This window comes from Talpa europaea (genome assembly GCF_964194135.1).
Source record: "Talpa europaea genome assembly, chromosome: 10".
In the NCBI taxonomy this organism is placed as follows: Eukaryota; Metazoa; Chordata; class Mammalia; order Eulipotyphla; family Talpidae; genus Talpa; species Talpa europaea.
In genome coordinates, this window is record NC_140077.1 from 2,372,603 (window position 1) to 2,944,668 (window position 572,066).

Below are 572,066 nucleotides of genomic sequence, written 5' to 3' on the forward strand. Positions count from 1 at the left end.
CAGAGTGTATAAAATTAGCCCTGGACCCTTTGCCCACGGCTGGGTGGTTTCCAAGATCCCCAGCTGTCATGGTGCCCCAGGCTCGCCTTCCGCTGACCTCTGAAAATAAGGTGGGCATTTTTTTTTTTTCCTATTTTGAATCTGGCAAAACCAAACAGAGTTTCAGAAATACGGGGAACCAATCAAAACTCGCATGTGAACACTCACTATGTGGTCTGCCTGTCTTCACAGAGGAAATCTAAGCATGCAATAATACCATCTATTTTAAATCCTCAGCAAACAGGGGCCTGTGAGTCATTTCAAAAAGGGAAACATTCCAGTTCTTTCCAGAAATACACTACCACCTTATATTAAAAAAAAAAAAAAAAAAGCATCAGTTCTAGCTGTGAGAGCTATCCCAAGCATCCCTAAAAGGACAGTAATGTCCTTTGCTGGTCACTGAAAGGAGCCCTGGCAGGCAGGCTGGTGAGCAGGATACCAAGGCATGCTGGCCTGGCTGGTGGCCTTGATGGCGCACAACTCCTATCATAAGAGTCTCTGTGGCATCCATCTAGACATTCACCAGCCCTACATGGCCAGGCATGACAACAAGATAGGGTGTTAATGAGAATGAAACTGTCACACACAAAAATAGAAATATGGAAAGTTCAGGGAAGAAAGAAACATTTCATTTATGGACAAAGAACTCTCATAAGTGCATTAAAAGAAAGAACATTCTTAATTTTAAAAAAAGCTCCACACAATTGCCTCTTCCAACAGAAATGTCAGAAACAAACCTTTGGGGAAAGAATAGAAAGTAATTAGGAAGACACTTGAGAAAAAAATACCAATTTATGGATTGTGACTCATCAGCTTGATCAATATGGTGTCTTATAGAATCAATGACTAAATTAGTGTTGAAGGCTCATAGGAATAAAACAGGAAAAGGAAGCTGGGTTAAGTAAACAAGAGATAGAAAAATGACAGATGCAAAGATTAGCCAGGCAATCAATAATAAAAATAGCTAGACCATTATGTTTGGACACATATTTATTATTGAGCATTGAGATGTCATTATCCTAAAAATAGTCTCATACATTACATTGATTTCAGTAATTATGGTATGCTGGGTTATGTTTTAGTGAAGGAAAGTTAAAAGTGTAATAAGCTATAAGCAAGAAGAGATTTACATTTTAAACAAAATATTGCCAAAAAACAACTGAAATAGCTCATAGAGATAGTACCAGAAATTCCAAGGAAAGGCATTCACTTTGATTCTTAAGCTGTTCAATAACTGTAGCTAACAGCTCAATCAATATTCTTCAATAAACACGAGTTAATAATTTCCCTGATAATTCATTGAGACCTCATATACTTATTTTCTCTATCAGAAAAAGTCACCATTTTGCAAAATTAGGAAATCCACTGCTTTTGAAAAGTGATGCAATGTATTTTTAAGATAGTATCAGTAGCTAATAGTTTGCTTTCAGTTTGAACAGATGCACAGGGAATAAATTCATTGCCACTGGAAAAACACTTCACGTTTTACATGGTAATGAATATTTTCCTAAGCAGGGAGCAAGTCGTAAATGATTCAAAACAAATTTTAATATAGTCCGGTATTATCTATTATCACAAAACTTTGTTTTAAACTAATTCCATGACTCTACATATACTTTTAAATCGAAAGCTGTAATAATAAGGAAAATTACTCTTTTGTCACATAGTTCCTGAGATTATTTTGAACTTACATACTATAATTCTAGCCCTCTAGTCAAGCATCAAAAACCGAGGCAAAACTCTTACCTTAGAAGATGAAGCAGGGTAATTGCAAAACACATGCATCGTAGAAACTGTCAGAACTAGAAGAATATTGAACTTTAATGAGCTGCAGAATAGGAAAAAAAGATCAGATTAGCATCATTTACGAAAGTATAAATAAAAAGGCATATAGAAATTCAAGCATTTTCTTTGCGGAAAAATGCAATCTTTTACCTAATCATTCTGGACTTTCAGAAATCTCTGCGGCCTGGCAGCTCTATTGCCAAATTCCTCACGTTCCTTGCGCTTACTGTCAGATCCCCCTGGGGTGGCCCTTTTATACCAGAAAAGTTCAGGAGTAAAAATGTCATCACGTCCCATCACAAGTGACTAATTGGTCTGACCGTGGCCTTTCGTTCTTGTTAAGCTAGAAAAGGACAGTAACGTATAGGCACTGTCACTGCGCTTCCAGTGATGGGCTTCATTTAAAGTTTGCCATTAAACATGTCCCTCCAGGGCGCTGCGTGCTAAACTGCCTCACTGCGACTTCGAGGGCCAGGGGTCTCGGAAACAGCTGGAAGTTTGCTTAGCTCAAACCCACTGGAAGGGTGGCATTATTCCCTGGGGTGTCCCGGGCACCTTATTTCACAGAATAACAGGAAGGAATCCTATTGTTTAAAAATGAACAATGATGTAAAATGTATATAAATGAAAAATTAAATATTAAAAAAATAAGATTGCAACCGTGAAAAAATTAGTAAGGAATGTCTTCCCGAGCTATGCAGTTTGTTTATACTTTGTACAATAATATCCTTCCTCTAGGACTTCTGAGGTAGGTATAAGCAGGAAAGCAAAAGCTCAGGCCTGTCCCTCCAGTTCTTCTAGTAAAGGAGGGGCGCACCCCCCCCCCCCCGCCGTGTGCAGCCCAGGAGTCCTGGCTGGGTCTGGAGGAAGCCGCCCGCCACGGCTCCTTCCTCTCTCCCACGTGGCCTCGTCCCGGGAAGGGCCTGCTGCCCGGGCCTGACGACGGGCACCCACATTGGTGCGCTGACTCGGGAGCGCCAATGTGGGCAGACGTCGCTGAGCCCGCCACGGCAGCAGCACCGAGGGAAGTGCTCTCTGCCGGGTCATGAGTATTGCTGAGATGGCGCGACGGTCCTTGAACACAGAGCAACTAGGGAAAGTCCCCGCCTGCTGGAGATCAGCGCCTTTCCGAGGACAAAGCTCCCTGTGTGTACGATACTCGCTGCTCGTTTGTGGGTGCTTCCTCCCTTCCTCTGGGGAGCGGCCAGCATGAGGCTCCGCAGGAGTCAGTCACGGAGCCCCAGGCGGCCGCCACCAGGAGAGCACATGAGTTCGCGGGCGAGCTCCAACCACAGGAATCGGCGCCCCTGGCGAGGGAGGGCAGGTGATCCAGAGATTTGATCACAGGTCTTTGGGGGGCACCATCCGGGGCTGGGAGGGAAAGAGATTTGAGAGAGCCAAGGAACGGAACACACGTATTTGCCTCTGGTCTCCCTGAAGCCCAGCTCAATAAACCCAGGGATAGAGGGAACAGGAGTGAGGACGCGGGGGCCGTGTTTTGCTGAGTGATGCTCAACTGGCTGAGAAGATCAGAGAAATGGCCACGCAGCAGGACGCGACCTGCAGCCCCACGGTGAGTCGGCTGCCAGCCCCTGTCCAGGCCAGAACAGCCCCACACGCTTCTAGACTCAGCCTCTCTGTGCTCCGCCGAGATCTGGCCAGACAAGCACCTGAGATTCTTGCTGGTCACCTGAAAGCATGGTCTGAAATATTTTTCCTTCTTTCAGCTGCTTGCCTGGCTCCTGGGAGCTTGTTTGGCTGTGGAGCTTCCCGTCTCCAAGGGTATCATAGTGCCTCATTTCTTGGCGGAAATAAATCCATATCACTTAGAAAACAGTTCAATATGGAAATCCAGGACGGAGTGGAAAGCCTTTCACTGAGTCTGGAAACCCTCAAGATCTAATTGCCAGTGAGAATGGGCTTCAGGGCCTACCTCTCCTTCTCTGGCCTTCCAGAAGCATCTTGAGACCAGGGGGTCTTGGCTGGACGTCCATGAAACCCCAAGGAGATGCCCAGGTGGGCTCAGGCGCTGGAGCCCCAGGTGGCATGTTGTTCACTGTCCTTCTCATAGGAGGACCTTTGTGGGGCAGAGGCGTCAAAGCTTTCATAAAATTCTCAAAGATTCTGTAAGATCCTTGTCCTCTCTCCCTCCCGCCCACAGATAAGCACTACTGGTTTAGACATAAGCCCACAGCCGCGCGGATTGTCTCACCCCCCACAGTGGACAGGGCGGGTTCCTCCTGGCCACCTGCCTCGTGCTGCTAAGGCCGGGCTGGCAGAGCTCAGGCTCGGTAGTGAGTGAGGCCGATGGGAATTCCAGGTGCATATTTGACCTGGTCCATTAGATTCTTATCCAGACTTATAAGCCCCTCGCCTCTCCCCTGGCCAGGACAGCACTTCCTGACACCTGATCTGAGCGGTTGGCCACGAAGCTGGTTTTAAACAATGGACCTCAGCAGACTCAATGCAACAGACATGGGCACTCTTGTGTGGCTGGCTCCTCCCCACACCCGTCATCACCTAGCATGTGCTTGTCCTCGCTGGCCCCGCTCCTCGGAGGCGCACCAGAGGCTCATGTACGGAGCTGCCCCAGACCCGCACAGCCTGTGACCAGAAGCCGCCCCAGACACGGGAGCAAGTCCAGCAGAGGCCAGAAGGAACATCCAGCCCGGGGAGCCGATGGCCACTCTGTGTTGCACAATATTCAACAACTGTTGTTTCCATTCAGCGTTGGGGCATTTTGTCAGGCTCAAAGGCAGCACAGCAGCTATTCAGTAAACAGTCTCTGAAGGGACTAAGTCCGAGAGTCTGAGCACGGCCTGCAGGAGCTCTCGGTCCTCAAGCCGCCTGCCATTGCCGGCCCTTCCTTCCCCGGCTCGAGCCCCTCCGCACGCCCCCCGGCCCCGAGGCTGGGCTCAGCCTCCCTCCGGCCACACTGACACTCGGCCCAGTGCGATCACCTCTCCTGCAGGTCAGCAGACTGATGGTGCGGAAAGCCTGTCACCTCAATCTTTCAACCCCTGCGTGGGTCCACGGGAAAGACGTCTGCTTTGAAAGTAACTTCCGCTGCCTGAATGGATCACAGCAAGCCCTGGTCGGCGCCAGAGGGGCTGAGCCCACTGTTCGTTCACTGGGTACGTATTTTTGGTCACCTGATACGTGCTGGGTCCTGTGCTGGGCTCAGGGGACACAGCGTGAACAAGACGCCCCCCATCCCCCACTTTGTCTTCAGAGTTCTCAGCTCACGTTCAGTGGCAAGAGCTGCGCTTGCATTTCTGCCTATTAAACATGAGCCCACAGCGGTGGAGCAGCCCTGGGTGGGGTAGCAGGGAGCTGGGGCTCAGGTCATGGAAACAGCCCTGGCTTTGAGGCAGGGTGGGAGCCCAGCACCCAGCTTCCTTCTGGACTGCCGACAGCCTGAGCTCCTCACACAGCGGCAGAAGCTTCCCAGTCACCAGCGTCCAAGCCCAAAGGCAACAGCCCAGCTTCCGAGCCCGACCTAAAGCGGCCTGAGCTGGAAATGCCCGAAGCAAGATTCCTCTTCCCAACAAACCTGGTTGGCCCGCGGGGAGAAGACAGATGTGGAATACTGGATGCCCGGAAGGAGGGGTGTCACAGAGGGGAACGGGGGCTGGACTCTGGCGCCCCAGCTCGCCGGGGCCTGGGCTGACCGTGGCTCTGCTGGCCGCCCCTGCGGTGCGGTGTCCGTGGCAGGCGTCATCGGCAGCGGCAGCCACAGAGACCCGTCGTCCAAACCTAAAGGGCAGGAGACTCCGCCTTGGATGGAAGGGACTCTCCTCGAAGGGTTGCCCTCCAGCGTGTCACGAAGGAGCTGTCTTCCCGTGGCCCAGGCCTCTCACACGTACCCCCGCGACATCAGTGTGAGCGCCAGGGAGAGGCCAGATCCGTTTTGACTTTGCGTCTCGCCGGTGAATGCTGAAGTGGAGAGAGGCTTCTGAATCATGCTTCAGAAGTTCAAGTGCGTCAAGCCAGACATTTTTGCACTGAAAAGATCAAAGAAGGCCTTTTCCTTTCTCCTTCCCGCACGTCCTGTGACGGCGCCAGCACCTTCCCCCAGCGCCGACCCGGTGCGTTCGCCCTCTGTCCTCGCTGCGCTAGCACTGGGGACTGTGCTGAAATGATTTTAAAAACAAGCAAGAAGAGGTTATCAGGTTAGTATAATTTAGGGTTTTGATGTATTAAAAAAATTCTACAATTGATTCCATTGCCTCTAATTATAACACACATTAAGCCCTGCATCTTTCTGCATACATGGAAAAATCAATTTAATTTTACTGCTTCTTAAGTCATACAACCGTTATATCCTCTGAAAGTGTAATTAAAATGCAGGACGTGGCCAAGCACATTTTCTGGTTTTGTACGAGACCAGGAGAAATAAAGGCTTGCGCAGAGCTGAGGCTAATTTATTGCAATAAATCACGGCTCCAATTCATGGTGGTCCCTAAAGTGCTCCGTTATAGTTTCCACACGAGTGCTCAGAATGGCCGGTGCTGCAGGTCGGCGTTCAGGGAAGGAAAAGGCAAAGAAGACCCAGAAGCCGAGGCAGGATGTGGCCCGGGAGCCCCCTCCGAGCTCCCCTGGACGAGCTTTCTCAACGCGCTTGGACATTCGCCCTGACCATGGTTTTTGGCTGCGGGGAGCTGCCTTGTGCCTGACGGCAGGTGACGCGTCCCTGGCCTCACTCTCAGACAGCAACGGCCCGTCACCCCCGGACAGCTGGAAATGTCTCCCAACACTGCCACGAGTCCCCTGGGGGAGGCAGCCCAGTCACCCCCGGCTGAGGACCACGCATCTGGAAAAGGCCAGGCCGTGCTCCAGCCCCTCCTGCCGCCGCTGCCCCACCCCTGCCCCTCTGCCCCGAGAGCTGGGGCAGCTTCCTCTCCCTCACGGTACCCCGGTTTCTTGGCAGCCCACCTGTCCAGTGGACACCCGGTGGGCCTGGGGCCTCCTGGGGAGAGACTTGGATTCCACAAGCACAGAATTCATTTCAGAGCCCACTGGACCCGGGAGGAGTTGAGATCAACAACTGACAGATGATCCAAATAATTAGTAAGATACGAGGCTGGTTTTTTTCTCCACCTGTTTTCACTTACAAACTCCTCTGCAAGGGCCTGTTTTTCCCACCCTTGAGATTCACCTGAACGAGATCCCGAATCTGCTGTTAGAAAGGGCGACTCCCTCAACTTCTCCAGGCCGCGGGCCGGGCTCCCTTGCGGTGGGTTCGGCCCCAAGGCCGCGTCTGCAGAGGGGCTGCTCTGAGCTCCCCGGGGCCTCCAGGGGACCCCCACATTGCCACGGCCAGCTGACCCCTCGCGTCTCTTCTTGAGCAGCTGTCGGTGCTGTCCTCCCACCAGGCGCGGGCAGGGCCGGCTGGGTGCCGCGCTGGGCATCAGACCCCGCGTGGGGGACGCTGCCGGCCGGGGGGCTGCTCCAGCCAGGCCCGTGCCCCCTGGTGCCCACAGCAGGCGTCTGGCTGTCTGGAGGCGATGTGGGCGCCCACGGGGGCTCCGGGCTGGGCCCTGTTGCGCAGACCGCTGGGCGTGCGTGGGCTGCAGGGGGAGCGGGAGGCACAGGCGACAAGGTCCAGCGGAGACGGGGGCCTGGCCTGGGGCGTGGCCACATGGGCGGAGGCCAGGGAGAGGGGCGGAGAAGGGTCAGCGGGCGAAGGGCCTGTCTCCCTTCTGTACCTCTCTCCCCCAGCCCCTCCCAGAGGAGACCAGACCCGTGAGCTGGAGTGGATGGACCTTCCGGCTTTGGGTTGGGCCTGCTCCTGCCACCCCAGGCCCTGCCAGCAGGCGGCCAGGCAGTGAGGCCCCCAGTCCAGGCCAGGGCAGGGCGGGATGTACAGTTGGACAGCACGATGCCCAGGCCCCCATAGGCGCCGCAGAGTAAAGACCCAGAAGGGACAGACCCTCAGCCGTGCCCTGCTGCTGCGGGGGTGCAGGCAGCGGCTCGTGCAGGCTCTTCCCCAGCCCCCGAGGACCCGGGTGGGCACCCCGAATTCTGTCTCTTGGGACAGGCCCCTGGTTAGGTCCCGATTTTCACCTCATTTTCCTCCAGGTTTAGCTCTTTCCTCTGTAGATTCCACCATCTCTCCTTTGTGAGCCCAAAGTCATTTTCCATCTTTTACTTTTAAACTTGACGGTCTTTGCGGAGTTGTCTTCACGGACAAATAAACACAAGACATTTGAATTTCAGCTCCCGGAGGTTTCTGTGTGGGCCTGAAAAATGATCCTGCTCTCCCAGCTCAACTAATTTCATGTCATTACGTGTGAGGGAGGCTGAGTGTCCGGGACTTCAGATGCCAACATGGGTGGAAGATTAATTTCTATTTCACTGAAACTCTTGTTACCTTGTGGGTATTTGGGGCCATTTTTAAATGATTTTATTTAGCATTCTGAAGCTATCAGTGAGTGTTAAGTCTGTGTCATTTTCCTACAAAAAGCAACATTAAGGCCTCCCTGGGGGCTTAGGGGCTGAGTCTAGCACTGTCACTGCTACGTACAGCCTGAGTTCGATCCACAGGGCGCAGCAGACCTCTCCTGTCTCTCCGCTGCCCCCTCAGCAGTGGATTTCAGTGGATCCACCTGATCTGCTCCCCACTCTGTCTGATGAGTCCTCTCACCCCCACCCCAGTTCTTCTATGCAGAAATAAACAAACAAATAAATAAACAGTATTTTTTTTAAAAGGCAACATTAAATCTGATAATAAACACGAAGCCCCCACCCCAAGTGGCGGCCGTCACCCCTATGCCTGCCCCCGGCATATTCTGGCCGTTTATTTAAATCCAGCTGCCTGTGGGAATTTTGAAAGCATTCAACCAATATTTTAATTATCTGATTAGGAACAAACGCTGCCGTCTTCTCCCTAACATCTCATTTGCTCTGAGGTGTGTCCTTCCTGCTCACGTGTAACCTGCCCAGCTGAGGAGCGTTAGCAACACAGTCCAGGTTCATTTTCCAGTAGGGAAAATGAACCCCCTGAGGAGTGGGGCCCAGTGGGGCCAGCAAGACAGAGCAGGAGGGCTGGGCACGGAGTTGCTCTGTGGGAAACTTTGAAACCGCCCCCTCCCCCGGTGGCACAGCGGGCAGGACCCCCAGGACCCAGGCCCCCAGGCACAGGGCAGGCAATGGGCTTGTGTCTTCATCCCTGACCCCCTCTAGCTGAGGACCCGCCACGGCGTCTGCAGAGACCCCCCCCCCCGCAGCCCTCTTCCCCAGGGAACGCGCCACCTGCCTCTTTTCTGTTAATTTTTAAGATTATTACCTTGAATGAAAGTTTATTTAGCATTCATTTGCAAGACTGCATAATTTCAGAAGTGCAGCTCCACCTCCAACCTCCCCGCCACCAGCACCCTGGTCCCGGGGCCGTCAGTCACCCCATCGGCCCCTCTCCCCCTCCCCTGGGGCACCCCCATACGAGTCAGCCTCAGTAGTTTCATTCTGCTTTGCCAGTGGCTTTCTTCGGTGTTTCTATTTCCCGAACGAGTGAAACGTCTGGGAGTTGCTGACTTCGAGGCTGATCTCTTGGCCGCATCACCTCCAGTTTGCCTCAGGCATTGAGTGGGACCGCGGCTCCTTCACTCCGCCCCATTGATGCGCCCTCGGGCGGTCCGGCTTGGCTGCTGTGGACGGCTCCGCTGTGGACTCAGGGTGCACACGCCCCGGGGCTGGAGCCCGCATACTCGCGGGGTGAGCAGCTGGGAGCAGAGCTGCTGCGTGTGTGGTGAGTCCTCCTGCATGTTTTTAAGGACTCGCCACCCCTTTTCCCATAGAAGCTGCTTCTTGTTTGGGCTGCGAGGATGGGCCAGCTCCTAGAGAAGCAACCTGGGCACAGGGAGCTGGTCCTGCCTGCCCCTGCGCCTACAGGACTCCTTGAACCCCAGGAAGGCTGTGGGCCCTTGGGCCTGCTTCGGCCTTGGCTGAGAACGTGCATGTCCGGAGAGGCCCACCAGCCGAGGGGTCCTGTTCTTGGTTTAAGGGCTGCCCGGGTCAGTCCCCAAGGTCAGGGTCAGGGCGGAGAGAGGGTGGATTCTATTTTGAGGATTTCTAACTACCAGATTGAGGTGACTTCTCCAGAAGGGGTGCACAGAGGCGCAGTCCCGAGCCCGTGGGGGAGGCCGAGTCTGCCAGGGCCCCTCTCCCAACCAGCCACCCCCCACCACAGCAGGGCCCACAGGCAGAGCAGGACCTTCCCGCAGCCGCCCTCAATCCCACATCTGAATAGCTCAAATAGTCTCACTTTGAAAGATTTGTGAGGACTTTTGGGTTTTAGTCCTTTCAGAATTATTTTACTTATTTTCCATGAAAGCCCATTTAAGTCTGGCCCCGTTGAGCCTGAAGCATCAGGCCTCGGTGTGGCAGGTCCTCCTCCCGTCCCGTCTCTGCGTGGTGCTCTGTGGAGAGGGCCGAGGCTCGCAGGTGGGACGCGGGCCCTGCTGCGGGGCTCTGAGGGCGGCCTCGGAGCCCAGGTTGACCTCGCGCCTCCTGGCCGCAGAGACCCCGAGGGCCCGTCTGCCCACACGGATTCCACTCCACAGGCTGCTCGGAGAGGACCTCCAGGCAGGTGCCACTTGAGAAAGATGTCAGCACATTCCTAGGGGCCTTCCCACAGTCCTGGGGGGTCTTCCCATGGTCCTGGGGACCTTCACACAGCCCTGGGGTGTCTTCATACAGTCCTGGGGGCCCTCACATGATGCTCAGCAGGGGTGGAGGAGCAGCTGGCCAGTGACCACCTGGGGATCCCATGGAAGAGGTGGATCCAGAGTCGGGGCTCAGGTTCAATTCGCTCAGCCCTGGTCACGGTGACCCCTGCCTGCACCCCAGAATGTCTTGTTTGAAGTGAGGGGTCCATTTTTAAAGTCCCGGAAGTGACCTACCTTCCTAGAGCACCAACAGTCTTTAAAGATGTGGGAGACGCAATGAAATATTAATTAGCAAATAACGTTGGTGTTTTCTTAAGAAAATAATAATCAGTCCGGGAGCTGAGGACCTTGTGCTAAGTGACATCAATCAGCCAGACAAAGACAAATACTGGACGGCACCTGTACGTGGACTATAGAGGAGCAAAGCGAGCAAATGAACCAAACACAACAAAAATAGCTTCTGCCGAGAAAAATATGGCGGTGACCAGAGGGGAAGCAGGAGGAGGTGGGAAGGATGGGGCGAGGGGGGGTCATCGGACAGCGGGAGGGACATGGTGGGTGTGGAGAGGCTGATGCACACGCTGAGTGTGTATTTACGGAGTATTGTAAACCACTAACGAGCTAATCAAACAAGCAGAAACAAAGAAAAATAAGCAAGGTTCTGCGCGTGATTCACGTACAGACCGTTTAAAAGAACGGGAGCGCGTCCAGCTCTCTGTCCGCCGTCTGGCCAGCAGCTGTCGGGAGTGGCCTTGCCAGTGCACATGGGCGTGCTGATTAGCAGGCCATTAAAAAGTGGCTGCCACACACTGTCCTTTTGCATTAAATATTTCAACCTGCATCTCCAGAAAATAGGAACACTGGAAAAATATGGCCCGTTATGACAATGAAGACCGGTAAATTCCATGAGCGTTCTAATCCTGTCTAGGGACCAGTCATGCTCCTGCTTCATCTAAGGTGCCCAAACGTCTTTTATGGCCAAACCATTTTCTCTCCAGGACCCATCAAGCTTCACGGGCAGCATCTAGCTGTTATGTCTCAGTGAAAATGGTCTGCCCCTGGCTTTTAACGACGCTGACCCTTCAAAAAGACAAGCCCAGTGCCTTGAAGAGTGTCTCGTGTTCTAGATCTGTTGCATCATTTCCTTGAAGTATGGCTCCATTTGCCCTTTATCCGTGCATAAAGGATGTCCCTTCACCCGCTTGCACACCCAGCGGAGGCTATCATTTTTAATGTACGTACTGTAAATGTGCATATTGCAGTATTGTTCACCACTTATACAGTCAGGGAGAAGGAGAGGCGTTTGCCTTGAGCCAGGTAACTGTGCTAAGTGCCTGTGTCACGGAATGCTTCCAGAACCCTCCAGGAGGACAGCCTGGCACTTTCATTGTGCCCCTTTTGCAAATGAGGTCCTTGTCTTTGAAGTCCTCAGTCACGTTCTCTAGACTGCAGAGTTAGTGGTTACACCAGGAGTTTACTTATTTTGGTGAAAGTTTTATTGAAATCTAACACACATACAGAAAAAGACACCGACCATCAATATTCAGGTTGTTGAATTATCACAAACTCATCTTGTGTGTGTCACCAGCACCCTGGGCCAAGAAGCAGAACATCCCCAGCACCCCAAAGAGCCTCCCTGCTCCTCCCATCACAGTCTCTGCCAAGGATGGTCACTGTGTCGAGCTCTGATTCTAAAGATTAGTTTAAAGATTTCATAGAAATGAAATCAGAGGACATATCCTTTCTGCTTTTTGTTTCAATTTAAAAGCTTTTTCCCCCACGTTTATTGAGAGAAAGTAGGTTTACATCATTATATCTGCTTTGGGAGATTATAGTTTTAAAATTCTACAAATGTATATTTTCAATGAAATCTTTTCTTGTCTCCAATGCCCAAGCAAGTGCCAAGCCTCCTGCCTGTGACCACCCCCAACACACAGGGCCCTGGGGCCGAGGTCATGCCACCCAGAGCAGACTCAGACTGTGAACACTGAGAGGCTAGAACTCTGCCATGTCTGTCATGACCAAGGGCATGGGGGACACGCATTTGTTGCATGAACGAATGTCCACCGTATCGGTCATTAACTCAGCCTTAGATATTTAAGATTCATTAAAATCTAGATTTGGGAGAAAGTAATGAACAGGACGGGTTTTATCACGTGATCACTCCAGGCTGTTCTGCAAGGAGGCTGGTGTGTCTTGAGAATGACACCACTGACCTTGCTGTGACCTTGAAATCTGTTCACAACTTTGCAAGGTATTCAGACAACATTCACCGGGAAAGAATGGAATTGATGCTTAAAACCTGGGTGCATGTTCCATTTACCAAAACACCTCCTCTAAAGTAAGATTTTCCTCCCACTGCACTCTTGGCCCCTCAGAAGCTGACTTGGAAGGAGGACGACCAGTCAGTCCTTCATCGTGCTGGACGCTGACAAAAAATCCCTTCCGTGACCCTCAGGGGGCCAGGGGTTGACGACACCCAGGCAGCAGCCATGAACTCTGCTGTCCCAATGGAACGGTAGGAGGTGGGTGCTTTAGGCTTTGGCCGAGTGGGTGTCCTGAGGGCCTTGTGGCTGAGAGCAGAGACCCCACGGCTCAGAAGGAGAGCTCGCGTGTCCATCTGACCGTGTGCATCCTCAGAACCCCCAAAAGCATTTTATGTGCTTGTTTTCTTTGGAGAATACCCAAAAGGGAAGAAGTGCAAGGAAACGCTCAATGTTCTCTGAACACTGTCTCTCCAGCGGGGGGCCATTTCCAAGAAGGCATGCCTGACTCATCAGCTGCTCTGCAAGTCCCAGCGAGGAGTCCGGCCGGCGGAGGGCCGGAGAACACCATCTCCAACACAAGAAGTTTCTTGGGGAAATGGTATAAATGAATGATTAGCATGGGCCCAAAGAGCCCCCTGCCCCCTCAGTTTAACCCACCTTGTTTGGTTTCTCAAAGGAGAAATCTAGGCCCAGACTTTGTCCTGATACACCATTCCTCCCTGAATAATGAAACCAGCCTGTTGACATTCAGATGCGCATGTCGCAAAGCAGCCATGGGAAGACTCTGTGCTTGGTTTTCTGCCCAAGAGTCTGGTTCTGCCAACCTGGGATTTTGCTCAGAAAACTCCATTTTTAAGTATCTTTGGGGGGCCTCCCTGGTGGCACTAGGGGGAATCTATTGAAATATACTGAAATACACTGCTGAGGGGAGCAGCGGGTGAGACAAGAGAGGTCTGCTGCGCCATGTGGTCAGCTACCTGGCCAGGGATAGAATTGTCTCTGGTGAGTCCTCTCACCCCCACACCTCTGGCCTATACCCCAGCTCTTGTATGCATAAATAAATAAACATCTTTAAAAACAATAAAAGTATCTTTGGGAAGGATTCTGAGCAGGCCCACTTCGGGAGACCACACATTTATGGACATTCAGAGCCAGCAGCTCGGCCAGCAGAGTCTGGAATTGATTCATGGTGAGACCAAAGACAGGTTACCTCAGGTCTGAGACCAGCAGGCAGAGCCTCGCGGCACTGGTTGCATGTTCATGTCACCAACAGGGCCTCTCCAACAGCACACTCTACTCTTTCCAGACCACTTGCTCAGAATCCTTGGGGTAAGGCCTAGCATTGTCATTTTTTAGAGCTTCCGGGGAAGATTCTAGAACAGTCAGGGTGGGGGATGACCGAGTTAAATAAAATCCACTCAAATGCAAGTCAATTCAGTTGCCTACTCCTGACTTCCAAGCTCAAACAAACAAACAAAACAGAGAAAAAAAGACCTGCTTGCTCATCAGTCATGGCCTCTACCTTACAAAGCCATAGTAAACACTGTGACCTGGGCAGAGCCGGGCTGGTGGGTGGACCTCCGCTTTACAGGTGGAGGCAGCTCAGGAAGGTGAACCTGTGGCTCCAGTGCATGAGTTGCTGCTCCAGTGCATGAGGCACAGTCCCAGGGCCCCAAACTGCCCCTTGCCCCAAGGCCTCACACCGCCGAGGCCTCCCTGCTGAGCCCGGTGTGGGCCTCCAAGCCTGACTTTGAGTGGCAGGTGGACATGCAGGGCAGGGCTGAGACTTCACACCATCACGTCCTCCTGCGGAGGAGAGACAGGATGGACTGATTTTCTGTGATGCTCATAATTTACATCTTATTAAAATATGATATGCAAAGAAAAAAATCTTCAAAGACAAGCAGTTAAGTGAATCAAAAGTTTGCAAGGAAAGGAATAAATGACTCGGGGAAAGAGACGAAAACAAGAAAACACAGCCTATATATTTAGGAGCAGGGCTTCTGATTTACTGCAATCTGTGATGCTCTGAATCTGGCTGCATTGGGTATAATTATTTCTGTCTAAATAATTTTGCAGACTCACAGTGGAATCACTCAGGATCACAGATAAGAATCAACTCCACTGTGCTCACCACACAGCAATCATGATGTCCTTGAGTCGGTATAGCTCCTTACAGCTCAGCGCAAAGTAATTATGTTTTTCACTTGGTGCAAAGCATATTAACCTGTGGAAACTACACACCGTGAAGTGTAGGAAAAGTCTGTGTCTCTAATAGGAAAATACCAAATTCGGCCTACCAAAAATTCTACTCTAAGTGAATTAGCTGCCACGGTGAGGTCTCCCTAATGGAAGCTTCTTATCACCAGCAAGTGCATCCGCTTCCCACATGGGTGGAGAGCAATTGTAGTGGAGGAGATGTGGAAAATGCTGCTCCCGCCCGTGAGGGCACGAGTGTGCATTTCACTGTGGAAAGAGCCCTAAAGGGCCAGTGAGCTACCCAGGTGGATGCCGGGGCTGCAGCCTCTCATTTGCATGGCTGCTCGTCCTTTTCCAGAAGCACACCGCAGTCTGTTTATCAGTTTGCAGTGGCCCCCGGGGAGCTGGGAGGAGGTAGGTGCGGAATAGAGTGAAACGTGACTGAGAAAAAGTGCCTGGTGGTTTCTACTGTATTTGTGTTGCTTTTCTTCCTAAGCTGGACAGCAATTGTGCCAGGTTTACTTTCTTCTTCTCCATATTTTCAAAATAATGTATAATTTCTGTAATGGTTAATTTATATGTCAATTTAACAGAGATAAGAGATGCCCAGATAGCTGCTGAAGCATTATTTCTTGGTGTTTCTGGGAGGGATTAGCAATGGAATTGGTGAGCTGAGGAAAGCAGATGCGTCCCCCAATGTGGGGGTGCCATCCACCCTGGTCAGGGTCCAGATAGAACAAAGAAGCCTATGGGGGTGAATTCCTTCTCTCTGCTTGGGGTGAACGTCCATTTTTCCTACCCTTGGTATTCTTGGTTCTTGGCAATTTGGGCGCAGATGGCAACTTACCCACCAGCCCCTTAATTCTCAGGCCTTCAGAGCAGGATGAAATTAAACCACCAGCTTTCCTGGTTCTCCAGCTTACATATGTCAGGTGGTAGGATTTCTCAGCTTCTGTGACTGTGAGCCAATTCCTATAATAAATTTCCTTTTTCTATGTATCTATGTATATCCTAATGGTTCTGTCTGCTGAAGTACCTAATACTATTTCTTAAAAAAAAAAAAAAAAGAAAATATAATTCAGGAAAGATGGAAATAGGTATATTTTGGGGATTTTCCAGAAACTATGTGAATCAAGAAACAGTAACTACTCTGCGAGTTAAAACTCATGGACACAATTTACAGCAAGATATTCCCGCAAACTCTCAAATTTAAACAAGTAGTAGAAAATCTCCAAAAGCCACCAGACTTTTGGGGTCAGAGTGGAAGAAAACAGAAGAAAGACCTGAGAACAGGGAAACACCAAAAAAAGTTAAAGATATTTACTGGTAAGCGTAGCATGCCAGTCTGAGAAGAGCAACTGAACTGTGAAGAGGTTTCTCCTGCTCCACTAATGACTGAGGGCCAGGGACCTAAGTTAGAAAGGTCTGAAGAGTCTGAATATATTCAGTCCTTGTGAACTTTAAAAGCGTCCCTCAGGACTCCTTCTAAGACAGCTCCAATTGAGAAGATACTGTTAGACGTGCCTTCCAAGTCTTACAGAAAACAGGATCCACAAATAGTAGAAATAGAAAATCAGATTAAAGTGTAGGGATAGAGGAAACAGAGCCAGGAGTTACCAAAGCAAGCATCCCTATTTTCAACATCACATTTAAACAACAGCAGAAGGAGCTCTGTGACGGTAGAAAAGCTATATTTGAACCAAAGCGCCTTCTAAAAGATCAGGAAAATTAATTTCATGTAAAAAATCCAATAGTATACAATCAAGATAAAATTCCAAAGCTAACAATAAGGAAAAAGATTATGAAGCAGAATAACATCCCTATAGATAATGAGTGTATTCCACAAATCCACACTAAGAAAAAAAAAAATCTAGTCCAAATGATGTTAAAAACATTGAAGACTCAACATAATGCACAAAAGAACAATATAAATCAGAACTAGAAAACTCAGAATGAGGTAAAGGAACTCAAGAAACAACTAGAAATAAGAAAATTTAAATATAATTGAAAATGGGGATTTAGCTAAGAGGATTGTAAGTATAAATAAATAAATAACATCTTATTAAAAATTGTAGGTGAAAAATAAGAAATGAGTGAAGAGATGTTTAAAAAGATCCCTGACAAGCTGACAAGTATTGAAGATATGCAAAGATGATCCAACATACAGATAATAGCAGTAATTAAAGAAAAAAAATGAAAAGAATACAATATGAATAACAAACTCTAATGCAAGGAAACTTTCCTGATATAAAAAAGATATGAAACTATGTCTTGAAACAGCACAGTATCTACCTGAACTGTGTGCAACCATAAATAAGAAGATACATATAGCTAAACCGTTAAGACTTATTAAAAGGAAAAAAAAAAAGCTGGTAAAAGTCCTGTGGCTATCTAGGCAAAAAAAAAAAAAAATGATGTTTAAGTAACTTAATATTAGATTATTATCAGATTATTTTTTCACCATTATTTTTATGCCACCCAAAATTAAGTATATCATATTTAAGATACTTAAGAGAAGAAATGTGAAACAGCATTTTATATCCAGCAAAGCTGATCTTCAAATATAAAGTGCATAAACCAAGATTAACTAATGCAGGGAATATTGCTCCGGCTAGCTCTGCCTGAGGAATCGCCTAAATTGCAGACAGGTTAATCAGAGGGTGTGAGGTCAGAGTCAGCTAGTAGAACTAAGGTGAAACAGAGCCAAACGGGAGATCTTGTAGGGCACAACGTCTGTGTGCCCTGAAAAGATGGTGAGAATTTTAGCCCAATGAAAAAACTGAAATGTTTTCAATCATCTGGTGGTGGGGTTCTGGATTATAAATAGGTGGGGTGACACAAATCCCAGGACTCTTTGCTGTAAAGGAGATACAGATGTACTATCATCAAGGTCAAGGTAAAAACCTGGCAGCTTTGGGCATCATTTGGGAATATCAGTGCAGACTCACTGGCTGTTCTGTTTTATTTCAGGGAGAGGTAGGTATGCCTCCAAATTCTGTCCACTGTAGCTGTGAACACCCAGTAGAAATGATCATTCCAAGAATTCAAATGTGATCATGAGAAATCGTTATTGGGTAAAAGAAAGCAGGACTTAGGGAAATGCTTGATTATAGTTCTGGAGCAGGAGAGGCAAAAGAATGCCGGTTTTACTGTGCCCTTTCTCTAATAATGCCACTGAGTGGCCACACAGGTAAAGTTAAAAGAAATGTCTCCCTGTAAAATGATGATGGCGAATGCGTGCAAACGACAGGCTAGAACCACAGCAGCGCTGTTTCATCCCGGTGAGCCGATGGTCAGGGTGTCGGGCACCACAGCTGCTACCATTTACAAATATAAAGAGACAAACCAGTCTCTTTGCTCCTGGTGGAAGAAGACAGCCTGTATTCCTGCCAAGGGATCCAGCTGCCACTTCCAGGACACAGAGGCCCAGGAGCATGTGGAAGCTGCCGTGATCACATACTCAGAAAAGCCTGATCTACAGAAAAATGTAGGTCAGAATGGCCACACGAATTGTAAGGAAAAGGATACAGTTTCAAAGTTTTAAAGAAAACTTTAAAAACATATTAGATTTGAAAATAGGAACAAGATTAAATTATTAAATTATAATGTTTAAAGGTGGCTTGGGGGATACACACACAGGCGATAAGGACACAGCGGCGGTACCGTGAGACAGGGCGACTTTTGGAGAGAGGAAGTTCTGTGACAGGACGGCAGGGCATAGAGGCACTGACAAGCTGGCCGGCTGGCCTCGGTCTATTTCTTGACCAAGGTGACAGTGGCAAGATGATTTGTCTGAAAGTAAGTCACTAAGTCAGTCAATGAACGAATTGTAAAAGGAAAGAAAGATGCCCTTTTGGAATGAGAACCAGCTCTGAAGTCAACCACCCTTCCTCCAGCTATTTGCCGGGCAAGTCACTCCGCTTTGCTGAGACTTGGTTTTTCTCATCATCAGAATGGAGTCAGCCTTGCAGGGTACCATTTAAAAATGCTTCCTATCTCCATATATTTGTCAAGATGGAATAAAATGTGATAACGTAAGTAGATTTCACTGAGCCTCGCTGAGTAGCTCTGAATAAGCCCTTGGGGAATGTTCTGGGAATATGAATATGGATCCTGAACATCTAGACACAGCTTTGCTTTGGAAATAGAAGGTCTGGGCAGTGACTGGGGAAGATCGCTTATAAGATGGGAATAAAAATAAAATCTGCCTTCTTGGGGGGTCCTGACACCTATTGGCAAGATGCCTGGTGAACTGTCCCTCGTCCTAGGGACAGCGACCTATCTGCACAACATCCAGCGGCCTACCCGCACAACCTCCAGCACCCTGGCAGGTTTTCTGCCTTGGGACAGCTGGAAGGTCAGTCAGAAGGTCAGCTGTGAGCCAACAGACACCACAGTCCATGTGACACTTTACAATTCACACTAAAAAGTCAAAACAGGGAATCTTTGAGGGGCTGCGTGACTCGATGTCCCGGAGTGGAGCACAGACCTGGCGTTGCTGCCCCGCTTGGGCTGTGCCGCTGGGGACCCTGAGGTTACACCCTGACGCTCACACAGCAAGGAGACCACCCGAGATGCATTTCTCACAACATGACACGTGACCGGAAAAGAATGAAATGATTATTCACATTTCTCCTTCAGCTCCACAGCTACAGTTTTAACAATGTCAATCTTCCTCTCGCTGATCCAATTTGCCATTAATTTCTGCAACGTTCTGACTTTTCATTTTTTCCTGCATCCTTGCAGTTCCCTCTTGGCTACCTTCTGTCGTCGCGTCCTCTGCTGCTGAGTGTTGGCAGATCACCGTGTGTGTCTGCTCCAAGGCGACGAGCCGCCTTCTATTTATCTGTGATCTGAGACGTGCTGGGCACCCGCGTCTGCTGTCTCAGGGCGCAGTCATTCTGGAATTCCATTGTTGGTGTCAGGAGCACCTGGAATTAGCATGTTGGACCGTTGCACTACATGCCTGTGCTTCTGAGACCGTGTAGATGCCGTCTTGAAAGCTGCTCATTTGTGAGCGGGTCCTTCGAGGCAGCCATTTGCTCAAAGAACACGGAAGGACGAGTCAGTGAGAAGGAACGGAGAAGGCCGTCCTACAAACCAGATCCCTGCCCTTGAGACGTCTCTGCCTCGGGCAAACAGGAGCATCAGACATTTCCTGGTTCACGAGAAACCAGCACATTCCAGCTCCCGCTGGCGGGGACTTCATGCTGACGTCTTTCTGCTGACTGAGCCGACCGCTACGGAGCTGATCCCGCCGCCGTCTTTCTTCCATCCTAACACTCAGATCGTCTTCTTTGAAAAGACGCTCTCTGCGTGAGTGCTGCTCCGGCACCCCCTCAGCTGGAGCTCCGCAGTGTCCCGTGTGCTCAGGTGTGCTCAGGTGTGCCACCAGGCCTGTGGCCAGGGGTTTGGCCGCTCGGTCCTGCTGAACTGGGTTCACAGCCCAACACCTGCTGAGCCCGAACCCTTCCTGGGCATCCACCTGCATCTGCATCTCCGCGGCTGCACCATCAAGCACACGGAGGCGCCTCCCCCACGCGCCAGACCACTGTCCTGGCAGCACCAGACCCTCTCGCTCAAGTGTGCTCGCCTTCCATACCAGGGCAACGTTTCCCAAAAATGTTGCTTTGAAGCTCAGAATTTACAGGTGAGGCTCTAAGTACTGAGCCATAAAATGGCATCTGGATGTTTGCTGATGTTTGTCACTGATGACACCGTGAGTGGGACTATTAGCCTTTTATGTTCTTCCTGAGAGTCCCCGCGTCTTTTATTTCCTGTGAGCCAGGGAATCTGGGCCAGATGAGCTAATAAAAATGCTGCTGTCTGCATGTCTTCCCATGTAGTTACACTGAAACAAGAGACCTGATAGGACAGCTCAGCTGTGATGACAATATGTCTGATTTCAACCTTCACAATGTTAATTGGGGAACTTTCCTGACACACGGAGTAATGAAGGTGGAGTGATGGATGCAGGAAATGATCGCATGTCAGAGGCATTATCAGGAATGCTTAATGCCGCGATCCGTTTCCGACTAATGACCAAGATGGAATCAGGAAATCTGCGAGAGCCAGACACTGGGGTCAGACAATGGGGTGGTGATGAAATTGATGTTCTGTGGAAATAAAAACAACGATTGGCAAAAATTTAGAAGTGTGATTCCGGCAGGCAGGAAGGACGCTGGCGGCGCACAGTGTCAGGAGAGCTCAGGTCCCGTGAGTCCTTTCACAGATGGAAATAGGACAAACAGACGGGATGGCGTCTCGGAGAGGCTGTGACTTGTTTACCCAAACAGCAAGACCAGCGCAGTCGTGTGAAAACAAGGGTTGATTAGAGAGAAGATTTTGCAAGAAATCTAATAAATATGCAGCAACGTGAAGAAATGGCATCTCACTCTTAAAAGAAGTTGGGCTCTGGAGTAAGAGGAAAACCACTTCCGTGTGGGTGGAGGTAGACATGGGGGTGGGGGGGGCTGCCCCCGCTTCTTCACACGCTGTCTAGCCATTGTGGCGAGGCTTTGCGGTTCCTCCCGCTCCCGGGTGAACATCCCTCCGTCACCATATGCCTTGCTCTGGCCGATGGACTGTGAGCGGCCGTGATGGACAGAGCCCGACCCCACCGCTCCGGCCGTGCGGCCTGCAGCCCAGCCCTGGGGAGAAGGTGGAGTCTGGCTTCAGCCCGTGCTTGAACAACGGAGAACACGCGCACACGCGCATGCACGCCACGTCTCCATCTTAAAAATCCTGCCCCTCATCTTTTAAAAAGCATTTTTTAAAAAGAGGGCATCTCAGGCTGTCTTTCGTCTCTGCCAGGCTCTGCGCTCGCCGCCCTGCAGGGTGCTTAACTCCCCATCTCCTGTGCCCCCCTCCTGACACTTCTGCCTGGTTTTGGGCACCAATTTCACACCCCGGGGCGGGGGTCGCCGCCCTCCTGCCCTCCTCAGCTGTGCCGCAGGTGGTTCCTTGTCGCCTGTGGTCTGAGCAGCTCGGGGCTCTGTGAAGTTGGGGCCCCTGACTGCACCCCAACTGGCCCACGGCTGCTGGGCGCCTGGGGGTTCTGGCAGCAGGATCAGGCAGAGGCTGCTGTCCATTGCCATGGGGACCAGCCCAGGAGCTGATGGTCTCCCTTGGAAACCCCCACGGTGTGTCGGGCTCAGGAGCCTGGGGATGCGACGGGCTGGCCCCAGCTGCCGGGGTGCTCCCAGCCGAGGCCTGCGGGAGATGTGGGCAGGAGCGGGGTCTGAGCCCTTGAGATGACTGTGGTCTGCACAGGGAGCCAAGCCACACCCAGGGGGCCCTCCCACCCCGGCAGGGACCCTCCTCCATTCCCCCTCCATTCTCTGCGTGCCGGCCAACCAGCCTCTTCAATCAGACAAGATTAATTTAAGAGACAGAGGCCACTGGGGGAAAGAAAGAAAAATTCTAATGACTATGGGTCTCTAAAGAGTCCATTGATCACAGGCACTTACAGGTGGTGGGGACACCCCCAGGCCTCCTATCTGGACCTGTGCGCCCGGAGTCACAAGCAGAATGAACTTGAACTCTGACAGCTGGGAATCAGCTGGCTGCGAGCGCGGCACATCCAGGCAAGGCCCTGCAGAGCACTTGAAGGGGAAACCCAGGTCCAGCGCTTCCCACATCATGAAAAAGCAGCTAAGCCCAGCCCAGCTGGCAGGGTCTCTCACGCCCGCAGGGCCAGCGGCTCGGGCTGGACAGTCCTGGGCTCCCGCAGTGATGGTGCACCCCATACACGGCTCCTCTCCCAGCCCCACCCAGGAAATGAGCCGGGCGTAGGCAGGGACAGGCCAGCCCAGGAGTCCAGTCACTACAGAGAACAGAGGTCACTGACCATGCCAGCGGCCGGAGGCTTGACCGGCGGAAGCACCGGCAGGGGCCAAAGGAGGATCCAACAGCAAACAACACGCTGCAAAGACGAGCCTTCTTGGCCAGGGCCCGAAGGACGGGGGGCAGCACCGAAGGGCAGGTGGGGGCCCGGGGGCAAGTGACCAGGGGGAGGGGAAAGGAAAGCCCTGGGAGGTGGGCAGCCGTCGCTGGCTAAGGCAGGGGTCAGGACAGCGGCCGGGGCCGAGGCAGAGCCCTCACAGTCTCGAGGGAGAAGAGGCTGAGGACAGAGGCAGACGAGGACAGGATGAACGGGCACTTGCTGGGGGACCCCAAAGGTGGCCCCCGCGATGCTACCTACACGAGCGGTGACGGAGCTACGGGCATACCCTCGCCAAAACCCATGCAATGCCCAGCACCAGGGGCCTGTAACACCCATAACAAGCTGAGTTCATCAGTGGCGGCTCATCAGCTGTGACGAGCGGGCATGTCCGGCACCAGGTAGTCGTGACCAGGGCACTGGGGGGAGGGGCAGAGGGCATGGGGACTCCCCCACGCTCCGTCCATGTTTCTGTTAACCCAAAACTGCTCTAAGAGATAGTCTATTAATTAAACACAAAAGCACGCTGTTCACAGGCAGCCTCCAGGAACCCAGGGGCCCAGCTCCTAAACCTGCCGAGGCCATGTGGACATTCATGGGACGTCATCCTCACCCGTGGCAGAGTCATCCCAGAATTCCAGGAAAACCCTGGTTTCACCCCAGTTTTATTAGGAAATCTGCCCCATATTTGAATGCACTTGTCTCTTTTTTCAAGATTTCATTCTCCCTTGAGATCGAGCACACCCGTGTGCCTGCCTGATGCAGGACCTCGTCCCCCAGGGGCCGTGCTGTCCTCGAAGAGGTGATACTCACACGAGGGCGGCCGTCCAGCGCCAGCAGGCACAGGGCAGGGTCTGTGTGGATCCGCGCAGACGCGTGAAGGAGTGTCCTGGCGCCCTTGGGGGCCTTTTCAGGCCTTTAATGATCTTTCTACACCAGTCGTCGTGCCGCGATGGTCTCCCGGAGGTTCTCCCTGTGCTCCACCTCGGCCGCTCTCGCCTCGCGACGCCGCCCTTATAAGCTCAGTCTCGCGGCTCGGGAGCGTCCACTCACACGCACCCACACCACACTCCAGGGGTCCTCGTCAGGCCCGCACGCCCCAGCCCACCCCCCCCAAGCGCCTCCTGCGTTCCAGGCCGCGGGTGATGGCCCCAGAGGCCAGCGGCGCAAAAGCCTGAGCAGCTTCGTTTACCCTACAGCTCTCAGAAACAGGGCAGCCCTTTTTCATCCACTGGAGACAGAACTCTGTCCCAAAACGCACACGGAATTTCCCACCAAACATCTTGTTAAAACTGTGCCTGTCATCAAACTTTTCACGTGGAATCATAAATGAGGCCAAATTGAAACCGACAACGTTGTACAACTTCCGCGGTGTCTGGTCTGTGGCCACACAGGCGCGGGGAAGGTGGGAGCCCTGACTTGCTGAGAACAGTGGACTCTCCGCAGACGCCCTCCTCCCTCTGCTCCTCGTGATGCTGTCCTCCAGCGAGTATCTCGAGGGCAGCCCGTTTGCCATAAGCAGCGTTACGTCCGCTTCCCCAGCTTGGCTTTTCTGCTCCGAGTTTAGATTTCACCCAACCGTTCTCCTTCGTCCTTTGTGTCTGGCCCGCGGGGGGCTGTGTAGCCTGAAGACAAGTCTGAAGCAGAGGAACCAGATGGGAAGAGATGAAACACGTCGGGGGTGTGCTGATGGGAATCTAGAGCTGGTCGGGAGCCCAGAGCCTTCTGAAGCAATCACCCCCAGCTGTGACATGGGGGGGGGGCACACGCTCCCCACTGGGGGTCTTTGATCTAATGCAGGAAACCACAGCCTGAGCTGCTGCACGCACTCGCCAGTGCTCACGCTCTGTCGGCAAAGTCTCCGGGCTGGGGTGCTCCTCCCTGGACGCACTCACACTCAGGTTTGCGGGGTGTTCTGACAACTTTAGCATCATGGTGTCAGATCAGCAGCAGTCAGAAAGTAAGCAAAGCTAAGCTTTCAAATGAGGGGGGTACGGTCAGGACGGCCATATGGTCGAGACGATTCTCATGGGAAATGCGGAGCGCAGGGGTGTTGGCAGCACCAGGAGCAGTGGGGACCCGGGAGCCGGGGGCGTCTGCACAGCCCGCCCGGGGGTGAAGAGAGGGGCGCCCTTTAGGTGGATGTCCCGTTGACTCATACCTGTGAGGAAGCTGGTTCCCACATGTGAGAACTGGGAGGGCCTCCTGGAGGCGCCGTAGAAAAAGAGGGCGCTGGAATCAGGGTCACGGGGAGCGAGACAAAGTTGGCTGCAGAGAAACGGAAGCTGTACTGCCAGCACCTGCCACAGGCACTGCGGGGACACGTGCCTCTGAGCGGCTCTGTGCCGGTGGACAGACCCGAGAGCAGGCCCGGTGGCCAGAGTCCTTACGATCCCCCCATTTTAGAGATGACGCCATTGAGTCATAAGAAGGTAATTGCTCAAGGTGAGAGGTGTCAGCATCAGTATCTGAACATGGGGGTGTGGGTTGCCTGCTGCCCCCCCAAGAGTTAGAGCAAGGTGAGCATCCTGGGGGCCGGATCCTCAAGGCTGGGTCAGACAAACTGGGGGGGTGGAGCAGAATGACAGACCTCTGCTGGGAGTCCGCACCCCGGCTCTTAGCACCGAGGCCACCTCGGCACTTCCCCTCTCGCTGCCTGAGTCTCCCGCAGGCCCCGAGCCCACAGCAGCTCCTCCTCCCAGCGCCGCTTCACTCTCGCTCTCCTGGCTCCGCCGAGCTCACCCTGTCAGGCAGAGCGCAGCGCTGGGGCCAGGACACTCTCTGGGCCCCGCTCCACCCGCGACTGCCGTCAGCACGCACACCGCCCCCCACCCCGGGGCTTAGCGCTGCTCCGGGTCAAGGACTCGCTGGTGCGCAGCCGAGAAGCAGGACGCCTGAGAGCTGCATCTTTCCAGAAAGCTTTGACTCATGCACGGCAGTGACTCATGGGGTCGGGGTAGCAGGAGCCATTCTAGTCAAGTTACACCGTGATTCAATAGCCAGGGAGAGAGGAACAGGGGCAGAGGCAGACAGAGGTAGAGAGTTTGAAATGGTATTATTTTGCCCCCAGTTGTTTTCCTATGAAATGTTGAAAGCGCGGAAATCATCAGGAAACAAAACAAACCTTAAACCAAGCCCTCACCCGCAGCCATGCAGGGACTCGCGCTGGTGAGCCTCTGGGAGCGGCTGCTCACTCGGAGCTGGCAGAGGAGAGGTGAACGCGCCTGCCGTGAGGACGAACATCCAGTGTAAGTGTAACATGCTTTTGCTTTTTGAATAAACACTCCCCGGTTTTGGACAGTGAGAAAGGAGAGGCCCCGTCCTGTAGCGGGGTAGCGGGGGAGGGAGGAACCGGCAGTCACGGGACGGCTAACCAGAAAAGCCACCGACCCCTTCAGCGCACGGTCTGATTAACTGAGAGATCACGGTCTTGAATTTAAACGATAATCGATGAACTCATGTCAGCTGACACCAACCGTGAGTTTCCTGGGTACCCGCACAGAGAGCGATGTCTGCACCGTCGGGGAGCTCACGCCTTCGTGGGGAGGTAACAGACTGTGGCAGCGAGAAGCAGGGCATCCCTGCAGCCTTCCCCGTGGGTCTGCTAGACTTCAACAGCCTGCTCGGCCGCCGTTCAGTTAAGCGCAGCCTGCCCTCCAATACGAGGTCAGAACAAACCTGTCGATCAGTTCTGTGACCAAAAAGAGTGAAGATACCAGACCCTGCAAGGTTCCTTTCAAATCAAGCAAGAACAGGACGCTTGATCGCCCTGGGACAATGGGTGTACATCAAGAGGCAGGATGGGGGGCGGGGGGCCTCCCTGGTGGCACAAGGGGTTAAGCACTGCCCTGTGAAGCCATCACAGCCTCTGCAGCACGGGTTCGATCCCCGGCTGGCCAGGGAGCTACCCACATGGCGCAGCAGACCTCTCCCGCCTCGCCCGCTGTTTCCCCTCAGCAGTGTATCTCAGTGGATCTGCTTGTTCTGCTCCCCTCTCTGTCTCTGGTGAATCCTCTCACCCCCGCACCTCAGCTTGTACCCCAGTTCTTGTATGCATAAATAAATAAATCTTTTTAAAAAGGGAGTGCATTGACCGATGTGTGGCCAGGTGCCCCAGAGACTGGGAATGCCCTGTTGATAAGACTGGAACCATGTCCAGGGTCTGAGGTACAGTTTCCATTCCACCTGGTGGTCCCCCAGATAATAAATATCTGGTCAGCAGACTCATGTCCCCCTGAAGGCCTAGATGACATAAGCACATTTGCAGTTTCACTACCCTTTTTTCTCTTTTTCCTCCAACCCTACGTAATTGATGCTGTATGGTTATTCTACCAATAAACAGGCCAGGACCTTGCTTGTTCGGCAACATTCTGCACTGTACAGCTTGTTCCACGAGTCCCGTTTGTCAGTGCAGTGTTGTCAACGCAACAATCCTTGCAATTTCTTATATTGAGAGGTTAAATGGGGGAGCCAGATGGTGGTGGATGTGGATGCCAGACAGACACTTTCTGAGACTGCACATCTGCTTTGGATAAAAATTCTAAGGGACCTGCAAGTAGAGACAACTTCAGAAGAGAGACTTAGAAACAGCCCACGAGCGCCGTGCTAATAAGAAGACATTAGACAGTCCCACTAAGGTCGGGTACAGTTTCCATTACACCAGGTGATCAAGCAGATAAAAAATATCTGGTCAGCAGGCTCATGTCCAGTTGCCAAGAACAGCAACACATTGCCCATCCTGTGGGCTTCTCCTCTGCAGCGTGGTGGGGTCTGGTCCTTGGCCCTGGAATGTGACATGTGGTGGGAGTGACATAGCATGAGTGTCCAGGGCCCTAGAGGGAGCCAAGGAGTCCCTGTTGGTGCCTTTGGGAGCTGCCCCCTTGGGAGTACTATCCTGGGGAGAGGAAGCCCCACTGCCAAACTGGAACATCACCCAGAAAAGAGTGAAGCTGAATTACTCGCTAACTCCACACCCAAAAGTGAACTCCATATGGGTGGAAGATTCAGATATAAGCTCTGTGACATTAACCACATGGAAGAAAACACCAGCAATACGGCCCATGACATCACCAATAGAGATGTTTTTGGTGACTCAGCTCCTATGTCAAGGGAAAGAAAAACAAAATTAAACAGTTTGGAGTACCTCAAGTTAAAAAGAAAATACAAGAAGATTAAAAAGACATCCTACTGAATGGGAGAAAATAGTCACATAATATAAAACTAGCAAGAAGTTAATAGCCAAGATAAATTAAAAAACCTCACAGAACTCAACAATAAAAAATATAACCCAATTAACAAATGGGTAACAGATATAACAGACCATTCACCAAAGATGAAGACATCTACAAGGCCAACGGGCACATGAAAAAATGTTTATCAGCCCTTCTGATAAAAGAGATGCAGGTTAGAGACAAAATAAGGTACCATCTCACACCCTGAGGTGGGCATGCGTTAAAAGAGCCCCCACAGCAAGTGTAGTGAGGATGTGGAGAAAGAGGAACCTGTTACTCTGTTGGTGGGAATGTGAACTTGTGCACCAACTGGAAAATCATCTGGATTTATTTTAAAAAAGTGAAAATGGAAATACTCTATAGCCCAATAACAACACTCTGGGGTCATCTAGCCACAAAATATGAAACCATCAACTCAAAATACACACACACACATACACACATACACACGTGTTCCTCAGTGTTTGTGGCAGCAGTAGCTGTAGTGGCTCAGACACAGAAGCCGTGGACCTAGTCATGATGGGCCAAGCAGATGAGGTGTGGACATGCCATGGAGAAATAGTCATAAGGAAGCTGCAAGGCAGCCATTTCCAGCAAAATGGAGGGAGCTTGAGAGAATTATACGCCGTAAAGTCCATCAAAATGATAAAAACAAGTACTAGACACTTACAGAGTGGGTGACTTGGTAAAGGAAGAAACTTGCACAGGCCAGTGGACAGCAGCACCTACAGGGAGGGCCAGGGGCTAGAGGGAAAGAGATGCCCAGCGAGGCTTTGTGCACACCTCTTCAGACTTGCCTGGGGAGGGAACTGAGCTTGGCAGTGACTGCTGCTTCCACCGGCGAGGTGCTGGGATAGGTGGTGTTGGCTGACGGGTAGAGGAGAATCAGACACTGAGCAGACGGGAGCTGGTGAAGAGAGCAATGTGTTAGCGATGTGGTCTCTTGGTGGCTCTGCTCCACGCGTACAAAACTCAACACATCATAGTTTCTTAAAGTCATGAATTGTGGGGCCGGGGCCCGTGAGTAAACTTCCTCTGCCCCACGACATTAAGCCTCATGGGTCTACCTGCTCTGTCCGCGGGTCGTGGGCACACACGTGACTTTCTATCATCAACCTGGGTCATTTGGAAAAATGTTGTTTCACCGAGTTACACAGATCTTTGCAAATGTCAACACATTTTATTATACGGCATTAAAAAGTCATTTTGTAAAAATCATCCCCAATCTCATCAGCAAAGCCCTTAAGTACCAGGAAGCTGTCAAGCTCATGGTGGTGATACAAGTGTTCCAAAATTCCAATTTTCACTTGAAAGTCCAAATTTTATCACTGGTAAAAAATACTGTCAGCTGCTTCCCTTGAAGTGGCAAGTTCGCTCGGTGCAACTTTGAGAAGACGTCTAGCAGATCCCGAGTCAGAAGAGCCGCGGCGTGTCTGTCAGTCACTCTTTGAAGTCAAATGGTGCCCTGGGAAGAAGCAGCTCTCTCTGCTGGGACAGAAGGGCCATGCAGGGCTCGTCCAGGGTGGGCGCCCAGCGGGGCAGGCGAGGTCAGCGCAGGTGGGTGTCAGGCAATCGGACAAGAGGCAGTTTGCGACCTGAGGTGTCAGAATATCTGGAAAGATGCTGGCGGGGCGGGGTGGAGGGAGGGTTGCAGCAGGAGAGGTTTTGGCTCATCCCGCCATGAACCTCTCAGGCAAGGGCCACTGCACCCGGCTGGCCGGGACCTACCTGGGCCGCAGCCCCTGGGTCTGGCAGCTCCTTCCACCCCCCATCGGTGCCCCGCAGGCACGGGGGACGGTGCCGGCCATGGTCCCAGGGGAGGTTCTAGCGCATCCACTGCAAGCTGTCCCCAGAGATGAGGCAATCTTACCGTTTTCAACACAAAAGACGTTTTACATGAAGAGTTTCCAGCATAAGGCCATTTTCTGTACTTAAAAAATAAAATCCCCAGAGGTTTGTACAGCAAAACTTTGAAAGACAAGCTGTTCCCAGTAATTGTCTCCGGCGAAGGCCTTGCAGCAGACTTCTTGCAAAACTTCAAATTCTTCTAACCATTTAAACAATGAGGATAAAGTCCTTTGTCAGCCATAAAAATATTCCCAGTTTTAAAGAACCACGCTCTGAAGAAGGAGGCGCTCGGGCCATCAGCCGCTGCCGACGGGCACAGACGGGACCCTTCCCTGGCTCCCCGCCCGTCGGCTCTCCACTCAGCACCCCGACTTATTTGATCTATCAGCCATCTGTCCATCTGTCTGTCTATATCTATCTTTGTAAGCACTGGCTTACAATGCTGCGTGTGACTAGACAGATGAGCAGCATGGGAAGATGCAGCGCACACACACGCACACACGCACACACGTGCACACGCAGGGATGGAATACTACTCAGCTTTATGAAAGGGTGAGCTCTTGCCATTTGTAACAACGTGGCTAGACATGGAGAGGATGGTGCAAAGTGAAGTAAGTCACAAGGAGAAGGACAAACCAGTCTCTTCTTACCTAAGAAACCCTCACCCGGTGTGGAAAAGGGACTCATCCGTGCGGTACAGAAAGCATCTGGGTCCCTGGGTCTCGAGTCCCATGCTCCTGAGCCCTGCACATCCCCCCAAATGACAAACACAAAGAGCGGAGGCTGCCGTGGAGGGAGAAGGGGCCTTGACCGCAGGGTCAGGGCAGTGGGAAGAGCTTTCCAAACAGGGGAAGCGCCCAAGCAGAGGCCAGAGGCAGTTGGCAGAGGCGAGGCTCAGGAGACCAGGCCTCGACCCACCAGACCGTGCAGAGAAGCGGTGCACTCGTGAGCCAGGCTGGCCCGCAGCTCTGGGAGAACCTGGGCAGCCTGAGGACCCGCCGGGGACCTGTCACATGGAGTGGGAGTCTCACGCAGGAAATTAATCTGGCAGCTCAATTGTCCAAGGACATTTAAGACAGGTGGGAAATCAGCCTTGGAACAAGTGGAGAAGCTGGTTAACGAGTCTGGAGGAAGGAACAGTGCGCAGGAGGGAGGCTCCTGGAGCTGGCAGCTGCGCGTGGCCATGCTGTCCAGTCCTGGCACATGGAGAAGTCACCTTCTCCCCATTATGTCTGCGTGGTTCCTGCCAGGATGCTCAGGACGAGTCTTCTGATTCATGCTGAGCAGCACGCTGGGGCTGACGGAGCTGTGTGGGGGCCAGGGCTGGTGACGTAAGCCGCTGAGCGCTGCGGTCAGCCAGGGGGCACAGAGAGGCCGTGCCTAGGCCCGCGCCAGCAGTGCTGGGAGGGGGAGGCATGGGGCAGCCCCAGGCAGCCTTCCGCAGGGGTGACAGCCCCCACCCCATCCTTTGACACATCCTGTCACTCACCGGAGAGCCCCTTAGGTCCATACCGATGCACGGGACCCCCACCAGGGGTGCGGCTGGAGGGAGAACAACCCCCTTTCTGGAGATCAGGGGATGGACGGGAAAGCTCCCCGCTTACCAGGCCCAGCCGCGGTGGGGTGCGGGCGGGCGCATGGCCAGGGCCTAGGGGGACACACAGTGGGGCCGGCGGCCGTGGGGACCAGACACTGGGCTCCTGCTGAGGGCCGCTAAGGGAAGACTCTGAAATGGGAAGTGATTTTCCCTACTTTTGAGCATCAAATTGTTTCTACACCACTCCCTCAGAAAGCGTGACCCCGCATTTAGATCGCCCCTCTGCCTCCCTTTCTCCCCTAAACAAGCCGCCCTGAATTCCAGGCTGGCTGAGCCAATTTTCCTGAAACAGTGTTTTCAGCATGTCACCCCCAGATGAGAGTCCTGCGTGACTCTGCATCTAGAATTTTATTTTTAATCAATGGAACTGAGAAATAGTCTCAGTCCAGTGCGGGGGAGCCTGGAGCTGGGAGCTGCAGAGACTGAGTCTTGGAGCCAGGGCCCCCCAGAGCCCAGACAGGGGGCTGAGTGGGTCCATCTGACGTCTGGGCTGAAGACAGCACGGCTGCCCCGTCAGCCTGGGTCTGGGCAAGCAGAGCACACCCCCGGGCACCCAGGCAGCGAGGAGGCCGGGGAAGAGCACGTTCCCTCGGGGGAGGCCCTGTGTGTGCATCGCCGCTGATTAAGGTGGTGCAGGCCGCAGTGGGGGGCACCTCGGCCGGCCGCCTTGGACTGTTGGGGCGGGGGACCTCATGGAGCTCCCTCGGGGGCACAGGGGGGCAGCGGATGCGCCTGGGCGGCTTGGCTGGAAGGGAGGAAAGGGTGAGAGGCCGGCTCCCTGCGGCTGAGTGGCCCGGGCGCGGCCGGCATTGGGTCGTGGCTCCTGTGTCTGCTGTGGAGCTGAGCAGAGCAGAAGCCCCCACGGACGCTGCCGCTCCTGGCGCGGGGATGCCACGGCTCCCGTGGGGGCAGAGGCCAGGAGACCGCTGGGAGCTGAGGTCAAGGACAGTGGAGCATCACCTCCACCTCGTTCCGTTCAGCAGGAGGGGACCCGGGGTGAGCCACGGGCCGGCCGGGAGGGGCGTGGTGGACACAGCCTGCAGAGCCGGCAAGACTCGCAGGTTGTCCGCTGAGAGCCACCGAGGATTCCGTGACCTTGAGGAGCCCTTGGCCTCGTGAGACCCACCCCGACCTCACCAATTAGCTGCAGGTCCCGAGACTCCGCGGAGTCATGGGCACGACGGGACAGACTGTCAGAAGCGGGCGGGGCCGGCGCATCTCGGTGCACTGGGCACGGTCACGGTGTCTCTCACCTGGCGTGCGTGTCTGCAAATGTTCGTCTTGCCTCGCCCACGCGCGGAGACGAAACCCACACACTCTGGAAGGGGATCACTTGAGCACCCCGAGGGGGAAGGTGGAGACAGCCGCAGGCTGCTCGGCCTGGAGCACCCCCAGGAGTCCGTGGGTGGCTTACCCTGCAGGCCTCTGACCGGGGGAAGCTGTAATTCCTTGGAGCAGCAGAAGAGTGTTTCACCAGCCAGCGCTTCACCTGGTATTTAAAACAAAAACAGGATGACTTTTGTTGTCAGGTTATTCAATCCTTATTTAATGGTGGTTTTAATTAGCTCAGGTTCTAGCTAACTCATCAGAGGAAAAAATGGAAGCCAGCCCACTCCAACAGGCTCAGCTGCCGGCAAACAACGCAAGCGGCAAGGAGAGGACATTCCAGTACTTTCAGCAGCTCTTAACTATTCTCGTTCAGCAGGAATTATTTTATTGTCAGCAGATTTGTTACAAATTTATGAACCATTTTAACCTCTTTCCAATGCGTGGGGAAGGAATTTGAAGGATCCCTTTTCTGGTGAAGGAATTTGAGGAAATTGTTCCAAGCAGACTCCCATGGTTCTGGCGGGTCCGTGCTCCCTGGAGTGCTCCTGAGAGGGCGAAGCATCTGCAGAACCTCCCAAGAACAGCAGCTCGTGCCTGTTGGTGGGAGCAGGAAATGGGGGACATTTAGAAGTCATCTTGGCAATGCAATAAACAGACGTGCGCCAGCAGATCAGTCATGCCCGCTGACCTATGAAAGTGAGAGGCGATGGAATCACGTTTAAAAAGCAAAAAAGGAGAGGAAATAAAATTCCTGGGGTGGAAACTTGAAAAACACTTTATATTCCATTACTGGTTAAAAATCCCAAATTATTTATTGGTCAATGGACTTTTCTTAACCAAAATTCACCTCTACCCTTCAGCAGAGGGCAGAGCTGCTCCCGTTATAGGCTGCTGGGAGCAAACGCCTGAGCCCCGGCCTGCAGGAGTCGCCTTTGTCTAAGACAGAGAAGAGCAGCCAGCACCCCACCAGCACCGCCACCCCAGAAGGGGATTGAGGCGTTTCCTTTCGTGAGTGTCATCATCTCCCTCATGAACAGGGAGGGTGGGACTAGAACGTGGCCATTCAGCAAAAGGGTGGCCCTTTTTTTCTGCAGGATGAAAAGTCTCCAATCAGGTGTTGAAGCAAGGATTAGACACTTTCTGTATACAGTGCCCCCAATTACGCCTTTCAGCCCCCTCACAGCGTGGACACATTCCAAGGGCTGGCAGGAGGGCCTTGGTGTTTGACTTCTGGGCCTTTTGCAAATTGAAAAAAGCAACAACAGGACATCGTGCACTGAAAAAATCCTTGAAAGTGACTGAGTAGCATAAAGCAGAATAAGTGACAGCCTCGCTCCGGAATGCTAATGCCTAAAAGGATTCTTCTCATTTAACATTCAGGGAAATGGCATCTCACACGCGCCAGGGGCGTCTGGCGATGTCGGGACACAAGTGAAGTTCACGGAGGTGGGAACTGGTGAACGCTGGGCCCCCACCGTGCAGGGCTGAGAGGCTGCTGTGCTCACTGGTGCTGCACTCAGTGCTGATTCTCCTCACGAGCACCTGTAGGAAGAAGGTAATTCCAGAAAGGCAGTTGATGTCTTGTTAACTGCCACCTGACAGGCCGGATGGAGCATAATGAAGCTTGACAAGCCTGGCGGGGAGGAGGCTCTGCCTCGGGCCTGGGCGTGAACACAGAGGCAACGCTGTGCTTTGATTGAAAAGTCAGCTCACTCCCGTGTTTTCTAGAAATCACGATGCTTCCTGGAGAGACTGTACCCACTGCCACTAGGGTGACTGGCTTGGACATACATTATTTAATGCGAATTTATGGTGTGTATGTTTGAAGAATGTATTATTCAAAAATCATTTACAGCGCTGACTCCTGGGGGTGCTGAGGAGAGCTGCCCAACGCCCTGGGGGGCGGAATGGACTCGGCGGGGCAGCCATGCTGTCCACAGTGACGTCGTGCGGGGAGCCGAGGGGTGACCTGCGAGAGGTCCCTGTGCCCAAGTCAGGAAAACTGCCTGGAGGCAACGTGCTTGGTTTCTGTCTTTGAAGAAAGACTGGTAGAGTGGGGGGAATAGCTGAGGCAGAGGAAAAAGGTGGCTTGATATTTTTAGAAAATATTATTATTTTCTATGTCTATGTACACATATGTATAGCTAAGCATATAAAACATTACATGAATGTATAATAACTGTATATACTGTCTAAATAGTAAATGATTTTTAAAAAGATTTATTTAGGCGTGCAAGAGCTGGGGTGCAGGCCAGAAGTGCGGGGGTGAGAGGATTCACCAGAGACAGAGTGGGGAGCAGAACAGGCAGATCCACTGAGAAACACTGCTGAGGGGAGCAGCGGGGAGACAGGAGAGGTCTGCCGTGCCATGTGGGTCAGCTTCCTGGCCGGCCGGGGATCGAACTCATGCTGCAGAGGCTGCAGATAGCTTCACAGTGCTGGGCTTAAGCCCTTGCACCACCAGGGAGGCCCTAAACAATACACGTTATTTCAAAATATCCACGGGTCGTGTACACACATTTAAAATCTTCCAAAAAGCAAAGACCATTTAGGTCACTTCTCAGGCCGTGACGGATAACCACAGTAACGTGACAGAAGATGATTTAACAAAAGCCATCATATGGACATAAAAGATCTCAGTGCTCGAGATGATGCTCGAGATAAAAAGAAGCAGGAATTATAATCACAGAATGTTTCCAAAATCGCGACTGAGCACTCTCGAGGCAAGAATCTTGGTCGTACTCTCAAATGCCTTTTATTAGTAAATAAATAAAAAAAATTTTAAGTGTGCTGAAGAAGTGAAAGAAAAAACAAACCCGAGGAAAACATGACGAAGAAACTAACCAAGATAAAAAGAGAGAATAGTGACACGGGAATATATTTTTAAAATTCATCATTGCACCCAAGCAATGTTTCTACTAAAAAAAAAAAAAAAAACAAGAGACAGACAGGCTAGTTATAGAAAATGACCACAGAAGTCCATCGCTGTGATGAGAAACTGCTAGAGCCCACACAGAATTATTTCAAAGGTATAGGATAAACAGCTTTAGGATGAGACATTTGAAAGTGAATGAAGTGCATGAAATTTTAGGAAAACATGGGCAAAACAGAATCGCTTTTAAATGACACTAAACGCAGAGAAACCAAAAGCAAATTTTAAGTCTATCAAGAAGCCAAAAATGGAAAGAAGCCTAAGAAAACTAAAAATCTATCAACAAACCAACAAAACTTCCTGTACCTAATGGATTTATGAGTCTGAGAAAACCCCATAAATAGATCACCCCTGTGCTTTCTAACACCTCGGGGGACACAGGGGAACGTCCCAGCTTATTTTTCCAACGTAAAAGGTTACACTCCATCTCCACGACCGCCCGGCAAGTTACTCCCAAATCTGGTGACTTACAGCCCAGCACCAATTTGCTCACAGCGGGGTCAGGAAATCACGATCAGCCTTGGAGTCTGCAGCTGAGGGCGGGCTGGGCCGGAGGACCCCCAAGGCAGCTCCTGTCTGAGCTCTTGGCTTTATCCTCCAGACCCGGAGTTCTGATTTTTGTGTCATCCTTTCTTTTTGATATAAAATTAATGGTGTTTGCAGCTGCCAAATATTCTCAGCTTGCTTCATGCCAGGACAACTTAGGAGGTTCAAAGGCCTGTTTTCACTTTCTTCTGTCCACCCTTTCAGCCCAAGCGGACAGAATTCATGCCAGTAGACTTTGTTGCTGGGTCTCCTTCACATCTTATTAGAGATTTAATCCTTTAGAAAAAAGTCATCATCAAGCCCCGGGGGCCCAAGGGTTGAGTCTCAGTGCTATCAACATAATGGCCTGAACTCGATCCTGGCCACGGAGCTACCCACACGGCGCAGCAGACCTCTCCTGTCTCCCCGCTGCTCCCCTCAGCAGTGGATTTCAGTGGATCGGCCTGTTCTGCTCCCCGCTCTGTCTCTGAGGAATCCTCTCACCCCCCTCTGGCCTACACCCCAGCTCTCATATGCAAAAATAAATAAAATTTAAAAGGAAAAAAGCAACAAATATCTTTGAGATAAATTCTTCTTTATCTCACGAGTCTGCTGAGGGCAGCCCTTGCGTCATCGTCACCACACTTTCTGACAAGTGCGCTCTGCTTGATTGTTAAGGCCATTTCTTTTTTTTTTTTTTTAAAGATTTATTTATTTATGCATACAAGAGCTGGGGTACAGGCCTGAGGTGCGGGGGGCGAGAGGATTCACCAGAGACAGAGCGGGGAACAGAACAGGCAGATCCACCGAAACACACTGCTGAGGGGAGCAGCGGGGAGACAGGAGATACACCAGCAGGGGCCAAAAGATACACCAGCCTGGCAGCCTAGAAGGGAGGACCCACCCACCCCCTGCTGTCCCCTGTGGGTAGCTCCCTGGCCGGGGATCAAACTCCTGCTGCAGAGGCTGCAGAAGCTTCATAGGTTGCATCTTAACCCCTTGAGCCACCAGGGAGGCCATGTTAAGGCCATTTCTTGTTGTCAGCATCGATTGTCACTTGCAGCAGCTGAGAGATTGGGGCACCGGCCCAGCTCCTTTATTGTTTAACGGTGCTGCCTTTTGTTTCTCTCCTCCTCGCACATGTCACAGGAGCAAGCGCAGGAAACCGGACGGCGGCTTTACCGCTTTGCCTGAAAATCTTTCAGCTCGGATCCACTGTTGGCATCACCACAGCTGGCGCCTCCCACTTGCCTTCGTGTCCTATCACGAGATTTGCTTGGGTTTGTCCAGATTCGCTTTGGCTGTGGATTTCCAGGCACAGTTTGCAGCCCAAAGCTGATAATTTAAATTTTTAAAGATGTAATTTAAAAATATTTACCGCCCATTGTCCAGCAAGGGCTGGCTCCCCCCAGCCCCCCCTGCCAGTGCTGTGCGACCCCTCGCCCGGGTGTGCCCGGCAGGCCAGACCAGAGCGGACTCGCCGTGTGGCTGGGCCCGGACCCTGAGGGAGGCCTCCAGGAGGACCCTGGTCGCTCGCCAGTGGGCATGGAGGCGGAAGCTGCTGGGCATCCCCAACTGGGCTGAGCCCTGGAACAGGGGGGCATTTATTCAGGCCTGCCCTGATGCTTTGCCCTTTAGTCCCGACTTCTGTGTCCAGGGAAGCGCGACTGCTCCCTCGCCAAGTCCCATGGGTGGACGCCGCCCGAGGCCACTTCCGCCATCCACCCGGCCCTTGTTCTGACAGGCGCTCACGCGGGCAGTTCGGGGCCGAGGGGCTGAAAGATACACCAGCCTGGCAGCCTGGAAGGGAGGACCCACCCACCCCCCAGAGGCTCAAATCCCCACCTGGCCTCTGATGCGTCATCTCCGTCTACGGGGCAGAGGAGCGGACACAGGTGGACATTCACATCCACTCTCCTTGCTCTGTGCAGGGGCACCAGCCCCAACCGGCCACTCCTCGGGACAGAGGCTGCTGGGCCGCTCGGGCTGCTCTGGGGCTGGCGCTGGAGATCAGAGACAAGCTCATGCCGCGTGACCTCTGAGGCATCCCGGCCGCCTCGCACCCTGAGCCGGCATCGCCCAGTGTCATTGGGACCCGGCCACGGCCCAGGTGAGCACCATCAAGCGAGGGGGTTCCCGAAGCCCCCACCAGTGTGCGAACGCAGCCACGCAGGGCCGGGCTTAGCAAGACACCCGGGAAGCTCGTCCACACGAGCCTCGGCGCGCTCAGCCCCAGGGACCCAGAGAACACCTTTGGCTTCCCGTGGGGGGCCGGCAGGGGCTGGCAGAGACCGTCCCAGCCTCGTCCCATCTCAGACAACGGGAGACCCACGGCTCCAGGGGCCAGCAGAGGCAGGGGGAGTCTCCCAGCGGCGCCTGGGACAGAATGTGCCAGCGCCACGGGGTGGGCCCAGCCGGGGTGGGCCCAGCCCCTTCCAGTTAGGCGGCCCCACCACCTCCTGCGCTGCCAGGCGGAACCGGAGCAGCGGCGGCAAGGCGGCGCTAAGAGGAAGATTGTTTCTTTAGTGCAGCTGTGGCGGGGAGCCAGCGGGCACTCCCAGGGACGCCAGGTAATGACAGGTTAGCGGGAGCCGACTGCAGCTCAGCCGCGGGCACTGCCCGGGAGGGCGCTGCCCTGTCCCGCCTCCCGCGGCCTGTCTGGCGGACGCTGTCGTCTGGCTCGGGGACACGCCTCCCCGGCACAGCCAGCGGGTGTAGGGACGGCCCGTGTCTGAACGCCAGCCCCCCGCGGGCTCTGGGGCATTAGCTCCTCAGGCAGCACTGCTCTGCTGTCAATGGAGCTACCAGGGAGGCCTGTCCCAGGCCGTGGATCTCAGAGCTGCCTCGTCCTCGGGGCTGTTCAGCTCAGCGCAGGCTGAGTCCCCACGCACAGCCAGGGAGCAAAACCCCACACCCCAAAGTAAGTCTTTTTTGGTGAAAAAGTTGACTGCATGGCAGGGGCGCTGAGGGCCGCGGAGGCTGCTTCTGAAGAGATAATTCCATGTAAACATCCCTCTGTCCAGGCCTCTCCCAAGAAAACTTTTCTCCTTATCTTTCAGCAGAGAAGGCAGAACTTAAATGTGCACGCCTCTGCGCGCTGTGTTCCTCGGTACCCCCTAACCGGCCCCCCTCCACCCCTGGCCGCCCTGTCCTAGCTGAGCTACGTCAGATGCACCCGGAGCCCGGGAGCTGGTGACTCAGCCTGCTGGGCCTCCCATGGCTGCAGGGGCGCACGTGTATTAAACTTCTTTCTGGTTTTTTCTTGTATCAACCTGCCTGGCTCTTGTCTGATGACCTGCCTGCCCAGGAGAACCCAGAGGGGAGCAGGCTGTTTCCGTTCCCCGATAGTGCTAGGTCACTGAGTGTTCTCAGGCGCCTTCACGAGGCAGGGGACCAGGCGGGTGCTCCCTGAGAGGAGCAAAGGAACCAAAACAGCAGGAGGCAGGAAGCCACGGGACCAGTCACAGCCCAGCCGCGCGGGCAGGACCCGGGTCTCTGTGTGTTCACCGACCATGCCCGCTCCTCCTGGCGCACGGTGGGGTTGCACCGCCGGCCATGTGCCTCGCTGCGGTCAGTGACGTGGAGGCAGACGGGTGGGCGCCTCGGGGCTGAGCACCGGGCATGGTCTCTGCGTGGCTTTACTCTCTGCTGTGACGACTGTGGGAGGGGCGTGGAAATGGAGCCTCCATCTGTGCGGACCCCCAAGTGGCGGTGAGCAGGTCCCCTCTCCAGACGGCGCTTGAGAGAGTTGTTTTGAGTCATGTGTGTTGCTAGCATGTATGGCTGACACTCCAGTCCTGGTGCCAGCGTCAGGCTGTGGCTGCTGCTCTGGCCAAGGAGACTTGTAATGGCACTGACACTAGACACGTGGGGAAATACCTCTTCCCGACACCCAGGGAAGCAGGAGGGCCTCCTCCCCAGACATGGACAAGTCTCTCTCTTCGGTCTGAGTGGCCAGAGTAGGTTTTGTGGCCACCTCTGGACCGGTGAAAGTGGCCAGGGGTGCCCATGCTGATTGCTGGGGCTATGCCCAGTCTCCAGCCGCAGACTCGTACAAGGTTTCTGCTGGTGTTTTGGCAACCAGTGCTGGATGAGGAGGAGGCTCAGGGCTCTGAGCTCACACAGGGTTAATAATTTGCTCACCAGGTAAGTGGTGGGGGTAGAATTCAAACCAGGCTGCAGAGCCAGAGCCCGTGTCCTCGTGGCCACAGAAGCCCTGGCAGGACGCGCCTGTTGCTGGCTTCTCCGGCACCTACGCAGTAGACGTGAGCAGAATGAATGAAAGAGCCTCATGGCGTGGCAGGTTTTGCAAAGTGGAGGCTGCCTGGCCGTCTGGCAGCTCTGGAGGCCCGTTTCCCTGGTGGCTCATCCCTGACCTGGAGCTGCCTGGAGCAGGACCACAATGACCCCCGATCACGGAGCAACACGCAACTCCGGGCAAGTCTCTTGTCTCAGCAAAGAGAGCCCAGGTTCCTGGGGATGACGGTTCTCCCGTCCATCTTTGCCCTTCATTCTTGGATTTGTCCCTTGGGATGGCCTCACCCCAGGGACATTCAGGGAAGAAAAGCTGCAGCCACGGGTCCTTCTGCTGCCCACTTCACCTCCAGGCTGCCGACCGAGCCTTCCCTGGGGGTCCTCGGATGTGGAAGACGCTTGGCTCCAAGGTCAAAGCCACACTTCTCCTGTCTCCCCAAGGGCCTTTTCACTCACAGTCCAATTTTTTTGTCTCACGTTTCTGAGTAGCTGAGCTACGATTCCGATGTTGCTTTTCCATATTAACTTCTTTGCCTTCCAAAGTTTGCTTTTCCCAAGAAAAGACTTTGGCAAGTCAGAGGAGGCCTACAACGTCATCTGTGTTCCCTGCAGAGACACCAAAAATCTGCAGGAGCTTAAAAATAACCGAGCCTTTTGCAGGTAGCTCCTTCTTTGAGATTAAGTGCCCTCCTCGCTCAGGCAAGTGTTCCTAATGCTAAATTATCTGTTAACAAGTATTTTTAAAGAGTATAATTTATGCTAATTCAGAAATATTCCTGCTTCCAAACTGATTATTTTTACCTCCCAAATTGCCGCGCGTTGCTAGGGCTGCGCTTTGGGTGTGGTGCCCAAGCGTGTAGCCGAGAGGCGCGGAGATTCCATGGCCTCCGCGGCTGTTTCTGCGGGTGCGTCTGCCCAGCTGAGGGCTGTGTGCGGGCCCCGTCTGTCCCGGTGGGGTTAGGGGGGATGCCAGCAGCGCCAGCTCTCAAGGTCAAGGCAGAGGTACAGAAGCTATCAGGTCCTGCCCAAGGGGTGCCGGGCAGATGCAGGGGTGCAGCCTTGCTGCTCCCTCTGGGGGCCGTCCCCTCCCACTCACTCCCAATCAGAACATCGCAGCTCATGGAGAGGACGCACCCCAAGACCACTGCTGCTGCTGGGGACTGTGGCTCCCGTGGAGCTCGGCAGCTCGTCCCCTAACGGAGCGCATGCAGGAAGCCCCGCGGCTGCCCCAGGGAGAGCCGGGCCTCCGGGGAGAGCGCGCCGCCTGCTCTTGCCAGGGGAAATGGCTCATCTCTCCCGCCAGCGGCATTTGGTAGGAGCCTGGCTCTGCTCCGTGGACCGCAGGCCCGTGGCCTGGCCCGAGCTCACGGCCCCCGTGGTGTCTTCCCCTTCTGCCCTTGTTCTCCTGGCCCTTCGCCAGAATGTTTCCCTGCATCCCCAGGGCTTGGGCAAGCTTGTGTCTCCAGCCTCTCAGCCCAGGCTTTGTCCAACCAGAGTCTCAGCTCAAACATCACAGTCCTGAGGGGCCCCCTGGCTCAGAGGTGGCCCTCAGCAGCTGAACCTCCACACGGCTGCCAACCCCACACTTTCCCACTGGCCCCTGACATGAGTCGCCTGCCCTGTGACATGGGAATTGTCAGCCTCCACCCGCGGGACATGGCCTTGCTCTGGGGGACCCCGCCAGCCATCCCCGAGCCCAAACCTGTGCTGGCCTCAGCAGGGGCTCCGTCGGCATTTTGGGGTCCCAGGTGGAGGGGCTGCTGTCTGGAAGCACCTGGGGGCGCTGCTGAAGGAGTTTCCACCTGCTCATCAGGTGCTCTGGGCCCTCAGACTGTTCTAAAGAACAGTTATTGGTGTGGTCAGAAGAATTCCCAGATGCTGTGGAGAATCCCGTCATCAGCCCCAGAGGAAGATGGTGTTTCTAGTCTGGAAAATCAACAGGATTCTGGACAATTGCAGTACAAAGAGATACCTTATTCCCTGAGTCATTTAGAAGAAACCTGACTGCCTGCCCCCTATCACCCCTGATGTTTTAGGGTGTTTTTCTTCAAACGAGGCTGCCCGCTGCATAGCCACAGAGCCGCCAGCAAGGGTAGCCATTAACGCTGGAGCTCCCCACCCTCGGGCCTCGAGCTCTCCCTGCGCCGCCCCTGACGGCAGGGCCCCGGTGGTCACGCTGCTCTCCTTCCTAGTCTGGACCTAGGTCAGCCAGTCTGGCCACTTTCCAAGGTGCTGTGTCAGTTATTTCCTGATACAACAGCACTGGGTCCAGCTCACTGACTGCAGATCCAGCCCTTTAAAGTGGGTTTGGCTCGTCGGAGTCATCACCCATCACCACTACTGGGTTTTAGGATAACATCTCAGGAGGAAGAAACCTTTGCCTCTCGCGGCCACTGTCCCAGCCCCTGGGCACCTGTCTGCTCTCCTCAGCTAGGGATGGCCTGTTCCAGACACTTCCAACAAGTGGAGGCCTGTGTGGGTCCTAGGCCAGGTGTGTGGGCTGACACTTCCCATTAAGCATCGTATTAGGGGCAGCACAGGCGCGACGTCCCCGCTGCACATGGCCTCAAGCACGCACAGTCTGATATGTCCCATTCCTGATGGTGTCCCAGTGGGGGAGGTGGCGTGACGGCTGGTGGGGAGACCAAGAGCCACCGTGCATGAAGCTGCTTCCAGGTCCCGAGGCCAATGTGAGAGCGGCCGGTGGAGTTGGAAACCAGGGCAGTGAGAGGCTGTAGCCTGCAGGGGGCTGCAGCTGACGGGGTGGGCCAGACGCAGGTTGTGCCTCAGTATAGGTCACGGTGAAGGCCCCAAGATGGGTGCCTAAGAAGGTAAGTTCTGCTCGACCGTGGGACATAGCACACCCTCAGGCAGCCCTGGGAGGCGAGACAGACAGCAGGGCGGGTGGCAAAAGGGACAGACATAGAGACGTGGGCACAAAAGAAAGAGACAGAAAGACAGGGGGAAGAGGATACCCGGGCAGGCCTGCACAGGACGCCATTTGCGTGCGCAAGACCCAAGAGACAGCAGTGTGGCTGCATATTCTGTCACTTGATGACAGAAGTTTCGACGGGAGAGGTTAGTGACCTAGCTGGTCTCCAGACTCCAGGCTCCTAGTCCGGGTATCTCTGCTCTTTCTGTCCAACACCACTTAAAAGCAGCCTGGAGGAGGCTCACTGTGGTTTCGCCCCTGTCCCTTGGGTGACCTTGGCTTTGCCTTGAACATCTTCTAGTTCTTCTCCTTCAGCGTGGCTCCCCGGGAACAGAACAAGGGGGAGCCCTTGCTCCAAAGCCCTGTGGTGTTCAGCTATCGCCTACAGAAGCGCATCACCTGTCTGTCTGCCGCCGGCTTACCTACGGAGAGCTAAGGAGCTGATTCACGAGATTCTGGGAGGCGCTAAGTCCAAAACCTCAGGGAAACCTCCGTTCTGGCCCTGTGGGCCTGCATCTGACTGGGCGAGGCCCACCCACCCACCTTCCTGGGGGCCACGCACCTTCTTTCAACTCCGCTGACATTGGGGCCGCCCAGCTCTACAGAGGCCCCTGCAGCAGTCAGACGCCCTTGGACTAGCTGGGCTCTGGCTTAGCCAAGCTCGCACTCAACAAACTCACCGTCCCGGCTCTCCCCCGGCCAAGAGGCACCCACGGGCATTATCACCACGAGCACTGTCCAGCACGCTTCCACGCCCCCTTTCAAGCTGGGCCACATCGCGAGTCGGCTCAGGGCCTGGATGGAGCAGCAGCCTCCCTGTGCTGGGGAGACAAACGGGGAGCACCGATCATTTGGTGCAAAGGTCATTGGTCCCACAGGGTCCCTGTTAACTTCAATTGAGTCATCACCAACTGAACAGCACAGGCTCAGATAGTTCAGAAAGGCAGCTTGAAAAAAAAAAAGGTACGAGTCACCAAACAGACACTGAAAAGTAAGTTAAACACTAAAAAGTAATTAGAGCTGGAACTAAAAAGCAAAAGCTAAATCCTTCACACTAACAGACTTCAGTGAGCATGAAACAAAGTCCAAATCATGAAAGGAACCAGAGCTTAAGATAACGAAGTCTGTAAGGAATGGAAAAAGATCAAATCTTTACATCAAATGACAAAAAAATCATTTCTTTTTCATCACTGAGGTTTGATGTATTAAAAAAAAAATCATATCTTTAAATATTAGGAAGCAATCTTCACCACCCAGGGTGGTTTTTAAATAAGACTTCTCTGCTGGTAAAACACACAAATACATTATCTTCCTAATTATGATTTAAGGAAGGCACACCACACATTAAACTGGTTAGTTAACATAAAGAGGAATTCACCAGAAAGAAAGCATTTTGGAAACAGAAGAATGAAATGAAAATTTAATTGAATGTGTGAGAACTAAACTTGATCTTGAGCTTCCTGGCAACCAAAGCAAAAACGGAATATAAGGATCGGGCCATTCTTCTTTAGTGCATGCATTCTCAAGGGGGTGAACATTGCATATCCGGGGGTAAAGGCACCTCATTTTGCTAGTGCAAAGTGCATAGCTATATACAAGTATATAAATAGACGTAAATCTATATTGCTAAAACTTCACAATGGGAAATGATTAGCACAAGAAGACCTCAATGGCACTTTGGAAGTGAATACTGACTAGAAATTGAGAAACACTGCCTGAGTAAAAGCTGGGGTGCTGCTGCGTCTGGAGACACAAGCGATCCCCCTGGAGCCTATTCCAGAAGGATGTTCAGAAGACTCTCAGCCACAGAGGTCAATTTCTCCTTGAGAACATTCCTGCAATACAAGCCTTGATTTAAAGGGTGAAGGCATTTTGTATCTGCATAGATTGAGAAGTTCATGTTGTATAAATACAGTTGACTACTTAGATTTCACATTAGGAAGTTTCTGTAGCTCGTTTTGCAGAAATGCCAACCTCCCCGCATCACTGTGGGCTTCACTGCATACTTCTTGGCTCTAAAATCCAGCATGCAAGTCACAGCACTTGGTGGGGAGACCTGTGTGTGGGGTCCCCCGAAAGTAGAGAATGGAGATAATCTAGGGAGACTTTCTGAAGGAGGCTGTAAAGCAGAGAGAGATGAGCCCAGATGCCATCCTAGAATAAAAACAGCCATTTTCTGCAGGGCCAGGAACCATTTTTAGAAGTTGTGGTGACAGCTGATGTAACGTGAAATGCCAACTAACTACCCAAAAATCACCCAGTGTCAGAGGCCCGCCGCTGCCATGCTCACCCAGCAGGGAGTGCCAAGGCAATATTTTAGGATCCTGCATGGTGGCCCGCTTCCAATGTACTGGATGGTGGATGAACATCTCCATCCAAGAGCAGGGGTTCACAAAGAAAAAAAATATGTATTAACATGTCCAAAATTCCTAGGGGTGGACTGAATATTTGCAAGTCTAATAAATTGCACAACAGCCCCTGAGCCAGAGAAAGATCCTCCCAGTCTCTGGGGTTGCGGCAGCCTCCTCTGGCTAGAGGGCCAGAGGCATATCCTGTGGTTTAAAAGGGGAGCCATTTGGGGAGCGTGCCGGAGAGCGTGCTTCACGGGAGAGAGGCCCCTATTGCTTTATTTCTTGCCACCTAAGATCCAGGAAGGGTTCCAAGCTGACTCTCAAGTGAAGTAACACAACCAACTGGAAAAAAGCCCTCTCTCAAAGTAGGAGCTGAAAAGGCTAAAAGGAAGCAGGAATAAGGTGCATCGGAGAACCTGGGCCGGGGTGAGGGGGAGGCTGTCACAAGCGCTGAGCTCCGCTGTCAGGGAGGACACGCAGCGCCACAGAAGCACTTTCTAGCTAGGCTCCGAGGCCATCTATGAACAAGCATGTCTGAGGACATGTGCACGCTGATGGCGCGTGACAAAGCCTCTCAAAACAACAGTGGCGCTGGTATTTACATCGGGGGGTTGGTAACTGGCTAAAACTCTCAGCCATAGACAGAACGTCCATCAGGTCATCAAGGTGAAGACTCAGACCTGGGAAGCAGCTGGACAGATTTTCCTCCACTGCCAAACGTTCCGGCAGGCCCCGTTATGAGTTTAGTTTACATAGGAAGGAACAGTGAGTTATTGACATTGAATGTAATTCTTCTTGACCCGGAGACTCTGGTCCTAAGCTGATTCACCCTCAAGACACGATGTTGCTACTGAGGCGCAGAGGTGGGGCTGCTGGGCTGTCTCCTCCAGGGGACAGAGGCTGCGGAGGGTCCTTCAATCTTCACTCAGCTCCCTGGTCAGGGGTGGGGGATGGAGCCGGAGACCAGCAGGTGGTGGAAAGAGGTGCGTCACTTCAAGTCTATGCAGGTGGCTCTGCTCGCCTCTGCCAGAGCCGGGAGGGGCTTTCCTAGGACGTGTCACGCCCTGTTCGCCGGACAAAAACACAAGACGGCGGGCACGCGTCTTTTTAAATAACATTTTATTTCTCATCGTCAATGATTAACTTTTGACGCTACTAGAAGAGTATCAGGATTACAATGAATAAAAAAATATAGATGAGAGAATAAAAATATTAAGGGATACAAAGTTAGTTTTTAAAAATCATTGTCCACCACTGTTTTCAGGAGCCCTGACACAGACAGCCTTGCTGAGTTATTTTACATTTCCAGCGGTTAAAAATTAAGAACATGTAGGAGAATCATTTGCGAATGTTTATTACAATAACTGGAAAGACGACAAAAATTAAAACAAGTTCTAAGAACCACCATATATACAACCATCTATGTACAGAATGAGGACGATACAGATTGTAAAACCGTCATCCAAACCGTCTCTCGGGGTATACGTGTTCTTTTTTCAAAAAGAAAAAGCATCTTCCTATACTCGCAATCACTTTTCCACTTGATCCAGTATTTTTAATGGTGTTTCCACTCCATAAATTAGTAACTGTTCAGTAGCTGAGAAATATCCTATCTTAAATACACGGAGGAATCACTTCCCTGAAAGGGTCGCCCTTAGCTGCTGATGCGGGTTGAGGCTATGACCCGCCTGCGGTCACACCAGCAGCCGCGGGAGGCGGGTCAGAGGGGGCAGCTGGGAGAGGAAGCCGGGCTGGGCTTAGAGAAGCTGTGGTGCCAAGGTCACGACCGCGCCCTTCGCGACAGCCCCGGCCCAGCCTGCCCACGAGACTCCACCAGGCCAGCCAAGCTCTCCGCTAGCGTGGCATTTGGCACAAAAAGCAGGCACTGTTGGGCAAGACCGAGGCTCTCTCAAGATAGACTCAGAAGCCCCCAGTTTTGAAAAACACGCCGTGGGCCCCAGTCCCTCCCCCACCGCGCTCCGCAAGGTCAGGCGCACCGCGGCTGGAAAGAAGTCCTATTAGGGAAAAGCAAAATTGCACTAAACGTCAGACATCGCAGGCCCATGAGGTAAACTCCAGACACGGAAAACGACACGGAGGAGGGGACAGCTTGCTCTCCGAGCCGTCGGCCGCGGTCACTGCACGATCCCAGAGTCCACCGACGTCTGCTTGCGCGTGGTCTTGGGGGGCGGAGGAGGTGGGGTTTTGCTGGGCAGTGGGGGCGGCAGGTGCTAGGAGACACGAACACAGGGAGACAGCCCGTAAGTGATGGGCAGACAGGAAGGAGACTCGCCAGGTGGGGTACCCGGCATGTGGCGGGGCAGGGGTGGAGCTGAACCCGCACACCTGGGGGCGCTGCCCTCTCCGGGACTTGGAGGTGGCAGGTGGGGGCACACTGCGGCCACAGAACCCCTGTTCGGAAGCAAACAGTACAGCCCCTGTCCCGGAGGCGGCCTTCAAGCCGGGGCCCCCGGGAGCAGCCTGCTTTCCGAGCTGGCCTGTCCCCTGGCTGAGAGCAAGCAGCACGGGCAGAGCAGGACCCCGGGCCGCCAGGGAACCTGGCCCCCCCTCACAGCGAAGGCTTCTCAGGGAGGGCACCCCACGTGTCCCCTAGAGATGTCCCTGAATTTTCAGGGACGGAAAAGTCCTTGGAGACACTCTCTGGGACGGATGACAGGCCAAGGGACCATTTACAGGGCAGCTTCTCATCCACGGTCTCTTCCGAAAGGACCCGTGGAGGGAGATGACCAGGTCCTGGGGGTAAAGTCCCCGGGAGGACAGTGCTGTCAGGAGACGGTGCGCCCGTGTCCCGGGAGAACTTACAAGAACAGGCACAGGTTCGCGGGGCCGTGGCGGCACCGACCTTGGGTTCCCCAGAATCACAGCTGTGGGGTGCTAACAGGCTGGTTGGGTGACAACCTCAGCGGCTTGGCCCCACGCCCGTCCCGGCCCACACGGGGGCTGTGTGAGCGCGAGCCGACCCCACGGCGGGCGAGGGAGGGAGAGTGGGCACGGGCGAGCGGAGCACGTGGATGGCTGAGCGGGTGGACAACGCGGTCCCCCCGCCCCCAAAAGGGGGCACACGCCATGGCAGTGACATGGGGAACGCCGCCCGCTCCTGAGAGAACAGCGGGTCTTTCACCGCCGCGGGAGCGGGCTGGGCTACGCCGGCAGGAGAAGAGCAGCTTCACGGATGGGGTGGCCGGAGGGCCTTGCTCCCCGCCCAGCTGGGCCGCTGCTTCGCAGACACGTGAGCACTAACTGACCAGTTAGTGCGGACGTGACCACCGGGCGGGACAGAGCTCGGTGACCTGAGGCCTGGCCAAGAGGACGGGAAATCGCAGGCTCGGGAGCGCCTGCAGGGTGTAACCACAGTTCAGGGCCATGATTTCGGGGCCTGACACAATGGCTGTTCGTTTTAGGGTGACTGCCCCAGTGCCGGCCCCCCCATGCTAACACGACACTGAGGTGCCCCACACAGCAGGGTTGTCACTCTGGCAAAGAGGCAGCTCTGATCACGGTTGGCCAGGGCCACTTGGAATGAAATGACAGCTTCAAGCAGCCGCAACAGGGACAGAGCTGATGACAGGAGGATACCACAGACACTCACCCTCTGGTGAGGCGGCGGCAGTGGGGGGGTTGGCGACCCCGCCAGCTCCGGGGTTTCCATCAGATTCCCATAGTCCGCCAGGCTGCCCTTGAGAGGCAGAGGGGGCGGGACCTCCGTCATGTCCAGCCCGCTTATGCCGTTCAGCTCCAAACCTGGAAAACAGGACGGACTGATGTCTGAACCCCACCCCACCGAGTGGGGTGCGCGGGGCGGCCTCCTGCTCTCCAGGAGAAGTGGGGGGCACTGTGAAGGGGCAGAGAAGGGGGTGGAGGAAATGCAAAGGGTGGAATCCCCTCCTAAGGGCATGTTCTAGAAAGCAAATAGCAAGCCCCTGACACGCCTAAATGGGGGCTCCGAGAGAACCTCCACCCTCTGTAACAGCAGCTGTGTCGTCCCCGGGGCCCTTAGGGTCCCTCCTGCGACCCCTTGGCTGCGGTGGCATCTAGATAGCAGGGCATCCCGAGGCCGGCCAGGCCTGGCACTGGGGGAGCCCGGCAGGACCTGCACCTGGAGAGCTTGACCGCGTGAAGCCCAGGGGTGCAGCGGCAGCAGCCCCCGCTGCGGGTCTGCCCTGACAGGAGAGCCCACGCTTGTCTGGCGTGACCCGTGGAGCTGCCGTCTGTTGCTCTGAGTAAGTGGCGGGGACGTGCAATTGATTTTTAATGTCAACTGAAAATCAGCCTCTTTCAGAGACAGCATCACGAAAACAGGTTATTTTCTCAACCTGGGTTGAGGCTCTTGGAAATAATTTCTTCTACATTAAAGAGAGGAATGTTGTCATCTTTTCTGATGGCCTCTTGGAGAGATGTCCTGGCTAACCCATCGGATGAAAAATCCTCATCGGACAGTGTTTCCCGGGAAGAGCCGTCTAGGGAGGCCGGCGCCGGGGTGCGAAGTCTGCGATGGAGTGACTGGAGTGACTGACAACAACCCCGCGTGGGGGCTGGTGGTTTCACTGCGGCAGAATGTATATAACCTGAAACCTGCCGTTCTAACCACGTTAGGTGGACAGGCCAGTAGCACTTCCACCCACACCCTGTGCAGGCATCGCCGCTATTTCTAGAACTTCTTATCACCCCATTGAGCACAGTCCTCTTCTCTTCCCTGTCCCCAGGGCTGGGAACCGCCCATCACCTTTCTGTCTCTACGCCTCTGCCTATCTTAGACAGCTCAGGCGAGAGGCCCAGCAGAGGAGCAAGTGGAATGCCGCCATTTACAGCAAACTGGAGGGAGGGAGCTGGCGGGACGACGTGTACAAAGCCAGCGCGAATGACAAGGACAGGTGCTGGGCATTTACACAGCCGACGACCTGCCAGAGTAAAATTCTTACAAAACTAGCAACACTAATACACTGAGCAGGGATGTGAGGCTAGGAGGGCGCAGAGGGAGAATTGCTGGGAGCAGAATTGCAGTACTCCCAGATTAAACTTTGAGGGGCCCCCCAAGTTTTCCACAGCAGGTGCAATGGTGCATGTTTTTAACTTAAAAAATAAGAATAACATATTTATAGAAAAAGTACGCGCATAACAGCGTCAGGACGTGGAGCTGCAGCAATCCCTTCTCAGCTCAGAAAACTCCATGCTCGCGGAGTTTAAGTTCACCATGGCAGGAGCCCTCCCCCCACCTGCTCCCCAGAATTGCTACTGCTCGATGGTCAGCAGGCAGAAGGCAGGTGCCAGGGCCACTGTCCTGCCTGCACAGCCCTCCGGACCACTTCCTGCCCCTTCCTAACACCACAGGGAGGACAGCCACTCTGCTCCGGCTCCTGCCCCTACCCTCTGCCCCACTCCCTGCATGTGGAAACAGTCCTCGTGGGTATAATTGACCAGGGATCTGGAGAGGAAACCGCCCTCGATACAGGGGGTCTGAGAGCCGTGGCTAGTGTCTGCCAAGAGCAGAAGCCCTGAGAGGAGGCCCAGTGCAGATGGGAGGGGGCCAAGGCGGGGCTGCCGGGAGGCTGGGACAGCGGGAGCCTGCAGGGGCTGGGCGGCCTGGAGCACATCCCTGCCGAGCCTCTACAAGGAGCAGCCCTGCGGACATCTTAATCCAGACTTGAGGCTCCACACTTAGGAGAGAATCAGTTTCTGTGGATTTAAGCCACCGCGTGTGCGCCTTATCAGCAGCCCTAGACGCCGGGCAAACTAGAAAAACCTCAGGCCCTTAGCCCTTGAGGACAACTGGAAGGGGCGTTCACTGACTCCGCTCCAGGGACAGAAGCCTGGGGCCGGATGCACGTTACCTGGTGATAGTAAGGGGCTGTTGCACACGGCTCAAGACCCCCGAGGAAGAGGCTGAGCGAGCCTGGCAGGGACCCACCCTTCTCCCAGGGACTCAGGGCGCCCAGGGCTCGGTGTTGGCCCACTCTCCTAAAGCCTCAGGACTAAGGCCGGGGCTCGTGGGGGTCTCCCAGCTGCTGCGGGGGAGGGGAGGGGTCCACCTGAAGGGACACCGATCGGGGGTCACAGAACCAGGCGGTGAATGGGGGGAACGCGCGGAGCCCCACTTACTGGACTGCAAGCTGAAGCTCAGCTTGGCCCTGGGCGTGACGGGAGGGGGCGCCTGCTGGGAGGTCGGCGATGATGACGGGGACACGGAGAAGCGCCTCTCACCCCCGATGACATTGATCACCTGGCTCTTCGGTCTCTGGGGCCGCAGGGGACTTATCTGCATTTCGGGGACAGAAAGAGCACAGTTAGGGCCTGTCACGGGCAGTGCTGCATGACCCCCGCATTCCTGTCCAGTCCTAACCCAGCGCCGAGAGCGGGACCCCATCCAGAAGTCGGGTCCTTGCAGAGGCCACTGGCGGACCTCATCCGGTGAGCGGGTCCTGGAAGGGGCGTCTGGCCGTGACAGGCACAGCGGACGTGGCGACAAAGGCCCTTCCCTGCCGCTCCAGGCTCTTCCCCAGCTAAGCCCCCTCCCTCAGCGTCACAGGGAGTTCATGTATTTTTCCAGCTTGGTCTCGGGTCACCAGGCCTTAGGGGACACAAGCCATATGGCACCCCGGAAGGAGTCATCAGAAGCAGCTGCTAACCAGGGTGAAGGAGGAACTGGGACCGGCCCCGGGAACGGCAGGGGTGGCGGGTCCCAGCCTGGTGCTGCGGCTGGATTCCCGGGCCTGGCCAGTGGGGCCTGGCCAGCGACAGTACTGACTGGGGCTGGCAGACGACCAGGGGTGCAGCATGTGCCTCCAAGAGGTCTGCAGGGTCAAGGCCCAACTAGAGTTCAGTGGGGCTGCTGAGCAGCCTCAGGCCTCTGAAACTCTCCCGGCCCACCCTGCGCCTCTTTGGGGTGAGCATCTGCCCTGCTTTTCTAAGAAGCTCTACTCTGCTGCCCCAGGCCCCACAGCAGGGGAGCTGGATGCGCCCCCCCTCCCCCCCACCGGCGACTGGTTACAGCAACTTGAGTAAAATCCAACAGCCCGTCCCACTGGCTGGACGGGGCGCCAAGGGCTGACCCAGGCCCGGGAAGTACCGTTTCCGAGAGGATCACGGCCTCCGACTGCTGCAGGGGGATGTCCGTGGGCTTAAAGTCTTTGTCGAATATCTCCTGGTGCTTGCTGTTCCTTTTCTCCTTCTTCTTGTCCTTCCTCTCCTTGTCCGGGTCATCCTTGTCCAGCTTGTCCTGGGACCTGGAGTGCATCTTCTTGGGCAGGAGTGGCTCCAGCGCATACCTGAGGGGACGGTGCTTTAAGCCCACAGTCTCCACAGGAGAGGGCGGCTTCTTGTGGCTGGTGGATGGAGTCGCTCGCAAGAAGGCTAAGTGTGGACCGGGAACCCGTGGGTCGCACAGGAAAGAAACGACTTCACAGGGAGGCTGAGGAGGCCGAGAACATGGGGACCAGACCCAGGGCTGGGCTGTGTTCCCACCCTAATGGGGACAACTGCACAATGACAGGACGCTTACGGGATGGAGGGGCATGGAGGTCTGGATATGCCATGAGGACATTCGGGGATTATTGCTGATTATGACAAGGCTGGCTTCAAGGGTATATTTCAAAAGGGGGACCCTTTCCCCCCCACCCCAGCCCTCTGTTGCTGGGCACTTAGGTTGCTTCCAAACTTCATCTATTGTAAACAGTGCTGCAGGGAACATAGGAGAGTAGACATCCCTTTGAATTTGTGATTTGCGTTCTTTGGACAGATTCCGAGGAGCAGAATTGCTGGATCATGTGGCAGACATACACAGCGGAATACTACTCAGCTATGAAAAAGGTGAAATGTTGCTATTTGCTACACATTGATGGAATGGAAACAATATGACTTTGCCTATGTGTGGATTATAAAGAAATAAAACAAGGGAACTAAATCAAAACAAGCCCTAGGAATCCAAATGTAGAATTGAGGCTACTACATATGGGAGGGAGGTGGAGAGCACAGGGGCAGGGGCCCAGTGGGCTTGGGGGATTATGGATGCTTTGATGGTAGGTCTGGGAGTAATGAACATGTGATGAGGTGTGAACATGTGCCCCTAAATCACATACAGCATTGTATATGAGGTCACCAACGTGATCTCAATAGCAAAAGTGAAACAGTTTTAAAAAGGGAGGCCTGCAGATAAGAAGCAGCCGACGGAACACTGAGCTTGAACACACGGTGGTAGAAATTCCATGCACAGACCAGCCAAAAGGAAAAATTAAAATACTGCAGAGCAATGTCAAGAGACAATAACCCCATCATAGGGTCCAAGAAGGAGAGCGAGAGAAACGGGTGGACACTTTATTTAAAGAAACAGTAGCCAAGAATCTCCCTTACTTGAGAAGGGAAGCAGACATCTTGGTCCAAGAGGCCCAAAGAGTTTCCTCCCCCAAACCCCAAAATAAAAAGAACTCCAAACAGACTGCAAGACAAATTATAATTAAACTGCTGAAAAATAATGATAAAGAAAGAATACTAAAAGCACCTGGGAAAAAGAGATTATATTAAGGGAACCTTTATAAGATTATCCACAGATTTCTTAGTGGAAACCTTCAATCCAGAAGGAAATGGCATAACATATTTAAAGTCCTGAGGGAAAAAAGATTTCCAACTGAGAATACTTTATTCTGCTAAGCTATCTTTCAAAATTAAAGGCGGGAAAAAGAGCAGAAAAAAAAACCCACTAAAATAATTCATCACCACTAGACTGCTTTGCAAGGAATACGAGGGGGTGTCTTCTGAAATGAAAAAGAAAAAAATTCTACCTAGAAGCAGTAAGACACCAAAAGCAGTAAGACACCAAAAATAGAATGCATAGAATGCATAGAATGCAGATGCGGAGAATAAAAATGTGAACTGGGCCTCCCCTGGTGGCGCAGCGGTTGAGCGCTGGGCTGCGAGGCTGCCTGCAGCCTCTGCAGCGCCGGTTTGTTCCCTGGCCATGGTGAGGGTCCCACAAAAAAAAAAAGAAAAAAAGAAAAAACTTGAAAAAAAAAAAAAATGAACCATCAGAAAGAGTCTGGCATCAGTTTGCCCGTAAGTCCCAGTACAGAGCTGCACACACAACCTCACGGTAACTGTAAACAAAAGCCAGAGGAGAAACATAAGAAACCTGAAAGGGAGCCCAGACATAAGACAAAAGATCACAGAGCACGAGAGAAGAGAACAAGAGCAAAACAAGAGAACAAAGCCAACGGTAACCACCCCCCAAATCCAAACACACGCAGTACTGTGATTTCAGTAACTGCTCTAAATGCAAATGGCTTGAACTCACCCATGAGAAGGGACAGAGTGACTACAGATCAGAAACCAACATCTAAGTTTTTGCTGCCTATAGGAAACTAATCTCAGCTCTAAGGATAAACAAAGGCTTAAAATAAGAGGTGGGGAAGGGTAATCAAAAAAGGGCGGGCAACCTATACGCACGAGATGAAACAGGTTTCCATGGGGAAGGTAGTAAGTGACAGCAGTGGACACGGCGCAACGACCGAGAGCATAAAACTAGACGATGTACCACTTGCTGATACTATGGAATCACTCTATATTATGTTTAATAAAGTTAGTATACTTGTATTTTTTAATACAACTATACTAGCTTGTATAAATTAAGTTCTTCTAGAAACTCACATGAAATATTTATGGACAAAATGACATGGCGCTTAGGACTGGCTTCCAGATAACAAGGGGGAGAAGCTGGTAGCAGGTAGGTTGAAACAAGATTGGCTGGTGGGCACAGGGCCTCCTTATAACATTCATTCCTTTTTGTATATAAGTCTGACATGTTCACATTGAAAACTTCAAGATGATTGATGGAATAAACTAGCATTGACTTTGACTACTGAGGTATTTCGGGCTGTGGATTCCTCCCAACTAGATACACATGAACCTGCAGACCCGGCTCCACTAGGTGTTAGGCATTACATCTATTATGATAGTCAAAGCTCTTCATGGTTTTATTAAGTCTTGCAGAACTTGAGACAGTTAATGTGTGTGTGTGTGGGTCCTTCCAACTCAGGGGAAGCCCCGAGTGTGAAGTCCAGGGGGGCCTACAAACAGGCAGGAGAAAGAAGGCTGTGTTCGCACCGTTCACTTTACGAGCAGCAGCTGTGGGCAGGGGAGTGTCCTGTGCATGACCTGTGCCAACTGAGACCATTTTCTGCTAAGGGTGGTAACCCAGGAATGAATGAAAATCTGGGCTCTAATAAAGATGCCTCCCAGTTCATGGCTGAACAGATGCCTGCTGGGCAGGAGCGAGGGCCACACGCCCGCATGGCATGCGCTCTTCATCCAGCTCAAATCTCTGCATCAATCTCCTTCTCAACCCCTACAATCCTGGAAATATAAAACCCTCTGCATAACTAGCTTGGGGATTTTCTTGGGAAGAAGTTGAATTAAATTTCTTTAGCAATCTTGCTCTAAGTGACAAGCACACATGATTTAAATACCTCTAAATTGAGAATTTCCATATGGAGTTGGCCTTATAAGTAGCAGGCACTGATAAAGATTACTGTTAAGAAAAAAAAAAAGTGTGGGTATAGTTTCCATTCTCGGCTGGGAGCAGGGGTTGTTGGCAACAAAGGGCACTCAGACGCTGGTGTCTGATGCCGCAGGGGCCAGGAGCTCCCGCGTGGGGAGGGGGATGGGTTGCCAACCCAATGGGATTGTACAAACACAACAGTGCAAAGTCGACAGTAAAACAACGAGCAGCTCTCCTGGGAGGTCTGAATGGCTCGCGGCCGCTCTCATCCTGTAGCACAAGCCCGCGTGTCCGCTACTCACAACACACCACAAGGATCCACAGCAGGTTCTCTTGGCGACATTCTGAGTTAATACGAGACATGCAGGGAGCGTCCAGGGAATGTTCACAGGAGGCTCTGGGGGGGCTTGTTCTGACCCACTCACTGGGTGCTACGGGTCCCCAGCAGCAGATGTGGCCCCAGGAGGCCTTGCAGAAAGGTGGGCTGGCCAGACCTCAGTGAGGCTGATGGTGGGCAACACCAGGGGCTGACTCCCTGGGAGTGAGCCGAGATGCCCAGCCAGGAAGGCAGAGACACTCTTCCAGGGAATGCTGGACGGCACCCTCGCTGGACATTTTAGAGTTTGATGCAAACTTACCCAACGGGAGAACCTTTTTCTTAAACACTCACAAGACCCTGCAAGTCTCACTGGGAGCTGAGGCTGTGAAGTCTTGGAGAGTCTCCATTTCCAAGAGTTTTGGCTTTAAAAAGCTCTCTTGGTGCTGACGAGACACACCAGGGTCCTGCGGCTCCTGGCAGGCCCCTCCCCAGCCTCTCCCTACTACTCCCCCACCCCCCGCCCCCGTGCCCAGCGAGACTCACCCATCAGAACCGGGCCTGGAGGGGGTGCTGTCGGATGACAGGGACGAGACAGAGGCCACCGAGAGAGGCCGGGACGAAGAAGGCATGGTGAAGGACCGGACCATGGAGCGGGGCCGGCTGCCTCGCCTGTCGTCCAGGCCCGAGGGCTGGGAACGGAGAGAGAGGGAGGGAGAGAATTGTAAGGATTAAAAAAACTGCAAGTTCTTTCATTTTGACCAATATCTCACAAATTCCACCAACTCCCAGTCCCTAGTAACCATCTTCATAGTCTCTGTATACATGAGTTTGAGATTTTAGCTTCCACATACAAACGAGACAGAGCGTGATGGAGGCACAGGAGAGAGGCGGGCTGCCTGGCGCGGGCAGACCCCGGGCCGCGAGATCTGAGCAGCCTTGGCTCTGGACCGCAATGTCCACACTTTCACGAACAGCACTTGTCCTTGCTCACCACTGAACACAAGCTACTGATTATCTCTGGCCTTTGAATCCTGCCTCGATACTGTGAAAAATACCAGAAAGAACGTTCTTGGTTTTAAAAATTTCTCAAGCGGTTTTCTTTACAAAGACCACAAGACATGGACCTATTCCAAGGTCGTAACAGACTATCAGAAGATTTGATTTACAGAGCAGCACGTAGAAGGTGACTAAAGAACTCGGCAAGCTCTCAGATGACCTTCGCCCCTCTGCACTGACGTAGGTGCACAGCCCCAGGGACTGCCCTTCTCCAGGCCAGGACAAGATGCTCTCACTGCTTAACCCACCCTCCCTGCCAGGGCTGGCCACGAATCCACCCACGCCAAGGCCTGAGCGGCTCCTGCTCCTCCTCTGGACACAGAGTAGAAGAGGGTATGTCTGAAGAGACTGGTTTGGGGTAGCGCTCTCTGCTCTCTTGTCGACACGGGGTTGCACCTTCCCAAAACCAGCGTCACTGACATAGAGCACGTGTTAACATCTAATTAGCTAAAGATACGAGTGTTCCCGCATCCCCAGCTAGACGTTGGCACAGCTGGGGCCTCAGCGGCTGCAGAAGGTACTTCCTTGAACCTGGGGTTGTGGAGACCCAATTTCTGGGGGACATTTCCTCTCTGTGGGGCTCCGACCTCCCTGCCTCCAAAGCTGGCTCTCCTTCAGCCAATCACGGGCCGCAGATGTGCTCAGGACTGGACTGATCAGGGTCGCAGGACCCACCCCCACCCGTGCCACGAAGCAGCCTGTTTCTTAACCATGGACCTCGCATACGAAATCCTATTTACACTTGTACTTCTATCTCCAGAACAGGAAAAGGCACACAAGGCAAACGAACAGCTGAAAGCAGGAGATGGCAAACTTCCTGCAAAGGGCCAGAGGATCAGCACTTAAACGCACAGTCCACCTGCTCTGCTCTGCTGCTGAGGCAGGAAAAGGACCCCGGGCCACACAGGCCTGCATGAGCGCACGGCTGCGGGCCAATAAAACTTTATTGACAAAAACAGGTTTTGGCCATAGGCAGCCAAGCACAGGTTCAAAGCCACTGGCAGCAGAGACCTGCCAGCATGGGGGTTCTGGTCAGCCTTGGGTGGGGCGCCAGGGACAGTGCCTGTCACACGCCATGTCACCTCCCCATCTTCTGGCTGAGCAGACACCCTAGAAGCGGAGGCATCTGGGCTCGGGTTGTTTTTATCTGAAGAACTGGATGCTCTCTGTCTTGACGGGACACTGAGCGGCCGGTGTCCCATCCCAGCTGCAGGGCAGGCAGGGGTAGGGGGTTGGGACAGGTTAGACTTTTGACTCAGACCCCTGTTTTGTGACCTCACATAACATGTGGGACCCTCTGAGCCCCCACTTTCATGTCAACAGGGGAGGGAATGCACCCCTCGTGAAGCCGAGGGGGACGAGATGCCACCCCACAGATGAAGTCCCATCACACTATCCAGGAGCCTCTGAGGAACCCCTGGGTTCCACATTTCCCAGCATGAAAACCACTAGAATGGGCCCCCCTGGCAACTGAGGCTGGGGGAGGAGCTAGAGAGGGGGTGTCCTGGAACAGGCTGTCTGCTGGATGGCAGGGTGATGGGGGAGCCCCTGCTCCCCAGCAGGAGCACAGGGGGCCGCGGTGTGAGGGTAAGGCGGCCGCCTAGGGCACGGGCAGCAGGGGCAGGGGAGGAGGAGGAGAGGCTGCTGCACCTCAGGTGGGGGGCGGACCCCCCGGAGTTTGCGGGAGCTCAGCACCTGCTCCAGCGGGGGGCAAGGTGATGGGGATGAGAGAAGGCAGATTTCCAGTTGCTGTGGTGACTGGGAGGAAGCGGAGAGGAAGGGCTGGGAGAAAGACACGGATGCTGGAGACAAAGGCCTCACAGCGAGTCAGCGAGGGGCTGGGGGGCGGGCAGCGCCCAGGGCAGCAGGTGGCCGCTTCCCTGGGGCCGAGTCTGCATTCTAGCTCCCCAGAGCCCGGCCCGCCAGAAAGAGGGGGCACGGGGAGTGGAAGGCGGGCTCTGGCCGAGGCCTTCGGACTCAGGAGTCACAGGGTGTACACACCTACTCTTGCCACGACTTAGGCTGGCTCAGAAAAATTGACAACATGGTTTATGTCCTTTCTATGGGGTTTTTATCGTTAAATCCATCTTTTCTTAAACAGGATCATACCGTATTGCTTTTCAAAGTATTCCGAGATGCTTGCAAGCTTTCCAAGTAGATAAGACGGGGAAGGCTCATCCCAGACTGCTTTTTATTGCCACGTTTCCAGAGGGTGGCAGGGACAGATGCCGGGGCCTTCACCTGCTGGAGGGGGCTGGCTACACAGTCCCCCAGGTGGAGGACTCCAGAAGGTAGCTCCAAGGGACAAAGCACTTGGGGTGGAGAATGCACCCTCAGTTCTGGGCCTGGGTCACCCTCCCAATGGGTCTGGCCAGCCTCTAACTGAAGGGGCAAGTTTGGGGGAGACAATGCTATTTTGGTGTTCAGTGGATATCCCTAATCACCCCTGGCTCCGCAGAAGGGGCAGGGGAACCTGGCCTTGTGTAGGGGGGACCCCTGCAGCCACATGACACCCCTGCCGTCCTGCCCTCCCTCCCGAGCCAGCAGCACACGGCACAGCAAGAGCTAATCTCAGTGGGGAGGGGTAGGGAGATGGATGGGAAGACTTTGGGGAGCCAGACAGGTCTCAGTCGTTTTGAAACAGACGTTAAATGATAAAAGTGGAAGCTTTTCACTTAGTAAGTAAACTTTGAGATGTCACAAGTGTTTATTTCCTAGAAAGATTTAAAAGTGGCATCAGGCTTTGGAAGCGAGGGTGATGATGCTCTTGGAGACTCTTCTGGCCACTCGACTCTGATTGTAATGAGCTTCGAGCTCCGGAGCCGTGAGCACGCCTCCAGGGAGCCGCCGCATGGAGGGCACTCCAGGACGGCTGGGGGAGTGCGCCCTGATTTCCAGGCCTGCCCACCTGCCACCCGGCCCCTGGCTGGCCGCCCCAGACCCCTCCTGCGGGCTCTGCCGAGCAGAGACCCGAGGGGACCCACCCCGGCTTGTCAGGCTCCTGCCCTGGGAGTCAGGGCCATAGACACCCCCTTCTCATGCGCTCCAGGGTCTAGGCCTGGAGGCACCGAGACGCGGCTGGCAGGGGTGAGCAGCGGGGAGCGCAAGGAGATGAGCAAAGCCCACTGACTTCTGGGGGAGACCGAAGGAAGCGCTGCTGTGTGAACTACAGGGACTGAAAGCCTGGCCGGCGAGGTTCAAACTCGGGGTCCTCCACATGCCAGTGTGTTACCTTCCCACACCCCCATTTCCTCGTCTGTGAAGTGGGGAGGCCCCAGTGTTCCTTCAGAGTGTTTGCAGGATTGAAGCAAGCTGGTATCTGCAAGCCCTGAGAAAGGCTGCGGGCATGTGGTCAGCACAAAATGAGCGTTTGCTCAATGACACGAATGCCCGGGAGAAAAGCAGCGAGTCCAGCAGAGCGAGAAGGCGGGAGAGAACACGGGCGGAGGCCCGGGCCGCCCGGAAGCCAAAATGGCGCTCCACGCGCACACCTGGCCTTCAGCAAGCGGGACAGCGCCGCGTGTTCTCAGGAGACCGACTGCCCCACGGCCTGGCGTTGCAGGGTAAGGAGGGGGGCACACACCCCGTCCAGCGGGGATGACAGACCACGGGGGCAGCAGAACCAGTGATGCCACATTACGCCTCCGCTCCCAACAGCGGGGGAGCCGCTGGCACTGCCTCTGTGCCCGATGTCTCCAGAGCCCCCGGGCAGGGGCCGCAGCTCTGAGGCCGTGAGCTAAGGATGGAGGCCGAGCTTGCACACAGCCTCCCCTGACGCCCGGCTGGGCCCACGGGTGCGGGCACAGCTCACGAAGCATCTCAAGCCCATAAGCGACCAGGTATTTTGCATCATCACAAATCTCAAGCCACTCTTCTCTTTCCTCATGCCCCCCGGCCACCCCTGTGCAGAGACCCCCATGGAACTCCTGAGCATGCCCCTTGGCCTTCCTTGTGGAGGGCAGAGCTTCCTGCTCCAGACGGTCCAGACTCTGGGGCCTGTCCCCTCCACCAGTCCCCACCCCACAGCACGGCTGGGTCTGCACCACTCTGGCCACCCCTGCCTCCCCATCTTTGGGGGTGGTCTCCCCCAGGGCCATCTCCAACTCACCCTTGGGCCCGCACAGGGGACTCTCCCCGCACTGGGCACATCTTGGGTGCCCCACGTCTCCCCATGAGCTGGCAAAGGGGGCTGAGCTGGCATCACGCACATGTCTTAGTCACCCCCGTGGGGCGCGGCGCCGCGAGGACCCTGCCCAGGCCCGCCTTACCAGGGTGCGGACGCCGTACTGCTTCTCCACCTTCTCCCGCAGCTGCTTGAAGCAGGCCTCCATGCGCTCGTGGAATGGCCGCAGCGCCTCTGTGACCTTGTCGCCGTGGATCCTGATTCCTTCGGCCAAAAACGGAATCTGAAAAACCAGAGGCGGCGTTGTTCTGAGTTTGTCGGGGAACGGCCTGGCAGAGGCAGCACCAGGCAGGGGGCCCAGCGGTGCCTCTGCTTTGGTTTCCAAATCACAGCTGATTAAACTGATGAGAGGCACGTCACCCCCAAGGCCACACTGTTCAGATCAGCATCGCTCGTGCTGCAGCTTGGACGCTCCCCGCGCAGGGGACAGGACCACCCCGGCCTGCCTCCTCGCATCTGTCCGCCAATGTCAGGACGGGCGTCCTCGGCTTCCCACTTGCGCCCGGGTGGACCTGCCTTGTGGATGTGTTAGCTTGGACTTGAGCTATTAGCAGAGGGTCAAGTCTCAGTGCAAAGATTTTTTTAGCTTAGAATATTGCCGTTATAGGCCACCGAGAACCCTATTTCAAAACGCAGAAATCTAATTATACGTGATCAATAGTCCTGAAGGATATTCTTATTTGGAAAGGAAAACCAGATTTATTCTTCCTTGAAACTAAAAATAATCCTTGTCCGCCAAGGCCACCGTCATAAAGCATCAGGCCAGCACACCGCTCTGGGCGTGGAGAGGGAGCTGAACTTTACAGGCCTCACAGAGACATTTTCATTCCCCCGCCCCGAGGACCCCCAGAGTCACCGTTGGGAGGACGTCCGAAGGAGGGGCTTGCAGGGAGGGAGTCCTCTCTGCCCCTGCTCCGCTCCCCAAGCCCCAGCTTGGGTTGGGAGGCGGCCACTCTTCAGTGCAATCAAGCTAAGAGGCGTGCTCTTAATAATTTATAATTAAATCAAAATACTGATTAAAAACAGTTTTTCCTAATATGACAACACCAATCTAAGTGAGCAGATTTATTAGTAAGAAGGATAATAAGTTCACAATTGAATTTCATGTGAACAAATTCAAGAATCTTAACAAGATGAATCAAGGCAGAAAACGCCTGGAGTTGCCTTTAGAGCACACGCTGCCGCCTCCCTGGTCCTCCGGGAAGGACGGGGCGTGCGGGGCCCCGGGGTCTGCGGCCCCAGCGGCTCTCAGTGGTACGTGGGCTCTGCTGGCAGCTGGGTCTCTGCCCAAGATGCACCCCAGGTATCCCTCTCCGGCCAGTTCTCACCCAAAGGACACTGCGCAGGTGAGATTCAAACTAGGTGGAATATTTTAAAATTCCACATGCGTTACCAGTGCAGGCGGCAGCGTGCCCCGGGCGAGAGCAGGAAATGCTCACGGTCATCTCCCGCTCCCCGAGTCCTGCCTCGGGGGATGGCTTTTGGCGGGCAGGCAAATGTGGCTTTCAGGGTGCTAGGACGCTGGGGGCGCCTACTCAGGGCTAAAGCACAGCCGGCCCCAGGCCTAAAGCCTCTGTCTGGATGGGGAACGGCCCCTCCCCTGTGCGCCACGTGCACCCCAATTGTGGGCTCTGGAAACGCTTACTTGGCTAGACTCCCCGTCAAAGAAGCTACCTGCGGAGCTGCAGGGAGAATGCCAGGCCCAGGTCACTGTTATGGCCAACGCTGCCATGCGTGGGTGGCACTTACGGGGTGAGAGAATTTATCCCCTCAACAGGCCCCCGCATCGGCCAGACACCACCTCCTCTGGGGTGGGGCCTGGCATCTGTGTCTACTTGGGGCTGAACTGGGGGCCAGAGAACGATGCTGTTGGACGACACCCTGACAGAGGAGCCTCCACAGGCTGAGCTTCACGATCTCTCAGGCCGACACCTGAACCCCAGTTTGCATTTGCTTTGCTTCCCCCCAAAGCCCAGAAAAGGGGAAGGACTTCCTCAAAGTCACTCCCGGAGGGGCTCCGGGCCAGCACAGCCTGCTCTCAAAAGAGGCCGTTTCGGCAGCCACGCCATGTGTCCGAAAGGGATTTGGCAGAACATTTGGGAGCCCCGCTGAGGCTCGGGAGCGGCACTGCGGGGGACTCAGGTCACCCCTGTTATCAGCTGGGCAGGAGGAACGTGTCTGGACTTTCACCTTGGTGCATTCCAAAATTGGGAGCGTGTGTGAGCAGCTGCGAGGCTTCATCTGGAGGCTCGGCCGGCTGCGGCATCTGGGGCGCCTGGGAGCCGTGCCGCAGAGGAGCGGAGCGGGCGGGCGCTCGCTGGCGTCCCCGCCAGCTGCAGACCTGGAGGCACCGCACCGCCCGCGCCCGCCCCTGCCCAGCCAGGGCCCAGCACAGACAGGAGCTGCCTGGAGGGGACCCGCGGCTGCAGGGGCCCTGAGGCCCAGACGAGCTGACCGTGTATCAGTCCCGGGGATTCCCGTGAGGAAAACCTCACTTGCCCTAATGAAATTTCAGGAAAAACCAAACCCAACAAGCTAACGAATAGAAGAAAGCACTCGGGCAGCCCCAAACTTCCTATTTTTAATGACCGGATGACTCAATTACAGATACTAAAATATGGGTTTTCAAAACATTTGCAAATGAAAGCAAAATCACAGGAAATGTTTTGAATATGTATTTTTTATCACTCTTTGATTTAATGAAGTTGCTACAAAACAGATTCTTTCAACTTTGCTGTGAGCTGCTTTAAAATTCATCTTTTAATATAGTTATTAGGGGTGATGACATCGTGCTGACATAAAGTTCTCTCTGGGGAACAAATTATTTTCCTCGGTAGGACTGGAAACTCTTAAAATCCAATTTGCTGTAAAAGCTTACAGGAAATAAAAATCAATAGAACTTTTGCAGACCAAACTAGTTGGTGTGGTGATGGTTTATAGCCATCAGAGGCTTCGAGATTTCGTACCCTTTGGTCTCTCACATACGAAACGGAACCTTTTGGACCTTTGAAGTCCACCCTCGTCTTAGCAATTGGCAACGGAGCCTGCCCACAGGAGGCTTCAGGATCTCTTATGATGGAACAGATCCAGGGCAGACCGAGGTCAAGCGTGCTACGCTTATGGCAAAGCCGAGCTCATCAAGGCAACAAACGCAAATCCTGCCTTGGGACGCTGGAAGGACTCGGACTTCGCTGCGTCTGCTGTGCTGCTGCTGTTGAGAATGTGACCCAGCGGGCACGGGGGCACACCATGGTGGTCCCTGCACCGATCAAAATCAAAATCTACCATGTGACCCAGCAAGCCCAGCGTGTGCCCCAAAGAAGTGAGGCAGGTAGGCTGAAGCGCCGCGGCCAGACACGCACCTGCCATGCAATTAGGTCCTTGAGCTTCTCGATTTTCTCGTGGGCCTCAGGGTGCTCCTGCAGGTACCGCTCTGTGAAGAAGGCCTGTGGGGACAGGGAGGTGCTCAGGTCATTGGCCGGTCCGCCTCTCTGCACGCCTGTGTATACCAGGCCCCGGGATAGGGTTGAGCCTGGCCTGGCAGACTTGCCCACGCAGCCAGAGCTCACTCCCACCTGGGCCGGGGCACCCCCAGCACCCAGGGGAAACACTGCTATGGGGGGAGGGTCAGCCCAGAGGGGCACACAAAGTGGCCCCCATCCTTGGAGCCCAGCAGAGCCACAGCTGACCTGGATGGCTCATCAGCTGGGTGGTAGCTCCCAGGCTGCCTGGCCAGGACCCACTAGCCCTGCCTGGGTCTGCCCAACACTGGAAGGTGCCAGAATGCACCCTCTGTGTCCAGGGCAATTGACATTTGCTGCCTAGCCTGCTCCTGGCTGTGTCCTTTCTGTTCTGTCTAGACCAGAGGTCAGCAGATGTCTTCTGGAAAGGGCCAGATGGTGAGGATTTTAGGTTCAATGGACCATGTAGGTCACAATACCAAGCTCTGCTGGCATCCAGGGAAAACAACCAGAGATACTACACCAATAAAGGGGTGTGGCCAGATCCCAAAGCTGATTGACAGAAACAGGGCATCCCCAGTCCTTCCACTTCTGGCCATTCCCGTCCACATCTTGGCCGCCATACCAGCTGGCCTACCACCCAGTCTAAGCTGAATCCTCTTGTCTCTCACTGAGACTTTATCCTTGGACCTTTAGTGATCCCAGGTCTCCTGAAAGCCACCCAGGGTCCTCTCTGGAGCGCCATCCGTCCAGTTGGGGAGGACACTGCTTGGGCTTCGCTGACGACACCCAGAGGGCTGTGCCAGGGGCGGGCCTTGCCCTTGGCAGCAGAGGCTGTCTCTGGGCTCCTGGCCTGGCCCTGGATAAACAGAGTGGGTGTCAGCCTGCCCCAGGACAGGGCCGCGGCAGAAGCTGGGTGTGCGTGCCTTTTCGTAATTGGCAAAGCCACCCATGACGGCGGGATCCACGATGCCGTTCAGGAGCATGGACAGGGGGTTGATGGGCAGGCTGGGGTCGCTCAGGTGCTGCTGGACCATGCCGCTCATCTTGTCGTTGGTCAGCTGCATGGTCTCAATGGCGTTCTCCAGGGGGCTGACCTCCACCTGCGAGGGGCGAGGGAGAGGCGAGGGGTCATGTCAGCACCCGGTGCCCAGATAGCTGCCAGTGGTCAACCCTGTGCCCACAGTGCTGTTCAGAGGCTGTGCTGCGCAGACAGGGTTTGCTGTGGGCAGGCTGCCGAGGGCCCAGTCACATGGGCACACACCCACAACACACGCCCAAGGGCTGCCGGGCCCACGGGCAGCTGTCAGACCCTGCGGTCTGCAGGGTGGCAGCCGGTTAGTGACCCCCGGGCACCAGAGGGGCATGTCATGGGAAATTCCTTCTGGGGGTGTCCTTACCATGAAAACAGACTTGACCTCAAACCACCTTAAAATTCCGGGTAGTTTGTATGCAGTGGTGTAGACGGTTCTCTCGATCCACATGTTCTGCAAAGGGAGCACAGGGGCCTGTTAGGAGACGCCGCGGGCTGGTGGGCTGCTTGGGGCAGCTGGTGGTCTGCCTCGGGACCACAGCTCTCCAGTTTTTTGGGGGGGGGGTTGGGGGTGTATTGTTTTTTTTTTACCGCAAATTCGTTGTCTGGATTCTTCTCTCCCTTGCGGATGGGCCGAGAATATTCAAATCGCTGGACCTCATTCACTCTGTAGAAACTGTGCAGAAAGAGAAATCGTGAGACATTTAACCCTCAAAGCAGCCAATTCACTTCCAGACACTGGGTCTGGGCTCATAATCGTCACTTTTTATTTTATAAAATATCCCCAACCTTGACCGGAAGCCAGAGCTCGGCTTTCTCTCCCGCCAGTCACAGAAGAGAGACCTGGCAGCTGGGCATGGCCTGAGTCTTTGCCTCTCCCTGTCCCAACAAACCCCTCATGGGGGAAGAGGTGCTGAGCACGAACAAAATGGGCCAAAACAGAAAAGGTGACTCGAAGCAGAGAGGAAAAGGCTTGGGCGCTCCAGCTGTGTGTCTAGTAATCGGATGACTAATTTATTAGTTTAATAATTCGACAATTTATTAAGGTAATTTAATGTAATAATTTCACTTTTGTGAATTAAACAATATTATGCCTTTATCATTTTTAGGACGGTCTTGCAGATACATTAGTCCCAAGGCCACAAGAGGCAGCCTGTGGGCCCCAGGAGCAGCTGGACGACAGGACAAGATCCCGCCTCACCCCTGGGATGGGGGCCTCATGCACAAGACAGAGGCAGGCTGGGGGCCTGACTCACCCCTGCACGGAGGGGCAGGTGGGCCCCCACAGCCACTGGAAATATCTGCACATACACAACCCCTCGCTGCTGGCTCCTGCCTCTCTCTAAGCCGTGTGCTCTACAACCTCATTGTGTGCCTGCGACGCGCTGGTGCATCAGCTCACCTCCATTACAGCTGATGAAAGGGCAAAGAACCATAGTGAATTTTGCTGAAGAACAAACTTCAGGATACAGAATAAGCAGATCCTGACATTATGAGGCCATCAAAGAGGCTCATTTTTTCCCCCAGAACATGGATCAAATAGAAAAGAAAATGCTTGACATCAAAGACACTTCTAAAGCTGGGCGTTTCTAGACCATCACTAAGTCAAGTGCAATTTAACAGAGAGGCACAAGATCTCATTCAAACTCAGACAGCCGACCCTGAGTTTTAACATCCGCCTCAGAGTGCCAGAGGATGTGATGCTCGTGTCGATGGGGTGAGGGCTCCTTTGCACCCCCATCTTGTTCTCTTGTGCAAATGTCCTAGCCCCAACCGCCGCCTGACCCAACGCAAACACTCAGGTCACTGGCCAGGTGTGCTGACTGGACCCGCCTGGGGACCGGCTTTGAGCAGGAGGAGAAGCCCCACGGGGACTCTCCCAGAGGGGGCTGTCCGGAGACCAGCGTGACCCCCTCCTTCGAGGGCCTGCGTCTCCTGCCCTGGGGAAGGGATGGGCTCAGCACCCTTCTGGCCACACACATTAATATCTCCCTTTGCTGTTTTATGCCCAAAGCACCTGCTCCCTCGCCTTCTGCAGGACAGAGAGCGCCTGGAGCCTAACCCAGGCTGGCTGCGTTCTTTCAAAGGTGGAATCAGCAACGATCCGTGCCACCTCGGGTAATGTCAGGTGAGAAAATGGGGTGGTTACCTTACAATCTGCTCTGACACAGGCCTGTGGAACTTTGGGGGCAAGTCCAGTTTGGGCTTGACCGTGAAGCACTGGATGTCTGCAGGACGGGGGTGAAGGACCCTAACGAGCAGCGAGCAACACCAGCCCCGTGCGTGCCACCCAGCCCTGCCCACGTCCCCCGCCCGTGTCCCCAGCCCTGCCCACGTCCCCAGCCCAGCTTGGTGCGAGGATACACTGGCCCGGGGAGTTCTTGATCTCCTCGCTGGGGGGGGATGTCGTCTTCATTTTCTCGGCGTTTGGAAACTGAGTTAACAGGCGAGCTTCAAAGTCCTCGCGGCGCTCATACTCCTTGCCCCGGTAGATGAAGACCTTCCCCTGGAGACAGCGAAGTCTGGTAAACAACCGCACGGGGAGGGGCCGGGACGGCGGCACGGGGTCCTGAGCACATGCTGGACACTCAGGGAGCTGCCCCCGGCGGGGGACACTTGACTGGCCAAGGGCACAGGGGCCTAAGACACGGGATCAGGCTGTGGACGTTTAAGGCGGCGAATGTGATGTGGTGCGAGCCCAGGGGAGCCGTCCAGCCTCGCAGCGGCCATCCCTTTAACAAAGTAAGACCTTCCACCAGCCGCCGCCAAAGACAGGGCAAGACTTGGGATGCTCTCCCACGGGCTGGACTTTGTCCACCTCCAGATATGCCTTCGGCACCACCATAGAGTGGGGTGGAGAGGCCCACGGGGCTGTTCCAGACCGGGGCTGGGTGCCCCTGGGGGACGGGGTCCTTCTGACAGGCTGTCTTGTTGAGGTCACTTCTACGGCAGCCACAGGGTCCCTCTAAATACACCTGCATGGAAAGTTCTGATTTCGAGATGAAACAGGTCTTTGTACCTCCCACGTTAGACAAGAGGCCCTGGATCCCTGTCCCCCGCCCCGCAGAGGAGCATCTGATCTGAAGGGAAACTGCAGCGTGGAAGAGACGTGAGCAGAGGTTGACCCGGTGCCCAGAAGTGGGGCCGGGGGTGGATCTGCTCCTCACGGGACTGGGTTTCAATCAGGGGGCCCCAAGAAGAGGATCCAGATGGCTGGGGATGAGTCAGGGGCGGCCTGGAATCTGCCATGACCCTGGACAGACGCCAGGGAGGAGAGAGACAGACAGGCAGAGAGCATATTTTCACAATGATCTTCTAGAACCTCAGCTCAAAGTCAAACCAACATTTGTCTAATTAATGAATTTTCAAAATACAAGGAGAGACCCCAGGGTGCTCAACTGATACCCTTCCCAGGCCCAGCTTAATCTGACTTCTCGGGGATCACTAAGGAAGGAACAGCTTAAGAACTGGATACTTTTTTCACTCTTAGGTATGTCTTAAAGTACCCATTATGGAAGAGAAATGTTCTCCTTCTCCAAAAAAATAATGCCAAGCAGAAACCAAGGCATCTAATTAGAAGGGTAAACACACAGTGTGGGCATCTTTTAAGGCTATAGAAGCTGAACATTTAGAAAGTCAGGAAGATTTAATGGGAGACAGGCTCCGTGAAACCAGCATGCATTTGTTATGCCTTACACCAGAAGAAAGACATAATAATAAAAATGTATATAAAAGCTTTAATAGAAAAACACTAGTGAGTTATAGATGAAAACACTAGCAACATATTCTAGAAATGTCAATTACTTTGCATTCTGAAGGGGGTCCCTTCAAACATGCAAACAAGGGGAAGATATACATAGAGTCTAAGATATTTATTCCTTCTAAGAAACATTAATATTAATAGAAATGCAAAAAAAAATAAACCCATCCAAAACCAAAACAAAAAACCCCAACAGCCCAAGGACATCAGTTCCCACAGCCAAAGGGGCAGCCGGTCCCAGCGGGGCCCCCAGCGCTGCATGGAATGGAGGGGACAGACCTCAGGCCCCTTCTCTGCGGCTGCCAACATCCCTGTCGGATGGAGCCCAGGAGGGGGCGTGTGAAGTGGAAGGAATACGTGGCTGCGACCCAGAGTTATTTAGGTGTGGCAGGAAAGTCAGCTCAAGGTGAATCAAGACTGTTAAACTCTTCCTCCTTTGCCTTTATTTTGTCCTTTTGATGCCCAGGGCCATCCCCAGAGCTGCCTCTGCCCACGGGTGCTTCAGAAGGCCAGGCAAGCTCCCAGCTGTCCGCAGAGGGCTGCGGACACACACACGGTGACTCCCAGTCCGGCCTGGCCGGCGGGGTGGAGGGGCGAGCCCCTGGCTCTCTGTGACACACAGACAGAGCCAATGAGGCCTTCAGCCACAGCCAGCATCAGCCCCAGGCTCATCCTGCCTCTTTGTTTTTTATTTGAGGTAGCTAATTTTGGGCCTTCCTGGAGGCCCAGGGGTTAGGTCTCAGCACACTCACTGCTGCAGCACGAGTTCAATCCCGGCCAGGGAGCTACCCACAGGCGCAGTGGACCTCTCCTGTCCCCCCGCTGCTCCCCTCAGCAGTGTGTTTCAGTCAGTCTGCCTGTTCTGTTCCCTACTCTGTCTCTGGTGAGTCCTCTCACCCCCCACACCTCTGGCCTGTACCCCAGCTCTTCTATGCATAAATAAATCTTCAAAAAATAATAGAGTCGCTAATTTCAAAATCCCCCCATTGGCCTTATCACCCAATATCTTTTCTTCATTCTCTGGAGGAAGAGGCTTCCCCAGGGTCTGGCTACGGTCAGCTACTGTCTGAGCCATGTCCAGCTCACCATGGAGGACCGGCAGGGACAGATGCCCCGGTCACCTGGGAGGACCACAAGTGTCACCACCTTGGTGACTGGACAGACCAGCCCCTGTGGGCCCCCGTGTGAAGGACAGGTCTCGCTGGGCCCCGCCCACTGCACCTGCACGGAGGGCGTCCTTCCCACCAGGGCTGCCGGGGGCCAGAAACCCCGGGCCGGAGGACCACACTCCTGGGAGGGCCTCCCACCTGCATGCCACGGCCAGAAGCTGCGCCCAGTGATGCCTCTGCTTCCCTAAACCGGGGGACCACATTCAAAACACAAAGCCAGAGGCCACGAGAAGGGGCGCAAGAAATGACAGGAAATCGGGACCCGCTGGCCCACAGCATCCAGGGGTGAGTTTTGAGACAATCTTGCTTGCAGCGGGGCAGCCTCCTTTACAGTTCCTCTCCTGCCTCCTGACCTAGAAGTGGGGTTTGGCCGACTGGCCTTTCTTCCATCGTGCCAGACACACACGCCTGCCTCAGGGAGCAGCGACCCTCTCCACGCATGGCCATGAAATACACTTCCCATGTCTCGCACCATGAAAACATGTGCTGTCAGACGCTCACACCACGCCGGGCAGCCCAGATGCCGTCTCGGCGCACAGCGAGTGGAGCATGTGGGCCGTGCCTGCAGGGGCCGCGCCTGAGCCTTCCCGGGAGCCGCGCTCTGGCACCTGCACGTGGCTGCACCACGAGGCCACAAAGAGACAAATCCCGAAAGACCCACTCACAGGAGACCTAGAACAGACGCCCACGGTGACGAGGGTGGGCATGTCACTAGGGGCCTGCTGCTGGATGGGGACAGAGCTTCGGTGTGGGGGGAAGAAAGTTCTGGAAGGTGGGGAGGGCCGCACAGCTAAGCGAAGGTGCCTGCTGCCACAGCTGGGTGTGGCTGAGCGAGGAAGTCATGGCAGCTACGCGCCGGGACAACCCTAATAGTGCACGGAAGGCTCAGAAGCAGAGTTCTGTTTAGGAAAAGTCAGGTAAAAACTTTTACGTGCTCGAGGCAGATCAGCAGCCCCTGTTGGGCCAGGACACCCCGGGCAGGACGCAGATCCCCGCGGAGCCTTGTCCCTCCCTGGACCCAGGGCCCGCTGGGGGCAGCCGGCTCAGGCCAGCAGCGCACTTTACCCGCAGGAACGAGGGGAACGCTTGTCCGTAGTAGCCGACGGCGAAGTAGTCGGGCTTGGGTCTGATCACCTTGACGATGTTTTCATAAAACTGAGCCTGTTTTTTCTGCAAGGAAGAAAGAAAATGCACGTCAGGTGAGTCGAGTATCTCGTGTCCTTCCGGATTCTCCCGGGGCCCCCTGCGGTCTCGGGGGCGACGGGGGGGGGGGGGCTCGTGGAGCGCACGGGCACCAGCTTCATCTCTGCACAGCGCAGACGGCGCCGCCCCGTCCTCCATCACCCAGCAGGTGTCTGGCCACAGAGTCAAATCCAGCCCCCGGCTGCGATGTATAGGGTTCCCAATAACCGAGGAGGTGTTTCTGATTAAGTGGCTTTCCTGAGTATTTTTAAAACATTGGAAGGGCCCAGACACTGGGATTCTGTCAAGAAGAGGAGAAAGGCAGGATCTGCTCTAAGTTGGCGATGGGCTTCCTACGGCCCATCAACCCGCTACCCACAGAAAGGACAAAAAAAGAGGCTGAGGCGCAGCGGCCAGAGCCTGGAGGCTGGAGGAAAGTGTGGGTCACTCCACCCGCCCCCCAGGGCTGGGGCCCCAGTCTCCCTTGGCAGAGACTAGACTGGGGTGAGGCTGCCGTGTACATCACCCACCTTCAGACGTTGGTTATGAAATTCCCTTTGATCCAGTCACCCCACTTTGAGTGTTTGCCTGAAACACTGAAATACGCCAGCGGGAAGAGAGAGCCGCCCCCCTGATTCTACCGCGACGCCCCCTGCAGTGGCCCAGCGTGGAAAGTAGCCCACGCGCCCACAGACGGGCGAGCAGGTGCAGGTGTGGAGAGTGTGCCCAGGGCACCCCACAGGCATGGAGCTGAGAGAGGGTGAAGGCTCTACACAGCAACAGGGCGGCCCCCAAGGGGATGGCACCGAGTGACATAACTGGATGGCAAAAGACAAGCACCCTGACCTCATGGCATGTGGAGTGTGCTGAAAACCCGACTCAGACTCTAAGACCAATGAGTCGTGATGAGAAGGGGGGGCAAAGAGCTGGGTAGGGGACAGTGGTGCCCCCTTGGGCCTCCGTGTAGCCCGGATGCTGGTGGGTTCTCAGCCTGAGCGCCCGCCCGACAGTGTCACGGGCCGTGCGGCTTCACAAGTGTCCGGAGCAGAAAAGAGACAGTTGACAGAAGGATTACAGATGAACAGGACACCCCGGGGCCACTGACGGAAAGAATGAAAATCGTGAAACCTTTCACAAGAACTACGGCACCGGGCAGGCGGCGGCCAGGCCCGGGGGTGCCCGTCCGGGCAGTGGGACACGTACCAGCAGTTCGCTGAGCTGCTCGTAGTCGAACATCTCGTTCTCGTACTGCTCGGCCAGCTCCTTGCCCAGCGCGATGGCCTCCTCCCACATCTGCGAGGGGGGGAGAAGCCAGAGGTCAGCTCGAGATCCAGGCGTGGACAGGCGCTCGCCGCGTCGGAAACACCCCGGGATGCGTCAGCACACACACGAGGGACTCCCGGGGGTGCGTGTCCGCCGGTCCAGGCCGACGACAGCCGAGCAGACTGGCCAGCTGTGGGCCCACGGCTCAGGCGGGCGGGCCGGGTGCGGCCCATCTGGGGGGGTGGCTCAGGGACGTGGCAGGAGCCACGGCTGACGGGGGCACTGTGGGGACCTGTGCGGTGGGTGCTCTGCCTCTTCCTCACGCAGCCGTGCGTTGCAGATGCATGCACCGATGCCCCGGGTGCCGCCCTCCCCCACCTGCCAGCCTTTGCCTTGGCTTAGTAGCCAGACCCAGGAGCCCTCACTCACTACCAAACCCCTCTCCAGAGCTGCGACTTAAAGAAACCATCTATTTCTGCTGAGGAAAGAGCTATTCTGGCCTGAGGGTTGCATTTTAATACTTGAAAGGCAAAATACACATAAGCCTGGAGTAGAGAGATTCTGGAGACAGGACAGGGCCTGGGGAGAAGCTGGTGGCGACGGCCCTGGATGTCCAGCAATCTCCCCGCCCAGCCCCGCTCCGTCATCCTGTGGAGCCTTCAAAGCTGCCTCGCCTCCTCGAGTGTCTTCATCTGAGCCCCAGCCCGTCCCCCTCTGTGCCAGGACCCAAGCTGGCACTTCCAGGAAGGGGCTTGTTGCTCCTTTCATGTTCTTTCAGCTCCAGCCACCGACCCCTCCTCCCTCAGCGTATTTCCATTTCAAAGACAACATCACCTGGGCCGGGGGTTCCCTCTCACCGGATTGTTCTTTCCTTCCTGGCTTGCAAGCGGATCGCACTACCTTAGCCGCCTAGGAAGGTAAGGCTTCCAACTCGTCGCTGAGTAGAAGCTTAATCTGTTCTTAGCCTTAGTGACAGATAAGATGCTCTAGATACACCTCGCAAGTGACTGTTTTTAAAAGAAATGTAAGTCTGGAATAGATTCCCTACCCTTCTCACCACAAGGTCACCGGGCTGTTTTCCATCAGATTTTATATAAATACATATTCCTCTTCCCCAGCAAGTTTAGAAGGATCTGCATTAAGGGGATTTAATTGGACGGGGCCCCCGGAGCGTGGGCAATTCACGTTTCCAGTGGGAACACCTGAGAACGTGGCTCAGAGCCAGAGAGAGAACAAGAGACGTCGTGGGCGTGGGGATGACTTTAGCCTGTGGGGTGAGCCCCGGGGGTCTGCTCCGGGCTGGGGATCTGCTTCGGCACTAAAGGAGACGTACCCCCTCTCCCCCGCCAAGGCGCCACTTTATTTTCGGGTCTGAAAACCTTAACCCGCAGTCTAGACTCTCAAAGTCATCGATCTAGCCGCAGCCAGAGCACACCCGCCACCCCCTCTTCATGGGCACTGGGAGAGAAACCTGCCCTCCCAATGTCTCTGGCAAAAGGTGAATTCCACGGGAGGGGTGTGAGGGCTGGGTGGAGGCTGCTTGTGAAAAAGATATTTATAAACACATCTCTCTGTCAGGGCGTGTGCCGGGAGCACCTGCTTCTCTCTTCCTTGGAGAAGGGGCGCTCCGTCTGCACACCTGTCTGCTGTGCCCCAGCAGCCTCCCTACCTGGCCTTCCCGCAGGCCTGAGGCCTGCAGTCTCGGCTCAGAATTTAAGGTGGTATCTCAGCCAGGGCCAGCGCCCAGCACGCCCGGTCTCCTGGCTGCAGGGAGCACACACGCGATTATTCTACTTCTTTTGGCCTTTTCCCGTGCTAGTCTTTTCGACGTTTGTTCCTCTGCCGCCTGGAGGAACCCCCAGGGAGAGGGAACTCCCTTTGCCCCGACAGTCAGATGACCTCGGCTCCATTCTGCTACAGTGATCCTCACGCCGAACCTTCTGGTTTCAGGAAGTTCCATGTCTTCAAGTTTCTTGAATTTTTTTTTTCCTGGTAGAATTCCTCGCGTGGTCCCCAGATGAAAGTGGGTGCAGACAGCCTATCAGTGATCGATTTCCTGCAGAACACTCTCAGGTCAGCACTGGTTTGTCTGATGGGAGGGCGGCACAGACCTCACAGGAGGTGGTGCAGGCAGGTGGGAGAAGTGGCGCCGGGAGAAACATTCCTGCCCAACAACTCGGGCTGGCCAGGCCCCTGGAAAGAGCCGTGCGGAACTCCGTGCAACTAGCATGCTGCCTGTAAGCAGCTCACCTCTGAGGACGTTTTATGGGATGGTTGAATCTTAGTCCTTCTACCATTCATCTGTTTTTCCAGAAAAGAGTCACAGCCAATTACCCTCTGAATTTCCAGTGTCTCACGGCCTCCGAGGCTTAAGGAGATGGAAATCCAGCAGAACGGAAGATTCTGGAGCTCTGGAGGAGGCAGTCAGTGTCTCCCACTTCTCTTCCAGCTTTGCCCAGTGAGGACGTGGACACTCACCCAGCTCTGGTGGGCATCTGAGCCACACTGGTGCCCCAGTTCCTCCCAGCACTCGCTGTTCTGCCCGGACCCATTTAAGAGTCTGTGATCAGCTAGCTCTGTGTCTCCCGGGATGTCACCTTCTATCTGGTCTCCAGACCCTGCCCCTGGGCATGCCACCTCGTAGCCAGGATGAGCTTCTGGGAAGAAAATGAACTCATCATGAGCAATTTCCAAAAAACCTCACTGGCTCTTTTTATATGATGGAGTGATAGTCAAACCATCAGGGACCCACAGGCCATGGACGAAATGGTCTCTAAGGCGTCTCCATCTGAAGCTTCCAGGACCCCTGCCCTTGCTCCCACAGAAAGATTTCTCAGCTTCCCCAGAAAAGTGAGGTGTCTGTGAGAGCCCTTTCTCTACCTGTGCTAGACAGAAGTCTCTGGAATTTCTGCCCTTCCCAGACATCACCTGGCAAACTTGACTTTAGTTTATATGTCACATCCTCCATGAAGGCTTCTCTACCTCTCTCCCTCTCTCCCCAGAAGTAGCCACCAGGTAGGTACACCCATTTCTCAGCTGTGTGCCCGTGGGAGGGTTTTGCTGTGCACCTGCTAGTAGGCAGCCTCAGATCCTTTACCCCTTAATTCATGGGTGCCGGGTGCTTGTTAGTAGAAAACCTTGTTTTCCACAGAGTGGGGGAATGTCATCACTGGCTCTAAAAATGGGTTCTCTCAGGCTTTGATGACAAATGTCTCTTTGAAGGTAGGAGCAAGGTGCAATTAACCTCTGATCTCTGCAGGCTCAGGCCAACCCTGTCTAATGAGCAGACGCTGACGAAAATAGCAGGATCTTCAAAAATGATGGAAATGCTGAGAATAAGCCAAGAATGGGGCTCGTGATGCTTGTACCTGCAGTTCCTCTTGATAGCAACTGTATTTTTAAAGGGAAACTCATAGGATGAGAAAATTTCACCCCAAATACTGAGCAAAGAAATCCAACCATTTCACCAAAAACAGAAACTTGCTCCCAAACCCCTATTTTTAGTTCTCCAGATGATGCAAAAGGCTTCATTTTCTGACTTGGGCGCAAGGCAAAGTGTGAACTTTGTCAGGAAGGGCTATTTTAAGGGACAAGCAGCCAGAGCTTGGGGTGCAGGCCGTCCCAAGCCTCCTCCTCCATGGGGGGCTCCACCCAGCTCTGCACCCTGGGCCTCCAGGCCGGGCTGCTCCTGGACCCGGAGACGGTCATCCTCGGTCAGTGCCGACTCCCCCGCACCAGCCAAGTTCGCTGGGAGCTGGGCGTCTACTTTCTCGTCCTCCAGAGAGAAGCCTGGTGATTTTCAGCGAAGCACTTGCATTACAGGCTTTATTGAAAATTACTAAGGACTCAACCAAATACAATAAGCCGGCAATTCAAGCTCCTTCAGGAAAGAAGGCCTGTCTGCCATGATAAAGCCCCACAGAAGCGCTTTCGGGGAGGGGGGCACTCATAATGAGCGGGAGAAGCAGAATGGAAGAGGAGCAAGCAGTAATTATTAGCCCAGGAAGGGAGACCTTAAGAGAATGTAAAAGGAAGCAGATGGAAGCCATGTTTTATGGGGAGAAAGAAAAAGATAAAAGGCCAAGCGCTGGGCTGAAAGACATTCAAAACTTTTTAAAATGGAAAGCAAAAATAGAAGGATGATTTTGTGCAGGAGAAATACAGAGAGATAACAGGGCATAATTCAAAAGCCGCAGCGTCCAATATAAAGGAGCAGAGAATCCATTCAGCCGCGCCGCTTCCAGAGCACAAAGGTAGAGCAACCTGAATATTATCCCGCCCGCTCCGCGGCCAGCACCCGAGCTCCCTCCGCAGCTCAGGGAGACGACGAGGGGCCGAGAGGCGTCCCTGTCTGGGCAAGGGGCCCCCTGAGAGCTGCACAGGTTGCTGCTCAGAGATGCAGGACTAACCTCCAGACCCAGGGAACCAGACTCTGCGCCACGAGACCCACGGGAGCCTGGGGTCGGGGTCGGGAGAGGCAGAGAGGCTGAGACGGAGTGGCGACCCAGGATGCGTACAGACATCCCAAGGCCAGGACCCAGAGAGCCTGGGGAGAGCGCCGGTGGGCACCGGCTACTGAAGGGGTCACCTGTCCAGATTTCCCCTCAGAAGAGGTGCCCCGAGGCTTGGGCACCCTGACAGTGATTCACACTGATAGCACAGCCACCAGGTTGGAACCCAGAGCAATGCTGGGGAGCAAGAGAGCAGGGATGGAGTGGGGCTCCTGGGGGTGGGGGGTGGTGATGCCTCTCAGACTGGGGGCTTGGAGACTGGCAGCTCAGGAGGCCTGAAGTGCTGCTCTTAGCTGCAGGCCTCCTGCCCAGAGACCCCAAGGGCTCAGCAGCACCTCAAGGAGAAGGGCCGGCCCCTCGCCACCGCGGGGCTGCTGCCTGCAGCTCTCACTCTCGAGGCACTTGGAGCAACAAATCACATTGAGAAAACAGGACTCAGCCCAGAGCTGGGCAACGAGTAATGAGCTTAGGATGGCGTTTGACAAAGCACAAAGGAAAATACGACCAAGGGGCATAACTCTGGATTTCAGTAGTAACCCAGGCCGACAGGAGAGACGCCATCTTGTTCCCACAAAGAGGTGCCGCTTCCTAATTTCTTCGGGTTTCTCTTCAGAGCTGTTGGCCGACTTCTACCCTCCCTTCCTGACCACGTGCCTTGTCTGGGCTCCCTTCTCGGAATCCTGGGGTCACAGAGCAGCCCCTCCCTGGCTCGCCCCTCCAGACGCCGTGGGATTTCAGAAGGTTGAAGCTCAAGCTTGTTCCGTCCCTCTTGACTATACAGAAGATGGATAATTACTTCCGGCTGGTATTTTCCCAGGAAATTTAATGCCAGTTGATAAAAGATCTTTTTGCCTCAGCGAATCACCCAAGTACTTCAGATTTCATCTGATCAGATCTTCTCCCTCACCTGCACCCTGTCTCGCTTTAGCTTTAGATGGGAGCGGGCGGCGTTTCTTTTCACCATTCTGCTCTCCGTTATCCAAGTCTAACAGCCACTGTGAGGACTGTCCCCCTAAATTTCGAAGAACAGGCAAGACTCCTTTAGACCCCCAGGGCAGCCAACCCATCACTTTCCAGGGTCAGCTCTGTCTCCCCCAGAAGACAGAGCCTGAGGGCACTGCCCCAGTCCACTTTTCCTCCCCGCTGCAGGCTGCCGAGTGGTGTCCCTGGCCTCACCCAGACGACGCCCACACCCTCGAGGCACGTCATGACAAGCGCGAAGGGCTCCTGTGGGCCCTGGCTGAGAACCCCAAGCTCAGCACATTCTTTTTCCTCTCAAAGGAGGACAACTTTGCTTAAAAAAAACCGACTTTGCCCTTCAACTTATTATTTACTGAAGGTCAATTGTCTTGCTCTCCACGAGCGTGTCTCATCTTGCAGGAATCACTCTCAAGGGCTGAGCCTCCATTCACCCGTCTGTCCTCCACCCAGCCATCTTCCATCCTCAGCCATCCATCTCCCCATGCATACATCCTCCATCCACCCATCCAGCCTCCATCCAGCCAGTTGTTCCTTCGTTCAACACGTGCCCGCTGTGGGGTGGACCAGGCACAGCTCTGAGACTAGGTCTCCTGTGGGCTAGACACGTGGCCTGTCTCCCGGATCCCGCATGCAGCCTGCTGGGGGCTCGCGCAGGAAACAGACACGCAAACCTGTGGCTGCATGCAGGCAGCGCCATAAAGGAAGGGGACAGGCAGAGGGGGCAGGCAGGAGCCGACCCAGGCAGGCGCAGCAGAGCCCACCAGGCAGAAGCGGGAAGGCTGGTGCGATTTTGGACCCAAGAGGGGAGGGGTGGCCTGAACACAGAGCCCAAGGCAGGAAACGGGGTGTCATGTGGAGGGGGAACCTGAGGGTTGGCCTCCTGTTGTCACCGGAGAGCAGCAAAGGCCCCTGGTGCCCAGTCTTCAGGGCCCTCCTGCACTGCCCTGCTCGCTGGCACCTGACGCCCCGCGCCAGCATGTGGCTGGGCCAGGAGGGCAGCAGGGAAGAAATGGCCGAATCAGCTCATTTCTTTAGTAGTTTCTGACAAACAGGATTCCCCTGGCTCAGTTACTAACATTTTAGTGATTGGCCTTAATTGTGAAAGCTGCTCGTTTCTATGAAGAAATACATTCAGGTCTACTAAGGGGCTGGGTGAGACCCACGGAACATTCTTGACCCTCATTTTCCGTGTGGCCTCCGCCTAGCCAGGTGCTGTTCCAAACGCTGCCATCTCCAGCAGCTCTTTTTTCCGACAGGGCAGCTGTCATCCTTCCCAGGATGGGTGCTGTTTGGGGTGCAGCTGTACCCTCTACGAGGGATGTTGAAGTCCTGAGCCCTGGCTCCAGTAAATAGCCCTGGACCCTATTTGGAAATTGGGTTTGGGGTGCAACAGTGTGTTACTGGCCTGAGCGGCCTGACATCCAGAGGGAAATCTGGACGCAGAGACACACTGGCCAGGAGTTGATGGGGGCAGGGCCGGGGTGACGCAGCTGGGGAGCCCGGGTGGATTCACCCTGCGCTGAGGCCAGGGGGCAGGAGGGGGGGGTCTTTGTCAGAACAGTTGCCCCCCTGGGAGCACCACGTCACTTCCCCAAGTGACAAGCAAGCCGCCCACAGAGCTGAACTCGCTGAGTGTCGTTCTCAAAACTTGCAGAAGCTGCAGCTGCTCACTCGAGACAGTAACAGTCAGTGCTCGGCCCAGCATGTGGACCAGGTGTGACCTGTGGTCCTGCCGGCGAGAGCAAGGGCAGCTTCCACCAGTCGGAGTCCCAGGGAGAAATTCTGTCTGAAGCCACCACCTAGAAGCTGCAGAGAGGGGGTGCTGCTTGCCCTGCCCTAGGTCTTGTGACAGCAGGGAAACGGCAACCCTCAAAGGAACGGGTGGCCAGAAGCCCCTCCAGCCAGCGTCCAGCCTGGCCCTCTCCGGCAGGGACCTGACCGTCTCCCGGGTCAGCCTTTCCTTTCCGGCTGGCATCTCTAAGGGTGACCAATTCCTCTTTTAAGATGTCTGCCTAGATGCGGCCTCTGAGGACTAAGCCTCAGACCTCCACTGTGTGCCTGACTGCGCCCAGGCCCCGCTGACAGCACGTGTCCACAGACGGTGCCCACACCGAGCGAGGCGCCCAGGGAAACAGTAGACAGCGCGTTGTCTCACCTTGCCTTTGTCGAAGTAGTGGATGATTTCTTGGTAGAGCTGTTCCTTCAGCTGCCCCTGCGTGGGGGCCTGGTACCCGTCCCGCTGCGTGAGGTTGGCCACGCACACGTCCTCCGACCACTGAGGAGAGAGCACAGCGGGTGAGGGCTTGCCCGGGCTGGCCTCTCCTCTCCAGGGAGATGCCGGTTCTGGGGCCTGGGGCTGCTGTTCCCAGGTCGCCGGGGTCCAGGAACGAGGGCAGAAACCTGTGCCCGGGCCCAAAGGGAGGCAAAGTTGGGTCTAAGGAGTGGACCCAGAGGTTCTGGAAGGCTGATGAGGCCCCATGCAGGAGGAGCTAGGGTTCAGTGACCTTTGGCGCCTGCGGGAGACCCCTGTCCCGTGCTGCTCTACACGTTAACCAACAGCAAGGAAGGCACGTGGATGTCACCTGCCAGCGACAAGAGAGGGACCCGCTAGGCCATCAGGCTCCTCACACGCGTGTTGGTGTCTTGGGGCCTTCAGGCTGGGCACAGCTCGCGGCAGACGCCGGGCTGGGTAGCATCTGTGTGCGTGTGGGATGAAGAAGGATGCACAGGGGTCTCGGCAAGTCAGGGGACCCCCAAGTGGAGGTGAGCTCCCTCGACAGCCCCCCTGAATCAAGCTGGTAGTTAGCATCCCTGACACAGGGCTCAGCGCCACCAGCATCTGGTGAGAACTGGCTGTGGAATCCTGGCACAGGCCACAGGTGTGGCGGAGGAAGCCTGACGCAGGACGGCGCCTCTGCACAGCGCCGCAGAGAAGCGCCGCAGAGACACTCCCAGGCCATTCGGGGGGCAAGGCCACATACGGGGTGGGGGTCTGAGGCTCCGTGGAGGAAATGGGCTTGCTTGGCCCAGGAGCTGAAGCAGGGCCCTGTTTTAAGGTAGGACACTGGGGGCGCTGCAAAGACAGTAACAGACTCCAGGCTGCCCGGACCTCAGTGGGGGGCAGTGCCCCCTGCGCTGAGATGCAGAGAGAGGGGTAGCATGTACCCCATTCCCAGGAAAGCCAGGGTCCCAGGGGACGTTAATGTCAGTGCAGGGAGTGGACAGGCCCTTGTGCGCTGAGCACCGTCTGCACTCAGTGCAGCGGCCACGCAGACGCTCTGTACGCAGCATGTGTGTCTGCAAGTCTCTATCTGTGTCTATTTTACATTCACACGCATGAGCTAACGCCGCGCACGACGGGAGACGGATGGTTCAAGGGAGCAGTTTGTCAGCCCCATTTTAATTTCCCGTGAGTTAAAGAAATATCTTCATATTTGCAAAAGCTCCTTGTTACTGGAATTTGGGTTTCGAACAAATGAAGGCCACGAGGATTTATGGGGGGATGGCTGGCGTCAGATGCACCAACTGAAACCTCCGTTCTCATAAATCACGGTCCTGAGCGCTTTATCCACGTGTGCGGGCCAGCGGGAGGGGTGACGACCGATACGGCACCCAGGCTGAGCGGCGCCTCGTATTTTGCTTCTAACGGACCATTTGATAGTTAGAAAAGGTAAATCTCGACTCCTGAATGTCTCCGGCGTAGTCTGGATATATTTGTGTGACAGATGTCACTGCAGATGTCAGGATGGAGCCACTGTCTGGGAGGTTCTGGCCAGAGCTGCAACCCTAGCCCAGTGTCCCCCCACTGCAGTCACCGGCCAGCGGGCTCGCTCAGTGTCCATTGTTAGCCCAATCGCATCGGGTTTCCCTCACTCCATCTCTGGTGTTTTGGGGACGGGTCTGAGCCGGGAAACAGGACTCCATGAATGAGCAGACTTTCTGCCCAGTAGGTCAATTAGATTTGAACTTGCATATTCTTGTTGATCCAGCTCAAACTTTCCCCATTTTTTTTTTTTATTTTTATTTTTGTGGGACCCTCGCCGGTGGCCGGGGAATGAACCGGCGCTGCAGAGGCTGCGGGCAGCCTCACAGCCCAGCGCTCAACTGCTGCGCCACCAGGGGAGGCCCAAACTTTCCCCATTTTTAATAAGATATCATGGGAAAGATAATCTAATGACTTGCTTAAGTTCTAAAACATAAAAGTGGACATTTTGTGGCCTCCATCTAACTACCCACCCACTGACCCATCCCTGACATTTGCATCTATCCATCCTCCTACCCCCAATTCCCTAACCACACACACACACCCACCTACACCCTCATTCACCCACCCAATTACTAACCCACCTACCCAACTACCCACCCACCCACCATCCACCCACTGAGTCTACTCTGCATGACTAACTGCAGGAGCTGGACAAGGGAGAGCAAGAATCTGACACCACAAAACAAACAAACAAACAAAAATGCCCAAAGCCAACTACACAACAAAAGAGCCTGAGGTTGTTGTCCCGACTGACCTGTGCCCAGGGGTACCGGGTAGGGGAGCTGTGCCCAGGAGGACCGGGCGGGGGGTTGACATGACCTGGTAGATTAACAGGGCTACTCAGGGGACGTTACAGAGGAAAAAGTCCTGTCTGGCTGCCATCCTCTGGGAAGATAATGTCTCATCCTATCTCACAGCTGCTCTACCACAGAGATCCTTCCATTGCCAGTACTTCCCACCGTCACTGAGTCCTGTTGGCTCCAATAAGGAACAGCCATCAGCCCGCTGGTGGCTGACAACTCAATGGTAGGTGTTTACGATGCTGAGCGATAATTTGCTGTGGCATCTTTGCATTTAGTAGGATTGAATCTAAGTATCTTTGTTTATATCATGACATTTAGTTAATATCCATAAAATCTTAAGTTATGGGTTTACTAACATTTATCATGGAAAAATAAGACTTTAAATATTCTTAGAATTTGTAATGACAGAATCATAAAAGTGCGTGGTAATTGTTATTACCTTCAGAAGCTTTGCATGGAGAAGTAGGGTGTAGGCTGCTTCCGTGTAGTTATCACACTCCTTGTGGAGGTCACACAGCTTGTACAAATACCTGAGACGGAGAAACAGCAGCCTTCATGAAATGTCACCAAATAATTTGAGTTGAGACCTGCAAAAGCTAAAGTCTACCTTCCACAATAAATCATCTCTGTACTTTGTTCTTACAATGCTCACAATTCATGCCTTGAAAACTTTCGGTGCAGAAAGCACTGAGAAAAACCAGCCAGGATGATATACACTTGTATTTTAAAAAAAAAAAAAAACATTAAGTTTGCTTTTTTCAGGCAGAGAATGAGGATGGCACAAGAAGGTAGAATCGTATTTCAGGTTTTCTCTTCTCTTCTCCAGCTTTGCTCATACATGTGAAATGAGATGACAGTGTCTGATGGAGATCGCCTCATCCCCATGGAAGCCAAATGCACTCCAAAAAAACCCCTCACACACAAATCCGTAGAATAAAAAGCCCCAAGGATCACAGGGATTGTCATCGAAAGGACATCTCTGCCATAAGGAAAGGTTATTTTTTAAAATAAAGCAGCCTATATTTTAGACAAAAGAAGCTATTGTTTCCCCCAGTTACTTAAATTCATAGGGTATATTTTTTAAAGGAGAAAATGAAGCTATTTTGGAAGTCACGAGTTAGGAAATCCTGCTGGTAGTAACTGCCCAGCAGTAACTTGCTAAATATTTGACACTGGGCCAAGACGTGACGAGGAGAGGGGCCAGCCACTGCCCATCTCTCTGGAGAAAGAGCAAGTGGGAGAGAAAACCCCAGCGGGCAGCACGGCACGGGGATGGCATCAGCAGGGATGAACAGACAGCGCCGACGTCGCCAGCTCCCCATACGGCCAAAGCTAAATTCTCACTTGATCGCGTGGCTGCTGTGACCCATGAAACTCCCCAGCGCTGCCTCTTTTCTAAAGGGCCTCACGCATCGGCCAGGAGGCGTGCAGCCTGTGCGGCAGTCACTGCGGTAATCACTTTGCCCGAGCCGGCTAAGTGGGCGCGACTGGCAGGGACTGAACCAGGGTGAAGGCCCCCGGGGAGCGCCGGGAGCTCAGCTATGGCTCCTGCAGCATCAGCCCGGGGGACAGAGCACGCCCCGCAAGGGTGGAGGCTGGGGCGGTAACGGGGACGCGGAGGGGCCCCTACGTACCTTAGGTACATCTCTTCTCTCTCAATTTCTTTGTAGAAATTCTGAAAAACCAAGCGACAACACTGATTGAAGAAAGCGGTTCTGAAAAGGTGTCGCGTGCACATTAAAAGCTCACAGTTCTTAAAGAGCAGGAAGGAAATCAAATCAAATCAAAACAAACCCTTGGACCTGACATCAGAATGGTGGGGGTGAGGGGTGGTGAGGCACAGCCTGCAGGGCATGGGGACATGGGGGTGGGGGACACAAGGGTAGGGGACATGGGGGGCTTGGGGATATGGGGGCACAGGAACTTGGGCGCCGGGGGAACTTGGGCATGGTGTGACACATACAACTGCTGGGGGAGAAATGCACCCCTGAACCTGCAGAGGGGTGATCCCCTGCACCTCACCGCTAGGAACAGTGGCTCAATGTAGCTGAACTTGCATCAAACTCAGCCAAGCGGGCCCAATTCCTTGGGTCAGAACCACAAATTCACACAGAGTGCAAAATCCCCTGTGGCGTCTCCCACACAGTGTCGCCCTGTCCTGTCCCCAGGGCCCATCTGCAGACATGTGGCTGCCCAGAGTTGTGGGGGGACCATCGCACCTTGCTGGAGGGGGAAGGGCCACCCTGGGGCATGGGCGGCGCCGTCCCCTGCTGGGCTCAGCCGTGGCAGGAGGCCCGGGAGGCGCCAGACCAGCAGACCAGAGGTGACGCCGCAGCACACAGATGGGACGTAGGCAGAGCCAGAGGCCCCCGCTGCGGCCAGTGCATGTATCAGACGTGGGGGTGGGGCTGAACGCAGCATTCCTTGGGTGTGGCCACCCCAAGGTCACCTTCAAGGTGACACCTGGCACCTGACCAGGACACCCAGAGCCAGCGCCACCGGGCGCCCGAGGCATCATAACGGCGACGATTGATTATCCAGTGAGGTGAAGCAGGATGTTCCATTTCATTAGCAAAAGGAGGCATTGCTTCCAGAATTGATCTCTCTGAAGTGAATTGACATATGGGCAGAGAAAATAAGACGCAGCAAGATTTTCAGGTTCCGCGGCATCTGGGGATCCGACGTCCTCGACACGCCACGGCCACGTCACGGGGTATTTTCAGCCCCGCCGCGGCGTCACCAGGAGCGGCTGCGTCCCAGGCAGGGGGTGAGCCGCCTTCCAAGCCCAGCCGCCAGCACTTGCCAGCTACGCTTCACACCACCCTCTCGCATTCGTATTTTTAATCCTTCCCTAAGCTTTTGATCATGTCTTCACAATCGCACCACGGGGACGCCAGCGACCTTCCTCCCACGCCGCGAGATGTGGAGCTGCTTCTATTTCCTGCCCGCGCCGAGTTCCGCTGCCTTCCTAGGACTTCAAAACCTCTCCAGGACAGAAAGAGGCTCATCTCAAACCCCAACTTCTATATAAAACCTTTGCGTGTCTTACGTAAAGTCCAGATGCTCAGGGGCCTGCCCTGCCACTGGCTCAGCAGTGCAGGCCCAGCCGCGGCCTGTTCAAGCCCCCCTCGAGCACGGACGTCCGCTGCGCTCTGGGCTCGGCCACCAGCAGCCCGCGGGGCCGCCCCCACCACACACAGCTGTCAGGACTGACAGCTCAGAGATGCATTTGGATTCGGTTCGGATTTTGTACTCTTTCCTGCCTCAAACAGACACGGGGATGTTTAGAATTCTAGCCTGAACCGTAGGCTCGTAGCCGCGTCTTCATTCACCTTCGGAACATCTGTAAGCTGCGTCACGCTCCTCATCTGGGCACGGGCTGTGTGGGTGGCAGCTGGAAGGAAGAGGGGCTCCCCAGCGATGGAAGGCTGCATCCCACGGTGCCTCGTAGCTTGGAACTGTGACCCCAGGGGCCCGTGGAGGGGCCTTTGGGACCTCCAGGGGCCTGGGGCCACTGGGCTGCACTCACGTCTCTTACTTTTTGATTTTAATTCCTGTGTTTTGAAATGTTAGGACGAGCAGGGCCTTGGGCCCACGCAGCGGAGGACGTTCCACTCACCCCGTGTTTCGAAACCACAGCTGTTCTAGGGAGCGAGGCAACGGGCCTGAAGGACCTCCTCCAGCCCGCGTGCTTGATTTTTAACTCTAGGATTTCAAGGCGATTTCTGCTTAGCGATAAACTGAGTACATTTAATTTATCTCTATTATGTTTTTATGCATCACATTCACCTGAAAATGTAAAGACATATTCATCTGGAGCCAACGGCTCATCAGACAAATTCCAGAAGGAAAGGAAAAGCGGACTAGAGGCTGTAGTCTGTCTTTCCGCTTCTGTGACTGAATGGGAGTTGGGCTGAGGATGCTTAGAGATGAAACGCCCCGCCGTAAAGCTCCCGTTTTCTTGTTTTTCTTTAATCCACAGATGCTATTCTTTTTAATAACAGAACTGTGACAGGCTGGGGTCCTCTGATCCTCGCGCAGCTGCAGGAGAGGAGCGCAGGGCTCCTGCAGGCAGACGCCGGGCCCCAGGTGGGGGGACTGATGGCGGCACAGCTAGGAAGGCGGAGGGACACACGTGGGTGGAGGGACACACCTCAGCGCCAGGCACTGTGACTGCAGGGAGAGCCGTTCAGGTGACAAAAGACAAAAGCTTGTTCAGGTGACAAAAGACCCGGCTCAGGGCACATCACCACTCCCCGCCAGGCTGTGTGTCCAGGTGAGCAGGTGTGATTGTGCATAAAACACACTCATCTCGGCCATGGACGCTGGGGCCCATCCCCTGGTCAGCAGCCTGCTGACCCCCTGAAAACCAGGCAACGCTAGGGACTGACTGGGAAGAGCGATCCTTTTCTCTCCGTGTTAAAGTACTGGTTGCTATTTAACCTCGGTGGCCCTGCCAAGGCACGTTGCTTAGACAGAGGCAGGACCGGAGGACAGCGAGGGCCAGGCTGGCCTGGCGTTGAAGGTGGGCAGCTTCCCTGGGAGCTCGTGCACACCTGTCCCAGGTGGAGTCGAGGCTAGCAGTGTGGAGGCCGGGCGCAGGGATGGTGTGGACAGCTGCCTGAGCACACACGGGGCTCGCAAACACGTCCAGAGGTTCCGAGTTCATGGGGCTCCCTCGGGTGTCGGGTCCACGGTGAGACCTGAAGTCTCTGCATTCTGCTAGTGCTCTGGATTTTGAGCATTTCGTTTTGATTCTTTCTGAGAGTTTCCATCGCTGCTTACGTTGCCCACGTGCTTTGCATCAAGCCTCCTTCCACTTCAGAGCCCCGAGCATGTTGGTCACAGCCAGTCTCCACAACCAGCCTGGTAATCCCCCCAAGTCTGCCATCCTAGTCACCTCCTTTTCTCCCACGAGAACTCGTGGCAGTGGGATTAGTGCTGCCCCTAGCCCAGGATGCTCTGGCGCCCTTGGTTACACCCGCAAAGACCCTTGTATCCGAGTGATCCACATTTGCAGGTTCTCAGAATCGGGGTGTGGCTATTTCTCTCGGGGATGGATCCCCATTCTCCCTGCTGAGGGCATGGTACCCTCTTATAGTCGCCTGTGAGGACCAAAGATGCAGTTAACGTACCAGCGACCTGTGCCACGAGGGAGCTGCTGGTGACAGGGCAGGGAGATGCAGCGCCCGAAGCCACAGGAAGGAAGAACAGAGCAAAGACACTTGGGGGGCCAGGACTCGACAGACCCTTCTAGGGGGGCTCTGCAGACAGTGCCCCTTACCCCTTTCTGCCCAGACTGGGGGCAAGCAGGGGACCCCACCCCCGGCCAGCTGCCACCAGACTTTGGGACTCGAGGGTCCCAGGGCTGGCGCCCGCGAAGACAGGGTTCCCTCAGCGGCGTCCTCACCAGCACGTTGACGGTGCAGCTCATGCGGTTCTCCTTGTTCTCGTCGTGCATGATGGTCCTGTAGTCCAGGAGCCGCTCCATCAGGCGCACCACCAGCTTGACGAACGTCTCCCCGGTCTTGGCGAGGTACTTGTGCTTCCGGCAGTGCTCCAGGAGGCTGCGGCACAAGGCACGACACGCACCTGGTTAATCACGCGCAGAGAAAGAAACTCGACGCTGGTGTGCGCTGGAATATTCCCATTATTAACACATTTTAATTATATCTGGGCTACAAAGTTCACTGGAGTCTAATTACAGTCTCCCCCCCCCCCCACGCTGACATAAATCCCACTGCGCAGCAACACTTACATTTTATCAAATAGCACTTTGTACTGCTCGTCTCCTCTGCCTCCCTCCACTTCATGATCCAGCTTGGTGATGATCTCATTTTCAAACTATAATTAAGCAGAGGAAGCGTAAGTCATCGCAGGGCGGATGCGCCGTTGCAGGACTTGGGCGTCAAGAGCACGCGAGCCGGAGGACACCGCGTCAGGCGGTCGCCCCGTCCCGGGAGCCGACTTCTCTTGGGGGGCGCCCCGACGTCCCGCCGCGGGGCGCGTCCCGTCCCCCCGGGTGATGGCGCCTGAGCAGCACGTCCGAGAGCAGGAGCAGGGCCCAGGGAAAGACAAGGAAACCGCAGGGGACACAACGGAGACGCAGCAAGAAAACACATCTCGAGCTCGTCGCTATGAACCAAACACCCGACTTAGCTCGTGGCTCCTGGAAAGAACAGACGGCGTTTCACCGGCCAGCAGCGTTCTCTGCTGTCTGGAAACATCCAAGGCCACGTGGCTGCCACTCATCGACAGCGAGACCTCTCAGTTTGGGTGAAAAAACAAAAAAAAGAGAGGGCAAGTTCTTGAAGCCCTCAGAGGGGCCATCTCCAGACGCCCTTGAACGCCCTGAAGTTTGAGATTGCATTTCCAGAGCACCCTGGTGGGAAGCATCCTTGGAACTGGCTAGTTGTCTCTCCAACCCCCCACCCCACCCGCCACTCCCCGCTTCAAGAAAAATCCACTGTTGAGCAATTCTCCAAGATACATTCATGGAGGCCATGAACCCCTTGCTCACAGACTGGAAAGAACCACTTTGATCCTGATGGCCATGGGCCCGCATCCTGGCTGCCCAGTCCCCGGGCCTGGCAGGACTCAGCGCTGGGATTCTGGCTCGGGTTGCAGAGAGCCCTGTGGCTCCCCAGGGGCCCAGGCCAGGTAGAAGGCAGGGCCGCGAGAGTGTTAGTTGCCGTAGAGAGGGGCCGGCCTCCCAGCGCTGAAAGAAATTGACAAAGGACTGAAGGGAGCAACAACTGAATTCGGGGTTCAGACAGCAAGTGCATGTGGCTCGTAGGCACGGGTCTCGGGGTCCCTTTAAAAAAGATGCTCAGATGTTACTTCCCCAGGTCCCCACATCCCCCACTGTTATGAGGATCCCATAGGAATTTAAGCTGTGAGGGAGAATTTTTTCCCTCTGGGTCACTGCTGGATCCCAGCATCCGGACCAGCACCCGAGTCAGGGCTCCGGGGAACGGACGAGCCCCGGGGTGGCTGTATGGCTAGAGCCCCAAGAAAACCAGATCTGGGCGGGGTAACGTGTCAGCCACGTTTGTCACGGGAGGTGGGGGCGGATGGTGGGGAAGCAGAAGGTGCCGGTTGGCAAGACCAGGGAAGAGCCGCCGAGACCAGGCCCGCCTGGTCTTGATGGGGCCGCGCTGCCCAGGCCACACTTCCCCCGGGCCACGGTGAAACAGGACAGGACGGGGGAGAAGAACCCATCAGTGTTGACAGCAACCGCTGGGCGACATCCCAGAAGCAGGGACCGTGGCGGGTCACGGCCGCTGTCTCCCTGATTCCCGTCTCCCCACGCCCCTCCAAGTCAATACCTGCTTTCTGATCCGGTTTGGCCAAGAAGTTCAGGGGTTTTAGGAACACAGAGGAGGCTCTAGTGAAAAAGGGCAGCTTGTGATAAGGACTTTTACTATAAAATCACTTTTGAGACTCACCCACTCTGCTTTTTATAGAAAAGGATTTTGCAAAAGGTGGTGCCTTTTGGGATCCAGAAAAAGGGCGATTACTTCCTACAAGCCCCAGACTGGCATTTTAAGGCAGCCCCATCTCCCGGAACACCGAAAGTCAAGGGTTGGGCGAGTCCTGACTTTTTAAAACAAATCATGGAGACGCAAAATGGGGCTCAGTTAAGTGAGAACATGGGTGACTGCCCAGGGGGAGGAAGCCTGCAGAGGACAAGCAGGCCCCGCCCTGCCAGGCGCACACCCGGGGTTTCAAGCAGCTCATCACTGGTTCATCAGGGGGCTCTGAGCTTGGAGCCCACTTTGTGAAGACGGATGTTTTCTCTGCTTCCGCGCAAACCCCGCTGTCACAAACAGGGCGCTAGGAAGCTGCCACCCGCAAGTATGCTGCTTATCAAATTTTGACTGATGAATTTAATGTTTTCTAAAAAGAGTGGCTGAATGATAAGTAAATCAGAAGAACACAGCTGATTCTAATTTTACTAACCTCTAGTCTAAACGGAGTAATTTGCACAAACACCTGCCAACCCTCTTCGGCTTTTCAGCAAGCAGAGACCTGCGAGCAGCCTCCGATTCCGGGGCCCCATCATTTTTACACAGCGTCCTAGAATCAATTTGCTGGTGTGCTGCGGACTGTTATCACAATCAGAATTAAGCTGTCATGTCCAAATAAACTGCAGAAGGCGCATTTGCTGATAGAACAGAGCTGGTTTCATTAAAAAAAAAAAAAAAAAAAAAAAAAAGCTTTCTGGTAATCTGCAGCGGGGTTCTGTGGTGGTTGGGATAAAATTAGCAAGGGTTTACTGCATGCTCCAAAGGTGGCAGAAGCTCACTCACGTGACAAGCAGAATCACTGCATTTTTCTCTGTTTTCTGAATCACTAATATTGCTGCAAAAATATCCAGTGTCAAACTCAGGATATCGAAGGGAGCATCTCTAAACATCTGATGCCAACAGCCCTTTGCAAATAAGAAGCACAAGAAGCCACATATGCTGTGTTCTGGGTGTGCTGTGCTCTGTGTGTGGTGTGTATGTCTGTGCGGTGCATGTGAGGTGTGTGTGTGCGGTGGGGTGTGGGGTGCACCTGGGAGGTATTGACACGGATGTTAATTCAGTTAAATGAGGAAGGAACCAGACATAGGCCTCTCATCGCCCCAGTCAACCATGGATCACTGGCTCCAACGTTAAGAGTCCTGGAGTGAAGGGTGTGGCTAACTCCTTTGCCAGTGCCCTGCTGCCAGCCAGGCCAGCTGTGTTGGTTCATTGCCGATTCTCACAGGTGGAAAGAGGTTTCGGAGCCTTCAGTATCTCTCGCAGGCCTTTAATACTGAAGCAGGGGACCAGACACAGCAACCGAGCCCCTAGCCTCAGTGATGCCCCCGTGATCGCCAGAGCTGAGGGCCCCTGTTACCAGCGCTTCTGGGCCCAGGGCCTGCATTTACATATGTGCCCGCCCCATGCGCTGTGGGCCCAGGTGCCCAGGTGTGCTGCCCTGGCCCACACCTCCCGGCCCTGGTCACCTGCAACCCAGGAGCAGTGCGAGGCCACAGGAAGTAGCCGGAAAGGCTGCGGGTAGGAGGCAAACAAGAGCCAGAGCCTCTCCATGTTCCCTCCACCCGCGATGCACCGTTTCTCTGAGGATCAGATTTGCATCCGGGTCACCACGCATATCCATGCACGGCCAGGCCTGCCCTGTCCAGGCATCTGGGAAGCGCCTGGCCTCTGTGGCACCAGGTCAGAGGCTTTGGGACGGTCTACACAAGTCACTTGGCTCATGATGGGGTGCCAGTGAGCACCCAGAGCTGGGCAGCCCTGCACTGGGCATGGGCTGCTAAGTGTCTTAACACAGGGTTTCTCCAACTCACCGAAAACCCTAGTGAGCTGGCTCCTTGCCCTGCTTTCTCCCGCTTTTAGGGAAACACTCGTGGGACATGAGGCAGGAGTGTGGACTCAGCCGAGGGCACCAGGCCCCACTCTCCCAGAGGCTGCACCTAGGACAGCCAGGCGGATGGGACATCCAACCACATCCCTTCTCCTCCGCAGGGACAGGAGAGGTGGGCTGTGCGGGGGAGGAGGTAGAGAAAGCAGGGCCAGGCAGGAGCTGGCGGGCTGGGCAGAGAGCAGCCTGGCCCATATGCCCTTGGCCCTGCTTGCCTGGCAGCATGGATGAGCGCCTGACCCCCCAATCCATCTCAGCCTCTGAGCCCCTGCTCAACACCCGCATTTCACGTGTATTGCATTTCTCTTACTTAACCGCTCTGTAAACTTAATTACCCACGGGACTAGTCTTTGGCACTCCGCAGCCCACAGCCTGAGATCCCACATCCGTGCATGTCCACCAAGCAGGCGGCTCGCTGACGTGGAAGCTTTGGGGAAACAGTCATGAGGTGAGAGGCCCCAGAGGCATGGCCTGGTCAGCCAGCGACAGCTCCAGCCTGCACAGGGGGCACCGCCTTGGCCAGGCCCAGCTGCTGCCCATGGCCAATGACCCAGTCTGAGGGGGCCTTGGGGCCCGACGTAGGGACAACAACTCAGAGACCACGTCCTCGAATGAGCCCCATTCCGTGTGGTGAAGGTGATGACGGGAGTCTGGGCATCTGTTCCTGGAGGCCTTCTAAGGGTAAAGCTCACGGTGATCAGAGCCTCTGGGTCACTGGGCTCCAGCTACACCCTAGCCTCAGCCCCTCTGGGTCTGGATTCAGGGAAATGGAAGCCTAATAATTCCCATGGCCCATTCCTCTCTCCCAGATAGCAACGTCAGGGCTGCTCCGAAAATGAAAGCAAAAAGTAAACAAACCCACAAACAAAACGGCAATGAATTGAAGGCACAGTCACCTCCCGAGTGTTCCCACTCACAGTATAGTATAAAATACTCTGCTTTCCCCGGTGGCAGATGCTGCCAACATCCACCTGGGTTATTTAATTATTTGCTTAGGGTTCCCGTCCTGGGCAGTCGAGAGGGATTATTCAAACAGGAACTCAGAGACATCGCAGACACGAAGATTACTCATGTTCTAATGTTGTTTCTAAATGAGAATTTCTGGAAGTTGTGGAGCATTTTACTGACCTCACAAAGATGACAGAAAATAGCTCCAAGATGGAAAATATGATTCTGTTCTGGACCCTTTTCATCCCACTTTTATTAATGCTGTTGCACCCGTGTGGTCATTTGCTGCAATTCTCAGCTGTTCTATATTTTCCAAAGACGTAACAAATGGAATTCTCTCAAAAGGTGCCAGGAAAGAATTTAAAGGGAAGGTTTTTCATTTGTTTACTTGCTTTATGAAGCAAAGTCCTGTGGGAGCGTAACTCATTTGGGGGCAGCGTGTCAGCGAGTCCTCCCAGGCTGGGGAGGACTCACCGCAGATCTCGGGGCTCGGGGGGCCTGCAGGGATGACGTGGGCCCCATATGCTGTGCCTCCAGCCCTCAGGGCCGGCTTAGCACAGCCTGGGATCTCTGCACACAGCACGGCTCCTCTGAAATAAATCAGGATTTCCCGAAGTTCTCCACACACATCACCCTGGGTGTGGGGTGGGAGAGGGTGGGTGCCTCGGGGAGAGCTGCCAACGGGGCCTCCTGAGCCAGAACAGCAAAGTCCCAGGACTGCGGCCTCGGAGGGCCTGGGCTGCGGGTGGAGAGAAACCGATGGACGCTGGACCTGGGACAGCGGAGGACCCGGCTGTCTTCACCACCCTCTGGCATCCGAGGCATGAAAGCGCGCAAAACCAAGGACACAGTGATGCACTACAGACCCCACGACGAGAGTGTGGCAGGTGGGGATCAGGACCCGGGGGAGGCCAGGCCATGTGGGTGCTGAGATGCCCCCACAGAAGAGGGGGGTTCTTGACCCCCCTCGCAAGAACGACTAACAGAGCAGCAAGGTTGTATCGTAGGTTCTAGTTTTTCTGCCTTGATTTTATAAGGCAATGGCTGGCTTGTCGGCACAGGGGGGGCAGGCGGGAGGCCAGAAGGCCCGTGGCCACAGTGACTGAAGGTGTCCTGGCTGGCACCGCGCCCAGGCCCGAGCGGGCTCTTGTGGGCCTGGCTAACGTCTGTGCTTTCGCTTACATTCACCAAGGGGCATCTCGTGCTAGTGGGACAGTGGGAAGACCCCCGTGGCCTCAGACGGGCTAGTGAGTCTGCACAGGTGTCTCCTGAGGGTGGACAGACTGGGGAGCACCCCAGGGGAGCGAGTGGGGGGCAGGTGCCCGCTGTGCACGCACTGACACCCCAGACTCAGTGTCCGCCTGCCGAGAGGGAAACCTCTCACCTGTGTCTCCACTCCCGAAGCCCTTGACCCCATTCAGACCCAAAGACTCTTCAAGGGATGATGGATGGTGTCACGTGAGGAATTTCGATCTTAGCGTCCTGGGTTAGTAACATTGATCCACATAAAAACACTTTTCTGCTTTACCTGGCTCTTTAATTTAATCATATTTTCCCCAGAAGGTCCTTCCTTGGATTTGATTCAGAAAAAAATCCAAAGAGCCAGATGTGTGTGCAGCTTGGGGACGGCCATCAGTTGTGATTCCTGGTTCTGGTGGGTCGGGGGGAGGGGGTGTGAGCGCCTCAGGGAGGCTTTCTTTGGGGAGCCTGAGGCCCCCATTTCAGGGGGTAAAGGCAAGGACTTTGGGTTTTAAAATAACATCACCCAGCCACAAACAGCCATTTGGAGAACACTGCAGCCGGGACTAAGCGTCTCCCAAGCGCATACCACGGGGGAGAGAAAGGCCCAGGGCCCGGCGTAAGTAAACGCAGAGGACAAGTGAGGAAAAGTCAGGAGTGAGCACAGCCCCCTCAGTGCGCGCAAACCGCCCCGGCTCCCCAGCGAGGAGAGCGCCAGGACTCCCCAGGTGGTGGGAGCATCGTCTCCCGTGGCCAACGGCTTCCCTGACACGTCTCTTTTGGGGTTTCCGGCTTGCCCCCCTTCTCCCCGAGCCACGTGCGCCACGTGCCTACCATCTGGAAGCTGCGGGTGGAGTGGAACTCGCACTGCATCATGTCGAAGAAGATGGGGATGGTGGCCTTCCGCAGCTCCGTCTCCGGAACCAGCGTCATCTCTAGAATCGGGCCCACCATCTCCGGGATGAACTTTATCTTGTGCTGGCCTTGAATAAAGAGAGGCATCACTTAGAAATATGCACACACACACACACACCCACACACACACACGCGCGCGCGTATATAAGACTCAAAAATGGGCTGCAAGGGACACAACCAAGTAGCACAGGTCCGCGGGAGTCGAGGAGCCCACGGCCTGGGTCCACTTGTGGGCCGCAGGCGGCAGGCGTGGCCCCCAGCCTCTAGAAGAAGAAGAACTGTATTCCAGTGCTGTGAGTGGCGCTGGAACACGCATCCATCTGCGGTAAGCACTGTCCACCGCCGACAGTGGAGGCCTGTCCATCTCGCAGACGACCACATAACAAGGATGGAGACCAGGGGTCACTAGGGGGTGGCGAGTCCTCAACAGCAGGGCTGGGAGACAGGAGCTGGGCCTCTCCCTGGGGAGCAAGGGCAAATGCAGCCAGGGAGTCCGAGCAGGCAGTCCCGGGGCCGCTGAAAGTCTTAGGGCGCAGGCGGACACCAGGCACCTCTGGTCATGCAGCCAGTTGGCGACCTCCTGCAGGGCTGGGGTGGCGGCCGAGCGGCCAGGACCACGCTGTGACAACCAAGGGACCTGCTTTCCTTGGCTGTTGTTGACGGGAAACTCTTCTCTCAGTGACTACGTTGCTCAGCTGGACTCACTTCCCTGCAGCTGCGGCTCCCAGGGCCGCAGACAGCGGCTTCCCAAAGGTTGCTCTGACAAACAGCACAGCCGCTGTGGGCGCCACGGACACTGTCCCGGCCCCGTGCGACACCCACGCCCGAGTCGGGTCCACCCTCTCAACTTCTCAACAGGTTTTACTTACATTTTTTACCTAGACTTTATTTTTCATAATGACCCTGAACTGACGGTACATGCACGGCCACGCTGGCGTCAGCATCCTCCACAGGCGGCCAACAGAGAGGAATTGGGGAGCGGGGCAGGAGCCCAGGCCAATTCCAAAGCATCAACCTGCCCTCATTTGAGTGATTCCGTCACTACCTGTCTGTCACAGGAACTTTCCAGAACACCAGGACTCCCCTCCGTGTAAGGAGTGGCACCAACTTTCCACCTCTATTGGCTGGGACGTGACCAGCCACATCACCTGGCACTGCTGGGGCACCTCAATCTATGAGGGCCCCCAAAATGTGGAGGCTGAACTTCTTGCAGGCACCAAACCTTTGTTTTTGCCATTTCTATTTTAACTGCATTTGTTGGGAAGCTCAGTCCCATGCATGGGAGGGCCCGTCCTGGACTGGACAGGCGTGCTCAGAGCCTCCGCCGCTGCGCCGGGCCGGCCCCCGCTCGGGTGCTGTCTACACCCCTGAGGGCTGGGTGACGGGGAGCTGACAGGGACCTGGAAGTGAGCCCAGGAAGGTCTGAGCGATGGCAGAAGGGAGGCAGCTGGGAAGTTGGTCCCAGCAGGAAAGTGGCCTTTTAAAGTTGGTGCCTCTTGTCTTTCACTTGAGACGTCTTATTTGTATTTCACCCCATTTAATTTATATCATTTCATTTCCAATATTTAACAGAAGAATGCACAACGAATGAAACGCTTGAGTGAATACTTGAGACATTTTGTTATTAACACCAGCAATTTACCCAGAGTTCAATGCTACTAATAATTTTACAAAATCAGGAACAAGAATGGATACTCTGGAGGATCTGGTTTGCTTTCTAACTCCACGAATACAGACTTCTGTAAAGAAAACCATGAAACAAATTTGGCGATGATAAATAATTACAATTAACAAAACACGTAAGCCTCGTTGTTCGTCTAAGTGAATATTCTTCTGAAATCGTATGGGGTGGACACGTACAACAGAACCTTCAGCAAAGCATCGGGCAGCACCGGAGTCTTAGGTTCTACTCTGAGTAAATGATGACATTTTGATTACGTCTCTCATCAAGCGTACTCATCACTTTCCCAAATGCTCCAGGTTTCTGAGAGGCATGCAACTGTGCAAAGCATTCTCTTAAACATGCTATCAGAGTCTGTCTCTCAGGCAGCACTTTTCTTGTATTAAGCCTAAAAAAAGTCAGAGTCGCTGCTTCGGAAAACTGAAGAGAGTGACAGGGAGCTGTTCATCAAGCGCAGTTTGAGTGTCACCGCGCGCCCTGCCTGTCACGCACAGCTCTAGGCTCCAGGCCGGGCGGGGGGCGGGGACAGAGCAGGCAGTAGCAAGTGGCTGTCATGCGGAATCGGGGAAGGAGTCCCAGAAATGAGGGTCTCCTAACTGCATTACCAGCCCTCCAGGAACTGCGGGGCTGGGCCCACACTAACCTCTTCCATGGAGGTCGCCCCAGGCCAGTGGTCCTCAGGGGGGCTGGGGACTTATCTATTTCCTTTTTTTGGCATTTGCATTATGGGTTTGCTCTGGAGAGGGTCTTGGCAAATATACTGATGAGCTCAGTTTGGAATTAATGAAGGGCAAGTTGACTCCTGCCCTGTCGTCTCTGAGAACGCAGGATGGACATGGCCCCTCTTTTGAGATGGAGGGAGGACATGCTCATGATAAAATCGCAACGGGGACACTCAGCTCTGCTTACCTTTCCAGTCTCCCAGTTCCACGTCCCAGCTTTTAAAACCCACCGGCAAAAAGTACTTTTTGTAGTTACAAAGCAGGAGCTGCACCCCCAGGGCTGAGTCCAGGCTTTCTCAGGGAAGCCAGGCCCCAGCACCAGCACCCCTGGGCGTGTGGATGAGTCTTTACAACCACAGAGGCTTGAAATCTTGACATTAGACCTAGTCTCATGCCAGGAAAATCTTGTATACCCTGGGCCAGGCAGAGCAAAACATTCTGCTCCAGCCCCAGTGAAACTCACGAGACCTCACTGCACATGCGTTTTAAGGAAAAAAGATACCACTTGTGCAGCCCCCTCCCAAAAGCCAGGAAGGGAATCCCCATAGGAAAAGTATCTGGACCCAACCCAGCCGATAAAGCCCCTGCTTGAGGCGCCTTTATCCCAGTCAGGCTGGATACGGTGTCAGCTCCGTCATAAAGTATAAATCAAGGTGGCAGATGAAAGTAGCCAGGTGCGCCAGCCCCCGGCTCTCGGGAGCGGGCTTTGGTAAGCACAGAAGAGCTGGGTAAATAAGCCCATTTGCCCCTTTCTTTTGAAGGGAAGCCTGCTTTCGATTTCCCCTTTCACACTCAAAATATGACAGGTTTGGAGGGAGAAGCCTGCCGCTCTGTCCCCAGGGGCCGCGCCAAGTGTGCAGGCACATCAGATCCAGCAAAACAGACCCTTTTCTGGCACTGAAGCGCAGCAGGGAGGTGCGATCTCCACGCCCCTTCCAGGCACCCACGTCCTAACTGAGACGCTCAAGGAAGAAGGGGTGTCGGGGGGCCTGGGGAGCAGGCCCTGCTGAAGTGATAGGTGCCCCACTGTAAGATGAAAAATATATCTGACTTCTATTTTTGTTTTCTTGGCAGACCTGGCTAGATCAGCCTGCCAATATCTCCCCAAATCTGAGCCCATTAAAAAAAGAGAGCCGGTAAAAAATAGATTGTGTGCATTTTGGGAAATCGAGACAAGCTGTCGTGCGTGTGGAGCGTGTGGCCTCTGCTGTGACATAGGCAGCCGGTCCCCCAGCACCCGAGAGTCTTGGTGGGAGGGCCAGGCTGCTGGGGTGACCCCAAGGGGACAACCCCTACCAGTATTACCTTTAATTTTCAAAAATCTCATTTGTTTTTTAATTTATTTCAAAAACGCAATTATTTTATGGACAAGGAGCCCAGTCACATTGGCCAATGATTATTTGTCGCTGCTACCAAATGCCCTCCTGGTGACCATGGTGGGTCGTGGCTCACAGCTGACCTGTTGGCAGCAGTCTCTCGCCAGAGCCCGGGCCCCCGGCTGAAATGCTGCCAAAACGCAGGTCTCCTGTGTTCATCACCCCATGCAAAGCAGCAGCTGACAGGATGAAACGGGACATTTGCTCTCTTAAGTGCATCCTTTAGGTTGCAAGTCAAAAGTCCCCCAGGCTTGATGCGGTCTGCTTGGAGCATAGAGACAGACACCACGAGGAGGGACAAGGGCGACCTTACAGCAGAGGGAGGGCCTAGGAGGGGGTGAGCCTCCAGGAGGGTGTGGAGGGGGCCTCGCAGAGACGCCCCTCTTCCCTGCTCCTGTAACGGTGTGATCTCCATAAAACAGGGAAGCTCCATGTTCCTGGCCGCACCCAAGGAAAGGAAGGCAGAGCAGAGCGGCCAGGAGACACGTGGGAGACTGGGAAGCAGAAGCGGAGGAGACAGGTGGAGCGAGACACGTGAAGAAAAAGCTGTGCCTCCTGCTCGGCCTTGGGCTTGCCCCCGAGACTTGGGGGACATGGAAGAGACACATGGGAAAGATGTGGGTGAGAGACCCATGGGGAAGCTGACAATGGTCGCCTTTACCTTGACTTTGCTTTGGCTGTTCTCCTGGTGTCCCGGACTTGCAGGTCCCTTCCGCCCCTGTCCTGTGGCTGCCTGCCTACAACTTTTCTGAATTTGCTTCTTAGTTATACAAGTTTTCTGCTGGGGTCTTCAGGATTTTCTACTTATAACATCATGCAGTCCCTAAACAGGCCATTTTACTACTTTTTTGATCTGAATCCATTTATCAGCTAATTGCTCTGGTACAGACTTCCGGTGCTATGTTGAACAGGAGTGGTGAGAGCAAGCATTCTCGTCCTGTTCCTGATCTCACAGCAAAAGTTTTCAGTTTTTTTTTTTAAATATTTATTTATGTATTTATACAAGCACTGGGTACAGTCAGAAGCGCGGCAGGGTGAGAGGATTCAGCAGAGCCAGAGCGGGGAGCAGAGCAGGCAGAAGGACCGAAGGACACTGCTGAGGGGAGCAGCGGGCGGCAGGAGAGGTCTGCGCGCCGTGTGGGACCCTCCTCCGGTGGCCGGGGAGCAGCCGGGGACCGAACCCGCGCTGCAGAGGCCGCGGGCAGCTTCGCAACCCAGCGCTCAACCGCTGCGCCACCGGGGAGGCCCAAAAGTTTTCAGTTTTTTACCACTGAATATGATACTGGTGGTGGGCCCATCACATATGTCCTTCATTTTACTAAGGTACATATAGTCTTTGTGTATCTGGTTTTTTGAGCATTTTTATCATGAAAGAGTGCTGTTTTGTCATATACCTCTTCTGTATCTATTGAGATAATCTTATGAGCTTTATCTCTCATTTTGTTAATGTACATGAATTGATTTTCATATGTTCAACCATCCTTGCTGCCCAGGGGTAAATCCCACTTGACCTTAATGTATGTTCCTTTTAATGGGCTGTTGAATTCAGTTTGCATGTTTTTTCTTGAGGATTTTAAAGTTTATGTTTTATAAGGGGCTGTATCCTATGGTTTTTGGGTTTTTTTGGTAGTATTTTTGTCTGTCGTTGAAATCAGGGTAATGCTTACTTCATAAAATAAGTGTTCCTGCCTCTTTAATATTTCAGAAGAGTTTGGGTAGAACTCACTAGTAAAGCCATTTGGTCCTTAGCTTTTATTTGTTGAAAAATTTTTTGATTGCTCATCCAAGCATCGTTCAGATTTTATATTTCTTCATTATTCAGTCTTGGTAAGTTTCTGGGAATCCATACATTTCGATTCCCTGAGTTATCCAATTTATTGCAATGTTTTTATCCATAGTTGTCTCTTTTTATCCCTTTTATTTCTGTGGCTTCAGTGATAATATTTCTTCTTTCATTTCAGACTCATTTTTTGTCTTCTCTCACTTTTTCTTAATATAGTTAGAGTTTTCAATTAAGTCTATCTTTTAAAAAAATCAACTCTCAGTTTTACTGAATTTTCTATTAGCTATTTCATTTAAATAATGAATGTTCTTGTCTTTATTATTTCCTCCCTTATGACACATTTAGGCTAGGTTTGTTCTAATTTTATTGTTCATTGAGGTGCAAAGTTATTTATTCACAATCTTTCTTTACCAGTAAAGGCACCCTAAAACACCTAAAAGACATCTGCAGAAGAACATTTTACTTAATAATCTATGTAAAAGCAGAAGAGAAATTTTTCTCAAGTGCTCATAGAACATTCTTCAGGATAGATCATGTGTTAGGTCACGAAACAAGTCTTATCAAATTTAAGAAGACCAAAATCTTATCAAGCAGCTATTCCTATCACAATAGAATGAAACTAGACAATGGCAACAGAAATTTAAAAAAAAAATCCACAAATATGTGGAAATTTAAAAACAACTCCTGAACAATCAATGAGTTGAAAAAGAATCAAATGGGAAATCAGAAAATATTTTCAGACAAATGATATTGGAGACACAACATACCAAAACCTGAGAGATACAGCAAAAGCAGTATGAAGAGGGAAGTTCATAGTGATAAATGCCTACATTGATTTCTTTTTTTTAAATGATTCAGTAGAAGACAGTCTTTTCTTTCTTTCTTTTTTTAAAAAAAGATTTATTTATTTATTTGTACAAGCACTGGGTACAGTCAGAAGCATGGGAGGGTGAGAGAATTCACCAGAGCCAGAGCAGGGAGCAGAGCAGGCAGAAGGACCGAAGTACACTGCTGAGGGGAGCAGCGGGCGGCAGGAGAGGTCTGCGCGCCATGCGGGACCCTCCTCCGGTGGCCGGGGAGCAGCTGGGGATCGAACCGGTGCTGCAGAGGCTGCGGGCAGCTTTGCAATCCAGCGCTCAACCGCTGCGCCACCGGGGAGGCCCTACATTGATTTCTTATGTTAAACACACATTATTCTTAACGTATACACTTAACCACACCTAAACAACACACATGATTTGCTTGTACAAGCATGTGAAGCTACCACAAGCTGGTGGCAGTGTACTAAATAGAGGATCCAGTTTTGAGTAGACAAATAAGCCTCAGAAGGTAGACTGTGTGAAACTGAATGCATGAAGTGATGACATATGCACTAGTAGGATGAGCTACATGATTTGAGCATGTGAAATGGAGGGAAGGTTAGCGACACCTGGGAGGGACAGAGTGGTATGGCAGAGCTGTGTTCACCTGGCATAGAAGGCACTCCGTTGATGTTTCTCTTTGTCTAACTAATCAGATTTTCTTCCCTTGAATTCGGGCTCCTAGCTTTTATTGATGGAAAAAAATTACCACAAAGGTAGTAACTGCTTTCTTGGGAAGAGAAACAACTCAGATTTTTACGATGCCCCACCACTGGCAAACAGAGCCACTGTCCTCACCACCCATTCAAGACATGTACTATAGTGCCCTGAAACCCTGATTACTCACCGAGGTTGTACCACATGTCTCTGATTTCAAAGCCAATCTGTCTTCTCATATCTCCATACCTGAAAACCAGGGAAGGGAAAACCACTATCACTGGACAGAAAATCTGAAAATCAGACTTAGGTTATTTTTAAGTGTAATTAAAGTCTCCTATCACAGAGACAAATAAGAGACTCAAAACTTCAACTAATCTTTTGCTACCACAGGGAACTGAAACGGACTCCAGCTGGGGGAATCTCAGCTTCCCATCACCACCAATTATGTAGCATCCTTCCCGGGGGGGACAAGAGGAGCCCATGGTGAGTAATGAATGGATTTCCTTTCTTCCATCTCTAGTGGCAAGAGAGAGAACCTGGCCGCTTGACCTAAGGGGGAGTTTGTTTCCCATGCATGCTGTTAGCGGTCAGGATTGTGGACACCTAGTGGCACCCCACAATCCTGCTCACCACCAGCAGCTTCACAAGTTAAAATTAAGCCCTGGAGTTACAATCAGAACAGGCAGGCCTCTTCCAAACACCTCCCACTTGATTTTTGCATTTTCAATGGAAGGAAGAGCTTACATCAAAAGATATCAATGGATATGCCCCGGGTTTTGTTTATCAGGGAAAATAGATGCTAATTTTCCTCCCAGTGGGTCAGCAGAGGAGGTGCGTGTTTCATGAGTAAACAGAATCTGATGCTTCAGAAGATAAACATTTATTAGTTTGTGAGCAATTTAACTTTTACCTTTATTGCCTAAGGAAAAGCTGATTATATTAAAAATAATAATTTGCAGAATTACCCTACAGCATTACAGTCAGCAGCTGCATCACGAGCTGTGCATGGATCCCCCTGACAGCTGATACGGGCATGGAGGCGCTGCTTACGCTTCTGGTTGGGGCTTGAAAGGGAAAGATCCTGGCTAGTAAATCGACAAGCCCCAGCCACTGCCTTCTGGTTACACATGTCTCCTGAGCCCCAGACACCGTCAGCCACTGATGCAGACAGAACTCGAGACGGGGTGATCATCTCAATCAGGGGAGTGGACCCCTCATGGAGAACCCCGACCTCGGGTCCGTGGCTCCAGTTGTGCCAGCTCCAAGGCCCAGCGTGCAGATGGAGAACCTGGACTAGAGCGAAGGCCCCTTCCTGCACATCTTCTTCCAGCGCCCAGCGACCAGGTGAGCACTAGCATGGGTAAGTGAGAGCAGGGCCCTTTGCCGGGGACTGCACCCCTCAGCCATGTCACAGCAAGGAGATGCCCGCCCATGGACAGTCGAAACTCAGCAGCAGCAGAGCTAATAACCCTGAGTTTGTGGGTGTGAGACGAGCACTTGTGAATACTGAATGGCATATGAAGAGGGAAGTTGTCCAAGGGGATCTGGGTGCCACTAAGTGAGGCTTGTCCCCGCAGTTTCTCCCAGTGACGAAAGGCACCAGCAGCACCGCGGCGGGACCCAGAGCGGATGACCTGAGGACAGGCAGCCCCGGCAGCAGCGAACCTCGCTGGAACCCAGGGCAGATTAACTCCCATGTCCCAAGGTCAGGGAGGTTCGCCTTGCAGGTGGATAAGTTACCCCTAAGGGGAGCAGGCATGCTCCTCAGTTACCCCTAAGGGGAACACAGCATGAAGGGAAGAATCCCAAGACACACCACGCCCCAGCACGTGCTCAGATCCCGACACAGGAGGCAGCCAGAGGCAGTCAGGAGCCCGGCCTTCTCCCCAGGGGTCATGAGCTCCCCTGCACCCCTGTCAGGGCAGGAGCGGGCAGAGCGCCATGGCCTAAGGAGACTCCCTGCAGCTCAGACCTCGAGGAAGGGCCGGGGTCGGCAGAGCCGGCACCCTTAGCTGGGAGCACAAGGGAGCCTGCAGAGGGCTGGCCTCAGCAGGGCTTAGGAAAGCGGCATCCAGAGCCCCAGGGGACAGAGACCCCAAGGCAGAAAGGGGAGGGTCAGGACCCTCAGCAGCCCCAAGGTCAGAAAGCTGCTCAAGCAAGAGGGTTTCCCTATTCCGAGCAGCTCTCCCATGAGACGTGAAGGGGCCAGGCGGGGAGCTCGGGCTGTGCAGGCATTCGAGAGGCTGGCGAGGAGGCCCAGGGCCCTTCAGAGCTGTGGGTGACCGCGGAGGGGACAGAGGAGGGAAGCAGGTACCAGGGCTCGAACCACCATGAGCCGATCAGCCATCCAGGAGCGAGGCAGAGAGGGAGGCTGGCGGATAGTGAGCCACACAGCACTGACAGCAGAACACGCAGCCGGAACAATTACCTCCCGAGACGCGCATCCTGCGTGGGGCTAATTGTCGGGAATTACACTGACTTCAAATCTACCACAACCCATCCTGCAATTTTTGATCTTGATTCACAGGTTGGGAAAGGCAATACCGGATTCCTGATTGGAAGCCGCCCTCTCATCATGCTGTAATTAGATCTCAATTTGTACTGAGCGGGCTCCGGGAGAACACACAGTGACGCGGACCGGTTGGGGGAGGCACCTGTGGGGCTGGGGCAGGACGCACACTTACTTGTTGAGGATTTTGGCTCTCTTAGCGCTTGAAAAATTCTCCAGTTGCAAGGACTCCTGCGTGAGGAAAGCCACAGCCAGGTGGAAGTAGTTGTTCCACAACTGAAAACCAAAAGGCGGAAAAAGTGAGGCTGCTGAATGGTCCACTGTGTCTCAGGACACGCTGAGGTTTCCCTCATCTGCCCGGAACACGCACCTGAGACACTTAAGACGCACACTCACCATGTACAAATGGCTAACCAGCCACTGGGGTGCAGGGTGGGGTTCCCAGCTAAGTGGGGGCGCCAAAGCAAGTCCAGGTGCCCAGATCCCAGCTCTGCTATTTACCTAGGCTGGAGGCTAATGGGCCAAAGCAGCAGTGACCCTATGCCTGGAAGGAGCCCACACTCACAGAGCCACACAAGCACACAGCAGTCTACCCAGCAGCAGAGGCAAGAAGACCCAATGAAAGGCACATGCAGTGCGCCCTGGTGGCTCAAGTAGTTGAGCACAGCGCTGTGGAGCTGTCTTCAGTCTCTGCAGTGCCAGTTTCATCTATGCAGGCTGCAGAGCAACCCACATGGCGCAGCAGACCTCTCCTGTCTTGCCCGCTGCTCCCCTCAGCAGTGTATTTCAGTCAGTCTGCCTGTTCTGCTCCCCACTCTGTCTCTGGTGAATCCTCTCACCCTCCTGCACATGTGGCCTGTACCCCAGTTCTTGTATAAATAATCTTTAAAAAAAAAAAGGCACATGCAAAAAAATCTACATATCAATGTATATAATGGGAAAAAATACACACTGCCAGGGAGTTGCCCCAAATACTGTAACATTCCCCCTACATTTTATTCATCCATTCAATAGAGTCCCAATTAAGGGCCTCCCCGATGGCGCAGTGGGTTGAGCACAGTGCTGTGTAGCTATCCACAGCCTCTGCAGCGCGGGTTCAATTCTCGCTGTCCTGTGAACATATCCACAAGGCGCGGCAGACCTCTCCTGTCTCACCCGCTGCTCTCCTCAGCAGTGTTTTCGGTCCGTCTGCTTATTCTGCTCCTGCTCTGTCTCTGGTGAATCTTCTCACCCTCCCGCACCTCTGGCCTGTACCCCAGTTCTTGTATAAATAAATAAAAATAAATCTTTTAAAAAAAGAATCCTAATTAAAATACAAGCTGCATTAAAATAAAACTTTTCATCATTAAATATCGACATGTGCATATACTACATCAAGTTCATCACTGAAAGACGTTAAAGAGGAGCCACACAAGAGTAATCAAGCTAATGCTGCCACAGCTCAGGAAGGGGAGTCCCGGATTTACAGCTGGGTATAAAACCCTGCTGACAACAGCAGCACAGAGTTGCTATACACTTGCATTTGCAACTCTGTTTTTAAGGTGGCATTTCATACCATGTCCCCATTCATGAAATGATGGGAGGAAAAGTAAAGTTAGTTTCTTATACCCTCACTTTCACTAGAGAAATGGTAATTACAAAAGTTAAAAAAATGAAACTAAAGGTATTAGCAGATACTAGTTACAAAAAAAAAAAAAAAAGACCCAAGAGCGTCTTACCAAACAAAACATAAAACCAAAGAGCCATAAATGAAATGACATATTTAACTACAGAAAAATTGAGTGTTTCTACATAAATCTAAACCCATGACTTAGCTATCTGACTCTCAACTTACAAAAACATCAAATAGTCCAAGGGAAAATGAGCGCTGGCAATAATTCAATAGTTCATAATACAAACCCACTGCCAGTAAGTATCTCATACTTACTGGGAACTTCCATTGGAGAAATTCCCATAAAAATAAGACTCAACAATACTAAAGAAATTGGGAGAGGAGAACACAGTAGGAAACAGCTGCTGTCAAAGAAAGCTGTGGGGACTGCAAATAACCAAAGCATTTTAGGGGGTACTTTCTCAGTGTCCATTAAACTTAATAGTTCTTAGCACCCAGCCTGGTAATGATGCTTCAGGAGATGACTCCACGGCCACGCAGCTCTGAGGTGCCTGGTGCCTCAGTGCTTGAGGTATTTGTGCTGAGACCAGGAGAAGCCTGGAGAGCCTGCTGTTCACAGGGCGGAGGGGCTGGCTCCACTGCACTGTGCAATAGGAACCACCAGGTGTCTAAGTCAAGTCATGTTAAAAGTAAAAGAAAGCACGCATAGGTCCAGATAAATGCTCAGTGTTGGAAGACACACATTTTAGTTCCAAATTACTCTGCAAGGAACACGGAGGCTCAGGGTCTCTGAGAGCGTACGTGTGCTGAGACAGCGCCTGCTTTACAGGGAGAATATATTTGTTTTGGCACGTAGGCAATAGGCACCAGGCAGAGATAATAAAAGATTAAAAACTGTGAAAAATAAGTCACATTCCTAGCCCACATAGTGCTTGATTAATTACATGCTTGCATTCTATAATGCTGCTAAAATAAAAATGTAAAATTAAGAAGTTAGAAAAGAAATAAGGACAGAGGCACCTAAGAACTTAATCTAGTAACTGGGATCTTGATCCTAGATTACTAGAACTTAATCCTAATTTAGGATTCCACTAGTGCTGAATTTTTCAACGGCAAGGAAATGGGGGATGTAGGTGGGGTGTCTAATTTTTGTTACCTGGTAACACATTGAGGGCTGGACCACCCACCCACGGGGTGTACACAAATCCTCCAGGTGCCTTCTCAGAGACCAAACCAGCCTAAGAAACCGGCTCCTTGCATCTTTGCTATTTACATTTGCAGACTTTATTAAAGTAAACGATGCAATAATAGTGAAAAAAATCATTATTAGCAGGACCGCATTCGGAACTGAGAATCACTGAAACTAGACCAGGCAAATCGACCCTCACCACACACAGGCAGTGCAAGCCCCGAGGGTTAGGGCTGACAGGGACCGGCTGGGTGACCACAAGACTAGGGGTCATTCGCTAGGTAAAGGCCGCTCTGGTAGCACCAAGCCGGAGCCGGAGGAAACCTGCCAGGGGTCACCCTGCTGTGCAGGCTAAGCTCTGTGCCCCATCTGCTGGCCCTGCCTCCTGGCAGTCACACTAACTGAGCCTCCCTGCTCGGAGCCCCACTTGTCTCTCCGATTCAATACTTCCTCTCTGAAGCAGCTCCATCTCCTTTCTTGCTAAATTGAGCAAATACCCAGAAGGCATAATTTTCCGTCCGGTGTTCCAATAGTACATATTGTAAATTCCATTTCCACACCTTCCATGGGAGACTAATTAAGTTGGAGGATTAGAAGTAGAAGATATTGGCTCAGACCAGCAATTTGTTTTAACATGATTTCCCAACAAAGAAAACATCTCTCCCTTCTCTTACCTGTAGCTCAAAGTTGGCTTGATCCAGAAATTTTTTGTTGAGCATATCTGCATACTGATTAATCGCTCGCAGGAAGACTCTGAAAGATCAAAAGAAAATTACATAATTACACACTTAGGCTCTGGAACTTTTGTAGGGCTGGCATTTCAATGAGATACAATCTGAGACTGTCTGGGAAGTGAACTCTTATTAAAGTCCTGTGAAAAGGTGTGAGGTTTTACCAACGAAAAGCCCAGAGGATTATATGCAGATGTTGGCCAAATTAATCAAGGAAATTAACACATGCAGAATAAAAGAAATAGACCAAAATAACAGCATCTGAAAGTAACACTAAAGTATCCCTAAAATATCTAATTTAAAAAAAAAAAACAGAAAAGGTGCAAATTAAATCCCTTTCACAAGTCACGATGTCTTCCCGTTTTATTATTAATTTGGTCTTTGCTCAGGAGAACTTTTGAAAGCTAAGCGTTTGAAAATGCAGTAGCTACTGGACTTGGATGAGTCTAGGACTTGAACGAGTCTAGGGCGCTGCCACTGTGCTGGAAGGAGGGCTGGCTTCTGTGTCCTTTGTTCTGAGCTCCAAATGCTCACCTGGGTCACCATTTACTTGTGTAAAGAAAATAACACGGCTTTAACAGACATGATAGTGACTTGACAACACTTTTAGCAGGACTTTTTAACCCATAGATTCATAGACAATGTCCAATTCTGAGCACCCAAAACCAAATATCCTATGTTTTGATTACTTTCTACAGTAAAATGTATAATTTGGCTCATCTTATACATGACTCCAGAGAACCAAGCCTCTCACAAGCTTGTTCACTTGGTAGATTTGTTATATTACCCTTGAAAGTATTTACAATACTAAAACTAAGTCCAGATACTGCTTTTCCAATGCCCCTTTGCCCGGTACCCAACGGCAGGGTGCGGGAGGAATTCGGATCAGGCCACGGATAATAAACTTAATTATCCTTCTCTGTTTAGACAGCAGGAAGCAGTCAAAGAGCCTAAGAGAAATGCAGGTTACTAACTAGGAACTGGCAATCTCCGCCAACATTATCGCGTTGGCTCTGCATGCCTGGACGCGCTCCCACCCTGGGCCTTCTCCAAGAGCCACTAACACCCAGTGAGCTTGGGAGGAGGGAGACAGGAGCACTCCCCCTGGGGTCTGAGGAGGCCTCTGTCACCTCCTCCGGCTGCCACCTGCCGCCCACACCCACCGTTGGTGGCATCGGCCTCACACTCACCCTGCAGACGGCGCTAAGAAAGGGGGTGAGCAGACAAGGTTTCAGTAGGAAACCGGTCAGTTGGACCTAGGACCAAAGCAGGCATGACTGACGGCCTGCGCTGCCTTGCTCCTGTGGCTAAGGAAAATTATAGCCAAATATATTTGCGTTCTCCCCGGGGGCTGCTAAATAGAACCAGCAAAGAGGCATTAATGTTTTCAGTGACTTTTTAATGAGGGGTGTGGGCATCCTGGCCTGGTCCACTAACCAGGAGCCCAGAGGCAGCAGCACCCATCAGCCATAAAGTCGCTCATTTTGGTGACAATAGGATGCCCAGGGAAATTTGTAAAATAGCTCTTATTACTCAATTTTGAAATTTATTGAAAAAACTTGAAGACAGGGGCTCTAGGGCTTCCTGGCAAAAACCAGGGCAAAATTACTCGCTCTGGAAAGTGCCAGGCCTACATAGCACACCTGGGAGGCTCGCCGGCCCTCCGGGTAGGCGGATGTCACGTGGCCCCATCCCGTTCAGCCTGCAGATGTACAGGAGGGTGGTCAAGGTGGAGAGGGCCTCTCTTGCCCGTCTGACCCTGGGCACTGTGCTCAGAAGGCAGGGGAGAGAGGGTCTGAACTAGCCACCCAAAGCAGAGCAGGCCCCGGTGGCGATGAGCCGGGAAGGCTTCCTGTGACTGTGATGGCGGGTCCCGACCGACACAAGAGCTCTGGGCTGTGGCCACCAACTAACTTTTCTTGTTCCTAAATACCACCTCCCGCTTTGGAACTCAGCTGCTCACTAGAGCACCCCAGGGTGACGAGCATTAAGGAAGACCCTCCATCCAGCCCTCTAAGACCCGAACATCAAGTGCACTCGACTAGGCATCCTTATTACAGGATAATTATTTGGCCTCAAGATAGCACCCAAACAGTTGCAATATGCTGCTTCTAATTACGCCCCGTAACAATTTCAGCTGGTTAAATAAAGAGATTTCTCAAAATGACTTTTTATAAAAATATGCCACGCTGAAATAATATAAAGGCTGAACACAAAATTTTTAATGAACTGTCAACTGAGAAAGCGCAGTGGGACACGGTTCTATCATTTAGATTCACTACAGGTTTTTTAAAGAGCCAGGGCCCGAAACACGTGGCACGGATGCAACGGCCAGGGGGAAAATGTAAGGGAAGTGCAAATGCGAACCCAAGCGGTGCAGGCAGCAGAGGTGCGGTGCCGCTCAGGTGCAAGGCATCGAGGACGCGGCCCGCCCCGGAATCACCCAGGACGCACATCAGTCACGTCCATCATTCACGCTTGTCAGGATTAAAACCACAGCAGTGCTCCGCGGGCACCTCAAGATGAATCCATTATCTAACCGGGCAAAACGAATCCCGAGCAGAGGCCAACTTTCAGGACAGGACGTCCGTCACTGCGGTGATTCAGGAGTTGGGGCTAATAAATCTCAAAGTAGGGAGCTAAGCGGGGAAACCACATGAGAAGCATGCGTGCGGCAATCTGTGCGCAGTCGCAGAGGACTATGGGAGGGATGGCAGACTACACCCAGCACCTGGCTGCAGCGCCCGCCTGCACTGCTGCCCCGCGGTGGAAGGCCCAGCGCAGCTGCACAGGGAGTCCATTTGTAGGGGAGCGGCCACAGGGCGGACGGGGCCACGTGGGCTCTTGTCTGAGGTCCTGATGACTCTGCGCTGGGCACTGCTGGAGTTGGGCTCAGACAGAGAAACTCTCCAGACTATTCCCAAGTGGTCTTGAGGGCTGGTTCACCAGGTGCCCCCAAAATACCAAGTCGCCATCTGGTGCATCACCCATGCTCTGGGTGTCAGTGGCAGGATGGTGAAGGAGGGAGGGAGGGAGGGAGGGAGGTGTGGATAATGGATGAACGGATGGACAAAAGGTGGATGGTTGGATGCATGGATGGTTGGATGGATGGATGGATGGATGGATGGATGGATGGATGGATGGATGGACGGATGGTTGGATGGTTGGATGGATGGATGGATGATTGATGGATGGATGGCTGGATGGATGGATGGATGGACGGATGGTTGGATGGATGGATGGATGGACGGATGGTTGGATGGACGGATGGTTGGATGGACGGATGGTTGGATGGACGGATGGACGGATGGATGGATGGATGTATGGATGGATGGATGGACGGACGGATGGTTGGATGGATGGATGGATGGACGGATGGTTGGATGGATGGATGGTTGGATGGATGGATGGATGGATGGATGGATGGATGGATGGATGGATGGATGGATGATGGATGCAGGATGAAGGAGCTAGCCCAGAAGATCAGGTCCTGACCAAACTGGAGGGCTCGGGAGGCGAGAGTATTTAGAACCTGGCATCTCCCTGGAACCCCTGTATTCCTAGCAGAGCCTTCAATGTGGGCTACAGTTCTCCTGAAGTTTTTGTCACACAAATTCTCCTTAGGTATGAGACATTTATGGCTGGGCTCTGCGCCCTCACGCCCCTCTGCGTCTGGAGCTCTTCCCTCCTCCTCCTCTCTACCTCCAGGGTTAATTGCTTGATTGCAAGAATCTTGTCTTTGGCACATCAGTATCCCCCCCAAATATCTAAAATAACCCCTCGCCACTGTGCATGTTCTTAAATGTTCAGGTCTAAGAAACCATCAGCTATAACTGCACTAACGGGCCGCTGAAAGGCAGCGGTTTCTGGGACAGGCCACCAGCCAGACACGTCAGGACAGAGGAAGGAGGAGGCAGGAGGGGGTGACTTCTGCTTTAAGTGAGGGTCTGTGGCTGGGGGGAGAGGAGGTCAACCATCCTGAGAATCAAGAAAGTTCTGCCTAGTCCCAGTCTAGAGAAGTAGGCAGTTAAAAAAAAAAAAAAAAACCAAAAAAAACAAAGCTAAAGGCCGGAGAACCAAATGCATCCATGGCTGGTATCCCAAATGCTGAAGGTGATTAAAAAAAGGGCACCTCCTCTTTTATAGAATCCTTTTCAATCATCTTTAATCTACGGAGGGGTTTGTTTAAAATCTAAAAATGTAGAAGATAAAAACAAACAGAAAAATCAATAATGTAGGGAGAACCACAGGCAAATTATGTCATCCTAAAAAGATTTAAAAAGACTCAAGTTCTAGAAGCCCTGGCTCTAAAACATTCAAACTATTCAAAGCGAATGACTACATATTTTATTTTTAAAGACCCCGGGAAAGAACTCGCTCTCTTCTGGTCTCCAGGAAGTCAGTCATCATCTTCTCTATCGCATCACAATGTCATCATCTTAAATAAGTTGGGACTCTTGGGAGCTAGAGTTCATTCATTCCTGTCTCCAACCGCAGCGTCTCTCTCTCTCTCTCCCCGGCATCCAATCACAGGTTGACTGCAATTCTAACTTACTCCCATGTAAACTACGGCCACGTGACCTTCAGAAAATCAAGTTTTTCAGGCCTTGTATTGTCACTCAACAAATGCAGGTATAAACTATGTCATCCTGGACTTGGAAGGAACGTTGGCTTGTTTGTTGTCAACTAATTTCGAGATTGTCAGTAAGAAAGTGACGCCATCACCCAGCACAGAGGCCTTTGCACACTATCATCTCTGCCGCCGCCGTACGGAATAGTAAGCAGCCTTTGGTAAAATGGGAAGCTGTGTCCCGGGCATTCTACACATCCCAGCCTCTAGGAGACAGGCTGGGTGTGTCTGGGGGTGCTGACTGCAGGAGGCAGCTGCTGAGGTGTCCAGGCCTGCAGACAACAGCTGGAGGGGCTGACAACAGGACAGGGGTGCAGGGCGCTCCCCAACAGGGTCTTCCAGCCCCGACAAGCAGCTACCTGTACGCAGGTGAACAGGATGGTGAAAGTAGCACAGTCCTAACTAACAGTGCGGTAATTGCCCAGCAGGATCTCAGCCAGAGGTTGTGATTATGAGCCGAGTAAACTATTAGAAGCTTCTGGACAATTAGTCGCTAAAGTGACTTTATTATGATGGAGCCTCTGGCGCTTCCAGAGCCTGCCACCCAGTGTTGCCGCCAGCAAAACTGGCAGGCCAGGGTCCTCATCACCGAGAGGGAGCAGCTGTGGCTAGAACGTACTGGGCTTCCTCTTCACGACCTGCTGATGGTCACTGCTCGTCCAGCACACAGTGTGACTTGCTCCAGATGCATTTGCTCCTTGGGCGGGGGTGGGGGCGGGGCAGGACACGGCTTTGTGTCCACTTGGGCCTGCATGCTGGACAGTGCTGGGGGACCACCCCCCCAAGCACGTGGTGATGCTCCCAGACCTCCCCGTCTGCATTGGTGTCCACCACGCTGGCTCACGTGCTGCGGCTGCCCTCTCACGGGCCTGTGGCGGACCCCAGGGACAGGTGCCAGGAGGACACACAGAGGCCAGGAGTGGAGAAAGAGCCTTTGGGTCTATCTGTGGGAGATAAGCCACTGCAGGTGCTGCAGCTGGGTGAGTGGACGGGCGCCTCTGAACTCCAGTCCCGACTGAGGCTGTGGAGGAGTCGGAGTTTGCGGCGGGCCTGGGTCATGCTCATTGAGAGCTGGAGAAAGACACGAGAGGTGGAGACTACTTCTCCTCTGTGCTGTACGCCTGAAGAGAGCCCTCCAGAGCTTCTCCCAGCCTGTGGTGGGCGAAGGCTGACGGAGGAGCAATTAACGCTCATGAATACGTGGCCAGAGTGCCCGGCAGAGAGAGGATCCGTCCCTGATTCTGTTCAGGCCCAGGATGGTCTCTCAACTGAGGAGTGAGCAGAAGTTTCTTGAACTGTCTTTGTCCCCAGAAAGCAGCTTAGCCAGTGCCAGGAGACTGTCCTCAGGTCACCTCCCCAAGGTGGCACCAGGCTGCCTGGGAAGGTTTGTGTGGCTTCTGAAGTCATGGCCGCAGGTGGTCCCGAAGGGACAGGGCACCACCCCGCTCGGGGCTGCAGCTGGCTCCTGGCTTGACTCACACCTCATCACAGGAAGTGGGTCCCCTACCTGCCAGACAGGTGCCCCCTGCCACGAAGGGCCGCCATCTCAGCAGGCATGTGGCCGGCGCCTAACAGTCACACGTAGAGTGGCTCAGACACAGCTAGCTCACCCCCCAAGGTCAGAGCTCCCTCCTGGCTCGGGTGGGCCTTCTGCTTAGGCCTTGGAAGGCCGAGGGCCAGGCACTGGCCAGGGTGGGCTCTGATCTGGAGGCTCTTACCTCCCAAGCTCTCCCAGGTCATCTGCAGAAGCCATGTCTCTGCACTGGTGGGTCTGAAGTCCCAGTGCTGAGCCAGCTGGCGGCTCCTCTGCCCCAGGGCACCTGCCTGCCTCTCACGTGCCCCCAACTGCACAAGAGCACGCAGCGCCTGCCCGGGCTTCGGCTGTCTCGCCTCCTGCTGCCAGGAGCCAGAGAAGGCTCATTGCTTTTATTTACCTTTTTAATTTGAGGTATCATTTTATTCATGTGACAGTCAAACATAAAAAGTGGTTGCACATGAAATAATTTACCAAGTCAGTCATTAAGGGTAAACCCACGAGAGGGACGGCATTAAAGTCTTCTGTAATCAGCACCAGGAGGGCTCTGGGGGACACGCACCTCACTTGAACCACAGACCTCAGTGTCAAGCTGTTTTTATTTAATTGGCGGTGGGGGCTGGGGGGTCATAATTCCATTCTCCTGCCGCCCAAGGACAGCCAGAGCGAGGCTGTCCCCACGAAAGCCTTCCCTGCACTGGCCCTGGTGCGGGTCTGAGTGTTGTGGCAGATGAAAGACTCAGTTTAGTGAAGGGGAGGTTGGAGGATGCAGCTGGAAATATCACCCTGAGCCAGGTCTTGTGGGAATTAAGTGGCTCTTTCAAGAGGCTGCTTGTCTGCAATCTCTGAGTGACACTTCCCATTAACAGGCATAACCTATGCTAAGCTCGAGATGTCGCTGGATTCCGAGCTCATTCGCTCGCTGGATTCTGTGTAGCAATCCGAACTGCAAGAGCTCAAGAACTGAATAATGATCTTCTCCCCCTACAGCTCATAAAATGCACCTAAAGAGTCATCCATATTCGCTTAATTCCTCCGATCCACACTCGGAGCCGAGGCGTCCCCTTCCGGGGAGCAGCACGGGCTGCACGTTCGGTAACAGAGCTGGAATTCCCGGCCATGAGCTGCAGCTCGTCAGAGAAGCTCCTGCAGGCCGCGCCACGCTTGAGGTGGGACTGTACCCCTCCCGGGGTCAGCAGGCGACAACCCACTGCCCGGTCCCAATAAGGCTTTATTGGCACACGGCCAGCGTCGACACGTCACGTTGAAGGTTCTGCCCTCAGAGCTGAGAATGTGGGCTGTGATTTTAGGCAAGAACATTCAAGGAGAAAAGACCCAGCCATCTCCTCCCGTCTGCACCAACAGCTGCTGCTATTTTCTCCCTGGAAACTAGTTAATCCCTCCCGATTGGCTGTGAAAACCGGCCACCTTTTACCACAAGACCAGTTGACTTGCTCATTCTTTCCTGGCTCACACAGCAATTTATGGTCAACCATCCCCATCCCGGGCCCCGCCAAGAGCCTTGGGAGACTAGGACCCAGGGCCTGCAGGGAGCGGTGGTGTCAGCCTGGAGCTGACTTCCCGGGGCCCTCATCTCTCACGGGGCCACGCACACACACCTGCCAGGTGGGAAGGCCTACGTGAGCCCACCTGGCCGCGGTGCCCACTGGAGACCCTGGCACATGATGAGCGTGACAGAAGTGACAGGTGTGCAGCCGCCTCCCGGGTGCCCCTGCGAGGCTCACGGAAGGAGATGCTCGCTGAGCTTGCGTGAGAGAAGTGCCTTCCGGGAGAAGGGACACCTGGATCTGAGCAGACGCAGGAGAACAGGCTCTGCTGGACACGGTTTCGTGACACGTCCACCTTCTTAGTGATTAGACGATGAAGAGAAACCAGCTCTCGTGGAAGCCACGCAAGGCAGGGGCGGAGCTGAGCCTGCTAGGGACGCTCTCCTGAGGACGGGGTGCGGCGTGTGACCGGGAGAGCCGGCGTCTGCGTGTGGCCGACTTTCTCTCGAGAATCTCTTTCATTATAACCCGGGACAAAGAGGTGGGGAGCAGAGCGTGCCCCCATTTTAAAGGCTGAAGAACGGGCAATGTCAGCAAAAGGGAGCTCAGGCCTGGCGTCATTCCGTCCCCGCGGCGCTACCTCCCCTGCTGAGGCGCGGCCAGGCCTTCAGCTCCCACGACCGCACAACGGGCTCAGGGTGAAGGAGACGCACAGGCCTCAGGGAAGACGGAGGGGCGGAAGCCAGGGCTGACTTCCCAGCTGCCCCCTCGGAAATCAACTTTCCAAAGTCTCTCTGAACTCCAGTGTCGACATGCTACGTTCACGCCCAATTAGTGACAGGAGCGGGGTGACAGGCGGATGACGGTGACGGCCGCTTCCTGCCTCCCGGGAGAGGTGGCCGGGGAGAGGCTGTCAGTCGGATTTGAGAGGGTTATGTCTGTGCTGCCATCTCCTTGCCCTCTGCGTCCAGGGGCCGAAGGCGTCAGCAGCAAGGGTGTCCCCGGAGCAGACGTGTCCCTCCCGCTGCGTCCCCGTGGCCCTGAGGATACCTCTGCTCCCAGGTGTTTGCAGACCCCGTGACAATGCCCAGCTATGTGGGGGGCAGCTGAGGCCCCTCCTAGCACTGCAAGAGCCAAGCTCCAGCCTTACCAGGCAGCTGCCCAGGGGCCAGTGCTTTCCACTGCAGCTGGACAGCTGGCTCCAGCTCCGCGGACAGCAACAGAAGGCGGTCCCTTGAACTAGACCCCCTTCCACACACAGAGAAATGTTCCCAGAACAAAGGAATGGAAGGCTGGGCTGGGAAGTCCGTGTGCCCCCCATGCCCCTGCTGCTGGCCCCTGGCCTTGGGCCCATTTCTCAGGCCGCCTTTTGGTTCCAGCCTCACCCACACTTCCTGAGGCTGACTGGTTTGGGGTCTCCATTGGCCAGGGCCCAGCTCGGTGCTCTCAGCCCTGACGTGCTCCTGCCCGCCTGGTCTCGCAGAGGGCCCTGGGTATCTCCTTCCACTCATGCAGCTGCCCCTGCTGCCCGGCCCCTGCTGCCAGCCCCTGCGCGCCGGCTGACCCAGCCCCCCAGCCAGTCTTCTGGAAAGACTGGAAAAAGCTTAAAAAAAAAACCCCTAACTCTACAGCTGCCTCTTTTCCCTGCCAGATCCTTGCTCTCCGAGGTGGCTGTTTGCTTAAGTGACCCCGATCCTTCACTTTGGGAGGTGCCTCAAGCCTGAGCTCGCCAAGCTGGGCTGAGCCTTCTGCGCAGTAGAGGGTTCCCAGGAGGAGGAAGGGGGCGGCTCGCAGAGGGGCTGCAGCACTGGGGAGCCCAGGGCGGCTGGGGCCCCTGCTTGCCCCACACAGGAAGCCTCCCTACCCCCCACACCGTGGGTGGCAAGGAAACGTGGCGCAGCCACGACAGAGCAGCAAGGAAATGCCTCAAAAACTTAAAAATAGCAATTCCATATATTCGGTTTTCTCACTTCTGGGTATATACCCAAAGAATATAGAAACACGAGCCCAAAGATGTCTGTGCACCCCTCATTCAGGCAGCGCTGTTTACAAAAGCCAGAAACAGCCCCCGCCCGATCGGCTGAATGGGGACGATGCTGTGTCCACGCGCAACCTGCTCGGCCGCTGCAGGAACAAAGTCCTGCCACAGGCAGCACGAGGCTGGCCCTGCAGGACAAGACGCCGAGGGAACCGAGTCAGGACGAGGAGGCAGGCCCCGAGTTCACGCCTCGGGGGGACACAGAGAAACAGTGCAAGCAAATGTGCTACATAAAACAAAAACAAATTTCTGGATGCCAAGACCAGGAGTGATCCCCAGAAGGGAGGGGGCAACTCGGGGGAAGGCGCCAGCCGTATGGTGAAGGAGGGGACAGAGCGCCCAGGGGTGCACGTGAGGCTGTTCACAGCAGTGCACACTGACCTTCAGGGCAACGCCATGTCATGAAAGGCATTCAAAGAAAAGAAGCCCCCGAGCAGACTGCGCTGCCGGAAGACACCCTCGAAGAAGGCCCCAGCCGCGGGCGATGCATAACTGACTGGGACCCATAGCAAGAGGGTGAGGACCCGTGGGCCCTGAGGCGTGAGCAACTGCAGGAACCTCAGGAAGCAGTTCCTGCAGCAAAGACCAAAGTTTGCTGCTGCAAGGCGCATGCTCCGGGGCAAAATCCACGAAACCAAGCTGCTGGAGACCAGGCTGTGCCTGTGCCGCGCGAGGCTCCTGGAGTCTGCCAGGGGGACCCAAAAGCCACCTGTTCACCTGACCTGGGGTTTAGAGAATGGGGCTCCCCGGGGCGGGCGCAGCCGGGTGTGGATACCTCGCTCCATCCGGGAGACGGCACCCACAGGCCAGCAACTCCAGGCCACGCTGCGCCGTCACCGCGGGCTGCGTCTTCACTGCGGCCGCGCCGACCGGCGGCGGCATTGACTTTTCACTAATGCACAGCAATTGGGTGATCACCAGCTAATGATCTTCTACCTTCTTAATGCTAAGTGACTTATTACCCATAAACACACTCGCAAATGCTCCAGGAAGCTCCCGCCAGCCGAACACATGCAAGTTAAGCTTCTTAATTGAAAATATAATCTGTATTGCAGAGATTAAAATATATTAGATTCATTTTGGTTCTATTCTTCCCCATTGTCCCACATACATTTTCTTTATGCTACACAATCAAATTAGTTCCCCTGCTACGGAAATTATTTCAACACCATAAATCAATTTTATGGTGACGCTGTGACGGAACGTGCTATTTAAAGGAAACGCGCATCAGGGATGGAGCCATCTCCTTCCTGACGTGAGCCGTGTTCCCCGCCACGCTGCCGGCCACCTCTGCGATGGGATTCCCTCGCTTTCTTTCCTTCCTCCTCGTCCTCCTTGGGGAAGACTTTGGTTTTGGCGGGGGAGGGGAGGGGGGCAAGGCTGGGAGCGAAACCTTGGCCAGGCCGCCCTCCAGCCCATGGCCAGGGGCCTCGCGCCTGCCCTGGAAGCAGCCTCGCCCAGCGCTCCCGGCAGCGCAGCCCGGCCCCCCGCGCTAGCTCCTGTCATGCCACAGTGGCTGTGTTTGTTTTCTTACTGACACTTACTAGTCGACGACATTCTGTAATCTCGTTACACGTTTGTTGGGTGACGGTCTGAGCATCTCCCAGCTCTGCCCGGATGAGAAGGTAGACCCGGGAAGGCAGGGCTTGACCCCTCCTGCTCAGCCTGGAGCCCCCGGCACATTGACTGGACCTGGCACGAACACATGAAACAAGGTCATGCCATCCTTTGGGGCTGGGAGGGTTGCCAGGAAGGGACCTGGCTACCCTAGGTGGCCTTGGCGGCCCCCAGCTCACAGTGCTAGGCCCCTGGCCTTCCAAGCAGCATGAGCAGGACCCTTGCACAGGCTGAGGCTGCTCCTGGGGGGCTTGGCTCCCACCTGCCCCCACCTGCTCCCACCTGCTCCTACCTGCTCCCTCTTGCTCCCACCTGCTCCCTCCTGCTCCCACTTGCTCCCACCTGCTCCCTCCTGCTCCCACCTGCTTCTTCCTGCTCCCTCCTGCTCCTACCTGCTCCCACCTGCTCCCACCTGCTCCTGCCTGCTCCCACTCCTTCCCATTGTCCAGCTCTGACTCTCAGACCCATTCGGCCCTCAAGACACTATCCTGTGAATGTGGACCTCTCGTCGGGATGCTGGGGCCTGAATGTCACCATGGCCCCCTGGGTGGGGACTACACTGAGCGCCCTAGACAGTCAGCGCGAGAGTCCCGTGTCCTCAGCGACACCCAGAGCCGGAAGCACGACCAGCGCCTGGGAGCAGCAGTCCCAAGACCAGTGCTGGCTTCAGGGGCTGCCCCTTGCATGGGCTCGACCCAGAGACCCCACGAGATGCTCCAAGACGCGCCGGTGGGCAAAGTGCCACCTGGGCAGGCCACACGGGGATGCCTCAGTGGACCCCGTCTTGACAGCAGCAGGGAGCGAGTCTGAGCTAGCAGGCAGGAGCAGGCGGGAGCAGGTGGGAGCAGGTAGGAGCAGGAGGGACCAGGAAGAAGCAGGTGGGAGCAGGAGGGAGCAGGTGGGAGCAAGAGGGAGCAGGAGGGAGCAGGTGGGAGCAAGAGGGAGCAGCCCTGGCCTAGGGGGTCAGCTCTGGCACCACAAACGATTCCGGGCGGCCAGAGGCTGCAGGCTGGGGCGCCCTAGCTGAGGATGACCCGTGCGGACTTGGGAGCAAACAAGGGAGCAAAACGGGTGTGATTTCAACAGGCCAACGGATTCCAGGTCGCGCGAGTCTCAGAACCTGACCGCGGTCACGCTGTCTCGTGGAAGGACAGGGGCCGGCCTGCTCCGCGGCGAGCAGCAGAGCACGCTGGGGGACAGGGCTGCTTCCCACCTGCGCTTCTTGGCAAGAAACGCAGTCTGCCTGCTGCCGCAGCCCCGTACCCACAGGCGTGGACCAAAATACACACTTAATGAGGTCACGACGTAAAGATGGAAATGGCTGAAATCCATAGTGTGAGCCCAGAAAAACTGTCAGCAAAATCTCAGAATAGCGTTACTAAGGTCTGTCAAATGTGGGGAGACAATCCAGGAAAATGACAGGCGTGTCCATGGCGGGGCAGCTCAATTTAGCTCTCGGCAGCCCCTGAGCAAGGTCGGGGTGAAGCGCTGATTACTTAGGGGGTTTCTGTCTCCACTGGCATTTCTCAGGACCTGGTGCTTTGGGGGCAGGGGCTGGGGGTGTGGGGGGCAGTGGGAGGGAGAGAGGCCGCGGGGGGCATTGAGGGGTCTCAGCCCCCCTTTTCAGACTCCCAGTCTTTGCGTCTCCAGTTTGGTGCAGGACGAGGCTAATCGACCTGCCGCACTCAGCGTCCTACAACACTGTCCTTTCAAGGAAAAGCCCCCACCCAGGCCCAAACCACCCGCAGGCCAAATCACAGACCCGAGAGCCCAGACGCGGCTCTGGTCCACTCGGAAGAGACCCACTCCAGCACAGCGCCATCTCCAAGCTCCCGCGCAGGAGCCCAAACTCAAGGCCAAGCAGGACGCGGGGAAGTTTAATTTTCTCCCGGTGTGATTCAGGGATTTCTTGTGGGAGGAAAAACGCGTTCGCGCCCGCCTCCTGAGCAACGTCGCGAGGCTTTCCCTTGGGCTGAACGAGAGGAAGACCCCGGACTCGTCCCCCGTTGACCTGGCGAGACGGTCACCAGGACTCCTGACGCTTTCACCCCGGCCCTGATGACGGGCACAGAGAACAGCCGGGCAGGGAGCGCCTCGCCCTACAGCTTCTCTGGGCCCGTGTGCCCACCCCAGCCTGAGGGTCGTGGAGCAGGGCCTGCTCCTCCACCTCTGAAGCCCCAACGTACTTTCCGGAAACAGCCACACCGACGCCGTGTCACAAACGCTGGTGCCCGCAGGAGTGAAATTCCAGCAAGGTCCCCTGGGGTATTTTTAGAGGGAGCCGGGGAGAGACAAGAGCGGACAAGACGGAGGATGGGACGGAGGTGGAAAAGGGACCTTCCCACAGACCCCGTGGAACCCAAACCTCGATGTTTCTTAAACCTCTGGAAGGGCAGGGCGAGGCGTCCAGGAAACCCACAGCAAGGTCAGAAAATGAGGATGTGCTCAGTGACGCCAAGGAAGGACTCCACTTGCTAAAAAGTCTGTGATGACATAGGTGACGCCGTTGGTCATTTTCTTGACTCCAAAAACCTCAAATGTGAGTGCTCAATAGACATCTGCCTGCCTAGTCTCCAGAAGTTTCCTGCAGTTCACATCCCACCAGCCATCTGGAGCGCTAGGCCTGCGCTTCGGTGAGAAGAGGCAGGAAGAGGTCGGCCTCCGTCCCTCACTTCCCGTGACGCCAACTTGGACAAGCGGCAGCCTCTGGTTGGATGTAAAAATGGTGTAGCTGCCACGTCAACAAGATGGCAGCTCCTTCGAACATTAAAAATTAACATATGACCCAGCAACCCCACTTCTGGGTCTGCACCCCAAAGAACTGAAAGCAGAATTTCTGACATTTCCACCTTCATGTTTATAGCAGTATAATCACAGCAGCAAAAAGGTGGAAGCCACTCAAATGACCATCACCAACAGGTGAATGGCTCAAAAATCGGGGTGCATGCCTGCAACGACATCTGGGGTACATGTGTGCGACGACACCCAGCCTCAGAAGCGCAGGGGATTCTGACTCGGGCTGTGTGGATGAACCCTGAGGACGCCACGCTCGGGGAAATAAGCCAGACACAGAGAGAAATACCGCATCACTCCACTTGCACAGGTCTCCAGAGCCAGCAACACGACAAACAGAGAGTACGATGGTAGGAGAAGGGTAAGTGGAATTGAAGAATTGGGGACAGAGAAGCAGTTTGCAAGATGAAAAAGTCCTGGCACAATAGTGTGATGAACGGTGTGAACGGTGCACTTCAGATAACTAAGATGGTTTACGTTTAGGATGATTTTGTCAAAATTACAATTTTTTCAATGAAAGTAAAAAGCCAAGTCAACATGCCTATGACACAGCAGGGCCTGGCACATATTTTACTGTCGGCCGTGGACGTTGGGGCTGTACCAAATGGTCATCACCGCTGATCACACGCTGCGCTTCCAGGTGATGAACAACGGGTCAATTGACCTCACTTTATGATGAAAAATTGGGAGCACCTGATCTGCTGGGGAGCCAGGCGCACTGAGCCAACCAAAATTAATAGGATGTGGTCATCACAGGCTGCAGAGCTGGAGGCCATCCCGGACAATCAGAGGGAAGGTCAGGGCCATGCCCAAGACCACCGTGCAAAGCCCAGGGACCGCCAGGAGAAAAGCAAGGATGACTCAGGCCCGAGCGAAGTGGGCAAAGAAAGAGGAATTTGAGTGAGTCCTATGCTCTGCACAGAACGAGGGAGGCCTTGTTTCTCCTGACTGAGGACGGGGCGAGGGGCCTCCAAGGCCAGGCAATTCCTCACATGACGCTCAGTCGGGAGGGTGAGTAAGCTGACCCTCCGTGGACAGAGAGGGCTCCTGACCAGGGACGCCTGCAGCTGGATGCCCTAGGCCAGGGCAGATGAGACCCTGGCTCCCGGCATGGCGGCCCCTCAAGAGCGACCCTGGAAGCAGCGGGAACCAGGCAGAAACGCACACGTCCAGGCTCCTTCCCAGACTCCTGGGGCGGAATCTGTTTCAACAAGCCCTCCAGGAGGTCCAGTGTAGGAGAGAGTTGGGGTGCGCTGGGGTGATGGGCCATTTCCTACTTGGGTGCCATCAACACATCCAGGTATCTGTGCGCCAATGACCGTGAGATCCACAACGGGGCACTCGGCCCAGGCCAAGACTTCACAGATCTGCCGGGGCCAGACTTCTTTTGGGGTTAATTTTCCACCATTGGCTTCGGCTGTCCTCTTACCTTTTCTTCTTCCTACTGCCGTCCTACACGCCGCGGCAGCAGACAAATCGGCCTCCTCGCTGGAGGCAGTAAGAGACGGCGGTGATGCGTTCTGGCAGCCTCTGGAGCTGACTTCCTTCTAGTTCATGACAACCGAGGCATTAAATAGTCCTAAATCACCGGGCTGTCCCTGCCTGCTCCGGGACCACTCCTGTGGCTTTGAAAATCCAATATGAGGAATCATTCTTTATGGCAACCTCTGTAGCTGCAAGCAAAGCAATTTAGAGCCCTCTCACATGGGAACAGCTTCACACGCTCCGCGGCTGTACAGTGACTCCCTGACTTTGATAGCGCTCATCGAGCAAACAGCTTAAGTAATACAAATGAGTCATCAGATCTCCGTGATGTAAACAGTCAGAAACATTGTTCCCTCTGAACAAACTCATAATAAGGCAGCCAAGACGTGCAGCTATTTACTTGCCACCCAGTCATCCCAGCTAATTTGGTTCTCAGCTCTCGAAGCAGCGCTTTATGCCCACTTCCTTCGCCCCCGGGCAGGAGTGCTGGGGTGGACAGCTGCTCAGCTCCTCCTTCCAGAAGGGGTGGGTGGGGGCGCGGGGACAAAGGGCGGCAGGCCCCGTCCACAGCAAACCCCGAGGCTTACATCTCACCTGTGGAGCCAGGACCTTCCTAACAAATGCTCAGCCTGGCACCCCTGGTCCCGCTGAGACATGAAGGGGAATGCTCAACCCGCATGTCCCTCGCTGATTAGAAACGTGGCACTGGATGTGGAGAAAGTCCCCTGTCCGCTGCAGGCCTGGGAAGTGCTCAGACACAGCTGAGGGGTTAGGAAGTAGACAGGCCCCGGCTGCCATCAGACAGCGAGGGCCCCGCGCCCTGGACCTTGTGCCTGGGAATGAAAAGCCGGGGAGGGGGGTGTGCCTGGCAGGAGAGGGGCTGGCAGCTGCAGAGCACATGGACCACGTTCTGACCAGGGGCTGACGTGCCCAGAAGGCTCAGCCCGAGACCTGAGCCCCCAACGCTGCCAGGCAGGGAGAGTCAGGTGGTTTCTGAACTCCCACCAACCGCGAAGCCAGCAGGACTGGATGAAAACACAGTGGACAGCCACCACGTCCAGCAGGAAGTGGACAGGACAGCTCCAATGCCTCGTGCAAGTTTTCTTGGGAAACCAGCCCAGCGGGGCAGTCCCATCAGCATGTGGGCACCAGCCCTCCACACCCACCCACCCACCCACCCCACACACCCATCACCACTACCACAATCACACACACACACACACACACACACAGAAGCATACAAACTGGTGATAACTGGACACAGTCTGCAGCACATGCCACAAGAGGAGGCTTTACACTTCCCTTTCATAAAACAACAAAGTATCAACAAAGAAAAGAAGACTTAAATGTTCAAAGTTATGAAAGGCCAGAAACGTAAAAGATACCATAAATCTGATGAGCGCAGTTCCTGAGGGCTTTCTCAACCTTTTTTATCCACTTCCAAGGTAATCTATTTAAGTTATCAAATTAGCAATGCAAAAACAAAAACATTTTCTTTTAAATGGATCTCTCGTTTTAATCCTAAAACAGTCCCTAAATTATTGTCAGAGCATTGCATTCTTTCAATTATGGCTAATTTAACTGTTACACTTTGCACATAACACATGTAAATATTTTTCTTAATTCTTATCCAGAGAGAGATTATGGTAGAATTCCTTTTAAGAAATCAAGATAGTCATATTCTCAAACTTCAATTTTAATGCCCCCCATTGCTTTATTTTTGGTTTAGTGTCATAATAGCTGAAAGTCTATCACACAGAGATAAATTTAAAGGCCCCCCAAACAGTTCTCCAGGCTTCTCTATAACGTAATCAGTGTAAACAAACCTTTTTTCCCTGATAAATTCCTAAGATGATGAAATGGCCAAGTGAGAGGAAGCAGGCCTAATGGTGAACTTAGGACAAACTTCTACACGAAAGGAAAGACCCCATTCACATGAACACAAAAATGTTTACAGAGGGTCGATGTCAAAAGAGCCTCCGGAACCTACATGGTGTCAAAGTTGTGCTTCCACATGTACTCATGGGCCCAGTTTCAGTGGAGCCCGACCAGGGCCTCCTGCAGGCCTGCAGCATCCGGCACAGCACGAGTCCATTTAGACGGAGTAAGTGAGCATGAGGCGTGTCCCTGGAAGCACCTGTTTCCAACGACCTCCTGGTGCAGTCTGCAAGTTCAAATCCCTATCAAATCCAAGCCAAATCCCCACAAAAATGCACTTAAGGGGCCTCCCTTGTGGCGCAAGGGGTTAAACAACACACTATGAAACAATCCGCAGCCTCTGCAGCACGAGTTCGATCCCCAGCCGGCCAGGGAGCAACCCACATGGCGCAGCAGACCTCTCCTGGCTCACCCACTGCTCCCCTCAGCAGTGTACTTCGCTCAATCTGCCTGTTCTGTTCCCCGCTCTGTCTCTGGTGAATCCTCTCACCCCCCACATCTCTGGCCTGTACCCCAGCTCTTGTATGCATAATAAATAAATCTTAAAAAAAAAGTTCTTAAGCTCCCCCCAGAAAATATTCTACTTCCAACACAGACATCACGATTCTGGGCTCAATTCATCGGGTAACCCCGTAAAGGTCTGGTCTACGACGTGACTAGAGGAAACAATCCCTGCTCTGAATCAAACAGCCCCTGAAATCTGCCCAAAGAAACAAGCCAACAAGTTTCCACCTTGGCGCAGAGATGCCACGGCAAACGCACATCCGACTTCCACAGCTGAGACGCAGTCCTGCTGAGTCTTTGCCAATGGCAAACAGATGGCCAATCCGAAAGGAGATTTTGTTCTTGAGCCACGGGCACCTCCACCACTGCCCTGCTTGCGTCTGGCAGCCCTCTCCTGGGGCCCTGACCTTCTCCGTTTCAGGAGCTGTGTTACCAAAATCTCATACTGTGACCCAAAGTGTACCCCAGCGCGGTGCCCGGTCACAAGTAACAGAGGTGCTCCCCACTAGACTCAGCGCAGGGCTGGGAGGTGATGGGTGCACAGGTACTGACGCTTTGCTGTACCGCGGAAACCCCGTCTGTCTGCACACCGGGGTGCTCTGACCACTCTCGTCAGGGGACACCATCACGCTCAGCTGGATGACCAGCCGGGGTGCAGAACTAGGGCTTGTGAGTGCCACCAAGGGAGAAGTATTTCTCGAAAACCAAGTCAAAGCTCGGCCACTGCAGAAATTCTACACATCAGGTTGGGGTGACATGGCCAGAAAAACCAGAAATGAGAGAATCCCCCCAATTCCACTTGAAAGAAATCTTAGACAGAGACAACTGAGTGAGCCTTTTTGAACGGCCATCAGGAGAACCACATCCAAAAGCAGGTGTTGTCCCTAGAGAAGAAGGGCAAACCTTTTTTTTTTTTTTTTTAAAGATTTATTTATTTACACTGGGTACAGTCAGAAGCGCGGGAGGGTGAGAGAATTCACCAGAGCCAGAGCGGGGAGCAGAGCAGGCAGAAGGACCGAAGGACACTGCTGAGGGGAGCAGCGGGCGGCAGGAGAGGTCTGCGCACCATGCGGGACCCTCCTCCAGTAGCCGGGGAGCAGCCGGGGATCGAACCGGCGCCGCAGAGGCTGCGGGCAGCTTCGCAACCCAGCGCTCAACCGCTGCGCCACTGGGGAGGCCCATGGGGCAAAACCTTTTTAAAAAGAGGGGTGCATGTATGTATTTTATGTCAAAATAAGATGATTAAGTGGTGTGATAATCATTGAACCAGCTTCCATTTTCCAATTAACCACCAACTCACTGGCTTAACCACACTTTGAAAAATCCCATCACAAGCAAGTATAAGATTTTCCTCTTTGGTAAAATGCAAAACTACACTAGAATTTTCCTCATCTTAAAAGAGTGAAATGAACCTCTAAGTTCCCCTGGGGTCATGGAGAGCTGGAGAACAAGTTGTTAGGGTGACACTACCTTCCAGAAGAGCGTTTGTTCCAACTGGAGACTTTTCTGTGTCAGCCCGGAACCCCAGGGCCCTGTGAGTCTCTGCATCCCAAGGGGCCGGCACGTCCTGCGGTCCTCACTGCCCTGTCCACGCTGTCTCTCCACCCGGTGTCCCTTCCACTCTCCAGCACTCCCGGCCTAACCCACTGCTAAAAGTCTCTTAAAGAACAATCCTCAAAGAGCTTCTCCCTGAACTCCCGGGTCGGGCTGGCCCAAAGCGACTCCTTCTGGATGATGGGGCCACGGCGTGTTTTACAGAATTCCATCTGGCGCTCCAAGTTCCGTGATTAGACACCTCTCGTCCTCCACTAAGCTTTATGTGAGAGTCCCAGGGCCTAATCCAGAAGTTGCCAGTGACTGTTGCTGAGTGTGTCCTTGACCAAGTGTCAGCCAGGCGCCCCTGGGTTTCTCTCTCCCCCACGAGCCTTGGCCTGAGCAGGCCCTGCTGGGTCTTCACAGCCAGTTTTGGCAAGAATGCTAAATTTGTGAATGAAACAGTCACCGAGCCTTCTGGGCCTCACTGAGGAGCTCTCCTCCTTGTCCGTGAGCAGGGCCTTCCTGAGCCGCCTAAAATCAGAATTCAGGGAAGTTCTGACAGTTGCGCCCAGTTGGTTTTCAAGAGACCTCTGCTCGCTGCAGGCCTGGGCCTCATGAAATACACCCAGAGAAGCTGGACCCTGTCTCCCCTGCACCATTCCAATGCAGTTTTTATGCGTCTTCATAAAGTTTAACAAGGCCCAGCTCCGGGCAGATCACCCGCCTCCATGCTCCCGGAGCAGACAGCAATCTCAGCTGCGAGACGATTTATGACCCAGTTGGGGATGAGAGAAATACAGAGGGAAGATGCTTTCTGGTAGACAACGGTCGCAGGGAAGGCTTGCTTGGCTGCAGGAGAACTGAAGATACTCCAATAAATTTACAAAGAAAGGAAAGCTCTGTAAACTTATCCATGAGAGGTGATTTAAGGAAAAGATGTCATTTTGTTAATGAATGATTTATGGAAAATGCAAACAGATTCACCGCTACAATTATCACCAGAGTCTCGAAACAGGGGATTTGCTCTCTAATTAGTCACAGAGTCAAAGGAACCCCTAACAAAGGGATTCAACTGTGAAACACTGGGTCATCTGACCTGTGATTTTTGACACTAATTACCATATAGATGTTATTTGTATGGGTATTAAGGTTTTAAGGTCACGGAACACTGTATCGCAAAGTATGCATGAGCAAAAACTGAAATTATGGTGTTCATAACCAGGAACCAGTCTGATCTTAATAATAGTATTTAAATTCACATTGATTCACTCTTAATGGATTATTTTCCATACAGATGGGTTATTACACATGGGGGGAATAATTGCTTTTCCAATAATATGTTTGGTGGCATTAATTAAGGAGTGTTTGTTTCCCCTCAAGAAAAGATAAACAAAACCTTGCAATGAATAATATTCAGATCAGGCAGCAGAGCGGGCGTCCCCGCAGGAGCCGGTGGGCGGATGGGACGCCTGAGCGCCCAGGTGCCCACGCTGTCCGCCCTGCCTTCTAGAAACGCGCCCCTCACTTCCTCTCCCTGGCTGCTTCGCTGCCAGGGCTCCGTAAGCTGGTACCAGGAGGCTGGGGGATGTTTGTAACGTTACCCAGATGCTAAGCTCCAGAGAATTTCCAGAACTTAGCAGAGGAAAGCTGGGCGTGGGGGCATGAGGACAGGCGCGGTGTTGCTGACGTCTGACGACAGAAGCCGGGTGAGAACACCACCACCTGCCTCCCCGCTGGAGCAGCCTGGGCAGCCCCGGGAGGTTCTTCTCTTCCCCCACCGCTCACTGCCCATCCTACCTCTCCGCTCGGACCGTCCATGAAGATGGTCGTGACAGTGACCGCCTTCTCGTCGCTCCTCATCCGGCTCCTCTCCCCACCACGGCCAATCTGCCCCCTCTAGACGCCATGTCTCCATGCCCCGTGCTCAGCTCACCCAGCGCCCAGCAGGCGTCTCACGAGCCGCTCCAGAGGGCCCATGGGTGCTCTCCTTTCCTTGCCAACCCGACTTGTCTCTGTAACAGGGTCCAGTCTCTCTTCCCTCGGCGCCGCCCCGAGCTCACCAGCTGGCAGAACAGCAGCTCTCACTCCTACCCCTTGCTTCCACCCCTCTCTGCCTGCTCTGGGGGGCTGCTGTTTTAGGAACCGCTGCCTGGGTCAGAGGACTGGTCCCCATGTTCAAGGGATGAACAGGACCCCTCTCCTGAGCCCCCTGGCCCTCTCACGCACAGCTGTCCACAGTGACCAGAGGACATCATGCCTACGTCGGGGGGAGAATGTGCTGTGGTCAAGGACGCACCTTCACCTCTTCAGCAAAGCCAGTGCCGTGTCCACTGACAGTGGACGGTGCACCCAGTCCGGGCTGGCAGCTCCAGGCAGGACACAAGGACACATGCCCCTGGGGCCCAGTGTTGGGCTCAGGTGAGACCCACCAGGGCTCTCTGCTCAGAGGCAGGTGCTGGTTGCTTCCCCTACCTGTGCTCCAGTCTCCTCTGAGATACCACATTAGAGGTCAGCTGGCAGTGACCGTGCCCATGGAAAGGCCACTTCTGCCAACTGAAGATACAAAGCAGCAGAGTGGGGCTGAGGGCCCCCCAGGGCTCTGAAGCCTCATGACCCAGCCCCAGCAGCCCTCCACCCGGTGCATGGAGACCAGACCCCCAGGTCACAAGGGGCGTCTCCCACACTCTTGCAGCCACAGACGCCTCCACACCTTCATCCGCAGAGACCTCATCCGGCAGGTCCGGCCGGGCACCGCTGGGCTCCTTGGTCTTTTATTGGTTGTTTTTTGTTTTTTTCTCAGAGTCTTTCACATTACAAATTGAACCTGTCAAGCTGGAACTCCCCGTCTCTGTTTTTAATATCCCTTAACAACTCCGAGGCAGCCAACGGTGGGCAGGAGACAGGGCATGAAATCTGCCTGCCAATATCCACTCCCAGCGGGTCGGATGTCGCCTCACATCACCGGCAGGTCCTCCTGGCTGAGATCAAAACCACGGCCGGGTGCCGGGGGGTGGGGGAGCTGCCTGGACCGCCGAGCCTCTTCCTAAATAGATGTGGCCAATACGTGTGTGCCAAGTGGGCAGCAGCCCCTTTACCAGAGCAGCAGGGTGCAGGCACCCACAAGGCCAGACGTCCCGCAAGCCTGAAAATAAGCGACCCCAGGAGAGCGGCCACGCGCCCCTTCCTCTCTTCACGGGGCTCCCCCAGCGGGAACCAAGAGCCTGACAACACCGAAGCCCAGGGCAGGGGACCTGCCACTTCTCTCCCTCTGGACCGTGGCATAGAGGCGCTGATGGGGGCCACGGTTGAAGCAGGAGGGGACACAAGGTTCCGCTAAAAGCCTCCCAGGGGCTCCCGGAGCCAAGCACGCGGCCGCCGGGTGACTCAGCACACGGCGATCTCGGCCTCTGCCCGGGAGAAATGGAATCTCACGCGCGGACACCAGCACACGAGCGGCCACAGCAGCTTAGCCAGCAACCGCCCCGGGCTCAGAGCGGCGCTGCAGTCACACCTGGAGCTCAGATGGAGCTCGCGGGCGCTGACCACATGGCGGCGGCACCCTCAAGTGCTCACCTATGGAGTCACCCCAGTCCCCCGAAATGGGAAAATCACTGGGAAGGAGGAGAGGTCTGTGGGGGCCAGAACTTGGGGGAGTGAGAGGAGAGGCCAGGCTAGAAGAAGGGGACACAGGGGTCGGATGGGAGAAGTCTTGGTGGTGGCGCCGGACACATTCATGGACACACGTGGTATGAAGGCAAAGACCTGAGTGTGCACATGCGTGCCACCCACAGAGGCGCCGCACCGAGCCCCGCCGCCCCGGGAGCCTGGCTGTGGCAGCGGGTGTTGCTCTAGTCACCACCGGAAGGGAGGCTGCCATGGCGTGAACACCACGTAAGACTCTGGGTTGTTCCCTCCAACTGCGTGGAAATCTACAATTTGGAAAGTAAAAAGTTGAAGAAATGCAATAAAAAATCTGTTTTCCACTCAAAACTATTTTTCACCTTCTTTTTGAATGTCACAGAAAAGGATTTTGCATTTACTAGACAAATATAGACACTATAAAAACACAGAATGAGAAGAGAATGCAAATCCTGTCCGGGGTAAGATAACATTACTCACGTCCTCGTTAGCTCTCTCTGGCGCTGATCTCAGAAAAACCCAGGATTATAAAAATCAAGATATAATTACAGACCAACTTCCCTACTCCCCCAAAAGACAACAGAAACAGACCCTTCAAGAGTATTTAAGTTTCTGATCAGCAAAAATAACCAAATGGAAATCCCATAATAGAAGTTAAGAACACAGAGCACTGGAGCACAGGACAGACAGTGGAATAGAGAAGCTGAAGGTAAACTTTCGGAAAAGGTTGTCTACAGTAACATACAGACACAAAATGGATGAAAAAATACAAACAAAAAAGAGCATAAGAGATACAGGTGAGATAAGGAGAGCAAACGAGGGAGAAGCCTTAATAACAGAGACACTGGCCAGAGACTTATTTTTTTAAGATTTATTTATGTATGCATACAAGAACTGGGGTACAGGCCAGAGATGCTGAGGGTGCAAGGAGTCACCAGAGACAGAGCGGGGAGCAGAGCAAGAGGATCCCCTGAAATCCACTGCTGAGGGGAGCAGCGGGGAGACAGGAGAGGTCTGCTGCGCCCTGTGGGTATCTCCCTGGCTGGGGATTGAACCCATACTGCAGTGGCTGCAGATTGCTTCATAGCGCTGAGACTTAACCCCTTGCACCACCAGGGAGGCCCAAGTCAAAGACTTTCAAAACATGATGAACTGAAGCACTCTAGAGACAAACCAACAACACACACACACCCTAGACAGACAGACAGACACACACACACACACACACACACACACACACACCCCCCTCTAAACATGCGCTCACCCCTATACACACACACACAAATTTCCTGTAAAGAAAGGGAGGGGCAGAAAGGAAAACACCCTGAAGACCCTGTGCAGACACAGCAATGACGTCACGGCATAATAACCTGAAAGAGGAGCCACTGACGTCACAACAGACACAAGTGACCCTCGCAGACCCCTGCCGTGGGCCTTGCAGGAGGGGTCAGCAACAGTGTGAGCGACACAATAATTTGACTGTAGCTTCTGTTTGGGATGCCTCTTAGAGAAAAAATTAACTTCTGTTCACAATTACATCACTATTAATAATGCTAGCATTGCTGTTTTCTGAGAAACTTTCACATCCTTATGTGCATATGAGAAATAGATGTCGTGTCCATGTATCCCACGTTCCCCCAGCGGATTGGACATATCACATCTACATGCACGCGCCAAGCAGCGATGACGTTATCATCATTCAGAGCCACAACTTTCAGTATAAGAAAATAAAAATTTAATTAAAAAAATCTAAGTGAAAACACCATAGTCCTAATTGGAAATAGAGACGCCTGCATGAATCCACGCTGTTGCTTTTGCTGTGGGGAATGTATTTCCCGGCCGTGTGTGCTAAGAGGCTTGCACACGATGACTGAGTCAGCTGAGCACCCTTATCGCTCAGACTGTGATCTCTGCACAGACTCCACCAACAGCACCTGTGCATCACGGGCTGATTCCAGGTTGGGACAGGACAGGCATCGGATGGGCCTGGGCACTGAGCCTCCAGAAAGCCAGGTCAGCAGTGTCCGGGGGACCAGGGCCTGCCAAGTCCACAACGGGGTAATGATGTGATAGGCTGAGACGCGTGATAATTCAAGATAATAGGAAAGAAAAAGCCGCCCTGGTCATCCTTGGAGAATCCAGGGGAAGCAATACACTATTCAGAAAATAGGTCAATAAAAGAGGCTGACAATTATCTTTCCTCTCTTATAAAAATTGCTCTTCAGTGTAATCAAATATTTTGTGACAGAACTTTACAACTCGTGAAAGAATTCCAACAAATCAATGCAGACAGACCAACAGGATCAGGAAATGAAAAACTGCAAGCCCAAAGGAAATAATGTGCCTGGGTACTGATCATGGGCTGCTAGGATCATAAGTGGAAAAGGATCACATTTGGAATAAATTTGGACAAATGGGTAAGTGCTGACAGCACCTGCAGACAAACCACTCTCAGCAGATACACGGGCTCCGTGATGCCATGGAAAGATCAGACCAATAACTGGCACACAAACACCCCACTTCATTAATGTGTCAACTCACAGTGGCTACAATGGACAGAGGAACCTGTCAAGTAACACCACAGGCATGAATGTGCAAAATCCAAAATGTGGAAATTCTCATAGGACACGTGTTGCAATATTGTACACAAATAAACAGATTAAAGGATTTTTAAAAGTAAGATGTTGAACCTAAGATGAAAAAGGAACTTACTAAATATAAAAGCCAAGTGCAAAGTCTACACCTACATCCCGAGTCTCACGAACAGCAGAAAACACGTATGTGGCGGTTTCCGAGGTGTGGTCTATGGCGGCCGTGTCCGTCAGATCTCGTTGTTGAGAGGCAGGACTGCAGTGTTTGCACATGACCTGATTCATGGCTGGGGTAGCTTCAACATGCCAGGGAGAGTGTGATAACAGGGCACGTGGCGCTGGCTTCACAGCACGGGTGGACGGTGCCCTAACAGAGTCGTTACCGCTTCTGCTTCTGCACGAGCAAGAAGCCTCCACAATGAAAACTTAAAAGCCAGGAACACATGGCATTGGATTAACAGCCCGTCGGAGGAAAGCGCGCTCCCTTCAGCGACAAGGAAGACTCACAAGGAAGCAGGAATTCGAGAGTGGACTCGCGCCGGCACGGTGAAGACAGTCACTGCCAGCCCTTGGCTCTTGACCTGAAATGGTCTCAAAAATGCAACCAAACCAAAGACATTCTTAGACCCACAGCCAGGGGAGGATTCAAAACTAGCCAACCAGGAGGCCTCAGCAGACGAGAACTCACCCCAGACGGGCAGGCAGAGGCATGGGAAGGGTCGTCGGCTACTTACCAGGGAAAGGGGAAGATGAGGCAGACCGGGCGGCTGCCCGCAGGAGGCAGGGCAGCAGAAGTGCAGAGAGGCAGGCCGGAGGGGGCGACTGGGGATGCCACCCAGCAGCAACACACCATGACACCCCCAAGCAGGACACCTGCTTGGCACTGGAGTTCATTCTGTCTATCAGTTCATGAGCCGTCCGCCCAGGCACGTCTTCCAGGGGGTTCCTTGCTATGAAGCCACACTGCACGTGGTCATTGTGGAGGCCATGGGGAGCTGCTGAGGATACCCTAAATCCTCCAAGTCACACCCCCCCCCAACCCTAAGCTCTGTAAAGACCAGCAGCACCCAGGTCTTTGTGGGCTGAGGGCTCTCACCACATGGACCCCACACTCAGGCTCCCAGGCCTGGCCTCTGCAGCCGGGACGGCGGGCACAGGGCTCTCGCATGCACCCCTCTCTCACCTCCACACGGAGCTGGGACCTGGCCAGGAAGCCATCCCACCCCCAGAGCCAGCCAAGGGGGAGCAGGCACAAAGACCAGAAGGCTCCCTACTAAAGGGTGAGCTAGGCCACTGTGGGCGATGAGCCACTCCCCATGCACCCTCCCACGTCTCAAATAAATACGGATTTCCTCTGCAAAATAAAGAATTAAAATACAATGAATTTCCGTGCCAGAGAGGAGCCTGTTTTACTATTGGGCTCAAAAGGAAATACAATCAGTTTGAAAATAATTATGTTTGATAAATGCCTTTAAATTTTATTTGGTAGAACACTGGGGTAGATTACCAGGGAAGAATTAACAAGGGGGTCGGGTCAGCCAGAGAGTAAAGCACATCTCAAAGCAGCAGCAAATAAAACAACGTGGTCCCGACACCAGGACAAAAGATACCATCGACACGGCAACAGATGGTCTGAAACAACCAACAACATCTTCAAAAAAATTAAATTGAAACAATCATTTTTAAACTCGAGAAAGGATTATTTAATAAATGGTGTTATAATAACGAGTTGCAATTTAAAAATCAATTTAGATACACTCAGTACAAGGCATCAGTTTAACTAGGAAGTTTAAATATAAAATAATAAAAATGGAAGCTAGAATTGAATTTCCATTTTGCGGATGGAGGATGCCATTATGCAGAAGTCATAAAAAGATGGAGAGATTCGACAAATTAAAAGTTTGTATGGAAAATACACAAAAACATAACCAAATGAGATGGCAAGCAACGACAGAGGCAAAATATCTGTAGAAATACTAAATGCGTTATTTGGAACACGATAAAAATGCCAATAAAATACAATTTTAAAAAAATTTTGCATGGAAGAAGTGGGGTGTAGGCCAGAGGTGGGGGGGTAAGAGGATTCCCCAGAGACAGAGTGGGGAGCAGAACAGGTGGATCTACTGAGATACAGTGCTGAGGGGAGCAGCGGGGAGGCAAGAGAGGTCTGTGCGCCATGTGGGCTGCTCCCTGGCCGGGCATCGAACTCAGGTCGTAAGGGTGACAGCACTGAGACTCAACCCTTAGGCCACCAGGGAGGTCCCCAATAAAATTCTTAAGAAAAACATTAAGGTTCAATAAATAGGCAAAGGGCATGAACATTTTAAAGACCAGAAACTACAATAAGAAAGAAAATGGATGGGAAAGACCAGCGTTCGCCGGTCAAGTCAACAAAACGTCCTGTAGAGCCAGTCCCGGGCTCTGGCAAGGCTGCACCAAAATTGGTAAGAGCTTTTGGAAAGAACTTGACAATATGTATCAAGCCCCAGTAATCCCATTTCTGGGAAAGTATCCTAGGAAATAATCCAAAATGCAGAAACCATATGCATGGATCAGCTCACCAGGAGTAGCCTGTGCCAGGAAGGGCGGGGAGGGGGGCCCTATCGCACAAGGAGGGGGACATGTGGAACCCCCTAGAGACGCTCAGCAGCCGATAAGGAGTCGGCGATGACAATTCTGCAGGGACAAGGCGACAGGCTGGGAAGGGAGTGCAGCACACAGATGATATTTACACTGTAATTACGAGGCAGTAAAATATACATGTAAAGAGCTTTGCAGGAGGGAGCGATGGCGCGGGCGACACTTCTCAGGCTGGCGGATGGGGCGCTGGCTGCGCCTTCCATAATTAATGACGGTAATGCCCTCAAAGGGAACACTACCCGGTTCCCCCCGGCCTGGGAGCTGGGGAGCAGCCTGGAGCCTTCTGGAGGCTCCTTCAACCTCCACGTTCAGACATCAGGTCGAGACCACCCACGGGGTGGTTTGCTCAGGGCTGGGCTCCGCGCCCCGACGGCTGGCTCTGCAGATGAGCCCTCCTGCCCCGGCCTGACCCGCAGCCAGGAGTCCCCTGCCCGGCAGGCAAGGAGCTGGGGGCTCCACCTGGGAGTGGGGGGCGCGGCACAGCTGGGAGGAGAGGGTGGTGATTCATTACCCTCCGTCGCCAGCAGCCCCAGCCCAAACTCCGGGAGCAGAGCTCCGTCTGGAGCTGGCGGGGGTGGCCCCACAACCCAGCAGGCAGTGCGCCTGTCTCTGCCAAACAGGCCCAGGCGGCCTGCCCTGCCATGGGGCTAACCACAGGGCCAAGGCCTCATGCGCATGGAACTCGCACTTTTATCTGTCCTGGGGCAGGAGGACAGAGGCTGGGAGAGGCGTGGACACACCCCCAGCTCTGGGGCGCCTCTCCCAGGTTCCCAGCAGCAACTTTCTGAGACTGTGCTTCTTCCTTTTCCTTTTTTTTTTTTTTTTTTAAATGTTTAGCTGAGGGCCTCCCCGGTGGCGCAGCGGTTGAGCGCTGGGTTGCGAAGCTGCCCGCGGCCTCTGCGGCGCCAGTTCGATCCCTGGCTGCTCCCCGGCCACCGGAGGAGGATCCCACATGGTGCGCAGACCTCTCCTGCCACCCGCTGCTCCCCTCGGCAGTGTGCTTCGGTCCTTCTGCCTGCTCTGCTCCCCACTCTGGCTCTGGTGAATTCTCTCACCCTCTCGCGCTTCTGACTGTACCCAGTGCATGTATAAACAAAACAAACAAACAAATATAATAAATAAATAAATAAACATGCCTCTAAAAAAAAAAAAAAAAGAAAGTTAAATGTTTAGCTGAAAAATGACATCTTGCTGTCACCGAAGCAGGCCCAATGTCCTCACAAAGGTCTTTAAAAGTGAATGAGAGAGATGGGGGTCCGGGCAGAGACGCAGTGCGTGGACAAGTCCACCAGTCAGCGCGGTGCTGAAGGTGTCAGGGGGCAGCGGGCCGGGAAATGCGGGGTGTGGGCAGCCCTGGACACTGGATTCCAGAAGGCAGCCCAGCTGCCACCTGACTTAGAGCTCTGTGGCCCTCCGGCCTCCCAGTATCAGACACAGAATGCACATGGTCACGTGGCCCACTCCACGTGGGCATCTGTTCCACAGCCACCGGGCCCGGTTTCCTGCCAGCCCCAGTGGGAAGCCCCTAAGGGCACCGACAGGAACATCCCGCCTTTGCCACTGGAGACTCCTGTGACCCCGTCCCCACCCAGGGCCTGGCTGCTAAATCCTGTGTCGTCTTGGCCCAACCGTCCTGGGCTCCAGCTGCTCCCTAGCACGTGCGGGCAGAGCTCGGGGCAGCACACTCAGGTCACCGTGACCTTCCCACTGCTTCTGCAGACCCAACTCTCGTCTCACCTTAAAGCCCATTCTCAGATCCACTCGGCTGGATGCTTTTCCTGCATCCTCATCTGGGGCGCCTGCACTGGCACCCACAGAGCATGGCCAGCACCTCCATTCAGCACCATCTCTTCCCCACCCCGAAGACTGAGGCTGGTTGTTTAAGCGCCCACCCCAGGAGGAGATGTCCCAGACAGTGTCCAGAGGGGAAGGCAGGACCGGCTGGAGGCTGAGGTGTCTTCCGCAATCTATCCCTGGAAGCGGCACGCTTCTCTGACCTGCAGTGTCCCCTCAAAAGGGTCAGCACCCCAGCGTGCTAAATCAGCTTCTGCATCAGCGACCGCCTTGCTCTTCTCATTTCTCAAAGGATACCATTGAAATGGGTGCCCGAGACCTGAGATGACAGGGGATGGCAGGGGATCAGCCAGGACCTCCTGCTGGACTTCCAGACACCTGCTTTCCTGGGTAATTGCAGAGACGCACCGAGTCAGGAGCCAAGGAGGCCCGAGCCCCAGTCTACACCTGCACCCCATCTGCACCAGCAGCGCCGGGCCCTGGCAAGTCTCGAGAGCTTGCCTGCTCGTCCTGGCTGGGCTGCTGTGTCCGTTCACTCTCCGCCAGGAGGGCCGGGAACTGCCTATTCCAAACCCCCCAGCAAAGGCGGTCTTTGTCAGCCCTGTTTACACCCGCTGAACTGGGAGTCGTCTCCAGAAGTCACGAGACCGCTTGAGTCCATTACAACTTGCTTCGCCATGGCTCAACGAGCTAATCCCTCTTTCTTGCTAACGTTCTACCAATTATGATGGGCAATGCGTTTCAGGAAAGCCGCGGCTTTATGAATTGGCTTCTTGAAGGACATTAAACAAATCCACTTTCAATTTAAAAATAAAACTGTATCAGAGAGGCAAAGCCCCGGAGCCCCCACGTCCAGCCATGCCGGGAACACAGAGCTGAAGTCTCCAGCACAAACCAAACAAGGAAGCCAGGGAAGTTATTTAAAACAAATACTCACTAAATGGAAGTATATTAAATAAGGCTTCACTGTAAATTCCAACGGAGTCACTTGCTCAACTCAATAGTGTGGGTGAGTCACTCACTCAAGGAATGAAATGCGAACCGCGGCTGGACCGGCCTTCATTTGCTTGGGACTCTGTTGCAAAGGGAGAAGCTGAAAATATTCTTGATGTCCCCTGGAAGGGAGGAAGGAAATGAGCGGGAGCCGGCTGCCCCCCAAACAACCGTAAAACAAAGGCGGCTTCACCTCTACACCAACACAGCTCATGCTGCGGGTCACGCCTCACGGTGGCCGTGGGAAGGCCGGGGCCCCTGTGTTTCCAGTCCAAGCCCCAGGCGCACCTGCACGCCACGTGCCGCTGCGGCCACGGCTCTGGGCCCTGCTTTCCCTGATGCCAGATGCCCGGCGCGAGCTGAGAGCTCCTGAAAACAGGGGCAGGTCACAGAGCTCGTGCCTCACGGGTGTCGAAGCTGAGTGAATCCCTTTATCTTGGGTTTCAATTTTCCAAGTGCCTGAAAGCTGTCTGAATGCAAGGTGTGGAGGATGCTGGGAAAATGTGTATTTCTATGTTAAAAAAAAAAAATCCTTTCCCTCCCCCTCCAAAAATAGATGCTGATCACCAGGGCATTTAACTGAAAAATGAAGCTTTCTACCTTAAAAACATAATAAAACTTACGATATGAAAGACATTTTGAAAGACACACAATATTTTTTAAAAATGAGTGGGCTCTCCAACTGTGACATTCGACTCCACTTTAAGGTGACTTTTCCATGACTCTATGATGTGGGGATATTACAGAAAAGCCTCTGCAGGATGAGTGAGAGACTCGAGGAAGAGAGATTGCCCGGGTGGGGACAATCCATCAGGAGCTGCCAGCCCCTGCGAGCGCCTCCCCAGCTCACAGGCGTGTGTTGCAGAGCTCACAGCCCGGCTGCACACACAGCTGGCGGGCAGGCAGGCAGCAAGGCACGACCAGCGCAGTGAACACCAGCGCGTGTGTGCCTTGGGTCCCGCCACGCTCCGGCTCCTCTGGACTCTCCTCTCACCCAGGCCCCAGTGCATGGGCTTCCCGGCTCGTCTCTGCATTGTCCAGTTTCAGCAAGAATCCTGCTAAGTCAGTTTAGCAGAGCCCTGCACCCTCGGGAGCTGATCATCCTCCGCAGCTGATCAGGGTGCCACCCCCACCCCCGGGGGAAGTCTGGCCAACTGGCCTGCCTTCAAAAAGAATCCTGGCAGGCAGGGCTGGCGGAATCGCCCCTTCTCTGGCACTTCTCCTCAATCCCTGAGCGCCCACTGGTGAGGATGCCCCTGACTGTAAATCCTCACTTTTCCTCACTGTGTTTGGCCTTGAGCCCAGCCTCTCTCCTCCAGCGTAACCCCCACTGCAGCTCCCGACACCCGATCAGGAGGACCCTGAATAGTCTGTCTCCCAGTTCTTTAACGAGTGTCTTGACTTATTTTTTTCTTTAACACCCAAAACATACACCTTGGGGAAACCTATTTACCCAGCAATTGGCGCTATTGGGCAATCTCGTTTCCCAAGCACTCCTTCCCCGGCCACAGGAAGGGTAAAGAAGGCGCCGCGGAGGTGAAAAGTAACTGGAGGTGTTTAAGACTGACTATGAGCTTAGGAGTCGACAGACCTGGCTTTGAACTTGGGCCTCTCCGACTGACTCACCAGCCACAGGGCCTTGCGAGAACTGCTCACCAGTATTAACTTCAGTCCCGCACCTGCAGAATAGGAATCCTGAGGCCAGACTTCTGTGGCTCCTGGGAGGACTGAATGGCATGACGTGAGTAAAGCAAGCAGTCCACGCAAAAGGCTTGATAAATATTAAAGCCTTTTATGACGATGACTTTCGTTCTCCTCGAGAGTCATTCCCCTCCCGCGAGTCGGGTCCTGAAGCCGTGTGCACGCGTCAGGAACGCTATTTCATGGTGACACAGCATGATGGCTAAAGCCCTACAGAAGAGACACTCCACTGAAAAATGACTAAATAGATATAAAGTAGGAACAAGAGGCTCATCAATTCATCAATTCATCAACCAGTTCCTGGAAACCTGGAATGTTGCGGGCACTGAGGTATATCCTGGGGCATAGACGCCCCATCAGGGGGTGGCCTCATGCTGGGGTGTCTGTTGGCTCTACCTCAAGAGTCCCTTAAGGGACTTGCCCCCCATCCTACATTTTAAGGACAGGTTTATTGGGAAAAGGAGAAAGAAAAAGAGCGGGGCCTGCCGTCAGGAACTCACTTTTGCCCCATTATCTTGCAAGCAGCGATCTCAACACTGCTGTCCCGCTCTCCTGCTGCCACACAAAAGGGAACGTTCTGTTTGATAAACAATGCTAGAAGCCTTCATTAGTTTGCTGACTTCAGTGATTACATTTTGACAGGAAGGAACACATCTTTCTTAAGGAAAACAAGTTCCTCGCCTCTCCTCTCTGCACCTCCCCCTGCCCGGCCCCTTCCCTGCCGACTCAGTCTGTGTTGTTTACCACGAGACCACGTGACCATACCAGGTACCACGTGATCAGGCCCCATGGGATGGGATCCCATGGAATCAAGTCACTGGCAATGGTGACCGGGAGCTCTGCCACGTCAGCAGGTCCAGCGCCGGGGGCTCGGCGACGGCTTTCAAGTTAAATCAACCTGCTTTGCGCTTTTTGCACTTAGTTTCCTGGAACTCCCTCGCCCTCCTGCAATTGTCCCCCAGCTTGGAGGAGAGATATTTAGGGGGGAGTGAAAACAAGGTCCCTCTGTCCATCGACTTCTAATCCGGATTACTTTACTGTTGATCTTTAGATCTTAATAAACGCAGCCCCACTGTCTGCGCATCGGGAGTGCGAAGCTACTTAGCGACAGCAATCAGCTGTGGTTTTACTTAACGCTAATGAAACAGGTTGCTGGTCTTTGCTCGGGAAAGTCTAACACAACCTGGCTTAATTCTCTTTCTTAGAATGTACATTGACCCACGGGCGTCTCCACGCAAAACCCTCACACCCACTGATGATCAGGGATGACCTGGGAGTTGCTTTAGCCCAAGTTGTTCTCCCGATCACACAGTGCCAGCACGGGTTCCAGGAGGCCACCCCAGGGGGTGGCCATGTGACCCCCGCAGCACAGGCTAAGGCACACCCACGTGGGCTGGACATGCACAAAGTCTGTCTCCTCCTGGGTTTGTTACCAATTAAACCTGTGAAACTGCCATTAATGAAAACTGCACAATTTACTGCAATCTTACATAAAGTGATAAAACAAGACTATGAAAAAAGAACGCTGACTTTTATGTGAAAATGAAGTCAAAAGCTTCACAAGGACTAAGGAGATGAGTCACTTTGGAAACCGCTGTCAAGTCAGCTGGGTGTGAGACAGGAGGGGCGGCCTGACGGAGCCCAGGCTGCTGCCGGGGCTCGGCTCTTCCCTCCGGCTTGCTTCCGGGGAGTTTCCGCCAGGAAGCCGATCAGTGGGCCACGTCCAGTGGGTGAGGCCCGAGTAAAACAGCGACATGCCCAGGGAGGCAGATGCACGCCTCATAAATAAAGCGGGCAAGGAACAGGCGCTGTGTGTTGTCACTGTGCACCCCGATTTCTGTTAACCACAACAATGCTCACGGCTGCGCTGTATGAAATGCTTCCACAGCGCTGACAATGGAGACATTTTAAGTTAAAAGGCCCTCAGACTCATGGGTGCTCAAAAGCGTTTTCTAAATTAACATTCTTTATTCATAAAGGGGAACTGACTGCCCCCACAGAGCTCGGTCCCCGGCCCCACTGTCCTGCGCCTGAGCTGCGTCCACAAGCCCTGGAGCAGAAGGACGAGACGTTTCTGTACGAACGTGATCAGAGACACCTGCAGAGACAGCGGCCTCCAGCTCTGCGCACTGGCCGGCTGGCGCTGGCCCGGGGCTCGCCTACTTCACTGAGGACCAAGAAGTCGGAGTCGGAGGTGGCCCCAGCACTTGGCATGCGGTTCCCAAATCCCCCTCACGCCCTCTGCAGCAGCAGAGATGGAAACGCAATGCCCTCATGGAGGCCAAGGAATGCTTGGGCTGGTGTAGGCAGAACTGGGTTCTCAAAGTTTTGCTGCATCCAAGATTTCCTGGGCCTGACAAGGAGGTTGTGAGCAGGCTTGCACGTTCTATCCCTCTAAAGAAGACAGAAGCAGCGCTGCTAAGCCACCTGCTGCCGTGCATACCCAGGGCCGAGCCTGGGATATGAGTCCCGGTTGCTACTGCACAGTCCTTGAGAAGGGGGGGTGACAGGCATGAGGCATGGGGCGCCAGGGAAGAAGCAGGAGCCTAACCCTCAGGCATTGCTGACCTGAAGTCGCGGCGGAGGAGTGACTGGGCAGGTGGCTCGGAAGATGCCCAGGGCTACCAGAACTCACACCCCGGGAGAGAAAGTGGTGGGCAGGTGAGGGACCTGTAAACTCCCCAAAAGGACAGGCCCTGTAATGAGCAGCAGAGAAGGCACAGACAGGGAAGGGGTCCGAGCCCACATCAGGAGCTGGGTGCAGGACAGCAGAGCAGGGGGAGCCTGGAGTACCAGGCCAGGCAGCAGCAATGCCGACTGCCACCTCCCCACTGGACTGTGGTCCCTCCTGACACGGCCAGGATCTGCCCCGACTCACAGTGGCCACACAGCCAAGTGCAAGTGTGGGGGAGGAAATAGAACATGGCTATTTTGAGAGACTAGAAGGTTCTGATGGCTAATGGGGTTTACTGAAGCTTAAATGACAAGATCCATCTAGAAATGTTCATAGAGGGATGAGTGCATGCGAGTTATTTAAAGCAGGGCATGCTTTTCCACTGGGCTGCTGGGGGGGCCTCTCCCGGGCTTTATGTAAGGGCCCAGCACGAGTGCGATGGCACCTGTGCGCAGGTATGAGCAGGCACAGGGCTGCAGGTGGAGCAGCGCCATCTGACTCTCCCTAAACTCGGTGCTGAAGGCCTTGCCTCACACGCTGGTGGGCATCGGAAGAGACCACCCATGCCTTCCTCAACACCCGACTCCAACATCTACGCCCCAGTTGACCGTCAGACCCACCATGTGCCTCCTCCCTGTTGCCCCAGATCCACTGGCCCTGCGCCTGCCAAAGACCAGCCTGCCCCTTCCATCCCTTCATGCTGGCGCTCACCAGGCTCCGAGCAACCCCCACCCTGTGTTCCTACTGGGGACCCCCAACATGCCAGCGAGTCTGCACCAACGCTGCGGAAGCGAGCCTGGCTCACGGCCCCGCCCCACACTGTTCCTCTAGGCTTCATCAGAATCCCCACGGGGGCTCCAGGGTCAGTGCACCCCCTTCTTCACACTCCACTTGGTCCCTGGCTCCTCAGGCCGGTGGCCCTGACCACAACTGGCACGTGGGCAACACCAGGAGAGGCCGTCGCAGGACCAGTCCATGCTCGCTGCCCCTTCCTCTTCCGCAGCCTCGCCCCGTTCCCTGCCGTCGGCTGCTGCCCCTGGCTCCTCCACGGCTGTGTCCTCAGGGCTCAGCTCGGAGACAGGAGGGTCACCTAGGGCTTCGGCTCGGTCTGTGCCTCTGCTGTGGTCACATTCACTGCTTAGGCGGCCTCAAGACCATCAGACACCACCCCGCGTTTTGTCTGCCGCCCTCGCCGCTCTTCTGAACCCCAGAGCTCAAGCTCAGCAGCTAGTGGGCTGCCAGCCCCGCTACCCCGGGCGGGTCATAATTAACTGTGCGCGCGCTCAGGGGCCGCGCCGTCCCTAACCGGGTGAGAATTGGTTCTCGGGAGGGAGAATCACACGTCAGACGTCGTACTGGGCTGTGGAAGCCAAAGCTTGCCGTAGCCCGGGAAATCTTATTTTGTAGCATTTATTGTCTCTTCTTAAATTTAAATCTAATTCAATCCTTCTCCACAGGAGGGTGGCGATGAAAAACCAAGTTGAGAAACACTAAACGAGGCTCAAAGCAGAGCCGGGACAACCTCCCGCGCTCAGACGATTCTTTATCTCTCCCGGCCACTTTAGGCTCAGACCCCAAACCCAAGACTTCCCCGAGTCTTCATTTTCCTCCCCTCCTTGCATGTGGTCTGGCCCAGGTCTGCCTGCCCGACAGAGAGCGCGCCCGTGGACCCCACCCCAGTGCCCCTCCCCAGGGTGCCTGAAGCCCACGCCAGGACCACCTCGGACATCCCCTCCACGATGCCACAGCCTGCTCCTGAGGGATGCGCTGGCAAAAGGCAAACAAACAAAGGATCCTTTCTGCCTATGAAAATGAACCCCTGCTGAGAAAAGTGCCAAGGTCAGAACAAAAGCTCCAGCACAGTCAGAGGCAGAAGGAGCCCACAGGAGGGGTGCGCCCCCCCTGCAGTGGACAGTTACTCTGCGGAGTCACAAATACTGACGTGTGGCACCACCTCGCCCTTCTGCTTGCTGGGGACCCGGGGCCTGGAGCACGGGGCTTGGCTCTTGATCTCTGATGCAGCAACTTCTTGGGAAGAGCCTTTCTGTGCGGGGTGGGGGCTGTTTCGAGCCATTAGAATTCACCCAGCTGAAAAGATCAAGCTGTCAGAGTCTGTTTTCTTCCGAAATCAGCCAAACTGTAGAAAACACAAACTGTTTTCCTTTACAATATAATTTGTATCTTCCATTTACTTGTAGCTCTGTGAAGCTGACAGGTGCGGCATTAAGGACAAAACTTCCAGCCCAGGGCCTGAAAAGGTTAGCCAGCACCACCGGGCGCCCGCACAGTCAGTCAGTCAGACAGCCAGGCAGACAGACAGACAGCCTCCGGGAAGCCTGCGGACCGGCTGTCCCGGGTGCAGGCCCCCGCGTCCAGCCAGGTCTCCAACACCCACTTTTGCAGTAAGGAGTAAGTTCAATTAAGGTGCTCGCTAGGCTAGAGACCTTCAAGAGAATAAGAGCTGTTGTTTGTTCGCTGCACATCTACACCCGCAATTACTTCTTTGTGGACCCAGATATTGAAGGAAAAGGGCATTTGATCCTTGGGAAAGGACAGCTACAAAAATATAGCACGCATTTTATCAGTCGACATCCGTTCTTTCAGATAGGCAGACACTCTGCCACTGCCCGCTGACGGCCTACCGGGTGCGGGGCGCGCCCCGGGGACGGAGCCAGGCACCAGCAGGAGAGGTTGTCCCCGGCTGCAGCAAAGCTGCACGAGATGGACAGCATGTACGGAACCCAGACGGCGAGTGACCCCCACAAATGCCCCTCAGGAAGGAAAGCAGAAGAAATGCCAGGCCTGCTAACGTTTCAGTTCCACGGAGAAGTCATACGAGACATCACTATCATTTCCCATAGAGCTGAACAGGTTTCACACGTGACTTCTAGAAAATTTAAGGATCCACGGTCAGGCTTTCCTGAAGATGGAGACAAAATATTACTCAACATGACTTGCAATCCTGTGTCCAGAAGACAGCAGGAGCTGGATAAATAGGGGTGCGAGTCACGTCAGTCTTCAATATGATTCACCATCAAAGCCCGCATTTCCCGGGGTCCCCGTGGGGAGAGCGGTCAGCTGCGGGGCCTCATGCTCGGGGCCCCAGCTCCCCCAGGGCCCTCTGCAGGAGGAGGCAAAGCTCTTCTTAAAAAGAAAATTTTAAATCAAAATTTGGAGTGTCAACAGACAAAACGCACCTACCGAGAGGGAGGGAGAGCGAAGACGGACTGAAGCCCCCACACGCCGCGCGGGCGGGGAGAGGAAGGCCAGAGGCGGGCGCAGCCGCACGCGCCATCGCGTGACACGGAGGACGGCAGCAGCGGCACCCGCCGGGGCTTAGTCTAGACCCGAAGACACGCCCGTCCAGCGCGCTGACCTGGGTGTTGATGTCAGCTTCTTCACCACGGCCAGGCCGGGAGCAGCCCAGCCGGCCCACACGGCCCCAGCCCGCCGCAGACTCCCGTGGACTCCCACAGACTCCCACAGACTCCCGTGGACTCCCACAGACCCCCGCAGCTGTGAGGAGCTGCACGGAGGAGCGCAGAGGGTCGCGGAGTGTGGAGAAGCCAGACCCCGAGGAGGTTTATACCCCACAAGTCACTGACGTCACACTGGATGGACTGATTGGTTCATTCATTCCTTGACTCATTCATTCATTCACTGGTTTCTGCCTCTCCCTGCTCCACACGGGACTGCGGAGAAGGGAAGAAGCCGCCTGCTGGCAGCTCCGAGAGCAGCTTGCAGATGGGGGCCGGCGGTCCACAGAGGTCTCCGCAGCAGGGAGGGGAAGTGCTGAGCCAGCAGGGCCCAGGGCCCGGGGTCAGGAGAAAAGGACCAAGCCCCAAGGGGGAGTGTGGGGGACTTCTCAAGGGGATCCTGCTGGTGAGCTGATCTGGGCAGCTCAGGGGGGTGGGTGCCGCAGGCAGGAGGGACAACGTGTTCACTGAGGGGCGTCGGGCAGGGCCTTGCGGAGGAACAGCGAGCAAGGCAGCACCCGGGGAGCTGCGTGCACGGAGGTGGGGGCGGGAGGGAGGCAGGAGAGAGGGAGGACCACAGTTTTGCAAACTGCTGCTTCTGAATAGACCGAGGCAGGAGCCCCGAGTTCTGCCGAGTCCAGCCATGACACCCCCATGCTTCACAAGTGCTGCTTTTATAAGAACAAATTGGTTCACTTCATTATCTGAGAACCAAAATAAGAATCATTTGACTACATGCAAGTAGGCTGATGGGAACGGGAGGATTTATACAGGCACATGGTGCTGCGCCGCTCCTCAGACGCGCTGTCTGGGCTGAGCTGTGGGGTAACCCCCGCGGCCAGGGAGGACCGGCGTCCTGTTATCTTCCTGACATGGGCATGGGGGAGGCCCAGCGGGTGGAGGTCGGGGCCCGCCGGCTCACTCAGTCCCCACCGCGCCCCGTCCGGGTTCCGCTTCTGGGTCCTAGTTTTAGATGATGACAGCGCGGCGAGGGCCAGTTTGCCAAACACCACCGAGGCGGGCTCTGCACTGCTGTCCCTGGCTGCCGAGCCCCTGGCCGCCGTCTCGCTGACCCCAGCCCCAGGGCGGCTGCGGAGCTGGGCACCTGCAGGCGTCTCGGGGAAACGGCCTTCAGTTCTCAGGCACCACCTATGCCCCCCGCCCCTGCCATATTCAGGGGAGCCCCACTATGATTTATTCTAAGAGGGACTCGTTGGCCTCAAACCACAGGGAAATGTGGCTGAGAAATGTGGAAAGAATAAGAAAAGGGGTCCCTGAAGCGAATCACTTTTTCATCCATAAGATGGGGATACTGTTGACACGTGAGCCCCACGACTCCTGGAGGCAGAGCCGCCCTATACCTGGATGGAGTTCCGGGAGCACCCCGGGCCCACCCCCCGGGCCAGCAGCCCTCCCGCCTAAGTCTCAACAACAAAAACGTGTCTGCAGGTTGCCAAGCATCCTCTTGAGCCGAGCAGCCCCCGGGGGAGAGCTGTCCAAAGGTGCCTACCTCAGAGCTGGGAGCCGGCCAGCACGGGGTGACTTGGCTTCCTGCCCCTTCTTCCCCCATCCCTGATTTAAAATACAAGCACGAAGCAGAGGAGAATCCACCCCTCAGGCACTCAAAGTCCAGGGAGCCTGGAGGTAAAAAAGAGGCTGGAGGGTCAGAGCACAGCCTGAGCCGCCTGCTCCACCCCCCTGCACGGAGGCAGGAGGCGCGTGCGGCAGACGGAGAGGCCCTTGGCTTCCGCCTCGTTCCAGGGAGCAGGTGCTCAGGCTCTAGTGCCAGGGCGAACACACGGCCAGGCGCTCACGAATTCTCAGGCTCTACCCTTTCAACACTTCCCTCCCAAGCCAGCGTGCCCAGGGGGAGTCCTGGCTGAGCGCCCCCCACTGCCACCAGGCCTTGGAGAATAGTTTGATTTTTCATCTCTGAATTAAATAAAGAGGCAATTTGAATAGAACCCAACCATCCACAATAGCAGTGCTGTGTGCAAACGGCTTGTAAACGACCTAGTAAAAGCTCAAGTATTTGTTTTAATTTTAAGCCAAGTCTAATTATTTTTTTAAATTGCATTATTTTTTTCAGGAGGCAATGTCGGTTTACAGCACCGTGTATGATTTAGGGGTAGATTCCATCTCTTCAGATGTCGGTTCCACACCACCCCACCACCCAAGCACCCTTTCTTCTCCACAACAGTTACTGGGCCCCGCCTCACTGGCTCCCCACCCCCCCGCCCCTCTGGTAGCCTCAATTCTGCAGTTAGGGTTTGTAATCACTTAGTTTTGACTGTTCCTTTGCTTTGTTTCTCTGTAGTCACATGTGGGCGACATGGTCCAGTGTTTGTCCTTCTCTGATTCATTTTGCTTAGCCACATCGCTTCCAATTGCATCCATCCATGTTGTCACAGAAGGAGAGATTTCATCTTTTTCACAGCTGAGTAGTATTCCACTGCATATATCAAGCAAAGAGCAAAAGCACGCAGGCCAGAGGATAACTATGGAAATGTTAAAACAGCATGTGAAAATACCATAAGGGTGAACAGAGCCCCGACGGGCACCCATGCCCAGCACCGGGGGTCCATCTCCGCTGTGGCACCCAAAACACCTTCACAAACCCAAGTCAGTATCTTCTTGAAATACGGTACTTCAAGGAGCCAATTCAGCGCTCCTGGACATATCGTGTTTGTGCGGGAGACTCCCAGATACGCACTCAGGGGCAGCTGGCTGGCCCCGCCGAGGAGCGAGCCCACTCGAGGGTCGCGCTGCAGCGCCTCCCACCTCCCTGGAGTAGATCATGGCTCAGAGGCACTGCCGTTAGGTGTGGGGGCTGGAGAAACATAGGTCTGCCGAGCTCCAGGGAACGCTCATTCCAGAATGTGTTCATTATACTGAGTTTGAATCCCTACTTCTTCCCTGAAAGGCATATTTATTTTTTTGCCTTTTGGCTCTCAGCTACTTGTGTTGTGATGATGTTTATGTCAGCGGCTGCAATACCCCATTTCAAAGGACAAAATGATTGTTAGATATGCTTAAAATCATTATGCCATCAGATATGCAAAACCTCCATCGGAATCCAATCCATTTAAAAAATAAATCAACATTAACCAAAACCCCAGGCATTAAAGAAAGCGGAAAGAAAGGATGCTGAGGAGAGATAATCCAGGAGCCTCATGAGCCACAAAGGGTTTGCATCCGTGCATCCCCTTGTACAGATTCCAGCTGTGGGCCCCTTCACAGGAGAAGAGTTTCCGCAGAAGGAGGTTGTGATGCAAAGAAAACACAGTCCCCCGGACTCAGCCGTTTCAGCCTGGGGCTGGAATCCTGGCCCTAGAGGCAGGTCCCCACTAACAGGGACCCCACCCCTCCACCTCTCGGGCTACAGCAAGGGGCAGCTTCTCTCTGATCAAAGCCCAAGCAGGTGTTGGCAAGGACATGGTTCCCCCAGAGCCACACATCCACGGGGGCTGGCACTGCCAAGCGGCCGCCCTCAGACTTGCCCTCCGAGCACCGCTGTGATTTAGCCCAGCAACCCTGACGCATCCGAGGCAGAGTCCCCTCCTAAGGCATGAGGCCCCTGCCTGTCCTGATGAGGTGCCAAATGAATCTTGGCAGAAGTACCCATGAGCTTGCCATCCTGGAGTCTGATGGATACTTCTCCTGAGCATGAAGCACACCATACAGAAAAAGGGAGAAACTGCTAAATAACATAGAAAATGCACCTGGTGGAGGATGCGGAGCTGACGCAGGTGAGCGCTCTGTGCCAGGTGGACGCCCTGAGAGGTAGTCTGGGGAGTCACTTCCTTGTCCATGGGCCTGGTCCCAGGTGGGCACAGGAGGGACAGCAATGACCTGGGCAGGAGCGGGGCTGCGGCCGGGCCACCATAACACAGCCTGCACAACGCCTGCACTCGGCTCTGGGGGTCTCCTCCGGCCATGAGCAAGAAAAATGAGCCACTCCTAGACCCCTGAAGGAACAGAGAGGTGAGCCAACAAAGTCCTGATGAAACGGAGGGAATCCAGAATTCCAAATGGCAAATACAAGATTATCTTGAGCCCAGAGACACTGAAAGCGGACAGTGGGGTTTTTCTTTTTCTCAGACAGGAGCCTTGATCGATGGCCTCAATGCTTAAACGTTCAATAACTAGATAAGATTAGATCGGCAGGTCAGCAAGACCCTCTGCAGCCAAGGCCCACGCTGCGAGGCCAAGAGAATGAGGGGCAGCGACATCCCTAGCATCTCCGCGGTCAGCGGCGTCCAGCAGGAAGGAGATGGCGATCCTGCATATTAGAAATGGAGCAGCACCTTATCTGTCTGAGGGCAGCACTCTGCATCCTCAGCCGGTCACTTAACCGTGTCCTCAGCGAGGTCTACGGCGGGAATCATCTGCCCCCCTTGAGCGGCCAGCAACGCCAGCCTCCAGCGAGCTCTCAGCAGCCCTTTGTTGTCCTCCCTTTGCTTCATCTTCCAGCAGCTCCAGGTCTTCCGGCTTCGAGAAAGTCTCAAACTTTCTATAGTTTCACTTGCTGCGCTTCCTAGTGAAGGTGTCTCATGGTCACTTATAAAACACACCAAGTCCCGGGTGATCGTGGGAGACAGACTATGGGCTATGGTCCTAATTCACGCGCCTCCCTGCAACCCAAAGCCAGCCCGCGTGAAGGCCGGCAAGCAGAGCCCCATCAGCCCTAAGAGGGGCACCTGGGAGCGATGCATCATTGCAAACCATGCCAGCCTCGAGGAAGCCGGAAGAAACCTGGTTTCATTTCTTTTTCATCCTGAGCGGAACACAAGGAACGAGGTCTAGTGAGAATTTGAGTCAAGGAAGTCGAAATCGCACAAATTCTGCTGCAAGTGGGAACATGCTGCAGTCACCAGTAAGATAAACGCAGGGAAGGTTCTGGCCCTGCTCTGCAGTCACTGTGAATAAGAAAGTCTAATTCTAAATCTGCAAAACTTGGGCCTCCTGGTGGCACAAGGGGTTAAGCACACCACGGTGGAGCAGTCCGCAGCCTCTAGCACAAGTTCGATCCCTGGCCAGGGAGGGAGCTACCCACACGGTGCAGCAGACCTCTCCTGTCTCCCCGCTGCTCCCCTCAGCAGTGTACTTCAGTCAATCTGCCTGTTCTGTTCCCCGCTCTGGTGAATCCTCTCACCCCCCACACCTCTGTCGGGTACCCAGGCCTTGCATGCATAAATAAATAAATCTTTAAAAAAAAATTTGCGAAACTTACTCTTAGCCCTGCCCTTTTTCTCACCTATTGCACGTGCCTTTCTCAAGTGAGGTTAGAGCAGCTAGTAACCGAGCTTTCCTCATGGTGAAATGGGCCTCAGTCAAACCTACGAGGTCACTTCCTACCAGGCCACTCCCGTGCCTAACATCCTGGCCCGGGGCGATCTGTGCGCACAAGTCCTTAGCACGGACCAGCCCCAGAGCAGAAGGACCCAGAGACAGACATTCCTGGGAGCAGCCAGAGAGGACTCCAGACCACTACCCCGAGGCCTCAGACCACGCCGCACGCCCCATAGAGCGAAACTCTGAACTATTCAGCTCCTGAGAGCCCCAGGTGCCACAGCACAGAGGAGCTGCCCGTGAAGTCGACGCTTCCAGCACGACCTGAGATCTTAAATGGAGACTTAGTGTTTGCTTCCTTGGGGGAGATTATGAAGCACTCTGGATGCGCCCGCACAGCAGCTGCGTTGTTCTTATCTTAAATGGCATCCCGCCATCTGGCGCTCCATCTCGAGGGCAGAGCTCAAGTGCCGGCCCTCCCCGATCAGGGTCACCACGGACACGCCAGCAGCACCCGCTGCCCTGGGCAGTCACGGGCCCAGACGTCCAGTCTTGATTTACTTGGCCAGGTACCGAAGCCAAAGGCTCGGTCTGTGATTACATCTCAGCAGCCGCGCACTGAGGGGCCTTTCAGACACCAGGCTGATGAGCATGCAGATATTTAGGAGTCTGCAGAGGATGATTTTGCCAATTCCTAAGCCACGGGTGCTGCAACTGCCTGTCCAGTTGCGCCGCTAAAACGTACATACAGACTCCAGAAGATTCTGTGTCTCCCAAGGAGGCAGGGAAGTCACCGATGCAAGCAGGAGGCAGCAGGGCAGGGTTGCCTGGCACACAGGATGCCGAGTGACAGGTGACAAAGGCGCCGAGGCCGTGGCAGCAGAGGTGGGGCGTGTCCATGCAGTCTCTCGAGGATGAGTGTTCTGTCACTGAGGCCCGCTCTTCCAGAAGTTCCCAGCAACTCCCCCCGGAGCTCGGTGTCAACGGACACCTTACTTCAGTTGTGAGCCCTCTGAAGGCAAAGAAAGCTAAGTAGGAGCATTTTGACTTTTGTGCAAAAAAGCTAAGTAGTGAATCTCATGGGCATGGCGAGAACACGGGGCTCTAGAAGAAAAACCACCTCGGGGAAATGAGAGGCACACTCCAGGCAGCGGGGAGGCTGGGGTGTGAGCTCCGAGATTCTGCATCTTCCCCTTCCCAGCTGGAGCCTCTGGGCGAGCCCCCAGGCCTGCGTGCTCAGGCCCCCACCCTGTGGGGAGCATGAGGACAGTACAGCTCAGCACGGCGGGGTCACCACACGGCGTCACGTGTCCTCATGGCTGTGCCGGGCACGTGGGCGCCTGCCAACCACGAGCTCGTCCTCAGCCCGGGAGGCGAACTCAGGTCACAAAGAGCACACGGAATGATAAAAGGAAACGAACCCTCATCCCAATGCAAAATGTTCGACACCTGACGGCCGCCAAGCAGATGTCTGGGGATAGTTTCAGTTTTCCTGAGCAGGCTGCATGGAGCCGACGTGTCCTCGAACACCCAACTGGCTCAGCTTACCACTATGTCTATTCAAGGAAGAGGGGCATCTGGAGGCAGGGGGTACGGGGAGGAGAGTCATGATTACCACTGCCCCAACTTCCGCGGTGTCGAAGATGCCTCCCCCGTGTCTGCTGCCGCCTTCAGAATGTGTCGCTGCCACCAGGCTGCAGATTTGCTGGAGCTTCCAAGTTGGAATCTCTGCAAATGAAGTGCCCTTATTGGGGAGCAACACACAGCCACACACATGCATGTGCACACACGTGCCCATGGCGCAGCTGCCACACAGACAGGAACACAAAGATTCACACCCAAGGGCTTCCTGCCCCACGACGTGTCGGGTGGAGACGAACAGCAGAACACGGCAGACCCGCCACTCCAGACTGCAGTGTCCAGATCACGTGCCCAGACGTCGGTCCTCGAGGTCCCCATCACATCCCTTGCTAAGGTGACACAGCACCCTGGTTTCTGCCACTTAGGGTTTTATTCTCCCCCAAGCAGGACTCTACTCCCTGCGATCGGATGCCAAGGCTCGGCTCCAAGAAGCCGCGCCCAGCTGCATCTGTGTGCAGGCTGGGCCCTGCGGAGTGCAGGGGACCGGGGCACCGGCCAGGCTGGCTGCACTGTCCTGCGGGGGACACACGGGTCCAGCCAGCAGGGGCTAAGCCAGCTGCTGAGCCCAGAAACAACAGACCATCCTGGGAGCAGCTGGAGAAGCCTGAGCGCAGTCTCCCCGCCATGAGCCGCAGCCTCGGGTTTTACCAGGTGCCGGTGCGGGCCAGGCTGCTGGGAGGGCTGGTGCAGGGGGTGGGCGGAGAGGTAGGAAGGGGAAGGAGCAGACAACGTGGGCACGGAAGCAGGTCTGAGCATCACAGGGACAGAGCACAGCACGTGAGCGTGTCCACACCGGGATAGCCCAGGGGACAGGGGACAGGCGTGTGGGGCGAGCAGAGCACTGAGGCGCACAGTGTCGGCTAAACCCTCACGAGACCACCACGGTCCAGGGCCCCGTGCAGCGACACCCCGGAGGGCAGGGGCCAGGCGCCGACTGCCGCGGATCCGCCCCCCGAGAGGACAGGAGGCACCAAAAGAGACGAGGCGTTGCGGGGGAGGGTGAACTTCCAAACCACAGCGAGGCCGGAGCTCCCCAGCAAGGGCGGGAGTGGACAGTCATGGTGCCACACATGGGCCAGGAGGCCGTGGGGAGCCCCGACATCGCTGGCGGGGGACTCCTGGGCAGAGGCTGTCAGTTTCATACAAAAATGAAGCGCAATTACCGCACCACCCAGCCCAGCCCCTGCACCCCGCGCGCTCCGGCCAGAGGAGCCAAGATACAGTCTCACCAAACCCCTACACAAACGCGGGGAGCAGCTTCCTAGCGACGGCCCCACGGATGCTGCGACAGGACAGCGGGCCAGCCAGCCGGGGCCCGTCCAGGCCGTGAGGCAGTGGGGAGTCGAGGGCCGTGCCGCCGTGCACCCCAACAGCCTCCAGGGGCGCCGACGGCGCGAGAAGAGGCAGCCCCAAGGCTGCATGTGATGAGACCATTTTCATAACTGCTTTCTCATGACACGATTTCAGAAACGGAGAACAAGTTGGGGGGGGTGAGGGGGTGCAGGGGGTATAATAAACGGGCAGCAAAGGGCCCCGGGGAACACTCGCGGCCGCACAGAACTCCACCCGGACACCGACACGCGCCGGAGGGTCTGCAGAGCCGCGGTGAGCCGCGTCCATCCCGGGTCCCCGCTTGTGATACTTCAGTTTTGCAAACTATTAGCAGCGTGGGGAGCGGGGTGCCTGCAAGCTCCCCCCGTACCCCTCCCTACAGTGGCCGCACCTATGAATCTCCATCCACAAAGACGGCAATAACAAAGAAGGGGAAACACCAGGCCCACGACATTTCATCTGGAAACCCCGCGTGCTGGAGGACCTGACGATCAGCGCGTGCTGACGGAAATTTAAAAAAAACCCCAGGCTGGAAAGGGAGCCTGCCCTCACTGGGGGACAACAAGATGCAGGTTTAATATTTAATAAATAGGAGGAAAATGCTCCTGATTTTTTTTTTAATCTGAAACGAGGGAAAGGCCAGCAACTCAAATCCCAGCCCGGAGCGGAGACGTGCTTTGGCTAATGGAAACGCGCCGATGAAATTAAGTGGGCAAAGGCTGGCAGCAGGAGCTGTGCCCTCGACAGGGGCTGAGGGGGCTCAGGCTGAGGCTGGGTCTTCACCGCGGGTGGGGGTGGTGCGCGGGTGCTCAGCGCCAGAGCCCAGTCTCCAGTCACCGCGGTGCCCGGGAGGGGCTCTCTGGAGGGGCTCGGGGCACCCGGGCGACGCCAGGGCGTGGGGCCTGAGGGGGCGGCCCTCCCCGTACTTACTTATTCTGCATCATGTTCATGATCACCCAGTCGAAGGGGTAGACGTTCTTCCCGATGAGGTTCTTAAACATGATGAAGGTTTCCATCAGGAAATCCTGAAATCGAAAGCAAAACGCTGAACAGCCCCGCAGAGAACAGGGGAAGCCTGGAGTAATCCATCCCCAGCGACCTCGTTGTTTTTAGGTAAATGAAGACATTCTAGAAAGTGATGGAGGCATCACACAGGTACGCACAGTGGCTCTGTCTTTCTGTTTACCTGAGTCCCTCTGGTCTGGGCTGACTGTCCCAAGGGTCTATTCAGAACGAGCCAAGGGCCTGTCTCTGGAACCCGCAAAGAGAGACACTCCCCAAAGGCTACAGATATATAATCAAACTCTTTCTGCTTGTAGGGAAACAAGCACACACACACCCCCTGCATGTTGTAGCTTTATGTTCTAGTTCCCCTAGCTCTGGTTTCTGGATAAACAGCTCATCAGACTGATGTGGGAGCTTATTCATTCCTTTTTCTTAAGGAATGTAACTAAGAAAAGGCTCAAGCAGGAACTCCTGACCTATTTGCACCTATTCAGGTCACCGGAACCACTGAAGTATGAGGCCGAGCTGCTAAAGGCTGCTACATCCCCACCAGCAGCTCCTGACGCCGCCAGGTGGCCCTTGCAGCCGCTGCCCCTCCACTGGCATGTGAGAACAGGTCCTGGCCTCTGGAGTGGCCCCCAGGAAGGGTTGCAGGCCTTGCCTGCAGGATTAAGGAGAATTTCCAGAATCTGACAGCTCGACTCTGTTCTAAGCCAGCAGGGAGAGATGGTTGCCTCCCGGAACGTGACGTGACCCCAGCAGTCCACACACTCCCTCCAGGTAAGGATGGACAGGGAAGGCAAGTGAGAATTCATGGGGAGAAGAGGCCATGGTCAGAGACTGCCAAATGAGTGGTGATTTCTCATTTATTTAATCTACTGAATCATAATTAAGTGCAATGGCTGTGAAGACCGAGGAGGTGAGGGGAATTTAAGCAGCCCAGAAGCCACTGCAGCACAAAGTTCTAATCAAGTACTTCCCGCAAAGAAGTACACCCCAAATTCAAGAGCAATGAAAAGCGGGTGTACATACGTTCTTCTCTGCGACCTTAATTGCCACGTTGGGTCCTGAAAGTCCTGGCTGTGGCGTGAGGGGCTTGGCAAGACCCCCACCTTGAATAATCCCCAAGGGCTTGGTTAGGAACCTGAACACAGCTGAGAGTGAAGGGTCAATTCAATGTCCCCCAAACGGCTCACCTGACTCTGACCCCAGGCCTGTGAGCAGGCACGTTCAGGGACCCCTGCCATGGCCCCCTGCTCCTCTCCCGGTTTAATTAGTCGCATCTCTATTTGAGCGCAGTGGCTGGCTTTCTCCTGATCACTCCTGGAAGTCTAACAACTGAGAATCAGGGTCTGCTTGCTGTTATTCTGGAGGGGAAGCGTATTTTTCCAAGCCCCCCGCCTCCCCCCCCAGGAAACAGCCTCATACTTCATTCGTGGCTGGGCGGTGAGAGTCTCGTACTCTGCTGGTCACACAAAACACCACATGTGGGCGGTGAGGTTGCCAGGCTCCCACGTCGGGCTGCACAACTTACTGGCCACGAGGTAGTATCGCCACACACAGCGGGAAGGGCTGTGGGAGCACGTGGCCAGCATGGAGGTGAAAGCTGCCGGCAGCCCTGGGCTCTGTCTGCCTCCCACGGCCGCGTATCCTGCAGCCCACGACCTGCTGCCAGCCTGCAACATGTGCCAGGGAAGCACTGGAGGGGACACTCGCTCCACAGTCATAAGAGCCATGAGTGGGGACCCGGCACGTGGCCGGCCTGCGCTCTTCCCCAGATGGTCCAGAGTTCCCATCACCATCCACCTTACTACAGAGACTGAGGAAGTTCCAACACGGTCCCTCCTGGCTCACCACCCTGGGGGAGCGATGCTATCTCGAGAGAAGTCTGAGTGGACAGTGTTCATTGACTGTCTTTGCAAGCCCAAACTTGCCACCTGAGCGGAGTTCTAGCCTCTCAGTGTTGTGGGCCGAGGGGCCCCCTGAAATACTGCACGAGCACCAGCTCTGTGGAATGCGACGTTGTACTGATGGCAAGGACGATTTTCTATGGCAGTGACCCAACCGACCAAAGAAAGGCTAAAGTTGAAAACTTGAAGTAGCACTTCCGCCAAGGAAGGAGCTGAGCAGATGGTCTGGGCTGTTTTCACGTGGCTCCTCATTAACTTCCAACTATTTAATAGAAAACGGTCTTACTGGCGTGGCAGTCGTCAGAGAAGGAAAATCGTCAAATACTCTCGATGAATAGCAAATGGGTAGGAAGACCTTTTGCAAAGTTCTGACAGATCAGCATCAATAAAAAAGGTTTACAACTGGCGCAGTAGAAATTCGTGATATCCAAACCCAAGCCACACATACCATTTTATAACAAAATCAAATCGGCAGCAAGTAATTGATTTTCGGAACTGCTGTGCCTACGAGAACGCCCGTGGGAAATCAGGACCACAACCAACACGTATTAAGTATCTGATCCGCTCGCTGTGCAGGGAGAAGGGCGCACACTTGGATTGCAGCAAATCATCGTCATTTTTAAGCACTATTTTCTGTAATCACTTTTCACAGTGTAAGGAAACTTCCCTACCGACAGCACCTCTTAAATATTCAGATTCAATATTTCTAAAAGTTTGTGTGGATGGTGACTATTGAGTGACTGTTCTGAGCCAGAACAAATGATGAATTGGGTCCTACGATCGGGAAGGATATTGCTTCTCATTATGGAAACTTTATCACTCAGCCTGGGATAGTGTGTGTGAAAATGTTCCTGTAGAATCTGCCACAACTATCCTTTTCGCTGATCAAAAAGGGGTGAGGGAAGATTCAAGGGTGACATTAAATGTTCCACATAGCAAATTTGATTTCATTATATCGTGACTGAGAAAGAATCACAGGCTATAAACGTGACACATGGTACCTGTAGGATTATACTCCTACTTTAAACCACTCATTAATGTAAGCAGCAAAGCATCCAGACACACAAACACGTTCTTGCTCCTTCATTTTTATCTAAGGAAAATGCCTAGGATGTTAAGCTATAGGTCCATTTTGGTTTTGCTTAGACATTTAGATCCTACACATAGACACCCACCTTCATACGTGCGTGTGTGTGTGTTTGTGTGTGTGTGTGTGTGTGTAGTGGCAGCAACGACTAAGGAATTTTTTGGTAGAAATAATCCTTTGGGGGCCTCCCTGGTGGCACAAGGGGTTAAGATGCAACCTATGAAGCTCGCTGCAGCTACTGCAGCACAAGTTTGATTTCCAGCCAGGGAGCTACCCACAGGGCGCAGCAGACCTCTCCTGACTCGCCTGCTGCTCCCCTCAGCAGTGTATTTCATTCAGTCTGCATGTTCTGTTCCCCTCTGTCTCTGGTGGATTCTCTCACCCCCCACATCTCTGGCCTGTACACCCCAGTTCTTGTATGTATAAATAAATAATTTTTTTTTTTTTTTAAAAGAAAGAATCCTTTGCAAAAATTACCCAATGCACTCTGGTCTTCCCAGCCACTACTGGGTGAGATGCAGCCTAGCATGTTCTGGAAACAGTAGCGGCATTTGCTGTGTTCACCAAGAATCTAAGGATCCAGAAACAGAACCCCACCACAGACACCAGGGTTCAGGGCGACATCTAAAGGGGAACCTCCCAGCCAGTGTGGCTGCGGCTGTGTGGGGGCCTTGGCCACATGGCCATGGGATTCCTGAGGGAGAAAGCCCACGTGACGAGTCCCCTCCACCCTCCCAGTTCAACGGTCTCCTGGCCTCACTGAGGGTGGCTAGAGAGCGATCTGGTGAGCTTCCGTGACTAGTGTTAATTAGCAACAAACTATAATTTAAGGCCGAGAAGGCTCCCTGGCGGCTGCCATCGAGAAGCCAAGCAGGAAAAGGACGGGAGTTTGTGGTCAACTATCCACAGTGACGTCTGCAGATTCCCAATGATCCCAAGTCACGGGAGATGAAACTGTGGCCAGGAAAGAAGAGAGACTTGTCTGGGCCGAGACTGGACACCTGGTAGTGTCCAGGTCCACGTGAGTGCACGACTGGGGTAGGACTCACCAGGGTAGGGCCCTTGTCACCCGGCAGACCCGCCCGGTGGCTTCGGAACCATCCGGAAGATGATGCAGAATCCTACTTAGGTGGAAACGCTGACCTGGGCTCTGCCTGAAAGGCCGCTCCCCACACACAGCCCGGGGAAAGGTCAAAGGCACACTCACCACGACGTCGGTCCTCATTTTCCCAAAGGTCTTGATCAAATGGGCATAATGATAGTCCTCCATTTGCCGTAAAATCGCTGTCATACACGCCACGAAGTTCCCCTGAAATGGACGAGAGGCTTCGGTTAGATGGGAGAGCACGGCTCGCATGGGAGATCTCAAGTCCACTACGAGTCTGAGATGGGGGCCCACTGGGTCAAAGAATCCCAGGGCCCTGCCCCCTGGCCGGCAGCCCCCGAGCCACCAGCCACTCCAGCCTCGGGGGCGTTTTGTCGCAGTCACTGTGCCTCCTCCCCCTGCTGCACCCGATGCTCCTCACGTGTAGGTGACCGGCTGGAGGATCCAGCCTCGGAGACTGCATTAAATAATGCAAAATCAAGGCCAGGACTGAAGTCGTGGCCTCCGAGGACTGTGCCGTCCTTTCTAGCAGGAAAATGTGTGTGCTTCCCCGAGCCCTGGCAGAGACAGGCCTTTCGTGTCTCAAAAATCTGCCTGGATCCTCCTCGGCCAATTTGGAGGCGATCAGCACCGACTCCACCACGAGTGACCGCCCAGCTTGCCTCCCCGAGAAGGACGGGCAGAGACGGGCAGGCTCAGCAGCAGGGAAGTGGGAGACCTGGGACTTCCTCACGCCAGGCAGAGCCGGGAGGAGCTGCGGACAGAGGACTGAGAAGCCAGCAAGCAAAACCAAGACGCGGAGAAAGGAGGGTGAAGGGGCTGGTGAGTGGGGGTGCCCGGCCTGCTGGGGCTGGGCTGTCGGCGCGTGCGTGTGTGCTGGGCTTGTGTGGACACACCGAAGGGGACCTGGTGTGCGAAGAGCAGCCTCATTACCACGAAATGCAATTTATCACTTTTGGGGTCCGCGGCTAACAACATTATAAAAGCCTTTCTTGCTTTTAAATACTTCCCCCTAAATGAATGGCATTTTAAGAAACACAGGACATACATTTTCTGCCATTAAATCAGTGCAAGTCGGGCAGAATTACAGGATGAGACCTACTTTCAGGCATGTCCTTAATTTTACCCCATTAAGTGAGTTCCCAAATTGCATTCTTTTACTAAGTCTACTTTTAAAAGCAATATATTCAAATGACTAAATGTCCTTTCTATTAATTTGGAAAGCGCACTCCAGAGGGAGCGGTAGAGGCCAGTTGTTTTATCCCAGTCCATTTTTCTCTCTATCGGATCCACGTAGGCTTCAAATGAGTCCTCCAAGCACGCATTATGCCAACCGAGCAAATATAATAATGATGACACGGTATCTCCCATTCGCCCAGAAATGTAAATTATTCATGAATGATGATAATTGCAGAGATTGAGGTTGCAAGTTGGTGTTGAAGGAAACACATGCTTTCCACTGAGGGCGGCGTGCAAAGTGGCAGAGTGTGCACGGGCGGATACGTGGGACCACGTGCAAGAACCCGGATCCCGTGGAGCTCCAGAGAAGCGCATTTGTGGCTTCCTGGCCCTTAGTCAGATGTCCATTTTTGGAAAACGGTCGTCACGCGAGCCTGTGCTAACCAGAGAAATGGGCCAGGTGCGTGGGGGTCCTGAGAACCCTGGCCCCACCCAACCCCAACCTCTCCTCGCCCCGTCTCACAGGAGGGAAACAGGCTGGAAGGAAGCCTGACTGAAGGTGTGGATGGTGGTGAATCTGCACTGCGGGCAACCTGGCCAGTGCTTAGGGGCTGAGCGCACGTCTTTCTTTCATCCAGCTGCATGTTTCCATTCTTCTGAGAAATCTGAGGTCACCACTGACCGTCAGCCCACAGCCCTCCCCCACCCCTGCACTGTGGTCATCACAGAAAGTAGGGGGAGGACGAGCAGGACCACTGTCTCCGTGGCCATGGCCCTACTCTCTGGCCTGGAGGAGGCACCTGTGAGCAGGTCTCCTGGCCTGCCAAGGACTCTTCCAGAGCCAGGAGAGCCCGCAGCCACCCAGGAGCACCTGGCAGACGCTCACGTTCATTTCTCACAGGTCAAAAGAGTTAACGGACAGCGAGACATCGGAATCGCCAAGCCCCAAGGCCAGCTGTGCATAAGGAGAAGCAACAGCCCTACGTGCTTGTCTTAAAATATCAGGTTGCAGGTGGAAAGAAAGGCCCAACCCCAGCGCAGTGTGGGGCCCACAGAGGGCAGGGGTCACGCTAATGAGAAAAGCCGGCGCATCTGGGGTCTCGCTGGTCACTCCAACAGGTGACACAGTCAATTTCGGGAGCAGACTGCCATGTAATGTTGAAAAATTTATGCCAGGCAGAAGCTGGGGGAACTGATGCGATGCAGAAAATGAAAAACTGAAGGAAGCAATTTCCATACAGCCAGTCCTGGGAATATGTAAGTGGCCAGCCGGGAATGTGGTCTTCCTGGGCCTGCACAGGCAGCCACGTGGGCTGTTACTCCACAATGGTGGGGTGCTGGCTGGGTCAGGCCTGGCCCAGGGATGGAAGTGGGTCGCCAGCCTGAGTTACAGGTCACAAGCCAGCTGGCGTGGAAACACTCTTTATTTAACCCAAGGGACCTTCCAGACATAAGAGGTGCCGATCAGCATCCTTAAGAGGGAACAGATTTGCAATTTCAGCTCTTGCTCAGCTGAGGGTTGGGGCTCTCATAGGAAGGGGTCAGTGTGCCTGATAAAGTCCCACCCTCCCCCTTGGGGATGGGGTCCCGCCCACAGGGGCCAGTGTTTTCATGGAGCGAGTGCTGCAGACAGGATGAAGTTTGAAGGTTCCCAAGAATCCAGCAGAAGCCTGTCCAGAGGAGTGGGGGCTGCTGAGGGGGGATAAAAGTGGTATTTAGGGAAGCTGGATTTGAAACCAGTCTCACAGCAGAAACAAATGTTTCTGTGAAAAGAAACTTCTTTTTGCAGGCTCAGAAGGAAATTACTATTTCATGCTTTTTAACTGACTCATTTGAAATGCACTTAGAAGTCGGAGGAAGCTTTTGTTCGAAACAACTAGGTGGGTTGGCAGGGACGCAGGTGGGGTGCTGGAGCCCTCCTCCTGGCACGCAAGCCGGGGATCCCAGGCCAGCCCCAGGGGCTGACTAAAGGAAAACAGCACATAAAATAAGACTTGCTCCTTGTGACTCCAAAGCAATGCAAAACAGGGGCAGAGAAGCCAGGGCACGGTCGCAGAAAATTTTAAAATCAGGACATAGGATGCTTAATAAACAAAAATTGTGAACTTCATTAGTAATCAAAGATGAAAATGATGTATCATTATTTGCCTGCCAAAATAGCAAAGAAGGCTTTAAGTGATGATAATGTTAGCAAGGTGCGGGGCTGAGCACTCTGCACTGCTGGTGGGAGCATAAATTGCTATAACCTTTTTAAAAAGCGATTTGGCAATAGGTTTGAAAAGTCTTGGGGAAAAATACTCATCTCCTCGGCAATTCTAACAATCCACCTAAGGAAGTAATTCAAAATAGGAAATTTTAAGCCCAAATGCCCATTGCCTCTAAAAGTTCAAAGGCAAGAAGCCACAAAGGGGACACATATTGTTAGGATTGCAATAGAAAAGGCAGGATGCCCAGTCCAGTGGTACTCTCAGATAAACAAAGGACAAGAGAGTGCCCCGCACCCCGCATTGGAAATCTTGCATGGGACAGTCATGTCCTAGGGCAATTATCTGGATCTTATCTGAAGGTCAAATCGAACAGGGGCACCTGAATTTTACTTTTTCTAAATCAGGCAACCAGGGGTCTCCCTGGTGGTGCAGGGGTTAAAGACAGCACTATCAAGCCCCTGCCGGCAAAGGAAGTGACCCACAGGGCGCAGCAGACCTCTCCTGTCTCACCCTGCTCCCCTCAGCAGTGTATTTCAGTCAGTCTGCCTGTTCTGCTCCCCACTCTGTCTCTGGTGAATCCTCTCACTCCCAGAGCTCTGGTCTACACCCCAGTTCTTGTAAATGAATCTTTTAAAACAAAAAGAAAAAAGAAAAGAGAAAAACAAGGGGCCCAGAAAGATCACACAGGAATCTCTCAAATGTCACTGCTGGCCCAAAGATTTCTCCAGAGTATCCACAGATGTTTGTGAAAACACACCTAGCAGAGCTTCCACAAAGCAAATTAAAACCAATTCAAAACATCCATTCATCTCTGTATCCTCACATGAAACTGGCAGTAAAGAAGGAGCTTAAAAAGCCCCAGGTCTACGAGGGCTGAACAGGATGAAACACGGCTAAAGGTTTCCAGCAGCTGACAGCAGAGCAGGGGCATGACCAGAGGCCGTGGAGGCAAGAAGAGGTGATTACCCACCACGGACCCTGCTGACTGCGGGCACAGGAGCCTAGGACGGTGCAAAGTAGCAGGGTTAGGCACTGGGAAACAGACCACGCAGAAGGTGGCTAACAGGAGCCCTGAGGTCTTTTGAAAGTGGCAAAATACCCACCAAGGGGACGTGCCCGCTCTGGGGCTGGGGCCCGTCCTGTGCGCCGCTGTGCCCAGCAGGCAGAAGAGAACGTGGGAGAAAGTGTGCGGGCACCCCCAGGTGAGGTCAGCTAGAGACAAAAACCAGAGGCTGCAAATGCTCAGTCTCTGCTCTGCTCCAGCACGTAGGAAGATTAAGCTCCCCCCTCCTCCCACTGTGCCCCCGCGCAGCCTGGCAGAGGAGACCACGCAAGCCCTCCCTGGGAAGCGGGCGAGCCAGGAGCAGACCACGGCCTACCCTGTGGGTCCCGCGTGTGAGGGCTCAGCCCCAGGCTCGCCGGCAGGAGAGAGGCCCAGCTGGGTGCCCCCGCACGCGGGGCGCAGGCGGGACGGGCTTGCAGGACCTCAGGAATAAAACCCAGCAGGCGTGGCCAAGAGGCCAGAGGAGCGGATGGATGGTAACATCATAAGAGAATTCAAGAAACCACAATTATTACCCGAAGGTAGGGATGACGTGATATGGGGAAAACAAGGACATCACGTGATCAGCAGAAAAAGGGACAAAGACCAACAAGGATTCTAAAATATTCCAACTACGTCAACAGACATGAGAACTGCACCAGAAGTGGGGGGATTGAGAGCTACTGGAAGGAAACAGGACACGCGCACAGTGAGTAGGAGAGAGAAGGAGGAGTCAGAGAATATATGTGAGAGGTTCAATATCTAATGTCTCCAAAAGGGGAGACACAAAAGATTTTACAAAAAAGATAGAACACGCAGCCCCCAGAATCTGAACTCAGCAATTGTAGGATCCGGGATCAAAATACAAAAATCCACTGTTTTCAATATACTGGTAACAAAGAATCCAAAAATAAATTTAAAAAAAAAATTCCATCTGAAAGAGCATAAAAAAATACTGAAAAATAAACTTAAAAAACAGCGATAAGACTTGCACGCTGAAAATGGCAAAACAGTGTTAAAAGAGACTAGAGAAGACCCAAGTGAATGGCGAGGTCCCGTGTTCATGTCAGAAGACTTGACGGTGCAAGCGGACACTCCCGGATGGATGTGCAGGCTCCAGGCAGCCCCTATCAACATTCCGGCTGGCTCTTCTGCAGAAATTGACACTGATGACCCCATGTTGCACAATTCCATTTTGAGACAAGGTCCAGAATAGGCAAAACTTTCAAGACAGAAAGTAGATGAATGCCAAGGTTTGTTTTTTTTTTTTGCGAGGGGTAAGGGAGGGGGTGCAGTGCAGGGAGCTACTCTAATGGAAACAGATTTCTCTTTAAGTAGAGAGGTTTCACAGGGTATGAATTATACCTTAATAAAGCTGTCAAAAGTTTTGAAGAGTAGAAATTAATTAATTGATATAAGATACATTTTCTAAAATGGCATGTTAATGCAGAATGACAGCTTGCCAAGAGTCGAGCTCAACCAAGACTCGTCACTGTGAGATTTTAGCGCATGAGGGAGGAAGCGGTTCTACAACAGTCACACACAGGAGTGGATGACAGGTGCCAGCTGGGGATCAACTTGGAGAGGTGGGGCCGGGGTCGAATTCTCATCACAAATAAACCATTGGCCCTGCCCAACCACGTCTTGCATCCCTCAGATTTAAAATAAAACATCCTCAAGAAAATCCTCCTACATTGTAGGATTCTCATGAAGTTCTTTTTTTTCAGGTTTATGGAGGTAACTGGAAGACCACCTGCCCCCAGGCTTTGATTTGCTCAGTCAGGTGTTCCCATGTCCACGGGGGTTTCACATACATCACCTGAATTCACTGGCTCTCCCCCCACAAAACAATGGTAAATTAATGATAAATTCAGTCCCATTGTGCTTTATCCAATGCATGGCTCATTTTTACTAATTCAGATACCAAAACATTATGATTCTTTATTTTATAAAAGGCCAAAGAGTGAGGGATGTTTCTGAAAAGAAACTACACAAAATTAAAAACGGTATGGTTGATGAACCACACTAATGTTATCTATTAGTCATTTTCAACTATAGGCAACGAAATTAAACCTGTATCTTAAATTTAAATTGAGTGCTCGGTTGAATTCATGGAGCACCAGTATTTCATATCACGGCAGACACTTAAGGAAAGAAGTCTCATTTTAAAAACAAAATCAATTTCAATTTTACTGTGGCAGTAATTGTAGGAAGACATTTATAGGCCAAATATGCCAAAAGGGACTATGTGCATCTTGAGTTACCCATAACAATTATTTGCTAACTTAGTTGATGAATAAATTCAGCACATATTTGTTTATGATAAAGGATAAAAATTAATTCAAATCAAATTTTACATATATAATTGTAGTTTACGATATAATGAGAATATATACTTTGTATACTTCTCAATGTAATTCTAGTCCATTGGCAACAAATCAGAGAATAAAGCAGAACATTTTATGTTTTATTTTCAGGCGCTCAAGAAATAGATAAATTAGAGCCTTAGAGACTTTAAGATTTTCCAAGTCTTTCCCCGTGATATACAGTATCTACAAACACTCCGTAATGGAATCAGCAGTGATGAAGATTAATAAAAATCTTACCATGGAGGGAAGGATTAATATGTCCATGCACTTTTTTAATTGACTTCTGTCCACAAAGGACACTTTCACCATCATAGTTATAAAGTTCAAACCCTTTCTTAGATAAAATAAAACTCCTCTATATGAATCATAATGGGAAACTGCCCTCGATATTATTTCTACTGGCTGGGTGAGTTGGTGAGGAGGAAGCTATGTCACACTATGTTACCCTGTGTTAAAAATATTAAATGAGTGAATCATAAGGAAGAGAAAAGACATTTTGAAATATGAGATTACTGTATAATAGGAACAGAGATCATCTCAGTGAGGAGATATTTCTTAGGAAATATTTATATGTAAATATATACCCACATGGTGCAGGGCTGACGGCTGAGCCCGGCACCCAACACCACCACCCTCCCTTGTCTGCTTTCAACTAAGGAGGCTGCCAAGGTGATGTGAGCACTAGATGCCTTGATGCTTATTGCCAAGATGCTTATTGCCTGCGTTGGGGAAGTGTGACGTGATCTGGGGCTACCCACAAGAGAATTTCTGCAGAGCAGAGCACCTATGAGACGTGTGCAGAGAGTGCACCCATGAGACATGTGTGCAGAGCAGTGCACCTATGAGACATGTGTGCAGAGACTGCACCTAGGGAGCAGGTGTGCAGAGCAGTGCACCCATGGGGTAGGTGTGCAGAGCAGTGCACTTATGAGGCAGGTGTGCAGAAAGTGCACCTATGCGGCAGGTGTGCAGAAGAAAACACAGCAAACAACTAGAATAGCCCTTGAGGCTCCAAACCCACCCCAGCCCCTCATTGCTCACCAGCCCTGAGGAACGCAGAGGTCCCCCCCGGCTGAAGGCATGGCCCACAGGGCTGACCGCAGACAACTGAGCGGATCAGGCCTAAAGGACAAGAATACTGGACACGGCACAGAGTGAACAAGTGTGACCTCACCAAACTTCCACGCCAGCGCCCCGTGCACAGAAGCGGCCGGGAGCCAGGTCCCCAGAGCCGGGGAGCTCTGCCCACACCGCGGCCCAGGAGGGGCCTCCACCTGGACGCAGGAGCTGGGGCGCCCCAGACCCCACCCCGGGCGGGGCTGATGGGGGAGCGGTGGAGGGCCTTTGGGTGGTGGAAGGGCCGCTGGGGCTGCGCAGGGAGGCAAGAAGGGGCAGGGGGCCAGCCGGACGCAGGCCAGCCTGGGAATCCCCTCTCGCTCCCTTTTCTCTCTCTCTGGGCAAAAAATCCCGTTCCTCTTGTTTCTCCCGTGTCCGGCGTCTGGGGGTGTCCTGCACTCTCAGCACGTGGCGAGGGCCCGCCTGTCCCCTCCTGTCCCTCAGCGCGCGTCCGGCGGGTCCGAGGTGCAGAGCAGCCCCGCCTGGGGAGCACACGGGGGCCTGGGACTGGGCGCGGGAGGGGCCGCCCTGGCCACACGGGGGGACACTCAGCACGCGCTGCCTCCAAAGGGCCGAGAGCACTGAGCCAGACCGATCAAGACGCACACGGGCAGCGGAGGGGCGATGAGGGGCCGGCCAAGCTCCTCCTTCCAGAAACCAAAACCCAGGGGTCGGGGAGCAGGCACCGCTGATCCCGCAAAGTATTGAAATGACCAGGTCGAAGGTCACTGGAGGACGCTGTCGGACAAAGCGCCCGCGCTGCCCACAAAGCCCTCCCAAGCACACCCTGTGCCTCCTGGCGGACAGCATGCCACGGACACATCGCTGCTTAGGGAGGATTTTTGTCAATCAATTAATTAATTGTTTCGTCGTGAGGAAATGAACAAAGATCCAGAACATGGGATGCTTGGCTAGACCACCGGGACCTTGAAAAAATCAAAGGGAAAATTTCATTTGGGATAGATACTCTATTTTATTAGGGGACTCCTTTCGGGGTTACTTTATGGAGGTGCCCTAATATTGCTGTGACTCCACAGCAGAGTTATTCTCAGAGGTGCAGGAGACACCAGGAGTGAAACACCGAGTGGCCCCAGGGTGTCCCTGATGGACCTTCCATGGGGGACTTGAATCCACCTCTCACATACTCTGCCCTGGGAAAATGGGGTGACCAGCAATGGAGCCCGTTCACGGGACTCCAGATATTCCACTGTCGTGTTTTTCAACATTGCTGTACTTACGGGAAACTGCAAAATAAAAGGCTGAGGGAAAAGAACTTCCACCCACAGTGCTGTGGAGAAGGCAGACATGGCAGCGGCAGCGGTTAAGACATGAATTACAAATACTAAAGGGAGTTCTTACGGAATGACAAGGGAATCCTACGGAGGAAAAATCCAATCACAGGGAACTCACTGAACATAATCACAGGAACGCAGGCGATGCCACACCTCTTTTAAAACATGCTTGGAGAGGGGAGATGGGGGACAGGAGGATAATAAAGAGCTTGAAGCAATCCAGACTTAAAATAAGTGCTCAGGAAAATGTGTGAGGAGCTAAAATGCAACTAAATGGATAGTCCCCTGTTTTCTGCAGGTAGAGGTCCGCCATGTCATTCTTCTTCAATGCAGAAATGTTATTTGCAGAAGTGATTTAGTTGCTACAGATCCTACCTAGCAGGATACAGTGAAAGAAGAAACAGTAAGGACACTGATTCCTTTCATTATTTTACAATCTTTTTCTTTTATGGTAAAACATAAACAGGTACATAAGAAAGGATCGGCTTAGCAGTCCCAGGGCAGAGTGAAAAGAGAACACGTCAGAGGCAGCCAGTGCAAGACGCTGCAAAGCAGAGCAGGCTCTATGGGCCTGTGAGGGCCACGGCGTCATCTGCAAAACGGCACTAAGTGATCTGAAATCCGGAATTCAAGGAAGGTTTAGGTCAGCTCTGCGAGCAAGGAGATCAGCACGGGCACTGCTGCATGAATGAATGAGACCCCGGCTGGGGTGGGGGTGGGGATGGGGGTTAACGTACAGAAACAGATGCAGAAGGCCATTTTAAAGTCACAAAATTTGTACAGTAAAACCACGAAATATTCAGGAGGGAATCAAAGACCTAAACAAATGGAGAGAGACACCATCGCCCCAGTAGGGAGAATCCGTGTAGCTTAGATGCCAATGGACTGACAGTTAAAAAATGCCTGCAGACATTTATTGTCAAATTGACAGTGAAACCTTAACTTTTTGCATAGGGTAATAATAATGAACTGTCACTGAAGCCTTGAAGTTGAAGTAGACACACTGGCTAATTGGAGACTCATTAGGGCACTACAGATACCCAGACGAAGAGGACGTGGTGAAGGGACAAGCACGGAGGTTAGACGAGCTGACCACACTCTATGACGAATTGACTTCAACAAAGGTGCCAAGTAAATTCAACGCGAAGGTGCAGCCTTTGTGACAAACGGTGTTTTCAAAGGTACGATGAGACACTAGGGGAAAAGATAGGAAGGGAAGGGAAGACAGGACGATGGGGCTGGGCAGTGGGAGGAAGGGCTGGCCCCACCTAAGGCCACAGACAAAAGCCAACACCGAATGCATCAGGTAACTAGATGTGAAACCTAAGCAGCAAACGTCCTAGGTGAAAACCTTTGTGAGCTTGGGGCAGGCATGTATTTCTTGGACTATAAATAGCAGAAAACTAAGAAAAAGTGATCAATTGGACTTCATCGACATTTTCTTAATTTGCTCTTTGAGAGACAGTGAAAAGAAAACTGGAAAATTAGAAAAATTATGTAAAACAACAGGTAACTATGTAAAAAAACAGGTATGTAAAACATACCTGACAAAGGACTGTCCCCTGAATATACAAAGAAGTCTCAAAACTCAACAAGAAAGAAAACACCCCACTGAAAAACTGGGGAAAAATGCCAACTAAGCCGTACGAGATAACAATGCTGGAATAGACATCATGGTGCTAAAGAGAACAGCTTTTGTTGTCTGACGGGAAAAGACACAGCCATTTTGGAAAGCAACGGTGGAGTTTCTCTTCTCTACTTAACTTATGAACCACCCACCCTGTGTGCAGTTATTTACCCAAGAGAAATGCAAACCTCTGTCCACAAAGATCTCTACACAGATGTCTGTCGCTAGATGTATTCACAATTCTCCAACACTGGACATACCCTTCACAGCCAGAAAAATGGATAAGCAAAGTGCGGCTCATCCACCTGATGGGTGAGCAATAAAACAACAAACTACTGATAAAGTGGATAATTCCCAAACGTGTTGTGTTATGAAAAAAGCCAGACAGAATCAGCTCCAGAACATATGCCTTTGGTTATACGGCCTCCTGCAAATGGCAGCAACCACAGTGACAAAGGGACTGACCCCAGAGGGGCATGAAGGGCTTCTCTAGGGAGTGGGAGGAGACTGAACCTTCTGTTTGGTGGTGGGGAACCGACTGTACAGCTCTGTCACTACTGCAAGAGAAAACGTTACTTTATGGCCTTCGAATATTCATAAAGAAGAAAACCTGAAAACCATACAATTCCCTGTAAGTGATGTGCAACTAGTGCTGATATTTTAGCGCCTTCCTGTTTGCTCTTACACATACAGACACAGACTAGTTTTAATAAAAGTAGGATCATACTTTAATTATTATTGCTTTCAAATGGTTCTGTCCTTCTGCAGTCTATTGCTGCATCGTCTCTCTCATTTCCCCATTTTTTCTTGGGTATCCATGCCAATTTATTTCATCATATGAACTTTAGAACCACGTTATTGAGTTGGAAACAAGTCCCACTGGAATTTAAATTGAGATTCCATTGGATTTTGAAATTAGTTGAGGAGGCTTACAAGACCTGCTTTCTTTCTGGATATGTGGAATCCCTCTCCATATGTACTAGTGTTTTTACACCATTCAGGAATAGAGTGTGGTTTCCCCGCGTGGGCCTTAAATAGCTGGTGTCAGTGTTATTTCCATAGGAGGAGTGCTTCTTTCAAAAATCTTAAATTTTCTATTTTTATTTGTACACTTGGGAAAACTTCAATTTGATATGCACATATTGTAATTGAATTTACAGAGCCCTGTTATTAACCCCAGTGGTTTTTCCCAGGAGGCGCAGTTCTAAATACAACAAGCCAACTTTGGTCAATAATTTGCGATGTCCTATCTGAAGGCTCAAATCTTCCTTCTGTCTCTAGACTTGCTCTGGAGACTGTAATGGCCAAGGTCATGTCAAGGCTGTGTTTGCTTAGAGATTTTAATGGACATGTCTTTAGGGTATAATTTTTAAATGTTCATTATCATTTCTTTCGCTGATTTAGTATCACGTAAGTTTATGGTAGAAAACAATGTTCAATATTTTCATTTAGGCTGTAAGATAATTAATTCATATAATATGTCACAAAATTACCATTTCTTTTTTGCAGTCAGGACATTTACTACCTAGTCTTTTGGATGTTGGTTTAAAATAGACTTTATGTATCATGTCAAGAAAGTATTCCTAACCCACAGATACCGATAATAAAAAACGCAAAGCTAAATGAATGGTTATGTATATTATTACAAAATAAGAGTTTTATTACTGAAGACCAAATGGATCAGCCATAAAATCACCTACAAAAAGAGCACACAGGGAAACTTTCTATTCTTACTAAAAGGGGGAGGGTGGCACTCCCCCCAAAAAAACATAATTATTAAGGTCAAGCTATAATAAAGCAAAACCTAGAAGAGGAGCATTTTTTATAAAATTCATTTCTTAGGAGGGGCATTAAGCCCAGAATTTATGCAGTCATTCAGCAAACATTTACCCAGACCTAGCATGTAACAGGCACTCTTCTAGAAGCCCTGACAAGCTCACATTCAGTGGGTGAGAGTGTGTCTGTAGGGAGCTTAGTGGGAGCTAAATTTAAACATCAACTTCGATTGTCAGAGTTGACATTAATTAGAATCTTCAGGAGACCCTCTGGTATTGCAGTAAAGCAACACACACTTGACACACTTAAGTGCTTTCACATCATACTTTGCACAAACAAAACAGAAAGAAAAACTTGCCTGAATGTCCACTCATTGAGAAAAAAAATTCAAGAGGAAATCAGTCAAAAAATATAGCAACTTAGCAGTTACATAAACATTATGCATATTTACTGCTTATTATCTCTACACAGATATAATGAAAATTCTAGAAGAGGCCATTCCACAGATCTGATCAAACTTTACCAAACAGACACTTAGCACTGGCCATAAGAGTGACCATCATCATTTTAATTAGGTTAAAAAAAAAACTCATGGAACACAATTTATAGATTGTATTGCTTATGACAATCATAGTCATTTCAGATATTTGCCTCAGATGTCAAACGAGAACGGCCGCCACACATCCAAATGGTTCCCTCCACCTGAACCCAGACTCTAATCACAAGTCACATAGAAAAGATGCAAATTGGAAATCACTTTTCAACAGATGTTCAGTCAAGATTTTTTCACTCTTTTTATTAATCTTATTTAGACGAGATCTTAACAGCATGTAATAGAAGGTAAATCCACAAAGTGGTACTATAATGACTAATTTTAATTACTTTCTGGAATCATTACTTGTTTGCAAAATTGAGTATATTTTTCACAAGCTAATTATCTGGCGATGCAGTTAAAAGTTTGCAAAATGCAGTGCTCCCAGTTCCTGTCTAAGCAAGAAGCATCCTGGATAATGAAGCCCACTTGTTTGGAATTTAAATCAGCTGCTTTGGTGTCATGAAGGTGCAAAAAAAGCAGAAATCTCAGTGGATCGGGGAAAGGGAGGCTTTTGTTTGAATGAATCAGAAATCCCAATGTGACTGCTCGGGGATTTTTTTTTTTTTAGGATTTATTTATTTATGCATACAAGAACTAGGGTGCAGCCCAGAGATGCGGGGTGGGGGTCAGTGAGAGGATTCATCAGAGACAGAGTGGGGAGCAGAACAGGCAAATCTACTGAAATCCACTGCTGAGGGGAGCAGAGGGGAGACAGGAGAGGTCTGCTGCGCCATGTGGGTCAGCTCCCTGGCCTGGGATTGAACTGCGGATTGCATCTTAGTGCTGATGCTTAATCACTTGTGCTGCCAGGGAGGCCCCTGCTTGGGGATTCTGTGAGGAAACCGCCATCGTTGGAGCTAAACTGATCATCACAAGCTAAAAGCAAAACTGGACAATTCATGGGAACCAACCTCTGGGCTACTGGACCAGTCCAAGTGGCTCCAACACCACCCAAGTGGCTCTAACACCACCCAAGTGGCTCCAACACCACCCGAGTGGCTCCAACATCACCCTGACTCCCCTGTTATGGGCAGGATGGTGTGTCTCCCAATTCGCACCCTCTCTTAACCTCCAGCCCGTCAGAATGGGGCTGCATTTGGAGACTGGTCCTTTGAAGCAGGAAGCTGCTGAATCAGCTGCTTGGAATTTGTTGCTTGCTGGAGCGGACAGTGGCTGGTGTGGGGCTTGCCCGCAGTCGTAGCCACGGCTACCTTGACCCCCTTCCCAAACAATGAAGAAAGTCTATGATGGGGGAGTGACAAGCTTCCGCATACACACTGCACAAAGCCTCACCACTCCTGCAATTCGGGGCTCAGACTTCAGGGAGCTCCCCCACTGGGCCCACCAGTGTGACAAGTAAGTCTCTCTCCCCCTCTCTGAGTACAGCCTGATTTCTTGGGGAAATTGCCCAAACACTTGGCAGGGGTGAGTCAGCCCAATGAGGGCAGAGGAAGGCGCTACTCCAGCCTGACTGTGCGTGTGGGAAGAGGTGCACGTGGACACCAACAGAGAAGCCAACGCTGGGAAGCCGCAGGCAATTAATTGCCGGGCATCTGCACGCCAAGGGGAGAGGCCTCAGGACACAACAGTGCCAACACCTTGACCTTGAAAGCTGGCCTCCAGGACCTTGAGGAGTGACTTGCTGTGTAGCTGCCCACTGGGTGCATGTTGTCATGGTTACCTCCTAACCCCGGCTGCCTCTGCCCAGCCCCCTTGGAGACCTAGAACTTGGCTGGCCCCTCCCCCTTTGGGGTCCACCCACCCTTGCCCTCTAAGAAGGCTCCTCCCCAAGAAGAGCCCTGACTCACCCCTCCCTGCCTTCAGAGCTTCCTTCAAGGCCTCCCTGTCCAGGCGCTAAGTCTGCTCATGCCACCCCCCGCCCCCACCCAGGACCTCCTCTGTGGCCCCAGCCCACGGGCCCTGACCCCACGGCTCCCCGCACCAGGCGCGGACGTCGTCAGCCTGCTGACTCTCATCGTCCCTGCCCTGCGCCAACAGATGCCATGGGGACGGGATCCTTCACTAGAGCTCTAGGGAAGAGCAATAACCCGGGACCGGGCGCCGGGGGCGTGCGTTCCATCCTGGAATTTTTTAAAGAGTATTTAAAGTCAAAGGAAAGAAAAAGGCTTCCTTGAAACAAGCAGAAGTGGAATTTATTCAGCCTGGTCAGAAAGGCCGTAACTCCAGATAAGGAAAGAATGATTCTCCCAATTAACGAGCCGATGTACTTCTGCTGAAGTGATCGATTCTCCTCCAGCCTGTGGAGACATCCCGGCACCGACGGCTGAGCGGGACCAGCCCAGAGAAATGTGCGCGCTGCAGCCCTTTTCACAGGAGCGGGACACGCACGTCCTGGGACACTAGGAACCAGAGCCCGCCGTGTCTGAGGCGGGCATCGCGGTTTCCGACGCCTCTGCGGCGGGGTTTGTGGGGCGGCATCTGGATGTCAGAAGAGCCTCAGGCCACGGCCCACCTTGCCTTTGCAGGGAGCTCTCGCCACACGATCATGTCCCAAGCAAATTTAAACCTTACCCTGGAAAAAGAATTGCCCGATGAGTCACAAGGCCAGACTGCCCGCGCGTCCGACGGGAGCCGCAGGAATCGCCAGGGTCCCCGGTGCTGGGGAGTCGCGCCCCGGGAGCAAGAGCTTGGGGCGCCTTGAGAGAGAAGCGGCTGCCCGAGCCCACCTACCCCGTGGGGCCCTGCTCCCCAGCCCAGCGCCGCAGGCCGCTCCTCCCCTGCACTAAGCTTCACCCGGTGGCTCATCACACCAGACCATGATACACGCCACCAAACATGGACCAAGCCCGGACGTGCCAGTGCCCACACAGTGCCCACGGCCCAGGCAACGTCCCTGCAAGACGACCACGAGGAAATCCTCACTCTACTCACAGTCCTGGCGTGGGGCTCACAGCCCTGCCCGGCGCGTGCCGCCCTCCTTGCCACCTTGGGCCTCAGCCTGACTCAAATGCAGCCTCTGGACGGCTCCATGGGCACCTGAGTTCCATCGGGAAAGGGTGACCCACGCAACGGAATGCTCTGACCCTCACCCCACAACCCGCAGACAGCCCCCTCCTAAGGCACAGGCAGGGGCAGAGGCGGCTGGCTTAGGAAGCGAAAGGCAGACGTTCACCCTCTCCACATCACTAACACTGCTGTGACTTTCCACCAGATGGAAAAGCTCCTTGATTACAAACAAATATCAGTTAAAAGGCAGGCAGTAAATTTCAAGCTGGGTGTTAGAGGGGTGCTGGGGAAAAAAGCAGCAGCCAGAGCTCAGAAAAACCCACACACCAGGGTAACGAAAGTCCCGGTCCTGGCTTCTCGCTTAGAGCTGCGGGGAGCTGAGCGGAGGGGATGTGAATCCAGGCCTGGCCCCTGAAGTCACTCTGAGACCTGGTTCCAGACTGTTCTCTCTTGGAGTCACAGTAAGAGTCTCAGTAGCAATGCTTGGGCCGAAGCAGATGTCTGGTCCTATTCCCACCAGCACGGATGAGCATCCAGCCGCCGTGGGGGACTGTCCCGGCCAGGGCATAATGGAGGTGACATGGGGGCTGTGCCGAGCACCTGGTCAGGTGGAGATGGGAGGCAGAGATGCAGTCCCAGGGGAGGCGCCTGATGTGACGGGGAAGTGCCAGGGAAGTGGGAGGCCTCGGGCTTCTTGCCATGAGCTGGACAGAAAGGCGGAGAGTGACACAGACACGTGGACGGGGTGGACACCCGCGTGATGCCGCGGGGTCTGCAGCCCGAGCCGATCTTGTCTCATGGTCGACCCTCATCACCAGCCAAGAAATGACTGCGAGGATCGGGGAGGAGGGCACCCCTCAATTTCTTAATTTCAATGGCCTCCAAGTTTCCTGTGCTTGAACATTATCATTCTACTTGCAAACCCAAACCTGTTCCGGAACAAGCATGCTGTGAAGTATGGGGAGAGACGAGCACCTGGAAGGGAAACTTCCAAACCCAGCTCTGCGGCCTCTTGGCCACGGCACTTCTACTCGCCGCCTCTTAGGTGTGCAGGACCTGCTGGCGTCCGCTCCGCCCGCTCAGGCCCCGGGCGCCAGCCCCTCCCCTTTCAGAGGGCAGGAGACTCGGGGGCCACCGTCACGTTAAGCTGCACAGCCAGCGGCTGGAGCCAGGAAGGCCGCTTCTCCGTGTTATGCCAAAGCAGCTCCGCACATGGACAGAAATCCTTCATCGGACGGCAGTTAATTAGCTGTAACTAATTAGGCCCTGGGTCTGGCTGCTGGTCGTCTGGAGCAACAGGAGCCGTGAAGAGCTTCAAGGAGAGGACAGACTCGGCCACTTCCCGGGAGCTGTCGCTTCCTTGGGCTCTAACAGGACAGAGTGATGCGCGGGGACAGTGCCAAGACTCGTTGCCCGAGGACGGGCCGAGTGTCCAGGCCGTGCAGACCCCCCCGCCTGGCCCCCGCTTCCTGGGGTAAGTGGGAGCACTGTGGCTGACGGACGAAATTTACTCCTTTCCTGTCATTACCAATAAAGCTTACAGTTACTATTTTACAAAATGTCAGTTTAGTACTTAGAGATTTCAATTACCAGGGCCCGCTAACAAATTACAATTCGTGTTCTCCTTCCCACAAATTACTTTTTTATATTTTTGACATATAATAACACATGACTTTCAAGCCTCCCTAATTCACGTTCACTGGTGAAGAGAATAGTCATTTGATAGAAAATGGGAATTCCAGAATATATATTTAAAATAGATTTATGTATGCATAGCAACTTATTCAAAAATAGATGCTGACAGTATATACCGCGCTTTTCTGATCTTCTTCTAGTTTATGGCACATAAAACTTTTTCTTTGTATTCTAACAACTTCATTAACATTTACAGCTCATTAAAATAGACTTAAACTTTGTGTTTAGAAGAATTTTATTATATGTGCTCCCCGTGGCCTTCCCCTAAAACTCCTGCTTTAAATCGTCATTCAAATAATTGAAGCATGTTAAATGCACACATATATAAGTAGATGCACATTTTAAAACGTTGGCATTTCTTAATAGCTTTTTCCATATTAAAACTCATGACTTTTTATCCAAAGTTGCCTTGCTATATAATTAAAATAGCATATTTTCTTTTATTACATTATTAATGATTCATTAAAAAACCTGATTTTCCGAGGACAGAAAGTAAACACCTGAGTCTTTATGAAGGTGTGCGTGGAGCCAAGCAGGGCTGTGAACACAAACCCAAGAAAACTATCATCTTATTATGTGGCAAGTCTCCTGCTTATTTTGAGAACAGCAAGCAAGGAGCGTTACAGTCTGAGGTGCTGGGGGCTAGGATGCAGCACCAGCTCCCTGTGGGTCTGAGTCCTACCCACAGGCACTAGCCATGGCCACGGCCCCGGCTTCAGGTCCTGAAGAATTTCCGTCTTGCCAGAGCTCCAGACAGCTCCACCTGTCATCTGTTCTGCCTAGAAGCCAGACCTCAAAAGTACCAGTGGTTTTTTAGTTGGAAAATGACAACAGAAAGGAGCCCGGTATGCCATTTGTCTGGACGCAGGCATCAGCGTGGGCCTCAGCAGGGCAGGCCCGGCGCGGCTGCAGAGGTCCCGGCCACGAGCACCCTCTTGGCAGAGGGGCTTGAGAGGCACTCCCAGCAGGAGGCTGGACTGGATGGGCCTCAGGCACAGACCCCGGCAGCTGTTAACATCAGCAACCTCCTGCCTAAGTGGACCAGCCTCGCCTGGCCCCAGCCAGAACATAAAACCAAGGATCCCTCGCGGTTCAAACTGTTATGACTGGGCCTGACCTTTTGCACCAGCGTATTTCTCTCTAACTCCATTACGAGGGACATAAAAAGGAAACTGCAGGTCCCGGGGCTGCCAGAATCTCCAGCGCGCCCTCCCAGGAGGACTGCGGGTGGAGCCGCACCACACCTGTGCCCACGGAGAAAATCCTCACTCAAGTATTTTAATGAAGATTCTCTTTGCTTAATGAAAGTTACTGCATCCCACAGTTTTTATACATCAAAAATTTTTCCGATGTGGCATTTTTTCCCTCAGATGAGAGAGCCTGACTCTTCAATATGCACGTACTCAGAGCACGTGGAGGGCCGGCGTGGGCCCCACACGTGCGCAGCGTGGCTGGTGTGGGCTCTCGGGCAGGGGACGTGCTGCTCCATGGACTGAAATTTTGTGACCTGGAAATATTTTTAAAGGTATGTTTTTGCTTTTTCTTTTTTTTTAAGAGTAGCGTGAAAATGCCCCGTGAGCTCAGTCTCCTGCAAAGCTCAGCAGACCCGGCACACAGTAGGTTTCTCTGATTGTGGCTTCCAGAAAATCAGTAAGTATATCATCAGCTCATGAGAATCTAATCCACACACGGTCCCAGGAATGAAGTAAGACCCAGGGTGAAGCCGCTTAAACCGCCTACACTGCGCAGTTTCATGGAAGGACCGTCCAGAATCCAATTAGAAAGCCAGTTTTCATCTCCTAAAGCCAGAAATCAGGGACGAAGCCGAGTTACTCTGAGAGGGCGGGTGAGGGCAGGGTCCCACCAGCCGGCCTGTTCTAGGTTCCATGTCCTGAGCTGCGTGACTGGAGGGTTTTTCTCTTTTCATGCCCGAGCCCATGCCCTCCTCCACCCTAGCCCACCCATGCAGCAGCCCGCGTGAGGACAGCAGCCGGGGCTGGGTGCGGCCCGGGTGCCCAGCACAGAGAGCACGGCCCGGGATGAGTGTTGTGGACACACGAACGGGTGGGCATCTCCGCCACCATCCCCCGGACCCCCAGCCCGCAGCCGGCGGGGCTGGCCGGGTCAGACCTGCAGGATGAGCCACGCAGGAACAGCGAGTCTGTCCCCTGCACACCTGAGGCTGGAGCAGGGCACCAGGAGCCACCGGCCTGCAGGACCGGCCGTCCCTTCCAGGAGCTCAGTTCCCCCCTAGTAATCCTGTCCCAACATCCACCTGACGGCAGCCCTCCTAGGAGAACTCTTCCTCCAACTGAGGGCGTCTCTAAGTCCCTCCTGTCTGACTCCAGTGGCCTCGCACTGTCCCAGCACCAGTGCGGAGACTCAGGAAATCAATGAGCCAGAATCCTACTACCAGAGCAGCCTCGCTTGGTGATCAGGCCCAGTCCGGTGCCCACTGTGGGACTGGGGCTCTCGAGGTTGGCAGGTGAAAACGGGACATCACCAGAGAGCAGAGTGACGGGGCACAAGCAGCGGAGGGAGAGGGAGCGCGTGGCCACTCCGGGCCCCCAGTGGCTGCAGGCCGCTGGGGCGGGGCGGGGCGGGGCGGGGCAGCCGATGGGCATTTACACATTTTCCTGACACAAAGCATTTTCAGCTTTGAAGCTTACACTTCAAATTTGGTTTTCTGTTCAGCTCACCCTATCTTCCAAACTGACAGCTTCATCGACTCCTTTGAATGAGTCTGACTCAGCAGCTGCGCCTGCAGAGTTGATCCTAAGGAAATAACCCGAACAGAGAGGAGGCTTAGGCGGGGAGATGTCCCACCCAGCATTGCTTATCCCTGGAGAAAACCTAAATACTTCATAGAAAGATGGTGAGGAAAACATAAGAAACACCCTCTGCCCAGTGAAATGTACAATTAAAAGTAGGTGCTGGGGAGATGAAGAAGTAACATGGACAGAGGACAGAACTATCTCAGGGATCCTGGGGATGAACCACCAGGGAGCAGTGCAGGGAAGGTGGTGGAGGCCCCGGGAAAGTTCACCCAAATCACAGCTCCAGCTGGAGGGTCAGCAAGCCGTGAGGCCACCACGAGGGCACTAGAGAAAAACAAGAATGACGGGGAAGCCGAGGTTTCCCCAGAAATTCAAGATCTGTGCAGGGAGAGAAGCCACAGCACAAAGGGACGGTGCGGGAGGCAGGGATCAGGGATCGATGCGGCGCGGAGACCACACCCTGCAGGGGCACGGGAAGCCTCGGGCAAGGTGCTGGGCCCAGGAGCAGGCGTCCGGGCCACACACGAGGGTCACCGTGTGCTTCACACTTTTTAGACAGCAGAGTTCTGGTTCTGTCACATACGGAGTAACAACAGGACATTATGCGACCTGATTATCAATTCATTCATGTGTACATTCAGGGTGATTATTTCCACAGTCTGGTATTGTGAAAACGCCCACTGAGTGTCTGGACCACAGGCTTTGTGTTGCTTCCAAGGTCTTGTATTTTCTCCTTCAACTCTGATGTGACGTGTGCGAGAAACGCTCACGGGCAGCTACTTGCAAAGGCATCTACTGCAAAGTCGCCAGGTCCAACCACAGCTGGACAGAGTTCCAGGAGCTCACCTCACACCCAAGGCGTGGGATTTCCGACGCTCCTGATGCAGCCCCAGGATGGGGCAGAAGCAGACCTTCTAGAAAGAGGCTTCCATCACGGGTTCCCCACCAGCCTCCCTGACTCCCAGGGGTCGGGGGTTCCAGGACACCAACCCCACGAACACAGACACATTCCCCGTGACGCCCACCTCCACAACTTCTCATTCAGATGGAAAGGTGCCCCCAGGGAGCTCAGCAGCACGGACACAAGTGGATATTTAGAGCTGATTTAAAACGACGCAGCACAGTTGGTTTGAGCTCAGGGCTGATGAAAAGGACATCTTGGTCCTGCCCATGACACTTACATCCTCTGGTTGTTGCTGGGGATTTATCTGTTTCTTTGACTTTGCTACCAAACACGTGGGGCTTTGACTATTGTGAAAATGTCCATAAATTACCCACGTGTAGGTGGAGTTTTCTGCCTCTCCAGGGCTCTGCCTAATTGATCTTGAATCAACCTTGTGGCAGCATATTTAAGCCTCTTACTGAGACCTGGTTCCTGAAAGTGCCCATCAGTCAAAGAGCGTTATCAAAGGCATCCTGTCTACTGCAGGGTCTAAAAAACAAGGCAGAGCGATTTGTCCACAATCCATCACGGTCCCCGCCTGCTAGCAGGAACCCGAGAGAAACGGGGAGCAGAGTGGGGCCGGCGCTCCCATCCTAAAGGGCCGAGGTGGGTCCCCTGTGCTTCCAGGGGCACAGGGAGAGCCCCCAGTTGAGCCACCTCTGTGCTCGCAGCACATGCAAGGCACACACCCCTTTACAACAGCAAGGACGACGGTGACAGCTCTAGATGGGGGAGGGATCTTTCCTTAGCCTGAGTTGGACTCGTAGAGGCCAAGTACAAGTTTCCTTATTTTGGGGCAGATCAGACTTTCCGAACCTAAGAAGGACTGGGGACACCGTCTGCCTAAGCACATATTTCCTACAGGACCCCACTAGCCACTCGGGGCCACAAGCTAGGGCAGGCTGGCGCAGGTGCCGGCCAGGGGCAGCTGTTAGGAGCACTGCTGCCATCACACACCCCGACACACCCATGTAGCTTTGCAGCTCGGTCACTATGTCCCCAAAACCAAGACAGTCTATGGTAATAAAAGGGAGGGAGCACAGCTGAAGCCACCCTTGAGGAAAGGTTGCAAAATCGGGCCGTTGCAAGTAAAAAGATGCTGTTGCAAAGCAGATATGGTGTGACTCCACTTACGTGAAGGGCTCCGGCGGGCAAACCATTAAAAATACCGTTGCGGGAGACATACATACATGATGAAACCATGAACAAGAGGACATGGAGCCCCCGAACCTGGTTACAGATGACACGAGGAGAGAAGGAGGAAAGGCTCAGTGGAGGGAAGAAGAGCAGCGAAGGCTCCGGGGTGGGGTGAGTGGCTCCGGGGCCCACCTGCTCACACCTGAACTGTATGGGTGCTCAACTTGCTCTCTCCTGTTTGGATTTAAAAGCAAAGAAATGGCGCTGGTGAGCTCTACAGATGGGTGGCGACAAGCTAGAAACCTCAGCACCGGGAAAGCTCAGCTCTCTGCAGGCAAGGGATGGAGAAAGGTGGATCATTCCCCAACACGTGTCCCCTGGAGCACTGGCTCCGGCACGCTCAGCTAATCTACATCAACTAAGGTCTCCTTGGTCAGGAAGTTTGGGAGAGTAGCGCCATGGAGGCTTGTCCCCACGCCCACACATGCCTGTCACCTATGAAGATGAAACCCCCCCCCATAAGGAAACTGCTTTTTCTAGTGTTCCCCAATCTTGCGTGACTGCTTCACTGTGTTAACTTATCACTATGCATCGAAAATGCCCGACATCACCCCAAAACAAGATTTCACATCATATAAATTACATCCTAGCCCAGAAGTACACAAAAGTACACAATGAAGAATAGGTCCGCTCTTTCATGGAACACGCTAGATAAATAGTCTTTCTGTAGCCTTAGAAAATAGCAGTGACCACTCAAATAAAAAGAAACATCATCTGCCATGTCCTCTCTCCACCCAGGGTGGGACTTGTTGCTCACAGAGACACAGAACACTGGACGTCCCAGTGGTATCATAAAATCACCCTCTCACCATGAAGCAGAAAGATGAATGTATTGGCAGCAAAAGGAATTAGTACTAATTAAATTTGCTCTGAAAACACAGGGGAGAAATGATTGCTTTCAGTTTAAAGAGATGAAGTGTTTCACGGATGTTTTCGTAGAAGAGACAAGACTCTTAGATCTGTGTTTCTGGGCTGCAGAGATGTCCAGGGTGTATTGGCAAATGAAAACAAGCTATTTCACAAAACATAACCTCCTCTCCGGGAAGAAACAGCAGCTATGTGCTTTGCTATTTATCCCGAGAAGTTGAAAACTTACATCTACACAAAAACGTGCACACACACGTTTATAGGAACCTTATTCATCATTTCGAACACTTGGATGCAACCAAGATGTCTTTCAGTGGGTAATGAGTGAGCGGGGGCACAGGCGGGTAAGCGCATGTTATTCAACGGCAATGTAAAGAAATTAAGGCAGAGGGAGACATGGAGGGGTCTGAAGTGCATGTTGGCAAGTGGAGGGGGTCGGTGTGAAGACGAATCCCCTATGAGCCCAGTGGAGCGGCTTCTGTACAAGGCAGGACTAGGGGACCAGTGAAAACATTAGTGGTTGCCAGGAATTGGGGTCACGAGGGGTGAGGAGGAGCAGCACGGAGCACTTTCGGGCTGGGGGTTGCTCTCATGACCCTGTGCTGGTGGGTGGGGGTCACTCTGGCTTCGTCTAGACCTGCACCACGGGCCCTGCCGAGAGTGACACCAGCGGAAAGTGACAGGTCGGCGTGGGCTCGAGGACTGTGTGGTGACTGCACAGACCCACGGGTGGGAAAAGTGGACGGTGGAGGAGGCTGAGTGTGTGGGGGGCTGGGGCACGCGGGGAATCTCTGCCTTCCCCTCAATTTACTGTGGACCTAAAACTGCTCTTAAAAAACTCTCAATAGAAAACAGCAATAGAGGGTAATGTGGATTTGTAAAATTTATTTGTATTTATTGATACATACAAAGAACTGGGGTACAGGCCAGAGGTGCAGGGGTGAGAGGACTCACCAGAGAGAGTGGGGAGCAGAACAGGTGGATCTACTGAAATCCACTGCTGAGGGGAGCAGCGGGGAGACAGGAGAGGTCTGCTGCGCCGTGTGGGTAGCTCCCTGGCTGGGGATCGAACTCGGGCTATACCAGTGATAGTGCTGGGATTAACCCCTAGGCCACTAGGGACATCCTATAATGTGGAATTTTAATTTTTCTTTGTCCAAACTAAGAAAACAATGCTCCTCCGCTCCCAAGATTAGTGAGTTTACACATGTAAAATACATATAAAGATTTAAAAAATCAGTTAAAAAAATCTACAAAACACTCCTAAGAGAAAGGAGAGGTTCTGGGTTGCTGGGCAGCCAGGAATTCCCACAGGGAAGACCCAGGGACATAGATCCGGGAAGGGTGGAGTCGGGGCTCCACAGTCAGCTCCCCGCAGCCAGACCCGCATCCAGGCCCGCAGCAGTAGAGCTTTGACGTTTTAATAAATGAAAACACATTAATTCTGTGTGGATTATGCCACACGCTCACAGGTTCCTTCAATTTGCCTAAGTACAAAATAACTTGTAAAATGAAGTCTCACTTTTCTTGAAACGCAGCCCATATTGTCACGTAGTGATGGCCTATGAACATTTGTTCTAAAAACATTTTTACATGAGTACAAAGAGCAAAATGGTTCTTGAACGAGTCTCACACTCAAGCCAGTGGAGGTGTATGGCCGACCTTGGGAATCGTGGGCAGTTAAAGGAGTCGCCTTTCCTCCGGGCCTAAGCTGCTGGTCCCTGGGGAAAATGCACCCCAGGCCCCAGTCATATGCCGCTTGCAATGGGCATCTTTAAAAGACAGACAAGTACAGGTGACTTCTAAAACTCGCCAAGATGAAAACCAGTGTGGAATAATTTTGCACCAATTACTCCCCAAAGCATGGAGCCCGTGGAGGAGGAAGACTCTGCATTCGCAAAAGGAAATTTAACTTGGTTGGCAGGTGTAGATCTTTTGAAAGGGCGCTATTTTCAAACTTCGGAATTCCAGCCCACTCGGCGGTGCTGTAGCCCCGGGAGGACAGGGCCCGGGTGAGGAGGGGTGTTGGGGAGAGCAGGGAGCACCCCAGGCCGGGGTACCCCAGTGCCACCCGGGGAGGCTGAGCACAAGGTGGTCCTTGCATGGCGAGCTCCATTCCTCACCAACTCCATGTACTTCCTTTGAATACGTTTTTATAAAATCCTGGTGTCTGGACTTTTCATATCTGAACAATTATCTGGTCTATAATTTCTACTGGGGAAATAAAAGTCTATGCATCAAAAAATTCAATAATAAGAGTCATCCAAGTTAGAGGCAACTGTGACAATTACAGAAAAACACAGCACAGAGTCTGAGGGCCGTGACTCTGCCCTGCCTGCCGCCCTCAGCGCGGGGACGTGTGTCACGCGTTTGCCGGGGCCACGGGGCGTCCAGCTCAATATAAACTACAAACTGTGGGCGATAATGATGTGTGGCTCCAGGCTCATGGATAATGGCCAATGTCCCCCAGGGGGCCGTGGAGCGCGGGGGAGGCTTGCGCTGGGGGGCTGGGGTAGCAGGAATCTCCGCATCTCCCTCTCTGTTCTGCTGTGAGCCTAAAACTGCTCTAAAAATTAAAATCTAATAAACAATATTTCAGTAATAAGAGCTACTAATGTCAGAGGCTAATCTGACAACAATGAAAGCATCCTTTGAAAAGACCCAGATGTCGATCAGATCATATCTCAAGACCCCAAATGCACGAATAAAGGGTGCAGCCACCCCCCACACAGAACTTGGGAGCCAGGGTAGTGCCAGCTTTGCCGCGGACAGTAAAGGAGCCCAGGAACACCACGGAGAGGAAGGTGTGTCCTAGTACGGTGCCTGACAGCAGCCGCCTGGGATCCCAGATCATTAGCCGCCGAGTTAATCAAGAGAAACACCCAGCCCGTGGAGGAGACACACGAAGCCCATCTGGACGGCAGCACTTGGCTCTCCCAGCCGCCCCTCCTGCCAGGGGTGCAAGGCCGGGAGCCCGCGGGAGCTCTAAACAGATAACAAGAGCTGCCGCCTGCCATGCACTAAGCCACTAAGGCCTTGTCACTTCAGAAATCAGCCGCAAGCCTACCCCGAGCTTTGATTCCGTTCTTTTAGAGGAATCCAGTAACACCTAGGGCCAGGCTGCAGAGGGAGGGAATTTGCATTCTGCTCCAGCCCTCCTGTGCTGAGGAATCCTTGGGGAAGGAACACAATGAGAGACGCCAGCAGAGGTCATCCTGCTCCCAGCCTCGGCCAGCGGCTCCTGCACGGAGGAGCAGGGAGAGCCAGCCTGGCACGGCGCACTCAACGGGCATCTGCAGCCAGAGGTGCCCCGGGACAGGCGGGAGAACTATGGGATCGGAAAGCAGAGGAGGGGAAAGAATGGGCCAGCTTGGCTCCTGGCAGGTTTGCATTTCTGGTGCCGGGGCTCAGGGTAAGGCCGTTGCGGGGAATCTTGGCAAGGCCCCTCCTTGACAGCCTCATCCCTGGGGGGACCCGCCCCCCCTCAGTTCTCAGATGCAGGCCCCTTCCTGGCATCTGGGGGCTGTGGCCACCATCTGGGTGCCAACGCCGCCGAAGGAGTCCTCTGCAGACACTGGCAGGGCCCTGCTCCGGGGTGAGCCCGGGGACCCCACCAGAGCAGGCAAGGATGGCCAAGGGAGACTTCACCGCGGTGTCTGCGGGTGACGTGGCCATAACCACCAAAGGAAAGACCCTAAAACAGTCCGTTCTCACCGCCAGGGCCCCAAGCAGCTGAGAGAAGAAATGTCCTCTCTGCCCAGCCCACGTTAGAGGAGCAAAGCAAACCAGACACTGGGCCGGAGACTGCCGGGCAGCCGCGCGCCCTGAGACCCCGCACCTCCCTGAGCCGAGTCCCCACGTCCTTGGAAAAGAGCACGAGCCACCTGAGACCCCGCAGCCCTCCCAGAGCCCCTGCCAGTGACCGAGAAGCGTGGGCACTGCCCGGGGACTGCGCCTCTGGGGCCCGAAGGGTCTGGGCACACACAGGGGTGGCTGCTGCCGCCTCCTCCAGCAAGTCCCTGCAGACCACCCCCATGCCCGGGTGCTGGGCTCGCTGCTGCAGCTGGCTGGACAGGCCCTGACTGGTGGGAGTCATTTACCTGCACTTTTTACTATTTCCAGTTCTTCAAATTCATCATTTTATTTTATTTTAAGATTGATTTATTTATTTATACAAGCACTGGGAACAGTCAGAAGCGCGGGAGGGTGAGAGAATCCACCAGAGCCATAGCGGGGAGCAGAGCAGGCAGAAGGACCGAAGTCCACTGCTGAGGGGAGCAGCGGGCGGCAGGGGAGGTCTGCGCGCCATGTGGGACCCTCCTCCCGTGGCCGGGGAGCAGCCGGGGATCGAACCGGCGCTGCAGAGGCTGCAGGCAGCTTCGCAACCCAGCGCTCAACCGCTGCGCCACCGGGGAGGCCCAAATTCATCATTTTAAAATGAAAGGCAGCTCTGTCCACAGGAAAAGGAAGGATGGACGCAAGGGCTCCCTTCCAGCATGCCCCTCCAGGGGCTCTCCAGCCTCGGGCTGGAGGCTCAGAGCTGACCGCAAGCCGGGAGCTCCCGGCCCCTCCCGGCCATGCCAGTTCTGAAGGCCAGCAGGCACCCCAGGGGTGCCCGCACCCCACCACGTCAGCGCCTCTCCCACGGCTCCCTCTCCAACCCGCTCAGGACTTTCCCACACACCCTCAGCCTCTGCTTTCTTCCTGCGAAACTCCAAATCAAGGCCTCACGCACACGCACGCACACACGCTTCGGTTCTTAAACTCGAAGGCAAGCTCCATCTTCCCCTGACGCCCGTGAGTTAAACATTCGGACTCATCCAGTAGACCCCACTGCAGGGCTGGCAGGTGCCTCTCGAAGCTGCCTGGCGCTGGGGGCTGCGGTCTAAAACCAGCCCCTGGATAGTCAAAGGAAGCTCGTGATTCCAAGAGGTCTGTGCAGGAGAGACACTCGCAGGTGCCCCTGGTGAGACACGCTGGAGGAGACGCCTGCAGGTGCAGCTTCTCGCCGGCCGGTCAACACGTGGCCGCCACCCAAGGGTGACTCTGTGGACAGCCACTTGGTAACGACAGCACATACACGGCAAATTCATTTCAATGAACAAAGGAGAGCCACCCTCCTGGTGACAAAAATATTGTTGTATAAAATTAAATCAAAGGCTAATCTCAGGTCTTTAGAGAAAATCGCTGAGCACTAAATGATGATTATAAACTAGGACGAAACAAGACCCAGAGAATATTTGAATCCAACGATGGTATGTTCCATTGTGGGCAGGATTTAAAAAGGATACATGAAATCCCAGCTCTTCAATAATTTTCAAATGTGAAAAGTTAATTATAAAATAAAGAAGGATATGGAAGTCACCACTGCCCCTTATTTTAGTGAAAGATTCATATTAAGCTCATCAACATTTTTCCTATGATAAAAAGACGCATGATGGCAACTCAACTATTTATCTCCTTTGTTTGGTAACTATCAAAACAAAAAACTGTGCCCTATCAGTCACCGTAATAGCTCAAGTATTAAAAGCCTACAGCCAAGATATTCCATTTGGTCTCTTGAAGCACTTAAATAAATCAGCCAGAGATGAAAATCCAATACGCGCTGCCCAGTCCAGTCCTGCCTGACGTACACAGTGTCCCCTCGGGGCAGGGGTAAGGGCAAAGGTGCCGAGCTTGGGTGGCCTTCCCCGAAGAGGGAGTACCCACGGCTCCCGGTTATTCCACTGACAAACTTGATAACGGACCACTTGATGCATCACAAGACAAAAAAAAAAAAAAGAAAGAAAGAAAAAAAGAAAAGAAAAGCTGGGGGTCACGCCAGCCCTCTGGATGCTGGGTAACCCGCCTCCTGTGAGAACTGGGCACCGGGGGCACCTCTGTCCCAGCACGAATCCCGCTTCTCGACAGGCCAGGGGACGGGGCTGTTCATCTGTTAGCGCTGGGGTGATAAACCTTGATTCCAGGCCCCAGAGTCACATTCTTGAGACAAAACTGAACTGGAAGTGGCCGCATCCTTGTCATTAAAAACCAGAGCCCACTCTGCTGGTTTGGGGTCATCGAAATTTTCAGAACTTAGGCCGTGAACTGGGTGTGGGGCAGCTCTGCCAGCTCCTGGTTTTGTAAATAAAGTTTTATTGGCCCTCAACAGGCTCTGGTTTATTGCCCCTGGCTGGTTTCCTGCTTCCCTGAGGGTGAGGAGTCTTCACAACAGCGCTCCCATCGCCCACTAAATCAAAAAATTTGGTCATATAACCCTTCAAGAAAAAGTTCGCACCCTTGCTACAGACAGCCCTTCCCCTCACCGCGAGGTAGCGCCGCCAGCTGTCATTCAGGCAAACCCAGATGTGACAATCACCCAGTTCCTGCCACACAGGAACGGCGCCATTCTCTTTTCCTGCGGAAGAAAAGGATCAGGACCTCTCAGATCCCAAGAGTGTGACCAGTTCATTCAAGCACAAGTCAAAAAACAAGCAAGGCCACTGCCCCGATCCCCCAGAAATGACCGAAAGCCAAAATCCATCTCCGTCTCGCCGCACTGAAGCTGGGCTGTCATCTGTATTCGGGACCTCGCGCCCATCAATCACCCACCGCTCGGAAGCTTCTTCGGTGCAAGATTCCCCACAGGCTGGTCACTGCGCGGACCGCTTGGGGCCTCTTTCTTAGCTGACAAATGGTCCCGACGACAGCAGCCAGATCCACGGCAGTTCCAGAAGCGACGGTGCTAACACACGCGACCGCGGGCGCCACACCCAGCGCAGAAGCCCGTGCAGCACAGGCGGGTCCGCTTCACTGAGACAGAACAAGAGCGACGTTTCTCGTCCCCACGATGGCGTGTGCCATCTACAAAGGGGAGACCGTGCCCCAAACCTGCCTGCACTTCATGGAGAATACCGGAGATGTCAACAGCTGCCGCTGACCCGGAGGAATTAGCACACGTTTTGAATAAGATGTTTGATCAGCCAACACGTCTGCTGAATGAGGGGAAGCACTGCTCAAGGCACGTGGCACAGTGCCTGGCCCCGGGAGACATGTCAGCGCCTAAGTTTCTGAGATCTCGCTCTTTTTTTTTAAAGATTTATTTATTTACGCATGCAAGAACTGGGGTGCAGTCCAGAGGTGCAGGGGGGTGAGAGGATTCACCAGAGACAGAGTAGGGAGCAGAACAGATGGATCTAATGGACACTGCTGAGGGGAGCAGCGGAGAGACAGGAGAGGTCTGCTGCACCCTGTGGGTAGCCCCCTGGCTGGGGATCGAAGTCGTGCTGCAGAGGCTGCCGATAGCTTCATAGCGCTGAGACATAACCCCTTGCGCCACAAGGGAGGCCCCCTGAAATCTCTTCTTACTGAGACACGCCATCTGGGTGGGGGACTTTGGCAAACCCGGGGTGCTGATGATCTGCTCTGACAGCCCAAATCAGGGCCAGAGGCGAGAGCTCCCCCAAGACAGGTTGGCACTGGCAGTGCATACACGGGTTCACACATGCACGTAGACACGCACACAGTGGAGGGCACAGGACACGACACCGCGTTCCTACAGTCAGGTATTAAAATTATTTTCGACGACCTGACCACATCTAGGTGTACGGAGGAGAGGGCTCCTTTGAAGACATCCTCCATCGAGAGGAGCATCTGGCCCAGGAGAACTTCAGTTCACCTGTGACAGAGACAAACTTTCACACAAGGAGGCGGCAGAGAGTGAGCGACGCCCAGGGATGAATAACTGGAAACAGAGTTTGTTCTGTGCCGAATGCAGAGTCCGCGGTGCTCGGGCGAGCGTTACCTCCCACAGGACACACAGATCTGGTTTTCACTGTCATAGTTTACTTGGATGGCACGGTGAACCCCAGCCGCGTGCCAGCACGCGTGACAGCATCGCACCTGAAGCTGATGTTCTTCCGTGATGTCTTAAAGTGTCTTTTTTTTTTTTTTTGTGGGACTCTTGCCGGTGGCCGGGGATCGAACCGGTGCTGCAGAGGCTGCGGGCAGCCTCGCAACTCAGCGCTCAACCGCTGCGCCACCAGGGGAGGCCCTTAAAGTGTCTTTTAAGTACTCGCAAAGTATGTCCTTGCATCGAGGAGGCGATAACTCAACAACAGGCCCGTGTAACAGGCAAACATTTCCTTGTCAAGTTGTCTAAAATATCGAATTGAGCTCATGAGATTGGCCCACAAGGGCAGAGGATGGACAAGGGATTTCCCGGGTAAAGACCCAGAGCCTGGACCAGAGGGCCAGGACCACCCCCTGATCCACGCTGCAGCCCAAACAGAGAAAGCTCCAGAAGTGGAAATGTTCATTAACACCCAGGGACCAAAATGGAAAAGCCAATAACGTAGGAGCCCGCAGGTGAGGAAGCTGGCTCCTTACTATTTTCATGGTGTGAATGAATCACAAGTCTTATTTTAAGGGACTCAGAAGTATCATCAGCAATTTCATGTGACAATATTTACTCCGCTGGGAAGGGAAAAAACACCATTAAAATGAATTTCTTCATTTTCATACTTAGATTCAGTGAGCAAAATAAATCAATAATAAATTTCATCTTCTACGGGAAGTTCAGGGCATAATGCACAAAGCCCAAGATATCCTAAGGAAAGCGTAATTTCACATTTGCGACTGTTCATCATATAGAATAAGGGGGTTCACATGCAAATAGGCAGAAAGAAGTCTGAGGCACAGGTCTGCCTCCGGGCAGCAGAACCAGCTGGTGGACACATGGACCAGGGGCCGCAGCAGCCGGGCCTGGCCTCCCCCACCCGGGCCCGGCACCCTCATCAGCCGCTGGAGGTCCGGCCCCAGGTGAGCACCTTCAGTATTTAGCCAAGCCAGGAACAGGCGTCCGGCGTTCATGTTGAGAACACACACATATCAGGTGAACTAAAACTCCCTCTACACTCGACACTCCTACGTGGATCTCTCTAACGCTTGTTCATGTGTTTGATGCGATTTCCAAGCACACACTCAAATTTATTTTTTAAAACACAAACCGATTTTCAAGCACCTCCCTCTTATCCACGGCAGTGCCTCAGCAATGAAGAGCAAAGCCTTCTATGCTGCGCCCCTTCCCTGGGCTGAAACGTGTGTTTGGGGCATCAAGCCCGACCCTTGCACACCGGGAAGGCCTGGGGGAGAGGGAGAACTTGCCTCGGAGTCCAGTTTCCTCGGAGGAAACTGTGGCCCCGCACCCCACTTGAAACAGCAATTTTAACCTGTGGGCACTGGATCCTGAACAAAAGCATCCTTTAAAAACAAGGAGTGCTGGGCCTCCCCGGTGGCGCAGCGGTGGAGCGCTGGGTTGCGAAGCTGCCCGCAACCTCTGCAGCGCCGGTTCGATCCCCGGCTGCTCCCCGGCCACCGGAGGAGGGTCCCGCATGGCGCGCAGACCTCTCCTGCCGCCTGCTGCTCCCCTCAGCAGTGTCCTTCGGTCCTTCTGCCTGCTCTGCTCCCCGCTCTGGCTCTGGGGAATTCTCTCACCCTCCCGCGCTTCTGACTGTACCCAGTGCTTGCATAAATAAATAAATTAAATAAATAAATAAAAATAAATCTTTTAAAAAAAAAAAAACAAGGAGTGCTAAGGAGCCCTGACGACAAGCTGCCTTGCTTTGCTTTGAATCGTGGACGAAATTAAAGATGTGTCAGAGACGCGTGAAAATGTGCCCTGGACGACGACTTCCCCAGGAGCGCAAGGCGGACCGGACACAGAGCGTGCACCCCAGGCGGGCACACGCGGATGCCTCATCGCAGCCCCACGCCCCACACACAAACGTGGCAAATGGGAAGTCGGAGCCGGGCAGCCCCTGGCGAGGTGGGACCAAAGCGACGGCCTAGTGACCCCTCCAGGGATCCGACAACGTGCAAAGAAAAACGCGATGAGCAACATGACACTGAATCTCTGTGGGAGACTCGGAGGTCACGAAACGCCACCAGAAACAGGTCTTCCCTCTGCACTCTCTTCGTCTGGACTTGGTGCTGGCGTAGCGGGACCCCAGGGCCCCTCTCTGGCCCAGACCGAGCAGGGTGTGGAGGACCGATCGGGGACTGGGGTAATGGCCAGGGCAGGGTGGCCGCGTCTCCCACCTGTCCCAGAAGCGTCTGGGAAGGCCTCGTATGGTGGAGCACAGATGGAAATCCAGGAGACACATCATTTAATCTCCGTTGTTCCGTCCGGGAAAAGTGATCTTCTCTGGAAGCGACGCCGGGGGAGCGCAGAGGCTGTCAAAGTCAAGATGAGGGCGAGCTGCTGCTGGCTCTGGCGGCCGCGGTCTCGCTGCCTTGGAGGTAGGATGAGCTCTGCTGGGAAAGTGAGAACACCTGGCGGGAGACCCGCCTCAGCCAGCCCGACACGTCATCTACGAGGGAGTTTCGCATCAGTGGTTAACATTTCTGGTCCACGGGATGGCCAAGCAGCCCCTTTGGGGCGGTGCTGCTGGAGGCAGGCACACGGCAGATTCGGCGCCGGTTAACAGCACGGCCCAGAAGGGCTGGAGCTCAGGGCACGGTCCAGCAGGGCAAGCAAGAGTGACCCTTCAAGTTGTAAAGTGTGTTCTTGAGGGCCTCCCTGGTGGCGCAAGGGGGTAAGATGCAGCCTATGAAGCTGTCCGCAGGCTCTGCAGCACAAGTTCCATCCCCGGCCAAGGGGCTACCCACATGGCGCAGCAGACCTCTCCTGACTCCCTGCTGCTCCTGTCAGCAGTATTTTTCAGTGGATCTGCCTGTTCTGTTCCCCACTCTGTCTCTGGGGAATCCTCTCACCCCCAGCCCCCGACACACACCTCTGGCCTGTATCCCCGCTCTTGTATGCACCAATAAATAAATCTTTACCAATTTTTTTTAAGTGTGTTCTTGAGCAAATGTCAAGTTCACATCCAAGCAGCAGCCTGAGTGTGCGGCAGGGAGGCAGCACCGGGGTGAGCCAGGCTCTGCCTAGCCGCGCCCTGGAGAAATGGCTTCACGTCTCTGTCCCGCCTAGGAAGGGTCTTCCAGGGTGGGGACACGGGAGACGCTGCCCAGCAGCCAGCTGGCTCCGCAGCACGTCTCCAAGCAGCGCCGGTGCAGGGAAACAGCGGAAGCGGGCAGGTCCCGCACTGGCCTCCCCTGACCTTTCTGCGCCCGTGTCCGTCCCGAGACAGGCACGGAAGGCAAGCGTGAAACCCCTGTTCCAGACACCCCGGCCAGGGCGGTGGAAGGGGGAGACCTCGGCCTCCACGGGCAGCCCCTACCGACCGGCCTCGTTGTGCGCCAGCCCAGACGGCCAGAGGCAGGGCCGTCCGCCGTCTCGACCCCAACGCGGTGGATCAGCAGCGCAAACCCTGACACCTGAGAGCAATTTTTATCCCTTCTTGACCTAGTTCTGGTCACAGGTGTCGCTCTTCCCCGGGGCATATTACCTGCTTGATGGGGGCTTGGCTGTGCCACAGGTGGGGATTAGGAAAGGCCCATGAGTATCCCCTCACCTGAAAGCAGTGTGCTCCCCAGTGTTACACGCGGAGAGTGGGGAACCCACCCACCACCCAGACCCACCAAGTGAAGGCAGCAAAGCACAGCCTCTGGGTGGATTTTCTTGGCACACACCCCTGAAGGCGTCCCAGGGAGCGGCTCTCGGGAGGGGCAGGCTTCGGGTGATCAGAGGAAGGATGGGGGAGCCAGCACGATCTGATCTATTTTTGCCTCCGCGGCACGTGTGTTCGAGGAAACTCAGAGCCGCCGCTTTAAACACGAAAACATTCCATTCCCTACAGACCCCATTGGTGCGTCAGAGACAACCTGATGTTCAGTTTTTCCAAACCAAATGGAGTTCCGGGCCGAGACCCCTCTCCAGGTGCTGATCGCAAGGAGGGATAAGCAGGGGAGCATCTCAGAATCACACCTCTGTCCTCCCGCAGGAAGCAGGGCTTTGTTGCCAGGACAAAGGGAGAGCTGCAGGTAGGGGGCTCCCTACACGGGAGACGCTGCCTTCAGAAAATCAGTCCAGAGAGCAGCGAGTAAATGCTTGAGCAGAATCTGACAAAGGGAATGATTCAGAAGGGCTCTCCAAGTGCTCCCGGCACAAGATGCCCTCTGGCTGAGCCCCTTGAAGCAGGATGTCTTGTTCTCCAAAGAGTGAAAAAAAGCACCCTGATGTTCCCGATCTCCCCACCACCGACTTAGGGTGACCTGAATGACGACTCCTTTGTAGGGGTCGCACGCAGTGGCTCTGTTACCATAGCTCTGAATGGGGGTGCACCGGGGCCACCCAGGCAGAGGTCACCTGACAGCCACTTCAGAACATGAAAATCCAGGCGGGGAGTCATTTCCACAGTGCACTCCACCCTGGCTGCATCCAGGAGTATCAGAGCTCCCGAGGCAGCGCCGAGAAGGGCGTTCCATCATGTGGCCACACAAGAAGCCGTATCTGTGACCAGTCATGCCCCTCTCTTCCGGCTCCTGGATCTTGCAGGGAAAGCAGCCTAAGCAGACACAGGTGAATTTCACTGATAAGTGGTGCATTGAAAGGGATTTTTTTTTTGGGGGGTAGGGGTGCACAGACATTGCAAGATGCAGTGACTATGCCCAGGCAGAATGGGGGCTTCTGAGAAGAGACGATCTCCATGCAGTGTCCCACATGCACGTGCCAGTGCAGCCCACCAAGCGCGAGCTACCGCACAGTCAGCCCCGGAGGCGCTGCGGGCCCGGGCAGTCAGCAGGCCGACCTCGCAGTCACCACCAGCACAAACTTTTTCACACTCAAGTATTTCATTTAAATGGAATCCCAGCACCACGTCTGCAGCCTCGCTCTCCCCAAGACCACCCACCTCCGCACAGGGCTCGCTGTAAGCAGCGGGGCAGAGCGACCCTCTAGCCTGTGACACGTGGGCTCACTCCACAGCCAAAGGGTCGTCTTCAGCAATATTTAGGCTTGTGGCGTTCAAGAGTTAAACTGCCATACACTCATGGCTTATTTCAAAAAGGGAGAGAAACCAATGATTTTAATCAGCTCTGAAAAACCACCGTAGGTCTAGGTAACAGAGGAGCAACTGAAAGTCGTGGGAGCCATCCGAAAAGGCGCAATGAAATGCCTCCCTTCCTGTGAGCTGGTTTGCTAAGCTCCGCGGACGGCTTCCAGGGCTTCCTAGAACTGCACATCATGGCGATCTCAAATAGCCTGTGCCTGACACCGCTTTGCCGTCAGCTCACAGTGCCACCTGTGGCTTGGTATGTCCTGCTGGGCATGCATCTGGGGTTCTCTCTTTTCACTCGTGGCCCCTAAAAATGTCGCTTTCCACTAGCGCCAGCACAATTTCAGCATTTCCAGACAGCGTGATTGACAGTCACATGCTTGCTAGCAGGAAGTGAATTTCAATTTTATGGATTAGCAATAAAGCAAGATGTACAGAAAGTTCCCCAGACCACCAGGAGAATCACTGAGCCGCAGCAATGGCTGTGCATCTTCAGGTGGACAATGTGGGCGGAATCCGGGGCTTTGGCCCCTCCCACCTGGCAGCAAATGTCGCCAGGTGCTGCACATCCCTTGTCAGCTCCTCCCAGACAGTCCAGGGAGTCAGGGGTCTCCAGGCTGCCCAGCCCTCACCTGCCTGTCTCCAGCGGCTCCCGCCAGCATCGCTGACAGCCAGAGAAGCAGATCAGCTGAAAACCAGCCTTGGAGCACGCAGGCAGGGCTGGGATGGGATCCCCAAGTTCAGGACTCCCTGGACATACCTGGAGGCCCCGGGATACAGGGCTATGTGCCAAAGCATGCTCAGAGGTATAAGGGAAAAGGAGGAGCCTTTCGGGTGTTTTTCTTCACTGCCAGCACCTGTCAGATCAAGGAATAAGGAGGGAGCAGGGTTGGCTGGGCCCAGGCCCCCACGGAGCGAGGACCAGGAGCACGACCTGCGGGCAGAGGTCTGAGTACCCGGCGGAGTGAAAAGATTTCCCACTTGCCTCCAATTCACTCCCAGAGCCTGCCCCGCGGCGGGTCTGCCATTCAGGGGAGATGCTCTGACGCCCCACTCGGGTGCTTCCAGGCAGGTGCTGGGGGAATGAACTTCAGGCCCAAGTCTGACATCCCGTAGGTAACCCAGAGACCAGCAGGGCCCGCCGGCTGCTTGGCCCCAGGTGAGGCACCAGCGCCTCCCAAGAGCTGGGGTGGCCCTTGCTCCCGGCGCTCTGGGCTCAGAGCACCCACTAACCATGGGGATGTCTCCTCCGTCAGGGCGCTGGCTCCGCGGGCAGCAAAGGCAGCGCGTGCCCTGGGACCTCTGCAGGGGGGTGTGAGGGGCCGGGGTCTTGGGGAGGAGCCAGCACGGTGACAGCTGGAACTGGCCCCGGTGTCAGCAAAGCCCGCAGGAGGGCACCCCCACAGACCCGCCACGACGCGGGCAGGCTGCTCCGGCTGCACTTAGGGGAGCCAGGCGGCACCCCCGGGAAACACTCCCCCGACCCTGCCCTCCAGGAGCTGACCCTCTGCAGGTGGGGGCCGGGCTCCCGGGCCGGGCCGGGCCGGGGGCACCCGCACAGCCGAGGCGCGGGGGCCCCCGCCACCCCTTGCGAGAGAGACGCGGGGCGCGGGGCTCCCGCCGCGGGGGCGCCTGCGGACGCTCAACAAGTTCCCGGGCGGGCGGGCAGCGCCGCCTGCAGCCGGCAGAGCCGAGGACGCGGCCGGAGCCCGCGCGGGAGGCAGCGCCGCGGCTCCGGCTCCGCCACCTCTCCCGGCTCGCGGCGGCGGGCGGGGGCGCCGGCCCCCCGCGCCCCCGCGCCCCCACCCGCCCGCCCGCGCGCCCCGCCCCCGGGCCGGCTCCGCCCGCTCGGCCGGGGCCGGGGGCGCGGGCCCCTCTGCAGGCGGCGGCGGCGCGGGGGGCCGGGCGGCGACAAGGACTCCCCGCCCCCGCCCCGCCCGCCCGCGCGCGCCGAGACGCCCAGGCGGGGAGCTCGGCGGAGGCGCGCGGCGCCGGTGGCGGCGGCTGTGGCTGTGGCTGTGGCTGTGGCTGTGGCTGTGGCCGGGCCGGGCCGGGCTGGGCTGGGCTGGGCCGGCTCCGCCGCGAGCGAGCGGGCGCGCGGGCCCCCGGGGCCGGCCGGGCCGCCTCCCCGCGCGCGCCGACCGGGCAGGACGCGGCTGCGGCGCGGGGCGGCGGGGGGCGCGGGGCGCAGCCGGCCGAGCCCCAGCCCCGCCGCGGATGCCCTGCCCGGAGCGCCGCGCGCCGCGCCAGGCTCGCCCGGGTCCGCGGCGAGACATGCCCGAGCCCGGCGCCGCCCCGACCTGCACCCCGCTGTGAGCCGCGGAAGGTAAGCCGAGCCCGCGCCCCGCGCCCCGCGCCCCGGGCTCCCCGCGCCCCGCGCCCCCGCGGGCTCCCCGCGCCCCGGGACTCGGGCCGGGCCGGGGCGCGGGCGGGGGCGCCGTTACGCAACCGCCGGCGGGGCCGGGGCCGGGGGGCTCGGGGCAACTTTGGCGGGGCCGGGGGGCGCGCGGCGGGGCGCGGGGCGCGGGGAGCAGCGACGCCACAGCCGGGGCGCCCGCAGCCGGCCGCGCGGACGGAGCCGGGGCAGGAGCCCTGGAACGCCTCCAGGCTTCTGAGTCTTTCGCAAACTAAAGCGAACTATCGAGGAGGGCTGATTAACTTCGGGGGGACAAGTCGGAGCCGAGGGGCGCAGACGCCGCCGGGCGGGGAGAGGCGCGAGCCGGGCGGGCGGGCGGGAGCCACGTGAACGCGGGGCTCCTCCCGGGGCTCCTCCCGGGGCTCCCGGCTCCGGGCTGGCACCTCCCGGGGCTGCGGCCGGGGTCGGAGCCCTCGGTGCCCGGCGTCCGTGCCAGGCAGGACGCGCGTGGGAAACCGACCAACGCTGCGGCCCCGGCCGGGCAGGAGAGGACGCGAGGCAGGAGGGCGCCCCGGCCCGGGCGCAGGAGCCCGGAGCCCCAAGTCAAGAGCAAGAGTCTTGCTGGTTCATGCTCTGGGGTGCCGGGGGGCTGCTCCATCGCTAGGGCGAGGAGCCGGAGACCTCAGCATACTTACTACGCCCCCAAAATATGCCACAGGGAGAGGGAGCTGGTGATGAGGGGATGCCGGGAGTGGGGGAGGTGAGGCGCCTCTGGAACGAATAGGGGAGAAAATGGGTGCGTTTTGCGCCTGCACAGAGCAGGGCTGAGCCCCGACCCTCCTCCTGCAGCGGGTCGGTGTCTGCGGGCTGGACGCCGCGTGGGCCCCTGAGCCAGAAAAGCCCGTGAAGCAGTTTGATTTGACCTTGTCTGCCTGGGCGCCTGAATTCTGCAGAAGCAGCCCTGGGTGAACCGAGAGAGTGGAAGGAACTTTGGGCCAGCCCTGCCTGGGCAGGAGCCCACAGGATCTTCTCCCCAGCCCGCACCCCGGGCTGGAGGGCTGGCCTGGGAGGGCTTCCCGGGGACAAAGACTCTTGGGGTTACCTTGGCATTTGTCATGGAGGACTGTCAAGGTTACGTGCTGGAGACGGGCAGGAAAATGCCACCCACATCACCTGAGCTGGGCCATCCCCGGCGAGCCGTGCAGATACGAGACGACACGGACTTAACCTTAGGAGGCTGAGGCTGCAGGCCAGCAGAGAGTAGCCGTCTTCTGGCTCTGCAGAGGCGGAAAGTGCCGGGCTTTATGATCCACACGGGGCTCTTATGACATTCCTATCCTGTTGAATGCCACTTTTCAAAGAAAAGTTCCTATTTATCTTTGCATTTTCTTGTGCAAGAACGACAGCAAACGTGCAGCTCAGGGGGGAGATGGAAGCCCTCCATCTGCATGCCTCACCAGATATTAATAATTTACTCTCCGTGTTTACTCCTTGCATTAGATGGCACTGCTACTCGAGACGGTTTTATCAGACGCGCATTTGGGGGGGAGATAAAATGTCGAGCAGAGATATCCCTAATTGCATGATTTTGAATAAATGATGTTAGCTACAGAGAGTTTAGCGCTTCTTCACTTCAGTCAATTCATTTCCGTACAGAGAGAACGATTCTGTTTCATTTCTTTAGCTACATAGGAGACCTGGACTTAGGATGCCCTTGAAAAGCAAAGCGCCTTTAAACTTACCACAGCTACGACGGCTTCTTTTTTTATGATTGTGGTGAAGTCTTTGAGCTTTCACTGACACCAGGCCCATTAGCCTATTGAGAGGCACAACGTCTGCTTAAGGAATAGGCTACTAAGGGGGAGCCGGGGCGCTGCGTGCCCTCGCCGGAGCTGTCTGAACGCTCCGTGGCAAGCCTGCCATGCTGTTCCTGCCTTTCCGCTATTGACTTGGGGGGCTTCTGAGCTTGGCCACCATTGTTTTCCCCACGGCAGGTCAGGGAATGTCGGGGTTTTTGTTTCTCCCTCCACGGGGAAAAAAAATTAAGTAAATAAATGCTAGCCTTGTGCATGAAAGGCTTTCATGTGCCGGGAAGACTCCTACACATTCAAATAAGCCGTCAGAAAATAAAAATGATGCTCAGAAGTAACAGCTGATCGAGGGAGCAGCTGGACAGATGTGTTCACTCAGCTCGACATTTGTATGCTCTTGTCTGCGCTAACCCATGCCTGTCTCATTTAGAGCAACTCCGAACTCCCTTGTATGAGAAGCAGATCACAGATGACGGAGACAGTCTGCTTCCAAGCTACACCGCAAAGCGGCAGTTCTACAGACCAGCATCAGTTTAGCAGAGGAGGGACGGGGACACCGGGAATGTTTTATTCTAAAGCTCTGGGCCACCTCGCCAGACACCTGAGCAGGTGCACGCCCAGGCTGCTGCTTAATCAGTCAGTGGCACAAAGGAAGCCCGAGTCACCGTGATAATGATGTCTGTTCGAGGCCAGCCCCCGTCACTTGGGGAATGTGAGGGCACGCAGACGCGAGGGCACGCAGACGCCCCGGGACCAGACTGGCATCATTATCTAAACAGCTTCCTAAATGCCGAGAAGCGCATCCCTTCCCCGCCACAATTCCACTGAGACCTTCCTTCCCAACCTGAAATTAACTCACATAATTTAAGAAGCAGATCCTTTTGTGTCTCCTCGCATATTTGATTTTAATATTTCATACCCTTTTGGAGTGACTGCAGTATTTTAAAGCAAAATTTCATATGATTGATATTACATGACAGCACTTCCATGACCATGAAATTCACATACAAACATGTGGCTGAGTCCTCATGCAATACTTGAGCGGGCCTAGAACACGGATGCAGTGAAACACCTTCACTTTACATCAGTGTATTTTTAAGGACAGACTAGAGATCGGGTACCAGTCTATGGGACGCTGCTAGAATTCACAAAAACCTTGTTCAGATGTGTCCTCATCAAGCAGTAAACCATACAAGTGCAGCTTCAACCCTCTGGATCATGCAGGGCAATTGCGTGTGTATCAGATCCTGTAGGTGCTAAGGTGTCTCCAGGCAACCGAGGTCTTACCTCCCGGACTAAGGAAAAAAAACACCTCAGTCCAAATTCCATCCTTCACATACACTCGAGCAGGTGCCTCCTGCCCTAAGCCCCAGGATATCCAGTGCTGGTTCAGGCATTATTCTCACCACACTGAAGGAGTCCAGGGGCTCTGAAGTCTGCAAAGTGACAAACTGTTACCCTGATAAACACAGAGGCCTCCCCCTGCACGGCTCAGTGTCTCGTGCTGACAGCTTGCTCCCCGCTCCCCCCTCTAATTGGGACTGAGATCAAACTGAGTACAGAAAGTCAGATATCAGGGACTACAGGAATCATGTTTCTCAAACAGACCTTCTGGATAAGGCCACATTTTAAAGGGCTTTGTGAAGCCCTGTCCCCTAAGTCATTATTTGTGAAAGGGCAGTCGGAGCGCACCGAGGGGCCTGCCGGCAGGGCCGCCCCGCACACATGCTCCCTGCTACGTCACCTTGCGGGTAGGGAGCTGGAGAGAGAAGAGCACAGAGACCCTGCTGTGTCTGCATGCTGCGCCGGCACCTGAGTTACACTGTGCCAGGCGTGACGGGCGAGGAAACTTTTTTTAAAAATCAGGCCAGCATGGCGAAACGCTGGTCAAAGTTTATATTGCAGTTACGACGGAAAATTCCAATTCAGTCCTTAATCATCTAGCCCTGGGCATAAAATGAAATGCAGTAAACCACAGCCTGCGAGAGTCCAGAGAGGAGGCCGTGACGGGAGCCGAGGAGGCACCAGAGACCTTGTGAGCACAAGGCACACTCCCCTCAGGACTGCGGGGGGCAGGGAGAGGCGCGGCCGCGGCCGGCCTGGGGAGCTCGCCCTGCCTGCTGCCAGCCTGAATGAAACGCTCCGTGGTTCTAGGTCACTGCACGGGGGGTGGGGCCCACGCTGGCGGTTTCCTGGGCCGGATCTGTTTGTCAGCTGCCCATTTCTTGATCTTTTCCGTATGCACTTAGTGGCTGGACTTGAACATCTTATATTTTCTGCATTCTGCTTTGTGCAACCTGCTGACGTTTGTGGTGAGTCATGTTTTAGCAGCCGTGGAAGGGGAGCACAACTGTCCAACCTGGGCTCTGAACGCGGGCAGCGGAGGGAGAGGTGGGTGTGCAGAGGCTTCGTCCAGACGTGTGGGGACGTGCTGGGCAGCGTGTTCGGTCACAAGGCTGAGTGAGAGGTGCGCGAGGAGCTCCGGGCAGGCAGGGCCAGAGGGCACGGACGGGGAAGTCCCCGGAGGCAGTAAGGCCCTGGCTTGACAAAGGCCGGGGAGCACCCCTGGGCCCTGCACACAGACTCGAGCACTGGGTGCGCGGGGGTAGGGCAAGAGGGAGAGGTGACAGTGGGCCGAGGCGTGCTGAGGGTCTGCGTGCAGAGTGGGCCGGCCCTGGCGGGGAACAGGCAGGGCACGAGGGCCTGTGCTTGCCACGCATACGCACCGAAGGGTCAGACATCACGGAGATGGCGCCTTGCTGGCTAGAGAGAAACTGCAGACAGGAGCTGGAAAGGGGGACAGATGAGTTACGCGGCACCAAGGGTGACTGGGGACGCTGGCTGGAAGGGGGCAGCTAGGAGAGAAGAAGCATCCCGGGGGGCAGGTGTTTACCACGTGGTAGCTCCTGAGGAGGGGCTCAGGGTGCTGCCCGGACAGCCTACCTGAGAGGGCAGAGGCGCCGGAGGAAATGTAGTTACCACCACAAATGCAAGTTTCCGTCCCCCCCTGGAAATACTCATTTAAAAAATAAGCTTTCCACCGTCCTTACTTCTTAGAACTTCCGGGAGAAATACTTTCAAACAGGACAAGGGTTTCACAGCGCAAGGAAATTCTTAAAGGACTAAGAATAGTACTATCTACTAGCAGGTGTTTAATAAATATTTAATGAGGCCATTAACGAGAGGCCTAGTCAATGACTTTGCTAGAAACTCAGGGAATCCGGATCGGACCATAATTTTTCTCCTCCGTCGCAGTCGTATTTTGCTTGTGGTTGGCATCAGGAGGGCAGATCCTAAGAAGGTGGAGAAAAGGAAGGTTGTTTGGTTGAGGGAACTTTCACTGGCGCTGTCCCGACATCGTGGACATTCGTTGGGTCACCTGCAGACAAGCAGAAGCCCTGACCCGCTGCTCCACTGGACGGCAGCCGCGAGCCCCTGCTCTCTGCGCCGGGCCCATCCATTCCTCCGCGCGTCGACCCGCCGCAGGGTAGGCGGGAAGACGGGGTTTTCTCTTCCGTCCCAGCCGAGGTGGCGCGCTCCCGGCTAGCCGCTGTCTGGTGACCCGCACCCCGGACGCCACCGCTCAGAGGCGAGGCCCCGGGGCCGCTGCCGAGAGGAGGCCCCCGCGTGCCAGTGTAGGGAGACTGGACGGAAGACGCCGACAAAGATGAGCTGGTCACTTTCCGACCGTGGTTTTTCATTCAGTGTCTCTGGCCCTCGACGAGCAAATAACTGCTTCTCTCGGTGCATTACTCGTGTTTGTGGGCCGGCGCAGCGGCTCCACTGGAGTAGCTTTCGGCTTTGTTTAATGTGTTTCCCTCTTGCTGCATACATTTGTCTCCATATATAATTTTAATTCTCCTCTGAGTACATCTCTGCTTTATTTATTGTGTCTGCCAGATCTGCTAGTGTGGGGAGAACGCCCAGGGTCAGGCCGAAGGAATTCCTCGCATAGGTCCACCCTGGGTCTGTGGAAGTGCCCCCCTTCCTGGGTGGGGCTGTGCTCCGCGGGGGGACACCCCCCTCCAGGGCCGGGCTCACTCTGAGCGTGAGGAGGAGAGTGGACGAGGCCGGGGCTCCTACACTGAGGACCTGATCCTGAGAGTAGGAATCAGAGTCGGTGAAAATGCCCGCTGGCCATGCCCAGCTGGAGAGTCAACACCGAGGGCCACGGTGCACTTTTTAACCAGCCGTTCACATTTGAAGCCTTCCAGGCGGTTCTCGGGGACGGTTCCCAGAGTCGCCATGGCAGGGCTGTCCTAAGCGTGCCGGCGACCCCTCCATCCCCAGCAGCAGCGTCCCCAGGGTCGTGCGCCACGGGCCCCCCGAGTACCAACCTCTGAGCCCTCGCCACAGAGGAGGGTGGTGGGAGCAGCCCAGGGCCACCACGGTCACTGGCCAGTCCTGCCTGTTGGGCGCCCAGGTAACGCTCATAAGGGCTCCCGACCTGCAGTGTGGTCAGCTGGTCCCACTGACACTGGGCTGAAAGGAATCTTCCCCGAGCTTTGCCGGCACCGGAGCCCCACCCCCTGGGCTCTCCACACACTGGCCGTCATGGCCGGGGCAAGGTCAGGTCACAGGCAGCCCGCGCTGCTCGGGGGCTCTCCCCGGGCGAGACAGGAGGGGCCGGGGCGCCTCACTGCGGGGACGTGTCCCCGTCCCTTCGCTCGGTGCATGTCCACGTTGCCCACGGTCACGCGCTGCTCTGAGACGTGGGGGTGCGCCGGGGGCAGGAGAGGATAAGGAGCTGGACACGAAACACGGAGACCAGAGGCTCTTGGCAGTGAGCGCTGCAAAGACCACCCTGTGCCCTGCCTCCGGCCCAGGGAGCCGACCGCCCGGGACGCAGTGCAGGGCCAGGCCCTGGCGGAGCCCTGGAGGGGAGTCCCCTGCCCCGGGGCCGCTGTGCCCCGCTCCTGACCGGGGTGTTCTCACACAAACACTCCGCTCCTTCAGCACCCGTGTTCGCCTCCCAGTCTTCAGGAAGGCCGAGTAGAGAGGGTCACTGGAGGTTCTGGAAAGATGGATGTTCTCCCTTTAAAAAAATAAGCGCTTTGAGGATTCTGGGGCGTGCAGAGAATCCTAATGCCGTCGGCACTGCTCTCACCCCGGCGCCGGCTCCCCGCGGCCCTGCGCCGTCCACCCGTCCGCTCCCTTCTCCACGGTCCTCGTGACAGAAGAGGACATCTGTTCTGGAGGTGCTGGGGATGAAGAGAGAGAAGCGGAGCCCAGAGGCACATCTTATGAATCAGGAACTCTGACCTGGCGGTTACTGCGGCCCAGGCCCAGGCCCAGACCCAGACCCAGGACGCTGGCTGGACGCTGATCTCTGCTCTGCGTGGGGGGACGGTCACCTCCATGCAGCTGCCCCCCCAGAGAGCAGATATCCTCGGACGCCGGGTTCCGGTCCCGGGCCTGTAGAGGCTGGCGGCGGCTCTGATGGGCAGGACGTGATGCAGACGAGCCTTCCCGGCACCAGCCGCTCGTGTGTGTGTGGGGGGGGAGTATGTGTGTGGGGTGTGTGTGCACCCGGGTGTGGCGTGTGCACGCGTGCGTGTGTGTATGTCCATCTGTCGGTGTGGCTCTCACCCCCATTCTCTGTTTCCTGCCCCCCCTTTTCTTCTCCACCGGCAGCACAGTGGACACAGCAGCGCAGAATTATATTCCTAAGTATTGATCTCATTTATTGAGTCTAATTATATATTCCGTGTTCTCCATTCGAAGTAAGGGGGAAATGAAAGCCGTTCATTTCAATCAAAACCTTTGCATGAAACACAGACCTGTCCTAAGTGACGGGGCCCGGGTGCCCCCTAGGGCTCTCTGGGTCCCCCGATGGCCAGGGGCTCCTCCTTGAGCAAACGCCGCCCCACTGGACGCCAGTCGGAGGCCGGCCTATTGAGATTTTTGACTTAAATTTTTAATCTGCTGGGCCAAGACCACATTCGAGGCCAGGAAGACAAAGGTAACCTGAGCTTGAACTACAGGCGCCGCCCAGCAGGTCACTGCACGGAGCACCCAGGAAGGACCCTGACGTACCTCACAGAAGAAAATAACACCTGACCCGTCATCTGCTCACCCCGAGAGTGGGGCTCCCCCCAGCAGCAGGAGGGTGAAGTGACGACATACCAGGGCAGGCGCCAGACTGGCACACCCAGCTCCAGGGGGGCATCCCTGCACCCCCTTCACTAACGTGACACCTCCCCTGCCTCCCACTGGCGCCGCTCCACCTGAGGTTCAGGGTCTGCATGGTCCACCAGGTCTGAGATCGGGGTGCAGAAAGAATCCAGGGGAGCCGAGAAGATCATGCACCGTCCTAAGCCTTCCTGGCGTGTCCTGGGTAAGCCCCAGCTGTGAGGACGCGGCGCTGAGAATCAGTATGTTCTTAAACTAATTAGCAGGCATTGAGGGCCACGGTCAGGAGGGAGGAGGCGCTTAGAGGACCGAGTCTGGAACACTCTGGGGCGGAGCAGGCACAGACACACCCGGGAAGGTGCCTCCGCGTCCTCCCCTACATGCACCAGTCGCGGCCCTGGCTGCCCAGGAGGCGTCTCAGCACTTCCTTCCCCCCACCGGGGAGCTGAGCACAGCGGGCTGCCCCTGGCCCTGTCCTGCCCCACTGAGCCCCGGCTCTGCTTTGGTGCCCTGGCTGCCAACAGGGCAAGTGCCTGGCTCTCTGCCCCAGGCAAATGGACTCTAACACGGGATGAAGGCGCCGCATGGAGAGTGGAGCCCACTGGATCGGGGCCACCAAAAAGAGACGATCCTCGGGACGGGCATGGGAAGCACGATCTCATCCATGGGCCCTGGAAGCAAAGCACACAGCAGGGCCTGGCCACGCAGGGGGTGTGCACAGTGCAGAACGGGCTCAACCCGGCAACGGTGGGCTTTGGGGCGCCTTGGGAAACCGGGTGGGGAGGATACAGATGGGCAGAACCTGAAAGCCAGTGTCTACAGGGCGCCCTGGAGCTGGGACGGCGCGGGTGCCCGGGGAGAGGCGATGCCGGTGCCCGAAGCCTGGACTGGTGCAGGAAGGGGATGGAGCAACAGCGAGGTCACGGGGGATGTCTGGATGGAAGGACAAGGACGAGGTCCACAGGGAAGAGAGAGGACAGGAAAAGCAAGAAATGCAGACCTGGTGGTGACTGGCTGCGGGCCATGACCCAGGGGATCCAGCAAAGCTTCTCGGGCACCTGTGAGGCCACCTCAGAGCAAAGTACAGAGGCTCTCCCGGGTGGGCTGCAGCCCCCAGGTGAGCTCGGCTCAGTCCTGCCTCTGGCACTGGGCCCCTTTGCTCTGTGCTGGCCAGGGGTGCGCACGGGAGCTGTTCTGGATTGAGCTCCAGCCACCCACTGCACTGTCCCCATCCCTCCTAGTGAGGACCACTGAGGCTTCCAACCCCACCAGGCCCCCCAAACCAGGCCTTTTAGTTTCTTCAAGTTCTGTTAAGCGAGGTGTGTGCTTTCATGTGCCGCGTCTTCTAAGACTCCAGAACTCTGCAGGAGGTGGGGGTGGCTTCCTCATGCAAAGCAGTAGCTCCAAGGCAGGAAGACTCACAGAGGCACCCGGCCAGCGGAAGAGAAAGAGGCCCTGCTCCGCCGCGCGGCCGGTGTGTTCTAAGGCGCGGAGGTGAGGTTTGGGCGTCAGTCCAGGGCACACAGACACCTTGTGTTCGTTTCCTTCTCTCTGTCAACCCCCAACAATGACATTTGGGGACAGAACACCACGCACTTCCGAGACGAGCTCCCATGAGGCATGAGGCCCTGCTGTGGTCCTTCTGCAGCCCCCTGTGCTGGCCCCTGGGTGCCAGTGGACAGGAAGGAAGAAACAGCTTCTCCGCTCTGCCGCGGGTCTTATCCGTGTCCTTTAATTCCACTCAGATTAAACCATCCCTGCATCATTTTTAGCCCCAGAACTGGAGGAACAATGGGAGAATTCAAACCCAGCGCCCAGAAGCCACATGCACGACCTGTGGCCATTGGCCAGGGCTGTGCCCGTTTCTCTGCCTTTGCCACCAGCTCAGAAACCACTTGTCACGAACACTTATGCCTCCCTTCCTTGGCGTCGCCACCGCTACAGAAAGCACAAGACCTCGCAAAGCCCGGGGCTTGGCTGGATCAAGAAACACGGTGCACGGCGGGGACATAAAGGGACTCCTGAGGGTGACAGCTGGCCGTCACTGGCCTCACCAGGGAGACAGGACGCCGCAGTGGCATCCCCACCTCGCAGATCCCCGCTGCGTCCCAGCATGGTGTCCGAGACTCAACTGGGAGATGCAATGGGGAAAACCACGCTTCACACGCTTTCTGGGAAAACCAGTGATCCAATTTTAGCTTCAGATAGATTTAGTCAAATGTGCCATAGGCAGAAATCCTGGGATCGATCGCCCTCATCAATAAGGTGAACGCCCGGTCCGGTGGGCACCACTGATGGGCACGAGACACCCGCAGCCCAAGAAGGGGCGGCCGCCCCTCTGTCTCCCACCAACTCCAAGTCCCCTCGGCCAGACTAGGCCGGCGGTGCCGGTGCTGTGTCCCGAGCCCCCGGAGCAGTGGGGTAGGTGGACAGGGCCACCACCTAAGTGACGCCACAGGGCCTGCCCCGGACTGAGTCCCCTCTCACGTTTTCCGTGTGTCCTGCGGGAGGGGCGGGGCGGGAGGCCAGGTCCCCTCATGAATCTCACGGACCCACGTGTCCTGGCTGCTTCGGGTGCACTGTTAGTCAGCAGCGCGAACTGCCGCAAATAAAGGTTATTTCTCCGGTTGTCGTCAAGTCTCATTCGGAGGATCTATTTCTAGTTGATTTTCGCCAAGATCATAAAATTTTGCTAATTCATTTCCACCAATTTAGACTCCATTTGGACAGAGGATGAGCAAAGGTTAAAGTCAGCCCAAGCTGGAAATCAAGAACTAAGTAACCAGTGAGACACTTGAAGAGGCGCGCCAGCCCCGCTGGCAGGGCCAGTTTCTGCTTCTCCCAACACCTCACACGGCCCGAGCCGCCCTGCAGAGAAGGCCCGGCACCTGCTCGATCCGCTGGCTAGGGACAGGCCGGGGTGCTCTGGGGCCACAGCAATTTACATGATGTAGCTGAAATAATTGACGAGAGGCCTCCTGTTTGTTAAAATGTGTTTTCAGAAACCTCAGATGTGAATGAGCTGAGGCCCCCCACTTGGGATGGTTTTTCTTTGCCTCAAAACCTCTGCTGAGGTCCAGGAGCCCCCCCAACATGCCCCACGGGAGGGAGGGGCACTGGCGCCTCTGCCCTGACCCTCCAGAGGAAGCGGCCTGCCCTGCAGGCTCCCGGATGTGCCAGGAGCTGGGGGAGCAGCCGTCCGCCGGTCAAGGGCGTCAGCGGGCACTTCTTTGCCCCAGTCTAGTCCTCTTAATCAGCGACCTCTGAAGAAAGAACCGATGTCTGAGAAAAAATCATCTCAGTGTATTAAAGAAAATTAAACTGGATAATGAATCTAACTAAGACACCGTCCAAAATCTCTCGCAGTTAGCTTTGCCTGAGGGCAGGAGGACCTCTGTTTGGGACGAAATCAATCAGGACCCATGAAACAGGCCTTCTGTGAGCTGCTTCATAACACAGACGCGTTCACTTAATGGGTCAAGCTCTGCCCACCCCCCGCAAGTGGCCTGTTAAGGAATGCTGTGCTCCCTCGCCTGACCCCACCTCCGGGCCCGGTGTGCAGGCTCCCTCAGCATATGGCATCAAATGCTGACCCAGTTAGTCTTGACTTCCAGCCAGCGCCTTCCCCTCCAAGGTTCTTAACAGCGGGGAAGCCACGAGGACACCAACCGCATCCCAGGGTCCCCGTCTGGACCCTGCAGGGCTGGCCCGGCCTTCCTGCTCTGTCCGCGGACGGACCGGACACCCGCCTCATGCCACAGCCCTCGGCGCAGGCCGAACGGAGCCTTTCCACCTGTCACTCACTTTAAGGAGCTGCCCACGGAGAGCTCTGGCGGCTGGGGGCCCTCGCAAGCTCCCGCTGGCTGTGGGTGTCTCAGCTCGAGCCCATTCGTGGCTAACGGCAGCAAAGAGCAGTGTCCTGCCACCCCGGGGAGCCCTTGCCAAGCGCTGACTCTCCTGCTGCCCACATGCTCGCTGTCTGGGCCGGCCACACTCCCCGCTCTGTGCACACGCGTGTGCCTGTGTGCACACACCTATGTACACACCAACTATTGACATTTCACAATTCACTGTCTTTATTCGAGGATTCCTCAAAACAATAGGCGCTGACCTTCAGGCCACTGCTTGTGCCCAATCCAACCACTGCGGGGGTGTGCCCGCTCCGACCCAAGTGCTTGCACCTCCGAGCTGGCCGTGCATCCTGCCAAGGCGCACAGTCATTCTGGCTGGTGCTTTTTAATTGGCACATGGGAGAACAGCATGGCACCTTCCTTACCCTGGCCCCAGGAAATCAGAAAACAGAAGAAAAGGGGTAATCTCCCCAGTGCAGTCTCCCCCTGCTGCCAGGATGCGCATTTCGGGTCACTTCCGTCCGGGGCGGCGTAGCGGGCTGCCTCCTCTCACTTAACATTATTCCATGCGTGTTTCTCCGTGACACTAAATAATCTTTATAATTATCATTTTAACGGCCGCCCAAGTGAACACGCACCATCATTTACTCCCTGTTACCTATTGTTCCGCATTTAGTGGCTCCCATTTTTCACGCCTTTAAGCTGGAATGAACATTTTTATATAAGCGATTAATTTAAAGCAGCACGCAGAGACGACTCTCCATCACTAATCTAAAAATACAGGGTTTATATATTTACAACTCACATTTGATTATGAACTTTAATTTGAGGGTAATTAAGACATTTATATTCCAAACAGGCCCTCGACACCGAGCTCTTCCGGAGCCGGAGGAGCAAGCCTTGGCAGGTCACTGACGACAGCCCCGTGAGGCTAACACGCAGTTTGCGTAGGAAAGATAAGCTCCATGATCTCCGCTGCCTTGGAGCTGGGAGATCAGCCCCAGGACACAGGGCGCGTGGCCTGAGCTGACCAGCAGGCCCAGCATCACAGCGCATCAGCTCAGCCTCGCCTCCGGCCAAAGCTCACAGCCCATGCCATGGCTGTGTCCTGCAGGCTCCCTGGGCTCCTGCAGGCTCCCTGGACGCCTGCACCAGGCAGATGGGCCCGAAGGCGTGCAGCCACTCCAAGCTGTGTGACCTTGGCCAGGGTCAGACAAATGCAGTTCCTTGGGGTGGGGAGCAGCCCCGGGCCCAGGCTTTGCAGGGACACGCCCTCTGCCTGTGACTCTGAGCCCTGACAAGCCTCAGGCCTCAGTTTCTCAATCTGCTGTAGGACAACAGTGGCCTGGTGAGGCTGTTTAGGGGGGGTCAAGGAGAAGTGAGGAGAAGGTGGCATCTGTGCACCTGCGGAAGCATGTACCTGTCGATGAGCGTCCATGTCGCCCCTTAACAGACTCGGTGCACTCGCTGAACAAGCGCCCAGAGGGAGGAGGGACGAGCCAGGCCAGGAGGCCCCGCTGCTCCCCGTTCCCTGCACAGGACCCACTGCCATTCTAAGCAAAATCATTTCCTTGATGTCACCCACAGCAAGGCCACCACCCCCAGCACGCAGTCAATGAGGACCCTGCAAAGATGTGTCCCCCTTATGTGAGTCAGTCCTGATGTCCAGAAAGTGACATCTGAAGCTTTAGAAAGTGTCTTCCAGTCAACCCGAGGAGCTCATGGCTTCATCTGCCGCCAACACAGCCAGCTAACAAGTTCCTCCGCACCGAGTCTTTCCTATCGACGGGATGAAGACAGCCCAGCGCTGTGTGCAAGAAACAGCGACGCCGAGAAAAAACCCTAAGTAGCACCATTATTTTCACTAATAAGGAAATGATTTCTATATACTTAGCAGCTCCCTGTAAAACAGAGCAGAGCCTAGAATGTTTAATATTATTATTATTTTGCCGGTGGCAATTAATTCTTCTGATTTGTTTTATTAGTTTGATAGTTAGGTCCAGGATTCAGAATATCTTTCCAAACCAGCCGACTGATGTAAGAAAATTATTTCAGTGCAGTTCCTGGCAAATCGTGATGATGAATAGCGTGGTAGCACAAACTTATTCAGACACACATTTTTCAGGAGTGGCAGGGAAAAGTCTGAAAAATTACTAGTAAATTGCTTTTTGTAAAAATGCTCTCTCTTTCAAATTTTCCCCCGTCTGAAGGTCTTCTGCAGCGTGATGGCTCAGTGCCTTCTGAGCCACCTGGACCACAAAGGCAGATAAAGAAAGAAGCTAAGAGTGAGGGGAAAAGGTTTCATTTCCTTAGGGTGCCCCCATGGCCTCCCTGCTCTCCCCACACTGAGCCCTTTGTAGGCCTCTTTTGAACCTCTCTGGATAAGCACTCGGAAGGGTGTGTCACCCACCCGTGGCAGGCCTGCCCGACCCAGCCGCCGCCACAGCCCCAGAAGTACACGGTCACTGATGCTTTTCCCCTCTCTGCAGAGCTGCCCAGTTTCTTGAGTTCCACTAACAAAAGTCTCAAAACAGCCTCGCGCCCAGTGAAATGTCAGAACCAAAGAACTTGCTCACGGATTGCTCCAAACTGCCCCGTTGGTGAAGGCTGAGGACTGAATGGGGAGAGGGGCAGGGCGATGCTCAGGCCTGGCCCCCAAGGGGCTCAGCGCCCACCCAGCCCCCACATGTTCTTGGTGCTTCCCTCTGCTTTCTTCCATGTCTTAACTGCTGGGGCACACACCGGCCACCCAAGAGTGAAAGAGCAAGACAGTGGTTTCCAAGCTGGGGGACAGCGATGATCCCCCAGGTCCACTGGCAACATCTGGAGACTCTTCTAGAGTAGACCTTCTGACCACTGCATGGAGAGCAGGCTGCAGCTAGCAGCCTACACCCGCAGCAGGCCCCCACCAAGATGGACCAGCCTAAAAGGCCAGAGGGCCGCAGCTGAGAGCGCTGGTCTACTCAGACCCAGTGCTGCGGAGGCCTGCTCTGCTGTCCTCCAGCCAGCGTGGGATCTGTGGCCACGATGAAGGCTCCTTATCCATCAATACTAGTGGAGGTCTACAGAGTCCAGGGTCTTTGCTGACCTGCGCACAGAGGAGCGCGCCTGCCCCTCCCCAGGGGAGCACTGGGCCTCTCCTTCCTCTCTCCTGGGCCAACCACCCCATGGGTATCCTGCAACCAGTACTAATGCAGCAAGAACTAAGGGTGGAGGAGTGTCCTGCCTCTGTCTGTGGGTACCTGGTGCTACCACACAGCCCGGCCACACACCCTGAGTGTGCCCCATCTTGGAAGCCACGCAGGCTGCGGCCTGGCGAGCACTGGGAGGGGGGACCAGCCTGCTCAGGCCAGGAGGGACCCTCCTGCCTGCATCCTGACTTGAGGTGGGATGCTGACCAACCCACAGAGCTCCCCAAAACCGGTTTCCTCCTTGGCTTGGGAAGGCGGCAGGAAGGCACTGGCCGCTCACAGGCCCACTGCTCGCCCATCTGGGGCACCTGGGGTAGGGACGATGGTGGGGCCTGTCACTGGACGGGGCGGCACCTGAATGTGGCCTTGGGTCCAGGACCTGGCCACTGGGCACCTGCCCTGACACCAGCGGCCTGCACACCCCAGGACCCCTCCCATCTGTCAGCCTCTAGAACTTGAGGGGGGCAGCAACACCAACACACGAGCCACGTGCTCAGCTGTATTTGCTGCTCTAAGTTCCACCCTCAAGAAAGTTCTTCCATGTGCAAAAAGCAGCTGTAAATGCGCCCAAAAGTGAAGGCGCTTTACCCCACTGGTATTCCCCGGGGAGTTGTTGGCCACCTGCGTCTTTTTAGTTGCATTTAATAATTCAGCCCAGGATGAATTTGCATGATTAACAAAAAGCCTCATGATTTTATTTTCTTTCAGGATTTAAATACTGAAACAACCGCCATTGTTTTCATTTTCAGAGGTTCTGATCAAAACACAAAACTTGATTCTAGAATGAATAATTTCCTTTAAGGAAAGTATTTTCAAATACCACTCTGCATGGAAGCAGAGAAAGGAGGTGCCAGCGCCGGGTCTGTGGATGCCGGGAGACCCACGTCCTCTCCGCGGCTGCCTTAACCCCTCAGGCGCCAGGAGCCCGGGCCCACACGCGCCCACGGTGGCTGCCAGGGAGAGTCTGTTCCAGCCCCTCCCCACGAGCATCTGATCGGAGCCGAGAGTCTTCACTGAGTCTTTAAGAGAAAATAGCCATTCTCTTGAATTCCAATAATAGATTAATCACATCATGCTGAAAAAATAGTGAAAACCCAAGCGGAGTCAGTTGCATTTGGGAAAACCACCTGCCGCCCACTGGCGGGGCGAGGGGGGAAGCAGGCGCGGCCCTCGGAAAGGCGCGTCCCCCGGGGCCGCAGGCAGTTGCTGGTCTCTGCGCCTGAACCTGCCAGCGACCCCCAGTGACTTCCAGCCCCCCAAGGGCCACCCTCACTGTTCGACAGTAACTCAGGCGGCCTGGCAGGCAGGAGCGGTGGGGCTGAAAGCAGGCGCGGCCACCTGTGCGCCCCCGCTGACTCCCCTTTGTGTTTCCCCACGCAGGCACCATGGTCAGTAAGGAACCCGGCAAATGCACGCTGGCCACGCCGGAGAGCGACGCGGAGCCCGCCGCCTGCCTGGCCCTGGAGATGAGGTACGCCCTGGACCCCGACCGGCAGATCAAGAAGCGCAACAAGGCCCTGCAGGTGCGGTTCAAGGACATCTGCGAGGCGCAGAGCGAGCAGAGGGACCCGCAGCCCGGCCCGGGCGCGCCCAGCGAGCGGCGTGAGCCCAAGCCCGCGGCCCACCGCGCCGCCTACCGCAAGTACATGACGGTGCCCGCGCGCAGGTCCATCCCCAACGTCACCAGGAGCACAGGCGTGCAGACCTCGCCGGACCTGAGAAAGTGCTACCAGACCTTCCCTCTGGACCGCAAAAAAGGGAGCCTCAAGGGCATCCCGGCTGCCGAGGCCTTTAAGAGCCAGGACAATGGTTTCGTGATGGATGCCAAGGCGCGGGAGGGGGCCCGGTGGGGCGGCCGCGTGCAGACCACGGCCGCCTTGGTGTTGCGCTCCGAGGAACACGTGAACGCAATGGGCCCGACGGGGGCCAACTGCGCGGAGCCCTGCAGGCCCCCCGAGGCCCACAGCTGCCGGGACGCCCCCCCGCAGAGAGCCTCCCGGGCCGCCCCCCAAGAGCCGGACCCCCAGCTGCACCGGAGAGCAGAGCTTGACCCCAGCACCCCGGACGCAGAGGAACCCACCCCGCTGGCCCCCGGGAGGGTGTTCAAAACGGAGGTGGCCACCGTTTACGTGCCCGCCCCCGGCGGAAGGGCCTCCGAGCCGGCCTTGGTGGACTCGCCCGCAGACAGCCGGGGGTCCCTGAGCCCAGCGGCCAGTGAGGCGCGCAAAGGGGCAGCGCATCTCAATGGGCTCCAGGCGCCCCCGGGCGCGGCGGCTGCCTGCTCGCCCCCGATGCAGTGCCTGTCCCCCGAATGTAGCGAGCAGACCCTGCAGACTCGAGCCCCTCCGGGCGAGGAGGGCCAGCCCTGCGGGGCGGACGTGGCCGCCGGGGAGGAATGCCAACAAATCGTGCCTCATACAGAAGTGGTGGACCTGAAAGCACAGCTGCAGGTGATGGAGGGCCTGATCAGCTCCAGCCGGGAGACCATCAAGGTGCTCCTGGGCGTCATCCAGGAGCTGGAGAAAGGAGAGGCCCACCGGGAAGGGTATGTATCCTGCGTTTCCCCCCCAAGCCCAGCAGGCCCCTCCCGCCCAGTCCCCCCATCCCTCCAGGCCAGGAAAGCCCCAGCAGAGCGCGCTCAGGGGTCCCTGACGGCCGGACACGTAGGCCCCCTGGTTGCCCCCGCAGGGTCACCTGCCGTCACTCTGCATGGGGCTGGCGGCCTCGAAGCCAAGTCTGTGTATGTTTTGAATGAACTGCTGCGTCTTTCCTGCGCATGTGCTAGGAGGAACCGTGCGCGGTGTTGATAAGGGGTCGCTCGGGTCCAGTCCAGAATGTCTAATCTCAGAAAGAGGCTGCTCGTCTCTTAGGAATCATCTTGTGGAGAAGTTCGGTGGCTCTGAGGAGCAGATGGGGCTGGCTGGGCTCTCCTCGTCCTGCGCGGCTCGCAGGACCTACAGAGCAGCAGTGTGGCGTCTCCCCTCGCCTGACGCAGAAGCGAGGTCTGTTCTAGACCAGCCCTGCCTGAGGGCGGGGGCAGAGGGTCTCCAGGCCTTGCTCTGGGGGTGCAGTTGGCTGCAGAGGACGGTGCCGAGTTAGCCTGATGACAGATCACAGGGCCTTGTTTCCCATCTTTTGAACTTGAAATTGTGCAGCAGCAAATTTAAAAACAGATGCCCTAGACACAGGACAGTCTTGAGTCCCGGCGCTGGGACTGGCGACTTGGGCCAGGGAAGGAGCTGAGTCCCCCTGTACCTGCCTGCACTCCTGGAAACGGAGCCCAGGGCCCTTTGGGCCTCTCTCCCCCTGGCAGGCCTGGATTCCCTTGGCCCGTTGCGCAGGACGGGCTGGGGCAGTGCCCCCTGGCCTCAGGTGACCACTGTCCTGCCCTCTGTGGGCTCCTGCCCCAGGCTGGGCGAGCCGGCAGCTGGCATGTAACAAGACAGGAGACGCACTGTGGGGGCGGCACACAGCCCACGCCTTCACACCCGCCCTGCTCGCGACGCTGTGGCTGGGTCACATGGCCGTGCTGCAAACCGCCAGGTCAAGGATGCTCCAAGGCAGCAGGGAGCTCAGCTGCAGCTGACCCCCCCTCCCCGCCCCACACCCACGTACAGTGCGCTGCATGCAAGTGGCCGGTAATGGTAAGCAAGAAGGGCTGCTGGCCGGTCCCAAGCAGCCTACAGCAGATGAGCAGGAGACTGACGCTAGCGTGTTTTCAGCCTCGGGTCTGCATCTCATTTTCATCCCATTTCAGTCATTTAGACTCGAGTATGTGATTCTCCCATGAGGACCCAGAACGGGCTCTCGCCCAGCTGACCACACTCCTGTGGAGACAGAGGCCGACCGGCACCCCTACTGTCGACACTGCTGTAGTGAGGGCACCAGCTGAGGGAGGCACCCACATTACCAGCCGGAAAATAAAATGCACCCCAGGGCATAGCGCCCAACCCACGTGGCCGGGCTGGAACGTGCTGGAATAAAACCCGAGAGGCTGAGCCCCGGGTCAGGCACGGAGACGCCTCCTTACACTGGGAGACAGCGGGGACCTCAGTTTCTCGGTCTGTCAGTCAGGGAAGGGGTCTCTGGCTTGTGCCCAGGTGGGGTGCTGGTCCGGCGACTCAGGCAAGGGCTGCGCCTCGTTTCTTCACCTGCAAGTTGGACAGCGTGACCCGCCTTGCAGATGGGGTGTGAGGGTGACATGGGGTGACCTTGAGAGCACCCACCCAAGGCCAGGGCCATCTGGATGGGGTGATGCCTGATAGGGGTGAGTGATCGTCTTGCTGGCAGCAATGTGGGGCGCCGGCGTCTAGGGGACACTTAGCAGCTCTGTGTTGGGGACCCTGCTGTCAGTCACAGGCCGCCCTGCTCCCAGCACTGTCCTTAAAACCCCTGAGTTCACTGAGGTGGCACCACACGTGGCTATTGAGATTCAAACTCCAATGAACTGCGAGTGAACATGCAGCTCCTGTGCCCGCTGACAACACTTGGGGCAGCTGCCGCCCAGAGCAGGCGCGTGCCAGCCACATGCCCTTCACGCTGGGGTCCGACGGGGCAGAGCGGCTCGTCCCTAGGGACCGGGCCTCCAGCGGGGGAAGAGGGCTTGCTGCTTGGACACCAGCCCAGACAGGCTCATAGCCCAGGGCCGGTCTCTGTCCTGGTGGGGGCACATCTTCCCCTGAGCACCTCGCTGCGCCCTGTCCCCAGGTAACAGTGAACCCAGTAGCTTGACCTGGGCCACGCTGATGGGGCCCCTCTTGCTCAAGGTCTGGGGTCATTAACTTGCCCCAAAGTCAAATTTCTACGCCCTTTCCTATGTCAAACACATGAGAGGTGGGCAGATCCCCCATCACTCTCCCAGCCCGGCCCCTCAGAGTCAGGCAGAGCTGCAGAGACTGCTTACAACACGCCTGGGACCGGCCTTCGCTGGCCCCCAGGGTGGCTGTAGCACTGCTGAGCCCGTCTCAGCCAGCTCACAACATCCTCAAAACCTAGCATTTTGCTCCTCCCAGCAAAGGCTTCCCCAAGGGCGAGGCCAGGACCCCGCTGGGAGGAGGAGCTCCTTGTCGGGTGTCCTCAGCTGGGCTGACTAACAGGAGCTGTGGTGGAACCAGGAACGCACAGGCCTTTTATCTGATGTACTTAATTTGCAACAGGAAGTAGGTGTTTTCATTAAATCTCCCGGTACAAAACAGCAAAACTCACTCTACAGCACGGGGGTTATTATATAGTCATTATGTAACATGACAGAGAATGTCATGACTAAGTTAAAAATACCCGTGGCGTTTTCCGTGGGAAGTATTCTAAAGTCAATGAAGCCTTCACAGTGGGAAGTGCACAGGCCTGGGCACAACCCTTTCTGCACCCCTGGGAAGCAGAGGGGCACCTGTCTGGCCTGGAAGTTCCTGCATGAAGCGTCCAGAGAGCACACTGAGGAGCGGCGACTGAGAGCAGGTGACAGGTTTCCCCGTGTCCACACGACACGGTGGCCCGAGCCGAAGGGGTGTGCGGCTCGAGTATTACACCAGGGAAGGCCGGGAAGGACGTGCCCTGAGCGGGGCTTGTGGCTCCTGAAGTCCACTGCAGAGAACCCTGCACAGGACTCTGTTCCGCAGCGGAGTTTGTGCAAACTCCCTGGTGACCCACGGGAACTGCAGGATCGGGCTGGCCAGGCGAGCTCTCTGAGGTCATTTTGACTCGAGGCAAAACTTCTGTGTCATCAACCACGACCACATGCAGGAGCTCCCAGATGATATTTCATGATATAAATATATTTATATTCATTAATCCCGTCTGCTTACATAGATTTCCAAAAGGCCTCGGCAGAGGAGGTTCTCAGCGCAGGCGGGTTACTGAGTCCTGGTCAGTTTCTAGGACACGGGAAGCTCAGACCACCACAGGCCACCTCCGGAGCTCCCGGCAGGAAGACACACTGGACAGGGCGGGCCTGAGGAGCCCCAGCAGGATGCACCCATAAGCAGGGGCTATGTGAGGCCCATTCAGCGTCAGGCCACTTGGAAGGTCCAGGCAATTCGTTGAAGCCGCTGGCTTTGGGCAGCGCAGACGGCGTTTGCTCGATCTGCTTGCGTGGATGCCAAGAATTGCCTGCTTATTCCCAAGTCCTCAGTATTATTCTAGTCTCTTCCCAGGAAGTTCAGGGTCACAGAGGCCCCTTAAATAAGCCACTTCTGCAGCCGAGGCAGGCTGAGAAGGCAGATGCAGACCGAGTGAAAACCCCAAATCCGTAGAACAGCTGGAGTCCCCAGCGGACACGGGTGGCAGGGCAGGGGGCCTGCGTCCCCCAGGCTGCGGGACTCACGGGGCAGTCAGTGGCCTCGGAGATGCACGCCCGGCAGGGAGACAGCCGAGGTCCCCACACAGTGTCTTGAAGGGCTCAGCATCCGGTGACAGCCTAATCATACCCTGCTGTTCGGAGAAGGCCTGAAAACAAACTCAGAGGCGTGCCCCATGGTCCGGTCCAGGGAGGGCAGGGTCTGCAGAGCCCGGAGGGAAGTGTTCATCACTGCTCCCCCAGCACCTGCCGCATGACCTGCAGGCAGGACAACGGGGGGGGGGGGGGGGCAGCAAAGCCGGCGTAGACAGAGCAGCTCCGCGGCTCTGCAGCTGTGCAGGCTCAGCGCAAACCCGACGCCATCCCCGACGGGAAATTCCTGGACAGCAAACCAAGCCCAGGTGACAGCTGCCTGCAGGGAGGGCCAGAGGGCGGTGAGTGGCAGTCTCTCCTCCAACCCTGCTGCCCCTCCCAGGGTCTTCATCGAGATCCTCTTCAGGATGTCCCGGAGAAAGGGTTTTCCTCCGTGGTGTAAGGCCGCTTCTCTTGGGTCCAGAGGCATGGAAAGAAAAGCTCAGCCAGAGTGAGCCCCGAGATCGGGAACCCCGAAGGCAGCACCCAAGGTGACTTGGGAGCAAAGGAGATGGAAGGAAACAAGGCAGGAGGTGGCCGCCCAGGCTCACATCCTGCAATCAGGGGCGAGCTGGGCGCCGTGAGCCAGCCCAGAGTGGCCAGTGCCAGCCAGTGCCTTCTCAGGGGCACGGGGCACTGATTTTGAGGACGTCAGGGTGAGCTGCCTGCAGGGCGGATGTCGGCCACTTTGTCCTGCCAAGGGCCAGCGGTCCCGGAGGCTGTGCCGTGCTGCCCCCTCCGCGGTGACCCAGCGCCACCCCCGTGGGTAGACGCAGTCCTGGCAATCCCCGCATGAAGCCCTGCATGTCCCCTGAAAGTCCATTGATCAAACAGGTGGCGGCAGACCTGGCATGAGCCGCTGCTGGCCGACTCTGGCTTCGTGGTCTTGTAAATGCCGTGACCACGCTCAATGGGGCGGAACATGGTGCCAGGGGTGGGGCCGCCAGCCGGGACACCCATGTGGGGTGTGCTCCAAACGCATGCACCTGCCAGGCACAGCACCCCCGCCATGCGGGCAATTCCTGCGAATAAGGCTCCGCTGTCCTGCCCGGGGAGATGAGAGGCCACGGTGTGTGTGGCCTGGGGGCCACGCACCTGCTTCTCCGAGCCGAGCTGCTGGGGACACTGCCAACCCGGGCCTCGTCCACCCTCTGCTGACAAGCGGCTCGGAAACAGGCACTCCTCAGGAGGATGTCAGGAGATGAGAGATGTCTCTAGTTTTCTCTAATTATCCACGCTCAAACAGAATAAATACTGCATCACAATTACGGAGAACGCATAAGGGGACAATTTCATTTGTTTAAGTCACAGAGCAGAAAGAACCACCAAGGAATATTGTGCGCCGCTGCCGCAGGCAGGCACAACCATGATGGGCTGTGAACATCCCAGAGCCAAGGGGCATTCCTGGCGGGCGAGGTGGTCCTGTCTCAGCTGGCCGGGACACCCTCAGGACGGAAGACCGGGCTGCTCTTGCCGAAGCCCACCCACTTGATGGAGGCGAAGCTCTCACCAGGTGAGCCGGAGCGGCCCCCTCACGGCTTCTGTCCCCCCAGGCCTCTGCCGTTCTGAGCTAGTCCCCGGGCATCTGGCAGGACACATGCACCCCAGAAGGTAGGCGTGGCGAGCAATGTCAGCGAACGGAAGGCGCCTCCCGCGTGCCCTCTTTGAAAGGGGCGAAAGCATTAGCACCTCGTTTCCCAGCGCCCTTGACAAACCCACTTTGGCGTCTGCACACGTGTGACCCTCACTGGCCGCGCCGCAGCGGCCGACCGAGGCCAATGATCCCTTCTCCTTCCGGGGATGAGGTGATGAGGAGCAGAGAGGACTGACTGGGGGGCTCCGTGGTCTGCCCCTCTCCCTGCTTGGGTGGGACTGTGAACCTCTCTGAACCCCAGCTTCTTCCTCTGTGCGGGAGAACTGACCGGCTGGCGGGAGGCTTCTGCTGACCGAATGGAAGGCGTGTGGGGCCCGTCCACGGTCTGCCCTGGGGACAGTGTCGTGCCCCTGAGGTGCCTGGTTTCCGAGGAACAGCCTCCCCTGCTGCCTTCCGAGGCCGCCTCTGCCTCCAGGCTCCAGCCTCTTACCAAGGGTCAGGGGTTACGGGGTGACAACTTCGCGCTTTGCCCTGGTGTTCAGAGGAAGTGCAGGGCACGCTCCGTGGGGCCTGGACACGGGCACTCGTGGGCAGAGGGGAGACGGGGTTGGTGCAGCACGTCCTCAGCTGGCCTCGCCGAGCTGTGTCTTCCAAGTGAGCCCAAGGAGAGCGAGTGTCTCTGTCCCCTCTGAGGACAGAGACTGTGTGGAGCTGCAGAAACCCGCCTTCAGCCACTCGGCAGAGTTTACAGAGAGAGAGAGAGAGCAACACGCCCTTCGGGGAGTCACTGCTGACACCTGCGAGTTTCTCCTCGGCCCTCATGGCCCCTGTCGCTTCCCCCAGGCCATGCGCCACCCCAGAGGGCCACCTCTGGCCTTCCATGGGGCAACCCTTCAATGCAGGCAGGAAATCCGTTTTTTCTTCATTTCTGTTGCTATAACAGCTTCCTTCTATCTGTGACAAGATATGCAGGTTCCACAGTCCAAGTGACCATGTCTTACGATCTTGAAATAGAGGCACACAGCATGGTCCTGCCAGCATTTTCCTCGTTTCATACCTAGTCTTTTCCGTAGCTGATATTTATATAACTTTGTAACTGCTTTTTAAGTTCTTGAAAAATAATAAGCCTTTCCACCCTTAATCTGAAACACGAAGCAAGTATATTTGTAAGAACATATAACACATTGCAGATTCTTGCTTTGGGCTTCGTGTAGGTATCACACAGACTTGAAAATGTAATTTAAATAATCTGCCTGTGCAGAATGCCAAAGCAGATTTCAAATACCTCCCCAGTCTTTTGAGTTGGTAGGTGAATAAAAGTCTCACTGTCAAGCCACCAGGCAATTCAAACACCCCATTTGCAGGTAAAATGAGCAATTCAAGGCATGACAAGAACATTTATGGAATTTATGGATTTGTGTCCCAGAATTCGAATATTTTTTAAAAAGGAGAGATAAAATGCAAGTCATCTTCAAAGACTTTTTTTAGGATCCCATGCAGTTTCTGCTAAGCTGCACAAAAATTGTTTGAACCCTCTCACCCACTGGATCTGAGGGGTCTTTCCAGGAAGGGAGCTTCTCCAGGCAGGACACCCACAAAGCCCATCTACTTTGGGCACCTCCAGTCTGCACTGTTGTACTTAATCCCCCCAATAAAACTGCAAGAAGGGGAATGCTCTCGAGCAGGAGACCCAAGCTTGCATATGCAAAGCAACACCCCAAGGTCCAAAGGCTGGTGGACAGAATTCCATCTGGACAGCCAGACCCGCCCCTCCTCAGAACAAGGGAGACCTGTCTTCTGCCCAGAATTTGAAAGCAAGCGCTTTTGTTGTTACAGCAAATCTGGGTTCTTCCTGTTACTTGGAGGGGCTGTGGCCGAGACCAAGTGATGTCCAGGCGAATTGCTGTCCTGCCACTGGGAAGAAGGAAGTAGCGGAGCACCCCCCCCCCAAGGGGTCCCACTTACAAGGAATGTTGGCCAGGGCCGGCACTCAGTAAGAGGGAATTCAGAAAAACCAAGGCCAGTGATCTTGAAGTCCAGGGACTCAGTAGCTCACAAAAACCCACCCTCAGCACCTTCCTGGGGAAGCCCCTCCAGCACCTTCCCGCCGGTGACGGTTGTGAGCTCACGGAGGGACCACCGTGGACATGCCGCCTGGCGCAGGCCCCACCTGCCGGCCGAGGTCACGGGAACTATCAGTTGAAGGGGAGTTTCCGACACGACGTAAAAATAAGTATGTGTGGGTTTAAAAGGACACTCAGGGAAACTGAGCCCCTAGGTAAGGAAACGGGCGTGTTTCAGAGTAACGTGAGCGACGCTTTTCCTACGCCATCTCCTTGGTTAAATCTGGAAACGCCTCGGCCATTGCTGGATAACGAGAATTTCATAAATGACGACACCACGTTCTCACAATTATAACCTTGAGCCACAAGAACACGGAAAGGTTGGTCTAAAATCCAAGTGCAGACCTTCTGCCTCCAAGCTCAAAAGCTTCCCGAAGAATACCTGCTGATTTAAAACAGTGACCCAGCTACTCTTAAAAAATTACATCAAAAGAAACAATAAATCAAAGAGAAAGGTCTCTGTGGATATTTTCCACTGACCCACCAGCCGAGGCGCCAAGTCGGGCTTTCCAATCAAACCGTCTGAGTGAGACGCAGGGTGACAGGCCCAGAGCCGGAGAAAATGGCCTGGACGGGAGTCTCGTGTCCACACGCTCCAGGCTCACGCCCACCCCCATTCTAGTGTGGTAGCCAGAGCCCCCAGATTTCCCTGTCATTAATTTTCAACAAATTATATCCTAAGCTTTATCTCTCCTCCAGGAAAACAAGTTCATCAGCTCGGCCTCTGCTCAGCCCTAAAAAGTTGCTTTCCTTATTAACTGTCCCTCCCTGGCGGCCTCTGGGGCGGGGGCCTGCCTGACATTCTCAGTTTGCAACTTCGCAGCTCTTGATTCCAAGAATTTAAAGAAACTCTAAGCTTTGCCCTGTTGGTCACCTAACCAGGCAGTCTCCACCACAATAATTAAATTCTTCTGCAATTTTCTCATTATCATTTAAGATTACAAAAATATGCGCAGAGAAGCCTCTGAAAGAAGCTGGGCCCTCGGGCAGGTGTCCGCTCTGGCCACGCCGGCGCGCGGGCTGGCAGGAATAGCGCGCGTGGGGCAGGGAGAAGGCATCACCTTTCTGTCATCAGCGCGGCTGCGTGGCGGGGGCAGCCGCGGGGAGGCGGGGCAGGGCCTGCTGTGGCCAGACGGGCCGAGCCTGCTGCAGGGGAGGACGAGGGCTGAGCTGTTTGGTTGCAAATATTGGTTCTGAGTGTAGCCACTGGTACTCTCGTGCTTAGGAATTCTCTCTGGTGTTATTCAGGAAAATATTTCTAATCATGCTCATAAACTATTTTGAAGATGAAAAAAAGAAAGGCAGGAGGCTGGGGTCCCCGCTGAGCCCCAGGCCACTGGAGCGGGTGTCCGCCCTGGCTGGGGCGCTCATGTGGACCCACCAGGACTGTCACCTTCACCCCCCGCAGTGAAAACAAGTGTTAAAAGCTCCCCTGGCGCCAGGGCTCTGGGGAGCTCAAGGCCAGTGCAAGGTCACTTGCCGACACCCACTCATCATGAGTGGGGTGTTTCGTGAAGGATCGCTTCCAGGATAAAGACGTGACATCGCTGGAGGCGGGGGGTGCCGGAGATGGGGTTTGCTGGAAGAGGGGGTGCTGGAGGTTGCGGTGCTGGAGGTGGGGGAGCTGAGGAGGGGAGACTATGCCATTTGTGTAAGTGACGGGGTGCGGGGAAGCGGGAGGCGATGGGCCTCTCCCTCTGGTGTGGAGTAACTTTAAAGGGGGTGATGTTCACACACTCAGATGCCCTCGCCTGACCCGCAGCGGCCGTCGCCCACTGCCCCACCGTCCGTGCGGGCGCGCAGGGCAGCGCCTCGGTGGCCACGGCGGGCTCTCCTGCTCATTCTTCACTCATTTGTTCATTCACTCTCATCGCTCAACAATATTTCTGGAGCAGCCGTAAAATTTCAGGCCCTGCTGTGCCAGTTCAGCAGGGCACAGTCAAATCTCTGCCCTGTGGTGCTGACTTCCAGTGGGAGAGACACAGACTGAAAGCAAAACAGTCACGTAGACGGATGTCCTGTTCTGTGGGACGAGGGTCGTGCGGACGCCGAAAGCACAAGGCGCAGGCCCCGCGGGCGGGAGAGCCGACAGGTGTGACGCGGCCCCAGCGGGGCCCCGGGGAGTGCCCCAGCCGGACTGTGACTGGGGGGAGGCGTGTCCCCACCACCAAGGTGACTCCGCAGGAGAAAGCCACCGGCGGGGGGCTTGGACTGGCCAGGGGGCCCCTGAGCTGGGCCAGAGCCGAGGACGAGGGGCTGCAGGGTGATGTACGTGTCCCAGGACCGGCTGAGACGCTGCTTCCCTGGGGAACACGTGCCGTAGACTGTAAGTCACCCCACGAGGCCCCCCAGCAAAGGGCGCAGGCTGAGATGTGGGATCCACTATGACCTCACAGCCAGGATGATGGCGAGGGCCTTATTTGGGTGGATTTACAACCGGGTGCTAAAGGGACAGAGTTGGAGCCCCAGGCAGCAGTAACCAGGGGAGCGGTGACACCTGTGTCCAGGGCTTCGCCTTACCGCGAGGTGCCAGAGGGCGGCGTCTCGTGCCTGGCTCTGGGAACTTGCGGCAGGTACAATTTTGGGATTTTGCCCCCTGGTGGAAATGACCCTATAAGATGGAGTCAAGCGGAAAGAAAAGACCCACTAGGCCTGGGAGTGGGCTGCAGACCTCAGCGAGCTTCCCAGCAAGCCGCATCAGCCCCGGGCAGGCTCCCAGGCTGACACCCACTTTTTCCCAACTGCATTTGAGACCCTAATGCTCGAGCTAGTGGAGGAACATTCCTTCTGAGTGCTAGCCTGGCTCCCAGAAACTAGAGGACCCCAGTGGAGTCGACCGGGCCAAGTCTCGGCCATAAGGACTGTCTGGAACACACACTCTCTCAGGAGGCGCGCGTGAGTGTGCAGACAGGAAGCGCTCTCCCCAGTCTCAACGAGCACTGATCCTTTTCCCCAGAAAGAAGGTCTGTGTGGACGGGGCAAGGCAGTCCTTGCAGGGGTTACTCTTACTATCCAAGCTGACATCTAAAGGTGAAAGCAGGAGAAGTCAGAAAGCAGGGCCATGTGAGATGAACGCAGGTTCCCATGCTCTAAGTGCAAAGACGCAGTGATTAGACCAGAGCCACCTATGCATCACCTCGACGCGGACCCCACCTGCGTGAGCCAGGGATCTATTACACAGCCACAACCACGGTCTGAGTCTTTCAGAGTTTTATTTAAGTGTCAGCTAAGAGCTGCTAAATCTCACCGGAGCAGGGTTCAAGCCGACACTCAGATCTACTAAACAAAGGCACCTGCCCTGTTCCTTTCCTTTCTTCATTGGCGCGTCCATCATTCCCCGCATCTGCAAGCCCGCGCTGCCCCTCTCCTGTGGCCGCCACAGCAGCTGCTGCTCAGGCAGACAAAGCAAACCAGGGCGCACCATGGAGGCGCAGGAGGCCAGACGCTTGGTCCAGGGGCAAGAGAGCTGGCTGGGCCCTGTGGGCTGAGTGGGCTGCCAGGGCAGAGGGGGCTGCCACGCCTGCAGACCACCAAAGCGTCAGAGCAGCGAGCCCCCTCCATGCCCCAAGGCTGGCTTTTAAAACAACTGGCTTTGCCTGTCTGGGGGTCCGAGGCCACGAAGGAACAAAACGCTCAGCTCAACGCGGCACGTTGGCCACCAGCTAAACGGCGGCTCCTCTGAGCCGTGGGGTCAGGGAGACCACGCCGTGACGGCCGGCACTGCCTTTGAATGAGCACTGCGTGATGGAGAGATTTGTTAGAAAATCAACTTCCTATTCTTTTAACAAACTTAAATGGACTGTCCCCAAATCCTGGTATTTAACAGCTCGCGTGCATGAAACAGATGTAATCGCGTGCCCAGTGACACCCGGGGAAGGCAGATCCACCTCGATTACTGCCCGACCGCGTGAAGTAACGCCTGGGGCGGTGTCTGGCAGGCGCGGGAGAGCAGGCACTCAGGAACCAGCCCAAACTCCATGGCGGCCGAGCCCGCGGTGCATCACCAAGGCAGCGACCTGGATTAATTTTCAGAATTTAATTTCTGCAACAATAGTTGTCGTATCATGCATAAGCCTCTAATTAACGTTAATTTGAGAGTATTAAGTGGAAAAGCCCTTTAAGAGGCTGACTTAAATGATGACTCAGCTACCAAGAAGGGGCAGCTGAAGCCAAACCCTGAGCTAGAGTGCAGACAGGGAAAAAAACGGCTTTGGCACCCGGTGAGAAAGCTGAAAGAACAAGAGATCCAAATTAAGAGAATAAATTAAACAAATGCTTAAAATCATCGCTCAGAGCAGCGACGGTGCGTTCTCTCCCCTGCAGCGACAGCTCTAGCCAAGAGGCCAGGCTTGTCCACAGCTCAGCCTCTGTTTCCCCAGTGACGACTGCACGTCCTGCACGCGACCAGGGTTCTGAGATCAGAGTGAAAGGGTCGCCCCCGATGTCAGCATCCCCCAAATGCCCTACTTTCACATGTGGGTGATGGACTGGAACTCTCCAACCCTTGAAGGGATCTGCAAACCAGCCGGGGGTCCCTGGGACCCCGCACAGGGGCCAGAGCTGAGAGCGTCAGAGGGCCCAGGGCTGCCTCTGCTGGAACAGGTTGCAGAGGGGAGGCTGCTGTGCTGAGAATGAGAACCAGGCGCGCCAGCCAGGCCCACCCAGGATGCAAGAGGAGGGTTCTCCCTTGGGAATTTGAGGTCTTATGGAGAAAACAGCATCCAGGGGCTGTCGCTGCAGACACAGCACATCAAGGTCGAGCCAATAATCCAGGACAATAATTACCGTTAAATACCTTACACCTCGTGGCCGCCTGCCAGCCGCGCTTGGGCGGCGGAACTTGGATGGGCACAGTAGGAGACGCGGATTTTCCCTCTCCTGACCTTTGAAGCAACGAGTTTTTTGTTTGGACTCAGAGCTCTAGTGCTGTCTCGGGCCATCTTCAAGGTCTCGGAGACACGCAGCAGCGTGGCCATGTGGTCAGGAAGAAAGCTTCACCTGACCTTCCTCTGACATTTCTCGGCGCCCTCTCCTACCACCTCTCCTGGCTATCTCGGATCTCCTGCGACGCAGTCGTGAAAAGGCAGGCGCTATCACTCCTGCTCCCGGGACAGCCAGGGAGCAGCTCAGGCCGCCGTGGCAGCCAGTCCTGCTCATCGCGACGGCTTTGCTAGAGGAACTGCTCCACCACCTCTGTCCAAAGCCCTCCCTTCTCTAACTCTCTTCCCAATTAGCTCTCTGCTGTTGACCTGGAGCAGGGATAGCTGAGGACTTCCGCACCCCAATTTGCCACGAATGGTTTTTTACAATATAATAATACATAAATCTAATTTTCTATTCGCAATTTTTTTAATGGGAACTGAAGCACTGGAGCAGATCCCTGCAGAAGGGTCCGGTGAACAGCAGCCAGAGTTAAACTTGAGAATCCCAGGTCACTAAGGAAAGGCGGCCCCAGTGTTTTCTTTGAATGGAGGTCCCCTGACGAAGCTCCTACGCGGTCCCCCGGAAGCAACGCCACCGGCTGTCCTGACAGAGCCAGGTCTTAGAACGAAGCAGAAGTGGAAATGGCTGAAACTGGACTCCACCAGAACTGCCTCGTGAAATCAGCTTGTCCAGATCCTTCTGCTCTAATAAGTCCAAACAACAGCTCCTCCTGCTCCTTGGGCTTCACAAAGCCCGTGCTCCTTCTATCCCTACTATCTCCACAGCTCATGTCTGGTCTTCTTTGCCCTTTAATAAAGCGCATCCCACCAGGGAGCAGCTGAAGGTCATCCAGGGAGGAGTGGTCCTCCGGGCTGGCCCCAGGGCAGTGATCTGGAGGGACAGGTGGCAGGAGGGCAGAAGAGACGGCACCTGCGTGCTCACTGCTGTCCTTGGTGAGGGTTGTTTCAGGGTGTTTGTGCTCCCCCCCCCCAATTATGACTATTGTTAAGAACAGAAATACAAATGACAACTAACTGCTGGGACAATCAGTAATGAGTGCTACAAAGATTAAGGCATTGAAAATCCAGGCCGTAGTTCAGTGAGCATCCTTGTCCTCGGCAAGGTTCAGAGAGCTGCTCTGGGGGAAAGTGAGGGGCAGAACTTCCCGTAATTTATACTTTCATTTGTCTTTTACACTCACTTGGCATTTTTCATTAGGTTTTTCTGTTGTTGGACTTCAATATGAGAACAAAAGACTGTCATTGGGTCAAATTAAAATTAACCAAGCACCTAGAGTGCAGCAGACTCTGTGACCAGTGTGGGATTTTATTTTTTTTTAAGATTTATGTATTTATGCATACAGGCCAGAGATGCGGGGGTGAGAGGATTCACCAGAGACAGAGTGGGGAACAGAACAAGCAGATTATCCGTAAAGTACACTGCTGAGGGGAGCTTCATAGTGCAGTGCTTAACCCCTTGCACCACCAGGGAGGCCCCAGTGTGGGATTTTAAACCTATGTAGGTAAAGGTCCTCAAAACCAACGGGAAGAAAGCTTTTCAGAGGTAGCAGTGAGCCTACAGACCAGAAAATTTACCCTTGTGACCAAGATGTTGTTCCTCTAAAGTCTTTATATCCATAATCTCAGCTCTCTCTTCTCCAATCCTCTAATCACAAAAAAAAATTCCAAGACTTACTCTCACTGGAGAAGTGTCAGTGTCAACAGTTTAAAGTTTCTGTGCTGTTCCTCACTAGAGGAACCTCACTGTTCCTTTCTAGAGCAGCCTAGAAAGATAAGCATTCTGTGTGTGGTTTTTATGACTAGTTTCCAAGGGAGAGAGAAAAAGTAGGGAAATTCCATAACAGCACTGCGTGTTCCCTGTCCTATAGAAAGAACTTATCTGTTTCATCTATATTTGGAGGACATATCCATTCAGATGCTGCAACACAATTATTAATGTGATCATAAAATTATCAGAGGAGCCAAACCCTGCAGCTTGGAAGCTCCAAGGACAATTAGATGGATTATCAAAGCAATAAGCCCAACGAGTGCCATCATCCAAGCCTCTACTGGGAACACCCTGGGGCTTAATAGTATTCAGCAGGAACGCCTGGACTGACACTAGCCAGCCCGTGACAGAGCGATGCGATACCGGGGTAACACTGCAACGTTTATCCACAGCTTAATTTCTCAGTGACCTCCAGTTCTACATACTGTCTGTGGAGACTCCCCACATTTGAATCCTTTAAAAAGAAAGGTCTAGGGCCTCCCTGATGGCGCAGGCAGTTGAGCGCCACACTGTGAAGCTTTCTGCAGCCTCTGCAGTGTGGGTTCGATATCAGCCGGCCGGCAAGGGTCCCATATGGCGCGGCAGACCTCTCCTGTCTCGCCCGCTGCTCCCCTCAGCAGTGTATTTCGTCAGTCTGCCTGTTCTGTTCCCTGCTCTGTCTCTGGTGCATCCTCTCACCCTCCCGCGCATCTGGCCTGTACCCTGGCTCTTGTATAAAAATAAATAAATCTTTAAAAAAAAAAAACACCTTTAAAAAAATAAAGAAAGAAAAGAAAAAGAAAGGTCTAATTCAAACTCTAGAAACAGACAGAAAGGCCTCCCCAGGGGGAAGACAATCACCTATGTTTCTTTTAAATTAGCTAAAAAAAAAGGGAGATTATAGATCCCTCTCCATACATAGTAGACATAATGACCCAACTGCTTCCTGTCAACAGACATTAGCCATACTGTTAGGTAGGATGGGTGAGTTAGGTTGGGCTGTAAATAAAAGCAGCACAGGTAGGAAAAGAAACTAAGTGAAAATGATTTTACAGGCGAGGGTAAGAGTAAGGGTTAAGGGAAGTGTCTTCCATGTCATTCTTCCATCTATTTATAAGAAAGACTAACGTGGCTTCCCAGGAAGCGTAAGATCATGCTCAAAGCCCTCCCTGTTTTACGTGCTCTGATCTCATCTCCCTCTACTCCCATTTTTCCCATCTGTTCCAGCCACCCTGGCCTTTTGTTCCATCTTGCAAACATGCCAAACCCATTCCTATTCCAGGATGCTCCGCTCTGAGCCTTCTGCTGGCAGCCCCCAGCACTGGTTCCTCAGAGGACTAACTGCTTCTTTACCATCATTTCGCATGCCAGGTCCTTGGTGTGTTAGCTCAGACCGTCTCTTCACGACATTCCCTTCATGTACAGCACTATCAAAAATGGCCCATCCAGGCATGCGAAGTGCTGCCAGCCTGCCTCTCCTGCTCTTCTGGAGACTCCCTGAGGACAAGGGCTCCGTCTTAGACCAAGTGTCTCCTCGGTAGCCACAATAATGCCCGATACTTCCTAGACACTTAATAGATATTTGCTTCCTGAAAATAACAGGCAGAAAATGTGTGCTTTTTACAAGGTGATAAGAATAGTCTTTTCAGAGCAGGTTTAGAAAAAGCAATTTCTAACAGAAGAACTCCAAGGTCTTGCAACGGAGTCCTCTTGTGCATTTCAGTGCCTGCAGCCTTTGTCCTGCCACTGCCAAGCTCACTGATGATCCCAGCTGCCAGTTACACACAGTGAAGAACACTGGTCCCAAGGTCTGAGCAGGGCACTGCAGAGCATCAGAAGCCTGGGGTCTGGGAATAATGAGATCCTGGGCCTGAGCTGCTGCTGCATTCTCTGCAACACGAGGAGAGCCGAACTAATTCGAGGACTCCAGACTCAGGTGTAAGAGAGACACTAGGACCCGCCAGGACCGGGCAAAGAAAGGTGATGGTGCTGATGCAGCTTGATAGGGAGTGGGCCCAGGTCAAGGGCAGCAGGTCATGAGAGCATGGAAGTCGTCCGTGAGAGCCCAGAAAGATGCTCCTGGGACAAGAGTTCAGAGACACCCCTGGTTTTGCCTGTTTTCTTTGTAAAGTCTAAACTTTGGAGCGTGACTGGCACACACAGACAACTACCGTGGACTCTTCAGGAGGTCAGTACACACCCTTTGTGCAACACAACAGGAGAACCACTTCTGGAAAGCCGGTCCCAGGATCCACGCTGCTCCCACCGTGCTAATGACCCTGGTCGAAATGAGCTAAAGACTGAGCTTTAGTCTGAGAAGCTGGAAGGAGAACGGACTAGAGTCTATTCCAAGGCTTTGGAGAACAGAACAGAAGAGGTCGTGGCCGTGCCCAGGGGAGCGTAGGCATGGGTTCTGGAGACCTGGAGCCACGGGGGAGGTTCTGGGGGAATGAAATCATGGGGCTTGTCATCAAGAGAAGGGAAAGGAAGAAAGTCACCAAGTCTCGTGAGAAACGGAGGTCAGAGCACCCAAAGTCTTCACTGCTCCTGTCTCCTGCAGAGTTCCAGGACACGACGGGTGTGCAAGGGAGCCCGGGCGCCAGCGTGCCGTCCCCGTCCCAGCGCGCGCTCCATGTAACGGGTCACAGACCGCGCTTGGGGGCACAATGTGGTTCCTTGATTCGTAAATAAAATACACAGAACTCGAGTCAAGGACGCGTCCACCCACGCTCACTGAGCCACGGGCAGCGTGGAAAAGCCTTTTGTCAAATGTTTATGTAACACAAACTAGAATGAGGAAAACAAAAATTATTTTCAATTCCAAACCCATGATGCATATAAGAAACGTTTACACAGTAAAGGTGATAAAAAATATTGACTATCGATGTTGACAGAAAACCTTCTGTGCACACTATTACTGTGGTGAGTGACTCTATAAATGTAAATCTGCCCCCAAAGTGTGGATAAGCCAGTTCAGATGGAAGCTTTTCTTCTGCCTCCAATTTATAGCTTCTGGTTATCACATTTGTCCCTGGGTGTCAAGTAAAATGCAGAAAAAGACACCTGCGCATTAAAAATAGCAGAGAGGAAAGATCAGCTGATGGGGGAAAAGAAGTACTGTAAAAGTCTCCCGAAACCAGTTTTTTTTGGGGTGTGGGGTTGAGAAAGATCTCAAGATCTGGTCAAGAAAATACTGCTCATCAAACTGCTAAGATTCTACAACCTCCAAAATGCACCCCCAAAATTACTGGGGTGTTGGCACCCCCAAAGCCCCAAAACACCTTGTGGTCTTATAAGGCTGATAGTACTCACCAGAGGCTGTAGCTAGAGGAAGCCAATGAGATGGTCTGACAATTAGGGGGAGCTATTCTATACCCCCTGGCCCCCAAAGAGCCAGAGTAAACATTCTGGGATTAGAAGACCTGGAGGCAGAATCCAGGCTATTGGATGGAAGAGTAGTCTCTGTTTTTTATTGTCAAAATCACAAAGTTTATTTGCAGACGGTGAAATCAGGATTTCATTAATATTTATGCATTCCAAATCCTCTCACTCTTACTGACTGGCAAAATTCAGGCCACGGGAGGGGTTTGGCCCAAGGGCTGTCGTGGGCACACCCCGGTCAGGAGGCGCTGGAGCAAAACCCAGCTCCAGCCAGCAGATCTGGGGGGCTCTTGTCCCAAGGTTTCTTTAAAACACCTCCGAGATAAAGCTGCCCTGAGACATCCCCGATTCCCTGTGCTTACAACAAAATCAGATTTTTTACTTCATCCAGTCCCTTATGTTCGCATTCTAAATGTAAGCAGCAGCTCAGCTGCCGCGGCTGCCATGGCCGTATCCAGCGCATGCAGAGACAGAGCGGGCCGGGAGACCGGGGCAGCCGTTCCCTCACCGCGAGGCGCGCTGGGAAGGCCGAGGCGTGAGGTGTGTGCGCCGCACGGGCCAGCGGCCAGCCGCCCGCGTGTAACGCTCTCCTGTTCTTATCTTGTAGGCTCTCATATCGGACTGGGCAAGACACAGCTAATTGTGACACATGCAGGAACAGTGCATGTATTATCTATAGGTACGTGTGCACACCCCCTCCCGCTGGCTGTATGACGAGTGACCAATGATGTCCCCACGAATGCCACCCCCGGGCCGTGCGGGCATGGCTCAGCCGACGGAGATAAAGGACCTCGCTGGCCCATCGTCGCAAGCCCCGTCCCGACACTCAACCCCAGGTCGGATGAGGGAGGGCTTGACCCCGTGTGTCTTGCGGATGTGTCTGAGAGGTTCCAGAGACCGGGCTGGGTCTGACGGCTTGCCCTCGCGAGCCAATGCCGAGAGCACTTGCCCTGTGTTCCGGAAAGGCGGTGCACCACCAGCCCTTCCGGAGGTGCAGGTCAAGGGCTGGACGCCACGCTGTGTGCGGGAGCCCACGCGGGGCCCAGGCGCTCCCCCCGCCTGTGTGGCTAATTTTGGGGGAGGCTCCGGGACTGTGGTCCTTGGCTCCTGGGGCATCACCTTGATCTGATGTCCCTCAAGTGTGCTCCATGCTTTTTCACTGGTTGTTTAGCTCGTTCTCATAGGATCGCAACAGAAACCACCCAGACAAAAGCCCTGTGGGGCTTCAGCAGTAACGTAGGATTTTGAGACCCAGGCACAGCCTTCAGTAAGGCGAATTTCATTTTTCTGTGTTTTTCAGAACTGTAACTTTCACAAGCAAAATAGGAGCACGGAAAGAGAAGTCATGATTTAGTTCGTTTTTATAAAATTAAGCCTGAAGAGCAATTTGAGGTGATGGGTCAGATTATTACAAAACACCAGCGCATGGCTATCGAAAAGCGTGTGAAGGAACCCCTCACAGGCCCCCAAATACTGTCTTTGGAAAAGATTTCCAGAGTCACATGCCGTCTGCAAGAGAGACGGGGAGCCGGCGCCCGTGTCTGTGTCTGGCAGGCCCAAGGCCTGTGCCCCCACCCTCGGCCCGTAGGCCCCTCCCGCTGGAAGAGCGCGGCCCCCTGGGGCTCCAGGTGCTTTCCAGACAGGGCTGGCTCACCTGGCGACCTTACCTGGGTGCCGGTGGAGAAACCACCAGCAGACATAAGCTAGCGTGTTGCTTACTGCCAGGCCTGGGGGAGACATGTTCACTCATCACGACCAGGGACAGGCTACAGCACGGCAGCGCCAGGGGTGCTGGGAAACCTCAAACTCACAGGGCGGCCCCTTCACAAAGAGCCATCAGGTCGTAAAAGGCCGTGCTGGACTGACCCGGGGGTCCTGGGGTCAGGCCCGGGGCCAGGACCCCGGCAGCAGCCCTGGCCCAGCAGCAGAGCCGCCTCCTATTAACAAGCAGACGACCGCCAGGACCCCAGCAGGCCCTGCGTTGGGCCAGAACGCCTCCAAATTATAAATTCACAGAACTCGCCTCAGGAAAGTGGGGTGTGGGGGTCTTTTCACCCCCTTACGTTGCAGGCGAGGATTCGGAGTCCCAGGGAAGGGAGGGGCAGGCAGGCAGCAGGAGAGGAGCCGCTTAGCTTCGGTCCCTTTGGGTCGCAGCCCATCCTGTCCCGCGTGCCCCGGCGCAGATGCGAACCGAGAATTCCAGAACAGGTTCGGGGGAGTGACAAGCATAAACCTGCTTAACATTTTGTGGGTGATTGAAAGAAGAATTTATTAGGACAGTCTCCAACATAACTGAAGTAATTTAAATAAATTTAGCTCTAAATCCAGACTTAACTTACATAGAAAATGATATTAAATGTGACTTAACAAGTCTGGGAGGGATAGGAATTCATCTCCTCCTGAGCCAGCTTGGGGGGGCTCCTGTGTAGAACTGGCCCAGCCGGCGTCCTGCGTGGACCCCTCGGCTCCGTCACGGGGAGCTTGCTGAGGTGTGGCAAAGACTCACAGGTGGGCAGAGCCACGGGCTTCCTGCCCCTGCACAGGGGGACGCACGGAGGCCTGTTACCCGGAGGCGGCAGCAGCAGGGGGCCCTGAGCTGGTTGTGCTCCCCTTGGGTAACAGAACCGCGAAGTCACAGGGACGCTCCTCCGTGAGCAAAGCGGCCGGCAGAGGCATGCCGCGGCCAGAGCGGGCGGTCCTGGGTCTCGCTTAGGAAGTACTTGAACACCCTCCCCTCGGGAACGACAACAATCCTGCAGCAAACAGAAGTCACCGGGGCTCAAGAGGAACATTCCGCTGGACTCCCGCCCGGGACCTCGTGCCCGCCTGTTCGTCCAGATAAAGCTCTCATCGTGGCTGCCAGGTGGAGCCAGCTTAGCCCACGCTTTCCTGACCTCCTCAGCACTGTCCACGCGCAGTAGCTGGGACGGAGCGTCCCCTCCTGTGGCTGATCCCCCGCTCAGCTTCCTGAGCTCCGTGATGGCCAGAGGCGTGCGGGCTCGGGCCTGCCGTCTGGGGAACCAGCAGCTGACTTCTCCCCGCTGAGACCTGACAGTCGTGCCTTAGAGCTCTGCCGCCCTTTGAGGCACCCCCACCTGCCCCCAGCCCTCAGCTTCCCACTGGGAGCACATCACCGGGCGTCCTGGGCTGGGCAGCAGAGTCTGCTGCGGAGTCCGAGTCAGGCCCCGGAAGCTACTGCCCCGGCCGCTCACGTGTTCTTCGTGACACCTCCTCTCCATGGAATTATTTTTTGGAAAATATTCTCTCTTGCCTCATATCTCCTGGATTTGGGGGTATTCAGATAAATCACGTCCTTTTGATGATGAACACAAACGGCCTAGACAGCATGGTCTTGCGAGAGGCCACTGGGCAGCAGAACAGGCTCACGGGCCAGCAACGGAGACCTGCTCACACGGGCCTGGGCTGCGGGCGAACCCGGCTCGCCGGCTCTGGGGCCTCTGCCACCAGCTGAAGACCAAAGACACAGCAGAGGAGGGACAGGAAAGCAAACTGGCCTGAGAAGACCACCAGCCGTGGAGGGTCGCTGACACGCTGAGATGGTGACTTTCCTCAAGGGTCTCTTTTGCCAAAAGAGAGAGGAGAGGGTGGAGCAGGGAGAGTCGGCCAGACGGTTTCTGTTTCCGCCAGCCTTATGAGTCAGCCCTCAAATGTCAAATGCTTCATGAACAGTAGAGGCTTCTCGGTAGGAAAGCGTTCAGAGCCCAGCTGGCCTCGGGCAGGAGAAACCACCTGTCCAGGGGCCCTGGCCCAGGCACATGGCAACTAGAACATCTCAGCAGAAGGGACCCAGAAAAAGTGAGGCCAAGGGGGCATCCTATTCCCCAAGGTTTCCCATGTCCACGTCCTGTCACCTAGGAAACCAGCAAACCAGTCCTCCTCACTCCCTGCACGCAGTTCCAGAGAGGATCCCGTGGAAGGGGCGAGTTTAGCTCTAGGCCGAGTCCTGGTGGCGGGTGCAAACCCAGCTCTGGACCCAGAGCCTGCATTTCAGGCTCCAGGAACGTCCCGAGGGGAGGCACCACGTCCCCTCTGCCCCTGTCCTTGGCATTCCACATGTGCCCTCGGGACTGCATTGGTTAAAAAGAGCTTCAAAATAAATAAGTTTTAAAATGCAGAAGGACTAGGTGAGGACGGTCATAGCTGCCGGCATCCACTCCACAATCTGTCACACCTGTCTGCTGGCCAGCAGCGAGCCCTGGAGGTCAAGGAATCCAGCCCTGCCTGTCTTGCGTTTACACCCTGCGTTCCCATCACAACCGGCCGCCCTCCCCCAGCACTGGGCACCAACCATGTTTCCAGGGACACTCGGTCCAGGAACACGCAGAGGACGGTGTATCCAAGAGCCAGCTAGCTGCCTGCAGAGCCAGGTGCTGTAATAAATGCATCCCTTCGCCATGAGTGACAATACATCTTTCTCTGTAAAAAATAAGTCTGTCATGAAAATAGACAGGACTTGGGAAAAATATCAAGGGGATAAAAGGTTCTGAAGCAATTCCAGGAAAAAAGCTGCCAGGACCACCGGCAAAAGGTTGGCAACCTCAGCCTGCCGGTGCCCAGGCCTGGTGCCACAAGCCCCAGAGGCCAGGCTGCCCCCTCCCAACAGTGTGTCATTGCATCACTAAGGCTGTCGGGACTGCACTAAAGGGTCAGACCTGAACTCCCAGGACCGGTGATTCTCACTGATGCAAGGGGCGGGTGTGCACACTTCAGCAGTGTACCAGGAGGTAAAGGCGTGAAAGTCACAAGGCATTTCTCAGCCAATAACTTCCATCCCCGTACTGGAAAATCGACTGAGGCAGAGCCAAACATCCGTGCTCTCATGCAAGGAGGGACGGTCCACCCGAAAGCCCATGAAACCCCACACCCCAAGGGGAGTTTCCAAAGCAGGCCTGTTGAGGTGGTTGACCAGATGACCGCTTTCCACTGTGCTCTGGAGCAGCCTGGAAGGGCTACCGAAGACCATCTCGGCACGGAAAGAGATTCGGAGACATAAGTTTTACCCTCTTTCAGTAAAATTTTTCTAGCTTATCATCCACATTTCCTGTCAAAATATGCTGTAGTTATTTCAGAAAATGTTTTAAGGATAAATTACTAAGATTGTCTCTGCTCCTAAGTAGCTGAGATCCTTTGTACCCAGTGATCTTGGAGAGTCTCTCGTCAGACTAATCTGATGAGTCACGCACCTCTGACTCACCTTCTGTTCAGATTTCGTGTCACCAAGAAACAAAGAATGCACCTTGGTAGATCCATCCTTCCCCTCCTTTCCAGAAGGGGTTAACCTGGAAAACAATACACTAACAAAATGGCTTGAATTTAAACTTGTACAATTTGATGCAAACAGCCCTACCCTGGGAGTGCTGAGGCTCTGGACAGTGAAATCAAGACTTAAAAAATTATCCTAATGCTGGTCCAGATTAATTAAATGAAATCTCTACCAGAATCGAATGCCTTTCCGGAACGTGTTAGGATTCCAGCCACAGTGGCCACACTGGACCCTTCGGACACGGTCCGAGCACACACCATTTCGCCACGGGCCAGGGCTGCCCACGGCTGGCCTGGGAGACCCTGATGAGATGCAGTGGGTCGGCAGGTGGGCACTGAACCCGCGCGGACATGAAGGCCCTTTCAGCATCACAGAGGAGGAGCCTGCGGAAGGCCCGGCTGTCTGTCCCATTTCCATCATCTGCAATGATCCGCTGACAGTCAAGCACAGGCAAGATCTCAGGCACCACCGTGATAAAGCACCTGAGCCCCTGTCATTAGGGGCTCACAGGCATTGCGTCAGCAAAGCATTTTTCATGGGCGAGGACAGGTTCTGTGCCGCGCACTGGGAGTCAGGGAACAGTCTGCAATCTGGCTGAGGACACCCCAGCCTGCACCCCACCTCACATCCTGTGACAAAAGGGAGGGGCCTACACCCCAGGGGAGCAGCCCAGCAGGAGACCCAGGCAGAGAGAAGGAGGCCAGGAAGTCAGGATGATGGACCCGGGCCAGCGGACTCGGAGGAGCCTGGATCACTCGGGAGGGGCCCCGCGTAGGGGAGGTTGAGACGTGTCCTCTACACCAGCACCGCCCGCTCCCTCCCAACCTAGAGAACCAGGAAAAACTGGCAGGAACTGGGGGCGAGACACAGGCAGGGAGCCCAGGGAGGGAACGGGAACACGTGCCCTCGTCCTCACATTAGCCGGGGGTCCCGGGAACCCCGCAACCTTTGCTCCTCGAGAAGCTTCTGAACTCTGCTAGCCTCCCTCCAAAATGACTGTAGGGTTACAGAAGTGATGGGGGAGCACCCTGATATTTTGAGACTGAGTGAGAAGGTCACAGGGTTAACGGCTCGCGTATTCTCAGATCACCCTCCGTAGCTCACCGCATCACCAGCGAGGACATGAAATATGCTACAGGGTCCAGCTAAACGAGTACCTGGACATCACACTGTGACGGCGGGGCTGGCCGCTGGCTCGGATCACAACAGCACAGCCACCGGGGAAGCGGGCGCTAATGAGTCTCCTTGTTACGGGGTGACTGTTTCTGCAGGCGGCGAGAGAGCTGGAGCCGGTCCCAGCCTGCCCGGAGCAGGGTCGTCACAGCCTCTGTCACCGGCTGATTATCTCCCGGCGGAAGCGCTCTCCAGCCTGCTTCAATTACGACCACTTGTGCATATGAAGTTCTTCAACAACGTGGAGGGGTGTGGAGGAAATTAGCCTTTGTCTAATATTTAGCTGCCCTTAGTGTTCACGGGGAGTGATGGGGAGGGCGGGAGATAGATGACAGCAAGGCTCCCCCGGAGGAGCCTCCCGCAAAGGTATTCTGGTGTCAGGAAGGATATTTTCTCAATAAATTAAAGTGAGGGGGAAGAAGATCTAGCATTGCAAAACGAAAACTCCCAGAGCCAATAACCCAAGATCTTTCTATTCTATTAGAACTCTAAAAATATTGTCCTTCCCTGCATATGGAAGGATGGAGGTGTTAGTCATCTCTCCTAACCTTTAGTAACAATTTTAATTTGCAACTCTGATGCGTATTAGCTGCTGGGAAACTGATTACAGCTGGAAACTGCAAACTGATTACTCATCTCTGCACATTACTTGTAAAGCAATCAGTGGCGACGTGTTCAGGAGAGGCTGAGAGCCCGCGGCCGGCACACTCGTGCCCAGAGAAGAGGAGGCGTCCCCCGTGCCCAGAACACAAGGCCGCACCGTCCGTTCCAGAGAAAATACGTGAACTTCCGTCGAGGTTTCTGCAGGCTTCGCACTGGCTGCCGGCCCCCAGCCGGCTGGGCTGAGATTCCGCGGGGACAGGACGAGGGACGCAGGCTCGGGTGCCAGCCGCCCGGTCCATCCTGGCAGTCACCTCATTAGGGCTCTGCTCACACAGGACACCCTGGAGGGACAGTGGGAGCCCCAGGCTGAGACCCGACTCGGGGACACCAGAGGATCCGCCCCGGAAGTGCAAGTCTCCCTGGTCTGCGTGATGGGGGCCACGGCTTCCTGCGGGCCGAGGCGGCTGTTCGGCTCGGCTCACTCAGGAGGCTGGGGTGCATCCTGAGAGCATCTGAAACTCGGGGTCTGCCCAGGGCTGCCGGCCTGAAGCCCCACACCAGCTGGGCCACCCCCACCCTGGGGCCACTCGGGGCCTCACCTCTGAGCGGCAGGTGTGAGACACGCGTGCTCCGGGGCAGGCAGGCGCGGCAGTGACAGGCAGGCCCCGCTGGAGAGCACTGCGCCCTTCAGTGGTCACAGGCGGCCTCTGTGGCTTGCGAGATGATGCGGGGGGCATCAGGCCCGTTGGCCGCGTGGTCCCCTTCCCGACCGGAGGATCACTCTGGGCGCGGGTTGTAAGAGGGGCTGGGGTCTGCATTCCCTCTCAGTGGCACAATTTATGGCTCAAACCTGTGGCCCTGATCCCTGGGCATCTGGCCGGCCCTCGACTCCAGCGCTGTGGACTCTCTCCCCCCTGCACACTGCGCGGTGCAGTTCTTAGCTGGGGTACGGGACTAATTTTTTTATATAATAACGTAATGGCCATCTCCTGGCTGCAGCGTACCCGGGAAAGGGGAGAGAGCTTGTCCGAGGACTGCCTGCGTCGGGGTCTATCGCGGGTGTTTTAAATCTTACAGTGATTCTGCCAACACTGATGATGCGCCGACTGTGTGAATAGCCCAGGGGGAAGGATTCCAAGCTCTGACACGTCATTTCTGTGTCCAGAGTGTTAAGAGCTAGTGACTACGAATGATGTGACTCCAAAGCACAGGTACCTGACACCGAGGCATCCCTTGGATACGCCTGTCTACTCTGGTGGCTCCTGTTGAGTCAGTTCACGCCAGGAGCACAGAGCATGTGCCGAGTGACAGGCCCCGTGGAGAAGAATTAAACTCGTCTGTCCTCCGTGCGTTCACAGACCTGGGAAAAGCAGCTGCAACAACCAGAGACGTGTTCCTGAGGATGGGGGGAGCCCTGGCGAGGGACAGTGCTTTCCGGAGTTGGGGGGGGGGGGCGGTGAGCGGACTGGGTGTTGGTAGAAAACCCCCAAAAAGAAGAGAGGCCGTGAGGAGGATGCGCAGACGCGTGTCACGGGGCCTCAGGGCTGCTAAGGTGCCTCTGCCCCGGGAGTGGGCTCGGGAGGGGGAGGAAGGAGGGAGAAAGAACAAGACTTGGCGTGAGGACAGGGCGGTGGGGCAGCCCAGAGGGCGGCCAGGGGCTGAGGGCCAAGCGCAGCCAGTGCGGTGGGAGCAGGAGCTGGACGTGCCGGCCTGAGGCCGCATGGGGTGGCCAGCAGGGTGTGCAGTAGCCACTGGCTGGGCCTGGAAGACAGAGATAGTTGGGCGAGACTGGAGTTTGGGGTGTATGGGATGCATTTTGTGCCTGAGATGAGCACATGGACAGGACAGGAGGATGGTGACTTGGGGTCCCAGTTTGGAATATTAACACAGGCCGGATGATGACGCCCCATCTACATTCTCCTCACCCCAAGGACCTGGAACACGAGCTCACGTTCAGCCTCCCATGAGCAGTGTCACTGTCTCTGCCACCCAAGGTTGCCAGCCAGGCTGAGCCCTGGGGACACTGCACCACCCAGACCCAGGCTGCAGAGCCATTGCGCCCCCACCCGCTGGCACGCCTGGGCCTGCGCTGAGTCCCACACCCCCTCCTGCCGCAGTGGTTGCTCCGTGGAGCCCCGTGGACTGGGAGCGCGTCCCACCATAGCACCCCGGCCGAGGAAGCTCAGGCCCCAGGGGTGGGGTGATTTATCCATGGGCAGGCTGGAGTCAGACCAAGCCCAGCCAGCGCTGGGGGCTCTGCCGTCCAATTCAGAGTGAGTTAGCACCGGGCGCTGGGGCCAGGGAGCCCGCAAGGTGGAGGCTGGAAAATCCTGAGTGTCACGCCCAGGGAGGAACCAGAGAGAGGGAGGTGCTTGTAGCCTCCATGGCTGCAGGGGCTGCCACAGCAGGCTCGGACCGTCCCAAGGACTCACGGGAGCCGGACAGCCGCGTGCCTGGGGGAGCGGGAGCACTCTGCAGACCCGCGGGCCGGGAGTGTCACTGCAGGCCCCAGGGGGCCAGGAGAGCGTCGAGCTGGTGCCAGCTGCCCAGCAGCCTGAGCCTTGGGACAGATTTTTACATCTTTGGAAATGTGCAGAGTGATAATGGAGTAAGAAGGTCCCCACACTTACAACATCCACTTTCAAGAGAAAAAGACAAACCAGAGAAACCGCCTGACCCCATCCCTTTCCTCACGCCTCAGAGGACGCCGGCGTGGCCAAGCTCTCGCACGGTCTTGGCCAGATGGCTCCACGCCCTCACACACTGCTCGGCGTCCCTGCAGCCCCAGGTAACTCGGGCGTTAAAAGGACGAGCACGTCACACAGGCAGCGCGGCCTGGCTCCAGCCTCTTCACGCTCGGCGCTGCAGCTCCAGAATCAGGACTGACAGACGCCGCCTCCCGAGGGCGATGCGGTGAGCACAATGCGCTAGTCCAGGCGCCGGATCCCCAAGGCCAGGAGGACGTGGCACCACCAGCCGCCTCCAGCTCCTGTGGGCTCCTGCCAGCAAGACCGCAGTGGCAGCAGCCGCCGACCGCCGGTTGAGAGCACGAGGAGGACCCGGGCCCGGATGGGGAGGGCACAGGCGCCGGCTGCACAAGGCCGGGGCTAAGCCCTGGGCGGGAGACACACTGAGAAGGCAGGTCAGAGGGCAGGGGCTGGGGAATTACTGTCCTTGGAGCTCAGAGACACCCCCAGGCCTTAGGGCAGCCCCAGCCTGCCTCCAACCCACAGGAAAGCTGAAAAGGGAAAAAAGGCGGCTCCAGGCGCCTGCACACAGCACGGGGGCAGCGGGCCGTGCCCACGCTTCCCCAATCTTACTGTGGACTCTTCCAGAAAAGGGCAAGTCAGAGGCACAGGCCCAGAAGCGCCTGCTGTGTGCCACACAGAACAGGTGCCAGAACCTTCTTCACGTGAGCTCGGATGGGCTGGAGCTGGGCCACAGGTCTGCCCAGAGGGAGCGACTGGCAAAGTCCCATGTGTCTGAGATGGTGTGGGCAGACAGAGAGGGGCAGGCCAAGATCTGTGACCCAAACAGGGCCGCGGGCTGGGCTGGGGCCTGTTTCCAGGCTCTGTGCTCTTTGGTCCACTCGGTGTGTTACAGGCAGCGGCCATGGGCCAGGCACTGTGGGGGGCCAGGACCCAGGAGGGGCTTGCGGCTCATGGCACCCACATCTGGGGGTCAGAATAACATGCAGGGAACACACGTGGTCGTTGTGGAAAAGGACAGAGGAATGGAGCACCGAGGGGGGCTTTCCGAAGGTCGGAGAACGAGGAGCTGGTGCCCCTAGGGGACAGAAGCCCGGAACTGCCGGCCAGGCCAGGGCCCCAGAGTGCTTCCGGCCGGGGGAAGCCACGCATGAAGACTGGTGGCCCCACCACTCCATCTGCCTCTGCCCGTGCGGTGAGGACACGGTGTTAAAACCCAAAGCCACGAGCACAGCCCCCGCAGGCCCTGTCTGGACACCTCACTGAGTTCAACAGCAAGGGGAGTGCACACAGGTGCCAGGGTGCCTGGAATGTCCTTGCTGGCCTTTGTCTAGTTCCCCTAACTGGACAGCAGGTGCCAGTTTCCTCCGTCCTTTCTGCTGCTGAGCTGGAAGGAACTTTGCTCAGGTCAGCCTCAGCCGCGCATGCTGTCAGCCTTCGATGTGGTCCTTTCTTGCCAGCTGCGGCTTCCGAGTCTACCAGGGCGAGACTCCCGAGAAGAGTCCCGGGGAGAGCAGGGGCAGAGCAGGGCGTTCGTGCCGCCGCCGCAGCAGCAGGGACCCACACCAGTGTCCACCCAGGGCCACCTGGGCCCACGGGGGCCTCCCGGGGGGCGTTCACAGTCACAGGGCCGCGGCGCCTCAGGGACGGGAGAGCACGTCGGAGTCAACTCGACAGATAAAGTTGAGTCATTTCGTTAACAAGAACTCAGATCAGATTGCGCTGTGATTACATGGCTCTGCGGTGTGATAAATTGGTTAATAACAGGATTCCCAGTGTAGCTGCTTAATGGGAATTCAATAATTGCAGAGTCCAGAACTGTACGCTTAGCCTGGGAGAAACACTGCCCCGGCCACCCCCGTCTAATAACCCAGGGCCTGTCCAGCTGACGATGCCCCCGCAGCCTGGCGCCTGGCCACGCTGCCCTCTGGCCACGCTGCCCTCTGCACAGCACAGCCACACCGGCCCATGAAAGCCGGCAGGTCTCCTGCTTACCTGTCCAGTCGAGGACCTTCCCTTATGGTCTTTATCACCGTTTACTCATGATCCCATTGAAAAACGGGTGACCAAGAAATAATAAGAATAAAATAGTATGTTGATCGCATCTGACAGTGCAGGAAACTGTTTGGCTGACTTTGCTCTGGGAAAGAAAGGCCCTTCCCCAGACGCTGTGCATGGCCAGGGCCGGGACCCCTGTCTTGAAGGACACTGAACCATAAAGAGGGTAACGGCCCCCGCTCAGCCCCCAGCCCGCAGGAGGGGCTCGGAGCCCCGTCACCCCACTGCAGGCCGCCCAGCCCCGTCGTGCTCACGCGGCAGCTGTCCGGGAGGGACCCGTGCCCCCGAGTCCGCCCGTGATGGGGGCATCTCCAGAGGCCTTAGAGAGAAGCCCCAAACAAACCGCTGCTATTTTGGAAGCAGCAGGTAACTAGCCATAAACTCCTGTGACGGCAGTTTTAATTTTTTCCAGCCATATTATCGTCTTTAACAATAAGAAAAATAGAACAGGGGATTTAAAACATCAAACGGTCCATTAGACAGGTCCTGAACTTGGTTTTGAAACTCCAGATAACACAGCTTTGCTGTTTTGTCTTTCCAAAATGTCAAAATTTGGCCAGGATTAATAGTTCTCTAAATCAATAGGATTTCATGTTTATAAATGGTTTACGGTTCCGCTGGATATAAAATGTTATGAGCTCATGTATTATCATCATCGCTGAGCCTTTCCTGAAATCTGCTGACATTTCGGCTGGCAATCCAGACCAGGAGCCCAAGGGGCACAGAGGGGGTGCTCCGGAGCCTGCTGGAGGGCAGAAGGGGGGCCTCCTCACCGAGGCTCCCAATGAAAAAGCCCGGGTGTGCGGGGGGCAGTCGGGAGGCAGAGGGAGGGTGGCGATAAAAAGCCCGAGAAGGAGGGAACTGAGCTAGGCACGTGCCAAGGTGCTGTGGGGAAGTCGCCTAGAGGTCACTTTTAGTCCTGTCACTTTATCTCCATCATCGCTCGGGGCACCTGCCCTGGCCCAGGCCTGCAGACGCATCGGCGAGGTAATGACCAGCGGGTGCTATTTCCTCAAACACTGTGGCTTCGCTGAGAAACCACCTTTCATGAAGACTGGGTGACAGTCAGTGGTGCCGACTTGAAACACCGTTGTCCCCTTTGTTGGACAGTTTGGCTTTTACCGGTTTTCAGATGCATGAGATTTTCCCAGGGAACATAACGCAAGGTAGCTTCATTCCAGGACTGTTTCAGGGAGATAAATGCATTTCTCTGACCTTGTAAAAACATGCTCAGGACGGAGCTTTCACCGACCCGCTAGACGGGGCCCCGGTGACCGCTGGACGCTGAGACTCGTCCACGTAGCGCCTGTTCAGTGTTTGGACAAACAGGGCTATCCGCCGGCCCCGTCATGCGCTGTAACCGTGCTGTGCACTCTCAGAACGCCACGCTCGAAACTCTACACTCTGAAAGCTGCGCAGGTGTGCCATGAAGGCAGCTCTCACCTGCGAACCAAAAAGGCCTTTGCACTAACAGGTCATCCACCAAAGGTGTGCCGCGAACCCGCAGCCACGCTCGCTGTGACACAGCACTCACCACAGCACGGCCACCGCGCCCCAGCCAGCCAGAAGCCGCGAGGCGCGTCAAGGTCCTCTCCCGCAGGAAGGGTGTCGCGGCGTGTCGCTGTAACTAAGGGGCCTTCCCACAGGCGAGACCGCGCACTAAACTCTCCTGTCTCTTTCCTTTCCAGTGTGGAGCTAGATTTTAAGCAGCAAGAAGACAAACTCCAGCCAGTTCTGAGGAAACTCCATCCTTTTGAGGAAACTCAGGTCGCACCTTCGCCTTATTCTCAGGAGACTTACTCCGCACCCCCCAGGCAAAAATCCAAAACTGAATCTAAAAAGCACGGAAGATGGAAACTCTGGTTCCTTTAAAACCCGCGGTGTGTGGCGTCGACGGGCCGTCTTGAAAAGCCACTGGAGTTCATAAGTCCTTTTCCCAAATGAACAGGATCGAGTAAGCCGTGGCTGGCGCGGGGCCACGCAGCCTTCACCTGCGTACCAAAAAGGCCTTTGCACTAACAGGTCATCCACCGCAGGTGTGCTGAGTCACGCCCCGCGAGGGTGTGCCCTGCAGCTCACGGACCTGGGATGTAAAACCTGAAATGAAACTTCCGTAGTCAAAGATGCTAGGAGCGCCAGCCCCCCTCAGCTCGGCAAGCATCGCGTCTCTGGCCTGCAGAACGGCAGGCTGCCACTCACACAGCGAAAACTCATACTTCCTTTCAAGCCTTTATTTTTGTTGAAATACGGAGAAGAAAAAGCAAGCCTTATGTTTGCAAAGGACTTCATTTTTACGTTTAATTTTGCAAATAAGCAGGGGGCGAGTGCGATTTTCAGCACATCAAATTCTGGAGAAAGCACAATTTTTTCAAGTGGTCGGAGACCATGAATAATCTCTGCACCGTGACTATCTGTATATTTGCCTTCATGTGCTGTAGCGCTACGCCGAGTGACCACGTCTCAGTGTCACGTGACGCCCCCGGCCCCTCCCCCTGTCCATCGCCAGCCCTGCGACACGTTTACTGCTACTTTCCAAACAGGCAGCAGCCCGGAGCCCCCGGCCGTCGGGACAAGCCTTCAGTCACTGCGAGCTGGCAGGGGCAGAGCAATCGGACACTAAGCTTTCTTCGATCTCATTTTTAATCTTTCAGTACCCAAAGGCCAAATGATAAATCCTGGCGAGAATCTGGAAACACGCATATGAGACACACAACGGAGAATACGTCGCCGATACATCAGCGGGGCTGCGGGCCGCTGGGCGGTGTTTCTGTGGCTCAGCCCCAGCGACAAGGGTCACCGACCTTCCACACCGCCCCTTCCACTTGTGACGACCGCGGGCAACCTGCCCCTCGAAGAGGAACAGCGTGTCCAGGTGAGCTGCTGCCAACGAACTTAACGTCTCCTCCATTTAACCTACTCGTAAGTTGTACTAAACGACATCCCTAGGGCAAAGCTGTGAATCAAATGTTTTTAGGTATTTTTTAAATAAACAGTGACTCTTCGGGTCTCTTTTGGTCACACATGGCAATATAAATCTTAGTTCCTTTATTTTTTCACTCATTCCTTTGCAAGTATCTTTTTTATAGAAATCAACAGCCCCTAGTTGACTAATGACTTTGTCTATCAATTTTTTGCTTTTCACAGTAGGAAGTAGGGATTTATTTTGCCTTTTTTTGTACAACTTAAATTTTGAATAGTTTGTGAACCTAGGAGAAAACCTAGTCTTCAAGTTTCTGTCCAACAGTTTCACATCGAAACCTCCTGCCGACCCACACACCTCACTGATCAGATGCCAAAAACACACGGTTACCCTGATCCACAGGGTACGAGGCCCCCACCTGCATTGTCCCACTGGAGCTATTTCTTGCCATGCATTTTCCTCCTGTCTCAACAGCAAATCTATTTTAGTTCTCAGTGTTTTGATTCTACAAGGACCTAATGATTAGCAATCAGATCTGGACTTGCAAAAAATGAAAAGAGTATATATATCATGTGAACTTTCTTTGGGGGTTACTCACTCTATAATCAGCAGTCTGCTCTAAATAAAAGAAAAAACACACATCTCTTGTGGAAACACTCTTGTCTATTCAAGGATACCAATCCTTGAACATGGCTAAACAGAATTCAGAAATATTTTTGTGCAAGAAGAAGAAGCAAGTTAATCCTGTACGAAGAAGGAAGTGCAATTGTTTCATGTAGACATAAAATTTAAACAATGCGTTTCATGTATTTTATACTGTTTTTAACTGAAGTTAAAAAACAAGATTTGCGAGAAGTTCTCTTTCCTGTGTTTTAAGAATCCCAACTATCTCCGTGAGTCGAAATAAGGGTATTAGCTCGCTAATTAGTACAATAATTCTGTCTAAACAAGAGGACATCCTAGTAAGCAAAACGACATGCCTGTTTGAAAGCCGTCTAGACAAAAAATTTAAATTTTTCACAGTCAAAAAGGAAACTAAAGATAAACCGATTTCTGTTAAAAAAATAAAACTATGTTCAGAATAGGCAAAAATATTTTCAAAATCATTTCATAGCTGAACTGCAGCGCGGTACTAACAAATGATTCTTCTCTTAGAAAGATTTAAGTACCAACTCTGATACCAAACCAAGGTCAAAAGTACAGTGTTCCCTCATGTGTAGATGTGACATGGCATTACGTATAGAAATGAAATTATTATACTTGTCACTAAGTTCTTTATTAATTTTTAAATAAAAAAGTCAAAGGTAACGTTTTGTGTGGGCGTTAAACTTATTTCACGGTCTCCATAACTTGGGAAACAGAATATAAGGAAAGAATCACACTGGAAAGGTGTTCGGGAGAGGAACCTGGCAGGGTAGGCACTGCCCACCGGCCTGGCTGGACAGGGAGAGGGCAGGGCTGGCGTCCAGCTTGGGCGCATCTGCCAGACCATGTACCCCAGAAAGGGCTTGGGACTCCCCCTGGCACCTACCTTACAGGCTCGGCGCTAACTTAGGTCTCATTTTCAAAGCACCTGAGAGACAACAGACTTCACCCAGGGTTTCCATGGCAGACCCCCCCTGAGGTCAGCTCCTCCCTAGGTGATCTGTCAGGAAGGCCCAGCCCAGTAGATCAGCCCCTCCTTCCTTCCTTCTGCTCTTGGGTGCATGGAAGAGCAGCCGGTGGCAGGGAGTACCCTGCCTGTCCCACGCAGGTCAGCCCTATACGCACCCCTATCTCAAGGGCAAGCGAGCCAGTACAGCAGGAAGCCTGTGAGGTGAGGGCACCCCAATGACAGTCCACCTGCAGCGAGAAAGGGGCGCTGTAGACAGAGACCCACATGAGCTACCGCACAAGTTCCCAGGGTCAGGAGGATGATGAGCTCAAGCGTGCAGGGGGAGGAGGCACCAGTGCTCCATCCCGGGCGCCTGGGCGTACGCTAAGTGGCGCTCCATGTGGTGCTCCCTGTGTCTGTGGGCCACCTGCCCAGACCCATGTTCATTGCGGCCACCGCGCACGACAATCAGGGGCACGCCTCAGGCCACCGTCTGCACAAGCCACACACTGTCCGGTTGAAACTTTCATACTGTTTTCTTTTCTTTTGTAAATGAGGATTAAGGAGCACGTTTGGGGGAGCACATTCAAGTGCAGACGCCAGAGAACACGTCTGGCTTGTGCCTGCAGGCCAGAGCACGCTGTGAGCACGCGTCAGGCTGGAGGGACACTCTTGTCTGTTCTGCGGTTTTCCCCGTGCCCACGCCTGCCGGGACCCTGGCAGTCACCAACTCCAGGGGAGCACCGAGCTCCACGTGCCGCTCCCGCCACAGCCTCTCCACGCCGCTGGCCCAGCAGAGACACGCAGATGAGCATGGTGTGGGGGAGGGGCGAGCCAGGTCCCAGCAAACGGCTGCTCGGGCCACCTGCCCACAGGACACGCAGGGCCACGGCAGGGACGGCTGCGGTGACGGCCAAGGACGCTGCCCAATGCCGAGCGCCGAGAGAGCTTTCAACGAGGGAGGGAGCGCTAAACTCTGAGAGCAGATCCTATCACACTAAGCATTTCACCCAGTCACGCCGCAGCATCAGCCTGCCCCAGAGATAATGGCCCCTTAATTTGGGGCAATGCCACGTCCAGGTCTCCGTGCTGGGCCTGTCTGGGGCCTCCCACCCAACCTGTGACTCCCAGCCTGACAGATGGAGGGCCACGGCACGGGTTCCCTGTGGCAACGGTCTATGCCACGCGTACCATTGAAAGTTACGGCATGAGGGCCTCCCTCGTGGCACAAGGGGTCAAGACGCAATCTATGAAGCTTCCGCAGCCTCTGCAGCACGAGTTCAATCCCCAGCCAGCCAGGGAGCTACCCACATGGCGCGGCAGACCTCTCCTGACTCGCCCGCTGCTCCCCTCAGCAGTGTATTTCCGTCAGCCTGCCTGTTCTGTTCCCCACTCTGTCTCTGGTGAATCCTCTCGCCCCCCGCGCCTCTGGCCTGTACCCCAGTTCTTGTGTGCATAAATAAATAAATCTTAAAAAAAAAAGTTACAGGATGAACTGAAACGATACCCATGGGGGGCCAATGGACACGGGGAGTGGCTTAAACTGGAGACCCATGTGAAAGCAAAGCTTCCTCCCGTGATGACCGCTCAGACCCACACGTGAAGTCCCCGGTTCTCAGCCAGACAAAGGAGACCCAGAAGGTGCCAGGCCGCATGGCCATTCTCGAAAAGGCAGATGACCGGCCCAGTACCGCCTGACCACAGCAGAAGTTAGTCACTGGGAAGCACTTACACGGGACACCTTTGAAAATCACCGCAGTGTTTAAGTCTATTTTCAGTGATGGCTTCAAGTCTTCAAGCTGGATCTCGGCCGCAGCATTTCCACGCATTTATGCCAAAGACTCTCAGGCCCACAAGGCGGGGCTGTGTACTGGGAGGGAAGGCCCGGCAAACATGTCTGCAAACTCCTCCCCCTTCCGCTCTGGAAAGGGCAGATTGAGTTTTCTGTCCACTCATTGGCCACATTTCCCCGCCAGATCTTGCAAATCCACAGAGCCACAACGCGACGTGAAGAAGCCAAGAGGAACCCACATCAGAGCGCATCAGACCCAGGCCCGCCCCCGAGCAACAGCATCTCCTCCACAGCCCTGGACAGCACAGGACTGAAGGATCCTTCCAGACGGCCCGTGTCCCCTGCAAAGCTCCTTCCTAAAAACAACTTGATATTGTCACCGCTTGTTAAATAATTAAGGCCTATTCAGAATTTTCTTTTTTGAGATTCTTTCCATGACAACCTCGTTAGTTCTACAAAAGACATCTCGGGGCGGCTCTGGCAGCACCGGACATGCCCACGGGAAGGCGTCCACGCGGGGTGTGAATCCTCGTCCTACTCTCTGGGACTCTGGTGAGCAGGTCAGGGCGGGAGGGGGCCTGGGTGTGGGCAGCTCACGACCTCAGCCCTGGGGGTGCCGTGGAAGCCCTGAGCCTGCTCAATAGGAATCGGGCCACCGAGGAGCGAGACCAAGGCGGGGTCCATGCCACCACACCCCTTCTCAGAAGGCATGTGGAACCCCTAAGGCACTGAGGGTGCCATGGAACACGGGGTCCTCCACGCCCGCTGGGAAACAGCCCCCGACTCATAAAGTCGCTTCTCCCTCCCGGGGAGCATCTGGCCATGGAAATGACAGCAGAGGAGACTGTGGTGCCGCCCATCTCAGGAGGACGGAATCTGGGGGAATGCAGTGTCCTCTACACCGACCGATTCCGCTGAGACGGTGCCTCCCTGATGGAGGACACGACGATCAGGTGGCCCCACGCCAGGCAAGCCTGGGACCTAGAACAGTCTCTTCCCTCTGCAGGGCCGTCTGTGTAGCTGCACTTGGCAGTGAGGGCTCTCGGAGGGTGAGAGGTGGTGCTGCTCTCAGCTCCACTCTCGTCACCACACCCAAGATGGGGGTTCCCCAGGCCTCGAGGGCCACGTGGTAGGGGAGGAGACCTGTGCCCCAAGGCTCCTGTCCACTGAGATCTGCTGACGGGGCAGCAAGCAAGCTCAGTTCCCCATCCAGACCCTTGTGGGCTCCCTCCCTGAGGAGCCTCTGGCCAGCAGGCTGTGCCTGAGAGACCCTCCCCAGGCTCCAACCCCTAAGCAGAGGCAGGGTTGCGCCCACACCTGCCCACCAGGCAGACCCCTCACTGTGCCTGGATGTCACCCAGATGCCCAGAGTCGGCCCCTTCCAACAGAGGCCTCAGCAGAGGGTCACAGAGCTCCATTCACCGTCATGTCACGTATCACCCGCCCTACTTCAAGCAGGCAGCTCCACAGCGTGCCAGCTCCAGGGTCCGTGCCACCCCCAGGAAGACAGGAGCACCAGTCCTCGAGCCACTTCCCCAAGGGGTCCCGTCTTTACCACCTGCACAAAGCTGTTTCCAGATTACAGAAAAGAACGGTTATGACAGAGAACACGGAAAGGCAGACGTTTTTACAGAATGGAGAAGTCCACTGCAAATAAAGCCAATCCACGGGAAACATTTTATTTCCTAATGTACACACACACCGTCACGCACAGCCCAGGCCCAGGGAGCTACACGTTACACATGAGAATCTGGACGTGACAGCTGAAACCCGAGACGTGCCAGGCCACCGTACGGGATGGGGCGCCATCGAGGTGGCCACAGCTGCGTCTGGGCCCCGGCCACCCGGGCCACCCCCACCGCCCACCAGGCACGGAAGGAAGCACAGCCCAGCGCTGATTCCGGCCGCCGGAGGACCTTGCTCCTGCCACCGCAGGATGCGCAGAAAGAAGGAGCCCAGCGCACCTGTCCGGGGGCAGGAGACCTGCGGAGGCTTTTCTGGTCTGTGACCAGGACTGTTGCCCTTTCCAAGTGCCATCAACTAAACTCAGGTAAGTGGTAACCGGTTCTGGAAAAGAAACACATCGAAAGGGACATACATGGGCCCTCGAGCCTCAGAAACCAAACCCGAGTAACAGGGAGGACGGCGGTCAAGCTGAGAGGCCGGCAGGCGGACCCTTACATCTCTGTCACCGCCAGCCCTTCCTCGGGGAGAGGACAGAGCCTCCCACGCCCCAGGCCTCTGCACCACCTCGCAGAGCCCGGACGGCGCCACAGCCGAGCTGGGCCCCTCCACGGCTTTTTAAGGACGTCAGTCGTAGAAGTCTACCCAGCGCGCTTTTCATATAAAAACGCAGAAGGAGCAGAGAGCAAGTGAGAACGCAGAAGACGCACAACCTTCGCAAGAGCTCAGTCACGAAAAGAGCAGGAGCCAACGCTCCCGTCTCCAAACGCCGCGGGGCTGCCTGTCCAACCTTGACACTTGCTCCAGATCGTGGCAAATGAGTGCATTTTGCACACCAGACAGGACACAAACGCAGACTGTCATGAAACAAGCTCAGTTTCACCAAAGGCGGTTGGAAAAGGAGTAGGTGGACTTGAGAGCCAGAGACAGTCCGGGAGGAGGCTCGGGGCCAGCACAGAGTCGCGTGGCGCCGGACACTTACGATGAGCTCGGAGTCCCGCCCCATGGAAATGACCGTCCGGTTCACCGTGCGGAGAAGCTTCTCCATGATGATCTGCACGTGCCGCTGCGTCGGGCCCTGCAGGAGGACACAGCAGTGAGACCTAAGACATCATTAACATGCCAGCCTCGGCACCTGCCAGTGAAGCCATTTACCCTGCGAAGAGTAAATCAATTATAACCCTTAACAAGATGAAAAATGGTTCTTGTCAAAGGCAAAAGCCTTCACAAAGAAAACACAAGGCATTTCATTAATTATCACCCATGAATGATAATTTGTTATGTAATCATAGTAATTTGATTTAAGCAAACCTTAAAATAAAAGCAAATCTGTTTAAACAATATAATGTTTATGATCCCCAATGCGCCCGCCAATTAGTTCTCTGAGACACTGGCTGTCTCTGAAGGGGAGGCAGCCGGGCGGCCGGGGTAGGGGGTCTTGCTCACACGGCAGCGCCGAGGAACAAACAGGCCCGTGGACGAGAACGTCCAAGTATCACCTCAGCAGCTGGCGGAAATTCAGTCCAGAGAACCTTCCATGGGTCAAAAGTGCTTGTACGTTGTGAGCCGCGGGACTGCAGGTTCCCCCTCGGGAGCTGGTCGGGAGTGACAGAATGTTCCCAGGCCCCTGCGAGGCTTGGCCATCCAGCCCTAGTTCCCACAGTTTCCTAAGATCAAGGAGGGCCCTGGAATGGGACCCCGGAGGGTGGCTTTGGGTTCAGGTCTCAAAAAACTTAAGGCAATTTCCCCGGAAGCGCTGACCGCTGGCGCCACACGGGGAGCTACTGTAACCCGCCCTGCCTCCCAGGGCACCGGGCGGCTCCGGGAGAGCAAGTCCGTGCTGAAATACAGAGGGCAGCGCCTGTGTGTGCCTGCATGTGCACACAGGACAGTGTGCATGTGCGTGTGAGTATCAGTGTGTGTGCACACAGACTGCAGCAGGGTATCGGCGTGTGCACAAGCCCTACACACAAGGCCTGCGGCCTTGGGACCCTCGGGCCGTCTTCCCGCTGCTCATGGCAGAGACAGATGAAGCCATGTCACCTGCCCAGGCTCACCTGGAGAGTCACTGAGCACACAGGTGTGTGCACATGTACATGGCGGGTCTACTGGGGTCAGACTTTCCATACATCTGCACCAGGTTTAGTTAAGAGGAGAAGATCAATGGACGAGCAGACCATTTAAAAAGGCAAAAGGAAATATATTAAAAAAACAAAGGAAAACAGCAACTAGCTAAGGACACATGACAGGAAGCGGCCTCTGGGGAGAAGGGCCTGGAGGAGCCGGCGAGGGCGTCCCTCACTTCAGTGCAACTAAGACTTGAGGAAACAATGCAGGCCACTCGCCTCCGTGGGTTGACTGCCAATATTATATCAAAGCCTCCAGTTGACCCGATGATCAAAAATCTAAGACTTGGGAGGCACTGAGGAGTCACAGGAAGGAAGTTTAAGAACATTCTCTTTACTGCAGAAGCATAATCATGGCAATTTAATTAATATACTTCACACATAAAATAATTTCCAAGCATAGCTCTATGGAGAGAGGGGGAGAGAGAGAGAGAGAGAGAGAGAGAGAGAGAGAGAGAGAGAGAGAGAGAGAGAGAGAGAAAGGCTAACCTAAGAAGTAAGGTCACTCCATTTGCAGTGGATCAAGTGGATCAAGTGGGGCAGCCCGGCCCCACCTCCTGCTGGAAGCACAGGCCGCCGATGAGGCCACTACTCACCACGTCCTTCCTGTACAGCACCTCCAGGATGTTGCTGAGCAGCTGGCAGCAGGCTTCCAGGTCCTCCTGCCTCTCCAGGTGGTACTTGAGCTGGTCGGTCATCATGGGAAGCAGGACCTCTCTGCAATCTGCGGGGGACAGGGGGTGACAAGTGAACAGGGGACCCACAAGAGGCAATTCACAAGAGCCTGGCCTCTGCAGAAGGAGGCAGCATTTGGGCATCTCTGCACAACCTGTGCCTCCGTGACGACGCCAGGAGCAGCATATTTCCTCGGTCAGTCATTTTCACTGGGGGGTCACAGCACACCACCTCTGAGCCAGTGAGGCGGGACCTGCCATCTCTCCAGCCCCATCTGTCCCATGCTAGATGTCGGAGGGACACCAGCAGGAGAGTAGGTCTCTCCCACCTTTCTGGGAGCCCAGCTTCACCAGCCAGTGTGCAATTGGCCTGGACAGTTATGTGCAGGCCCATGGCTGCACACGGCTGCTGTATGTGAGTGTGCAGGAATGAGTGTACAAATGCACACACATTAGTGGAGCAGGAAGCTGTGACACAAACACACTGGAATACTACTCAGCTTTTTAAAAAGATGAACTGTTGCCATTTCCACAACACGGATGGAACTGGAGGGGATTATGCTAAGTGAGATCAGCCACAAGGAGAAAGACAAATAGGATTTCACTCAAATGTGGAATCTATAGAAATAAAACAAAGGAACAGGAAGACGAAACTAAAACAATCCCAGAAATCTGATCGCAGAACTGAAGGTTCCAGAGCGGGAGGATGGGGCTCAATCAACGGTGGTGGAGGATGCAGGGGCCTTTGGGGGGCGTGGAACGGCGGCACACATCTGAAGAGGTATGACCCTGTATCCCCAAATTATGTACAATGTTGTAAACCACTGTTCCCTAAATAAAAGCAGCACAATCAGAAAGAAGGCTCAGAGTCTGGCAGAAAGAAGCCCTAGTCGGCCTCCCAGGCTGCCCAGCGATGCAGCTGCCCCCCAAGGAAACTAACGCACTTTTCTCAGACTTTCATTTTTTAAAATGCATTTTAGTCCACCTGCCTGTCAGTCCATCTCATTGTTTTCAAGAAGTAGCGGGCACGCATTTTAAATAACACCAAATTTTCCCCTAAGTCAAGATCAAAAACCAAGAACACAGGGTCTCCCTGGTGGGGCAATGGGTGAAGTTTCAGCACTATGTAGCTATGCACAGCCACTGCAGCACAAGTTCGATCCCCGGCCAGGGAGCTGACGCAGCAGACCTCTCCTGTCTCCCCGCTGCTCCCCTCAACAGTGTATTTCAGTCAGTCTGCCTGTTCTGCTCCCCACTTTGTCTCTGGGGAATCCTCTATTTCTCTCTCTCTCTCTCTTTCACACACAAACACACACACACACGCCACAGGTATACCTGCCGCACCTCTGGCCTATACCCCAGCTCTTGTGTATAAATAAATAAATCTTAAAATAAAAAGAACACAGAGCAAGGCACAAAGCATATGCATACAGTCACACACGTTCATGCACACACACACACCCACACACATCCCTACAAACCACACATTCACACACCACACACACTCATGTACACACCACACATAATGCACATTCAGGCCTGTGATGAACTATTTTCAAGCATCAGACTCTGATCTGGCAGTCAGGGAAGAGGACGCCTGTGTGGAGTCTGCATTCCCCACTCGGCATTCTGACCTGGTGCCCATGGACACATCGTGTTCGTGAGGATTCGTGTGACAGACCCCCAGGATCACAACAGATGGCCTGGAAAGCTGACAATAAAAAAACAAAATACACTGTTTTAAAAGGAAAACACATTTAAAACAAACTACCCACAGCCCATGATAACCATTGGGAAAATGGCTGCAATGAACACGAGGCCCGCAGTCTAGAAACCTGGTTCATTCTGTGGGATTTTGGCAAAGCTTTGATCTCACCCAGGCTCAGCTCCGCCTCCAGACACACAAGAAAACAGTAACATTGCCCCTTCCCTCTTCATTTGGGCCTGGGGCAAAGGCAAGGACCTTCGTAAAGGTCCTTGACAAAAAGGGGTGCTGTTTACATCTCGGGGTCATTGTAAGAATTAGGTGAGGCAACGTGTCTGCTTGGCAAGGGGTGAGCGCTCGCTCGTTGGCGGCTGACAGTCACAGTCACAGAAACGATCTTATTATACAAGTCAGCCCTTTCAGCGAAAGCCACACAAAGACAAGTAACATTCCCGTCTTCAAGCCGCACTACCAAACACACCGGCCTCAAAATACAGTTAGTGGCCCCGAGAAATGGTACTTTTAATGTTACTTGAGTTTAAGTCATTTAAACTTCAATGGAAAAAATGATAATCAATCCAGATATTGGAAATCACTGTTGGAACAACGGCCTTGAAGAACTTGGGCGTGTGACCCTAGAGTTCAATGGTTAGTTTGACCATGTTAATCACACAGGTCAAGCATGTTCGGTGGAAACTCAGCCCCGAAGCTGAGATGTGCTGTCACCGTGAAACAAACACTGGACCTCAGAGACTGAGTGCAGGGAAAAGAATGTGAAGTATTTCCATTTAAGTCATATTGAGATGATATTGCAGATAAAATCTGTTGTTAAGATTAATTTCACGGATCTCATTGTGCTTCTTTTTTTTTCTGGGGACTCCAGAAAATTCTAAATTGTAGAAGTCGCTCCCTCTTTCTTTCCGTTGCACAGAACAGCCTGCGAGGAAGCTCGGAAGCAGATGCTAAAGATTTCTCATGTTAATGAACTGCTGCTCTGGCTGGGAGCAGAGTGGAGGCCGCAGCTCCCTGCACAGCTCTCCCTGGCACGGGGGTGACTGTGGGACAGACACGATCAAGCTTTCCCGACTCTCCCTGCCGGCCAGAGGAAGGGGCCAGCCCAGCCCAGGCAGTCAAAGGGGCGGCGAGGCCCGTGGGCCCAGACTCCATGCAAATCAGCTGTGGGGGTGAGAGCCCGGCTGGCCACAGTCACCCCCATGCCTCCCGTTCCAGTGTGACCCACTATGATGACAGTAAGCAGTGATTCAACATCTGTTCACGCTCAGCTCTGCAGGCTGAAGTCATGATGATTAATACCCTGGAAATGGGCACAGAGTAAAAAATATTAATCTTTATAAAAGGTATTCAACAGGCATCATCAGCTTATGGATGTCCAAGCAGAACATCCGTCTCTCACCCCGTTACGGCTCTACATTAAAGCAAGATGCAAATACAAGAATGAATTTGTCCATTTAAAACATTCATTTTATGAACACTGAGTAATGTGCTTCTTAATTTTTAGTTTGGTCACATTAAACAAATGATCCATAAAGTGCATTTAATAACCTTGAGCCTGTTACACAGAACTGAGTTCCAGATTAACACTTTTAATGAGAATTAAACAGTAAGAGCCATATAAGTGGGACGCTTGTTATTCATCTTTTATAGACAAAGATCTTTATTTTTCAACCATCTAAGAACTCTATACCCACATGATTCAATTTGTTTAAACGATTCTTCTTCCTTCATACAAGATTTCAAGCAAAACAAATGCCGAAGATACTGCCAGGAATGGAAGCGATCATAGAAGGCATTTGTTTATCTCCATATTTTACAGATGTGGGGGCCAGAAGCCAGAGAAGAGACATATGGGGACTGTACCTCTAAGCAGCAGCTAAGCCAGAATGAGATGCCTGATCCTAAACACAGAGGGCCTTAGGGCAAATTATCATGCGTGTGTGCATGTGTGTACATGCATGATTCAGGTATCTGTATTAGCCAAATACAGATTTTTTTTTTTTTAAGAATCATCATAATGGAACAAGTCCTCATGACTAGCGGTACCAGGAGAAAAAGGTCAAGCCGAGTAATTGTAGGCATGCAATTTTTCCTTTCCAGCTTTAATATTTTGTCTGTAAAATGAAGTAAATACAGCCACCCGGCATGATTTCTATCCCTCTAGACAGGGAGCACCTTTCTAAGTGTTCTGGGGGGAAGATGCTCATCTCAGCTCGTGAGTGCTGACATGAGCAGAGATAAGGGCATTACATTCAGCTTCGAGATGCCTCATGTTACAGGACTTGCAACGAAAGGGTAACAGAGGAATTAAAAGGATCCTGGAAAGTACGAAGAATATGGCAAGACGCAGATTGCAAAACAACGGGGGAAGAAGTGGGTCACAGAAATCTGTGGATAAAGCCACTGACCCGGGTGAGAAGTGTGTCACTTTGGGAAGAAGGGAGCAGAGCAGCAGGTATTTTCTATCCTTTAGTTTGAAGAAGAATAAATAAGCGGGGTTAGGTTAGGGGTAGCGCCGTGATAAATGACTGGTTAGGAAACACATGAAAGAACCAACAAGGGGAAAAAACTGCAAAAGAGTCTCATTTCTAAGTAGATGAAAATATTAAAAAATGTCAAGTCAAAGACTGAGGAACTTCTGTGGGCGTCTGGTCTGGCCCTGAACCTGTTCTCAAGAGGGATGGACGTGCATCAAAGAGGAAGCTCAGCAAGCTCAGAAGGAACCTGCAGGTCTGCCTGTCCTTGGTCAGAATCTGACCACGTGGTGGATGAGAAAATAAAGACAGAATACTGGGCTGCTGATGCTGCCGCAGAGGGGGATGTGGAGAGGTGGTATTCCTCTAACAAAGAGGATGAAGCCAAGAACATACATCTTGGTGAGTGTGCCCTGGTGTGTGCGAAAACACACACACACACACACACACACGCACACACACAAATTCCCCTGACAATGAAAGGTATACCTTAAAAACAAAGAAGAAAATACATCGATTGGCCCACTGCATTTTAAGGGATGCTTTATACGCTCAAGGAGGGAAGGCGTGACGCAACAGAATAAAAATGGGGTCTTAAAGGAGTACCTGGGAGATTATGGGGTGATCTGGGGCTCCACCAACGACCCCAGGCAAGTTACTGTCGGCAAATTGAGCTTACAGGACCTGGATGGACTCTGGAGACTCAGAGACCTGCTGCCCTCATGGCTGGCGTGAGCTCGACTACAAATGGGACAGTCAAGGCAGCCTCTCCTCAGGTTCTCACCATTCCCGCCGACCCGGAGCAGGCACAGGAGCAGACCCAGAGGTGGGTGCAGAACAGGTTCAGCAAGCTGTGATAAAGGTTAGACCAACTCCATCTGGGGAAAAAGCAGCACTGCCGATTTGATCACAGATAAAGATCTCCACACAGAGAAAAGCTATGAAAACTCCGCGACAGGGTTTAATCATAATGACGTGAATGCTTATTTATTCATATGTTTCTATTTCATCTTGCTCTATATGTGAACTCAGTTTTCAGAATGCACCACTCATATTCCGGGACTCAAACAGTTTAAGAAAAGAGCAGGTGATGAATGTCTAAGAGGCCCACTCCTTAATCAGCACCATGGGGGAGGGCAGCTCCCTGCATGGCTTTTGCTTGCAGACAAGGGCTTGGTACTTAACTCCATGTCCTTATCTGTAAATTAAGAGAATTACTTTTTCCAATTATACATTTTCAAGTTGTCCCTGAAGCCTCTCAGAGGAATCAAACTTGCTAACCAACAGCCTGAGTACATGGTAGGTGCTCAACAAATTATAATGGGATTGAAATGGATATAATTAAGGAACTGAAATTGAGTTCACCTTCCTCAACTCAGTTTGTCATTTCTGAGGAGCGGCACTGTCTTAACACATTGTCTTTTCAAAAATACCTATAATGAAAGATAGGGAGTGATAGATAGCGGATGAGGGTTGTAAAAGGGGCAGTACTTTACCGAAAAAGATTAAATTTTTCTCAAGGCATAAAAAAAGTAAGACAGGCGAAAACGATGTTCAGATCCCACCATCATTTAAAGAATCAGTCTTTGGGGTTCACAGCTGGCAGCGTTCATTAGACGTCGTCAGCACCACAGTCTAATTAAAGTATTCCAGAATGCCACATGAGGAGTACATTAAGTGAGCGTGGCATAAGATGGCCCAACCCGATTCTTCTTTCTGTAGAACATCCATCAAGTTAACAAAACTACCACAGAATAGCTCTAGGGTGAAGACCCCTTTCCATAGGAGAAGTATCTCTCCATATTCCACCAAGAGATTTTATTTTGATTTGTTTATGGAACAAAGTACTAAGAAGTTATATTTTATTACAGGCCTGTATTAAACACATAGATTTTCTTCCTATGATTTGAACCACCAAAAAATGTTTAATTGGGTAATTTTGAGAGGTATAAAATTTGTATCTTGGATCTAATCACCATGAAAATAGCCTAGAAAACCAACTTCGATATTTCCTAATAGCTAGTCTCAATAGGTATCTGGACCTTTGCCCTCAGATTTCAAAGGGCTGCTGTAACTAATGTTTCCACCATTAAAAAGGAGAGATTTATTCTGCTTGATCACTGAAAGAATCATTCACCTTGAAAATAAAAATGAAGGAAATAACTTACGCTCTCCAGGCCTTCAGTTTTAAGAAGCTCAGTACTGTTAAAAATGGAACACAAATGAAGTTTTATGAGGCTGCCATCTAAAAGGAGCCTGTTTGAGGAGCCTCCCTGGTGGTGCAAGGGCTTGAGATGCAGCGCTATGAAGCTATCGGCAGCCACTGAGGCACGAGTTCGATCCTCTGGTTCAGAACCACAGCAAGAAGGCTGTGATTTTACTCAAGGGCTTCTTGCAAGTTCAGCCGATGCTCTTGACTAATATAAAAGTTAATGCTACTTCAAGTTGATCCCTTTTATTCCAGTTTCCGTAACATTAATTTATTCAATTCCTGTAACATTAATGTAAAACATTTTCATGGGCCTAAATCCTCAACCTCTGTGTCCTAGTATTTATTTTAATTCAATTACAACTTCTCATTTCTGTAACGTGACTGAGGCTTTGATGTCCACAGCTCTTGCTAGATCCACGGGCAGGGATACGATGACGCAGGAACAAGCCACCAACGTACAAACCACAAAGCTGCGACCTTCCATCTCTGTGTCTTGCCTTGAAAATCTGCTCACTCCACAGCACAGATTAGATGCAAGAGTCATCTTCTTGTGAAGCACATAATCTATTTAACCAGCTTTCAAGTAGTCCAGTCACATCGAGACACAACGCTCGGAAGCCATTATGGCTCATTCGTTGGCTCTCTGCACAGCATGTCAACGAGCTGCAGGCCCTTCACCTCAGTCGGGGTCAGCGCCAACATCCAAGGTGGATTCAAGACACCAGCGTGGGGCACAGCCCTCCACCCTGATCGCTTTCTGAAGCAATGCCATTCAGTCTGCGACTCCCAGTGGCATCTGCAAATACAACCAGCTGGGAGGGAACAGATGACAAGACAGACCAGGACACTGCTAGCCCTTCCCCAGCCGAGGCCGCAGAGGCAGAAGGATTTGCAAGGTCCTGACACAAAAAAAGCAGAGGGACAGAGGCCACACTGGCCACAGAAGCACCCCACTGGCCCAGAAATGCAGCTCCTATAGGAGCCTCAAAATTCTGCCAACTACCTCCTTGGTGTCCAGGTTTTTTAAGAGGACAGAGAGAAGCGGTAGGAAAAACAGGCTGGCAATGTGAGCCTAGGCCCAGCAGGACTCAGAGCTGCAAGGAAGGCTTTTCTGCAGAGGAAGAAGCCAGTTTCGAATCCACCACCCCTGCAGACAGATCAGCTGGCCACACCTACCACAGTGAGTCTCCCCAAGCTATGGAAGGGCTTTGGTGTTAGGGGAGGAGGAGGAAATGTCAAGCATTGCCTTAGAGCAAAGCAACGAGGGCGTCTCTGCCATGAGTGATGCAACACACATGATGGGAAGCAAAATCATGGGAACCTCCCTATACCCAGGAAATCCCAGATAGGAGCCCGGAAAAGCCCCACCACATGTGCTGACACCATCCCCAGGAGAAGGCAGCTGAGCCTTGGCACATTCAGCAGGAAGCAGAGCAGAATCTAGTTCCATCAAGTTCTAAAATTCTGGACATGTGGGGAGTTCGTTTGACCCACTTTGCTCTATCAGGAAAGAGGCCATTGTCAACTACTTGTTTTACAAATGAACAAGAAGTGGAATGAGACAAGAGAATCGTGGCCATCACATCTCATCAGGAAATGGTTAGGCTTTAAATATTTATGCCAAATGTGGCAAGAATGCTTTGCAAAAGTAATGACGTCTTTGTAAGAACAGACCAGGAAAAGCCTTTCTCTGATAAGTTTTCCTGACAAGGCAGTTAAGATGGCTGGTGGCGGCTTGAAGAAGCAGGAGTTTGCAGATAAGAGGAATCAAAGTCCTTGCTGTCCTCTCCCCAAAAGGAACGTAAGTGGGGCCAATCCCTCACTAGACAGAGCACACTCCAGGCGGAGCACTCAGAAGCCCACTCGGGCCGCCAGTGTGGCTGCTACTGACTGGGCCAATCTGGGATAATTTGGAGCTGCATGTAAGACAGGATGCTCCAGGCCAGTATGGGTTCACTTAGTCCACCAAGATTTTGATTCACGTATTTCACACAACCTCATTTACTATTGTTGGGTTCAACGTGCTATTAAGACCAAATTCCTGGGGCCTCCCTGGTGGCGCAAGGGGTTAAGTCACAGCGCTATGAAGCTATCCACATCCACTGTGGCCTGAGTTCGATGCCCAGCCAGGGAGCTGACCCACATGGCACAGAAGACCTCTCCAGTTTCTCTGCCGCTCCCCTCAGCAGTGTAATTCAGTAGATCTCCCTGTTCTGCTCCCACTCTGTCTCTGGTGAATCCTCTCACCGGCCCTGTACCTCTGGCCTGTGCCCAGTTCCTATATGAATAAATAAATCCTTAAAAAAAATTTTTAAAAGAAAATGTTTCCTTGAAATATATTTTTAAAGGAATTTCTATTAAATATTTTGATTGAATCTTTTATGTCTTAAGTTCTTATTCTTAAGGAGTTAAATAACATGCAAAAGAAACTTTGAAATCTATGTGTGTCTTCAAGACTGTCTTCCCTGTAACACTCAATAAAAGTCCAGCATAATCAATCCATTGCCAGTAGCTGTTTACAGGCAACTGTCAGCTCACTGAATGTGGGCGGTGGGGTGACAATGGAGACGGTGGTGGAGTGACAATGGCGGTAGTGACGATGGCATGTCTGTCATTAGTCGGAGGGTTAGGAAACAGGACATCATAATCTAACCTAAGACCTGAATCATCTAACACTTTCAGGGCATCTCACTTGCTGTCGCATAAAGTTTAGTCAATCTGGGAGGAAATAACAAAGCAATGTCACATCCTTCACCTCCATCATCAGGCTCTACCTGAGTCCTACGTGTCTGGGCTTGCAGACACAGGGAGTGGGCACCGCGAGCCGGCCCTCCAGTGAGAAGCAGAAACACAGACAGGTGGGATTAATGGCTCAGAGGCCATTCATGTGCTTTCAGACCGCAACAATAGCTGCAGAGTTGACTTTCTTTTTGAAAATGGGAAATGAGTTTCCAGCCCAGAGAGAGGTCTGCATGGAGAGGCTGCAGAGAGCATCCACTTCTTGATGGGATCGTTCTCCTCCAGAAGAAGACTCCCACTGCAATGAAGCCGTAACTTTTCCACTTAACACAGCCATAGCACGCAGCACAATCTCCAGTGCATTTTACAGTCAAGCCAAGAAATAAGATTACAACCAGCAGATAAACACAGGCTCCAATAATGCACAAAGGACAAAGTGAGACACACCGAGCTCCCAGACTAGCCAGGAACTCTCGGGGCAGCCCAGGCCCAGGTGGCTCCCTCCCTGAAACAGCACCGGACAGAGAACAAAAGAAAATGAATGGAAGAGCCCAACTTCTGGACGCAAATGGAATAGAATAAATCTGTGCCTCTCAATCAGAATGTCACTCAACAGCTTCACATCTGCATTTAAAAAATGAGGACGGTTGTGGAAAAATGCAAAGGTTTTAAGCTTTCAATAAAACTGCTTGACAAATGTAAAACACTAATTCAATCTGTCCAAACAGAAAGGGTATGATTAATAAAAAAGGTAGGGAGATAATGTGGAGAAATATCAGGTGTTTCTGGGGATAAATGAGTGGAGGAAGCATTAAAACGCTTCGCACTTTTGAGCAGGGAATGCAGAAACCCCATCGAAGAATGCAAAGTCCAGGAGCAGACAGAACTATTACTTCTAAATTTAAAGAAAACTTGAAATTTTTCTTTGCAATCATCTCAATGGAAGCAAGTGATTGCCTCCCCAGGAGAGACAATCAGACATTTTAAGGCTACAATGTATGCTGATTATCCCCGGCCTCGGTGCACACCTAAATTACCAACTAGGAGGCTTTGCCTTCATTTTTCAATGATCTATTACCTAGACTATATGTCAATTACCATCCTCTTGTAAGGGCTACATCTTCCTGTCTTGTAATGGAGCCAGTTTAATTGGCTGCAACCTCCACACCTTTCAGCACAGAGGACAGAAAGGAGAAGAGAACAATCTGCAGTCGATGACCGAGGGACAAAGCGGCGGCCGCCGGCCCCACTCACCGTGCTGCGTGAAGAGGTCGCTGTGAATGATCTCGATCAAGCAGTACAGCTTCTGGATGGTCAGCAATCCCGTGGGCACATTGAGGATGAAATCAGTAAACATTTTACTGTGAGAAAAACACAAGGGAGAGATCTTAGGGCTGTCCAGCAACACAGTCCCGTTTCACCAGACAGCATGGACGCTCCGAGCAGCCCTCACATGCCGCCAGACACTGGATGGCGGCCATGACAGGGGCGGTCATGTTGGAAGAAAGGATGCTCGACAGTGTCATTTTTCACTTCGCACCCACCGAAGTGGTCATAATCCAAACAACAGGTGAGGAACCTGGGCTCAGACAGGTAGCAAGTGGAACCTCGTGCCCGGCTGGGCGGGAGGCGGCACTGCCCTCTGCAGCTGGGTGGCAAGACACAATGACCCCAAGACACCACCCCACTCTTGGGGTGCACCAAGAGAGTGAAGGTCTGCACGCACATGCGAGCCAGGCACCATCCTCACAAGACTCAGAGCATGGAAACATCGGGACGTGCCCCCCAGGGTGGCTGGGCAGACGAGGCGTCCACACATTCAATTCAGCTGTTAGAGGGAAACGCTGCCACCGGCTGAAACAGGGTGGCCCCTGAAAACACAACGCCCAGGGAGCGGAGACCATCACAGCCGCCCGCAGAGCGAGCCTGTAAGGCCAGGAACGGCCCGGCCGCGGCGACACAAACAGGTGGGGTCCTGGGGCCCAGGGGGTGAGAAATGACTGGGAGTGACCCCAGGGACCTCACTCGGAGGAAACTTCTAAAATTGGGGAGCGCTGAAAGGCAAAGCTGCTGAAAACCAATTAAAGAACTTCCAAACTGGCGAACGTTTTGCCAGGTTAATTCTATCTCAGTAGAGCTGTTTTAACAACTTAGATTTAGGACAAACGGCCAGAAGGCCTACATAGGCGCGGCGGAAAGAGAGATCTGACTCGGGGACCGGGAAACGCCAGCTGAAGTAGCGACACGTCCTCACCCACGCACGCCGGCCAGCTCTGTAAGATGCTGCAGGAACTGGCAAGGTTTGGGGAGACAGACACCAACGCAGAGCGGCAAAAAGTCAGGGTCCCTTTTGCAGGACAAGGATGACATCTATTAAAGATCTTTTAAGAAAACACGAGCCTCAGCTATTTCCCTTCTCTGCTTACCCTAGAGCCGTAAGGCGGCAGCGCTCGACGAGGCCGACACCCCTGCGTGTTCTGTGGTGACAGAGAACTGGGCACAGCCTGGAGCCTGCAGCACGGAGGGGCCTGTCCTCCGTAACCAAGCAACCAGGATGGGCCACTCACAGTGGCACAATCATGACCAAGGCATTTAGCAGAAACGCGGCCAATACGAACACCTGTGGCCGGCGCGGGCAGGTGAACGGAGCCATTCGGGCCAGTTATTTGGGTACATCTATTGGTGAAAAAACATGTAGTCAGGCCCACCACCGGCGCTGCAATGACCAGTGAGCCTGTGTGGCTGGAAAATCCAAGACCGTGATGTGGACGATCACATCCCGGGGCAGGAAACGGATGTCCTGTGCAGGAGCCATCGTTAAAGAAAGGAGGTCTCGGCCTTGTTAGGGGGCCTGAAAGTGCACGTGGCAGGACATGCAAACCCACAAGTAACGTGGGACACACGGAATTAAGTTCCCGTTACACTCCTGTCTTCTGTTTCCTCGAACAAGACTCAGTTTTGTAAAGAGGAGAAAGTACAAACCTTACTTCCAGTCCCATGTTTTGAAGCGGGAGTAACACATGGAGAGGAGAGCTCCAGGAGATGCCCAGGGAACCAGCTCCACCCGGGAGGACCCCCCTGGCTCTCGGGCACCAGCTGCACCCTCTGGGGGGCACAGGCCAGGGCAGGCCCAGGAGGCCAGGACACAGCCCACGGCCTGCACCCTCAGCTCTTGCCCAGATGTGGGAATTTCCTGGACACACTTGAGGGTTTGTGAGGCCAAGAGGCTGGCCCCACACCCCCCATTTCTGATTCAGAAGGTCTGGGAAGGAACCTGAGATTCAGCAGGACTCTGACACGTGCCCGGGGGCAGCAGTGTGATTGTGGGACAGCTGTGAGGCGGAAGGGTGAGCCCGGGACGCAGGAGAGCAGACGTGCGGCCCAGAGGAGGCCAAGCTACAGCCTGTGCCGTCAGCTCCCCCGGGAGCAGAAATAAAAGCGTCAGAGCAGGACCGTAAACGCCCAAGCCCACAGTGACGAGAGGAGGAGGCCCCCACCCTGCCCCCCAGGGGTGTTCACTGCTCAGTCGGCCCTCCACGAATATTTCAGTGGCCTTGTTTTTGGCTGGTAGAGATGGTGCAGGTAGTTTATCTGCTCTGTCAAATGTTAAATCAAAACCAGGTAGTTTATTTTTGTGTCAAATGTTAAATCAAAACCAAAACAAAAGGCAGACGTGGACTGTGCTGGAGCTGCCGGGGTCAAGGGCCTCACATCCCGTCTGCTGGAGACACACGTCAGGACGCGGGGGCAGGTCCACACACGCAGGCCCGAGGGAGGCGGAGGCGCGGTGCAGGCTGGGCTGGCGTCTCACTGTTTTCTCCCTTGGGCCACAGCCCCTGGGTGAGAAGCTCCAAAGGGGAGAGAAGCCGACATGGGGCAGGAGGGGGTGCGGGGGCGCCCAGGCTGCTGTGCCCCAGGGGCAGGCTGCTGTCCCCAAGGCCCGGGGACGCACATCGAGGTCTGCATGGGGGCGGCACACATGAGGCCTGGCCCCTCCCCGGGCACTCCCGAGGCTGGTCTCCACTGTGGACCCCACTGCTAGCGCATGTCCCAGAATGACCTGGACCTGGACCCAGAGTGGCCCCCCGCACCCTTCTGACGAGGTGGCCAGGCCAGCGTGGGAGCCTCCCCGGCGGCGTCCTCACCTGAGCTCTTTGGGATCGAACACCAATTTCACGTCATTGACAATGGTCGGCAGGTATTTCAGCGCCGCCCCCTGCAAAGGAGAACAAAGAAGCATGTTGAGCTGACCCGGTTTGGCAAAGATGAGCAGAGCTGCCGGGGGGCCGCGGGCAGGTCCACTGCCGTGACCCCTGGGCATATGGGGTCAAAGGCGCAGCCCCTCGCGCCAACCAGGGCACCGCCACAAAAATTAACTTCAGCTGGGCCACAGCTCAGGAGTGTAAGGCTTAACTCTATAAAACATCTAGAAGAAACTTATGACTTGGGCCAAGCAATGATATCTTAGACACGACACCAAAGGTATAACCCAAAAAGGAAACCCAGATAAACTGCGCCTGCACAAAGGACTTCTGCCCTGTGAAAGGGGGGACAAGAGGAGCCCTGGGGGGGGGGGGGGTGCCACACATGTGAACAAGATCTTACCCAGCAGCCAAAGAACTCCCAAACTCAGTAAGAATGTACCCCCACCCCCAAAAATGAGCCAAAAAGATTTAAACAGACACTTTGCCCAAGACGGCAGGGGGTGGCTCAACAGCACTTGAAAAGCAGCTCAGCACCATGACCGGGAAGGGCCAGTGGCCGCACAGGAGGGCACCACGCGCTGGAAACACTCAGGGACAGCAGACCTGACAACACCAAGTGCCACCTGCTTAGCCAGCTGGTTGGTTGCAACCCAACGCAGCCACCTGGGAGAGCACTGTGGCCCAGCAGCCCACATGGGCCACGCACCTCCATGCACCTGCACCTGCACCTGCAGGCCAGGTGAAACACGCACCTGGCAGGGCCGGAAGCTGCCCTGTGGGCACCAACAGTACCAAGGGAAATGAGAACCCCCGTGTGGGTGTTTAGAGCAGCTTTACTTCTAACTGTCAAAAAGGAGAAACAACTCGAAAGTCCCTCAAAATTGAGTCCACACCACAGGACGCCAGGCCCACCGCAGACAGCAGTACCAATACGACGCGCAGCAATGCCAGGCCATGGCAAGCTGGTCTGAACTGAGTGAGGCTCCAGTTTGGGGGGCTGGGGAGCCAGGGCCACGGGGTTGGAGGAATCTAAAATGCTCCAAAAGCTCCATTCTGTGTGGTTATGTTTTAGAACATTCTGGGAAAAGCAAAACTACAAGGATGGAACACACAGTGTGGCTGCAGGGGGCAGAAGGGGTGGGGGGCAGAGGGACGGACAGGTGGACGGAACTCCCGGGCGTCACTGCATGCACGTCAAACCTGAATTTTAAACAATGAATGAAAGCACAGGCTGGCCGGAGCACGGGGAGTCCCCGAATGGTCTGAGCCTCGGCTGCGGCAGGCGGGCAGGGAGACCGGTCTCTCCCGCTGGGGTCAGGTTTCCTGATGTGAAGGGCGAGGCCATTCCGCACGTGGCAGACGCCGTTCCGGGCGCTGTGGACGCAGCGAGTCCTCAGCACAGCCTCAGGGACAGCTCGGCCACGGCCCTTCCACGGTGACGCAGCAGGGGCGGAGCCGGGGGGCCGCCTGCCCAGCCCCACCACCTCCAAAGCTGACTCTGTGAAGACGCCACACTCGATGGACCCCGGGTTCAGGGAGACGGGCCGGGGAAGCCACGTCACCGGAATCTGCATGACGGAGCCACCCCCGGACTAGCTCTGCGGAGTGCGGAGCTCGCCTTCCCTCCCAGGCCGGCGGGCCGCGCTGCTGCTTGGAGACACAACGTTTGCAAAGAGCGTTAGACAGAAACAGCTGCATTCTGGGTTCCAAAGTTCTGCTTCGGCTCCTCAGAGCTGCTTTGAAAACTGAAAAATGCATGCGGTGACATTTGATAACTCTGCATTTGCACAGGTCGGCTGCTCAGACCCCACATTGTACATTTCATCATGACCATCCCGGCGGGTAAGGAGCCATCGGCTTCGTGCATTTTCTCTGCTGCCCAGCAGAGCACTGCCTGCCTCCCGCCACTCGCAAGCACCACCCGCGAGGGCAGAGCACACAGACGAGACCCCGGATGCCCGGCTTCTGCACACAGCAGGACCTCCGTGACCCTCATGGCGAGGAGAAGCTGCAGAACAGTTGCTCTCCAAGGCACCACACCCCTGCTCGGGGCCCAGGGAGCGAGCGTCCTTGTCCACAGCGCTGGCCTGGGATTGGGAGCTGCTGCCCTGCCCAGCACCCCTATGCAACCCCCACCCCCCCGCCAGAGCCTGCCGCACAGGGCCGCGTTGACCCCAACCCCGGCTATCTGCAGAGAGCCTCAGGTGTCGTGGACTCTGCACAGCCTTGCCCCAGAGGCTCCTGTTCCCGGAGGGGCTGCCGCTCCAGGGGCCCCACACGGTGGGAACCCCGCCTTGGGTCAAGCTCCAAGGGAATCTTCTCCAGACAAAGACACCCCCAAAATGCAAGTCCCAAATGCAGGCAAGGCAGCTAGGCTGCGGCACCCACTGGAGTCCGCCGACGTGGTCAGGGCCGGCCCAGCCGAGCTCCCACGGGTCGCAAAGGCCACTGCAGAAGCCTGGGGTGGCACTTCCAGCAGGCACGTCTCGCGCAAACGTCCACAGGGGGCGGCCCTCCCACCTCGGCACCCCGCTCAGAATATGTGTGACTCTTTGGAAAGGGGCAGGAGAGGCCGGGACACTCACGCTGCAGCCCTGCCCACGAGCCTCCTGGGCCCTGGCTGGTCCCTGCAGACAGTGGATGGCAACTGACCCCTCATTTGCGGGTTTGGGGAGGGGGACGGGCAGGCCTGGGGTATGTGCCAGGACACAGTGCTGTGCTTTGGGAGTGGGGGAGGCATTTCCTCCAGTCCTCCTGGAGCCAGGACCTCTGCCCACGGAGCCCGTCTGCACCCGCCTCGTGGCAGAGCCCCACCGGACAGAGAGGAGCAGCTCGCGGGACGCTGGGTGGATGCACTGCACTGAGCTGCGCTCCTTCCTTCTCTGCTTTTTAAGTCATAATTAAATGTCTCAAAGCCATGTTTGCTTTTTAAGAAAGTTATTTCAGATTTGACTTGAAACCTGGCTGGATTAACAAAATGGCAGCCAAAGCCCCGGCTTGCGTTTCGCTTTGAACTCAGGGAAGCTCCATCTGCCACCCGAGGATGAACAGCCCTGCTGCCGGCGAGGGCTCGCGGGCATCGTGGTGGGCACTTCCATGCCCAGGCCCTGAGCAGTCCCGCCCTGGGGCAGGGAGAGGCCATGGAGAAATGCAGCATCTGACGAGGCACAGGCTCCTGCCACCAGCCCTGCCGAGGCCAGAAAGGCCCCAGGGCAAGCAGAGGGAACCTCGGCCCCAGGGGGCTCGTCCAGGACTATGGCCGCGGCTGGCCCCTCCTCATGCCGGCCCCGCCGGCTCGGGACACTCAGGCGTCGCTGCTCCCGGGGGCAAGGGAGGGCAGCACGATGTGAATGGACAGAAGCACACGGACACCCAAGCTTTAGAGGGAGTCGAGCAGAAGCAGAAAAGGGAAAAAGATGCTAAGAGTTTTCTAATTGCTGAAATAGTTCAGGTTAAAGAAATTCAATAAATTTTATACTCTCCCTCAGCTCACTTAATTGTCACGCATCTCCTGAGAATGCCAACCTAATCCAAACTGTAAAACAAAACAAAAAATGCACCTTCTCTCCAGTATCGGTTTAATGTTGTACGTGTCGCGCTGGCTAAAAATATTACTACTGATGATGATTAATAGACACTATTTTAGGGTAAAGTTCAGGCTACATTATTCAGTATAATTATTTTAATTAAATCCATTAGCATATCTTTATATAAGATTACAAGAGCTATCGGTGATACAAAATAAGTTTTTCTTGAATAATGTATGAAGCAATTATTAATTTACATATTTCTCAAGAAAACGCATATTAAAATGATTCCTTCTGCAGGATTTGAGCTAAAATATATATGGTCCACAAATTCTCTTTTCAGACTTAGATGTTCCATCTTTGGGGACCTAGGGCCCAGCCAAGCAGTTCCGACAGGAATGTGGGCAGCACCAGCCAGGCCGCAGGTGCCTGAGGCTCAGCCTGTGCTTTCATGTTGGACGGACGGATGAACCACAACAGAGGGCGGCCTGGATGGCTCCTGCTACCACAGAAGGGGAGCACCGGAGAGTCGGGGTGCCAGGTTCATGAGGGGGAAATGAAGATGAGGTGTAGACAGTGCTGACGGCCCCACCATTCTGTGACTCTACAGCATTTGCTTTGAAACGGTCGGTTAGGGCTAGCAGACTTGACAACAAAAAATAAAGATCTGTCTGACGATAAAATGCCATTTCATTGCAGCAGCCCCAGGACTGTTCTGCACTGTGGACTCGCTGCCTGCCACTAGAGCTGGACCCCAGGTGACCGACGCCCGAAGCCCCGGCAGGGACAGCCAGCCCCTTGGAAACAGCTCATGCTCCAGCTCGGCTAAAACAAGGTGAAATGAGTCACTGGAATGATGCGCCCCAGGTCGCTGCCAGGCCCGCTGGACGGCCACATCTCGCTGGAGCCACCAAGGCTTTCATTAAGCAGAATGCACCCCAGCCTGGTAGGGCAGAATCCGCGGGGAAACAGAAAGGAGGGGCTCCGGGTCCCCAACACCAGCTTGTCCCTACGCCACCCCGGGCACACCTTCACCCTCGGTACAGTTTTGGGGCCTCAGCAGACAGCTACCAAATAGGTGCAAGGATTTAAAACATCAACATCCAGACGAACAGCTTTTCAAAATACATTTAAAATCCAAAATACACTCAGAGCTAGAGAACGGGAGTTCTCATAAACGTCGCCAAAGTAAAGCTTTGGGGCAGGTAAAAATAGTCCAAGTCCATCTCCTCCTCCTCTTCCAAAGAAGAGACCAGGCAACGTGCCTCCTCGGGGCCAGAGGTTGAAGCCCTAGGCCACAGGGGTGCCCTTCACCCCCCACCCACCCTTCTTGGCCCCTTGATGCCTGGACTCTGGGCACCTGCTTGAGGGAGGAAACTGAGGGAGGGCACAGGGCGTGAGAGAAGAAATGGGCCTGCCTGACCAGCCAGTCAGTGGAGGAGACTGCGGGAGCCAAATTGGCAGGTAGAAGGAACGGGGTACAGGAGGGGGTGACCCCAGGAAGGGGGACTGAAAAGGGAGGTACCCCAGAAAGGGCCCCGGATAGCCAGAAGGAACAGGTGCATGGAGGGAGCCCACGATGGACTGAACAGACCAGGCGCATCAAGGAAAGCCCAGCAGGGCAGTGTCCAGGCAGAAGGACCCCCCCAGAACGCCAGTGTCCAGACAAGAGGGCCCCCCCAGAATGCCAATCAGGGTGGGGAGGAAGGTGAAGTACACACTTGGAGGGCAGGGCCTCGCCTAGCTCTGCGGGCTCCCTCCAGCCCAGCCCAGCCCAGCCCCACCCCTGGCGGGACACTCGGGCAAGAACCTTGGACCACACAGCCACATGGCCCGGTGCCAGGGCATCGCCTGCCCAGGTCATGGAGGAGGAAAACCCGCAACCCATAGCAGGTTACAGAGGCAGAGGTCCCGCCCCGCAGTGCTCACTGGCGCGCTAGCTCCATCTTCCACCGAATGACCTGCTAACTTGCCGAGCCCTTCAGGAAGGCTCTTCCCGGGTCAGGAAGGTTGCTTTCCCTTTAGGTAGCAGCTTTGACCACCCCTGGAGCTGCAGCCAAAGACCAGCAGACCCTGAGAACAGCCTGAGGCCCTGAGCGGCGCACTGAGCAGGAGCGCCAAGCAGAGGGCCACACCCCTCCACTGACTCCCAGAGCTTCAAAAGCATCTTCCCAAGTGAGCCCAGAAACTCCCCTCCTGTGTCTCCTGGAGACAGTTCAAATACATCGTGAGTCATCTGGAAAGCAGGAGAAGCGTCGCCCGGTTCAGATGCAAAAGAATGATTTCGAACGAAACCAGAGTTCACACAAAGACATAAAATAAAACCTCAGCGATTTTTTTTTATAAAGTGTGGCGGTATCGACGCTGCACGGGCCGTGAAGTGAGCAGGTCTGAATAATTTCTGGCTGGTATTTCCACAACAGACAGGGGAGCGACATTCGTGTCTGCGATCTGGGGAAAAACTGTGTTTGGGTCCTGAAGGAGACAAGGCCCACTTCCAGAATGTCGCAGAAAACGACAGCAAACAGTGCAAGGAGACGTGGAAAGGACAGACGCGCCAGCCTCCAAGCTCCGCGGCCCCACGCGCCGGCGTCTCCGTGTCCGGAAACGCGTGACGAGACGCGTCCGGGGCCCGGGTGGCAGCGATCGGCTATCAAGTTCAATAAAATCTGAAATGAATTGTACAATGACACTTCATATTTGGCAGCCTCAGAATGAAAACCTGCTTTCACTTTGCATTTGGGAAGAATGAGTTAGCGCGACTTGGAGAAAACTTGGAGATTCGACAGGAACGCAGCCACAGGAAAATCATTACATTTGTTGGAAAATGAAAGGACATGATCAGCAGAGAAAATTAAATAATTCAGCTCTGGATCTCGAAAGGTCTAGAATTTACCCAACATAACGACACATAAAAAGAAAGCCGTGGAAAGAAACCCAGGCGGAGGGCCCACATTTTGTTTGAGTTTTGTATTTGTACCAAAGAGTGGTTTATCGCTTTCATGACCAATTAAGAGCAAAATTAGATACTGTAGATAGAGGGTCCCGGAAGATGCAAATTCGGGGCTCTGCAGGGCCACTTAGGGTGCACCAGTGACCCACACAGGCGTGGCTGCATCCCAAACCCCATGTGGCACTGAGGAAGGGCAGGGGTAGGTGTCATTTCTTGGGTCCAAACACTGTGAAACAATTTTCCTTGAATATCCTCATACCCGAGAACCCCACCCCATCCACTCCACCATTAGGCCTTGACTGAGCTCTTAGCAAAAGGCAGGAATTCGGGGACCCCTGGACATCAACCCATCCTAACAGCTCCAGGGACTACCTGCTACTCAATCTTCTCCCCGAGGTGGGTCCACAGAGCACCCTGCTCCCTCCCCCACCCTCTGTGCACCCTGCTCTGAGCCAGCATGTCCCTGGGACTTGGTCAACACTGGCCTGTCACAAAGCAATGAGCCACCTTATTTGATGCTTGAACCCCAGAGAACCTCCAAGCACCCACTGTGGACTCCTGTGCGGGGGAAAACCATGTCCATCGTCAAAAAGCGTGTTACTCCATAAGGGCGTGTCGTCCATAGAAAGAGGAGGGTCCGGTCCCCTGCCCCACCCAGGGAGGCTGGAGCTGGGCAGGGAAGAAGACAGGGAGAAGGAGGAGATCAAGAAGAAGACCAGGGGGAGGCCCGTGGAGAGACGTGGGAAGAAGCCGCACTGGCTTCTCGGCCTGGACTTGAACCAGGGACCGGGGGACACGGACGGGGACGAGGACAGAGACGTGGGTGAGCGCCCGGGGGAGGCTGACGGCGGCGGCCTTCGTCTTGACTTGGGTTTTGATTTCGCTCTTTTCCTTCCAGACTTGCCCGGCCCCTAACCCTCTCCTGTGGGGCCCCAGCAGAAGGGGCCCGAAACCTGTGACTGGCTGCTGGGCCTCAGTGGCCCTGCTCTGCGCAACCCTGTTTGGCCTGGCATTACCCACGTGGGGATGGGCAACTTTGGGTGTGTAACTGGAAACTATTTGAACAATATACGTTTTCTTCTCTAGTGCACACTAACTGTGGTAAAGTTATTTTCTGTTGAAGGTCTTTTGTGCTAGTGTTTGCCTTTCTACAGCAGATGGCAGAGCCCATTCAGAGCAGGCAGGTTTGGGGGTTCAGGGTGTCCCCGGCCCTGCTCTGTAACAGAGTGCCTCGAGCATACACGGGCATGAACAATGTCCCTGCATGGACAGTGCTCAAGGGAGCTGCTGCCCAGGGCTGCCCCCGCCGTCCAGACCTGACCACACTCCCCCACATGCCAGGGCTCCCTGGAGCCTTCCAGAGTGCAAGGCGGAACTCACACCCACCCCTGCACCCCACTGAGTGGAGTCCCCTTTGGCCCTGTGAGTCACTGCCCCTCAGTCTCCCGATGAGAAGATTTGACAATTTTGTCACATCAGATTTATTTGCTTTTATGGGTAGAGGTCAAAGCCACAGGTCTCCTTCTAACACGCCACGCGTGCCCCGTGTGGCCCCGCGAACGCCACAGAGCAGGGGCAGGAAGTCGGCCACATCTTGTGGCCTCCACATGCCATGAAGCTGCCTTCCCTAAACTGCTCGCCGATGTCTCTGGTATTGGGGTCTTACTCCTGGCCCATCTCCTGGCCACCAAGCCACATGATCTAAACCCTCCCAAGACAGCTCTGGGTTCTGATCAACACAGGGCGAGGGGTCTCATTTATACAATACCAGCAGGGCTTTTGAAAACTGATCTCATAGCTACAAGCTCATGATCTCTTCAGTATAAGCAATTATTCTATTTTTTAAATGACCTTTAAAAGGTTTATTATAGTGAGAGCCAACACCCGTGTTCACGCCAGCAGGAAATTGCCGAGCGCACGTTCAATTTCTTTGCTCCCTTTCTGTCCATTGCCAGGTAACTTCTAAAACCAAGGCAAGTCACGCTGAGATTTCAGACTAATGTATTTTAGTGTTTTTAAAATAAAATAATGAGAGAGATGCCATAGGGGCCCAAAGGGAAGGCTGCTTCATGCGGGAGGAGGCCCTGGGGGCGTGCACAGAACTGAGGCACCTGACGGGGCGTCCCCAGATTTGGTCCATGAATCCTGCACAGCCATTCGCTCAGACACCCCGGGAGGGAGGCCTGGGTCTTTCTCACGGGGTCCCCTGTCCCCTCACTCACTGGAGCTGGGATTTTACACTCTTCTGCACCCAGCGCCTCCCGTCACGCCTGGTCTTTAGTCTGTATGGGTAAGGCTTGCTGAATGATCACACGGTGCTCATGTTGGGTGAAGAAAGTCACCAAAAGGAGGTTTTTGCAGGGACAGTGTCCAGGCAGAAGCATCCAGGGGACAGCACGTGTTGGGCAGAAATGCACACCTGTGCAGGTAAGGGCAACACTGGGATCTGTCCAAGTGGGCTCCCGGAGAGACGGTGCTGGGCCCCCAGAGGACAGCCCAACGGCTGGGAGGCCCCGAGAGAGAGAGTCTTCTAGACTCTGGTCTGCGTCTGGCAACAGAAGGGCGATGCATTATCTGTCTGCACTTCACAAAAATAAAAGAGGAGATGATTATAATGAAGTGCCAGAGACCCCCGACCCTGGGGGTGGTGGACATACACACATTTAGCTCAAAATTACTTTCTCCAGCAGCTTCCTAATTGCAACGTATAACAATCCTCGCCGATGAAGAAGTAATTTACTGAAAGCCACACGGCGCCCACCATAGTACCAGGAGATTACTGGGTGCAGGATAAAGGAGATTAAAAAAAAAAAAAAAAAAACAGCATTCTTTAGTCATCACATGACAAGACAATATTAAATAATGGGATTTAGAAAGATTTAGACTCATTAAAAATACTGGAGTAATTTAGGAGTAATCTAGTCAATGAGGGGAAAATACTGTTTCCAAATCTAAAATCTCATATTCCACCTGGGACAAGTGCCAGGAGCCTGATATTGGACCAGAAGGGGCAGCAGAGTGACCCGCTGGCCAGGCACAGAAGTCGGCGTTCTAGAACACGATCCTCTCCCGGGTCATCACACACGAAAGGGACAGAGACACTGCTCCGTCCTGGAGCTGCGAACGGCTGCGAAAAGACTTCAAGTGACTTCTCATGGGCTGTTCTTCTTCTCCTGCGCATCTCAAGAATTTGTTTGGAGGACTGAGAAATCACCTCAGGAAAACAGAAAACAGTACTCACTAATCATCTTCCATTTAGCGTTTTCTATGAGTAAATAGGGAAATCATTTATAATCACATCCATTATAAAGAATTCAAATTATTCCACTCTGTTTTATTATCTATCAACAGGAAGCAAACTTCCCCACGTTGACGTTCAGGTGGTGAGTTGCTTGTAAGATTCATGCCAGTTTCAACAGCCAAAGGTCCCCCAAATCCAACAGCAGGTTGGCGCCCAAACCAAAGCAGGCGGGAGCGGGACCCGCCAGCCTAGGGGGGCACCCCCTGGGAGAAGTCCCCAAAGGGACGCAACCAGGTGCTTTCTGTCTCCTTGAATGCCAGGAGCAGGTGCATTTAGAGAGTGGCTTTCTGAGGTCCTGGTCACCTGTTCACTTGTTCTGACGTGTGGGCACAGGCCTGCCAGGCCAAGCAGGCGCTCAACAGCCAAGAGCTTCGACCTGCTGCAGGAGAGGGGTGCGGTGGCAGTGACAACACAGTTGCTGGCTGGGACCCTAAACACAGCCCTCTGCAGGGGTCCTGGAGGCTACTGGCAGGCAGAGCGGGCAGAACAGGCTGCCAGGACCCACGGAACAAGGAGCTTCTGCTCGGGCTGGGGTATGGCCGCAGGTGCCCTGGGGAGGAGGGGGGCGGAGCATCCTGGGGAGAGATCTCTGCACGCAGACACAGATGGCCAAGGCTGGGGAAGGAGCAGACCCACTTGGGGCCAGGAGCAGAGACAAGAGGTGGGGGCGGGGGGGCAGCATATGCCAGGAGCTGCCCAGGGGACACGCGCCGAGGAGACAGAAGCCAGGGCGGGTCCTGCCATCGCTGCCCCTTCTCCCCTCCCACTGAAGCTCCCCCGTGCCCTCATCACTGCAACCCAGGAGGGCAGACACCGGCTCTCGGGCCTAAAAGGAGCACGTCTGACTCCGCATTTCCACCTGGAGAAGGAGGGAAAGTGGTGAGGACAGAAGCGCCTGTTTCTGGGCAGGGACCCTGTTCCTCTTCACTGGCCAGAGGTGCCAGGGGCCCCCCGAGGTTGCACAGCTCAGGAGCAGGTCGCCGCCACAGCCCGAAGGCCGAGACCCTCCCCAGAAGGACCATCACAGAGACAACCGGCTCTGGGGCACGCAGGACCTACAGGCTCCCAGTTACTTCTGACTTGTGGGCAGCAGGGGTGCCTCATCTTCAAACCTCGTCCCACCGAAAGCTGCAAAGAGCTGCCATGGTGACGCGCCAGTGATGCCTCAACACGGGCTATTTCAGAGGGAGGCACCGGCGTGCGCCGGGAGCCGGGGCGCTGCGCAGCAGGGTGCAGGCTGGGATTAAGGCCCGGGGAGCGGAGGGTGCCACCCCCGGAGTTCCAGGTCCCAGCACAGAGACCCCGCCCGCCCCGGGCAAGGAAAGCAGCCGGCGGACAGTGGCGAGAGCGGCAGCGAGGAGCCGTGGCGCCCAGGCGCGTGCTGGCGTGGCGTGGACAGGCCAGACTGACGAACTACAGTTCGTCCCCAGTACACAAAGGGCCGCACTCCCCACTCCCACAGGAGCGCAAATCGATACCCAGCAGTCTCCGCGCACAGGGCGCAGAGCCGCGGCGGCCACTTCTCCCCAGAGGTGGATGCCACTTGCCCAGAGGTCAGTGCAGCTCCCGATGAAAGGAAATATAAATTGATGGGGTTTAAGTTCTCTGAAAATAATGTTTATTTTGCCAAAAGATAGCACCGGGGGTTCAGGCACATTTCAAATCGAGGTGACACAGTGAATCCGCGGAGAGGGGCAACCTCCTTGAAGCGCCGCGGGCGGGGGAGCGGGTCACCGGGGTGGAGAGTGAGATCACATCAGACTCTGAGGAGGTTATGAAAACAATTAGGAGTTAATGAGTAGACACTGGCAGGGCGAGAGAGCAGAGAACAAATTGCAGGCTGCCTGGCTCTACCCTCGCTCCTGTCAAACAAAAGACCAAAGGTGTCATTTAAAAAACATTAAATGATTGGGTAGGAAAGTCCAAATTCCAACGCAGAATAAATAAAAAATGGAATTTCATACCCTAGCATTAAGCAGACGGGCTGACAGCGGCAGGCTCACCGGCCACGGCAACAAAAATGGGGGCGCATCGGGGCGCCCTCCCGGGAAGCAGGAATGCTCGTTCAGCTCTAGGGCATTCCAGGAGCCGGGGGAGCCAGAAAAAGTCAGAGGGCTGTGACCACACAGCCCGGCACCTCCAGGTGACGGACAGGCTTCCTAGCCAATGGAGCCGACTACAGTGCAGAAAGCCGCAGGATGTGTGGGAAGCAAACAGCAATTCCACACAAAAGCAGTCTCAATCAAGCCCCGGCATGTGGGGGGCAGAGCGGAGATTAGTAAAAAATCCAAATGAAGCATGATAAATTTTCAAAAGATGAAAGGCAAAGGAAATTAACAATACGGCGTAGCATGATATTGGCAAGAACGCAGAATTTCTAAGCTGGAGGGAATCCGTCTCTTCTAAACTGCTTAATAGAAACGGGGCGGAGCGAGTTAAGAAGGACTCCCGTACACTGTGGCACCTGACAGGTTCGCGTCTCTGAGGAAGTATAAGCATGCCGTCCACGACTTAATCCTGCTAACAATATGTATTCATCTGGCAGAGCCTCATTTTCCTAGCTGGAAGAGGGGACTGGCAGCCCAGCTACTACATTAATTATCCCAAATTATGAATAAGTGGGGTGTGAACGGGACTGCGCTCCACTGAACTTAATAAAGTGTCCAAAAAAAAATGAGACAGAAAAAAGAGTTTAAAATATCACACAACTGGCGTGCTAATTCAGGGAGCTCCGATTCGTTTAAAATACAAAGACAGAGCACTTCTAAAGGACTGACTACCCAGCACACACTCAACAGATGTCTTTTAAAAATCCGTCTCTGCGCACACTTAAAAGAAATGACTCCCCAATGCCAGCAAATGGCAGCACTTGGTTCTTTCTTGGGCAGCTTTCTTTGAGGCTCGCTGTCTATTTTAAAGAGGTGGAGGGTCCCCCTGGGAAGGCAGAGGGACCCCAGCACACAGCCTGAATTCCTTCCTTCGCTTTACCCATAGGAGGAGAAAACTCCAGTGTCAGAAGGAGCCAGAACTGCTGAGGCAACTAGGCTGGCCAGGCAGACCCCAGAGTTGAGAGGGAAGGACACGGGCCGGAAGGCCGGGGGATGGACACGCCTCTTGCTGGTGGCGGAGAGAACCACGTGCGGGATGCACCTGTCGGAGCCAGGTGAGCCATGAGGTCGCCCTGGGGCACCCCTAAGCCAGCGAGGCCTTCCTCAGTTTAAAACCCAGTTTTTTCATAGAGGAATTCCAACAAACATTTAAAAATTAAGCAGCTTAGATACTCAAATGAAAAACAAAGGTCAGGATGGGGAAAACAAGAATGCGTGAGGCTAACCGCCAGCGGCTCTTACACAGGAGAGCAAAGACAGGGTGATGCAAAGGGAGGGCGAATCCAGGTAGACACCTGCTGGTGCCGCTGAAGCGAGCAGGGTTGTCCAGACCCAGGCCCAGCACGGCCGCTTCTGCACGTCTCGAGGAAACACTGGAAGGGAAGGAGCTTCCTCCCGCCCCAGCGGGCACACAGCACGGAAGGGTTGCACGTGACACACAGACAGCACTCGGGGGGGGCAAGCTACGGGGACCCCAGAAGTGAGGAGGGCCGGGGCCCAGGGGCAGGCCAGCCCCCATGTCACAGGAGGCCCCAGACACAGCACAGCTCGCGGGCACCGGGCAAGAGGAGGCTGAGCCCAGGAGAGCGGAACCCAGTGAGCTGACCCTTTGGTGGAGCTGGTCAGCCTCAGGGGGTCCTCAGTTGTTCAAGACCAAGCAGCGCTGACCCACGGTCTCTGCGTCGATGAGGGGGGTACCTGTCCATGGGAAGGTGTCACGCGCTGCCAAGGCACAAAGCCGGACACACTCGTGTCCATCAGCGGCTCTGAGACCGCGGGATCTCGAGGGCAGCAGCGAGCAGGGACTGGCTGCGCAGAGGCAGGGCAAGTCCTGGACGGAAGACCTGGTGTGGCACTGGATGGTACTTCACGCTCTGTGTCCCTGTCTTTGAGGCACGGTCAGAATAAAGAGATGAAGATTCCCCCCCTTCAAGCTAGTCCTCCTGCTGTTCTGCTGCGGGCTCCAGACTTGCGAGAGGCAGTTTTTAACAGAGCGGGAGGAATGCTCAGCCCCACCCAGCTCACCGGCACCCTGGCTTGTCCTTCCGTTCCTCAGCATGGCGGCGGGCAGAGGGGCCAGCGGGAAGGCCATGCAGAGAAGAGAGGGGGTTCCGGGGGGGGGCACCCAGCAGGCCATCTCTCGAAGGAGGCGCTGAGATCACCCAGCAGCACTGGCCCGCACAGCCACTGTCACAACATCGCAGGCAGACAAATGGCAGGGGTGGCATTTTTTTTCCATCTTAATAAAATATAAACATTTTAAACAAATGGGAAGACCTAGGGTCACCCAGTCTCTCAGCCCCTCTGCATTCGATGTTGGGGGGGTGATCACACAAAAGGGGTCTGGTACCCTGTGAGTATCTTGGAATCCTATGAAGAGATCACGTTCAAAAATTAATTACTCTTTATTGCTTTACCTAATCAAATGATGAGGACTGCTGACTTCCCTAATCATTCAACAGGAGAAAGGACAATTGATGCTTAAAAATGCGTGTCTCCAGGCGCCAATCATGCGCCTACACGTCACGCAGGCCGGGGAGCGCTGGCTTGGGCGACCCAGACGCGCTTCCCCAGCCCTCTCTTCTCCGCCTCGTCCCGACTCACGGTACCACACCGAATGTATAGGAATTCCCCAGGGAAAAATAATTCCCCCTTGAATTATAACAAGGTCACATGCACAGTCCACGGAGAACAACACTGCCCAGGCCGGCATCGGTCACCCTCCGGCTCCAGGTTCCACAGAAAGCATGTGATGCGCGAGCCTGACATGCGTCTCAGGCGTCTCTAGCAAGCGCGGCTGCGGCGGAGAGCCAGGGCCGACCCCCGGCCCCCCAGTTCCTCAATTCCCCAACATTCCCCACCCCCGGCAAGGCCATGCCCAGTGATCCCTTGGCCTCCCGGCACCATGAATCCACTCATCCCGTCTTCTGCAGGGACTCTGCGCGGGTTCACGCTGCGAGGTTACTGCAGACATCCAGGCCGGGCCCAGGTCAAGAGCATCAAGCCGCTGACTGCCCTCCCCTGACACCCGCTGGCCCATCCGGGTCTTCTGACTGGCAGAGTACAAACTCCAGAACCAACTGGTTAATCAACTGTCACAAAGTGAACCCTGCAGGGTTCAAGGTGGGGAGAACAGGCACCCCCATGCTGAGTCTTCTCCACAAGCTGGAACAGCTTTCTCTTAACTTGGCCCTTGTTGCAGGTTTGTGCAATGTGCCATCCGAAGAGGTCTCCATGCCACAGTAAGTTCAAATTTTAAACAATCTATCAAAACCCAGAGCCAATATATCTACAAACTCCATCCCCCGGGAGGCGGCACGCACCTGTGGGCCCTGTGTCTGCGGCTCACCGAGGAAGACCCAGTTTTTGACGTGTGGGCACTGACCAGCCCCCTCTGTCCTAAAACTAAATCTCTGAAGCAGCTCCAGGCCCGGCTGCAATGGAAGATCCCAGGAAGGACGGGCGGGTGTGAGGTCCAGGCGCTTCTGTCGACGATTCGGTTCCCGAGATGCACAGACTGAGCGTGATTGAGCTTCTGCTCATCCCTTTGAAAAGCTTTTTCATTATTACTTTTATCACAGCCTTAACGGGCAGCAAAGGCTGTGACGAGCGCACTGCACTACACGGGGCAAGGATTACCCTGCCCCGCAACCCATCTGGACAGCAGATACGTTCCAGCCCCTTCGGGACTGGGCTGGTATCTCCCCCGCAGCCTCTCGTGCCCCAGCACCCGAGCTCAGTCTACAGAGCAGCTCTATCTACACAGACACCACAGGCATCACCCCAGCGCCGGTGCAGGAGACATCAAACAAGGGTCGGACACAGGAACAGCTTCACCACCAAGAGGAGGAGCGCTGGGCTTCGTGGAAGGCCACGGCTGGTGATCATACAGACTCAGGCCCGTCCTAGCAGCTCAGATTGTGTCTTTCCCAGGACCTCAGAGCACTGGAAATCCGGACACCCACAGCCACGAGCCAGAGAACAGCTCAGCCAGGAGGCTGTTTACAGAAATGAAAACCAGACACAACCTAAGAGCCTCCAATAGGAAAGTGCTTAAAAAGTCAGGATTCAAGCATCAGGGAATCAGCCACCTCGTAAAATAAGCTCTTGCAAAACCCTGGAGACAGAGAGAAATGTGTGGAGGAAGAGGAAAGCGATGCACTACCGCTGCGTGTGAGTACACGGGGCGTGCACGCCGGGGTCTGCGCATGGTGGCTTTGAGGAGAAAAAGCACAACTATAAAGACAGAAAAGCTGACGGTGAGACAGGTGAGCCCCAGTCGTGTGATAAGTGATCCTTCTTTTCCTTCATTAACATTTTGCTAGTTTCACTCTTTAACAAAAGATCACATTTACATTTAAAATGGGCCATTTTCACAGACATGAAGTGAGGGCTCCTTGTTTTGTTTGTTGGTGATGGGGTGGGGAAAGAAAACTTGCTGGCCGCTGGCGGGACTGTGAGTCTGCTGTGGAGAAGGGTGTGGAGACTCCTGGAGACACCGGGTCATCCAGCGACCCCACTCGCAGCCGCTTCCCCAACACGTGACGTCAGGACGCCCTGTCCTGCCCCCGGCCCGCGGTGCGGCTCACGGCAGCCCCCCGGAGCCCACTTCAGGCCCCGGGCGCGGCAGGGAGGAAGTCGCTGCAGGTGCACTTGCAAAATGCACTGACCCAGCCACTTCGAGGAGGTCGTGCCTGTGCGACGAGGACGCACCTTGCGGGGACGACGCCCGGCGAAGCCAGGAGGGAAAGACAGTCACCGGATGGCCGGCCTCGCTGTGGAAAACACACAACCCAGGAAAACGCGGCGAACACGACATAATCACTCACTCTGAAAGCCACCGAGGTTGCGGGGCGGGACAGGGTCTGGGAAAGCGGATGGCAGCTCGGGGCTGGGCGGGCGCAGCGTGACCACACGCCGAGGTGTGAGGCGGCGGGTAGGTCAACAAGTGATGAATTGATAAAATTTGACTAAACAAAAAAAAAAACTGAGGGCCAGGAAACGTCCAGTGTCGGTTTCCTTGGCAGGACCTGGAAGTTCCGCGTGGTCAAGGAAACACGAAGGCAGCAGAGGAGGAGCAGGAGGCGCGAGGCCGGCAGAGCCAGGAGCCTGTCACTCGCGCACTCCCAGCCGGGGGGCCATCACCTGTGACACCTGGCCCGAGGGGCTCGGAAACCCTGTCACTTCTGAGCCAGCTGGCGCCGTCCCTGACACGCCCAGACATGTCAAGTCAAAGAAGCTTCTCAGCATACAGCCTGCAGATGTAGCTTGGAAACAGTCAAAAAGCAGCCAAACCTTTGATAAGGAAGGACTCTGGATGAGTGAAGACAAGTAGGTTAAGTTCCCCTCGCGGCAGGAGCTTATTTCTAAGGAAACGGAAGCTCTGCTTTGCGGAGGACCAAAGTCACCTGCAGCTTTGTACCGTGAGGACAGAGTCGTTTTATTCCCGGGCACTTCCTTCCTGCAAAGGCCAGAGGAAAACGGCACCAGCAGGGAAGCCGGGACCCCAGAGGCCTCCCCAGGGCGGACACAGCCTCACCCACCTGTCCCCACCTCCACCTGGGGCCTCCTCCAACCAGCCTTCACCCCGTCATCCACTCCCTGGAGGAAGGGCCCCTGAGCCCGGCCTGCAGCGCTGGGGACAGTGGAACAGACACAGGAAACAAGTTTTTATGCAAAATTGAACAGGGAAAAGTGGAAGAAATTTGAAAGCATGAAGAGCAGAGCTTTTCAAAGGTGGGTTGAGATACATGAGCCATTCAGGAAATAAATTCCATTCCTGCCAAACAGCGGATTGTTTCTGGGGCAACACAGTCACTGAGAACAGACTCAGGACCCCAGTCGCCAAGGGGAAGACCAGGAGCCTGGCGAGGCACAGGGCGGGCGCGCTGGTGAGGTATGTCAGCCTCCCGCACAGTCGCTCGCAAGGAGGTGGACGAGCCCCCGCACCCCCAGAGAATCGATTTCTTATAGTGGACCGTGGTCAGTTTCCCTCTGCAGAAAGTTGTAGAATTCCCAGCCCCTGACAGAACAGCAAATTGGGTCTACGTCAGAGGATCACCTTTCCGAAGATCATCCCATGGAGCTGTGGTGGTATTTGTGGAATTTAGCAAAAATGCCAAGGTCTGCCGTCACTCCAAATGCAAAGCCCCTAACACCCCAACCTAGCCCCTGAACCCCACAGCTGCTCAACACACAGCACCCCAGCGCCAGCCCCAGCCTCGGTCTGGATGCCCCTAAGGGGCCTGTGGCCGCCCACCTGACTCCTCCCTCTCCTCCCCTTGGGCACACACGACCGACCATCTCTGGCCTGGTGTCCAAGTGCACGAGCTGCCGTGTGCACAGACCAGGGTGCTGTCCCTTCCGTGGGGAAGCTCCACGAGGAAACAGCGTGAAGTCTCACAGCCCAAAGCACCAGGCCCTGAGCTGTCCCGCATGGACACGGAGGACAGGCGTACACCCTGACCCGGACAGCCTGGCACGGTGGGGCAGAGCATGCCGCCCCAGAGGGGCCCAGGGCAAGGTGTGAGCCCCAGAACTGGGTGCCCAGACCCCCAGTATCACTCCACCCGCCTGGCCATGCACCCGGGCAGGTTGGTGGACACCTCCAGGCGTCTTCACACAAAAGCTATGCCTACGCCTGCTCCCTGGGGGTGAGGCCAGCAGAAAGCTCACAGAAGGTGGAGAGCCGTTCTCAATGGTTGCTTTTCCAGCTCTTGGGGCTCAGGCTTCTCCTCATCGCCAGTGGTTGGAGAACTCACCCTCCAGAGGCTTCCAAACGCCCAGGTGGTGGTGCCCTCTAGGGGAGGCGCTCTGCTTGTAAGACCTGCAGGCCTGGGGGTGACTGGGGCTCTGAGACACAGAAGCTGGGATCCCACAGTCAGTGGCTGAAGGAAATGGTTGGGGGGTGGTGAGGCGGGGGGCTTTGGCAGTGGGTATGGTGTGATCTGAAGACCTGAAGATGGGACCGTTCTCCTTAATCATGTACTGTGTTGCCAACCGCAGTGACCTCAACAATTATAAAACAACCAGCCTCCGGGACCACCTTGGAGAAACAACATGGAGCCCAAAGAAAGCCCAGTCTTTTCTCACATTTCCTCCATGAAAATGATCCAAATACAATTGTATTTCCACTGCAACAGCAAAATTTCAAGTGTTAAAAGAGCAGACAGCAGGACCCCCGACACAGCCACAGTCTCGAGGCTGCAGGGCACCCAGCGCAGAAGTACAGGACCGGACACCGGCAGCACAGGCGCTGATTCCAGACGCGCGGGCACCTGGACACGGACCGTCTGCACTGAAGCTCGCACCCCAAAGCCAGGGTCTTAGAAGCCAGGTCTTAGCTCGTACCCCAAAGCCCGGGCCGGGGGGTGGGGGGGTCTGCCAATCTCCAAACACCAAAGGACTTGCCGTCGAGGGAGGGAGGCAGACAGGAGTCAAGCCAAACCAACTTTAATAATGTCAGAATATATTTAGAAATCTAAAATTATTCCTGGGCTCCAAACTTCCTGTCATTTCTATCTATTCTTATACTACATGCGTCTGTTTTCTAAATGCCACCAGAGTGAGCAGGGAACGCACTAAATTTAGGGCTAATTTTAACCTGGAACGTGAAGGTGGCTTCAGGAAATATCAAGTTGCCAGAAAAATTAACCTGAAACTTCAATAAACACAGCACAACGTCTTCTCTGAACAGACTGACACAACAAATTCACATAAAAGTCAAGAATGATCCTGAGGAAGCCAATGACGTGGCCAGAGTGGCCTCCCCTCGGGGACCAGGGACCTGAGGAGCTCCGTCCTGCTCAGGGACTCTGGCCACGGGGGCCACAGGGCGTGGCCGTGGTCACACCCATCCTAGATCCAGACCGAATGGGGAGCTTGAGAGCTGGCACGTTCCCCAAACAGTTTTAAGACAACAGCCAGAAAGACGCTTTCTGAAATTGAACAGAGAGGACGGACGGCCAGGTGGCCAGGAGGAGCGCCGCGGGAAGCTGCAGCGTCTCTTCTGGAAGATACTTGCCCTTGAAAGAAAACCGCAACTACAAATTGCTCCTGCTGCAAAGTCAGTCCCACAGAAACTTCCAGAACAGGGATGTCTTGGAATGTGCAGCTCCTGCAGCTGCTCACGGTCCTGCGCCCTCACGCCCGGCATCCTGAGGCCCCTCTCGGGAGAGGCAGCTTCCTTTCCAAGGCAAAAGTGCATGGGAAAGGATGCCAGGTGGAGAGAACAGCAGGAGGCGGGAGACCCGGTCCGGTCCTTCCCTGCCCTCCCGAGCAGGACAGGAGGTGACACCGGCCACTGCACAGCCTCAGGTCCAACTGACATCCAGGCCACGCCTCGGCCTCCTACCCCGCTCAGACGCCGAGCAGCCCTAACCCGCCATGAGCGGGACGAGCTCCCATCACTTCCCTGCATTGACAGGAATTCGGAACCTGTCCAGGCCAGGAGCGGAGAGACAAGCCGGGGCAGTGTCTGAGGCACTCGTGGGGGAGCAGAGAGGAAGCACAGCCTGGGCTGGGGGCTTCACAGGAAGCCGCCCCCAGGCCTCTCCCGCAAGCTGGAGTCCAGGGCAGGCTGGTGGACGCGCCGCCCGGTGGTTGATGGGGCCTGCAAGGTGGTCCCGCGTGCAGGGTCCTACCTTCACCCTGACGGTCTGGTCTGACACGCTGCTCATCATGGCGTTGATGGACTGGAACAGCTGCACCAGCGACTCCATGAAGTCGGCCTCTCCCTTGTTCTCATACAGTCTGCAAAGGAACACGGCACTTGGTGGGGGCCGGCACCGAACCCCACACTCCCCCCAACCCCCGAAGGCCACGAGGGTGCTGCTGGGGCAGGCTAGCTTGTCGGGGGCTGTCCCCGACATCCACAGGATCGGGAACCTGATCAACCCGGGCCACTCAGGGTGGGGATGCACCTTCGCAGCGGGGAAGCTCCCTGCGGCCACACTGCTAATACTGCTCTTTTCACTAGAACATGCATTTTATAAATCTGGAGAAGAGAAATAAATAGAGAGGGAAGGACGGGAAAAGGGAGAGAGGAAGGAAGGATGAGGAAATTCAGCTGGAATTCTTCCCCACAGAGAAGACACGATTAATATTTCGGGTATATTTCCTGCCAGTGATTTTTAAGCCCAGAAAGTCACATGATTGACATTCACAACGCTTAATTTGCCTAAATTCAACATGACCTTACAACTGTTTGAAATGACACTATAACAGTAAACGCTAAACTACTTTAATGCAGAATAATGTTACTATACAAACTCATCACAGAATTGGTGAGAACTGGAAAACTACTGAGAGGTGGAGCATAATCAATAAATAGATATTAAGGAAGCTATGCATTGGCTACATGCATGCAAATATATTTTGCTAATTGCAAATAAGTTTCATCTATAAATTATTTATTAGCAGATACTTCAAGTTGCTGTTACTAAAAAGTACATTTGCATTTCAAAATGCTACAACTCAGATGTTTTATTAATATACACTAGTTTTCTGCCTAATTAAAAGTATACGATACCTGAAAACTTGTGTACAATGGAAAATTTTATAAACTAAGTGATAATTAATTACCCTAGAGGTAATCGTGTATTTAAATGAGTTCCATTATAAAGCAACAGTTTCTGTCTAAAACGGGAAGCTGTGATCTCATGTATCTATTTTGTGAAGGGCTTTCAAATGGGAATTTGCTTAAGTGGTGCGCCACACAATTAAAATGATGGATTCGAGAGCTTCCGATCACCGGTGAGGAGCAGCGAGGTTGGGCAGATCCCATAAAGGTTGGGGAGACTTCTAGTAACAGCCACACACCCCGGCAGCCCATTCCTGGAGCTGCCAGGATAGGAGACAGAAAACCAAAATGAGAACCTCCTGTCATATTGGAGTTTTTAGCAGCTGTCAGGAAAAATGAATAGAACTTGGAGACACCGATCACATTTTATATAATACACAGCTCTATGCTTCAACAAAAATTACTAAACATGGGAAAAGATCAGACCACATCAAAGAGGAAAGAAAACAACAGAAACACACTCACAGCTGATCAAGATATTGTCATGTGAGCTAACAACACTATCAAAGTCAGTGTGCTTATTGCATTTTAAAGTGGAGAATGAGATGGAGAAAATAGAAAAATGAAAATAATGGAAAATAGAGGTAAAACTTAAAAGTTAAGCTGGAAAATTTTAGTAGTAAATCTGTAGAAAAGAATCGAATGAAAATTCTAGAACTGGAAAGTATAGGATCTAAAATTAACAATTCATTATATGAATTAAGGAGGGCTGGCAGAGCGCAAAGGAGACAATTAGTGAAATGGAAAAGTAAAAACAGGGACATGAGTGGAGATAGGCAGGGCACTGTGAAGAGACAGAACACACATGGATTTGAAGTTCCAGAAGGAAACAGAGGGACAACAGGGCAAAGGCAGCGTTAGCACAGATCATGGCCAGGAGTCTCCCAAAATTAATTCAAAACATGAATCAAAGCATTCAAGGGTAAGCACAAATCACTGTTATATAGTCTACAGTAAAAATGCTAAAAATCACACAAAAATGAGAAAGATATAAAAGCAGCCAGCAAGCTAGAGAGCACGGCCTGCAAAAATGTAACAGTAAGTTTGAAAGCTGACTTTTCCAGGACTGACGGAAACCAAGAGAGACAGGAACAACATCTGGAGAAAGAAAATAACTGCCAATCTAGAATTCTATATTAAATAAAAAGATCCCTCAGACACAGTGATGAAATAAATGAGTTTCATACAGACAAGACCCAAAGCAGACTTACACTAAAGAAATTCTACAGGGGATTCTTTTGGGCAGAAGGGAAATGATTCCAGAGAGAAACAGAATTGAAAGAAAGAAGAAAAAACGAGGCTAAATATAAAACCCTGAATGAATACTAATAAATAATAATAGCAGAGTTTTAGGTACAGGTGGAACTGAGATGCATAATGTAACACAAAAAAAGAGTGGGGCTCAAGAAATCTAGCCAGAATGACATGTTGAGAGAGGAGAAAGTGGAATCATGAAAATTTCAAATGGTACAAAAGACAAAATATGATGAAAAGGAGGAACACCACAACATGGATGGGTAAAAGAGAAAATTAACCAAAAGTCATTAGACACGGTACTTAATCACAGTATATGTACATGAATTAAATACTCAAAAGGATTTGCAAACTGGAAGAAATAAAAAGTCACATGTTGCGTATAAGAAACTACTTTAAATACAAGGATACAAGAAAACCAAAAGTAAAATAATGGAAAAGTTACTAAATGTAAATACTAACCCAAAGATAAGGGAAATTTCCATACAGATTAAGGAGTGGCGCCACAAGAAAGAGATCACAACTTTAAATGTGTACGCCCCCAATAACAGCATCCAAATCCACAAGGTATACCTAATGAGCCTATTTGTATTTAAAGTTCTACCACAAACCCCTGAGAATGAAATTTAATTACTAGTTTCTGTCTCTACCCAACATACAAAAGGGTATAAGACATACAAACAATTACTATGTCTCAGCAATCCCTTGAAGCATCTTTCTGGAACGAGAGACTAGCGGGGTGGTCTCTAGACTCTCACCTCTTGGTTTTATCAAATAAACCAGGAGAGAGACTTGGTTGACCCGAGCTGAGGTGTAGGAAGGGGTGGGAGGAAAGAACGAAGAGGAAAAGCAGCAGATAAATAAATGAAAAAGCTCCACCATCCCTTGCTCTACGTAAGCGGTGTAAGGAAGCAGTAACAGGGACAAAAATATCTTTGTCCGTTAACTACTCTCATCTCTGCAGCTCAGAAAAGGAGAGCAAATGACAGGTCTGCAACAAGTTATTCATGATCAATAACTAATTATTCACAAAGCTAAGCCCAGATGACAGGCAAAAACTCCACCGAGCCACGAGGCAGAGAACACAGGGTGCCAGCTCCAGCCGGCGGATTCTGAATGTCTGGTGCAGGACGGGCTGTTTTCTGACGTTCGGGGTCATGTGATCCACCCACACAGAAAGCAGACAAACAAACTCCAGCAGAGAGGGGCCCCTGCCTTGTGGGGATCTATCCACAGGTCCCCCACAAAACAAATGTCTTGGAGCCAGAGCTTCTCGACTGTGGTTCCATTTCAGAACAAATTGAGCTTTCTAGACAAAACAGAAAGTATAGATTTGTATCGTGGAGAGCAAGCAGGAGACCTCATAAGCTTCAACATCTTCATCTCCCTGCTTTTAGGGACCTCTTTGTTCTCTGAAGAATAATTACTGCCAATTATCCCGGAATGTAACAAAACTACTACTATTATGTTGAAAAGACAGTCGACAACATTGGAGGAAGAAAAGTAAAAGACCTCAAAAGTTCATCCTGAATGCAAAAAGAAAATACACTTGTCGATTCCAGCTGTGAGCACAATTGTTTCTCTCCCGAGGTGATCAATGTGTTGAGGTAAGAAAATGAGGAGAAACGCGTTGTCTTCTTCCACCTCAGACACCACCACCCGAGAGCTGCTTGGAACGGGCTATGGATCAAGCATCCAGCCACCTGCGTGCAACAGGGGGCTGCTTCTGTCAGCAGCCTGTTCAAAACAGGGCAGTTACGTCCTCCACGCGATACCTTGCGAGGGAGGATGAAGAACGCGGACAACGTTGCACGTGGACGATGAAGAACCAAGGAGACGAAATGGTGGGCCATGGGGGTGGGGCGAGGTGGAGCGTCTCCATCACTCGGCCTGCAGCCCCCCTTACTGTCCACGACATTTACGGCCAGGCTCACTTGTCTACCATAGAACCTGTTCGTTAGGACCGCATCTTCTCCACAGCTTCAGACAATAGACTGAAATTTCAGAAGTACTGTCATCTCCAATCTAATGGGATCACGACTGTGTTCCAAGTTTCAAAGGAAACATATGTCCTTCTCTGCCCTCCAGGTTTGTAGGCGGCTGCCAAGATACATATTCAGGCAACACAGAAAAAAATAAGGCCCATAGACAATACAAGTCTGGGATGCAGTTAAGGCTCCAGAGCTCATTCAGTGCCCAGGGAAGGAGGAGGGACAGGAGGGAGGGGGACAGGAAGCTCGAAGCTCAGAACCCCCAGGAGATCACCATCGCCCTTGGGGAGACAAAGTCGGAAACGCCAGGCCCGGGCCCCTGGAAGGCTGGGCAGCCTCGGGTTCAGGCTGTGCCGACAGGACATGGCCCGTGAGGACAGGAGCCACGCACCCCCTCCTGCTCACGGGCCAGAGTCTGCCGCGGGTCTCATGCCACGGCAGGCCTAAGTCACGTCTCTGGTCACTTAGGGCTCCGGTGACTTAAACCCAAAGAGACATGGGGGACAGGAGTCTCAGAGCAACCCCAGAGCTAGTGAGGAAGAAAGACTCTCGGGCGGAGTGGAAGTCAGCAGCTCTAGCAGCTGGACTCGGGAAGGAGGGCTAAGCTCTCAGGCAGGGAAGGTCTGGGTTAAAAGTAGGACAAGAGAATATTAATGGCCCCATGAGCACCCCCGCACCTCCACGGAAAAAAAGCACCAACAAGCCCATCTGCAAATCCTCCCCAGCCTCCCCTGCACCTTCTGAGGCCACGGAACGTGGTTCTGGCCACTGAGAGCAAAGCACGTGACACTTTGAAGGGACTGAGGAAAGTCTGTAAAAGGAGAGTGGCTGGAGGTGCTGGTTAGCCCTGGAATGCAGTGCTGATGCCAGGAGAGGCAGCAGCCACCTTGGGGCCATGGGGTCAAGAGACAGCCCCTAAGGATGGGGGAGTAGTAAGTTGTAGAGGAGCCAATGACACGGGGAGGCCATGGAGCAAACGGCATGAGTTCCAGGCTGTTCCTCCAGGTTCCATGTTGAGTGAAAAGTCAAAAAGCACACAAAAGGTAGCTGCACCTGGGGGAGGCGTTCTGCAACACACAGTTAATCACATTCCTAACCCCAGCAAGATCCTTCAAACTCAACTTTCATGGACCTCCTGCCGGGGGTGTCTGGAGACTGGAGGAGATAAAGGAGACACAAAGAGAAAGGACACTGGTGTCCATCCACCCAGGTGCGTCCCATGTCCTCTGAGCAGCAGTTGCTAGAGGGTGCCAATATTTACCACAACTGCAGCGACACTGGGCACCGAGGCTACTTCTCTTGCACCAGAGGAGCGTCAGCAGCTCTTACAGAAAGGAGGGGGGCAGACCCACGCCCTGACTCCATGGCCCCCTGACCACAAGGTCCAAAGGTTCTTGAGTCCGTGTCCCCTGACAGCGTCAAGTTCGTCCTCTTAACAACGCTTCCATTTAGAATAATCAAAGAATTAAAATCGGGGGGAATATAAAAATAATGGATGCTGAGAAGTTCACTATCATGGAAATTATTGCACTGAATCAAAAAATCCAGGTAAACAAAAACTGCTTCACAGGGGCCTCTCTGGTGGCGCAGGTGTTAAAGTCTCAGCCTGTGAAGCTATGCCCAGCCTCTGCAGCCTGAGTTCGATCCCCAGGCAGGGAGCTGATCCACAGGGTGCAGCAGACCTCTCCTATCTCCCCAATGCTCCCCTCAGCAGTGGATTTCAGTGGATCCACCTGTTCTGCTCCCCACTCTGTCTCTGGTCAATCCTCTCACCACCACCACCCCCCACCTCTGGTCTACACCCCAGCTCTTGTATAAATAAATAAAATCTTTTAAAAAAAAATCTACTTCACAGCCTTGTCCTGAGGGCCCGAGGGGGAGGCAGGCCTGGCCCGTCCAACTCTCCGCTGGCGCAACATGCTTGTCACAAGAGTTGAGGCTGCCCAGGACGGAAGGTGCCGCGGGCAGAAGTCAACAGTGGCAACTGCCCAGCAGTGGGGCCTGGGCTGGGAATCCTGATCACGTCCACCCAAGATCTCTGCGCAGATCTGAGCCATCGAGGGGGCTGGTCAGGAGCTCCATCGCGCCTTTAGGACTCACTACACGTCTAAGGGTGACTCTGATCAACCCCCAATACCCAGCAGGCACCAGCCTCACACCAGCAGGTCACCCAAAGCCACATCCTACAAGAACCAGGAGGGTGGACTTGACACCCCAACACTCAGCTCACCCCGCTTTGCATCAATTCATTCGTGGAGTCCAGTGCTGAGAGCCGACTGCAAGCTCTTTATTTTAGCACAGCCCTGACCCTAGAGATAGCAAGGGGGAAGTTGGTGTTCTTTATGAAATTATGAAATCAGAAACACCCCAATTCACTTCAGAGCTCAAAATCGCAGGTGGGCCAGGAGTGTCCATCCCCACAGACGCCACCCAGAAGGGGCTGCTTCTCCAGAGCCCAGACAGGGTTCAGGCTGAAGGAAGAAGCAGGAAGCCCCGGCTGCCCTAAGGAGGCAGTTTTACTTGGTTTTGGCTTTTTGTTGTTATTGCTTGTTTGTTTTAATTATATTTGTTCTTCTGGGGAATCTTTATCTCCATAAAGATAGGCAAAGAGCCGCAGAGTCCCCGCTACAGCCTCCCTAGCCGGGCCGGGCCGTGGCATCTCAGCAGACGATGTTTGACTCACACGCAGACTTGGGCGCGGGGGCCTCTGAGAGCTGCAGGTCACTGCCGGCGGCAGCGGGGGTAGAGCGGGCAGCCCCAGCCCAGTCTCTGCCCTCGGCGGCTGCGAGGGGTAAGACGGCAAGAGGCGCAGGGGCGGGGCGGGCGGGGGAAGAGGGAGAGGCAGGCGGGGGGGGGCACCTACTGGTTGAACAGTATCCGGGAGCGCACGATGAACTTGAAGATGTACTCCAAGGCCTTCATGGCCTTATACAGCTGCTCGTTGATCCCCGGCTTCTCGGCATTGTCCACGTAGTTCCTCAAGACTTTGGTCAGCTTCCTGTTCAGAATGGAAACGCAAATTACTAAATCCAGAAAATCACAGGTGCTCAGCTCGTGGCCAGGGCAGAGCGCACAAGGGGTCGTGTGAGGCTGCGTTCGCCCCGACACCCAGGGGTGTTCCTAACGTGCTCCTGTGAAGGGACCCACACTCAGCTCTCCGAGGAGCGGGGTGGAAGCCTCATCAAGCGCGTCCAAAGCGTCAGGTGTTCTTCTAAGAGGTGAGTGCACGGCGCGGTTTCACCTGCACCGGCCTGCAGGCGGGTGGCAGGGAATGTCCCTCTGTACAAGGCTGGGCCAGGCTGGGCGACGGAAACCAGCTCCCCAGCCTTAAGGAACACAATCAAATATTTTCTTCATAGTCCCACAGGGGCACAAAGGCATTCTCCTGAAAGCATTCTGGAGCTATTCGATGGCTGTGCACAGGGAATGTACTAAACGCCGCATATATACGTTGAATTTTACACTCGAACGTGGTTAAAATGTTAGAGCTCATGACGTGGGGACCGCGCCACCATGAGAAGGGCGTCCTGTGAGACAGGCTTTGTTCTGGGAAGCCTCTGGGCCCTCTCACCATCTGAGTTCCTTTTCTGAAGCTGGAATTCCTAAATTAAATTTTAGGACTGATTTTTCAAACAAGAAAAATTCGTAACTTTTAATGAGTTTCCTAAATATCCTTATATAAGAGTGTATAGGGTAAGGTAAAAGTATCAGACTTTTCTGCCCTCCCGCCATGAGGATAGATGAGGGCACCCTGGGGTCCTGAATGCATGCCTGATGGCGGCACCTGGAGTGGGCACACCTGGACTGAGAGACGGAGTTTATAAGGGCGGCGTCACGGGGACGCCAGCAGAAGCCGAGAGAAGCAGAGAGAATGCCAGGGAATGCTGGAGGGCTCAGAAAGAGTGAAGACTTACTGGGTGCTGGGAGGCCCCCCAGCCCCCCAGAGCCCTTCCTGCTGTGTACCTTGTAAATCCCAATAAAAGCCTGCAAAACCCACCGAGGGTTTCAGAACTCCTGTACCCGGTCTGCTGGATCAGAAAACCTGCTCAGTAGCCCTTCCTGCCCTTACAAGTGAGAGTAAGATATGGAGTAAGATGGGTGAGGACGTGAAAAGATTTTTAAATTATCTTTATATTTTCCAGTGATAAGACTACAAAAGTCTTTTAAGTCTAATGACTGTACTTTTAAGGGTCCATAGCCTTAAATTAATATATCGTCAGCGAAACACAAGTAACTCCCTCACCTGAAAACTTTTAAAACTTTCCTCATGATAATAGAAGAGTAGATGATTTACAACATACAGAAATTGGTCAAAACTAATTTTAAGTATTCCATAGTATTATGTAAGTAATTAGATGGTTGGTACAAATAAAGTATGGGATAGTTCATAGACGAAGAATTCATAATTTCATAAATTATGTTAAGTGCTTAGTTTACAGGTTTTTTTTTAAATCTTTAATGTTTCAGAGAATGTGAGTTAATTTTAGAAAAAGTGAGAGACAAGATACAGATATATCAAAAAAATCTAAAAACATAACCCACATTAACAAGTCACCATGCGCAAATTAAACAAGAAGCAATTTTTTGCCTAATAAATTTAAATGGAAAGGCTGAAAATAAATGATCAGACAAGAGCTGGGGGCACAGCTTCTTTCTGGAAAATAAACTGGTAATATCTATTACAAAATAAATTGGAAATATCTACTACAATTAAAAATATTTCACTCCTCGGACATCAGCAATTCCACTCCTAGTAATTCAGCCCACAGAAACCAGAAATGTCCTAAAGGATGTTTACTGCAGCCTGCTGCGATAGTAGAAGTACAGAAACAAAGCAAATGCCTATCATGTGAGAACCGGTTAAACAAGTCAAGATGACGCCAACAGTGGAATATCGCACAGCTGTTAAAAATGAAAGGTGGTGGAGGGGCACGCGGCCACCAGCCTGGAGTCAGGAAAGCAGCCCCCAGCACCAGGAAAGCAGCAGTGACCAGAGGCAGTGTCCTCTGGGCCCCAGGTTCTCTCCCATCCATCTCCTTGGCTCTTTTTATGCCAATCTTTTGTCTCTTTTTATGCCACACTATCTTGGCTCCTGCAGCTTTATAGTAAGTCTTAAAATCAGATTCTCCTGCAAAGTTATTTGAGCTATTCAAGAGGTTTTCCATTTCTGTGTAAGTCTTTAAATAGATGAGTCAATTTTTTGACAAAAGCCTGCTGCGGCTTTGATGGGTATTGTGCTCAACTACAGATTAGTCTGGGGAAAATGGACATTTGAGCAATATCTTATCTTTCAATCCGTGCACATCTCTCTTTTGTTCCTCTACAATTTCTCCCAAAGATGTTTTGTAATTTCATGGTAGAAGCCCTGCCCATCTGTCATTAAGTTATTCTGGGGTAGTTGATGCTTTTTTTTTTATAATATGGCCAATTATATTCTACTTTTAATATGTTCCAATTAACTGTATACATACAGTTGATTTTTCTGAAAGAACTTTAAATCACAGCTTTCCTAAGTAGTTCTAGCAGTTTCGTTTTGTTTTATTTGATTTTTCAAACATAGGTTCCTTAGGGTTTTGAATGTACATGAGCACATCTAAAAATAAAGACAGCTTTACTTCAATTGTTGTGCTCCTAATTGTTTTTTCCTGTTTTATTGCCCAACTTCCAGACAATCATACACAGATGTGCTAAGATCAGGCCTCCCTGCCTTGTGTCTGAACTTAGGGGAAAAGCTTCTCATGTGTCAGCATAATTAGGATAGCCATACAGCGCTCAGATGTCGCCTATCACATTCGAAAATGGTCCCCTCTGTCCCTAGTTTGCAGAGCATTTTATCATAAATGGAGGCTGAATTTTGCCAAGCACATTTTCTGTGTTACTGAGATTTAAAGAAAAAAGCACAAAGCAATTAAGACAGAGATGGCCCAGCGAGCCCTGTACAGCAGCGGGGCCTCCACCCCAGCCAGCCCACGTGAAGCCGCCCACCACGTGTGGCTACTGAGCCTCTGAAATGCAGCTCATTAGTGAAACTTTAATTTCCCTTTATTGAAACAGACACAAGGGACAAGTGGCTGTTATGTTAGACAAAGCAGATACTGTGATTCTAGGCTAAGCAAAGACGGTTTAGCCAACAAATCGAAACCATTTCGAAAAACAATGTAGCAGGTCTTAACAAAGTTGAACATTTCTGGTAATGTTTAACAGAGAGAGAGGAAACGTTCAAGATTCACGTTTGACAAAAAATATACATGCCCAAAATTTAACATGAGCAGACAACTAATGGAAAAACTAATGGACAGACACTTCACAATGGCAAGTAAAAAGTTCTCAACATCAGGGGTGCTCAGGTAACTGCAAATTACAATCCCTACTGAGGTAACAGAAAATCTAACCCCGCCTCACGACACGGAAGTCGGTGCAGACACAGGGCACAGGGAGGAGAAGCCCGCAGGTTGCTGGTGCGTCTGCAAAACAGCACAACCCACTTGGAGGCCTGTTTGGTGGCTTCCTGTAGAGAGAACCGCCATGTACACAGCCCCACAATCCTGCTCCTAACTGTTCAGCCAAGGGTATGTCCACACGAAGGCTTGTACAAGGATATTCACAGCAGCCTGTTTCCAAAAAAGACAAATCTAGAAATACCACAAATATCTATCAACGGGAGCACAGCTCAACCAATCAGGGCAGGTTTGTTCACTGGAATACTACTCAGCCATGAACAGGAGTGTAGCAGCAGGAAGGGACAGTGCAGGATCTCTATGACTCAGGCAGACGGGTGAAGGACAGAGTCCTAGAGCCCTCGGTGGCTTTTAAAGGCTTTTATTGGGATTTACTAGGTACACGCAGGCAGGAGGCCCCGGGGGGCCGGGAGGCTGGCAGGCCTCCCAGCCCCCGGCGAATCTTCACTCTATCTGGGCTCTCTGGCCTTCTTCTCATGGGCTTTCTTTCATTCTTCTCTTTTGCTCTGCTGTTACATTCTTTTTGCTCTTCTGCTGGCATCCCCGTGATGCCGCCCTTATAAGCCCAGTCTCTCAGCCCAGGTGAAGCCCATCTACATATGCCCACACCCTACTCCAGGTGCCGGCATTAGGCATGCACTCAGGACCGCAAGGATCCGATCTATCCTAATGGCGGGAGGGCAGAAAAGCCTGATATCATTTACCTACCCTACAAGGCGCCAATGAAACAATGATGCACAAAGCACCGTGACTGATCTCAAAAGCCTCCCGTGAAAGGACAGAAACTCAGGACACCGTGTGTAGGGTAAAGAAAATATCAGGCTTTTCTGCCCTTCCGCCATCAGGATAGATGATGGATCCTTGTCCTGAATGCATGCCTGATGGCGGGCACCTGGAATAGGGTGTGGGCATAGGTAGATGGGATTCAGCTGAGTTAAGAATGTGCTTTTAAGGGCGGCGTCAGGGGGACGCCAGCAGCAGCAGCAGAAGCCGAAGCTGTAGCCGAAAGAGAAGCCGAGAAGCAGCAGAACGAACTCCAGAGAGCTCAGAGAGAGTGAAGACTTGCTGGCCTCCCAGCCCCCAAGCCAGCACCCCTGCCTGCCATATGCCTGGTGAACCCCAATAAAAAACCTGCAAAACCACTGAGGACTGACTCCTCCTTTACCCGGTCTACATGGGATCAGAAAACCTGCACTGTGTCCTGTTCCTGCCTTTACACCGTGCTATCGAGAGTGGCCGGACAGACCTGCGATCATGAAGTCAGACAGCCGCTGCTGCTGTGTTTATGGGTCTGACTCAGAAGGGGTGAGAGGGAACCTTCCGGGAAGTGGCAACACCCACGTCTTGCTGTGCACAGTGGTGCCATGGGTGCTACAACTGTCCAAACTCACGAAGTCAACATTTTATTGTCTATAAACGATAACAGTGAAAAAGTGTTTTTCAATTTTAAAAGTGCAAACATGATTCCATTTTCTAAAATAAGCAGAAATAACAACATTAAAGTGTGCATACAAAGCCCATCCAGAGACATGCTAGCAGTGGTTACCTGCCAACAGTGGCCATCTCTAGTATGTAGGGCCGTATGTAGGGCCGTGTGCAGGGAACTTCAATTTTCTTCCATGTTCTCTCTGGTCATGCACAATTTTCTGGGTTTTGTTTTGATTTACTCACGTGTTATTTTCCAATGGTAGAGGCAGGAATAGTGATAATCAAATTTTAATTCCGCCCAAACATCTTACACTTTCTAGTGCTAGCAGCCCCTAAGCTAGTAATTGTTGTTCATGGTTCCTAAGGGTGACCTTCAAGCGATGCCCCCAAAGCACAAAACACAGATTCACTCAACACAGATTGCTTCCATGTGCCCTGCTCTGCAGAAACCACAACAGACGCGAGATCTGTAAACCACAAGCAACAAGAACCCCCGGTCACCCGAATTTCTCTGTTCACCAACTTCTTACACAATCACCAGGATTTCCTGTGACTGGTGAATACTCGCAGAGACATGCAGTAGCTCCGGGGCGTGTCCAGTGAGGCTGTGGGCCAGCATATAGGCCAGTGAGATTATTTATCACCAGACACTCCTAAGAGCCACAGTCACTTCTAGGGTTGACCTCGCGGCAGCCCTAAGAGTAACTACTTTACTGCTAAATCCCAATAAAAGCTTTATGGGTACCGGGTTGGGAAGTCATTCTTAGCACTAATCAGGGGGGTCAGCAGTGGGGGTTTCCTGGAACTCCAGCAAAGAAGCCTGACAGCATCAGGGAGCACTGTTGGAGGGTGTGTGCCAGGCCAGGCGAGGGCGACCCCCCTCCACCAGGGCCTACGCTTGACTGCAAACGTCTCCACTCCAGTGGTTCCCAAAGCACAGCAGAACGTCCACCGTCCTGGCGGAAACCCTGTTTAACTTAGTGTAACTTACTTTCCCAAATTTATCGGAAAACAGCTCTCCTTCTTCATCGCTTTGATATCCCAAAGAACTCACATTCCACAGAATTTCTTCCAACAGAAAAGAATAGAAAAAGAAGGCATGATATGCAAAGAGAATGACCTGGAGCCAGAAAATCAATCTGGAAGTCAAAGGAGGCAGCGGACACCATGGGGGCCACCTGGGGACGCGGGGCCAGGCCACAGAGCCAGGAGGGCAGTGAGGACCAAGGGAGTCAGTGCTGGAGCTTGAGGAACAAAAGGCAGGCCCGCTTTACCGAGACGAAAGATAATGAAACACACAAAACTGAATGTTATTCACTGAACCAGCAGTAATTTGGAAACAAGCGCATATCTGTCCCGTCCCTCACCGAGCCTCGCCGGGAGGCCACAGCGTGGCGACTCCCCATATCAGCCCCCTCAAACGTGGACTGAAAATTTCAAAGACAAATGGAAGGTGTCAAGGAGAGCGAGAGAGAACCCCAGAACATTGCAATAATGCATCTCAGCTCTCTCTCAGCGAGGTTTCCAGGTCCGTGAAGAGGGAAACTATAACCAAATTGATTTCAGTCAGTGCAGAGTTTGGAAGGGAAAATGCAGCCACAGGCGGAAGTACGTGAAAAAGACTCATAACAAACACGCAAACATAAGTAGTGGTTTGGAAACAACCAAAAAGAACTCACGTGTAGGCCAAGGTTGCACTAAAGTGCTTCTTAATGTAGGTCTCCAGGACGGGATTAAAATGCTGAAACTTTCTATCAGCGATGAGGCCAATGATAAACACCTGCGAAAGCAATGGATATTTTCTTTAGCAAAAACAATGCCAGCCTTCTGGAATCTTCACGGAATAGCGTGCACAGGGGAGCCCATGAACTACATATACCACCTGTTCAGATAGGGGGGAAGCAGGTGAGCTCTTCTCGCCCTGGAGATTGCATTTGCCTCATTACAGAATTGCAGGAAGAGAATTTCTGGCTCTCCAGAGCTCTGCTGGGATGGGTTTATAACTGCAAATGCTTCAAGGACACCCGACGCCCCCACCCCCTTCAAGGTTGCATGAAAGGGCACCCCAACATCCGAGCAGATAAAAACGAAACCTCTCACCAGTGCATCAAACACCAAGGTATCGAAAGTCTCGCTCTCCGAGTTCTCCATCATGATGTTGAAGAGGGCGTCCAGTGTGTCCTGGAGGAACTGCAGAGACACGAGGCCAGGAGGCGACATCAGCACCCCCCCTCGCTCCCCCAACCTGAAGACCCACCGTCTCTGGTATTACCCCAACTTCCCGCCTTCCCCATCATCAACGAGGAAGCAACCAGCTTGGGGGATGTTCTCAGCCATTGAACGCATGAGACAAACACTTGAGATGCAAGAATTCAGCACAAAAACACGGTGCCCCGAGCCAAGCAGGGGGGGTCAGCAGTGGGGGTTCCTAGGGCCCCTCCCCATGGGACTTTCCAGCCCTGTCCTGGTCTTCATTAGCCCGGGACAAGGTGCACAGCAGCCAGGAGACAGGCCGGACCAGGCCACACTGAGTCTAGCAGCCGGGCTGGGAGCTGGGAGCCGAGCCAGGAGCAGCTGCCGCTGAGTGTAACAAAGGCCCCTGTTCACACCCAGAGGCCCAGGGAGAGGAGAGGCGTGTGCCCTGGAGCTGGCTTCCCATCATTTCCCACCACTTTCAGAGTGTGATGCCCTCACGAAGGTCACACAGCCTGTGTCACAGCCAGGAGGCGCACCGGCTGTCCTGGCAGCACCACTGAGGACACAGAGGACAGGGCAGAAGCACAGAAATATGGCATGTGGCCCTGGAGCCCTGTCACCTGCTGGAGGCTGCCGGGAGCAGAGCCTGGCTTCCCCCCTGGGGGTTGCAGGGGCACAGGCATGTGCTAGAGCGGGGGCCTGTTCGAGGCCGGGAGGGCTTCCCTAAGATCATCTACAGGAGGAGAAAATCACCACTTGGTCCATCTTCCCAAATCCATTTTTCACCCATGAACGTGGTTTACCAGATAAGCAAGGACTTCCCGGCAACGCCGTCTCTCCACGGCAGTCGTGAGTGTGCAGGGCCGGCTGGATGGAAGGAAGCCCCCGCCCGCGGCTGTGCCTGCACCCTGGGACCGCAGCCTGCCGGCCCAGACAGGAGCTGGGCTCTCTGGGCCCCCAGGGAGTCCCGGCGCAGGCAGAGGCAGTAGACACGGGGGGAGGGGCTGCCCCGTCTACACTGACAGGGAGAGATGAGAAGCCATTTCCAGGAAAGAGCCACAGGCTGTGACCCCACACAGGTCACGGGGTGGAGCTGAGTCCCAAGGCAGGACGGCCGGACTCGCCCTGATAGGTCCGACGGGAGCGCATGGAAACAGGGGGACCCCACAGCACCATGGGCGCGCGCAGGGAGGGTGGGGTTCCGTTCCTTGTGCCAATTCTAGAGCAACGCTCATGGATCACCCAGTTTCCATGTGCACCAGGGGATGCAGAGAACCGGGGAGTTTAAAATGTAATGAACACAGTCCAAGCCGGGGAGGGACGGGGAGACGATTCGGGGGAAGGTTCGCTGGATCTGTGTGAACCGCGTGTGCTGAGTCCAGGACGGTGGTGCAGGCAAGTTAATTTCCAGTGACGTCACCCGCATTGCTGTCTCATCACGGCCACTTGAGTAATTAATTCGTGCAGAGATGAGGCTTCGGGTGGCACCTCTCCTGGGGGCCCGGGCCTCCGAGGGCCACGGCGACAGACCAGAGCATCGCGGCAGCCAAAGGGCCGCCTGCCGTGAGCAGGTGTCCCCGCTCTACAAGGAAGTCACCTGGGCAGGAAGGGGGTGAAAAGAACAGCAGCGCCCACACCAGCGGAGCAGGGGCTAGACTGGAGTCCCGAGGGGCTGTGAAGCACCGACCTATTTTCACTTCTACGCACTTATCTGCAAGCTGTGTCTACGCCCAGGTGTGGTGCGCAGGTGCGAGCCAGCCCTGGAGGTCAAGACTGGAGAGGCTGCTCTGCCGGGGGCTAAAAATGGGTCCAAGACCTCAGGGAATGGGAACGGAAACGGCCAGGACAGGGAAAGAGAGCCAGGAAGGGCCGAGAGAGGCCGGGCGGGGCTGGGAAGAGGCGGGAAGGGCTGCCTGGACACGGGGTGCGAGTGTCTCTGCTCTGGCCCACACCCTGGCAGGTCTGTTGCAGAAGTTCTGGGTGAGTATGGAGCCGGCTCCACAGCAAGGCAAGGACTCTGGGAATGATGAGAGTCCACGGCGCCCCCACAAGCCACTCACAGCATCACCTGTCCCCTCATCCCACAGCACACCATGTCCACGTGGCGGCAGGAGTGAGGCCTCCAGGGGCCAGGGAGCTTTGCCAAACCCCCAGCAAGGTCCTGGTGGACCAGAACCCTGGCCTGGGCTGATTCCCAGGCCCACATCCTGCCAGGAAGCCACACGCCCTCCCAGACCAGAGCCCCAGAGGGACCCTCCAGGCAGCGGTGGGGGTCACTCTCCCCACCATGAAAGGCTTCGCCCCCAGCCCCAACCCTCTGTGGAGGCGATGCCCCCACTGTCCACACCCGCAGGGCGGCAGACCGCAGCCAGTTACCTTCACCACCTCGCCGCCGTCCACCTTCATCAGCTGCCTCAGGTTCTGCTGCAGCAGGCTGGTGTTGGAGCGCCACTTCAGGAGACCCAGCAGGTCCACTGCGAAGAGAAGCCGTCAGTGTGCGGCCCACAGCCGGCCCTCGCCACGCCCGTGAGGACTCCAGGTAGACCCCGCAGCAGAAACCAGCCTGCCCGGGAAAGCGGCGCCAGCTCAGCGTGTCACAACTCCCGGCAGCACCTGCGCCACAGGAGGCTGAACTCCTTCCTCCCAACTGCATTCGCCGTGGAACAATTTCCACGTCGCTGCCTGAAGCGGGAACTTGGAGCCTGAGAGCAAGGCACCGGCCTTCCGGGTGACAAGGGGCGCCAGGTGCTCACCGCAACGGCCGGCACCTGTGCCAGGTGGGGGTTTCCTGCTCACGAGCAAGACTCTCTATTTCTCTTTGATGATAAAATAAGTGATGCAGATTCCAACACTGACAACGCCAGTGACAGCCGTCACGGGAGGGACCCTGGGCCCGGAGATGACCCCCCGCCCCAGCTCCAGGCCCCACCCGCCCAGTGGCCTCCTTCCTGACAGCTGAGCGCCGGCCTGATGGTTTTCTAACAGGAAAATCACAGACAGACGTGGTGGTCTGTACCGACGAGCTGTGTCGGGAAATGGTGTCAAGGCAGCGAGACTGTCGACAGCAGGTGAGCCCAGCTATGCCGGGGGGTCCCCCAAACCCCCCCGCAGCTTCAGCTGCAGTCACATTACAACCCGGTCCCGAAAGTCCGCCACGCGCCCAGCACCCTGGAGGGGACACATGTGGGCTAGAATGGTCGCCCTAAGGACGTCCCTGGTGCAGACTGAAAAGAAAAATGTCATTTGGGCAACAGGTGGAATCCAGGGAGCCCAGGATCCCAACTGGACTGTAAGGGCGCGAACCACCAAAAGGGACGCAGACGACGCCACAACTCATGCACGGGCGCTTACTCGGCCGCAGCCGCGGGAGTCAGGGGCAGGGGATCAGCCACGCGGATGCGGAGGAGACAGCGGCCCGGAGCCGAACCAGCCACGCCGTGGCCCTGAGTTTCTCATCTGAGCGGTGGGACGCCGCCCCCGGAGCAGCCGCGCAGGGAGGGCTCCAAGCAGCGGGCCCAGCCCCAGGGAGGACCACAAGGAGGGGGCAGGAGGCACAGACATCGGCGTCCATGCAGAAGTCGGCAGCTTCAGTCCCGGGAAAGAGGCCGCGTCCCCCCAAGACACACGTTCCGTCCCGTGGGTGGGGGGATCTCCACCTCGCCAGCTGCAGCGTCTCCAGCGGAGACTAAGAGACAACCTGGACCCCACTCACGCGCGGGGACAGCCCCTTTGGACGCGAGGGAGGCAGAGGTTTACTCTGGATTGCACCTGAAGAAAAGCCACGCTGGGCAAATCCAGCGTGAGCGCCCTGGCGGGGGAGGGGTGGGCACTGGTGTTGCGGGGACAGAGCGCCAGCTCGCCCCGCCCTGCCGGCCCCGGCCTCCAGCTCCCCCATCATAATTCATTTCACGACCTCGCTCTCATCACCGAGTCAGTTAATTGAGGAGAGGAATCCCATCTTATATGTCTTTTTATGTGCCCCCAAACATCCAGCATAATGCTGAGAACAGAGACTTTAATACAAACCCCGATGAATAATTCAGCTGCCGCTTTTCCCTAAGTAACAGGACTTTGAGGCCACAAATCAAGCTCTCAGAAAAATGACTCCCTGAAATGAGAGTCTGGGCCTCGGCGGCAGGTGCCAGCGGGGGCAGCTCCATCTTGCACACACCTGACACACCATCACCCCAAAAGAGGAACCACTGGCTGCTGCGAAATGAAAGTCAAAGAGGTCCCCTTTGCTCCTGGTGACAGCATCACCTCGGAATGTCCCGGTCGCCAGGCAACCATGGCTGGGAGCAGGGCGCTCTCTGCTCCTGCCAGGAAGGGGATTACCCTGTGGCTGCTGAGCCTCCTGGAGCTGGGGGTGACAGAAGGGGGTACACCTCCCACCCCGGGAGATTTCTGTGGCTTAATCCCTTGGAGATTTCCCGGTTCCCTCTCCGGCAGTATGTGGCCAGGAAGGATTCTGTGGGCGGGCAACAACAAACCGCTCTTCAGAAGAACCTTGTTTGGATGGGAAAATGCGTTCAAGTTCTAAGTAACAACTGCTGGCTGAGCATTGCAACGTGACCCACGGGTAAGTGGCTCGCTGCAGTGACAGGGCAGGTACTCAGCACTGTGGGGAGCCTGCTGGAAAGCTGAGGACCCCCCATCTGGGGTGGTGATTCACCTGGAGCAGCCGCCCTCCAGTCCTGGCATCTTGGACCCTGGACAGCACAGCCACCAGGCCAGTAAGGACTTCTGAGGACACACTTTTTCCATGACCCCATCCTAAACCGGCAGCCACCTGGCAGACCCCAACCCCTGGACACTAAACCTGGAAGCTCCTGTCCTGTGCTGGGGGGCTAGGCAGGGAGGTATGTCCTGGAAGTCTCATGGGGTTTACTGCAGGACAGCAGCTCTGGTACCTCACCCTGCCTCAGGCACCGGGATGACAAAGGTAAGGTCAGAGCAGTGCCCAAAGGCCCCCACATCTGAGGGCGCTGTCCCCAGCTATAGCCAGCAGGGGCAGGACCGGATAACGCCCCACGCCCGGGCTGTGCTGCCTGCCACGTGCCGAGTCACGACAAGCCCAGGAACACCATTCACAAGAGCAGCAGACGTGGGACATCAGCGTCACACGGGGCTGTCAGGAGGGAGCTTCCGAAGGAGAGCAGAGCCACTCTGCAAGGAAGGCCGAGACGCAGCCACATTTGGGGGCGCAGTGTGTGAGTGCTGGATTTGTGCAGGGGAGCCTCTGCCTCTTGCAAGCGTGTGCTCTGAATCAGAAGCAGCCTGGCTGGAGAGCAGGTGGCTGGGAGCCCACAGCCGGTGGGAACGGATGCTGGGCAGGCCCAGTGCGGACACCGGCACCATGGGAGGCCGTGCATGAATCCCCAAGGGGTGCCTTAGCTGGCCGCCAGGGCAGCAAAATGTGGTCAAAACCCACTTACAAAAATAAAGATAACTGGTATTATCTCAGTGAGTAGCTCAGAGAGGGGGAGACACAGAGGGTGTCCATGGAACCTCGTAAAACCCTGAGGCAGGCCTTCCACCTGGAGGTAGAGAAGGGACATGAGGCTCAGACAAGGTCAGAGCCCCTAATTCAAGGTCAGTCCCAGGGTTAGCCCAGTACTAGGGCTCAACCCCAACCCTCTGCTCTGACTCCAAATCTTATGTGTTACCCCTCGTGCCAATAACCTTGGCCAAAAAGCTTCTTGAGAAGTAAATTCATTGACTGACTGATTTAATGTCAACATGGGATGATAATAGACGTGTTAGGGGGACGGCCGCCCCCCTTCTTCATGCATGGACCCCAGGGCACGGCACGCACGAGGGGGCTGTGAGTGCCGCGTGGGCTGCTCCTGCCCCGAGAGGCCTCCTCCACGCACGGGGAGCATGAAAGTCGGGGTTGCGGGAGAGAAGCTGCCGGGTGCATGGGGACGCACTCACCGTTCTGGGTCAGCTTGGTGGAGCACACGAGGGTGGAGATCTGGAAGGAGTCCTTGCTGATGGTGCAGCTGCCCAGGCTCTGCATGCCCTTGCCCGTGGCCGAGTGGCCCTTCTCCTCCAGCTCCGCCTTGGTCGAGGGCAGGCTCAGGTACGTGGAGGCGTCCTCCAGCTTCTTGGCTTCGGCCTGCGGGTTTAATCGGGCACTGCGTCCAGCGCATTCCCCACCAGCCGCCCGCGTCTCCCCCAGGCTGTTATCCTCTCACCACCCCCAAATTCGCTGATGGTCATCTGTGAGCTGTTTCCGCGAAGGACCTGTCCTTCCCCGGGGAGCGAACTGACGCCAGCAGAGTGTGGTCAGACGGCACCGGGTGGGCTACGTGCGCCCTCCCCGTCAGTAAGTGTCCCGGGACTGCAGCTTCCGCACCAAGCGGGAGGCCAGCCCAGCGCAGGCGGCCAGAGGGACGTGGAGGTCCGGCCAGCAGGGATGCAGCGCGTACCTTGTAGACAATGAGGTCATGCTCCCCGTCCCTCAGCGTGGTCCCGTCGTAGCGCATCAGCTTGACGAACGCCAGCGCGAAAATCTTCTCCGATTTATCCTTCGCTGCAACAGACACGGATGGTCACCGTCCCGGGGCCACCACACAGCAGCGCCGGAGGGGCTCCAGCGGCCGCCTTTACGGAAAACAAAGCAGCTCGTGACAGACGAGAAGGTCAGCGTGATGGAGGGGAGACGGGCCATGGCGGCGGGGGGGGCTCAGCAGGGAGGTGTCGACTGTGCAAACTACTCAGCACATCCTAGCGGTCCCATGACACCCTCACGGGCAGAGCCACAGGAGCGTGATGGTGGGGACAGGGCGACGGCTCTGTGTGCCCCACAGCTGGAGCCTCGCTGTCCCCATGGCCATGCCAGGGTCGTGGAGACCAAGCAAGATGAAGGCGCCGGCTCTGCCTTCTATACAGTAGGGGGTTCCCCAAAACCTCTGCTGCACTGATCATGTGTCCTTCTGAGTGTTCCCGGAGGCCCGGCTGGACCCCAGCTCTCCCCAGGATCCTGAGAGCAGCTTGCAGAGGGAGCGCATGAGTGCGGCCAGTCCCTCCCTGCTGCCCTGGAAGCGAAAGCGAGGGCGGCCAGGGAGCACTACTCACAGTCCTGGGAGGATCGGTGGCGGAAGGTGAAGCGCAGGTGGCTGCGGTTGACGTCCTCGATGGGGATGGCCACCTGCGGGGGACACGATCAGGCCTTGGGACCCCACACATGCGAGGCCTCACCGTGGGCCCCTTAGACTGAACACCTTTCCAGGTAACCCCAAGTTCCACAGTGTTGTCCCAAGACACATGTGCGTGCCGGGGCCCGGCCTGCGACACCGATGTCTTCCTCTCAGAGCTCCTGACCCTCGCATTACGCTTCTAGTTTTAAAAGTTGCCCCTCTCCTGTTTGGCCCCAGCAGGGGTTTCTACGGTCCCTCTGCACATGTGGGGACCTGTGCGGGCAGCGGGGAGAAAGCCTCCTTGTGATCTGCGTACAAGAACCAGACCCAATACACGGGCCATGAAGCCCGGACTGCCCCAGATTCCCACGTCTCACGCGGGGCTCCCAGCACCCCCTGGCCTGGGTGGCAAATCTCAGCCCCTGGCGCCTCCCGGATGGGTTCCGGCAGGTGGGCACGAGGCGTCAGACACAGGGCAGGGCCAGGGCAGGGTGTGCCCAGGAAGTCCCGTATCTTGGCCCCCCTGTTCACCAGCGGTCTGCGGACAGCACACGCAACAGCAGCCCCGGGAGAGGCCGCGGCGCTCTCTGGAGGACGGTCATTTGTCTCCATGAAAGTCCCGTTTTTATGTCCAAAAGGAGATGAGAGTAAATGTCTTCCAAGAAACGCCAGCCCGGTTCCCTAGCAACCTTGAACGCCTTTGTGGAGGGCCTGCTCGGGGGCTGGGTGCCCTTCGAGAAGCGCCAGGCGGGTAGGAGGTGGGGGTTTCCTTGGGAAACAAACGTGTGTTCCCCAGCCCAGGCCACGGGGTGAAATGACCATGTAAATACCTTAACAGTCTCAAACCAGCGTGGCTGTTTGACCTGGTAGTAAATCACCGACTTGTACTCCGAAATGGCTTCATCGCCAGCACCCGGGAAAATCACATGCTTTGAAAGAAGCATAAAGAGCTCGCATCAGCCCTCCCAGAGCCTGCGCGCCAGCAGCCCCTCCGCCCCACCAGGCCACGAGGGCAGGGACAAGCGGCGGGATGCCGGCCCCCAGGCGCCAGAACACACCTATGCCCGGCTCCTGAGCCAGGGCCAGCAAGGGGCCTCCACGTGGACGCGAGAGGCTGCTGTCCCCCACCCGCCACACACCCCCATCACTTTAACCTGAGATCCCACCCGAGTCTAGAGTAAGGGGACGTGGGCGAGGAGAAGGCCACCCAACTCCCACCTGTTCCTCTACCGTCAACACCGACCAGCTGACCCCACATAGACCCAGCAACAAGGGCGGCCTGCCCCCCTCCCGCAGAAGCCTGGCCGGCCTCACCGGCCGCTCTGAGCCTCAGGAGCACCCCCAGGGGGCCGCTCTCAGGCTCGTGGGCCCAGGAGACCCCAGCCCTCCGGTCTGGGTCGAGGGGATGGTCAGGACACCTGCTGGCTGCCTTGACCGCCGGTCCTCAGGAGGCCGCAGCCTGCCGGTGTGTCCCCTGCACCCCCTGCAGGCCGCTGTGCCTGGCAGGAGGTTGCCAGGAAGGGCCAGGAAGCAGCACCGAGCTCCAGCCCCAGCCCCCTTCATGCCCTGCCTGGGCTTCAGCAGCCCTCAGGTGGCGACACTAATGGTATCTGGACATGCAGGGTGACGGCTGGACCCGGGTCCAGGGCTCACACTCGCCGGTGAGGCGCAGTGACAGGACTGACCGAGGACGATGGTCAGGACCTCGGGGGTCCCCTGGGACAGCGGCTGCCAGGACACCAGGACCTCTCAGGCAGAGGGAAGGAGGAGCCTCGCAGCCCCATGTACGTGGCAAAGTCCAGGTGACACACTGAGGGAAAAACTTGGCGCAAGAAATACCTCCAGCCGCTTCCCATCCTCGTCATACACAGACACCGTGACCTCGACGTTCTTGGCCGTCGTCTTGCTTCCTTTATCAAAATCTCCTTGGACTAACGTTACGTAGATGTCATTTCGAACATCACCTGGGGGAAAAATTATACCTTTAAAACCAATCCATTCCCCATAGCTTAGCCGTGAATTCTGCACAGCTGTCTCTGGCTAGCAGAGTTACACATGCTGTGCAGGTGGCTGTGAGGCATTTTCTGCAAGAGTTTCACCTGTTAAAAGCAAGACACAGCCGCGGTCACCTCATAAGGCTCGTGGGAAGGAGGGACATGTCCAGGCCCCCACGACTTCTGGGCGCCTCACCTGGAGCCTCCGCACCTGTGCAGCAGCCAGGCTCAAGGGGCTCAAGCTTCAGATGTGAGGTCCCTCCTTCCGGAGCGACCCAGGCCCAACAACCCTGTCATGCCTGCCTTAGGCCAGGGACGCGGTCACCCGAGGCTCAGCAGCCAAAGAACATGACAACGCCCAGGACGACCACTGGCGACGGGCCCTCGGCGTCCCTCTGAAGGGTGAAGGGAAGGCTGGGCGCAGCGAGTGCAGAGGCCCAGGAGTAGGGAGTAGATTTTCCAGAATGAAACTTCCCCACGGAGCTTCTCCCCTTGACAGGGCAGGCCGCGGGCAGGACCCTGAGTGGGGGCCAGTGAAGGGGCCGGGAACTGAAAACACACACACTCGTGCACCACATGCACACGCGCGCACACACACCACACACACACCCCACGAGCTGGGCGCTCCTCGGCTGAGAGCACGCACAGGGTGGCCTGGGAACCCTCAGCGCTGGCCGGGAGCAGCCCCAGGCCAGGGGACAGGAGGGACAGTCCCACAAGGTCAGCACAGCCCCCCAGGCCACAGGACGAGGATCCCCAGAGATAAACGATCCCCTTGCTTCCTTGTTTTTCTCCTTTTTCTTAATTATTTTATTCTGGCCTTTAATGTCTCCAACTAGTAAATTGAGATTCCATTTAAAAGCCATTATCATGATCACCCCAGTGGGTCGCTGCCTGCACCACAGTGCGGCTGGGGGCGAAAGCTGCATCGCGACCCCGACCACGGGGGCCAGGCAGGGGCAGGAGGAGAGGCCCCCCAGCCACAGGCCAGCCGCGCGGCCCACAAGTCGCTCGCCCTCCCGCCACCCACCGCGAGCAGCCGCCGCCTGGAAGTTGCATCAGCGCATAGAAGCCTTGTCAGCAATACCGCCCCTCGTCCGAGAGCCTCGCTCACGGCGGCTGCGGGACACCCCCGTGCCAGGACCAGCCCGAGGGAGACAGGTTCTGAGCAGGCCGACCCACCGGTGGGGACGCCAGAGGCCCACGTGCCGGGGAGGAAGGGCCTGGTGTAGGAGGGGACTCGGAGAGCACCCCTGCTTCCCACCAGGGCCCCCCAATGGGCGACGAGAGAGAGAGAAGAGCCCAGGCAGGGTGCAGGCTCCCCACTGTCGCTGGAGATGCCCCCAGGCGAGTCGACCGGCCGACAGGACATGCAGGCAGCTCGGCAGAAGGCGGGGGTCTGAGAGAGACCCCCACCACCTCTCCCCCAGGACAAAGCTTGGGGTGACAGCTCGAGCCAGACTGCGCCCCTCCGGGGAGCTGGAACTTGAGAGCCACATGTGGAACCTGCCAGGACAACAGCCGGGGGGTGTCCCCAGGAGCCTCTCAGGAGGAGTTTGGAGGTGCAGACTCACTAAAGCCCCCAACTGTAAGGGAAGCAGAACCACTGTGAACTGGAAGTTCTGGGTCTCCCTTGGGACCCGAGCACGTGCTGAGGACGCGAGAAGTGCCGCGTCTTCACCCTGATGGCAGCTGCCTGTCAAGTGCAAGCACCGAAACACACGCACTCCAAGTCCACATGGACCTGCACACACTGCCAGGGCCCAGGCAGTTTCACGCCAGGCTGAGGGTCACACCTGCCTCCTGCTCAGGTAAGCCACAGGGCTCATCTGCCCAGGTGTGGGGTTTGCCACAGCCTGTAGACCTGCAGACACAGGAAGGGGTGCACCCCCGACGGCCCTCCACAAATGAGGCATAACTCTCCTGTGCATGGGCAGACCCCGCTCGCCGCGGGTATGGAGAGCCCCAAGGAAGGAGACCAGGGGGGCTGTGGATGTGGGGGCCCGGCCCCATCTCCCTGCTCATGAGCCAGGCAGCTCCAGGCGGCGGTTCACCTTTGTGGGAACACGTTCGGTGCAAAGGCTCCCGGAATCCTTGCATGGATGGAGCAGGTCACTGACGGGAGCGCTACCTGCAAGCCCCGCCCCTCAGATATGAGGACGAACAGTGACGTGCCCCCACGGCCTCCGGAGGATCCAATCAGATGATTAATACAAACATTATTTCCCGCTGCTCCCCTCAGCAGTGTGTTTCATCAGTCTGCCTGTTCTATTCCCCGCTCTGGCTCTGGTGAATTCTCTCACCCTCCCCCACTTCTGACTGTACCCCAGTTCTTGTATAAATAAAATAAAAAATTAAAAAGAAAAACCATTATTTGGAAGTGAAAAGTCTTCTAGAAACATAACAGATTACTCTTACCATAGAGTTCGGTGTGTGTTCACTAAGTTGAAAATCCACAATGGACTGAGGGACGAGAAGAACCACTGTCACACCTGAGCAGGTGCCACGTGTGAGCACTCACGGCACCACTGCGGGACCCTCCAGTCACCCCACTTGTTGGCCCGTTGCGTTCGGCCCCCCCTTCCATCTTTAGGTGAGATGTCACCCCAGAGGGGCTGGCTGCACAACCTCGCACAGGGTGGGGGAGCCGCCGCCCAGTGCTGGCGGGTCCCGGGGACCCCAGCAGCTGTCAGAGGACTCTCAGCCTCCAGTGTGGAAGCCCGAGGTGAAAGCAGCCTCTGCTTCAGCACGAGGGGGTTTAGGAAGATGGGGGCCGGCAGGGTATGTCCAAGGACAGGGCACCGGTGCTCCTGGGACCTGGCTGGCTCCAGGCCTCCCTCCGCGGGGCCCACAAGAGTCCTGGGGGCGCCAGCTGTCAGCTGGCTTCAGTTTTCTGTTATACCCCACAGCTTCCTGACTCCAGCTCCCAGATGGAAGGAAATACCCTTCTTTGCCTCTCCAGGGAGCGTGCCCAAGACCAGAGGGGCAGCAGCGAGGTGACCTCACGTCTGGTGGCTTGGTGTCCACCTGAACAGTGGCCCTCGCCTCTGAACTCACACTGGACACCCGCCCGCTGTCCAGGGCCTGTAGGGGTGGGCATCGCTGGGAGCCGAAGTTAGTGTGTCAAAGCACCGCCCGGCCCTGCGGTGACCAGCCCCTTAGCAGACGCTAAGCTGCCCCTTGACTGCACCAGTGACCACGAAGACCCCGCGCAGCCCTCAGCCCACAGCAGGGGGCATGTGGGGCGCAGCGCCCACTGTCCCTGGGGCAGAGGGTGAATCACAGAGCACCCTGGTTACAGGCACCAAGGACCACGGGACAGAGGAGTGAGGGGCCATGATGACAAGGACGTCTGCCCCGCTGCCGAGGGCACACACGGGTTCTCGGGCTGGCCTGACCCTCCTGTCCTGTTCCGTGTGCCAGGAGCCGCACCCCACGGGGATGGAGCCCGCCCTCCCCCGTCCGCCCGCCAGGGCCCGCCCGCTCTCTCTGGCCCGGCTCCTGACTCAGGAGGGGCCCAGGGGGGGTCCGGGCGCCACGTGGCCACGTGCTCGGCTCTCCGGGCCAGGGCTGCTCCGAGCCGGGCACACACACTGTCTGTGACAGCGACACAAGCCCCCAGAGCCTGCAGCGCCGGCCAAGCCCAGGACACCAAAGGCATCAGCTCTTACCAGGCATGATGATCTCCGGGAACCCCGTTTTCCGAGCCACGGCCGTGGTCCTGTCCACTAAGTGAGGAAACTCTTTCCTTATCTGACGAGTATCTCCGGGAAGCAGTTTCAGTGTAACCCACAAACCTAGAAAAACAAGGGTGCATGAGCCACGGTCGCCCTGGCCGCCGAAGGCTTCACAAGACCAGCTCCACTGAATGAGGCGCCTTGAATTCACGTCTCAATGAGGGTGTAGGAGAAAGCAGTGAGGGGCCAGGGGATGGTGCCCGGCGTCCAACTAGCTGGGCCTCGCCTCAGGAGGGGCCGGCACAGCCACAGGGCCAGCCGCCGCAGCACGACTCCTTGGGGTGCTGCGCATCAGACAAATCAGGAGGGAGCGTGTTTCTGGGGGTGCACTGAGGAGGTCATTGTTTTTCCATCTCCCAAAAAGGATCACAGCAGAGGAGGTTGCTGGGGGGACACCAGGCCAGCCCACGCTGCGCCGAGGGGCCTGGGCCTCCCGCACCGCCCGCCTGCCCAGAGGGGGGGGTTCCCTTTCCTGAATCACACAAGACCCGGCAGCAGGTCAGGCCAACGGGACAGCCAAGCGGACTGCCCCTCGAGGGAGCGCGCCCCGCTCCTGGCTCTGTCCTCCGGCAGTGACAGTGCAGTCGACGTGGGCTTGGTCCCAAGCAGGGACAGCAGGATGAGGGTTTCTCAGATCTCAGAGCGAGCCCCACCGAGTCACTCCAACTCAAGCCCCTTCCGGAGTCCGGGGTGATGGGATGAGACCAGCGTTTACAGGAGTCAGAGGTAAAGAAGTGACGATGGAACCTCTGTCCCTAGCACCGCTCGGGGTCCTGCCGTTCAGGACCAGCTCCCCGGCGATCTGAATCCATCACTGAGTAACTCAGCGGCACAAGTCAATTTGCTCCCACACCTTTGAAGCCGAGAGACAACATCCTCCTGAGGAGGCTGGGTTCTAAACACTTTCCTCCACCAAAGAAAATGGGGCCAACTTCCAAAGAAAAAGTGCTTTTGAGGCTGACTTTGGCTTCACTAGAATAACAGAACGCAAGAGGAATGAGCGGACGTCACCCCACGAAGAGCGGGCGCCGGCCTGCGGCTGCGCAAGAAGCCACCATCACACAAGACGCCAGCACCTCTGGGTGCAGGGGGCAGGCTCCCGGGGCTGACTGTGAAAGAGGCTGACACCTGTGATGGGCAGACATGGAACAAGCCAGAAAGAGGCCAGAGCGCAGAGAGATCTCAGCAGAGGCAGGAGCGGGTGCCAAGCAGGAGCATGGGAAACTCCCTGGCTTGACTCTCCTATGCCCTTGCCACCTCCTCCCTCCCTCTGCCTCTGGGGGGTTGGGGTGTTGGGTGAGCCTGGTCATTGAATGTGGTGGGTTCTGCCAGGTGAAGCCCCCCACACCTACAGCTCACTCTGAGCTCCATGATCTGGGCTCAGGGACACGCACCCTTGGGTGAGAACGGCCCTTGCATTGCAAGGTAAGCCTGAGGGGTTCAGTTCAGTTCAGTGGGCACCTGCGGTCCCCTTGAAAGTGCTGTCAATGTTCTGGTCTCTATGAGCTTTCTCATGTGGCCTCAGAGAACTGGGGCCCCAAATATCAGCCCCCGGGCCTTGGCGTCCCAGAGTGGGCCACAGTACCTGGCCCCCTGGCAGAGCAGGTGGGTCCTCTGCCCCAGTTCCTGAGGGCCTGGCCCCGATCCTGCCTCTCCCGAGTGAGTCTGTCAAGAGTCTAGCAAAGCTCTGATGATAGTAAGAGATGAAACCCAAGGCGGTGGGGTGGGGCCTGGGACCGAGTGCCCAACCTGAGTCTGCCTCCAACCGAAACCACTTTCATGGGCCTTCCCCAGGCCTTTCAGCTCAAGTGCAGGTTGGCACGTTAGTTTATGAGAAGATGCTCCTGGAACAGCTTAAAATCACTCTGTCTACAGAAGCCACATTTCATCAACATGGGGCTGGGGATTTTGTTTTGCCTTTTCCAAAGAGGGGGGTTGTTGTTCACCAAAGGCTCCTCATTCCTCCAGAACATTCTTAAGACTCAACTCATACTCAGCCTTTAAAACAATGGGACATGAATCTTGAGAACAGCTTCCGAAAAGCCCGGGGGCGGAGGGCAACCAGGCGAAGATGCAGGGTGCTCCCCCAGGCCCACTGAGTTTACCGTGAGTCTGCATCCAGTCACAGACTGAGGCGTGGCTGTACCTCGGGGCTAAAAGCAGCCTCAGGTGGATCTTCTGAAGGTGACCTACCCTCAGCCCGCAAGCAGGCCTCAGAAAACTGTTGTTTTCTGGCAGTCCTCCCAGCCAGCCCGGGTGCCAACTGTCAGCAGCCTGGGTGATTGATTCACGGCCTCTGCCAACAGAAGGTCAGCGGCTCGGAAACTTGTCATAGTGGGATTAAAAATGAGGAGTGCAAGAGGGAGCAGGGGAGGAGAAATCCCTTCTATTGCAAAGCAAAGGGGAATCAGTCTGCAAAATGGAGCCCTTTCCAGGTGACGGGGAGCGGGGCAGCAAAGCATGCCGCTGTGATTAGTGTAAGACTCACACAGGATAAACAGAGAAGGGCACTTGCAAAGGAGGGGTACAGCCCACAGCTCCATGTTCCTCTAAGCAGGGGGATGAAAGAACAGTGGACAGTTACTGACTTCACTTATGAAGTCTTCAAAATGCTTTCAAAAATAGCTAGGATGAAAAAGGGCAAATGAATGAGTTGTTTCCTGTCTCATCAACTCCGGCCTCTTCCCAAACATTTAATTGTATCCCACTCAGTCTCCCCCTCTCTCCCAGGTTAGCTCTCAGCAGTACTTAGAAAGGTGATTAGCTAGAAAATTCTCAGATACTGCGCCAGGGAAGAACATGCTGTAATCCAGCATTATACACCATATCATCACCACCATCACCATCACCATCATCATCACTATCGTCACCATCTTCATCACTATCATCCCCTTCATTACCACCACCATTGTCACCATCACCACTATCATGCCCACCAACCATCACTGTTATCAACACAATCATCATCATCACCTTACCACCACCACCACTGTCAACACCACTATCATTGCCATCACCATCATCACCACCATCATCATCACCACCATCATCACCACCACCACCACCACCATTATCATCACCACCACCATCATTATCACCATCATCCTCATCACCACCATCATCATCACCACCACCACCATCACCACCACCATTATCATCACCACCACCATCATCACCAGCATCACCATTATCATCACCACCACCATCATTATCACCATCATCCTCATCACCACCATCATCATCACCACCACCATTATCATCACCACCACCATCATCACCATCATCCTCATCACCACCATCATCATCACCACCACCATTATCATCACCACCACCATCATCACCATCAACCTCATCACCACCATCATCACCACCACCACCACCACCATTATCATCACCACCACCATCATTATCACCATCATCCTCATCACCACCATCATCATCACCACCACCACCATCACCACCACCATTATCATCACCACCACCATCATCACCAGCATCACCATCATCATCACCACCATCATCATCACCACCATTATCATGATCACCATCATGACCATCAAACTATCGTGCACACCATACCACATGACTCAAGTTCACGTAAATAGACAGTTATAGAAACAAACAAAATAACAGAATACATACCCTGGCCCTTGTGGTTGACTTCTTTGGCAGCAATGACTTTGTTTATAACAGTTTGAAGGAAGTCATTCTCCCCTGCCACCCTGGGTGAAAAACGGGATGACATGTTCAGCGGCTTGTGTCGAATGGCGTCGTCCAACGCGAGCCTGGAGGGCACGGGACGACCAAGACCACAGGAGACAAGGGGGCAGAGACCCAGAGGTCACGGTAACAAGGGAACACAAGAGATCATCGTCACCGAGTGCGAGAGAGTCATCGAGTCAACGCACAACAAAGGACAGGATAGGTGACAAGAGAGACAGGGAAGAGCATTGATCAGGAAAATGCTGAACCACACAAGAGAAATAAAATGAGGCCAACCCCATCCCCAGGAAATAAATATTCATTAGGGTCCCGCTCTGATTCTACCAGACAATAATGAACCAGGGCACTTATCTGAAAATCACATAAATGGACAGCATTTAATCCCAAGAGATGTTTTGGCCATTTCTTCAACTTCAGGAATTCCTGCCCACAGCCTCGGTCAGGGGGCAGGTGGTTTGAAGGGGAAGGCAAAATCATGACAAAACAAAAGAGAGATCCCTCTAACCTAGGTGTGTGGGAGCTGGGGGAATCGCTCCACACCGTCAGACTATACGCTCAGCCTATGCTGCTTCAAAATATGAAACGAAAAGCTTAGTTTTTGAAGAACACAACAGCAATTGCAAATGCAAACCACCCATGTTTGGGAAGCCCATGGATCAGAGCTTTTAATAGAAGCTGTACTCGCATCAAGGAAATAAATAACAGGCAACATATGCAGAGACTATGTGCAAGTTCGTGTAAATAGACATTCATAGAAACAAAAATATAGAATACGAAAGGAGCAAGAATGTAAGTCATGTATATATAGGTTTTCAAATAATTTCTGGGGGGAAAAAAGGACAGTGTTATTCATCACGCGAGCCCACGTGACTCATGAGAGCTGAGGACTGCTTCAATTTGCCTCGCCAAGTTAAAAGGGACATAGAGAGAAATGTGCACTGTGCTTCCTTCCCTAAAACTTCTCCTGCCATCAAATAAATCAGTTTTAATGGAGCGAAAAACAGTTTCATTAGCATGACATTTCCCAAACAACTGGTATCAGAGCTTATTTTGCTATTAAAATCATGCAGATCTTTGTTTCTAATACCACAAATATTAATCTGCATATCTATCTTCCTTTAGTGGAACGAGGAGCCACAGTCACAGTGGAGTTGCGCCTGAACAGTACTTTTTAAAGTGAACATTTCCCCCAAAGAGCAAATCAAGATGGCTGCCCCCGTAATGCCTGATGCGTCCCAGGGGAATTCAGATCAGCAAACCTGAAACTAGCAAACCTGAGTTCTCCTCACTTTTCAAAAGATAACCCCCTGCAGACATTAGCAGGCAAGAGGTCATCTCACCTCAGAAATACATGTGGGCATCAAGAAATACTGAGGTCTCATACATCACAGCATGCAAACAGCACTGGCGCCTTATTTCTCAGTGCTAAAGAGGCAATTTCATATTATCATTTTGTAAAATGAGAATGCATTTTCTTTATTACCTCATACCTGCCCATGTTCAATGCTGAGGGGCCCCCTGTTTACTGAGGAAGCTTGCAGATGCCGTAACCTGCGCTCCCTGTCCCTCGCATGCTGCAGTGAGGACAAGAGAGCACTGGTGATGGACAGGCTCTCCAGCTGCACTGCCCAACGTGGCAGCCGCCAGCCACCTGGGGTAACCACACTCTAAATGGGGCTGTGATTGAAAATGAAATATTTCATTTGATTTAATTTCCGTTCATTTAAATAGCCACCTGTGGTGACCGTATGCAACAGACGCGTAAATCTAAAGCATCCAAACAACTGAGGTCTCGGCCTCCCATGATGCAGCAGACACACACCTGGACGCTCGGGGCTTCCTGGTGCTCGTGTGTCGGGGAGATTCGACACCTGCTCGCGGGCTACGCTTCAGGGCGCTCTCTGACCAGCCACCTGCCTGCAGAGAAAACCACTCCGGGCCGTGTCTGAAAGCCGGGCTGGGTGGTGGCAAGGCAGGGGGCCTCCCATCCATTGCCTGTGCTCACCCCCAAGTCCCCACTGAGTGTCACCAGCCTCCAAGCCCCCTGGGCCAACACCTAAATCTAAAATTTCTAAGATGAAATTTGTTCCAAGCTCGAAACCAGATATAAAAAAACAGGAACAAGAGAAGCCAGCGTGTAGGGCCCCACGCAGACGATCCCAGCCTCCTCGTGACTCGCTCTTCTGCTAGGACTTCACACGCCCGGGAGGGAGCTGTCACTCTCCATTAGCCGAAACCATTCCACTCCCTCTTCCTGGCTCTCCACCTCTGTCTGAGGGGCCCAGTGCCCTTGAAGTGGACACAGGCCATTAACCAGGTTCACGCCTGCTTTAATCTCCAGGGAAATAACACCAATTCTGCCAGCCTCTTCCACGGAATCGACCTTCCAATCAGAGAATCAATCTAATGAATCTCCTCCAAGTGCCTCTCAAGCTGCCCCACCTCTCGACAGCGCGGGGTCCGAACTGAATGGAGCCCACACGGGCGGGCCCGGGCACGCTCACTCCAAGCAACAGCCGGGCAGAAACTCAGCCGCCCACGACCTGCCTCCCAGTCTTATTTCTCGCTTTACAAAAGAATTTGTCACTATTTTATTGGGTTTTCTACTTTGCGAACAGCAACCTCCCGGGATGAATTTGAGAGTGCTGTACTCCGAAAAGGTGAGCTGGTCTTCGAACAAATCAATTATGTGAAGAAATACGCTCAGGGTAGAATTGTAATTCTGTGTGTCCTGAGCCGTCACGTGTAAAATCTTCCACTTCAAGACCATAAATAAACCTTAACCCGGGATTCTGGAGGCGACAAAAATGCCACGCACCGGAGCAAAATCATCAATTCCTATTTGTGCTGAGTTTATCAACTTAATTATGGAGATAATTATTACAAATATACATTTTCCATATTATATCTGCTCAAGTATTGTGCTCCATACTTACGGCTGAAAGGGAATGAAATGCTGTTTATCTTCATCGTCTACTTTTCCATTTATTATATCTGTTACATCCATCACTGGGGACAAGAAAAGAACAGAGGTTGTTTTGGCTTGAGTGTTATCATCACAAAAAACAAAGGGAAATCAGTGTCTTCTGACCAACAACAGCACAAACTTGACGGTGGGACTTTCTTAAATTCAAGTTCTAAGTATTTCCACGTGTGTACGACACATTAAATTCCCTGAAAGCGCTGGCCCAAAGGGGAGGGTCCCCAAGGGGCAAAACCATGTAACACACGTTTCCCTTATATCAGCCACACTGCGGAGCTCCACGGGGCGCGTCCTCTAGCAGCGAACACCTAAGGCGGGCGGGTGGGGCGGAGAAACAGAGCGCTGGACCACAGCAAGGTTCTTCTAACCCTGGGGGACCCTCCCCATAGCCAGTCCCTAGTGGGACCTTTTTGAGTGTCTACAGCCCTCTGACCTGTCATGGGCCTAATTCAGAGGGTCCCTGATGGCCTGACACCCCGGCCAAACCCAGCCTGTGGGCCTAGAGCACACCAGGAGCTCAGCAACTACGTGTAAGATGCAGCAAGTGAGCAAAAATGCAGCCACTGCATTGAGCAGCCGGGCCCTGCAGCTCCTGGGAAGTGGCCCAAGCCTCAGAGAAAGAAGGCTCAGCAGCCACCGGGCCTTGGAGACACCTCAGGGGTCTTGGCCCACAGTCCCGGGCCAGGAAGTTCTGTGGCTGAGAATCTGATTCTTACAAAAAATCTGTCACCAAAGGAGAAAGTGAAGGTTGGGGTTTGGAGGAGGGACTCACCCCAAACTGACCGCCCAGGGTCTCTACGTGATTCAGGTATGAGGCCTGGCCTTAAAAAGGCAAGACGTGCTGTTGGCTGCCTGGTGGTGATGGGACGGGGTGTGAAGGGTGCAGCCGACAAGAGACAGCACGGAGCGCTGGGAGGCGAGGGGTACAGCGGAAGGGACGTCAGGGTCACCGCAACGACAGGGGAAGGGGCAAGGCCAGGCAAGCAGGAAGGCAACTGCACTGGCAGCACAGAGGCGGGCAGCCGGCAGGCCCTGCCTCGCCACAGGCCACGTCCACGGCGCCACCCTCCCAGCAGCCAGAAGGGCCCAAGGATCCCCACTCCGGAGACACCCACAGCCCAAGGACCAAGAGGCTGAAACAGCGCACGGTGCAGACACCGCCGCGACAGCCGTGATTTTTAAATAGTAAGTAAAACGTTCACATGGCAATGTTAAGCGTTTTAAAAAGACAAAGTGCTACGGGCAGTCACTAGGCGTTTGGCTGCGGCACACCCTGAAAAATGATGTTGGTAAAAAACTGAGACTAAAGAGACAGATAAAAGCCAAGCAGGCAATAAGCAAACTGAAAAGATAAACAAGGACAGTCTGGTCTGCCCTTGATCTTCCAGAGGCGATGAATGTCTCCCCTGGTCGTCATGCAAGAAACCCAGCCACACTTCTGGAATCGAGACCCCGCTACGCGCACATGCTGACACAACCCAAGAATCAAGACAAGGACAAGGATGAAGAGAAGGTCGAGCAACGCAAGCCCACAGCCGCCGCGCAGGGACAGGGAAACGCTTCCAAACGGTGAGAGTAGAGCGGCGAAGAGGCCAACTGCTCAGAACAGCCCGGGACACGCTCCTCTCTCTACCGGGGCAACACGTCTCTCCCTCTCACGCTGTCCCCAGCAGCCTAGCGCACAGGAGGAAAAAGCGCCCTGTTTAAGCCGAGCGTGCCCCGCTTGGCGTGAGCCCTGCCTCCCCACCACTTTGCCTCTGTGCCAACAGGCCCCGAGATCCGTCACCGAGCACAGACGCCCTGCAGGCCTCTCGTGCTCAGCTTCCCTGCGGGCCGAGAACGTGGGTCAGGGAATCCGCCTGCAGCACCCACACAGGACTGACTTCTGAGACTCCACCCTGGGGCCCCTGAGCTGCGTGGACTGTAGTCACTCAGCGAAGAGCCAACACATATTTTGTTCTCTCCCATGGGACGGCTGATAAATCAAAGCCCTGGGTGCTAACATCCTGCAGCAGCTCCTGTCTGCAGAGCGTGGGGCCCGGGCAGAGGGGGCAAAGATGGATTACCGGCCACGCCAAAGGGCCGCCGCAGGCCCGAGGTCAGCTTCCGGGCGTTGTTGTCCCTCAGCTCCATGCGGCCCACCCTCACGATCTGACAGACGAAACTGATTTTCTCCCTCTTCAGGTCTTTGCTTCCGAGGTCCTAGAAATATTAATTTCCATAAATTATTTTGGAGAACCATTACTCAATGCAGGTTCAAATGAAACAGACAGGGAGAGGTGGATGAGGCGCCTGAGACCACCCTGCAGCCTGTGAATAAGCCGCTCCTGTGGCTAAAGGGAGCGAGGAACAGTCTCCAGTGAGCGCTAAGTGAGCTCAAGGTGCAGGTTTCAGAGCCAGGCCCAGTGGGGGCCCGTCTTTGTCAGGGCGGTTCTGAGCCAGCTAGCGCCCCAGCTCCAGAGGGGTCTGCTCTGGCTCCGATAATCGGTGCCTGAGTGACGGGCAGCAGGGGGCACGGACCCCTCATGAGAACGGGGCAGCTCAGAGAAGGCCTGCAGGTGCACTTACAGTGAACACAGCCCGCAGGTGATGGAGTCGGTCTATGTCCTTGGGCAGCCCGCAGCTCGACCAGCGCACCAGGTAGTTCTCACTGGGGAAGGAAAGAGGAACAGCAGGTGAGCTGCCCGGACACACAGGGGCACGCGAGGGCACCAGCCAACTTTCTGAAGGGGCCCTGGGCACGGCGCACACGGGGATAGGCCCAGGCTCCAGCAACCTCAGACAGCGGTCCCCCATGCACAGGTGAGGGAGCCCTTCCCGACCACCCAGACAGACTTGGGGGCCTCGCTGTGGACGCGAGGTTATTCCAATTGCCATGAATACAGCAAACGCCGTTGGCATTTTTTTTAAGAATTTTTTTTGTGCATACAAGAACTGGGGTACAGACCAGAGGTGTAGGGGGCATTGAGAGGATTCCTCAGAGACAGAGTGGGGAGCAGAACAGGCAGATCTACTAAAATCCACTGCTGAGGGGAGCAGTGGGGGGACAGGAGAGGTCTGCAGCGCCGTGTGGGTCGCTCCCTGGCTGGGGATGGAACTCAGGTCACCGTGGCTGGCAACAGCTTCATAGAGCTGAGACTTTAACCCCTGCACCACCAGAGAGGCCCTCAAAGTTTGCACTTGAAAGTGCATTTGTTCATTCAGGATGAGCACAGGGTGAGGCTCTTGGTTCTGCCACAGCGTAAACACCTTGCAGAGCCAACCAACCGCACATGGCAGAAACACAGACTGAGCCCCTCAGGGAGACACCGAGGACTGTCAGAGTGACCGTAAGCCCACCCTGTGTTCTGCTTTCTGTCATAAACTAATTTTTTAAGGTCTGAATAATACAAGGGAAGAAACTGAAGGTTTAAACACATACCATGCTGTCTGACCCGTCATTTTCCATCTGGGCAAAGACAAGGTTACGAGGGACCAACATCAAGAAGACAGAAAGGGACGACCCCAGAGATGACAGGAGCTGGGGAAGGGGGTGCAACATTCTATTCAACAAATACTGGAGACCTGACCCAGCAGCCCTGTCTAGACACTAGAATCCAGCCAGCCATCCCGGAGCAATACGGTCACTCAAAGGTTGACAAATGGGGTTACAGAGAACAAACGTGCAACAAGGCAAAGCGGGGCGTTGATCCTCACGGGGTAGACCCTTAGAATCTGCAGGATAGTAGCTCTGCATCCAAGCACCCACGAGCCTGCAGGACAGCCGCCCTCGCATCCAGAAGGAGCAGGGGTCCGGCTGCTTGGGGGAGGCTGCCCCGCGGCTGACTCTGTGGGCCCTGCCAGGAAGACTTCGGGGTGGGCCACTGAGCAAAGAGGAAGGGGCAGCAGGCCAGGGCACTGACCTGATGAACTTGGACTCCACAGGGTCGTACAGGGACATGAGGACTTCGGCATCTTCTCCTATTTTACAAACCACATTCTTGAGGTTGACAAACAGGGCCAGGGAAGGGGTGGCAGCAAATTTAGCTTGTCTGTTAATGTCCATGTTCTGCTTCTGAGACTGTGAGTGGAAATAAAAAAGCCAGGTAACGAGATCAACACCCAGTGAGCAGCTGATGGCAATGACACATCAACACCGTCCGCACAGTCATGCCCTCGTCCCCACTCCAGGGTCGCTGGACACAAGCATCCTGGGCACAGCACAAGCCTGGGACAATCTGCTCGGGCACATCCCTAGGAAGGCCAGACGTGCACCTGTCTGATCCGTGAGTAAGAATGACCATCAGGAATAGCTGCTTGTTTCGTTATTAGTTTTCCAATTAAAATCAACCCTGACATGGCTGTCAGGTTCATCACTATGTCCCACTGTGCCCGGCCCGGGACATCTAGGGCACTCAGGAAACGCTTGCTGAATGGACGGCTGCCCCATCAATCTATTTCAGAATATCTGGTGTCTACGCAATTCCATGAGGCCGTGGCTGCTATACCCAGGACCTCAGACACGAGCCACAACATATCGCCACCCGGATGTATGTCCCTGGCTTCTCGAGCTCAAGTTCACTCCCCGCCCCAGTCAAAGGGGAAATGCAGAATCAAGTCTTGTACATGAGACGAGAGGTCAGACTCAGCGTGCTGAGACCCTGCCTGCTCGGAGGAAGCCAGCGCAGGCCCCTGGGCGGTGGCTGCCTCGGCCTTTATTAGCCCCAGTTCTGGCCTCACTGAGGTGTCAGCCAGGCTGAAAGCTGTACTGGGAAAATGTACCGCGTGTGTAAAAGGCATATTACAGAGGCAGACTTACTTTTTCTTCTTGTAATCTTTCTTCCACTTGCTTAGAAGCTATTTCATGGGCTCTGAAGAGACTGATCGTGCTAGTTAATTCCGGATCCAAAATGTTCCCATCTTCGTCTCTCACTACCAGGTCCAAATCAAGAATTCTGGAATAACAGAAATTTAAGAGTTCATGAAAATGTGCTTTAACATGATTTCCGCCCCAGCAACTGAGCAAATGAGAACATTCCATTAAGTCTGGGTCACCCGTGAACATCAGGGAACAAAATTCTGTAAGGTTGCTTCATTGAATGTAGCACACCTACCCTGGAATTTAAAAAAGAACTCCAATTCTTCTATTGCCATAGTGACTTTACATAACAATTAGCAACTTTACAGATCTACAAAGCCCAAATGAAATAGTATGGATAACTATGTGAAATATAGACAATTTAAAGCACACACATACTACATATGTAAAATGTATGTATAGATGTATATAGGGGATCTCTACATATTGTGTATGTGTCGTGTATGTGTACATACGATTTTTGTGTGTATGTATGTCTGTAGTGCATATATATGTGGTGCATATGGTGTGTGTAGAGATATACACATTTGTATGTGTGTGTATTCATATATACTGTCTCTCACACACACACACACACACACACACACACACACATACTCTGAATTGATGGTGGGCATCATCCCTGGTGGGGAGGCAGGAGGAAAAGCTGGCAAAGAACCACACTCCCACCCCTTGGCTCACCAGCTCCCCACCTTCCTTCTACCTACAGCCAGCTCTAACTTGCAGATTAACCTGGATTTCTGATAAAGATGTTCTATTGTGTCTCAACCATATGGACGTTATTCACAATAATGTGAAGAGACTTTCTGGCCAGATGGCTCAATATGGTAGCCAGCTTGACACACAAGCAGCATCTGGCTAATAAATCTGCCCATCTATATCAGGAATTATTTGGAGGCAGCATTTTCTCACAATCCCCAAAGCCAACAAAGTGGCTAGGTGATAATGACCATGAGTTTCATTTCAAGAACAAGCAAAGGCAATTAATTATCTACAGAGAAGTCAGGACTGGGCTGCGGAGGTCCGGACTGGCTTTCCTTTGAGTAAGACCTGATCCTAACCGCAGAGCCCTCACAGTTTGCCTTTGGGATTTTCTTCCCGCTATGGGCAATCTGACAGAAGCAGGATTTTTTTTTTAATCAGACAGCAAAGGAGTCATTTGAAAGATAAATTTCAATTAGAAAATGTCTTTCACTGTTTCCAGTTGAAGGAGAAAGCTGACTTGCCAACGATCACGTTCCATCCCTCACACTCCCCTCTCCGCGCGCACCTTACACTGGGCGTCAGTCCGAACCCCGCTGGCCTGAGAGGTTCGGAACCACCGCACCGCACCACTCGCAAGGCCATCACCAAGCCTTATTCTTCCCTCCGTATAGCCACTGAGCAAACTCCATCAACGGGGCCTGGCCACCGGGGGGAGGGTAAGTGGGCCCAGACACCAACAGCAGAGGCTTTGGCTGGTTTGGGGGTGCCTCCAGGGGAGGGAAAGACACTTTTTTAAGCCTTTCATTAGTTGGACTTGGTAACATATTACACTAACAAAGCCACTCGCTCCCAAATATGGGTGGTCATGCCAGCTGGAAATTAGACCCGGGGAGGAGACAGTGCTGGTGTGGGCGGGGCCAGTGCTAATATGGAGGGCCAGTGCTGGTCTGGATGGGGTTAATGTTAATGAGGGTGGGAGGTCAGATGGGGTGTGGGTTTGCCAAGGCTGGTGTGGGTGTGGGCACAGCTACAAAGCCCCTGAACTAGTAGGTCCTGCAGGCCACACGGACCCAGGTAATGAGGAATGGAGGTCCAGGTCATTCCCCAGCCGTGAATAAACTGCCAACTACATACACATCACTCAGTCAGTCCTGCCAAGAAAGGTGGTCAGATCCACTTCCCAAAGGAGGCGTGGAAACATCTCAGGGAAACATTCAGGAAAGCCTAGAGCCTGGATCCTGAGTCAGGACCCTCTCGGGACAAAGTGCATGCTCTGTCCAGAATGCCATATGCAAACCATCAGCACAGAAAATGGCCTTGGGGGTCTTCTCCATATCGGTCTCTCTATGTCCGTCAGCTCATGTGGTTCTGAATCCAAAGTGAGCTTCCCAATAGGAGACCTGACGCCATCATAGACTAATTCCACGAAGACTAAAGCACCTTTGAGGAAGGGGGCAGAAACCCCCTGGAATTACATGTGACACGTGTGTGTCTCTGTGTGTGTGTGTGAGAAAGAGAGAGAGAGAGAGAGAGAGAGAGAGAGAAAGAAAGAAAGAAAGAAAGAAAGAAAGAAAGAAAGAAAGAAAGAGAGAGAGAGAGAGAGAGAGAGAGAGAGAGAGAGAGAGAAGAAAGAAAGAGAGAGAGAGAGAGATGGATGTTCACCCTCTGGAGAAATGGTTCACGATCTTCATCACATTCTCAAATGCCTTCCAGAAACCATCTTGAAATCAAACGCATCACTGTGATTTAATTTTGTGTTATTTTGTTTACTGTAGAAAGAACTAGAAAGATTGCACAGAGCATTGGGCTTTAGAGAAATCATGGACTAAACTTGAGTTCCTCAGGCGAAAAGCTGTCTTACTAAGGATTGTGTTTCCTATCAGCGTCGTAAATTACGTTTGGAAACACTTCCTTTCTTAACTAGATTGTTCCACGACTTAATGTACTTTGGTAGCTTCCTGCAGCCAAATTAAGCAGGTGGTTTCTGAACATAAGTTCAAAATGCGATACTCCAATAGAAAATAAAATCAAAGCTCCAAAACTTGGGTTTCTAGAAGCAGCTGGCCCTGGAGTGGGTTTCACTGCAACAATATCCAACACACCAGACGTCTCTGGAGGAAAACAGCCTTCACCTGCATTCTTCTGATCCAGACTCCCATCCATCATTCTAATTATGCTGCTTTGAGAAACGTCTCACACTTGAAAATATGAATTACCAGAAAGCAAAAATCATGGTATCATTCTGACGTAACAGAGAGACGGCTGAGTTCCCTCCCTCAGCTGAAGAGCAGGGGCAAAATTTCCTCTCCCTTGAGCTCTCTGTGCTGCTGTGCAAAGTGTGGGTTGGACTAAACCGAAAGTTCCCCAAACTGCTATTCCTCATGGTCCAAGTCAATTTTAAATCCAGGCATTTCCAAGCAGCTTCCAACGCATCACAGGTCAAAGCAGTAAGAACGAGGTGCCAGGATTCTGCATTTCCAAAGCTCCGTGATGGACTCTGATCTAGACAGACGAGCATCTGGGTACCAGAGACCCGGTCAAGTCAGGGCTTCCCGCAGCTCTGACATTATCTGCGCAACCAAATCGTTACTGGTGGAGCAGGCAGGGGCCCGCCTGGTTACAGAGGCTGTCAGGGAAGGCTGAGAGCAGCTCGTTTCCGTCCAGGGTCAGAGCAGCCAGGGGAGCGAGTGCACTGCAGCTGAGGGCAGGTGAGCAGCCCCCATGGAGGCCCTAGGGGCCATGTGGGTGGCAGCCCTTGCACGAGACATACCACACAGCAGTCAGTGGCTGCGTCCCTGAAATCGAGACTCACCAGCTACATGTTGTGGCCATATCTGGCAACCCTATATGGATGACAAGTTTTAAGGTCATCTTGGACATCCCCTCCCACTCTACAAACTTGGTATCCTCAGTGCAACACGTCCCCATGAGTGGAGGCAAAGACAAATGCTGTGGAGCCTCCCCTGGTGGCGCAGGCAGTTGAGCGCAGAGCTATGAAGCTGTCCACAGCCTCTGCAGCGCTGGTTTGATCCCGGCCAGCCGGCGAGGGTCCCACATGGTGCGGCAGACCTCTCCTGTCGCGCCCGCTGCTCCCCTCAGCAGTTTATTTTGTGAGTCTGCCTGTTCTGTTCCCCGCTCTGTCTCTGGTGAATCCTCTCACCCTTCCACACATCTGGCCTGTACCCCGGTTCTTGTATAAATAAATAAATCTTAAAAAAAAAAAAATGTTATGAATGTTATGAGCAGAAAGTACAAGTTCCTCCTGGGGGGAGGGGAGAAGGAGTAAGAATCACGGGGTCCGCTATAGAAGAATGAAGAGGAAAGGCTCCCAGCCCCAGCTCCCAGACTTCCTGCTGAAAAAATAGGGGGGTATAATGACTCCAGAAAGTTCTGATTTCCAGGATATAATAGAAAATGAAAACCACGCCATTATTTTGAGGCTAGAAATTCTGCTTGTGATAAAATATAGTTTTAGACTCCTCCAGGCGTAGGGGAGAATATTCTATTGGATAAATTAAGTGTGATATCATCTTTCAGATAAACCAACCTGTTTCCATAGTCGATCTTGGCCGTGACCTTCTTCTTCAGCTCCTTGAGCTCGTCCTGCGGCAGCGTGCCAGAGAGGATCTGGGAGCGCCACTCGATGAGATCGTAGATCATGTGTCGCACGCTCCGGAACATCTCCCTGTTATCCTGCTGCTCGTGAGAGAACAGGGCCAGGGGTAAAGTTTTGGCATTAGACAGGACCGTGGATTTCTTTTCAAATACAAATGTCGTCTATGGTTTATGGGATGAGATTCAATTCTTGTCAAATGAAAAGAGGTGCTTAGCAGGAAATTGGAAGACATCATCCCAAGTTGGTGCCCAGCAAAGTCATACCAGGGTATGAACGGCTGAGTCAAGAGGTTTTCCGGTGCAGGATCTGGACGGACAGGCTGAGAGCCAGCCCGTGACCTCCTCAGATCTGGCCCAGGCAAGTGCAGCCTTCAACTCCCTCACCACCTGTTTCTGCCTCCCCAGGATTCACGTGCCCTGTGCCACCCTGGCCAGCTCGGCCCAGAGCAGCCAGCCAGGCCTGGCAGTCAGCAGAGACCCGCAGGCACAGGCTCCTGGGCGCTGAGGCTTGCTCAGGAAACACTGGGGCCTTGCAAGAAGCTGAATCGGAATCCACAAACTCTTGGTGCATTTATGCCAGAAGGAAAACACAAGTTCACACTTCTTATCACTGCCTGTGGTTTACAAGGGGATGGATGTGCAAAGAAAAGCAACAGGCTTGCGACTGCAAGGGTACGAATCCTCATGGAAATCAGGGACCTCCCCAAGGAACAAAGACCCGGGGGGTGTTTCCAGGAAAAGAAACCGAGGTGACAAGGAAAAGATCCCAATCATCATGGGGCAGTGAGTGATTAAAATATGCTCATTGCTACTTTCACATCTCTGCACCTCTACCCCCACTACTTCTAGCATTTGACCTTCTTTCTAGAACATCTAAGGCCCCAACTACCCATTTCATAACCCCTGCCAGACTATTACATCCAACGAGCTCTTCTCTACAGTATCATCTTAGTTTTAATTTCTGAAATGAAAACTAAATGGTCAAAATTAATGCTTTATCACTAATTCGCCTAATGCATTTTTCTAAAGCCCTGTTAAGTATCAAAAATACTTAATATCTTTCTAATTTGTCTCCAATATCTACCAGAAGTTAGAGTCAAAAAAAAGGCAAAAAAAACACTACTATAAAATACTATAAGGAATTTTGTTTTTACTTTGACCAAATCCAACAATGTCAACCCCTACGAGGCAAATGTAAATTTCTGGAAAGAGCTCCCAGGCGCTCTCGGGGGCCGAGGCTATGTGTTGAAGTGTCCGCCGACACCCTCATCGGCGCTCTCCTGTTTGTTTGGCTGCCAGATTTTTGTTTAAAAATTGCTAAGTTGAACAAGTAACACCGACGACAAAATTGCTCAGATTTACACAAAACATTCGTGGCTAACTTTACGCTTTTTGGGTTTTGAGAGCATTTGATGAACAATTACTGCAACCGCTTATTACTGTGCATTTATCGGAAACCACTGTATAATCAAAAACAGCAAGCTTGCCCAGAGAGCAGCTGTGGGACTTTCGCAAGTTTTCTACGTTCCGAGAAATTGCTGCACTCACGTCCCTCTGGAGGCCTCGCGCTGTGCTGACAGCATTAGCATATGAGAAATCAACACTCTGAATAGAAATACAGGCTTAACAAAAGGTAATCTTGTGCAAATATGAATTTATGTGCAAAGCACTGCCCTGAGGGGATAGGAAATGGAAGATGTCAGAGCCTCAACCTCTCTGCATTAATAAGATTTCTCCCAGCATCAGGACTGGACAGTTGCACCAGCAGCCAGAATGCAAATGCTCTCCCTCTGTCCGCACCCCACGCATAAGTCCAGAGACTGTGGAGCTTTTCTCCAGCAAGAGGAGGCATTACCGATGCTCTGCTGATGGCAGAATAACTAATGAGCACCCCTCCTGCATCCAGAGAGGAGCCCTGACTGCTCAGCAGCAGACTCTCCCTCCCATCATCAAAATATAAACTCCGGGGGACACTCGTGCAAACTGCTTCGGCCTGTCCACCAGGAGCCCCAAAGCAGCTGGGTTCCCTTCCATTCCAGCCACTTTATTACTGAGGCCACAACTGCACCCCAATATAAAGCAGGCAGGTCAAAGGGCACTCAGCCCCCCTCGGTGGCCAGACTATAGGGTTCCGGTGCTTTCTGAGAATGAGCCTGTCCCGGAAGTTCTGCTTTGGAGGGCCCCAGGGAAAGGAGAAATCTGCGGTGGGTACAGCTGGGTCTGAAATGCCCACTTTACACCCCATTTTCTCACCACGTAGAGCTGCCTCCAGATGGTGGACCACTCGCGCAGGGTGGTGGTGACTTCCTGGATGAGCGGGAGGTCCCCGGGGATAACTGTCTCATGTTGCCTGGGAGGGAAGAAGAAAAGCACAGCTGAGTCCCGGCCTTCATGAGCCACTGCCAGCCACACCCTGCAAGTCCAGCGCTCCTGACGTGTCAGCCAGCAGGCGAGGAGACACGATGAGGCCGAGTCCACACGTGGGAATACCTCCACCTCGCGCGATGACAAGTAATATTTGCACAGGGCCCGAGAATGTCCATACATTACCCCACACGGGCGCTGTCTCTCACCTGTCAAGGTAAGATGAAGGAGGCAAATACTACCCCATTAAAAGTCTTCAGAACATCAAGGTCTGGGGCGCAGCAAGTACATTCATAATATGCGTGCCCATCCATCTTACAGGTGCCATAAATTACAACCAATCTGCCTGGCATTTAAATGCAGGTTTGGGTTAAGATGATTTTTACATTTCCATCAGTCACGGAACTCAGGATAGATACATTAAGCCCTCAGCCGTGGCGAGAGGAGCAGGCCACAGCCACGGGTGTCTCAGGTATTTTATCTCATCCCCAAACACTGATGGACTGATGGACGCCTTACCCTGTTCTCCCCACCCCAACAGGCTAACCCTGACTCCTTCCTAACTCATTTTCTATTTTACATTGTCTTTTAAATCAACCACTATTTTCTGGCCACATGGCCTGAGCTGGGCTGTGAGCTAGCGGGGTTCAAACTAGTTGGGGCAGGACAGCACAGGCACCCAGACTTCACGGCCTCAACTGGGCCTCCGGGCAGCACGGGGACAAGCACAGGCCCCTTCTCGGTGTGCAGACTTGCCCAGGGCCGCCTTCCGCTCCCTGATGGGCTCGTCCAGTGGCTGGAGTCCCCGAGGCAGAAACAGTGGGCGCCCTGGAGCCAGCCAGTGGTGGCCAAGCGGCCATGTGGGCAGCGGGAGTAGCAGGGACCAGACATCTGGGAGGGGCTGTGCAAGACCACCTCCGCGATGTGGCTTTTGCCAATGACCCTTTGAAGGGCTGGGACCTGACTACTCAAACAGCCTGGCCCCCTCGCCCGTCAGCAGGTCCCCAGGAAGGTGCATGTGGGCCGATGCCGTTATCCAGAGTGTACCAGGAGGGCTCCAATCCAATCTCACCGTGAAGACACTGGTCGCCAGAACCCAGTGGTTTTCATTTTCCGATCCTGCGAGCAGACGCCCCTGGCTATCAGATCCTGCGAGCAGACGCCCCTGGCTATCAGATCCTGCGAGCAGACCCCCTGGCTATCAGATCCTGCGAGCAGACCCCCCTGGCTATCAGATCCTGCGAGCAGACCCCCCTGGCTATCAGATCCTGGCCCCGCGTGTCACTGTAACCCCCTGCTGCCTGCCGGGGCCAGCTGCACAGCCCAACAGCGCCTGCCTCCTAGGGCTGTTGAGAAGACCTGAGACGAGGGACAGAAGGTCACACAGGGCGTGTGGGGGATGAGCAGAAACTGGCGCTCGGGGGTTTCCTGGCCCCTTGGCTCTGACGATGGAACTAGACTCCAGGGCACTAGTCAGGGCTGGAGCCCCAACCTGAGCAAACTGCAGAGGGGACAGCTGAAGGCGCGAGAACAGAAGCCTTCCAAAGAGAGGGCCAAGAATGGAGAAGCCCAAGGAGGGGCGAGCGTGGTGGGCAGGGGATGGGGCGGCAACAGAAACTGGGAGATGGCATCACAGTGAAGAGGTGGGGCGCGGCACTGGCGCTTGCCGAGGGAGGGGAGCACGGAGGAGGGGTGCAGTCTGAAACCAGGAGGCCTCGGGAGCGGAGCCGGTATGGAAAGGAGACGAAAGGTTATGGGGGAAGGCGCAGCATCGGTGTGGCGGTGGCGGCCGCACAGCCAAGGACATGATGGCTGGGATCAAGAGCAGAGGCCATGGCAGAGACCGTGCAAGAGACCCTGCAGGAGACAGGCCTCCTGCAAGAGCCAGGTGGGACCTGGAGGGCAGAAGGCAGGTGTGCGGCAAAGGAGGGAAGCCAGGAGAAAGCAAAGGGGCTGAGGAGCGCAGGGGGAGACCACCGTGGAGTCTGGAGGCAGCAGAGCCTCTGCAAGAGGCAGGAGTGGGCAGCTAGGGGTGGACGGAGCAGCAGAGGAGGACAGTAGGGCCAGGGCCCTGGTATGAGAACGCCACAGGCAGCCCCAAAGCATCAGCAGGGGAACTGCTGCTTGGCCAGCATCCCCCTCTCCGGCTCACGAGGGGCACCCCCCTCGGCCTGGTGAGTGTCTGTCTGTCTGGGCGAGCCACCGCTGATGGGGAATCAAAACAATCCCTGCTCGCTTCACCGGGGAGCTGGCTGATTACGCGTTCCATAGAGTCTTTCGTGCACGTCAAAGTGCTTTTTTGAGCAAATGATGCGCATGAAACCTTGCGGATTCTGACACACACAGATGTAAAACACACTCAAGAACACTTGATTCAATTATTTCCACGACAGGGTGAAAGTTTCAAAAGTTTCCCTTTTTATCCCTCCCTTTAAAACACTGCGTATAAAACAACTTGCCTGTATAAAAAATGCCATCTTACAGGTCATCGCCATTTATGCCTCTAAATTACCTTCTTCATTTTAATCACGCACCATGGAATGGCAGGGCCCCAGCTAGTCCTTTTCATATGTTAAAAGTACAGTGCTTGGAAAGGCAATTTTGTAATCAGCCAAAGAGATGTCATTATGCAGTAATCATATGATTAGTAATTTTATAATTTACATATTTAACTGAGTGTGAAGATGTGGCAGAGACAAAAAAGGAAAACATTTTAATGTTCCTTCTTCCAGGTTACACCTGTCTATTCATTTGCCATTCCTGCCTAATGGGTTCCTGTTCTACAAATGTCCTTTTAATGATCTTATACATCGTTTTAGGACGTGTAAGAACATACATCACAATTAGACCCACTGTACGTTCACCAGGTCCCAGCTGAACAACTGTCGCTTCACCCTAAACTCCATTTGGATCACAGTCTGCAAATTCTTCCCGGAAAGTGGACCCAGAGCTGGGGGCTTCGGAGCCTGGGCCTGAGGGGGCGGCTCCCATAGGAAGCCCAGCCCAGACGCGTCCCAAGGTGAACATCACAGCCAAGGACGACGTAGTTGGGGCACAGAACTCTTTAGGGGCTCAAAGTCATGTTGTGGACACCCCCAGATCAAAAGTTCCCTTTCTCCCCCACAACTCTGACCCCACCACAGCCAACCACACCCGTGACCCCGGCCCTGCCGCAGCAGCACACCCCGCAGAAGCTGGGGGCCAGACACAGACAGCGCCTCTCTGCCCGGCCCGAGCAACAGACTCACCCTTTCCCTTCGACGATCGCTTCTTTCAGATGAATGTATGAGGCAGGAAATATACCCTGTGGGGGAGACAAGACAGAGAATGTTATTATCGAGACAAATAGTGACTGCAAAGCAAGCCAGTGCCCCCAAAGTGGGGGAGGGTTGGATGACTCTGAGCTGTGCAGCTTTAGGCAAAGCCCCACATCCAGCCTCTCAAAGGGAACTAGGAAGAGAGCAACTCAGCGCGCCCAAGAGGCGAAGCAGCTGCAGATGTTTCGAGGCAAACAGAAAGACTCCCAGGGACCTTGACAGGCAGACAGCGGACAAGGATGCTGAAGAGCATCGCGGCTGGAGCCCCCTGACCGGTCCTCCTTCCACGAGGCTGGCCGGGCCGAGAGCTGGCCTGCCCCAGCAAGTCCTAGGGCCACGCGGGAGCTCGCCTGACCCGCCGAGATGTCCCATCGGGCTCCAAACAGAGGGGCCAGCTGCTAAACTCTGGGAACCAGGCGGACTTGCCTCATCTGCACAACCCCGGGGAGCAACCCAGCTTTGACAAGCACTCCGCACCCCCAGAACAGTGCACACACACGCCCTGGTGGGTTTCTCACAAGCACACTCGGCGGCAGGCACTGTCCATGGAGAGCCAGAGTGTCTCCATGGGGCTAGGCCTGCCCCCGCGCAGGCAGAGCCTCCCGTCCCGGGGGGAGCAAGGCAAGCACCCGAAAGGCAGGCCGTGAGGCCACAGGCACTGGGTCTCAGCACAAAGCAAGCCCTCCCGGCTCCTGGCGAGGGTCTGGTGTGTGGACAGGCTTCATGGGGCAGTGGCACCGGGGCTTCCCGGCACCTGTCCTGGACCAGGCTGACTGGGTTTCCCTGGCATCTGGTCCAAAAGGCTTACGTGGGAAACCCCAGCAACAGGTCTCGCTCAGGGCCGAGTCACACTCTTCTGCCCACCAGAAAGATTTCACAGGAAGGAGAATTAAGACAGAGGGGCAAGGAGTCGGACAGAAAGACAGACACCGAGCAAGAAGACCGAGGGAGCCGAACGCTGGGGGGCTCTTTCCAGTCCGTAAATGGGGAACACCCCCAACCCCAGATGGCTTTCAGGTACACCTTTGAGGTGGATGGGTGTGCGCTCGGGTGGAGGAGGAGACGAGCCCAGCCGGCTGGGTGGGGGCTCTGCCCCCCTTGGCAGATCTGGGCCTCCGGCGCTCACAGGACAGCGGCAGCGCGAAGCCAGAGGAGCTCCGCCTGGGTGTCCCCTGTGACCAGCACTAGCAGATCAGCAGCTCCCCCGCCCTCAAGCCGGATCTGGGGGAGGGGTCCCCCGAGGAAGGAGAGCAGGGATGCCCTACGCTCCCCAGAAGTCACCGGCATCCTTAGTTACAGGCTTCGGCCCACAGAAGCTTGGGGCCAATAAGGAGATAACGAGAGGCGAAGTTAAGAAGATGAGCCACTGCCAAGCATGACCAGGGACGCAGAGGCCCGAGACAGCCTGCCTGCAGCAGGGCCGGGCCTGGCTTCCAAGCCGCGGAATGAAACCGATGAGCCACAATTAGGTTCGGGGACACTAAGCGCGGAAAAAGCCACAACAGAGCAGAGCCCGGGCGTGTCCGCACAGGGAGCGGCGGGAATGGCAGCCTCCCCCCAAGTCCAGACAACCACGCGTGCAGACTGCCCAGCAGGCACGGCCTCTTCCTGCCGCAAACCCACGTCAGCGGCGTAAAGAGGGGAGCAGAAGCAGGCAAGAGCTTCGCAAATCTGTTAAGCTACTGTCAGGAGGATGTGAGCCTGAAGCCCGCAGCAGAGTTTATTTCATCTGAGGTCATTTGACCCGGATCATGCTCTTATTTGCCATGAGCCTAAACAGGATGGGGATCCTGCCAGCGCAAGAGAAGGGAGGCCCAGGACGCCCGGCGGGAGGCAGGTCTCGGAGGCCTGGGAGAGCACAGGTCGGGGCAGCCCCACATTTCTCAGATTCGAGACAGAGATACAGAGGGGAAGTCGGGCAGAAATGAGCGAGAATTGATTTCCTCTCACACTGAGACTTACGAAGGGGCAAAAACTGTGTTTAATAAATAGAAGGACTTACCTTCTTGGACTTTTTTCGTAAGGTGTAGCCTCTGTACCACCCTAAAGAAGCACAAAAGTTGAAACAGTTAGCACCGGCACACCCTCAGTGTGGGCCCCTCACCAGGCTCGTGACCCGAAGGCCAGAGACGTCACTGGACTCTCACCCTGAGGCCTCCACACTCCCGGATGGCCCCAGCTGCTGCACCCCCGCCCGCTGCAGGCCCGGCTCAGGAAGCACCGTTCTGGGGGAGGCCGCGCCCTTTGGACAACGGTCCCTGAGGGCCATCCCGGGTGTGCATTTTTTGTGTCTCCCACTGTCCCATTTAGATCCGGGTCACTGCCAAGGGCACATTCCAGCACCCTCAGATCATGGAGGGCTGCCCCATAACAGAACCCCATTGAGCCAACTTCCTCCCATCAATCAGGGGCGGCCTCTCATCCCACAAAGTACTTCTGTGGCAAAGATGGGGCCTCAGTAGGAGCAAAGCCCGGAACACAGGCCCACCTGCCCCTGTGGGTCTGGCCCGGACGCAGCCTCCCACTCCCGCCACGAGTGCAGGGAAGGAAAACAGCAGCTCGGAAGACGGCACGCCAGGGCACGCCAGGCCAAGCAGAGAGCAGCACTGACGCTGGGGGGGCCATGCCGGGGAGAGTGGAGGACACTCAGCCCCTCCATCTGCTGGCACAGGGTCCAGGGCCAGTCACCAACACCCCCAACAGCCTCCCCAGCACCCCAAGTGCGTGCACACATGCACGCACACGCGCGCGCACACACACACACGATGTCAGCACGGCCTATCCCCACACTCTGCAGCCACGTGGGCCCACCTCTCTCAGGAACAAACCAGGCAGGGCGGAGACAGGCGCTGCGGGGAGAGGCACAGAGAGCAGGTACGAAGGCCAAGGAGGGCGGCTCCCAGCGGGCAGCCAACTGCCATGTTGTTGCCCGCCACCAAAATTCACACTGAGGACGTGTGAATTAAGGACTCAGACACCAAAAATAGGCAAAGACTACAGCGTACTCTGAAAAAGGGTCACTTGAGCCATCAGAGCGGGCCCTGCACCCGGAGTGGGCCAACCCTCCAGTGCCCGCGTTAAGACAGCCTCACGTCTGCGTCCGGCCAAAGCCAGGACAACTGACTTGATGTTCCGATAGGGTCTCTCTGGGCTAAAAGGTACAGATGGAGCGGGATGTGACGCGAGCATGTGCAGGGCGGGGCCCAGGAACAGGGCTGTTTACGCAGGTCTGCACTTCTCGAGGGGCCGGCCGGGAGCAGGGAGTGCACACCCGCAAAGGCTCAGGGCCCCCCTCCCGTGCAGAGTGGACCGACGGACGACCATGGGCTGTGGTCTACTTCCTCTCTGCCCCACAGCCTACTAGAAAGGGCCTGGCTCCACCAGATCTAAAGGCAATGTTGTTGCTTGAATTACCATTTCTAATTAGTTCTCCCCATTCATACACCTCGTGGGGGTCAACCCTGCAGACAGGATGCAAAGCGACTACACCGAGACCCAGTGTTACAAAACTTCCAGACCTGAAGATCTAAAACTCAAGCCCTTCTGCGCAATAAGAACTGCAGCGTGAAAAGTAAAAGGGGCCTGTGGGTAGAACATGCAAAACAAGAACTTGTCTCCTCAAATCCAGGCCTCAGAACACGACCCCAGCGGCGTATTTGTGGGGAAATTGCAGCGACTGCGTCATGCCCCACATCGCAGTGACAGTATGTTTATGCCTATGAAAACAGGGTCACGGATTAAAAACAGAAAGAGAATAAGAAATAACAATTTGGATTCCTCTGAGGATGTTGTCAGCAAATTGGAGAATAAAAGGTGTCACAATCCACAAACACCTCAAAAGAATGAGGTAAACACTAAAGTATCTTTCATGTATTTTTTACAACCAGCTGAGATTTACGTGCATTTGCCCAAAAAAAAAAAGGAACCAAAACCTCAGAGGGTAAATATGGGAATTTTAAGTTTCCAGTTCATCGTAATAAAGCACGACTTACGTGCCAGAAAAACTCAGTACACCCCTTACCTATGAAACGGCCTCCATCAGGCCAGGAACTGGCCATACAAGAAAGGCACTGCCAAGCTCTGGAAGCGGGTGTGGCTTTGCCCACCAGGCCCCGGGAAAGGTGCTCAGAGCCCAAAACCAGGAGAAAAGCCCCCACACGTATACGCACCTTCGTAGGTTTCCAAGATGTGGACGGTGTCTCCGATTTGCAAAGAAAGCTCGTCCGCTCCCCTGGCGTCATAGTTGTAAAAAGCTGTTCAGGAGAAAAAGGAGATTAAAAGATATTAGCAGAGACCGCGCCAACGGCTTTTGCTCTTCTTCTTCGATTAATTAAATTACTTTTTCTTACATCACTGTAGTCCCCATGGTGCTCCCTCCACCATGTCGCCATAGTCCCCTGTGCGCCTCCCTCCCGTTCCGTCCCCCTCCTTTGCTGGATGGCTCAGTGCCACGGCTTGCTGGCTAGTTTTGACTTTTTCTTGACCTTTTGTTTGGTTTCTCTCTATTCCACCTAGAAGTGAGACATTCCCTGCTCATGGTTCGGAAGAATTAACATTATCAAAATGGCCATCCTACCAAAAGCAATTTACAGATTCAGTGCAATTCCAATAAAAATCTCAATGACATTTTCCTTCCGCTCATTTTAACTCATAAGATACATTCAGTCTTTGCCTGAATTATTCTCCAGGACAGCCACAGAGGCAGCCTTTCCTCTCAAGAGACAAATATAGAGGGTCATCCATTTCAGGAGAAGAAATCCAGAAGTACCTCGTAGCTCCAGACAATCCTAAGTGATCATTTTCATTATGGGAAAATAGATACGATGGAAAATTTGCCACCTTAAGCATGTAATTAAGTCGCATCAGTGGCAATCAATGTGGCACAACCATCGCTACTTCCATTGCCAAAGCTTTTCTTCGCCACTATCAATTTCCAAAAGTCTTCTTCACGCCAATCAGAAATGTCCCACCTATTAAGCAAGGCCTCCCCATTGCTCCCTGCACCCAACCCCACAAATTTTCAGTCTCTACCCTTGAGCGCAAATATTTTCCTCCATTTCACCAAATTTCAGTTTAAGTGTCCTCAACCGACAGAAAGCAGAGCTGGAACACACCACGCTCGTCCTTCCGCATCTCCCTGGTAGCTTCGTGTCTTCAAGGTCCATGTTGCAGCAGGTGTGAGAACGTTATTCTTTGCATGAGTGAAGAAAACGGAGGACGTGGCGAACATTTTTACTATCACCTCATATACCATTTTTTAATCTCCATTAGGGATTTTTTTAATCCATCAGAGGACTTTTCCCTGAGAATCAATTACACGTGGGCTGAATATTCTTTGGAACCAAACTGATTTTTGTTTTTCAAAGCTACCATACAACTACGGATATTGCCATTGAAAGCTACAGCCTCCCTGATATGCCTATCTGTGGTTTTACAATCCAATAACAGAGATAGGTCCTGAAAACTGACAATACTCTATAATCCCTGATGTTCTGGAATTTTCCCTGGCACAGAGCAGGACTGCATGTGCACTGTGTGTCCTCAAGTAACTAATCCCCGGTGGACCTGGTCGTGGTCACGCCGGCTGAACCCGCGCACACGGTCAGCGGTAAAGGGCCTTATTGGGGCCAGAGGTGCTTCGTTTTTATGGCAAGAAAGTCTCCTACCACTACCAGAATCCTTTTTAAAAAGCCAAAGCAAGCAGTCACATGTTCACAGAATTTCTGAACACTGAAGACTCACCTACGTAGAAAACCCCATTTTTTGCAAACATTTCCCTCCATTTCACCAAATTTCGGTTTAGTGTGTTCAACTGACATAAATGGTTATTAGACGTCATTAAGTTTATTTAGCATTTTATGGCGACTCTTCAGCAAGAAGTAAGCATGCAGCACACGCTGCCTCTACCCATCAGAATCGTGCTCCCAACCATTAGGATGCAGAGACGCGTTTACCACGGTCCTCAAAAGCGCCCTCCAGCAGGCCTACTCTGCTAGAGAGGCGGAAGAGACACACATCAAAAATAAGATGAACACGTCCACTGTAAGCATGTCCCGGTCCAGCTGAATTGACAAGACATGTGCAAAGCCCCGAAGCACCTGCCTCCCTCCCTGAGGTCAGCGGACAGAAGCAGTTGTGACCATCTCCTACAGAAACTTCAAACCGAACTATGCACAAGCCTGAACGACCATGGACTTGGAGGTGAGGGTGCATGCACCCCAGGTCGAGAGACGGCCACCCCCAGCCCTCTGTTCTTAGAACATTACCCAAGTAACCCCCCATTTAGAGGTGAATCGAAAGACTCAGGATGACTGGACAAGGGTGTGGCAGGGTGGGGATGCTGCCGACAGAATGACACCCGCAAGCCGTCCCTATCTGACTCCCCAGAATCCGTGAGGATGCCCCTTGCAAGCAGATGGGGGATCCTGGGTTATCCAGTGGGCCCCACGTGATCACAGGGGCACAGAGGAAGGAGGCGCGTGGGGACAGAGGAGGCGTGTTGATGAAAGGAGCAAGGGCAAGGTGAGGCAGGAAGGGACCTTGAGCCAAGGAAGGCGGGCAGGTCTAGAAATGGAAAGAAACAGATGCCTCCAACCCCCTCCCCAGGCCTCCAGGAGGAACCAGCCTGGCCCACACCCTGATTTAGGGCTGGTGCCCTCCAGACCTGTAAGATTGGGTTTCTGTCACTTCAAGCCTGACATTTGTAGCAATCGTCTGTCATTGGGAGCCACTCACAAGGGGGGCGTGAGAAACCACCCGAGGTGGTGCTGGCCGGCCGCTGGGGTCCCGCACTGGGACAGCGGGCGCCGGGCTGCAGGCTCTGGATCCTGCAGCCCCTGGCTGTGCGATTCCCGATTCTTGGGTGCAGACAACCAGAGAGCTCACCCCCGTGAATTTTTCTTAAACAAACCCAAAGTATCCACCGGGCTCCTTGATTAGTCCTCATTCAGGCGGCTGGACCCTTCCAAGCCGCCCCAGAGCGGGTGGGTGCAGGGACGTGGTTCAGAAGCGTCTCTCCTCGGTGAAGGACCGATGGCGGGGCCTGCGAGTCTGCATGAACAGAGCAGAGTTGGCAGCCTTTGTGCAAGTCGCTGGGTTTATCCTCTTTCTTCTCATCGGTTCAGATCTGGGAACAAGTGCAAGGTGCCCGCTGGGGAGCAAGGTCATGGCGGGTTAATCATCCACACTGTGGAGCGGGGTGTCGGCTCACGGCATGGGGTTATCTCCACAGATGCCTCCTGCTCCTCCAGGCCGAGCCTGGGCCAGGGTGCCCTGGGGAGCGCGCACCCCGTGTGACCTTCTCAACCTGCAGCTCCCCACGGCGCGTGTGGAAGTGAAACGGGAACGGAGAGGAAGCGGCGTGGAAGGTCTTTCCAGGATGGAGGTTTTGTTTTTTCTCGGGAGGAGCCGGCAGCAGCCCAGAGTGAGCAAGCACGTGGATCTCCTCCCACCAAATAAGAAATTAACATTCTGGTCTGAGCCACCTGTACCCCGTATGCACCAGAGACCCGACAAGGCAAAGTCATCGCCTATGATCGCCCGAGAAACTGTCGCCCAGGGTGTGAGGAAAGAACTGGCTCGCGGACCAGGCAGGAAGACTCCCATCTGCACCACTAGGACTCATAACACGGAGCAGGAGGCCCCTTGCAGATGAAGCGCCTGCTGCTGCTGAGGTGTGATCCTGCGACACCAGGGATGGCGATGCTGATGGTGGTGCTGAGGAGATGCTGATGCTGATGGGGATGGAGATGCTGATGCTGACAGAGATGCTGATGGAGGTGCGGAAGGAAATCCTGATGGAGATGCTGATGGAGATAACGCTCTTGCTGCTGCTGCTGCTGCTGATGCTACTGATGCTACTGGCTGACATTTACCGAGTATTCCATGGGCGAGGCAGCAGGCTAACAGCTTCACATGTTCAGACTAATTTTACCCTCAATGGCTACGAGGTGGATGTACAACTCTTCCCCTCTCCCTCATCCGGGTTTACAGCAGTTCAGTCAGCCCACATACAACAGGCAGGGCCAAAGGCCAGCCTGGACCAATGGTCAGAGGCCAAAGTACTTCTCAGTCTCTTCCTCAACCCTCAGCCACAGTGGCCCAGCCCTCTCTGGGCCTCAGATGACCCTCCTGATGACTCCATTGCAAATCACAACATCCAGGTAAACAGGGGTGAGCCTTCCAGACATCCCCAGCATCCTAAACAGCATGCTAGCACAGTCCTCATTCCTTACACAGAGGAACCCAAGTTGGGGGTCATTCCTGAAATGCAAGGCTGGTTTAACACCCGAAAATTAATGCCTGAAACTCACCGCACTACCAGGTAAGGAGGAAACATGGACAGATCATCCCAACGGGGGCAGAAAACACATTCAATGAAATGCAACTCCTACATGTAAACACAAACGAAAAAAACCCTCGGCGGCGCTCACATAGAGAAATGTCACTACACAGGTTGATTCATTAAAGCACAAGAGAAAGAACTGGGACATAACACGTGCCAACACCCACCTACATTTTAAACGATTCCGTCTTTTCAACGAGATCCATTAGAAACATGCAATTACATCTCAGAGCACACCCCAACCACGTCGCCACCTTTTAAAGTACAAATAAATGTTTTATGGATTAAAAATAAAATAAGGGAAAGAAAGCCACTAAGTCCATCAACCCACTTCCATGTGAGAACAGACAAGGGGAGACTGATCTGAGGTCACACAGGGAGCGGGTGGCCCAGAACTCGGCTGCACCTTCCGGCTGTCTCTGCACCCAGCACGCCTGGCCCCGAAGGCACCAGCTCTCACTGAAATGAATGATATTTTAGCTGGTCTCCTGCGCACACTCTTTTCTTCTCTGTGTTACCAATTATCTTTGGGGAACCTTACTCTCAAACACTGCACCACCGCCCTGGAATTTCAAAACGATGCTAAGCTCCGCAGCTCAGCATTCACCGTCCAACGGGAGCTCAACCCGCTCTGCCAATCTCGCCCCCCCCACACCTCCCCCTGCCCCGCGGCCCCGTCCAGGCTGCCATAAGCCGCTCCTGCTACTGGGATTGCCCCTCTTCTCTCCACCTGGGAGCGCCCCTTGTCTACAAGGCCAGCCTTTAATTCACATCCTTCTCCAGATCCTCACCAATTCTAACTCCCCCACCCCCGCACCATAAAAGGCACATGCACACGTGCATTTGCTGCGGGCGCCCGAGCTTGCCCATAAGCTCCATGACACCCCAGTGTCTTGCAGGATGGCTTCTCTATACGTCTGTCTCCCCCTCCAGACCAAACTCCTGCAGGGAAGTAAACATGTATTAATCAATGGATTGCCCATAGAAACTAACACCATGCCTGCAGCCACCCGATAATTGTTCACTGAACTTAACCAGATCATGAAGTAATAATCCTTCTTGTGTGGTTGGCAACAGAATGAAAGCAAAACCTGTATTCTCTGTTCCTCTTCAAAATGATCTTGCCCTCTGCAGAAAGACCCAGGCTCTCTGTGTTATAGGACAGGGAGAGGGGCAGTCCAAACCCCACAAACCTGCCTATTCTACATGGGTTCTGCCATCCGCCGCATCAACACAAAACATAGGAGACTTTAATGGGAAGGAACTTTAATAATAAAACTAGGAAACAATACAGGAAAGGCAAAGAGTCTAGTTTCTAAGTGAAGCACCCAAAGTGACCCGTCCCCTCATGGGTAAAACTCCATCCATATGGGATCGGCCCAGAGCAAGGCTCCAAAGCCTGCCACAAGTCTAAAGCATCTTCCAGTGGGGGCCCACAGAAAAGGGTCACAAACAACCGGACAAGCCCGGAAGGAAAAGAGCAAAATCAACATCAAGATAAAAGCTGCCATGGTCACCTCCCCACGGGTCTCACCCACATCTGTGTCACCCCGTCCACGACCAAAAGACAAGCACAGTTTCTTTACGTGTCTCTAGGCTCCATGCGCCTCCTCCAGGTCTCCTTCTGGCTCCATCCTGCTTCCTTCCTCAGTCTCTTCTTCAGCTTCCCCTCTTCCTACTCAGCTCCACCCTCCCTTGGGAGGGGCAGGGAACCTCCCCCTTTCCTGGGGACCACCCTGTTACACCTGGACTTAATCAATAACAGAGAGATACACCAGGCGCTTTGCTGCTCAGCTTTGTGTCTCTCCCATCTGATGAGATAACCGCCATTTGCACGTGAAGCCTCCTGAACACATCTAGGGTGAGGGTCTGGTCACTCGTCACTTCTGGAAATCTGCCGGGCTGAATGTCTCTCCATTTCACACACTGTCGCTGGAAACGTGACTTTAAGATCTCAAATAGCAATTTAAAAGTTAATTAATTCTTTTGAAAAGTTAATTTGTGAAAATGAATGGCCCTGTTTGTGATCTCATTCCCTTTGTCTTGCCTTGATTTGGAAAAAAATAGTCCAGAGCAACCATCTTCTTAGGGTATGGAAATGCAGATCATGTCCCTACGGAGAAAGTCAGAGCCCTTCTGTGCCCCCACAGGGCTCATTCTAAAGGGCTTCCCTCTGCTGGCCTTGACTTTCACAAACCCCGCACTTTCGTCTTGCCTCTGCCGACCACACACACTCAATGTTTCCCAAGGTTCTTTCAGCCTCCTGCTCTGGTCCAACACTGAGCCGGGGCTGGAGGTGCAGAGATGAGCTGAGCCAGATGCAGACCCGGGGGCAAAGTCACCCCCAGCTGCTCTCTAAGGAAACACCCCTTTACACACTGGACCCATTCAGGAAATACAGTGTAGAAAGAACTAGAACATTACAGGCATCCTTTGAAATTGATTCTGGGCAGAGGCCAGCCCCCACCTCCACCCTACACTGAAGCTGGGGGTTGGGTTGTCCCTAGATTTAGCTTCAAAAAGGGTCTGGTGCCCACACCATCGCTAGCCTCCACTACCTGAAAAACAGGTCCTTCCACCACTCTCACTGGGGAGCACCCAACTCCAGCAGCATTGGCGAGTCCCAGATCACTGGGCCAGACTGATCAGTCTCATTTTTGCTAAACACCTGAAAGTACCTGGGGCAAGGAGTCCCTTAAGGGGAGGGGAGGGGAGGGCGGGGACGGAAGAGGGAGTCTTACTGCCCTGCTCTCAACAAGTTACCAGAAGCATTTTCTCTAAAACTTTTCTAAAGATACACTGAAAAAAGGAAGGAAATCTCTAGGAGTATACTTCACCAAGGAGCCAAAACACTGGCACACTGGAAACTATAAAATGTTGCTGAAAGAAACGAAAAAAGACCAATAAATGGAACGTTCTCCATGTTCATAGATAGGGAAATCTAATATTGCTAAGATGTTAATGCTACCCACAGCCATCTCCATAGGCAATGCAATCCTCCGAAACCCCCAAAGATGCTTCTGCAAAAATAAAGAAATCCATCTCAAGGGACCATGAATAGCCTGTTCTTGAAAGAGAACAAAGTTAGAGGCCCCACACTTGCTGATTTCAACACTTTGTGCAAAGATACGGTCATGAGAACAATGTGGCAGGTGTACTGACACGGGTCAGTGGAAAGCGGAGTAAGCTCTCAGGCGGATGGTCAAAGCATTTTCACGAGTGTCAAGACCATTCACTAGGGAGAAAGCAGTCTTTTCAACAAACGGTGCTGGGAAAACCAGGCATCTACTTGCAGAAAAATGACTCAAAAAATATCATTCACAAAAAATAACTCAAAATGGAAGAAATACCTAAAGTATAAAAACTAAAACTATAAAACTCTTCAAAGAAAACAGGAAAAAAGTTTCATGACCTAGGGAATCACGTGGCCATGATTTCTTGCCTATGACACCAAAAACACAAGCACAAGCAACAAATGAAAAAACTAGATGTTGGATTTCATCAAAATTTAAAACTTTTGTGCATCAAAAGCAACTATCAAGAGTGACAAGGCGGGGCCTCCCCTGGTGGCGCAGCGGTTGAGCACTGGGCCCACAGCCTCTGCAGCGCTGGTTTGTTCCCTGGCCACCGGCCAGGGTCCCACAAAAAAAAAAAAAAAGAAAGAAAGAATTCCCATCATTCAATGACAAAAACAAAAAACAAACACAATAAAAAAAAAATCCACAAAGGTTGAATTATCATTTCTCCAAAGCAGATAGCAAACACCCAATAAGCACATTTTAAAAAAAAAATTCTCAAGATCTCCAAACAAAAACCACAGTGAGGTATCACTTTACATTCACTACAAAAGCTAGTATCAAAAAAATAGAAAATTACAAGTGTTGGCAAAGATGTGAAGAAATTGGAAACCTGGTCCGTTGCTGGGAGCAACACCAAATGGTACAGCTGCTGGGCAAAACACTTCCAGGGGGTTATAAAATATTAAACATAGAATTATCATATGATGCAGCAATTTCTGGATATACACCCCCAAATAACTGAAAGCAGGGACTTGAACAATTATTTGTAAATGCAGGTACGCAGCAGCATAAATCACAAAAATAGCTAAAATGCAGAGGCAAACTGTGGTACAGAGGTTTAATGGAATATTACTGAGCCTTGAATAAGGAGGAGGTGCTGTCACTTGCTGCATGGGTGAACCCTGAGGACATTGTGCTAAGTGCAGTAAGCCAGACACAGAAGCCCAGATACTGTGATTCCACTTACAGGTGGTGCTTAGAGTAATCAAACTATTAGACAGGTCAGGGACGAGGAGAAAGCAGGAGCTGGTACTTCATGGGAGGGAGTTTCCGCTGGGGGAAGAGGGAAAAGCTCTGGAGACAGCGCCACGACTAAAGGAATGTGCTTGATCTCTGAGCTGTGCATCAAAAACTGGATAAAGTGGAAAACTTCTATATAGTTTACCATAATAATAAAAAAGTGCAATAAGTAACAGGAAAGGCAGGAAGGCCGGTGGGCACGACCCCTCCATCACCCTGGGCAGTTACCACCCTTCGCGAATTCACCCCCATCCCAGCTGGGGAGCAGCTTCCTCCCCCAGCTCAACAAGTCAAGTCCAAACCTTCAGGAGAAATGAGGCAAATAAGGCACATGGGGTCAAGGGCAAAGAACTCCTCCTCCAGGCTTGTGAGTGTCTGATGGGCTCCCCCACGCTTCTGGAAGGAAACTGTTCCCCAAGTCACCACGTGACTCCTGGTACCTCTTCCTCTGGCTAAGTGAAGCAGAGATGGTTCCTCGGGCCCAGATCACCCCCCGAGGCAGTTTCCTGCAATATTTGGATGCCAGAATCATGGAACTCCTCTAAATAATTCAGGGAGTGCAGCGGGGCCAGAGTCCGCCAACGGGGCTTCCGTGCATTCACGGTATCTTCTTGCCTTCTAGATGGAGCAGGTGGGAGGGGCGGCGAAGACAAGAGAGTGAAAAGAAATACAGAACAGGCTCTTCTCAAATTCTAATTGAACTGACAGACACGATTCAAAGAGATTTTAATATCTTTCTTCAGAATAATGCGCCTCAGCCACAGCTAGCCAGCCAGCGCCTCATTTCCATCTGGACGAAAAGGTCACAGCGCCCAAAACACGCGGGTTTCTTAGGAAACACAAGGAATGGTCACGAATGGCGGCTGGTTTTATTGCTTTTCCATAACGGGAAAAATAAGATCCCCCTTCTGCACACGTCTATCGTTCATCAGGCCAGCGCGGGGCCAGGAAACCACTGACCTCATTATTGATAGTCCTCGAAAATCCACCCACAAAATAAGCAGAGACTTAGCTGACCTGCAAATTATCCACTTTTGCATTTAATTTTGCTCAGCAGCCAAGAGGTGCAGCGACGAGATAGGGGAAAAGATGTAATCTCTTTAATCATCCTTCCCAGGCAGAAAGGTTATTGCAAGTTAAGAAAATACAGGCCAGTGAAAATGCTGGCACCGGCCCTGGACGACGGGATGGACCATGGCCTTGCCCCGCGGGGCCGGCACCGTCACAGGCAGAGGGCCACGTGGGGCCTGAGTCGGTGGACCCCACAAGCAGGGGCTGGGCCCAGTGAGATTCTCCAGAGGGACCTCAGGCCTCCCCGCAGGTCTTGCTCCGGTCTCTCCCACGCCTGGCAGGACTTGCACCTCCAGTCAGACAGGTCCACCCAGAGGACTGGCCAAACAGGCACAGCAGGGGCCTCGGGGCGAGCCCGGGGAAGGCACAGCCAGAGACCAGGAAGGGGAGAAAACTGGCCTCGAAACCAGTTATTTCTGAGAGTAAATGACAAGGCCACTGTGTCCGGTGCCCACCTCCTCTTACAGGGCTCCCAGGAAAAGACACAGGCGACCATCCCCTTCCTGTCCTCCCTCTCACACCATTCAGTCTACTATTAATCGTGACAAAGAGAGGGAGGAACAAAAGGAACATTCTAGAAAGCTAGTTTGCTTCTGCTTATTTTACGGCAAAGGAGAAAGAGCACATGTTCATGGGGAATTCACAAACAGAACCAGCAGTCAGCTTGGCGCGGGGAGGGGGGACCTTCGTCCTTCTGCAGCAGAAGCCCAGAGTCCCCCAGCACGCCCACCCCGGGCCTCTGTGATCACCGTTTTCCGTCTGGAATGCCCTCTCTGCCCCCTCTTCACCTGGGTGGGTCCTCCAGGTCATCCCTCACCTGAATGAAACCCCCCCTGTCACTTCCCGCCCCAGGAAGCTAGGGGAGCCCTCGAGGAGCCGGTGCTGCCGGAGCCCCAGCCCAGGCGTTTGCTCTCTGCTGCCAGGCCCAGAACTTGACAGATGCCCAAAAATGTCTGCCACATGGGGCCAGCCTGCGCCTTCCTCCTCTCGCCTCCCGGTGCCGGACGGCTCTTCCCAACGCTGCACCCCGCTCCTCCACACCTGCCCGCGTCTACGACACACACGGAGAGAACATATATTCTACAGGGACTACAGATCATTCCATATAATGATACGTCTTTGATTATATAAAAATGAGTTACTATCTGTGGCCCTTTACATCTGCCTTCTCCCGCTCAACATTGCTAGGCGCGCGGTGCCATGTCGACAGCCGCTCTTCCTACTGCTAGACGACACTCCCCGCGTCGGCGCATCCCAGCCGTGGTCCTCCCGCGGGCAGAGGAGCAGGTCCTCCCGGGGACAGAGGAGCAGGTCCTCCCGCGGACAGAGGAGCAGGTCCTCCCGGGGACAGAGGAGCAGGTCCTCCCGCGGGCAGAGGAGCAGGTCCTCCCGCGGGCAGAGGAGCAGGTCCTCCCGGGGACAGAGGAGCAGGTCCTCCCGCGGGCAGAGGAGCAGGTCCTCCCGCGGGCGGAGGAGCAGGTCCTCCCGCGGGCGGAGGAGCAGGTCCTCCCGGGGACGGAGGAGCAGGTCCTCCCGCGGACGGAGGAGCAGGTCCTCCCGCGGACGGAGGAGCAGGTCCTCCCGCGGGCGGAGGAGCAGGTCCTCCCGCGGGCGGAGGAGCAGGTCCTCCCGCGGGCGGAGGAGCAGGTCCTCCCGCGGGCGGAGGAGCAGGTCCTCCCGCGGGCGGAGGAGCAGGTCCTCCCGCGGGCGGAGGAGCAGGTCCTCCCGCGGGCGGAGGAGCAGGTCCTCCCGCGGACAGAGGAGCAGGTCCTCCCGCGGACAGAGGAGCAGGTCCTCCTGCGGACAGAGGAGCAGGTTCTCCCGCGGACGGAGGAGCAGGTCCCCCCGCTCGCAGCTGTTACAGAGAAGGCCCCATGAGGCTCCTCACACAAATCTTTTTATGATGTTCCCAGCCCTCGGGGCTCAGCCTTGATGAGGCGTCTCCACTTCGAGAAGCTGATCCGCAGCCAGCAGGCGTGGGCAGGCCCGGGTGCCCCTCCAGCCTGGAGCTCCCGGGACAGGCGCCCTGGTCACCAAGGAAACATCTGGCTTCTCTGCACTTTGCTGAAATGCTCCCTTCGGCTGTTACATTATTTAGCCTTGATATGAAGATTAAAAAACAATCAAACCCACTTGGAGAAAAACACTGAAGCAGCGCACACGGGGTGCTTCGGAAGGCAGCGCCACGGAGATGGGGGCTGCGGCCGGGGCTACCCGGCACACACGCCGGAGGGGTCTGCTCGCCCCCCTCCGAGGGACATTCCAGAGACAGAGCCCCATCTTCTCACTGCGCTCGCCCCTGAGCACCCCCCGAGTCTGCACAGCCCGCACAGCGCCTCCCTTTGCAGAGGAGGGGGCACCCCGACACAGGGACTGTCGACGCGCCATCTGATGCAGGACCCCCCAGCACTAGTCCCCCTTCCCAGGCTGGCTGGTCCCCGGGTGACCTGTCACCCCCTGTAGACCTCTCAGACCATCCTGTGCTCTGAGCAGACTCGGGACCCGCTCAGGCCCCGAGCAGTGGGGTATTGTATACGCCCCCGAGGCTCCGGGCCTCTCTCCGATTAATGGGGTGATGCTAGGAAGACGGCGCCTGGCAGGTGCACAAGAGATACTGCACGCAGGGCCTCCCCAGCCAGGGCTGGACGCTGGAACACGCGCAGTAACGCCACTGCCCTGCAGAAGGGCTCGCGCGGGGCAGGTCAGCTTCCCCCCCCCCCCCCCCGCAGAGCACGTTGACGGCAACCCGCAGTCCAGCTTCTTTCCAGAAGCAGCTTGACCCTGTCCCCCCCACTCCTGCCCTCCTCTCCTGCCTGCCCCCCACTCCTGCCCTCCTCTCCTGCCCCGCCCCCACTCCTGCCCTCCTCTCCTGCCCCGCCCCCAGCTCCAGCCTCCCGGCCCCCCAGCCTCGCCTCCCTGTGGGGCTCCCAGGACTGGGCAACAGGGCCGGTCCCTGCTGCCAGCGCAGAGGGGACATGCCAGCGGCCTGTGGGGCCTCAGCGCAAGGTCTGGAAACTGCTCTCTCAGAGCCTAAATAAAGGTCAGGGCCAGCGCAGGCCCCCTGTCCCGGCACTAAGGGCTGCACCCCAGACTGGCGAAGCTCAGGCGGGCTGGCATGCTAACTGCTAATGAGCACGGCCTCGGCCAGGCTGGTCCCCGGATGGCAGCATCAACGGTGGGCGGTGGCAGCGGGGGCCTGGCCCAGATGCCCGGGGAGGGCGAAGGGGGCATTTCCACACCTCCCAGGGAAGCGGGGGACGGTGGGAGACCCGGGCTCGGAGGAGGGAGCGAGGGTCCGGGCTGGGCCAGCCCTGGCCTCTGGCGCTCCCGCCGCGGATCAGGCCGTGGCGCGGATCAGGCCGCGGATCAGGCGTTTGGACAAAGCCTGTCTCTGGCACTCCTGCTGGGCAGGGAGCGCGCCTGTGGGCCCCAGAGGACGCAAGACAAACCTTTCCTCAGCAAATCACTTGATAAATTTGCCTTCCAGAAACGGGGCCAAAGACGGGGCAAAGGCCGCGTTCATGGAGAGGCTGTTTGCAGACAGCCTGCCCTCGGGGGTGGCCCGCCAGGTCTGCTCACAAACGCGGTGCAGTGTGGACACCAGGCACGAACACAGACTCCAGACGCGGCAGCCACACAGCAGCGGGCGCGGGAGGGTCGGTCCTGCCTGCCACCACGCTCGCCAGCTCCAGCCAGGGCGGGACGGCCTCGACCCCAGGGCCCACACAGCCTGAGAGGCCCTCATCTCGCCAGCAGCTGGACCCCACCTGCCCAGGCCCCATGCTCCTGGATGCCAGGACGGCTACCCGACTTCAGGGCCCAGTGCAAGCAAAGAGCAACGGCCTAATTCAAAAAGCACGAAACATTCCCAGACAGTAGGGGGGCCGGGAGCCAAGCACAGCAGGAGACCGGGTGGCCAGGAGGTGGGGAAGCAGGAACCTCGAGCCCTGCTGGTGGGAAAGACGGTCGCTTGGAAGACAGTTTGGAGCTGCTCAAAAAAACAAGCCTTAGCTAATAATTGGCACAGCAGTTCCGCCTCTGGGCATGTCCTCCCCGCGAGGAAGGGCCGGGGGGGGCGGGACATCGGGGTCCCCTGCAGAGCCGCACATCCGCCAGAGGTGGCAGGGCACCCCGGGGCCTGGGGAGGGATGAGCAGATGAATAAACACAAGCGAGCACGGCGCCTGCCCCCCGGGGAGCGGGGCGAGGGTGAGGCCGTCGTGCTGTGCTAAGTGGTAAGTGACATCAGCCAGTTACACGGCAGAGACCTCGCCTGACCCGCCCCCAAGCGGCAGCCGGGGCCGTGGGAGTCACAGAGCCCGAGGCAGCGGGTGGCGTCCAGGGCTGGGCAGGCGCACAGGCGGTCACTGTCCAGTGGGGAAGATGAGCGAGCCCCAGGGCTGCTTGGGGGACCCTGCCCAACTCTGAGTGCACCGAGCTGTGCACTGAAAAGTGGCTGCAAAGGGTCAATTTTTGTTACTCGTATTTTATCACAACTAAAAAAATAAATAAATAAACAAGACAAAGCAGCCGGCGAGGGCGCGCAGGCGGCAGCCCTGGGGACGGGCCCGGCTGCCAAGCAGGGCTGCCTCCCCAGGCCCGGCTGCCCCATTTTGCAAGGGCCGTGCTTCCCCAGCAGAGCCTCTGCTGGCTGAGAGGAGATGGTATATTTTAATAGTCATTTCAATGGACTATAAAAATACAGCATCACATAATAAAATTGCTTTTGCACCGTGGTAGAAATACTTAGCAAGAGATGAGAAATACTTAGCAAGAGGCCATAAAAACCTATTTGCTTGCTTATAGAGCTGCTGCAAACAGGACAAAGGCAGACGAGGAAAAAGGGAGGGCAGGAGGGACTTCATCCTGGGAGCTGCCAGCTAAACCGTCTGCCATGACACCCCACGCGCAGGACTGCTCAGCGCTGGTCTTCAGGCACTGAGCAGAAAACTGAACATCTCTGGCTACTTCTGGGGTTTCTGTTTCATCTCTAACTCCTAGAGCGCCATCAGATTTGACATCAGAAAACACTCATCTCCCTGCGATTCCCCGCTGACTCCTCCACAGCGGCAGTGGACCGTAACGCCAGCCCCAACACACACAGGAACATACGGCCGCCACCTAAACTGTTTCTGAGGAAAACCCCCAGCCACAAATGAGGGCTCTCCTACTCACGCTGTCCCCACGAGGCCATTACCCCAAAGGCTTCAGAGAGAAATGTGGGGGGGGGGGGTACTCACCATCAACACCACCACCAAAACCAATACCACCACCATCACCATCACCACCATCAACAGACAACCATCAGTGCCACCTCCATCACCAGCGCCATCAACACCAGTACCACCTCTGTCATGGTCAACACCACCAACAGCACTACCACCATCACCATTATCACCACCTCCATCATCACCACCATCATCACCACCATCATCATCACCATCATCACCAGCATCATCACCACCATCATCATCACCACCACCATCACCACCTCCATCATCACCACCACCATCATCACCACCACCTCCATCATCATCACCTCCATCATCATCACCACCATCATCACCACCTCCATCATCATCACCACCATCATCACCACCACCTCCATCATCACCACCTCCATCATCACCACCACCATCATCACCACCTCCATCATCATCACCTCCATCATCACCACCACCATCATCACCACCACCATCATCACCACCTCCATCATCATCACCTCCATCATCATCACCTCCATCATCACCACCACCATCATCACCACCACCATCATCACCACCTCCATCATCATCACCTCCATCATCACCACCACCATCATCATCACCTCCATCATCATCACCTCCATCATCACCACCACCATCATCACCACCACCATCATCATCACCTCCATCATCATCACCTCCATCATCACCACCACCATCATCACCACCACCTCCATCATCACCACCTCCATCATCACCACCACCATCATCACCACCTCCATCATCATCACCTCCATCATCACCACCACCATCATCACCACCTCCATCATCATCACCTCCATCATCACCACCACCATCATCACCACCTCCATCATCATCACCTCCATCATCACCACCACCATCATCACCACCACCTCCATCACCACCACCTCCATCATCACCACCACCAATACCGGTGTCATCTCCATCACTGTGGCCACCATCTTTACCAGTGACAGTAATAACAGCACCAGCACCACAGCAACGATGGTGCTGCACTTACTGAAGGTACAGACTCCATGCACTTCCTCATTTCACCCCCACCAGCCTCGTGACGTGTTACTAACAGCATCCCCATTTCTGCATGTAAAGCTCTGAGTGAAGACGGGGGAGGAGGGCGAGCTGCCCACATGGGCATCACGTGACCCCTGCCGGGAGAGCCGTCCCCCTGCCCGTCCTGTGTCCCTCAAACAAAGAGCAGCTATGTTTCCACTTGGAAAACAAGGGCTGGGAGGGCCTTCCTGGGGCCAGCAGCCCTGTCCCCCAAGGCGCCGTGACAATCGTAGCCAGTGTCACCCCCGCCCCCGCCCCGGCCCTTACTCCAGACGGCCCTTGAGACACCAAGAAAGGACAAGTGCACCACCTCCCCGAGAGCAGAGACTGTCTTTCCGAGTCGCATCTGGCTCCACCAGGGCTCCGAGCCTGCCAGCTGTCCGACCCAGAAAAAGAGGGTGTTCTGCACCAAGGCTGGAGGTGAGCACCCGAGCGGGGCAGACTAACGGGACCAGAAGCCCACACCCGAGAGGTGCCATCTCGATGCCCTCCTCAAGACCCACAGTTTCAATCCTCAAATCTCCCCACGTCTCCTAAATCCTACAGGCACAGCCCCGCCCGGGCCCCATCACCCTCCTGACTGCTGCCACCTACCCACCTCCGTCCTGCCTCCTCCCATTCTTCAAGCCACTGTCCACCAGATCTTTCTAGGTAAAAGCTGATGATGCTGCTCCCTGGCTTTAAACTGTTCAAGAACTACTCAGGTCAGGCCCCTCGGTATGAAGGAGTAAAGGTGCCACTTCACCTCCCCCTTGCACTTCATGTCTTATAACTCACTCCACTCTCCACTCACCCACCTGAACACCAGCGTCCCTGCACGCACTGGACCTTCAGATATATTATGCTCCTCCCGCCACCCTGCTCCGCCTCATTCATCCAGACCTAGTCTTCCAATCACCCACCAAGCTGCTGCTTCTTCCAGGAAGCCTTCCTTGGTAGCCCCATCTCCTGCCTACCATTCAGTCTCCCATGTACTTGCCATCCCCCATATCCACCTTGGTCCGCACCTTATCCCAGAGCCGAGCTCAGTGACTGGCATTTTAGAGCCACTCGGTAATTATGTACCAAATCTATGAATTTAGCCAAAATCTATTCATTGTAAACTTAAATAACACTCAGTAGAAGTCTGCCCCCGTTAACTCGTTTAATCATCACTGCAAACCTCCGCCATGACCACTATTATTATTTCCATCTCACAGAGAATGAAACCGAGACACGCAAAGGCTCGCTGGCCTGAGGTCGCCAGAGGTCGTGGGGGAGCTGGGGCTGGAGCCTGGCTCAAGTCCGTGCTCCCGACCACGGAAAAATGAGCCTTGCACTAAAGTGAGGCGGCCGGTCCAAAGGTCTTAAGCCTTTAGCTTGTTCTTAACGATCATTTCTAGATGAAAATAGCAAGGAAATCAATATTTTTTAGGACAGTAATTAAAATCACAAGTGCTCATGAAAACAAAGAGTCTATATTGAGGCTGTGAAACCTATAATCTATTTAAGTATTTTCTGGAAAGAAATGCCTTGTTGATAAAGACCCAGCAGAGCAGCCACCAGCAGCCCCTCCTTCCCATTACAAGCTACCCACGGGGGCAGATCATGGTTATCTCCGGAGGAGTTTTTGTAATGCTGAGTGCATTTACAGTAAAAATAAGTGGGACAGGCTTCGCTGCTGCATCATCGGGCCCAGGTTCCCGGAGCACCTGCAGCCCGGAGACCAGCTCTGTCCATTAAGGCGGCTTCCTGCAAACTAAAACAAAGCAGTGGGTCCATCCACTATGCTCCGATTCCAATGCTTGTAGATCTTTCATGACTGATTCTTTCTGTAGCATCAGGCAACCAGCCCCACTGACAGCAGACGGCACGTCACTCCACTGAAAACAGGCCTTGGTCAGGAGGCACTGGACAAGGAGGAGCATCGGGGAGCCGCCCACACCAGCACCCCAGCTCCCGGCTCATCTGTGCACTGAGCTCTAACTTCTAGAACATTCAAATGAAAGCTTTAAAAAGACCCGTGGTCACCTGTCTATGGTTATCTTCCCAAAGGACCTCCTTAGCCCCCCAACTGCAGCACCCCCTAGGCCAGGCAATTACAGCCAGACAGGTGAAACCCACAAACTGGCAGGTTTTCCTGGTGTGGCTGCACAGACTGATTTTGTTTTGTGTTTGTGATGCAAAGGATGGTGAGAATCAAGTAGCAACATACACTGAACATGTTCAACCAGGTTTCGCGGCTGTGTACTCTAGACACAAAATAAATCCTGGTATCTGCTGTTTTTTTTTTGGGGGGGGGGCACTTCTTTATATAGTGCAGCCTCTCCTTTCATATCTGCAGAAGACACGCCAGCCTCTTCTCCCTGTCTGGCCAGTAGAAACAGAAAAATATGTGAAGCTCCAAACAGTTTCTGGGAAGTTAAGCTGCTCAATGCCCTGTTGTGGAGCTCATTAACCAATCAAGCCGCTCGAAGAATGTCCTCGCAGACTGAGACCAGGGGCCAGTGGGTCCCCGAAACACTGAGACGAAAAATGCAAACGTCCAGCTGATAATGACTCGGTTGTTTATCCATCTGTCTGCTTTCTCGTGTATATGGTTCCAGCTCGCACCTAATCACCCTCAGAAGAATCATCTTGGAGAGCTGGCAAAGCTGCATAATAGAGTCGCTATAATTCAATAGACATTTTTGATTTCCCTGATAAGACAGTCAGCAATTACAGTTTGTTACCACAACTCCAGTTCTTATCAATACGACTCAAATTTCGCTTGATAACACTAATTATAAAAATCCTGACCAACGACGAAAGTCAGCACTCTGATTTACGTCCAGAGAAGAGTTTGTTTACTGAAATAGGTACTTGGCAAAAATTTATTGAGTATGAAATGTCCCAGACATTCTCTGTTATCTAATCCAGGAAAATCATCCCAGTTTGAAAAATTAATCAGAATGGCCACATGGCTCCCCTCCTCCTAGGACTGGTTCGTTCTAAATCATTCTCAAATGAACCAAATTTGTGAGGCACAACAAGTCAGAGAAAACTCAGCTGCCCACCCACTGCCACCGCCCCTAAAACCACGCTTCAGCCCCCGGGTCAGCTTCCAGTCAGTTACTGAACAAGGAGGAAATGTGCAATAATAGGTAAAATACCCACGCGGGACTTGCAAAGGCTGGAAAGACACTGGGTAGGATGCGTACACGATGCCACATTCTTTTATTTTCTCACCTCACCTCCAAATCCCTCATCCTCTGGACTCACGACCTGTCCAGCGCTGACCCAGGGCCAGAGCAAGCCAGCAGCTCGTGTCCCCTCAGCGAGACGCTCAGAGGAAAAGCGTCCCGGGCAGGCAGTCTCCTGCACTTGGAGACGTGTGCCACGCGGACAACCCAAACTCAGAGAGGCCGGCTGACCTGACCTCCGGGATTAGCAAACAGCGAGAGTCACAGAAGCTAAACGCATGCAAGTCCCCAGACCCTCCCAGAGAACACCAACCTGGCAGATTACTGCAAAGGGGGAGTTTTAAAATGAATATATTTCAATTAAAATAGATAAATAAAAACACTGATGTCCCTTAGGAAATATGGCACAGGTAAATGGATACAGGCAGAATTAGCAAAATCCAGCTAAAAATTCCTAAGGCATCGCCAGGGACCAAGAATAGCCAAAATAATCTTAAAAAAGTAAAAAGCTACAGGACTCACACTTCTAGTTTCCAAACTTACTACAAAGCTACAATCATCCAAGCAGTGTGGGGTGAGCATAAGACACACACGTAAACCAACAGAGTAGAACAAGATGCCCTAAATGAAACGCTCACATGTTCAGTGAGATGGTTTTAAACAAGGGAGCCAAACCATCACTCTTTCAACAGAAGGTGTTGGGAAAACAGGATATCCACGTGCAAAGGAAAGATGCTTGACCCTTACCTCACACCATATTTAAAAGAAACTCCAGGATGGGTCAAATATGCATTATTAGGGTAAATACAAATACACACACACAACAAGAAGTCCAAAAAAAAAAAAAAAAAAAACCCAGGAAACAGCTACGTTAAAAATGTTTCGACTCAATTTCCAATAGATACTATCATTTTTCATTGATTTTTAAGTGGGAATTCTGCCTCCGTCAGAAAAGAACGAGAGCCCAACCCCAGAGGCCTGCATACAATAGTCCCCGCCAAATCTGGCCCAGCACCAGCTTTTCTATGGCTATCAGCTCAAGAACAGTTTTCAGGGCCTCCCCGGTGGCGCAGCGGTTGAGCACTGGGTTGCGAAGCTGCCCGCAGCCTCTGCAATGCTGGTTCGATCCCCGGCTGCTCCCCGGCCACCGGAGGAGGGTCCCACATGGCGCGCAGGCCTCTCCTGCCGCCCGCTGCTCCCCTCAGCAGTGTCCTTCGGTCCCTCTGCCTGCTCTGCTCCCCGCTCTGGCTCTGGTGAATTCTCTCACCCTCCCGCGCTTCTGACTGTACCCAGTGCTTGCAAAAATAAATAAATAAACAAACAAATAAATAAATAAATAAATCTTAAAAAAAAAAAAAAGAACGGTTTTCATGTTTTTACATAGCTGGGAAAAACTAAAAAACCAGTATTTCATGACATGCAAAAATTATACAGAATTCAAATGTTGGTGCCCACAAGTAACGTGGTGCTGGCACCCAACCTCAGGCCCCCACCCTGCGCGCAGTGCCTGGAGTCCCGATGTGAGCTCTCTGGTCTTCAGCAGAAAACACGTGCTGACTTTTTTTAGAAAAGTCCCAATTTCAAATGCTCTGACCACCGCTCCTACAAATCATCAAAAGGTTTCTGGAATTTTAACATTAAGCCTCTTCTGTTCATCAACACACACTGACCAAGCAGTGCCCAGTGTCTTGGCCACACAGAGACAGACGGGGCAGGGTGTGTCTAGTTTGCCAGCCAGGTAGCCACAGCCTGTGACCTGGGACACCAAAATCCATGGGGGTGTGGGGAGCACACAGTTGGAGCACATTAACTAGACTTGAGGGGTGTGTCCAGAGGACTCCTGAGCTTAAAAAAGGGAAGGGAGAATTTAGACAAAGGGAGGAGGAGAGATGGCAGGAGGAAGCACGCGTGGTGGATAAGGAAGGTCACGTCTGGCCAGACGTCACTGCCCTTGCTTGCCCACAAATGAAGGACATGGCTGAAGTTTGGCCAGGCCAGGCCTATAAAGGCCTTTAGTCCTTTCAAGAACAGGTAGCCAACCTGCCTCTCTCTGCAGGTGCTTGCAGGTATCTGCTAACAGAACTCCAGCCCAGATCTTCTCGGGGGGCTGCAGTCCAGATGGGGGGTTTGGGGTAGAGCAATTCTGAGTCCCCTTCCTGTGCTACTCTAGGGGCTCTGCAAGCATTTTCTGCATAAAAACCACATGCTCACTAAGCAGAAGCCAGTGAAGTGCATGCATATTACAGCTCTTCAAACTTCCTGTGTTCTTTATAGAAAATTCTAGATGAAAGTCAGCAACATCCCCATGGAGGCTTCTGTGTGGCTATCACGTAATTGTCCATATTTCAAAGGAAAAGGTTGACACTTTTTATAGTTCTGACCATCGCACTATGCCTGGAAGGAGTCCATCAAGTAGACAAGACAAAATTGAAAAATAAAAGCCCATAAATTTAAAACAAGGCAGTGGCCACAAAAGTGAGCCACATAAAAGCCACCTCACACAGATAGGAAAGATACAGTTGACATCCGCGGCTTAAACAGGAATAAAACCCCGGAACCCTGCCGTGTGGGTTTACACTGGCTGCTCATTCCTGCTCCGATGTAATGTTCCACATCAGGTGACAGTGATTTTTTTTTTTAAATAATAAATTTTATTTTTATATTCCCCCATACAATTGCAAATGCCCTATTCTGACCCCAATCCCTCCCCTCCCGGCCCGCACCCCCCAAAAAGTGTCTCTGGTTCATAGTTTTTTGTTGATTTTGATTTTCACTTTCTTATAGTTATTCATTTTCCTGGTCCCTTATTTAAGATTGACAGTGATTTTTTTAAAGATAAAGTTAAAACGCAACTTCAGAATTTGCAGAAGTTAGCAGGTTTGGCTCCTAAAGGCCAAGTGAGTAGGAAAAGGTGATTCAAGAGCACGTGACTTCTCTTAAAAGGCAGGACCCGGCAACAGAGCCAGCGAGGTGTGGCAGGTGAGCCGGTGAGCAACTCCTGGTCAAGGTCACCACAGGGAAGCCACACCTGTCTCGCAGAGGCCGCCCTGCCAACTCCAAGGGTGTGCAGATGACGGGCCCACCCCAGGCGGTTTGGGGTTTGCCCTTTGGGCACAGAAAAGCTGAAATACTCAGATCAAAAGGCCATGACAATGGCATGAATAAAGCCTGGATTGGTGTGTGACGAATGTCAGCGCTGAAAGTTCATAAAATGACTTCAGGTGCACACCTGCCGCCCGCCGGACATCACATCCCAGAGGTTCAGGCTGTTGAAGCCAACGTCTGCCAGAGCCTGGGCACGGACTCGCCGCGAGGGACGGGTGAGGAACGCGCGAGGCCAGCGAGCACTGACGCGAAAGTGCATCTTCCGCGTTTCTGTCCTCCTGCGTCCACACCAACACGGAGCACGCGGGAGCCTCCGCCCTCCATCTCATGCCCCGCCCGACAGCTCCAGGGCAAGAGACCGTCAGAGACGCCCCGAACCAGATTCCCCAGTGCTGAGACATTTCACTTAAAGTAAGCCAGACATCCCCGCGCCGCAGGACACAGAGCCCAGCCTGGACTTGGGCCTGGCCCTCCCTCCTCCATCTGCCGGTAACATGACAAGTCAGGGCCCCGAGAAAGGACGCCTGGCTTCCGCGGCTCGGTGCCCTTACAGCACAGCTTCCCTCCGCGGCCACGCCTCAGCCAGGAGATGCTGCAGGAACTGGGCCAGGGCACCACCCCGGAACTTCAGCCTACGCTGTCACCCCAATAAAGGCATACTGCAAGGCCGACGGATCTCAGCATCCACCCCCCTCCAAACCCATCCCAACCACAGGGCGTGACCCCCAGCAGACAAGCCCCTCAACACAGAGGAGCACCCAAGGGCCAAACAGTGTACCCACCTGAGGTCGCCAGGCCCCTGGTCCTGCTGAGCACCCTACGTCCCTCTGGCCAAGGCCAAGGTCGTCTCTGTCCTGCAGAGGCCATAGACATGCCTGCAGGCTCCCTCACCATCTGCCCTAGTCAGCCAGGAAAGTGGGCAGAGAGGCCTAGTGACTACACTGGGACAGATGAGGGGCTGCCATGACCCCTGCATGACCTCAATCCAGCACCCCCACTTAAAAGGGTTCCCCCCAGAGCAGCAGCACTGGAACAGAGTGTCAGGTGAAAGGAACTCGACCTGTTCTAATCCAGCCCGGGACTTCCTCAGTCACGGCCACCTCCACCCGCGCCCAGGCAGACCCAGGGACTCAGAGGACACTGCGTCCCCACTGCCCAATGCTCCCCTGTACCCAGCTCAGCTCCACTCCTTCAGCCTGCATCCCTGGGCCTGGAGCACTGGACCAGGCGCCAATGCTGCTCCAGACAGACTTGCATGGGTGGGGGGGGGCGCGAAGGCTCCTCCTACCTCCTCTCCCCCAAGCCCCCCAGCTTCAGACCCCCACAGGCGGGTGCTCCAGAGCGGTTCCTCCGCCCGGCAAGACTCTAGGAATGGTCTTTACATCTTGTCGGCAGAAGACGCCCTGCCTTATCCCTCCCCTGCAGCAGCTCCCAGTAAGGCGCAGCCTGGGCTGGCCTGGCGAGCAGCGATGCCCGTCACTCCAGGCCGGGCCCAGGCGGCCCGCCCACCCTCACTGTGATGCCGCCAATGCGCCCGGCAGGCTGGGGTGACCCATGTATGATCACTGAGGGTCACGGGAAGTCACGACCACACAACCAAGACTGACCCTCTGGTCCTGAGAATCCACTCCTAGGTCATGCCCGAGAGAGCTGACCACGGGCGTCCACGCGCTGACGCCCCAGAAACACTCTTGGCCGCGCAAGTACAACACCCCCAGCCGCAGCACACAGAGCACCGTGGTGGCCAGACGAATACACAAGGGGTGTGTGTGTGTGTGCACGCGCGTGTGTATGTGTGTGTGCGTGTGTGTGTGTGTATGTGTGTGTGTGTACGGGTATCACTCAGCCACAGAAGGGAACAAAGGACTGGCACGTGGCCCAGGGTGCCGAGTGACAGAGTCAGACCACAAAGGCCACAGACTGGAAGGCCCATTCATGGGAAACACACAGACCGGCCGAGCTCACGGGACGCAGCGCACAGACTGCTGGTGGCCAGTCCCAGGGGCGGGGGAGGCAGCGGGAGGGTCTGCTAATGGGGAGGCATCTCACCCTGTGGGGGAGTCAATTCGGAGCTGGGGGTACCACTGGGAAGCCAGTAACTGCCACTGGATGATGATGTCATGCTTAATTGCACGCTGCATGAATCTTATCTCTACACGTTCCCTTTTTTTTAATCAGACGACTGATTGACAAACTACTGACCGAGCCATGAAGTGCTCCCTGGCCGCCTTCTCGCTCCTTCCCCCAAGCTCCCTGACCCGGCCTGCGAGCTCTGCGCTCACCTTCTGACCTCATTGTCCTCAAGGAATGCCAGCAGGTGCCTCCAGTGAGCCCACGGCCCACAACTCTGCCCAGACCCCTTGGCATCCTCGCCTGCAAACCGCCCGTTTCTCCCTGGCTTCCAGAGAGCAAGTGCAACAGACACCAGGGTGACCAGGGCCCGATGTCCAATCCGAGGGTGGCACTAAGAGGCAGCAACCCGCCTCCCCCAGCTGACCAAGGCATGAGCCACTCAGGGAGGGCACAGCCCACCCCAAATGTCACACAACCACGGGGTGTGGCCAGGGCACCCCGCCAGGTCAGCTCAGCTGCAAACCATCCCTCAGCGCTCTGGGATCCCCAGCCAATGACCAGCCGGCTCCTGGCGGTACCGATGACAAGATGCAGAGTCAAGTCCAACAACTGAAAGGGCTTGGACGCTCACCTGCAACCGGCAGACCCGGGCACCCCCGCGCCCCCCGCCTCCCCGACAGCGTCAGTTTCACGTTTCTGCATCTGCTGCCTGCAGTCCCCCTGGACAGATGCCCCCCCAGACGTGAGAAACTGCCACAGGGACATAAGCCCCAGCCCAGCTTCTGAGCGTGCACTGGTGCGGTGATGCCCGGGGCCTGCCAGGTTCTGCTGGGCAGCCTCTGGCTTGTGCGGACCAGCGTCTGACAACCGGGCAGAGTTACAGCCCGGCGAGCTCGCCCCACTGCGGAGAGGCGGGAGCTGGAGACTCAGTGACACGGGAACGCTGCTCAGGTGGGTCCGGGCTCTGCCTGGAGCTGGGGGCAGAGTCCAGCCAGGGCGCAGCTACGCGGGAATCATCCCACCAGGGAGGTGGACCCCGAGGTCCCAGGCTCTTCTGAGGGCCCCTACGCCCCACCTAGGGGCTGGCGGTCCGCCCAGTCACACAGGGTTCATAGTCTGGACCCAGGGACTCTTCTCACCGGTCAAGTCATACTTTCAGCTTTCCCCACAGGCCACTCATCTTGACTCCGAACCCGAGACACACGTTCCCGAGACACGCGTTCCCGCTCCTACCTGGGTGGCTTCTGCACGTCCCCCAGATCCCCACCCACGAGACACTCCCCCCACCAGTGTCCTCAGACCGGCCCCAGCAGGTATGTCTCACCTGGGTGCAGTGGGCACCCTCCCCTCCGGGAACACGCACGCCCGAGCACCCAGCCGCCGGGGCCCGTGCGACTTCCACACCCGAGGGGGCACACACAAAGTGAGTCCCCAGCACCCAGGGAGGGGTCTGCCAAGTCTGTGCCCCCAACTGTCTACTGAGGAAGGGAGGGCGGGAGGGAGCGAGTCACGGATCTTTCTCCTTGGAGGCCGTCTGCTCACACTCAAGCTGAAACACCAAGCGCCAGCATCCCCGCGCACGCTGCGCGGCTGACCCCGGCGGAGAGACGGCGTTTCCCAGTCACCTCAAGTTCTAGTCAACATACCTTACCCCCAAACCACAGTGAAGGGAGCAACTAGATCAAGAGAGACGGGAGCCCCCAACACGGTGGCCTCCCAGCTTCAGCTACGGCCGCCTGGCGTCCAGGCAGTTTTCTGAAGAGCGGCAGGCCCTCCTCGCCCCCACCCCAGCCCCTGCCCCTAATCCGTTTCTCAAGTCTGTGGACGTGGCCGCCCTGGACACCTGACAGGGAGAGAAGGAAGATGCTGAGCCCTTGCCAGGGGCCAGCTCACACGTTCCCAACAGGCCTCTGTGTGGAGCCCAGAGCCAGCGCCTGGCTCACGGCTGTGGCTGGGGGAAGGTGCACTGCGTGGACACACCACGTTTTGCTTCACACTCGAGGGTGAGGGACACCTGGGCCACTCCCGTCTTTGGCACCCATGGCCTAGGGCAGGCTCAACATCAGGTCTTGGTCCAAACCCAGGTCAGTCACGCAGGGAGCGTGTTTACTGCTCATGTGTCTTCAGCTTTTGCATTTTGAAACGGCTCCACTCTCTTCACAGCTGTCTAAATGCCCACAGCATCTCCTCAAAGCTGAGTGACAGCTGGGCCCACATGAGAAAGGCGGCCGGGCCCCGGCCCAGACAGACACATGTCCTGCTCCTCGGTCACAGGGCCCTGCCGTGCACACCACAGGCTTCAATCCAAGAGATGCTTCTCGCCACATGGTGAAGCAGGAGAAGCTGCAGCAAGACTATCCTTTCCCAGGTGTTCAGAGGCCCAGGACACGAGGAGCCTCACTGGGGTCCCCACAACCACCAAGCACTGGAGCCAGGACGCAGCCCTCTCCAGTCTCCAAGCAGTTCCCTCCCCAGCCCTCCTCCCAAGCCTAGTCCTGTGCCACCTGCTCCGAGGCCGGGCCAGGCAAGTGCTTTATCAGAGCGTCACAATAAAAGGGACCTGAAAATGGATCATGAGTCCCTTTTTAGGGAGCCCCTACAAAGAGGGGTGGGTCTGCTTTAATGCAGTTTAACCCAATCCGCCACTGGACTCGAGTGGACCCCCACGCATGTTCCAGAAGAAGGACTCATCCAGGGGTGAGCATCCCCACCACCGGGAAGCTGAGGCCCAAGGGCAGCCCTGGATGCTTTGCTGAGACTGAGTCTCTGTCCCTTCACCTCCCTCAGCAGGCGTCCCCTCAGCAGGTATGCCAGCCCACTCCAGGGGCCGGAAGCAGAGAGGGGAACACGAGTCAGCCCTTGTCCCTGAGGGCACCCTGTCTAGCGGGCACACAGTCAAGACCGCTCCAGGGCTCCCACTGGCCCTGAGCCTGGAAAAGCAAGACAGGAGGAAGTTAAAGTAAAGGTGTTTCCAGAACACCCGAAACTTACATAAAGTTCTATACAGTGTTGCTTCCATTTTGAAAGGGGTATCTCCCGGCAGCCAGGAGAGCATGTGCAAAGGCACCGTGGCCCGCCAGAACACGCAGTCCAGTGCACAGTCTGGGGCATCATAGGGTCAATACCCTAAGTCCCATCCCTCGTGTAAGTAGGAGTCCCCAATACAGGTTGGTAAACCCCACTTCTTCCTCCCCCTGGCCTCTCAAGGCTAATCCTCAAAAGAACACCCCCAAGGATAACTGCAGAAACTTGGCAGCCTGACCACGGCTCCTGGAGGACCAAGACGCATTCCTGCCTTTGAAAAATGGGCAGGAGAGCACGTGTGACGCCAGAGGGACGTGAAGATAAATCTCGTGGAGTTAATATAAGCACAGCAATTTGGAAGAAAAATAATCACATTTCCCTCCTGCAAAATCATTATTTGCCCCTGGTAAAGTCAATTATGTTAAAGAAAATAAGTTATTATTGTGGAAAAAATAAAAGAAGGTCTGAGAAGTGCTTTTATTCCCGCAAATAAACCTCCAAGAGGGAAGGTTTGAGCTCCTGTGTTTAAGCCCATCTGGGGCATCCCGAATGGTCTTCCTGGAAGGGGGGGTGGGGGTGCTGCTGGAGTCCCCAGGTAATCCAGGCTCCTCTCCAAGACCTGACTTCAAACTACCACTGGTCTCAACAAGACTCCCCACATCCTCAGCTGCCCCAGGGGCCAGGCCCCAGGGCGCCCCTCCCCTGGGCTTCCTCGTCCCTGCACAACCCACACCTGGAGAAAGCCAGCCCTGCGGGTTTCTTTCTTTGCCTTTTTCTCTTTGTGTTTGGTTTTGTGGTTTTGTTTTTTTTTTTTTTTCCCCCCCACATTCTGGAGGCTTTGAACTTTTCTTCCAAACCTGCAGGGACACCTTTTCTAATGGACAGTGAGAGGACCCCAGGACCTGACTCCGGAGTGCTGGGAAAGAGTCAGGGGCAGCTCCCAGCCCCAGCAGACCCCAAGGCTGTCCTGCCCCAGGGGACGTGTGGCAAGGTCTGGAGCCGCCCTCGGTGGCCCCAAGGGCACTGCTGTCCCACGGAGGCGCAGAAGCCAGGGAGGCTTCTCAGCGCCCCTCAAGGAACAGGACCCTCACATCATCCAACCCAGCACACCAACCCTCACAAGTCCAGAACCCTGCTCCACGGGGACCGCCGTGAGGTGGGAGTGCTGTCTCCCGTGCTGACCAAGGAGAGCGGGGGCACAGAAGGGCCAGGGCACGCCCACCCGCATCAGGGGCGCCACGGCGCTTGCTGTGAGGGCACAGCCTCCAGTGGAGCGGCCTGGTCACGGGACCACTGGACACTCGCAGGCACAGCATGTCCCGGGCAGCAGACCCCAGGGCAGAGCTGGGCCCACTGCAGGCAGATGAGCACTCACCTCCCGCCATCAGCTCCGTCCAGAACCTGCTTGACCCCCGAGCCCAAGCTCAAGGCTGGCCTCCTTCTGGCCCCTCCCCCGGGGTGCCTGCCCCGCCCCAGGATGGCTCCAGCCCTCGCCCCTCCTGGTGCCTTAGGACTCCCAGGCCCTGGGGACGCAGGGGCCTTCTCTCCAGGCCGCCAGCCCTCTCGCTCTGCACTCCCGTCCCGCGCCCCGCGCCCGGGGCTGGAACAAAGGGGCCAGTCACTTCCAGAAGAGGTTGGGGGGCCTGCACGCCTGGTGTGGGGGGGCACAAACCCCCGACAAGCTAAGCAGGAAACGGCAGCGCTTGCCCTGGGGCAGGAGCAGAGCTGGGCAGGCCAGGAAACAGGGCCAGGAGGCCGTGAAGGGCAGTTCAGGGGTTGTCACAGCTGAGAGCCAGCGGGTGAGTCACTCCGGGAAGACGCCCACCGTGCGGGTCAGCCCCGAGCATGACCAGACGGGCCCACAGCCCAGGATCCACGCCCTTGACCCCCAAAGCTCCAAAAACCAGCATTTCGTCATTCACTGAGTGGCCCCATCATGGGGGTGCGGGACAGTCACAGGCTGTGCACCCCCGGGGGGCCGCAGCCAGGTTCCGTCGGGAGCGGCCTGACCCGCTGGGGGGTGGCCCCTGGGCCAGTCACACAGGAACATCTTTCTCTCCACCTTGAGACAAGCCTGACCTTGAAACACCCCAAGAAATTCAGAGAAGAGGCAGTTGGCCGGGACCAGAGTGGAAGTCCAGGAGGGTGGCTTCAGGCCTCCAAAGTCGAAGAACAAAGACACAACAGAGCACAGGATGTGAGGGAAGGAGGAGCAGCCGCGGCCGAAAGGCAGGGCTCCCTGACTTCTCCGTGGGTGACACCCGGGCCTCCCCTGCCCGGACCGCCCTGCCCGCGGCCACAGAGCCAGAGGCTCGCTCCGCCGCTCCCAGTGTGAGCTGGTCACCGGACACCTGCTCCAGCTCTAGATAAAATAACCCAACTGTGGAAAAGGAAGGCTCCAGCACAGCCCCGCCCTTTTCCAGTTAAACGTGATTAAGACCAGAAATCGCGCTTTCCCTGCCGTCAGCGCCAGTGACGTAATAAGGGAGTGCTAACAACTGCACTGGCCCACAGCACGGAGCTCATGCAGGTCACTCCAGGGGCCGGTCACTCCTGGGGCCGTGAGGTTGGTGCTGTTATCTGCCTCCTCCCAGCCAGGCCCTGAGGGCTGAGGAGGTGGCTAAGGAGGCGTGAGGTGCACCTGGCGCTGGGCTGGGCTGCCAGCATTCTGACCCCATCCAGGGCTCCCCACCCTGCCCCCAGGAGTCCCCAGCTAACCCTCAGTTCTCCAGGTCCCAGGCGGAACGTCACCCCTTCCCTCTCTCAGCGCATGCACAGCTGCTCAGAGCAGGATGCTGGACTATCAAGACCCCCTTCAGAAAAGAGACAAAAGGCAGCAATTAGCGACTGAGGACGCCAGGCCCCAGGTGGGGTCAGGTCCGTGCCTCACCTTCCGAGGCCACAGTTCAGCAGGCCAGGCCTGGGGCCTTGGGGGCTAGTGGTGAGAACACATCCGGAAGCAGCTGGGGCACCCCCAGCAAGGGGCACGGCACCAGGGGGACGGGGGAGAGAGCGTGCCAAGCAGGCGACACCTGACCTCAGTCACACCCCCTCCCCACCCCCTGCCCTCGAACCCCACAAAGCCACACGGCCTGTCATCACTTGATGGGAAGTGAGGACAGACCGGGCAGCGGCCACCAGCCTCCATGCCCTCCTCTTCTTAGAAGCCCCAGTGCTGCTGGGTGCGGCAGGGGCTGGGCGCGGGCAAGGGATGTGGGCAGACGGCGGGCACCCCTCCAGCCCAGCCAGGAAGAAAATCTGCCAACTGCCCTTTGTCGCTTTCTCTCCCCACCCAGGAGGTGAAAGGCAGGGCCCACGATCCTAGTGGAGCCAAAGGTGGGAGGCGGCGAGTCTCCAAATCTGGGGGGCTTGCACCCCAGCCCCCACCCACCCGGTGTCCCATGCAGGACAGACGTTCACTGCGGGATCCGGTTGAGTGTGACGGCAGCCCAACCCCAGGGCAGAGACAACCGCCACTGGAACATTTATTCAGCAAGTGTACAAGGGCCCCAAGCCAGGGGACACGTCACCCAGGTGGGTATAAATGCAGAGAAGGCGCGTCGCGGGAGGAGCTGCGTCTTGAGAGGCACAGGTACTGATCCGGGGCGCTCAGAGATCCCCTCCATCTGGCTCCCAGGGCCCCACCCCCTCCACCCTCACCTTCCAGCAAAGGCTGCAGGAGCCAGAGGGCCAGGACTTGAAACCCAGAGCGAGAGGGCCCAGGGGCCAGGCTGATGGACGCAGAGGCTCAGCCCCGGAGCCCCGAGCTGTGCTGACACCGCGTGTCCAGAAGACACTGACATCGTGGGGCCCGGACCAGGGGCCAGGAGGACACGGGGGGTCCCGATGCCCAGAACTGCCCGCCCAGGGCGTCGTGATTACCTACTGGACAGAGGAGAGAAACTCGCCCACAGTCACCTGGCTGGGGAGAGACGGGGCAGGATCCCAGGAGGACCTCCACGCCCCAAACTGCGCTCTTTTGGCTCATCCCAAATGTCAAGAGAAAACACCTTTTCTCCACAAGGCACCCCAAGGCACCCAAATGAAAATTTAACAAGCTAACAGACATCCGTGTGGGCAAAACCATCTGCCTTTGCGGACGGAAAGCACCCGAGTCCGTCCCTGGGCCCCACGCCACGCCCCACCCGCCCCGGGGAAGTGGTGGCTGGGTGGGCACTGGGTGGGCGCTGGGTGGGCACTGATACAGGACCTGAAAATGATGGTGGCGCAGCCAGGGCACCCAGCTTCCCACCCCACAGCTGCCCAGGGCCACTGCGGCTGTGCCCGGTGTGACAAGGTGGGAGGCCACGGCCTCCGGTCACCGCCACCCAGAGTGCCCTGGAGTTGCTCACTGGTGGGCGAGCGTGCAAGGGTGGACTCTGGAAGCCGAGCGAGCCTTTCCACCCTACTCATGCCACAACACAGAAACACGCAGGAAACCGGAAGCGCCGTCCACAAGGTGTCTCCTCTCTGGGAGCCCCAGCGGTGGGGGAGGACAGAGGCCTCAGGAAGAGCAGCTCGGGGCTCCGGCATGACCTACAGACAGCTCGCTCCCTGCCGGCTCAGCGTCCCTGAGCCCTGTGCGTGCACATGTGTGTCATGTGTGTGCACACCTGCGTGTGCACACTCACCTCTGCGGAGCGTGGCGCGGACGGCCTTACAGCACAAACCGCCTGGGTGCAGCCACGGCAGGCAGAGCGCATCCGGGTGCAAGGGAAATGGAAGTGATCGGGCCCAGCCTTTTGTTTCTCTCCCAAAGACCTTTTCCAGATACCGCAGGAGCTGGGAGGGGAACATGTCGCCCAGGGCCGGGGGTCCGGGGTCGGGCACTGTGGAGCCACGGGACCCTCCTAGGCTGGAAGCCCTCTGCGTCTTGACTGGATTGTGTCAATAGCCTGGTTCTGGCTCGCACTGTGCTCCCCCTAGAAGCAACCTGGGGAGCCGCAGCAGGCCCTGTCGCTGCTCCTGCTGCACGCGCCCACGATTACCTGGACTCGGTTTCATGAAGCAAAAAAGAGGAAGGACAGACTGAGTGGGGAGGGAAGGCGCGCCGGGCACCGCAAAGGACTCAGCCACCGCCCACTTCTCCGTGTTTCCCCCCTGCATCCTCAGCGGTCACAAGAGAGAGCAGAATTGCACCCCCAAGACAACCCCGAAAAGGCGTCTGATATTCTAGGCTACACAGGCAGGACCGTGCATTGAAAACTGTACAATGTTCCCCAATTACAATCAGGTATGTGGAGATATCATGTGCCCTATTCTGGGTTTATTGTTGCGCTTGCAGCTCCGGCGCAGGACAACGTCCGCGCTCCTAGTTACTTGTGATCAAATTGAGTTTTTCTCTCCCGAAGTAGCCACTTGCTGGCCATTCCAGATAACAAGAGGCTGTGCGCCTCCGCCCGCCCCGCCCGCCCCTACTCGTGGGGAGCCCCTGCTCCTAGGGATCGCACCCCATTCCCAGCAGCCTGCATCCCGCTGAGCTAATCTGCATGCACAGTCTCGCTCCCCCAACACCAAGGAAATGGGACGACCCCGCCCCCATCTTGTCAAAACGCAGGGTGAAGAACCAGCTCTGGGAGAAAGCTTTCCTCCGCAGCCGCGACCGCTAAGTCCAGCGGGGTCCCCGTCACTCCACTTCTAAGCTCGGCTGTATTAAGTAAAAAATGTCCAAACGCAACGCCGCCGGGATTCCCCAAAGCGCGGGGTGACGTCACTGCCCCACGCGTCCCCACGGTCCCTGCAGTGGCGTCGCTTTCCCGGTGCCGAGCCTGAGGGCTGGGAAGTCGGGGTAACTTGCAGCAGGGGGACCAGTCAGGACAAGGAGCTGGTGTCCACATGCGGGGCCCAGAGGGAAGCCCACACCCGGGGCGCACGGGGGGCGAATCTGCTCACAGCGAAGCTAAAGGCTAGAAAGAGACGGGGCCCCAAACTGCTCCCCCCGCCCTGGGCTAGTCCCCTCAGATCAGAACAAATCGCCCACCTCAGCAGCTTAAAACCACTCATGTTTGCATCCCACACCTCCCAGGTCCGAGGCACTGGATTTCAAGGCCAAGGTGCTGGGGGCCGCGACGACGCTCGCGGGCCCACCCCGGTGTCTGCAGGGGGCAGCTGGGATGGCAGGACGGAGGTCCCGTGGACTCGATGGCTCTCCCGGAGATGCCCTTAGCTCTCCAGGTGTCTCTCTGGTCCTTGCAAGTGGGTCCCCGAGGCATCAGCAACTGTGCCTGGAGCACCCCCGCCCGCGCCCCCAGGCTCAGAATCTCCGAGTCCCCAGCTCCTCTGAAGTCCCAGGAACAAGCAGAGAAGGTTCTTTGCTTCGGGGCCCAGGTTGATGGGTCCGGGGTCTGCTCTCCCTGCGCCCGAAGCTCCATAACCATCACCACACCTGCACAGTCCCTTCCACCACGTCACCTGTCACGGGTTCTGGGCATCGGGGCCGAGACAGGAGTGCCGGGGCCGGGAGGGGACATTACTCCGCTGTCCACACCCCCCCAAGACGTGAGCACACCATCCTCACATCTTCCCCCTACTCTTGGGAACGAGGAGCTACAGGAACACAATTTTATTGATGTTGGGATGTAAGACTGGGGGTGGGGGGTGAGGAGGGAGTGTGTCAACCCCTTGGGGTGACAGCGAGGTCGAGGTTCCTGCCTGTGTTAATAAGCCAGGCTGCGGGTGGGAAACAACAGCCTGGTGAATTTCACAGACTCCCCCCCCTAGAATGAATCCCAGGAACTGGGACTTCCTGCCTCTGCTGAGCAAGCACCACATCAGCTGTTTACTCCTCTCCCCAATTCTGCAAAATAAATAAATAAGTGGGGTGTCTCATTTACAAACAATGCTTCTAACAGACTCCCGAGTCCCTTCAAACAATGACCAGTGATTCATGTTCCCAAATGAGATGGAGTTTTACCATTTACTTTCCCCTCGTGATTCATTCACGGGAGAAGCCAGGCCCACCCACAGATCCAAAGCCCCACCTCTAGGGGAACACATCCCTGTTGTTAGGCAGCCCCCCCAAAAGGAAAATACTGTGGTTGGAAAGGGGGGGGTGGTCAGTTTCGCCTCCGGCAGAACAGCCCATCCACTAACAGGACGGAATCTCCAGGCCCATCCAGGCAATCACACCCGCCAAATTCCCGGGTGCAAATCCCAGGCCAGCCCGCTCCCCCACCCCCAGCCCTCAGGCTCTAGATATTTAGGGTTCCTTGATGCTGAGCAAGTTGTCACCCACCCAGGTGAGCGGCCTCGCCTCCACCTGCACTTCCAGCAGAAGAGCCACGTTCCCCAGGACTTACAGGTACCTCCCGCCTCCTACTGCCTGGCAAAGCCTTCCAGGTACTTCTCTTTGGAAACTTCCCAACACTCAAGTTCTCTGAAAACCGAAGGATTAGCCAAAGGTGTGATGTTGGAGTCACCTCCGTGAGTGCCAGAGAAGCTTCCAGAAGCTTATGACTTAAATGGGAAAAGGACCCAGTTACACCCTTGCACTCCCTGGCGCCTGCTCAGCTGGGGGGAGACCCTGCTGTCTCCATCCGGGGACACACCCTCTGGCCAAGGCAAGTCACACTCAGGGGTCTCAGCCGCCGCGCACTCACTGTGGACACCACCCAGCTCACCCGAGCACCAAGGTGTCTTTAAACGGGGTCCCCACGAGTCCCTCCCCGTCTCCTGGGGCACAGTGGGCTGTGAACTCCACAGCCAGTCCAGGTTCAATCCAGGACGAAGCATTTTCGAGTGGCGTGTGGGTGAACAATCTCCCTTCTTGGCCTCTGGAAAACGGGACAGGTGTCACCCCACCACCCGGGGCTGAGGGGTGGGTCCCGACCAGAGCTGGACCTGCTGGCTGCCCCCCCAAGGGCCGGCTGCCACCTGCCCCCATGTTCCCACCTCTCCAGCTCCTCCTCCACGGCTCCCTGCTGTTCCTCTGTCTCTCCCTAGCTGTGTCCTCCCATGCACGAAGGTCCCCAAGCCTGGACCCCCGCTGTCACCCACCTCCAGCATCTTCACACGAGTCCCCACCCCAAACTCTCTGGCGCAGTCAGAGGGGTGGGGATGGAGGCATCAGGTCAGGCCCGGGCTGGTCGGCCCAGACTCCTGCGCGGCCTGCAGGCAGCTTGCAAGCGGGAAGCACGCGGCGGGCACGCCCCACCATAGTGACTGCACCTGAGCCTCAGTTTCCGCCTCCCTAAAGGGAGGTGGGTGGCTTTGGAGGGGCCTCTAGGCATATCCTGGAGCTTGAGGAACCCCAGCTCCGAGTGGGCCAAGGTGAGCCCACGGCGGGGCTAGGACTGTCCAGGGTGTTCCCATCGCCACTGTAGGCCGCTGGCACCCAAGGGACACCCAGCAGAGGAAAGCAACCGCACACACAGAAGGAGGGTGCCCTGGGGGCCAGAGTCACCCAGGCTTCCCAAAGCAGAGGCCAGGACAGGGCTAGAGGCGGCAGGAGGGCGCCCCTGGAGCAGGCGGGGGGGGCAGGGGGGCGGCCACGGGGGGCAGGACCGGCCAGCCAGGAGGCCGGTTCACAGAGGCCTGACTCCCGCGGCGGGGGCCGGGACCCCCTGGGCTGCAGAGGCTGAAAACCGCGGTGGGGATGGGGGATCCGGGGAGCAGCCACCGGGCTGGGGAGGCCAAGTCACCGGGCAGGGGCGCAGGCCCGGGCGGGTCGGGCTGCGACTGGGGGGCGCACAGCGAGCCCGGCGGGGGCCGAGGGTCTGTTTGTTTGGCCTTCGCGGCGCGCCGGGCTCTCTGGAATGTGTCCCGGGGCCGAAATGTAAACTTGCAACCCGATCCCGGCTCCGCGCAGGAAGCCACAAAGCGCCGGACGGTCCCGCCCTCGCGGGCCGGCTCCCCGGGCCGGAGCCTCTCCCGGGCGCAGCCTCCCCGCGGGGAGGACCCGGGGCCGCCGCGCCCCGCCGCGGGCTGGAGCGGGGTCCCGGGCTCGGCCCCCCGCCCCCGGGAGCCGCCCCCCCGGCCGCGCAACTTTCCCCGACCGGCGGGCGCGCGCCAGACAATGACCGGCTGCCCGGCCCGGCCCGCCCGCCCGCCCGCCCGCCCGCGGCGGGACCCCGGGGGAGCCACACCCCCGCCCGACGCCGCGCGCCCCGGCCCGACGCCCGCGCTCCGGCGCCGCCCGCTGCGCCCCGGCCCGGCGGGCACCGGCCCTCGGGGGGCGCGATCGGGCCCCGGTGGGGGGACGCGGCGCCCCGGCCCCCGCCCGCCCGCCCGGCCCCCCCGCGCCCGGGGAAGTTGGGGCGCGGCGCGCCGCTCACCCACGCCGTATTTCTCCTCGCGCTTGGTGGGCACCCAGCGCGTCATGGTGCCGCCGCGAGGGCGCCGGGCCGGGCTCCGCGCTAGGCCGCCATCTTCGCTCCCGGCGCGCAGGGAGGAAAAGTTTGCGGCGGAGGCGGCGTCATGTGGGACGGGGCGGGCGGGGCCGGCGGGTGGGACAGGCCGGCGGCGGGAGGCGGGAGGCGGGAGGCGGGAGGCGGGACGGGCCGGCCGCGCCCCGCGCCCCGCGCCCCCCGCGGCCCCCGCGCCCCCGGGCCCCACGGACACGCGGGCGCAGCGCCCCGGGCGCCCCGTCAACTCGCCGCGGAGTTTCCTCGAGTCCGCGGCCGCCCGGGGCGGATCACAGATGAGGCGAGGGGGCGCCCTGGAAGGGAGGGGACCTGCAGATGTGGGGTACGGCGGGAGGCTAAAGCCTTTTGCGCAGCCCGTGGGTGCACAGGTAGGGTGCGCCGCGCCCCGGGCACCGTATGCCCCAACTCGGGTTTCCCCTGGGGCAGAGTTCTGGAGCCGGCAAACCCCAGGTTCCCTGAGGAAGCCCCGGCGCGAGGTTCGTTCATCCCGTGGACACAGGTCACCTGGGCAGCTCCCCGAGTCTGGGTGCGCCAGAGCGCACGACTCCGGCCACAGGGCGGGCAACAGGACGGACCCCAGGGATAGACAGGTTGACTCAGGGCTGGCGTGGACCAGCATATCCAGGGACAGGGCAGGGCGGGGTGCAGAGCTGGGGGCGGGGGTGCTTTTCTGGGCCGCCAGCCCTCCTTGGCTGTGGAATGAACGCGGGAATCCAGAGAGGCTGGGAGGGAGAGGTAGGCCAGCCGCTGCTAAGGGCAGACCCCAGCCTCCGGGGCCAGCCCGGTGGGCCTCAGGTCTGGGGGCGCAGGAAGTGGGGAGAACGCTGAAAGGAAATCCCAGCCAGGCCAGTGGGCACCTGACCTGGAACTGGGGCTTCACCCCAGAGGTGAGTTCTTGCGCGTGTGTTTCCCAAGCCAGCAAGTCAGGGCATCTGGTTTTTCAAGGAAAAACTGAAAGACAAGACACACATCTCTTTAATTCTGCTTCTTTCCGAAGAGCATAGAAAGGTGAAAAGCAAGAGAAAGGGGGACGGGACACCATCAGAATGAAGGCCGGGCAGTGGGCTGTGAGTGGGGTCCTCCACTCGTGCCCCCAGGATCCAGTGGCAGTGGCAGCAAGTCCGGGAGCCTTTGAGCTCCAAGGAGTGGGGGCAGCGCCCATGGGAGCCTCCTGGTGACTCCAAGGAGTGGGGGCTGCGCGGATGGGGGAGCTGGCAGGGGAGTGGACAGCAGGCCTGGAAGGACCCAGTGGATGTTCTGCTGTCCTGCCTTTGGGGCTGCCCTGACATCCCAGCAGCCCACCCAAATGCAGATGAAATGAACTCTCTGGGCTGCCCTAGGTGCTTCCAGCTTGGGCGGGGGAGGGACCCAGCTGTCCACCCCACCAAGGATGCAGAGCCGCAGGCAGCAAACACAGAGTTGTGGAAAGTTACAGTTTCACTGACAAGGACTGTGATTCCCACACTGGACGGCTGGGCCCGTGTCACACACGGCCTCGGGCAGGCACTTAAAGCCTCTGGGACAATTAGAAGCCCAGTGTCTTGGGCCAGGACCTGCCCCATGACCTGGTGACTCTGCCCCAGGGCAGGAGAAGCAACTGATGGCCACTTCTGTGGCAAGTGACAGGTGGCCTGACCCCCCAGGCAGGGAGGCCTTCCCTGAGCAAACACTGTGGGCCTGGGGTTGACGGATGAGCAGAAACTAGCTATGGAATGGCTGCGGGGCAGCACGTGCCAAGGCCCTGGGGTGGGAAGAAACACACGTCCCTTGAGGACCTGAAAGCCCAGCAGGAACTACAGAAGTGGTCCCAATGAGCCTGCGGCGGAAGGGCCTTCGCGGTCCTGCATCCCATCTACTTACATATTCAGTGGGTCGGCTCGTCAGAGTGAAGGTAGAATTCTACAGCGAAAGCCTGGAAAACAAGCTTTGGGGATGCTCACCTCTTCCGTGCCCGCTCTCAATTCTGCTTGTGTGGCTACACGTTGGGGGAGATGACGAGGGGGAGACCCAGGAGTCCCACAGGCCTGGGCGCCCTGGTCGGAGCTGTGAGGCCTTCCTCTTCCCTTTCTGGACATCCTGCTGTTCCTGAGCCTTCGGGCTCTGCCGTGCCTTCCTGCGTCTGAACTGGGCGTCCTACAGGGGCTGGCTTCCCCACCCGGCACTGCCTGCAGGTCCTCTGACAACCTCCAGGTCACAGTTTCCAGAATAGCCACCTTCATGCTGGTGAAGTCGACCCACTGAATACATGAATAAATGGGGTGCAGAAGCGTCTGTCTTTGTAACACCACCGTATCAGTAAACTTCTAAATCAGAAACTTAAAACTCCAGATGCCCCGTGGACTGCGCGCTTGAGACAGTGAGGTTTGGGTCTCATCGCAGCGTGCACCCGAGCTGGGCTGAGAAGCTTCACTCGTGGCCAGTCCTCACAGCTCGAGAAGGTCCGGCAGGGTTCCGAGGCTAACTCGGGCAGGCGTCTCGTCTTGCGGCTCTACATCGAGTGCCTGACCCTGGCTCTTTGCCCTGTGGTTATAAGAGCTGGGGCCTGGCTGCATCTCCCATCCCGGGAGCCCAGGGCTGCGGTCACTTGGCATTTTTAACTCCAAGTCAAGAGCTGGGCCGCGGTTCTCCGCCAAGTGTACCTCCCGGCATTGGGTGGGGCGGGGTCCGCCCGCCCTGCAGGCGTGGCCAGCCTGGGAGCGCTGGACCTCCCAGCCCCAACCTCAGTGGAGTTCAGACCCCTCCCAAGAATCTTGAGGTGAGGCCATGAGAAGGCACCATCCACACTATAATTGTAAATTTAGAAAATTTTTTTTTTAATTTGTCCGTGTTTTCAGTGCCAATTCAGGAAGTAAATTCAGCCAAGTCTTGCCTAGTGGCGCGAGCAGAAGGCACAGTGAGGATGGGGGGGTCCTGCTTGGGGGTGGCACAGATGAGCTGGGACAGGGGACAGGGCGTCTCCACTCTGTAAACAGGCTGGACTCAGCCACGGCCCCACAGGGGTGTCTGCGGGCTGCCCCCCACCCTGCTGGCCGGCCTTGGCCTCCTATTCGATGACCAAAAAATCATCCAGATGAGCCCTCACTTGCAGTCTGCAGGAAATAAGGGAGGTGAAGCCCAAGTGAAATGACACCCCATGAAGTATAGCAGGACGAAGTTAGAAGGGACACCCCGGGGGACACTGGTCTGGGGTCACCGATGAAGAGCAAGGACGGGGCAGGGGACGTGCTGCACTGCCCAGCGCTTGAGCGGCGTGACCAGCACAGGCTCTGCAGCAAGGACAGGTGATGTTGTTAAGTTACTACCGATGCCGCTGGGTGTGACTCTCCAGTGTCAAACGTGTCCGCAGACGGGAGAGTTGCGGGCGGGCGGGCGGGAGGTGAATTCTCGATGTATTTTCATTACTTTAAAACACTAGAGCAAAATCCACAGGGAAGGCAAAGTGGTCCACGTAGGAGATTAGCCTGGGAGTGTTTCCTGGCTCCTCTTTTTTATATATGTTTGTGATGCTCATGAAATAAAGTCACCGTGGAGGAGGGAAGGGCTGGGGAGGTAAAACCCAGCTTGAGCAGCGGCCTGCCTGGCTGGGCTGGGCTCCCTCCGGGCGCAGCTCAGCCTTCACCTAGAGATGAGGAAGGCGACCGGCCCCCCCGGGTGCTGAGCTCCGCCCGCTCCACAGAACTAATCTGGCTTTCCTGGAGGCTGCACCCGGGCTGATGTGCCTTGTGGGCAAGTGTGACTGTGGCTATAAATGCAGACCAGTCCGTGCCTCCTGCTCTGAGTGTTGTCATTTTGGGGGGTCCTTGGGGTCACTCTGAGAAAGGTTCCCCCAGAGCTCCCGTTCAGCGACACACGGCGAGTTTCCCCGGCGAGTTTCTCCACGAGACAGAGACATTCGTTATATTTAAAGAACAGGCTTATTAGGAAAGGGACAGATGAGTAAAGGACACTTGCGTAGACATCAGCGGGCAGGAGGAGCTGCCCTGGAAGGGACAGGTTTGCTGAGAGGCCCGCGTGGTTGCAGGCGGGCGGCCTTAACAGGTCACAGGCAGGCAGGAAGCTGCAGCCCTGCAGAGGAGAGAGTGGGTGAGAAGAAGCACCTGCACGGGCACAGGTGGGCAGTGGGATTGGTGCCCCAGCCAGGGCAGAGGCTGCCCTGAGAGAGTCCTCTTCAGTTTGGGCGGGGCCGCTCCTGGTGAGCCTTCGGGTTGGTTGCTAATTTTGGATGACTCTGTAGGATCTGAAAGGGACCAGAGATTCTACAATGGGCTCCATCTCCATCTTTACCTGTGGATGCGCCCTCGGATACCTGCTTGGATGTTATGCTTTGTGATCTAGGCGTCTGCGCCTGAGGATCAGAGTCTGCGCCTAAGGATACTAGTTTCCGCAACGGTGTCCTGCGTGCGCCTGAGGAGCTCAGTTTCCACAACGGTGTGGTCTGCACCTAGGGATCCTAGTTTCCACAAAAGTGCCGATGGCTGTGCTCATCTCTTCTACCCCCACCTCCTTGTGTGAGCCAGCTTTCTGGTCTTGTGGTGCCTCCTTTTTCAGTTTTTTTCTATTCCTGTCCTCCATCACGAGCACACGCAGGAATGAGCTCAGGCCGGGCGGGGGCCAGCACCCTGCAAGAAGGAAGCCTCCAGAAACTAGACCCAGCCTGCAACTGTGCTACAAGGTCTGAAGCTACAGGCCTGGCCCCTAGAAGCCGGTGCCCTCAGGTTCCACCCTGCAGCCTCGGGGGTTCTCAGACAGGGAAGGGTTTGCAGTTCATGAAGCCACGCAGACTCCCGCTGAGACCCCAATGGCTGGTGACGCGGGACAGTTGCCGCTGGCTGTAAGTGTTTAAGCTAATCTGACTTCCAGTGGAAACAATGGCAGCCCGCAGGCGGTGCAGAGCTTGGTCCCTGCAAGAAGGAAAGTGAGAGAGGTGAGCCCTGGGCCGCCAGGCAGCTTCCTGCGGGCCCTTTCTAGGCCACAGCACAGGAAGAGGAACTCGGCTGAGCCTGGCGTCTGGGGAGCCCAGGCTGCCAGGGCTTGCCGGTCCGAGAACCCAAGAGGACGCGGTTGCCCACGCAAAGAGAGAACACCCCAGGAATCTGCAGAAGGGCCCCGGGCCCTCTGAACACAAATCCACCTCCGTGAGGCTGGCTGCGGACAGGCGCGGCCCTGAGTGACCCCAATGCCCACAAAGCCGCGGGCGCCCCTGCAGCCAGCTGGAAATACCTCGTAATGCAGAGCAGGTCGGGGTGGGGCACAATGCCCCCACCTTCATAGTGGGGCTACAACACCCCTGAACAAAAGGCAGTTCTGGTAAAGAGCGAAGCCGGAAAGCAAGCTCAAAAGACTGCAGCCGAGCCGCGCCACGAGGACGGTGCCGGGACGAGGAGACGCGCTATGTAAGTGTGAAATAAAATCTAACACCCAAGGATGTGCACGTCTGGCATCCAACCAGGCCTTGCCAGGCATGCAGAAGATGACCCGTAAGCCGGAGGGGGGGCGGACAGATGCAAAATGAGGGGGATGATGGAGCGGCTGACAGAGACCTTAAAAAGGTAGAGGAAAACCCGAAGATGAGGCGGACAGAAATGGAGGCGCTCAGGTCAGGTCAGAGTCTTCTCGTGGTGCGTGAAAATTGGGTGGTCTTGGGGGAGCTGCTGGTGGGAGTCACTAAGGCACCTTCTGTCTGGGAGGTTCTGGGATTCTTGCAGCCTCTCCCTCAAAAGACCCTTCCTCTCTCTGGTTCTGGAGACACTCATTCTGTTCTGGTCTTGGCTGCGTGACGAGACCAGGAATTTACACATTCACGCCCGAGTCCCGAGAATCTCAGAATGTGACTGCTGCTGGCGAGAAGGCCTTTGCAGAGGTGCTTCGTCAAAATGAGGCCTTTTGTGGGCTTGACCCAATCTGGCTGGTGTCCTGATGGGACAATGAGGACTCCCACAGGCCCCAGGGGTGCGTGGGCACAGAGGAAGGCTAGGTGGGGACCACGGTTGGACAAGCCATGGAGGAGGCGCCGGGAGACACCAGCCATCCTCACCTGCCCCCAGCCCCAGTGTGCAGCCTTGGAGAAGCGACTGCCTCCTCCCAAGCTTCTTACAGATTCAGGTGGCCCTGAGATTTCGTTCAGCCCAGTCCTCACCCAAATGCCCTGGAACGCCAGGGGCAGGATGTGGGCTGGCCACCCTGCGCCCAAGGTCTTTCTCCTCAAGGGTCTATGAGGCCCAAAGCGTGTAACTCACAAACAGTAGCAGCCACTGAAGCTGGTCATTGTAACCGCAGACCCCAGACTTTTCTACAGAGGTGTGATTTGCTCTTCACCCCGATTCTGTGGGGTAGAGACGACTGGCAGAGCCACCATGCTGCTCACCCCCAAATAAGGAAGTTTGCAGGGTTGCCAGGGCTCAGCCAGGCCTCCAACTTCAGTGCCCAGGCACCAATGCCTCTTGGGCCTCGCTGCCCCCAGGACTTAGCCGCCCAAAGGCGCACTTGGAAGCCTAATGGCACCCCCTCCAGACCACATAGGGGCCGCCTTGGCCACTCAGCTCGGTGGATACGGCTGCCTGCTCGCAGAGGCGCAGGCCAGCGCTGGGTATTTTCCGAGTGAGCCTCAGCCTCTCCCAAAATCGCGACCGTCTGGGGTTCCAGCCACCGGTCGGTTCCTCTTAGCCCAGTGTGAGCTGGGCTCCGGGCACCCTGCCGGCAGCTGCCCAAGCTGCACCTCCCATCTCAGCACCTGCCCACCCCAGGGCACTTACCCAGCCCACCAGGCTAACTCTGAGCTTCCTTGCAGGCCCTGACCCCTCTCCCCTGGCTCAGCTGTGCCTACACACCTCTGCCAGGTCCCTGGACACAGTCGTTCATGCCCTGGGGCACACCTAGGCCGCGGCCCTCCTAGACTAGTACCTGCCCCAACTTTCTCTCTCCAACTTTCTCTAGTCTTGTACCTGCCCAACCTTTTCCCTCCAAGCCAGGTTCGCCTCCATGGCTTGGGCCAAAGGTCAGCCAGGGGTGAGATTTCCACCTTCAGGTACTTACAGTCACTCCCTCTCCGGGAGTCAACAGAAGACTTTCCCTGGAGCAGCTGCCAGCTCTTACCTGGACTCACCTGGTCTGTAATTACCTCTGACGGCCCCAAAGGCTGGGAGGGAGCCTTCTGAGGCTTATCGGGAGTGGGCCCTGGGGACATGGACACAGGTGAGGTCAGGGTGCTGGTGGGTGGCCCAGCGGATGAGGTCCTGTGCCACCTCATTCTGTTTAGCCCTCTGTGCAGCCTCCACAGGGCCACGTTCGCTGCTTATCAACAGGCGGGCGTGTCAGGTGAGCTGGATGGAGCTGTGAGTGCGGGAACCACAGGTCACCCGCTCTTCCGGGTGCCTGCGCCGCGCTCAGCCTGCCGGAGGGACTCACGAGGGAGGCCGGCTCTTGGCCAAGGACCAGCTGATCGGGTCTGTGCCGCCCAGGGACCGTGGGGACAGGACCAGCTGGCCTTTGTTTGGAAGTGCCTGAGCTTCCCGCAGGGGGACCCTACCCCGCAAGAGGACGAGCCCCGTCCCTCAAACACATTCGCCAAGGAGCCCTTCAGCCGCGGCCCGAGGCGCAGTGTAAAGGCAGGACTGGTCACAGTGCAGGTTTCCTGATCCCATGTAGACCGGGTAAAGGAGGAGTCAGAGTCCTCAGTGGGCTTTTGCAGGTCTTTTTATTGGGGTTCACCAGGCATATGGCAGGCAGGGGTGCTGGCTGGGGGGCCTCCCAGCCCCCAGCAAGTCTTCACTCTATCTGGGCTCTCCGGTCTTCTCTGCTTCTGCTTTGGGCTTCTTTCTTGGCTTCTACTGGCGTTCCCGTGATGCCGCCCTTATAAGCCCAGTCTCTCAGCCCAGGTGAAGCCCATCTACCTAGGCCCACACCCTGCTCTAGGTGCCGCCACCAGGCATGCGTTCAGGACAAGGATCCATCATCTCTCCTGATGGCACGAGGGCAGAAAAGCCTGACATTTTCTTTACCCTACAGGCAGTATTGGGGTTTCAGGATCCTGGGGGGAAAGCCACACAGGCCTCCTCGGGCGCGGGGGCCCCCATCTCCGCTTGGCAGCCGCCCAGGACCAAAACCCAGCAGCGAGGAAGCGGCGTCGGGCCGAGCCCACGGCTCAGCGGCCCTGTTGGTCCTCGGCGGAGGACCCATGGGCTTAGCTGAAGGCACCCACAGCACACGGACACCCCCTGACCGGCCCCCCCCCCCAGCCTGGAGACTGCAGGCAGGCAGGACACGGCTGCAGGGAAGGTGTCGAGGACACGGGGGGTGCGGGGGGCGTCCACGCACCAGTCCCTCCAGCCCCCAAGGGCTCGTGGGGACCCACAGCTCCTTGCGCTCGTACTTGCTTCGTGTTTCCCTTAAAAAATTAAAAAAGCAGCTTCTGAAAGGAGATCTGGGAGGACGTGCTCTGAAGGGCGAGTGCAGGAAGGAAGACCTCGAGAGCTGAGGACGGCTTGCTGGTTGCGTCCTGCCCTGCGCCCCCCGGGAGGCTCGGGCCTCACCCCAGGGGGAGGCGGCTGCGGGCTGGGGGGCCGCGGGGTGGGGTGGGGGAGGTGACCCTGCAGCCAGGACCCAGCTCCGCTGCAGGAAGGGAATGAGTCATGGAGAGGGCAGCTTGGGGAGGGAAAAGGGGCAGCGGCAGGGCCAGGGGCTGAGGGGGTAGAGGGAAGCCTGGTGGGGTGAGCCTGTGTGTGTCCACCGTGGAACCCAAAGCCCAGTCTTGGGGGGAGCCGTCCCCATCTGCCCGGGGAGCGGCGGCAGGCGTGGCTTTCTCAGGCCAGGCTGGGCAGGGCCGGGCTGGGCGTGGGGAGGACCCGCTTCCCGGCCCGCGCCCTCTCCGCGTCGTCCTGTGGGCAGAGGGCCGAGGGAGCTCCCCGGGGCCGCTTCAGTTTTTACTTTTGCTTTGTTTTCCTTTAGCCCACACGGGCCGTCACCCCTGCGGGGTGGGGAGCGTCAGGTGGGGTCTGGGCAGGTGTGATCCCAGTGACTTTATGGGGGGGAGAAAACAAATCCAGGGCCCCAGCTGCCCCCCCAGTTCTCCAGCTGCCACTTCAAGTCATGGCACACTGGGGACTCCCACCTCCCGGGCGGGCGACCCAGCCGGGGTGCTGGTCTAGGCCTGCGACTGCCGGGTGGCGGGAACCGTGTCCTTTCTCCTCCAACACTTTCTGTCTGGGATCTCTTTTAAAGGGAATTAACCCTCCATTCATGAGGCTCCGCCCTCAGGACTTCATCACCCCCAAATCCCACCTCCTAAGCCATCACCTGGGGCGTTAGGATTTGCAGTATGAATTTGGGAGGGACACAGACATTCTGACCTTCTGACCGCGGCAGACACGTGCGTGGAGCAGGGGGAGCTGGAAACCTGCTCCCCAAGGCGCTCGGCCTGGCTGAGCCTGGGGGATCCTGTGTGAGAGCAGGCTGGTGTGGGGGGGGTCCAGCTAGAGCAGTGATGAGTCAGGAATCAGAAAGCTGCTCTTCTAGATGGGAGGGGCCAGACCAGAGGGGGTGGACGGTGGGGTGGGGGCAGGGTAGGGGGTGGGAGGGGGCTGGTGAGGAGGGGTGGGGGGGAACAGTCTGCAGTCCAGGAGGGGAGTTCGCCGAGGCAGAGGCTGCAGGCTGCCAGCATCCAGTTCTGCTCTTGGCAGCTAACAGGAGGGGTTCAGGACCTTGCTGCATCCTGGTGCAATTCTGGAACTCTAGATATGGGGAGAAAGACCCCTGAAGAGACCATTCCCCACTGCTGGGCCCCCTTGGCTGCTGGCTGCCCCCCGACAGGCTGCAGGGCTCTCCCTGTGGGTGCCACTGGCCTTCCTGGGGGCCACTGGGGCACAGTTCTCTGCCTCTACCACGCTCCTCTTGAACTTTCTGAAACGTAAAGATCCCCCCACCCCCCGTGAATGCCTAAAGGTCTCCCAGGGTCGACCTACGGGGTTTGATAACGTTATGGGATGAGCACCTCAAACAACTGTGGGGTATGCCAGTCGCGACATGCGCAGAAGTCCCGTTCTGGGTGAAGGCAGTTCTCAAAGAGGTGTTTGTTTTCTGGGGTTGATTCTTTCCTGTTTTCAATCAGCAACATAAAGCGGTTTAAGAAACAGGTGCTCTCGGTGTATTTCAGGCATCCTGAGTTTCTTTTATTTGCACAAGTGAAAACAGTACAGGAGAAATTCTGCACGAGCAGCGCCCCTTGAATGGGGTTTTCTGAGGTTATGGAATCCTCAGCTCCAGGCTGGCCAGTGCTGGCCAAAGACACTAGTGCGGGAGATGGGCCGGCAGAGGAGACTCACGAAAGGGGATCTCTGGTGCCAAAGCCCTGTCCCCAAGAGGCAGGGGACAAAGCCACGGGGGTGGGGGGGTGCGCTGGGGCTCTGCAGAGGGCAGGAAGGTAGCCAGGCTGCCTTTGCTTGCTGGCGCAGCTGCGGCTCAGAACTCGCCCGACTGAGCGCTTGCTCCTGCGCACGTCTGAGACCTGATTTGGGTTCCTCCATGCACGTCTTCTAGGGGTGCAGGGCCCCCGACGGTGGTCCTGTCCGAGGGCTCTGCAGGCTGGACGCAGAGGGTGCTGGAGAGCAGGAGCCCACCCAGGAAACTCGCAGCCATCCCCCAGGCGCTGCGAGTGTTGGCTCAGCTTGGGCCCTTGAATGGGAACATCCTTACACACACACACACACACACACACACACACACACGCAGACCCACGCACCACGCACACAGGCCTATGGCTGATTGGCAAAGAGATGCGAAAGGCAAACGTGTTGCCCTGGAGTGCACAGTGCTGGTGCAGGTCCTGCAGAGACACCCCGCCCCACTCCCTGCCCCAGGCAGGCTGAAGCTGACCTCTGGCCCCACCCCCCACTCCCCTAGTCCTCCTGCCCTCAGCCCCAGTTTCCCTTCCCTGAGTGCTCCTTGGTGAAGGCGCTCCTGGACAGGCTCCCCCATGCCTGGTTCTGCATTTGGAGAAACTGACCCAAGACGCTTACTGAGAGAGTTGGCGTCCCGGCTGGGAGGCGAGCTGGTGTGGGCTGCGATGTGGGGGGTAGGGGGGGGGCATGCTGAGACAGGGCCCAAAGGCATGGACCCCGCATCCTCCGGCATGGTGGGCTTCCAGCTGGCGGGCTGACTTGGTCACGTGACAGTGACGGAGGGGGTCCACCCTCAGCTTCTGGGAGGCTGGGGGCACCCTAGGATGAGCATGCCTTCTGCTGGGGCTCACGGTCTCGGAGGCAAGTCAGCTCAATCATGGGCTCTCAGGGAGGCCTGTGGGAGCTGCTGGCACTTGGGCTGTGAGAGGAGGAGAGAAGGGGAGGTTTATAAAAGTCCGGGTTCTTGGGAAGTTTTAAACACATCTTTGTTTTCTAGAAAGCACTATTTTATAACACAGACAAAGCCCAGTCTTGGCTGTCTAAGAGGAATTGGTCCTCATGGGGGTAGCCTTTTTTTTACTCTAAAATAAGCCCAAGTGTGGAAAACTGCCGAGATCAAACCTCTGCTCAGTGAATCATGTTGCGCAAAGGCTCTCGGGCAGCCTGTCCAGAGCCAAGTCCGTCTTGGCCCCTGGGCCCCAGGAGCCTGACTTCTACCCGGTGGCTTCCATAGGCTTCTAAAACCAGATGTTGGTCACGCAACATTCACCCCTGTGCCCCATGAAGGGAAACGCCCCAGTACGACGACACTTCTGACTCCAAACCGGTGGCTTTTCCCCGGGAGCTGTTCTGCAGGTCCCCAACAGGAGCTACCCAGAGTTGGCACCAGACCCCACGGGTCAGGGGCCGGGCCCCACCTGCCACCTAACTTCTGGTGATCCACCCTTGACTGGCTTCAAAACGGGGTTCTCACGATCCTTTCCTCAGGGGCAGTGATTTGCTTCATCAACTCAGAGAACTCAGGACACGGTTTGCTTACTATAAAGTCTGATAAAAGATACAAATGAGCCAAGAGAAAAGAAAGAAGAAAAAATAGGTTAAGAAAAAGATGAAGGGGCCTCCCTGGTGGCGCAGGGGTTAAGCACCACACTATGAATCATCCGCAGCCTCTGTAGCACGAGTTCGATCCCCGGCCAGGGAGCTACCCACATGGCACAGCAGACCTCTCCTGCCTCGCCCGCTGCTCCCCTCAGCAGTGTGTTTCGTCAGTCTGCCTGTTCTGTTCCCCACTCTGTCTCTGGTGAATCCTCTCACCCCCACATCTCTGGCCTGTACCCCAGCTCTTGTATGCATAAATAAATAAATCTTTATATTAAAAAAAAGATGAAAAAGCTGCAAATGAGCAGCCCGATGATAAAGCTCAGAGGGCCTGGGCCTCCCCACACACAGGGCTTTTGTGGGGCTCTGTGCAGATGTGCTGACGGAAGTCGCTCCACTAACGCAGCCTTGGCCCCGCCGGCTCCTGGCCTGTTCTAGAAGGAAGGCTGGAGGGCATTTTAGACAGTCCCTGCAGGGCCTCTGACCTCCTCCCTGGGGCTGTCACTGACTGTGGGAGAGGACAGAGCCCTCCGGGGTTCCCTGGGTCTTCTCAGAATCCCCCCACACCTTTGCTTTTGGGGGTTTTCAGTGACACTCCAGCCTCAGCAGTCAGCCACAGGTAACAGATGTCAGGGAGTGTGACTGTCACTTGCTGCTACAGCGGGAGGAGGTACAAAGAACGTACTCACAGGCCAGAATGTCTACTCCGGCAGAAACCAGGGTGATTGGCAACTGAACTTTCTTTAAAAATTAACATTTTATTATGTGGTTGAATAAATATTCTAGACAAATAGCAGGTTGACTGTCTCTGTAATTACAGCACGCGCTGGAAGGAGTGGTGTTTGTTTACATATTACATCTTAATTTAGAAAATGTTGACTTGATTATAATTTAGGCACAATTAATAATTATTTTAGTTTCATTAATCGTGATAATAAATATTTAATCCTGAGATATTAATTGGGTGAAAAGAAAATCTTCAATCTTAGGTGGGTCTGTTAATCTCACTATTAAAATAGAAATGAACTGAAAGATTATTTTAAATATCGTTCTACTTTAGGCACTGGGTTAAGTTTAAAAATTAATCTTTAAAAATGAACTGAAAACTCCTATTTTCTGACAGGTGAGGAAAATCAAGTCATGAATCATGTTCACGCTGCCGCGACTGACAAAGTCTCCGCTTCGTGGACTGTCACTTTGCTTCCTGGGGTTCAATCCTGGGCTGAGGCCACGGCCAGGGGCCCCGGACAGTGGCTGGGACAGTCTCCTCGGGTGGTGGCCCCTCGGGGCCTGGGAAGGAGTCAGGTTGGCCGGTCAGAGAGCAGCAGAGCTGGCTGTTCATGGCCCTCAGGACCGGGGGATTCCCAATTCACACCCGCAGACACCTCCCTGCACCCCAACAGCCGCGCCGCGGCTCCGGCTTTGTGCTTTTCCCCTCTGCTCGGAGGCTTTGGTCCTTGAAGCCTAGCTGCCCTGGGGGCCTCGGGCCTAGTCCAATGAGCTTCACCCAGGGGCGAGACCAGGTGGACGCATGCGCCGCGGCCATGCACAGAGCAGCCTTGGAAGGCCGGCGGGGACCACAGGTGCGACCTGAGCCTTAGCGAACCCAATCCTTAGCGAACCTTTCTCTACTATTCTCCCTCCCTGGCTCCCTGAGTCTTCTTCCCCAAAGGCTACTCATTCGCGTCTGTGTCGCTGTGTCAGAGGTGACAGCACATCGGAGCAAGCTGGGCAGGGAGGTGGAGAGAAGGGGAACAGCCTCCAGAAAGAGAAAGGCGCCAGGTGAGCTACGACAGGTCACCTGTAGTCTAGTGTGGCTGCAGCGTGAGGAGCGGGCGGCAGACGCTGCAGGATGGGTCAGCTGGACCTTCCTGGAGGCGCCCCCGGTGCTGAGGGGTGGAGGGGACAGTACTGTTCTTGGAGCAGACACAGAGTCTGAGTGGGGTGGGGGGTGAAGACGCCCATCTGTGGGGTCAGGAGCCTGGGAATGCCCAGAGGGTGTCGCCTGGTGAGATATGAGCCCTCGAAAGAGCTGAGATCCCTTTCAGTAGGATTCTGGTTGCAGGCGTGACGCGGGATGGATTGCCCCATCTTCCGTCAGCAGCCGTGTCCATGGGTGGGGAGAGGGGCGTAGTGGGCAGTGGCTCCATGCCATCCACCTCCTGAGGTCACAGGACATCTAGAAAACACCAGCAAGGAGACGCTGACTATGAGGACTTGGTATGACTGGAATCGTGCTGTCTGCGCCAGGCCTTGAGCCACCTCACATGAGGGGGGGGGTCAGGGTTTTGTGGACAAAGTCCATGCTGCAGGCACCACCCGGGGTCACAGGACAAAGCTCCCCGGGAGCTGCCCAGGCCCCCTCCCCCTGCTCTGCTGAGCCTGCCCACTCGGACAGGAGCCCCGAGACCCCCGAGCACCCGCTGTTCGCTCCCCGAGAGGGGCCCCAAACCCCGCCTCGTGTTGCTGCTTTTTTAAAATGTTTGTACTTGAGAAATGTGCTTTGACTTCAAAAGGGTTTCATCACTGAAATAGAATCCTGACATATAATTATAGAAAAATGACTGATCAAAATCCAAATCTCGATGAAAGAAAGCCCAGGCAGTTGATCAATGGCAGCTGGAAAGCGATTCCTCATTCTTGGCTTGGAGTGGTCGGCGCCCCGACTGGAGGCTGAAGGTGGAAATAAACGTTTCTCTGAGGCTGGAGCCCGTGGACTGTCAGCGGCTGCTCGGCATCGGCCGCATCTGATCCGCCACCAGGCGCAGAGTGACCGGGGCGGGAAACGTGCTAATTGCGTGAGGGGATGGACTGCGGAGGCCTCAGAGGGAAGCGTCCTTGGCTGGACATCCGGGCACGACTTTCATTTTATCTCTGGGCTTTGGGAGAGAACATTCGCCTCATTGTTCTTGGAAGAAGCTTATTTCTCAAGACTCTCGGGGATGCCCACTTTTCTGAAGGCGACTTCACAGCCTGATTCCCCAGTGACTGGGTCCGTTCAAACGTCTGTTCACTCACCAAGTGTCTGTTCCCCCCGGCCCTACTCCCGGCCCCTGGGGCGAGGGTAGGCGACGGGGAGACCATCCACCCACAATCAAACCAGCATGAACGAGAAGCTGGAGGCGGCCCGACCGCTCTGCAGAGAACCCCGGGAGGGGGTGGAGGCCGAGGTCGGGAGGGCTCGGTAAGAGGACGCCCGGGGGAGCGAGCCCGGGAGAGGGGCTGGACAGGGCCAGCAGCCGCTGTGCGGGAGCCGGGAAGGAGACGCCAAGATCCGGAGGCCCAGATAGGGTGGGGTCCTGGGAGGCGCGGAAGACGGTGATTCAGCAGGAAGGAGTGGGCCGCTGGGGTGAAGGCGCTGAGGCGCAGGGGTGAGGGCAGAGAAGGGACTGTCCGGGCCACATGCAGATCTCATGAGTGACCCCGACTCGAGCCCCCCTGTGGGGGAGATGGGAGCGGGGGCAGGACGTTTCCCAAGGGCAGGCCTGCGCGCTGGTGGGAAGGCGTTGCTGGAGCGGGAGAGAGGCGGGGGTCTGGGGATGCAGCCTGTGCAGGACTGGGGCAGGACGCCGGGGACACCCACTGAGCTGGGAGGACCCCCGAGATGCCAGGGCTGGGAGTGGAGGGGGGGTGGCTGCAGGAAGGCGCCCTCCAAGCCTGCTCCACGCTCTGCCTTCCGGCGGCTGCCGTTTTCCTCGCGGTGACCTGGCTGGGAGGACAGGAAGTGGGTCACGTGGGCAGTGTGCCATTGGCGTAAAAGGAGAAGGAAATGGCTTGTGGGGGTGCGTGCCCCCAGGGGCCCCTAGCTTTCATCTGGAAGACATTCCTCATAAGCAGTGCCTCAAAGCGGAGGGCTCTGCCCCCAGAGCGTAGGGTGGAAGGCGGGGTGCACGCTGGGCGGGCAGCAGCACGGAGGCGGTGAAGTCGGGCACTGCCGTGGGGTCTGGGCGAGCAGACCAGGTCTGACTAAGCGCAGCAGATGCCCGACATTCCGGTGAACGAACACCCGTCAGGAGCTGCTGAGGAGCACACGAGGGAGGCAAGGGCGTGGGGTGACTCGGCTGTAGCCACGCCCAGCTCTGGCCTTGCACGCGGGGCCTGGGCACCGGGCCGCCCCAGGGGTGCGCTCGCTCACCTGGCAGACGTGGGCCTCGGTCATCTGCTGGGTTAGGCTGGGTCAGGCTGGGTGTTTGTGCCGGAGCTAACTTGGAACTGTGGTGGGTCCCCGGCACCCAGCACGCCAACAGACGCCCCCTTCAGTGCTCCCCCACCTCCCCGCAGCGCCGGGAGCTCTGCACCGGGAGCCAGGCTCCAGCCCCTTGGCAGAGCTGGACGCTCCTCATCTAAACCACCCTCGTCTCCTCTACGACCAACCATCTGCTCCGGGAAGTCGCTTCCTCGTCTTGCGAGAACCCTGCTCCCCACGCCCTCCTCCTGCTCAGACTCCCGCTCCTGGGCCTCTGCCTGGCTCCGGCCCTGACTCACAGCTGCAGGTCTGGCTTCTGGTTACCTGCGAGGTCCCTTGTGCCAAGGAGCAGGATGACTCAGCCGCACTCCCAGGGACTGAAGCAGCTAAGACGGGCTTTTCTTAGGGCCCTTGTCCCTAAGCTTGTGGGAGGAGAAGCAGTGCCCGCCCGGCGGTGAAACAGAGCGGCGGGCACGAGGAGGCGGGCCTTGGGCAGACGGGTGAGGGTCCCAGCTATCGCCGCTGGGCATGTGGCTGGACCCTCACTCGGGGCCCCTGTGTCTGGCCGAGCAGGCTGCGCACTGCTGCAGCAGCTTCGTCCCAGAGACCCTGTGCGAATAGCGCCCCCTGCGGGTGTGCGGCGACTCCGAGCCTGTTGCTTTCTCCATCTAACACGTTGGAAGCTCTCACAGCGCAGAGGCCTGAGGGGAGACTGCATGCGGCCCTCCTGGCTGGACACCGGGCACAGGCTGAGGGGCTGGTGGGGCACAGGGGCCTGCGAGAGGCCAGGTGGCCGTGGCCTTGCACAGCTCTATGTTTAAGAGGCAAGACAAACCCCGAAAAGTAGACGCTTGGGGGTGTGACTCCCGCGTCCACACTCCAGTGGGGCTGGAGTCTCCCAGCCATGTCCCGTTGCCTCTTCCACTGCAGGGCACGTAGGCCAGTGTCCCATCAGCCTTCACTGCCCCCCTCCCAGCCCGTGGGGTCACCTGTGTGGAGGTCCACAAGTGCCAGTCCAGTAGGCTTAGCCAATGACATGAATGTCCCCACTCCCTCCCCCTGTGGGGTCCCTCAGGCAGGCCCTCTGTACCAGCCCCTCAGGGCCCCCCAGGGTCCTTGGCAGGATGGCGCTCCCTCACCCCAGGGGCAGCTGGCTGGAGAACACACCTCCTGGCTGCTTCCTCCCTGCCTCCCTCTACTCTCCTACTGGGAGATTGTCCCTCCCAAGCATCCAATTCTAGTGTCAATTCTAGTCGAGCCTGCGCACCCCCAAACATGTACAGCTGCCCCATGCTGTAAGGCTTCACAAGCACCCCGCCTCTAGGTTGGCTGACCTGCTGCCCCCCAAGAACCTGTGCTGGCCAAGCCCTGGTGGAATTGTGCTTCATGGCTCCAGGGCCCGGGCACATCCCACATTTTTGGGGTCCCCTTGAATCTATACTGAGCCTCACTCAGCTCAAGGGTAAAAAGATCTCGGCACGTCCCCCAGCGTCTGCTCACAATGCACTTTGTCCTTCTCACGGCAAGTTCTGCTGAGTGATCATGAAAGATTAAGCCTGTAGTTTCAGGCGGATTCATCACAATTCAGGAGAAGAGGCAGGTTGAAGGTTCTTGCCAGGGGACTGCCCGCTCCTCTCCTCTGAGGATGTGTGAACTAGCAGATCACGACCACCTGTGTGTGGACACGGTCTGGGCACAGGGTGTGGGGGCGGCTGCTGTGTGGCTCCCCCATCCAGGGTCAGCCAGTGCAGCCTCGCTGCCTGGAATTCACCGCCCAGAGGTGGGGACAGCTGCCCCCCTCCGCGACTGCCCCCTGGATTGACATCTCCCCTCCGGTGAACATGTATGCTTGGCACCCACCTGATGTGTTAATTCCAGCTTCCAACCGGTGCCTCTTGGTGACAACCACCATCCCCAGCACATTCCAGCATGCGTTTCCATGGTTACACAGCTGCCCTGGGTGGCAACTCCTTACCTTGATTTATGATGGCTCTGGCCGCGCCCCCCCCCCCCATTTGTCCTCACGCACATCACAGAGGTCCTTGAGCAGGTCACTTGACCTCTCAGGGCCTCAATTTCCTCGATAAGGAAGTACAGATAATGGAATATATTGTGCAGTTATTGGAGGATTAAATGAGATCTTCCACTTAGAAATGCTTAGCGCGGTACTCAGCACTGAGCGAGTGTCCGTCACGTAAGCTGTTACCGTGATCATCATGGAGCCACTTCGTGGTGTGCGTGCATGGCTGTTGGCCTTCAGCCCCTCTTAACGCCTCACCCCCCTGGAGGTCTGGTGTGGGTCATGCTAGACCTCCTGGGTGAGCTTGGCTGTGAGACACTCATTCCCAATCCACTCCTGCCCCTCCACGAGGCTCCCCTGGTGGCTCCTGGCTCCTTCCCCATCCTTCCTGGGTCCATCACACACCTGCCATCCAGTGGACTCCTCTCCCCATCACTGGAGGTCAGCCGTGGGGAGGGGCAGGGTCGCTTGAGGGCTAGGGCATCCCACGCACCTGCTGGGATCCACAGAACCTCCCCGCTGGGCCCAAAACACAAGACCAGAGCAGCTGCTGCCCGGGGGAAGGCAGCCTAGGGACCGGCCCTGGCCTCAACAGGCCTCCAGCCCCATCCTCTCTTCTCCCTCTAAGGCCGCCTTTGTGCCTGAACCCCACCCCTGTAATTAATACTCCCCGCGAGTCCACCCTTCACCGTGAGGCACTCTCAAGCTTCTTCAACAGACACTTATCACCGCTGCTGACATCCCTGACACCCCTGCTCGTGTGTAGCTCAATGTATGGGCTTGCGGACTGCAGATCCCGCTGAGGGGGGAGGCTATGGAGGTGAGTCAGAGGCCAACAATGCAAAGTAGAGCAGGGCAGGGCTCAGCTCTCGTTAATGTCTCTGTAAATCACCCGATTGCTCAAGATGCTCAATATTTTCTTATTCATCTCCATTTGTCAAGGGAAAGTGTTCAACCTGTCAGACCAATTCTTTATAAATGACTTGTCAGTTGTAAGGCATTGGGCGGCATCTCCGTGGACCTGTGTCATGCCCAAGAGCCTGGGAAGGCTGGACCCCTCCTTGTGATGTCCTGCTTAGGGGTCCTAACCCATCAGCAAAGATCCATTGAGGCCCGCACAGAAGCTTGCTGTGCAAAATTTTTAAATCCTTGTGTTCCAATGGGAGAGTAAAGGCGTTGTTTGAAGAAAAGGCTTGCTTAGAACAAATATCTATTTTACTAGGCCCTCCCATGGCAGGCCAGCTGCAACCCAAGGAAGACCCAGGCTTCCATCACCATGGTGATGCGTGTCTCCAGCCAGCTGTGGATAGACGAGGAAGAGAGGATTCTCCTTTTTCATGATCTTCCTTGGGAAGTTTTTGTGCTTTTCTTTCTTCAGGCTGGGTACTGGGGTGCCTATATCAAGCAAAGGGGAATAAGGGAAGCATTTTTACTTTACAAAAAATGCAGATATGTACCTGCGCATGTCTGATGAGTATGTATGTGTGGACAGAGCATGTGCACACACATCTGAGAGTGAAGTGGGACCAGTGTATGGGTGGAAAGGTCCTTTGTGGTTTCTGATAATCTGAGGAATGTGCTGTACAGGGGGAGGGAGGCAGTGAGGCTTCAGCCAGGCAGCCCAATCTGAGTCATTCAGAAACAACAACAAAAGGCCAATTAAAATTTTAAAAAAAGCAACAATAAATGAACATAGGAGCAACTAGTTAAAATTTTTAGAATCTTATTTCTTGTCATATAAGCTTTGATGAAGTTGGGGTAAAATACCATCATCTGTCATTGAACAAGTCAAGCAATTCAAAAAACTTTGAGACATGAAGATAAATCTTACGAATCTCTGGGCTACTCTCCTGACTTTGGGGGACCTCATGGTTCTGGTAAAGGGTCGGCTAGAAAATGGCAGTGGTCAGACGATGTTGCCATGGCGCTACACTAGCCCAGGGAGGAAATTCCCAGAAGAAGGAAGGCAGGGCCTCCAAGATGGCGCCCGGACTCAGGCTCTCTCTGGCTCTTTGGCTTTTAGGAAGAGGTAGATTCTGAGAGCAGAACACTTCTTAGCAGGCTGGGCAGGAAATCAGCTCTGTTTCTGATTCAGTTGAGAGGGTTTGACTGCTCCCTCCCTCCCTTCATGGAAGCCTCCAGGCTGAGCACAAGGCCAGAGTGCTGGTTGAGCCCAGCAGCCTCCAGGCTGAACCCTGGGTTGAGTGCTGGTCATCTCTGGCTGCCTCTAGGCCGAGCCCAGTGCTCGAATGCTGGTCGACCCTGGATACCCCAGGCTAGCCCAGGACCTGAGTGCTGGTTGACCCTGGAATCTTCCAGACTAAGGTCAGGCAGGAGTGCTCGAAGAAGCTGGAAGACATCATGTTGTTCATGGAAACTGAGTGCTGGTTGATCCCAACTGAATCCAGGCTGAATCCTGGGAAGGAATGCTGTTTGATCCCAGAAGCCTCCAGTCTGAACACAGGGACTAGGTGCAGGTCGAACTCACCAACCTCCAGGCAGAACCTGGGACAGAGTACTGGTGGACCCCACAGCCTCAACCCTGAGGCTGGGTCCAGAGTGCTGGTCGACTCCGGCATAATCCAGGCTGAACACATGGCGAGAGTGCTGGTCAATGCCAGAGGTTGCCAGGCTGAGAAAAGGCTGGAGTGCTGGTTGATTCCTGCAGAATCCAGGCTGAATCTGTGGAAGGAGTGCTGTTTGACGTCAAGGCCTCTAGCCTGAGCATGGGGCCAAGTGCTGGTCAACTACAGAATCCATGCTGAGGCCAGGGCTGAAGTGCTGGTTGACACCACACCCTCAAAGCAGAGGCCATGATGACCTTGGTACTCTGCAGGCTGTGCAGGAGCCAACCAGCTGGTTGACCTTGGCAACCTAGGTTGAGGGTGCTCCTAATGCTGGTCAACCTCCTCATCGTCCAGAAGGGGCAGAGGACAGTCTGCTGTGGACCTCAGCAGCCTCCAACTGAGCAGGATCCAGCCTGCTGGTTGACCTCAGCAGCTTCCAGGCTGAGTGGGGGACTGCCTGCAGGTTGTCCTCGGCACCCTACAGGCTGAGCGGAACCTCGTTGCTGGTCAACCCCCTCAGCCTCCAGGCTGAACTTCGGTAGTTCAATGGTTGACTCCTTCAGCCTCCAGGCTGAGCCAGAGATGGGCTATTGCACGAACCCCTCAATACCCATGCTGAGCCTGGGCTGATATGCCCCTCAACCCCTCAGCCTCCAGACTGAGCAGGGACCAACCGGCCACTTGAAACCCTCAGCTTCCAAGCTGAAATGGGTAGTCCTCCGGTAGACCCCAAAGCCTCAAGGCTGTGCTTGGGTAGTCCTCTGGTCAACCCGCGTACCCTCCAGGCAGAGCTTGTATAGTTCTCTGGTTCACCCCTTCAGCCTCCAGGCTGAGCCAGGTCCCGCCTGCCACTCGAACCCCTTAGCCTCCAGGCTGAGCAGGGGCCAGTCTGCCCCTCAGAACCTCAACCTCCAGCCTGAGCCAGGGCCAACCTGCTGGTTGACCTTGGCAACCTCCAGGCTGAGCAGGCCAAGGCTGCTGGTCGACCTCAGCAGCCCCCCCCCAGGCTGAGCAGAGGGCTGCTGGTCAACCTCGGCAGCGCCAGGCTGAGTGGGGGCCTCGCTGCTGGCCAAACACAGCAGCTCCAGGCTGAGCGGGGGCCGGCCTGCTGGTCCACCCCAGAAGCCTCCTGGCTGAACAGGTCCAGGTGGCTGGTAGACCCCGTAGCCTCCAGGCTGAGCTGGCCTAGGCTGCTTGTCAACCTTGGCAGACTGCAGGCTGTTCAGGGCCGTCCTGCTGCTCAAACTCCACAGCCTCCAGGATGTGCCGTGGCTCATCTGATGGTTAAACTTGGCACCCTCCAGCCTCAGTGTGGGCTGACTTGCAGAGCCTGTCAACCACCATAGCCTCTGGCCTGAGCCAGTGTGTTTCGAGCGTTATTCAACACACGAAGAATCCAGGCTGATCCCAGGGCCAGTTGCTGGTCTACCCAGGCAGTTGCTGGTCCAACACACTGGTGGTGTGTTGGACTGGTGGTGTACCCCTGCAGCCTCCCGGTAGAGCCTGGGGCGGGTCTTTTGGTTTATTCAGGTAGCTTCAAGGCAGAACCCTTCCTAGCACTGCTGATTGACCACAGAACCTCCTTGCTGAGTCTGGGCAGAGTGCTGGTTGACCCCAGAAGTCTCCATGCTGAGCTCGGGGCCAGACTGCTAGTCAACCCTGGTAGTCTCCCTGGGGAGCATGTGGCCAGAGTGCTGGTGGATCCTGGCTAACTGCAGCCTGAATCTGGGGATGGAGTGCTGTTTAACGCTGGAACCTTCAGGCTGAGCCTGGGCAGGAGTGCTGGTGGACCCCGCAGCATCCAGACTGAGGCCAGGGCCAGAGTGCTGGTCAACCCCTGATGCCACCATGTGGAGCATGGGGCCTGTGACTGGTTAATTCTGGCTGAATCCAGGCTGAATCCGAGGAAGGAGTACTGTGTAACTCTGGCTGAGCGTGGGGCCAGAGTGCTGGTCGATCCCGGGTACTTGGGCTGAAACTGGCCCCAGAGTGCTTGTTGACCCTGGCAGCCTCCAGGCTGCACACAGGGCTGGATTGCTGTTCAACCACACTGCCCAGGCTAGGGGTATCTGGAGTGCTGGTCGACTCCCAAAGCTTCTAGGCTGAGCCAGGTGTCAGAAAGCTGGTTCACTCCAGAAGCCTCCAGGCTGAGCACAGGCCTGGAGTGCTGGTCAACCCCAGATGCGCTAGTTTAGGCAGGTCCAGAGTGCTGGTTGACCCCGGAAGCCTCCAAGCTCATCACAGGGCCTGGTGTGCCGGTAGACTCTGGATGCCCCAGGTTAGTCAGGTCAGGAGAGCTGATCACCCCCGGAAGCTTCCAGGCTGAGGGCAGGGTCAGAATGCTGGTCGACCCTCGGAGCCTTCAGGCTGATCCTGGGTTGGGTTGCTGGTGTCCCAGGCATCCTCTAGGCAGTGCCTGGTGCCGGGCTGCTATTGACCTCGGGAGCCTCCACCTTTACTTTCCTTCCTTTTTTGAATGCTTTTAAACACCAGTTATGACTGTCAATGAACAAGTCATAGGGGAACAAGAGGGTTAGGTTTGTTTTGGGAGAGAAGGAAATTTGGTCGGCATTTCAGGGGGAAACCTGGAGGCAAGCTAAGGAGGAATGTGCACTTGGGGACACCAAGGACACTAGTGAGGTGGGGAACAGCTTGCTTAGGTGGCATTGAGAGCTGAAGCAAAGTTAATATTCTGGCTGTAAGAGAAGTACTTTGGGCCTCCCTGGTGGCGCAAGGAGTTAAGCACCGCACTATGAAGCAATCCGCAGCCTCTGTAGCATGAGTTCGATTCCTTGCTGGCCAGGGAGAAACCCACATTGTGAGGCAGACCTCTCCTGTCTCCCCGCTGCTCCCCTCAGCAGTGGATTTCAGTCAAGATCGGCCTGTTCTGTTCCTCACTCTGTCTCTGGTGGATCCTCTCACTCCCCGCATCTCTGGCCTGCACCCCAGTTCTTGTATGCATAAATAAAAAAAAATCTTAAAAAAAAAAAAGTATTTTCACCCTCCAAATATCTTGGCCAGACTATACGTTTTATATCATCTTGACAGCAGGAGTGCGAGGCAGCCCACTGTGTCCGAAATTGAGGATGGATGATCTAGTAAGGATTTTATGAATGTCGATTGGTCATCTGCTTTGTTAAGACACTTTTTATAAGGAGGTAAAATACGTAGCCTCCGTCCTCAAGGACTTTCTTGGCTCCATTTAGGGAAAGAATAGAGACATGCGGCAGAGGGGCTGGCGTGCAGAAGGGTAGTGTAGGCTGGCGACGCGTTGACGTTGCGCATGGCAAAAGGGAATAGTTACGGGGAACAGGGGTTCTTGAGAAAGTCCCATGGAGGAAGGGGACGCATCCAGGAGCCTTGAGAAGTGACAGTCTCATGAAGAGAATTCATTCCTAGCCGAGAAGTTTAAAAGTGTATCATCAGGTCAAGCAACGGCTGAAAACAAAGCAAGTTGCGGGGTTATTCAGGACACAGCACAGTGAACACCCTGTGCAGACAACCGCCGCTTACTTTTAGAAATTCATAAAAAGAAAGCTGTCGCCCCCTGGTATCAGGCCAGATGGAGAGGGAGGGCTTTGAAAGCAAAAGCCCCAGTGAGGCCTCGCTCAGCGCTTAGTGCAGAGAAGACGTGCCCCAACTGCCCCACCTGCCCCACTTCCCGACCTGACCCTGGGCACTGGACTCCCTCAGCTGTACTGGCGGGGTCCTTGGAGGAGCACAGGGAGTTGTCCCTCAACCTCATACTGAGGCCACACTGTGTCACACTGAAGGCCACTGACGGGAGGATTGTCTTTGGGTCTAAAGATGAATCCTGATGATGTGAGTTTTGCTGGCAGGGCAGAAGAAAGCAGAGGCCAGGGAAACTGCCCAGCCTGCCAGTCACGTGATACTCTTATGTGGCCAGGACCAGGTGGGTGGGCAGAGTGAGGGCAGAGTGAGTCTGGGCAGGTGAGTGGAGGCAGTGCAGCCGGGCCCGGTGCTGGTATGAGCACCGTGTGAAGGCCGGGTCTGAGGCCAGAGAGCCCCGCGGTGGACCACCTTAGCTTTGTGCAAGCTCTCGATGGAGCACCCAGAAGTGACCTCTCTGCCCTGCTGCTCCCCAGCATGGGACTCAGCCAGCTGGGCTGCTTAAACCCCAGGGAACACTCAACCCCAAATCCCACTGTGCTGTTGGTAGAATATCTCAGAGCCGCTCAGTCCTCAGAAATGCTGAGATTGGGAGCCGGTCTAATTTTTATAGCAGCTTGCTAAGGTGAGATACTTACCCCCTAACTGCAGTGTTTTGAGACATGACTGGTGTGGGTGACTCAGGAACCTACGGAGCCACCCAGAAGCCTGCACACTGACGCAGTCTCTCGGTGTCGGTGCCAAGTGAGCTGCTCGTCTCCCCGTGCCCTGTGGGATTTAATGCTGTGAAACCCTGACCTTGGAGGAGTCACTTCGCTTCCGTGTGTCTCTGGGTCTGAATCCACATGCACAAAGGCATGTTAGATGACACTCCTTGCCAGGCCTGGGCTGCAGGGCCCTTCAGGGCCCACGTGGAGCTCATAACACGGAGCTGCTCTTCCTTCAACAGCTTATCCCACAGGGAAATTTTTTCTCGGGCATCCACTCTCTACTCCTGCCTTTCTGAGCAATTTTCTCAAAAGTTGCTAGTGATCCTGAGGTCCTTGGTGGCAGGACCTCTTCTTCATGACCTTCCAGGAGAGGCCTCTGTGGGCCTGGGCAGAGGTCAGTCAGGAGCCAGTCAACACGGCCCTCCTTCCCCTTTGCTGGGGGTTTCTGGAGGAAAGACGGAAGATGACGTTGGCAGGAAAACGACCCCCCCCCCAAGGCATCCCCCAAGCCTGTGGGATGTTCCCTTACACAGCAAAGGGGCCGCTGGACATGTGGCTGAGCGAGATCTTGAGGTGGGAATAGCATGACCCGGGGTGCCTGGTGGATCCAAGGGAGAGGCAGGAAGGCCCAGATTTGACCTTGGAGGCTGTGGCATGAATCAAGGAGCACAGACAGACTGTAGGAAACAGAAAAGAGAGGGAGGGGGATTCCTGGAGCCTCGCAGGAACATGGCCTGTGGACACCGTGATTTTGCCCTGAGGAAGCCCACCTGGCCTGTAACCTCTAGACTGTAAGATGGTAAATGCAGTTACTTTGCCACTGCGTGTGGTTGTTTGAACAGCAGACACGCAGGTCGAGGATCGCCAGCTTGTGTGATGTGGGCATGACCCAGGAGGAGAGGGAAACTTCCAGAAGCCTCATCCTGAGCCTGCGAGGGTGCCAGCCGGGTCTGTGCAGGAGGCCAGTGTGATGGTGCAGGCTGGAAGGACCACTCCCCACGTTGCTTAAAAGAAGAAAAGTTGGGAGCAGCTAACATGGCCGCAGCCATGAAGCATTGAAGAAATGCTGCTGTAGGCGTGACGAACGACCCTGCAACCATTGTAAATCACGAGTCAGGAGGCCATTTAATTAAATATGAAAATGTACCATCGTGTTAAGTGAAAGCAGTTACAAAACAAATATGTACAGGGTGAAACCAATTTTGCAGAAACTGTGTGTAAATGTCTGTGTTTAAAGACTGTAAGGAAATATGTGCAAATTTAAACAATGGTTATCTCTGGGTGAGGGAACTAGATATTTTAATTTGCTCTTCATAGTTGTCTTCATTTTTTAGTGAAGAGAAGTTATTTTTATAAGACCCCTATGTATGTGGAAAGGAAAATAGTCAAAAAAGGAAGAAGTTGGAAAGTGACATTCGTCCATTTGCTGCGAAGGGCTTGGTCTGTGCATCTCACTGTCGCAGGCGCCCTGGGAGGTGGACAGGCTACTCACCTGTCCCCAAAGAGGAAACAAAGGCTCAAAAACTGCAGTGACTCGCCTGCAGGCCCTGACCAGCCCACCCGCACCCTCCTGTCTGGGTGTGCCAAGTGCCTACCACCGGCCCGGTGTGGCTGACCTGGGGGAGCTGCCCCGCTCCCCTGGCGGTTAGTGAGAGCAGCCCCTCTCGGGTGTGAGAGGCTCAGTAAAGGGGCCAGGGGCCAGGCACAGCCCATTGTACCGAGCAGGACACTTGAGTTACGGCAAAACCACCACACATGTACATGCACACGGACTCAAACATGGAGGTGAGGCCTCAATGGAATGTTCTATCCTAGAAAAGGGATTCTATTGCAGTGATGACTTCGACTCTTGAGGTTTTAATTGTGTCTCCTCAAAGCATGCATTCCAGCCCAAAGCCTGGGATGTGTGACGGTGACCTTGTTTGGGAAGAACTGGCAGATGCAACTCTGTTAAGATGGGCTCACACTGGTTGAGGGAGGCCCTCATCCAATCTCTAGTGTCCTGGTCAAACAAGAGGGGAATTTGGCACAGAGAGAAGGTCCCATGATGGCAGCGGGGCAGGGAGTGTTGCTGCCTGAAGTCAAGGAGAAGCCGGCGAAGCTGTGCGGGAGCCAGGAATAGGGTCCCCCTCCAGCAACTGCTGAAACCTTCTTCCCAGACCTCTGCCTCCACTCTGGAAACAGTGTCTGGCGTTTTGTAGCCACCCAGTTTGGGTGCTAGGAAAGTGATAAAGGACCTTCAGGGAAAGGACTGGAGTTGTGTTTGGAAGGTTTTGCAGGAGCCAGGAGCTTGGGAGATGCCCATGGTCGCCGTGGAGGCTGCCAGGCTGCCAGAAGCCACTCTATCTGCCCCTGGCCTGTAGGAGTGTGTGTGCAAGGTCAGGAGCCCGGGCCCAAGGCTGGAGACTGGCCTGGGACACTGACATTCGACTTGTGATGAGATTGCTGCAGCCAAGAGGGGGAGGGAGCATCCTCGCTGGCATGTGGACTTGTCGGCAAGGGGGGGTGCCCTTGTTTATATCCATGGTTCAGGGCACAATTACTAAGTTAATGAACCTGTCAGTCTGGAAAGTTCGGCCACATCACAGCTGATAAATATACATGCAGATCTGTTTGAATGATGGCCTAGAACATGCATCCAACATGGTAGCCCCTGACACATGTAGCCAATTAAATCTTTTGCAGTTCCGTTTTCATTATGCGTCAGGAAATTCAACTATTTTTGACGGAGGGTCCCTTGAGCTTTGATAATTTGAGTCAGGAAACTGGCACGATTCTTTCCAAGAGAGCCATTACGCCAGAGTGTTCCCTCCAGCTCCACGGTGGGCAGCCTAGCCCTCACCCCTGAGACCACATATCTGCCCACTAGCCTATCATTTTGTCTTTTAAAATCGAATGAAATTAAAATAAACGTTTCCGTTGTTCAGCTGCACTATCGCACCTGGTGTACTCAATAAACCCCTGTGCCTAGTGGCTTCCATGTTGGCAGCACAGACAAAACACTCCCAGCATTCCAGAAAGTTCTACTGGACAGCAATGTAAAAGAACATTTACTCAGTGTTCTTAGATATTTGGGGGGGTCCTATCCCCTCTATAGATCCTATTCTTAGAGAAAGGCATATAATACAGACATACAAAAAAGTCTGGTGTGAAATTCAGGGCATCCGCTGAGCCCTCTAAGTCCCTGCCTAGGGGTTAAGACTCCCAAATTTCATGTAAACTTGTAAGTTTAAAGCATTTTTCCTTAGGCTTGGTGTCTTCGAGTTAGACAGCAGGCCAAGCATTGTCTCGAAGGCTGGTTGCTTCTCTCTAATACACCACGCTGACAGGCAATTATTCATGGAGATTACTCCGTGCAAGCATTTGCCTGCTGTGCCGGCTGCTCTTGTGCAGGAATGAGCATTTGGAAATCATCATTATTAGTAAATATGAATCGGGGGTGTTTGAAATGACTTAATGGAAGTTTGGCTTCTCTCACATTAAATCTTTTTTGTTAAAATGTAATGGTAAAGTAGTTTCAGAATAAGCTTAACTTGCTAAAAAAATAAAAAAGTAGCAGGTTCCTAAAAACAGTGTTCTCAGTGATTCCTGTCCAGATTAACTTCATTCTGAAAGCTGCTTCTTTCCTCTCCACGATTCAGGTGCAGTAATTGTGTTGGCTTTTGTGTGGCTTTGTGGTCAGCACTTCTGCCTGATGTGGCCCCTGCTCGACTCCTCCCACGATTTGAAGAACCCCGGTACTGCTGCACATCATTTATAAAATGCCCCGGGAGAGCGGCAGTTTCCTGGCTTGGCTGTCGTTAATGGCGCTTACGTGAGGATCCTGGGTCCCTGTGCAGCTTTTTTTCACCAAAGGAAAGCATCTTACCTGCCGCCACGCACCTTTCCTCGAGTAGAACAAATCACGACACCCCAAGAGGTCATCCTTTGATGTCTCCTCTGATATAAGACCTTGGTAACTGGATGTCTTCTGGGCCTTCCAGATCCCGAGATGTCTAGATAACAGTAACTCGAGCGCCCCCTCCCATTCCAGGGAGCCACAGCCCACGCTGCCTTGGCGGCCCGTGGTCAACCTTCCCAGGAGAAGGTCGGGCCAGAAGTCTTGATTTTCCTACTGTCCCAGCACAAATGAGAACTGGTTGAAGCAAAGTAGAAGCACCTGTTGGGGGTTTTATTAGGACTGTGGCCTGGGAGGCGAGATCCAAGAGGCCTTGGGGTCCTGTTCCGAGTGGCCTGCGTGGGGTCCGAGTCCTCCCGTGGAAAAGGGGCGGAGCAGTTCTCACCCAGGCAGTCGGGCAATCCGCCACCCAGTTCTGACGGGCGAGCCACCATGCAAATGAGGCTAAGTCGGTTGCTTCCAGCTGAACAGCTGGTGCCCGTGGAGTCAACCAATGTGCCCACATCCACCAGCACCGCTCCCACGAGGAAACGAGCGGAGAGAGCTGGGACTTGTCACCGGTGTCAGGACTTACCCACAATAGAGCAAAGCTTTGACCAGGCACCTCCCCTCCTGCCTCGAGGCAGCATCTGTATAAGCCAGACAGAACCCACATTTTGGAAGCCGAGAAATTATATGTGCTCCTGCAAAAGCAACTTTCACACAGCAAATATGTGGGAAGACATTTCCAAGAGATCATTTTGCTCATCCTGTTTGCTCCCCCATCCAGTCCTTACCTGGCCGGGACAGACAGTTGTGCCTCCCTGAATCACGGTCATCCCCTGAATCAGCTCCCCAAAGATGAGGCCGTAGCATCCCTGCAGCCAGCGTGTAACAACTTGAAGCATCTGGAAATTTTTCCCTATTTTCCAACCTAAGTCCTTCCTTATACCATTGAAAGTCATTTCCTCGCTGTGTCAGGAAAGGGAAACCAGATGGCCAACATCCTACGTTAAAATACCTTTTAATTAACTTGCCGGATTCACGACCCATTGTGTGTCTTTTGCTTCTGTGGGTTAAACAGTCACAATTCTATCCAATTCTCCTGATGGTTCTTGTTTTCTAACTTCTAAGTTATCTGAGTTCCTTTTCTTTGGAAGACGCTCAAGTTCTTACATTGATTATATGTGTGTTTTGTGTATGATGGTATTAATAGTTAGGAAGGGACAACAGCAAAGCAATCCGCACTGCTAAATGAACCCCAATCCAAGGTGGGGGTCGAGGGAGGTCATGCCCTGGGAAGGCTGGTAGCCTGCCATCTATCCATACCCAACTGGATGTTTTACTAAGTTATAATGGATTCCAAGTCATTTCTTGTTCATTTGTTTTCTTTGTGAGATATTGTCAGTTGCAAATCATTTGTTTGGCTTGAATTATTTTTGGTGGATCTAAACGACGGCCCATTTTGCAGAGCTGTTCTAGGATATCAGCATAGGCAGCTCGTGACAAACCATTTCATGTTCTGCCGAGTAGGGTGGGGAACGCATCACGTATGACAGGGGGGAATGTGGTTGAGTCTTTTCTCAAATGCAAGCCCCAAATTCATAGAAATAACCTTCCTTCCTGGTTGTTCGTCACAGGGTGGCAGGGGTTCCAATCCACAAACCCTAGGGTCAAAGAATGACACCCCCAGAAGCAGGAACATGGGACCAAACCACTTGAATTGGCAGCAAGACCAGGAATGTCAGCATAAGAGCAGATGGAGGAGTCACATTCTCTCATGGATGAAGGACCCCGGCTGTCCTTGTGACAGTTCTGTGGGGGCAATTCATAACCTTAAGAGCGCAATAGATGGATGAGTAAATGGACAAATGAATGAGTCTGTGAAGGAATGGAAGGTGGGTCTGGTTGCTGGGGAACGCTTCAAAAGAGTTGACATTTATTTTCCTGCAGTTGTTCAGTGCGCAACGTGTGTGGCTGTACATGGCAGTCCCATCTGTGCCAAATCCCTAGACCAGCCCTGTCAAGTCACTTTACCCATCTGTGAATGGGACTCCCCACCACCCACCATTCATCAGGGGGTGTCTGTAGGAGAGCAGCTTTCGAGTGTAATATATACAATACAAAATTTGACACTGTTGTGTGAAATTTCTGTTGATATTTGTAGACATCTACTGCCTCATAAACTTTGTTTTCAATTATGTATGCTCACAAGCTGTTCCATTTTTGATATATTTAGGGAAAGTTCAGTCACATTTTCAGAACTGTCATGATTTCCCATAAAACATCTGATTCTGAAATTCTGTATCTATCGGTACAAATAACATAATGGCAAGCAGATCAGACTACATATTACCTTGCTTTATGCTGTAGTTAAAGTCATTACAGCTTTCCAAACAGTTTGCTTTTCAATATCATAAATGAAGAACCTTGGCTACAGCCTGTGTTTAAAAATATAGCTAACAGGGAGACCCAGATTTAGTTGTTTTTTTTTTTTAATATACGTCATATTTCTTCCATTCTAGCTTCTACAATAATATTTGGAGGGAGGTGGAATTGGAAAAAAAAAGATTTCTGAACCTAGAGCACTTGGTTCACCTGTAAAAGGTACAACTGGCAGAACCAAACCAATGAGGAGCAGGAAGGGGCCTAGGCCCAGGGCGTGGGGGCTGAACTGGAGGAGAACCACGCCTCTCAGCGGCCCTGGTCTGACAGCCTGAGCAATGAGGGCTCCCGCTTCTCCGAAGGCGTGTGGACTAGGCTGTGTGATCTGAGGAGGTTTGACATAACCAGGGTCTGTTAAAAATGAAGAAAAGAAGCTTGAGATGGAGGCGTCCCAGCCAGGCCCCCGCCCAGACTTACACCAAACCAATAAAAGCATCACCTTGAACATCAGTCTGGGGTTTCCTACTCAGCTCTGTGGGGTCTTGGCCCCTGCCTTCCCAAGAGAAGGTGGCTTTGCCTGAAATGTTCTCTTCCTTTTGCTAATGACCTTGTCCAGCCCTCTTCCTGACCATCAAAACCTTCCGCTTTGTGCAAGCCTCGGCAGCGCCTCTCTGCTTGCTGGATGGGAAGCTGCTCGCTTCATGACTCACTTAATAAGCCAATTATACATCGAAACTTGGGCTTTTTACCTGTCCTAGCCCTAGTCGCTGCTCCTAGCCCTGCCCTAGAGATGGTCCCTGCCTTTAGGAGTAAGACGAGGAGGCTGCAATCTTGTGATTTATGAGAAAAGTGTGTTTTGTCGTCCAGTTGATGACACCTGGATATTTGGTCTCAAGCACAGCTCCTGCCTCCCAGCTCCTGCCTGAACCCCTTGAATGCCCTGAATGTTGAGAGCATGAAAAGTGTCTCCTGTATGTTAATGAAGACGACTTCCAGTCCCGCCCTGACCTCAGGGGAGAGAGGAGAGGCTGAGTTGAGTTCAGTTGCCAGTGGCCAATGGCCAATGAATTCATCAGTCCTGCCTGAGTAAGGAGGCCCCCATGGACACCCCAAAGAAGGGGTTTCCAAGAGCTCTTTGGTTGTTGACCACGAGGGATTTGGGGAGGGCAGTGTCCTTCTAAAGGGTATGGGAGCTCAGTGCACCCCCACAGCTCACCCTAGGATGTCTCTTGCGTCTGGCTCCTGAACTTCTGGTACCATTTCTAATAAGCTGAATAAAAGTGTTTCCTGAGTATTGCAGCCATTCTAGAAAATTAACTGAACATGTAGAGGGTGTCCCAGGAACTCTGACTTATAACCAGTTGGTCAGGAGCACAGATAATAACCTGGGACTTGCAACTGGCACCTGAAGTCCTCAGAGGAGTCATAGGAGGGAAAAACCAGGAGAGTGGTCTCAAATGGGGTGACTGGACTTCCAGCTGGAGGGGTGGGTGGTTTCTTCCAACTCTGATCTTTATTGCAGGATCTTCTAATACCAAATCTCTGACACCTCACTTCACTGCATGGAACCATCAATGGCTCCCTACTACTTCAAAGCTGTGTGCGTGTGTGTGTACATGTGTGCACGTGTGTGCATGTGTGTGTGTGTACATTAATGGTGATAACCACATCATGCAGGACTTCCACATGGTTCCTAGGAAGCCTTGCCTCCTCATCCAGCCTCACTATTAGGGTCCTTGGAACTAATTCCTATTATGGGACACAGAACTTTCTAAGTGGGAGCTCAGAACATTCCTCTCTGGGGACTCGGAGCTTGAACCAAGCATTTGGGACTTCCTGCCCTCACGCCCGTGGTGCCCCCCTTGGCTGGATCAATGCCCACAGGCACTCTTCCCTCTCATGTGGCGCTCCATCCCAAGAACCCCACCGGGAGCCCGCTATTGGCGAATGGCTTAACCTCAAACTGCATTTTAAGGAGATGAAAAATAACACCTAACTGTTTCTTAGCGGGCTGTATATAAATTAGTTATTGATTTCAAAGCACCTAGGATGTGTAATGGGGCGGTGGCGAGGCACAGGCACCTGCAGAGCTGGCGGGAGAGCAGAGGCAGTCCTGCCCGCGTACCCTGCAATCCGGCACAGCAGCCCTCGGTCACATGGGCTCACAGGGGCCTGGAAACCGGCCACGATTGGGCGTGGGCTGAACCCCCTGGGGCACAGACCCCATGACCGTGGAAAGCCCCTGGACACACAGGTGCCTCCTCTGCAGGGGATCTATGATGGTGAGTCAGCTGGTTGTGGCCATAGAGGTGGCTACGATCCCCTTTGCTTAGGGCAATTGAAAGCTTTATCACTTCTTTAGAAAACAAAAGTAATAAATGCTTACTAGAGAAAATCTGGTAAGTACAGAGAAGCAGAAAGGAGAAACAAGCACCATTAACTCATCACTCAAAGGCGGCTTTCTTGTTATTTTCTTCTGGTGTTACATTAAATTCAGATTCTTAAAAAAAATGCCTGCGCCATAATTGTCTTCGCAGAACGTTCTATGGCCTATGCCGTTTTGTTTCCTGTTAATATTAGCTCATAAGCAATTTCTCATGTTATTATAAGTGCTGGATAAACATCATTTTAACTAGCAACTCAGTGCCTTGCAATTCGATTATTTCCTCAGTCATTCCTTGATTGTGGGGCATTTAAGCTGCAGATCATTTGCTGTTGGCAATCAAAAGTGAGCGAATGAATCAACCCCCAGACGAAGGCTCAGAAGTGAATGCAAACCTAGAGCGGGGAGGCCCCTTCTGCAGCCTCTTGGGGGTTAGCTTTGAGGCGCCACAGCTGGCCATGAGCCTTGGCTTTGGCTCATGAGCATTCGTTCACTCACGAGCCTTCGTTCACTCATCCACTCATTCATTCATTCATTCCTCAGTGACGCTTGCGCTCATTTTTGCACTAAGCCGTTGGCGATCACTGAGAGCACCCGGCCCAGCAGTCTGGGGGCTGCTCACAGGACACGTGGGGACGGCAGGGGCCGCAGGGCAGGGGCCCTAACACCCTTACCCCGGCAGGTGAGCCCTGGGAACATGACAGAGGACCTGTGCACGTGGCTGACGCACGACGCTGTCACTCCAAGGTGAAATTAAAGAGACGGATGCTAATTTTTAACTTGGTTAAGGGATATTAACTCAGACAAATGAGCCTCTGCCTTCCGATAATTCGATATCTAAACAAACACACACTTTCTCCCCAATTAAATAAACAGAAACTTTAAACAACAGAACCCAATTTGATCTGCCCTGTCTGTTACTGGTTCCACTTCACCGCTTTCTTGAACTTCACAAAGCAAACGACACCATAAAGAAGCATAATAAAATCATAACAGTAAAAATATCCTTTTGATTCTGGGAGGACATGAAACGCTCATTTACAGTTGGGAAAAAGGACACTGTTCAGCTGGGACGTCATGTTGTTGCCAAGAGAATGTGGTTGAAAGGGCTTAAGGGAGGGTGGCAACCAGGTGGCACATTTCACAATTATATTTCATTTAAAGCAGCAATGCCTGTCCCTTAGGTATATAAAAGATGGATCATATCAAGCAAAGTTGATTTTTTTAAATTAAATTACAAACTCCCCGTGTGGCCTGGGAGGCACCACCACTTTCAGGTGGTGTGAAGACAAACCCCTTTATTTTAGGGCTAGTGGCTGCCGACTGGCTGGCATGGCAGATGTGGGCAGGCGAGGACAGAGGCCCGGGCACACTGAGCCTCTCTGCATACTGCCCCAGAGCCCCAGACTCTCCATTCTACAGCACAGTGACCAGCATGGCACAGGTCACCCCTCTGCTGGCCAGGACATAGCGTAGGGTGGGGGGCACGGCCTCGAGCCCGGAGCAGAGGCCGGTGACTCTTGAGTAATCACACAGTGAGGAGTTGAAGCAGGCCGAGGGGTTACTGTCCCAACAGAACAACCAGGGATGACATGAGGCAACTTTGTCCTTCAGCATCCAGTGGCCGAGGTGCCCGGGACCTGCCCTGTTGGCTCCAGTCTCTGCTCCCCCTCCCGGCCTCCTTGCAGCCGGTCATCTGCAGCTGCCCCTGGTGGGCGAGTCTGTTCCCCTTCTGCTCCTCTGCAGTGGGGGTTCGGAAGGTCTTTGTTTTGCAGCTTCTTTCACAGTCAGAGATCACAAACCAGTGGCCTGGGGGCCAGATGCATTCAGCTCACGGGTGCTTGGCTGGACGGCAGCATTTGAAAACAGAGGTCAATGTTTAACATTTGGTGTGTTGCCTAAGTTCTTTGTTTTTAAAACATTTGGACCATCTGGCAGACAGGGACCTCTTCCCAAGTAAATCAACCTACCCCTTGGTAGGAGCCTTGGTATCCAGCATCCTGCCAAGTCTGCTACTTCTGAGCAGCCAGTGGACACACTGGCTTGTGCTCTTGGGTCCATCTTGCAGAACCAAAGGCTAACCAAGGCCATTGCTGATGGTTAGTGTCCATCCATCCATCCATCCATCCACCCATCCATCCGTCATCTATGAATCAATAGATCTCTCTCTCTTCTACTCTTTTCTAACATCTATCCAGCTGCCGATCCATTCATCGATCTCCTATCAACCTACTATCAATCAGTCAAGTCATTCGATCATCCTTTTTTTTTTATTTGTATATTTTACATATTGTTCATTTTTGTACAAGGTATGCTTGTGTGTGTTCTCCTTTCAGGCGTATTCCCCATAAAATTCAGTCATCCTACTTTTAATATTTATTTATCCATGCATAGATTTATTTATTTATGCATACAAGAGCTGGGGTACAGGCCAGAGATGTGGGGGGTGAGAAGATCACCAGAGGCAGAATGGGGAGCAGAAAAGGCAGACTGACTGAAACACACTGCTGAGGGGAGCAGCGGGCAAGTCAGGAGAGGTCTGCTGCACCATGGGGGTAGCTCCCTGCCGAGATCGAACTCGTGCTGCAGAGGCTGCGGATAGCTCCATCGGTTGCATCTTAACCTCTTGCGCCACTAAGGAGGCCCCTCGGTCATCTTTTTTTAACTCTTCCACACTTAGGTCTACAGCCCTTAGCACAGCGCTGACACACAGTAACTGTTCAGTAGATATTTATTAGACCAGTTGGCAAAGCAAGCGCCTCAGAGAGGATGAATTACCAACGTGTTCCAGGGCTCATGAGTGAGAGGCCACGTCCCCCTCCGACTTTCGTAAGGCCCTGCTCTCAGGATTGTTTGCTACTGAAACCTCCCTCTCCTGTGTTCCCAGTCTTTCCAGTGCAGAAGGGAGCTGCTTTGCCCTCGTCACTGCAGAACACTCTATTGCGGTTACCTGGAGACCAGGTGAGCTCTGGGCAGGCACCACAGTGTCATTCAGGTCCTCAGGATAGGTCACCATGAAGACCTATCTCTGCACTTCTCTGAAGTCCAGTTTCCCATTGTGTTCATTGAGCGGGGGGCTGTTTCCTCAATGAAGTGTTTTGGTCTTTCTAGAACTTGGTTTCCATTGGCTTATCTAGAATTTAGCTGTGATAGCAACAGACCACCACCACCACCACCATCGCCAACACCAACATTACCGTTTATTGCTTACTTACTATATTCAGGCCATGGGCTTTGTTAAGTATTATCTCGCCTGACCTTCGCAGCAGCCTCTGAGGCAGAGCTCAGGAGAGGTTCAGCAAGTTGGTTAAAGCCACAGGTCAGACACACAGCCAGATTTGACCTTGATCTTGCATTTGACCTCTTGCCAAGGTTAGACTATGACCCAATTCCAGCCCACTGACTGGTTTTGCTATGATTTGCAAGGTAAAAACCTCTCCATTTTTAAATGATTAAAAAGTGAAAAGATAATACCATTTTGTAATACATGGAAATTATGTGAATGCAAATCTCAGCGTCCATAAACCAAGTTCTGGTGGAGGGAACCGCGCCTGCTGGCTTTCCCGTTGCCTGACCATTGATTTTAAGCAACGTCAGCTGAACTGAGCAGCTGCATAACGGAGACAGGCTCACTAGGTTGAAAACACGAACCATTTGGCCCCTTCTAGAGAAAACATGCTCTAGGCTGGGTCCAAAGGTCCGAACCAGTGGCATTTCCAGAGAGGAGCTGGGGGCACAGGGAGCTTGGGTGGTGGGAATCGGGGGTGGAGATGGGACGGGGCAGTGCTGGGAGAGGGCGAGAGTGTCCCGACCCAGGCAGGTGCCGTGTGCGCCACCTGTGTCCTCGGCCCGCGGCCCTCTGTCAGCCCACACGCTGCGGTGCCTGGCACGCAGACGCAGGGTCGGGGCGCTTCTCATGGGTGCTGTAGACTCCAGATTGGGGGGCCAGCTCAGGGCTGCCTTGCTGCTTTGCCCTTGCACCCGCCGCTGGCCGGGAGCACAGGCTTACATCCCTCAGCATGTTTGTTTCTGGGGACAAGAGTTGGGAAAGTAACTCAGGCAAAGGCTGACTGCGCCCTCTTTTTACTACTGCAGACACGCTCGTGTGCACCCATCTGGAACCATCTAGACGTGGAATGGGCTGGATCCCAGGAGCCGAAAGGGCCTCGCCTATCAGGTAGGATGGTGCGTCTCCAGCTTGCATGTGTGCACTTGGAAAACTCGTTAAACTGGATCCTGGATCGATAGTCGGGGTGGGCCTGAGACTTTTTGTCCAGCCCCCCTGCTCTGCCAGTCAGCCTGGGCACAGCGAGGTGTGGGTTGCTCTTCCCCAGGCGTGGTCTCTGGAGCAGCGGCAGCACCTGAAGACTTGTTAGAACAGCAGACACTAAGGTCCCATCCTGGAACCTCAGATCAGAATCTCGGGGTGCCACTCCACCTGTGCTTGCTGTCCCTGCAGCTCGCTGTGATACTCACTCAGGCCCGAGAGCCACTGCTCTCGTCCCTTCCTCCGCCTCCTGTTCCCTGCCCAGAATCGCCTCCCCTCTGCTCAGAAGTCAGCTGGCCTCCTGCCATGACTCGAGAGAATCATTAACCGTCCTCTCCTCTGGCAGCTAAACCCCTGAAGCCCTCACCTGGAGCAGGTGAGGTAGCCCGGGCCTCCAGAGAAACAGCTCAATTAGCAGCCAATGCCTGCGACCAGGAGCCTCCGCCTGGGTAATTTTCCATTCGGGGCTGAGTTTTGGAGCGACGGCAAGCTTCCTCTGTCCACAGCGCCTTAGTATGCAGGGCCGAGGCTCCCTTGGGAGAGGATCACGTGGGCTGTGCCGGGGTGCCAGTCTCAGCTGCTCTGGGACGCAGGCCAGGCTCTTTGAAGTGCACCCACCAGGGGCCCCCAGAGGCATTTCCTAAGCTGGGACCTGAGATTTTAATTCATGTCTTTCCAAACCTACACCCCAGTTTTGTGATAATACGTTCAAGCATTTTTGTGTAATGCAGCAATAAGACAGAAATGTCGTTTTATCTCTCATAAAAGCACAGATGACACGATTTGAAGACTAGAACATTATTGCAGAGGGCGTGTGAGTTTCTTGAGACTTTAGCTCAAGAGTCTTTCTATAAAAGAGAATAGAAGCTTAAAACCTCTGCAAGAGTTTATGTGTGTCCTGGCAGTTCCCATTACGAGATTTAAAAATTTTTATTTTTGTGATCATTTAATTTGTGAAATTGCCCTCCATTGGCAGGTGGAGCTTGGGATCCTGGAGTCCTTATTTTGACTTTTGGCTCTTAAATAAATGAAGCTTTAAAAATGTCGAGAGTAATGCTGAAATGGAATGTAGTTAGATTTCACAGTGACTATAATTGTGATTACAATTAGATGACTGTAACGATACAAAAGACACATTATCTTTATAATTTATGATCCTCCTGGACCAAACTCAACATCTTAAAAATGCAACATTTCAGTACCATCTGGGAGGTTTGCCCAACAAAATTATGTATAAACAAAGTTCTTTATTGACTTGCTGAGATCCAAGTGGAATCAATTATACATTATTGTTGTCTTTGTCGGCCGGCGAAGTGCAAGGCAGCTGAAGACCCGCGCTCCATAAATCATCCAAGTGTGATTTCCCAAGGGGCTGAGTCGAGTGTGGAAACCAGGCATTGCTGGTGCTTCCTGCTTAGCTTTTTATCGTCCTGTTCTGAGACGGAGTTGTGCGATTTCCGCGCCATCCTGGGGCTTTGCTGGATCCGTGGAATTGGGGTTGGGGGTGTGGGGGGGGGTCTGACCCTGCAGGTTTTGCGTCCTGGTCCCTGGGATGGGGTGGGGGCGTCTGATGCAGCCACAGCCTTTTGGCCCCATTATTGCCCCCCGCAGCGCACCTGCAGCCTCAGAGCCGAGAGTGCGCACCTGGCGGCGAGGACCGAGCAGACGCCTCACCTGCGGCCCCGGCCTCGATGGCCCGGAGGCCGCGCCCGACGCTGGGAGGTGGTGGCCGCCTCTCCAGGGCCTGCGGGCTCGGGTCCCCCCGCCTGTGCGCCTCGCATGGCGCAGCGGGCGAGGTGGGACGTTGCTTCACTAGACATCCGGCTGCTTCGTGCACACCCGCCTCCTGCCGCAGGTGAGCGGCTGTGTCCCCGCGCGGCCTCGGAATCCGCGGGCCTCGGCTGGCGCCGCGCGGGGCCTGCGCAGGGCCTGAGCTGCCACTCACGGGAAAAGCGCTGGACTTCAGACTTGGGGAGAAGCCCTGGAGCCCTGGGGACCTGGGCGGGGTCAGGCGTCCGCGCCGCTGGCCTCTATGAGCGTCACCTGGACGCGGGCGGCGGGGCCGCGGGGCGCCTGATGGGGACACCTGGAGCCGGCGTGCGTGCGCGGGCGCACCTGGGCCTGGAGGCCGCCGCTGCTGCGAGGACACCCCGAGCGCCCGCAGGGAAGGAGCGGGGTTCCGCGGGCTGGGGTGCGCCTGCCTCCCGCCCGGCGCCGCCCGGCCCCCGCGTCCCGCCCGGCAGTGGCCGTGGAAGGGCTTCGAGCCGGAAAACCAGCCACCGGCCCGGGCTCGCCTGCCGGCCCTGGACACCCCCCCGGGGCCCGCAGGCCACGGCGCAGCGGGGACGCCCTGAGACGGCGGGGCGCCCACACCCCCGGCCGAGGCGGCGCCCAGGGGAACCCCGCGGCCGGGAGGACGGCGCCGCGAAGGTGAGCATCCCCGCCGCCTGCGCGGGGGTCACCCGGGACGGGCCTGCCCTCGGCCTGGACGGGCCCGGCTCCTGGCGCCCCCCGACCCCACGCCGTGCTGACCGCGCCGGCGACGCCTGCCCGGGGACGAGGCTGCCCGGGGACGTGGCTGCCCCGGGGACGTGGCTGCCCGGGGACGAGGCTGCCAGGGGACGAGGCTGCCCGGGGACGTGGCTGCCCGGGGACGAGGCTGCCCGGGGACGAGGCTGCCCGGGGACGTGGCTGCCCGGGGACGAGGCTGCCAGGGGACGAGGCTGCCCGGGGACGTGGCTGCCCGGGGACGAGGCTGCCCGGGGACGAGGCTGCCCGGGGACGAGGCTGCCCGGGGACGTGGCTGCCCGGGGACGTGGCTGCCCGGGGACGTGGCTGCCCGGGGACGAGGCTGCCAGGGGACGTGGCTGCCCGGGGACGAGGCTGCCCGGGGACGAGGCTGCCCGGGGACGTGGCTGCCCGGGGACGAGGCTGCCAGGGGACGTGGCTGCCCGGGGACGTGGCTGCCCGGGGACGAGGCTGCCCGGGGACGTGGCTGCCCGGGGACGTGGCCGCGCCCCGGCTCGCTGGCCCCCGCTGACCCCGGCTGAGCGGCTGGACGCATCTCCAAGCTCGACCGCCTGTTCGGGTGCAGGTAGGTTCGGCGGGGAGAGCCACCAGGCCGGGTGGAGGGGCAGGACTGGACACGGGGCAGGTTTTCTGATCCCATGCAGACCAGGTAAAGGAGGAGTCAGAGTCCTCAACGGTTTTTTGCAGGCTTTTATTGGGGTTCACCAGACATATGGCAGGCAGGGGTGCTGGCTGGGGGGCCGGGAGGCTGACAGGCCTCCCAGCCCCCAGCAAGTCTTCACTCTATCTGGGCTCTCCGGCCTTCTCGGCTTCTCTCTTGGCTTCTGCTACTTCTTTCTCGGCTTCTCTTTCGGCTTCTAGTGGCGTCCCCGTGACGCTGCCCTTAAAAGCACAGTCTTGGCCCAGGTGCACCCACTGCAGGTGCCGCCATCAGGCATGCATTCAGGACCCCAGGGTTCCCTCATCTATCCTGATGGCGGGAGGGCAGAAAAGCCTGATATTTTTCCTTACCCTACACTGGGGCATTCCGCACCGGTGTCGCCTGCAGGCCAGGGGGGGCGGGAAGCAAGTGGGGCAGCATGGAGGCCGGGTGGGGGGCCAGGCCCGAGTGAGGGTCCAGAGGGAAACCTCGCAGGACCCGGTGGGTCTCAGGGGACGGAGGGAGGCGCAGCCTGGGGACGCACAGGCTGGGGAGGACCTCGGGGTCCCGGGAAGAGCCGTTGCGGGGCTGCGGCCCCAGGCGCGCAAGGGTTGCTCCCCGTGGGCCCGGCCGAGGCGCTGCTCCCTCCTGCAGAGCATGGGGCTGCCAGGGGGTGGCCGCTGCTCCCTGAGGACAGGCCGATGTCCGGACAGGGCAGGGCCAGGGCAGGCAGAAGAAGGTTCAACACGCAGGTGCGTGTTTGCAAGACGGACGTGAATAAACCCTCCGCTTGCAGAATTGCTCTCTGGAGGCTCCAGCTTCCCGGGGCAGCGCCGCTTACCTTGCTTTTGTGCCTTCCCTCTCCTGCTGCGCTGTGACCTTGCAAAGCCTCAGGAGGTGTAAGAGGCGCTTTCACACCCTCAGGCTCTCCTTCCCAGCCTTGGGCACCCGCTGGCCCCTGGCAGGGTGGATGCCAGGACCTCTGAGTCCAGGTAGACCAACAGGCTGCTTTGATATGAATATCCAGAATTCTCTTTGGCTCATGGGAAGCACTCGGTAAATGTTTGTTGTTATTTTTATTGCATGCTTTTATCAATAATAATATTGTTAGGCTGTCACAGATGCTCGATACGCATTGACAGACTCTGAGCATTGGACAAACGAGGACTGTGTTGCTTGAGGTAAAATGTTCCTTAATAATTTACTTGGGATCAGGGAAGTGTTTCAGCGCCGGCTTTCGCCTGGTGAACACCGGCCAAGGCTGGCATGTCTTTCTAGGCATGTCCAGTGAGAACGTTATGGGAAATCAGGGCCGAGATTCTCTGCTTGCTGAGAAGGTAAAGCAGACACCTGGAACCCCCCCATCTTTAGTGCCAGTGGGGGAGCTATGGATAATGAAGCTGCTCTCTGATGCTGAGAGATTTTGCAAGGAAAGACTTTCAAAGACGGGAGCCTGGCTGTCCCTCTTCGCTGAAGGTCACTGTGATCCTGACTTTGATCAGAGGTCTGTGTCCTTCCCAGACAGCCTGGACACTCCTGCATGTGTCAACCGGTGCAGTCCCCGGAACAGAAAGGATTGGGGTTTTACCCCCAGAGAACACTACGCTTCCTCTCACGGGACATTGAAAAGGAAACAAACGATAATTTTCCCTCAGGGCCTGACACCCAGGAGCTTCGGTGCTGTCCGGAAAGCATTGGCCAGGGTGAGCCCCGAATGACACCTTAGCCCCATATTCCCACCCTGTCAGCAAATACATGTGTCCCGAGCATCTCCCTCAGCCCAGAGCTCTGGGGTGAGGACGATGCGATTATCACCCCCATTTTGCAGATGGGAGACAAAGGCTTAGGGGAATCACCAGCTTGTTTCAGATCCAGGGCTGGGAAGCGCCAACTCCAGAATCCACCCACCTCCTTTCCCTGCTTGCTTTCATGGGCTGGTAGCTCGGAGACACCAGGGCAGGCTGCTGTGTCCATCCTGAGTAAGAACAGAGCATGAAAAATTAAATTCGGTCTGTTTTGAGCCATAATAGGAACGATGCCTGGAAGTGTTGTTTACAACACACGCTGCAATTCTGAAGCCAATAAATATTTATGTAAACACAGCCCCTGCTAAAGATTTAGAAGTTCTTTGCAAAGACTGTTTCTAAAAGTTAATAACTCTGAATAATTCTTGCAGCATTAAAAATGCATATTGTGGGATCCAGAGGGAATAAAAGAGGGGAGAGAAGAGGCTCCGTGTTCGGGGGGAGGTAGCGTTAGCTCGATTTGACAGGTGAGAGCTGAGGCCCTGTAATGCGTGGGGCTCAGCGGGAGACCCATGATCGGTGGGAAAGTGTCCCCCGTGTGTCTCACGACTTGATCAGGTAGCACGGGAAAGGCCTGCACCCCAGGCCAGCAGAGCGAGGGCTGCTGTACAGGGGAGGCAGGAGGAAGGGGGGGGGGGCTGCTGAGCCACAGGGCGGCCTCCGCAAGTGGGAGGCGCTGCTTGTGTCACAGGTGAGCACGCTCGGCGGCTGATCACGCAGTGGGTGGAGAGCAGGAGGAGGCGCGGTCTGGTAGGGGAGCGGCTGGACCCCACAGCCTCCGTGGGCTGCACTGGGGGTGCAGGTGTATTGGGTTTGGGGAGGGAGAACAGGAGCTGGGAGAGGGGGTGGCCAGTGGAGTGTGGCGGTGACCCCAGGCTGCTTGTCCACCATCCGTCTGACCCCAGCTTGTCCTTCACCCCTGCAGCTGCAATATGACCAAATGGGCTTGGAACCCCTCGTGGGGCTGACCCCGGGAGGCTCCTGTGCGGGCAGGGCGGGTGCCACCCCTCCCTCCTGCTCACGCCCCGCCCCATCTCCCGGACGCAAAAGAGTGAGGTGGCTGATCTGGCCAATCTTGGGGCTTTGTTCTGAGCCAGTCACCCCCTTCTTGGTTGAACTCCCAGATTAATCCCTTCCCCCAGGCTCATGAGAATTATAGCACTGAGACTTTTATTTTAGCAGTTTCATTGAAATAGAATTCACACCCCACACAATTCACCCATTTACAATCACTGAATAATTGATGGCTCTTAGTATGTTCCCGAATCCTGCCGCCATTGGCACAATCCACGTTAGAACATTTACCCCAAACGCTCCTGCGTGCCACTCACCCCGCCCCCTGCTCCCCTCGTCTGCTCTCTGTCACTGTGGATTTGGCTGCTTGGGATATTTCATATAAACAGGGTCACAGCGCGCGTGGCCTTTGCCTCTGGCCTCTTTCACTCGCCATAATGCTTCTGAGGATTATTTATGGCGCCGCAGGGATCAGCACTTCTTCTGCTTTATGGCTCAATAATGTCACCTTGTATGGAGAGGCCCCTTGGCGCCTCCATTTGTCACTTGGTGGATAGTCGGGCTGTCTCACTTTTTGATATTTAGAATCTTGCTCTGGACACACACATGCTCGTGTTTGTGAGGACATGTTTTTTTTTTTTTTAAGATTTATTTCTTTATGCATATAAGAACTGGGGTGCAGGCCAGAGGTGCGGGGGTAAGAAGGTTTACCAGAGACAGTGGAGAGCAGAACAGGTAGGGCTACTGAAACCAACTGCTCAGGGGAGCAGTAGGGAGACAAGAGAGGTCTGCTGCGCCCTGTGGGTAGCCCCCTGGCCATGGATTGAACTTGTGCTGCAGTTGGCTGCCGACAGCGTCATAGTGCTGAGACTAAATCCTTGCGCCACCAGGTTGGCCCCGTGTTTTTAACCTCTTTTTGGTCTGTGCTTCCGAGGGGAATCCTGGATCCCATTGGAACCCCATGTTTAACCCGCGAGATGGTTCTCCAAAGGCACTGCGCCATTTTACACGCTCATCGAGATTTTTTAAAAAGAAATCCCCAGCGGCACTGAATGCCCTGAACAGTCGCTGACCTTGGCCGCTTTAAAGAAGACTCAGAAGGCTGAAAGGTGGTGTGATGCAGAAGGAAGGTGCGGGGCCCCTCCTGGCTCTGCCCTCACTGCCTGTGGGGCCTGGAGGGATGACAGAAGCCCTGAGTTCCTACTGCCTCATCCTTTGCCTGCAATCAGTGGGTTTGTTCTAGAATTTTCTGTAAGGTTTCCTAGCTAACTTTTTATGGCCAAATTCACTCTTTTCTAAAATTATAAAGATGAACATGAGTTGAGTTGAAAATGAAACAACAAAAAGGGTTTATGAGGAGAAATAAGTCTGTTGTACTTCTGATCTTAGGCCTATGTACCTGAAGCAAACATTTTGTTACAGATAATCCTTTTCAATATATCCCCTGTGATATATTTATCTGCCCATCCATCTATCCATCTTATCTACCTACCTATTACACCATACACACACGTATATACTCACAAATATATAAAAATGATATATAGTATGTATTCTAAAATGGATCTTAATTCTATACAGGTGTATCTTTTTTTAATCCAAGGGTTATTCTAAAACTCACCTCTACTTTGCTTTCTTGTTAATCTATTTTGGGGGACTGCATTGCACCCCACCTGAGGGCTGTCTCGTAAATTTGTCAGCAATTCTCCTATTGATGCAGCTGTTTTGAATCTTGTTTGAATTTTTTCAGCGCTTCAGGGAATCTGTGTCTATGCCCTTCTCTGCAGCAGCCGGTGCACCCTCAGGGCGCCTAAGGGGTGACTCCCTTGAGCAGGTCATCTCTATTGTCCTCTCCTTGGAGACTTGGTCACCGCTTATTGCTCTGGGCCCCAAGGCAGCTGTGCTGTGACAGTTGCTTGCGTAGGGAGGGACAAGGGCAACCCCCTCAAGAGAGTGCTCCCACCCACTTATGTCCCGTCTTCCCCGACAGGCTGGTTTACTGGAGCTGCTCTCCCTGGCTCCCCAGCTCTGTCCCCAAAGCCATCCTGTCACTGAGTCCTACCATTTTATAGCGTCCATCACTGTGGTCAGGCCCAGTGGACAGAAGAACTTAGGATCCAAAGCTGCTGAGGCTGTCTTTTTCAGGCTGGGCTAGAACTAGATCAGTCCCCGGATGCTGGCTGGAGGCAGCCATAATCAGTGGATCAAATGCACTTGGAGGCCTCGTGTGGGCCGACACTGCGTTAAAATCTATGGTGGGTAAAAAGATGAAAGGCTTGGGGGACAAGCTTGTTTTCAGCAATCCTGACTCCTGAACTAGTAGGGGGACAAGATGGCCACAGAGTGAAATGTTCCATAGTGATGGCCAGTGCACCAGTTAGCCAGTCAGTATGTCACTAATGGACTGAAATGGGTCACCTTAGGGGACAAGGAGAAGGTGGGCCTGCCTGACTGTCCACCAAGCTTCCCAGGAAGGAGGAGAATGTGCCTCAGGCCTGTTGCACAGGGAGCAGGTAGGTTTCTGGCAGAGCACCCGGACCGGGTACAGGCTGGGTGGTGGCAGTCGTTGGAGTAAGTCACTTCAGCTTTTCCCTGGGTCTTAGGATGAGTCTCAGAGTCATGAGTTATGGACTTGACTCTCACAGGATGACTTTCTGGGGTTTAGCAGAAACCTGGGTGATTATCAAGTCTCTCTAAGTAGGTACCCCCAATTCCAAGCTCCACTTCCCCTCGGGTATCTCTCAGCTTTTCCTGTCTCCTGCCTGCACCCTCATGGGCTGTGTGTGCATTCGGGGCAGTAAGGAAGAGGGGAGCTCATCTACAGTGGGGGTGGGGGCCAGGGGACTCTGTTCTGGCCCTCTCCTTCATTGGATTTCCTCCTTCGCTTCCAGGCTCCCAGTTTCTGCCAACAGGACTGACTTTCTTGAGACCTAGCTGACCCTGACCAGCAGGATGTATGTTCTCGAGGAAAAGCAGTCAAAGTGGACGCCACGTGATTCCTGGCCCGAGGGTGGAGTCACCTTTAGCTTCTGCCTGGCTTTGTTTGCGCCCCTGGGCCTTGAAGCATTAATCCTCTTCACCAGTTTTGTCCAGACTCCGTAGCCAGTGTTATCAACACAGTTGCCGTGTACCCCAGAAGGCAGAACTCTAGAAAGTTGATAGTTCTTGCACTTCCCCATGACGCTGCTGTTTCTGAATCCTTATTTTGGTGGTTTCCATAATGATTTGAATTCTTAAATATCTTTTTCATATTTTTTTTTAGATCTTCCAATTTGTTTTTCTTCAGATATCTCATAATAGGTTTTGAATCTTTGTATCACTTCTTTCCTTTCTTATCTGAGTGTTGTCTGCTTTCTTAGCTGTTGTGTTATTAAAACAAACAAGCAAAAACAACAGCTGCTTATCAACAAAGGCCCTTTTTTTTTTTTTTTGCAAGGAATTGTCCATTTCTTCTAAGCTGTTATTGATAAATTGTTCATCATTTTTTGTCCTTTTGTTCTATAGGAGTTATAGGGACAGCATGACTTTTATTCCTGTTACAGGTGGTTGATTTTTCTTTTTCTTTTCATCACAGTTGCTATGAAATTATCAACCTGAATTAGCTTTTCAAAGAATCATTTGTGCTTAATTTTTTCTATTTGCCTCTTTTATTTTTTTCAGTTCTTTGTTATGTCCTTCCTCTACTTTCTTTGAGTTTACTCTTCTTTTTCTAGATTTCTAAGTGAAAACTTAAATAATAATCAAGATTTCTGGTTTATTATCTGGTCAATAGTTTATTCAGATTTTCTACACATCTTAGAGATTTCTAGTTTACTTCACGTTTGGCCAGAGCCTAGAATCACTAATTTTTTCATCTTTTTTTCTTTTTTTAACATTTATTGAGATTGTTATAACCCACCCTATGGTCTAGCTTCATGGACATACTGTGGACATCTGAAAAGAAGGTATATTCAGCAGCTATTAACGGTAGAATTCTTTAAATGTCTACTAGGCCGTGCCCACTGTGTTTTCTATTAGAGCTTTAAGTCCATTTACATTTATTGTAATTATTAACATAGTTGGATTGGGGTGTCAATTTGTGATTTGTTTTCTGACGGTCTCATTTGCTTTTTGTTTCTATGTTTCTCTTTTCTTACCTTCTTGCAAGTTAGTACATTTATTTTGGTTCCTCCTTTGGTTTTTTGCTATCTCTAGTGCAATGATTATTTTTAGTTATTCCTTTAAGGGCTGTGTTATGTGTGTTTAACTTATCACAGTCAACTTAGACTCAACATTTTGCAATACAACTGCATCATAGCTCCACCAATCTCTTCTACTACTGCTGAAAACTGGAATTCACCATTTAACAAATTCAAAAATAAAGCCATACAGCAAAATTTACTATTTTTCTTTTGGTGTATAATTCTGAGCTTTTGACATGTGTCTCATGGAACCACTCTTATCATCAGGATACAGAACAGTTCCTTTACCCCCAGAGGCCCACATGCTGCCTTTCTACTTCCACACCTTCCCTCACCTGTCACCCCCAGCAACCACTGATGTGTTTTCCATGACTATACCTTTGTCTTCTTGAGAATGTCAAATAAAGCGGAGTGCACAATGTGCAAACTATTGAGGCTCCCTTCTCTCTCATCCAGACTTTGTGATTCATCCAAAACATTTCGTCTATCAGCAGTTCATTCCCTTCTTTCTTTTATTCCCAGAGTTCATTGTGTGGAGGGACCCAGCTTTATCAGCCTGATTAGATGGTTTCCAGTTTTTGGCTGTTGCAAGTAAGACTATTATGAATATTTGTGGGCAGGTTCGTGTAAGCATGTTTTTTATTTTTTTTTTTTAAGGCAAATACACAGGGATGGAATTGCTGGGTGACAAGTGGATGTTTACCTTTACAGGAAATGGTCAAATTTTTGCAGAGTCACTGAACCATTCTGTATTCCTGTCATCAATGGATGAGGGTTGTGGTTGCTCCCTGCCCTTGCCAGCATTTGGTAATGTCAGTATTTTAAACCGTTTAGTCAATCTACCAGGTTTATAGTGGTATTTCATCAGTTTTCATTTGCATTTCCCTACAGCTGACGATGTAAAACACCTTTTCATCCATTTATTTACCATCCTCATAGTGTCTTTGGTGAAGTGTCCAAGTGCTTGTCCCACTTAAAAATTGGATGGTTTGCTTTCGCATATTGAATTTTTAGAGTTCTTTATGTATTCTGTACACAAGTCTTATAGCAAATAGGTGATTTGTAAATATTTTCTTCCAGTCTATAGCTCTTTATTCACTGACAGCATCTTTAAATGAGCCTATGTCTTCAATTTTAATTATTTTTATGTTTTCTTTTCTGTGGAAGCTTGCCAGTGATTTTCACTGAGGGGAATATACATGTGGGATCCCTCCTATTCTTCTCTCTGCTGATGTCCTGTCAATTATTTTTGAACAGACCATGATTTTTGTGTCATTTTTATGAATGTTCACCTAACTCCAGATTTTGATGGGTCTCCTGTAAAAAATGTCTAGATTGTATTTTCATGTAGGGCTCTAATCCATTTGAGTTACTCTCTATAGAGGTCAAGTTTTGTTTTTTTAAATTTATTTCGCATATGGATGACAGTTCTGACGTTTGTAGGGACACCATCTCTGAATATTAAATTTCTCTCACTCTCCCCCCTTCCCTGTAGTGTGGCTCAGTAAGAATATTCAGCATATACAATAAAAAGCCTGTCTGTTTCACTGCAGTGCACTAGTTACCTGGTTACCTCCTCAGGGACAGCAATTGTCATTAATTTCGAATGGGTTCTTCAAGTGAAACTGAATACATGTTTAAGGATAAGGATAATATATATTTTGAAACACCCCCCCCCATTGTACCACACTATACCCATGTTTTATGACCTTGATTAATAATAGGTCATCTTGGAGACCCTCCCATAATAGTACAAGAACTGCCTCATTCCTTGTTACAGCTTTATAATATTCCTTTCCATGGGTGCCATGGTTTATTTAATCAGCTCATGATGTCTCCTTAGGATGTTTCTATTCATTCTCTATTCAATCCATTGGTTCTGTTTCAATTCACTGCCTCTGCAGTTCAATTCATTGGCTTCTAATTACCTTACTCACAGGGTTTCAGGGCCCTGCAAAAGTCTGAAGCAAGGGATAACATCCCTCCCATTTAGAAAGAATGGGCAGTACAGCAAGGCTGCTTTCCCTTCAGTGAAGAAAAAAGGAAACTCGGCAAATGGCACAGAATTATCTTCAAATAGACATCAGACAGAAAGACATCAAGAATGTCTCTCAGTGGAACTTCCCTCAAGACAGGAAGGCCATAACTCTTAGAGTTCAGCTGAACAATGGAATTAAATGGTCTCCTTTCTTTTCACCAGCGCCCTGCTAAAGCAGCTCTTCTGACAAGGCCTTCTATCTTTCTACTCTAAGTGCAGCTCACAGGTCAAGCAGACCTATAAATGTGAACAAAAATCCTCTCCTTTTGGAATTGATTTGTTTTTTTATCCAGGCAACATTGGTTTATAACGCAGTATGTAATTCAGAGGTATAGGATCCCACTCTTTAGATGCATGTTACCACATCACGCCCACCGCCAAGGCACTCACAGCCCTCCCCAGCAGACCCTGGAGCCCCCCCTACCCCACACATGCTGCTGTCCCCTGCTCCCTCCTCCTCCGGTTGCCTCAATTTTACAGTCAGACTTCTGGTCATTGGTTTAGTTTTATCTGACTTTTTGTTTTCTTCTGCCATATCCCACATACAAGCGACCCCACTTGGGATCCTGACACCATAAAATAAGTAGAAGACGACACAGGAAAAACACTTTATGACATAGTCTTCAGTGATGTCTAGCAGCAAGGAACAAAGGAGAATCAAACACTTGGGACTACATCAAACCCAAAAGCTTCTGTACAGCAAAAGAAAATATCACTAAAACAAAGACACCCTCCTGAATGGGAGAGAAAATATTTGCACATCATACATCTGACAAGGGCTGATATCCAAGATCCACACAAAGCTCATACAGCTCACCAAAGAGAAAACACATAACTCTATCGAAAAATGAGAAGAACTCAATAGATGCTTCTCCAAAGGAGTGACGGGCGAAAACCCTCTGAAAGCCATAAATTTACCTGCCTGTCAAAACCAATGTGAAGCTCATTGACCAAGAGGGCAGTGGGCATCTCCCCAAAGGGCAGGAACCCCGACATTTTTGACAAGGCCAGCTATTTAGACTATTTGTCCAAATGTAGGAAATACAATCATGCTGAGAAAATAAGATACAGTTTGGGCGCCATGTCATTTTATCCACTTGCCCATAAGAACCTGAGACTAATATTCAAAATTAGGGGAAAGACACTGATGTTGAGAGCAGAAAATGAAATCCTTCATCACCATCTGTGAAATGTGGTTTGAGGGCAGGAAAGGTTAATAACACCTCATCACGTTTTCCCCCTGAATTCAAAGTACTTGGCTCAGTGTATTTTAAATCTTCAAAGCTAAGAGCTTTGGAAAGGTGAATGGATATTACCTTGTGTTTGGGCTGTGGAATACTTAACAAGTGTGGATCATACAGTTTAAATGACAGAAGCTTCTGGAAAGATTTCTTGCTTTGATTAAGTTGGCCGGGTCATTAGGTCTCTATTATGTTCATAGCCGTTGGTCATGGTAGAATGCAACACCATTGTGTTTATGACCTGAGAGCTCTTTCAGCTAAATGGAAATGATGATATTAGTGCAGTGACACAATTACACTATTTGGTTCTGGGAGCAAATATGGAATTGGTCCCTAATGTGTTTTAATTGCTGATGCAACTTTATGGAATTTTTAGGAGTGAGTAGTTCTCACATTCCTTCCTGCACAGATAAGCTTTTCTACTACTTCTCTGTTACTCAACTACCACTTGAGCCGCAGTTTTATTTGTTCTAATAATTTCAAGTTTTCTGTCCAACTGAGGCAGTGAAAAGGTTTTAGATATCAGTATTGTAAAAGCAGTTATCTATGAGGCACTCGTCGCGTGCCAGGCTTTGTTCTAGGCACAGCATTAAGAAGTTAGTGATTATCTTTGCTGATGTCTGCTGAGCACTTGCTATGTGCTAAATGCTGTGCTAAGTGCTTTATTTAACACCACACATTTAGCCCTCATGAACAGCCTGTGCGGGTGTTTCATCCTCATTTTACAGAGAGCAGCGTGGGCAAGTTGAGTAACTGCCACAGCTAGTTAGTGATGCAGGGGAAGTGAACCCAGGCAGTGTGCTCTGGAACTTACGTCGGCCTCAGTGATGGACTTCCCAGATAGCAGGTGCAAGTTAGTAAGACAGTGTCCCTGAGCCCCGCCCCGGGGCAAGCCCTGGAGCTGGCATGTCAAGGGTGTGAAGCCAGGCATGTGCCGCTGCCAGTCAGTGAGGGCTTGGCTGTGTTCGCTCCACGAGTCTTCCTCGAGCTCCGTGCACTTGGGAGCGAAGCATATAGTTAGTGGCTGAAGAAAGCGAAGCATTGGGTTCTGCAAACTGGGTGTCTGAGGAGTTAAGAGGCAATGAAGCGACTTCCAGGGTGCAAGGAGGACCCTCGGGGTTGGGGGGTGGGGATGGAGGAGCCCTGCAGGGTGCATCAGAGCAGAAGGGCCTGAGACGGGGTCTCTACATAAAGCAAGCCACAGCCATGCTTCAGTTACTTGAATACTCTGGGTCTTGGCTTCTTTTATGAAAATCACTGACAAAGTGAGAACGTTAAATACGATGACCTCTAAGGTTAGTTCCTGCTTTGAAATTCTGTGATTCTCTCGACTTAAGCCTACGGGCATTGGTTAATGAACCTGACACCGCACTCAAGAACCCAACAAGAAATTTATTTAATGGGATCTTAGCTATATTCACCCCAGAAAGTCACCTGCCAGCTCTACTTGCTGGAAGGGGACTTGAAAACCTGTTCTTTGTACAGAGCCCCTAATTCACTCGCTTCCCTCACAGCCACAGAACATTCCCGAAGGGGTTCATTCATCTGGGCAGATGATTTTATGCCTCCAAATGTCCATTAAACATTCCACATATTAGACCCTTGGTGTGGTTAATCAATTAATGGACATTTAAAAATATTCATTCCTCTTAATTAATCAACAAACAAGGAAGCCTTGCTGGGTGTTGAGAACAGCGCCGGCAATAGGGACAGGAGCAGCAAAAAAATTAACCTCCGGCTCCTGGCTCTTAGAGTTTCTATGCCAGTGTCTTTTGTCATTATGGTAGAATCAGAACTCAGAGGCCCAGCCTGGGCCCACTGTTTATGTGCCGCGTGACCCTGGACAAGTCACTTAACCTCTCTGTGTGTCAGTTTCCTCTTGTGCAAACAGAGGATAGTAGCCACGGACTTCATAGGATTGAAGGACTTAAGTTATTTGCAAAGGACTTGAGACAATACCAGACGTGCAGTGAGTTCCCAGAAGGGATTTGATGAGTTATTTCAGTGCCTGACGGCCACACATTTTCTCTGCGCTGACACACCAGAGTGAACGTCCCCCGGCACGGAGGTTTCATCTTGGACTCAGCGCTGGATTTGGGAAGGGACGGGTCTGCTCGCTGAATCGATGCCTGGGCGGCTCTTCCTGGAGAAAGACCAGCAGCACAGCGGGCGTGCGGGCGGCGAGTATGCCGCGCTTGACACTCCTTTTTGACCCAGCTTCTATTTCATTTCCAACAATGTTCGACAGCACGGAAGCATCGTGTCTTAGATGCTTTACGGCATCCTCAGCACCAATTTTCTTCCTGGTATTATTCTGCCCAAAGAAATCACACTTTTAAAAAACATCTTCATGAGAGCTGCTGCCTGAGAGATGCCTGGTGGGGAGAAGGCTTTGTGGACGTACCAACTGCTGGAGAACCAGCCCCCCCCCCCCGCCCCCGGCCCCGCACTATGACCAAGCACAAGGTAGGATTAGCCTGGAATTCAGGCAGAGGCGCTGGGCTGTGCCAGGACCTGGAGGGCAGAGATTCGGCGCTTGCAGCAGATGCGATGGGGGAGTAGGAGTGTGAGGCGAGGGCAGTTGCTGGGGATCAGCAGATCTCAAAGGCGTCTGCGGAGATTTGACTTTACCTGGAAGGCACTGGGGGACTGTGGACGTTTACAGGGCTATGTTGGGTGAAATTTAACCTTGTCCAGAAAGAGGTCTGACCTTTGCCCTGGGCCACGGGGGATGACCTCCAAGGCCTTGGGGGGTCCTGTTTGACAGGAGTGTCTGTGTTCCTGGGGGCCATACCTGAAGCAGGATAGAAATAGTGTCAAGGGTGGGGACTTTGAGTCTCTTGGTATCGGGGGACCTGCAGAAGGGCTGGTGACTGGTTGGCTCTGGTGTCCATCAGCCACACCTATGTGATGGAGCCCCAGGGAAAACCTGGACACTTGCTGGGTCACTGTCGGTGCATATTGTCACACACCGATGCTGGAAGGTCATGCTGTCCCTGGCTTCGGGGAGAAGACCATGGAGGCTGTGCTTTGGAACTTCTGGACTCTGCCCAGGGCCTCTTCCCTGGGCTGATTTTAACTTGCTTCCTTTCTCTAATAAACCACAGGCATGAGTGTACATTTTCAGTGAACCATTCTCCTGGGTATCAACCTGAGGGTGTTTTTGGAAACCTCCCCCCGCTTGCAATTGGAGTCAGCAGTTAGGGTGATCTTGTGGCCTGAGCTCCCTCAAATTTGGTTGTCGGCTGACCTCTGCAGGGGGTAACATCCTCAAAGATAAACTTTAAATATTATGCAAGTAGTAGCATACATTATTAACTTTATAGAAAATTAAAATCTGTAAAAGTGAAAACCACGCAGTTCTCTCTTTTGCACACACACCCGCGTAGCTGTCGGCATGCATGTGCACAAGCACACACACGTGCACACACAATCTTCAGCTGCTCTTTGTGCAGCCCAGGCACGCAGCCGTTGGCTGAGGCTCCTCCTGGAAACGCAAGCCCAGGCAGCAACACGCAGGGAGCGGGCAGGAGGGGGTGAAGGATCTGACCAAGTGTCCCGTTGGCACTGCCGCAGGCACGGACTGTCCCTCCGGGCTGGGAGGGACCTTCATGGCCGTCAGGGGTGGGAGGGAGAGGCTCCCACCCCAGGGCTCCTTCTAGTCTCTTGACTTGGGCTTGTCAGCTGTTGGCCCAGCCGCATCTGCTTCTCGGCAGTTCCGTGCTTGGTGCCAGCTCTGCGTCCCCACTGGGGAAAGTGGGGCCGCCCGCCCCTCCAAGCTTTATCTGGGGCTGGAGGTGGCGGCAGGTGCCATGGTCTCCATGGGGGCTTTAGGTTTAGACCTGACTGCTGGCGCCCCAGGGCCCACGGCCCGGCTTGGGGAGGCTGAGGCAGCAGGCAGGCTCAGGCGACTGGCTCAAGGTGGGCGCCGTGGAAGTGCTCACCTAGCAAGAACCCCTGGATGGTGGGATCAGGGGACCAAGCCAGTCACGTCCCCTACAAGATAATGTATGACTTTCCCTCTTAACTGTCTGCCATTAATATGTTACTAAGCAAATACCTGATTGTAGCCTATATATCATTTTTAAAATAGCTATAAAATTTCTCACTGGCTATAAATTCTGTATTAATGCTACATTGCTAGACATTTAAATTATCGCCAATTTTTTTGGTATTCAATTAGGGCTCTGATGAATATCCTTATACATATATTCTTGGGCCGTGTTTCCATGGATCTTTCTAGAAGTAGATAAACTAGGTCAGAGAGGAAAGTCATACTTTCAAAGTCAAGCCAGGGAGGCCTTGGGGACTTGGCTTTTGAGTGTATCTCTGGGCCCCAAGGAGGCTTGGGGCCCAGGCCCCCCGAGAAACGGCTGGAGCTCCCCACCGGCCGAGGGACTTTGTGTCTCACAGAGGTCACCAGTCAAGGGGGCGGGAGGAGTCGCACAATAACCTGTGCACAGGAGGCCAGCAGGGCTGGCGACCTGCGATCTCACAGCTGAGTTGCCCAGACCCAGGGGCCGAGCGGGATGGGGACGGGACATTTGGAGGGTTCACACCAGCCTCGGAAACACTCACATGCTGAAGATGAATAATAGCAAGGCCCGGGCGCAGACTAGGTCAAGCGTCCCTAAGTCTGTGGCTCTTGGTGACTGTGACACAATTTGGCACCCCCAGTGTCTCAGCGGTTCACTCGAGGGCTGAGGTTTCTTGGATGTCTCAGGACCCCTTCCAGAACTTTCCTGCCGAGACACTCGAGCGGACGGGCGCCTCTGCACCTCTCAGCAGGGAAGTCCATGTAGCCAAAAGGGGCTGCAGACTCCGGCCAAGAGCAGCTTTGAAATGGCTACTCCAGCGAGCTGAGTGCCTTGCCTGGGGCGAGTGCAGGCAGCCGCCTGTTCAGACTCTGGCCGTGGGGGCACGTGCTGAGCGGCACAGACCCCAGAGGTAGCCAAGGCTCGGTGCTTAGAAGAGCTCGACTCCCAGCAGTAGCTGCTCTTCAAGGCTCAGCCCTTCCTCTCCTGCCCTGCAGGGGCAGAGCTGAGGGGGCCCAGCTGAGGGTGCTTGTCTGGATGCCGAGCTGGGCACGTGCCCCTTGGCTTTATCTGTGGCCCCTCCTCCCACGGGCTGCCCCGGAGCAGGGTGTCCAGAGCAGCCTTCATACAGGACCAAACTACAGAAATGCCACCGTCTGGAGCCAGGGGGCTCAGACACTGGGTACATCCCCGCAGTGAAGTCCTGGTGGCGTCTGGGAGGGCTCCGTGGCAGAGGTGAGCTGAGTTCGGAGAGGGACATTGGGCTTCCCCGGGGAATCAAGGAGAAGGCGGGGGTCCGGGAGCGGGTGTGTGGGAGGCTGGAGTTGCTCAAAGGTCGTGGGTGGGGCCGCTGCAGCAGCAGGGCGGGGTGATTGCGATGAGGACATTCAGCCAAGATCTGCCAGTTCTCCAATGGCCGTCACAAAAGGGATTTTCTTCTCTAGGGAGGAACCCCAGGATATTAGAAAGAACTGGGGTGGTTGTGGGGAGGAGGGCTGATCTGACCTTGGGTCAGGGACTGTTTCCCCTGTGGTCAGCCGATGTCAGGAGGGTCATCAGCAGGGCTTGTTCATTGTCCCAAGGCCCCAGGTCAAGTTCAGGGCAAGGGGCGAGCCTGATGGTGTTTGGCCAAGTCAAGTGAGCAGCCCTTAGGTCCAGAGTGGTCAGTAGGGGCCGCCGGTCCAGCCGGGAATGGGGAGGGGTCTTGCCTGGCCTGTCATAACCCAGCAAGGGGCACCTGCGAATGACCTGTGCCCGGTGGGGGAGGGGGCTTGTTGAAAGGGCGGGAACACGACAGGACTGGTGGGGGCAGGGCTTTTCAACCTATGGCGGAGCACCTGGCTCAGGAGCACCCGTGTGGCCAGCAGAGAGGGTGCAGGGGGTGGCAGCTGCGTGGGTGCTGGCTGGGGACTCCGCAGACCCGGCGCCAGCCAGGGGCAGATGCTGGTCCTTGTCACACTGGCACATGCCCGGCTTTGCAGGCTGGATTCCGACTTCCTGAGGCACCTCTTCCAAGTGTGGGGTCCCAGGCCTGGTCTTCACAAGAACGCAGCCAGAGGCACAGTGGCCAGCAGGTCCTCCCTTGCGAGACGCTGCTCTGGCCACTCCCAGGGAGAAGCAGCAGCATTCAAGCCCTGGCTTGTGGAACCCAGCACCTGCAGGACGCCCCAGCAGGGTGGTGAGCTGCATGGGGGGTCTCCGACCTTGGCCTCGGGAGTCAGTGGATCAGACAGGAACCAGCGTCCAGGCATCTGGCTTTGGCACAGGCCAGGCCGCGGGGGCCACCCCGTGGGGTGAGTTGTGTGTTTCAATTAAAAGCACGTGCCTCACTGTAATTTTCCGTCACACCAGTTGGTCTTTGCCTTGAAAGATCCATTTAATTATCTTTGTTTAAAACCTACCGGGTGTAAATGGAAGCAGCGGTAGGGGAAGGCTACTGGAAACTCACGTTTGGGGCAAAAACCAGTTTCCTGCTTTTGGGGCTGACCAAGAAATATCTTAGGGGCTCTGGTAGATGCACGCTGGCCGAAGATGTGGTGGGGCTCCTGGAACGCCTTGGGGTAGCTTTGGGGTACCCAACTTTGGGAGGCTTGAACATTGTTTCTGGTGTGACACGGGGCACCCCACCTGCACGGGCACCCAATGACAGCCGCTCCATTTTTCCTCCCTGGCTGCCTAGAGGGAGTGATTGACCCAGGAGATTCCCCAGCTCCTGGGGCCGCCCGCCCCTCACTGCACACACGCCCTCCCGACACCTGCTAATATTTAATCTCTCCCTGCCTGTTTCTCATGGTGTCTTTAAGCATCTCACTCCCTGCGACTTCATCTGTGCGTGGGGTTTGTCCCAGAGGCTTACCCGGCGTGGATCCAGGCCAAACCTCATTTTCTTATTTTTTGGCTCGGTTGAGTTGAGAATCTCCTTTGGTCCATTTTTATTATTTGTCTGTCTTCTCTGCCCCACCTAGTGATAAGGACACCCCCCACTGGCACCACGGCGTTGGAGATCCTATTTGTCCTCACTGTACATTTAGCCTGCTTGTCTGTCTGGGTTTTCGTCCTCTGATGCAGCATTTGAAAGAACAGGCCACGCGCTATGTGGTGCATTATCCCTGGCCCATGCGACCCTTGTGAGTCTGTGCCTTTCTGCACCGGCGTGTCTCTAATTGGGTGTAATTAAATCAGGTCAGTCCGGACCTGAGTTAGGTAACCAACGACATCGTCTCCATGAACATATTGGTGGACTTCGCATTTTTTTTCTTGCAAATGTGTCGCCCGGGTTTTAGAGCCTGAGTGCTTTCAACGCTGACCTCTGCTTCCAGCCATTTTATTTTATTTTATTTTTTTAAATAAAAGCATTAGAGGTTCAGAATGGCCAGAATTGTACAGAATTCCTGTATACCCACATCAGTTCCCATCATCAACATCTTCCATTTATCTAATGATGTCACAATCCACATATCGATGTGAAATATTTTTGATTAGCGCCCTAGGGTTGCTTAGATCTCAGGTCCCCCGATGTCCTTGTGTGTCCCAGGATCCCATCCAGGACCCCACAGGCTCCCCTTGGCTCTTCTCAGATATCCCCTGTTTCGATGACCTGGAAGGTTTTGAGTACTGGTCAGGAATTTTCTAGAAGGACTTTCAACTGAGATTTGTCTGATGTTTTCATGATCATATTGGGGTGAGGGGTTTAGGGGAGGAAGATGGTGGAAAGGTCCAGTGCCTTCTCGTCTCTTGTTGACCCTGCGTGCCTGGCGAGGGCAGTTTGGCCGCTGCCTCGGTTGTCAGGGCACATGCTTCTGTCCCTCCCTTCCCTGGCTGTGGTCCTTGGGAGAAAGCCGCCGTAGAAACCCACCCCTCCTTAAAGGCAGAGGATGTACGTGCCCTATTTGGAATTCTTCTGCATGGAAGACTTGTCTGCTCTTGCTCATTTATCGAATCACTTATTTACATCAGTGTGGAGCTGTGTGCCCGTTTTATAGTTCGGGTGATCACTCAACACTAATTTATTCTGTTGCTCAAATGCTCGGGTATTGGGACTCCTTCCCCTGTCTGCCTCTGCCACGCCCCATCCTTTTGATTGTTGTACTTCCTTGTGCTACAGGATTCTCTCAGCTCCTCTTATCTGTTTCCTGCCCTGGACCTAGAACCGGCCATTTCTCCAAGGAGCCTTGGTTCCGTTCATTGGAAAAGGGTGTTAGGAACCACAGTCTGGGTGCTGGGTGTGCTTGCTGCTCCTGGAGTGTCATTTCTAATCAACCCTCTCAGCTGACAGAGCAGCAAATATGTGTATTAACTGACCCCTGGGCACCCCCACATCTACATCTTTCTGTGTCGATCATCTGTATTTATTTCAACCTGAACGTGATGTTGACATATGTACGTCCCTACCTCTCTTCCCTCACTCAAACCTCCTTGCTGAGCCATATCTCCTCCTCAGCAGGGAGAGACCTGGCCCCCGCCATTCATTAACTGCTCACTTCCATTCTGTTTATGTTTGTATAATTGTTTCAGGGTTACTAAAAGATCCCCCACGGGAAACTTGTCAACTACAGTGCTTCTATGTACTTCATGTGCCTCGGATCTGAAGGCCCTAGGTCATTCTAAAGTTCCTTAGGTCAGCACCTAGTTCCCTATCCCTATAGTGAGATTGTTTTAGATATTTTTAATACATTTAGAGTTTTCCATAAATTTCTCCTTCTGTGCTTGGATGTGCCAACATTCTAAGTGATTTTTAAAGAAGTATTTTGCCTAATTTGCATGCATTAGAGTTTCTTCTTTGTACTGTCCAGTTCTGAGTTCTGACAAATGCTTATTGTTTCACTTTCACCATTACAGTTTCATACACTAGTGTTTCATTACCTTAAAAATCCATTGTGGCCCATCTTCTTATGCTTACCCAGACCCCTGGACAACTAGATCTAGATATCATCTCCATATTTTTCATTTTCCAGAATGTTATATAATTGGAATCCCATAGCATGTAGCTTTTTCAGATTGACTTCTTCCACTGAGCATTTAGGATTCATAAAGAGCTTGATAGTTTTTTTGTGACCGAACACTGTTCTATTGTATTGGGTAGAGCATATTTTGTTTATCCATTCACTCCGTGAATGTCATTTTAGTTGTTTCTAGCTTTCCATAATTATGAATAGAGCTGCTTTAAACATACATGTGCACTTTTTTTTTTCTGATAAGTTTTCAAATCATTTGGGTAAATCCTTAAGATTGTGATGGTTGGATCTTATGGTAAGACAATGTTCAGTTTTATAAGAAACTGCCAAAACTCTCTTCCAGAGAACCTGTGCCATTTTGCAGTCCCAATAGCAATGACTGAGAATACTATTGTTCTGCATCCTTATCTGCAGTTGGTATTCTCAGTTTTTTGCATTTTAGTCATTCCAATAGGTGTACAGTTTCATTGTTGGTTCAGCTTATAGTTCCCTAAAGACAAGTGACACTGAGCGCCTAATTCATATGCTGCTTTGACATTGGTACACTTTCTTTGTTGAGGCTTCTTTTTGGATCTTTACCTCATTTTTTAACTGAGTTCTTTGTTTTCTTGTCATTGAGTTTTAAGAGTTATTTATATATTTTGGATACAAGTCCTTTATCAGATATGAATTTTGAAAATATTTTTCCCGGACAGGGGCTAATTTTCTCATTTTCTTATCAGCGTCTTTTGCAGAAGCATGTTATAATGATAGTAAATGCAGCGTATGAATTTTTTCTTTCATGGATTATTACAGTGGCATTGTATTTGAAAACTCACCACCAACCCACGGTCATGTAGATTTTTTCCTGTGTTTTCTTCAAGAGGTTTTATACTTCCATGTAATACATTTAGGTTAATGATCTATTTTGAGTTAATTTATATGAAAGCTTGTGTCTAGGTTATCGTTTTTGCATACAGTATGGGTGTTGAAAAGACCAAATTTTCCCATTGAATTGTCTTGATTTTGGGCAAAGATCAGTTGAGTAGATCTATATCTGGGCTTTTATTCTTGTCCTGTTGAGCTATGAGTCTCTTCATTAATATTGTGCTGGCTTGATGACTGTAGCTTTATAGTAAATCTTGAAATCTTTCAATATTGGGTATGCAACTCTGCCTTGAGTGTTATGTATGTGAGGATTTCTGCCTTGCTCTCTAAATGTTGGAGTTAGTTTTTTCAATATTGTGTTATCGGAGAACAAATGTCTTTTATTTCTTTACAATCTGTAAACTTTTATTTCCTTTCCTTACTTCATTCTGCTAGCTTACACACCTGGTCTGATGTTGAATAGGACTAGTGGAAAAGGATAGCCTTGTCTTGCTCCTGGTTTTAAGGAGAAAGCGATCAGTTTGTTACCATTAAGCGTAACTTTTTGTAGATAATCTTTATCAGATTGAAGAAGTTTCCCTCTAGTCCTAGTTTGCTGAATTTTTTTTTAATCACAAATGTGTGTTGGATTTTGTTAAATAATTGTTCTAACAGTGTCTATTGAGAAGACAATAGGATTTTTCTTCTTTAGTCTGCTCATGTAGTTGATTACATTGTTTGATTTTTCAAATGTTGAGCCAGTCTTGAATTCCTGGAATAAATCCCATTTGGTTGTGGAATAGAATACATTTATATATTGTTGGGTCTGATTGTCTAATATTTTTTTTTTTGAAGATTTTTGAGTCTATGTTCATGAGTGATAGTCTGTGCAATTTTCCTTTCTTGTGATGTCTTTGATTTTTGTTACTAGGGGAATATTGGCCTCATAGAATGAATTAGAAATTATTCCTCCTCCTTTTGTTTTCTGGAAAATATTGTGGAGACTTGGCACAATTTTTCTTTCTTTTTTACTTCTTATTTATATGTTTGATAAAATCCACCTGTGAAGCCATTGGGTCATTGAAAGGGTATTGATCATTCAGTTTCTTTGAAAGATAATAAGGATATTCAGATTATTTCTCTCTCCTTGTATATAGTTTGTGTCTTTCAAGGAGTTGACCCATTTCACCTAAATTATTGAATTTGTGGCCATAGAGTTGTTTGTGGTCTCTCTTTGTTATCTAATTAATATCCTTAGGATTGTTAGTGATGAATCATCTTTGAAAATTATGATATTGATAATTTGGTTTTTTCTTTTTTTTCGAATTTCACTGGAACCTTATCAATTTTGTTATTCTTGCCAAGGAACCAGCCTTTTGCTTTGTAGATGTTCTCTGTAATTTTCCTGTTTTAAATTATATTGATTTTGGCTCTACTTTTAATTTTTTCTTTTCCTTCCCTACTTTTGACTTAACTGATCTTTCTCTGGGTTTCTCAGTTGAAATGTTAGTTATTGATATTTTATTTTCTTTTCCAATATAACTTTTTAATGCTATTTTCCTCGAAGCACTAATTTTGCTACATTCCACAAATATTGATAAGGTGTACTCTCATTTTAATTTAGTTCAAAATATTTTTACATATTTTTTGACACTTCCCCTTAGAAGTGTGTTGCTTAATTTCCAAATATTTGAGGATTTCCAGCTGTCTTTCTGTTACTTATTTCTAGTTTAATTCCTTTGTGTTCTGAGAGCACATTTTATATGATATCTATTCTTTTGCATCTATTAAGCTGTGTTTTATGGCCCAGAATGTGGTCTGTCTTGCTGAATGCTCCATATAAATTTGAGAAGAATGCATATTCTAACTTTTTTTGGATAGAGTATTCTATAAATGGCGATTTGATCAAGTTGATTGATAATATAGTATAGCTTAGGCCTATTATATCCTTATTGATTTTATGTCTGCTTGATCTATTAGTTACTGATAGAAAGGTACTGAACTCCACACTTAACAGTGATTTCATCTATTTCTCCATTTAGATTCAAATTTTGCCTCTCATATTTAGTGCTCTGCTGTTAAGAGCATACATCTTTAGGACAGTTGTGTCTTCTTAAAGAATTGACTCCTGTGTTACGTATTGCCCCTGATAACATTCCCTGTTTTAAATTCTGCTTTGTTTGAAATCAAGAGAGCTACTCCAGTTTTCCTTAAAATAGTATTAACATGAACTTTCTCTATTCTTTCACATTAAATTTTATATTTACAGTCAGTTTCACATAGACAACATATATTTGGGTCTTCTCTGATCATCTATATTTTAATTATAAAATTTAAACAATTCAAATTTAATGTGATTGTTGATATTGCTGGATTAATGCTGATATCAATCATGTTTGTAACTATTTTCTATCGTGAGAAGTTTCTTTGCTAACTTTTCTTATTTATTTGAGCATTTGTATGACTTTATTTTATCCAGTCTCCTAGCATAGCAATTATATTTCTTTTTTTAAAAAGTAAATGTTTTTAAAGAGTTTATAACACTTTAAAGCTAGTCTATTAGTCTGTCAGTTACTTATTTAAACAGATAAAGTGATTCTACCTTATGTATAGTGAGGTTGTCTGATAAAAGAGAATTGCCAGTTTCTCTCTCCTATCCTTATGGCATTGTTGTCCTTAATTTCAGCTGTCCATTTGCTGTAATCACCCAATACACTGGTACTCTCACGACTTCAAACAAAGTTATCTCATGGATCAATTAGGAATAAGAGAAAGAAAATAATTTACTTTACCTTCATTTATGCCTTCTCTGATGCTATTCCTGTCTTTATGGTTATCCGAGTTTTAGATTTAACACCATTTACCTTCTGCCTGAGAAAATCTTTTAATATTTCTTGCAGGATAGGTGATGAATTTCCTCAGTTTATGTTATCTGAGAAAATATTTCTCTGTCACTTTTGAAGGGTAATTTCTTTTTATATAGAATTCTGATTGGTGGTTTTTGTCCTTTCAACAGAAAATGTTTCACTGAATTCTCTTTTTCTTGCATGGTTCTGATGAAATGTCTGCTATAATTCTGATCTTTGTTCACGTATAAGTAAGGTATTTTTTCATTCCCTCTGGCTTCTCTCGGGTTTTCTTTTGTTATTGGTTTTCTGCAGTTCGAATGTGATATGCCTCCGTACAGACATTTTGGAATTTATTCTTAACGTTCTCTGAGATTCTGAATCTGTGATTTGGTATCATTAATGCAAAGCTCTTTACCATTAATTTTATCCCCCAAAGCAGTTTGAACTTTATTTTTTTTCTTTGCCATTATTATTCAGACATTTCTCCTTCTCCATCCTCTTTGTCCTTCAGATACTCTATGCATTTGTTGCATCTTCTGAAATTGTCCTGTGCCTCTTGTATGCTCTGTTTTGCTTTTTTTTTCATTCTTTGTGGGTTAGTTTGGAAAACTTCTCTTGCCCTAGTCTCTTTGGCCATGTCCATTCTGCTGATGGGCTGACAAAGACCTTCACCTCTGTTAGTGTTTTCATTCCTTGCAATTCCTTTGGGCCCTTCCTCAGAAGTTCTCCCTGGTTGCCTTTCCTATCTGCGCTTGCATAGCCACCTTTTCCAGCAGAGCCTTAAACTTCACGACACTTTACGTCTGTCCGGTGACCCCACCATCTGGGTTATGCCTGTATCTGTTCTGACTCTGTTTCTTCTCTTTGGACTGTGTTCTGGTTCTTTTGTCTTGCCTTACAATGTGATTTTCTTTGGGATTGTTTTTAAGTGTGCGTTCTCAGTGCTGTGTAGCTGCCCTGGGCTCGGCTGCAGCATGGGGTGAGGAAGTGGCAAAGGTAGGAGGTGGGTCTGTATTACATCTCCTGACACATTCGTAGCCAACTCAGCCTCGAGTCAATAAGTGGAGAGAAATGATATCTTACTTTTTTTTTTTTTTTAAAGAAGCTGATTCTATTTGTGTCTGCCTTGCTGAGGAGCCAAGCTCTGAGTGGAGCCCTGTGCACCTCACCCTGTAGTGACCCTCGGGGGCACTGGGAGGTGGTTAAATGCCACATCTCTTCTCCTCCACAAGGTTGAGATGCACTTTATGTTTGAGGCAGATTTGGAAACTTGTTCTCTTTTAGAAAGCTGACTTTTCTCATCCTTAGCCCTGAGCTGTGAAATTTATTGTTTCCCTTTTCCTGTAGGTATAAAGGAATAAATTAACATGCAGTTCTGTCCTAATTGCTTGATTCCAATTAATCGCCTTACCGTGTCTGAGGACTTGTCTTTTACGTTTGAAGGAATGATAATGGTAACAAAAGGCATGGCTGTTTCAGATTTTAGAAAGTTCTCCTACATGCTGGGAGGATTCAGCAATGCCCAGACATCCCTGGCTTGCTTGCTTCCTCTGTGTTGGCTGGTGCCCACCCCATATGGAACCCACCAGCTATGGGGGCTGCTGAGCATTGCAGTGTGGCTACTCCAGCTAAAATATGCTGGATTTCAACATTTTAGTAGGAAGAAGAAAATGTAGACATTTCTCATTAAGATGGTTTATAATCATTGCCTATAATACGAGTACTCTGAATATGTTGTGTGAAACAATATATTATCAAAATTGACTTCACCTGTTTCTTTTAATTTTTTTAATGTGGTTGCTTTAACATTCATACTTAGGCATGTGGCTGACATCACTTCTCTTGGACAGGTTATTGTGTAATTCGGGCAAGAATGGGCGCTCTTCAAACCATGTCAAGTCACTCCTGGGCTTGTCCACACTTCCGGCCACCCACTGCCTGGGAAAGCTCCGACCATATAATAATTCACTCAAAACACTTCAGCCCCCCAGGTTATAAAGCTGTCTGAAGAGCCGCAGCATTTTATGGATGACTTCTGGGGCTTCTCTGATGCAGGAGTGTAACTGGTGGTTAGCCTTCGTGCCGTCTTCATGTCCTAGAGGAGCTTTGAGAATAAATGGTCTGGTGAGGACTTGGCCTGTATGAGTCATGCGTCTGTTTATTGGAGGCAACATGTGGTGTTTTCACTCTGCTTTGTGAAAATAAAAGGTTGATTCTATGTGTGGGTAGAATCACATTTTTTGAACATATAGCATCTTGCAAAAATTGGCCACGTTTCAAAAGTGCAGAAAATCTACATTAGAAAAAGCAATAAAATGCAGATCAGGGACTATTCATGTGCAAGTCAGAAGGAGCAGGCGGAGCGATGGCCACTAGGGTAATGGCCGGGAGCTCCGTGTGGACGGTGATGGCGGCAGCTGCTCGGGTGGGTTCGCTGTGGGACATCAGCTCCCACAAAGTATGTCCTTCCTGATAAGTTGGATCTATTCCTGCCGGCTTTCCGATTTAGCAGATGGAGATCCAGGATGGCTGGCTCAGTGTGACTCTTAAGATACACAAAGAACAATTTCAACATAAGTTGCTAACTGGGTTGTGTGTGCACTAGAGATGGTCTGTTGTCTGTCTGACACGGTGCTGAGGAGAAGCCTGCCCCCAGGTTCCCCTTGACTGCCTCTGCCTTGGTGGCCCGAGGGGCTCCTTTGCTGGATGCAGCTGCTGCTCAGGCAGGCCCCAGTGGGAGGCTGAGTGACGGACCCCCAAGGCTGCATCCTTCTAGCCCCGGAGGCCTGTGACTGTGTCATCTCAGGGTAAAGGGTTCCTCACAGATGTGACCAAGTTAAGGTCACTGTGGGGAGAGCCCCTGGGGTCACAGGTAGACTCAATGTGTTCAGGCTGCCTCCTGTGAGTCAGAGCAGGAGATCTGAGGATGGATTAGAGTTTGGATGGATGCAGCCAGGAACTTTCTAGAAGGCAGAAGAGGCATGGAAACAGAGCCTTTTGTAAAGCCAGCAGAAGAAGCACAGACCTTGATTTCAGCCCCTGAAGACCTGGGGCACCTCTGGCTTCAGGAACTATAGGAATGACTAGGCTGTTGTGGCAACATGTCACCATAGCAACAGGATGCTAATGCAGCGTGGCCTTTCTTTTGACTCCCCTGGGCCCTATAGCTCAGAGAAGATCAGGGTCCAATCTCTGGAAACGCATTAATGAGGGGTGTGCTCTCAGGAGGTGGCAGAGTCACAACCCCTGGTGATGCTCGGCTGCCACCCCTCCTGATTTGGGTTCACCCTGGGGCGCCCCAAGGTAGACCACCCCCGTCCCCTTACCCCAGTGAGATGTCCACCTGGGCAGGGTTCCCCGCCGCCAGCCACAGGCCACGAGCACCCCAAATCCCACCCTTGCTCTGGGCTGGATTGGGCCAGGGCCTCGGCCTCTCTCCTAGAGGGAGTTAATAGATGGGCCTGCGTGACCTTCCTGTAACCCCGACACCCCAGCCTGTGAGACAAGCTCCGTGAGAACACCCCAACACTCGGGGAAAACACAGGTGCAGCCAAGGCCAGCTCGGCCCTCGCTCGAGAGCGAGCCTCTTGGGATCACCAACCCTGCACACTTGGCAGCTGTGCCCACTGAAGTGACAGCATCTTGAAGCGGCAGAGATGCCGGTGCCCGGAGCCATGCCCCCTGGAGCCCGCCCTGCCAGTGGAGTCTTGTTTCGCAGGAGCCTGTAGGGCATTCGCTGGCCTCCCCAGATCTAAGGGGTTGATGGCAGCAAAGTGCATGAACAAGCACCTGCCTCATGGAAGGAAACGTCTCCCCGTCAACATAAATCTTCCTCACTTGTTTTCATTTGCTTCAAAAAACCCTTAGTGACCTATCTCAGCCCCTAGACGTCACGTTCGGCAGCTCTGGAGGGCAATGGACGTGGTCAGCGTCTCCTAGACCTCAGAGCAAGGGGCCTCCGGGAACCTGGGGGGGTGGGCCCGGGGGGATGGGCCCAGGGCTGGCCTGTGGGGGGCTTGCTCAGGGGCCACCGAGCCTCAGCGCTGGCACATCTCCCTGTGGCTGCGGGGCCTGCCCCCACATCCCTGCTCCGGTGTGTGAGCTCTCCTAATATTTTCTTCTCCTTTCACTCACTCCATTTCGTGCACAAGAGAAAAGGGCTACTTTGCAGCAGGACTGTCTGTGGGCTCCCAGCTGACCCCGAGCTGGTGCTCAGCGAGCGTCTGAAACAGACGAGCGGAAGGAGGAGGGCGAGGACCAAGGGAGCCGGCTGCGAGGTTCGCAGTTTGTGGCCGGGGAGGCAGGAGAAGGGAAGACGGTGCTGGATGGACGTACCCCGGGCGAGGATACTGGTGCCCCTGGTCCTGCAGTTTTCGGGACTCTGACCATCTTGTGTCCACAGGAGAGAGTGAGAGGAGAAAGCACCCAGTGGGGGAGGCCGGGGCCACCTCACCTCTAAACCTCTGTGTGCTTGCTCAAGATAAAGCCTCTGTTTGGGGAAGTTGGGGTGGTGGGGGGACCGAGGAGCACCGATGAGAGCCCTGGGAGATGCCCCAATTCAGAAAAACATCCGGGGAGTGTTTTCCATTTGGACATAGCAGTATTTCAAAAGACAGACCTTTAACAGCAGGGCACCCCGAAGCACCACCCAGGGGCCCACCCACGTCCCTCTTCCACCTCCCAAGGTTTGGGTAACCCTGGGTGAACTGGGTCTGTGGCTGCAGGACTGACCTCCTTGCTCCTCACCATCCTGTGTGGTCAGTCTGCTCCTGCCCTTGATCTCCACAAAGGGCAGCTGTGGGGGTGCTGAGCTTGGGGGAGACGCAACTGCTTTGCAGCTCACAGGTAGATACTGGCCACCCAGCTTGCCGAGGGCCCTTTTTCTTGCTGTCCTCAAGCCTCTCATCAGCGCAGCTTAATTGTGTCTTCTGGTGACTCGTTTCAAGCCAGGCTGCTTGGGGGGTGAGATGCGGCTCCCTGAGGGGGCACCTTCCTGAGTAGAGAGAGCAGACCCCTCCCTGAAGGTGTTTCCACTAAGGTAGATTTTTTTTTTTAAAGATTCATTTTTATTTATGCATACAAGAGCTGGGGTGCAGGCCAGAGGTGTGGGGATGAGAGGATTCACCAGAGAGAGTGGGGAGCAGAACAGGTGAGTCCACTGAAACACACTGCTGAGGGGAGCAGCGGCGGACAGGCGAGGTCTGCTGTGCCCTGCGGGTCAGCTCCCTGGCCGGGGATCAAACTCAGGCCGCGGCAGTGATAGCGCCGAGATTCAACTCTAGGCTACCAGGGAGGCCGCCTCCACTAGGACATTTTAAAAAACCTCACTAGATAAATACCAAGTATCTGCCCTTTAAAATTACATATCATGAAATACATTTTTTGGCAACATATCCAAAAAGTCAGCCTTGCATTTGTTTAATAACAAATTCATGGGCTTTCTTCGTATCTTGAAAGAACGGATTAAAAATATTCAATAAGGAGGTGCAGTAGTGCACAGGATTATCTTATTATCTTCATTAAATATTTCCTGAGCAAGTGATGATTATCGTAGTCAGGCTGTCAACGCCACGATGAGTCACAAGACAAACATGGTAGTTAAATGCTCTGTGTAGGCATTTGTCTACAAAATATAGGTCTCCTGTTCTCATTAATAAAGGAGCCTTCCCATGTATGCAGAAATGTGGTCCCTGTCTGAGATGTTCCTTTGAAGGAGACTCAGCAGTTGTGGCTGTGAACTCTCCATGCTCATGACGTCCTGTCCTGAGAGGGGGTTGGAGACGCCCCTGGGAGGACCGGCCCGTGAGCCGTGGTGCCCCGACGTGGCGCCGGGGGCTGGGAGCAGGGATGAGCGCGTGGGCCGGCGACATTTGCATATTATGTTTTAATTGCTCAGATGATTCTGCCTGGAGGTCTCTTTGTTGAAGGTCTTGATGGGAAACGTGAGTCTCCCTTTTCGGGACAGGAAACCCTTCCAAACGCGTCTCCGGACACTGGCTCACACAGGACAGGCGTCTTGTATGACATTTTCTGGCAAATGCGTGACCTTTTCTAGTGGCAAGTGGCGTGTCCTCCCTTCCTGGTCACCCGGGGATGTTGTGCTTGTGGCAGCTCAACGCCTGGTGTTGCCTCCTCAGTGTCTCTTCATCTTCAATTTTTTCTGACTTCATCAGACCCACGGCTTCATTTCCAGGGCCTGGTGCAAAAATGCAGGGCTTCTTGTTGGAAGTTGGGAATTTGAAGGTGGTGGTGGTAGCCCCAGAGCCAGCGGGGGTCCCGGTGCTGGCGCGTGGCGTGTGTGGCCGGCTTGCGGCTCACCCGGTCAGACCCTGTTGGACGCTCTCCTCCCTCAACCTGCTGAGACTTGCCAGATCCACTTCACTTCCAGAAACCCATTTTCACCTGGAAATGGAGGCGCCTCCTTGGCCACAGAACAGCCCTCCTCGAGCTTGGGGACGGCGCCCGGCTCCTCGCCCTGGGTTTCCTTCAGCTGATGTAGATCAGGGGTAGTTAAATATTCAAGCAGCATTTCTTCGGTCTTTGGGCATTTTGTAGTTCACAGACATAAACCCTTATTTAGCATTGTTCCCTTATGCCGTGTGAATGGGATTATTATTCTTTCATGGAGTCTCGAGATGGGTGCTGTGTTGCTGGCTAAGCAAATCCATGGGAGTAGATTCGAAATCGAAATCTGGAATCTAAGAAAATATTTCTGAAAATTTCAGGAGGAGGGAAACATCAGATGGCAGCAAGGTTCATTTCAAAGGAGGTTCTGTGGCAACCCTGGGGATTAGTTGGAACAAGTAAATGTACCCCAGGAGTTAAGTTTCGCAGGCCCCCGGGGTAGGAGCCAAGTGGGCGGGGGTCAGCACCACTTCCGTCTGGAGCGAGGACCAGCTTCCTCCTCCTTGACCACCTTTGTGCTCTGAGGCCTCGTGGCTCTCCAGCAGCTTCCTCAGCATCTAAATCTTGACAGTAAGTTTTGTATATGGGAAGCTGTTTAACTTTCACTGCTTGTCTGAGCAGGAGCCAGAGACCCTGGGGCGTTGGGGCGATGTCCCGAAATCCAAGAGGGCCGAGCCGGGTCGGGGATGGACGCCTGGACTGAGTTCCCACCTGGGCTCTCAGCTCCCGCCTGCTCCGCTGCTGGAGAGGGTCGGGTCCTGGGCTTGGGTGTGAGGGGAGCACTGGGGCGCCGACCTGCATCACACTGGCTGGGTGAGGTCTCTTACTGCTTCCAAGGGTGTCCTGCTCATGCCCGCTGGGAGCCTGTTTAGGGCCACACTGGAGACCGCACGCGCCCAGCGGGAGCACGGGGAATCTGACACACCCGAGTCAACAAGTGGGGGAGGCGCAGCAGGCCCGGGAAGAGGGTGAGGGGTGCCCACGGCGTACTTAGCATTACAATGGGGCAGCGCCACAAGCCGAGCAAATCCAATTTATTTTGCTGATAAATAACTGCTGCTCTTGTCACTGTGCGGTGCTATGCGCTCCCTTCACGCCTCCGTTCCTGCCACAAAGACTCCATTAGTCTTGCATGAATCTTCAATTATCCCGTTACACCGTCTGCAGGAAGCGAAGTTATTTTGGTGGATGGGAAATCTCCGTTTTGCTCGCCTAACTACTTCAACAGGGAGCAGACCCTCAACACTTAAGTCCTGTCTTGCTTCGCATCACGTTCCCAGGCTCGTGGGGGGCCGCACTTTGGAGGATGTGTGGAGGGGCACCCCTTCTATTCTCCCCCTCCGAGGGCTTCCGTAAGGAGCCTACTGTGTGCCAGGAACTGTGAGAAGTCCTGGAGACTTTGGCCCACTTGAGGAGGCGCCCACCTGCCTGCCCATGGGATGGGACACGTGTAGGGCTGTTTCAACCCCAAGCAGGAAGATGCTGTTAATAATGCCATTGGGGATGTGCCTCTACCCCAAGCCCACCAGAGAGCACAGATGTTTTTATTTTTAATATAAAAATAATACAAAAGTTATAGAAAAGTTGTGAGTGGAATTCGCAGAACATTGGTTTCTTGGCCTGTTTGGTAATAAGTTGCCAAGTAGATTCTTCATCTTCCCTGAACTCTTGGGGGATTTCTCTATAGAGAAGGCAGCATTTGACCTAAATCCTGAAAAAGGAAGTCATTTGGATTATCAAGGAGGGGAAAGTGGGTGTCCCGGAGGGACCTGTCAGCCCCCGCCCGGAAGGCGGGGCCATGGAGCTCGCGCGGTGCAGTCCCGGCTCCTGTGCCCTGAAGACTCCTGGTCGGAAATGTCAAAATCCAGGCCAATCAGTCGAAGGTCAAGGGATGGATTGTTTCATGAAGTGGAAGGTCAGGGGGCGCTTGGGTACATTGCCAAAGTTGACCTGGTCCCCTTGCTCCCCATCTTGTCTCTTGTCTTCAGTCAGGGGCCCCGTCCCAGACCCACCTTTCACAGCCACAAAGGAGCTGCAGCTGCTCCACCCCTTGCACTTCTCAGCAGAACAGAGGGGCCCTCGCAGGCTGCCTAGAGAGAGGCCCATTGAATCTCTTTGGGCCCCCTCCCACCCCCGCCATCATGTCTGTACCCTGAACCAATCGCGGTGTCAAAGACGCGTGGTTTATTCACAGTGGCCCCACCTTGCCCTGCCTCCCTCTGGAGCCCAGCCACAGGAGGACGTTGGTGTCCTACAGCCCGAGGGTTTGCAGATGTGCTTTCCCGGAGGGAATCGGCTCCAGGAGGCATCAGAAAAGGCGGACTGCTGGCAGAAGGCTTGGGTCAGATGCCAGAAGGGCTCGATGCAGGACACGCTGCCCGGGAGGCACGATGGTGTCTGCTGGGACGTCCCTTCCCAGGACAGCACATTGCCCTGTGCCTTGGCTCCAGGAACCGTGTTGAGATGCACTGAACACGAGCACCCGGACGTGGCCGCTGAGTCAGGATGCCCTGAGGGGCAGCCCAGGCAGCACAGGTGTGGGGTGTGTGAAATGCCTGGAGCCCAGTAACAGGCGGCTGGAGGGTGGATGCCCGATATGGTTCAGGTGCAGGGACTTGAATGAATCCTACTGGGCAGAACCGTTCAATGAAATATGAGCTCTCTAAACTGCAAAAGTTAGAATTATTGCCTTTAATGACCTCAGAGTTAATAATTCCAAGAACAAACTTATTGATTACTTTATTGGTATTAACTAGGAGTAAAAGGATATATCAAGTTAGAGGCTGGGGAGAGGCATGTGGGTTCAAAGCAGAGGCCACTGCTGATTTGGTTTCTTTTATTTAGTGGGGGGATCAATAATACAAGTCAAGGGAGGAGGAGCTGAAATATAAAATGGGGTTTGTATAAAGGCGAATACTTACACAAAGATAAACACCTTCCTAACTTTCAAAAAATAAAGAACAGAAGATAAAAACCTGGAAGACCACATACTGAAAGACTGCTAGATGCGTTTCAATACAAACACACACACACTCTGACACAAAAGCAAAATATATTGATTAAAATAAATGTAAATGGGCTTAGCCTATTAAAAAGCATTGCAGTTTTGGCAACCAAAAACCCTAGATTATGCTGTATATGAGATACTCCTGAAATAAACAGATCTAGGGAGGTTAACAATTAAAGAATGGAAAAACTTATGCCATGGAAAATAAGTGAAATAATGAGAAGAGTAAAATGCAAGAAGAAAACTTGGTGTCTGGTATGATAGAATTCAGATCAGATGCATTATAAGAAACTACGAAGACAATTTATAATGTTGAGGCTGCAGTTCACAATGGATGTATCAGTTACTAGTATTTAGACATCCATTAACACAGCAACGAGCTCATAAAGCAGAATTTATAAAGCATCAAGAAGTAGTTGAATACATTAATATTAGATTTAATCCACTTCTCTCAGTTGAAGGAATATCATGTGGACAAAAATTTAGTAAGCGCATAAAAGACCTAATTAGCATAATCAGTTATATATATTTTATATCCATGATTTCTCTCACTCATAACATATATCTGGGAATATGTAAATCTAAACAGCATTAAAGAAGATGCCTTTCAAGGTACACATGGAGCATTGAAATTATGCACAAATCCTCCCCCACAAAGATCTCACCTACTTAAAGGAACAGAACTAAGACAAGCCAGAACCTCAGGCCAGGAGCCAGAGATTGACACCATTCTTGAGTGGGAAGGTAATGCCACCTTCAGTGTAAACACCACTGACTCAGCAAAGAACACCACTTTGGGCTCAGTGGGGAAATGAAAGAGGATGTTTGTAAAAGTAGATGTAGGTTCCCATATGATCTAAGTTCCAAGGATTCTGCTGAAACTTAGAGGAAGAATTGTAGCATTAAATAATATAGCAATAATAGAGACATTAGAAGCCAATCAAAAATATGGCAAGAGAATGCTATAGTGACCTAAAAGAAGAAAGGATTTAATAAGCTAAAGAAGTTAATACCTATATCTACACCTGCAAAGAAAATAGACCGCTCTGTAACCCCCAAAATTAATTTGAAATAGATCGAAGATTTGAGTGTAAGATCTGCACCCATAAACACATTGAGGAAAACTCGGGCAAAGCCCTCAGACGCCGGCTTGAGGGGTGCCTCTGGGGACCGGTGGGAAGGCAAGGGAAGCAAGAGCAAGAGTACAAGGAACTGCATGGGCCTGGAGAGCGGAAACAATGGTAATGAAAATGCAAAGACACGCTACAGGATGGGGGATAGCTGCATGCACCAAGGGAGACATGCTACAGGAGGGGGATAGCTGCACATGCCAAGGGACCAACACCCAAAATCTGGCATTACATTCCCATACAGAGGACTCACAGAACTTAAAAAAATAATAAAACAGCCCAATCAAAAACTGGACAGAAAAGCTGAATAGACACCTCACTGTTGCCCGTCGGTGGGTTCTGGCGTTCAGCGACTGAGGAACAGCCACCGACACAGCGGGTGGAAGATTAACAAGCTCAGGTTCACTGCACGGAAGACTCCTGGCAGCAGGAGGGGGCCCAAAGGAGGAGCCTGTTACTGTTGGGGATAGGTTTACTTTTATAATCTCTCATGGGGACTTTCCCAGATTGGGTGTGGAGAGAGGGAAGGTGAGTCTCACCTCGGAGATGATGATTGTGGAACCTGCTTGAATACATGGAAGCGGAGCTTGGGGAAAATGGCGGACTGGACTCCTCGTGGGAGTTATCAGCATGTGCTGCACATCAGCACGTCGGCAGCCACATGGACGTGCTTTATTTGAGACTGACTGTGGCCCCAGGTTGTTGTGTTTCAAGTTACCGGTTGAGGAAACAGTTCTAACCAACCATACAGCTTCACTGACCAAAGACGTTCTGAGGGAATTGTTTCTATCACAACAGAATAAGATATAGAACAGATTTATCATTCTGTGATTATAACCTCTCCAAAATCTTCGCAGTAGGAATCTGCAGAGCTCATATTGTAACCGTGATGCATGGTACTGAATCTGGGCCCTGGAAAATTATGGGCCAAAAATGCTATGGATGCTAATAGACATCTCATTATATAGCAAGCCAAATAGCTCGCAAGAAATTAAAGTGATAATGATGAAATCAAACTAATAAAGATTCCTAATTAAAATGGAATAATAGCAGCCCAAACCACAACTCAAGGCAACGTTGACGATGCGTTAATGACAAAGCAATATCCCTGAAAATTCCAAGGGCCTGTTTGCTCAGGAAGGAGGAGAGGGCAGACACAACCCAAGGTGCAGGGCAGAACCGGGTTTAAAAATTCTCCATTTAGAAACGCATTTCATGGTAACTCTTGGCCCTATAAAAATAAGTCTTTGGAACTGCATTCAATTTGCCTGTTAGAACAGAGAATGATTTGCACTAACATATTGACCCAGTATTTTCATTCTGTGCCAACCCTCTTCCAGGGGCGCCCTGGGGTTTTGTTTTGGGGATGTTTGTGGTGCGAGGGAGGAAAGCGTGTCTGATTCCGCGGGAAGACAGGGTGGCACTGGCGGGGAGGAAAAGGACCCCAAGAGCCGGGCCGGGCTGGGGGGCTTTCTGAGAGAGAGAGGTGGAGAACGGGGTGCTCCGGGAAAGCTTGAGGAGAAAAGGGGAGAGATTCGGGAGGCGTGGGGGAGCTTGAGGGGATGTGAGAGCACCTCATGGAGCGCCAGGCAGTGGCTTTGTCCACACGGGACTCTTAGGTGACCTCGCTGGTGGCCTAAAAGACTTCCAGCCTCACATATTGGTCTTGCTTTCCCGCTGCATTTCACGGCTCCGAGGGCTGCACTGCAGGGCCTCTCAGAGCCGCTGAGCGGCCTGCCCGACCGGGTGCGGGAGTCCGTGAGCCGACGGGATCCCTCTGGAAGGACACCGCGGGGGAGTCCAGGCAGCAAGTCCTCTGTCCACTGACCCTCGGGGGCTGCTGCCTGTGTTCCTAGAGCCGCGTCATCGGGAAGCTCCTCCTCCTCTCTGGGGAGGCATCGAAGTCCTGGGATCCACAACCTCTGGCCTCCTGTGCGGACTCGGGAAAGCCCAGCCCGTTGGGCATGAAATCTGCGAGGCAGAGAACCTGTCTCCCGTGTTCCTAGTTCTTCTCGCGCTCGTGTCGTCCTGCTCCCTACTTGCCGGGCAGTCAGCGCAGAGCCTCGGGCCTGTGTGCCGGGTCAGCGTGTGCGAGTTCACAGCTGATGACAGACTTGAGTGCGGTGCCCTGGCCAACGCCTGGAAGCTCTCTTCCGCACGATGACGGCCCCGGAGGGCTTGGGCGAATGGGGCTTCTCTCCCGCGATTAGATCTCAATGGAGACATTAAACTTACCAAGAAGCACACCCACTGTGAGTTGGCAGAAACAGCGTGTTAGTCGAAATTGCTGTTTTCTAAGAAAAATCTGTGAGAAGAGCAACCCTGTTCCCCATTTCTGCAAATCCTCCGGACGCCTGGTGTGCTGGGACAGGCGCGCCCTCACAGCTGCTGCGTCGCCCACCATGCCTGGTGTGTCTGCTTGAGGGACCCGCCTCCCGCAGGGGTGGCACCGCCAAGGGAGGACATTCTCATGGTCCTGTCAGACAATCGCCGGGGCTCCTCTTTCATTCCCTTGCAGAAGAGGGAAGCACCAGGGCCCCGGAGCCGCAGGGTGGAAGGTGGTGACACCAGCATGGCCGTCACCACGTCACGCCCATGATTCTGTCGTGTGGTCTGCGTGGGGCTTTGATCCAGGCGTGGTTCTGAGACATCCTGTGCTGCCCACGTGGAAACTCCTGCTTCGCCCGACGAGGCCGCTCTTCTGTCCACCTGCCCCGTCAGCTCTCTCAAAGGCCACGCGTTGTCATTCGCCGATGATCACATCAGAAAAGCGTGTGAATGTGGCAAGCTGGCAGCTCACGGTGGCAGATGCAAGGCTAGTAAGATTTCATTTTTATGCAAAAGTTTGAGTTCTGTCCTTGGCAACAAATATCAGGTGTTTTCCTTGAAGTGGCAGACTTGCTTCATCGACTCCTGCCAGTTACCAAGCCTGAGTAACCGTCATCTGTCAGAGGCTCTTCCAAGTAGAAAGTGTTTCAGGAAGAAGGATGAGTTCTGCGTGTGACTCGAACGATCACGGCGGGCCTATTAGTCAGCCCCACTGTGGACCGTGGCGGCCCAAGGAATTTATGCAGTTTTGTCTCAGAGGATATTCAAGATGTTCCCATAGGTGGAGACAAAATAAAACCAATGATTTTTATCAAGAACAGTCTCAAGTGAAACCGGCTTCTCCCCGTCACTGAGCCCGGGGTGGTGAGGAACACGTGGGCCGGCGCCACCCTTCTCTGGCTGCTAAGGGACTGCAGGTCCATGCTCCGTCCTCGGTGCCATCTTTGTAAATGTCAGCACGGACATTTACAAAAGGGGAATGGCGCCTTGCTTGTGTTGTGAAAATTGCTTTAATGTCACAGTCTCTGAAAGAGTCTTAGTGCCCTGAACTGCTGGGACATTCGATTCTCTTTGCTCACGGCTTCAATATTTGTGCTTCACCTACGTACTGAGATTTCATTGTAGCCCCACTCAGTGCTCACCACACATTTGTGGTCCTCTGTGGGCAGGATCATGGGCAGAGTGGCTTGAACTTGAGTGGCCCCGTGTGTGTCCCCAGCTGAGGACCAGCAAGGGGACACGCGCCTTCTCCCACTCACACCGTAAACAAGGTCCTTTACTTGCCGTGCCATGATTTTAGCTGTCGTTTGTGCTTTGTTGGTGATTCCCCCTGGGGATCATGGCCCCCCAGTGCTGTGCAGAAGTGCTGGGTTGTCGTCATTACAAGGAGGCTGCGTCTGAAGGAGAAAATACGCGTGAGATGGGTTTTGTTGTGGCCCGAGAGCTGGTGCAGCCAGCAGGTGTTTTTAAAGAGAAACACACGTGAACCAAGGCTGCGTGTTGGTCAGTGGATGAGAATAACTGGAGGCTCACACACACCTCGTCTTGAATTTACGTTAGGAACAGTGATTCGCTGCTCCCCAGCTCAGCGCCCAGGAGCAGAGTGCAGAGCAGAGCCACAGTGAGGAGGCGCATCCGGTATGCTCGGGACATGCCCACCTTGGCCAGCACTTCACCAGTTAGAACAGACCGAGTTATGCGGCGGCAACGTTGTGCCCCACACCTCAGTGATCTGGGACGGTAGGGATTTCGTCTCTAGCCCAATCTTCCCGTCCTCGGTCGGGTCCTTCTGCACCCACCCTGCCCTCCGAGACACAGGCCAGCGAGACCCCAGCAGCTCGGACACTGCAGGCCACGTGGCAGCAGGGGTACGCGGGCATTTAAAAGCTTTCTCCTGGGAAAAAGGAACTCTCCTGCCCTGCTGGTGGGAGTGCAAACAGGTCCAACCACTATGGAGAGCTGTGTGGAGATTTCTGGACCTACTAAACATAGAGCTTCCATAGGATCCAGCAATTCCACGCCTAGGTATTTACCCAAAGGACACAGAAACGTCCATTCCAAAGAGCACCTGCACTCCTATGTTTATAGCAGCACTGTTTACAATAGCTAAGCTTTGGAAACAACCCAAATGCCCAAAAATAGATGACTGGATCAAGAAGATGTGGTCCATATACACCATGGAATATTACTCAGCATTCAAAAAAGATAAACACATGCCATTTGCAGCAACATGGATGGCGCTGGAAGGGATCATGCTCAGCGAAATAAGCCAAAAAGAAAAAGAAAAATACCGGATGGTCTCACTCATAGCAGGAATCTAGAAAACTTAAATAAGGGACCAGGAAAATGAATAACTATAAGAAAGTGAAAATCAGAATCAACAAAAAACTATGAACCAGAGACACTTTTTGGGGGGTGGGGGGCGGGAGGGGAGGGATTGGGGTCAAAATGGGGGGGTTGCAACTGTATGGGGAATATAAAAATAAAATTTATTATTCAAAAAAAAAATAAAAACTTTCTCCTGGAAGGGACGGTGTTTCTGCCCACGTTTCATTGGCCCGAGTCTAGCCTGCAGCCACGCCTGCTTTCCAGCAGGCAGCTCAGTGCGGTCGCCTCACACGTCCGGGAGGGGAGTGGGTAATAGTCGGTAAGTGGTTGTCACACGCTTTACGTGTCACTGACTCTGGCTGCCATCAGCAGCAAGTTATTGTGTGTACTGATTTTTAAAATGCTGCTAATCACACTATGACATGCTCTCCGTTATAAAACGTACCCTGATTTCAAGGGCATTAAAATATCAAGTACTGAACCTTTAAGTTGAGGATATCTGGTAGATGTTAGATAGTAGAGGGATACTAAATATTGTAGTTGGATATGGAAAAGTGTTATAAATGATTATATTTTATTTCACAACCTGTCATTATTGTTTTATTCTCTGTTTTTCTGGGGTGGTAGGGGACAGCAAACCACCAGCTTGCGATTATTTTAACTTTTTACCTATGGGCCTCCCTGGTGGCGCAGGCAATTGAGCGCCACACTGTGAAGCTGTCCACAGCCTCTGCAGCGCCGGTTTGATCCCCGCCAGTAGGGGAGCAACCTACATGGCGCAGCAGACCTCTCCTGTCTTGCCTGCCGCTCCCCTCAGCAGTGTATTTCAGTCAGTCTGCCTGTTCTGTTCCCTGCTGCATCTCACCCTCCCCTGCATCTGGCCTGTATCCCAGCTCTTGTATAAATAAAATAAATCTTTAAAAAAATTACAGATTTTGAAATTGGTTGCAAAAATAGGTACACAGAGGTCTATGTTCATCCAGGTTCATCCAGGTTCCCCTAATAGAAACATTTTGTAACACACATACAATGTTATATCTGGGGCTGATATTAGAACAACTGTGTGTGTGTTTGTGTGTGTTTGTGTAGGTCTGTTACCATGTAGGTTCATGTAGCTACTGTCCAAATCAAAATACAGACCCGTGCTGTGTTTTAATGGGGCAACGATGCATTTTATACACGACGCCCTCTGTTGAAGCAGATGACTCATGCAGAACATCTTAAAATAAAGCTGCACCTTAAAATTAGTGGGTGCATGGTGGTCGATTTTGATTCCTTGTAAGACTCTGTATCAACTTGAGTAAATAGGATTGTCTAAAATAGGAATTCTCTGATTTCAAAGTGATTTCTGAGAATTTCTTAAAAGAGCTCTTGTGGTCTGTTCATTTTCCAGTGAGGGTCCAGGACAGAGTGGGAAATTGGGACAAGGAAAATAGAGAACAGCTGTGATTGTTCGAATCAAAATCTTTGTATTTTTAGGCTGCTGCTTATTGATTTTCTAATGATTTAAATGTTGAAAGGATTTTACCAAGGCCACGTGGGTTCAGGAAGTTGTGTGGTGGTGCAGGGCCATGCCCTCCCCAGAGTACCCGACCCTCCACCGCAGCCCACAGTCACCTGCATGCCCAGAGGGCTTGACTTTATTATACACACCTGTGATTTGAAAACGCCCACTGTCTCCCCCGGTTTCCTCAGCTTGCACCGAGAATCTCCGAGCACGCAAGGACGCAGCTCGGTCAGTGTGGGGCATCCAGGGCTGCCAGCTGTTTCTGCTGGATCTGATGCCAGCTGTTCGGCATGTTGTCAGCTTTGCTTGTTCACAGGCCTCATGAGCTGGGATTTCTGTGCCCCCGTTTCACACATGAGCAAACTGGAGAAGCTCAGGGACGTGCTGCCTGGTGCTCACCAGCAAGGGCCAAGCCCAGTCTCTACCCGGCTTCCCTGACCCCCCGTGTCCTTCCTCCAGACAGGGCGTCTCGTGTCCGCTGCCCAGGGCTGGGCATGTCACTGCTCTGTCCGAGCTGGTCTGGAGTGGATGGAGGCTGTTGTCAGCGGCCAACTCCGAGGAAGACAAGCAGGGGCGACCCCACCTGGAGGTCATGGCCGTCTCTCTCCAGATGTTCAGGCACCACTCCCACCTCAGATGCTCTTCCCTGACCCTCTGGCGCCCCATTCTCCGCCCAGCTCCAGGGGCGTGGCCGTGGTCTCCCCTGGGGCAAGTCTGGGGCAGCAGGCGGGCCAGCCGCCACCAGAGGGCACTGTGGCCCTCACCTGCGGGGGCCGGAGGACAGTGACCCCGTCCACTTCTCCAGAGAGAGGAGACTTCGCTGAGACGACCTGTGTTGGCTGCGAGCAGCCAAGCGCGTGCTCTCTCGGCTCCGCGCTGCCCTGCGGGGCTGTCACAGTGGCTGCCGCGCCGGGGCGGCAGTGGCAGTGGACAGAAGGTCAGTTTGAGCCTCCCCCATCTACGGGAGATGGATGGGCTCGCAGAGGCTGCTTTCCCCAAAGCACAAATGGGTCCAGCTTCTCTGTGGCGAGCCCACCGCCCAGTGGATTCCAGCACTGAAGTAGGAGAAGTGGAGTCGGCAGGTGAGCAGGTTGCCTGCGGCCCTAAGACAGTCCTGGGCTCCCCTCCTTGTTGGTTCTGGTGAAATGTCACGTTCAGGTGCCATTTGGCATCTCAGGTCAACAAGAAGTGGGGTGACAGCTCGGGGGGCAAAGCGGAAGGCGTCTCTGTCATGGGGCCCTGCTGGCTCTGGTCTCCTTCGGCGTCTTCTGACCGAGCGGGACTCGTGCTTACGGATTTGGAGTGACTGGGACCTGCCGGGGCGGGTCCTGGGCCTGTCCGCTTCCAGCTGGCTCGTGGGGCCCCGCCCTCTGCGCTCGTTCACCTTCTGTGAGGAAGTGAGTCTTGCGGTGAAGACGGAGCTGGGGAGACCAGAGGTGACCGCCGTGTGTCACTCTCCACCGAGCTGCGGGCACGGCCCTGGGCGGCTCCCCACACTCCAGCTCCCCCACACGTGCTCTGGACCGTGGAGGCGGCCTGGACGGGTGTCCGCACTGTATGTCCCCCCTGGACTCCACCCTTCTGCTGCGAAGATCGCTGGGTTGGTTCTCAGCAGGTCAGATAATAGAGTCCCTTCCAGGGCCTCCCAGACCACCACGGCCCTCGCGGGGAGTGGCTCTGCCCCTACGGACCTTAGGAGAGGGGCTGAGGATGCGAGAAATGACCTCACCGGCCATTCTAATGAAAGAATCACGTGTCCTGCTTTGTTGCCCCCCATCTCTTACATTCTAGGTGTGATCACTGTCCGTGAACTTGTTCTGCACAGTGGAAACCCACGTGCATCGACTCTGCGTAGGTGTGCACGCCTGACCTTGTCTTTAGCAAGGTTGTGCTTGTGCTCCCTACAGGCTCCCCCAATAACTCAGCCTGGGCGCCCTTCCAAGTGCGGACAGACAGGCCCCCCATCTTTTCGCGACTGCACAGAGCTCTGTAGTGTGTGGGGAGCAGAACTTACTAGTCAGTTTTCACTGATGGGCTCTCAGGAGGTCCCAGTATTTTGAATTTCAAGTGACCAGTATTTTGCATTTCAAGTGAAACTGGGGCGCTCTGTCTCTCAGGCATCCCCTGCATGCGGGCGCTGAGCACTTTGGCTGCTAAGAGGCTTTACCAAGCCGTCCCAGTTTGTTTTCAACAGAAGGACTTCCACGAGGACACATTTTACTGACACAAGGAAGGATGAGGAGACAGTGGGTGGCGGGTGCCCATGCCTGGTTGGGGGCTCAGTCTGGTAAAGGCTGAAGGAAGCAGGGCGCCCCCTTTGTTTCGGAGGAAAACCGTCACACCCCCGAGACTCGCCATCCAGCTTGACTCAAAGGTTCAAGGGGAACAAAAATAACCTCTAAACCTCCTCCCATGTGTGGATCTCAGAGACTGGACAGGAGGGTACACAAAGGCGGACAGGCCGGCTCCCCCCAGATATTAAAGAGGGCGGTTCATTGAGGGGAAGGGTATCATTTCCCTGTCTTCCCTGATGCAGCCTCCTGTACACACACATGCTGCTGTCATTTCAAATCAATATGACTTCTCAAGCGTGCCTGACTTTTGTGAATTTCTGTGGACGGTGTGCTTTGCCTCTTTCAAACAGCGATCTGTTCTTCCAGGGGCAGCAGCATCCAACGTCGCATCTCACGCGTAATGAAAGGCTTGGGTAGCTCACAGTTGTGAGTTTGGGGAGGGAAGACCTGGGAGGGCACCTTTCCTGGGACATGTGGGGGCTCCCACGATGGGGCCTCTGGTGGCGTGATGCCAGGGCAGCTGCGAGGGGCAGCTTAATGCATGCCCGGGGAGGCTAACAAACATGTCAATAAACCACTTAGAGTCCTTAGTCAGGGCTGGCGGTGTTAAGTGCGGGGAAGGAGTGGGGGCTGCTTCCAGAGAGCACATGGGCGCAGTGTTGGAAGGACAGACAGCTGCCCTGGAGGAGTGGCTGGAAACATCCTGGCTCACAGACACCCCTCAACAGGAACAGATGGGGGGGCAAGCTTTGGTTCACCTGTCCAGCACCAGGCCTGTTCTAGGGCCCCACACGGCATCTCATTGCCTCGCACACCCTCCTGGAAGGACACGCCTCCCTGCCTTCCCTGGCGGCGTTCTGGGGCTCTCGGCCCAGGTGGTCCCTGCACGCCCCCTTGTCATCAGGAACGTTGGACCAGCAGGCAAGAGAGCTCCATGGCCTGGAAGCCTCAGGGTGGGGGCTGCTGACCCTGCACAGACTGCCTTCCCTTTTCTTTCCCTCTGTTCTTACAAGTATTTGAGTGCAGGACTTGCAACCCATAGACCCCTCCACAGCCTGCTTACCTGTTACCTGCCAGAGAGAGCTGGTGTAGCGAGGCTTGATCAGCTGCAGGGACAGGCTCTTAGGTGCCCCCAAATGAGATGGACATCAATAGTGCCCACCTTTCGGACTCCTTTCTGGCATCCCAGAACAGCTTCTTGCTAGATCCCAGTCTCTAGCCTGCCCCCAAGCAGTAGAGTAAGTGGGGTTAGCATTGGTTTAGCGCAATCTGGAGAGGTTTAGCTTGAAGGCAAATGCATCCGAGCCACACCCTTCCTGGGTACTGTCTGGGGCAGGTGCCATGCGGACCTTCCCTCCTACCAGGATTGTCCCCGAGAGCAGATCCACCAGGATGGCGAGGACAGAGGCATCTGTCGGAGTGCTGTCAGTGGGAACGATGAGCCGTGTGCCTCACACCCCAGGAGCAGACACTGATGGCGGCCACGTGCTACACGGATCTTTGATCTCCAGCCTTGTTGCTTAAAGGATGATTGTCATTCTCAGAGAGGAACAAGGACTCCTGGAGACCCAGATCAAGGTGGTCCTGACAGTCACAGAGCAGTGGGGATTCCTTGTGGGGGTGGAAGGGGGGTAAGGGAGAGATGGAGAACGTGCAGGAAGGAGCAGCTGGAGCAGAAGTCAAGTCAGTGCGTCTCCATCTTGCGATGTCAGTGACAGGATCCAGCATGTTGATTTCTCCTTATTTTAGATCCATCGTCAACAACACTGTAAAGTTTCAGACAGAGGCCGCCACGATGGTTTTTTGGAAACTGAGCACGCCTTTCCTTTAATAGCCACGGCACTGGCCCTTGCATCTGAACATGGACTTCATGGCAGGAAGTGTTAGGAGCGGAACTGCTTGTGGGAACCCGCAGCCTCGTGTGTCCTGGTGGGGAGACAGACCGGGTGAGATGCACATCCTTCTGGGTCCTGATTGGAAGCTGTTCCTTAATATCGTGCTCAAGGGATCCTAGCACAGATCAGCAAATTACGGGCTTGTAGTTGGAATGTCCTGTCTGGTGGGGGCTTGGTGTGTCCCCAAAGTCTAAATGACTTGGACACTCAAGACATTTATTTAAACAGTGGAGCCTCGTGTTTCAGCTTCACCTCGATTGACATCAAACGGGTTATTTAATTTACTTCAGACCCAATTTTGTTTTTCTCATTAAAGAAAGCACGGGTGGAAAGAGTTGAATTTTAATCCTCACCTTCATTATCATGCAGGCCAAGGACGAGGGGGTCACTCTAAGAGATGAATGTTTTTGTAAAGTGTCATTCATTTAAACACTTTAACACACAAAAGTGTGGCGACCTTTCCAGGAGAGAAGCACAAGAACAGGCAGGGACCTCGGGAAGCTACCCACAGGGTGGAGCAGGAGGGTCAGAATGCTGGGGGCGCTCAGATTCCATACCCCCTCCCCACGTGTCCCCAACAACTGGAATTCTCTGGGCCTTTGGGACCAGGTGGTAAACAGGTAGGAGGGAGGAAGGTGTTGCGTCGGACACCACCACACTGACAAACGGGAGTCGTGGAGCAGGCTACATAATGCAGGATGCTGCTGAAGAGCAAGATCCTGGCCCTTTTATTGACACATGTAATTGGTTGTAAGGAGATTAAGGAGATTAAAGAAAGGGGAAGGGTGTAGAAGATTAGGGATTGTGAATCTGCCCTCCAGGCACTACTTATCTACTTGATGACACACCCTAATCCCCCCATGGTTCTAATCCTATCAACAAGGCGCTCCACTGATCAACTTCTGGGGTCCCTTGTCATACATCAGTCCTTGGCCCCCCCAGGCATTCCTGGTCATACCTCGTGATGTATAATTCGGGAGTATGTGTTATGCATTGGTCCTCAGCCCCCTGGGTGTTCCGGACATGCCTTGTGATGCACAACCTTCCCAGTGTGATCCAACTTTGTGCTCTTGTTTGATTTGAAGGGCTGAAGGATTGGGCTCCTGTTCCTAACTGGCCGGGCCATTTTGACCTTGTTTTGGTGACAAAATGGCAGCTGAATAGGCTGCCTAGGAGTAGCAGACCCACAAGGAGCGGAAGGCGGGAGGGTGGGAGGAGTTAAGAGGGGAAGAGACGGGGTTTGAGGCACAATGGTCGTTCTCCCAAAAAAAGCCCCTGGGGGTTAAGTTGCCCGAGGCCTCGGCAGCCCTGCCCTGGCCCCACGTCTCCAGTGCTGAGAGCAGGATGTGGCCAAAGCGTCTCCGCCATGGCCTGCTCCGTGGACAGCGCTGGGCAGTTCTGCTCTAGGACGGAACCCAGTGAGTGGAGATGCTTAGTGAAAGGCGAGAGCGCGCCTTCCTTCACCCCCAGGCTCGTGGCCCGGCCTCTGCCCACCCGCTTCCTCGCCCCCAGCCGGGGAGGTGGGGCTCCTCAGCGGGCGTCTGGTTCTGTGCTCTTGGGTCCCTGCTGGCCCTTCCGCTTTATTTGTGTGTTCTTCTCCCTGAAGAACGGCAGGCACCCGAGTGCTGACGTGTGTGTGGGGTCACAGGCGGGGGCCTGGCAGAGGGGATCGTGCCTGGCGGGGGCTCTTGGAAAAATACATGTGATTTAACTTTTGCTTTTTAAGTCGGCTTGTTAGAAGGAGCTGCAGGTAGCTCCACACGACGGTTTCTGTGCTACGTCCCCGGCAGGAGGACGCGTCACGGGCACGTGCAGCCGGGGCTCCCGCGGGGCTAGGCCGGCCCGGCTTCCTAACGCCCCTTGTGGAGCTCACGCTGCAGGGCCGGGGAGGGGGTGTGCGGGGCTCCGGGCGTGTTCACAGACAAGGAGATGAGTAACGGGGTGGAATGACTTGTTTTAAGTCACCCGACTAGTTAGCTGCAGAATCTACCTGGGACTTTTTCTATCCTTCTCGTCCATTTTCTGGAAAGAAAATTAAAAATGCAAAAGAAGGAAGTGGCTTTTTAGAAAGTTACAATAGTTAAAACAATGGTTTCAGAAACTTCATTTTTTTTTTTTTTAATTTAACTTTCCCCGCGTCACCTTACAGTGCAGGATGGTGTCTGTCGGGCGGGGCTGTCGGACCCAGCCCCGGCAGGAAGGTATTGCGTTCCCTGCTGAGGACCAACCCGCCCTCGCCACACACTGTCCCCGGGGAAAGCTCCGAGGCAGCGTCGGGGCCTGTCCGTTGTGTCGTGGAGTCTCTCTCTTTATCTGTTATCTCTCTTTCTGCCTGACACTGAGGAGCTCAGGGAGAATCCAGGTCAGGAAAAGGACCTGTCTTTGTGCATGTGAATCCACCGAGAGTTCTGCCTCCTGGAGGGACAACACGTAATGAGGCGTGTCCTGCCCTCCTCTGCTCTCCCATGAGTTATCACGATTCCCTAAAATGGGAGATGGACGTCCCCTCGATGGAATGTGTAGATAATGGTGTGTGTAATAGGGGCTCATCAGGGACCCAGGACGAGTTTGATTTGCCGAGAAGAAAGGCGGCGGCGTCTGTGTCTAATTCTGTCCATTCCTCGCGCGGCGTCTCCCGCTGGCGGGCGGCGTCTCGAAGCTGATGGTCTCGGGCCCTGGGCTGGGCGTCAACGTGGCGGTCAGCGTGACAGCAGGCCCGGTGGGGAGGGCCCAGGTGCGGGCCGGCGACCCAGGCCACACACAGGGGCTGCCCCCGAGGGCTGCCTGCCCTCCGGCCTGGGGCTGCTCTGGAAGTGGACGGTCAGGAGGGAGCCCTGGGCCTCCGTCCCCAGCCCTGTTCCCCTCCAGGGTTCCATGCTTCCCTCACGATGCTGAGGCCAGGAGCGTGGCCTCGCACCATCCTTCTCCGCCTCGCCCCGGATGCCGGGCGGTCTGTCGTTAGTGACCACGGGCACCCCGTTCCTTCAGGCCGGCACGTGCCCGACGCCCTGAGGCTGGCGGCCGCACCCCGGCTTGGCTCCCCTGCCCTGCCCTTCACGCCTTCTGAGCTCAGGCTTGAGTTAGCGCTTCCTCGAACGCCGCCGTTCTCGAGCCTGGCACCTGCTGCTTGCCGGGAAGTCTCTGGACACAAAGACATGCAGGCGAACGGGACTCTGGTCTCCCCTCCCGGAGCGCGAAGTCCAGCGAGGTCTCATGGACTGCTTTGAAATGCATGATATGTGCATTTCAGACGCGATATATGGTGGTGGTTTTAAAAATCACCTTTAGAAGTAGATGGATTAAAATATGAAAGATGTCTGTGTTCCTTTGTTGTCAATACAATGTATATGTGTGTACACTATCTTATATTTAGCAACTGACTCTTTACCTTTAAATCTTCGGTGGCTTTTCATGTCAGGATAATAGATCCATCTATTTTATTCTTTTTACTGTGCAACATTTCATGCATTGAATAATCACTTAAAATTCATAAATGCATGGAATAAAAATGCATTTATTCATCCATTCAACAAATATTTATTGAGTGCCTTCAGTATGCGAGGCCCTGTTCTTAGTGCTGGAGATAAAGCAATGAACAAAACCAAGTCCTTGTCTGTGGAGCTGACGTCTGGGAGGGTAAAACAAACAATAACAAGCAAACTGTTAAATGCAGAGCAGGCCAGGTGGAGGGCCCCTGGGGTCGGTGGGAGGGGGTGGGCACGGCCCCCCAGGGAGGCGCCTCTGCAGAGACACAGAGAAAGCAGAGAGGGCAGCGGACCAGCCAGGGAAGCCTGTCCCCCGAGAGCAGTGGTGAGCTGCTGAGTGACTAACCCAGCTCTCTGGGGCCGAAGTCTGCTTGCAAGGCTGGCTGATTCCTGCCGGGCAGGTACGCCCAGCGTCCCATGACGCCCTGACCATGGAGCTGGGGAGAGATACCCGGGTCGGCGGGTGGCTTGACTGGGCCGGTGCCAGCGGCTCCAGCACAGCGGGAGGCGGTGTCCCTGGGGTGGGTCGGGCACAGCCGCAAGGGCATGTGGTCCGAGTGGGCTGAACATGGGGGAGAAGTTGAGGAACTAAAAAAGGCAGCCTGCGCCCCGGGCACAGAGGGCTCGCCAGGGCAGCGTGAGGACTTTGTTTTTTCCTCCAGGTCTGGAGGTCACTGGTGACCTTGAGGGGAGCCTGGCAGTAAAAGCCTGACTGGAATGAGCAAAGCAGATGGGCGGCGGGGACTGAGACGCTGCCCCGCTGGCCGCGAGTTTCGCTGTGAAGTGCCCCGGGGCGGTGGGTGATGCCGCGGGGTGAGGGTCTGGTGACGCATGTCCTTCCAGCACCACCGCACGGCACGTGCCCGCAGCAGGGTCTCCACCGTCCGCAGGCGGATGCGCTTCTGCAAGTCTAAGTCAAGTGGTTAATCATAAACAAAGTGACGGCCCCAGGAAAGGTCAAGTCACACCAGCACAGATGGGATGGGTTTTCAAAAACCGAATGGTCGCTGCCAGAGTTCCCAGGGGAGACGTGCATTGCCACGCTGTCGAGTCTGTTGTCTGCCTCTTACCTTTTCCCCGTGGAGGCTGAGACCTCCTTCCTTGCCCCCACCGAGAGGGAAGTGATAGCGGCTGCCGGGAGGACCCTGTAGAGGGCAGGCAGCCCACCTTGGCGTTACCCCAACCCCATTCTCACCACGTGCCCGTGCGTGCCCAGCGAGGCCTCGCCTGGCCTCCTGCTTCCCAGTTTTCCCTTTCTACCTGTTCCTGTACCTCTGCCGGCTTGCCTTTCCCCAAACCCAGCTCTGATGGTGTCCTCGCCCTACTTTTCTTCCGAGTGAATTGAGTTCTCGTGTCTTGGGGTGACTCGCCCCCACTCCTCGCCTTCCCGGGGATGGGCAGCCTTCATGAAAGCGCTCCAGACAGAGCCTGTTTGTATTTCAACAACACATCCCTGTCCACGCACCCTGTCCCATACCCGGGTCCGGTCACCCCAGCTTGTCCCTGGCCGCCCCCCAGCGAGCCTCCAGGAAGCTCTTCTCCAGGCCCGAGCCCGGGTGTTCTCTCCACATGCGCCGCCTCCCGCCTGCTCTGAGGCTCCTTCCCCGCTGCTGTCGACTTTACCCCATTTTACATGCAGCCTGGGCCCGTGTGGAAGGCGCAGTGTGCCCTCCTGCTCCTGGGCTCCTGGGCACAGCTCAGAATGTGCCAGAGCCTTCCGGCCTCCCCCGAACAACTGAGCCCGGCACTGGGCTCCGGGCACCCCCGCATCACGCCGCTGACCCTACAGCGTGGAAAGGAGGCGCTCGCTGAAAGCCCTGTTTGCCTCCAGGGGAGACACCCTTGCCTGGGGCAAGCGCTGGGGAGCTGCAGGGCGGGGTGGGACCTGGCTGGGGGATTTTCTCTGCCAAGCCCTACTACCCACCGCACCCCTGGAAGGGGGTCAACCGTCCTGAGAGCGCCTGGCTGGGGAGAGGCCGGAGCTGCGCGGAAGGAATCCTCCTTCCTGGGGGATAGGGGCGGCCCCTGGCCAGTCGCCGCCGGGAGGAGCTGGCTGCGGGCTCCGCTGCCCCGTCACAGGTGTCTGCTGCGGTCGCTCCTGCCCCAAGCTTGTCTTTGCCCACCTGCCGGTCTCCCCGGCAGCAGCTCCCACCCAGGCAGCCCCCAGGCCAGGACCAGAAGTTCTTCCTTGGCCGCTCAGTGAGCGCATCTTCATTTGGAAAGAATCAATAACCTGAAAATGAATTTTTTAAAAAGACTTTTTAAAAGTCAGTGTGATTTCAAGAGGGGAAGGTGTTCAGCAGATAAATAAATACAATCTCCGGCCCCTCGGTGCTTCATGCTCCCACGCCACAAGTTATCAAACACTTAAATATTTAAAGCCTCAAATTAACTTCAAGATAACACTAAAATGCACCAATGTCCTTTACCTGATAAGAAGAGCAGTGAATGATTTTAAATTAATGCCGCGTGCACGCGCGGAATGTATTAGGGAGGCCGGGCCACTTGCATGCCCGGCTGAGCCTGAGCTAGCTCTGCCCCCAAGCGAGGATGGGTCCTCCTCAAGCAGCATGGGGGACAACAGTGTGGGACGCCAGCGTCGCCTGGGGTGGCCTCGGGAGCTTCTGGTTGGCACACCCGGGAAGTTGGCACCCATGCTGGGCACCGCGAGCGGGTGCAGTTGGTCAGATGGGTCTCACCCTGGGGAGTAGGTGGGGGTAGAAGACTCATCACAGTTTTGCAACTGAGGAAACTGAGGCACAAGTGGTTTGAGGGGCTGAGCAGAGCTGGGAACTGCTGGGTCATTTGGCAGTTTGGGATTTGGGGGGTCAGCCTGACATTTACAATTAACATGTGCACAATCTTTGACCAGGCAGTTACACTTCTGGGAAAAGTGCTGTAAAAACCGCCGGGGGCGGGTTAATACAGAAAAGAAAGGCAAGTTGCAGACAAATAATAGGAACATAAAAAAAAAAACAAAACCCTGTGCATTTCTGTGCAGAGAGACATCTGTCAGCACACGGTAGTGACACCAGCAGGTGCAGCCGGGGTCCATCTGGGGCATGGGAGGGCGAGGCTCGAGTGCAGCCCATGGATGTTGCGCTGTGCCCAGCTCCCAGCGCCAGGAGCAGCCTTGCAGGGCTGCTTGGGCTTCTGAGCACGTGAGCTCCGCAGCATAAGAGGGGAGCTTAGGATCTCTGTCCTCTTTGCTGCCCCCTCCATTCCCCCACGTTTCAGAAATGGCCTTAAAGGAAGTGGGTCCCTGGGTTTGGAACCCCCCCGAGGCAGCTCCAGGGGCACCCAATGCTTGATATTCATGTGGACTCAGAAATATCTCCAGGGATCCTTCAACCGCTCCCTGCTGTTCTTGTACTTTTCCTTCCTAGCTGGCATCACAGCTGAAACAAGCGGGCTTTCTAGAGGGCGATTCTTTCCTGAACGCCTCTTCTTGCGGGGGCTGGGGGGTGTCCGTGGCCTGGCGGTGCGGCTGTGAGGACCCCGTGGTGGAGCATGTAGAGGGACGGGTGAGTGGGTGCCGACCTGGCTGGGCATGGATCTCTTCTGCGGAGGTTCTCGTAGCTCCAAGGGCAAAGGGATATTTCAAATGCATTTTAACAACAATATGTCTTACTTAAGGACGTTATAAATCATAGATAATTTGGAAAAAGATCACATTTTGGGTTCTTTCTTGAGCACCTTCCATACCTGATGATAGATGATGAGAGCCAGGACTCTTAGTAGCAGTTGACAGAAATCTCTCAACAGAAACAGGAATTTATTGGGTTATGTGATACTGTCCTCCAGGGGCAGATCCACCCGTGATGTCATTGGCCTGCTGGTGGGGTTGGCCCCTCCCAGAGGTCGCTCATCTCTCTGCCTGGCTTCTCCCTGGGGCGTGGAATCTGCTGCTAGTCAGAGCCCAGGTATGACTGGCCAGATGTCATCTGTGATTGGTCTCTTTCCTTCTTGCAACATCCCTGTGATGGAGACAGGAAGCCACTAGGCTTACTCGGCTGCAGTGGGCCCTGAGGGCTGTCATGGTACTTGGTGGCAACCAAGGCCCTCAAGCAGCTTCAGGAGATGGTGGGTGGGGAGCAGCGGCCTCTGCAATCAGTCTATCAGCCTCTCAAGCATTTCTGTTTGGGGAAAAAAAAAAAAAAAAAAAAACCATGGCTGCAGGAATCGTTGAGAGCAGTGCTTCCTCCATGTCAGTAGGTCAGTTCTTTTTTTTTTTTTTTTTAAAGATTTATTTATTTATGCATACAAGAACTGGGGTACAGGCCAGGATACAGAGGGTGAGAAGATTCACCAGAGACAGGGCCTCCCTGGCAGCGCAAGTGGTAAAGATGCAACTCACAAAGCTGTCTGCAGCCACTGCAGCATGAGTTCAACCCCCAGCCAGTTACCCACATGGCGCAGCAGACCTCTCCTATCTCCCCACTGCTCCCCTCAACAGTGGATTTCAGTTCTATATACAGTATCCTCAGTACATGTTTTCCCCTGTAAACTGTTAAAAAACTTTAAAAAAAAATCTTTCATTATAATTTTAAATTTAACTGCTTTTTAGTTTTGTGAAGTTTTTTGCTTTATCTATTTTGAAAGTATGTTTTTGGGTGCCTATGCATTTAGAAATGTGATATTGTTGTATCATTATGAAATAGGTTTCATGCTTTTCAGTTTACCTAGATATAGTATAATGACATCATCTTCCTTTTGGTTATTGTATACAGGACTTATCTCTTCCCTAAACCTTTTGCTTTTAGCCTCCCTGTGTGCTTATATTTTAATTGTGACTCTGGTAAGTTATGGTCTTAAAGATGCAAAAGTTTGGTCCCTGGCCAGGGAGCTATGCACATGGCGACGCAGACCTCTCCTGTCTCCCCGCTGCTCCCCTCAGCAGTGTGTTTCAGTGGATCTGCCTCTTCTGCTCCCCACTCTGTCTCTGGTGAATCCTCTCAACCCCCCAGTTCTTCTACACAAAAATAAATAAAATCTTTTTTAAAAAAAATTAAAGATGTAATTTGGCAAGCTGGTTCTTCTAATCAAAACATTTTATTCATTTATATTTTGTTAAATTATTGATGCGTTTAGGTTTATAGCGATCACGTGTGTGTATGATGACAAACAGTCCACCAGTTTCGTTCCTTTTTCTCACCCCTCTTGCCTTTTGTATTAATCAAATATTTTTACCATTTCATTTTTCTCTTATTAATTATAACTAATTATATTTACTTTTCTTCCAGTAGCTCCCATGCAGGTCAGAACATGAAAATTTAAGTAAAACACATTATTGATTTTCTTATTTCTCCAGTGGTAACAGGACCTTAGGACTCAACTCTCCATTTCCCGCTCCAGCTTTTATGTAGTGGCTGCCGAGCAACACCACACATATTGTGAAATTCACAAGAAATTTCTATAATTCTACTGTATAGTTTATTTTCACTAACAGTTATTTACATTTATTTGCATATGTACATATTTCATTGACCTTCATTTTCCTGCAATTCTGTGTTTTTCCCTGGGATCATTTTCTTTCGCCCAAAGAAATCTCTTTAAAATTACTCTAAATGAAATTTGACAACAAATCTGTTCAGGTTTTATTTCTGTTTAACTGCTTTAATAATTTTCTCGGTGTCTTTGATTTTTATTAGATTTAAAATGATAGCACTTATTACAGATTTTTTTTTATATTATGTAGAATATGTTGGCTAGTTGAGGTGATTATCGTTTATCAGTTTTAGAGAGTTCTCCACCATCGTAAGTTCAAATGTCAGTCTTTCCCTTTCTTTTCTGCTCCTTCCAGACCACCCATTGTGCACATATTAAAGATATTTGATATTAAATTGTCTTCTTTGATTCATCTTTTTTTTCCTCTTCATGCTTCAGTTTGGGCACTTGCTCTTAGCCTGTCTTCCAGTCTCGGTGAACAATCCATGTCAAACCCAACTAATGATTTCCTAATTTCAATAATCTCTAGTTTAATCAGATAATATTCACTTATTTAATTTTTATATAATATTTCTATGTTAAAATTATCACACTTGTGAGTCCTTTAAAATGTTAATGATTTGTCAGATAATTTCAATATCTGGATATTTGTTTGTATGTTTCTATTGTTTAGGGTTTTCCTCTTTCAATCTTCTCAGGTGATTTTAGATTTTGATGTCCCTCACCATTTGTTTATTTAGATAATTTGGTTTTGTTTTCCTCTAGCCAGGACTTAACCCCTTCCTCTGCTGGGAGCATGGGGCAGTGTCTGATGGCTGCTGCAATCAGGGGCTGGTTAAACCCCCCCTTTTGGTTCTTAGTAAGGTTTGGTCTGCTCTGATTCCTCTCTGACCCTCTAAGGTCTTTCTTCTGCAATCCAAGCATACCCTGCAAGGCCCTGAATGCAAATCTTTTTTCTCTTGAGGCTGTGCTCTTCAGAGATTTTCACCTAAATTCTCAGCTTACATCCTGCATGGCCTCAGAATTAGTGAATATTGAGAGGTACCAGGCTCAAGTTCTTGACTCCTGAGCCCCCACTGGACTCTGCTGGCATGTTGCCCCCCCCTGCAGTGGCCTCCACCTGCTTTCCATTGGATCCCCTTCCCAGCCTTGGAATCAGGAAACTCCCCTAGAGTCCCAGCAGCTAGTGACAACCAGCTTTCCCTTTGAACATTCTTTATTTTCAGGAATCTTAGTCCCTTAATTCTCACAGCCTCAGCAACTCTCTGCAGCTTCTAAATAGGTTATGTGGTGGGCATGAGAATGAGCCGCATAAGCTTCCAATTACTGGGAGCATAAGTGACCAAGATCCTCAGCTGCTGAGCTCTGAAATCCATCACTGCCTTGGTGCTGAGGTCACAGCTCCCAGGGTGCGCCCAGTCAGAAGGAGACGGTGCCAAGGACCCTAAGGCAGACCCCCTCGGTGAGACACAGGCTCCTCGAGCAGCTGATGCCGGCTCCGGGGCTCCCAGCAGGCTCCGCCTGGCCTTGACCTTGTTCGACTCCCACAGCCTGGACATCTCCCTCCCTCTCTCCTCACTTGCTGTCTCGCATCACCTCTCGTGACTCCCCCGCCTCCCCCAGCTCCCGCTTGGTTATCTCGCGCGTCTTTTCTAATCAAGTCACTGCACATTCAGTCTCACTGTGGTGCCTGTGTCTGGGAGGACCAGGAGGAGCACAGGTCTTTCCTGGACTTGGTCAGCTGTTGCCCCTGTCCTAGAAGGGAGCACTGGCCTTTGGGTCCAGTCAGCAGTCATCTCGGCCTATTTGGAAGCAGATGACTGACCAGTATTTTGAATTATTAATCTGCTTTATTCCCCCAGTGTTTTTCTACTCCTGTAAACATGCTGCCTTCAGGGGGCGGGGGAGGGGGGGGTTGGTAAGGCTGGTTGAGTTGAAATTCAAAGAAAATTAGAAGAGTCCATTTTCCAATTTTATTTTGTAAGTCAAGCTCTAGATAAGTGAAGTCTAAAGAAGGACTTTCCATGGCACTCCATTCTCTTGGTTGGAGAAGGAACCTTCCCTGGGTTCTGCTGGGGAGAGTCAGCGTGAGAACCAGGTGGAAGATGCTGGTGGAAGAAGCAGAAAGGGGCTTGTTCCCTGCCCCGTCCTGTGATGGGGAGTTTGGGGAACACCCCAAGGAAGGTGTAATACTGATGCAAGTAGCTCATTAGCCTGAGGATCTCAGAGCAGAGGAGTCTGGAGCCCCCTCCCTGGATGGGCCAGGGGAGCTGCGAAGCCCAGCCCCCCACCCAGCATTGCAGTGGCAGGAGGGGACGAGGTAGGCGGGGGTCTAGGCAGCAAGGTCTGAGGGGGCCCCCTGGGACTTAACTGGGCAAGAGCATCTGAAACCACCCGAAAGATAAAGTTGCTCCATAAAACATAGTTTCTGGTATTTTTACTTGCTGAGCCTGGCAGCGCTGTGCAAAGGGGCACGCGGACATAGGCAGAGAAGGCTGACCCAGAGGGCGCTGGAGCCCAGGACAGGACATGGACCTTGCTGCCCTTTGCTGGTAGACCAGATGGCCTGGAGGCTGTCTCGGCCTCCCCAGCACAGACCAGCGCTGCTGCCGGCGGGCGTGACTCTGTCACGGGGACGTGCGACGCTGCACAGCCCGTCTCCCCGTCTCTGCTCGACGCAATGTAAACTCTCCTCCCGAACTTCGGGGCTACCCTGGGAGAAGGGAAAGGGAGGAACCTGAGCTGACTGGGATTAATCCAAATTGTCCAAAGTTGTGTTCTTGCCATTGTGGATGGAGTTTAAGGACTAAGTCAAGTTCAAGTACGGGCAATGAAATGACCTTTGCGCACGCCTGAATCTGCGGCTGGTGAAGTTGGGAAATCGGGATCTGTGGGTCACATACTAGCTGTGGGTTGTGTAACTCTTGGTGAAGGTGGCTTGGATGATGGCGTCTGCTCTGGCAAGGGTGTGGTGGTGCGTCTTTACCCCCAGCTCTTAGCATGGTGCCTGGCACATGCGGGGAGGGGTCTCTCTCTTTCCAGAAGTTCTTTTGTGTTTATTTCACTACCTGCCTTACCTGCCCTCCACAGAACGCAAGCTCCCTGAAGGCAGGAACCCGCCTTGCCACCCGCTTAGCTAGACCAGGGTTCTGTCAGTCCTTCATCCGCCACGTCTGTCCATTCTGTGTAGGGGAATCCAGCCACAGCTGAGACCCAGGGTCTGCATTTGGGCTCGAGTTTGTCTCCATAACTCCTTACCAATTGCTGGAAGATCTGCGCCCTCTCCTTTAGATGCCCTGGCTTTGTTTTGGGGTCCTTCCTATATGCCATGCCCGGGAAGAGGTGAAGATGGGCAGGTCGCTCTTTCAAAGGGCTAACTCCCACAAGCACCAAAGGGGGAAATGCCATTAAGCCAGGACAGGACCTCGCTTCTGAGGGCACTCAGAGAAGGGAAACACCAGTGCAGCCTAGGGAAGCCCCGTAGACTTCCTGGAGGAGGGGCCGTGCGAGCTGGGCCTTGATAACCAGATGGAGTTTTCTCACTTGGGTTGGGTGTGGGTGCAGATGGAGGACTTGAAGGAGGGAGCAACATGAGCAAAAGGACAGAGTTGCGCATGTGCCGGAGCTTCCAGCCTGAGGGTGGGGAGCAGAGCTGCCCAACATGGGGTGAGTTTCTGGCTTGTGTTTTGAAGTATTAGATAAAGGTTCTTATCTTCCATTTTTCCCTAATTAAATAATTGCAGCATTGCTGTTGCTTTCCATTACTGGAGCTCAGCTCATGCCCCTGCAGACTCACAGTAATCTCCGCTCAGCAGAGAGCGTGGCCCTGGGGAGCGTGGGGTTGGGCTGCCCTGGGCGGGGAAATGGAGCTTCTCTGTGACCTCTGGAGCGCCACTAACACTTTGGGGCCACTGGATGCGAAGGCCGAGGAACAGCTATTTGTAATGCCTTCTCTGCAGAGCTCAAGAGCGGCAGATGCTTTGAAAGCTGTTCTTGAACTCACCAGACAGCGCCCAGGACAGCAGGAGGTCACAGTCTGGGAAGCTGTTGCTTGATCTTAGCGGCCGGTCCCTTTCCTCCAGACAGACCCTGCAGCAGGCAGGAACTGGTGCCCAGTGGGGAGCTTGGAGAGCTTGGGGGAGCATAGCTGTGTGTGGGACACCCAGTCCAGGATGCTGGCCAGGGACCCTGCAGTCAACAGAAGGGAACTAGAACTGGCACTCCAGGCTCAAGACACACAGGCATCCAGGTATCTTCTGGAGCAGAGGGATGGGAGGGGAGTCAGTAGAGGGCCATAGCCACCACCCAAAGGGACACCAGATGGCAACCCAGAGAAGCTTCCTGGTATCCAGCCCGACGGCTGCCCCTCATCCTCACTCAGCTTTCTGGATGCTTCTCGTCCTCTTAAAGTGCTGCTCACAAGAGGCGCCTCTTTGCCTTCGAGGGCCGCTCTTTCATGGTTTAATCATCCAGAAGCAGCTTGAATATTGCGAGCTGGAGTTGTAGTAACCTCCAACATGTCTCCAGATTTTGGTGGGTTTTTGTTGCATTTCAATTTTGGAGCTGGCCCTTACTGGAAAGCCCTTTTGGCAAACACCTGCCACATTCCTGTCCCAGTGCCTCAAGCTGGGAGCGGGTCTTGGACAGGACATTGGTCAGGTGTTTGTTTGCAGGCAATAGAACTAACTGGCATAAGCAAGAAAGGAATTTGCCGGAAGGGAGTGTGGCAGAGATCAAGGGAAAATCAATGAACCCAGCCTCAGGGTGGTTGCCATGCCCGAGTGGGGAGCACGAGGGACTCAGGGGGCCAGTGCATGGTGCCACCCCATGATGGAGCGGTGCCAGCAGGGGCGGCGGGCTAGGCCTGCCTGGTCATCCACTGTGAGGGGCATGTCCCAAGGGCAAGTGTGGCTGCTGTCACAGCCATGGGGAGTGGATGCCGGAGACCACAGCTGTCCTCTGCGGGTTTCGGGCTGGCTGGGGACCAGGACTCCCACAGCACCTAAACTCTCTGCTGGAGCTCTAGAGACCCCCACCCAGCAGAGGACCGAGGGTCACGGTGTAGGGTCTCTACAAAGGGACTGCGTGGACACATGCATGGAGGTTGCATGGGGCAGGGAGGGAGCTTTCTGGTCCCGGAGAGCAGAACCAGGAGAGGCTGGGCTCAGCGTGCGGGCACGCCCTCGGTGATGTCTCTGTCGACTTTGTCTTGCAACCCCTTGTTCTTAAAGTTTTTGTGTTCCAGTGCTGGCCACACTGGCAACATTCACGTTCCAGCAATCACCACACGTGAGCAACTGCAAACGGAGGTGAGGTGCCTTGAAGCCAGGAGGCAGGAGAGAGAGGGCCTGGGGAGGCACCGTGGGGTCAGGCTTCGTGGTCCCAGGAGCACTTGTCTCCGTTAGTAGCCAAGGCTGGGATGTGTTATTTTTGAACTTGGGTAAAATTGAGGACATCTTTATTTTTTTTATTTTTTAAAGATTGATGTATTTATGCACACAAGAGCTGGGGTACAGGCCAGAGATGCAGGGGGTAAAAGGATTCACCAGAGACAGAGCGGGGAGCAGAACAGGCAGACTGATGAAACACACTGCTGAGGGGAGCAGCGGGCGAGACAGGAGAGGTCTGTCTCACCATGTGGGTAGCTCCCTGGCTGGAAATCAAACTCGTGTCGCAATAGTTGCAGATAGCTTCGCAGTGCTGTGTCTTAACCCCTTGTGCCAGCAGGGAGACCCTGGAGACATCTTTAATAGGTAATAAACAACAGCACAAAGTGCCCATTGTCCACTGCCTCCTCGCCTTCCATCTGGCAAGTTCCTGCCCCATGCCGCACCCAGCACCTTGCCCATGGCCCCACGGGGGGCGCTGGAGGCTGTCCAGGTGTCCAGTGGCAGCATGTCAGCCTTGCGCTTCCTCCAGCTTGTTGACACAGGGTGTTTCCACAGGGAAACAGTCCCTCAGGTGGGCAGGGCCTTGTATCCTTGAGCTTTGGTTCAACGCCACTGGACAGCTTTTACTTTACGAAGAACAGACCCCAGCAAGTTGCAGATGTGTCCCCGTGCCCCAGGGCCCACTCTCCCCCGCGGCCTGTGGCCCAGAGCCTCCAGCGAGCGTCTCAGAGTCTGCTCTGCTCTGAGTCTGTTCAGCCCTGAGTCTGTTCGGCCCTGTGCCTGTAGGTACTGCCTTTGTGTACGCAGGCTGTTGTAACAGAATTCCACAGACTGGAAGTTTAAACAACTGAAATGCAGTTCTCACAGTCTAGAGTCTGAGAAATCCAAAATGCTGGCATTAGAGGAACAATCAGGAACAACTCTGAGCCCGTGAAGGACATCCTGAACAGACTCCACCCCCGATGTCTTCACAGACTCCACCCCCAGCTCTGCACCTGAGAGCTCAGCTGCCAAGAACTACAAGCCCCAGCGTACTGTGAACCTGACTTCCTGAGCAGAGGGCTGCTGGGAGTTAGAGTTGGAATTAAGTGGCTTCTCACTGAACCGTGCAAGCTCTGACGCTCTTGCTTTCCTGGCTCGGCTTGCACCCTGGTACTGCGGGAGGAGAGACATGTAGAGATACTTTGAAGAGACACTGGGGTGACAAGTGGGGAGGCTGTTCCTGGTCCTTGATGGAGACACTGGCAGCATTACCCTGACTTCATGTTGGATTATGTGATCTGTTTTGAATTTTAAGCCTCTGTCCCACCTCTCTGGGATCTGCCCAGCCCTTTCTTCTGGTTCCTGCCAGAAATTACCTTCGACTTGGGAGCTTTTGGTGGCCCGTCTTCAGGCCAGACCTATCTGGCTGGGTATTTGCCCTTGTGGGGGTCAGTATTTCTTCGAATTTTATTGGGAAACTGTTATCTGAGATCCTTTCTTCTTTCTATGCACACCAATTCTATTAAAAATCTTTCACACCGAGAGTTGGGCTTCCTTTGCCTTTGCGTAAGTAGATGGCGGAATCCCTTTTAGGGAGCGCACCCTTAACAGTTTGGGGTCCATGAGCACACCTTGCTCACATGCTAACTCTGGCAAGGCAGGTTTCATTTTGAGGTTTCCTCTTGGCTTTTGGTGGCCACCATCTTGCTATGACCCCATGGCCTCTTCTTTGTGCAATCTAATTCCATCATGGATGCGCCACCTTCATGAGCTCATCTTAACCTAATCACCTCTCAAGGGCCACCTCTCTACGCACCATTGCTTTGCAGTGGCTTTGCCATATGAATTGGGGTTACATTCCATCTGTAACAGGTTGTACAGCAATAAAGGAACCTTATTTAACACTGATCCAAAGCCCTGTATTCAAATTGTCCCGTGGTGTATTTTAAGTCTTACTCACATCCGCAGCCTGGCACGTGGTGGTGGAATAGATTGCAAACAGCATAATTTGAGACTTCAAGGCAGGAGAAAAATCAATTCTGTATTGTGGAAAACAGAATAAACTCATTTCTTCGAGCATCTTGTTGAGCCTTCCGGCATTCATATTTACACATTTTATCAATTTGCGGGATCTCAAAGAGAAGAACTTCATTAGCGATTCCAAATCGTCAGTGGCCTTCTCAGATGCGATTTGTCTTCTGTGTGTCTTAAAAACACTGACATCCCTGTGCTTGTTTAGTGTTTTCTTTAGTTGCACTCCATATCAATTTTTGTAAAATTTGGAAAACAACATGAAGGCGTAAAGAAGAAACTTAAATCACCAATAATGCCATTTAAAGAAAACTAGGGCTCTTCCTTCAAATTTCCCAGAATGTTTACAATAGTTAGGCCTTGCTTAAAAACAAACAACAAAACCCATCCACGGGTGAAATGTTGAATGTGAATGTGGAAAGGACATTGGGATCTCTTGTCTCTGGCCCTAGTTGTGTGGCGGCAGAAACGGAGGCTGGGCAACGCACCCAAGGCAGCGCCTGCAGATTTGCACCGTGTTCGTTTCAGATTGTGTCACCCTGCGCCATCTTCCCTGCGTCACCCTGTCATATGTGATCATGTTTGCCGAATAAACAAGACCTCACTACGAAACTGAGAACACTCTTTTTTGCTTGCCTCAAACTCTCCGGGACCCCCTGAGAATCGAGGGTCAGAGACTGGAGGTGTCTCCAGCTAGCTGGGCCTCTTCCCCGGACCTCCTCGGAATTTCAAACAGTGAAATGAGTTGAGAAAATCTTGAGTCCCAGGGGTTTCATTTTTTAACTTTTCATTTTAAAATAACTGTGATGGACGCAGGAGTTGCAGAGACAGTCGCATTGGGGTCTACCCTTCACCCAGCTCCCCCCAGTGTTAACGTCTGTGGAATCATTTTTCCGGACCGAAGGGGAGCAGCTCCTGTCCCGGTAGCTGCTCCCTTTGCTCAGCAACGCGGGCGGTGCGGACAGCCCCAAGCCTTCTGCACACACTGAGCACCCCCCAACTCTCTGCCCTGCAAAAGGCCCCTGCCATCTGCCCAGTTGCCATTCTCCGAAAGGGCACTGTCCGCTTCCTCAAGTGTCAGCGCCTGTTCGCGCCACCTGAACCGTCTCCCTGCGTTACTTTTAAGCACATTCCCGCGGTACATTCGTCAAAACTAAGAAGTCAGCTTGGGCGCAATGCCATTAGCTAAGCCACGGATGTCCCTGGACTTGCCCAGAGTTTCTGCTGATGTCCTCTTCCTGCTCCAGGTTGAGTCCAGGACCCGAGGGGGCATCTGCTGGGCGTGACCCCGAGGCGTCTGTCACTGATAGTCCGAACAGGGGAAGAGCACCCGTTGCTCCAGGTGGGGTGACCCCCAGGGAGCTCCTAGCCCTCAGGCTGAGGCTGTGGGTTTGGGGGATGAGCCCAGCAGGCAGTGCAACCTTCTGGCCTCTCCCACTGGGGCCCGGAAGGCACAGCATGGCTGCCTGGTGACATTCACCGTGACTCCTGCTCGAGGCGCGCCGCCAGGTTTGTCCCAACTGCGTCACCATTTTCACCTCTGCACACTCGGCTCACTCAAGGGTTCTCATTTTCGGGCTCCTGCTGACTTGCCACACGGAGGAGGACCCGCTCCGTGCTTCTCCTGCGACCCCTCGGTGGTCGGTCCCTGGGCCCGGCAGGGGTCTTCAGAGCTGGGGTGCTCCTGGGCCGCGGCTCCCTCCCAGGCTGCCCCTCTCCGGGTGTGGCATCCAGTCCAACCCCTGCGGGGTCTCTGGGGAACTATTTAGGGCAAAGTCTTAGGCTCCACACCCCACCCCGCCCCGCCTCTGAGGGTGGCGCGACCTGCACTGGCCTGGCCAGAGAGCCCTCCAGGCCGTGGGGTGGTCTGGGGAGGGCCTGCGCGCTGGGGTCACCGGGATTTTGCGCTTCTGCTCCAGCCACATGCAGATTTAGGGCTCGCCTCTGCCCAGCCGGCCTCCTGCAAGCCGCTGTTCATCTGAATAATGGCTTTTTCTATTGTTTATGGCAGATTTTTCTTCATCTCGCTAATCTGTATTATAAAAGAGTAGAAATGTAATTTCCCAGTTAGTGTATATTTTACATGAAAAATGGCTAGTTTGAATCAGACAAAAGGGAAGACATCCTTCAAAGGGTAATGACCCCTGTTTAGTCAAATGGCCGCTTTCCCTTTCTATTGCAAGGGGAGGGAACAATTCATTTCTCCTAAATTGCCTTTCTTCAGGGCTTCTTCCCCCCACAAAGGAACACGCCTGAGGAAGCAGCCTGGCTGTGACCTGAAGGCCGCCTCCTGCTCTTGGGGGCCTCCGTACCTTGCTTTGTGGGGTGGCTAAGAGCCGGGGTGTTGGCACAGGTTGGCCTGAAGACCTGGGCAGGTGGCGTCCCCCACAGCACGCGGGAAGACGGCGGAGGCGGCTGCGCATGGCCTGCGGCTTGTGACGTCCATGTGCTGGTCTGAGCGGGCCTCGGGGCTCAGCGCTGTCGATGTCTGGGACAGGGTTTCCTGGCAGGGTGTCCTGTGCCCTGCAGGGTGTTTTGCTGTCGCCCTGGCTTCTGCTCACTCAATGCCAGGAGCACAGGCTCCCTGTAGTGACAACCACAGATGCCCCTAGACACCTGGTGCAGCAGCACGGGCAGGCGACGGAGGTCAAGGCTGCCTGACCGAGCACTAGCTTGCTGCTTCAGAGCCTGCAGCCAGGCCGTTCTGCCTCCCTGGGCCTGCTGGCTCTGCCCTGGGGCTGCCCCACCCCTGCTTTCCAAGCATACTCTCTCAGACACCACGTCCCTTCCTGTTTGACTTTAGCGGTGGTCTCAGCGTTCCCGGGTGCTCTGCTCGGTGCTGCTCTGCCCCTCCGAGTCCCTCCTGCTGTGAAGGACAGCCAGGGGCCTTGCTGGTCTGTCGGTGGGTCCCAATCCTCAGGCTTCTGGAGCTGGGAGGACATCAGAGACCTGGTGGGGTCTGCAGGACTCTACTGTAATCCCAGATTATTCTCGTTTTCATAGCACCACCCAGTGAGGGGCTAACGCTTCTGTGCCCACCCAGTGAAGGTCACGCGGGTCCATTGGCTGATGCCTCCATTCAAATGAATACCTGTGTTGCCTCTTTTTAAAAAATTTAATTATTTATGCATCCAAGAACTGGGGTGTAGGCCAGAGGTGTGTGGTGGTGGTGAGAGGATTCACCAGAGACAGAGTGGGGAGCAGAACAGGCAGACTGACTGAAAACACTGCTGAGGGGAGCAGTGGGGAGACAAGAGAGGTCTGCTGCGCCATGTGGGTAGCTCCCTGGCGGGCCAGGGGATCGAACTGGCGCTGCAGTGGCTGCAGACAGCTTCTTAGTGCTGAGACTTAACCCCTCGCGTCACCAGGAAAGCCCTGTGTTGCCTCTTTTTGAAGACTTCCTTCTGTTAGACTCAGCAGGTTAATGGGATCAAACCTTCAGTGTTCAAAACTATTCCCATGCTCACAATTTCCAAATGACTCATATGCTCGTGCATATTACGAGTTAAATAATATCTGAGTAATTAAAAATGTCTGAAAGAGGAATGTGAACCTCCCACATCAAGGAAACACTAGCTGGTGAAATATAGTTGATGAAAAGAAAACTATTCTAGCAGGGAAGTCCCTATGGGGATGTGTGACTGGTAGATTCTGGCGTCTTCCAGGGAATTCAGTAGAGAGAGCGTGTATCTTTATGGTTTAAGTTTTTAAAAATATTTTATTGAGGTAACATTGTTTTATGTTGTTGGCATTTTGGAAGTAGAAGAGTCCCTATACCCCACTTTCAGGAGTAGTTACCATACTGAACCCAACACCAAGGCACCCATAGTCCCACCATTAGTCTATGGGCTCCCCCAACTTTGTTCTCACTTACCCCCAACCCCTTGCTTCAGCCCTATAGTCAGCTTTCAAGGATCAGTTTTTAAGTTTCTCTTCATCTGACCCTTTGCTTGGTTTTCTATAGTCCACATATAAATGACATCATTGTCTTTCTCCTGATCTATTTCACTTAGCATCTTCCTTCCTTGAAGCACTATTTTCAGTAATGAAGCCATGGAACAGCCTAAGTGCCCCAAACAGATGAGTAGATCATGAAGATGGGGCCTAGTTACATGGTGGAATACTACACAGCGATCAAAAAGGATGAAGTCATGCCGTTTGTGGCAGCATGGACGGAGCTGGAAGAGCATGCACCTTTGAATGGATTGTGTGTGGCATTTTGGTTGATGCCAAAGAGGAGAACCACAGTTTCTCTTTTGGACATTTCACATCCACAAGGACGAGGCTGCTTTCCAGTGGGAAGTCCCACCCCTGTGTGGTCAGCTCCCACATCCTTCATCCTCCAGGGGCAGGGCAGGAAGAACATCAGGCACTGTTGAGGCTTTGCTTTGAGAACCTCAAGGTCGTCCCCTGGAAGATGAGAAAAACATCCCCATCCACATCTGAAGCCTTTGGGGACATGTTAGCAGGAGCAGAAGCATGGAGGGTGGGATTCCAGCAGGAGCCCCCTCTGGGTCACCCATCAGGAAACCCATGCCCTTTGGGTCCCTTGCTGGGTCCCTGAGGTCCTACCCTTCTTTGCTACAAAGTTGGCTCCCAGCCCAGGAGTTTTATAGATGACCCCTGGCTAATCCAGCCCCCACAGCCCCCTGACTGCCCTCAGCTATGTGGGTGGTTAGAACAGATATACTAGATGGTCTTGACATCATTGGCTTATGAACTTTTGTTTCTCCGTTTCCAGACCTGAAGCGTGTGCGTTTGATTGGATTAAGCTTGAAATGTCAACTGTGTTTTCCACCAGCTATTAAACACAAATTATTTCTAAGTAATTCTCATGGTGACTGACTGTGAGAAACAGACACAGAGCAAAGTCATGGAAGTCGCTCTTCACAGCTCCTGACACGCAGGTGTAGTGTCTGGTTCGGATCGGGACAGGCCCCTCCGCCCACGCAGGCTGCTTGCGATGTCTGTCCACGTGGTGTTGACGTGGGCCCTGTCCTGTCTGTGTGCCGGGTAAAGGGAACTGTCTCCACGCCACTGGGCTCTTCCAGGGCCAGATGGATGAATGCGTTAGCAGGACAGTTTAGGAGGAGGGCTTTGCCCGTATCCCTCATCCCTTCAAGCCAGGAATCTGCATTTCCTGACTTGAGTTTACTCTCCGTGGCCAGGAAGCCCACTTGAGGTGTGCAGGGGACGAGGGAGCTCTGGGGGAGAGATGATGTCCCCGTGGCCAGGCTTCCCCGAGTGCTGGTTTAGCCAGTTATTGCTTCTCTCCTTGAAATCACCCTCGGGGTGAGTGAGTCTTCAGCTTCTCCTTAAGGTCGCCCATACAGCTCCCGTGGGAACTCTGCAAAGGGCCCTCCTGGCGTGTGGCCTCAAGCAAGTTGCTTAACTCCCTCAGCCCGGGCGCCCTGGAGGGGGCGGTTTGCTGCTGGGTTACGGGTTTCTGCGTCTCGGGTTTACACTCCAGGAGCTTCTCAAACGTCAGGTTGCTCTCGAGGTGCCTCTCTCCAGCCATGGAGAAGTGATTTTGGAAGTTTTCCTGAGAGTGTTTGGTGCAGGGTGGTGCACATTCACCCCCGAGGGAGAGGCGCAAGGCGCGGCTGCTGCCCCCACGCCCCCGCGTGTTCCCGGCTGTGCGGTTTAGCCTGTGACTCATAATTTGTTTTTCTACTTAGACATTCGAGTTGCTCCTGTGTGTGTGTGCGTGCACACGTGTGCAGGTGTGTGTGTGTGTGTGTGTGTGTTATCATTGGCACTTTTGACATGAAAAAACACTGCCCGCGTGGGGGCTGGAGCGGTGCCGACCTCCAGACAGATGTGGCCTGAGCCACCGCAGCGCCGTCAGCCAGTGATGCCTCGGTGAAAAATACAATTTAAAAATCCCTTTTCCCTCTTTTCCGAGCCCCCCGGATCTGTCCCCGAGCGCTCGTGAAGCCGAGCTGGGCTGGGTGGGCGCCTGTGTCTTGGGTTCTTTCGTCTCCTTGAGTTGTCTGCGTCTTACCTGCTCATCGGCTGCTCCGAGCCGGCGGATGTTAGAATGCGCATTTCTTTCTTTAATCAATACTGAGATGCTGATTCCAGAGAGTAATTAGTCTCCGCGAGGGAGTCCAAATTCATTCTTGAACCCACAGACTTTCTGACTCAGCTCCAAGCTTATTAGAACCCATTTCTGCGTCCTGTCTCCAGATGCCCATGTAATGTCTTCCCTATCCGTGCAGGTCTGGAGCTGGCGGGGGCACTGCCCGGTAACACTTTCTTCACGATAAACTCTGCTATGCCCCAGGAGGGGGAGACTGAATGCATCTCTTGGTTTACAAAGATTGAATATCTTGGGGGGACTCAGATTCTCCCCAGTCACTGAAAATTTCCTCTCTGGTCTTCCCCCAGGTCTTCCATTTCTATTACACCCCACCCAGCGCATGGCAGGTGCCCCAAGTGGAGTTTCCTGGCTCTCCTGAACCAGTGTCCTGACTGTCGTAATTATCATGAGACACTTTTAAGAGGAGGTAGGGACATTTATTGATTTGGCTCCTACTTTGCATCATTCTAGATTTGTCCCTGAGATATTCAAAATTTGATCTTTGCGCAGCCCTCTCTGGGAACATTACCCTTCCCCCTTATCAGTAAATGCAGCCTCAGTGGTGCAGGCTGAGGCTGGGTGGAGACTCCAGGTGGTCCTGATTCCCAGTCAATCCTTGTCCTCCTGGCACTTTGATTTACTGATCTATCCTTGGATTCCCGAAGCCAACGTGTTTGTCTTTTAGTCCAGTGGTGCGGGTGGGTTTTTGTCATTTGCTCATGCACTGCACTTGACCTTCACTAGCCCACAAGCTCCTTGAGATTATCTGCGGCTCCGTTCTCCTCTGATCCCCAGCAGAACACGGAAGAACACTTTATGCAACAGAAATAGGAATAGGTTGGTTGAAAACTGAACAGAATAGTTAAAATCGGGATCATCGTGCCCATTTGGGCCATATGGTCCTTGAAAATGAAGATCTTTTTAATGCAAAGATCCTATTAGTTATAAGCCAGTCCTGAGTGTGTTCTGTTTTGGAAATTCCTATCATGAGAACTTGGGCTTCTCCTTGGATGATAATTGGCAAAGTGTCCCCAAAGTCCTCTTTAGAGGCCGTTTATGAACAGCTGGTAAATTAGAAAGAAGAGAAGAAGGCCAAGGAGTGAGGCTGCCTGACCAGGAGAAAGCTCTGCTGTTGGGAAGTGGGTAGGTGAGAAGCCTCCCGCGAGGCTTTGTGGAGCCGTCGGGGCGTCCTGCCCTGAGCGATCACCTGCAGGGTGAGAGCACACGCATGACTCGTGCAGGAGCAGCAGCGTGGGGTTATGGTGGGACAGACGTACACTCCTTGAGGGCTGATGCAGCAAGGACGGGCTAGCCCGACACGGGTGCTCGCTCTCAGCCCTCTCTTTTCTGCCAGTAGTTTTCTTCCGCTCTCTGCAGCCCAGATTGCTCATCCTCATGCTTGTGGTCCTGAGTGGGTGACCCAAAATGGCAGCCCTCCCATGCACATCGCCCCCAGCTGGTCTCTCAGAGCTGGCTGACTCAGTCACTTTGTCCCAGATCACGCAGCAACTCAGAAAATTCAGTTGTCTTGGGTTGAACCAAAACGCTGTGCTCAGCCAATCATCTTTGGACAAAAGATATGGTTGTGGGGCTGAAGGAGCTCCCCTGTGGAGAGACGAGCTATCAGCCAGCCTGACCCCGCTGAAGAAACCATTGCCAGGACTCAAACTTGGAGCTAATTTGTCCGGTAATTGATACTTGCATAAGCATCCTTTACTGTAGAAAGCAACTCACTGCCAGTTTATTTTTAAAAATCCAGGCTCTCTGTGTATTTCAATAATGGCCCAACCACCAAATCCTGAGGAATGCTGGGCTTTCCAGGGGGACATCTGCTCCATATGGCGAGGCGGCCTTGAACTTCACGTCGAGGCTGTCTTGTCTGCAGTGGCTTACGAGGCTGTCAGGTGGCGGTATTTATGCAAATGACAACACCCTCTTACCAGGCTGTATATTTTTCTAATTTCACATACATGGTTGCTCACGTAGTCCTTGGGAGAAACAAGGTGAAGGAGCAGCAGCTTGACAAATGCAGCCGCATCCACAAGGTGGGGAAGAACAAGCGTCTGTTTGTTTGGTGACTTTCTACACAGTGACTTGATTGATAGAACAAAAGCAGGACAAGACAAGATAAAATAAAAATGGGGCTTAAGCCTATTAATCAGATTAAAGATCACAGTGTAGGTAGCATCCTGTGAGCACAATTGGCTGAGATATACGAAAACATAAAAATGTCCCTGTATCCCTAATAGAGAGGCAGGTGAGATATGCAGACACGAGGCTGCAGTGGGAAACTGAGAGCTTCAGTCAGAGTGCTCAGCTCTTTCCTCTGCTCCAGATAAAAACGCAGGGGTTCATCTCTTCCTCCAGCTATTTGTCTTTTGTGCCTGGACTTGGGTCCGCCCGTAGAGAGAAGTGGTGTGGCGATCAGAAGGACGAACAGCGAACAGAGGCTGAGGGAGGAGCTCATTGGCCCCTGGGAGAGTGTGGAGCTGGGAAGCTGCACAACTCTCCATGCCTCCCTGGACATAGTTCCAGGCTGGCAGAGTCCAAGGACGGCCTCTGGTCTGTCAGAGCCAGCGACGACAGTTACACAGGCAGCCTCAAAGAGCCAGAAGGTAACTGGGATGCCATGGGTGCAAGTTAGGAATTCAAATCGAGCGCAAATAGTGTCTGGGATTTACTTGCTCATGGAGCTGTAAGTTCAGAGTGGGTCGACCATCACCAAGGTCCTGATGACTTTCTGCGTTTCCACGCCGGCTTCCCTGCCATCAGCTGTGTGCTCGGGGGCGATGCCATGGATGTTCCTAACGCCACAGCACCGTCCTGCTCCACACACTTGGAGAATGTCTTCCAGCAAGTCTGCTCAGGGACCAGCATCCTCTTTGGAAGCTCCTAGATCTGTTCACGTTGCAGCGCGTGTCAGAACGTCATTGCTTTCTGTGGCCGAGTAGCGTTCCGTCATGTGGCTGGACCACATCTCGTTCATTCATGCATGGAAGTTCACTTGGGCTGCTTCGCCTTTAGGCCACTGTGAATATGCTGCTGTGAGCACCGGCGCACCGTTCTCTCCTGGAGACACTGCTTTCAGCTCTTAGGGTGGAAGTCCTCAGATGTGGCATTGCTGGGCCTCCTGGAAATTCCTGGTTGAATTTTTCCGAGGATCTGCCATGTTGTTTTCCACAGTGTCCACACGGCTCCGCCTTCCCACCTGCAGCAGGGACAGTGCTTTATTTAACGTTGTGTTCCTGGCGACTACACTGTGTGGGCCATCTAGAAAGTGCTCAGAACGTGTCCCTGCAGTGCAGACATGAGCAAGCGGTAGCACAGCCCCGCTGAATCCAGTGGGTGTGGGTGTTAGGGGGAAATGATGTCCTGAGTTAATCCCATACAGGCTTTGTGGACCCCACCCCCACTCCAGACCAAAGCCATCAGGACATTGGGAAAAACAAATCCCATCACCACCAAGGGAGGGTGGCTGGGACCTGAGGGTGGAGTTGGGCAGCCAGGTTGGGTATAAAAACCAAACACGTGGGCCTTGGGGTCTCTCTCTGGCTCGGGATCGCTCGCCTCCTGGCTTCACCACTCCTGGCAGGCGGCCAGCTCTGAGAGCGCCATTTTGGGATTCCTGATCGGCGGATCGGGTAGGACGCATTTAAAACTTTGTCTCCCACTTTTCTCCCTGAGCTGTACATTTCCTCATTTCCCCTTCCCTTGTAAATAAACCTTTTTTATTAACCTTTCGCGTGTGCCTGCAGTAGAGCATTGATAAGTCCTTTTAAGCACGTGGGTGAGGACCCACAGCCAGGCACCCCGCTTTGTATCGGGGTTGCTCTACAACATGGGCACTGGGTGGGCATGGGCAGGGTGGTCAGTAAGAGGCTCCGCTGGGCTGGCCACGGTCCGGGCTTGGACTCTGAATTATTGGTTTTCCAGCTAAAATGTCAAAGGGCCGCCTTCTGCTCTTCAGAGGACGAGGGATTTAACTTTTAAAATGACCTCAGCACATGCGGCCGGTTGGCAGGGTGGATTCTTCGTGTAAGAAAACCACACTTTAGACTTGCGCTTTGTACCGCTGGGGCCTGTGCCCTCGCTCCTTTTGGTTCTCCGATAAAAGGCTATTTGCTTTGCTTAAAAACAGGGCTGACATCTGATTTGAATTTCACTGCAGGGTGAGGAGCTCAGAGAACCTTAGCAACTGCGGGCGGCAGGAGCGGGGACAGGGGAGCTGGTCAGAGGCGGTGGGGAAATCTGAGAAGGGAGCGCTTTGTGGTCAGCCCACAGGGAGGAGAAGTGGACGCTGAGGTCCTTTCCAGTGACCAGGCAGAGCACGGGCCAGGCCCAGCCATCAAGAATGAAGAGCTGAGAGGCAGGGTGGGGGTGCCCCGCAGGGGGGAGGACAGGTTTGCATAGTGAGGGGGTGTCCCCCACAGCCTCTGTGCCCAGGCACGAGAAGTGGGGGGGCTAGTGCATGCAGGACACAGGTACTGGACAGACTGGTCCAGAGGCTCCGCCGGCTCCGTGAGGCGCTCTGCTCTTCTCTGCTGCTGGCTGCGGCCGGGAGGTGGGGCCTGCAGATGCCGCAGGGGAACACACCTGATCGCTCAGGTGCCCGTGGGCTTCCCACGCAGGCCCCACTTCAAATGCAGCACAGACTTGGGGGTCTGTGCAGAGAGGCGTGTGCTTTGCTGAGTTAGAGGCGAACCCATCGACCGAGCCTACTGCCCAGGGGGCCTCTGTCAAGCCTCTGGGGGCAGGTCTTCGTGCAACAGACATTGACGGGCCCCTGCCATGAGGCAGCGTCGCCTCAGGCTCAGGCAAGGCGCAAGGAGCTCTGCCTGCAAGCTCTGGAGACACGCCCGGAGCGAGGGCTCCCCCTTCGGGAGCCGCCCCCTCCACCCACGGCCCTACAGCGACGCCAGCCGTGGGACTCTCGGGGCGAAGGCGCCAGGGCCTCTTCTGTCTTCCCGTTTGGGTGCAGGTGAAGACGCCCCGTCCGCGTGCGGCACGCGTTGAGAACAGCCCTGGTGCTACTTCCTCAGGCCGCGCGCCTCCCGTGGCCCGCGGACCCTTCTGCAGGACGAGGGCGTGAGCTCAGGGGCGCGGGAGCCGGTCCCGGTGGCTGAGTCACCCGCTGTGCGCAGGGCTGACCGTGGCCGTGGGGCATCCTCAGGCCTCCCTGTCCTGCACGCGTGTGTGTTTGTTGCCTCACTGCTACACCTAACGCGTGCAAGGCCCTGAGCTGGGTGCCAGGAGGGTCCTCGGAGACTCGTGTTCATTCTGTTGAGAGCAGAAGGGGCTACCACAGTGCGTGGGGCAGTGTTCAAGGTCAAGGCCGACTGGTCCCGCAAAGGGGAGGCCCGTGGGGTCCGAGGGCTGAGATGGCCCAGGGACCTCACAGCCCAGGTTGGGAATGGACTCAGCCCAGGTTCGTCCGAGAGCAGAGTCTGAGGAAATGCTGACCTGGAAGTTGACCCAGGAGTGCAGGGCCCGAGGAGTAGAGGAGTGAAGCTGGGGAGGTGGAGAGGGCAGGGCCAGGAGCGCCATGGGGGTCCCGAGGCTGCCAGACTCTACTTCGAGCATCCCTCGGCCCCCAGCCCCCGCCGCTAAGGCGGCTCCGAGTGTCCATTCTCTGCCGTCACCGACGTGGTCCTCCTGGCGTCAGTGTTCATGCGCGGGCAGGGATGGGCTGGCACGCCGGGTTTTCCTTTGGGTAGAATTGGCCCAGAATGTACGGAGCAAACTGAGTTAGATGTTTCCTTAAAATTTCAAGCGTCGTCTTCACTCCCGCTCGCCAAAACACATGCTTTAAAATCAACCTCGGTCCCTGACAAAGTCATGCTATCTGATGCACCATCTACTCAGACAGGGAAGAGAAACTAGGAGAGCTTTGTTCTCGATGTCAACAAGTAGGAAATTTGCTGTCGCTGAGTATCCTGCTCCTCTCGATGAATTTGAAGGAGGGATGCAGGGTTTCTCCTTAAATACGGGCTGCTTGGTTCTCAGCACTGTGAAAAATTGTTGAATGTTAATCAGAGTAGTTGGCCCAGGGTTGAATACCCAAGGGGTGCCCAGGAAATGATTATTGATTGCTTGCAGAAGGGGGGGGGGTGAAATGAATCTCGATAAAAGTGGCAATATTTTCACATCACTGTTCTTGTCTCCTGCGTGGCTTTGCCGTGCCCCCTTGGAAAGCTGGCAGACATAGCCCATCGCTGTAGTTTCCATTGTATAAAGAAGAAGAAAAAGTTTTCCATTGGCAGGAGAGGAATATACATGTAAAAAAAAAGAGAGTTGATGCCATTTAACTTCATTTGTCCATTGAACAAATATTTATTGAGCATCTATGACTGATGGCGGCATCATCGCATCTTCTCGCCGCGCTGATGATCAGCCCGGCACAGCTGAGCCGTTCGCCAGGGAATGGAATTCATCAAGCAAACTTGCTTTCTCCTCCTAACGTGGTTAAAAGGTACAAGATCCCTTAATCAGCCATATTATGCTCAGGCCTTTTGTTCCAGACCCCCCGCGGGTGGAGACCAAGAGGAGGAGAATCATATTGCATCAGTCCACATCTGCCTGAAAAGGATGATTGTTTGGCTGTGCTCACAGCCAGCTCAGTGCCTCTGAGCAGAGAGACAACTTAGCTCCCACCTGATGAGTGAAGCACCCATAAATAAAAATGTCATTTCCCCCCGAAAGGGAAACCAAATTATGAATTCAGAAATTCATAGTCATCTGTTTTTATTGTTGCCTAATGCTTTTTAGATCTGCACAGGCCCTGCAGAAAATCAACTCGGAAACTCTGCATAATTAGGACATCTTTCATAGTCGTAAATGCTAATCCCATTGGAGAACAGATTAAGGATTCACAGGCATGAATTTTTGGCATCAGGTACCTGCAGTTCCTTTTTTTTTTGAATAATTCATTATTTAAATACTTCACTGCACATCTCACACGGCCCTGCATCCGTATGAGGGGCAAGGGAGAAAGAAGAGATTAATTTCACGTCTATTTCAACCCCAAAACCCGTTGAAGGCTCATTTGTGTTGATTTGGTGTCATTGGATTGTAATTGCAAACAATGCTACAGTTTTAGTCAGTCTCCCTGGGGACCAATTTTGGGGAATTAAATAGGATCTGCTACAGGACATAAATAAGGTCAGAGATCTAACTTGTATAGTTGACAGAGCGATTGGGTTTAGGGAAAAAACAAGGAGGGATTTAGTAGTTGTTGTCCATAAAGATGATTATTTTCGGTAAACATGGCTCAGGTAGTGTTGTGAATGCTTTGTGACAACAGGTATGAGCAGAAAGTGAAAAGTGATGCCTGGACTTAACTTTTATCTGCAAAATACCAGCAGCACCCAGTGATCCTTCCAGATTTGACACCTATCTCCCCTACTCTGTTCCCCCCCCCCGACCCCCACCCCGCAGTGTCTCAGAGTTTCCCTTAGCGTGGCACAAACTGCCTGCAGAAGAAAGTTCTCACTGTACTCAGAGAAATTGCTTGTCCAGGTGTCTGTCCGCTGGCGAGCAAGAGCTTGTCCTGGAAGCAGAGTGCACCTTCCTTTGTTTGTCTGCGGCTGCACAGCACCTGGCGCAAGCGCCTTTGCCTGTGTTAACACATGACTGCATTGCCCAGGGTTAGCCTGAACACTGGTGGAGGGAAGTGACCGAAGCTCAACTCAAATAGCTTCAGTCTAAAGGGGACAGTAGCACAAAGACACCTGAGTGTCTTGTTGAACCCAAGGACATTTCTGGGCTGTGCTGTTGCGGGATGTGTCTTCTGCCCGATGACCCAGAGACCAATAACCACGGCACCAGCTTCTGCCAAAAGAAATAGTTTAATGCAAGGTCACCTGCCGGAGTCTGGACACTGGACTCTCAAGGACAAGGCTTTGGGCTGTACTCAGGTACTGAGGAACCAAAACGCTGCAAGTTGGTGGAGTCGAATTGATTGCTTCCTGCTGAATCGCAGTGTCGCTCAAATTGGGGTCCAGAATGCAACTCAACAGAACCCCCCTGGCTGCTGAATGCTGTCCCTCTCTCCATAGCTGGGCCCCTTCGTTCCATCTTCCACGGCTATTTTTGGCCTGGGCAAGGAGAGGTCACCTCCAGGATAGCCAGCGCTCTTCTGGGTCCATGCTCTGAGCACACAACTTGTTACCTTGTGAAAATGTGAGCTTTTCCCTCATTGGAAATGGGTAGGGGTATTTTTGTCCCATTATTTCACTCTCACAAGCCTGCCCAGCTGTTCTTGCAAGATAAACAGAAACAGAAGGACCCCCACCCCAACCACCACCGTTTCTCCTCCCCTGGCTGTGACCGCCTCCCCCACGTCAGTAGTGAGATTTTTCTCTGGGCCTCAGCCACAACTCTTGCTCTGTTCCAGGAACCTGATTCTCCATGACGGACACGAAGTGGCCCCATTTGTGCTGGGTGCTCACCCGCAATCCAAATAATTGAGCTCAGATGTGGGGTATTCGCTTAAGAGAGGCCAGTGCCCATGGGGTGGTACCAGGGAGAGCTCTTGGGGAACAGGGCCGCAGGCTGACCAATGAGCTGGGCGTCCTTGGCAATGTGGGTGTTTGACATGGCACCTTGTTGCCCCATGCTCTTCACTCGTGATGGTCGATGTGGCTTTATGCCCTTTGGATGAGGACGAGTTAAATTTGGACTGTGCCTGGCATTTCTTCCTTCCCCTATGTTTTGATATCTACTATTAAAAACCTACATATAGGGCCTCCCCGGTGGCGCAGCGGTTGAGCGCTGGGTTGCGAAGTTGCCCGCGGCCTCTGCGGCGCCGGTTCAATCCCCGGCTGCTCCCCGGCCACCGGAGGAGGGTCCCACATGGTGCGCAGACCTCTCCTGCCGCCCGCTGCTCCCCTCAGCAGTGTCCTTCGGTCCTTCTGCCTGCTCTGCTCCCCGCTCTGGCTCTGGTGAATTCTCTCACCCTCCCGCGCTTCTGACTGTGCCCAGTGCATGTACAAACAAAAACAAAACAAACAAACCAGCAAACAAATAAATAAAGCATGCCTCTATTAAAAAAAAAAAAACCTACATATATATATATCTCTAGAAAGATAGATACATATACACACATATATGCACATATGTGTATATATATGTGTATGGAGAGAGAGAGAAAGTTTATAAAAGTCTCACACACTGAGTATGTAATATCACGTTTGTTCCAATCTGCTGGGTGGGGAGGGGTCCTTTCCATTCTGCATTTGGGGGAGTCGTGCTGTTCCCTGCGCCAGTTCAGGGCACTGCTGCTTGGCAGGGGGGCCTGGCTGGGAGGTGGCTGGACATCCAGCTCAGGTCCTGCTTCTCTGTAACAATTTCTTCCCTTCTTGTTAAAATAATGTATTTTGTACTTGTTAAAATAATGGAATTTTTTACTTTGAAAGGCTTTGCCCTTTGAGGGGTGCCCTCGCTCCTGGGGAGCACAGTGGGAGTGAGTGCTTCATGGGCAGGTGGGAGCACTCCGTGTGGACCCTGCCTGGCCAGTCTTCTCTACAGCTTGTTGTTTTAATGCTCAGATGGGGGTGCAGGCATACGTCATTGCACAAGTCCTTCCGCTCCTGCTTGGTAGTATTCTTATCACCTAGGTTTTCACTGCCTGCAGGGGGAAGTCAGCACCCCACTGCTGAGCCCGGCCCCCAAGAGTCACCGAGGAGCCCCACCTGCCAAAGGAAAGGGCGTGGTTCTGGGCCAGATGCCGAGGTCTGTACTCAGGGAAGTCACCTGGAATCCCTTAGCCTCACACCGGCTTCCCTCAGGGGCCTGTGGATAATTCTAGGGGGGGCCTCTTTGCACAAAGCCAAGTGGGGAGTCCCCCCCAAGGGGAACTGTGTGTGGACTTGGAGCCCTGTCTGGGGCTTCTCGTTGCTTCTGGCAGGGCCCAGACCCCCTGAAGCAAGGCCCAGATCCCCTGATGCAAGGCCCATGCTGTCAGCTCCCCACCACCAGGTAGCAGAGGAGCAGCCAAAACATGCAATGAGAAGGATGAAAACGCAGCAGCATTTCCAAACGCTGTGACTTTCAGAACCCAGTGGGCTCCGGCGTGGCAAGCCCCCTCATCTCACAGGTGCAGAGAGCCCCGTGGACACTCAGCCGCTCTGTCCCGGCAGTGGCCCCCAGGTCATCATGCCTGCTGCTCTTTCTCACGCTTCACTCACCTGTTCCCCCAACCACCCCGTGGGAGGCAGGTATTCGTCTCCCAGTTTTCAGCATGGGGAAACTGAGGCTCAGGGTGGTGAGGGGCAGTCGACAGTTCGTGGGGTTCAGGACCCCTCTAAGCCCTGGCCCCGGTGGCCCCAGGCGCGCTGACCCAGGCCTCTCCTGCGCTTGCACAGCCGTGGCCGCGGGCCGGGCTCTGTCCCACTTGACTGTGTTTCCCATCTGCTCGGGGCTGAGGTCACCCTTTGTGTCGGTGCGGCCTGCCCCTGTCCGTGCAGCCCTGTGAGAGACGCAGGCATTGTGGGACGCGGCGGTCACCGCTCCCGGTGCCTTGGGACGGCGCCCTGTAAATAATTTACTTGGAGTCGAGGGGCTGGAGACTGGAAAACACATTGCGTCCCTGTACGCGGCGGCCTCTGTGCCCAGGACTTGAGGGGGCGGGAAAGAGCAGCGAGTGCCTGAAATCAGAGCCGCCTGGCAGGGACCCGAGGCGGGCGGGAGCGCCCAGGAGCGCCCATGGACGAGCAGCCGGAGCCGGCACCCGGGAGCCCGCGGCCCTGGCGTGGGTCAGCGGCAGAGACGGCGCTGGGGCCCTCCCCGGGCAGATGCTCTCGATACCTGCACGGAACAAAGCAAATTGTGTTTGCGGCTCCTCGCTGAAGCCACCCGGCTCCGGGCAGCATGCAGCCCGCTGGCCTCCCGGCCCCGGCGCGCCCTCGGGCGCTGCTGCCCGCCTCCCGCACAGGACTGTCCAGATAAAGACCTTCAGGACCGAGCTGAAAAGCCATGTGAGGGTCATGGATTTTGTGAGGAGGGACTGGCTCCCCGCTCAGGGAAGAGCCGGAGTCTGTGTCACGCACGCGTGTCAAGGCCTGAGGACAGCCGAGCAGACAGCCAGCAGATGTGAGGTACGGCTGACCTGGCGGGAGCAGGGGTGCCCCTCACTCAGAGCCAAGAGACTGGCCCCCGCACACGGTTCAGGGGTTCGAGCTATTCTAATAGACGAACCCACTGTTTGTAGCTTTCCCCAAAGGGTTTGGAAAAGACTTTTTCATCTCAATTGAATTCCGTGTCTGAAAGATGGGGCCGGGGGCGGGCAGCACCTTGGCAGGTCCCCACACATTCGGCGGCGCCCCAAGACTCTGGTGCCGGTCACTTGTGTCCACATTTAGAAACCGCAGGAGGCTTCTGCGAAATCAGTGTTCGCGGTTCTCTTAAGTTTGCCATCGGCTGCCTTTAAAAACAAATTCCTCTTTGCTTGCTCGTGGGGAACGCGGGGGACCAGCTCGGACTTGCCTTGCTGGAGTTAAACTAGAAGGATTTAAGTTAGGCCAGTGAAAATGGGCTTTTCGTTTTGAGGGTGAGCTCTGATTTTCAAACAGCAGCTTCTGTGGGAAAAAGAAACTTGGGAGATTTGGGATGTCAGAGAGAGAGAAAGGATGACTGAACGCATTTGTATTCTGCGACTGTCCGAGCCACCAGCAGTTCTCTTTCAGAAAGTAAACACTCATGAAATCTTATCAGCTCTTCATTGTACATGGGATAAATTATGAATGGCCTTGTAATTGACTCCATGTGCCTCGGCTGCCCAGCTCCTTTGATAAATGTAACATGCAAATTGCTAATGTTTTATGAAAAGGCAACCTTTGTGAATATGGATGCTGGTCTTAGGACAACTTCCCGAGCACGCTGGCAAACCCGCCGATCTTTGTCCCCCACACTGGGCTGCCTTGTTCCAGGGCGGCGGGAGAACCCGTTCTGCAGGGTTCAAGGCTGGTTTCTCCCGGTTCCAGACCCGGGACTGTGAATTTCCATGTCCGCAACAGAGATATAAAGACCCAGGAAATAATGGTGTTAATTAAATTCAGTAATAGTTGTTCATTAGTTCATTGCCCAATCAACCGGAGCAAAAGGTGTGCAATTAGAATATAATTGAGAAGCCAGAGATGTTATTATTCACAAGTAATTAATCGGATGGGGATCAGATGGGGACAGAATTTTATCATAGTGTAATTTTCCCTCGGGTTATTTTTCAGACTTCCAGAGAGAGAGAGAAACCTGTTGAATGATATCATCTGGCATTTTACAAAAGTGTCCGTGGCTCCCTTGTAAGCCCTTAATGGCAAAGAGTAGCTCTGTGCTTTGCATAATTTTATGCATAGAACTTCGTTTATTCCTGTAGTCTCATCGAAGAGATGGGTGTGGATAGCTGTATCTTTGCAGATTATAAAAAACATCAAGTATATGGACAGTTGCAGCCACAACGTGTTCTGCCCTTCCCTCCCTCCCCAGGTACTAGCCACACTCGACAGTTGAGGTCGTGAGCTCTTGCTTGGGTGTCACCTGACATTGAAGTCCCAAGACCCCTCCCCAGCAGCCAGGCCGGAGGCTGGCCACGCCCCAGGGTGTCTCCTTTGAGGAGCCGTCCAGGCCTCTGTTTCCAGGGCAAGTCTGAGAGCCGCCAAGGGGACCTGCGCCCCTGCCCCCCTGAATCCTGAGCTCTAGCCTTGGAGCCTCATACAGCCCAGAATATTAAATACTGCACGCCCTTTGACCTCTTCCGAGTGTCCCCACCGGGTCCCCGGGAACAGGAGGCGTCTTGCTCTATTTCCAGGAGGCTCCTAATTAGCAGCCTCGGGAGCCGGTAGCTGGGCCCGGACCAGTGACCCCTCTCTCGTGCCGGCTTCGGGGCCATCGGGTAGCCTGCCAGGCTCTGACCGTGCAGTCCTGATGGGGCGAGAAACGGGCAAGCTCACAGGCGGGAACTCTCGGGGCACCGAGGTGCCAGGTGCGGGGCGCTGGCTGCTTCTCCGGTGCGAGTTCTGAGATTCTGTTTCTGTAAAAACCCCATGGGGCTCGGGTCCTTCTTGTGAGGATCTGTGTGAGTTGAGTTTAAGGTCCACAAATGGCATTTTCTAAACAGTGGCTGGGTCCTGAGCTGCGGTCACGCCGGGAGCGGCTTCCTCTCACCTGGGACATGAGTGACCTGGCCTGGCGCTGCCCCACGCCGGCCGGTCACATTCATGCCCGTTAACTGCTTCAACCAGGAGCGTGAGCCGAGATGTTGAGCCTGAGGGTGGCGAGAACAGGAGGCGGATGGCGGTGAGGATGCTGAGATCCTTGTCCTTATTTTAAGATTTTATTTATTTTTGCATGGAAGAACTGGGGTGCAGGCCAGAGGTGCAGGGGTGGGGGGTGGGAGGTGTGTGTGAGAGGACTCACCAGAGACAGAGCGGGGAACAGAACAGGCAGACTGACTGAAACACACTGCTGAGGGGAGCAGCGGGGGGGAGACAGGAGAGGTCTGCTGCGCCGTGCGGGTAGCTCCTTGGCCGGGGGTCGAACTCAGGGTCGTGGTGGGCTGTCGTGGTGCTAGTGCTAAGATTTAACCCCTAGGTCACCAGGGAGGCCCCAAGACCCTTGTCTTCGTGTTTGCAAAGCATGATCCCTGCTGACTCCCCAAACCATTAAAAACAAAGTACGTTAAGGTCCCTGCTCCCCTGCGCGTGTGGGGGACACATCGCAGACATCCAGTGAGCCCTTAACTGGGCGACGGGCTGGCCCTGGCTGCTGTCCACACCGCCAGCCTGGACACGTTCTGAGACTCTCTGAAATCCTGAAGCAGGTCATGGGTGAGGAGGCCGGTCATGGGTGATAGCCAACTTGGGAAGGAAAACGCGGAGAATTCAGAGATGTGCTTGCGTCTCCCAGGGTCGAATGTCCATCAGCTTCCTCTGACCCCCTGCCACGCCCTTTCTGATGGGAGCTGCTGGCGGGGCTCGTGAGCCGAGGCGACAGGTCACAAAGGGCCACAGCTCCTCGTGCTTCTCTGGCTTCGACGAGGGGCAGCCTCTGCGCCTGGGACATGCCGGCCACCATTCTTGCGATTTCCCAAGACCCCTATCATCTTTATCTCCCTTCCCGACGCCTCATTTCTTTTGCTTTTTAATTTGTCTGTGGTGCTCCATTCTGGCTGAACATAACAATCTTGGAAAACGTGCACAAAAGCGTCTCACGCATTGAACGTGTGCGTTTCGATGTATTGAACATGTGAGCTTGGGCTTGTGCATATTGAACCCACGATGCCAAAGCCACAGGCAGCACACCAAGCGCACCCCTCACCCCCACAAACCTCCGGAGTCCCCTGTGTGTTGTGTTGTGTGTGGGTGCTGGCGACACTTAGTGTGAGTTGACCCCGCACGGCGGGAGCGTCGCACCGGCTGAGCCCGGCCCCGCGGCCACTGTCTGTTGAGTTCCTGCTTCCCGGGGCTCAGAGAAGTGGACGGCGCGTGTCTGCGCCGTGACTGGTTGGGTCACGCAGCACAACATGCTGCAGCTTCCTCCTGCTAGTCCTCCGGCTGGTCCTCCCGCTGGTCCTCCGGCTGGTCCTCCGGCTGGTCCTCCCGCGGCGCCAGCGGCAGGGTCTTCTTCTTGGAGCTGAACGTTACTCTGCCGTGTGTATAAACCTCTGCTCTTCACCCGCTCGTCTGTTGTTGGGCCTGTGGGTTGTTACTTTGTGGGGAACCTTTAAAAACTACGTATGTGGGTGGCGCAGCCAAGGCCCAGGCGCCCAGGGGTGCTGCACTTCGTGACCTTCCTTTACGGAGCGTGTTCTGGCGCGAGGGCGAGCTCCTTGGAAACACTTGGGTCCTTTCGGAGCTTGCGCTACAGCAGACTTGGCCAAGGGCTGCGCTCCTCAAGCGGGGTGATTTAGCCCCCGGGAGGTGGTCGGTGACGTCGGGAGACTTTTTGGGCTTTGACAACTCGGCGCTCAGCAGGACTGGACTCAGGCCGCAGCGGTGATGGTGCTGGGACTCAACCCTCCGCCGCCGGGGAGGCCCAGGTGGGCGTTTTTTCGTTTGTGGCCTTTGGCAAAGGGCCTATTTCGCTCTCCTACCTGTTTTGGGTTGGGCTGTTTCCTCCTTGTTGCGGAGCCGCACGTGTCCCTTGAGGATCTTGGGTGTTCACCCCTGGTCAGTTGGATGATGCACAAATATCTCCTCCCGTGCAGGGGGCATCTCTTCACTAATAACAGGGCTTTTTCTTTCTTTTTTTTTTAAATGTACTGAAGGAAAGTGCTCAGATTTAAGTGCTTAGCCTTCGAGAGAACTTTATTTAGGGAGTAAGAAGGCAAGGAGGGGCCTCCCTGGTGGCAGAGTGGTTAAGTCTCAGAGCTGTTACCACTGCGGCCTGAGTTCAATCCCCAGCCAGGGAGCTACCCACAGGGCGCAGCAGACCTCTCCTGTCTCCCTGCTGCTCCCCTCAGCAGTGGATTTCTGTCCATCCACCTGTTCTGCTCCCGACTCTGTCTCTGGGGAATCCTCTCACACCCCCCTCTGGCCTGCACCCCAGTACTTGTATGCACAAATAAATAAATAAGAATAAATCTTTTTTTAAAAAATAAAGAAGGCAAGGAGACCAGGTAGGAGGGAAAACAAATGTTTCCTTTCCTGTCGCAGTTACCAAAAGGCACAAGAGCAACTTCGCCTATTTCTAAACCAAGCGAAAGGGTTGAGCCAGGGCAGAGTCTCCAAATCCCGCTTTCCTTCTTGCTGTTCTGGCCTCCGGGCAGTTGTAGGGGGCTTGCTGGTGGCTCTGGCTGCAGTGAAGGTGTCAGGGCCTCCAGGGTGAGGGACCCTGGGGAAAGGCGTCTCGCATAGGACAGTAAATATTTCAGGTAGCTTTGCCACCCGCAGACTGGTCAGGAACCCTGCGGTGTCCCCAGGACTGCCCCTGGTGTGATTGCTAGATGTTCCTTCTAGAAGCCTCTATGGGCATGGCTGGGAGCCTCTGTCCAGATGGAGGCAGAGGGAAATTTCAAAGAAGAAGTTTGCCACCAACCCCCCCCCCCCCCCGTGCTGGTCTCGGCACAGCCATGTGGCTGGCATCTGAGGGCAGGGCCCCAAGGAGGTGTGCGGGGTCACAGGTCTGAATTCCTGTTGTCGCATCAGGAGGCCCAGCTGGCGGCCGAGGCCGCTGCAGCAGCTGCACAGCAAGTGTTTTGTTAGATGCAAGGTGGCCTTGCGCCAGCGTGTGTGCAGCCGAGTTTCACGAGGTCTGTCTGACATCATTTTGGCCACCATCCATCAGGAAATTGTGTGTGTGGGGGGTGCTTGTCCATGCTTCAGTCAACCCAGGGAGGGAGGTGGGAGGTGAGAGGCGGAGGTGTGACGGAGAGTGAGGCTCTGGACTGAGGCTTTCCGGGGTCTTGCTGACGGAGTGACCTCGGCGAGTCTTCGACCTCATCTGTGTTCTTGAGACGCTCAAAATGCCCACAGGGTTGCTGGAGGATTAAGAGAGATGAGCTGGGGAGCGGCTGAGCCTGAGCCTGGCACGGAGGCAGCACTGCATAAAAGTGAGTCATTATTGGTGTTCAAGTTCTAATATACCTTTTTCTGCTTCCTTGCCTGGCTGCCAAACCGTGGCACAAAGACGTGGCCCGGGGCCAGGCTAACGGTCACTGTGTGCTGAGAATGCTGCCCCAGTGCAAGCAGCCCTGTTTAAGCTGGGACCAACATGCCTCTCGCCCTTTGTCCACATGCAGAGTGCCAGGTGACAGGGTTTATGACTGCCCACACCCCTGGCTAGGGGTGGCCTCCACTCCCCAAGTGACTGAGAGTACTCTCCCAATTCATCCTGAGCTAGATGCAGAGCTTGCAGTTGGAGCAACCCTATGTGTGACCAGTGCGGCCCCATCCGTGATGAGATCACTGGGAACACAGGCTCACGTGCCCTGATTTCTCCAGGTAGAGCCGATGAAGGCGGGACGTAGTAAGGGCGTCCACCAAGCACATGGCACCATCCGTGTAAGTTGCACCCTCCCTCAGAAAACCCAGGAGGTCTGAGTGGGACTCTGCTGCCTCATAAAGGATTGGGTGATCTTCACACTCTAGTGTCCCTTAGAGTCCTCTGGAGAGCTTGCTAAGAATGCAGACCTCCTGCAAACAATGAGTTCTGAAATCCGTTTTTAACACAGCGACCAGGAGATTTTGATACGGTCTGAAACCCTGATCTGGAAGTTCCTGACCAGTTGTTTCCATTTGCATGAACCCAGGAGAAAAGGACAGAGGCGCCTGTGTGAGTGGGGCGGGGAAAGCCGATCAGAGAGGAGAGTGGCAGGGCCGGTCGCTGTGTGCAGGGAGTGGGGAGGCAGAGATTGAACAAAGAGGACTGGTGTTGGCTGATCCCTGAATTGCCTCATTGAGCCTCAGCACAGCTGTGGGAGGCACATGAGTCCTATTTTTCCAAAGAGAAAGTCCCGAGAGGCCTAGACAGCTGGTGCGGCTGCACAGGGACCAGTGAAGCACGGCAGAGGCTCACCTTAGCAGGGTCCGACACGGAGGTCTTGCTTCCTGCAGCCTGAGTCCTGACAGCAGCAGTGGGAAGCCAGGGCTTCTGATACGAGGGCACAGCCATGCCAGGATACAGGGGCGTGTGCAGTTCCAAAGCCCCTGACCTTCCTTCTGCTCCAGAGACTTCCTACCTACTAAGCACCCCCTCCTGCTCTAGACCCCAATGTGGGGTCTCATTACCATATCTCTTGGGGATGCCAGGTTCTCTTCTGTCTCTGGTGGAACAGATGGATTAAAGGGAAAATATTGTGCTGATTTGCTTACAACATTTATGTATCAAGAACCTACTCTGTGCCAGGTATTGTGATAGGGACACAGGGTCCAAAGGCAAGTCCTGTCCCTGCTCATCCTTCCAATTAGTGTCCTTCCTGTGTGTCTACACTGAGATGTTGACCCAGAAAACCCAGCTTGTCTGCACAGGGGGAGACATTTGGCTATGTTCTTTATGGAAGATTGTCCATAGGGAGTGTGAGAATATGGGCATCCTGATCTGTAGGACAGTTTTAATATTAAAAGATCCAACACACATATAATCAGAGTCTCAGGAAGGATGGGGCAGAGAAAGAGAAAGCGAAAGTAGAAAACATTATGAAGAAACGATGGCTGTAAAATTTTGAAATATAATGGACATATGTCCAAGTATTGCTTGTCAAGCGTATGTTATATCAGGGGCAACATCTTCAAGGTCATCCTATGCCATCTCGGATGCTATGTATTTCAGCGTTTCCCAAGATGGCGGTCCACAGGGTTATCAGTCAGGGTGCTGCTAGGAGAATCCTGCGTAATTTATCCTGAATAAATTAACTGAGCAGCTAGCTCTTTTACTTCTGATTTAAGATAACATTAGCTTAATGCAGGATCACAGATTGATAGGCTATTAGAAAAGGAAAAGCGCTTATAAGACACTCTATTCTCTATTTCTGCAAAGTAAATTATCTCATACTTTGATGTTTACAACAAACCCTATTTATTATTTTATGGTTTCCTAGGTCAGATGTCCTCATGTGGGTTAGCAGAGCAGTCCCCTCTGTTCAGGGTCTCTCAGGCTGTGACCAGGTCTCTTCCAAGGTCATGAGTCATTGGCAGAATTCAGTTCCTTCAGGTTGTAGGACTGAATTCCCCACTTTTTGGAAGACAGTTGACCGGAATCTCAGATCCTAGAGGTTGTCCTCAGCTCTCTGTCATGTGGCCCCCACCACAGTGGTCCACAGCATGTTTTGAAGGCCAGAAGCATCATCTCTGCTGCTTTGAATGTCTCCAGTTTTGTGTAGAGACCCACCTGATCAGGGCAGGCCCATCGGGCATGGTCTCCCTTTTGGTTAACTCAATACTAACTGACCAGCCACATTCATGGCAAATGTAAAATCTTTTTGCCGTGTAAGATAACTCATTGGAGGGATAACCATCATATCTGCTGGTTCTGTTTACACCCAAAGGAAATAGAACATACTAGATATAGGCACCAAAAGTTGGGTATCCTGGGGGCTAGCTGTGTATTTTCAAATTTTGTTTCTGGGCAGAAAAGTTGCTCTGGCATTGAAGGCACAGCATGCGGTCCTCTGTCCAGAGTTCCAGGAGAAAGATGCCAATAATTGGCTCTGCCCCCAGCACCAGGTCAGTCTCAACAGACATTTGTGGGGGCACATGTATGAATACATTAATAAAAAAATAATAACAATGAATGAATGAGTAGAAGGGCATGAAGTTGCTTCAGAAAACCTGAGGCCCCATAGGGTGAATGAAATTGATGATTTCGTGCATCTGAGAGATTTTCCCCTGGTTTGGTACCTATGTTAGGCTCCCTTAAAGCCGCACTCACTTGCAGTCATCAATGACAGACAGACGGACAGACAGACCGACCTCATCTTTAGTTTGCTCAAGTCAGGCTCCAAAATGGAGGCCACACATTTTATCACCTTTTCATTAATCAAATTCCAAATAGCAGAATGGTTCAATTTCACCCCTGCGAGTCTAATTTATGTCCTTGCTCCATCTGGAAAGGACTTTGAGACAGCTCCAAAAATGAGTGTCTTGGAAGATATCCATGATTTTGGAGTAATAAAGTATCAGAGAAATAAATGGGGCTGAAGACAAGAGGGGAAAGTATTTTCTGAAAGTAGAAAGCAAGTGGCTTGCCATTTTAGACAGAAGACAAGAAGCCACTTCCCAGCAAAGCGGCCTGTGCCACAGCCAGCGGGCCCCCTTGGTGGTTCAGATGGCCCCGATTCAACGCTCTGTTTCTAAAATGTTCCCAAACTCATGGTTTCAGCTACAGATGTGCTCAGCTCCTCACCAGTGAGTTCTGGACACGTGGTTCTGGGGCCCCTGCTCCTGTTCCAGGGTGGTGGGTGGGGTCCTGTGTTCAAAAGCTGCTGTGTCTCCCTTGATAGATCTGCAGAGGGACCCTGGGAGTGTCTGGGAGCGGCCCCACCCCGCAGTCTGCACCTCAGGGCTGATTCGGCATCCTGGAAGGACCTTGGTCCGCTCACAGGCTGCGTGTCACCGCGCGGCTGTCAGACACAAGTCTGTCTCTTGAATAGTCTGTCTCTTGAATTGTCATGCTATTTCTTATTTGCTATTTAATGTTCATCTCTATAAAGAAAAATTAACATTTTACGTGATTGCCATGAATTTTACTGTTCATTTTTGATACTGTGTCATGTCACTTCTAACACCCACAGAGGAGCAGCTGACCTGTGTGGAACCGCTGAAATGCCACCATCTGTATGTTTAGCTGCTCCACGCGTGTATGCATTTCGTTCCTAGAACAACGGGAACAGTGCAGGAAACAAGTCAAAATTTTATCTCCTCTTGATGCGACCACACTCCGTGCGCGCTCTCTGCCCTGGTTTCTTGGCGAGCGAGGAAGGGCAGGACCAGGGGCCGCGTGGGGCGTGTTTCCCGTGTTTCCTGTGCCTCAGGGTCGTAGGGGGTCAGCCCAAGCCCTGGCCAGCAGGGGGCGTACGCGAGTGGGGCTGGACCCGGCAGAGCCCTTCTTCGTGTTTCTCAGATCCACGGCTCTGGGCCGTGCGCGCTCGGCCTCCTGGATGTTAGATTTGATCTAATCTTTGCTTTGAGCCTTGCTGAACTTCGCACATCACAGGTTTACCCCATTCTGTGGTCAAGTGGGCAGCGAGGACGTTGGCAAGCATTCACGACCCGTGGGCTGCCCACGTGGACATTCCTGGGGGACTCACGCAGAAAGCACAAGTGCAAAGAAAATTCCTTTAAAATTCAGGACGGTGGCGCTACGTTGGACTCACCAACACGAACGCCTGTGCACCGAGCAGCCTGCTAAGAACACAGAGGAAGCCAGGACGCCCCGGGAGCCAGTGGCCCATGGCCATAGGAGACCCCACTGTCACGAGGCCGCTAGGAGCCGTGACGCCACATAGAGAGCAGAATGGTGGCTCCGGGCTGGGGAGGAGCTAGTGCTGAGGGGAGCAGAGGTTTAGTCTAAGCATGGAATGTTCTGGCTGGTGGTGGTGGTGGCAGCACAGCCGGCTCTCACTGCACGCTTAAAGCCGGTGAATCTCATTTTAAGATGGTGACGTTGGAGCAAGAAATCTGGCTCTCCTGAGTCCAGGCTCCTTGCCCTGCTCAGTGCTCCCCATGACCATGAAGCTGGTCTTGTGAATGCAAGAGACATCGTGTCTCGAAATGCCAGAGACAACTCTTGGCATCTCGTGGTGAGATCCCTGAGGCCAGGACCCCTGGCTTATTTCCCTCACTGACTGCTAGAGAGAGTTCGTTGAAGTGAAACTCTAAGATAAATTGGAGCTTATTCATGACATGTTTAAAAAATCAACCTTATTAAGGTATAATTTGCATACATTAATATTCATACATTTTATAAGTGTACAGTTCATTTTGTTTTGACAAATGCACACAGTTGTGTAACCAGTGCCAAGTCACGAGGTGGGGCATTTCCACCTCCCCGGAAAGCTCCCTGTGCCCTTGGTGCTCAGGGCTGCCTCACCAGCCCCTGGCACTGCCCCCACCAGCCCCTGGCACTGCCCCCACCAGCCCCTGGCAGCCACACATCTCCATTCTGTCACTTTAATTTCCTCTTCCTGCATCTCCTATAATGGAGATCATGCACGCATCGTTTTTTGCAAAGGTGATAAATTTCTGTTACAACTTTTGGCATCTTAATTAAATAGATGGTGTTTTATTGAAGCAGCAGAGGGTGAGGGCTTGGGCCTGATTCGAGTACATTTGGTTTTTATCCTCACCTGCCATTATTAGTTCCGGTTTTGCATGTGCTCTTCCCGGCTCTGTTGCTTCATGGAGTGAGTGCGAAGACCTCCTCCTGGCGTCGTGTGGGAATTGATTAAAGTGGTGTGGGAAGGGCACTTAGGGGAGGTCAAGGGTCATAATGAGAGCTCAGTGATGCTTAGTTTTGAGGACAGGACCCCGCAAGATGTTCAGATAGGCCTCCCCAAGATACCCAGAAGGGGGTACTCTGAGACATGCAGGGAGGGCTCCCCAAGGCACACTGCTTTGGCATCCATGTTATTTCCAGCTGATGTCAGTGGAGGCCCTGCAGGGTAGTGAGAAAATTTTACCAAGAGGAGAATGAAAATTGGGGTCTTACCCAGAATTAGGGTTTTTACCAGAAATAACCTATCAGAGAAGCTGGAGGGTAAGGGAGAACTATCAGGCTTTTCTGCCCTCCCGCCATTAGGACAGATGAGGGAACCCTGGGGTCCCGAATCCATGTCTGATGGCGGCACCTGGAGTGGGTGCACCTGGGCTGAGAGACTGAGTTTATAAGGGCGGCGTTGCGGGGACACTAGCAGAAGCCAAGAACGAACAGAAGCCGAGAGAAGAAGAAGAGAAGCAGAGAGAAGTCCAGAGAGCCTAGATAGAGTGAGGATTTGCTGGGGGCTGGGAGGACTGCCAGCCCCCCGGCCCCCCAGCACCCCTGCCTGCCACGTGCCTGGTAAATCTAAATAAAAGACCCGCAAAAGCCACTGAGGACTCTGACTCCTCCTTTACCTGGTCTTCTGGGTCAGAAAACCTGCCCTGTGGCCTGTCCTGCCCCTACAGAAGCCTAACGCTATGGCAGGGTGAGCAGCTACAGCAGCGTGTCTGGTCTTCATCCTATGAGTCCTCGCTCCTTGCGCCATCCCGCTTCTTAGCTCAGGGTAAGACCCCCTTCTGCCCCACTGGCCTTGGCATCGACATGTCTGCATGATTCCCTCTATGGACCTCACTCTATTTTTTTCTCCTGCTAATCTGTCTAATGTTAATTTCATCGCTGGACCAGCCTGAGAAAATCCCTGAGGGGTAGAGGGAAACTTCCTCTCCCCCACAGTTGTTCATTATATTATTATGGATGTTTTCATTGACAATAGTGTCAAGAACGCTGTTTCCTTGCCTCTAGAATGGGACAGCAGTGGCACCTTGCTTCCAGGGTTGCAATGGAGATCCCGCGCTGCCTGTGAAGTATTTGGCACAGTGCCTGGCATGTGGCAGGAGCGCTGGGTGGCTGTTCTGGTTCTGTTATAGAGGCACTGAGGGCCCCATCCCGCCGTCTTAATGAGAGAAAAAACATCCCTTCTCCTACTTCTGAGAAGGTGCGAAAGTCAGTAGTAAAAAGGTCTCCGTTTAGATTGTTTTCTGCTAGGCTGGGTGAAAGAAGTCCTAAAAAGCAATGACCATTTAGCTAGAGACCTCTTCCCAGGGCCCCAGGGGAGGAGGCTGTGAGGACAGGGGAGCCAAAGAATAGCAACACCTTCGTCTCTGTTCCTCTGAAAGAAGAAAATCTTCAGCAAATGGGTGAAAAGTTGCAGGGTTGAGTGGTCAAGGGCATTGCAGAATTTTCCAGAGCACGGGAAGCCAATACATCGAATACAATAACTTTATTGTATTCCATGCTGAAGTAGTTCCAACAGCTAGGGCGCTAATTGAGGGAGAGAGGCAAGGACAGAAAACACTTCCTGGGGAAAGAAGTTTCCACGTGGTGCAGAAATGGATTGGTCTCTGGAATCATCAGTTCCCATTTTAAAGTAAGGAGAAAATGTTGCAAATGATAGGAAACATAATGGAACATGCTGAAAGGAATTCTGAGGAATCTGGGGAAAACTACCTCTTTGATATACAAAATAGTTCAGCTAAATTCGACTTTGTAGCTGGGTAATTAACAGGCCTCTGTGATGGAGTTGTTTTCTCCCCAGGCCTGATGTTTGCATAGAAATCTCCAGCCGGGTGCCTCCCCATGGCTGTTCTCATTGAGGCCTGCAGACAGAAGGGGCTGAAGTCCCCTGGGGGAAGAGGAAGAGCCAACTCTCACTGGACCAGCCTTCATGACACAACCCGGGGAAGCTGTGTCTCGCTGGAGGAGGGAATAATCGAAAATATACATCCTCTTTCCATGCTGATTTGTCTCATTTTCAAACCAGAACCCCAGCAGACACCACCCTTGAAAACAAAAGGGAAGGAGAAGCAAGGAGACTCCAGGATTGAACTGTGGCCTCTTCATTCAGATCCTAACAAGGGAACAATCCCACCATTTGCAATCAGATAAAGGATATTATCTCGGTAATAAAAGGCAATTGAGAATCTAAATGAAAAATCTAATGCTTTTCATGCTGATTTATTTTAGATTAGAGAAAGTCAAACCAGATGTAAACATGAAGAGATGAAGCATGAAGAGGGAATCGTGGCAGACTGATAAATCTCAGCGTTGAGTTATTGTAAGTGCAGGGCTGCATTAACCAGAAAATACACTGTTGATCCATAAACCGGTCTGACATTAATTATTGTTGCACCAGAGAGTTCAGAAGATGGAGCACAAACTCTCGGGGCTGGCAGAGATCAATCACGCGCCTAGACCAGCTGAGGAGCGCATGGCCCAGCCCAGGAGGCGTGCTTACCCGTCTGCAGCCCAGCCAGGAACCATCCGAGTCCTGTGCCTGTTGTCTGACCTCTGCGGGGCCTCCACCTCCCAGGAAGGGGCTTTGGGGCAATGAGAGGAAATGGCTCTCCTCCTCTAGACTCCAGTAGGCTGCCATTCTGGAGTGTGCCCTTGCTCTTCATGCCTGAGATCAGCTGACTTGGAATTGGTTTTTTTTCTTGCAAATCATGTGCATCTCTAGCAGAAGGAGAGGTTCTGGAGACTGGACTCTAGACCTGGAATCCCAACCTCTCTTCTGGGGTGTATGGTCAAGTTTTAGTCTCCTACCTGCTCAGTGCTTTGCAAAGGCCATCCCTTACACCCCTTACACCCCTACGCACACTCACACAAACATGCATGCACAGACATGCATGGCAACATACATATGCATGCACATGATGTGCTTGATTACACACAAGCATACACGTTACACACATGCACTAGCTCACACAAGTATGCACACACATGCATGCACACAATGCACTTGCTAACACATGCATGGACATGCACCCACACATGCATGCATGCACATGCACTTACACACTAGCATGCTTGCACACATGTGCACCCACACATGTGCACCCACGCAGTCTAACGCGGTGAATGCTGAGAATATTAGTTCTGGTTCTCTTCACTCTGGTATTTAGTAGCTCTGTGATCTAGATTGACTACTTAATCTCGCTGTTCCCCAGTATCCCTAGCTATAAAATGTAAAGAGAATGCCTATTTTATGGGGACCGGGCGAGAGGGTATATAGAAACCCAACCCAGAGGCTGGCAAGTTTATTAAATATCCATGGCAATGATCCACCAGTCTCCATTCAAAACTCTTGGGGCCAAATGTGATTCAACAAGAATTTCTTAATTTTATTTCAGAAAGGTAATACTGCACAATGTTCCCGGCGGGATCGGAGGTGGCACCCTGTAATTAAGCTCACTGATGTTTTTGCAATAATATGTATGAATATTCACTCTAAATGGAATAAATTAATATTATAAATAGCCTCAGGTTAGTTCAGGTAATGTTCTGCAGTCAGATTAGTTTTCTGCAAACTTGGAGAGGAAAACTCTCAGATTTCAGAGCTTTGTGGGCTTTAGAATTGCAGATAAGGGATTATGGGCCCACAGTGAGTTCTCAGATATCTCCAAAGGGGAACCAGTAAACAAGGAAAACAGCAGAAACAATAACATATCTGCTCATTAGGGCAAGACAGGGAAAAGCAGGCGAGGGGCTTGCAAGCTGTCTAGTGAAGCGCTTTTATAGAGGGAGGTTCTGCTGGACGTCGCTGGTGCGTAGCTTCCAGCTCCTGACAGAACTCGCAGATGGACGTGGCCACCATGTCATTGACCCTGGCTCGTCTCAGGCGGGCACCAGGATTCCTGCTGAGGGTGGGCTGGAGCGGGTGGGGGGGTGGGGGCAGTGGCACGGGAGGAGCAAGGACCAGGGGTCAGGAGGGCTGGTGAGGGCGCCAGAGCCCCCGTTTTCTTGTGCTTGGTCACCCTCTCTGGGCCTTGGCTCCTTATAAAAACCACAAACCCCCTGTGTGTGCTGGCCGCCTCTCAGGGACTTTGGAGACCCAAAATGAGGGGTGTGTGTCGGCAGCTGTGCAAGCAGAGCCTGCCTGGTAGTTGCGAGGGGCCATGATCGCCTCCTCCGTCCTTCCTCCTGGTCACAGCCGCCTCCTCAGCAGCCCTGACCGCTGTCACCTGGCGCACGCCGGGGTCCCTACACCTGCCTACTAGGTGTGGGTGTGGCTTAACCTGTCTGTGCCTCAGTCTACACATCTGCAAAGGGAAATAATAAGTATTTTAATAATAAGTAATAATAATAATTTAGTAATAATAATTGGAGGCGCCAGGGAGGCCGCTGTGTGGTCTGGGGTGAACCCCCAGGCACAGCTCCTCCTGTGACCCAGCCTTGAGCCAGGGGGTCAGCGCAGCAGAAACCATTTTAAATCCTGGCCCTGGTGAGGCTCTGCTGATGGCTGTCATCATGCCCTGAATGCCACACGCGTGGCGACGTCTCGAGGTCTCGTCAGAATGGACTGAGTTAGGACTCAGCGACTGCTCAGGAAGCCGCCTGGGCCGATCTGCCCTCCAGGGACGGCCTCTGCTGAGCATGAAACGTGTCTCTGGGTGTCCAAAGAGAGCCCTGGGCATTCATCCTTCTAGGCTTGCCCCCTCCTTTGGGCTTCATCAGATTGCACTTCTCTGCTTACTCAGTGGAGCCCGCGTGGACGGTGCGCTTATCTCGGCGGGGACTGTCTGTCCTGCGCATTGTCTCCCACGCTTCGCTGGCCCGGCCCCTCCGCCCTCGCTTGTGCTCTGCCCAGGCCCCGGCGGGCCCGTCGAGGTGCCCTCTGGGCTGACGCCCCAGCGGGAGGGGTGAGGGGCAAGCGGGCGATCGCGCACCACACCGTGTACCGTGGGGTCCAGGAAACCGCCTTGGGAAAGCCGGATTTGCAAACCCGCAGCGAGGGCCCTCCTGGCCGCGAGAGACTGAGCTTTCCCTGAGTGTGGAGCCCGGCTGGGCAGCCTGTCTCCCCGCCTTCCCTCCGACTTGGTGCCGGGAGTGTTAGCCAGAGCGGCTGGACGAGAAAATGACATCAAAAGCGTCCAGCTGGAGCGGGAGAGGCGAGGTGACCTCTGCTCACGGGCGCTGGGCTCCTCCTTATAGAAAACCCTGAAGAGTCTGCTCGCAGAAAGAGTCAGAACTAACAGTCAGTCAAGCAGCAGGGTCCAGATTTCTATACACTGGCGATGGAAAATCTGAGAGGGGAATTATGCCAGCAATTTTAATAGCATCCAAAAGAATCACATATTTGGGAATTAACCAAGGATGTAAAACACGCGTGCAATGAAAACTGCAAACCTGGCTGGCGACGTGAGAGACAAGACCCATGGAGACACCGCGCACACGCGGGCTGGAGACTTGCGGTCAGGATGCCAACACTACCCCAAATGACCTACAGATTCAACGCAACGCCTGTCAAAATCCCAGTGGGTTTTTTTTAGGAGTAGAGAAATCCATCCTAAAATTCATACACTGTGTTTGAAGCAGCAGCGAGAACTTGCTCCTTTCCGGTAAACTTGGAATTTAAAGGCTGCTCCACCCTGTGTCCCAGGCCGCTGCACCTTTATTTCCCTCCCAGAGGTTTTCATGTGTGCTCTGGTCTCCCCGGGATAAGTCCACACTGCTGCAGAGGCAAGGGCAGGGCAGGCCTCACAGGTCAGGAGCTCAGCCGGCGGCGGCAGAGAGTCAGTAAGCAGTCAAAATAGTGTTAATACAGTTTAGAGACACTGGCCAAAAACTCAGGGGCTTTGGGCCTGAGGAGCCTGGTCTGAACCCTAATTCTGTGCCACCCTGAGGGTGACCTGGGCCTCCCCGCCCGTTCCCGCAGCTGCAGGGCTGGTAGCAGCAAGTCTATTCCAGTAACGCTGGGAGGTTTGCTGAGCTGATGCCTTGAGAGTCCTGCCTCCAACAGCCACGCCTAGGGCGTCTCCGTGACTGTCAGCACCTCGTCTGATTATTCTAGTTAATCAGCATGTTGCTAACAGGCCATGAGCGAGTTAGGCCCAGGTAGACTCGCCCAGGGACTGGCAGAAGCGGCCTGTGCCTACTCATGCCTCCCTGTCTCAGCTCAGCAGCAGCCCAGGCCCGCCGCCGCCTCTCCGCCTCTGGGAGGTCAGGCTCCTGCAGGGGACAGAATGGTTGCCCTGCAGCTTCCCTGCAGCTACCCCAGAACTGGTTGCCCAAAGGGCCCAGGATGGGAACTGACATAAAAAAGCTTTTGCCTCAGCCTCAGGACTAAGGGGTGAGCCGGAGTTTGACATTGGAGGCCGACTCCAAGTTCTGTGAATGTGTGGCCGCTTCAAACCACGCTGCGAGCATAGCAGGGGGTGTGGGGGAGGAGGTGCTTTCAGCTGGAGGGGAGGTCACGGAATTATCTGAAAAATGGTGGGCGCGGGAAAGACCCGGTGGGGCAGTGGATTCTGATGATAAGTTTATCGGCACAAAAAGGCTCCCCCACAGCAAGCTGCTCTCAGAATAAATGCACAAAACCAGTCGTTGCTTCTGGCAGAGCAAGGCAGCATAATAATCAGAACTGCAGACGGCAGAACACTCTGGATCTATTCATCTTATTTTCACTGAGCCTGGAAGGCTCAGCGCTGGAATTCGATTGCTCATGGTTAATCAATTCATCGATATTTATCGAATGTCCATGTTCGCTCAGCTATTGGGCATTGCGAGCTTCTAGCAAAATCCGTGGCAAAATCAATGTGGTGTCTCCCCCTCCCATCCCCCATTGTGTGCAGTTTGAAATCACCAGAAACCTCCCGCCGTCCATGGGAGGGGCTGTGGAGAGGGTGGAATAGGGTGGGTTCTGATCTGTAGCTCTTCCTGGGGGGCGGGGGGCTGGAGAGAGGCCAGGGACGTTTCTGATGCTTTTGAAATAGTAATGTGCATTATCGAAGATTATTTATCTGGCAAATAAAAATATAAAACTGGGACCATTTCTATTTATCTTCCAGATCCAGAGCCGGCTGTTCTCCACCAAAGCTCACTGCGCCTGGGGAGGGAATGAAAGTCTTCCAGACGCAGGTAAAGAAAGGGGCTCTGCCGGGCGCTTCCCTCCCAGCCTCTGTTTGCTCTCTCGCCTTTATTTTTATTAATAACGAACCGTGCTGTGGAGCCCAGGCTCCTCCCAAACATGGGCTGATGGCGGAGGAGACCATAGCTCAGTGGCTTCGACAACGTTGGAAGCTGATTTGAAATCTGAAATGCACCGGCTCTTGGGCCGCCAGCCTCTGCAGAAGCAAACAGTGCAGAAGTGTGGATGGCTTCAGGGTGTCCCTGGGGCCCAAGGTGACCCCACGTGGCTGAGCAGGCGGGGGTCAGGGGTCCCCTGGGAGAAGTGGCACAGGTGTGACATTAGAGTGGATGGCTTGGATTCAGGCTTGGCCTCCCCGCACTTAGGAGTGGTTTTTATGAAGCTTCCACTCACAGCCGGTCAGCTGGAGCAGCGCTGCGTGAGAGGGTTCCAGATCACAACTTTTATTAGCTTTGTTAGTGTGAACGGTGTGCAAACCACCTCCCCCCTTTCGGGAGAGAAGTCACATGCATTTCGGTCAGACTGGCTGATGGTATTGAAATAAGACAACTGGGCTAAAGAATATTCCATTTCAGAGGGTCTGGCAAAAATAAGTGCTGAAAGACTGTTTTCTGTAGCAATTTTTTAAAAGTCGTTTTAATCTTCATTTGTAAAGGTGGCAGAAGAGTTGGCACGTTGAGAAAATCCCTGTGCTGATATATGTAGGTGTCTCTGGGCGGGTGATTATATGCACACGCCTTTATAGCTTCTCTTTCTATTACCCTTTATTACTTGCCTATATCAAGGAGAGCAGAGACCCAGATTCCTTCCCATAACTGACACGATCAAACCAGGACAAAAGTATTACTTGAGAGCAGCTTTCATATTTCACAGTTAATCCTTTCTGGAGCCCTGCAAAGTCTGCTTTAGAGCTTATTCTCTAAAAGTGGCAGATATTTTATGTGGATCCTTTAAAAACGGAGTTTTTAAAGTGCCAGAGAACTTGCAGTCAGTCGTAGCTTCTGCAGCTCAAGCTGGGCCCGAGGGGTGCGGGGCACATGGCCCAGGCACCACCCCTGGCGAGCGGGAGGATGCGGGACCCACGCTTTGCTCTGGGCATCAGAGGAGGTGCCCCCGGCCACCCGTACCTGGAGGTGGCGTCCTCTTCCTGGGCAACCCACCCCTTTGCCTGGTGCCCACTCACGAGACCTTAGCAGGTTCATGACTCAGCGGTGGAGTCCAGTCTGGCCCCGGGCGGAGCTCAGGTCCTGGCTGCCAAGAAGGTGCCTCAGCAGGTCCGTGGGGAGGGACACGAACTCCTGCTCACTGCTGTCTAGGGTCCAGAGCTCTCGAGGGAGCACTATCGAGTCTGGCTTGTGGGGATCCTCATAGAAGACAAGGGCCTGTCAGAGAAAACAGTCATTCCTGATGCTTGTTGAAGATTCTCTCAGAGGGACCACCGCAGAGGGGGCCACCACAGTAGAGGGGGCTGTGGGCTCACCCAGTGCAGGGGAAAGCAGGTGGGGTGGGGGGCTGTCGCCAGAGAAGCAGGTGGGGCCACGCGGAGTGTGTCCCAGAGGAAATGGTGAAAGGGATTTTGGCTAAACTGGGGCTTGACTGGGGCTTTGCTGACGCAGGCGCCTGCCTTATCTGCTGATAAGGGGAATTGGAGGGAGGAAGAGTTTGGCCAGATATCAAGGGTGGGGGGTTTCTCTAGATGGGTCCAGAAGGATTCTTGCTAAAACGTGACAGAGTGAGTCCAGCAGCGAGCCAAAGGAGGCCTTGTCAGGAAGAGTCCTCAGGGGAAACTGGCTGCAGCCTGGTTGGACTGTCCGAGCCGGGACAGCCGCGGGCCGCGAGCCTCCTGGGGGGCTGACTCTTCGAGGGGCCCTTTGCTGTATCTTCCCATCTGCTGAAGAGAAATTACACTGAGCATGGGGTTAAAGTGGCAAGACTGATTTTATTTGCGCTGCTGCAGCAGGGAGCCAGCCTTCAGCACAGACCCGAGTGGGCTCTGCGGCTGGGTTGCGGTCCGTGGGGGGAGGAGGGGTCAGGGTGGAGGGGAAGCAGGAGGACCCTGATGAGGGACCAGGGCGGGGGAACCCTCGCTCAGCTGGATTCTCTTTCAGACCTGACGCGGTGGACATCTGGCCTGGCAGGCCAGAGGCTAGGGCACGGGCACGGGAGCCCGGCTGAGATTCGGTCACGGGGGAGTCCTGACACGTCTTTCCTAAGAAACTTGGAGGGGGCAGCCTCTGGGGCCTCTCGTGGAGTTGGCCCCCTCAGGAAAGTGTGCAGAGCCGGGCTCCCTGGCCCCAGACTGTGAGACAGGCCCAGGACAATATCTCTCTAGGGGATTTGGGAAACCCAAGGGCAGAGTTTCGGGTCCCACTTGGGCTGCCAGGAGCAGGAACACTCCATCACAGACAGGAAGGAAGCCTTTGCTTTGTGCTGCCTTAGCCTGCTGCTTAGGGCTGCTGTGACGGGATGGGCTTGGCTCTTATTATGATTGCAAGACGCCGTCAGCAGGAGCATCAGGAGAATTTAAAGGAGGTGAGGTTGTGACTTACAAGTCCTGGGAATCACCTGGCACAGCTGCACAGCCAGGTCTGGGCAGAAAGGGAGTGGGAGCAGGGAGCTCCTGGGGTTCTGCTCTTATTGGGGTCAAGAGTGGGGGGTTGGGGTTTCCCAGCTTGCTCTTAGTTGGGGAATCTAAAACACTAGAAGGGGAATTTAAAGTGCAGGAAGAGAAAAAACAAGTCGTGTGGTGGCTGGTTATGGAAATCAACCAGGACCCCTAAAACAAAGGCTCTCTACACGAAAGGGGAAAACATTTTAAGAAGGTGACTCTGTGCCTAAGCTCACCCCCAACCAGCAGAAGGTAGGGAAGGAATTTCAGATTCCACTCTGTGTGCTCTCAAAGGATGCCACTGACCATTTTCCCCTCACTGTGTTACCTGTGTGCAGGTGAGGCTGCTTGATCAAAGGCCGAGGCAATGAGTGGGGGGCCAGGTGCCGCGTCACACTGTTTCTGGGGTAACTGATGGGAAATGGATGTGGAGGGAACTGATGAAGGTCACGTGGAATTCTTAATCACCAATTTCCTTGGCTTCAGAAGAAAGGTGGGTGGCATAAAATTTTCTCCCTCCTGATCAATTAAGTCCGACCTTTACAACTGGCAGTTCTTAAATGGTGGAGTTTGATGGATGGTGGGTGAAGCAGGTATGCGTCACTTCCAGCTGGAGGGTGAGTGTTTCTTTACTCCAGCTTTTACAAGGGCGGTCATTTGCTGGCCTCCTAGACGAGTTTCCACTTCATCCATACTTAGTCAAGCGGATTTTTGCCCCCAAAGAACCCATGCCTTTGCCCATACTTTGAGAAAACATTGCTCTGTTATCTCTTAAAACCCACCCGGGTCTGATGAGAATTGTATTTCTATTCTCTTCCAGAAGTAATTGTTTTGAAGTTAATTTCTTTACTGAGGTCCATTGGTTTCCAACACCGTCTTTGTGTAAGAGTCGCAGCTCTTCAAATATGCGCTCCACACCATGACCCCATGTAAGGTCAAGACTGGATACAGTGCAGGTTTTCTGATCCCATGCAGACCGGGTAAAGGAGGAGTCAGAGTCCTCAGTAGTTTTGCAGGTTTTTTATTTGGGGTTCACCAGGCATATGGCAGGCAGGGGTGCTGGCTGGGGGGCTGGGAGGCTGGCAGGCCTCCCAGCCCCCAGCAAGTCTTCACTCTATCTGGGCTCTCTGGCGTTGGTTCTGCTGCTTCTCGGCTTTTCTTTCAGCTTCGCCTTTGGCTTTTACTGCTGCTACTGGTGCTGCTGGCGTCCCCCCGTTACGCCACCCTTAAAAGCCCAGTCTTAACTCAGCTGAATCCCATCTACCTAGGCCCACACCCTACTCCAGGTGCCGCCATCAGGCATGCATTCAGGACAAGGATCCATCATCTATCCTGATGACGGAAGGGCAGAAAAGCCTGACATTTTCTTTACCCTACACCCCACCTGTAGGGGCAGGACTGGCCACAGTGCAGGTTCTCTGATCCCACGCAGACCGGGTAAAGGAGGAGTCAGGGTCCTCAGTGGTTTTTTGCAGGTCTTTTATTGGGGTTCACCAGACATATGGCAGGCAGGGGGGCTGGGAGGCTGGCAGGCCTCCCAGCCCCCAGCAGGTTTTCACGCTGTGGGCTCTCCGGCCTTTTCTCAGCTTCTCCTTTGGCTTCTGCTTCGGCTTCTTACGTCCCTGTGATGCTGCCCTTAAAAGCACAGTCTTAGCGCAGGTGCCGCCATCAGGCATGCATTCAGGATCACAGGGTTCCCTCATCTATCCTGATGGCAGGAGGGCAGAAAAGCCTGATACCTTTTACCTTACCCTACACCACCCAAGCTGCATGATCCTCCTTGACATCCCTCAGGCCCCCGTGGGTGGTCCACACCCTCCCACCCCCTCTGGTTGGCTCAATTTTACAGTCAGATCCCAAGCTTTGGTTTGGTTTCAGCTGTTCCTTTCTTTATATTCCACAGGTGAGTGAGATCATCTGGGGCTTGTCTTTCTCTTTCTGACTTATCTTGCTTAGCGTCTCCCCCTCCCGCCCACCCACGTGGCTGCACGTAGCAGGCTGTCCCCCGATTGGTGTCTGGCAGCAGTGTCGCCCCCGCCCCGCTCGCCAGCTGCCCCTCCGTCGTGGGGCACTCGGGCTGCTCCAGGGCCAGACCGTCGTGAGTGTGCGCGGTGGACACGGACGGCAGGTGTCCCCAGAAGGAGTCACCTGCTGTGGCAGCGCCCCTGTGAGTGAGGTGTAGACGGGCAACATAGTTACCTGTTAGTTTTCCCTCAAAAACCTGGTTTTCATTAAGGCTTTAATTATTGCACTTGAACGTGGATTATTTCTTCTACAGAAGCCATTTTGATCTCACGGCCCTTCATCTGCCCGTGGGCGTAGATCCCTCCCCGCCGCGGGGAGTCTGTCTGATACACAGTGGGCGCGAGCATCTTTGATCAGGGCGGCTCCTCGGGTCACAGGCCTGGTCATTCTCCAGAGTCTAGCCTCCTTGGCATGGGGCATCGTGCCCTTTGCCCACAGACTCTAGTTTATTCTAGATTTTTCTCCAGTTACACAGCCTTGCCGGCACCTTGCCTCTGTCTCTCCTGGCTCATGGAGACTCTCCCCTGATCCCACCTGCCCCGCACGACCCCAGTCTCCCGAGGACATTCATTTCTTTTGGGCTCATGAATCTGTCCACTCAAATTTGCCTGATTGATTTTGTAGACCTGCCTCTGTTCCCCTCCCGACGGTGGGCCCCGGGGGCGGAGGCCTCGTCCACTCCTCTCTGTGTTGCCAAGTGCGGGAACCGGCTCCCGAATGCACAGCATCATCTGCAGGAAGGAGCCGTGTGCGGGGCAGGATGGCATCTGCCCGGGGTGGCACTGGCCCTCTCCTCCAGGAGAGCCGCTGAGCAGGCTGGGAACTGGACTCCGTGACAGGCTCGGAGGCCGGCTCGGAAAGCAGCCGCCTTTGGGCTTTCCCGGGACTGTTCAGGGCTTCGCAGGGCGGGATCTGTTACTTGGCTGCCTTTGTAGCTGGGGGCCGAGGCTTCCGACGGGGCCTGCTGGGTGTTCACTCTGCCCAGCACCCACCTCGTCCTACAAGCGGGAGGAGGGAGAAAGGACCTGGGCCACTGGAAAGAACATTCCTTCCCACTCTGCGCATCAGCTGGGAAGAGTCACATGTGCGACTGTGTGAAACGGTGGAAAGAAAGCAGCAAGGTGTCTGGGACAGGGCAGGGCCGCGCTGTCACTGTCCCGCGGGCAACCTCTGTGCCCTGTCCCTCGAGTTCTGCCCAGTGGCCGCCTGGGTCTGGACCCTCAGTTTTGCTGCATCCCCTATAAATAGTGCAACCAGCGGCTCTGACATGCCCAGAGTTTCTTCTGCCTCTTGTTTCGTCTTTGTCCATCACCAGGTGCCTAATCTCATTTTTAAAATAGCTGGTGGAATGTGTACTAAGCCAAGAGCTCCGGGAAGCTCCCCTGGCGTGTGCCGCGGTGTCGCTGGGTCCACCCGTGTCCCTGCTCTGGGGTCCCGGCACATCCAGGAGCCTCTGCTCGAGCTGTGCCCCTGTTCCCTTCCCCTGAGTAACCTGACCCGCCCACGGATGCTCCCCGGCTGCCCGAGGGTAGCTCTCCCTGACCTCAAGGCCTGTCCCCCGTGGGGCCCCCGAGGCCCGCCGTCCCCTCTGTGGCTGTGCGGGGCCGTGAGGTGTACGTGCATCCGATGGGTGTCTGGCCTCCCCATCCAGACTGTAAGCGGCAGGAGTGCTCGGGTTTGCTCAGCAGCCCCGGGCTGGGCCCAGGTGCCCCATTATCGCCTGGCAGGGCAATGAGCCGGCCGCTGCAGGAAGCCACCTCCCCACGGGCCGAGGCCCTCTCAGCCAACATCCGGGGCCTCTGAGTGTGCACCCTTCCTGCTTTCTCTTCCGCCCCTGCTCGCCCTGCGCTCACGCCCTCTCCTCATGCCAGCCTGGGTGTTCGCAGTGTCCTGCTGCTGTTGGAAACGCAGGGCCCTGCTGCCCATCACCACAGATGCCAGCGAGCAGAGGCAGGAATCGAGTCTGAGAAGCACATTTACGTAGCTCGCTGGCCCTCCGTCTGAGAACCGTGGGCGTCTCACCTGGAGGCCGTTTGTCCCTCTCGAGTTGGCCTTGTCCTAATGGGTCAGACAAAGACCATCGTAAACAAAGAGCTGGTGGGAACAGCCCGTCTGAGCTGATGCTCCTGGTGGTCACCACGGTCAGCCCCAGAACTTGTTCTCGGCCTCCCGGTCACCTTGACCCTGCACATCAGGTGGTGTCAGTGCCCAGCACCCGCTCAGGCCTCCCCGGGGCCGGAATCTCACTTCCAAACAAGAGTTTTAGTTTAAAAACCACTGTCATCAGTCATGGGGTGTGTGCGGGGTGTGTGTGCAGACTCCTGTGCTGCCTGTGGGGCCTCTCCTCCCCCGAGACCCCCCCCCCCGCCCGTCCCCACTGCTAGTTAGGACCTTTACATCTAGAGGCTGTCTACGGCGAATGAAACGCAGAGGTGGGGGGGACAGCGTTTCTCTCTCATTCTATCAGTTCCTCGGACTCCATCAACCTCTGTCGAACTGGCCCCACCTGCCCCACCTGCCCCACCTGCCCCACCTGCCCCTGCAGCCAAGAGCCCCGCCCTCCTGGGAGTCCAGGCTTAGCTGTTACCATTGGTACGGCTTTAGGCTGTTTTAAATCAGAGAGTTTTATTGGTTTCTACTCGCTTCTTAATTGTTAGTTGTATATCAAGAGCCCCCGACCCCCAGAGAAAACTAATGCTCGCCATCCATCTCTGGGAGGCGCCGGCTCCTCCGAAGGCCGTATATTAGCGGGAAATCCGAGGCGCGTGTCCCCGGCTCCCGCGGGCCCCCCAGAAGGCTGCTTGTTCTGGTGAAATATTGTTCATAAGGCGTGGAGAGAACAGCGATGCGCTAACGTGGGTTTTGTTTTTTTGGTTTTGTTTTCTTTGAGTAGCTTCTGTACCCAGTTGGCCATCTCAAAAGATTTTTTTTTTTTTTTTTTTAACGAGACCAGGCAGATAAACAGAGGGAACGTGAACTGGGGTGACGTGCGGGGTTCATGTATTTTTGCTGCCTGTTGTGTTATCCAATGCAACGTGTCCGCGCCGGAATATCTACCTGGCAGCTGGCAGGTGACGAACCGGAGGGGACAAGGACGCGGAGTCCAGCAACCCCCAGAGGAAGGGCGTGCTCACCCTGTCGCCACACAGCGGTGGCTGTCCCCCGTCCACCGTGCCTCTCGGGGCGCACGCCGGCGCCGGCCAGGTCAGGCTGGGGGCACCTTCTGCGCACAGGGGACCTCCCGTGTTGCTTCCTTCCCTCTTGCTTTTCCAGCCAGGTCTCCCCTGCCTCTGGGCGGGGCCGCAGGCCGGCAGCGCACCCTGGGGTGGGGGGGTGGAGGCACAAGGCGGCCTGGCCGAGGGGAGGCGGGTGCTGAGAGCGGCAGGTGCTTCTCCGCTGGAGCAAGAGACAGACCTGGCCCCGTTCAAAGGCGCCCTTGTTCTCGGACGAGCCCGGGCTCCATGTCACGTGCCCACCCGAGGAGCAAGATGGTGCGACCTTCAGTTTCTACAACCTGCTGGAGCCTGGCCCCCGTAGGCGGTTATTTCATGGTGTCCCGGAGGGGCCCTTTGCACTGAGGGGAGAGCTCCCGCTTCAGAGCTTCTGCTGGGAAGTTTCTGTTTGTGTACTTTTTTTAAACTACCTTGACAAGAGTTTTCTTAAAGAGATTTATGTGACTTCTCACAAGTGCTCTTCCTGAAAGTGGGCTCTCGTGAAAGCCAGTTTGTGAAGGAGACCGAGGTGGAGAAGCTCTGGGGCGGGGAGTAGGGCGGTGCTCAAGCCGCTGGCCTGTCCCCTGCCCACAGAGTCCATGGCTGGCACAGCCCTGGGGCGGGCAGGGCGCGGGGCCCTGTGGACGACACTCTGGCCTTGAGCAGAATATGGGGTGCACGAGAGTCTGTGGCAGGACCGTGTTTTCAGACCACCCCCTTTCCAGCATTAAGCAGCTTTCATCTAATGGCCCCCGGCTTGTAGTTTCTCTTAGATTCTGCCTACGGGCCCTGGCACGATGCCAGCCACTCATCCAACCCCCCCCCCCCCGCCTCCCTAATGCAGGCGAGTGCTTAAGTTTGATTTGTTCTTTTTATGGGACTTCGGGGACCATCAGGGACGGTGATTCAGTTTAAAGACAGGCAGCCGGGGAGGCTGGCCGAGCCGTGCTCCCCGAAATCTTGGAAAGTCGGTAGCGCGGATTCTGAGCTTGGGGTATCCTGGCCTGAATTAAAATGTGGGTCAAAGGATGGTGTTCCTGCAGGTGGAGACAAGATTGGGGGCAGGGCTTTGGGGTGCAGCTAGGAGGCTTTGGAAGGTCCTGGCTCTTCCTCCGTCCATGGTGCATTTAACTCACCTCCAGGAGACTCAGGTTTGCAATTTAGAGCATGGGCAGGACAACACCTCCCTGGCACTGTTGCCCTGAGAAGTTACAATAGATACAAAATGCATTAAAGTGCATAAACGATGTGTTCTGTTACGGGAGGAGCAGTGCCTCGTGTCCATCCACCCTTTAGCAAACTTCAGGCCATCACTGTCGTGCCAGTAGCTGTCCCGTCCTGCTTACGTAACTGAGATTTTCCATGGTGATTGCTGACTCCCCAACCCCTCTCCAGGCCCAGCCCTCACCACACCAGGCTTTGGGCCTATAAATGTGGCCGCTTCAGATTCCTCATGTCCACGGAATCCCGCGGTGGTCTCCTTCCAGACGCTTCTTTCACTTTGTCAGCTCCCTGTCCTCAAGGCTCACCCACGTTGTCTCCCATTGCAGGATTTCCTCCTTTGAAAGGGCTGAATAGTGAATAGTGTTCCACTGTATGTGCCCCCACCCTGCCCTTATCTGTCCACCCGCTGGCAGCCGTTCAGGCTGATTCTATGTCGTGGTTGTTGTGAAGAGCAGAGGGATGAACATGGGGTAAGATCCTCATTTCAGTTTTGGGGGATGAACACCCAGAAGTGAAATGGCTGGATCATCGGATGGTTCTATTTTTCTGTTTTGAGGTGCCTCCATACTGTTTCCATAGTGACTGCTCCACTCACATCCCCGTCCACAGTGCCTGGGCCTCTCCTCATCCTCACCAAGACTTGTCTTTTGTTTTTCTGATAATAACCATCCTGGTGGACATGAAGTGATATCTCCTTGTGGTTTTGACTTTAATTTCCCTGATGATTGCTGAATAATCCTAATCACCGATGAGCCTTACATTATTGCATTGACCTCACGTGATCCCAACCCCTGCAAATGCCAAAAGAAATGCAGTTGCTCATGGGTCTTCTTCTCCTCTCTGGTGCCTTGGGGGAGCTGTAGCTGGGGAAGGAGGAGAGGAGAGGGGTGAGCCTGCCAGAGGACCTCATTCCACATGTAGCCCCCCGGAAATCAGTGATGTGCGTGTTCTAGGAGGTTCTGGTTATCACCTTACGTCCAGAAGGGAAGAAACAGACACTAGGGCTCTAGTAAACTGTCCAGGTTTTGGTGCCACCAAGTGTCTGGTGTGAACCCGGACTGGCCTGCCCCGAAGCAGCTGCCTGTACACCCCCTATTACCAGTGATTGTGGGGCTCCGAGCCTGGGAGCGAGGTTGGTCGCATCCACTGACTATTAGGCCCGACCCTGCACAAGCACTTGAATAAAGGCTCCACACTTCTCTTTCCAATCCTCGCTCTGGGCCCTTCTCCCCATTACTGAGTCTCATCATGCCCACCACACGGCCCCTGCTTCTCAGAGCCCTGCCTGGGGCACCTCATTGGAGGCAGCCACCTCTCTCTCCTCCTGTACCTTTCCCCCATTAGCTCTTTCACAGGGCAGTCCCACTGGACCCACACTGGGATCTCCTTCCCTGGAGTTTGGGGAATCAGCACCCCATTGGCTGGGGTCTAGTCAAGTTCTGTTGAATGAGGGCAGTGGTCGAGCAGCAGGATGGGCAAGAGTAAGGGCTCCAGGGACCCGCGCTCTCTGGCCCATTTTCTTGTTATGAAAATGGGGCGATGATGCTCCCAGAATCATGGGGTCAGTGAGTGGATGAAACAAGGTCATGGGGCACAATGTCAAGGTCATGGGGCACAATGTCTAGGACTAGGTGCATGCGCAGGCAATTGCTTATTTGTTGCTTATATTCCAAGAGGAAAGAGGCCGCGTCGTGCAGTCTTGTTCCGGAGAAGGCTCTGAGGTCTATTTGCAAGTCAAAAGAGAAAATGATGAATGCAAAGAGAAGGCTCTCTAGCTCATAGGCAATCTTTGGGGTCTCAGAGCCCCACCCCCAGTCACCTTTCCCTGCTGCTGGCATTCATCAAACCCCAAACTCCTGGCCCCGTCTCTGGACAGAGCTTTGCAAGGTTGGTGGCTCCTGTCTTTGCTGAATACTAAGGGTGGGGGTTACTAATGGGGAGGGAACGTGCGCCCACACAGAATACAAAACACGCACAGCCCTGTGATGTATAAGCCCTCTGTCCTGCAAATGGCTCCCCATTCCCGTGAACATCAGTTTTGCTGAGAGCTTTAACTAAAATTTTAAATATGCAGAATTTAAGATTACTTTGAAATGCTCCCCCTTTCAAGCCGCTGCAGAAAGAATAGATCCCTTCAGTGGCCCGCATCTGTTGGCCAGCTGGAAGCCGCCTCTCCTGCTCTTGCTTTTAACACCTGCCATTCGTCTCTGCCCAGGCTTTCCTTGATAATTGAGAAGGTGTGTGCACGAGCAGGGTCTCATTCGAGGGCGCCGGGGCTGCCCCCACCCAATGCCCCCACGCTTAGGACGTGCCCATCAGACATGTGCTCGCGCGACAGCTCTGCCGTCCCGTGAGGGGAGGCCCGGCTCTCATTCCTGTGCCGAAAGATGGAATTAGCATTTAAGACGCCATCGTCATAAAAGTTTTCACCCTGCCCAATTCATGCAGGAAGAGGTCAGTGATGGCAAATTAATGCAGAAACCAGCCTCCATCACTCACGAGCAGCGAGGCCCCGAATGCCACGTCTGAAGGCTGCCCCTGCCTGCCTGGCCGGGGGATGTGGCCGTGTGATGCCGGTTCATGTTTGGAATCTTAATCCCGCCTCACAGGGTCCCCAACAGTCCGACATAGACCCTAGCTGCTTACACTCTTGGAGGGCTCCTTGGAAGCTGGGGTGCCGTGGGAGGAGTAAGAGGCACGTGGGGCTGCGGCTGATGCGGTGGTGGTGGCCAGGGAAGGACTGAGTGGTGGGGAAGGTGGGGGGCAGTCACAGCCCAGTCCCCCAAAATACACTGGGCACTCAACAAGGAGGCAAGTGGAGAGTGGGAAGTAGGTCGGGAGCTCCCGGAGAAGCTGCAGGGACCAGAAGATGTTCTGTGGCTGAGGACATCCCAGCCCAGGAGTGGGGATGGCCAAGAGTTCGGTGCTGCCCACTCAGCAAAATCAGCCCCAAATTACTTCATATTGAATTGTTCTCACTGCTGAGAGTCCCGGAGCCAAGCAAACTCATTTTGGATCTGACCTCTGGCAAAATTACCCCTGTCCCTTGGCTCAGTGTTCCCAGTGACAGTCAAAATTCAAGCAGCTCATAATGAGTGCTGGAATCCTCCACACATAAGAACCCATGCAATAGTGACGAGCACAGCGTCCAAGCGCCCCATGCCATCCTTTCCATCCTTCTCCATCTACCATCCTTCTACCCGCCTCTCCTGCCATTCCTCCACTCAGATTTCCTTCAGTCCATCCACCCACCCACCCACCCACCCACCCACCCATCCACCCACCCACCCACCCATCCACCCACCCACCCATTCATCTACCCACGCACCCATCCATTCATCCATCCTCCCACCCACCCACCCATCCATCTACCCACCCATCCACCCATTCATCCACCCACCCACCCATCCATCCACCCTCCCACCCACACACCCACCCACCAATCCATCCGCACACCCACCCACCCATTCATCTACCCACCCACACACCCACCCTCCCACCCACACACCCACCCATTCATCTACCCACCCACACACCCACCTACCCACCCACCCATCCATCCACCCACCCACCCACCCATTCATCCACCCAACCACCCATCCACCCACCCTCCCGCCCACACACCCACCCACCCATCCATCCACCCACTTCCAGCCAGACAGGGCACTGACCCTGGCATTTTGAATTCACCACAACAGATAGGCATCTGGAGACCCCCACAATGTGAAGGCCAAGAGGCCTTTAGAGACCAACATCGAGTCACAGAACAGACCAATGACCCAACGAGGTCGGGCTGGAGTCGGGCTTCGCAACCACCTGCCACAGGTGTGTCCACGCGCCGTGCTGAGAGGCGCCTTCGTGCCAGAGGAGACGTGTGCTCTGTGGGCTGGAGCAGGCTCCATGCAGTTGTGCAGAGGCAGGTTGGATAAGGAGAATAAATAGGCCTCTTATTCCAAGAAAACTGGGCGACCGTGTTCAGAAATAAGCCAGGTAGACGCACGTGGGCATGAAAACACTCCTGCTGGCAGGGGGGCCGCGTCCTCTGGCTTGAGTCCCAGGCAGCCCCACTCCTGCCCTTCATCTGCCCACAGGCAGCGATGAGCTGCTCGCGCCTTCTCGCGGAGGCCAGATCTCTGCGCTGCCCCTGCTCCTTGTCGTGGGTCCCAGACTGGCCGACCTCTGGAGCGCCAGCCCGGCTGGAGGCCGGACCACAGAGGCCACACCACAGAGAAACAAAATGTCCCTAAGCTGTCACTCCCGGGAAGCCCCATGCTGTTGGCGTTGATCTTCACCATCGTGGGCCACGAAGAGGCTTCCCTAATCACCCCCATCGGAAATCAGAATAACTAGTTTCTCTCGCTCTCTTTTTTTAAATCACTGGTTTCATTGATCTTTGTTTTCCTTTAGCAACATGATCTCTGGTGGGGTCGCCAAGACAGCCGTTGGCTGGAATGTCCTTGCAGCCAACATGGAGGAGTGTAGAAGTGCTGACAAGCCCCAGGCTAGCGGCGTTGTCCCTGAGAAATCAAGGTGACCCGCCCCTTTTCGAGCTGACCCCGTTTCTACACCGGCCAGCGCGAGGCCAGCCGGGCGGTCCCACGGTGGCCAGGTATAGCTCAGGGCGTTAGTCCCGTGATGCAGCGCCAGGGCCCAGGCAAGCTCAGTGCTTTTATCAGATCAGCACAATAGTTCAAGGATCGATCATTATGTCTCCCTCCTGCACCGTTTTAATTGTGATATCAAAGGTGCAGTGATCCGTGCTTCAGTTGGAAGGACGTGTCTAGAGCCGGGTGCGAAGTAGTTATCATAGTCATGAGGCTTCACGTGCAGGCCGGGCAGGGGCCCGCTGTTCCCACACTGACCCCTGAGCTGGTCTGCCGCCGCCGCCGCACAGTGACCTCCCTGCCCCCTCGCCGGGCAGCCATGGGTCCAGGGAGGGCTCCAGAGGTTCAGGATGGCCTGAGCTGAGCTGGATGGGCAGGGAGGTCAAGGCGATGGCTGGCTTTGCAGGCTCACCTGGCTCTAGTTCAGAGAAGAGGGGGTCACTCTCCTGACGAAACCACCAGGCCAGCCCGCACAGGTGGGTGTCAGCGTTGTGTGCGGCTCTGACCTGGCCCATCCTCTGTGGGGACTAAGGGTGGCGATCAAAATCCTGGTGCATGATGGGAAAGAAAGTGATTGAATCTGACTTAGAATGATTCCCGCGTTGCCCAAGCTCTCCTTTGGCTTCTTTGACGCCCCTGGAGGAAGCCGGGAATTACCCAGGCAGGGCAGCCTCGCCCACACCGCTCTGCCACGCGCCCACCTGCGGGCCTCTCCTCTGCCTCAGGATACAATGGAACCAGTCCCACGTGACAGACAGGACCCTCTTCTGGGTCAAGTTTCCCGAGTGAGGTCCCTCTGCTTACCAGCTGAGCGGGATGCCAGATACTTGTATTCCATAAAACCGTCACTTTGGGGGGATGCCGCGGACCAGCACAGCAGTAGACGATGAGGCCACCTCAGGGTTGAGAGAAGCGTGCAGGGTGGTCAGGGCGTCGGCGAAAGAAATGACACACAGACACACTTCAAGAGTGAAAATCTGAGTGTAATTTTCCTTAAGTTTGTGACTAGTATATATATGTTTTCTAAAAGCACAGGAATGAATATCAAAGAAATTAGCTTGCTCGCTGGCTCAGTCTATCACTATCAGGGAGGTGATCTACATAACAAGCAATGACCATTATAGAAGAAAGGAGGGAGTTTAGAAAGACAGATAAGGGATTAAAGTTTGTAGTTCTAGGAAGAGGGGATAGGATTTTTAGCATTCTTGTAGTGGCTCTCGTGGTCGTCAATATCTATTGATAAGCTTCTGCCTTTTCAGGGAGCTTCTGCTGCACTTCCTCTGCTTCAGGCTGTTCTCCCACCGCGCGCTGGTGCCCAGCCGGATCTAGGGACCGTGGCGAAAGCCATTCCTAAGATCACTGCGGTGGGAGGTGCAGCAGGTAGGGTTTTGCTGTTCTCCCCCTGCGCGCTGGTTACCCAGCCGGACCTAGGGACAGTTAGCCCTAAAGGTCACTGCAGGGGGAGGTGCAGCAGGGGGACACTGAGGGAAGCTGCTTTCCCTAGTGGGGGTCTCAGACCCTAGCACCCCAACGCTGCTTGACCTTTGACGCCTGTTTGGCTGGGCAGGCGTCGTCTGGAATGGTCCTTAAGTGCTGCTGTGGCTCAAGGGCTCCCAACACATTTACTGAGCACCTGTTCTAGAAAGTTGGGGTCTAAGCCCAGCAGGAAAGGAAAGAGCCGTGTCTGCTTGACGGTCCTCACAACGCTTCCAATCAGGACGCGTCCATGTGGGACTTGGGGGCTCCCTCCGCAGAAGCCCTGCAGCTCCCCCGTGGGCATATGGCTCTGGGCTGCTGGGCCTGACACGTCCTTCACCTGTGACCTAGCACATTGCGCTTCAGCTGCATGAGGGCGAAGGCAGCGTGAGTGTCCGTCTTCGGCTGCTCGGAATCCCTTTCTGCGGCCTGGCAGCTTCTCAAGTTCTCTCTAGGGGCGATGTTCGCCACGGCTCTGCCCTGTCTGGTGGGGACTGAGTATGGAGGCCCGTTTCCTGGCAGCCTGGGAAGCGAAAACCTCCCCAGGCAGATTTCCTGTCAGACGCTTCCTCTTTCTGCTCCAGACATTTGTTTTTACTCCTAGAGGGGATTCTCTGGAGGTGCTTTCTGAAAACATTGACTCTGGAATGAGTAACGTCAGGAGGAAAGAAACAGCCACGGGTCAGGCGCCTCCATGCGCTCGCCCTGCGCGTCCGGCTTTTAGGCCGCTCCTGGCGCGCCGTGCCGTTGAGTTCCCAGGAGCCGACTTGGTCCCTGCCGTGTGCCGTGTCCTCGGTCTTCTCAGCAATTCTGCGAGCTCCCCAAATCCCACTGAGGTAGTTAGCCAGAGGCAGGGCCTGATGAGAAATCTGAATGAAAAACAACAACAAAAAGGAATCGTGTTTTATTATCTTGTAAATCATCCTCCAGCGCCTGCGCTCACGAAACACCTAGTGAGACTTTCGTTCCCACTTGCCTGGTGGGCTCCACACCTCTTGGCGTGACGGAGGGACACCGAGGCAGTGGCGACGGGGCTATTTGGTCAATAAATTGTCATTAAATAAACACCGTTCTAGAATTTGCTCTGGGGGTCGAGACGACAGCTATGAGCCACTGCAGACCCCGCCGTCTCTGCTTGGGGAGCTGGACAAGAAGGAAGCCGTGCTGGACTTTGCAAAGGCAGAGCAGACAAAGGAAGGAGGCGGAGAGGCTTGGGGTTCCAGATGAAAGGGCGTTGGAAGGCAGGAGGAAGTGACTCCATGGACAGTGGGGGGCGTGCTTGGGCTGAGGACCCCAGGGAGGCCAGTCTGGATGATGAATAAAGGGCTTGGGGTGGGGTGGGCTCACTTGTCGGGGGCCCTCAGGCTCTAGTATGACTTTCAGCTTTCACTCAAGGGAAGCCAGGAGCTGGGAGGTTTGAAGCGGGGAGCGCCCGCCCGTGATGACTCGTGTTTGACAGTGCTCAGGTGTCACCCCCATGGTGTGCCCACCCAGCCCCCGCAGCTCCAGAGTGGCCGGTGGGCAGGGAAGGGGCCCGGGTCTGCCTCTTGCTTTGATGTCTGTGTCCCTTGTGGAGGATAATGGCACAGAGCATTTTGAAATCAAAGTATATTGTTAATATTTCATGTGAGACTTTCCAGTGTTGCTACTTAATTTGTAGCAATAAGTATGAAAATATGTGCTCGCACATGTAAATTAAATTCTTTGAAGTCAAGTAGCTATCTGAAGGGCTGTTGAGGACTCTTTGCATAATACAAGTGTGTACCCCTTTCTCTCCAGAACCTGGTTGGCCCTGCCATAGCCGAGTACCGACTGCATGCAGGGACGTGCTGCTGCCTCTGGGGAGATCCCCCTGCCAAGTGATCAGAGGGGGGCTGAAGTCGGCGGGAAGGATCTCCTAGACTGGGGTGCATCAACCTCAGTACATTGATGTTGGGGGGATAATTCTTTTTTTTTTTAAAGATTTATTTTTATACAAGAGCTGGGGTATGGGCCAGAGATGCGGGCATGAGAGGATTCACCAGAGACAGAGTGGGAAACACAACAGGCAGATTGACCCAAGTACACTGCTGAGGGAGCAGTGGGCAAGACAGGAGAGGTCTGCTGCGCCATGTGGGCTGCTCCCTGGCTGGCCGGGAATCGAACTCGTGCTGCAGAGGCTGTGGATTGCTTCATAGGTTGTGTCTTAACCCCAACCTAGTTGGGCAGATAATTCTTTGGGGGAAGTGTCCCCAACACTGTAGAATGTCAGCTGCCTCCCTGGCTTCTACCTAGCAGCCTTCCACAGCACCTCCTACCTAAACCAGATGTCTCCAGGGCAGCTGTCCCCTAGATGATGAAATAGCCCCAGCTGAGCCCCACTGTATCCAGACTGAACAACAGTAACAGGAGGGCAAACCTGGTTTCTTTTTTCTTGGTCATACGAAAGGACAGAGTCCGCCAACGGGCACGGGGACCGGGGCACACAGCGGTTCTGGGTCTCCTTTCTCATCCTGGTCATGCCATTCCTCAGCTGAGCTAGAGAAGGTTGCTCCGTGGAGGAGGTTGCTGTCCTCAGAGCTTATGTTGCTTATTTCCATTCACTCAGCAGTAAATCTTGGGTGGCTCTGATGTGCCGGGCACTGAGGCAGATTCAGGGGTGAAGGGAGCATCAGCACGAGCCAGACACAATCCCAGTGACAAGTCCAGTGCTCGTGCAAAGTGCTATGCCGGGGGCACACTCAGGTGCTGGGAGGAGATGGGGAGCAACACTCCAGCACCCCACAGGAGGGAGCGGCCAGGGTGGGGCCTCCTGTGTATAAGCCAGAGCTGGGGTAGGTCAGCTTGCAGGGGACATGGGGCTGGGGTGGTGAAAATGGTGGAGAGCAGCAAGTTGAAAGGCCAAGGACAAAAGGAGGGCAGTGCTCTCGGAGCAGGGTCGCTGAGCTGGAAGGTCCCCATGGACCGAGAGCAGATGGACCCTGATGAGTTGGAGCAGAGCCAGAGACGACGTCACATCTATGCTATATTAGTCGTATGGAAGGATCTTTACTACAGTTAAGACTGTGTGAAGTGGTTTTAGCAAAAATGATCCATAAGATGGTCAGACTGAAATCACCAAGTCGGGGGCTCTTCTTCATGACAGATGCCACTAAAAATAAATATACCATATGTCATCATTACCATAATAAACAATCAACATTTATTAATTCCTTGCATGCACAAAGCACGGATGGCAACAATAGATGGAGAAGAATACTTGAAACAAACATGACTTCACCCACTCAGCAAATATTGATTGAGCACAGACGTGTGCCCGGCGCGTGCCAACCTCTAAGGATGCACAGCCACATCCACATCGTCCCAACCCCAAGGAGCACTGGGTCTCACAAATCACAAACAACGACTGTCTTTGTCATCTTGAGGATTGCCTGCAAATTGATAAGAATTTTACTAAGATTTCGCTGTGTCGATGCACAGAAGACAAAGGAACTATAACTAAAATACAGAAATTCAACCTCATTAAAATGAAATTAATTCACAACGTGTACATAGGAAATGAACATGAGCTAATGTCCAGTGGTCATTTAAACTAGTAAGATACCCTGGGGAGAAATAATTCAACAGGAGGCAAACATATATCGGAAGATGTTCACTGCAGTGTTCTGTAGCTTAAGAAAAATAACAGTGCACGCTTAATAGTCGGGGGAAGGTTATATAAATCTTGGTAAAACAATCTAATATTATGTTCACTTGCAATAGAAGTTGTGAAGTTGCAATAAACAAACCTTGCTATAATGCTTATGCCCACATTAAAAAGTAATCATCAATTGGGGCCTCCTTGGTGGTGCGGGTTGAGCGCCGCACTGTGAAACTGCCCGCAGCCTCTGCGGTGCGTGTTCAATCCCGGCCGACCGTCGAGAATCCCACAAGGCGCAGCAGACCTCTCCTGTCGTGCCCACTGCTCCCCTCAGCAGTGTATTTTGTCAGCCTGCCTGTTCTGTTCCCCGCTCTGTAAAAAAGTAATCATCAATTAAACGTGATGTAAAGAGCAGGCAGAAATACATTGACTTGATAATTGTTGAGTTAGTTGGGAATGTAGTTTAATCCCCCTTCCATTTGCTGAAATTTAGAAAATGTTTGTGTGATTGTTAAGCCATTTAAACCTGAATAGATTTTTAAAAAATGATTAACAATGAGTCTGTCTAGCCTGTTCTCCTCCCTAACCAGACAAAGGACTCCGGATTGGCCGGATTATTTCCCTGTGCTCCCTCCACCCGCTGTGAAGGCTCTTCTATTTCTTCTCACTCCTGTGATGGAAAATACAAGAATGGATCAAGGAAGGGAGCAGGAAGGTGCTTAAGAAACGATGCTCAGGAAATACCAATGAAATAGTGCAATTATTTTATAATTCCTTCAGTTTCCATGGACATTAGCCCATTTATTCTTTGGCTCAAGACATTGTTGAATCACATGGGAGATGATTTGGTAACATAAATTTATAGTACGGTTTAATTTTTTAGTGAACTAAAGCAAAAAAAAATGTCTCAAACAGTCAAGACAACCTGGAATTGGTGCAAGGACAGACTAGACAGGCTCGCAGATCTGCATCGCCTGCCGCGGGACAGAGGGGCCTCAGCAGTGATGTGGGGAAAGTCATTCTGAGTCAGTTGGAAAAACACAGAAAATTCAGTTCCAGGTGGGTTGTAAAATGACCTCCATGTAAAGGCTAAAGCAACTATCTCTTGGAAGAGGACATGAGGAAAAAATGCATGATTGAGGGGTAGGTACAACAAAACAAAACAACAATGAGAATGTTTAGTTGGGTTATTTTGAAATTAAATCACAGTTGAGAACTCCTCCTTGTCAGACACCATCTAAGATAGTAAACAGGCAAGCCGCATAGCAGCAGAAGATAACTGTGGTGGACAGACTGGTGGGTGGGTGGATGGGTGGGTGAAGAGATAGTGGTCAGATAGATACCTGGCTGGATGGATGGATGGATAGATTATAGATTGATCTAAGAAAGAATTTGATTCCAGAGTGCATAGAGAATTTCTATAAATCATAAGGAAAGCAACCCCATTCTTGCAAGGGCCAAAGACTTGAACAGGTCCTTCACGGAAGAGGATATTCAATAGCCAGCAAATATATGAAAAGAGTCTCAAGATCATTAATCATCAGGGAGATGCAAATTAAAATAAAACTGCAATGAAATATCACTCGCACGAATGCCTCAAACGAAGCTGACATATGAGAGCTGGTGAGGACTAGGAGCTGCTGGAACGCCCGGGGAGTGCGGGCCCGCACAGCAGTCTTGGGAAACTCTAGACCAGTTAGTACTAAAGCTGGGCTCAGGCCAGGCCCTGTGGCCAAGGGATGCAACCCTAATGTATATTCTCACGGGGAAGTGTGCCTTCGTGTCCCAGAAGACAGTGAGGACAGCAGCGCTTGTCATGGGCATTAAGGGCAAATGTCCTAAATGTCTATCAAGAGTGAAATGGAGAAGCACATGGTCATGGTGGAGAGGAGCAAACACACCTGCCACACCTGCCCGGTGGTGGAGCAAAAGGAATGCCCAGGCGTCTGTCTGACACTTCCACGTCTACAGGGCTCAAAGCCAGCGAGAGGAATCTGGTTCTGACTGAAGTCAGAATGATTGACTTGGGGGTGGGGAATGGTAAGGAGGAGAAGGCGTGAGGGGCACATATGTTTTGAGGTTCAGTGGAGGGACCCCCAGACGTGCTCACCTTGCAGACGTGGCCATGCTTTACATTGTGCTTTGCTCCTCTCTGGATGTGTGTGTCTTGTGTCAATAAAGAGAAATGCAAGTGGTTTGACTTATAGGAGGAAAGACTATGGTGTTTGATTAGTGTCGTAAGCAAACAGGATTTTATTTAAAATAAGGAAGGAGAATTCTAATTTATACCCAGTAAGTGGCAGAACAAGCAAGCATAACTTAAAGGAATGGAGAATGTGGACAGGCAGAAAGAAGAAATTACTGAGAATAATGATGATTCCACAATGGTTGGTGGGGGGAACCTTCAAGAAGGTAACAGTGTCCCCCGCAAAGTCAAGAGCAACACTAGATAATATTTTTCACTGATTCTGAGACCCACATTTTGTCATGCTTTAACTTTCCTGAGACCTAAGTGCATCATATGGTCCATAGCCCTGACAAGTCATGGGTGTGTCTTTCTTTCTTAGGCCCAGAAGATATTGGGGCATTGATATGAGATGGTGAGATTGAAAGGCAGCCTCAATGTGATGAAATATGGTAATAAAACCTCTTTTGGCTTCAAGATTCCCTTCTAAGCCTCATGGTGAGGGAAGCTTATTCCCTTAGGAGAGCATTTTCTATCCCTCCTGAGGGCTGTTCCGCACGCGGGTCAGAGGGCCCTCATCCATTACGGGCACTCAATAAATATTAAGCATCAGCTGCGGCCCACAGCCAGCTCGGAATAAAAATTGGCATACGTTAACCTTTATTGCTCATAGATCTTGTGACTGACGATCTCTCGCGTTCTCTCTCCCCCACCTGCTCTCGCACGTGCTCACACACTTTATAATGCACGTTTGTAATGACAAGCCCTGTGGGCAGAGACATCTCTGCAGAGATACAGAACGGGATGAAGGAGACTCGGCCATGCAAGAAGGTTGCTGCCCAGGCAGGACGCAGGCGGGCCCAGGTCCCGACATCAGAGCTTGCCCAGCTCAGGCTCAGGAGCCACTCAGGCAGCTGAGACCCAGTTTGGGGAACTGCTTCTCCCATGCAGTGAGTGGGGGGCTTGTGTGCGGGTGTGTGTTCATGCCAGCCTGACCATCCTGCCATGGGAAGCATGGTCCGCTCAACCCAGCGGTTTGGAAGGTTCCATGGAAGGTGTCTGTCAGCAGCTGGGTGGGCGCTGGTGGCTTGCCGCGGGCCGGGGGCACACTGCGTCCTGTTCTTGTTTTCTTGCATCTGCAAGCAGAGGATTCTTTGCCCTGGCGCCGGGAGAAAGGAGTGGGGCCAAAGCCCTGCTCTCAGGACACGGCCTCGTTGGAGGAATTCTTCACATTTCCTCATATCGGGTGGGGCTCGGGGCCCAGAGCAACTGGGGGAAATCAGAGGGGGGCAAAGAATATTAGCCTGACCGCTATCAAGGCATTTCTACTGTTTAATTGTGCACAATCCGTGTTTCTTACTTTGCCCCTTTCTGGGGTGTGAGAAACAGGAGGAAGTTCTCTGGGTGGGAATTCAGTCACTTTGGTTTTCTGGCAGCGCATGGTGCCTGGCAGTCTCAACAGAGACACGTTCCACGGGCTTCCGTCCCCCGGCGTCGTCCAGGAGAGAGTAAATCCCTCCCTTAGCAACGGGACATGCAGAAGCGAGAAGCGGGTCTCACACCAGAACCGCGGCCTGCTCTGCGGCACCCGAGGTCGCTGGATCAAGGAGGGAAGACTCGCAGTTATTTTTCTTTCTGCCTGAGATTCAGTTAGACGAGACCAGCAAAGAGCAAGGAGCAAAGGTTTTGCTCCTCAAGTGGCACGAATTGCCACAAACTTGGCTTTGGTCGTGAATGACCATTCATTAAGGAGATGGATCCTGCGGGCCAGCCCAGCCAGGAGCACAGCCCAGAGACCTGCCTGCCCTCCAGAGTTATGTCAGTGGACAAAGCGCCACCGCGTGAGAGCTGGGGGCTGCCAGGGCCCGCGATGCACAGCTGCCCTGAGCCTTTGCCCTCAGCTACTGTGCCCTCCTGCGTCTGAACCTCCCCAGCCCAGGGTCTCCTCGGCAAGGCTGCTGCCCTCAGGCACGCGTGCTCATTCAGTGAGGTGGGCAGATGCCTCCTACCTTATGCTCTTCAGAGGCCTCAGGGCAGCTCCATGGGGGTCTCCTGCTACTTGTTGGGACAGAAATCACCTACTGCATGTGCTGCAGAATTAGGAGCACCTCTGGTGGCAAATGCTCAACTATACGTTCAAAAGTCTTTGGTTTAAGGGAGAGGCAGGCAGATTTGGATGCACGTCTGCAGGGGGAGTTTATTGACCCCCAGGATAGGCCCACGACTGCAGCCTTGGAAGGAAGGCCCATGCAGACGTGGGCAGCAGAGGATGGAGAGCCTTGGCTCCCGGTGGAGCCCAGCACGGGTGGTGGTGGGGGGGTGGGGGAGTCATCATCCAGCAGAGATGGCCTCATTTGTGCCCCAGACAGTGCCAGTCCCTCATCTAGAGGAGAGCCCCCCCATCTAATAGGGCAGGGCTCTCAAGAGCCCCCCACCACTGATGCCAAGTCTTGAACACCAGCAGAGGCGGTGGTGTCCTGGTGGGTGGTCCCCAGCTTGTGGCCGTGTTGGAAGCCCATGGAAACTGCTATGAGGCACCCCTGGGTCTACACCCACCTGCTGACCCCAGGGGGGCGGTTCCACTCCTGCCAGGACTCCTCCCTCTCACGGCAGCCTGAGTGGAGACATCTCCCCAGTGGGGTCCAGATCATTCTAGCTCATCTTTGGGTCTTCACAGTGCCTTTCACAGCCCAGGCACTGAAAAAGGTACATCATCAGCGCTGAGCGACTCAAAGAAACCTTAAGGAGATTTGATTTGAGAGTAAAATATGAGGAAATTAAAACTATGAGTCAAACCAGATAATTGTATTTGGATTTTAGATTTTACAGCCTTGTTTCAAATATCTCCTCCTTTGTAGATAATGGTTATCGACATCATATCATGAAATATTACCAGTGAGTGTAATGACTGGACTGGGGCACCATGGCAGGCCTCTGCCTTTCATTCAAGGGGGGAGAGGAGCCTGGCTGGTTTACGACGCAGCCCAGCTGGGTGGTGGGTGATAGATTGCTGTAGGAATGGCCTGCAATGAATCATGTCTCCCTGCAGCCGTGCCCTTGGTGCTTCCTCCAGTGACTCGGGACGGGGCTGCGTGACTTGCTTTGGCCAAAGGGACATTAGCAGCCGTGCTGCCAGTAGGAGCTGGAAGGCCCTGGCAAGACGGGGCTCATGCCTCAGGTTTGGAGAAACTGTGCCTCCATGGGAACAAGCTTTGGGGAGTGAGCACGTGGAGTGAGCCCCAGGATCCGTGGCGGGAACCTGACTCATCAGGGAGGCCATTCCAGACGCTCTAGGCTCAGCCCAGCCAGGCCAGACTGGGGGCGGGGGGCATCCCGCAGATGTGCGCAGTCACGTGGAGTAACAAACACCTCCTGCCTCGGGACACTGATTCGCAGCGCTTGGCCGCACTAGGAGGGCCCCGAGACGCAGCTCAGCCCAGAGCTAGTGGAGCCAAAGCTGCTGCCGCATTTCTGAATGACATCAGGTATCGTCCGAGGATGCAGCTCTGCTAGACAGACACCAGGGCCCACCCAACTGCCTTTTCCCAACACCCTGCTGCTGCCGTGGGGTCCCCGGCCCAAGGAGGTTAGATGTGCGCTGGGAACCCCAACTCTTCCACGTGATCCATGAGGGACAGCACGTGGGTGGGATCCCTGACTGCCTTTGTGGGGCCCACGGGGCTAGGCTGCCCATCTGCATTTACGGAGTAAACGATAAGCAGGTTCTCGTGGGGCCGCAGCCCTGCTCGGAGGTAAACCGCCAACCCTGGCTCGTGGATAAACTGGAGACTTGTCTCCTGGGAGCAGGGTCCCCTGCACGGCCTGCAGGCTTTCCTTCAAGGTCACGTACTGCGGGGTGACTTATCCTGACGGAGAAGTCTCTGGTTGCTTCTTTCTAACAACATCTGGCAAGAGTTAGTTTGTCTACAGTGATTTAAACGGGGCGGGGTGGGGGGCGGGGGTCACTCTTCAGAGAACTTGGCTTTTAACTTTCTTTGTATACTTTCGCCACTTGATTGAGTCATTGCAAGTTCTTGTGAAAGTAGATTGAAATGTCCGTCTTTGGCCCTTGAGCACCTTTCACAGGTGGCGAGGTGCGCTGTGACGGCTTTAGGGACGAGGTGTGCCCGGGCTGGCCTGAACACCTGGCGAGGAGGGGCTGCCGGCCTTCCTGCGGATACCCCCTGCACATTAATACTAATCGGGGCGTGTGAAATCCAACACTGGGGACGCCTCGCCAGATACCAGCCTCAGCTCTCACGGCCAAGGCTGCTTAGTATGTACCATGCCGTGGCTGCTTCGAGGGTTACTTTGCTCTTAGAAACCACTCGGCTACATTCTAACGAGCTAGAAGCTGAAAAGTGTTAATTGACTGCTAATTATTGACAGCACACACGCAGCAAATTCTTTCTTTTAGAAATGCATGGCTGTTGGCAGTCTTTCACAGAGTTTCCAGAAAAAGACTGTTTTTGATGCTAAGTATTTCTCAACCAAAATGTTGGGGTTTGGGTAGTTGGGTCATGACAAGCAGAGAATCATCCAGTGTTGAACTAGTTGGCAAAACTAACAGCCACTCTCGAGATCTTGGGAGCTAACTTTCGGCACGTCTGTATCACAGCAGACAGCCACCCCCATTCTGTGGCATCCCCCCAAATTCTGAGCCTCGTTGGCTGGCCAGCACATGGGCCATGGAGGCATGTCATGGGGTCCCAAGTGCGGGGTTTTGGGCACAAAGACACTGGCTTTTTTGCAGACGAATGATGTGTCTTTGCCTTTTCTCTTGGTCCTGACAAGCAGAACTTTCTACGAGGACGGCTCTGCATTCTGCCGGCACAGTCCAGGCTGTGAGCCCCTGAAATGCGGCCAGTGTGACATCTAGGCTACAATTTAAATTTGAGGCACCACCTATGCTGAGGGGCTACCACAAGGACAGGGAAGAAGGCAAATTCCATGCCTCGGAGGAATTTATCTTCACTTTTACTGTGCTTTTTGGGGCCGCATCTGCTCAGCACCCTTGGCACTTGGAGAGAACTCCAAAAATTGCCAGGTGCCAGGGAAGGCTTCTAGAACAATGCCTCAAACGTGAGGGACTTCTGTGGGAAGTCCAGATGGTTGGCTGAAAACACCTTCAACAAAACCCCCTCCCCTACAAGTGTTTAAAGAATGGAGAGCTGTAATCAGAAAGACGGAAAGCAGGATGTGCTGCGGAGGGTGCGGAGAAAGCGGAGCCCTCAGACACCGACAGACACCACCGGTGGGGGTGTGAAATGGGGGAGCTGCTTAAGAAACAGGCCGGCACTTCTCTGACCCTTAAACAGAGTCCCCACACCACCCAGCCGTCCCGCCCCCGAGGAATGGAAACACGTCCTCCCAGAACCGGCTCTCGGGGGTGCACAGAGCGTTACCCATAATGACTAAGGGGCTGGAGCAACACGGCGTGTGCCCACGCTGGGGTATGTCCCGGCAACATGAGTGAGTGACGTGGATGCTCCGGCCCGGGTGCCACTTGACGGCAGCGCGCTCTGAAAGCCCCGCGCCAGGGACCGCGCTGCATGAGTTCACCCGCCCGAGCTGTCCGGAGCCGGCGAGTCTGTGGGGCGAGCGGCTGCCGAGGGCCGGGGGATCGGAGCGAAGTGGGGTGTGACTGCTGATGGACGTGACCTCCCTTTTTGGAGAGATGAAAGTTGCTAAAACTGATTTTGTGGAGATGGTTGATCAAGTCTGTGAATTTACCAACAGCCACTGATGTGCGCAATTTAAGTCGGTGAAGTATGTCGTATGTGACTTATATTTTAATCAATTATTTATTAAAAAATAACATAAAAGAAAAAAAAAGAAAAATGGAACAAATGTGGAGGCTCCCAGCCCCCACGGGTCCCAGGCGGGTCTGGGGAGCAGGCGGGCGGGCGGGGAGCGCCAGGCGGGCTGGCGAAGCTCCCCTGCTCCCTCAGTCCGTGTCTGCTTTTCATGTCTTAACTGTGGTGGGTGGAGTTTGATTATAACTATGGATTAAAATAATGACTCCAAGAGGCAATTAATTCCCATTCCAAAGTGTTTTTGAAGCGTTTGATTTAATATGTGGATGGAATTAAAGCGAAATTTCATTTATCATTCACTCATCCAACCAATATTTAATTAGTGCCCACTCTAAGCTGGGGACTGGCCCCGACCCCGGAGGGCAGTGTGATCAGGACAGAGCGGCCCGGCCTCCCCGAGGGCGCACACCGGCGCTGGCCGGCAGGAAGGAGACAGCACTCGCTCCAGCTGGACATTCTAGGAAAGTTTAAAAAAGGGCGCTTTGGGGACGCGGGGCTGGGGGACGCTGCAAACTTAGGGCTGTCTCCAGCGCTTTCCAGTCCAGTCGTGGTGAGCGAGGCTGGGTCATGATGGAGGCTTGGAGGAGAGAACGGGTGACCTATGGGATCTGGACTCAGCCGCCCTAGAGGGGACCCCGAGGCAGAATCAGGGGAGTTAATGCCCCAATGTCTCTCCCTCCTGTATCCTATCTGTGGTGCCTTTGGGGTGAACCCAGCTGGCAGCCAGAGGCAAACGAGCCTGTTAACATGTTCCGTGCAGGTGAGCCTGCCAGGGCCAGCACAGGGGCAGGAGGGCAGTGGAACTGGCTACGGGAGATGTGCCCAGCATGGGGGTGCAGTGCACGGGTAAGAGGATGCGCTCCAGTCCAGACATGCTCAGCATGAGCTGCCCCGGGAAGGTTGCTCAGGCAGAGCATGGTTCTGGGGGCGTACACCTGGGTTTGTTAAACTGGGGATCAGATGACTTTGCACTTTTTGCTCAGTGAGCCTCACAGCTCACTCAGAAGACACCAAAGTCTGTACCCCAAAACTGCACTGCCCTGAGTGGGCACACTGGAGCTTGAGTTCTCTCTCCTTTAGTTCAGGATGGTTCGTTGGGGTCTCAGCAGTGGTCCTTTCTTCTTCAATTCAAGGTAACGTTAGTAGAGAAACTCTTTGACACGGCAAATGAATTTATATTGTTTCATTTTTTAAATTTTCCTTTGTACCCCCTCCGATTCTGTTTTAGCGGGAGGGGCGTCGGTCTGGGTTTCTGCTTGCACCCCCACTCTTGGGCCATCAGGGCTTCTAGCCCCAGACCCTCATCAGGCTTAGTTTCTGAGCCCAGTTCCAGAGGTGGTGACGGCACGCCTGGCGGGCTGCTCGGGGGCTGCACCTCCCAGGCAGGTGTGACGTCAAGGTGCCAGCGGGAAACCAGGAGACCTCGGAGCCCACCTTCCTCCTTGGCCACAAAGGCTGGGTAGGGTGTTCCCCAGGACTGGGGCTGGGGCCGGGGCCCTTGTTGCTGCCACCTCCCCAGAACCACAGGCAGCTAGGCCGCAGGCAGGCGCTGCTTTCCAGGGCCTCCACTGCAGCCCTCCCTGTCTCCTGCTGGGCTGGCCCAGTGATGGGGAGCAGAGCGTCAGCGTCGGCATCGGAGAAGCCCAGCCCCCTAGTGTGGCCTCTGGTCTAGCCGCAGAAGGGCTTGCTCTAGGGGGGGCATTCACAGCATCCACATTCATGGCTGTTGGCCCCGATTCGGCCTCTGCCTAGCACAGACAGGAAGCGAGCGTTTTCCAGAGTGAAGTTGCTTTTTCCTTCTTTGTCAGTTATAAGGTTTAGAACGGCCGTCAGTGAGGAGCAGGACGGAAGACACGCGCGACATCCATGTGACCAAGTTCTTTGTGACTCGTGGGATCCCTTTACCAGGAATCTCCTTCACAGGGAGCTCTGCCTTCCCCCTGAGCTTTCCTGGGGTGGCGCCAGATCAAAGGGCGCGCCAGAGTGAAATGTGTGTTTTATGTAGGGATGGCGTGACCCCGTCCCAAGACCCATGAATAGAAAACTCTGCATCCCTCTCGGGCCCCGTTATGAAAATGTGCCTTATCTTTACCTGATGAAACTGTCGGCTCTTATTAAAATGGATCCACATAGCTAAAGAAATTCCAGCGTGGTGGAGCTCACAGAGAAGAGCAGATAAAGTGTTACTCCGTAAAATCTGAGTCTATTATCAGAACTTCAGCCTCCGACCCTCAGGATGCAGAGCGATGCGGTAAAAACCAATTGTCTCTTTCTCTGGCTTCTAAAAGGAAAACGTCCTCAAATGGTTCTGCCAGCGTCCGGGGAAGACGCTGCTGCTACCTTTGCATTTCTCTGTTTTATAGATTGTCTTTCCTGTCTTGAATAGATGAGGTGCTCCCTGAAGACTGAACACTTTTTGCTCATGCAATGTTCTATCTTTTCAAATAGTGCACATGGTTGGACTTGCATTTTGTTTTCCTTCAACTGAAAATAAAGCCTGAGAGAGGAAGAGAGGGCTCCAGACAGCCCAAGAATTCTGGCAGAAATCTTGCCTCCGTCACCTGGTGGGACTTGGGGCTGTGGAATGTGGCTCAGACAGGGACTCCTGGTGACCTTCAGGCAGGTGAAGTTCAGGGCTGGGGGTTGCTGAGGAGTACAGAGGGCTCCTCCCGTGGCGTCCAGGGTGGACAGAGCTGGCCAAGGGGTGTCAGGGCGGGTAGCAAGGGGCCTGGAGAAGGAATGGGTTTGCTGCAGAGTCGTTTTGGGACAATGGCTACAAGCCCCTTCCTTCCTCTCCAGCGTGTCCACCTCACCACCAGCCGTTGAGGACCCTGCGTCCCCCCAGCTTAGCGTCCAAGGGGCAGGCAGCCTGATGCAGGCTCTGATGGGGCTGGGGCACTGAAGAACAATCCAGTCGTGGCTCAGAACTTAACCTGCAAGTGAAAACCAGGCTTTCATCGGGGGTCTGAGGGTGTCACAGGCAGCCCCACCGCGGCCTGGGCGTGTGAGTCCCTGCGTGGGAAATCAATGCAGAACTCACTGCGAATTCTGTCATAACTAGAAAAATCACCTTATTCTATTAAAACTTAGAATCATTTAAATCAGATGAGATAACTGGTACATAAGTGCACCAAAATGGCAAAAATCTAGAAAAAAAGCATGTGTGAGCTCGAGCATCATAGGCTGCTCTTTGGGGGGAAATAAACCTGCACCCTGGTCCTCAGCGTCCTGGCATTAGGATAAGAAATTGCCTTTGTGAACAAGGCATACGCAGTACCTGGGCCTGCAATCCTGGTAAATGCTTAGCAGATGGGGGCGCCTCCCTGTCTCCAGGGGAGGTTGAAATGCAGACCATAGGCGGGTTTTCCGGACGGGGTGGGCGCCAGCCATCTCTGCAGGCCCCCCGGTTCAGGGAGTGTGGGTTGCTCAGTTGCCGCCTGCATGCCCACGAGCTTCTCCCCGCGTCTGTCTTTTGCTCCCCGAGTGCCTCTTCCCTGTACAGGTCACAGGTTGCCACACACACCGGGCCTCAGCAATGTTTGGGCCTGATGGGCCTGACAGGTCGCCCCAGGGATTGTCCATGGCCCCTCCCAGGGAAAACTGAGACCCACCTGTGCTTGGCACACAGACGCTGGGGGATCTGGCCTCCTGCTGTGCCCCAGCCCCCAAGGAAAGTCCCCACTGCGTGCATGTGCACACATGCGCACGCGTGCACACACACCCCCCCAGTTCCCCAGCATCAAGTCCTTTCTGTGCTTTAATCTCACTAATTTGACTGCCGTGGCCAATAAGAAAATGCTTGGGGGAAATCATAGACAATCACTGCTTCGAACTTCAAATTTTTCTCCCTGATGAGATGGCGGAAAGCAGAGGATACCATCCACCCCAGAGCTCTGCTCTGAGAGGAAAACAAAGGCATAACGTTTCCCTGGACACAGCAGGAAGCGGAACTTCCCCCCACGCTGCGTGGTCTTTTCCCCTTTCAGAGATGGAGCTAGTGTTTGTTGCATAAGGAAAGAAAAAGGCACTTTAATTAATAGTAACAACTGGAAGGGGATTAGTGCCCAAATCCCCCACCACCAGTTTTTCTAATCCACCTCTAATTGCCCACGCAGCCTGGCGAGTGCTGGAGCGCGCGAGGCCCAGGGCGGCCCTGAGAGGGGGCCCCGGGAGGCAACCTGGGGAGGCAACCTGGGGAGGCAACCTGGGGAGGCAACCTGGGCGCCCAGCACCTGTCTCCGCCCGCCCGCTGGGCAGAGCTGCCTCCGGCCTCGTCCAGAGCAGGACCCCAGTGTCCTTCACTCCTGCGCGGGGCACAGGGACCCGACAGCAGGTCCCTGAGGTTTGTTAGGCGGTGGCCACGCTGAACAATGGTCAGAAGCAGGGAAACTATCTGTTAATTGAGGGGGAGGCAGGAGAAAGAAAAAAACAATCAGCCCTACGCCCCACCCCCGACCCTGTCTCGGCCCTGGCCGCCCCGCCCGGGAGCGAGAGGTGGAGACGTGTTCTAGCAGCCCCACTCATTTCACTCCCTCTGCATGCCCTGCTACATCAGCTGGGAGCCGCGAGCTGGGGGTGGCTTCCCCTCAAAGAGCAGCTCGGATGTCTACCGCCCGCGGGGCGAGGTGCTGCAGGACAGGTGCGGGGCGGGAGGTGCCAGGTGCGTGGATGTTTAAATCGCAGCCTGTGGGCTGGCCTAGCTGGGGCGGGGGTTGGCTCTAAATATCTGCTTCCAGGGGATCTGGCATTCAAAGACACCCATTGCCATGTGGTCAGATTATAGGGTGCTCAAAGAAGAGATGTCAAGGGCAGATCGGCTGTTTCTTTCTCTCTTCCAAGAAAAGTGCAGAGGCCATGACTGCAGCCCCCGCTCGGGAGGGTCGGGGAGACAAGGAGCTCCAGGGGAGTGCGGAAGAAAGGGCGCTAAGAGGGGGCTGTCCTGGCCCAGGGTGGGCTCTGCCTCGCCCTTGGGAGCTCTTGGGGCAGGACAAAGAGTGGGTCCTGTTTTATGCTCCTTCCTTTTTCTGTGGGGTTTGCAGAGCCGCAGCTCCGGGGAAAGACCTGGAAAGGAGCGGATAGCCCCGAGGCCACTCTCCCGGATGTCCTTGAGGGGACAGTGGAGTGGGCCGGCCATGGGGCTGGGTTGTTAGGAGAATATGGTTCTAAGCCAGCCTCCCTGCTCTCTCCACTCCACTCTCAGCGCCCGGGAGGCCATTTCTCACGTGTGTTTGCTCTGTCACCTCCCACTTCTGAGCGTGCTGAGCCCTCCGCCTGCAACCTCCATCTGCCCCTCTTCATGGCTGAGTAATATTCCATCTTGTGGCTGTGCCGCTATTATCAACATCCTCATACAAGTCAGTGGATGGACAGAGGTTTTCAACTCTCTTTTGGCAAATCCTTAGGAACAGAATTGCTGGGTTATGTAGAAACCATGTGTTTAAACTTATAAGAAATTTCCAAACTTCAATTTAGCAAAGTGAACTGTACCACCTCACGTTGCCCACAGCAGCATGTAAAAGTCCAGATTCCTCCTCAGCCCTGTCCACGCTGGACATGGGCAGTGTTGTGAGTTAAGCCATCCTTGTGTCTGTCTAGTGAGGTTCAGGGTTGAGGTTTAATTTGCATTTCCTGATAACATCTTTTCATGGGCTCATTTGTCATTCGTCTTTCTTTATGAAGTGTCTTATTATGTCTTTTTGCTCATTTCTTAAAATTGAGTCATTTATCTTCTTGAGTTATAATTTTTTTATTTAATATGGGTACAAGTCTCCTGCCAAATATTCATAATGCAAATATTTCCTTCCAACCGGCGGCTGCTTCATTTCTAATGGTATCTCTCAAAGTGTAGGAGATCTTGATTTTGATGAGGTCCAATCAATTTCTTTTATGGTCAAGTGTTTTAGGGTTCGGACTAAAAATCTTTGCCACCCCAAGACCCAAAGGCTTTCTCGGATGTTTTGTCCTGTTAGTTTATCATTTTCACTCCATGCTGAGTCCTGTGATTCAGTTCAGTGACATCTGTGTACGGTGTGAGGTAAGGGGTGACCCTGGTTTCTTTCTAAATGGAGGGTCTTGTGAGTATGAGAAAGCCCAGTGGCTCAGATTAGGAGCCACGCTGGGATATGTTCCAGGGAAGGGGGTCCTGACCATGTACTGGGGGGGTCCTGGCTTGTCCTCCAACCCCATTAGGCCCCTTTGATTTCTGTCTTCATGGGTCTCAGGTATCATTTGAACAAAGGTCCCACAGTGACAGTGTCTACACTCCACCTGCTCCCTCAGCCTGGGGGCCTGGGGTGCAGGGCAGTGTGGCTTCCACTGGGTCCTTGCAGAGCTGAGTGGGGCCAGGTCTCCTCCAGCCTGCACTGCCCTCCCGGCCGCTGCCACGTGTCCTCCACGCGGCCAGAGAGACACAATGCCCCTCCTTGCAGTTTGCCCCATCAGCATTTTTAATACTGAAAACGGGCAACCGTGAAGTTAAATAATTTAAATCCTCTTTTTCGGATGCTATTGCTTGCCAGGAGATAAAAGATGGGCTTGCTCAGAGGGGTGGCAGTGGCCCAAAGGCTTCGCCAGCACATTCCGACTCTCGCGGAAGAGCCCAGTCTATCAATCAGTGTGGCCAGAGGTCGACTTTGGGTATTAATTACAATTTTTTCTCCACTTTCTGAAATGTAGCCTGGCATGATAATGACCTGCTGGGCTTGCAAAGACTCTGCATTCTTGCAAGCTAATAGCTTAAGTACAGAGGAAGCAGATGAGGGCTGAATTCCACAGCCAGGACCAGGCCAGAGGAACCCCGAGTCCTTAATGAGGGCTTTTAGATGGCAAATGAGCACCCCAGTATATTCTGTTTGCCACACACCCGATCCGGATGCCTCCCACTCCCCCGCACTGTGAGCAGCTGGACCGGGACATCATTGGCTTGGGGTATGCTGCCGCTCAAGGCCCCTCTGGCCTGGTGGCCTCCTGTCTTGATGGCCTAGAGGCTGTTGAGTCCCTTCCTGGGCTGCCTCTAAGGACATTGCCTTCTTGGGCTTTTGTTTGGATTCAGCTTACTGAGGTTTTGGGGAGCCTGGGAGAGTAGTGGGGGGATAGGAGTTTCACCGAGCGGGATCAGTCGGAGTGGCAGGAACAAAGCAGGTGTTAGTGCCTCCTTGTTACACCAGAGGTCCATCCTCCTCTGGACATCCCCCCACTTTATCCAGGCACTTGGGGAGTCGCAAAGCACTAGCTCCCCTGTGCTGACCTTTTGTCTTTTAGCTTCTGAGGATTAGGAGATCCGGTTAAAAAATGTTGTACAAGCAGGTTCCCACCACGTATGAACTGTGAACCTTCAGGAAACAGATGCAGGCGGCCGTTCCCCACCTGGGGTTCGCTCTGTGGTCAAACAAGGCCAAGAAAGATACGTCCTGGAGCAGCACAAACCCAAACTGATGCACAAGGGGCGTCGCCTGGCCCAGGACAGTGGTGGCCCTCCCTGACCTCCCCTGCTGGGCATCGCCGGGTCCAGGAACCACATGTGCTCTTTGGCTCAACTGAAGCAAAGGTTTGCCCGTGGCGGCGGACGTGGCCGAGGGACACGGCTGCTTTGCTCGGAGGCAACAGAGCAGATTTCCGGTGCTCTGCCTCCTCACTCCCGGATGTCAGGAGTTTTTGCCTGCAAGTGTCATAGCCAAGCTGCCGCTGGCATCACTGAGGCTAAAGGCTGTGAAGGTGCCCTGAGGCTGGGGTGTGGGGCGCGGGCACTGGCCACCCTTGACCTTGAATGACCATTCCTGTTTCGAGGGGCCGGGAACCAGTTGCCTCGCGAGGGGCTGCTTCTCCGCTCAGGCCTCTTCCGAGGGGCAGTGGGTCTCAAACGCAGCAATCCTGAGTGTCCCGCGAGGCTCCCAGGAGATGCAGATGGCAGGGCACACGCGGGGTCCAGTTCTGTAGTCTCTCGTCACCGGGAATGTGCGTTTGTACCCCGCCCGGTAACGCCACCGACGCTGTGGTGTGGGGGCCCCTCCCGCCCCGGGGACAACCGCCAGCTGTGGCGTCAGTTCCGGCACCTGACCCGGCAGCGACGGGTCTGTGAGCAGCCTGAGGCGCTTCTCCGGTCTGGTGTCCAAATCACAATTCCTTTACTGCCGTTGCACGGAGGCTGGAGCCTGCACCTGCCCGTGCCTGCCGGGTCCATCCCTCCCCACCTCCCTCCTGCCCTCCCTTCCATTTTGAGCCCGAGCCCCACCTTCAGAGACTCAGACGCCACCTTGACTCCTGCCTCGTTACCTCTGCTGGGACGGGCGGGGGCAGCCAGCCGCGGGAAGCCCTGTCCCCTGCCTGCCCCGTGGTCGTCCTTGCGCTACCAGGAGGCCGCTTCCAGGGAGGACGGAGCCTGCTGCTCTGGTGCTCCAGGGCTCTGAGAGCCACGGCCGCTCCCGGGGCGAGCGCCTGCGTGTGTGAGTGCGTGAAGTGCGAGTGAAGTGTGTGGGGTGTGTGTGTTGGTCTATAAAGTCATGCTGCTCCTCACCTCTGGCCCTGGCTCCAGGGGGCTCAGCCGCTCTCAGCTGGGCCTGGGGAGGGCACCTCGGGGTCCCTTGTGTGGTCGCAGGGAGGGTGCAGGTGGGGTGGACAGCCGTGGGGGCTGCCCCTGTGGGTGGGGCTGCTTCAGGAGCTGTTTCCTGCCTGGCAGGGGCCTGGCTCCTGCTCGGGGCCCTCACGCAGATGGACACGGCCTCTGAGCGAGTGGACGGACCTCAGGCAGGCTGCTGTCTCCCCGCCAGGGCGGAGCGTTGAACCTCCCTGTGCTGCAGCCCTTGGGGCTCCAGGGCGGGTCTTCAACATTGTGTGCACACCCACTCCACACACTCACACACTCACAAGCTTGGCTGCTGGAGGGTCTTCTCCAGGGCACAGCTGTGCCCGGCAGGCAGGCGGCACTGGAGCTGGAGGAGGGCGCTCGCTCCCGCAGCACTGGCCACCGTGGCCCTGCCCGCTCGGGCCCCGGCTCCCAGGGCACCGCTGGCGCTGAAGCCTGAGTGAGGCTCCCGCCGTGCCCGGCCGAGGGCAGAGCAGAATAGTGCCAAGAAAGGATGATTTCAAAGAACAGAACTGCTAGTTTGCACCTTCTCCGTCTGAAGCTGAAAGAAATGTCAGCCTATGAATTGAGAGCTGCTGAGCCCGGCGTGCAGAGTTGGATGAGGAATCTTTTCAACAACCGAGATCTGTTTTCGATATAGAATCTGAAAAGAGGGTGATGGCTTTGAGACTGAGAGAGTTTTGAGCCTTTTGTATTAGAATTCATAATGATTTTTCCTCTCTAAATGTTTTCGAGATAAAAGAAAATTACCTTGAGATTTAATGCACAGCTTGAGCTTTTGCCCGAAAAAATTGTTGCTTAAACTACAACATGGTGAGCACGCCCACGCCGCACACTCACGCACTCACACACGGGTGTCCCCGCGCTTTGGCTGGGTGGCCGTTGTGCCCGCGAGGACATGGTCGTCCCCCGGGCCGGGCACCTGGTCTTTGGTGTTCACAGCCAGCGCGGGGGGCTGGCGGCTTGGAGTGGGCCGCGCCTCCCGCAGCCCGCGAGATTGCCCCCCTGCTGTCTGAAGATTAAAGTCTTCATATGTGGGATGATTTGGTAGGTGATTTTGGGGGTCTTGAAAACTATTACCATTAATTTATATGAAACACATCAGCATCTGAGCATCCAAAAAGTACCTATGGAGACCTACCAAGTAGGGTGGTGTTTGCGGGCCGCGGGGAAACCCGTGCACATGTTCAGTGGCACAGAAGTGAATTTGGGTCCCTCCTGACCTCATCGAGGCCCAGCATCCCCCAAATATTTCAGCCATTCGATGGGCGCGTAGTCGTTTCTCACGGTGGTCTGTAGTAGCTTCTACCTGGTGATTAATCAAGTCCAACACTCTTCCCCGGGTTTGCTGACCGTCAGGAAAGTCTCTTTTGTGAAGAGCCTTTTAAAGTCCTTTGCTGGGCCTCCCCAGTGGCGCAGCGGTTGAGCGCTGGGCTGCAAGGCTGCCCGCGGCCTCTGCAGCGCTGGTTCTATTCCCGGAGCCGGGCGAGGGTCCCACATGGCAGGCAGACCTCTCCTGTCGCCTGCTGCTCCCCTCAGCAGTGTACTTTGTCAGTTTGCCTGTTCTGCTCCCCACTCTGACTCTGGTGAATTCTCTCACCTTCCCACACTTCTGACTGTACCCAGTGCTTATATAAATAAATAAATCTTTAAAAAAAAATAAAAAATAAAGTCCTTTGCCCACTTTAAGTTGGGTTGTTTGTCTTTTTCTTGCAGATATGTAGGAATTTTTAATATGCGTTCTTCGTTGGCTGCGCGCATTATGAATAGCTCTTCTTACTCCGTGGACCGTATTTTTCTTCTCAGCATGGTGTTCTCTCCGTGAGACGTTCTTCCTATTGTCCACTTCGCTGATGCTGTCTGCAGCACGTGCACATTCTGAGGAAGGCAGATGTCCTGTTTCAGACAGTTTTGCTTACTGCTAGTCATGAGGATGTCACTGTCTGAGTTTTCTTCTAGAAGTTTTGTTTTTGCCTTTCATAGGACACATTCCAGCCGCATGGAACTGTATCCTGTGCATGGCGTGAGTTAGCGCCCAGGTGCCCCCACCCCTCCCGTGGACGTCCATCTCACCCAGACAGTCTCGCTGAAGGACCCTCCCCCCCCCCGCCCCACGGCTGCACCATCCTGTTTGTTGTCTGTCAGGTGATGGTCAGTTCCTGGAGTCTCTAATCGTCTCCACTGTGGTTTGTCCGTCTTTGCACTCCTACCCCACTGTTCCAATTTTGGGGCTTTGCAGCTTTAGGCTTTGTCTTGATGTCTGTAAACCCTCCAGCTTTGTCCTTTAAGCTTTCCTGGAAATGTCCACGTTAACTTCAGAATCAGTTTGTCAATGTCCACAAAAACCCTACTGACCTTTTCCTACGGCCTTAGGGTCACCATGCCTGGGGCTCCAGGTTCCCCTCTGCTCCACCCCTGTGATTCACGCTCCTTCCAGATCACAGTGGTGGGGGAAGTCAGGCCTGGGTTCTGGGTCTCTAGTTGAGGTCGTGGTCCTGCCCCAGTCCCCACCCGGAGGCACAGGTGGAGGCGGAGCATCTCCCCCCAGGCCAGGGAGAGCAGTGGGGCTTCCTGCGCAGTCTGACTGGTGATGGCCGGCAGTGGGAGCGTCGTTCCTGCAGTGCAGCTCCCTCCCGCCTCAACGTCCTCCCAGGGCTCGGGGCTCCAGGCTCAGGTAACCTGCCTCTGACTGCCCATGGCCTCTGCAGCAGCCCGGCTGCCCAGCTGCACAGACCCCCCCCCCACCCCAACACACGCCGAGTGAGCCGGTCGCCCTGGGGAGTCTCGTTTGTCTTCGGCCAGATATAAGGTTTTGGGAGCCCCTGTGGGCTTAAGAATAAAGCATTTTGCCTTTGAGAAATGACTGCTCACCCTCTCTTCTAGAAGAACGCCCAGCGACCCCAGAAGTACAATGAGGGTCAGCAGCCGAGTGCAGGGTGCTCCTGGCTGTGATCCTAATGGCCTTTACATGTGGAATCCCGACTTCTTTGAAGGGGCCTGGTGCCAGAGCGAGCGTTCATTTCCTTGGCAAGCTCCCACGGCCGAGCTTGTCTGCTCTAAAGGAAGCAGACGAAGCCCCGGGCCAAGGATGGATTTGTGCAGTGGCGGGATGGAGACTGCTCTGGGGTCTGCGTCCTGGGCTGCGCTGGGAAGATGTTCTGGAATCTCGATAAGATTCTATTATGACTCAAAGCATTTACGTCCCTCTCCCCGCTTTGAAATGAGGCTGCATTAGTTTGAAAGATGGGAAAAATGAGAAGTGTGGCAAAGAGCAGAGAGGTAGCCCAGTGTAATGGAACATAAAAGATACTCAGGGACCCCTGCCCCCCCCCGAAGAATACAGTCTCAGGCTGCTGTGTGGATTCGCCTGGCACAGGACTGAGGCATCTTGCTTGGTTTTTTATTTCTTTTCAGTGAAATATCTTTGGTGAACCAGTAAGAAATAGTACCACAGAGAATGATTTTACAAATGCTGTAAAACCTTTCTGGAATTTCCATTAGATAAATCTCAGGGAAATCCATGCATTATTCCAACTTTTTCTAAAATTCAGGAAGAAACCTAGAGAGTCTCTAAATTTTCCTAATTAAGTTTTAAAGTAACTCCTTTTATTGCTTAAGGATCATTGAACATTACATTATGGTGCCATGAAATAAAGCCACACAAACTGGGTCATAATGTATTAACTTCCAGGGGTCCATTTAAATGCATGGGGTGGGGCGGGGGGAGGGGGGACATGGGTACAGGAGGGCAGTGAGGCCGGGTAGAAAGTTCATCTCGCGCTGCACTGTATATAACTCTCCGCTGATTGACATAAACCTTAATGAAGAACCTGCCCTAAGGAGTTTCAGAGTCCGCAGGCATAAAGCATCTATGCAGGGGAATTAAAAGCAGAAAGATAATGCAGCATAAACCAGGGGCTGCAGGAAAGCTGAGGATGCTTTGTGTGTCCTTCTCGTTATTTAATTTTTAAAGAGACACTTCCCGAGATGCACGCCGCTGCCCGAGTTGCTTGGTGCAGCCACATGCAGTGTGTTGAGTCACCAGCGAATCAAGAACAGCCCCCTCCCCCAATTTTGAAGCTTGACGGTGAAACGAATCTATTTCCCCCATGAGTCAGAAATTCTGCAGGTGTGCGGGGGCCCCTCTGAGCCGGGGTTGTCCATGCCAAGGGTTGGGTTTAGTGGCGGCAATCATTGTCCATTATGACGTTTTGGTTGGCGACGCGTCTGCCATGCGAAGGCCACCAGGGCCGGGTGGCCACGGTCACGCAGCAGCTTGTGCCGAGAGATAAGCCTCCCGGCTCCCCCAGCTCCCTCCTTTGTCGCTTTCCCAAGACACACCTCGCTGCCCGCCCGCCCTCGGCTTCTAAGGTCTGCCAAGAGGCAGCTTGGCCCACGCCCGCTGGTCTGTCCGGGTCCGACCTGGGTGACCGTGACCCGCAGCATCGAGAAGGATGTTTGCTCGATTTCAGAACAGCAGCTGCAGGCGGGGCCCGGTTTCTGCATCTCCTGGAGAGGATGGGGCCCCAGGGCCCCACCGAAGCTGGGCGCTGCACCCCCTTCCCATGGCGGGCACTGTGGGGGCTTCTTCCCTTTGCTTTTTTGTTTCCAATTTGTTCAAACGAAAGGAGCTTGGGGGTGCCTCAGGCCAGCCTGGCGCAGGCCCAGGCGTGAGCGGGGAGAAGCCGGCCGTGGGCTGGATGCGGGCTGGTTTTCTAGTGCTAATGAGGGACAGCCTCTGAAGCAGACCCAGGCCCCTCAGCGCCGTGATTTGGGGGACCGTGGCAGTGAATTGACTGATGTACCGGGTTGAAAGTTTGGGGTGTGCGTGCGCATACCGCCATGTGTGTAGTTTAAGCTTAAGGTCTAGAGTCTTATTCCCAGACTCACAACTGAGTTAACACAAAGAGGTCGTCCTCTTAGTATTTAATGGGGTGCTGGATTGAGGGGGCACCTAGCCGTCACCCCCACACAGGCAGGAGAGGAGGGGAACGCCTGTGGGTTTGGAGCAGGCTGGTCGCCTCCAGGACAGAGGCGGTTGCCATGGTTTCCCTCCATGGCTCCGCAGCCCCTCTCCTTCCCGCAGAGGAGGGGAACAGACGCCCGCCCGGCAGGCTGGGGTCAGCTGGCCGCGTGTTTGGGTTTGGGGGCCTCCTGGGTGAGGGACCTCCTGCCGTCATCTCCTGACCCCCCTCCTTACTGGGAAGTCACTCACTGGGGGCCAGGAGTTCGGGTTTTCTGCTTAAACCTCATTTCAGCTCTGCTACTCCTAGCTGGGGGACAGTCCCTTGTACCCCCAGAGTGGCTTCAGCCCCAGTCCCCAGCGGAGAGAATATCTACCATCGCTCTGTTCCTGGACCCCCTCCTGGACCCCCTTCGATGCTTGAAGAACACTTGGGGCAACGCTTAAAGGTGTCCATCCTGGGCTGGGAGCAAATGCCAGACAGATGCATTTGACTTTAGACTCAGGGCAGCAGCGGCTGCAGCTTTGGGCACCTGTACTGTGAGAAGGGCCTCCCCCCTCTCCGTTAGGCCCTGCTGGGTTGTACTAACAAAGGCTCCCCAAGAGCCTGCTGGGCCTGCAGCTGCCCCTGGACGGCTGTCCTCTTGGGCAGAGGGGACAGAAGGCCGCTAGAGCCTCAGCTGGAGGGCAGGCCCCTCTGCCTCTTTGGCCTCCAGGAACCCATGCCTCATCCAGGCCTGGCTCTTTCTTCAGATTTCCAATCGCAGGGCCTTCCTAGTCCTGGCTTTTACCTCCAGAACTCAGCTCGCAGTGGGGGGTTCTTTCTCACTTAACTTCCAAATTTACACTCTCCTTTCTCCAGGAACTCCTATCTAGAGGTGTTGATGGGTGCTTAGCAGGCCACCGGGGCCTGGCCCGCCTGGCCCTCTGCAGGCTGCTCCCCTGCTCTGCGCCCGCGCCTGGCTCTGCTCAGGACTGACGTGGTTCTCTGAGGGTCTCTTGTTTAATTTGCAGCTGCATTCCAGGAGTTGACATTTGTAGTCCCATCCTGGCCTCGTTGCACTGAGGACCTTTTGCGCCTCCCTGCAGAACAGAGAATGAAAATTTGCTTTCATTTTTCCTTTTCATCAGGACCACCGAAATTCCAGTCCCAGAACCCAGTCCTGAGAGCAAATTTTAATGAATTCAGCAGAAACTTGTGTAGCAGTGATAAAATGTAATTGCCTACGATTTCACACCCACACTCGCCTCTGCTCGCTGCAGAATTCCAGCAAGCTTGCCGCTTGCCGTTTTGCGATTTCATCACCATGGAATCACCCGCTCCTCGGGTTTGCAAGCCTCGCATATGCCGCTGAAATGTGCAGAGAATTTTCATCGTGAGCTCATGGGGACGCAGGCAGCACTGCCATTAAGATTAATTAGAGGGTGAGGACCCGCACTTTGGACCCGGCGGCAGGCGATGAATTATATTAGTGCACTTTTCAAAGGGTCGTTCTTCCAGAACGTCTCCCGATTTTGTCCCGGTTGCTCTGATCCCTCAGACAGCTCATGTTGACTCGTTTGTTCACTCTCTGGGAGCAGCAAAGCGGGGCCTGCTGGAGGGTCTCCAGTTACCTGCGGGTTTACATTTCCTCCTAAGGGCTGGAGGCTGCACATATACTCAGACTTACTAGGACCAGTAGATTCTGTCCTAGAAAATCATGTTGTCTGTTTTTGCAAACTCTCTGAGCTGAGAATGTTTTCTGACATTTCTCAGTGGTGGGAGAAAAGAAGAGGTGTGTTTTTTGGTGACATGTGAAAATTACACGAAACTCACATTTGACGTCCGCCAGTGAAGTTTTAGGAACGCGACAGGCCCGTCCACTTGGTATTGCCCGTGACCGCGTCTGTGCTGGTGAGGCGCGTCCCCAGGGGCTGGTCCCCTGGCTGGATCACCAGAGAACCACTGCATTGGGGGCTTCCAGCAAAGAGCTGCGTTTTGGGTGATGTCCAGGAGGTCACTCTGGCGTGAGGCGTCTGCTCACCAGTGGCTCAGAAGCTGTCAGGAGTCAGGACCCTGTACTGAGCAAGGTTTCATCCTGCGGGAGGCCCACGTGACCATGTCCATTACAGCAAAGTCAGGGGTCTCCAGCCATGAGCTGAGCTGAGTGCACAGGCGGCTTATTATTTGCCATTTATCACTGTGCCTTGAATGCTCAGTAAAGTGAAAAATCGTTTGCCAATGAAGTAAAGTGGAAAATTAAATTCAGGTTTCCTCCTTTTGCAAGGAAATGTAGAAATTAGAAATGAAGGCTCTCATCACTGTGTGTTTCATCTCAGGTTGAGTCTTATCCACTCAGAACTGAGGTGGCCCTTTCTTATTTTCCTCAGAAGAAAACTCTTCTGGTCAATGAGGCCGTTCAGTGACAAGGAACAAATTTTCTTTTGTGTGTTTTTTTTTGTTTGTTTGTTTTAAGATTTATTTGTTTGTTTGTTTGTTTGTTTAATTATTTATACAATCACTGGGTACAGTCAGAAGGACAGGAGGGTGAGAGAATTCACCAAAGCCAGAGCGGAGAACAGAACAGGCAGACTGACGAAATACACTGCTGAGCGGAGCAGCGGGCGCAGCAGGAGAGGTCTGCGCACCATGTGGGACCTGCGCTGGCGGCCGGGGATCGAACTGATGCTGCAGAGGCTGCAGGCATCTTGGCAGCCCAGCTCTCAACCGCTGCACCACCGGGGAGACCCCTGTGTGTGGTTTTGATCAAAGAACAAACTTAAAGTTGTGGGGGGGCCACTGGGGGTGGCGTGGACACATGACTTTGATTGGGAAGAGCGAATCCTATATGCTGAGCCTGTGCAAACTTCAGAGAGTCTAACTCCATAAAAGCTGAGGCTATGAGGGCAAATAAAAAAGTTCTAAAACTTTAAAAATGTGAATATCGAGCAGTTCTCTGAGCTGTCTAGTTCCACATTGTTGACTAATTAAACAGAATGTAGTGCTGCGTTTCCCCTGAGACTGTTGAGGCAACGAATTTCAGCAGAATCCCCATCAAATATTTTTGAACTTGACCAGGAACTGTTAATAAAGTCCAAGAAAAATATTCCTGACTTGCTGATGCTAACTGGAATAAAAATCTTGGTGACAGAGTTTACGAGCTGAGCCAGGGGAGGATCGCAACCCGAGAAGCAGCCCTACAGAGCTGGCGCTGTGAGAGCCGTCCTGGTGTGCACAAGTGGGAGCACTGAAGTGAAAACTGTGTTTTTCACAGGAGGCTTCTGGTGTCCTGTAGACTTAGAGCTTTTGATATCCTAAGCTCTCTTGGCCCTAAGACATGCTGATGCTGTGTATGTACTGAGAAGGGCAATGCTGGGCTTCGATCACTTTCCTCATTTCTTTTTTTCTGCATATTTTTAAACTCAAGATGGCATTGGTCATGATTCAGAAAGCTGGGATCCCACCTCCTCAGGGGCATGTCGCTGCACCCACCACCAAGACCCCCAGGGTCCTCCCCCACAGTGCCCCTCTCCTCTCTACCTGCTGCCCCTCCCTCTGGTAGACTCGGTCTAGAGTCAGGGTTCTAAGTTTGTTTTTGGCTTGCTATTGTCTGACTCTTTGTTTTGTTTTTCTATATTCCACGTGTGAGTGAAAGCATTCGGTGTTTGTCTCTCTCCTCTGGCTTATTTTGCTTAGCATGATCCCTTCTAGTTCCATCCATGTTGTCACAGTGGCAAGAGTTCACCTTTTTTTAAAATAGCTGAGTTGTGTTCCATTGTATGTGTTCCATTGCTCTTGGGGGGTCCAGCTGTGTGTGTTGGGGGTAGGGAGAAGAGAGAACAGGTGAGCTGATCAGAAGGAGCCAGCTTTGGACATGGGGTATTGGGGATACTGAAGATAATAGAGCAGGGTCCCAAGTCAGAGGGGCTGGGGCTTAGAACAGACTTCCTGGGGATGCTCAGAGGGTTCTTGAAGGACCAGTAGCCAGCATTGGCCAGGTCGGGAAAGGAGAGGGAGCGCACAGACAGAAGAAGCCACAGGGGAGGTCAGAAGGCACACAGTCTGTCTGGAGAATTTCAACAGCTCTTTGGTGATGGATGAGATGAGTTTGGCCAGATGGGTGAGGTTCAGATTACAAGATGTCTTGTGCATCCTGCTTCTGGGTTTGGATTTCATCCTGGAGACAAAGAGAAGTCACTGAAGGGTTTTGGGGGTAGGGGAGGCTTTGATAAGAGTCCACTTTCTGTTTTAGAAAGTGATCTCTGGTAGTGAGACCAGAAGCAGGAGTCCAGTGGGGCATTTAGCCTAACCTGAGGTGATTTAGCCTAACACGGGAGGTTAGCTGTTGGGGTTAATGAATGTGGCCCCTGGGGCAGGGTAAGGAGGTGAAGTTTGGCAGACACATCACCATAATCCAGACAAAAAGAGGATGGTCTCCTGATGTGAGGCTGTGAGAGCGAAGAGGAGGTAAGAGGGGGCTTGAGGGATGTAAGAAGGGGCAACTGGAAAGATGTGGTCATTAGCTGCAGGAGTGGAGGCTGCGTCCGGGTTTCAACACTGTCCTTCCTTAAGAGATCTTAGAAGATGACAGGGTGGCAGCAGTCATTTGGAAGTTGTCTTCCCCTCTTTCAAACTTTACTCTTTTCTGATGATAGGAAATCTGATGGAGGAAATTTGGAACATACAGAGAAAGGGAAGGGGATGCAGAAAGAGGTTGCACATTTACATTATCCAGTAGTGAAAAGGAATCAGTGGAAACTACACATGCTGGTGTGGATGAATCTTGATTAAAATGTGGAGAGGGCCTCCCCGGTGGCGCAGCGGTTGAGCGCTGGGTTGCGAAACTGCGCGCGGCCTCTGCGGCGCCGGTTCGATCCCCGGCTGCTCCCCGGCCACCGGAGGAGGGTCCCACATGGCGTGCAGACCTCCCCTGCCGCCCGCTGCTCCCCTCAGCAGTGTACTTCGGTCCTTCTGCCTGCTCTGCTCCCCGCTCTGGCTCTGGTGAATTCTCTCACCCTCCCGCGCTTCTGACTGTACCCAGTGCATGTATAAACAAAAACAAACAAACAAACCAGCAAACAAATAAATAAAGCATGCCTCTATTAAAAAAAAATAAAATAAAATAAAATGTGGAGAAAAAATTCAAGTTCTTGCAGTGGAATAATGTTTTTTGACAACATTCAAAATAGGAGGTCTGTAGAAAAGCAGGTGATGGGAAGGAAGCTTAAACTCCACATTCAGGCAGTGTTTACCTGAGCAGTGACTGTCCTGGGGAAAGGTACAGCTGGGGTATAATTGGTGAAAAGATGTCAACTATTTTGGTAGTACTGATTTCTGAAGTTGAGTGGTTAGCATGACATGGTACAATTTGTTATATGCCTCATGTTTCAAATATGTCATGATTTCCTAAAAGTCATGAGAAACCCATCACCTGACACATATCATTTTCATATCTTTCCCAGAAGCAAACCTGTCCCCTCAAGGTCAGAGTGTTGGCTTCCTTGTGGTTCCTTGTGTGGGGTGCACAGATGTGTTCTTGGCATTTTACCCTCATGGTTTTTACAGAAGCTCTCCCATCCCCTTCTTCTTAGAGATCACAAAACAGATTGAAGAAATACAGCATGTGAGTTGCCATCACCAGTTTAGAATCCCAAGTCAATGTTTGAACCCACAGGATGAGCTTGGCATCCGCCTTACCCCTAAGGAGTTAATTTTTTTCCCAGCCAGGAAGAGAAAGCCTGCTGCCCGGTACCTGGTCCTCCTTCCAGCAACACCCTGCTGCTGTGTGGTGCTCAGCTGGAGTGTTCCAGAAACTGGCTCATAAATTGAATTTCATTTTCAGAACCAGGATGAAATGAAGAAATAATTTCACATACTGTACACTTATTGAAATTATATCAAAATAAGCAATGAAGGAAAATTTCTCTTGGTAATATAATTTCAAGGATCATTTCATGAGTTTGCAGCTAGAAAAGCATCTAGGTTTGATAACCATGGGGAGAGACTGTGCTCTGTTTTGTGTAGGAGAGAGGGGGTGGTGTGACTGGCCCCCATTTGCAGAGTCCTCTCCGTGGCTCCCCTACCTGTCCCCGAGTCTCATCTTAACTCTTCTTTAGTGCCTGCTGTGGATATTTTGTCACCAGTGATCATTTCTTCATCATGCTAGAGGACCTGGGGTTATCACAGGGCACAGCTTTCTGCCAATGTTTTGGCATAGCTGGACTCAGTGCCAGGCGACCAGCTGGTTTTGATGCTATCAGAAAGTAGAGATTCATTAATGATCTGACGCCGGCTGAGCCAGGCATTTTTCACCAATTTTGGTTAAGGTGAGGATGACTCACTCCACAAATTCATAGGCATTCCCTCAAATTGTATAATTTCACAGAAGTTTTATGGCAGGTTAAAATGTGAAATTGACTCGGGCGTAGATGGAATGATATCTTTGTGGAATGTAATCATTTCTCTCTATTCCTAAGAATGAGCAACTTCTGGAGTGAGCTGCCATTCTTGTAGAGAGAGGGACTTCAAGCTGGCTGCATCTCTCGGCTTTTTTTTGTGTGTGATGCTAATTTCACTTGCCTGGACCTAAGTGTGAATTTAAAGGACTTGATTAGCCTATTTAAAACTGCCTGTGATGAGACTTGAAAGTAATGTGTCCATCTTTCCCAGTTCCTTCCTTCTATTTGGAAGTTGCTGCTTTGGATCCTGCTAGATTTTATGTTTTAGTTACCACTTCCCACCTGCCCTCCCCACAATGTCCAATCCACCTATTCTGTAGGCAGGCGGGGTTAACCCAAACTCATGTTGTGAATTAGTAACAAATGAAATGCTGATGAGTGGGGTGGGGGGCAGCTCTGTCCCCACCCAACCTCATTTCATTTTCTGCTGAGGGGAGGCATCCTACTGATAAAATACAGTCAAGGAAGCTCAAGAGTAGCTGCTTCTTTTGTGTGGACCACAATCAGATTGTCTGAATAAAGGAGATATTCGGAGAGATTTTGCAGTATTTTAAAAGACTCCTGGAAAGGCGAGCATGGTGAGAATTGAAGGCAGCAGCTCTGAGCTTCCAGGTCATTCTGTCTCTGGGAATCGATGGACCTTCTGTATTTGTTCCCTTCCCTGGTGAGACAGCGCCTTGATTGGGCCACAGATTTTGCTAAATGGCTCGCCTCGGTATAATCAGAAGGCACAGTCATTGGAAATAAAGAAGCTTTGACGTCCATACATGTTTTGAGAAAAAGAGAAAACAGAAGTATTTTGAAAATGACTAAGTTAAAGCTTTAGGGTACTGTTTCCAGTTCTGGTTGCGGTGTGTCTAGTGAAAACTGGTCACAGGGGGTGGGTGGGAGGGAATCTAGCTTTGTGATAGTAAAATGAACAATAGTGATATTCTGCACAGCTGTGCTTCTGTTATTTAATCATTCTGATGATGAGTGTGTTGAGCGCCTATTTGTATGCTGATTGGACACAGGATATCCTCTTTGGTGGAGTGTTCTTTTAAGTCCTTTGCCAGTTTTTAAAATTGTGCTTTCTGTCTTATTGATTTGTAGGAGCTCTTTATATACCAAGGACAAAGGTATATGTATTGTAGAAATCTTTTCTCTGTCTGTGGCTTGACTATTAATTCTCTTATTGTAACTTTTGATGAATACATATTCTTGATTTTTTCTGAAGTCAGAGATTTTTTGCACCCATTTGAAAGAAAAACTTGCCCCCAAATCATGAAGATGAGCTCCTGTGTTTTCTTCCTGAAGCATCTAATTTAATATTTCTTATTTGGAAGTGTAATTTATCTGGGTTTGATTCACACTTATGGTGTGAGGTAGGGGTCAAGGTTCCTCATCATTCATTTGGCCAGAAACACTTACTGAAAATATTTTTGTGTACCTATTGCATTATAGCCAGATGTTTTCTCTCATTTCTTCTCACAGTAAGTCTAATCTAGAGGTTCTGCTTCTATTCTTGTCAGACATGTGAGGAAATTGAGATTCAGAGATTAAATAATGTATCTTGGCCATGAAGCAAGAGCTTGAGGTCTCAGAACCCTCCCCTCTGCCTGTGGATACACATGCAGTGCCTGCACTGCCTTGCACTCTCATCAGAGGTATGATGATGTGGGAGGAATGTCACATTGAATGCAGAGTGGTGTGGTGGGATGTCACTGACGCTCAGGAGAGTGTCCTTTATAGTCAGTGTCTCCTGTAGGGTTCAGCCCAGCCTCAGGTCAAAGCATATCTGGTGGTTTTCCAACATTAGCTGTAAAAGCATCTCTGCTGCATGGGGTTCAGGAGCTTCTTGGGGTTCAGGAGTTTATTAAGGCCTAGCTGGTTTTCAGCCTTGCCAAGGAACATATGGATGGGAGACCATGTGTCCAGTCCTTACTTAGTTTGGTTTGGGATTAGTTTGTTTTTATTTGTCTGGTATCTTGAGATGGAAGTTTAGATAATTGATTTTAAAATCTTCCTTTTTTCTACTGTATGCATTTAATGCTATAAATTTCCTCCTCATCTGTACTGTGTCCCACAAATTTTGAGTATATTTTCATTTTTTATTTAGTTTATTTTATTTTTTATTTCACTTGAGGAAGTGAGACTTCCTCCTTGACTCATTCATTATTTAGAAGTATGTTTCTTACTTTCCAGATATTTAGAGATTTTCCTGTTAATTGATTTCTAGTTGGATATCACATAGTCACAAAATATCTCAGTATAATTTCAGTTCTTTAAAATTTGTTTTTGTTTGTTTTCTAGTTCAGGATATAATGTAGACCTGTATCTGTTCCATGGGCTGCTGGAAGTCATGTGCATTCTGTAGTGATTGGTTGTAGTGTTCTATAAATGTCAATTAGATCCTGCTGGTGGTGTTAAGTTCTTGTAGACCCTTTTGAATTTCTATCTAGTTGTTCTATTACATTGAGAGAAGGTTGTTAAAATATCAAAACATAATTTCAGATTTGTTTATTAATCCTTCTACTTCTATCAGCTTCCACGTCACACATTTTGCAGCGTGGTTATTTGGAGTATACACATTTATAATTCCTGTATCTTCTTGGTAGATTGGCTCTTTTATCATTATAATCGTGCCTCTCTTACTCTGGTAATTTTCTTTGTTGTGAAGTCTGCTTTAGCAGATATTCATGTGGCTAGTCCTGCTTTCCTTTGATTGATGCTACATGGTTATGTTTCCATCTTTTTACTTTGAACCTGCCTGTGTTGCTGTATTTGAAGTGAGTTTCTCATGGATACCAAATGATTGGGCCTTGCTTTATAATTCATTCCATGAACTTTGTAATGTCTTTTAATTTTTTAATTTATGTATTTAGATCATTTGTATTTAATGTAATTATAGATGTGTTAAGACTTAAGTCAACCATCTTATTTGTTTTCTCTTCGTTCTCTGTTTTAGTTGTTGGCTTTTTTTTTTTTTTGTCTTCTTGTTAGTTACTTGAACATTTTTCAGAATTTCATTATGATGTAACTATATATTTTTTTAAATATTTATTTTATTTATGCATACAAGAACTGGGGTGTAGGCCAGAGGTGAGGGGGTAAGAGGATTCACCAGAGACAGACTGGGGAGCAGAACAGGCAGATCTACTGAAATCCACTGCTGAGGGGAGCAGTGGGGAGACAGGAGAGTCTGTTGAGCCATGTGGGTATCTCCCTGGCCTGGGATCAAACTGTGGTTGGTGATAGCTTGATAGTGCTGAGACTTTAACCCCTGTGCCACCAGGAAGGCCCTTCACTATAGTGTTTTCCAAATGTCTTTGTGTAGCTTTTTAAATAATCACTCTATTAGACTTCAGGTGTGATACTGGAGGTATCATATTATATACAATTATAATATAAAAATACACCATGCATATATAAGTGTATATATGATGTATATATAATGCAAATGCAAATGATCTAAATACTCTTCCCATTTATAATTGTTTATATTACTTTTCTACCCATATTTAGAGCCACACAAGACAGTGCCACAGTATTTCTTCAACCACCGAACACAGCGTGCTCGGCTCTAGAGAAGAAGGAACTCTTTTGTATTGATACATACTTTTGCTCACTGTGCTCTTTCATCCTTCCTGATGTTCCAAGTATCTTTCTTTTATCTTTTCCCCTTCTGTTCAGAGAACTGCCTTTAGCCATTCACTTTGGGTAAGGCTGCAGGTCACACATTCTTAGTTTTGTTTGTTTGTTTTTTTCCTCATCTGAGAATGTCTTCATTTTCCTTCACTCCTATCTGGTATTTTCACTGGGCACAGGATTTCTCTCAGCACTTGAAAAATACCATATAACTCCCTGCTGGTCTCCATGGTTCCAGGAACCCCAGTTAGTTTCTCCTTTTGGGTTTGCCAAAGGGGGAAAAGCAGATCGAGCACTATTTAAAGATACAAGTGATGTTTGTCTCCAGGTTCCTTGGCCCTTGTGTGTTCACGGCTGATGTTAGGGTTAGTTTGTACTGGCCACAGCATGCTGGTGAGAATGGTGAACAACTTGGAAGGGAAACATTAGTGTCTGTCCCCTGGGCAGGTAGGCCGGTCATGGAACATTCCTTCATAAAAGAGGAGGGACAAGGAATGAATTAAGTCCACAGAGACCTTGACCAAGAGGATATTGGAAAACAAACCCTGGCTTGTACATTTTGTCCCTGAACAGTAGTTTAGGGGCCCTTTTTACTATGCTCACTGTCATCTCAGTCCTACGCTCAGTCCTCCCAGGAGCATCCTCTGGCTCTGAGTGAGAGATCAAAAATGGAGACTGGGTGTGATTCCGTAGGTGGGGTGCAGGCGGCTGGGTGGGTGAGCACACCCTGCTGGGGTGGCCTGGCTGCAGGTGCATTGTGCGCGACCTCAGCTGGATAACATGCACCCCATCTTTTGAATAATGGGTCCACATCTCACCTCCTAAAATGACTGTGGTATTTAAAGATCATTTGGGCCACACCAGGACTGAGAAAAAGCCTTGAAATTGGCTTCAACGTCAGTCTCCCTGTCAGTGTTACAGGGCAACCCTGATATGAAACGGGTTGCCTGACTGCGGGTCCTCCCCCGCGCGCTAGAAGGGGACTTAGGAATGCTAAACTGCAGACACACACAAAGGGTTGATAAAAGGTTTATTGACAAGGGAAGGGGGTTGGGAAAATGAATAACTCAGGGAGAAGAAGAGGGAGATAAGTTCGTGAATGCGTCCTACCCGTGCTGCTGACCTGGAATCCCAATGACCCACCGAGCCCCTGGCGAGATTGGCCAGTTAAATACCCAAACCCAGAGCCTAGTTGCTTAACTCTGCCCTCAGGTCCTCCCAACCTTCCCTTTGGGGATCCTGGGATTGGTAGTTGCCAGTGTCTTGATGGAGTGGGGGTGGCGTCCACAAAGCCCGTATGGAGCTTGCTCAGGACAGACTTTCCCCCTAACATCAGCACTGATCAAGAAGGTGGGAGAGATACTAACAATCACCAGATGATCATAGGCCCTCACCCCTTAGGTGCTTCATGTGGGGAGTCGATAGGGCCAGGCAGGGCCCCCCCCACCGGGAAGGACGGGTTTCAGAGCAACTCCCCGCTCGTACACCTGACGTCATTCACTCCCCTCACTTAGGAAATATCAATTCTGCTCTAGCGTTGCCTGGTGGCTGAGGAGTGTCTGCCCCCCGATTCCATCCTTCTCCTTTATATTCATCCAAAATAATCTTCCTAAGAGCCCCACTGACAAGGGGAGATGCTGCCAAAGGTCATGAATTCTGTTGGCTCTTTAAGTGGAAAACAAACTCACTGCCTGCCCCTCAGTGTGGGTGGAGGCTTGTGGTTTGGTGGAATGAGACCGAGGGAAAATCTTGGCAGTCATGGGTGTTGTCTCGCGTGGTGAAGCCCCAGCAGAGGGTCCTGATCCCGGAGGCTGAGGGTGGGCGGCACACCTGGAGCTCACATCCAAGGTTGGGCTTTGCTGGCCCTGGGGAGCACGGTGGATTGTTCTAGGGTGTCCGTACGAGCACTTCCGAGGCACAGCTTCAAACCTGAAGGACAAGTGCGTGTCCGGAGTCACCGCTGAGACCCCGGGGGAGGTTCATCTCATAGGAGTACGTGGCTGGCCCCGCAGTGTGGCTTCTGTGGTTGACTTCGACTTAATGGGCCATACTCAGACCCTGGGAGGTTTCGGTGAAGGTCAGGCAGAGTCTCTTAAAAGATGGGCAGGTCTGTCCGCACAGCCCTGTGTGTCCACCAGCCGAGAGGCACCCGCCGGTGGACACCTCCCGGGTTTGCAGCCCCACGCAGCAGCTCCTGCTCCATGTGGTCACCCTGGCATTGTCTGGGGAGAGTGGGGTCTGGAAGCTCCAGCCCGTGGGGCTCAGTGCTCGGGGACGGTCAGGTTGACACCAGCTTTGGAGAACCCACTACCATTTTCACTTGAGACCTTTCTTGAAAGTAATGGTGCTGCTAATGAAAATTGATTTTTCCTTCCAATAGTTTATTTTCCAGAGAATGAACACAGGAGTCCTTAAGCACTTGTGCTGGTGGTAGAGGGCACGAGCGTGGGGGCATGAAGCGGGTGCCCTTTCCGGGAAAGGCACGTGAGCCTCAGGCTCAACCACCGGACACAGGTCGTGGCCAAGAGGCGATGGGGACCCCTCGGGTGGTCAGCCTGCCTGCGGGCTCACCTTGCTCTGCGCACCTGTGCCCACAGCTGCCAGCGCCGCATCACCTGCAGGGCATGTCTGTGAGTCACCCCCTTCCCTCCCAGGCGCCTGAGGGTGTCCCACATTCACTGCGGGCGTGAGAAGTGCCAGATGCAGGACTTGCCACCTGACCCGACTAACTCACACGACTTCATGGTGGCCTTTTGGGTGGGGTGTGGAGCGGCCCCATTTTTCAGGTGAAAGCAGCAAAGTACAGGGACCCGGGAGTTTCCATCCACAGGCAGAGCGGGCCTGTCTGGGTCTTTGCAAATCGCTGAAGTGTCTCTAAGCAACGTGGCCGTGAGCGACTGGACTTTTGTTACAGCCAGCTTATGGAATTATATATGACGCCTTATTGTGTAAATTATACATTTTTACATTTTTATTGCTGTACAGAGTTGTTTACACTAGTCACATATATGTCATTTATGGGTGATTTAAAGGATATTCAAGGGCAATTAGACACCAATTGGTTCTTCAGTTTCTTCTATGAGGCTCTCAATAAAACCA

At 53.9% G+C, this 572,066-nt stretch overlaps 3 protein-coding genes across 13 annotated transcripts in view; 1 reads left to right on the forward strand and 2 right to left on the reverse strand.

Annotated features, from left to right (window-relative positions):
- The window catches only part of NPS (neuropeptide S), a gene marked incomplete at its 5' end in the record, with an annotated part of 4,378 nt that extends 1,507 nt beyond the window's left edge, over positions 1-2,871 (reverse strand). The window contains 2 exons of the mRNA XM_084244527.1: positions 1,786-1,867; positions 2,726-2,871. Of these exons, the coding sequence (XP_084100653.1) occupies positions 1,786-1,867; positions 2,726-2,871 (228 nt within the window). The remainder of the gene's footprint in view (positions 1-1,785; positions 1,868-2,725) is intronic.
- A 45,161-nt stretch (positions 2,872-48,032) lies between these two features.
- Positions 48,033-382,036, reverse strand: DOCK1 (dedicator of cytokinesis 1; the record flags this gene model as incomplete). 11 transcript variants are annotated; one of them, XM_084245680.1, is made up of 52 exons in its annotated part: positions 48,033-48,128; positions 49,508-49,659; positions 52,015-52,171; positions 52,982-53,180; positions 57,264-57,409; positions 62,045-62,182; positions 65,322-65,405; positions 66,347-66,523; positions 66,821-66,907; positions 67,045-67,129; positions 68,603-68,681; positions 68,818-68,959; positions 72,448-72,552; positions 73,768-73,857; positions 81,475-81,594; positions 84,328-84,418; positions 85,523-85,563; positions 89,299-89,455; positions 89,647-89,732; positions 96,324-96,472; positions 103,674-103,732; positions 106,171-106,271; positions 109,471-109,549; positions 157,814-157,908; positions 162,093-162,194; positions 256,925-257,020; positions 258,665-258,792; positions 269,142-269,248; positions 272,033-272,103; positions 292,624-292,732; positions 299,670-299,804; positions 306,372-306,472; positions 306,793-306,882; positions 309,265-309,362; positions 312,823-313,006; positions 313,320-313,423; positions 313,969-314,041; positions 314,861-314,959; positions 315,870-315,994; positions 319,696-319,821; positions 323,404-323,483; positions 326,421-326,493; positions 328,534-328,669; positions 329,036-329,117; positions 330,370-330,527; positions 331,266-331,401; positions 335,578-335,726; positions 337,899-337,995; positions 341,258-341,313; positions 343,329-343,369; positions 345,496-345,579; positions 381,991-382,036. In XM_084245680.1, the coding sequence occupies 52 exons, from the start codon at positions 382,034-382,036 to the stop codon at positions 48,033-48,035; spliced, it is 5,601 nt and encodes a 1,866-aa protein (XP_084101806.1). The 11 variants fall into 11 exon arrangements, with proteins under 11 accessions (XP_084101806.1, XP_084101802.1, XP_084101805.1 ...); XM_084245676.1 differs by having other exon boundaries at positions 323,404-323,546; XM_084245679.1 differs by having other exon boundaries at positions 345,466-345,579.
- On the forward strand, positions 217,289-249,825 carry INSYN2A (inhibitory synaptic factor 2A; the record flags this gene model as incomplete). The annotated part of the gene is made up of 3 exons (XM_084245687.1): positions 217,289-218,460; positions 236,735-236,806; positions 249,642-249,825. Exons 1-3 carry the CDS (start codon positions 217,301-217,303, stop codon positions 249,823-249,825), a joined length of 1,416 nt encoding a protein of 471 aa, XP_084101813.1. The 5' UTR covers positions 217,289-217,300.
- Positions 382,037-572,066: the final 190,030 nt, after the last annotated feature.